This window comes from Aotus nancymaae, unplaced genomic scaffold, assembly GCF_030222135.1.
Source record: "Aotus nancymaae isolate 86718 unplaced genomic scaffold, 86718_ANA_hifiasm-v0.15.2.pri h1tg000012l, whole genome shotgun sequence".
Lineage (NCBI taxonomy): Eukaryota > Metazoa > Chordata > Mammalia > Primates > Aotidae > Aotus > Aotus nancymaae.
In genome coordinates, this window is record NW_026988423.1 from 16,487,043 (window position 1) to 17,062,259 (window position 575,217).

General features: G+C 41.9%; 19 protein-coding genes, 1 non-coding gene and 3 pseudogenes across 62 annotated transcripts in view; 13 read left to right on the forward strand and 10 right to left on the reverse strand.

The window, feature by feature from the left end:
- Positions 1 to 4,546, forward strand: part of SIK2 (salt inducible kinase 2) — a 121,306-nt gene extending 116,760 nt beyond the window's left edge. Inside the window, exons 12-15 of the mRNA XM_012470542.2 lie at positions 38 to 201; positions 937 to 1,047; positions 1,762 to 1,853; positions 2,582 to 4,546. Coding sequence (XP_012325965.2) covers positions 38 to 201; positions 937 to 1,047; positions 1,762 to 1,853; positions 2,582 to 3,203 — 989 coding nt within the window. The 3' untranslated portion in view covers positions 3,204 to 4,546. The remainder of the gene's footprint in view (positions 1 to 37; positions 202 to 936; positions 1,048 to 1,761; positions 1,854 to 2,581) is intronic.
- Positions 4,547 to 5,966: 1,420 nt separating this feature from the next.
- PPP2R1B (protein phosphatase 2 scaffold subunit Abeta) lies at positions 5,967 to 45,673 on the reverse strand. 5 transcript variants are annotated; one of them, XM_012470544.2, is made up of 16 exons: positions 45,532 to 45,673; positions 44,591 to 44,681; positions 43,783 to 43,883; positions 39,820 to 40,052; positions 38,815 to 38,962; positions 34,191 to 34,346; positions 33,877 to 33,991; positions 33,396 to 33,466; positions 32,014 to 32,148; positions 31,023 to 31,196; positions 26,907 to 26,967; positions 22,395 to 22,549; positions 21,553 to 21,695; positions 21,092 to 21,183; positions 16,128 to 16,249; positions 5,967 to 6,105 (listed from the first exon to the last, which is right to left on the reverse strand). In XM_012470544.2, exons 1-16 carry the CDS (start codon positions 45,643 to 45,645, stop codon positions 6,046 to 6,048), a joined length of 1,971 nt encoding a protein of 656 aa, XP_012325967.2. In that variant the 5' UTR covers positions 45,646 to 45,673; the 3' UTR covers positions 5,967 to 6,045. The 5 variants fall into 5 exon arrangements, with proteins under 5 accessions (XP_012325967.2, XP_012325970.2, XP_012325966.2 ...); XM_012470547.3 differs by having other exon boundaries at positions 5,967 to 7,248; positions 45,532 to 45,668; XM_012470543.2 differs by having other exon boundaries at positions 45,505 to 45,668.
- An 8,544-nt stretch (positions 45,674 to 54,217) lies between these two features.
- Positions 54,218 to 54,949, forward strand: LOC105729628 (male-enhanced antigen 1-like; annotated as a pseudogene).
- Positions 54,950 to 66,207: 11,258 nt separating this feature from the next.
- On the reverse strand, positions 66,208 to 167,160 carry ALG9 (ALG9 alpha-1,2-mannosyltransferase). 7 transcript variants are annotated; one of them, XM_012470548.3, is made up of 16 exons: positions 166,730 to 167,157; positions 164,992 to 165,130; positions 163,232 to 163,366; positions 156,653 to 156,723; positions 151,820 to 151,908; positions 148,902 to 149,037; positions 145,197 to 145,284; positions 144,929 to 145,034; positions 129,988 to 130,110; positions 126,029 to 126,183; positions 123,936 to 124,086; positions 123,157 to 123,304; positions 121,539 to 121,668; positions 94,485 to 94,615; positions 70,430 to 70,548; positions 66,208 to 70,122 (listed from the first exon to the last, which is right to left on the reverse strand). In XM_012470548.3, the coding sequence occupies exons 1-16, from the start codon at positions 166,858 to 166,860 to the stop codon at positions 70,085 to 70,087; spliced, it is 1,890 nt and encodes a 629-aa protein (XP_012325971.1). In that variant the 5' UTR covers positions 166,861 to 167,157; the 3' UTR covers positions 66,208 to 70,084. The 7 variants fall into 7 exon arrangements, 6 of the variants coding, with proteins under 6 accessions (XP_012325971.1, XP_012325972.1, XP_012325977.2 ...); XM_012470549.3 differs by having other exon boundaries at positions 123,936 to 124,065; positions 166,730 to 167,156; XM_012470554.3 differs by lacking the exon at positions 166,730 to 167,157 and adding an exon at positions 166,151 to 166,678 and having other exon boundaries at positions 123,936 to 124,065.
- On the forward strand, positions 151,961 to 156,246 carry LOC110568338 (guanine nucleotide-binding protein G(I)/G(S)/G(O) subunit gamma-5-like). Its single transcript, XM_064375730.1, has 3 exons — positions 151,961 to 151,971; positions 155,698 to 155,752; positions 156,073 to 156,246. The coding sequence occupies exons 1-3, from the start codon at positions 151,961 to 151,963 to the stop codon at positions 156,244 to 156,246; spliced, it is 240 nt and encodes a 79-aa protein (XP_064231800.1).
- Positions 167,161 to 169,636: 2,476 nt separating the features above from the next.
- On the reverse strand, positions 169,637 to 174,952 carry FDXACB1 (ferredoxin-fold anticodon binding domain containing 1). 2 transcript variants are annotated; one of them, XM_064375403.1, is made up of 5 exons: positions 173,640 to 174,952; positions 173,237 to 173,393; positions 171,933 to 172,037; positions 171,508 to 171,666; positions 169,637 to 171,144 (listed from the first exon to the last, which is right to left on the reverse strand). In XM_064375403.1, the coding sequence occupies exons 1-5, from the start codon at positions 173,809 to 173,811 to the stop codon at positions 169,962 to 169,964; spliced, it is 1,776 nt and encodes a 591-aa protein (XP_064231473.1). In that variant the 5' UTR covers positions 173,812 to 174,952; the 3' UTR covers positions 169,637 to 169,961. The 2 variants fall into 2 exon arrangements, with proteins under 2 accessions (XP_064231473.1, XP_012325979.2); XM_012470556.2 differs by having other exon boundaries at positions 171,834 to 172,037.
- LOC105729625 (heat shock protein beta-2) lies at positions 173,633 to 193,793 on the forward strand. 8 transcript variants are annotated; one of them, XM_064375404.1, is made up of 10 exons: positions 173,633 to 174,281; positions 174,797 to 174,844; positions 175,692 to 175,762; positions 176,240 to 176,364; positions 177,121 to 177,351; positions 177,882 to 177,948; positions 180,705 to 180,787; positions 190,384 to 190,520; positions 192,489 to 192,649; positions 193,142 to 193,793. In XM_064375404.1, the coding sequence occupies exons 1-10, from the start codon at positions 174,193 to 174,195 to the stop codon at positions 193,594 to 193,596; spliced, it is 1,467 nt and encodes a 488-aa protein (XP_064231474.1). In that variant the 5' UTR covers positions 173,633 to 174,192; the 3' UTR covers positions 193,597 to 193,793. The 8 variants fall into 8 exon arrangements, with proteins under 8 accessions (XP_064231474.1, XP_012325984.2, XP_012325987.1 ...); XM_012470560.3 differs by lacking the exons at positions 174,797 to 174,844; positions 175,692 to 175,762 and having other exon boundaries at positions 173,645 to 173,719; positions 176,234 to 176,364; XM_012470559.2 differs by lacking the exons at positions 174,797 to 174,844; positions 175,692 to 175,762 and having other exon boundaries at positions 174,195 to 174,281; positions 176,234 to 176,364.
- On the reverse strand, positions 188,281 to 202,837 carry CRYAB (crystallin alpha B). 5 transcript variants are annotated; one of them, XM_012470569.2, is made up of 4 exons: positions 202,799 to 202,837; positions 191,270 to 191,668; positions 190,033 to 190,155; positions 188,281 to 188,688 (listed from the first exon to the last, which is right to left on the reverse strand). In XM_012470569.2, exons 2-4 carry the CDS (start codon positions 191,468 to 191,470, stop codon positions 188,485 to 188,487), a joined length of 528 nt encoding a protein of 175 aa, XP_012325992.1. In that variant the 5' UTR covers positions 191,471 to 191,668; positions 202,799 to 202,837; the 3' UTR covers positions 188,281 to 188,484. The 5 variants fall into 5 exon arrangements, with proteins under 5 accessions (XP_012325992.1, XP_012325989.1, XP_064231475.1 ...); XM_012470566.3 differs by lacking the exon at positions 202,799 to 202,837 and adding an exon at positions 192,859 to 192,958; XM_064375405.1 differs by lacking the exon at positions 202,799 to 202,837 and adding an exon at positions 192,863 to 192,945.
- Positions 198,138 to 206,316, forward strand: CUNH11orf52 (chromosome unknown C11orf52 homolog). 4 transcript variants are annotated; one of them, XR_010342404.1, is made up of 6 exons: positions 198,138 to 198,309; positions 198,812 to 199,132; positions 203,420 to 203,457; positions 204,222 to 204,303; positions 204,869 to 204,930; positions 205,168 to 205,192. XR_010342404.1 is itself a non-coding variant. In XM_012470571.3 (5 exons), the coding sequence occupies exons 2-5, from the start codon at positions 199,101 to 199,103 to the stop codon at positions 205,414 to 205,416; spliced, it is 381 nt and encodes a 126-aa protein (XP_012325994.1). In that variant the 5' UTR covers positions 198,213 to 198,309; positions 198,812 to 199,100; the 3' UTR covers positions 205,417 to 206,316. The 4 variants fall into 4 exon arrangements, 3 of the variants coding, with proteins under 3 accessions (XP_012325994.1, XP_012325995.1, XP_012325996.1); XM_012470571.3 differs by lacking the exon at positions 204,222 to 204,303 and having other exon boundaries at positions 198,213 to 198,309; positions 205,168 to 206,316; XM_012470572.3 differs by lacking the exons at positions 198,138 to 198,309; positions 204,222 to 204,303 and having other exon boundaries at positions 198,335 to 199,132; positions 205,168 to 206,316.
- Positions 206,317 to 206,670: 354 nt separating this feature from the next.
- DIXDC1 (DIX domain containing 1) lies at positions 206,671 to 299,752 on the forward strand. 4 transcript variants are annotated; one of them, XM_064375406.1, is made up of 21 exons: positions 206,671 to 206,735; positions 208,231 to 208,324; positions 246,275 to 246,404; positions 249,784 to 249,909; positions 255,941 to 256,172; positions 256,891 to 256,998; positions 263,050 to 263,162; positions 264,647 to 264,795; positions 268,043 to 268,132; positions 269,920 to 269,973; positions 271,722 to 271,772; positions 273,784 to 273,888; positions 274,322 to 274,375; positions 274,880 to 274,972; positions 275,052 to 275,123; positions 276,173 to 276,262; positions 276,561 to 276,722; positions 277,240 to 277,306; positions 293,525 to 293,630; positions 294,616 to 294,724; positions 296,170 to 299,752. In XM_064375406.1, exons 2-21 carry the CDS (start codon positions 208,268 to 208,270, stop codon positions 296,248 to 296,250), a joined length of 2,049 nt encoding a protein of 682 aa, XP_064231476.1. In that variant the 5' UTR covers positions 206,671 to 206,735; positions 208,231 to 208,267; the 3' UTR covers positions 296,251 to 299,752. The 4 variants fall into 4 exon arrangements, with proteins under 4 accessions (XP_064231476.1, XP_064231477.1, XP_021526800.2 ...); XM_064375407.1 differs by lacking the exon at positions 206,671 to 206,735 and having other exon boundaries at positions 208,204 to 208,324; XM_021671125.2 differs by lacking the exons at positions 206,671 to 206,735; positions 208,231 to 208,324 and adding an exon at positions 216,835 to 217,054.
- Positions 231,162 to 231,284, reverse strand: LOC135274682 (small nucleolar RNA SNORA36 family). Its single transcript, XR_010342465.1, has one exon. It is a non-coding gene; the product is annotated as a small nucleolar RNA SNORA36 family (small nucleolar RNA).
- A 2,578-nt stretch (positions 299,753 to 302,330) lies between the features above and the next one.
- On the forward strand, positions 302,331 to 334,561 carry DLAT (dihydrolipoamide S-acetyltransferase). Of its 2 annotated transcripts, XM_021671126.2 has the most exons (14): positions 302,331 to 302,674; positions 303,116 to 303,217; positions 303,909 to 304,033; positions 304,190 to 304,343; positions 306,299 to 306,425; positions 308,709 to 308,896; positions 310,460 to 310,613; positions 315,108 to 315,175; positions 316,832 to 316,924; positions 317,569 to 317,676; positions 320,841 to 320,956; positions 330,493 to 330,655; positions 331,345 to 331,481; positions 332,580 to 334,561. In XM_021671126.2, exons 1-14 carry the CDS (start codon positions 302,396 to 302,398, stop codon positions 332,707 to 332,709), a joined length of 1,944 nt encoding a protein of 647 aa, XP_021526801.2. In that variant the 5' UTR covers positions 302,331 to 302,395; the 3' UTR covers positions 332,710 to 334,561. The 2 variants fall into 2 exon arrangements, with proteins under 2 accessions (XP_021526801.2, XP_064231479.1); XM_064375409.1 differs by lacking the exon at positions 316,832 to 316,924 and having other exon boundaries at positions 302,344 to 302,674.
- LOC135274656 (U6 spliceosomal RNA) lies at positions 327,856 to 327,954 on the forward strand (annotated as a pseudogene).
- Positions 333,147 to 343,213, reverse strand: PIH1D2 (PIH1 domain containing 2). 2 transcript variants are annotated; one of them, XR_010342405.1, is made up of 7 exons: positions 342,994 to 343,213; positions 341,932 to 342,139; positions 339,834 to 339,957; positions 339,234 to 339,479; positions 338,612 to 338,877; positions 336,342 to 336,543; positions 333,147 to 334,867 (listed from the first exon to the last, which is right to left on the reverse strand). XR_010342405.1 is itself a non-coding variant. In XM_021671127.2 (6 exons), exons 2-6 carry the CDS (start codon positions 342,106 to 342,108, stop codon positions 336,409 to 336,411), a joined length of 948 nt encoding a protein of 315 aa, XP_021526802.2. In that variant the 5' UTR covers positions 342,109 to 342,139; positions 342,994 to 343,213; the 3' UTR covers positions 335,798 to 336,408. The 2 variants fall into 2 exon arrangements, 1 of the variants encoding a protein (XP_021526802.2); XM_021671127.2 differs by lacking the exon at positions 333,147 to 334,867 and having other exon boundaries at positions 335,798 to 336,543.
- Positions 343,214 to 343,240: 27 nt separating this feature from the next.
- NKAPD1 (NKAP domain containing 1) lies at positions 343,241 to 354,543 on the forward strand. 4 transcript variants are annotated; one of them, XM_012470539.2, is made up of 6 exons: positions 343,241 to 343,341; positions 344,545 to 344,621; positions 347,221 to 347,321; positions 349,703 to 349,852; positions 351,533 to 351,586; positions 352,165 to 354,543. In XM_012470539.2, exons 2-6 carry the CDS (start codon positions 344,553 to 344,555, stop codon positions 352,667 to 352,669), a joined length of 879 nt encoding a protein of 292 aa, XP_012325962.1. In that variant the 5' UTR covers positions 343,241 to 343,341; positions 344,545 to 344,552; the 3' UTR covers positions 352,670 to 354,543. The 4 variants fall into 4 exon arrangements, with proteins under 4 accessions (XP_012325962.1, XP_012325960.1, XP_012325959.1 ...); XM_012470537.2 differs by having other exon boundaries at positions 343,243 to 343,341; positions 352,162 to 354,543; XM_012470536.3 differs by having other exon boundaries at positions 343,280 to 343,895; positions 352,162 to 354,543.
- Positions 354,544 to 354,724: 181 nt separating this feature from the next.
- Positions 354,725 to 356,440, reverse strand: TIMM8B (translocase of inner mitochondrial membrane 8 homolog B). Its single transcript, XM_012470540.3, has 2 exons — positions 356,307 to 356,440; positions 354,725 to 355,122 (listed from the first exon to the last, which is right to left on the reverse strand). The coding sequence occupies exons 1-2, from the start codon at positions 356,433 to 356,435 to the stop codon at positions 354,955 to 354,957; spliced, it is 297 nt and encodes a 98-aa protein (XP_012325963.1). The 5' UTR covers positions 356,436 to 356,440; the 3' UTR covers positions 354,725 to 354,954.
- Positions 356,441 to 356,546: 106 nt separating this feature from the next.
- Positions 356,547 to 365,613, forward strand: SDHD (succinate dehydrogenase complex subunit D). 2 transcript variants are annotated; one of them, XM_012470532.2, is made up of 4 exons: positions 356,547 to 356,651; positions 357,543 to 357,659; positions 358,802 to 358,946; positions 364,653 to 365,613. In XM_012470532.2, the coding sequence occupies exons 1-4, from the start codon at positions 356,600 to 356,602 to the stop codon at positions 364,816 to 364,818; spliced, it is 480 nt and encodes a 159-aa protein (XP_012325955.1). In that variant the 5' UTR covers positions 356,547 to 356,599; the 3' UTR covers positions 364,819 to 365,613. The 2 variants fall into 2 exon arrangements, with proteins under 2 accessions (XP_012325955.1, XP_012325956.1); XM_012470533.2 differs by lacking the exon at positions 358,802 to 358,946 and having other exon boundaries at positions 364,653 to 364,827.
- Positions 365,614 to 399,188: 33,575 nt separating this feature from the next.
- Positions 399,189 to 425,059, reverse strand: IL18 (interleukin 18). Of its 5 annotated transcripts, none has more exons than XM_064375411.1 (7): positions 424,525 to 425,059; positions 419,352 to 419,449; positions 411,392 to 411,478; positions 410,066 to 410,077; positions 406,533 to 406,667; positions 405,026 to 405,159; positions 399,189 to 399,651 (listed from the first exon to the last, which is right to left on the reverse strand). In XM_064375411.1, exons 3-7 carry the CDS (start codon positions 411,468 to 411,470, stop codon positions 399,430 to 399,432), a joined length of 582 nt encoding a protein of 193 aa, XP_064231481.1. In that variant the 5' UTR covers positions 411,471 to 411,478; positions 419,352 to 419,449; positions 424,525 to 425,059; the 3' UTR covers positions 399,189 to 399,429. The 5 variants fall into 5 exon arrangements, with proteins under 5 accessions (XP_064231481.1, XP_064231480.1, XP_012325953.1 ...); XM_064375410.1 differs by having other exon boundaries at positions 419,352 to 419,470; XM_012470530.3 differs by lacking the exon at positions 419,352 to 419,449 and having other exon boundaries at positions 424,525 to 425,038.
- A 2,993-nt stretch (positions 425,060 to 428,052) lies between these two features.
- Positions 428,053 to 432,805, forward strand: TEX12 (testis expressed 12). The gene is made up of 4 exons (XM_012470531.3): positions 428,053 to 429,597; positions 430,689 to 430,800; positions 430,895 to 430,946; positions 432,035 to 432,805. The coding sequence occupies exons 1-4, from the start codon at positions 429,535 to 429,537 to the stop codon at positions 432,177 to 432,179; spliced, it is 372 nt and encodes a 123-aa protein (XP_012325954.1). The 5' UTR covers positions 428,053 to 429,534; the 3' UTR covers positions 432,180 to 432,805.
- Positions 432,806 to 435,664: 2,859 nt separating this feature from the next.
- BCO2 (beta-carotene oxygenase 2) lies at positions 435,665 to 470,369 on the forward strand. Of its 5 annotated transcripts, none has more exons than XM_021671130.2 (13): positions 435,665 to 435,686; positions 435,973 to 436,028; positions 439,938 to 440,142; positions 449,839 to 450,050; positions 450,242 to 450,357; positions 451,023 to 451,125; positions 457,076 to 457,204; positions 458,479 to 458,639; positions 459,581 to 459,748; positions 462,765 to 462,902; positions 464,073 to 464,255; positions 465,184 to 465,294; positions 466,690 to 470,369. In XM_021671130.2, the coding sequence occupies exons 2-13, from the start codon at positions 436,010 to 436,012 to the stop codon at positions 466,801 to 466,803; spliced, it is 1,659 nt and encodes a 552-aa protein (XP_021526805.1). In that variant the 5' UTR covers positions 435,665 to 435,686; positions 435,973 to 436,009; the 3' UTR covers positions 466,804 to 470,369. The 5 variants fall into 5 exon arrangements, with proteins under 5 accessions (XP_021526805.1, XP_021526804.1, XP_021526803.1 ...); XM_021671129.2 differs by lacking the exon at positions 435,665 to 435,686 and adding an exon at positions 435,693 to 435,860; XM_021671128.2 differs by lacking the exon at positions 435,665 to 435,686 and having other exon boundaries at positions 435,693 to 436,028.
- Positions 470,370 to 472,621: 2,252 nt separating this feature from the next.
- Positions 472,622 to 480,669, forward strand: PTS (6-pyruvoyltetrahydropterin synthase). Its single transcript, XM_012470526.3, has 6 exons — positions 472,622 to 472,734; positions 475,166 to 475,245; positions 476,756 to 476,778; positions 477,166 to 477,222; positions 480,030 to 480,100; positions 480,291 to 480,669. Exons 1-6 carry the CDS (start codon positions 472,649 to 472,651, stop codon positions 480,412 to 480,414), a joined length of 441 nt encoding a protein of 146 aa, XP_012325949.1. The 5' UTR covers positions 472,622 to 472,648; the 3' UTR covers positions 480,415 to 480,669.
- A 1,250-nt stretch (positions 480,670 to 481,919) lies between these two features.
- LOC105729609 (small ribosomal subunit protein eS6-like) lies at positions 481,920 to 482,654 on the reverse strand (annotated as a pseudogene).
- A 10,618-nt stretch (positions 482,655 to 493,272) lies between these two features.
- PLET1 (placenta expressed transcript 1) lies at positions 493,273 to 506,547 on the reverse strand. The gene is made up of 4 exons (XM_012470639.2): positions 506,103 to 506,547; positions 500,754 to 500,955; positions 497,266 to 497,333; positions 493,273 to 494,079 (listed from the first exon to the last, which is right to left on the reverse strand). The coding sequence occupies exons 1-4, from the start codon at positions 506,284 to 506,286 to the stop codon at positions 493,904 to 493,906; spliced, it is 630 nt and encodes a 209-aa protein (XP_012326062.2). The 5' UTR covers positions 506,287 to 506,547; the 3' UTR covers positions 493,273 to 493,903.
- Between the last annotated feature and the right edge of the window lie 68,670 nt (positions 506,548 to 575,217).

Here is a 575,217-nt window from a genome sequence, read left to right on the forward strand (position 1 = left end):
TTTATTTAAACTGTTTGATCTTTGTACTTTCTTTCAGGAATTGTAGCATTTAGACAACATCTTCAGAATCTGGCTAGAACCAAAGGAATTCTAGAGTTGAACAAAGTGCAGCTGCTGTATGAACAAATAGGACCAGAGGCAGACCCTAACCTGGCACCAGCAGCTCCTCAGCTCCAGGACCTTGCTAGCAGCTGCCCTCAGGTGGGTACCTTGGGCCCTTTCCTTGATGACTCTGTGAGGATGAGGTGTGAGTTTGTCCTGAAGATGGTCATTTTCACTTAGAGGATTTCCTCCAGTCCTGGAGCAAACAGGTTCTTTGGGAAAACCCACAGCTTTTGGTCAGTGGACAGGTTCAACCTATCCTCGCTGCTCCCAAGTGTTCGATACCACATGGAGGCCTTGATACTCTCAAGCTGTTTTTGGCTCACAGGGCAGAGTATAGATGAGTGACCTCTTACAGTCACCCTTGAACTCCCCTGTCCCCGCCACACATGCACAAATGAAGAATAATGAACTGCACACAAATGAGAAGCTTCTCACCACTACTTTTGATGTGGTATTACTCTAGTAAATATTACAAGTGGATTATTCAGACTAAAAATACAATACTGCTACTTATCTGGTTTTATTTTGAGCCTATTTTCAGTGCGTCCAAGAGGATTATAGTTCAAGGCCCACATGAAGGCAATGGCCTCCTGGCGACACCAAGAGCCTTTGCTCTAGTACTGACTAGGTAATTGTTAACTAGAGGTAATACATGCATGAATGTTCTGCAGAGTAACAAGCCCTTAGCCTGCTGGCTCTGTAAAAGCTTTGAGTATTATGTCTTAGGGAGTTGGGATTCCTCTTGGACATTTGCAAAGGTGCTTCAGCTAAGAACTGAGACGTTTTTCCCCATGGGGAATTGAAAACTGTTTCCACCCCCTTGCTTCTCAGGAGGAAGTTTCTCAGCAGCAGGAAAGCGTCTCCACTCTCCCTGCCAGCGTACATCCTCAGCTGTCCCCACGGCAGAGCCTGGAGACTCAGTACCTGCAGCACAGACTCCAGGTGGGGTCCTTCTTGCAAGTCCACCTCACTCTGCTCATCCAGAATCTGTCCTTCTGCAAAACAGAAACCTGTTTTGCCTGGCATTTATTTAGGGTAGCTGCTTGATTCCTTATAGGCAAGTAGGTTTGACTCTGTACTTGTAGTTTCTGGAAGCATGCAGATTCAGCCTTATGTTCTGTTCGTAGTGGGGAAGGCGGAAAGGCTTTGTCCTCAGGCCCCACAAAGGGATATGCCACTGAAGGGTAGGAACAGGAGACCTGGCTTCTTTGTCTCTAATTATATTCCACTTAATGAGTAATAAATAAAGTGAAAATCTTAAGTCTGCAAAATTTCTACATGGGCTTTCTGTTGGTGCATAAAAATCTTAAAAAGTGATAAAGCGTAGATCTTGTAAAGAATGAGTCATTCATTCAGTGGGTACTGGGGCTTTCAAGATCTAACTCCACCTTCCTCATTGCTTTTTAATGTCCATGAGCCTCATAGTCCTAGTGGACTTTTGGAAATGGAGTGGAAGCTGAAGTAGGTGCGATCTGAGATGGCCCAGGCCTGCTGGCCCAAATGCTCTTTCAGGGTCTCGGAGCAAATGTCAGTCCCTTCCCCCATGTGGATTTTGTAGAATACAGTTGGATTCATCCTGCAGGCAGAAGCACATCTGATGACAGCATCCTAGGTGACAGCACATGTCAAGCTCGTGTTGTTTTTCTGCTCTTCCAGAAGCCCGGCCTTCTGTCAAAGGCGCAGAACACCTGTCAGCTTTATTGCAAAGAACCACCACGGAGCCTTGAGCAGCAGCTGCAGGAACACAGGTGAGGAGGGGGCTTTGGTCAAAGAATTTGCTTCCTTTTCTGGAAGCCTTGAGAATGCTGAACGTGTTGTCCTTTCCCTCTCACATTCGTCACTACTAAGAAAATAGGTTTTCCGCATCTGCCACAGGCCCTGTGAGCATGATTACTCAGAGGATATCTCAGCATCCAAGGAGGACGGCCCGTCAGGCAGTGGCAGCCCTACGGTGTACTTTGTTTTCCTTTTCTTCTGGCATTTCCTCTTTGGGGTATGACTAGCCCCAAGCTTTCACAATCAGTGACCCAAAGCCATGAAGGTGGAGTAGGTGGCAGAGGAGCCTTCTGTCCTCCTTACTGTCATGTGTGCCTATGGGCCTCGCTAGTAGAAGGAGCTTGGCCAAGGTAGAGCTACCCTATCAATCCATCAACTGCAGACACTGTGATTCTCTCCCCTTCCAGCCTCTCCAGAAGGGAAATCACCCTTACATTGTATAAAGAGAAAAATTCGGAGTTGGAGAAAATGCATTTCTGCTCACATTAGCAAGGAAGGAGCATCCAAACTTGGGGGCAGAAAATGAGATTAGGTTTAAGGAAACTCAACACAATGGGTTCCCATTCCCAGTTGTTTTTGCTGACATGAGAAAGAGAGACTTAAGTAGAGGACTGAAGCTAGTGACTGGTATTGCATTTGCATTAAAATTGACATCACTTGAGAAGACTTAAAATTCTTTCCTTTGATATTACCAATTTAGGCTCCAGCAGAAGCGACTCTTTCTCCAGAAGCAGTCTCAACTGCAGGCATATTTTAATCAGATGCAGATAGCAGAGAGCTCCTACCCACAGCCAAGTCAGCAGCTGCCCCTTCCCCGCCAGGAGACTCCACCGCCTTCTCAGCAGGCCCCGCCGTTCAGCCTGAGCCCGGTCTTGGAGCCTTCCTCTGAGCAGATGCAATACAGCCCTTTCCTCAGCCAGTACCAGGAGATGCAGCTTCAGCCCCTGCCCTCCACTTCAGGTCCCCGGGCTACTCCTCCGCTGCCCACACAGCTACAGCAGCAGCAGCCACCACCGCCACCGCCACCGCCACCGCCACGACAGCCAGGAGCTGCCCCAGCCCCCTTACACTTCTCCTATCAGACTTGCGAGCTGCCAAGCGCTGCTTCCTCTGCGCCAGACTATCCCGCTCCCTGTCAGTATCCTGTGGATGGAGCCCAGCAGAGCGACCTCACGGGGCCAGACTGTCCCAGAAGCCCAGGACTGCAAGAGGCCCCCTCCAGCTACGATCCACTAGCCCTCTCTGAGCTACCTGGACTCTTTGATTGTGAAATGCTAGACGCTGTGGATCCACAACACAACGGGTATGTCCTGGTGAATTAGTCTCAGCACAGGAAGTGAGGTGGGTCAGGTGACGGAAGAGTGTATGTTTCTATTTTTATTCCAGCCTTTTCAATTTAAAGCTTATTTTCTTGCCCTCTCCCTAATGGGAGAAATCAAGTCACCCAGTGGATTCAGAGGGCCTGGCTGGGGTGGATGTTGCTTCCTCCTGGTTCTGCCCCACCACAGAGTTTTCTGTGGCAAGTGCTGGAACATAGTTGTAGGCTGAGGCTCATGCCCTAATGTCAAGTGGAGCAAGCTCTCAAGGGAGGCACTGACAAATGTGTTCCTAAGAAGACATTCAGACCCAGGTTTTATGCCGGATTACATCAGTTTATTATCAAGGGCAACCTTGGTGATAGCAGAAAAGGTGTGTGCTATGGCATATATATGGGGGAAAAAAGGCAATATATTTTTCACTGAAGGTGAGCAACAACATATTGCTACAAGGCAAATCAAGAAGACATCAGGAGATCGGGGGCACAGGGAATAAAGGAAAGCTGTGCTTTGTCATTGAATCCTAAGTTCTTACCTGGTGATGCAAGTTGTCACCCAAGGTCATCACAGAGCAGTGGATCGGGGCCACTAAATAACAGCTGGTACCCCTGAGACCACCTTCATGTCCATTCAGGAGCAGGTGACACACCTCTTCAGAAGGTGCCCTGAGTTGCCGAGTGTCAGAATATACTCAGGACTCCAAAGGTGTCACACGTGGAACTGACAGGAGACCCGCCACAGTGGAGGCAGGGGGCAAGAAACTCAAGAAAGCATCAGGAGCACCAGCCCTGGGCCAGGGAAGGCGGGCTCTTCCTGCAGTCTCTCTTGGACACTGCTGGCTTGGGGGCATCGGTCTCCAGGGTACCTGTTGTCTCTTTTCCGATGTAATAACTACTTTGACCTACACTATATGTTGCTAGTAGTTTATGGAGCTTTGTATATTTGGACAGTTTCATATAGGGCTTAGAGATTTTAAGGACACAAAAAATGAACTTTTACGTCCCATGTGAAGTGGTAGTGCTGTGCCTTTCCCCCAGATCATGCTTTAATTCTTTCTTTTCTGTAGAAACCAACAGTTTCCATTTCTGTCAATGCTAAATCCAAAGTCACTTCAGAGTTTGTTTTCCACCATGTGGGAATCAGCATTCTTAATTTCCTTAAAGTTTTGACTTGTAATGAAATGTTCAAGTATTACAGCAATATTCAAAGAACCACAGATGTGTTAACCATTTAAGCAGATCATCTGCCAAACTCGTTATATTACTAATAAAACTTAACCAGTGCTTACAATTCAGTCATCAAAGTAAGTGAAAAATAGATGCTATAGCTAGCTAACTGTATCCCTAGAAGTGATGAGTAATTTGTCATTTGGACAGTTAACATCCAGGTGTTACAAATTCAGTGTTAATTCTAAAGATGATCGTTTCTGCCCTTCAGAATGGCTCGTTCCATCAGCAGATGAATGTGTTAAGCACAAAGCATCTTCTTTAAAGCACAGAGAGACTAACTGATGCTGCATCTAGAAAACACCTTTAAGTTGCCTTTCCTCTTTGTAGTTAGTGTCCGGGCAGGTGAGGAAGCATGGAAAGCCTAAGGGGTTCCATTCAGGCCAGGCAAACCCAGCCCCTACCGACATCGGTAACCTGAGCAGTCCCTGTTGCTGGCCAGAGACAGCCTGGTCGCCAGCCCTCACCATGGGTGCCAGGACGCTTCGCAGAGGCACTGTGCTCACGGTTGGACTCTGGGTGTCAGTGGGAAAGGGCAGTGTGGGGACTGTCATTTTTGTGATTTAATCACACACAGTGAAAATCCAGGAAGAATGAATTAAGCTCCTTCTGGGAGTTGTTTATTCCTACTCATGCTTAAGATTGATGATTTTGTGAAATAAAAAGAACATGATTTCATTTAAGAGATCATTTCATTAAGATCTCTAATCTGTTTTGAGTCTTTGCAAAATAGCCAGTTATAAAATGGGGCTTGATTTGTTCAGACTGAAGGAAGACATTTTCCCGAGATACACTACAGAAGTGCTGCTGCAATATTTGCGATATTAAAATGCCTTCCAGATTGAAAGTGAGGGCCACTCATTTCAGAACTGCAGGAATGGTATAGTTACAGCTTGACATAAACTCCTGCCCCCCAACAATGCCATGAGTTGCTTAGTCCAGTAGACCTGGGAGCTAAGGCAGGATGGTTAGGCAGACAGATGAGGGACTGCAGAGAGGCTATTTGAAGGTTAAGGACCCAGAGAGAAATCAAGAGACACCCTGCAGTAGCCAGGCCCATCAGGAACCATCAGGCATGGCAGTGGTGTGAACGCCGACCTGATGCAGAGCATGATCCCTCCTGCTGGAACATGTGTTGTAAGCTCCTATTTGCTATCTCATTTATTTCAAGCAGAAATCAATAAATTCCATAACCCTCTGTATTGACTGCAATGTAAGCTGCTGAGGAGACTGGTTCTGTTGGTCAGTCAGGTGTTTGCTCAGCCCTGTCTGATCACGTCTGCTGCCCTGTCCCCAACTAGTGACCCATGGAAGCTTCCAAGCAGTTTGCTCTTCATCAATACTAATATAACACTAAGAAGGCTTAGTACCACTCTTTCTGAGGGGCTACTCTGAAGCACTGACTTGCCTTCCAGTCTGTTTCACATGAGCAGTGTGTACACTACTGTATCATCATCATTAGCTTCATCATCCTGTAAACCAGGCTCCTCTGAAGAGACTCTGGTGAGATGAACGTGAGGTAAAAATTTCATTCAGCAAAAAGTGCAGTATGTGTGGTACTTTATTTTTTATGTTCTTTGTTTTAATCCAGGGGTATTCGTCTCTGCTCTGGGAGAAATGCACTAGCTCTGCAATTTCCAGCTGGGCAAGTGTGTCTTTCCATACAACTGATAGGCTGGCCCCTGTAAGGCAAATAGCATGTTAGCCCAACAGGAGGAGGGGTTCCACTTTCACATTCCCAGTGATACCAACCATCCCCAGCTGCCCCCTCACCACCTCTGCCTGCACTGCCCTCTGCCACCATGGGAACAAGAGGAGGCTGATGGTCTACACCAACCACCTCCAGAATCCATGGGCGGGAGAGCACCAGGGCCCAGCAGGGGAGTGGAGCTGGGGTACAGGGACTGTTCATGCAGATCTGAGCAAACCCCTTCTCTTCTCCATCCACCTTTACCTCCTAGGAAAGAAAAAGTCAGTGGCCCTTTCTCCCTCAGAAATCGAGAACTCCTAAGTGTTTAAACCTGTCCTGAAGTCAGTGAATGGGACAGGAGCCCAGAACTGAAGCCAGCCCTCACCTCTCGTGCCCCTTCCTGACTCTGGCCCTGGAGTGATGAGGGGCTGTGTGCTTTGATAGGGAGCAAGGGGGAACCCCCTGTAGGAATATCAGCCTCTCCCCTGCCCGCTACCCTCGCCCATTGATCGAAGGCCCCAGCGGAAGAGACTCCTCCTGAGACCGACTCTCCCACCTCCACTCACACACTAAGTGTCATCAGTCCTAAAGGCAGAGAAACGCTCACAGAATTCTGCCCATGGGTTAGACGTGGGGAGAAGGATATTCCCAGCTTAAGAGTGATTAGGTGATCAACCAGAAACTAAGGCAAGGTGACAAGCAGCAGCCTGGAGTCACAGTTGCTCAGGGTCCCAGGCTTGTGGGCACCAGAGCAGCCTCTGGAGCCACGTGGGCAGTTCAGGATGCAAAGTCAGAGTGAATGAGCCATGCTCCTTCTGTGGGTCCTCCAGTCTCTAGTCAAGCCCCAGGTTCGTAAATGCGTTTGGATTACATTTTAAAACCTGTACCAATAGTCACACTTAAGCTCCCTATTGGCTTAAAGAAAATTCATACTCCAGATAACTTTTTCCCATTCAACCTCCTGTAGAGACAATATGCAGTGTCATTTCACAGTATTGGTCCCCATGAACAGTGGCTGACCCCGGCGCTGAGTGACTTTTGCTGCACTCAAACCCCTAAACGGCTGCCTCTACTGCCTCCTCAGAAGCCACCCAAGCCACTCGGTCTCTTGGTGCCTAGACATCAAAGGTGAAAACTGGAGAACAGGGAGGGTCATAAGTTGAAGTCATTGTACAGGTAGGGATATTTGATCATTTTGTTGCTTCTGGGTTTTTGTTTTTGTTTTTTATCGAGATGGAGTGTCACTTTGTTACCCAGGCTGGAGTGCAGTGGTTCGATCTTGGCTCACTGCAACCTCCGCCTCCTGGCTTCAAGTGATTCTCCTGCCTCAGCCTCTCGAGTAGCTGGGAATACAGGTGTGTGCCACTGCATCCAGCTAGATTATGTATTTTTAGTAGAGACGGTTTCACCATGTTGGCCAGGCTGGTCTTGAACTCCTGACCTCAGGTGATCCACCCACCTTGGCCTCCCAAAGTGTTGGGATTACAGGTGTGAGCCACCACGCCCAACCTGTAGTTTTTTTTTTATAAAACTTATCTTCAGAGCGATGTATGAAAGACAAGAGCAGTTTCCTCTGCCTCTGTTTCTAAACTGGACAAAGAGATTTTCATAAAGTTTCTGTCTCCCTCCTGACAGGTTCCACAGTGCGGTCTGAAGCACCTGTGATGTCAGAGTTCTTGTCTGGTTCTTGGTGGCAGGTGCACAAAGACAGTGGAGACTTTCACCTCCCAGTAGCCTCTCACATACTTATTTTCCCTTTTTTTTTTTCCCAATTAAGGTAGCCTGGCTGATTCTAAAAGACTTTACAGCTGGCTGCGGGTGGTGGCTCACGCCTGTAATCTCAGCACTTTGGGAGGCCAAGGTGGGTGGATCACAAGGTCAGGAGATCAAGACCATCCTAGTCAACATAGTGAAGCCCCATCTCTACTTAAAAAAAATACAAAAAAAAAAAGAAAGAAAAAATTAGCCAGGCGTGGCAGTGCACAGCTGTAGTCCCAGCTACTCAGGAGGCTGAGGCAGGAGAATTGCTTGAACCCGGGAAGTGGAGGTTGCAGTGAGCTGAGATCATACCACTGCACTCCAGCCTGGCGACAGAGGGAGACTCTGTCTCAAAAAAAAAAAAAAAGACTAACAGCCATCCTAGGTGCACCCAACATCTCCGGGCAGGTTTCAACACATCAGCAGACTCAGGCACAGACTGGGGCACAGACAGAGAACCAGGCAGCAACACTGCCTGCAGACTCACCCAGGGAGAGCTTTGATGGGTTCTGCCAGATACTCCGCTTGCCCACCCACAAGGGAGCAATAGCGTATATTTGTACATTAGTTTTACCAAACACCTTCACAAGCAATCTCTTCTAACCCTCACAACAATTCCATACAATGAGTTAGGGGAGATACTGTCCTTATTTTTCACAGCTGAAGAAACCAAAGCTCTTGGAAGTTTGTGACTTCTCTGAGGTCACAGCTGGTGAGTGGAGGAGCGGGGGCTTCTGTAAGAAGCCCTCTCTTTCCCCTTTCCTCAGTAGCATCTGACTCTTTTCACAAGCAAACAGCTGTATAAACAAAGCCCCCATTTTGGTCAAGCACAGGGTGGATGTGACATTGTTCCTACAACCTTATTCTCTACTCAATCAACAGCCACCTGGCTTTGGGGGAGAGGCCACCTTCAGGTGACAGTGCAGCTGTCCAGGTGGCCATGCACTGAACCAGGCTGAGAGAGACAAAGACCCCACAGACCCACCTGCCCTTCAGCATCCAGTTAACTGCAGAAGTTTAGGCTCACCTCAAAGATGTCTACTTTTTCCGTTACAATATAGCAGTTTCCTACAGAGCACGCCCCTCCTCGATTGCCAGGGAACCACATTGCATGGCACCGGGCCACCACTGCCGGCCAGCAGATTCCACCCCAGGAACGGTCATGAACTCAGCCTTTGTCTCAAGGAGGGGTGTAACATTTCCTTACAGTCAAGCCCCATCAAACAGAAGTGCTTATTAGATAATTTTAGGATTAAAAAAGTAATAACAGACTTTGACTTAATACTGTCCTTTCAGAGGCAAAGCGGGGTGGGTGAGGGGAGCTTTAAAAATAGAAGTTCAAAACAACATCCTGGAAACATAATGACCCCAGACGGAATAATGTCGCATTCCCCCGTGCAGATAACTGGGCTGCTACTGGCTCTCTGGTGCCTGTCTGCTGAAGATTTGCTCAGTCAAGGAAATTCAAGTGGTGAGACCTCTCCACCATGGGTGGTAAAAGAAAGCTGCCTTCACCAAAATCTCTGAAGGGGAAAGAAGCAGAGAGAAAGGTTTGCTTCACTTTGGGGACTGCAGTTTGAGAAATAAAAGGGATACAGAGATATTTGCACTTTGTAGAAAGGGCAAGATTATTTGCTTATATCTGAAGGGAGGAGGGTGGTTTTGCTGGATGTTTGGTCTGAAAGAGTTACTTTTGATTAAGTTAATCTAATTGTAGTTATTTTTTCTGTGTGCTTTTTTTTTTTTAATTACTAAGAAAAAAACTGGTGAGTTCAATAGCTTTGGTATTTTGAGTGCAAATCATAATAGCTCCAATGTGAAAACAAATCAAAAGTGTAACCTGTCCTTCAATGTTAGAAAATTGCCTAAAATGCAGTGTAATAAATAATCTTTGTACCAAATGGTAATTTAAATGGGGTAATTTTCTGCAAGGAAAATGTACTGTTTTTATGTTTCCAACCCTCTTGAATTAAAATAAAAACAACTTGTTTTCTAAGAGCCTGGGTGGTGTGAATGTCAGGCTAACGCGATAGGGCTTCTGCCTCATCAGGCCTTGGGTGGAATTTTTAGAGTATGGAAGGGGGCTGTGTTCTCCGAGCTCTGGTGCTCATTTCAGGCTGCAGAAAAGGACAGTGGATAATATGTTCTCATTGACGTCAGCAGGGTAAATAATACCTTGCTCCGAATCGCCTGAGTACATGTTAGCCGTTGCAGATTGCTGACGGAAGCACTGCTAACCGCAGCCTGCACAAGGACAGGGCCCCGCTGGGCACTGCTTAATTACTGCTCCTTGATTCTCAGAGTCCCAGGGCAAAGCCCATTGGCCCAGGTAGTCTGGGTAAGGGCCTCGTGCTGCAGTAGGAGGAGGGGCGGCAGATGCACAGGGCTCTCTCGTGGGGCTCTCCGAGGACAGGCAGCTGCAGAGCAGGGGATGGAAATGGGAGGGGGGTGCTGTGAACTGCCAGGCAAAAGACTCTGCTACTTAGTCACGATGTCACATCTCTGAGGTCCGCAGGAGCACACATACACACAGTGCACTCCCTCACAGGGGCAGGCGCCCTTCTGAGGCCCAGCTCCATGCCCTAAGGGTGCTGGAGACACCATAAGCCAGGCTGCTCTCCTGCGTCCTGGACCTGTTTCAGTGCCAGGCCGGGAGTGAAAGGCCACTGTTATATCCAGCTTGCTGGCAGCAGGGTCTCGACTGAAATCTGGTTTCTCTAACACCATTTCAACTGAGCCCATGCTATAGAACCCAGACAGTGCCCACCCTGCAGGGTGGCAGTGGGAGGGTTCAGTCAGCAGGGCCCACACTGCCAGAGGCTGGAAGGAGCGGAGGCTCACCGACTTCCACTACTGCCCAGCTCCGCTGACAATCGCTCAGTCCTGCCTTAAACTGGCGGTTACCCCTTGGCTACCCAAAATTTCAGTATTGCTGAGTTTCATTTCTTTTTTAAGGAAAGCACTAAATTTCTGTAACGATGTTTTACAGACTTTTTCCTTTCCCACCAAATTTCTCCATTCTTATTCTGTGTTGCCAAAAACAACTCCAGTGCCTCAGGACACAGGCAAAATAACAGACCAGCGGCCAGCCAGGCCCCAAACCCGCACTCCCCAGGACACCCTTCGGTTCTGCGGCCTTTGTGAGTCGAAGGCTCCACCAGGATGGGGAAGGAGAGCCGCAGGGAGGCCTGCACCCCAAACTCAGGGCCTCTACCCTGTGGAAGGAACTGGCCGGCAGAGCCTGCACTTCCCAAATCCTTCATCATGATGCAGGACAGGTGGGAACAGGGCCTGAGGTTCTGTTCTTGGCGAGGAGCTGCTTCCTGCCCCACTAGATCTTAAATCAAAGGCTTGCAGAGCCCCTTGACACACCGAGAAAAGCAAGCTATGAACTCTTCCCAAAGAGTATGTACACAGACCCAGAACTTGGGACACAGAATTTCAGGACAGAGGTTGGTTCCTGGGCCCCATGAAGCCCCCCTTCCTGCCACAGACCAAAGTTAGGAACCCCTGGGAGGCAGAGGCAGGCGGATCAACTGAGGTCAAAAGTTTAAGACCAGCCTGGCCAATATGGTGAAACCTTGTCTCTATTTCTAAAAAATAAAAAAAATTAGCCGGGCATGGTGGCAGGCATCTGTAATCCCATCTACTTGGGAGAAATCACTTGAACCTGGAAGGCAGAGGTTGCAGTGAGCAGAGATCATGCCATTGCACTCCAGCCTGGGCCACAGTATCAAAAAAAAAAAAAAAAAAGCTCACAGGGACCCTCCTTCCTGAAGGGGTTTAATCCATCCCTGGGTGGATCCAGAGGACAAGGAGCCTCCTGCCCTGCCAGCAGCCTGTTGGCACCATGGGAGGAAGTTCTGGTCTTTATGCACTAAATCCTGGATGCTATGTGGCTACAAAGGAAATGTCACCTGCACAGAACACGGCTGCTCTGCCCTGCGGGCTGAGAGCATGGCTCTGCCGTTCTCATTTCAGCCCCGCCAGTGACTTCAAAAGCTGAGCAGCAGCCCTTGAGCGATGGGTTATCGCACAGGAATCATCCTGGACAACGTCCCTTAGGAGGCAGATGTGGGTCCTGACTGAAGCGAAGGGCCTGGGCCCTCCCACAGACAGGCGTCACTGGCATACCTGCTTCCCCCCAGGTATGAAGCTGTGCCCACAAATCACTCAGGCCAAATCCAAGGTCAGGCAGGACAGGGAGCTTGCCGGGCACCTCTGCCACTGGTCTTTCCAGCAAGCCTTCCTGCTGCTGCCTCCCTTTGTATGTGTTTCTGGGGGGATTTCCTAGGGCAGACTGACTCAGAGCTGCTCTGAAATTGGCAAAGAGAGTCCAAGCCCAAGGAAAGCATGAGCTGGGCTGAGCCACCGAGCCAGCACAGGGTCTGGGAGGGAGGAGAAAGAAGGGAGGGAGCGCAGCATGGGAAGCAGACTTCCCCTGGAGCTGAGCCCCCAAAAGCTGGACAAGCAGAAAGGCATTAGGGACTGAGCTTCTCAAAGGGAGAACTGAGTCACTCTCCTCAGGTTGGCTGAGAGAGCTCTGGCTCCAGCTCCTCACTCCCCAAAAGTGAGATGCCCAAAGTAGGCTGACTGACAACTCGGACCCTGAGGAGTCCATTCATTGTCACCCAAGGGCCAGAATGGTCACTACACAGCCAGAATGCTTAGCAGCACGCCTGTACCAGCAAAGTGAGAGCCAAAGGGCAGGCAGGCAGTGGGAGGGAACCAGGGATGAGAGGGCCAGGCAGAGGGCTGGGCACAGAGCAAGCCTGGGAGAGCAGGACCCAGGTCCCATCCAGCCCAGGAGCCGCCACCTGGCCACCCTCCAGCCAGGGACAGTCCAGGAGGCAGCACAGAACCTCTGGCAAGAGGCCTCAGCCCCTGGCGCCCTCTCATCCCTGCCACTAACCCAGGCCAATCATTGTAAAGGCTGGCGTCTCCAGTGGTAACTTGGAGCACAGGCTGGCTGGCCTCACCCTGGGTTTACTTCGAGGGGCAAATAAATGCAGCCTGGCATGGCCCGGCCTGGAAGACCCCCACCCCCTGGAGAGCTGTCACCGAGTCCCACTTGGCCTGTCTTGCTTTAACTCTTGACTGCCCCAACACCAGATACAGAAAACAGCTGCTTCTTGCCTGTGAGCTCTGTCTCCACAGACATAAAAGTGGTTGCACTGTTCTGACCATCTGCTCCAGGCTAAGAGCCAGGAACTCTGCCCCAGGGTTTCTGAATTTCCGGAAACAAGTTCTAGGCAGCATCAGCCATGGGTACCACAAACATAAGAACATGCCTGAGAATGTATGTCACAGTAGGAAGACTTTTTTATCCCCAACTTTTAGGTCAAGCTCCTGGGTGGAAAGGAGTTGGAAGGCCTGGGGGAGTCTTTTTGTGCAAACAGCTGTCTTCAAGCGCCACAGGGAAGAGGGTGCCGAGAGCAGGTCGGAGCCAAAGGACCCTGCTCCAGCGGGCTCAGTCACCGGCCTATGTCTGACTTCCCGATGGACTTCAAGGTCCAATTCCCTTAGCTGGAGGCCACCAGGAATGGGATCGAGCATCTCTGGGCTTTGGTTTTTGTCATCAGTCCTCAGTTCGACGGGACTCACACCTCCTGTTGTCTTTCTGGGTTCAAGAGAACTAATGCTCTGGCCAAGAGGTTGGGCCCTTAAGGAGCCCCTCCCCTTCAGGCACCCCCCAGCGGAGCTCCTCAGAGCTGCCCTTGAGACTCCCAGGACAGCACGTAGGCCCTGCCAGCCTACTCTCTGGGAGGGACAGGGACACGCAGCCCTCCCCCAATGCTAGAGGCTGGCTCTAGCAAGGTTCCTGAGCTGCAGAACGACCCTGGCCTCAGGCCCAGAACAGGCTGGTTCACCAGCAGGTGCTGGTTAAATCCATAGAAGAGACACACGTCAACAGGCACAACTCAGAGACCCTCGGGGCCCAAGGGACACTCTGCAGAAAATAAGGAAGGCAGGAAAAAACAGAAACCAGAGTAGAAGGGGCAAGGGAGGCAGAAGGTGGTCTCAGCGAGTCAGTATGTATACAGGACAGACTGTCCGCACAGAGAAAAGGAAAAGGCGGAGGTTGGACGCAGCCAGGCTGTGTCTGCAGCCATTATTTATGGATGCTTCACTTGACTTCAGTCTCCAAACCTGGGCTCAGCATAGAGACTGAATGTCCCTCACAGCTGCTCCTTCCTGCAATAACAAGACTGACATCACTGTTGTCAGGGAAATGGTGTTTTGATTAAAATCATGTGACAGCTACTTTGTGATTCAATAAACAAATCCCCTGTTAACCCTCGCCTCACAAGGCCTCCCAGCAGCTCCATCGACCGTGCGACCAACCAAGAGCGAGCTGCTGTGCTGACCTGGGGCAGTAGGGTGTGGGAGGTGACCCATGCTGCTTCCTGGCGGGTCCTGCCTGGGGCACACATGTAACATCCAACACACAGGTACCTCTACAGACTTCTCATGAAGAGGGACTGGCTCTCACCCCTTCCATTTTCTCTTCAAGCGGCAGGCCCAGCCCCTGGGATGTCCAATGGCTCCCTGAGGGCCCTGAGGCTGGCTGAGAACTGATGGAGTAAGGCACTCACTCTCACCCCCTTTGGACAGACTGGCAAGTCCACTCTGCACCCTAGACAGTGAGGGGTTAAGAACAATTTCTGGTTGCAATTGGATGACTTCCTGGATCACTCACTTGGCTGCTGGCCCCTGACACACGGGGCTCTGCCTGGCAACAGCCAATTCCCTTTCCATCTCACCCTCGGGTCATTTTCCTTAAGTGAAACAAATGCATGGAAGGCTCCCTGAGTCATGGGGCGGGGATTTTTCTGAGTTAAATGAACTGAAGCCTCAGAGGCCTAGCACCACCCAGCCTCCTTTCCTGGAAAACAGATTCCCAAATAGACATGACAGGGGCTGAGGGAGCTTCAGGACAGACCAAAAAATAATGACAGCGCCTACCACCTAGGGTGGGTGAGGATTACGTGAGATGTGAAGTGCCTGACAACGTGCTGCAGTTACCAAGGCTCAAGTAACAGCAGCTCATTCTCAGTAACTCCTCAGCTAGGAGGCGCAGCCTGGCCGTCACAGCTGAGCACGTCAGCCATAGGAGAGCCACCTCAATGATCCACGCTCTGTTGGGTCATATCACGCATTAACGGCATGAGCAATTGGCTCTGAATTTGTAGAAAGACGTAACCCCTTTCTTCCCAAAGAAGTCTGTGGTTTAGGCCTAAAAAATGTGTTACTGTCGTTCCCACTCCTTCAGCCAACCTCTCCTCCCTGAGGCCCAGTTCTGTGAAGGGGACGTGGACTCCAAGGGCTGGCCACCCCAGGCATCTATCAGGACAGCAGTCACCCAGCACTTCCTCCCACCGTGCAGCCACTGCAGAAACGGCTGGAGCTGCCCATGGACAAGCATGCAGCCCCTCAGGAAGGCAAGAACATTCTAAGGTGAGTAGCTGTGATTCTGGACCTAAACAGAAAAAAACATTTTCATGGCTTTGGTTCACATAAAATGAAAAGCCACGTGACTTAAAAGGCAGCCTTTTTGATGTTACTTAATAGAATTCCCACCAAGCGAACCCACTAGAGTGGGTGTGGGAATGTCAGATTTTCCCCCATGAACTACATGCAGTCTGATATCAGCACAAGGCAGCCAGGCCCACTGCACTCCTTTGCTGAACGTATCTGTCACAAATCGCTCTCCTCATGAATGGCCCTGGGGCAGTGGCTGGCACCGACTGCCAAACTGGGACTTTTGCACACCATTCCCTCGCAGAGTGGCATCCAATGGGGCTTGTAGAACGTCTGAGCTGTTACAGAGAAACTTGCAACTATTTTTATCTTGAATGGAAATAACTGAGAGGAGTTGTGGCAAATCACTTCCTACATTCTATGAGGAAAATGGGAACAGCCCCTTTATACAAGCAACTCTTCACCAAACTACTTGTGTCCTCTGCATGGGCCTTGCTGTCAGACTGGGAGGCAATGGGAGATGGGCCTCAGGCCACAAGTGACAGCTCTGGCCAGTGACCCGCCCCACAGAAGGCATTCCCAGAATGAAGGAAGTAAACCAGCAACAAGCTTTAAAAATCTACTCTGGCTCTTAAAACTGGACTCTTCCCCTAGGGACAAAGTGAGAGGTGCTAATTCTCTGCCTACCTTGCGGCAGCTCCCTGCACACCAGGCCACCCTGGCTGCCCACAGCCCCAAGAGCAGGACTCAGCCCCACGCTTCCAGGGCACTTACCTTCCCTGTGTCCTCTCCAGGCACTCTGGGTCTTGGGAAGTGGCTCTTGTCAACCCAAGGGACACTGGGCTCTTCACTGTCCTTCACAGGAAAATCTAGCTTCCTCAGCCTTTGTGCCACCACTAGAGACACAGACAGTGGTGCTGTAACTCTCTCTGACCAGGGCACATCCCTCCCAAGCCCACCTGTGTTTCCCAGCCAGGATGCCCTCAGTTGTGCCAGCACAGAGATAGGAAGTCCAGCAGTAACCCACAAGGATATGGGGCCCCGGGCAGAGAAAGCTGGGGCAGCCCAGGGCCGTGCTGAGGTGCCTTTCCCTCGGGGCCCTGGAAAGCACCGCCCCATCGGGCCTTTTGGTGCCCACGTAGGTGTTCCCCATATCTTGGTCACTGATGGCCTCCGGAGCCCCAACCACAGTAAAGACCTGGCTCCTTTCAGAGCTCATACTATCAGTTTAAGAGAACAACTCTGGAGACAGAAATGACTTGGCTTTTCAACGCAATAAGTAATTAAACTCTCTTCATCCTCCAGATTTCCATCCCAACTGAACGTTACGTAATTTCCTGGAAACAGCAGGCTCATGGAGGCAAATGGGGGACAGTGAGACTATTCTAGGTACAAAGAACTGGAGGGAGACATGTGAGGGAAGAGGAAAGAGGGGAGTAAGGAACTGCATGGAAACAGGAATACTGGAGAATCAAAGGGAAACAATTACATCACATCAGACCGGGGCAGTCACCTCAGCCGGTAAAGCAGGAGAACACTGGGCGGCAGGGCCTCTCCCTCTACAGTTTCATAGCCAAGCAGTGGAGAAAAATAGGAAGCTTTACGATAAGAGTCTCACCACTTTTTAAAGTCAGAGGAATTTAAGTAAAAGGCAAGAAGACAGAATAAGCACCGGACCTGCTTGGTCACCCTGCCCTGCTGTCGCCACAGAGACAGAGCCAATGTGATGTCTAAGGGCGAGCCCCAGCTTTTCAACTTAGTGACAGAACAACGGTTAACAAAGGAACAAAAGTGCACCAAGAAAACACCAACACAGCTTAACCGTAGGGTCAGGAAGGACAGGCTTGCTTCCCTGGAAGTCTATGCAAACTGAATGCTTGCACAAGCTAGCTCAAAGGTCAAGCTGCCTTCTCTGTTAAGTCAGGACAAGTTGTCTGGCAAAGACTCCCTGGGGCTCTGCATCACAGAGACCGCACTGTGGGATTTCTGTGAGCTGAGGGCAGCCCGTTATTTCAACAAGGCCTCATTAGAAATCACGTATTCACCTGTTTTCCTTCTTATGAAACAAGACGCATCCTCAGGTTCACATCTTCTTGGTAGCACAGACAGAGAAGCAAGACCTGTTCTCTTAAACCTGAGGGGTAAACCCCACATAAATTGTAGAGAGAAACACCAAGATGAATTCCATTGTTGCTGAGACATTTTTATTGGCATAGGTTGTATGTTTGTGTGTGTGTGTGTCTGTGTGTGTGTGTGTGTCTGCTTCATATCTTCTAATCAAACAAACAACTAATGTAAGCTGCCTGGGATGAAAAACAACAATAAATGTTCGAGGCAATCAAACAAATCCACAGGCAACTGTAGCCAAAGCCAACAGAAGGGCCACATAAAGCTTGTTTCCTGAGACAAGAAAACCTTTGTGTCAATGGGAGAATAAGACACAGTCTGGTTCTTTTGATGATTTGTTCTATGCACACAACACATCAGGATATTTTAGAAACTCATCCATTGAACACACTTTTATTGAGCACCTATTATGTGTACCAGACACTGTTCCAGGCACTGGCGATACAGTAAAAGATAAAACAGACAAAAATCCCAGCCTTACAGAGCTCCAAAAGCCTATATTCCAGTGAAATCAAGATAGGAAAACTTTTCCCTTAAGTTTAAGGTAGTTTAAAAAGAAAAACAGTGCATGTTCTTCACATGTACCCCAAAACCTAAAATGCAATAAAAATAAAATAAAAAGAAAAACAGGAGAACTAATTCATGGAGAACATGGCCAAGTTATGAGCCAAAGAACAATTCCTCTGAAGAGCACCAAAACAAATTCTCTCTCTATTGCTTAAGTCAGAAAGAAACAATGAAGCCCCTGAGGGGTCACCCCAAAACACAAACCCCCTGACCCATGCCTGAGAAAGCCAGGGTCCACTCTCCCTCTTTCAAACAGTTTTAGGATGGAGAGGTCAATGCTTAGGGCTCCCCAGGGGGAGACAAAAGGGCATTTTAAAAGTCTGTCCCCAAACCAATGGCATTTCCAACCAGAGTAAAGCAATGGTTCCAATGCAAATGTCTCTCAAATATGAAATCCAACAAAGAGGAACATAACTTGCAGGTAATAAAAAATAAAGAACCATGAAACTAAAAGTAAAATGTTTATAGCATAATAGCTTAACATATTAAAATGAGAAAATAGAAAAAGGTTTTACTTAGGAAAATACTTTTCTTAGCCCAAAGTCATAAAATGGAAACTTACTGTAAGGTAATTTGGCAGTTTAAAATGCAGACAGATAACCTTTGATTTACAATTTCTGTTCTGTTTTTCTAAGGTAGGACAAATTTGAAAGTATTCAGTAAAACTTAGTTTTATGTAACAAATGTACAAAGTCTCAGAGTCGTCTTTGAGCCTTCACTAAACAGAACAGGACTTGCTAGATTTCAAAGAGGCTGTGAACAAAATCAACAATTCAAAAACCAAACGGGTAACAAGCAAACTGCATAGCAAGATGCATTGAGAAAAATAAACTATAGTAAAACCTCATTAACCAAAATTCATGAGACAAGGTGAGTTTAATTATGTGAAAAAAAAAATTTTTTTTCTTTTTTTTTTGAGACGAAGTCTCGCTCTGTCACCCAGGCTGGAGTGCAGTGGCACAATCTTGGCAGACTGCAACCTCTGCCCCGCGAGTTCAAGTGATTCTCCTGCCTCAGGCTCCTGAGTAGCTGGGACTACAGGTGTATGCCACCATGCCCAGCTAACTTTTTTGTATTTTTAGTAGAGAGGGGGTTTCATCATGTTGGTCAGGCTGGTCTTGAAATCCTGACCTCAAATAATCCCAAATGAGTGCTTTTTAAAAAGGGCTTTAAAACTGCTTAAATAGTTCAAATAGGCTTCCTTACTATTAATTTGTTTCAGTAAATTCTTTGGCTTAACTCATTATTTTACATTTCAGAATTAATGAGGTTTTACTGTAAAAGTAGAAAAGCAAACACTTTAAGTGATAAGACTCCAGCATCACCCATACTAAAAAGTTAGCAATAAAACTGCAGTTTGAAAAGCTACTGTACAATGCGGCAAGGACCAGGTGTTAATACTGCTAGAAGCAAAGCCAGGTAGAGTAGGAAATCTGCATAGTATTATGCCTATGGTTCTTAGAGTCATTCAAAATACAGAACTACAATCTTACAATGAAACAGAAATACTGCTTATTAGAAGAGACTACAGGTAAAGCTTTTTATGAAAGAGAAGAATTTTTAAATGTAGGCACAGTGGTAAGGTATTCAAATTCAGTCAGGTGTCAACATCACACGTTAGCAGCAAGATGCATCCACACTTCAGGTTTCTGAATGACATGACTACAGACAAAATCAAGCAAATAAAAATCAGAACAACCACTACACTAACCTTGCGCTTCCACATTCCCCACCATCACCTTTTTTTTTTTCTTTTGAGATGGAGTCTTGCTCTGTCGCCCAGGCTGGAGTGCAGTGGCACAATCTCAGTTCGCTGCAACCTCCGCTCCCAGGTTGAAGCAATTTTCCTGCCTCAGCCTCCCAAGTAGCTGGGATTACAGTGCCCACCATTGTGCCTGGCTAATTTTCTATTTTTAGTAGAGACAGGGTTTCACCATGTTGGCCAGGCTAGTCTTGAACTCCTGACCTCCTGATCCACCCGCCTCGACCTCCCAAAGTGCTGGGTGGGATTAGAGGTGTGAGCCACCACACCCAGCCTCATATTCCCTTTTCATGTGAGACTGATGCAGACCATCATAATCCGGAAAATGCGGCTTTCCCTGTGGTCAAATCTCGACATGTCTCCCAAAGAGTTTATAAAATAAGTTATTCTAAACATGTACATTTAACTTTGGAATGATGGAGAGACACAGAGATAATATGTAAACGTCAAGAGAATCACTCTACTCCACATCTCGGTCCACACCTCTCCAGGCTTTGTCTGGAACATTATGTGGCTGGGGCCTGATTGCAGTGAGGGTGTGGGAGCCCAGGTGGCAATGGATAAAGCATTAGGAGACAATCAAGTATCAAGTGTCAGGAATCGGTCAATCAGAATGGCTTAAATAATTAGTTAACAAGGAAGATGAATAAAAATCCAATTTCATCTTTAGAAAGAATTAAGTCACTAAAATTTGATTTCTTCTAAGTTGTTGCCATTTGCTTGGATGAGATCTTGAAGGTTTTCCATCTTTCTCCACCCAGTTAAGAACACATTGACTAGAAACCTGTGATAAGAATTTAGTAAAGGCTTTTTCCCTCCTGCTCCTCATTATGCCAACGCAAGAACTGGAAAATTCCAAACAAAATCAGGTTAGTGGTACAGAAAGTTTATGAACGATCTATGTGAATATTAAGCACAATAATGATCCAACACATCAGACTAACAACTTCTCATTGTGGTCACTGTCTTTACTCAGCCAGGCTAATCAGAAGTTCAACTTTAAAAACTGGTTAAATTACAAATGAAAAACTGTTCTTAGCAGTGAGAATCATATCTCCTACCCAGTCCTAGACACATAACTAAGAAAATAGCCTGCTCACTGATGAGAAAACAGTGGGCCAAGAGGGTTCTAATCAGAGAGACACCCACATTCCAGAAACTCACCACCCTCCCTGCTTCCCATAATACTTATCATCCTACCCCCTTAACACCTCTCACATAATATAGATAAATCCCAATTAACCAAACCATAAGCTGCAAGGCAGAAGAAGGAAATACATACCACTTATAGCTTCCTGTGCGAAGTATTTGACATCCATGTCTTCATCTTGACCTAATTTCTGTAGTACTGGCTTAACTTCTCCCTGTAAAGCACTGACATTCAAAAATATTATCTGTGAAAGACAGTCTAATGGGCCAGAGAAATCCTTTTTGGTGTATATGCTTTATGGTAATTGTTAAAAGTAAAAAAAAAAATTTTTAACTTGACAAATACACAAAATAATGTCTAAAGAAATTCTCAGCAAAAGTAGCTTCAGACAATGATCTACACACATATATATAGCTTAAATATAAAAGTCATAGTGGACATCCTCAGGAATGGTTGCTAAATTATTTTCTTTAAGTAAACCCAGATCTTAGGTAAAGTGAAAATCACTGAACTTAATTTTAGCTAATTACTCCCCACTATATCCCAAAATTTAAAATATACTTTAAAAACAAGACTAAACACTAAAATCTTACCTGGTATCTAGAATTGGTCCAATTTTTTGCAGAGATTTGGCCACATTGAAGCGAACATTTGCTACTTGGTCTCCAGCCATTTTTAATACGATGGGCAGCATTTGCTTAGTGGTTATTTCCTGACCACAGGCCTCAGACAGTGCCTAGCAAAATAAATAAGATGGCACATTTCAAACACTTTTTAAAAAATTCCAATATCTAATGAGACAAATTAATATTTAATAAGAAAATAATTGACCAATAGGAAAATATTTCTAGTTTGAGCAGCTCAGTGAGGGACACAGGAATCAAACAATCAAACAAGAGAATTAGACCAGAATTCACAACTAAGTTGCACTTTCAAAATACTGTAGTTTTTTTTTTTTTTTTTTTTGACAGAGTTTCACTCTGTCACCAAGCCGGAGTGTAATGGGTGTGACCTTGGCTCACTGCAACCTCCAGTCCCTACCCCCACCAGATTCAAGGGATTCTCCCTGCCTCAGCCTCCCCAGTACCTAGGACCACAGGTGCGCACCACCACGCCTGGCTAATTTTTGTACTTTGGAGTAGAGACAGGGTTTCGCCATGTTGACCAGGCTTGTCTCAAACTCCTGACCTCAGGTGATTCACCTGCCTCAGCCTCCCAAAGTGCTGGGATTATAGGCTTGAGCCACTGTGCCCAGCCAATACTGTAGATTTTAATGTGAATTTTAAAACTGACATTTTCTCTCATCTCCTATTCCAATTAATCAAAACAAGACATATATTCCAAATAGAAGACAGTATATTCAGAATTCAGAAATAGTCATGAATAATTTTGCTTTAATGCCTAAGCTTAGTAATAACAGTTATGTTATACTTACATTAATACAGAATAAAGTGGTCATTCTATGCAAGTAATTAGGATCATTTGCCATTATTAACACTTTGGGAACGATGGTATTTTGGGCCCACTCTGTACCAAACTTCTGAACTAGTTTCATGAGGTTGTTGGTAGCAGCTTCTCGGATGGCATATACTGCAGAAGAGGTCAAAAACACATTCTCATATTGCTTATTATTTTAAGCATAACCTAGTTTACTTACATGAACATCAAACGTGGACCAAAAGCAAAACCTGTCTGCAATCAGACTCCACATGTAATCATGCTGCAATGATAAGCATACTGAGCTCCAACTCAGTTTCCAAATGTGCATATCCAAGGTAAAGGGATGCAAAGAGCTATGTGCATAAGCAATTATTTAACAAATACAAGTGCCTACTATGTGCTACAAAAAGAATACAGAAGATACTTTCCCTCACAGGTCATATGCTCTTATCAGAGAAATGAAAGCTGACATACTCTATGAAGTCACATGGTGTAAGAGTAATTAGAATGAAGTATGGCAATGTGTAGTAAAGGCTGTGAGGGTTCTAACAGTGCAGAGAAGAGAGAATAAGGAAGGTCTGGGAAGGTTTCAACAAAGGAAGAAGGCTTGCACTGGGCAGTGAAGATTAGGGAGGATCTACGTAAGTGGAGAGAAGCAGGGAGGAATTCCTAGAAGGGGTAAAGACATGTATCCAGGACACAAAGGGAAAAAACTGAAACCAGTGAGACTTCAAAGTTAGATAATTAGGGTGGACCCAGACCACAGAGCATCTTGAAAGACTCAGAGTTGATTAGAAAAACAGTGATGGGTTTTTAAAGCAAACTTGTGACCTGATGACCAATGTGGAATTTTAGCAAGATTATTCCAGCAACATCACAGAGAACCGATGTTGAGTCAGAAAGACATCAAGGAAATGGTGTAGAGGCCACTGTGGTCATCTATACAACAGCAAATACAAACATCAGACGTTACGTGCATTCTTCTCCATTAAAATGCTTAGGTTGAGACAAGATGTCAAATGTCTTTGAATCAATGTGCCTGCCTTAACATCTAATAATTCTCTATAGCCTTTGATAAATTATCAAAGACATAAAGCTAGACAATAAAGGTCAGCACTACAATCCTCTCACAATTAGTCGCTATATACAGCACTGAACAAAGACAAGCCTGGTGTCACTTCACTTTACAGATCCAGTGAGACTCAAAATTTGGGCTTAGATTAACAAATCAAGGGTGGTAGGTACTGATTCCTTATTCTCTCCAGGTGGGCCCAACCTTCCTGGGATGATAGGAAGGGCAGGAGTAGCTATCCAAGCCATAGCCCCAGTTGTAGGCAATTTATACAAGCCTCCAATCAAGAAATAGCCAACTTTTTCTATTCGCAGATCCTTCAGGGCAATTATGTAGAGAACAGGCAAGACAGCATAGACAAGTAACCATACAACTGATTATCAACACTTAAACTGACAGTCTATGGGAGAAGCAACCTGTCAGTAATACTCAGAAGCACTAAGGAGCAAATTCAAGTCAACTGTTTTACTGTAATACGGGTTCCTTCCCTTCATATCCATAGTCTTTGTCTTTGGCCCAAACCCTTCCCTGTCCTTCCCTCTAAGGTGGAGCTAGCTAGAGAATTCCTGTCTTCTAATTACTTTTTTTTTTGAGACAGAGTCTCACTCTGTTGCCCATGCGGGAGTACAGTGGCGAGATCTCGGCTCACTGCAACCTCCACCTCCCAGGTTCAAGCAATTCTCCTACCTCAGCCTCCTGAGTAGCTGGGATTACAAGCACCCACCAATACACCCTGCTAATTTTTGTATTTTTAGTAGAGACAGGGTTTCACCATGTTGGCCAGGTTGGTCTTGAACTCCTGACCTCAAGTCACCCGCCCACCTCAGCCTCCCAAAATGCTGGGATTGTAGGCATAAGCCACCATGCCCAGCAAATACTACTTTTTTTTAACATTCTTTAGATTTTTATTATAATGTCACTACCATAGAAATGGATTTCACTGCCAGAACCAGAAACTGGGCACACACAAGCACAGCCTTGACTAACTGCATTGAACTCTACTTGGCCAGATGCCTACTATGTTCTTGGCTCCTCTGAAGTCTGTTTTCAGAAGAATGTAAACCGTTCCACAGTCCTGCCTGTTTTCTTTTGTCTATTTCTTTCTCTTTCTCTCTCCCCATTTCCCCTCAACCTGGCTGATCTGCAAGGTTTCTTTGAATGTCTATGCTCCCTGATACTTTCTACTTTCTCCTATAATAAATAAATAAATTCCCCTTCTACACTCCTCCCTCTGATTAAAACTGTCTACTCAACCACAGGAATATAGGTGAGTGATACTTTCTTCCTTACATGTCTCTGGAATTTTCACAATGTTCTTTTAGTAGTTTCATAACTAGGAAAAAAGTTTCAAAAACTCTAACTGATCCAGTGACCACTATATAACACTTATCTGAAAAGCAAAAGCAAAAAAAGTTCCTGTGATTAATTAGGTACAGAACAATTTCAGAGCTGTTATTTCATTGCTTCATGGAACTCCTGGAGAACCCACTTCAGCATGCTGCTGCAGTGAAATAAACAAGGGTTTCTCCTTTTCCCAAACTGAAAGAGAAAATCAGAAAAGAGGAAGGAGTAATCACGTTGCACAGAGAAAGCAATCTAACAGAGAAAGGGTATCAGGAATCTAATTCTTTGTGGAATATTAGAACTTTAAAAATTCCTCAAAATAAAACACAATCTTAATCTAAAATGCCAATTTTTAAAGAAAGCATAGAATGACCTGGAACCAACCCAAATGCCCATCAATGACAGACTGAATAAAGAAAATGTGGCACATATACACCATGGAATACTATGCAGCCATAAAAAAGAATGAGATCATGTCCTTTGCAGAGACATGGATGAAGCCTGAAGCCATCATTCCCAGCAAACTAACACAGGAACAGGAAACCAAACACTATATGTTCTCATTCGCAAGTGGGAGTTGAACAATGAGAACATATGAGCACAGGGAGGGGAACCTCACACACTGAGGCCTGTCAGGGGGTGAGGAGCGAGGGAAGGGAGAATATCAGGACAAACAGCTAATGCATGCGGGGCTTAAAACCTACATGGCAGGTTTATAGGTGCAGCAAACCACCATGGCACATGTTTACCTATGTAACAAACCTACCTGCACATTCTGCACATGCATCCTAGAACTTAAAGTGGAAAAAAAAAAAAGCATAGACTGATCTGCTAGGACACACCATTCCCCAGTAACATTAAGTATTTATCAGACATTAATAAACGTTTTTTAAAAAAGTTATTTCTTTCCTATGATTTGCCAAATTTAAGTTTTATTAAAAAAAAAAAATAGGCCACAACAAGACAACTTTAGAGAAGAAAAAGAGAAAGTCTTTACAATCCAGTTTGAAAACACTGGAAATACCCACATATATAAGCCCTTATAGATTTTCACCTATTTTTTCACATCCTTCCTCTTCACACTCTTAACCATGTGATCCTCTATATGATGTAAATATGCCTTTAACAAAACCACCTACATGTATAAGCAGACACAAATATCCTCATTCCTCTCAAATTTCCAAGCATTAAGCATCCACAGATGAACAAAGAGATACACTCAATACATATATAAAGTACATAAAAGATACCGTGAAACTGAATCAGGATACCTCTCATATCCACCAAAACATGGAACCAAAGCTCAAGGGCAACATCGCATGAGCCCCTGGGGTCACTTACACTCATCAGAACAGGTCTAAGGCAGCTTCTGAAGCTGTCAAGTCTAGACCTGGGACCTGGCACAGAGGGTACATCTTTCACCCACTGCTGCCTGGCACACAAGGGGATACATGCATATACCTCTACATGAAGCCTCACCAGGAAGTCACCTGCTCATTCCTGCTGTCCTACCCGACCTGCCCGAGCTCACCCTCTCCTAGCATTGTAGCAGCAGCAGTGAGGGCACAACCAGTAAGCCTTCCTTTCACCGAAACCAGAAATCCAGGCCCTCTCTATCCCTATGGCAAAGCTAATGTTTCCCACACCTAAGAATCCTCTGCTGTCTCACTGTGTATCTCCTCTTCTACATCACCTCAAAAAAGCCAAGTGGCCATTTCTCCCACCTAGGCCTTTTATCTGATTCCAGGCTCTGTCCAATCTAGTGTACAGCTGCTGAAGACACCAATTACAGGATGGTCAAAAAGAGGATCCTCAGATATGGGAGGAGTACGTAGATATATAAAAGAAATGGTCTGAAGATAATGTAATAGATTAAGAAATAATGCAAATAAATTATTTAATGGAGAAAATAAAATCTAAGATACAAATAAATTGGTAGAAATATCAAATTTATATTCAGAAGACTAAACTTTAGAGCCTTTCTTCATTCTTATAATATTAAGGCAAAATATCTGGTCAGACTGAGATTCCTTTCTAAAAGGAAATGAACATCATGGATATACGGGATTTCAATTGTTTTTATCTACTCACCATGGTCCAGAAGCCAAGCCATACATAAAGAATTCAGCTTTTCATTGAAGAATTCCACACCCTACAGATACAGAAGATTCCATTAATATACATTGTCAAATTCAGAAATAAAAATGGTCTATTTATACACCAAGTTTACCTAAAGACTAAAAAAATTGTTTCCAAATAAACTGAATTCATTAAAGAGACAGAAAGGAAACACCAAAGGATTCATAAATAAACCATAAATCTATTTTATTGGATAGAAATCATAAACAAAAAAAAAGCATAGGTAAGCTGCCACAGGCCCTGCTAGGTAAAAGAGAACAGGGTGGCCAGAAGCCAGCCATGACACTGTAAAAGAGTAGGAAGAATGCACTGTGGATGGTCTGCCAAGCAAAATCTGGATTACCCATAAAAATGAATTACCAGGAAAAGACCTGTCGGTAATATTACTAATTCTCAATTGTCTTCCCTTTTTGGTTACTATCATAACAAATCCTTAAGGATAAAGCAACTGACCTCAAGACAGAGATATCCCCATTTAGAGTATTTTTGAAACAACAGGAGAAAGCCCTGGAGGGAGAATAAAGCAAGCCCAGGACTACGGGAAATGTGGCTCAGGCATGGCTTGCTCTCCCAGCCCTGTTCCTCTTGACTGTCAAAAGGTGGCCACTTCAGTGCAGGCTGGGGATGGGCTCCTGGAGTGGATTTACACAGCCCTCTTACCCTGGGGCTTCTACACCACATGGGAGAATGCTGTGATGGGGTCTACATGTTTATAGTCTTGCTTCTTTGAACTCTAAGAAGTTCCTGACTGATGATTCTATATTTTAAGTAAAGAGAGGTAATATAATGTTTCAGTGCTTTGAAAATAGTGATTGAATAAAACAAAATAGCTTTTTTTTTTTTTTTTTTGAGACCAAGTCTCATTATATTGCCCAGGCTAGAGTACAATGGCACAATCTCAGCTCACTGCAACCTCTGCCTCCCGGATTCAAGCAATTCTCCTGCCTCAGCCTCTCAAGTAGCTGGGATTATAGGCATGAAGCACATGCCCAGGTAATTTTTGTATTTTTAGTAGAGACAGGGTTTCACCATGTTGGTCAGGCTGGTCTCTAACTCCTGACCCCAGTGATTGGCCCACCTCAGCCTCCCAAAGTGCTGGGATTGCAGGCATGAGCCACTGCGCCTGGCCCAAAATAGCTTTGTATTAAAAGATCATTATGAACAAATCTTGGCATACACTTAGATTACATCAGCCAAGATTTTTTTTTCATTTCAGGTTGCAAATTTTCCTTCAGTTTTAATTAATCTTTATTTTCCAGTTTTTTGTTGGTGGTGGTGGTGGTGTTTTTGCAACGCAATGTCTCTCTGTCACCCAGGCTGGAGTGCAGTGGCATGATCTTGGCTCACTGCAACCTCTGCCTCCTGGGTTCAAGCAGTTCTCCTGCCTCAGCCACCTAAGTAACCTCCCAAGTAACAGACACCCACCACCACACCTGGCTAATATTTTGTATAGTAGAGATGGGGTTTCACCATTTTGGCCAGGCTGGTCTCAAACTCCTGACCTCAGGTGATCCACCTGCGTCAGCATCCCAAAGTGCTGGGATTACAACCGTGAGCCACTATGCTGGGCCTATTTTTTGCTTTTTGGAGTTTAACTTTACACTTACTTACCATGGTCCACAAGCCAGGTCATACCTAAAGTCTTGAGAGAATTTTATAAATCTACTATTTGATATAAAAATATTTAGAGATAAAGAAAAATTAAGAAGAATATATACACTAACAAGAAGTTGAAATTGTAAAACAAAATGTTCATGACTGAGGCATGTCACCCCTGACAGACAGGTTATAAGCCAGCCAAAGACACCATCTGCCTTGCTTTCACACTGCTCTCTATAACACTAGCAACCCTGGGAAACTTTCCAGGTCTAGAAGGAGCAGAGGTTAAAAGAAATGGTAGTAAAATGCATCCTCCCTTCCGGACAGTTATGGTCTTTAGCAAATCAGTTAACCACTGCTCCTCTCCACACTGGAGAGGAGATCCATGGCAATCACCTGTGAAGAGATGATGACCCACAGCACTTGGGAGTGACAGAGGAAAAGGATGACAAAATAACTTCACTTGATCCCATTAGCTATGCACTAATATCCCTGGTATCCTTTCAAAGAATGAGACACTTTAAATTTTATAAAACATATAACGCCACAGACATCCACAAAATGCATGTTCATAAACTAAATGTACTAAAATTAACAATACAAATTCAAGAGTTCAAGAAAAGAAAAAATAAATTCGATATGCTGTGACCTGAAAGGAATGGGAGTGAGGAAGGGAAAACAAACTGTAGTATAAACTGACACAGCTTTCTCAAAAAATACTCAACAATCAACAAATGTTGGCCATGCACAATGGCTGATGCTTATAATTCCAGCTACTCAGGAGGCTGAGGCAGGAGGATCATTTGAGGCCACGAGTTTGAGACCAGCCTGGACAGTAAGGGTGGGAAATACAATACAGTCCTTGTCCTTAAAAGAGATCACCCATCTCCCCAAATAGACTGTAGCAGACAGTTACAATACTCTGTAGTAAGTGTGCTAGCAACAGGATAAAGGTACATCAAACTTAGAACTGTCTAGGCCACCTACTCAAAAAAAAGGGAAGACGTGGCTATAAAACCCAGCTTTGAAATTTTAACTAACACGGTATCAGTTAGGGTTAGAACTAATAATGAAACCCAAATAGTAACAGATAATGTGAGAATATGGACTCTGACTAAAATACTAACATTACAAGCTTCTTTTGTTTTTTGTTTTTTCTTTGACATGAAGTCTCACTCTGTTGCCCAGGCTGGAGTGCAGTGGTGTGATCTTGGCTCACTGCAATGTCTGCCTCCTGGGTTCAAGCGATTCTACTGCCTCAGCCTCCTGAGTAGCTGGGATTACAGGTACGTGCCTCCACGTCCAGTTAATTTTTGTATTTTTAGTAGAGATGGGGTTTCACCATGTTGGCCAGGCTGGTCTGGAATTCCTGGCCTCAAGTGATTCGCCTGCCTTGGCCTCCCAAAGTGCTGGGTTTACAAGTGTGAGCCACCACACCCGGCCTTTCAATACTTTCTTTTCTATATGATGACTCCTCAACTCCCTTTAATCAGAAGGTAGGCAAAGTGGCACCCAGGGACATTTTGCTTAGAATATAAGGCAAACAACGAAGTTTCCTTGAGCAAAAATCACAGCAGACTCACCCTAAAACCATAATCCCTTTTCTTCTCAGTTAACTATTTCTTAAGTCACAAAGGCATTAAATATTATAAAATTTACATTATATATACCAAGAAACTGATCTTACTATTCTATGGCTTTGTTTTTTGGTGGTGGTAAGGTAAAATATGTTTCTGTAATACAGGCTGAGGGATCCCAAATCCAAAAATCCAAAATGTGAAATGCTCTGAAATCCAAAACTTTTTGAATGCCAATATGATGCTCAAAGGAAATGTTCATTGGAGCATTCTGGACTTTGGATTTTTGAATTTGGGATGCTCAAAGAATAAGTATATATAATGCAAATATTCCAAAATCCACTTCTGGTCCCAAACATTCTGGTCCCAAGCATATTTAGATGAGTGATACTCAACCTGTACTTTTTTGTTAGAAATGTATGCACTAATAGGCAAGCCACGGTGGCTCACACCTGTAATCCAGTACTTTGGGAAGCAAGGTGGGTGCATCACCTGAGGTCAGGAATTCGAGATCAGCCTGACGAACATGGTAAAACCTCATCTCTACTAAAAATACAAAACTAGCTGGGTGTGGAGGCACATTCCTATAATCCCAGCTACTTGCGAGGCTGAGGCAGGATAATCAGTTAAACCCAGGAGGCGGAGGTTGCAGTGAGCCGAGTTTGCACCATTGCACACCAGCCTGGGCAACAAGAGTGAAACTCCATCTTAAAAAAAAAAGGAATTTATGCACTAATAAAAATAAAAACTATCCCATAGGCAACAAGAACAAGGCCATACTTTCATGCATCTAAATAAACATAATCATACAGGCTACTAGGCCTCCGACTTGCCATGGTAAATTGTCACTATTTAACACTACCCTGCAGTCCATGGAGCAACACATACTCACCAGCTGGCCTGCCAGCAGTGGCATATACTCAATGATAGCCAGCCGGACCCTCCATTTGGTATCTTCAGCCAGCTCCACTATGGCAGGAAGGAGAGACTGAGAGAGCTGACGAATTCCAATCACTTCATTTACACAATCCAAATTGGAGATGATATTCAAACGAACTTCAGGACACTGCAAGTACACAAGCCACAAATGACCACATATAAAAATCAAGTCGTCTGCCCAACAGTCTCCTGTCAGGATACGATACAAACTGCTAAGTAAGTTTTAAAATTAGAAAATATTGACTCAGGTGAAAAAAACGGATAGTCTTGAAGAAATAATACTGAGTACATAAATAATTCAAGGAACATAAGTGATCTTAATCAGAAATTTCAATTAAAAGTCTGTAAGACTAACAACTATGAGAAAAGTCTCTAAGATGGTAAAGAGCATAAACTCTGGAATTAAATCAGATGCACTCAAATTTCAGATCTGTCACTGTTGAAAGACCTTGCTCAAGCTATTTTAACCCTCTGTACCTCAGCTTCCTCATCTATAAAATGGGATAATAATAAGCCCTACCTCACAGGATTGTTTTGAGCATTACATGTAAAAATACATGCAAAGCACTAAGGATCACGCCTGGCATATAGTAATTACTCAGTGAATATTAGGTATCGTTATAATTTTTGATACTATATTTAAACTTAAATAAACTTTTTAAACAAAGACACATTAGCTATAAAGGAACCAGGGAGTATAAAGCAAAAATCAGGTAAAGATGATAAATAGACATTTCTAGATTTACTTTAATGGGTCCTTGTGACCATTTTCTGAGGAACCTATAACCCCATACCCAAAATCACAGGTGTTGTCATTAGTTTAAAGGAAGTTACGCTTTTTTTATCCATTTCCTTTTTGGGGGTTCTATTTAGTGAAACTCCAAACCAAAATCAAATCAAATAAAATTACTATCGAGGTCAACAGAACATAAAGCAAGACTCACCTCATCCTTTAACTGAGCTAAAAAAAGAGGTAGAAGATGTTCAATGGTATTCTCTTTGCCCACAATAGTAGACAATCCCATAATTACAGAAGCTAGAGCTGATTTGACATGCTGACTGGTATCAGATACTAATTCCTAAAATAAAATCAAAATTAAAAGCCTTTATTACAAGACAACAGAAACTTCCATACCATTTCTCAAGAACGTATTATTTATTTACTTATTCTGGGAGATAGAGTCTTGCTCTGTTACCCAGACTGGAGTGCAGTGGCGTGACCTTGGCTCACTGTGGCCTCAACCTCCCTGGCTCAAGCACTTCAGCCTCCAGAGTAGCTGGGTCTACAGGCATGCACCACCCGGCATGGCTATTTTTTTTTATTTTTGGTAGACACAGGTTCTCGCTATATTGCCAGCACTGGTCTTGAATTCCTAGGTGCATGCAATCCTCTCGCCTTGGCCTCCCAAAGTGCTGGGATTACAGGTGTGAGCCACCACGCCGGCCTGATTTTTTTTTCCTTTTTGGGACAGGGTCTCACTGTCACCTAAGCTGAAGTGCAGTGGCATGATCATAGCTCACCAGCATCTCAACCTCCTGGGCTCAAGCAATCCTCTCACCTCAGATTCCAAGTAGTTAGTACTACAGATGCATGCCACTAGGCCCAATTAATTTTTGTATTTTTTGTAGAGATGGGATCTCACTATGTTGCCCAGGCTGGTCTAGAACTCCTGGGCTCAAGAAATCCTCCCACCTCAGCCTCCCAAAGTGCTTGGATTACAGGCATGCAACACTGTGCCCAATCCCAAGGAATTTAAAGACAGCACTATTTCAATATTGATTAATTGATAATGTTTCCTCAGACTACCTGTTACGTAACATAAACCTATGCACCAGGGCCGGGCGCGGTGGCTCAAGCCTGTAATCCCAGCACTTTGGGAGACCAAGGCGGGTGGATCATGAGGTCAAGAGATCGAGACCATCCTGGTCAAATGGTGAAACCCCATCTCTACTAAAAATACAAAAAATTAGCTGGGCATAGTCGCGCGTGCCTGTAATTTGAGGCTGAGGCAGGAGAAGTGCCTGAACCCAGGAGGCAGAGGTTGCGGTGAGCTGAGATTGCGCCATTGCACTCCAGCCTGGGTAACAAGAGCGAAACTCCATCTCAAAAAAAAAAAAAAAAAAAAAAACCTATGCACCAAAAAGCATTTTATAATTATAATAGGTTAATAAGTGATAAATAACAATGTCACACGTTAACATTTGTTCCCCATTCATTCTTTGTCAACACCTTTAAACTCAAAGAGCTTTAAGGTAAGCAAAATGAGATTAAGGTTTACCTTCATATAAATCAGAGTGAAAGAAAATAAACTGAAGTCAGGTTTACCTTTATATAGGGCAGAATTTGATTCATAATTATGGTCTCTCTATCTTCAATGGGCAAGTTCTCACAAAGTTCTAAAAGATAAATAGAAAAAAGAAATGTTTTCGCAGGGCCACTTACAAAGAGTCAAATGAGGACATTTAACCAGGCTTATCAACAATTTCAATTTAATTCATATGTTAAAGCCAAGTAAGGAAAATAGCTCTTGTTCTAAATACACTTTTTCGTGAATCTCTATGCCACAGCGTACCACACCAATCCAACCGGAAAGGCATTTTTTTTAATAAAAACAAGACAAAATGATTTATTGGTTTTAAATATAAAGGGAGTATCTTTATGTGACAATGTGGCATTTCCACACACTGAAAACATCCCTATGCATTTTTAAAACATATTCTAGAACAAAAACATGCAAAATTCACTAACAAAAAAAAATGCACCAAAATGAATGACACATGTTCCAACATAAATTGAACTCCTTAACCTTTTACTTTGTGGGCAGCAGCCGCCCGGACTTCAGCTTCACAGTCTTTAAGTAGGTTCTGAAAGGCGGGGACGAGGTCATTTAGGGTGATTTTAGGACCCACAGCTTTCTGGAGCTATAAAAGAATTTAAATGGGTTTTAATGTACACCAACAAAATAATTAACAAGAACAAAACAAAATTGTTAAATCTTTAAGTACATATTTTTGCCACAGCACTTTCCATTAAAAAAAAAAATTCAGAAACTTTGGGTAAAACAGCATATCTATAGGTTTCCAGGTTTATTTCCTTAGTACTTAAAAATGATCATTTTACCTCTGAAAATTTGTCAGCTACCATATAGCGAACTCGCCAAGATTTATCTTCTGCTGCTTGTCGAAGTGCAGGCATCACCAAGGTCTCAAGGTCATCCTGAGACAATAACTGGGCAATACTGACACAAGCTTCCACAGCTAGGAGGCGCACTGAATCCTAAAGGAACAAAATTTCTATAATTCAGACATTTACTGAGCTCTATGGGAACTGTTGTGGGGTGGTGCAGCTGTTTAAAAAAAAACACCATGACAACCATCACATCTTACACAGTTTCATGTCTTTACATCCTTTTTTTTTTTTTTGAGACAGGGTCTCACTCTGTCACCCTGATTGGAGTGCAGTGGTGCAATCTCAGCTCATTGCAACCTCCGCCTCCAAGGCTCAAGTGATTCTCCTGCCTCAGGTTCAAGCGATTTTCTTGCCTCAGTCTCCCAAGTAGCTGGGATTACAAGTATGCGCCACCATGCCAGGCTAATTTTTGTATTTTTAGTAGAGATGGGGTTTCACCATGTTGGCCAGGCTGGTCTTGAACTCCTGACCTCAAATGATCCACCCATCCCTCCCAAAGTGCTGGGATTACAATCGTGAGCCACCATGCCTGGCCATGTCTTTACATCTTGAAAGAGCTGCTCCCTTTGCTTGGAATGGCATGTCAAAGTCATTAAGATAGAAATGATTTTGTATGATGAGTAAACAACGAATTACCTTGGCTAGAAAGCAGAGTTTCAGGAGGAAAAGGAAAATAAAAATTTAAAAATTAAGTGGAAAAAAATTTTAATGATGCCTTCAAAGCCTTACTATAATAGGAAGTTGAGAGATAAAAATGAAAAGAATACTTGCACAAGTTATTTACAACAGATTAGTACAAAGGTAGAGAATAAGGGTAAAGGAAATCACTTAGGAAGCTCAGTTTTCAAAACACTCAGACCAGGGTGGCAGTAACAGGAGTGCAGGCAGCATAAAATGATGACTTAGGAAGAAATACACAGAACAATTGAAAGTTAGAAATCAGAAACAAAAATCAGTTGGATTTAAATGTTAAAGATCAAGGACAGAATAACTTTGAGGAAGCTGTGGCTAGAAAAACACAGAAATTAGAAAAGTATGAGATTAGTGAACTTAGCTTTCCAAATGTAAACAGCCAATGTCAACGTGACACCTATTGCCTTTGAGCAAGTGGAAAATACACGATTAAGACAAATCAATGAGGGGCCTGGTGCGGTAGCCCACCCTGTAATCCCAGCACTTTGGGAAGCTGAGGTGGGCAAATCACCTGAAGTCAGGAGTTCGACGCCAGCCTGGCCAACATGATGAAACCCTATCTCTACTAAAAATACAAACATTAAAAAAAAAAAAGAAAAAAGACCAGGCGTGGTAGCTTACTCCTGTAATCCAAGCACTTTGGAGGCCAAGGCGGGTGGATCACCTGAGATCAGGAGTTCAAGACCAGCCTGACCAAAATGGTGAAACCCCGTCTACAAAAAAAAAAAAAAAAAAAGAAAGAAAAAGAAAGAAAGAAATACAAACATTAGCTGGGCATGGTGGTAATCCCAGCTACTCAGGAGGCTGAGGCAGCAGAACTGCTTGAACCCGAGAGGTGGAAGCTCCAGTTAGCCGAGATCGCACCACTGCAAGACTCCATCTCAAAAAAATAAAAAAGACCAATCAATGAGAAATTAGAAACTGAGACTGTAGATTTATATATTATACTATATAGGTAGAATCTTAAAACATGTAAACATTAGCACCTAGGAGAAATAGGCCAAAAATTTTAAGTGTGTACAATAACAGTTATGTATATACGCACACATATACTTGAGAGACATAAAGGTAACTCCAACTTCCAAAATATTACATATCTTAAAAACTGTATATCAGCAATAACTGACTATATGCCAAAGACACACACACTCCTCTGTATGCAAGCATACAGGCTAAAAAAGACAGGACTAAGTTCTTGGTAGTGATTACACAGATATTTTTGGATTTCGAAAATGATGGCTAAATCATGGGAATGCTAATCAACTACTGAAATATAAGCTAATACATATTTGTTAAAAAATTACTTCTGGCCAGGTGTGATGGCTCACGCCTATAATCCCAGCACTTTGGGAGCCCAAGGCAAGTGGATCACCTGAGGTCGGGAGTTCAAGACCAGCCTGACCAACATGAAGAAATATTGTCTCTACTAAAAATACAAAATTAGCCGGATGTGGTGGCACATGCCTGTAATCCAAGCTACTCGGGAGATTGAGGCAGGATAATCACTTGAACCTGGGAGGCAGAGGTTGTGGTGAGCCAAGATCGCGCCATTGCACTCCAGCCTAGAAAACAAGAGCAAAATGCCATCTCAAAAAAAATTTTTTTTAATTACTTCTCTGGCTGGGCGCGGTGGCTCACGGCTGTAATCCCAGCACTTTGGGAGGCCGAGGTGGGCAGATAACAAGGTCAGGAGTCCAAGACTAGCCTGGCCAACATAGTGAAACCCCATCTCTACTAAAAAAGGAAAAAAAAATTAGCCAGGTGTGGTGGCAGGCACCTGTAATTCCAGCTACTCAGGAGGCTGAGGCAGGAGAATTGCTTGAACCCAGGAGGTGGAGGTTGCAGTGAGCCAAGATCTTGCCATTGCACTCCAGCCTGGGCGGTAAGAGTGAAACTCCGTCTCAAAAAAAAAAATTACTTCTCATCCAGAACTTCTGTTTTTCTCTCCTATACCTGTTTCTCCTCCCAGAATTTTCTCCATCTTAATGATGACACCACCATTCACCCAGTTGCTCAAGCAAAAAATCTAGGAGATCTTGATTCCTCTACCCGTCATCCAATCCAATAGTAGTAAGTCCTACTGATCCCACTTCCTAACTGACATCCAGATCCTTTCCATCTTTACTACTGCCACCCTATTACCATCATCATCTCATGCTGAGACTTGAAATGTGGCTAGTATACATTATTTATTCACAAATAATTTTGGAAATTTTTGGTTGAATACAAACTGTTAATTTCACCTATTTCTTTTTACTTGTAAAAATATGGCCATTGAACTCAATTCAGGAATTCATAGAAAAACAAAAAATAAAAATAAAATAAAAAATAAAAATATGGCCAGTAGAAAACCTAAAATTAACAGATATCTTAAATTATATTTCTGTTGAACAGCATTGTTTTAAACTGTAATGTTTGGGTAATAGAAGTGCAAAAAAGGCTGGGCACGGTGGCTCACGCCTGTAATCCCAGCACTTTCGGAGGCTGAGGCAGGCGGATCACGAGGTCAAGATATCAAGACCATCCTGGCCAACATGGTGAAACCCCATCTCTACTAAAAATACAAAAATTAGCTTGGCATGGTAGCACGTGCCTATAGTCCCAGCTACTCGGGAGGCTGAGGCAGGAGACTCACTTGAACCCAGGAGGGGGAGGTTGCAGTGAACCAAGATCGCAGCACTGCACTCCAGCCTGGCAACAGAGCAAGACTCTGTCTGAAAAAAAAAAGTGCAAAGAAAACTAAGGAGGTGCTTACCATAAAAGTCAGGATAATGTTACTCTTAAGGAAGTATGCAGTGGCAAGTGGAGGAGGAAAAGATTGTGTTTGAAAGGAAATCCATGGAGGGATTCTGGAGTAGTGGCTGTCAAAGTGATGTCTCCTATCATAGGTGATAGTTAATAAGTTGGTATTACCTTATAATAGTTCGATAAGTTGTACATTTATTTTGTGCTGTTTACTATATGTTATTCTAATAAATTTCTTAAATTATTTTGAAAACAGGATTTAGATCTTTAGATTTAGGATCCGAAAATGAGACTCATTAATATGTGTCCTGGTACTTGTGGTCCTGTACATATGAATTGATCTTAGGGCAGACAACATGCAAACTAAAGACTCTTCTAGAGTCCAGGAACTCTGGGAGCTAGCTGTGAAGGACACAAATTCTGGAGCCAAACCACCTAGATTCAAATGTTGACTCCACTACTGCTAACTGTGCAACCTTGAGCAGGTCATTTAAACTTTGTGTGCCTTTGTTTTCTAGAGTGTAAAATGGGCTATCTCATGGGCTGTTGTAAGGACTGAATTATTTAATACATATAACTACTTAAAGGCAGAAAAAAATTAAGTATTTAATTTAGATATTTGCTAGTTTTATTGTTATTTCTACATCGAAGAGATCTAGATCTTCAGAATTAAATACTATTACGTGTAGTAATTCCGTGCACTACTATACAGGAAGCAGAGGGTCAGATAGCTTTCCTAACACATTCCAAGCTTACTTATCTGAAAAGTCAAAAATTCCAGGAAACATTACTCCCTCATATTACAATACAGCCAGCAATTCCCAAAGGTAAGTTATGCCTCTATGGAGCTTTGGTCTTCCTTTCTAATTATGGCTCCCATTTCCTCTCCGACTCCCCCTTCTTTTAACAGCTGCTAACGCAAGAGAGAAACCATGGTCTGATTAAGAAAGAAACATACGAACATTGAGATTAGCATGTTACACTTCAACTAGACCAGAATCAGCACTAATTCTGCAAAAAGAATCCTAACAAGAAAACCAAAACTCCCCAAAGAAATTCTGAAAATTCAGAGGAAAGGAGCATATCTGTGCCCTTTAAATACTAAGAACTAGTTTACCTGTTCATCTGAAGCTAGATTAGTGAACAATGGAACAATTTCACTTTTCACACTGTCTAATTCCAAAACTTTTGCAAATTCACCCAATTTGGAAGCAGCAGCACGTCGTACCATTGGTGTATCATCTGAGCACAAGGAACGGAAGTGCCTGCAACATAAAACAATGAACATATTTCCCATCAAATAACACTGACTAAGCCTGCCCCAACACACAAAGACTTTCAGCGGTTTTATCTTACAATAATCAGTGATTGGGCTTCTACTCATAGAAGTAATGAAAATAAAACATATTCAACTGGATGATAAAAAAATGACATCATAGGCCAGGCATGGCACCTCACACCTGTAATCCCAGCACTTTGGGAGGCCCAGGTAGGATGGCTTGAAGCCAGGAATTGAAAGAAGACTGGGGAACAGAGCAAAACTCTATCTCTACCCCAAAAATACTTTTTTTGTTGGGAGAACTCAAGTGATCCTCCACCTCAGCAGTAGCTAGGAATATATTCAAATCCTGAATATATTCAAGTCAGGATTTGAATATATTCCTAGGCGCATACCACCATGCCCAGCTAATTTTTTTTTTTTTTAGTAGAGACAAGGTCTCAGTATGTTGCTCAAGCTGGTCTTGACCTCTTGAACTCAAGCAATCCTCCCACCTCAGCCTCTCAAAGTGCTGGGATTCCAAGAACAAGCCACTGCACTCAGCCAGAAAATTTTTTTAAAAACTAGCCAGGAGCAGTGGTGTATGTCTATAGTCTTAGCTACCTGGGAGGCTGAGGCTGGAGGATCACTTAAGCACAAGAATTTAAGGTTGCAGTGAGCTATGATTGTGCCATCATGCTCCAGCCTGGGCAACAGAGCAGACCTTATCTCTTAAAAAAAAAAATGATATCATAAATCCTGCTACCCCAGTATCAGCCACTCACTGATAACAAGGTACTGTGTAAATTGTCCGCTACAAGTCCCCAGTAATCCCAAATAACTCAAAAAAATACCATAGCTTACTGTCTAATGTCTGCTTTAACAGCATTTGATGCCCTGGGATAGCAAACGCTGAACAAACCACATGCAGACGTGCGAGAGGTGAACCAATCCCCACTTGCTAGGCGTTTCACCAGAGGTACAAAATAAGCTTCCAGAGCAACAGGAGTATGCTCCTGGGAGATCTGTCTCAGGGACTCCACAGCTCTGTCACGAACAACAGTCTCTTCCACAGTCGCCAGATTTTCCAAAGGAGGCTAAATAGATTAAAAAAGAAAACCAGAGAAGAAAACTTATTGAATCAGGTTAGAAACAGATTATCACCTTTTAAAGTGACTGAAGGGAGGTGGTACACGTAACCAGAATGTTAGCTGCATCACACCAAATGGTTACTTTCAGCTCACACAGTGATAACATATGGTGGAGACAACCCGAAGACACGACTTCTATAGAAAAGCCAAAATCTCATGTCCCAGATGGCAATTCCCAGATGGTGTCTACAAATGACACAGTGTAAGAGACTTGACACAATATTAATATTACTGTGAGCTGAATCACTAGGTTTAAAAGATATATAGTCAAATTCAGACAGGATCGTGTGTATTTCCTCAAGAGTAAGTACAAAAACATCATCAACACTGGGCACCACATTTACAGGATAACAGCTTGTCAGGTCACTGAGTCCACAGCCTTTTCAGTATTATTCTACCATTCCCAGAGGTGCAAGCAACCCTTATCCACCATCTCTATGCCATCCTTTTATCCAACCTATAAAATGCTGAGTACAAAATTGCTTTTTTCAGAACACATTCAGCAACTTTCCATTAGCCATAGGGCAGGAGTTTCTGACAGAACAATCAACTGAAAACTACAGAGATGGCCAGGTGCAGTGGCTCACACCTATAATTCCAGCCCTCAGGAGGCCAAGGTGGGCAGATCACGTGAGGTCAAGAGTTCGGGACCAGCCTGGCCAACATGGTGAAACCCTGTCTTTACCAAAAAATACAAAAATTAGCAAAGACATGGCGGTGCACACCTGTAATCCCAGCTACTCAGGAGGCTGAGGCATGAGAATTGCTTGAACCCAGGAGGTTGCAGTGAGCCGAGATTGTGCCACTGCACTTGAGCTTGGGTGACAGATGACAGAGACTGTCTCAAAAAAACAAAAAAAGTAAAGTACAGAGATGGTAGGACACTTTGCTTACAGCTTTAGAAATAGAAGAGGCCAAAGCAGGTGGATGGTCTGGATTAGGATCAGTAACTGAATATGGCATGGCCTAGTAAAAAGTATAAACAGGTGGGCTCTCTGAACCTCTGCCTTACTGAGTTTGCATGTAATCCAGGTAGATTCTACACATGCCATAAGTTACAAATTTTAAAGCATAAAACTCACCTGTAGAACTAACCAGGAGTGAAACAGAAGCATAATGAGTTATTAGTTATCTAATAATACATTCTGAAAATTGTTTGACACAGGTAGACAGTATTCAGCTTTCCTACAGGGTATTTCCTACAGAAACCCATTGAAAAGATACTCTTTTTCACTTGCCAAGGCCTTTCATGATCTATCCCCCGCCTACTGTAATCCCCTCTCGTGCAGTACCACTGGATAATCGCTATCACTACTACATGGATGAGGCCATGGTCCTCAGAATTGCTTATGAGTAGTCTTGATTTGAACTCTGCTTGGCCCTTGATGACCACTCTGCCTGCCTACTCCAGCCTCAACACTTCACACTCCAGAAGTCCTTTTTTTTTCCCAAGAGACAGGGTCTTGCTCTGTTGCACAGGTTGAAGTCCAGTGCCACAATCATGGCTCAGTGTGGTCTCAAACTCCTCATCTTTCTGCCTTAGCCTCCCGAGTAGCAAGGACTAGACATATGACACCATGCCCAGCTTTTTTTTTTCTTAAGAGATGCAGTCTCACTATGTTGCCCAAGCTTGTCTTGAACTACTGGACTCAAGCAATCCTCCTGCTGCTTTGGCCTCCCAAGGCTAGGATTACAGGTGTGAGCCACCACGCCCGGCCACACTCCAGCAGTTTTGAACCCAGCCTGTTTCATGCTTCCAAGCCTCTGAAATTCATTTTTTCAATACATGATTATTGTTGTATTCTAGCACTGGGGACACAGAAGAAACAAACCAGACAAGGTTCCTCACTCTAGTGGCATTTACATTCTAATGGAGTAAGACAATCAATCAAGAAAACAAGCGGACGGTGATGAGTATTCTGTAGAAAAAAGGAGTTGGATGATGTGGTAAGGGGTGACTGGGAGGCTATTTCAAGTTGAGTGGTTGGGGAAAACCTCCCTGAGGAGATGCATCGAAGTCGATCCCTGAATGACAAGGAGCCAGCCACAGAACGCTCAAAAGAGCATTTCATTAGAGGGAAGACCTAGGGCAGAAGTCTTAAGAGAATAATGAGCTAGGTTAGTTCAAAGAACAGAAAGAAAACCAATGTGAATGAAGGAGGTTATCAAGGCATTTGAGGTCTGTCCCCTGCCTACTGTGACCTCTTCTCATGCAGTACCACTGGGCATATGATAAACCTACAGAGGCGAGTCATAAAATGTCTTGTAAGCTAAGGTACAGAATTTGGATTTTCTAAGAGCCATGGCAGACAGTGAGCCATGTGCTGGGTGATGTGAACTGTAAGGGTGGGGTGAGAGGCAAGAGTGGAAGGTATTGTTAGGAAGCTACTACAGCAATCTAGAGGAAAGATGATGATGGTCTGGACTAGGTTGGTAATAGGAGGGATGGAAGAAAGTGGGCTGATTTGAAATCTATGTAGACTCTATAGGAATCACTAATGGATTCGATGTGGGAAACAAGGGAAAGAGGATTGAAGATTATCTTCTAAATTTTGGCTTGTGCAACTGGGCAGATGGCGATACCATTTACTGAGGTGGAATAACTAAATGAGAGGTGTATTTGAAGGATAAAACTAAGTTTTGTTTTGGGTATGTTAAGTTTGAAATACCTGTTTGACATACAAGTAGAAAAAAGCATAGGCCTATATACATAGATAGAAAAATATAGATCTCTCCATATATACACATTCGTACTTATCTATTAATCAATCTACCTCAGGAGTTCCATGGAAAAGTCAGAGCTAGAGATAGAAATCGAGAAAATCAGTATTACATACCCAGTATTGAAAGCCCTGAAGCATACCTCCCTACTTTGTCCAACTGTTGAATTCCTGGTCATCTTTTAAAACCTAGTTCAAACATCATCTCCCAAGAAGTCTTCCCTGATCACCCTGAGTTAATGCCTTTCTCTCCTTTATTGTGTGGGTATTTTGTAGATACTTATATCTTTCCATATAAGACTGCACAGTAACTATTTGCTGACACATAAAAGCAGGGACCTCATTCCATTCACTTTGGTGGTCATTTTTTTTTAAGAGATAGGGGTCTCACTACATTGCCCAGGTTGGATTCAAACTCCTGGGCTCAAGTGATCCTCCCATCTCAGCCTCCTGAGTAGCTGGTACTATAGTCTTGTGCCACAAGCCCACTCACATTGATCTTCTTTAACATTAACATTGCAAATTACGATGTGTCTGATAAAGTAGACTCTCAATAAATGTCAATTAAATTGAACTAAATTCATCAAACTCACAAAGTCAGAAGCAAAAGTGATACTGACAAAGACAAAATGCCACTAGATGAGAATTAAGACTTTCAACTTGAGGGGGAGGGGAACCATAAAAACAATCAAATCCTTTTTCTCCCTACATCTAAACTAATAAGTATACAGACACAGAAAGACAAAGTTCTCTTGGTCATTAAAAAAAAAAAAAAAAAAAAAAAAATGGGTTGAGTCCAAAATGCTTACATTATTTATTCTCTGTGACTAACATTATGACTATCTGCCCATAAAAGATCTGCATAAAAAACGCTGCAGTGTGCTTATCACCAAACAATGTATCATTTATAGTGCAAAAGTTCTGTAAGGTGGGTAAGCAGCATTATAAATACTCACCAGCAGACAGTGGGCAAAGTCAGGACCTCCCACTAGGCCCGTGAAATTTCCCAGCTGCTCAGCAAGAGCTAGTAGTACCTCATCTTCATCATAAATTGTATCTGGAAGTGACAACAACAGGGACTCATCAACATAGCTCTCCCACAGCTGTACACTGACACAAAACTAGGACCAGATTCACCATGCAACCAGTAAGGTGGCCCAGTCAAAATCCTAATAGCATTTTCTTCCTTCTCCTCAGTCAACCCTCTTCCTAGATCTGTTTTGCACAACAAATTAGAAATTCATACTCTCATATCAATTACTTTCCCAATAGCTAAATGGTTGATGTTTGAATAGATCTAGCCACAAGTAACAATATACTCTGTTCTGTTTCTTTTGCACAGAAACCACCTGGCTCATTTTAATGTGGGTAACAAACTAAAAAAGTCAAAGTGTTGAAAGCTACTGGAAAATGGAATGTCCCTGCCTTTCTTTAAACAAAGATTCAGCCGGGCGCGGTGGCTCAAGCCTATAATCCCAGCACTTTGGGAGGCCGAGGCGGGTGGATCACGAGGTCAAAAGATCGAGACCATCCTGGTCAACAAGGTGAAACCCCATCTCTACTTAAAAAATACAAAAATTAGCTGGGCATGGTGGCGCACGCCTGTAGTCCCAGCTACTCGGGAGGCTGAGGCAGGAGAATTGCTTGAATCCAGGAGGCGGAGGTTGCGGTGAGCCGAGATCGCACCATTGCACTCCAGCCTGGGTAACAAGAGCGAAACTCCGTCTCAAAAATAAATAAATAAATAAACAAAGATTCACATACCTGTAAGGAATGGCAGCAATTCACTTCGTGTCCTTTCTACTCCAAGTGCTAGGGCAATTGTTGATAACTTCTTAATACTGTTGAGTCGGAGCTTCAGAAAAGAAAGTAGAAAGAAAATCAATGTAAAGAAACTGTTAAATTTAGATTAAAAGACAACAGGTGCTAACAGGTGAAACAATGACACTGGGGTAAGAATGAAGATAACTAACATTTCATTTACATTTCACTGTTAAGGGACTTCCAAGAGGAATGTAACTCGGTCTCACTAGCCAGCGGAAGATTTCCTAGGAGAAACACTCAGAAGGCCCCGAAAGAGAAATGAATGAAAGATAATACAACACCCAGGAAGTAAGATAATTTTAAAATGAGGGCACTCTGGCAGTGGTGAAGCAGGTGAAACGGCTGAATACAACGCCTGTCGTTTCAAAGAAAAGTTCCCGTAAAGCTGATACGACTCGTCCAGGTGGATCGGCAATCCCACCTCCTCTTTCTACCCAACAAGCCGAGCCAGTTCTAAGCCGAGAAGAAGGGATTCCGAGGCACTTCAAAGGGCTTCTGTGTATCCTGCGCCCTCAGCCGCTCCAGCCCAGTCTTAGCCCCGGACCGCGCTCCTCCAGGGGCCTCGCCTACGAGGCACGGCCACCTCACAGTCCAGAACGGGGGCCCAAGCGGGAAGCGGGTTCCCAGACAACTGTCCTGGAAGGGCCAGGCTCCGGGCGGACGCCTCAGGGGGTCCGAAGCAGGGGTACTGGAGAGGTCCCCGGGACAGTCGGGGCATGCCACCACGTCCCCTCGCGGAGTTTTCCCCGCCTGCCCTTCAAGTTTCTGCTGAGTCCGGTTCAATCAGTCCCCCGGCCACCCCCACCGCGGCACAGGCCTTCCCCTTTCCCTACCACGCGACCGGCCGGGCCCACCTCGGCTCCCCGGGCGCAGTCCAGTACCTGCACGTCTTCATTGCGGAGCTCGTCGATTAAAACCGCGATAGGGTATAGCGAATCGTCTCCATCTCCGCCCGCTGCTCCCGGGCAGGTCCCAGGCCCCGCTGCGCCCGCCATGTTCCTTCTCCTCCTACTGCTGGTCACCGCCACCCGCCCCGCGCCCAGGCCCCGCCCCGCGCCCAGGCCCCGCCCCGCGCCCAGGCCCCGCCCCGCGCCCAGGCCCCGCCCCGCGCCCTGGCAGGGGGGACTAAAGCTGCCACGCGATTTTAGCTGAGGTTGGGGAGCTGAGTTTCTGTCCCGATGATTAAGGCTCCCTCCCGACCCCCAATGCAGGAGTTGTAGGTCTGAACTCAAGAAGATGGGTGGACTGAGAAAGCGAATGGAACCCCTGCGTCCTTTCCCCAGCCGAAAGAAACAGGGACAGGGATTCATCCGGCTCGTTGTCTGAAGGGGCCAGGGACCTACCTGGGTGATCCGCGCCGTGCCCTCTTAAGACTCAGGCGGACCAAAGAGAGTGCCCGAGGCCAGGAGGAAGAAGGCTTTAGCACCTCCCCTGACTTCATCCTGGCCCTGAGCCACAGGATCTCCAGCCCTAATTTCTCAGCTCAGCCTCAAGCTTCCACAGAATCCCTCCACCTCTTCCCTCGGCCTGTTCTCCAGAATGGTATCTGGCTCCTGCTCCGTAAGACAAATAACGCGGGCGGTGAGAGAAAATGAACAGTGCTGTCCAAACTCCCCAGTCAATATTTTTTCCACGCAAGCTGTTAAAAACATGCTGCTCTCTTGTTTTTGTGTTTCTTTTCAGTTTGGTACTGGAATGGTGCCTTCTGTTGTATTTTCTTCCTCCCATTTTTCAGCTCTTTAGCATGCTAGAAGTACAACAATGAAGCAAAACTAGGACAAACTTTAATCCTTCCAAATTAGGTGGGGTGGCTACTTTGCTTGAACAAGAAAACCCAGACTGGCCTCCCTAGACCCCAAGAGTCCTCAGAGGCAGCAAGGGGAAGAGGAGGGAGCTCTTTCTTACAAAACTGAATGGAAAGTTTTCACTTACCCTTGTCAGGGCAGCACAGAATAACTAGAATGTCCTTTTTGTTTGTTTTAGACTGGAATTTAAGCAGCTTGGAGTGATAACTCCATATGGTGATCACAAGTTCCAAAATGGTAATTCTATGTGCCTGATTAATAAAATTAAAACTATTAATGCTGTGTTTAGGAGGCAAACTTTTTTAAAACATGGGGTTCTGAGGCTGAGGCGGGTGGATCACTTGAGGCCAGGAGTTCAAGACCAGCCTGGCCAACTTGGTGAAATCCCCATCTCTAATAAAAAAACAAAAATTGGCTGGGCTGGTGATGGCCGCCTGTAGTCCCAGCTACTCAGGAGGCTAACATGAGTGAGAACTGCTTGAGCCCAGGAGGCGGAGGTTGCAGTGAGCCAAGATCGCGCCACTGTACTCCAGTCTGGGCAACAGAGTGAGACCTGGTCTCAAAAATAAATAAATAAATACATACATACATACATACATACATACATACATACATACATAAATGGGGTTCTTGGAACTAAGCACAATAGATAGAGCCTTTGGTAGTAATGAAAGTTTGGGAACTAGCAGACCTGAACAGTTTTTCTCAAATTAGGTCTGTGAATGTATTCCTTAGGGTTTTAATTTTATTTTCATTTTCATGTTTTTTAGATTTGCATAAGCATATTCTGAATTATTTGGGTGACCACCTTACAATTCAGTATTACCACACAATTTCAGCGCCTACATTTACATGTGTGTTTTAGTGCTGCTTTTATTGTTCTGGGATATCGAGAAAAGAACAGAGGTGGTTTTAAAATGAGAATGATACGTTCATGCACAATATGATAGCCAAATGACATCACGAGATTGCAGTATTCAATGGTTGTAACAGAGAAAAATGGTGAGAAAATTAAGATGTCAGGAGTCACTTGCTGGCATAGCCATGTTGAACACAAAAGAAGCTGAGCTATATAGCAGGCAACACCATAATAACAATACGAGGGATGATAGTTTTAGCAAAATACATCATTTGTCATGTTAAATTACTATAATATATTTAACTCAATAGTATTCATTTTGTGGTTTCATTTGTATTTACTTTGTAAATTTGTTGTGGTTTTTTAGCTGTATAAGAACTAGAAACAAAAGCACATTATTTCCTACTTAATATTTGTAAATTTAAATAACCACAGCATAATAAAAACAATTTAGCTAAACATGGTAATGCATGCCTGTACTCCCAGTTACTCAGGAGGCTGGGGAGGGAGCATCGCTTGAGCCCAGGGATTCATGACCAGCCTGGACAACACAAGTGAGACCCCCGTCTCTAAAATAATAATAACAATAATGATTTAACTGAGTTTTCAGGATTTTTTAAAATTATCATTGTTGTGTGTGTGTGTGTTTTTAAGAAACAGGGTCTTGCTTTGTTTCCCAGACTGGAGTGCAGTGGCACAATCATAGCTCACTGTAACCTCAAACTCCTAGAGTTAAGCAATCCTCCAGCCTCAGCCTCCTGAGTAACTAGGACTATAGCTATGTGCCACCACATTCAGAGTTGTGTGTGTGTGTGTAGACAGAGCCATGTGCCACCACATCCAACTGTGTGTGTGTGTGTGTGTGTGTGTGTGTGTGCATGTGTGTATGGAGACAGAGTCTCACCATATAGTCCAGGCTAAAAAAGGATCCATATATTTAATACTACGCAACTTTGAGAGACAGAGGGCTAAGAAGTTTTTTAACTTAGTACTTTAACAGAAGATCAGAGGGGATTTCTGTAGGTATGGAGAAGAGATATCTGTTCCCTTATACTTTATGTAAAAAGTCCACCTGGGGTAGTGGTGCATGTGGTAGATCACTTGAACTCAGTTCAAGACTAGCCATGGGCAACACGGCAAAACCCCATCTCTACAGAAAAAAAAAATTAGTAGGATGTGGTAGTGTGCACCTATAGTCCCAGCTACTCAGAAGGCTGAAGTGGGAGGATCACTTGAGCCCAGGAGGTCAAGGCTGCAGTGAGTTGAGGTCATGCCACTGCACTCCACCTTGGGTGAGAAAGCAAGACCCTGTCTCAAAAAAAAAAGAAAAGAAAAGAAAAGTCTTGGCCAGGTGCAGTGGCTCACACCTGTAATCCTAGCACTTTGGGAGGCTAAGATAGGAGGACAGCTTGAGTCCAGGAGTTCAAGACCAGACCTAGCAACATAGTGAGATCCCCATCCCTACAAAAAAAAAAAAATTAGCCAGGCCTGTAGTGCACATCTCATTTCAGCTACTCAGAAGACTGAGGTGGGAGGATCACTTGAGCCTGGGAAGTCAAGGCTGCAGTGAGCTGTGATTGCCACTGCACTCCAGCCTGGGTGACAGAGTGAGACCCTGTCTCAAAAAAAAAAAAAGTCTTCAGAAATAATAAAGGAAGCAAGCACAAAGAGAAGCAGATTAGGTCAGTTCCACACATACTATTCTAGATATTAGCTCAAGCTTAAGAGAGCCTTGATATGCTAACAAAAACTGGCACCCTGATGCTAAACTACTTTGTTTAAAACACAAATATGCTTTGCTTACCCAAATACAAGGAACTGGAGACCCAGGGAATAACTATGATTAAATATAAAGTCACAAGCTGAGAAAACAGGCCCCAGAAAATTGCCTGGTTTGGGAGTCTTCAATTTTGGACTTCAGTTCCCGTCTCTGTCTCTGACTCACCATGACCTACCTCTCCCAGTGCCTCAATCCCACCTTCCACCTCCTTATATCCCATAAAATGGAGCTAACCACCTCTTGTTCCCGCTTGAGTTACTGTGATGCTATGAGAATGAAACAGATAATAAACATGGAGATGCTAATAAATCCTTCAATGAAGGTGATTAAAACAGACTGAGGCAGAAAGAGACTAGTTCAAAACCTGGGCCAAATTCTAAGGCTGACCATCTGAATCACCTAAGATGCCTATTAAACATGCAGACTTCTGGCCTCTAACCCAGACCTACTGAATCATAGTCCTTAAGAATGGGGCCAGATAGTTTACAGTGTCCACTGAGTGATTCTGGTGTGCATCGATATTTAAAAATCATTGATTTTAAAAGTTCATCTAGAAAAATAACTTCCGTGTTAATAAACAAGCATCTGCTCAGGTAGAGTCTGAAAGTCTTTGGAGGCCACCTGTGTCCAGAAGAAATCAAATGACTTATCAATAAGCAATTCTGGATCTATAGGCTATGGGTTTTGCCAGATTCAAAAGATGGTCCCACAGTCTGAGAAATGTAGCATGACCCTGTCTCTGCCGGGAAAAAAAAATAGCCGAGTGTGTTGGTGCACCTGTAGTCCCAGCTGCTTAGGAGGCTGAGATGGAAGGATCACTTGAGCCCAGGAATTGGAGGCTGCAGTGAGCTATGATCATATCACTACACTCCAACCTGACAATACAGCCAGACCCTGTCTCTAAAAATAAGTAAATAAATAAAATAAAAAATAAATAAATTTTGTCTCTGAATAAATAAAATAGAAAAGATAGTCCCTCTTTTGCTGGACTTCTGGAATTTAGCCAAGCACTACCAATACAGTGCTGTGACACTGAGCTATTCCCATATCCTCCCTCTATTGCTCCCTCAGGTCTCCTCTCCACTTCCCACATACATCCCACAAGAAACTAATAACCAGGGAATTGCAAAGGCACCAGCTGAAATTAGGCTGAAGATTTAAGGCAGCCCTCCGGTAATAAGGTAACATTCTCAGTACAAAAGCACTGAGTTCTGACCCCCATATGCAGTTCACTCATCCAGTGTGAATCTAAGAAAGACTGGGTTAGACTTGCCCGGTTCCTATAAGACAAAGCATCAAGAATATAGGAAGTACAGCAGATGGGATTGACGGCCATCAACTCTTGTGTTTGTAACGGCTCTCAAAGTCACATCAGAAAAGCATCAGTCATCAGCCAGGTATGGTGGCTCATGCCTGTAATCCCAGCACTTTGGGAGACAGAGGAGGGCAGATCACCTGAGGTCAGGAGTTTGAGGCCAGCCTGACCAATATAGTGAAACCCCGTCTCTACTAAAAATACAAAAATTAGCCAGGTGTAGTGGCACGTGCCTGTAATCCCAGCTACTCGGGAGGCTGAGGCAGAAGAATCACTTGAACCCGGGAGGCAGAGGTTGCAATGAGCCGAAACAGCACCACTGTACTCCAGGCTGGGCACCAAAGTGAGAATCCATCTCAAAAAAAAAGAAAGAAAGAAAGGAAAAGAAAAGCATCAGTCATGAGGATCTAAGCGACATCCCTATCATCTTCTCTGGCCCCTTGCCTCACGTTTACTAAGCTTGCCTCTCCCTCACAGCCAAAAAGCTTTACAAATAGTTTCTCATTCAAATGCTGATCTGCTCTACAGTCAACCCACTGTGCAAGAAGGCCAAATGCAGGAGACCTGTAAGTGTCTCAGGGTAGATTCAGACTGCTGTCCCCGACAGGAACATCAAGGGAGTGGTGGATGACAGGAGTGGGAGACCTGAGGCGCAAGGACGCATTTTCCAACTATCTTCATTTGGCAAGATGACCCTGGTAAACTGATTCCCAGGTCTGTACTTAATTAATTGCAAAGTAGTGGTTATAACCATAGCATTAATGATATTTTAAATTTATATTTATGCAAAGTATGTCGCCATTCTATGGAACTCAAATATTTTCCCCTCAATTTCAGCTCAATCTTTTAGCCTTCTTTCTCTTCTTTGTTTTCTTCATGGCAAAGTTTTAATCCCATTTTTATGGATGGGAATACTCCAACAAAGAGAAAGGGAACTTTACCTGAAGTCCCAATAAATCAGAAGCAGCTGCGGAACTCATAATCCGTGATTATTGCTACTCCCTCCTCCATCTCCTACCTCCATTTCACAGCTCATCACCATATATTACAAAGGTATTCGATTTACAAGGCAAACTTTGCTTAAATTCTTGGGAAGAGCAAATCAAAGAAATAGGACAGCCAGGCTCGGTGGCTGGGTGGCTCACGCCTGTAATCCCAGCACTTTGAGAAGAACAGGTGGGCAGATCGCTGGAGCTCAGGAGTTTGAGACCAGCCTAGCCAACATGGTAAAACCTCATCTCTACAAAAAATGTAAAAATGTAAAAATTAGCCAGGCACAGTGGTGTGCAATGGGGCAATCTCAGCTCACTGCAATTTCCACCTTCCCGGTACAAGCGATTCTCTTGCCTCAACCTCCCAAGTAGCTGGGATTACAGGCATGTGCCACTATGCCTGGCTAATTTTTGTATTTTTAGTAAAGATGGAGTTTCATCACTTTGGCCAGGTTACTCTCGAACTCCTGGACTCAGGTGATCCGCCTGCTTTGGCATCCCAAAGTGCTGGGATTATGAGCATCACAAGCCTAGATTTAAGCTATGGAAAACCTGAAGCTCAAACAGGCATGGTGACCTTTCTCAAAAGCCTTAGGCCTTTGAGTCCTATTAAAGCGCTCTAATGTTCTCAGGCCAGAAAACCAGCGCCCCCCCAACCCCACTTATCTTGCCAGAGGCTGTACACTACTTGAAAAAAATCTTTTGTTATGGTGTTAAGTGAAAAAGCAAGGTATACAGTGTTATTGATGTTGCAAGTGTAATTTAAGCTGAAAATGTTAAGAAATAATACCTCCTAAATGGCTAAAATTAAAATCATCTTTTTTTTCTGTTGTTGTTGTTGTTGTTTTTTGAGACAGGGTCTCACTCTTCTACCCAGGCTGGAGTGCAGTGGCATGATCATGGCCCACTGCAGTCTCAGTCTCCTGGGCTCAGGTGATCCTCTTGCCTCAGCCTACTGAGTAGCTGGGATTACAGGAGTGTGCCACCATGCCTGGCTAATTTTTGTATTTTTTGTAGAGACAGAATTTCATTATTTTCCCCAGGCTGGTCTCGAACTCCTGGGCTCAAGTGATTAGCCCATCTTGCCTCCCAAAGTGCTGGGATTACAAGCATGAGCCACCATACCCAGCCATATCTTATTATTATTATTATTTGTGTGTGTGCCGTGACTCAGATTATTACTTTTAAAAAAAAAAAAAAAAGGCAAGGGGAAGAACAGTGTACATGGTATCTTACCATTTGTGTGAAATAGAATGTACACACACATGCTTGTGTATGTATGAAAAAACTCTAGAAGGACACACATAATGAATAACATTGGTTGTTTATGGCACAGTAATGGGGTGCTTGGTGAACAGAGATGGAAGGGAAATTTTTCAATGTACAGTACATCCATTTGTACTTTGTCTAAACTCCAGATTTTACTCAAATTTTACCCATTTTTCTACTAAAGTCCTTGTTCTGTTTCAAGATTCACTCCAGAATATCACATTGCATTTAGGCTTTTTGAATTTTGAACTGTGAAGATTATTACCTATTGAAACAAGCAAACCTTTTACCTCTTGGTTTACCATGCTCCAGGCTGTACTCTCTGCCTTGCCCTGGCTGTCTTTCCTCTGGCATCCATAGATGTGTATGGTAAGTAACTCCTGCCCAGCTATTCCCTGGCTAGCTCTGCTATACCCACAAAGTCAAGTCCAGATTTCTTTGTTCTCTCTCATTTTTATAGGCCTCTTATCACCATGTCATTTTCTTAAAAGAAAAAAATTGGCCAGGCAAGGTGGCTCATGCCTATAATCCCAGGACTTTGGGAGGCTGATGCAGGCGGATCACCTGAGATCGGGAGTTCGAGACCAGCCTGACCAACATGGAGAAACCCCATCTCTACTAAATATACAAAAAATTAGCCAGGCATGGTGGTGCATGCCTGTAATCCCAGCTACTTGGGAGGCTGAGGCAGGAGAATCGCTTGAACCTGGGAGGTGGAGGTTGCGGTGAGCCGAGATCGCACCATTGCGCTCCAGCCTGGGCAACAAGAGCAAAACTCCATCTCAAAAAAAAAAAAAGAAAAGAAAAAAATAGAGACAGGGTCTCACTATGTTGCCCAGGCTGGTCTCGAACTCCTGGGCTCAGGCAGTCCTCTCCACTCATCCTCTCAAAGTGCTGGGATTACAGGCGTGAGCCACCATGCCTGGCCACTTATCACCATGTCTTGTACTAGACCCAGCCAACATAAGTAGTAGCTTTCAGCAGCTGGGCACACTGCTCCCAGGATCCAACTAGACAGAGGTTTGATTTAGCAACAGCAGGGCCAACTTAAAATATTCCTGTTCCCCTGAAAGTTTTGCCCTTGGTCTCCACTGAAGACGGTATTCTTTCCCACTTCCTTTTCTGAACTGCTCAGCAGAACTGGTAGGAGAAAAATCATAGGAGTAAGAAAGATCCAGTGCCAAGATCCCCTGGACACAAAAGTCACATTTCGGCAAAAATCCAGCTGGGGCTGTAATCAGAAACCGGAATTTCCACTAACTTCTAGGACTTCAGGAAATCAACTCCTTCTCTGATCTAGCTGTGTGGTTAAAATTAGCTGGAGGTCCCCAGTGTTCTAGGAAAGCCCCTACAAACACTGAATGTACCAGCTGCACCCTGTTCTACTAGGACACCCTCCAGGCTGTGGTTACTGGAAGTGGATTAAGAAGGTGATAAAAAGGTGAAACAGGGGCTCTGAGTGGGTGAGGCGCTTGGAGACACAGAAGCCGGGATTCAGATGGGGGTGGGTGGGGGACGCCGCAGGTGGGACCATTTGAGGGGAGGCCATGGGGCCTGAAGGGCATCTGTCAGGCGCTCCTGCACGGATGGCAACAGTAGTTTTAGGGTAGGGCAGCATGGGCCCTGAGCGTATCTTCCCCAATCCGACTGAGGAACTGGGGCCACATCAGGGCCCTTCAGAAGGCACTGGGGATTGGAGCAGTGAGGAGCCTGAGGAAGAACAGGAGGAAACGGGGTTGGGCCCAGCTAGCTACTCCTACCAGCCCCTGAACCAAGATCCTGAACAAAAGGAGGTGGAGCTGGCACCAGTTGGGGATGGAGATGTAGTTGCTGACATCCAGGATTGAATCCAGGCCCTGGGGCTTCATTTGCCAGACTCACCATTAGAGAGTGAAGATGAAGATGAGGAAGGAGCTACAGCGCTGAACAACCACAGTGCTATTCCCATGGACCCAGAACATGTAGAGCTGGTGAAAAGGACAATGGCTGGAGTAAGCCTGCCTGCACCAGGGGTTCCGGCCTGGGCTTGGGAGATATCAGATGCCCAGTGGGAAGATGTGGTACAGAAAGTCCTCCAAGCCTGGCAGGCATCCACTGCCTGGAAGTGACCACAGTGAGAGCCGCCTTATCTTCCTAAATTCCAGGCCAGAACCAGCACAGGACTGAACACATCCCTGGTTGTAATGTCCATTTCCATCTTCCCCATCATCCTTTCCACATCAAGGCACATCGGGCTTCTCAGAGACCCACTTTATTCAGTTCTGTACATATGGGGACATAAGCCCAAGCCCAACCCACCTTAGCATGTATTACTGTGGAGAATAAAGCACCATATGTACACAGCCCAAAAAAAAAAAAAAAAGTGAAACAAGTGCCTGTAGTCCTAGCTACTCAGGAGGCTGACGCAGGAGGATCACTTAAGCCCAGGAGTTTGAGGCCAGCCTGGGCAGCATAGTGAGATCCTATCTCTAAATAAATAAATAACTTTTTTTTTTTTTTTTTTGAGACAGATTCTCACTCTGTCACCCAGGCTGGAGTGCAGTGGTGCAAACCCAACTCACTGCAACCTCTACCTCCCGGGTTCAAGCGATTCTCCTGCCTCAGCCTCCCGAGTAGCTGGGATTATAGGTATGCCACCATGCCTGGCTAATTTTGTATTTTTTCTTTTTTTTAGTACAGACAGGGTTTCACCATGTTAGCCAGGCTGGTCTCGAACTCCTGACCTCAGGTGATCCACCTACCTCAGCCTTCAAAGTGCTTTAATCCCTCAAAGTGCTGGGATTACAGGTGTGAGCTACCATGCCCAACCAAATCTTATTTTTTATAAAGTGAAACAACTTTGACTACATCTTGTTCTCATCTTTGCCTACTAAATCCTCTAGGTTCCCCCAACATATCATCCAAAAAGACTATGGACTTCAAAGAGATTATGAAGAGAGGCTCAGGCGTCAGACTGCTTGGGTTTGAACTGCAGGCCTGCAACTTTCTACCTAGGTGATCTTGGGCAAGACACTTAATAATATCTCCAAGCATCAGTTTCCCCATCTATAAAAAGAGGTTAATAATAGTTATTGACTTCATGATGTTGTTGTGAGGACTCTGTGAGAAAAAAGCAACTAAAAGCATTCCTGACGTAAGTGGGGTGTGGTGGTACACGCCTGCATTTCCCAGCCACTCAGGAGCCTAGGTGGGAGGATCACTTGGCCCAGAAGTTTGAGACTGCAGTGAGCTATGAGTGTGCCACTGCACTCCAGCCTGGGTGGATAATAAATAAGTAATAAAATTAAAATCCTGATATATAGTAAATGCTTAATATGTGTTAGCTATTATTCATGATTCCTCCATGGAGCAAATCTGACAATCTAGAGGGTGTATTAAAAAATTGAACAACTTTCTCCTGAATGTTGACTGGATAAACACTGAAATGAAGGCAGAAATAAAGATGTTCTTCGAAACCAACGAGAATGAAGACACCACATACCAGAATCTCTGGGACACATTTAAAGCAGTCTCTAGAGGAAAATATATAGCAATAAGTGCCCACATGAGAAGAAAGGAGAGAACTAAAATTGACACCCTATCATCAAAATTGAAAGAGCTAGAGGAGCAAGATCAAAAAAACTCAAAACCTAGCAGAAGACAAGAAATAACTAAGATCAAAGCAGAAATGAAGGAGATAGAGACACGAAAAACCCTACAAAAAATCAATAAATCCAGGAGCTGGTTTTTTGAAAAGATCAACAAAATAGACAGACCACTAGTCAAACTAATAAAAAAGAAAAGAGAGAATAACCAAATAGATGCAATAAAAAATGATAAAGGGGATATCACCACAGATGCCACAGAAATTCAAACCATCATCAGAGATTATTACAAACAACTCTATGCACATAAATTAGAAAACCTGGAAGAAATGGATAAATTCCTGGACAGTAGTCTCCTCCCATGCATAAACCAGGAAGAAGTCGAAACCCTGAATAGACCAATAACAAGGTCTGAAGTCGAGGCAGCAATTAAGAGCCTACCACCCAAAAAAAGCCCAGGCCCAGATGGTCTCACAGCCGAATTCTACCAGACATACAAAGAGGAACTGGTACCATTCCTACTGAAACTATTCCAAATAATCCAAAAAGAGGGAATCCTTCCCAAATCATTTTATGAGACCAACATCATCCTAATACCAAAACCTGGCAGAGACTCAACAAGAAAAGAAAACTACAGGCCAATATCCATGATGAACATAGATGCAAAAATCTTCAATAAAATACTGGCAAGCCGATTACAACAGCACATCAAAAAGCTTATCCACCATGATCAAGTAGGATTCATCCTGGGGATGCAAGGCTGGTTCAATATACGCAAGTCTATAAATGTAATTCACCACATAAACAGAACCAAAGACAAAAACCACATGATTATCTCAATTGATGCAGAGAAGGCCTTCGACAAAATTCAACAGCCCTTTATGCTAAAAACCCTCAATAAACTAGGTATCGATGGAACGTATCTCAAAATAATAAAAGCTATTTATGACAAACCGACAGCCAATATCATACTGAATGGGCAAAAACTGGAAGCATTCCCTTTGAAATCTGGCACTAGACAAGGATGCCCTCTCTCACCACTCCTATTCAAAATAGTACTGGAAGTTCTAGCCAGAGCAATCAGGCAAGAAAAAGAAATAAAGGGTATTCAATTAGGAAAGGAGGAAGTCAAATTGTCTCTATTTGCAGACGACATGATTGTATATCTAGAAGACCCTATCACCTCAGTCCAAAATCTCCTGAAACTGATAAGCAACTTCAGCAAAGTCTCAGGATACAAAATCAATGTGCAAAAATCACAAGCATTCCTATACACCAATAACAGACTTAAAGAGAGCCAAATCAAGAACGAACTGCCATTCACAATTGCTACAAAGAGAATAAAATACCTAGGAATACAACTAACAAGGAACGTAAAGGACCTCTTCAAGGAGAACTACAAATCACTGCTCAACGAAATAAGAGAGGACACAAACAGATGGAGAAACATTCCATGTTCATGGTTAGGAAGAATTAATATCGTGAAAATGGCCATACTGCCCAAAGTAATTTACAGATTCAACGCTATCCCCATCAAGCTACCAATGACCTTCCTCACAGAACTGGAAAAAACCACCTTAAACTTCATATGGAACCAAAAGAGAGCCCGCATAGCCAAGTCAATTCTAAGCAAAAAGAACAAAGCAGGAGGCATCACACTACCGGACTTCAAACTATACTACAAGGCTACAGTAATCAAAACAGCATGGTACTGGTACCAAAACAGAGATATAGACCAATGGAACAGAACAGAGATGTCGGAGGCGACACAACATATCTACAACCACCTGATCTTTGACAAACCTGAAAAAAACAATCAATGGGGAAAGGATTCCATGTTCAATAAGTGGTGTTGGGAAAACTGGCTAGCCATATGCAGAAAGCAGAAACTGGACCCCTTCCTGACACCTTACACTAAAATTGACTCCAGATGGATTAAAGACTTAAACATAAGACGTAACACCATAAAAACACTAGAAGGAAACCTAGGCAAAACCATTCAGGACATAGGCGTAGGCAAGGACTTCATGACCAAAACACCAAAAGCATTGGCAACAAAAGCCAAAATAGACAAATGGGACCTAATCAAACTCCACAGCTTTTGCACGGCAAAAGAAACAGTCAATAGAGTGAATCGGCAACCAACAGAATGGGAAAAAATTTTTGCAGCCTACCCGTCTGACAAAGGGCTGATATCCAGAATTTACAATGAACTAAAAAAGATTTACAAGAAAAAAACAAACAAGCCCATTCAAAAATGGGCAAAGGATATGAACAGATACTTTACAAAAGAAGACATACATGAGGCCAACAAACATATGAAAAAATGCTCATCATCACTGGTCATTAGAGAAATGCAAATCAAAACTACATTGAGATACCATCTCATGCCAGTTAGAATGGCGATCATTAAAAAATCTGGAGACAACAGATGCTGGAGAGGATGTGGAGAAATAGGAACACTTTTACACTGTTGGTGGGAGTGTAAATTAGTTCAACCACTGTGGAAAACAGTGTGGCGATTCCTCAAGGACCTAGAAATAGAAATTCCATTTGACCCAGCAATCCCATTACTGGGCATATATCCAAAGGATTATAAATCGTTCTACTATAAGGACACATGCACACGAATGTTCATTGCAGCACAGTTTACAATAGCAAAGACCTGGAACCAGCCCAAATGCCCATCGATGATAGACTGGACAGGAAAAATGTGGCACATATACACCATGGAATATTATGCAGCCATTAAAAAGGAGGAGTTCACATCCTTCGTAGGGACATGGATGAACCTGGAAAACATCATTCTCAGCAAACTGACACAAGAACACAAAATCAAACACCACATGTTCTCACTCATAGGCGGGTGTTGAACAAGGAGAACACATGGACACAGGGAGGGGAGCACTATACACGGGGGTCTGTTGGGGGGGAGGGGGGATAGTGGGGGGGTGGGGAGTTGGGGAGGGATAGCATGGGGAGAAATGCCAGATATAGGTGAAGGGGAGGGAGGCAGCAAATCATACTGCCAGGTGTGCACCTGTGCAACAACCTTGCATGTTATTCACATGTACCCCAAAACCTAAAATGCAATAAAAAAAAAAAAAAAAAAAAAAAACCAAGGCCAGACACAGTGGCTCATGCCCATAATCCCAGCACTTTGGGAGGCGCAGGTGGCTAGGTCACCAGAGGTCAGGAGTTCGAGACCAGCCTGGCCAACATGGTAAAACCCTATCTCTACTAAAAATACAAAAATTAGCCAGGCATGGTGGTGTGTGCCTGTAATCCCAGCTACTCGGGAGGCTGAGGCAGGAGAATCGTTTGAACCTAGGAGGTGGAGGTTGCGGTGAACCAAGATCGTGCCACTGTACTCCAGCCTGGGCAACAGAGCAAGACTCCATCTCAAAAAAAACAGAACAAAAACCAACCAACAAACAAAATACCCTCCTAAATCCAAAACCAGTACAGTCCCATATATTTCTAAGATTGAGCTCAAAGGAGGGTATCAGGCATTATACTCATGAAGAATAGAATTCCCTTCTATATCTGGCAGAGCTGCCATTGTTCCTCAAGGCCCAAATCTGGTCTAGGTGATTACCCTACACTTTTAAAATGCAAATTCTACTTCTTTCTGCAAATGTGAGCTTTGCAACCCATGGCCTAGGCATGGGGAGCAAAGGTATTCTAAGGCCTTTTGCTTGGGCTCAGGCCCTGCTAAATGCTATTACCTTCCCTTGAGTTGTTACTGTGCTATGGATAATGTGTTAGCATCTGAAGGCGAGAACCCTGGACTTTGATGTATCTTCTGAGATGCCTTTGGCACTATCAGTAAGTTGCCAGTTAGGACTGTGTATGTGATATGGTTTACTCATATTTGGAACCCTGAAAACGGGCAAATGACTGGTAATTGCCCCTAAAACTAGCTGCTTCCTCCTCTCAACTAAACACATTTTATGTTACCTATGAACACCATCAAGATCATGCCAAACAGAACTGAAATCAACTGAGAATTGACTTCAGAATCCTTGACTTGAGAATCCTCAACCAATCAAGAAGTCACTGTTGTGAAGGGCAATTCACTCCTTGGTAAGTTATGGACATAGTTTTCTCCAGGAAATTTTTGCAATAATAGCAATACAAGAGTCCAATGCAGAAATACAGATTCTAAAGAAAAGAAATTAAGATATTTCAGGTACGGTGGCTCACGTCTATAATCTCAGCACTTTGGGAGGCCGAGGCAGGCGGATCACAAGGACAGGAGTTTGTGACTAGCCTGACAAACATAGTGAAACCGCATGTCTACTAAAAATACAAGAAATTAGCTGGGCATAGCGGCACACATCTGTAACCCCAGCTACTCTGTAGGCTGAGGCAGCAGAATCGCTTGAACCCATGAGGCGAAGGTTGCAGTGAGCCAAGATTGTGCCACTGCACTCCAGCCTAGGAGACAAAGCGAGACTCCATCTCGGGAAAAAAAAAAAAGAAAAGAAAAGAAAAAAGAAAATTCAACTTACACTGGAATTACATCAAAAACCAACATGAATTAAATTGCCGGAGGGAAAGGAGCTCTGAGATTTTAGTGAGAACAGGATGCCCTCTGCTGGACATTACAGAAGTATTTATTTATTTATTTATTTATTTATTTATTTATTTTTGAGACGGAATTTCGCTCTTCTTACCCAGGCTGGTGTGCAATGGCGCGATCTCCGCTCACCGCAACCTCCGCCTCCCGGATTCAAGCAATTCTCCTGCCTCAGCCTCCTGAGTAGCTGGGACTACAGGCATGCGCCAACATGCCCGGCTAATTTTTTTTTTTTTTTTGTATTTTTAGTAGAGACGGGGTTTCACCATGTTGACCAGGATGGTCTCGATCTTTTGACCTCGTGATCCACCCGCCTCGGCCTCCCAAAGTGCTGGGATTACAGGCGTGAGCCACCGCGCCCGGCCCAGAAGTCTTATAAAGGCCTGGCAGACAAGGTGTCCTTCCGCTGTCAGAGAGAGTGATACTTGGGAGTAAAACAAAAACAAAACAAGAAAACGTGGCAATAAATTTATACGTTGGTGCTGTTTTCTAGAATATTTCCAGTAATCACAGACTACAAGAACACAAATACAAAAAAAGACACAACAAAAGGGGTGAGTTTTAAAGAATCCATAAGATTCTTTTATACATGTAGCACTGAAAAAACAGCCTTCTTTTCTACATACCTCCACAAATATTTCACTGGCAAGGAAAAAAAAATGGGAGCACATTACAGGAAATACCTTAGAGACATAGTGTTAACAGGGAGACAGGAGAGAGGAGAGACCAACTCCTGAATGGTACATGGTGTCTTGTTGTTGGTTGAGTGAACACATTTCAGGTCATTTCTCTCAAAATGAGATTAACCTTTGCTCTCATGTCTGAGGGCAGTAGCAGCAGCTCCAGAGCTCTCTCTGCAAAGACCAGAGGCAGACTAACAAAGGTAAAATAGGGTCTTTACTGTGCTTCTCTCAAATAAACAGAGCTAATTATATTATTATTAATTAATTAATTAATTAATTTTCAGGAGAAGAAGTCTCGCTCTGTCACCAGGCTGGAGTACAGTGGCGCAATCTCCGCTCACTGCAACCTCCGTCTCCTGGGTTCAAGCAATTCTCCTGCCTCAGCCTCCCAAGTAGCTGGGACTACAGGTGAGCACCACCGTGCCTGGCTAATTTTTGTATTTTTAGTAGAGACCAGGTTTCACCATTTTGGCCAAGATGGTCTTGATCTCTTGACCTCGTGATCTGCCTGCCTCAGCCTCCCAAAGTGCTGGGAGTACAAGTGTGAGCCACCACACCTGGCCCCAGTGTAAAAACCACCACTTTAAAACCGAACAAAGTAGGCTCCCCCAGTGTGTTGAGTAGAAGAGCTTAATACTCACACAATTTTTTTTCCCCATTGTCCTACTCAAGGCAGCCATAGTTCCTTACCTGAGCGGGCCAAGTAATGTCAAGCAATAAGGTTGAATTTGAAGGCCAGGCAGTCTTCCTGAAGGGCAGGTTGGCCTGCCCAAGCTCTTTCCTACCACCTGAACAATCATTCAATCACATGGCACTGAATAGGTCTGCACTTGCCAAAATTATAGTCATTTTAGTCTTTTACCAGATGAGTTGTCATTCAGTGTACTAAGATGAGAGGATCAATGGGAAAAGAACTACAGTTAACTATTAACATCCATTAGCGTGCTTCAGTATCATATTAGTTAATTGTTTCCCAGAAAGCAGCTGCCCAGGGGGAATGGGAGAGAGGGCAGGTAAGGCTTGATGGGCTGGAATAGACAGAGAAATGGGTCTGTGGTGACCTAGATGAAGGCCTGGGTAACCAGGAGTCTCAATTAGAAAAGGACACCAAACATTTTGCCTGCTTAATTACCTTTGATGTTTTGGTGTGATTGTTGGTCTCTCAGTCTTTATCCAGAGCAGTGGTGTTCAACTCTAGCTACCTATTAGCTAAATCACCTAGAGAGTTTTTAAAAAACATAATGATGGCTGGGCGCGGTGGCTGATGCCTGTGATCCCAGCACCTTGGGAGGCTGAGTTGGGCGGATCATGAGGTCAGGAGTTCAAGACCAGCCTGGTCAACATGGTGAAACCCCGTCTCTACTAAAAATACAAAAATTAGCCAGGTGTGGTGGCATGTGCCTGTACTCTCAGCTACTCATGTGAGGCTCCCGCTTAAACCCGGGAGGTAGAGGTTGCAGTGAGCCAAGACAGTGCCACTGCACTCCAGGCTGGGCACCAGAGTAAGACTCCATCTAAAACAAAACAAAACAAATCCATAATGATGCCTGGGCTGACCCCTGACCGCACACTCAGAATTCCTGGGTGGTCAACCAGATAGTGGCAAATTTTTAAATGATCCCCAGGTTTTGTTTCTGTAGCTCCATTGGAGAACTGCTGCTTCACAGGTCACAACTTCTTCAGCATAGGGTACTAAGCTGTTGAAGCAGCTAACCAACCAACCAAAAACACATGCCCTTCTCATTTGGCAACTTGGGATTCCCGAGTTAAAATCATCAGTCAAAGGTGAAGAGCACCACTTGCCAAATACAGTTTGTGCAGGAGGTCACAAGAACTCTTATAAGGCAAGTAGGTCTGAAATCCATGGCTGAAGGTCTGCAAAAAACCCTTATCAGAGGAAGTTTGTCATAAATCGCCTGATCTTTTGGCTATTGGGACCACCAAGAAGTTGCCTCATTTATATATTTTTCTTGCTTTTAATTATATATGTATATTTTTGAAATATAGAGGCAGGGTCTAGCTTTGTTGCCCAGGCTGGTTTTGAACTCCTAGCCTCAAACAATCCTCCCACCTCAGCCTTCCAAAGTGCTGAGATTACAGGTGTCAGCCACCTCATCCAGCCAACTTACGTACTTTCATCTCTAGGCATGTAATCACAGAACAAGCCCAGAAACCAGAGGCAAAACCAAAAACAAACAAAAAGCCCTACCACCTAAAGTATTTTATAATGAGGATTCACGAAAAAAAAAAAAAAAAAAGGTTGGGGGGAAGCTCATACTCAGGCAAAATGTTATTTAAACCCAACTGCTAATTTTAACACAGACTATTTATTCTACCAACTTACAACTGGAAATTCCCAGTTTTTCCTTGTCACTACAATTCCATAATCTCACATCCCTAATCTAAATTTCCCTCATTTAATTTCTCAAATGTGTTGGTTATCATTTGTTTAAATGTCAGTTCTATGCTGAATCCACAGCTGAAGACAGAGCCAAAACAGCTTTCAGTTTTAAAATATCCCTTGCTACTTAATATTATTCAATCTAATGTACTGCTACAGTTATCTTCCAGTCAGACTTCCTTTTCCTAGCAGGACATGTAGCTACATGTCCAGAGCACCTCCTCACACCTGGAACTTGTTCAGGACACACTCAAACTTGTTCAGAAGGTCTCCAGGGCTAGGTCTGACTCTCCAAAAGCAAGTCACAATAGGAATATTCAATAAAGGTACCCTCTCTCTCTTTTCAGAAGCTACCCTGTGGAATCTGCTTTTGTGCAGAAGCCCTTGTATTTCAGGAGAATTGACAAAATATACACATTCACATCTTCCAAACTGCCCCTTTTGAGTACTACAGGCAGGATTTATGATTTGCCATATTTTCTTTTCTTTTTTTCTCTTTTTCTTTCTTTCTTTTTTTTTTTTTTTTGAGACAGAGTCTGTTCTGTCGCTCAGTCTGGAGTGCAGTAGTGTGATCTCAGCTCACTGCAACTTCCACCTACTGAGTTCAAGTGATTCTCCTGCCTCAGCCTCCTTAGTAGCTGGGATTACAGGTGCCCGCCACCACATCTGGCTAATTTTTGTATTTTTAGTAGAGATGCGAGTTTCACCATGTTAGGCTGTTCTCAAACTCTTGACCTCAAGTGATCTGCCTGCCTCAGCCTTCCAAAGTGCTGGAATTACAAGCATGAGCTGTGTCCGACCAACTTGCCATATTTTCTAAGGTCTAATCCTTGCCAAGTTGAGAGCAACAGTTTGTACATTAGTCCCATGTCTCTTTTTGCTTTTCTTTTTTCATTGTCAATGAACATGTATAGGACCAAAATGTTCAGGGAACCATGTTGACATACATAGGAGTGTGATGTGGTCTTTGCCCCTCGCATGCCAACAATGTCCCTAGCAGGCAGGTTTGCATGGTTTATATGTTAAGGTTCTATGCCATTAGTAAGGACACTGGGTAGTCAAGAAGGCTCTGAAAATAAAGTAACCAAAGGGTCTGAAGTCTAGAAAACCTTCTTAGAAAAATGAGACTCAGCCCTAAAAGTAAAAGTAACAAACACAGAGAAAGATGACATTCTAGAGAAGGGAAAAGAAATTAAGGTTTGGACTTCTCCTGGAATTACACTACTAAAAGCATCCTTTCCTCAAACAATTTGGAAGAAATATAAAAAACCAAGTCAAGGCCACCTGGGGTTCTATGGGAAGAAGAATGATAACCAATGGCACAAAACCAGATAGCTGCTAGAAGTTATAGGGTATAAAGTGTATGGCATAGCAAGAACATTAGCAATTCATTTACAAAAAAAAAAAAAAAAATTCCAGCTGGGTGCAGTGGTGCATGCCTGTAGTCTTAGCTAATCAAGAGGTTGAGCAGGACTGTATGTTGTTCAAGGCTACCCTGAACAATGTAACAGATGCCATTTCTAAAATATAAAAAAAAGAAATTAAAAAAAAAGTTTTATTCCTTCTGACAACCCCAACAAAGGGGGAAATTACCTAAGTGTTAGATATAACTGGATCAAGATTTCTAAGAAAATTAGACTCTCATAGTCCAGTGATTCTTATTCCAAAAACTTAAGATGGATCCAGGAACTTCATCTCTTTTTGGTACAATGTTCATATATTAATTCCTTTTTCTAAAAAAAGTTTATTTATTTATTGAGAGACAGAGTTTTGCTCTTGTTGCCCAGGCTGGAGTGCAATGGAGCAATAATCTTGGCTCACTGCAACCCCTGCCTCTCGGGTTCAAGCAATTCTCCTGCCTCAGCCCCTCAAGTAGCTGGGACTACAGGCAGGCACTGCTATGCCTGGCTATTTTGTATTTTTAGTAGAGATGGGGTTTCTCCATGTTGGTCAGGCTGCTCTCAAACTCCCGACCTCAGGTGATCTGCCCACCTCAGCCTCCCAAAGTGCTACGATTACAGGTGTGAGCCACTCTGTCTGGCCCATATATTAATTCTTACTGTGCGTGATTTTAACATAGGAAAAATAAAACTAATCCTCACCGGGTTTCCCAAAGTCTTCTTTTAAAATTTTCAGAATAAACATTCTGGGATATTTGGCCTGTAGAAGTCACGTCTGCACACTGAGGGATAGGGCTGGAGTCAGGGAGAAAGGAGTTGAGCTCCTTCAGTTTCCAATTTCCAACAAAGATTTAAAAGCAAAAGAAAAAATGTCACATTAAGAAAAGGAAAATCAAACTGCTACAATTTATTTAACTTTTTCTTTCACAGGAAATATAAGTACGTAATGTAAACACTGACACAGTACAAGGATCAGGAAGACAAGTGAATTGGACAATACTCTTGCTTTAACACTTTACCACTTCCTGATTTCATTTGCAGCATGAATTACATGGTTATCTAGACTGGCAAAAGTAAAGGCAACATTCAGATTTACAGATAAACCAAAGAGCCTCTGAAATCCAACAATGCCGTACGAAAGTCTGATCTTTCTGTTGCAAAAAAAAATTAAAGCTGGGCACACGTCCATTTATCCATTTATCCAAGGCATTTAATGTAAGAGCATAAGAATGCACTGATTAACACATGCGCTTTAATATGCTTGTGGAGGCAAAGATTAAATTGTGCCTCTTCTCCCTCTTCAGAGAAAATGAAATTAACGAAATTAAAAGCAGAGCTGCCTGATACTGGCCAGAAGACTACAATCACAGTGATTTATTATTTCAATAAATCCCAGGAAACGCAAAACACAATAAATGATTGCCATTGGAGCTTTACCCAAATGGTCATCCCAGACCTCATGCTGCAGAATCATATCAGGTTTTCAAGGTTCTCTCCTAGAAATCCAAAGTTGGAAAAATGACCCAAATAAATGGTTGGGATAAAGGCCATCATTATTTAAAACAAAGGGCCTATTTCCAAACTTGAATTCAGTAATAAAGAGTATGGGCCGCAATTTTCTCTGATTATCCCAAAAGATTAAAATAATCTGTCTTTCTTATCATATGACACCTACCAGTCAGGAGGTAAATTTTGATAATAGATACCTACCGTGTAGACTGGTTCAGTAATGGTACTCAGCATCACAAGATTTGGGGTTTCAGATAAGGCTGCTTTAGAGCTAGAAATTAGAGAACCATGGATTTGCCAAGTACACCTACTCTCTCACTCAGCCCATGATCTAAGGCTATTAAAAACTATCTGGGCCAGGTGCGGATGCTCACGCCTGTGATCCCAACATTTTGGGAGGCCAAGGCAGGCAGATCATGAGGTCAGGATTTCGAGACTAGCCTGGTCAACATGGTGAAATCCCACCTCTACTAAAAATACAAAAATTAGCCGGGTGTGGTGGCACATCCTGTAATCCTAGCTACTCAGGAGTCTGAGGCAGGAGAATTGCTTGAACCCAGGAGGCAGAGGTTGCAGTGTGCCAAGATGGCACCATTACACTCCAGCCTAGGTGACAGAGCAAGACTCTGTCTCGGGAAAAAAAAATTCTCTGTAGTCCTATATCCCTCTATACTCAACAGTCTATGGAGAATTAAGTATCTTGCATGCTTTCTCATTATGGCAAGAAGAACAGTCAGCTCAGTCTGAACACTGATTTTTTTGAGGGAGAAACGCTACTCTGAGCAGGTGTTTTGAAATTATTTTTCCCAGGCAAAGCTATCCTTCCTATATTACAAAGTGATGAAGATTTTAAAAAATGTGTTTATAAAATATCACATGAAAAACACCTTCATAACAAAAATCATTCATTTCTATATTCCTTACCTATAATATTTGGTACAGTGTTCTGCCATTTATTGTGCTCTCGCTAAAGAGATACATAGAACAGAGAGATCCAAAATCAGGTTTTAAAAGGGATAGGGAAGTGAAATTTCTATTTTTAAGGAATCTCTGCATCAATCATGGCCTTTGTGCTATATTATAATTAAGGTTTTTTGTTGTTGTTGTTCGTTTTTTAAAGCAAGATGATAAAACAGATCAGCATACTACTTTGATTAGAAAAAAGCCACTCATCACAGGTGGACCTCCATTCCTGGATTCTTATTTACCTCTGCAAAACATAGAGGACTGAGGGCCTTAGCTACTGTGAAGAACAGCACACCATTACTGCAAGTAAGGCAAGATGTTTCACTTATAATTCTCTGTCCAGTAGTCAGATCATATGTGCCAATTTTACTTTGGAAAACAGTAATCAAGTATTGAGAATTCAATGCCAAAGACCTTTCAAGCAAGTGGGAGCCCACTCTATCTTCACACACTCCCCAGTTATTCTTCTGTACTGTCTAGACCTATTACCTCTCCAGTGCTTCAACTCTGTCTCTGATATTCCTGCAGAGGAGATCTCAAAGAGGAGCTTTTTAATATGGTAACTAGCCATTTCTTCTATTACCACTTCTTTTCTCCTGTCTTGGCATCAGTTCCTATTAGAATGCCCTTCTCTTTGAAAAAATGAAAGATGGGGCTAGGTGTGTTGGTTCATGCCTGTAATCCTAGCACTTTGGGAGGCCAAGGTGGGTGAATTATCTGAGGTCAGGAGTTCAAGACCAGCCTGGTTAACATGGTGAAACCCTGACTCTACTGAAAATACATAAATTAGCCAGCATGGTGGCACACACCGGTAATCCCAACTACTTGGGAGGCTGATGCAGGAGAATCACTTGATCCTGGGAGGCAAAGGTTGCAGTGAGCTGAGATCGTGCCACTGCACTCCAGCCTGGCTGACAGAATGAGACTCTGTCTCAAAAAAAAAAAAAAAAAAAAAAAACAAAGAAAATGAAAGATAGAACTTCTGAAAAATAGATTCATCCTATTTGCAGATATTCAAAACAGTTACCCTTAGGGAAATAAGGCACCTATAATGTGACCCCAGATTGACTACAGGAATAGTACTGATATTTGGATCCTGTGTGGCTGCAAAAAAACATGACTTCCAAACATAAGCACTACTTTCCTGCCAGAGGTCAGGCTGCATCTCACAGCACTGCTGTGCTGGTCTAACACACAAGCAGACTGGAGGCTCCAAAGAACTCAAAGAAATACAGATACAATTCTTCCTTAAAATAGAAAGTTACAATAACAGTTGGGTCTCTGGTTAACCTCATCAGTCCTTTCAGGTAATGTTTTCATGGTTGAGTGAGGAATATGGAGGAGCAATAGATGAGAGTGAGGAAACCTAGGTTCCAGTCCCAGCTCTATCACTTACTGGCTGCGTGACCTCAGGCAACTACCCTTACCTCCCCTCACTCCCCACCCCCAGCCTGTTCCCTTACCTGTAAAATGGGGATACAAATCACCTGCCTTGTCTACCACACGTTGTGACTGTGAGGATCAAATGAGATGCTGTGAAAGTGCCTTGTAAACTGCAGTACTGACTGTAAAGGCTTTTAAAATAGTATATACTTAGTACATTTTAATTAGGTCCTTATCATTGCCTATTTGACTAGAAGTGCCCCATGCAGGATGTGCCTCGCAACAGACAGAACTGAAAAATAGGTGCTGTAAATATACACTGGTCCTTTTCACTGGGGGTGGTTTTAAAAAAAAAGAAAACTCTTAATTTCCTCAGCAATGGCTTCAGAATACATTACTTAAAAATGTGATGTCATCCAAATCTACCAATTGATAGAATTAATTTTCTCCAAATATATCCTATACGGTTGTAGTTTGGTCTGTTGATATCTTCACACAGAGGAGTCTAGAATTCAAAAAATAGTGCGCTAACACTAAACAAAAAAAATATAACCAAATAGTTACAGTTGGTTGTAAAGGAAATAAAAATTAGAGGCATCATTATAATAAAATTAGGTCACAGTTCCTCAAATGGTCACCTTTTTCCTGAGATAGTTCCAGGACAGGGTCCTAGTCCTGTGAAGTGCTTTATAGAAGCTTAGTCTTGCTAGAGGTGAAAAGGACATGTGGGTTGGCAACTAGGCTGTGTTCATTTACAGCACGACGATTTGAACAAGAAGGTCTGCTAGGAGCTGCCAAACAGCTTTGGTGGAGAAGCCCATATGGCCTAAGAGAGGCTTGCTAGTTCTCAGATGCCAGGCCAGAGTGTGGAGAACAGCTTAACACAGCCATCCCGTCCCACGATTTTCAATTCTTCCTGTAAGTTGGTTCTGCTCTTCTCCGGTCTAGTAAATAATTGAACAGAGGAAAAACAATGAGATGTGGAGCAATATATCTACTTGTGCTTTAGGGCCTTTCTCTGCCTAGCTGCACAAAGTTTACATGCAGAACAGAGACACACACAAGGAGCAAATGTGACTTTAACTAGACTTTGAAATAGACTTTGACTAGCCCAGAGCACCGAGATTCCAGTATTCATGTCAGAAGACTTTTATTACAAATGTTACAGGCGATAGCTTGCAGGGAATCAGGTCACTGGAATCACTAGTTAACAAGATGGTTGTCCTTTGGGGCCACAGGTGTGTTGCTAACCTCCACTTTTCTTCCTGATTTGCTTTGCTTTCCGGGGTTTGAGGATGGTGTAGTTTACATATACTGTATACTGATCTGACAGGAAGGGGACATAGAATGCCCGCAGCAGCTTTGAAGATCTGAAAAACAAGGGTTAAAAAAAAAGAATTGTATCATTTGGGAGAATTTACTAATGGTACTAAAAGTGATTAAAAGAAATAAACTAAGCTCTGTAGTAAGGATTATATTTTATTCAAGTGGTACAGAAAAGCCTATTACTTAGGTACTAGATCACGGTGAAAGACTTAATCAAGGCCAAGTACCTTGTCACCTATGTGAAAATTTATTATTGTCCCTAAGAAGCCTTCAGTATACCCTTCAGAATAGCTCTAGGTCTTCATTTTGCATTAGAATATGCCACAGAAAAATTCCAGGTCAATCAAAGGACTGCTATTGCTGAAATGAATTTTTTTTTTTTTTTTTGAGACAGAGTCTTGCTCTTTCACCAGGCTGGAGTGCAGTGGCGCAATCTTGGCTCACTGCAACCTCCGGCTCCTGGGTTTAAGCAATACTTCTGCCTCAGCCTCCTGAGTAGCTGGGACTACAGACGTGAGCCACCATGCCCGGCTAATTTTTGTATTGTTAGTAGAGACGGGATTTCACCATATTGGTCAGGCTGGTCTCAAACTCCTGACCTCGTGATCCTCCCACCTCAACCTCCCAAAGTGGTGGGATTACAGGCATGAGCCCCTGTGCCCGGCCCCTCAAATGAATTCTTAACATCAAAATGGTTTCTGCATCTAAGACACTGTAGAGATTCGAAGTACTCAAATGACCTGGACTCCAGCTCTAAGTTTTCCTGGAGAGGGGAAGAAAACTACATCCTGGGTGCCTATGCCTAGTGTTCCAGTATTGTCTAAGTCAAGGAAAGAGTCTACACACAAGTTCATGTTGTGACAACATCTCCTTGGTAAATTATAATACATCTACTTATTACTGAAATACAAGAACTGAAAAACTAAATTTCTCATGAATTTCTGAAGAATGTGAAAAGTGCTTATACTTTTAAATATATTATCAGCCGGGCATGGTAGCTCACATCTGTAATCCCAGCATTTCGGGAGGCCAAGGCGAAGTGTGGCTCTCTTGAGGTTAGGAGTTCAAGACCAGTCTGACCAATATGGTGAAACTCCGTCTCTACTAAAAATACAAAAAAATTAGCTGGGTGTAGTGGTGCATGCCTGTAGTCCCTGCCACTCAGGAGGCTGAGGCAGGAGAATCACTTGACTCGGGAGGCAGAGGTTGCAGTGAGCTGAGATCGTGCCACTGCACTCCAGCCTGGGTGACAGAGTGAGACTCCATCTCAACAAAAATAAATTTTAAAAAAAGATGAATAGGCCGGGTGCGGTGGCTCAAGCCTGTAATCCCAGCACTTTGGGAGGCCGAGGCGGGCGGATCACGAGGTCAAGAGATCGAGACCATCCTGGCCAACATGGCGAAACCCCATCTCTACTAAAAATACAAAAATTAGCTGGGCGTGGTGGCTTGCACCTGTAGTCCCAGCTACTCGGGAGGCTGAGGCAGATTGCTTGAACCCAGGAGGCAGAGGTTGCAGTGAGCCAAGATTGTGCCACTGCACTCTAGCCTAGCGCCTGGCAACAGAGTGAGACTCTGTCTCAAAAAAAAAAAAATGAATAAATATATTATTTAATCCATTTGATAATCCTAAAGTGGTATTATTATCCCTATTTTATAAATGGGAAATTAAGGCCTAAACTTGCTCAGGGTTACAGAGTAAGTGACAGAGGCCTCATTCAAATCCAGGTTTGACTCGAGAGTCTATATTCTTAACCATTATGGTTTATCATGCATCCCAGGAATAGACTAACAGGATTTATCATTTCCTAGAAAAAGTTGTAGTGATAGTTTTAAATTCTGTATGGAGTATTACTTCCTGACTGTGATTTCTGAGTCTGAAAATCAAAAGCTGGCCTAGTTACTGCCACCCTGAATGAGGTAGCTGAAGGTGTTCCACTGCCAGTCCTTTATCAAATTCTAAACTTGTAAATGTCATGTCAACGTGGCATTTGTACTGGCAGCCTACCCTTGGATTTGGCAGACTCCTACAATGCCTGCACACAATGATACTGTGCTTGGCATGCACGCCTCTTAGAGATTCTTCCCAACTAGGATGCTGGCAGTGCCCTGTGCTCCGCGAGATTCACTTCACTTCAACAGAGATTCACTTCACTTCAATACTGAACTTTATCAAGGGCTTTGATAGAGAACAGAGGTTTGGAGAAGAGACATGAGACAAAGCAGGCTCCTGCAAATAAAATGAACGGGATAAAGAAGTATCTACCCTAGTCAAGGAGAAGTTAATGGCCAGGCACAGAGGCTCATGCCTGTAATCCCAATATTTTGAGAGGCTGAGGTGGGAGGATCCCTTGAACCCAGGAGTTTAAGCCCAGCCTGGGCAACAAAGTGAGACCTGTGTTTACAAAAAAATTTTAAAAATTAGCCTGGCAGTTGGGAGGCCGAGACGGGCAGATCAACTAGGTCAGGAGTTCCAGACCAGCCTGGCCAACATGGCAAAACTCCATCTCTACTAAAAATAAAAAAAAATTAGCCGGGTGTGGCAGTGCATGCTTGTAATCCCAGCTACTCAGGAGGCTGAGGCAGGAGAACTGCTTGAACCCGAGAGGCAGAGGTTGCAGTGAGCCAAGAATGCGCCACTATAGTCCATCCTGGGTGGTAAGAGCAGAACTCCACCTCAAAAAAAAAAAAAAAAAAAATTAGCGTGGCAGAGTGGCACATACCTGAAGTCCCAGCTATTCTGAAGTTTGAACTGGTAGTATGGCATATGCCCAGGAGGTTGAGGCTGCAGTGAGCTGTGATCATGCCACTGGACTCCAGCCTGGGTGACAGGGCGAGATACTGTCTCAAAAATAAAAAGTTAATTTTTTCATCTACACTGCACAAATAGTGTGAAGAGCAGAAGCAAAAGATGCAAAGTAGAGTAAACTCCTATAAGCTTTAGTAAAAAAAAAAAAAAAAAAGTATAAAACTAACAAGTGTAATTTCCATTCTGGTTGACTCTAAAATAAAAGCTTCATTAATATAGTCATTGTATATTTTTGGTCAACTCAGTCCTTGGTATAACCTCAGGGTCCACTGGACCTAATTTTAGTGTTTGACTTTCTTTCTTTCTTTTTTCCAAGAGACAGGGTCTCACTATTTTGCCCAGGCTGGCCTTGAACTCCTAGGCTCAAGCAGTTCTACTGCCTCAGTCTCCCAAAGTGCTGAGATTACAGGCATGAGCCACCTCTCCTGTCCCAGGGTTTTACTTTCTTTTTGTAGCAATTCCTTACTATTTGGGAGGATTGCTAGTTCATAATTTTATTCTTTTTAGAGTCTTCCAAAGAACAAAGATAAATTATATTTTTATTTATTTATTTTGAGACAGGGTCTTGCTCTGTTGCCCAAGCTAGAGTACAGTGGCACGATCATAGTTCACTGCAGCCTTGACCTCCTGAGCTCAAGCAATCCTCCCACCTTAGTTTCCTAAGTACCTGGGCTACAGGTGTGCCTGGCTAACTTTTTATTTTTCATAGAGATGGGGTTTCATTATGTTGTCCTGGCTGGCCTTTAACTCTTGGGCTCGAGGCTCTGTCAGCCTCCCGAAGTGTTAGGATTACAGGCATGCGCCACCATGCCTGGCCTTATATTTAAAAAGAGAATAAAACTCATTCTATCTTGTAATTACCATAAGGGCCCACTTTTTATAAATCTAAGGTACATTACAGGATCTTGGTGATCTTTTTTTTTTCTATATCTTGAATTATTTACAACTATGCTTTAAAAATACAATTGTAAAATAAGTAATCATGATTGTACTATCCTTCCATTTTTTTTATGGCATTGCTCAAAATATTGTGTCATCTTTAAATAAGGTATAAATGATTGGAGACACTATATTTGTAGTCTCCATTTAACTTTCATTGAACATAATTCAGAATCTAACATTTTTAAGTTGTCTACCCATAATGTTAATGAGAAGAAAATGGACAGAGGAAGATATTTCATGATTCTCAGACAAATCAGAAGGTGAATACAAAGAGACGAATAGCAGCCATCCAGACCTAACGATGATAGTGAAATTGATCTTACAAGCAAAATTTGAGACTAAGAGTCTTCATATGACAATACACTAGATGAATTTCCTCAAACTCAAGAACTGATGAGCGAACAATATATTTCTAAGGACAAAAAGGAAATAAGGTATTCTTGTATAGTCAGTCATTCAGCAAGAAAGACTTTATAATAAGGCTTTATAATAAGACCATGGATCACAGTGTTATGCTAAAATGACATGTAACTATATTCTTTCATCTTTTATGATATTTGTATGTCAAATTTTACAGTTCATAAGGGGACAAATGCTGAAGGCAGGTATGCAAAGGTAGACTATAGATGGAAGAATATAACTGGAAGTATACAGATGATGATGCATTTTTTTCTTTTTTTTTGAGATAGGGTCTCACTCTGTGGCCCAGGCAAGAGTGCAGTGGCATAATCTCGGCTCACTGCAGCTTCGACCTCTCGGGCTCAAGCGATCATTCCACCTCAGCTTCCTAAGTAGCTGGGACCACAGGTGCATACCACCACACCTGGCTAATTTTTAAAAATTTTTTCATACAGGTAAGTCTCACTATATTGCCCAGGCTTGTCCTGAACTCCTAGGCTCAAGCAATCCTTCCGCCTTGGCCTCCCAAAGTGCTGGAATTACAGGCATGAGCCACCATGCCCAGCCTATAAAATAACTTGAAAATATAGAAAACAAAGAGGGTCCATTGGACTGAGATATTTTGGAAATTGTCAGAAAATGATCTTGGTCTGATTCCACTCAGGATTTGGAAAAATAAATTTCCTGATCACCAGGTATGAATAAAAGAGAGAGAGAAAAAAAGAATTAAAAAAAAAAAAACAACCAAAACTATCTTTGTCTGCACATGGGATATATCATCATCAAAAACAATGACTAGCTGCTTGGGTGCAGTGGCTTACTTGAGGTCAGGAGTTCAAGACCAGCCTGGCCAACATGGTGAAACCCTGTCTCTACTAAAAATACAAAAATTAGCTGGGCATAGTGTTGGGTGCCACTTGGGAGGCTGAGGGAGGAGAATCGCTTGAACCTGGGAGATGGAGCTTGCAGTGAGCCAAGACTGCGCCACTGCACTCCAGCCTGGGTGACAGAGTAATAATCTGTCTCAAAAACAAAACAAAATAAAACACTGACTAGGCAGGTGTTGTGGTTTGCTCCTGTAATCCTGGGTACGTGAAAGAATTGCTTGGGCCCAGGAGTTCAAGGCCAATCTGGGCAAAACATAGCAAAACTGCTTTTCTAAAAAATAAAAAATTAAAAGATAACTGGCTGGACTGAAACAGAAGAAGGACTACCATGCATTATTGTAGAGTTCAAAAGGCAAGATAAAACAAAGGTGAAAATAAAAGGGATTGGGACAAAATGTTTGCAATATATGTACCAGATGATTTGCATCTAGACTATATAAACTGTTCCTGTGATCAATAAGACAATTCAACAGAAAAAAATGACAGAAGACATAAAAACAGAAGAGAAATGCAAATGGTTGATAAACATGAAATAATATTCAGTCTTACCAGGAATCAGGGAAATGCAAGACTAGACATAATTTTCAATAATCAGGTCTGCAAACATTAAAAAGCCTGACAGTATCAAACACCTATGAGGAATTAGGAAACAGATAATGCCAGTAAAAGTGTAAACCTGCATAGCCACTTAGAAAGGCATTTTTAGCAGTATCAATTAAAACAAAAATTATGCAGTCCCTATGATATAGCACAGGACTTTTACTTTGTACTTTACACCGTGTTATTTATTTGCTTGCTTTACAAACAATCTATGTGGTTTTCCATTTGCTATAATAGAAAATTTCAAATATATGTAAAAGTAGATAAATTTATTACTTATAATAATATTTTTTAAACCAGTAGACAAATGTTTAAATAAAGGAAACCCTCGATTTTCTAAACAAAAGCCAACAAACAAACAAAAAAAATCAATGTGCCTACTATATGTAAGCATTTGTGTGCTGGCTCTGAAGATACATAAGTCTCTGTTCTCAAAGGGCTAATAAGCTAATTAGGTAGAAACAGATTATGAATGACACATCATCATAACTTAGCATATGCTAAATTCTAAACAGCTGATACAGAATGATAACATTCAAAGTGTTAATACAAACATTCAGACGGGAGGTCAAATGCTGAGGGCTGGGTAGGTAGGTGTATAAGCAGTATTTAATAAATATGTAGTACATCATTTCATTTTATCCATCCAACATTCCAAGGTACACTAAGCAGGAAAAGCAACTTGTCTAACTATAACCAAATCTACAGGTATCTCAGGTTAAATACTCTGTCCATTCAGCAGCAACTAAAGGTGGACTGAATAAATCTCAAACTCTTTCTCACCGCCTGCAAAGCCATAGGAGATCTGGCCCTTGCCTAATTGTCCCACTTCACCTTGTGCCATCTTCCTCCCGGATCTCTACACTCCGGCCACACCAGCTTCCTTTCAGTTCTTCAAAAATACAAGCTCCTCCTACCTTAGAGCCTTTGCAGATGCTGTCACCTCAGCCAGGAACACTCTTCCACCCTGTTTTTCTCATAACTGAGTCCATTTCACTTTTCATGTCTCATCTTAAAAGTTACATCCTTTGGCCTGGCACAGTGGCTCATGCCTGTAATCCCAGCACTTTAGGAGGCCCAAGCAGGTGGACCACTTGAGGTCAGGAGTTTGGGACCAGCCTGGCCAACATGGTGAAACCCTGTCTCTACTAAAAATACAAAATTAGCCAGGCATGGAGGCGGGCAGCTGTAATCCCAGTTACTTGGGCAAGAGAATCACTTGAACTCAGGAGATGGAGGTTGCAGTGAGCCAAGATTGTGCCACTGCACTCCAGCCTGGATGACAGAGTAAGACTCTATCTCAGGAAAAAAAAAAACATAAACCAAAGTTACCTCTTTTGAGAGGTCTTCCAACAATCCTAGGTTTCCACCTCTCACTTCTTTTTTCTCAGCACACCTGTGTGTTTCTTCATTATACGCTTCACAATTTGTACTATTTATCTGTTGGTTAACTGTTTATTGTCTGCCCTCCCTTCAAAACAGCCTCAAATTCTAGGGGCCATGCCTGTTTTATCTGCCAATATGTGCCTGCATATAGCAAATGTTGAAAAACAAATGTTGGATGAATGGAAGGAAGGATGAAGGGATGGACTGCTGAAGAAAGTGAGGGAGGGATATTACACAAATGAGATATGAGTTTAATTCAATTTAGTTTAACCACAAATGAATGAGCTCCATGTCAAGGAATGGGTTGAATGCCAGGAACACAATGATGGTTCCTCCTACTCTCAATAAGGAATTCAAAGTCCAAGTGAATTTGTGGTTTGGAATAACCATCTTGCTAAGGACAGACATGGGTCTGACTTAGCTACATGGAGACATTCAAGAAACATCCTGATTTGCCAAGCTCCCTCAGTGTATAATCACAAGAAATTCAGCATCAAATTCTAAATAATATATTCAGGAAATAAGGAGGCATTTCTAGTTAAGCCAGAACACAAAACTACAAAAAAGGTGAGAATTACATAGAAGCAAAAGCTAAGAAGGATCTGTTTAATATCAGAGTATGGCACTGGAAAAAAAAATCCTTTAGAAGGCAAACCTCCTTTTCTCCTGCAGATGATCTTTAATAGCATTATCTATCTATAACACACAAAGTCACTAACTAATCTCTTCTAGAAGATGGAATGAGAAAGCAGCCAATATATGCTTAGGCCCATTCTCACCTCTAAGCTGGGATGGGAATATTCTATAATTTTTTTTCTTTTGAGACAGGGTCTCACTCTTCCACCTGGGCTGGAGTGTAGTAGTGTGATCCCAGCTCACTGCAGGCTTGACCTCCAGGGTTCAAGTGATCCTCCCACCCTAGCCTCCTGAGTAGCTGGGACCAAGGTGTATGCCACCATTCCGAGCTAATTTTTTGTCTTTTTGTAGAGACAGGGGCATATTATGTTGCCCAGGCTAATCTCAAACTCCTGGGCTCAAATGATCCTCCCACCTTGGCCTCCCAAAGTGCTGGGATTACAGGTATGAGTCACTGCACACAGCCTGTGACTTTTTTTCTTTAACCAAAAGAACAAGCTGGCTTGAATTCTTCATTTCTAACATTCCAGCTGCTATTCTAGATTATTTTATCATCAATAGCTTTAATATACTAAGCATAACTTGGGCATTTTGAATTTATTATGTTGTATTGTTGCTGAAAAAAGGAAATCAACTTGGTAATTTGCCTTTATAAAAGGAAAGAGCAGTTGCGCATTGGAATAACATGTGTGTCCACACATTTATACACATGGAAACAAAGATCAAACCGAATCACAGACAAAACTAATGCCTATCAAAACTCGTACAATAATGTCTGTAATAAAGCGAAATGCCAAAGTACTGCCCTAGGGCAGCACAGGTAGCATGATTTAGGGAGACATAAATATGTGCCTCTATCATGGAAACTGAAATACTTCCCCTCCCAGTGAGAAAGTCACTCAAGTGATTCAAGGATGAAACAGACCTGGACAAAGCAATTGCCTGAACAGTATAATTAGCTCATGGCTCAGAATGTTTTCTAATTCAATTACCAGCTCTATTTATGAGGGCTGAAGAGCTTTCTGCTATGGAGATTTAAATCTGCTCTTGCTGACATCAATGAATGACTGGCTGCCAGTCCCTGATGTCACCAGTTCAGCAGGCACAAATGGAAATGCTGAGTCAATTTTTCATTTTAAAAAGAAAACATCCTAGTATCCAGGTTTTCCTTCTTTTTTTAAAAGACAGGATCTAGCTTTGTTGCCTAGGCTGGAGTACAGTGGCATGATCATAGATCACTGCAGTCTCAGCCTCCTGGGTTCAAGTGATTCTCCCTGATCTGTCGTCTCCAGAGTAGATGGGACTACAGGTATGTGCCACCACACCTAGCTAATTTATTATCATTATTATTAACAGAAACAGAGTCTCACTATGTTGCCCAGGATGGTCTTAAAGCTTCAAGCAACCCTGTGGCCTCAGCCTCCCAAAGTAGTGGGACTGCAGGCATGAACCACCATGACTGGCCCAGGTCTTGTCCTGTCTTCTTTCTCCTCTCTTATCTTCTCCTTTCCTCTCTTTCTTTGTTATATCCATCCATCTATCCCATCATCCATCCATCCATCCAACCATTAATATCCCCTGTAAACCTGTAATCTAAGCCCACTGCCAGTTGTCTTTCCAGTTGCAGCTTTTTCAAGCTAGTTTCTTTCTCTCTTGCATTTAGCTCACTCTTCAGTGAGAGATTTTCTGCAACTGCAACCTTCAGTGCAGAACTTGCCTTTTGCAGCTATCTTCAATTCTGAAGAGAATCTCAGAATTCCTTCAAGACTTAGTGATAGTCAACCTATAGTTCCATATCAAGCCATTTAAGAACATCTCAAAAAGCTGGTATGGAGCAAAAATGTGACTGTTATTTAATAGTTTTTAAAAGGAAATGTGGAGAGAGACATTATTCTAATGGTACCTAATGCAAAGGTGACTTACAACCCTGTTATACAAAAAGAGGAGTTCCATGCTGTATGTTATACTCCACTAATCCCTTGAGGATGGAACTTTATCTAACTGCTCTATCTCTAGTTTTCAGGAAAGTGCCACAGAAAGTACTCAATAAATTGTCTATGAATGAATGAATGCCTATGCTCTGACTCTTAAACCAGAGCATCTGGTTTACCTCCCACCCTTCTTACAATATTCATCTTCCACAAGGAAAAGGAAATATCAAAAATAAGCTAAAGTTATTTTTTCTGTTCTCTTCCTAAGCAATTCAGTCCTAAAGTCATTAGGTGGGGCAGAGCAAAGTAGAAGTCTAGAGTGGGGAGTTGTGGGGCTGTGGTGGCTCATGGGATGTCAGAGTACAAAGGAGACATGGAAGACATGTTGACAAAGAAAATATACTTCAAAAGGTCACATAATTGTATAATGGCAATATACCCCACAGATGGCCATTTACACAGAATTTGCTGAATCAGCATTATCCATGTGACCAGTATGATATTTTACTTTCAGCAGGCATGTTCAATGAATATTCACAATTTTTACTATCTGGAGCAAACTCCAAAAATCCATTATGTGTAATGACTAGGAAGTTTGCTGAGGCACAAATTAGAATCATGGCATCGTGAGACTGGTATACAGAGTGAATCATTCCACTGATTTGTGGCCTTGGCCACCATCTGGCATAAAATCATAACCTTTTGATCAGTCACCTTTAGCAAATATTCAGAATGAGGAACTGGGGAAAAATGCTATTAGGCAACTGGCCATTTTCTGACCTCAGTCCCATCAAGCTTGCTGGAGAAATGCTCTTCACCAGTCTTTTTCCCTGATAGCTACTTAGAGATAAAGATACTATATGCGCCATTCATCATTCCTGAGGAGAATATGCCAACGTTCTAGAGAGTTTTTGTCCCTGCTCTTTGGATCCTCATTTGGGCTTCTTTTACATGACAAACAGAAGAAGAATTAGGGGTCACATAAGCAAATAATTCTGGCAAGCTTTACAGAGATGAAATAAACAATGAGCATGGTTTAAAATAATTCAATGATCTTTATATTTTACCAAATAAGGGGATCAGAAGCTTCTGAAGGAAACCTTATACCAGCTTTTTTTTATTTACTCTAGTATAAATCCAGTTTTAAGAATGTGAAATACATAAAATCATCAATACATATTTTCTAAGACTCTATAATATGCTAGGAGTTGTAGAGAATCAACATGTAATGTGGTTCTACCCCTCAAGGAACTTAGAACAAAGACTTCTGATGATGCCACCTGCTTAGGCTAAGCCAGCTAAAAGCAGTGGTGGTCCTAAAACACACTATATGCTCTTCAAACCGGCAAGTCTCTATGGCATGGACTTAGAGAACAGATAGTCTGTAAATGGATTCCTTCTAGAGAACTCATTTCACAACAATGGAAAGCAGACTCTCTAAGCTTTGGAAAAATGAAAAAAGGTTTATTCTTCTTAAAATTTCAGCAGATCTTTGATTAAGTAGCTGAATAATGGCAAAACACCATGTGTTTTGAAGCCAAATCTGGCCTGGGATAGCTCTGCCAGATGAAGGGTCTCAGGAAAGTATCCTGGGAAACCAAGAGGAGGAAAAGTCAAAAACTGATAGTGAAACAGAAAGTGTAAGAGAATAAAAGTTGGTAAATGCAAAAGTATAGAAACTCTGATTTCTTCTTCCTTACTGTTTCTCAGTATTCTTGGCCTCACTGAGGAAGCTAAGGGTACCACCATGATTGACATATAGGGAAAAAACAAAAATACTTCAATTACTGCTTAGGAGAGAGAACTAATTCTACCCAAAGAGGGAAGCACCATCTGAAACATGTCAAACTCTTGGCCTGCAACCAAATTCTGCCATGGGGTGGTTTCCCCTTCCACCTGGGTAATAAGAAGCTGCAGATGGAAACAGCCTGCTGGACTATTGACTATTGTGTGTACCATATGTCTCTTTTGTAAGAAATCACCTTTAAAAAGAAAAGTTTCAAAGATTATCCAACATGGATGGAAATGGCATTAAAAGATATGTAGTGGCTTTAAAGCATGTCCATACTTCTTTGACACTCCTCCCATCAACAAGGGAAGTCTAATTATTTTCCCCTTGAGCATGAACTATTCAACTGGCTTGCTGCCAAGGAACAGAATGAGGAGGAAGTAGTACTGTGTGATTTCCAAGGCTAGGTCATAAAAAACTATGCAGGTCTTTAGATGCTGACTCTTGGAAGTCAGCCACCATACTATAAGGAAGCCCAGGCCACATAGAGAAGACATAGATAGGTGTTATGGCTGACAGCCCCAGCCGAGACCTAGCCAAGAGCCAGCATCCAGACATATGAGTGAGAAAGCCGCTCAGATGCCCCCAGCCCCAGCCATTATCTGATGGCTAATGCATTAGAGACCCTGAGTAAGAACTGGCTAGTTGAGCCCATCAACTCCTAGAACCATGAGAGGAAACAATAATCAACTGTTGTCATTTTTACACCACTAAGTATGGATGACTGTTATACAGCAATAACTGGAACAAATGCTTCTGGCTAATTTGCCCTTTATAGTGATCACTCCAATGGTTTATCTTCCAGAGAGAAATAGCTCTGCTTATGCTGGAGCTAAGTGCTGGCTCCCTTCAACCAGATTACTCTCTCCAACATAGGACAATAATCAATATATAAGTGCCATGGACTCTTTAGGCCTCATAGCTGCTGGGTTCACCTCTTAGAAGCTAAAAGGAGAGCCACGGTCTTAATAAAGTCCCCAGAGCAGCTGAAGTTCAGTGGCCACTGAAAATCCTATGCTAGGCACTGAAAGAACATAATAAACAGTATATGTTATTAGTACAGTCCCCAACTTGCTGCTGTACAGACCCTTTGACTAGAAAAGGTCCCTCTCCTACCACACCAGCTTAAGTTTTCAACGTCTAACTCCTTATTTTTATTTACTCTTCATCTGTAATTGCCTGGCCAAGATGGTGAAACCCTGTCTCTACAAAATATATAAAAATCAGTTAGGTGTAGTAGTGTATGCCTGCAGTCCCACCTACCTAGGAGGCTGTGATGGGAAGATTGCTCGAGCCTGGGAGGTGGAGGTTGCAGTGAACAGAGATTGCATCACTGCACTCCAGCCTGGTCAACAGAGTGAGACTCTGTCTCAAAAAGAAAAAAATACAGAAAAATAAAATCTCACAATCCCCAAACTAAAGGTGAAAGCAAAGCAAGCAAGACAAAAGGGACCTAAAATGAAGGAGGAAACAGTGGGTGGAAAGTGGCTGTGCAAACCACTGGCAGAGCCTCCCAACTTGTTTCCAAAGCTACAAACAGGCCCTGTTGCTCATGAAGCCAACTCTAACATCCTGGAGAGGCATTTCCCACCAGACTCCCACAACCAAACACTCTCAGCACACTTAGAAAAGCACCCACCATTGAGCTGGTGATTTACTGCAACACTCTCCCTTCACTCCTCTCTGGGGACTCTCAGAGTAGGCATTATTACATCTGCCCACTTGTCAGCTATTTTATTCATGCAGCAATTATATCATGCTTCAAAGAAAAAAAATTCTTTTTATTTTAGAAAGTATGTAATATGAGATGATCACAGAGTAACAAATGTGTCTGGTCTAAAAAGTAATATTGTTAAATAGTTTAGACTCCATATCCTGAGAGTTTGATAAACCTTTATAAAATTAGCCAGACAGACATGGCAAATTCAGGGAATGGAAGTTGCAGCTCTGGTACTAGTTGTGTGAGCAGCAACTAGAACATGGTGATTAAGATTTTATGCCTGGATCTTGTCTCAAACTAATGGAGCCTGGGGTTTGTAGGCCTCTAATAAGGCAAAGAAGAAGCCAATTAGGAAAAGAAGTGAACGAACATCTGGGCCGTCATTCTCTCAAATGGTCTAATACCATTTAGCCTTATTTAGTAAGTACTTCTCCATTAGTCCAACAATAAGGATATTGCCTATCTTGCAACAACTTCAACAGAAAACAGGCTTCTTCACACATTCACAGACATGAGGAATTCCTAAATTTGCCCCAATCACAAAATTGTCCCAATAATAATCAGGTTGCAACTCCCTCAAGTGGAAACTCCAATTACATATAACTCACAGTATGATTCCTTTTTTTTTTTCTCTGAGACGGAGTCTCACTCTGTTGCCCAGACTAGAGTGCAATGGCACGATCACAGCTCACTGCAACCTCCACCTCCCGGTTCAAGCAATTCTCCTGCCTCAGCCTTCTGAGTAGCTGGGATTACAGGCATGCATCACCATGCCTAGCTAATTTTCTGTATTTTTTTAGTAGAGACAGGGTTTTACCATGTTGGTCAGGCTGGTCTTGAACTCCTGACCTCGTGACCCACCTGCTTCGGCCTCCCAAAGTGCTGGGATTACAGGCATGAGCCACCGTGCCCAGCCATGATTCCTCTTAAAAAACAAACAAACAAAAAAAAAAAACATGCTGGTACTGCCTTCAAACTACCCTGATTGCTTCTCTTTTAGACAGCTGAGGCCCAATCTAGGCTACAATAACAAAGAATGTCAGCAAGTTAAATAAGTAAACTAAGGGCAAATCCACATAGTAAATGGACTGTGGAGCAAAGAAACTATATCTATATACTTCTTCCCATCCTGCTTTTTGGAACAAGTCTTTTTATTCTGGTCACATTAAAGCAAGATGACCATATATTTCAATTTGTCCAGGACAGGACCCCTTTTACTTTCCAAGACTTCTGATGTAGATGATACATTATAGATTACCTTACATAAAAGCAAATTCAAACCAGCCAAAGAGGTAAATAGAATTTTTTGATGCTGACTTTGGGCCCTTCACCCAATAGGCATTCTATATCTTTGCATTTTTATTCATAATTGCTTCCTGAATTGAATAAGTGATTCTTCCCTCCTCACTACCAGTACTTATTTAATCCTACTTTTCTTCACCTCAAGCACCTCCTCCTTCAGGAAGCCTTCCAAGTGTACTCTAACCTTGACAGGTCCCTCCTTTCTTTAAAGTTCTAGCACACAATTTAGTACCTCTATGGTCTTAACACTATTTTCAAGTTGCCTTCATATGTGTAGGTCTTCCTACAAAAATTATAAGTTATTCAAGGGAAAAGTCTGCATCTAATTACTTCTTTTATGTGCTTTAAAGCATTTAACTCCGTAATAAGGACATAATAGATACTCAGTAAAAACTTTCTGATCTCCAAAGTTGCCTAACCAGCTGACTTAAGGACAAACCAGGAAGACTCCCGGTGTCTCCCCACTGCTCACTCCTCTTGCAACACCCTGTACTTTCCTCTTAAAGCACATAACACATTTTGTAATTATATATTGATTTGTGTGGCTATTTGTTTAAGGTCAGCCTCACCATTGTATTATAAGGTTCAAGAGGACAGGGACCTGGTATGTACTGTTGTTTATCCTTGTCTACCTACGATCTATCACAGTGCCTGGCAGTGCTCAATAAATATTTGCTGACTGGATGGATGATGGGTGGACAGACAGACAATGGAAGAAAGAAGAAATGATCTCAGAGAAATAAACAATAAAGAAAGCAGGTTTAGCTTTTAGGAACTTAAACATTTGAGAAATTAACCTACTTATATTTCTAAACAGACTAAGTGCCTGTGTGTCATAGGCTTATTAAAACCTTTTCCTTTTCTCAGAAAGAGCTAGAGAATAATTAGGTCTGCAGCACCATCTTATCTAGGGTCTAAGACATAAGTGACCATTATATGTGAATGGACCATTATTTCTCCTTAATATATAAATTGCTAAAGTACAAAAACCATTGTTTCAAGATGACAGAGGAACTTTAATTGCTCCAGTAAATAGGTCTGAAGGCATTTCAAGATTATGCTCACAAAAGCATTTCCTGCACCACCTCAGAGTGACAGCTCTGAGGCATGCAGGCTCTGTCAGTAAGGTTTACCTTAATTGGCCCCAAGTCAGCAACATGAGATGTCACGCTGACAGATATAAACTGCTGTGGCAAAACTGACTGTAGGATCCTACTGTTTTTGCAGTTAGATCAATACATACTAGAAAACGCTGAGGAAGATAAATGTAAAGAAAATCAGCATAATTCTGGAACTCTAGACAGCCCGCTAATTAATTAAAAAGCCTAACATTTCTATATAATGCTTTAGAATGTAAACCGACTTTCATATATTCAATCCCATTTCATTCTTATAACATGACAATCCCAGAAAATACATAAAATAGTTATCTGTTTTACTGATATGTTAATTTTGGAACCAGAAAGGTACGAACAGAAAGTGGCCACCAAGATTAAATTCACAAGTCTTCAAACTCCATGCCATCTTCAACATACTTGGCACATGGACTGTACCTCTTTGGCTTTTATCCCAAATGGTTCTTTCTTTCTCAGCAGGTGGTTGTGAAAATCATGCCCTGAGCACAATTTATGGGAAATGAAAATCCTCTGAAGGCATTCCCCAGTTACCAGGAAGATTGTTTGAGATCTGCTGTCCCCTCAGAGCTGGGGATCTTTCCAGGCTCAGGTCTCATGTTGTCACAGTTTTCTCAACTCAAAAATAATGACACAATAGAGCCCCACCCCAAATACTATAAGAAATAACAAGCCAGGTACCAAGGTACACATGTGATGCTAAGAACTTCCATCACTGCTGCATCTATCTTTCCAGCTGTCTCCTATTACTACCCCCAATTCCGGCAATGTTTTGAACATCTACCATGATCCTACCTCCTTTCACTGTCTCTCACTCTCCCAATACTTTCCCCCAACTCCCATCCTTAGCAACTTAAGGTCACACTCATTAGATCACTTCCTTGCAGAAACCTGCAGCTCCTTTGTCCCGTCAGGCTGTGTTGAACTTTCTTAACTAAAACCCAACCCCCTACACAAAGATGTGCAAAGAAGGTTCATAGCAGCATTATTCCTAATAGCCAAAAAGTGTAAATAATCGAAATGTCCATTAGTTAGTGAAGGATTAAACAACGGAACAGTATTCAGCAATAAAAACAGACAACTACAGATAAATGCTAAAATATGAATGAAGCTCAAAAACAGGCTGAGTGAAAGAAGCCAGACACAGAACTCCACATGATTCCATTTATATGAAATGTCCAGAAAAGGCAATCTATAGAAGCAGAGAATAGATTAGCAGGATCCCCGGAGATGGTAGTGGGAATGAGGGATCTTACTAGGGTGATAAAAATGTTTTAAAATTGAACTGTGGTTATGGCTATACAACTTGGTAAATTTAGTAATAATCATTTAATTGCACACTTAAAATGGATGAATTGGATGGTACGTAAATCATATTGCAATAAAGTTTTTTTTTAACCCTGGTTAAATTTAACTGTTTTGTGCCTCACAGTGTAGCTATAACTATACATAAATGAAGAAGAGAAAAAGCAACTACATGGCCCCATTTAAAGCTCCAACGGGTTCTGGATCCTATCCTCCAATCACACTATATTTCTCTAGCTCCTTTTGTCTCGCTCTCCTCAACTATTTCACATCTTGTTTCTCTTCAATATCACCTCATCTCTTAAACATCTTTCTCAGCTGATAATCTCACTTTCCACCTCACTGAGAAAAGCAAGGCCATCAGAAGAGAATCTCCAGATTCCTACCATCACACTTCCCAAAATGTAATACTTCAGTATAAATTTAACAACATTCATGGATAGGATGACTCAGTATTGTCAAAATGTCAGTTCTTCCCTATTTGATCTATAGATTCAATAAAATCTCAATCAAAATCCCAGCAAGTTATTTTGTGGATGTTGACAAACTGATTCTAAAGTTTATATGGAGAGGCAAAAGACCCAGAATCCACAAAATAATACTAAAGAAGAACAAAGTTGACCAGGTACAGTGGCTCACGCCTGTAATCCCAGCACTTTGGGAGGCCAAGGCAGGTGGATCACCTGAGGTCAGGAGTTCTGAGACCAGCCTGGCCAACATTGTGAAACTGCATCTCTACTAAAAAAACCAAAAATTAGCCAGGCGTGGTGGCACTTGCCTGTAATCCCAGCTACTGAGGTGGCTGAGGCAGGAGAACTGCTTGAAGCTGGGAGGCAGAGGTTGCAGTGGGCCAAGATTGCGCCACTGTACTCCAGCCTGGTCAACAGAGACAGACTCCATCTCATGAAAAAAAAAATAAAAGAACAAAGTTGAGGGATTGGCACTACCCAACTGCAAGACTTACTATAAAGCTACAATAATCAAAACAGTGTCGTACTAGAGAAAGAAAAGACAAATATGTCAGTTGAACAGAATAGACAGCCCAGAAATAGATCCACATAAATATAGTCAACTATAAACCTCTGACAAAATAACAAAAGCAACACAATGAAAAACAGACAGCCTTTCAACAAATGATACTGCAACAACCACATATCCTCATGCAAAAAAATTAATCTAGACACAGATCTTACACGCTCCACAAAAATTAACTCAAAACAGGCCATAGACCTAAATGTAAAATCTAAAAGTATAGGCTGGGCGTAGTGGCTCACGCCTGTAATCTCAACACTTTGGGAGGCTGAGGCAGGTGAATCACTTGCACTCAGGAGTTCCAGACCAGCTTGGCCAACATGGTGAAACCCCGTCTCTACTAAAAATACAAAAATGAGCTGGGCATGATGGTGGGCGCCTGTAACCCCAGCTACTTGGGAGGCTGAGGCAGCAGAATCACTTGAACCCAGAAGGTGGAGGTTGCAGTGAGTCGAGTGTGCCACGGAACTCTAGCCTGGGCGACAGAGAGAGACTCTGCCTCAAAACCGCCCCCCCCCACACACACACCTGAAAGTGTAAAATTCCTAGAACATAGGAGAAAACCTAAATGAACTTGAGTTTGGCAATGACTTTTTAGATACAACACCAAAGGCAAGATTTATGAAAAATGAATTGAGAAGATGGACTTCATTAAAATAAAATATTTCTGCTCTGTGAAAGACACTTCTTTCCCTCTGTCTCATAAACAAAAAACTCAACACAAAGAAAATGAACAAGACAATTAAAAAATGGCCAAAGACTTAACAAACACCTCACTGAAGAAGATACTCAGATGGCAAGTAAGCGTATAAAAAAATGCTCTGCATCATATTAGAGAAATGTAAATTAAAACAACAATGAAATACCACAACACACCCACTAGAAAGGCCAAAATCCAGAACACTGATAATCCCAAATGGCTGCAAGGATATAGAGCAACAGGAACTCTCATTCATTGCTGGTGGGGATGCAAGACACAGTCACTTTGGAAGACAATCTGGCAGCTTCTTGTAAAACTAAACACACTCTTTCCATACAATCCAGCAATCATACTCCTTGGTATTACCCAAAGGAGTTGAAAATATATGTCCACATAAACACCTGCACAGAGATGTTTATAGCAGGTTTATTCATAATTGCTTTTGTGGGCTGAATGTTTGTGGACCCTTGAAATTCATATGTTGAAATCTAATCACCCATGTGATGGTATTTGGAGTTGGGCCTTTGGGAGGGAACTAGCTCATAAGAATAGAGCATTCAAGAATGGTATTAGAAGACGCTAGAGAGCTAGCTTGCCTTCTTTCAGCCATGTGAGGATACAAGTCACTTGTCTGCAACCGGAAAGATGGCCTTTACCAGAACTTGACTATACTGGCACCATGATCTTGGCCTTCCAGCCTTTAGAACTGTGAGAAGTAAATGTCTGTTGTTTAAGTCACCCAGTTTATGGTCATTTGTTAGAGCAGTCTGAACTAAGACCACTGTCAAAACCTGGAAGCAACCAAAGATGTCCCTCAGTAGGTGAATAAACTGTGGCACATCCAGACAAGAAAATATTATTCAGAGTTCAAAAGAAATATGCTTTCAAGCCATGAAAAGACTCAGAAGAAACTTAAATGCAGCTTGCTAAGTGAAAGAACTCAATATGAAAATGTTGTATGATTCAAGCAATACGACATTCTAGAAAAGGAAAAACTATGAAGACAGTAAAATCTTAGTGGTTGTCTGGGAATATAGCAGGGGAGAATAGGTAGAGCATAGGAGTTTTGGAGCAGTGAAACTATTTCATATGCAACAGTAATGGTAGACACATGACATTATGCCATAGCACTGTATAACACCAAGAGTGAACCCTAATGTAAACTGTGGGCTTTGGATGATAACGATGTGTCAATGTAGGTTCATCCACTGCTTTTTTGTCATTGTTGCTGTTTTGAGACAAGGTCTTGCTCTGTTGCCCAGGTTGGAGTTGGAGTGCAGTGGTGCAATCTTGGCTCACGGTGACCTCCGCCTCCCAGGTTCAAGCAGTTCTCATGTCTCAGCCTCCTGAGTAGCTGGGACTATAGGTGTGCACCACCACACCCAGCTAATTTTTTTTTGTATTTTTAATAGAGATAGGGTTTCGCCACATTGGCCAGGCTGGTCTTGAACTCCTGGCCTTAAGTGATCCACCTGCCTTGGCCTCCCAACGTGCTGGGATTACAGATGTGAGCCACTGCGCCTGGTCACACTAAAAAATTTATTTAAAAAGATAAAAAGCTGGGCGCGGTGGCTCACGCCTATAGTACCAGCACTTTGGGAGGCCGAGGCAGGTGGATCACGAGGTCAAGAGATCGAGACCATCCTGGTTAACAAGGTGAAACCCCATCTCTACTAAAAAATACAAAAATTAGCTGGGCATGGTGGCGCACGCCTGTAGTCCCAGCTACTCAGGAGGCTGAGGCAGGAGAATTGCTTGAACCCAGGAGACAGAGGTTGCGGTGAGCCGAGATCGCACCATTGCACTCCAGCCTGGGTAACAAGAGCGAAACTCTGTCTCAAAAAAAAAAAAAAAGATAAAAAAATTCTAGTTATCACTTTCCCTGACACCCACAACCAACTACAGCCCTATTTCCCTGTTTCCCTGTATTGCAAAACTCTTCAAAAGACTTGTCCATATTTGCTACCCCAATTCTTCTACTAGTCTCACTTCAACCTTTCTAATCAATCTCTCTAGTCCCTATGCCTATGCAAACTGCTTTTACCAGTTGCCAAATCTAATGGACAGTTGTTATTCTGCATCTTACTTGATTTATCAACAGCTTCTGACACAGGTGACCACTCCTTCCTCCTGAAAACATTTTCTTCCTTTAGCTTCCAGGGTACTCTCCTCTCCTGGGTTTCCTACTACTTTACTGATGATTGCCCTCAGTCACCTTTGCCGGTTCCTCATCTTCTCCCTAATCTCTAAACACTGGAGTTCCCCTGGCCTCATTTCATCCCTACTTCATTCTCTCCTTTGCTGATCTCATCCAGTCTCCTGTTTTTAAAAAATATCATCTAAACGTCAAGAGTTCTAAATGAGTCTGATTCTCTAGCTCAAACTTCCCCCTTGAACTCTAGACTGTGTATCTAGCTGCCTGTTCAATAATTCTATTTGCCTGGCAACTGACCAGGTAAATTTGACTGATATCAAACTTAACCAAAGCTTATCTCTCACTGTACCCCTAAAACCTGTTCTACTTGCAGCCTCTCCCATCTCAGTTAATAGCAATTTCATTTTTCCAGTTGCTTGAATCAAAATCTCTAGGATCATCTTTGACTCCTTTCTTTCACACCTTAAATTCAGTGCATTTCTCTATGTCCTCAGCATAACCAACTCTCACTATCTCCACAGCCCTCTCCCTGATCTGAAGAACACTTGTCTCTTGCCTGGCCTTTTACAATAGTGGCCTGACTGGTCTCCCTGCTTCTATTCTTACTTGCTACTGTTTATTCTCAGCACAGAACTGAAAATGATCCTTTTAAAATAAAAGTTATATCAAGTCTCTGCTCAAAACCCTACAGTGGCTCCCCATTTAATTGAGAGTAAAGGCCTTTCAACAGCCTACAAAGCTCTTTGTAATCTGCACTCTCACCCCTACTGCACTCTGACCACACCACCTGCTATTCTTCACTCATGCTCAGCTCCAGCCTCACCAGCCTCCTGTTTCTTTTCCTTATGCCACAGCCTTTCACTAGGTGCTCCCTCAGATGTCCACATGGCCAATGCCTTTACATCATTCAAGTCTTTGTCTGAACATCATCTTTTCATTGAGGCTGACTCTGACCACCCTAGCTAAAAGTGTAACCCCTAGCTCTAGTGGAACTCTCCATGCTCCTCTTAACCCAATACATTTTTTCCTTGCATTTGTCATCCTCTAATATACTATATAACTTATTTCCTTGTATATTATATGCCTTTCCTACCCACCTCCAAACAATAAGCTCCACTAGGAGAAAGATCTTTGTTTTATTCGCTACATGTCTATGTCCAAATCACCTAGAACATTGCAAGCTCTCAAAAAATATTTGTTAAGGCCTAGCATAGTGGCTCATGCCTGTAATCCTAGCACTATGAGGCCGAGGTCACACCACTGTGCTCCCATCTGGGAGACAGAGCAAGACTCCGTCTAAAAAGAAAAAAAAAATTTGTTAAGGCTGGGTGCTATGTTTCATCCCAGTACTTTGGGAGGCTAAGGTGAGCCGATTGCTTGAGCTTAAGACTTTGAAACCAGCTTGGGCAATATGGCAAAATCCCGTCTCTACAAAAATTACCTGGGTTTGGTGGCAGGTGCCTTGGGAAGCTGAGGTGGGAGGATCGCTTTAGCCCAGGAGGTGGAGGTTACAGTGAGCTGAGATTGTGCCCCAGTCTGGTGACAGAGTGAGACTGTCTCAAAAAATTTTGTTGTTATTGTTGTTAAAAAGAAGTACTATTTCCCATTATATGGAAATGGCACTCCTAGAAATTATGTATCAGATACTTGATGGAATGGCTTCAGGCTACAAAAAGACTCATAGGATGAGAATGTGGCTCAAGAGCCTATATTTGAGAATCACTCTAGAACTCAGATGCCTCTTGACTGCCCTCCTCTCCCCAACCATCCCATCCTTGCCAGTTATAATTACTATAAAGTCACTGAAGAGGCTCAGTCTAAAAGCACAATGACCTGCCTGGGCTCCTGCAGCTCACCAAACTCAGTTTTGGCCTCACTTGTAAGACCAAGCTAGTGACCTAGTATCCAGGTCATCATCTCAGCCTTCCTGCTAGTCCAGCTTTAACTGAACTCACTCAGAACAACTAGATTCTTATTTACTCATGAAGAACCAGCCTTATATCTCAGTTCCAGTAATTAGGGACCCTTGCCTTTCTCTCCATATTTCATTTCCTGTCTTGGTATCCTGATCAATATTCTGGTTCCCCAGACTTATACCTAGTACTTGTGCTTACTTCGTCTTTCTGGAGTACTGTCCTGGGCCCAGTCCCAGTTTCTGAGCCCCAGACCTGACTCTCAGGACCAGGTCCTCTGTCTTTTGCTTCCTTCCAGACCTCCTGGCTCCTGGGTTCTGCTCACCAGGCCTCCCTAGATCTGCTTAACTCCAACTGTCTGTTAACCTGGACCTCTGCCCTCAGATACCTTGACCCCTTCAACTCCCCTTCCCCACTACTCCCTTATCTGAATGTCCTGATCCCCTCTTAACATTAATTCTGAGACCATTCTGAAGAGCGAGTCAAGCCCTGGTCCATTTGGTCTCTCTATTTAAGACTGAATTAGAACTATCTCAGCCCTGGCTGAGCTTTGAGCCTGAAAATAATGAACATGAACTTCTGGTTCTTCAAAGGGCATACTCAATCTTCCTAACAATATCAAAATGCTCTCAGCTAAGATAGTTGAAGTTGGTTGTCAAAAATAATCCATGTCAAGCACTTGTGTTTTCTGCAGCAGACCTATCTGCTTTATTTGGATCCTTTCACTTGGGTGATACCAGAATATACTTTGCATTCTGGTGCCTCAAAAAAGAAATCAGATTTCAGGAAACTGGGCCCAAATAAAAAAAAAACAATGGGCCGAGTGTGGTGACTCACGCCTGTAATCCCAGCACTTTGGGAGGCTAAGGTAGTGGATCACATGAGATCAGGAATTAGAGACCAGCCTGACCAACATGGTGAAACCCTGTCTCCTTAAAAATACAAAAATTAGCAGGGCATTGTGGTGTGTGCCTGTAATCCCAGCTACCTGGGAGGCTAAGGCAGGAGAATCACTTGAACCCGGGAGGCGGAGGTTGTGGTGAGCTGAGATTACGCCACTGCACTCCAGCCTGGGCAATGGAGTGAGACTCCATCACACTCACACTCACACTCACACACACACACACACACACACAAATGATGGCTACTAGAGTCAGCCCAGGTGCACAGGCATGTACGCACGCGTGCGCGCGCGCGCGCACACACACACACACGTGCACACACACACACACACAAATGATGGCTACTGGAGTCAGCCCAGGATTGGAAGTTATATAATCCTTGGATCCAATTTTTACCCTTACTAGTCCTGGTATATCCCAGAGGATTAAAGCCACATACCTAGAAGCATCAAGGAATGGTCTATAGGCCAAGCTGATCCATTCTTCTTTATTGGATGAATATTTTGGCTCCCGGGGTGTTTCTCTCATGGTGTCCAAATCCACTAAATAATGGCATTTGTTGATATCGATCTGAAATGGAGAAAGGCCAACTCTTCATTAGTAATTTCAATTCTCTATTCCTTCAGGATAGAGAACAGCAATTGCAATCCTAAAAATTCACAGAGCTTTGGAGGAACAAACATCCAAAGTCCTCAGACAATGTTGCCTGTGCTCTCTCCACTCAGAAAAGAGTATTCAGGCTCTTGGGAGGGAGAGATGCACTCATTCAGCCAAATATATATGTAAGCTTTGGCTGGTCTGATTCTAGGTTGCATTCTTAAGTTCTTCTAGTCCCATAGACACTTCCAAAGCCACCATGAGTCCACAATCTTCCTCTGGAAAAACCTATCTTCTTCTGCTCACTACTGCACCCTTCCAGTCCATCACCTCTTTATTCCACAGATTCAAAGGGCATGACTAAACACAGATGCTAATATGTGAGAAGGCCTGCCTCTCCTGACAGCCAGGGGAGGTTACACTACACCTCACAGGGGGTACAGAAATATCATGCATATCATCTCCTTCAAATATTCTTTTTTTTTTTTTTTTGAGATGGAGTTTCGCTCTTGCTGCCCAAGCTGGAGTGCAATGGCTCGATCTTGGCTCACTGCAACCTCTGCCTCCTGGGTTTGAGCAATTCTCCTGCCTCAGACTCCCAAGTAGTTGGGATTACAGGCATGCCCACCATGCCCAGCTAATTTTTTGTGCTTTTAGTAGAAATGGGGTTTCACCATGTTAACCAGGCTGGTCTCAAACTCCTGACCTCCGGTGATCTGCCCACCTTGGCCTTCCAAAATGTTGGGATTACAGACATGAGCCACTGTGCTGGCCTCCTTCAAATATTCAACAGAATTGACAGAGACATTGGAACAGCCCCTGAAGCAAAAGTTTAGTAAAACTGAGATATCAAAACTCTGCTTTTGTTAATACTATGTATTATATTAATAGTGTGTATTAACAAAAGCAGAGTCAGCCAGTTGCTGATAACATGGATACATCAAAATATTACAGATGCTCAAAGGAGAATATGAAAATATTTCATTTAAGGCCAGGTGTGGTGGTTCACGCCTGTAATCCCAGCATTTTGGGAGGCCAAGACAGGCAGATCACAAGGTCAGGAGATCGAGACCATCCTGGCTAACACAGTGAAACCCTCTCACTACTAAAAATACGAAAAATTAGCCGGGTATGGTGGCATGCACCTTTAGTTCCAGCTACTCGAGAGGCTGAGGCAGGTGAATTGCTTGAACACGGGAGGTAGAGGTTGCAGTGAGACGAGATGGCACCACTGAACTCCAGCCTGGGCAAAAGAGCAAGACTACCCTCTCCAGAAAAAAAAAAAGAAAGAAAGAAAAGAAAAGAAAACTTCATTTAAAACAATGCTGGGCCAGGCCCAGTGACTCTTGCCTGTAGTCCCAGCACTTCGGGAGGCTGAGGTGTACAGATCTCCTGAACCCAAGAGCTCAAGACTAGCCTGGGCAACGTGGCGAAAGCCCATCTCTATAAAAAATACAAAAATTAGCTAGGTGTGGTGGCACACACCTGTAGTCCCAGCTACTCAGGAGACTGAAGTGGAAGGATCACTTGAGCCTTGGAGGTCAAGGCTGAGGTGAGCCAAGATCATCCCACTGCATTTCAGCCTGGGCAAAAGAGTGTGACCTGCTTCAAAAATATATTTCTAAAACAATTAAAAAAATAAAGAGTCCTTTTAGATTGTTAGGCATCAGCTAAGATAAAGACTATTTGAAACATGTATAGATATACTTGACATTGAAGGACTGAAAGCTTTTCCTCTGGGATTCAGAATAAGTCAAGACTGCGTGCTATCACCACTTGGTTCAACATTTTACTAGAGGATCTGGTCAGTAGAGTAAGACTAGAAAAAGAAACACACGGCAGAAGAAATGGAAAACTCATTCATCACAATGATATAATTGGCCCAAAAGACTCTACAAATAAAATTTGGGATTATTAGGAGTGTTTAGCAGAATTTAAACTTACAGGATGTCAATCAATGTCATATACTCCATAGCAATAAACAAAATGAAATTTTATAAAAATATAATTTACAAGCATTTGAAAATGTTTACCTTGAAATAAATCTAATAAAAGATAAGAGTGCTCTATAAAAAAGTATAAAATCTTATTGGCCAGGCACGGTGGCTCACGCCTGTCATTCCAGTACTTTGGGAGCCCAAGGCGGGCGGATCAACTGAGGTCAGGAGTTCAAGACCAGCCTGGCCAACATGGGGAAACCACATCTCTACTAAAATACAGAAATTAGCTGGGTGTGGTGGCACACGTCTGTAATCCCTTGGGAGGCTGAGGCAGGAGAATCGTTTGAACCTGGGAGGAAGAGGTTGCAGTGAGCTGAGATCATGCCACTGCACTGCAGCCTGGGTGACAGAGTGAGACTCTGTCACCAAAAAAAAAAAAAAAAGGATAAAATTTTATTGACAAACATCCATCAACTTATAGATTTATGTATACATATTATTAAAATGTGGTATGTCCATACACATTTTAATACTCAGCCATAACAAGGAATGAAGTTCTGATACATGCTATGCCATAGGTAAACCTTAAAAATATTGCTGTGACTTAAAGAGTCCAGACACCAAAGGCCACATATACATGATTGCATTTATATGAAATGTTCATAAGAGGCAAATCCTCCAGGACAGAAAGCAGAGGTTACTATGAACTGGGGAGTGACTGCTTAATGTATATTTAATGGGTATGGATTTTTTTGACGCGGGGGCATAATAAAAATCTTCTAAACCTAGATAATGGTGAGAGTTGCACATTATAAGTGTATTAAAAGTCATTGGATTATATACTCTGAAATGATTAAAACTGTAAATTTTATGTTGTGCATATTTTACAATTCAAAAATTGAAATGGTGAATTTTATTTCAAATAATTTTTTGATACACAATAAAGTAGACCTTATTAATGAAGTGACATACTTTATTCCTTGATGAAAACCTTACTATTATAAAGATGTCAATTCTAAACAAATAGATTGATAAATTAAATACAATCTCAATCAAAATTCCAACAGTTCCAACAGAGTGTTTCTGATATTCAACAAGCGGATTCTAAAATGTGTATGGAAAGGCAGAAGAACAAGAATAGCCAAGGCACTCTTAAGAAAGAAGAACAGGCTGGGCATGATGGCTCACACCTGTAATCCCGTACCTTGGGAAGCCAAAGTGGGAAGACAACTTGAGGTCAGGAACTTGAGATCAGCCTAGGCAAACAGTGAGACCCTGTTTCTACAAAAATTTAAAAATTAGCAGGTTGTGGTGGTGTGTACCCATAGTCCTAGCTACTAAGGAGACTGAGGCAGGAAAACTGCTTGAGCCCAGGAGGTTGAGGTAGCAGTAAGCTATGATCATGCCATTGCATTCCAGCCTGGGTGACAGAGCAAGATCTCATCTCTAAAAAGAAACAACAACAACAACAACAACAACAACAACAACGTGGGGGCTTACTTACTATAAAGCTATAGAAATTAATACAGTAGTCTGAGTGCAGTGGCTCACGCCTGTAATCCCAGCACTTCTGAGAGGCCAAGGCAGGTGGATCACCTAAGGTCAGGAGTTCAAGACCAGCCTGGCCAACATGGCGAAACACCGTCTCTACTAAAAATACAAAAATTAGCCAGGCATTGTGGTGGACACCTGTAGTCACAGCTACTCAAGAGGCTGAGACAGGAGAATTCCTTGAACCTGGGAGGTGGAGGCTGCAATGAGACAAGATATCACCACTGCATTCCAGCCTGGCAACACAGCAAGACTTTTGTCTCAAAAAAAAAAAAAAAAAAGAAGTGAATACGGTGAGGTATCAGTGCAGGAACACATCAACAGACCAATGAAATAGAACAAAGAGCCTAGATCAGATGCAAGTACATGCAAACCTTTATTTATGACAGAAGTGACACCACAAAGAAGCAGATGGTCTTTTCACCAAATGGTGCTGGGACAACTGGATATGTATTAGGGGAAAAATGAAATTGAACCTCAACCTCACACCATACAAAAATCAACTTTAGATGGATTATAGGCCTGAAAGTGAAAAGACAAGGCTCTTGGAAGATAATATAAAAGAGTATCTTCAAGATCTTGGGTAAAAGAGTTTGTAGATAAAGCATTAATTATAAAAAGAATGACAGATAATTTGACAATATTGAAGTTGAGAATACCTTTTCATCAAAAGACACATTAAGGCCAGGCGCAGTGGCTCACGCCTGTAATCCCAGCACTTTCAGAGGCTGAGGCGGAAGGATCACTTGAGGCCAGGAGTTTGAGACCAGCCTGAGAAAAATAATGAGACCCCATCTCTTCAAAAAAATAAAAAATTAGCTGGGCATGGTGGTGCGCACCTGTGACTCCAACTGCTTTGGAGGCTGGGGTGGGAGAATTGCTTGAGCCCAGGAGGTAGAAGTAGCAGTGAGTCAAAAGACATTAAGAATAAAAAAAAAAAAAAACATAAAATGAGAGAAGATATATGTAATACATTTAACCATTGAGGATTCATATCTAGAATACATAGAACTCCTGTTAATCAACAAGACAAAGACAAACCACCCAAAAGAAAAACAGGCAATGGCCAGGTACGGTGGCTTATGCCTGTAATCCCAGCACTTTAGGAGGCCAAGATGGGCGGATCACGAGGTCAGAAGTTCAAGACCAGCCTGGCCAACATAGTGAAACCCCATCTCTACTACAAATACAAAAATTAGCCAGGCATGGTGGCGCATGTCTGTAGTCCCAGCTACTTAGGAGGCTGAGGCAGAAGAATCGCTTGAACTCAGGAGGTAGAGGCTGTAGTGAGCTGAGATTGCACCACTGCACTCCAGCTTGGGCAACAGAGTAAGATTTCATCTCAAAAGAAAAGAAAAGAAAAGAAAAGAAAAACGATCAAATGACTTAGATACTTTATCAGAAGAAATTTAAATGGCCAAAACAAGTGATAATGCGTTCAACCTCATTAGTAACCAGCAAATGCAAATGAAAATCACAATGAAAAATTACAGTATCAAGTGTTGGACAGAATGTGGAGCAACAATTATACACTGCTGGCAGGAAATTAAGTTGGTAAGAGATCTTTAGAAAACTATTTGGCAAAATCTACTAAAATTGAACATATGTATTTCCTATGATCTAACAATTCTACCCCTACTTATTACATTGAACCATATAAAATTATTATTTGATGTTTGAGCCACAAAAATGGTAATTTCATATAGTTTGACCTAATGTATATCCAACAGAAATGCCTGCACCAAAAGACAAGTTCAAGAACGTTCAAAGTGGTGTTATTTGTAGTTAGCCCAGATTGAAAACAAAAACACCCATCAACAATAAAATAATAAATAAATAGTGGTAAAGTCATACAATGAAATATTAACAAGACATAAAGAACTATAGCTACAGGCAATAACATACACCACGATTATTATAAACAAAATGATGAGTGAAAGGATCAAGACACAAAAGGGTAAATGCAGTGTGATTCAAGGCAAAACGAACCTAAATCATTTAGGGACACATGTAAAGGTCATAAATCTAAAGAGAAAAGCAAGAAACTCATTACCATAGGAGTTGGGAGACTCCCTCAGAACAGTGGTGTGGGTAGGTGATCAAAAGGAATTACTGGGGGAGCTCTTGGGTGCTGGCAATCTTCTATTATTTGACCTGGGTTACACAGACACTGGCTCTATTATTATTACTACTACTTTACTGTACAAATACTTTACACACATTTAGGCTTATAGATCATACATGAGTAGAAGGTTTTTAAAAAGTGCATACAAGCTGGGCACGGTGGCTCATGTCTGTAATCCCAGCACTTTGGGAGGCCGAGGCGGGCGGATCACGAGGTCAAGAGATCAAGACCATCCTGTCCAACATGGTGAAACCCCGTCTCTACTAAAAATACAAAAAAAAAAAAATAGCCGGGCATGGTGGCACATGCCTGTGGTCCCAGCTACTCGGGAGGCTGAGGTGGAAGAATTGCTTGAATCCAGGAGGCGGAGGTTGCAGTGAGCCGAGACTGCGCCACTGCACTCCCACCTGGCGATAGAGCAAAACTCCGTCTCAGGAAAAAAAAAAAAAGTGCATACAAGAACAAGTTGGTCATCTCTGACTTACAGTAAACTTTGTTCTTCCCCAACCTCCACTTTACAGAAATGTTCTCATTCTCTCCCAGCATTATTTATATGTAAAAAAGACTTCAGTCTCACATCTGTCTCTACATATGGCCTATTCCTCCAGAGGAGAGAAAGCACACTGAGAATTGACGTCAGACCCAATTCCATTCCACATAACTCTAAAAATGATCCTTTGCATAAACACTTCAGGAAGTAGTTTTTTGGTCTGAACACCCACTCTGTATCTCCCAAGGATTATAAGAACATGAAACAAGTTTTTAAAAGCTTTACAAGTGCCATGCCTCTGTAAGCAAACAGAACCAGCAAGAGACAGAGAAGAGACACTGAGGGTCTCATGCTTAGACTTCTTTTGATTAGGGAGCCCTCAGTATGACATTTTAATATTTGACCTCAGTGTGTTTCTTTCTGGCCAGGCATACTACAGGTCTGGTTATCTAGATTTGGTGTCAGGTACAAGGTCTACCAGAGATGTGGGTGGTAACTAATTAATATGCAACTGTATCAGTCAGCTTAGGCTTCACTTATCACATCATCCCTAAGGAAATTCTATTTAAAGTAAAGGTCTTAGAAAGATACCAAGGCCCAATCTGAGCAATATAGTGAGAGCTCATCTTTATGAAAAAGTTTTTTTAAAAATTAGCTCAGCATGGTGGCTCACACTTGTAGTCCTAGCTACTTGAGCGTCTGAGGTGGGAGGATCACTTGAGCCCAAGAGTTCAAGGCTGCAGTGAGCTATGACTGTGCCACGGCACTCCAGCCCAGGTAACAGAGCAAGACCCTGTCTCTAAAAATAAAAAAAGGAAAGATACCAAAGCAAAATCATATTAATTGAAAGGTTAATCCATTAGAAAACTTTCAATCTCTTTTCACCCTCTCTGGGAAGCAGCTGATGGAACAACTCAAACACATAAGGACAAAGCCCTCCAGCAGAAAATGATTAGGTATGATCAAGGGCAGGTTCTTCATTCAAGAACTAAGGTTATTAGAAAAGGAGTTCAAAGTCAGCTGGCCTAGATTCAGGCCTGAGTTCTACCATAAACTAGCTGAGTGACTCACAGTCTTTTTAGTTTTTATACCTCATTTTCTTCTTCTGATAATAAAGATAATATCACTTACCTCAAAGAGTTATAATGAGGATTAAATGAGATAATTCATTTAAATAAAACTGGTAAACTGTAAAGGACTATAAAAATAGCTAGAATATCAGAAGGAATCCTTGACCAGCTCTATGAAATGTGAGTATTTAGCTGGAAGAACTAATCTCTGGAACATTAGAGCCCACTAAAATAAATTATTCTTGTTTCAACCTGGTTAATGTCTATTATGAATTCAAGTTAAACCCAACATATAGGACAGAAGGATTACAATGTTAACCACTCACAGTCCCCAGTTAGCAATGAACAAGCAGTATCCACTAAATGGTATCAAAATAAATCTTCTTGGTTTCAGGTTACATTTTCTTGCCACTTCACAATTTCGTAGTTTTGATTAGTTGTTGGGCACTATGATTTTTTAAGTACTGAATTTGTTGACTTTATTTGAAGGGTGATATAATTTGCCCTGACAGGCAATAAAATTGTTTACAGATCAAAAAGCAAAAAAGGAATCTTCTAGGCATCCTCAAAGCATTTATTAAGTATCTATTTGGTGAATCCTAAACTAAAGTGTATAGAATTGCATGTAAGTCATAACATGTCCTTGTTCTTTTCTTTTGCTCACTGCAGCCTCAAACTAAGGAGTTGAAGTCCAGCCTGGGCAGCAGGGTGAAACCCTGTCTATACAAAAAAATACAAAAATTAGCCAGGCATGGTGGCATGTGCCTGTAGTTGCAGCTACTCAAGAGACTGAGGCAGGAGGATCACTTAAGCCCGGGAGGTCAAGGTTGCAGTGAGCTGTGTTTGCACCACTGCACTCCAGCCTGGGTGACGAAGCATGACCCTGTCTCAAAGGAAAGGCCAGGTGCTGTGGCTCACACCTGTAATTCTAATACTTTGGGAGACCAAGGCAGGCAGATTGCTTAAGCCTAGGAATTCAAGACCAACCCGGGCAACATAGTGAGACCCTGTCTCTACAAAAATTAGCTGGGTATAGTGGTGTGCACAGTATGCACCTGCAGTCCCAGCTACTCAGGAGGCTGAGGTGGGAGAATCGCCTGAGTCCAGGAAGTTGAGCTGAACTCCTGGCCTCAGGCAATCTTCCTACCTCAGCTTCCCAAAGTGCTGGGATAACAGGCATGAGCCACCATACCCAGCTGGCCATTCTTTCTTTTGGAGACAGGGTCTCAATCTGCACCCGAGCTGGAGTGTAATGATGTGATCATAACTCACTGCAGCCTCAACCTCTCAGGCTCAAGTGATCTTTGCAGCTCAGCCTCCCAAGGAGCTGGGACCACAGGCATGTGCCACCATGCCTGGCTGATTTTTAAATTTTAAAAAATAGAGACAAGGTCTTACTAACTTGCCCAGGCTGGTCTCGAATTCCTGGGCTCCAGTGATTCCTCCCACCTTGGCCTCCAAAAGTTCTGGGTTACAGGCATGAGCCACCACACCCAGCCCCAGGCTATTCTTAAACTCATAATTTGGGTAAGGAAATGACATTAGCATATATGAAATACAGAAAATACTAAAAATTCAGAGTTATTAAAAATTCAGAGTTTAGAAAGGATGAGATCACTGGAGGCTAGAGTAGTTGAAAAGACTTCCTAGAGCTAGTAATAAAAGTTAAAGAGAAAACGGAGGGAAAAAGGCAGAAAGGAGAATGGTTGACAGGGGAAAGAGGAGGAATATCTAAAAAGTGTCTGTTGAGAAACAAAATGAACAGAGAGGGCCAAAGACCACAGATAAAGCTGAGAAGATGCCCATAATACTGGGCAGAAGGGAGCAGAAGAAGCCAGGGATGAAGGGAACCAGAAGACGGATGTAGAAGAATCAAATAAGTACACAGTTTTGAAAACCTGGGTGGAGAGTGGATTTCAAATGCTACAGAAAGGCTATGAGGAGCTGAAGACTGAGAAAAGGCAACAGGAGGAATGGGTTCAATGATTGTATCAAACAATTTTATCACAGTTTAGAATGCCATGTGGGGACAAGGAAAGAACTAATAGTCCAACCTCCTATTCTCAGTGACCTTCCCTGCTGTCTATCCAGCTGCCTGAGCCAAAGCCCCACAAGTCCTAAGACAGGAAGGATGTGAAGTTGCATTCAATCATCTATCAGCTGGAACTGACAATGACGCACGTAGCTGTAAAAATAGAGATCTCTGGCAAGGGCCAACATGAGGTTCAGGGAACATCACAGAGAAACCATCTCCACAAAGAAGACAGATCTTATTTCTCAAATGTCACTGAAAATTTTCTGGTAAACAACTGTCATCATGAATCTTCTAAGAGTCCAAGGGGATAATGTGAAAGATGAATCTAAATCAACTGCCCTGTAAACTCCTAGGCAAGTGGGAGGATTAAAGCTGAAAAAACTGTTTAGACAGTTTGTCCACAGCTCAGTAAAATTTGGTCATAACTGAGACTATCCAACAGCAACAATAGCTGACATATGTTATTAATTTAATACTTAGCTTTTAAGCAGCATTCAGAATGTCTTCCTTGCAAACACATAATAAATTCTAATTCATCACATCTCAAATCCCTCTGTGAGCAACTGTAGCAATCCCCAAGCCTTCTTACAGCTGAGCCTTATAAGCTCTGTGAAGGCAAGGACTGAGTCTGTCTTGATCAGCACTATAAACCTGGTCCCTGGTACAGTATCTGGCATATCTCAAGCAGTCAAAAGTATTTGTGGAAGGAAAGAATGCTGGACAACTTCCAACACCAAGCTGTTCAAAACTATGACCAGCTTAACCGTAAGTGCCAAGAATTTCTTCCCTCAGCTTCTAGCCCCTGGAGGACAATCTATTTCCCTCCATAATACCATACAATAAAGGTCACATAATATCATAATAAATCTATGAAACATTTCTAATTAGCAAAATGAGTTCAAGCTCCAGCAAACTGACTACTAATTTTGAGTAAGGCTAGAAAATTCACCATAACCAGATGTGACTTACTAGGATATTTTATAGAATAGAAAATTAAAGTATGTGAGTTGCCTATGGAAATCAATTTAAGTAACTATTTTTGAATTCTACTACTGTGATAAGAATATATGACTCCATTCAGATCTATGAATGTGTTCCTGCTATTGGGAAAGGAATTAGAGAATCCAAAGGAAATAAATAGAAAAATCACACTTAAGAGCAACTGTCTTAGTCCACTCTGTGTTTCTATAACTGAGTATCTGAGACCAGTTAATTTATAAAGAACAGAAATTTACTTCCTTACAGTTCTAGAGGCTGATAAGTACAAAATCAAGGTGCTGGCATCTGGTAAGGGCCTTCTTACCGTGCCATCTCACGGCAGAAAGTAGCACATGGCAGAAGGGCAAAGACAGGGCAAGAGACAGCAAGAGGAGGGTAAACGCATCCTTTCATAAAGAACTAACTCTTGAGATAAACAATCACTCATGCGATAATGGCATTAATTCATTCATGAGGGCAGAGCTCTCATAAGCAAAACACTTTCCATTAGGTCCCATTTCCTAACATTGACACATTGGGGATCAAGTTCTCAACACATGAACTTGGGGAGACACAAACCATAGCATTAACTGAAATTCTAAACTGATTATTTCTTGCCTTTCTCAATTTATAGACAAGATGTTAGTGATAATCAAGTCTAGTTCTGCAAACTTCCAGAACTTTCTTCATGTAAGAAGTTCTGAGATGTCTTTTGACTCCATTTTAGCCACAACTTTTTTACTATAAAAAAATACAAATGTAGGACCAGGAATTGTGGCTCATGCCTGTAATCTCAGCACTTTGGGAAGCTGAGGTAGGAGGATCACTTGAGGCCAGGGGTTCAGGACCAGCCTGGGAATAGAGTGAGACCCTCTCTTCAAAAAAAAAAAAACGCGCACACACACACACACACAAAATACGCAAGCACACACGCCAGGTATGGTGGTGTGCATTTGTAATCATTACTTGGGAGGCTGAGGAGGTAGGACTGCTTGATATCAGGAATTTGAAACTGCAGTGAGCTATGATCGTATCACTGCACTACAGCCTGGGCAGAAGAGCAATACCTTGTCTCTAAAAATAACATTTTAAAAAAAGTAAAAAGAAATCCTATTGCATATGCTCTAAATATTTGAAAATGGATTATCAGTATTTTTTTCCTATAAGGCCCTACTTTCATGCTCTGTATTTGTACAAGATCAAGTGAGCTTTTGCTCTTCTGTCCTCCTTAAGCTCACCTTAACACACCTACATTACTGTTTGACGAGTGTACTTCCCCAGTCAAACATCGTACTTGGCACCATCCCCAGAGCAGTACCAGATGCCAGAGCCCCTTGGGGACCATCCCTAACCCCTAGGGCCTCCTGCTTATTCTACTCTTCTCATGTCTCTCCACCATGCCAGATTAGAGTCAAGCTCAACAGGATCTTCTTTTCCCACTGATTCCAACAAGTCCATTCCCTTGGTTGTGGTTTCACTAGATCATAGCTAGGAACAGTGGGAATCTGTTCCTACAGAAATGGTCTATTCATGTGTGTCACTAATGGGATGACGAGGCATTTGGCTAAGCCAAGAGTCACAGTGACTTCTGCTGTTTACCCAGGGTTCACTGAATTTCTTCACATTGACATTCAGAGCACTGGGCAGAAATCACATTGCATTAATACCCACTCCAGGCCTTTGAGATAGATACAGATTACATTGGCAGGCAACCATAAAACAAACATTTGAAGTGGCTAGTGCTCCAAAAAGTCAGCAATAGAAAAGCAGACTATAATAATGCTCTGTGCTGGGTGCAGTGGCTCACACCTGTAACCCCAGCACTTTGGGAGGCCAAGGTGCGTGGATCGCTTGAGCTTAGGAGTTCAAGTCCAGCCTGGGCAGCAGGGTGAAACCCTGTCTATACAAAAAAATACAAAAATTAGCCAGGCATGGTGGCACATGCCTGTAGTTGCAGCTACTCAAGAGACTGAGGCAGGAGGATCACTTAAGCCCGGGAGGTCAAGGTTGCAGTGAGTTGTGTTTGCACCACTGCACTCCAGCCTGGGTGACGAAGCACGACCCTGTCTCAAAAGAAAGGCCAGGTGCTGTGGCTCACACCTGTAATTCTAACACTTTGGGAGGACAAGGCAGGCAGATTGCTTGAGCCTCGGAATTCAAGACCAACCTGGGCAACATAGTGAGACCCCGTCTCCACAAAAATTAGCTGGGTGTGGTGGTGTGCACCTGTAGTCCCAGCTACTCAGGAGGCTGAGGTGGGAGAATCACCTGAGCCTAGGAAGTTGAAGCCATAGTGAGCCATGATCATGCCACTGCACTCCAGGCTGGGTGACAGAGCCTGTAAAAAAAAAAAAAAAGGTTCTGTATTTTTTACCTCTAACTAAGTGCTCGTTTTATTTAAATCTAGCTAATATTTTCATTCGTATCAGGAAATGGGACCGCTGAATACTCTGCCTCTGGCTCTGTGATTTAGCGAATTAACTTAACCTAGACTCAGGGATTTTACCACCTTTCCAAAAGGTTTGGACAGCAAACCATGAAGAGCCCTCTCAACTCTAGAAAGGACAACTGTAGAGAAAGCAAATATACCTTACAATTGCAAATATACTCTCCTTTGCTGATTCTACTCTTCCCTAAACTACTGCTGCTCATCATTATGCACGTTTCCATATTAAAAGCCCTGTGCTGGAGGTAACAAATATACAGGATCTGCTTTTACACTGCCAAGTCTTGGGCACATAGAAAGTCTATGCCTTACTTCTAGCACTGAACACACTTAAGAAACATTTGTCACAAAAAGCAAAGGCAAAATAAGATCATTGAGTTCTTTCAATTTGTTGATGTCAAGGAGCTATTTAAAGCCAATGATAAATATGGAAAGGTTAGAGAAATTTTGTGGGCTTACATGCCTGAAAAATTCTAAATTTTTACAGTGCTTCTTCATTTCTAAGTGCTTTATCAACATAAAAGGTCTGATTTGGGAATAGGTCACATGTTTTATCTACAGAGCCTAGAATCACCACATACATCTATCCTGAAGTTAGGTGACGGCAAATACAGAAAGCTCCAATGGTTGTCTCCCTTCCCACTGTTCATATTTGACATCAACAATCAATTGTGGCACTCTTCCACTGAGCTTGGATTCAATGTCATCATGCTCTTTCATCACAGGGTCCAGTGAGCCACTACCAACTGAAGAGAGGTTGTATGTGAAATGAAACGATTTATCCCACTTGTGAAATCACTGCAAGGGGGTGAACACCCAGGATGGTGGTACTGCAATTCAGTGAAGCCCAACTGCATGATATCTCTTAGTTCTCAACAACACATCTGAAAATAACTTACTTTATATAAAAATGCAGATTTAGAAATCTAAGAATTCATGGGAGATTGCTTGATTTGTTTAATAATAACAAATTCTGGGTTTCTTTCATAAATCTGACTTTTAAAATACCATTGTATATAAAATATTTTAAGAATGCATCTATAACATAGAATGAAATTCATTAGTATTTATGACTAAAGTCACTATCACTGCAATGGTTAAGAAAGGCCTGTTAAATACTAAATTAGGAAACAAAAGAAAAATCACACAAATTTTAGAGAATTTCTACTTTAGAGTTAAGTCAACATATATATACAAATAGTCACCATTTTTGTCAAAATCTCTATTTTTTCTTTATGGGTTGTATATTGTTATTAATAGTTTAAAAGGGGACCAGAGGAAGACAAATACATGGATAGATACCTTCCCTTTAGGAACTTCCAACTTATGATGGACACTATCAGATGTATAAACTTTAAATGGCATTCAGCCAATAGAACAAAGCCATTATACCAAAGCATAAATAAAAAGTAATGTGAAATTAATTTTCAAATATCCGGAGTTCGCAAAACATGCTTATAAAATATTTTCCTACTATAATTTCTGTGCTTTATCTGTTAGTTTGCATTATTATCAATTCCTGCTATATACTTTGTAATCTAAGAACAGGGAATGTCTTTTTAAACAAAACCTTTTCACAGTTATTTTCATCACCCATTCAGAAGAATATAAATTCAATAGAAAAAGTTCTACTCAGGTTAATATTCGCATTACCTATGAAATTTTATTACGTTGCATGAGGGAGGCATGGCTCCCAGGCTTTGAATTAGAGTTTCATTAACGACCCTGAACAGAGAATTCAAAAACATCTGTGTTAAATACACCTACCATAGCTAAAAGAAAAGTATTCCATCTTCCTGCAACATATCAAACTTGATAGGGAGCCGGTTAGAACACAAATCTGCCAAATACAAACCTCTGCCAATTTACATTAAAAACAAACCACAGGAGAAAGCTACACATGATCCCTGTCCTCCAGGGGCTTATTACCTGGTACTCTTACTGGAATATAAACAACCTTGAAAAATGGTAGTGCTTGAGTCCTAATTGGTCCCAATTTTTACTATTAACAAGGTTTGGGGAGACCTCTCTTTAGTTCAAAGAGACTATGAAGGTCTCTTTCAGTATTTCAGTTAAGTTTTAAAAAATCACCTGCTGTGTATAATCCCTATGTCAGGCATTGTGAAGGTCTCAAAGATTAATTACAAACATGAATCCTTGTCTTTAAACAAATGTAAAATTTGCCAGAGAACACAGTCACATATATAAATATGTGAAAACGTAACAGGAAATAAATGAAAATGCTTCTGCTCAATTAACTAAATTCTAGAAACCTCAAGCCATTTAATTTCCCCTAAATATTCAATGTTCTTTCATACTTCAAGCCTTTGCATACGCTGTTCCTTCTGACTGGAATGCCAATTTCCCCTTCCTCTGCCAGAAAATTCTTAATCAGCCTCTAAGACTCAAATCCTATACCACCTCTTATGTGAGGCTAAAGTAGAGTTCTCTCACCTTCTCTATGCATATTATGGCACTCGGTAAACTGTTTAATAATATTTTGTTTCTTCTACTAGCCTCTGAGGGTAAGATTTATATCCTTTTCTAAATTCACCTTTAAGTTTATCAAAATAATATATGCAGCCAGACAAGGTGGGTGTGATATCTATAGTCCTAGTACTTTGGGAGGCCAAGGCAGGTAGATCACCTGAGGTCGAGAGTTTGAGCCAGCCTGACTAATATGGAGAAACCCTGTCTCTACTAAAAATACAAAATTAGCCAGGCATGGTGGCATATGCCTGTAATCCCAGTTACTCAGGAGGCTGAGGCCGGAGAATCACTTGAACCCAGGAGGCAGAGGTTGCAGTGAGCCAAGATCACACCATTGCACTCTAGGCTGGGCAACGAGAGCGAAACTCCATCTCAAAATAATAATAAGAAGAAGAAAAACAATAATATATGTGGTCAGGCGCAGTGGCTCATTCCAGTAATCCCAACACTCTGGGAGGTCAAGGTGGGAGGATCGCTTGAGTCTAGGAGTTTGAGACCAGCCTGGACAACATTGCCAGACCTCGTCTCTACAAAAAAAAAATACTGGCTGGTTATGGTGACTCAGGCTCATAGTCCCAGCTACTTGAGAGGATGAGGTAGGATGATTGCTTGAGTCAGAGAGATTGAGGCTGCAGTGAGCAGTGATTGTGCCACTGTAGTCAGCCTGGATGACAAAATAAACAGTATATGCAGAGTTTAAAAAAAAAAAAAAACTTAAGTAGTACAAGAAGCTTATGATGAAAAACAGCAGTACCCTCCTTATTCCCCAGTCCAGCTTCCCAAAGGCAATCACTCAATTCTTGCAGCTTTTTCTCCTGGTAGATTTTTTTTTTTGGAGACAGAGTCTCACTATGTCACCCAGGCTGGAGTGCAGTGGTGCAATCTCAGGTTTAAACCATCCTGACCTCTTCTGGTAGCTTTTGATTTTTCAATTATCAAATAGTAACATACACTAACTTCTTTTGGTACTTGATAGATCTTGGTGTGGGTCTTCCCTCGTTCATCATTTGAGGAACACTTTGCAGGCTCTTGCAATCTGAAAACTGATATCCTTCAGTTCTGGGGATAGTCTCACATGATTCCTTTAGCAATCTCCTCTCCTCCGTCTCACCTGTTTTCTCTTTCTGGATATCCTATTAGCTAAATTCTGGATTCTGATTTTATTGTTTCTTTTCTATTTTCTATCTCTTTGTTTTTGTTTTGTTTTGTATTATTATAGTCTGGAAGAGTTCTTCAACTTTATCCTCTAATCATTCTACTGCCTTTGAGAAACTCTTTTATTTTTAATTTCTAGTAGCTCTTATTTCCTGATTGTTTCCTTTTAAAATCATAATGTGAAAATCATGTTTTTGTTTTATGAACCCCACATTTTTAATCTATCAGGAAATATTAATATTTTTTTTCTGCTTCCTACATTGTTTCTGTTTCTCTCAATTCCTTTTTTTCCCCATAATTCCTCCTTCCTTTTTTTCTTATAAAGGACTTTTCTTAAATGTCAGGAGATTATGCTTTCTGTAACCTATTTTCAGCACATAGGGACAAAAAAAGTTGAATGAATGGATGAATGAATCAACCAATGAAGGAAAAGAGTAAGAAACACTTAAAAGTGATTAAGAACAAAAAAGATGCCCAGGCATGGCAGCTCATGCCTGTAATCCCAGCACTTTGGGAGGCTGAGGTGGGAAGATCATGTGAGGTCAGGAGTTCGAGATGAGCCTGGCCATCATTTTCTCTACTAAAAATACAAAAAAATTAGCCGGGCATGGTGACACACACCTGTAATCCCAGCTACTTGGGAGCTGAGGCACAAGAACTGCTTGAACCTGGGAGGTGGAGGTTGCAGTGAGCTGAGATCGCACCACTGCACTCTAGCCTGGGCGACAGAAATAGACCGTATCTCAAGAAAAAATCAAACAAAAAACAAAAAACACAAATGCCCATCGATGATAGACTGGACAGGGAAAATGTGGCACATATACACCATGGAATATTATGCAGCCATCAAAAACAATGAGTTCGTGTCCTTTGTAGGGACATGGATGAACCTGGAAACCGTCATTCTCAGCAAACTGACACAAGAACACAAAATCAAACACCGCATGTTCTCACTCATAGGCAGGTGTTGAACAATGAGAACACATGGACACAGGGAGGGGAGCACTACACACTGGGGTCTGTCAGGGGTAAATAGGGGAGGGACAGCAGGGGATGGGGAGTTGGGGAGAGATAGCATGGGGAGAAATGCCAGATATAGGTGAAGGGGAGGAAGGCAGCAAATCACACTGCCACATATGCACCTATGCAACAATCTTGCATGTTCTTCACGTGTACCCCAAAACCTAAAATGCAATAAAAAAAAATTTAAAAAAAAACAAAAACAAAAAAACAAAAAACAGAACAGAACAAAAAAGATGCCTAAAGATAGGAGATGAGGCTGGGCAGGGTGGCTTAAGCCTGTAATCCCAGCACTTTGGGAGGCCAACATGGGCAGATTGCCTGAGGTTAGGAGTTTGAGATCAATCTGGCCAACACGGTGAAACCCCATCTCTACTAAAAATACAAAAAAATTAGCTGGGCATGGTGACATACGCTTGTTAATCCCAGCTACTTGGGAGGCTAAAGCACAGGAATTGCTTGAACCAGGGAAGTGGAGGCTGCAATGAGCCCAGATCGTGCCACTGCAGCCTGGGTGACAGAGCAAGACTCTGTCTCAAAAAAAAAAAAAAAAAAGATAGGAGATGAACATGATTGTGCTGGTAAGATTTATAGATCATTGCCTTCTTGAGCCAGTGATTCAAAATTGTTGGAATTACCCCGCCAATGGATAGTCTCAAGCACGCTTACGGGACAGACAAGGCTTTCTGTCCAAACCTCAATGACAGGAACTAACTTTATTTAAATTTTTATTTAATTCCTTAATGCACTTCAGCCTGGAAGAGTTTAATAGCCTACTTGCCTTAGGCACGGCAGCATCCTCTTCAGTTCTAGGTTTCTAAAAAAAAGTTTCCTCGGAGCTTGTAAATTGGTAAAACATATCTATTTTTTTGAAGTAATCAAGAAATAATTTGCAGAAAGAGTAGCAAAGACAGTATTAAATATGACTAAAATGACTTAAGAGGCCAGAAGGCTAAGAGGGAAAAATTACTTAATAGAAAATTTATCTCCCAACTTCGAGTTGAAAGTCCTTCTTATGTTCAAGGAAGAGAAGCTCAATGTCAACTGAAAACACATTGAATGTTGCTCATTAAATCCACCACAGATCTTCTTGGTAGGGACATCAAAGATTTCACAGTGACAGCCCCTCTATTATGGTTATTTTTTTTTCCATGATGAAATTAAAAATTATTACCAAAAAAAAAAATCTTAAAAAATCACTTACAGTCCTCCCACCCAAAGAAAATCACCATCAGCCTGTTAGTATGTATCCTAGAACTTCTCTGCAGATACTGATTTTTCTTTACAAGATCTGGATCTGCTATATTGTTTTACTGTGACTATTTTTAGCTTGAGAGTCCTCAGTTTACATCCCTGAAAACACCAAGTGTCTACTGCCCCATAGGTCTAAAAGCTAAATTAACATGACTTGAATTACAACCAAAGAGAATAAATTTATTCTCTCAATTTTATAAATATCTCATACTGCAAAATCTGAGATCATAACCACATCATCTACAATTCAAAAATCAAAAGACTGGATTTAAATCTCCCTTAAAGTAAGAGCCCATTTTTTTTGTTTCTTCAGATTCAATCATTCTTTCTTACATCAAAAATAACAAAATTGTAGGGTGACATTAACACATGATCATGAAACAAAAATGTGTTTCATTTCATTAGTCACAGGCTACATATCAACCAGCTGTCGAAGCTAAAAATATGTCTTAATTTAAAATTTTGTAAAACACAAGCATTTAAGACTCATTCTGAAAGAAATGTGACTTCTTTCTGTTTCAACCCACTAGAAGCTTTAGAGAAGAACAAATAAGCACCTATAAACCAAAAGATGAAAAGGTAACAGTAGGGGAATTAAAGCTAATTTATCAATCATCAATATCATTGTTTACACCTTATCAACAAACATACGTTAAGAATGACAATTCAATACCACTCCAGATGTAAACAAAACTACATATTCTCAAAGGAAATAAAAGCCCTGAAACAGAGGTTGAGATCCCAACAATAAAAGGTGTGTATTTTGTCAGGGGAGGAGTGAGCTAAGGAGAGCTGGGTAGTAAGTAATAAATACTGTCACAGTTTTCCTCGTCAGCTGTAACAGAAACTTTGTCAGGGTTGGAGTCTTCAATGACATCATCTCAACTTTCAAACACCAGCATCACACTCTTGGAGCAGGACACAGCACAGCACAGAGTAAGCCTCTAATAGTACTCATCTCTTCCAGGACAGAAGCAGCACGTAGACTTCCATCTCTGGTCGTGAGGGCCCCGGCCCAGGACGTATGTCTCAAGGTAAACTCTGCTGCCATAAAATATTTGATAGGAAAATAGGTAACAGGATAAGCTAAAATATAAACACTTCAATTGGATTTCAGGTGAGGTTTCAGCAAATTGGAAAGATGTGGAAAGAAGTGTCAAAAATCTTAGAAATTCCCAGTCACTTAAAAGGAAAATGTACTTCACTTAATTCCAGAAAAGAATCACAGACTCTCCTAACATCCAGTCAATGCTCTTGCCACTATCATGTAGCCAATCATCAATACTCTCCTATGCTATTTCCTTTATTAAAATAAGAACAAGGAGGCCTGGGAGGAAACATCTGAAAGGGAAAGATTTCAAGTATTTTTCTGTCTTTTCATTTCCTCTTTTAGATATGCTCCAGTTAAATTTTAAAAAGTAGTTGTCCTCCAGAGCCACAGACTGTCTTAAAGTTTTTCTGTCTCCCATATAGCCTTGCTAAATACGTATTTGTCAATTGAATCTTTAAACTCACAAGTAAAAATTTATTGCACCATAAAAAATCTAAACTCAAAGGTAAAAATTTTTATTTGTTCAATCATTATAGATCATGGAAACATCAATTAATTTCTAAATGCCAACATAATGGACACTAAAAAATTAATTTTAAAGATGTATTTTGAACATTCTTCAATTAAATTCTTAGTAGATTTTAATCTAATTGCACTGTATATATTATAGCAATTTGAATCTGCTTGCCTTGATACCCAAGACTGATAACAATTAGTGAGGAAACAAATAGGTCAAGTTATTTTTTCCTCCAATAAGGACTTCCAAAAAGCGCAGGAGAAAGGATGAAATTAGAGAAAAAGGAAAAAAAAAAAGAAAGGAAAGAGTGTCGGGGGAAATCCTGATCATTTTAATTTATTGCTAAACATAATATTTACTACTTAAAGTACGTTTCACATATAAACTAGAAATGGAAAGTAATTTTTTTGAAAAGTAATGGGTTGGGCACAGTGGCTCACTCCAGTAATCCCACCACTTTGGGAGACCAAGGCAGGAGGATCACTTGAAACCAGGAGTTTGAGACCAGCCTGGGCAAGATAGTGAGTCCTGCTCTCCACAAAAATATTTAAAAATTAGATAGGGTTTGTGGCTAATTTTAAAAATAAGTTTTTTGTTTAAACAGTCTCGCTCTGTCACCCAGGCTGGAGTGCAGTGGCGTGATTTCAGCTCACTGCAACCTCTGCCTCCCAGGTTCAAGCGATTCTCCTGCCTCAGCCTCCCAAGTAGCTGAGATTACAGTTGTGCACCACCATGCCTGGCTAATTTTTGTATTTTTAGTAGAGAAGGGTTTTCACCATGTTGGCCAAGCTGGTCTTGAACTCCTGACCTCAGGTGATCTACCTGCCTCAGCTCCCAAAGTGCTGAGATTACAGGTGTGAGCCACCGTGCTCAGCCAAATTCTTTGTAGAGACAGGGTCTTTACAGTGCCTGTAGTCCCAGCTACTCGGGAGGCTGAGGTGAGAAGATCCATTGAGCCCAGGAGTTCAAGGCTACAGTGAGCTATGATGATGCCACAGCACTCCAGCCTGGGTGACAGAGTGAGACCCTGTCTCTAAAAAACCAAAACAAACAAATAAATAGTAATGCTCAGCTACTTAATGTCTATTTGGCCTTGTAACATCAAAGAATGATTAGCCATCACATGAAAACGAGAAAGAGGAGGCATGAAAATAATACTGAAGAATCCTGAAACCAAGCCTTTTATCCTAGGGCTAATCCTTACCAAGTTATAATCTCTCTGATCTCAGTTCTTTCACCTATAAAATAAAAAGATCACAGACTATATTTTAAGCCCCCTTCTTAATCTAATATTCTTTCTAGTGGTTAAATTGGAAAAGTAGGGATAAAGAAGAATTAAATAAAGAATGTTTTGACTGATATACAGTCAGTTCTGTTTCAATACTAGCTTTGAAAATGCAAATTTGTTCCAACACAAGGGACGTATTAGGGAACACTTTGAGTATAATTTAATTTTTGCATTTGATTACGTCATTTAATTCACAGGAGACACTAGGTGAATGCAGAAAAGTAGACTCAGTGGAACCAATCAGCGTAGAAATACACAAAGTGCACACACATACTCAAATATCTACCCGCTTTCTCAGTTTACAATATTATAAGCCACATCCACCCATTCACCTTTGCTATTATAACTTTTATAAGATTTCAGATAATCCTTTTACTACTACAAACTGCAATCCTTCCAAGGACAGTCGACAAGCAAACTTCAAGTCTTTTACAAAGTAAACTGTCACATTTATTGTAGTATTTATGTACTTTTAACCATGTAACATATGTAAAATCATACTACCATTTTAAATCTTTTTTTAATTTTTATTTTTTTAGAGACAGGGTCTTGCTATGTTGTCCAGGCTAGAGTACAGTGGCATGATTGTAGCTCACTGTAGCCTCAAACTCCTGTCTCAAACAATCCTCCCACCTCAGCCTTCTGAGTAGCTAGGACTACAGGCATGAGCCACCACATCTAGCTAATTTATTATTATTTTTCTGTAGAGATGGTTTCTCACTATGTTGCCCAGACTGGTCTCAAACTCCTGGCCTCAAGCTATCCATCTGCCTCAGCTTCCCAAAGTGCTAGAATTAGCAGCATGAGCCATCATGCATGGCTAATTTTTAATCTCTTTTTTAAGTGACGGTTTTTTAAGTATTGTGTCCCTAACTCAGTTTTCCCAGTAAGCTTTGTGGTTTTTACTGCATAATAATTTCTTGTAATTTTATATCTTATTGTAGCAGAACTGACTATATTACTGCTTTGGAAAAAATTCAACGATCAATCTATGTTTTCAGAGATAACAGACAGAAGACAGGCACGGTGGCTCATGCCTATAATCCCAGCGCTTTGAGAGGACAAGACAATCAGATTGCTTGAGATCAGCCTGGGCAACACAGCAAGACTTTGTTTCTAGAAAAAAATAAAACTATTAATTGTGCATGGTGATGCATGCCTGTAGTCCTAGCTACTCAGGAGGCTGAAGTGGGAGGATCACTTGAACCCAGGAATATGAAGTTACAATGAACTATGATGGCACCACTGGAAGATCCAGTCTCTTAAAAAAGAAAGAAAACAGGAAAGCTTCCAGCAAGTCTGCTTAAGCATTAAAGTCAGAAAAAAGCCTTTTCCTGTAAGCTCCCTCCTGAAGAACTGTTTTTTCCTCCAAGTTTTCATCCATTGACTAGGTAGCTTCCAAATCATATATCAGATTTGGAGCTGGAAGAGTATCATTCACCTTGAAATAGTGAACAAAAATTTGAATTTTTCAAGAACTAAAGAGGTGACACTGAATGTATCTTCCAAATTCAGATCTTGATTCTGGCAGAAAATCTTGGCATGCACCCCTATAAATGCTTAATGTTCAATAATGAGCTATTCAATAGCTACTCAATACCTAACAGGAAAATATATGCAGCAAAAAATGATTTCTGCAATATAGTTATAATGGTACAGTACAAACCACAGAACCTTTACACTTATTCACTCCTAATTCTTGATTAGCCCAGAGGTAAAGAAAATAGTGAAATTTAAAAAGTGATACATCTTTCCTCATTTCCATGCAGAATAGAAAAGGGACAGACTGAAGCACTTAGAACTAAAGTCAAAGGGCAGGTAAAAATAATGCTGCTATTTAGCATGCTCAAGAAAGATAATGTCATTGTTTTGCCTTCTTGAATAAACCTGGACTAAAAACCAGGACTTATCCCAAAAGTGACAAACATAAGCATTGTACAACATGTGCTTCTACACATGGGGCAAAGTTATTTGGGTATTATAGTCATGACCCTGGCACTATTTCTTAAAGAATTAAACATAACACTTTTTAAAGAAATAATTGAGATTTCTGTTTACTTACAAATGCACATATATATACAAGGGGGAAAAAGTGAAAGGAAAGAAACACCAAAATGGTAACAGTAGTAATACTTGGGTAATGAGATAACAGATTAATTTTTTTCTTGTCTATAACTTTCATTATTTTATAATGAATACATATTACTTCTACCATCACAGGAAAACAAATATCTTTCTAAACAGTTAACTGAAAGAGATAAATCCATTATCATAGTTCATGTAGAATTAATAATAAGTCAGCATGACAGTCAAGTGGATGATGGAAAAAAAAAAAATTAAGCCAGCAAACATCCCTGCTACTTCCAAAGGGTCAAAGGTGAGTAGACTAGATTTGGAGAGCACTCTGCTGCCGACCCCCACACAGGAAAATCCACTGAAACTAGAGCACGAAGGCAACTCTGCAGTAAAACTCATCTTCAGGAATGTGTATGGGTACAATGACAGACACTCTATCCATGGGGGTCCAACCTTTTGGCTTCCCTAGGCCACATTGGAAGAATTGTCTTGAACCACACATAAAATACACTATCACTAACGAAAGTTGATGAACTAATAAAAAAGGTCCATGCCTAATTTTTGTGATTCTGTTACCAGAGATAAGCAAAAAAATCCTTGCATTTAAAGGGTTGGACATGGCTGCTACCCAGCAGACATAAATCATTTGTTTGCCCCTGCTTTTATCAGTCAGCATTTTGGTGACTACTGGCATTCTGAAAAATCATCACCTTTTGGATAAAGCACATATAGAGTCATTTAATGAAATTTAACACTGTCTGATAGCAGAGAATATGAAAATATGATCTAACTAAGAAAACCAGTAACAAAAGCCTAAGAGACGTGCAAAAGGCCACTGTAGATTTTCTAGCCAGCTTTCTCTCAACATCATTGCCACAATGACGATGAATATTCATTATCCACTGAGAAAGCATGTAAAAGTGAACTACTAGGTATACGACACTATCCTAGATGCTATGGTGAACACAAAAGAAACAAAGTGCAGTCATTCTCTTCACAGCATTCACACATTTGATGGGGAAATATATGATATAGATATCAGAAGTATTTAAATAACATAAGACCAACAAAATTAAATGGCTAAATGAACTGCACAGATAAATACTTAAGATACTTAAAGGATGGTCTGCTCAATATGGACTTAAATATTTCACTTCAAAAAAGAAGATAATTTTGATAGTGCAAGAAGACACACAAGGGTAGTTCGGGCACAGTCACCAATATGAGCGAAGTCACTGGAGTGGAAAAGGCAATGATGAGTCTGGACACACTGGAATAAAATTACCAGGACAGGGGAACAATAAAAGGAAGGAAAGGGAGACATCTGGGCAGGTTATACATCTCCTTAAGGATTTCTTTACCTTGAATCCATCTAGTATACCATTATCAGATTAAGAACACTTGTGCAAGCATAAGAACATTGCATTTAAGCTAGAGAGAGACAGAATATCAAATACCGTAATTCCAAAGTAGGTGCTATTTTACAGATAGAAACTAAATTAGTTAAACAGAGAAGTTAACTAATTTGCCCAAGGTTATTGAGTTTAGCAACAGAGCTGAGACTGAATGTAGGCAGATCTACTCAACTCCAGTCCATGCTCTTTTTTTCACTACTCTACTTTTACTACCTCTTCCTAAAGCAAAGCTCCGATAACATCACTCTGAATTTATACTGTCCCCCTATGACAGTGTATTCTCCTACCCTTTGACTGTCCAGTGTCCCCAGAGTGATGCCCTGTGCTCAGGAGACTCGTATCTCCAGATAAAATGACCTATAACAGTCTACCCTGCCCAGGAGTATTTCCATTGTAACAGGAATCAGAGTCTTAAATTAAAAGAATAAAGCTCTAATACAAGCCATGTGGTAGAAATGCATATCTTACTTTCATAAGGCAACAGCTCAAGGCTGTGTCATTAAGATGTCCATTTTCATAGCTTATAGTTAAAGCTTATACAGTAAGAATCTTACTCATAAACCCAGAGGGTCTCCATGGAACTCTAACCAGCCCCAATCTGGGAGACAAAAGACCAGATGTGGCTGCAGGTTTGCTTCAGAACAGAATTGGAAGTCTCACTATTTTACATTTTAAGCATATGATATAAGAAAATGTAAATTAAATATAGCTGACAACATTTAAACTGTTACATATTTCTTTAAGGGACAGGTTGCCAAAAAATGTGCTTTCTAATAATTCTAGAAAATGATCTTACACTGTCTTTGGGAACCAAGAGGAGCATTATCTTTATTACTTCTTACCTTTTTATTATAAAAGATTTCACAGGTATCAAATGTCACCCAAGTGTCATCTTTCAAAGGAACTGAAATAAAATTCACATGGGATCTCAGAATTTGTAAAGAGAAGTAGGGAGAAGATCATGGTCCTGACAGAGGTTGCCCCCTGGCACTCACTATGGAAACAGTCTTCACCGACTGTTTATTTGCTAAAACCAGAATATACTAATAGCTAGGTCAAAGGTCCGCCTGATAACTTGAAAGTTCCCCATCAAAGATTTTAATAGGCCAAGGAACGATATGAGTTTCAGAATAATGGTTCAAATTTCTACCAGCCCATCCAAAAGCTTCAAAATTATATTAAATTATACATTTTACATAGAAAATAAAGAGGTTAATTTGAAAATAAAAATGACATTGTTTACTCTTTTTCAACAAAAGCTGTTACACCCCTCACCCTAAAAAAAAAAATCTATTTTTTTCTGAGACAGGGTCTCGCTCTGTTGCCCAGGCTGGAGTGCAGTGGCGCAATCATGGCCCTCTGCAACCCTGAACTCCTGGGCTCAAGTGATCCTCCTGCCTCAGCCTTCTGAATGGCTGGGGTTACGGGTGTGAGCCACCACATCTGGCTTATTTTTAATTTTTTTTTGTAGAGACACAGTCTTGCTATGTTGCCCAGGCTGGTCTCAAACTTCTGAACTCAATTATCCCACCTCTGTCTCCCAAAATGCTGGAATTACAGGCGTGAGCCACAGTACCTGGCCTTAAAAAATCACTTTCTGGCCAGGTGTGAAGGCTCACTCCTGTAATCCCAGCACTTTGGGAGGCCAAGGTGGGCGGATCACCTGAGGTTGGGAGTTCAAGACCAGCCTGACCAACATAAAGAAACCTCATCTCTACTAAAAATACAAAAAATTAGCCAGGCATGATGTCACATGCCTGTAATCCCAGCTACTTGGGAGGCTGGGGCAGGAGAATCACTTGAACCCAGGAGGTGGAGGTTGTGGTGAGCCGAGATCACGCCATTGCACTCCAGACTGGGTAACAAAAGCAAAAGTCAAAAAAAATTAATCACTTTCTAAGAAATTCTCATTTTATCAATGCTCTAATATACATGTCAATAGATTTTAGGTATAGAATTCTTTTCAGAGACACAAGAAGAGAATGTAGCCCTTACATATCTGGACGGCTCTTCTAGATTCTGGTCATTCATGTTAGTAGGAACAATTCGGGTGGCCAGTGGTCCTTCTGCAAAAGGTTTTGGTAACTGACCTCTGAACTCTGATGGAATGAACTGAAGCTGCCAGCTGTCAGAAACACAAGGAGAGTAAGAAAAACACAGGGGGATAATATTGCTAAACATATTTGAAACAAACAAGCCAAAAAATCATGTGAAAAACATTTCACTTGAAGAAAAAATATTTCTGCTAAAACCTTAATCAGGGAGCACAGAGGCAGAGGTCACAAATCAGTCCAAAATCATTGAGAAATTTATAATTAGATGTCTCTTGACCTATTTGACCAAGTCTTAGCAGTGAAATTCATAACCAAACAGTCATACCATCAAACAACCAGAGAAGTGCCGAGGATTATTGTCAATCACCATTTGGGCAGAGAGACTTACCAAATGAAGCAAATTATCAGGTGCATAAAAACAGAAAAAATGAAATAGGCCAAGCGCGGTGGCTCACGCCTATAATCCCAGCACTTTGGGAGGCTGAGGCAGGCGGATCACGAAGACAAGAGACGGAGACCACCCCAGCCAACATGGTGAAACCCCATCTCTACTAAAAATACAAAAATTAGCTGGGGCATGGTGGTGAATGCCTGTAGTCCCAGCTACTCAGGAGGCTGAGGCAAGAGAATCGCTTGAACCCAGGAGGCAGAAGTTGCAGTAAGTCAAGATCGCGCCACTGCACTTCAGCCTGGAGATAGAGCAAGACTCTGTCTCAAAAAAGAAAAGAAAAGAAAAAGAATGAAATGTAATATATGGCACTGAAAACATACTATGGAAGAAATACTTTGTTCCTGAGTAACCCTCAAACATATCTTTATCTATAAAACTATTTCAAACGTAAAAGGCAAAGGCCAAAGTCAACACTTAAAAAACAAGTTTTAATTTAATCATTAATAACTGACACAGGGTCTTTATGAAGCATAAGATACTACTACCTAATAAAGCTAAGCTACTGAAGCCAGCTCTCAAATGGAACAATATGACTCATCTTAACCAGATTTCCCTTTTACCTACATAGGACTCTTCTCTGGCCAAATTAAGCAAACTACAAGGAACTTCAGGGCCTATGCTTTCATAACCACAGACAGCATAAAAGAAACTGTTATGGATGTTTTAATCACAGCTTTCCCCAGTGCCCACATAATGGTAAAGAAATTTCACTACTGTTGGATCAAAAATTTCTTCTCTCTTCTAGCTGGAGTTTCTAGACCACTTTTAGAAGTGGATTAATATCAGGTAATTATAGAAATGTAAATATGAATCCTCAGGAAGAGCCACTGGCAAAAGCCTAGGACACAGGGCATTTTCAGAAGTCCCTGGACACCTGCGGTTATAAACAGTGCAGAATGTCTACCCAGACCCAGCCCTCAGTCTAATGAGCCTAATGAACACAGAAGCCAGGTACACAGTATGCAGGCCCCACAGCTCTTCGAGGTGGTAAATGATTCAATAACTCTCTGTGAAAACTCCAAAAGAAAACAAAAATTAGAAAATACTGCCACAGAACTGCTCTATTTACTTCTTGATTTAAAACCCTGGGAATTAAAGGACAACTTACTTATCAGGCAGAAGGAAGCTGCTGGGAAATCGATACCACTCTTTTCCTACACAGACATTCACAGGTCTGCCTTCTGGGACAGTGTGGATGGTTGGGTCTGTAGCAATTCGGTAAAATTCTGGATACAAATCAAGGGGCCCATGATATCCTGGAAGGGAGAATAGGTAGTGAGAGACAGAGATAAGTAAGATGAGATTCTGACTTCAATTATAATGCATATTAATGTCGCACCATAAGCCACATGAAATTTAAAAGGCAGGAAGGACCATAGCAATTCCAGCAGGAAGCCTGCTCTACAGGTAGAAAATGTCTCCTAGCTGAGAACATGGTTACAGCAGTGGCCCTATTCTGCCAAAAATAATTGGCTTTCTTGTCCCTCTCTATGCCCTTTCACCTTTTTAACTTCATTTTCCTTGAGCATATTTTAATATTATGGATCCAAATACTGATTATAAGAAAGAATATAATCATGAGAAGTTAGCCTAAATTTGCATGTTAAGTTTCAGACTTCCTTAATTTATCAGTATCCATTAAAAGAAAAAAACAACAAAAATAGACAAAAAATGTAGAGTTAATCACACTAAAAGGAATCCTCAATCTTCTCTTCAATCCTGAGATACAGAAGTCACATCCCACTCATTAATATTAAGTCTACAGTTTTTCTTTTTAGAAATGGCCTCTTAGCATAAGCCAAATATGTATTATATAACCATGAATCAAGTAAAACCTAAGGGGAAGTGGCTCATCAGTGTAGGTTAAGATATTCTTAGAAGATCTACCTCTGAACAGTGCCACAGAGCGAGAAAATGACAAGAGCCCAAACAGGAAGACAGTCCCTAATGCCAGCCAATTCGACGTCACAGTATAGTGCTCCAGGCGATATCGTTGAAACACAAAGTGGTAACATTTCTGGAAGTACAGAAAACTGTGCTGGTAAAAGAAAATATAACTTGCAGAATACACATAATTACAAGACATCACAGTAACATCAAGATCGAAGCCAAAAAAGAGGTTCTATTAAGGATCTGAGCATTTGCAAACAGTGACATCCCTACTCCAAACTCTAAGATAAAAGCCAACTCCTCTAAGACTACCTGTAGTCTTGGCCAGCCAGAGGGCTTTCCAATAATAAAATCTCATTAGCTTCATAGGAAAAGTATTTGAATATTTTGCTAGTATTTAAAGGCCTAATAAGTTATTTTTTAAAAATATTTAAGAAATGCTTTTTTGGTAGTTTTATTTGATATATAAAGTATTTCAATTTGTTTTTGATATAATGAGTACTAATCTTTACTATCACAGTTTTTATCAAAGCTTTTAATATCAAAAAAAGGTCTCATGACCAAATAAGAAAAAAGAATTCCCCTCACAGAACACCAGGAACATGCTCTTAATTATATGCTAAACGACTTTACAAACTAGATGAATATTATAATATAAACACATGCATGAATTCTGCTGTCTTTCAGTACCTTCTATTCAGACCTCTTCCCTTCCTTCCTTCCCTTCTAGACAAAAACTACTTTCAGAAAGCAATTTTCCAATATATAACAAGTGGCATCAATCTGTTTGAACTCTTTTCATATTTTTGGAAATCTATTCTAATCAATCCAAATATAAGCTACTTATCCTAGCAGTATTTATAATACTGAATAAATGAGCAACCTAAATTTTACCATGAATTATATCCAATAACTATATTATGTAAAATCAAATCAATATATTATACATTGCATAATAATGTTACATATTATATCCAACTCAGAACATTCCACAGCTACTAAAATGATAAGCACAGAGAATGTTATAATATTAAATTAGAAGGGATATAAAGTCACATGTACAGTGATTATCACAACTATAACAAACCTTGAGTATATGATATACAAAAATGCTGGGAGGAGTTTTTGTTAAGTTAGTGGGACTAATTTTTCTTTTACCACTTCCTAACTTGTCTGCAATAAAGTTCAATTACTTTTATAATTAAAATTATTTTTTAAAACTATCACCTAAATTGATGAACTTTGAAAACATTATGTTAAGTGAAAAAAGCCAGTCACAAAACACCATATATCATATGTTTCCATATATAGGAAATGTTCAGAATAGGCAAATCTATAGGAACACAAAGTAGATTAGTGGTTACTCAGGGCTGGGGAGATATGGGAAAGGAAATGGGGGAACAACAGCTAAAGGGTACAGGGTTTTTGATCTAAAATTGACTGTGGTGACAGTTGCACACATCTGTGAATAGACTAAAAACCACTGAATCATATCCTTTAAATAGGTAAACTGTATAGTTTATGAATTATATCTCAATAAACCTGTTAAGGAAAAAACCTATCATCCTAATTATTTTTTTTCCTGCCAACTGCAAATGGTAGCAGAGGGCAATAAAGGGTTCTGAGGCTACTGAAGCCGTAAGTAGAGAGATATTCAAACAGTTAAGATGGGCTCTGCCAAGGAATTGACCTGGGCAGGTTTTCAACCAGGATTACAGGGTGCCCCAGACTGTGAACTGTCTGATGTGAGCCCAAACTCTTGGGTAAGTTTTGTTATGATCTAGCAGTTCAAAGAGCAGATGTTCCATTACCTCTGCCACAGAATGGAATTCTGCAATTGGATTCCTATTGGTAACAGAGGCAAAGTAACACACAAATTAACACTGCAAACATGTAATCAGCAAATAAAAGTATGGTAAACAGCTAATCAATCAACACAAGAAGCTTTAATAATATGATCTGTATCAGGCTTCATGTTATGGATAAAATATGTTAGGTGGAAGCATTCTATAATTTTCACTTAAGTTTTGTGAGCAATTATTTAATAAGTAAAAAAGAATGAGGCAGATATACTTCTCCCTGAAACTCACCTGAAGTGCAGAGAGAGCCACAGCACCACAGAGACATATAAGTGGATATACAGGGAAAAGAAATCTCTCCTCTTTGTGAGGCTGGATGAAGAAAATCATAAACCAAATATACATTGGAGCCAAGGTAAGCCAATATGGGTGGCCTAAATTCTGAACTGCAAGACACAGAAAAATATCCACCTTTCAATATATTAGAACAAAACAACATATTTAGTTTCAGTGTTATCTTGATCTCAAATTTGGGAGTATGCCCTAGGACACGCCATAAAATGTTTCTACTCCTGTATTCACACTTTCTCCAATGCAATAAAGGCATCAAAAGGAGAGAGGAACATACTCCTTAGCTCTCCCAAGAGATCTAAACTCTAACAGCAGGCAGAATACTAGATTGGTATTCAGATGAATGTCAAGTTAATGGCTAATAGAACTTAATAAATTCTACGTTGGCTGAAGAAAAAGCCGTCTCCTTTAATGAGTCCTGCCACTAAGATGAAAGGTTCATGAGATTAACCAAAAGCATAACATAAACTCATTTCTTGGGTTTTAATTCTGATGTTCTGTTTAATACATGAATCCTCTTATCTATACACCAGTCTGTGCAAATAGCCATTGATCAAAGGAAAAAAAATTGTTGGATTCTCAAACTCATACTGGTTTCCATCAAGCCACAAATGACAGCTTGTTTCAAAGGAAATATAAAAATGCTCTTAAAGGAAGTTTAGTGATTGTTTTCTCTCCATTTTTTGCAATACTCATCCACTCTGAATCCCCAAATTGGAACAAAAATGTACTTAAAGCAAGTGAAAGAATTAAAGGAATGTAATGAACACTAAAACCCAAGAACCTGCTGGAACGTCCCTGCGGTTAGGTATATGAGCAATGAGTGATAGGCCTGCAACCCACAGTGAAGGCATCTCCTACTGTGTTTACATGAGTGTTAATGAGCAACGCAAATGCAGGCAAATGGTAGATAGACAGCGCCCCCTGGTGTCCACTATGTCAACAGTAAGCTAGTTTACAAGATCATGACCATCATCGAGAACTACTTTACGCCTAATTTAGTATTCCTAGGTTATCAGTATCACTGAAAAATTTATTTGGGGATAAAAATTCTTGAACTACAATAATAAGATTATTTTTTTCAACTTTTTCTCTAAGATTTTATCATGGGATTTTAGATTATAATTTAGGATACATAACTTTCTAGGTAGTGTATTTTAAACGGGAGATTTTTTTTCTTTTCTTTTTTTTTTTGGAGATGGAGTCTCACTCTGTTGCCCAGGCTAGAGTGCAGTGGCACGATCTAGGCTCACTGCAACCTCTGCCTCCCGAGTTCAAGCGATTTTCCTGCCTCAGCCTCCCAAGTAGCTGGATTTACAGGTATGCACCACCACACCCGGCTAACTGTATTTTTAGTAGAGATGGAGTTTCACAATGTTGGCCATGCTGGTCTTGAACACCTGACCTCAGGCGATCCACCCGCCTCGGCCTCCCAAAGTGCTGCGATTGCAGGCGTGAGCCCCCATGTCTGGCCTAAGGTGAGGTTTTTAATAGAAGATAATAAACCCTTTTATTGTCCACAAGTAAACAGTCCTTTTCTCTTCTGTACCTTAAAGGCTAACAAGTAATCTTTTTTTAATAAGGCAAATATTTTGAAATGTCCTCCATAAAATATACAAAATCACAACCACAGCTAGATATGATTGAATCATGAGTAATTTCTTTCCTGTTTCTTTTTAATGTTCTATGGTTTGGGGAGTTTTGTTTTGTTTTTTCTCGAGACAGGGTATGACTCTGTCACCAAGGCTGGAGTATAGTGGCACAACAATGGCTCACTGTAGCCCTGACCTTCTAGGCTTAGCGATCCTCCCACCTCAGGCTCCCAAGTAGCTCAGACTACAGGTGTGCACCACCATGCTCAGCTAATTTTTTTTATTTTTTTGTAGTAACAGGGTCTCACTATCTCATCCAGGCTGGTCTTGAACCCCTGGCCTCAAGCAATGCTCCCACTTCATCCTCCCAAAATACTGGGATTATAGGCATGAACCACCGTGCCTGATCTTTTTTCTTTCAAAAAAGTATTGTTCCTATTATAAAATCACATAAAAATCTAAAGAAAAAAACAGAAAATATTCATTTTCTTATTAGGTAGATATGTGCATATATTATGCATTTTAAACCAATATTTTATACTTAAAATTATATACTGCAGAGAACAGCTTAATATCCTGTTTTGTTTTTTACATATAAGCATTTCCAAGTTTTCCACAAGCATAAATAATAATTATTGTTGTTTTTAAAAATAGAGACACAGGTCTCACTATGTTGCCCAGAGTGGTGTCAAACTCCTGGCTCAAGCAATGCTTCCACCTTAGCCTCTCAGGCAGCTGGGACTATAGGCATGTGCCACTGCTCTCAGCTATCATAAATTATTCTTATAGTCAGAAAAACAGCTATTTTCAAAAAAAGAATAAGTGATCCTTAAGAAATAGAAAGGATAGAGGAATAAGTTAACACCTCAAGGAAGCAAACAGCTGAGTCTAAAATGTGGGACATTATGCAAGATGATGGCCTGATTTCTTTAAAGAAATATTTGGAAGAAAAAAAAGTAAGATGGGGGTCTTCTTAAAAAACTTAAGAAATATAACACTAAATTCAGTATGTAACCCTTACTGAGATTCTGCTTTAACCTAACTATAAAAGGCTATCTTTCAGACAATCTAGGAAATCAACTGGTTAGCAGATGATATTAAGAAATTATTGATAATTTTGTTAGGATAATGGCATTACGGCTATGTTAAAACAAGTCTTAACACCAAAAAAAAATTGACTCTGAAGGCTGCTCTAATATTCTTATAACACAATGAACTCATTATAAACCATTAATAGTAGAAAAGCAGAATGGAGGTGGGATGGGGGAACTGATCATATGGCATCCAAATCAGACTGAAAAGTCTGAAATTAAATCTTTTTCCAAATCTCATATGAATTTCTGCTCAAATCTGTGTTCCATAAAAGAAACGAGAGGCACTAGATATCCAGAGCCACGACAACTTGAGAAAACACCAGCTGTGCACTACAGAATCAGAGCAAGCAAAGCAAATGACAAACCAAACTTTCTCCAATAAGGCAGACACAGAAACAAAAGGGAACAAAGACAAGCATCATGCTTCTGAGGAAGTCCAAAGCTTCTCTTACTTCAATATCGAATTTGGGGAAATCCTGGTATGGTTCAGATTTTATACTTTTGTTTGAAGTACTATCCCGTGAATTACCTTAATCAACCTACCAGGTTAATACACACTTCTTTAAAAGATAGAAAACACAAATAGGCTTGTTCTCTTCTGAGGTTTTTCTTTTTTGTTTTTTTTTTATTTTTGAGACGGAGTCTTGCTCTGTCACCCAGGCTGGAGTGGAGTGGTACAATCTTGGCTCACTGCAACCTCTGCCTCCTGGGTTCAAGTGATTTTCCTGTCTCAGCCTCCTGAGTAGCTGGGACTACAGGCATGTGCCACCACGCCTGGCTAATGTTTTTTATTTTTAGTAGAGGTGGTTTCACTGTGTTAGCCAGGATAGTCTCAATCTCCTGATCTCAAATGATCTGCCCACCTTGGACTCCCAAAGTGCTGGGATTACAGGAGTGAATCACGGTACCCAGCCTCTTTCTGAGATTTTATAAATATTTTTTCACCTCCCTGGGTGATTGTGTAAATTATATTGACTTCCTCACTTAAAGCAATAATAAAGCTCTTCCTCCTGTTAAGTTAATTTGTCACAATTAACCAAATCTTCACAAAGGTTCAACTGATCAACAAATATAGACTGAAAATCCAGTAAGCCAACCATTTCCATAGGGAGAATGTGGAAAATAAAATAAGTAGGATTTTTCTTCAGTTCTTGGTATATATCATTACTTGCTCTTTCCCCCAAAAAAATCTACCATCTCTTATGCCACTCACCATGAAATCTCTGCAGCAGGTATTCCATAAGAGAAGTCAGTGGTAGGACTAGAAGAGCCAAAGCAAAGGCTACATTGAAATTCAGAAATCCATTAATTAAATAGAAATACCAGGGTTCTGTACCTGAGGGAGAAGTAAAGGTAAGAAATCATTAGTGGATGCCCTTAATACCTATTACGGTGCCTGACATATAACGTTCTTTGTTCAAGTAACATTGATGATCCTATGCCTCATGGGAATGAGAATCCTCTTCCCATGCTAATTCACACAAAAGCAGCACAGAGCAGAAGATGGAAGAGAATGGGACTGGTCACGAAGATTTAGGTAGGAATCAAGTTTCAGATAATTAGCTGTATTTTCTATACTGACCACTATATCTAGCCCAAATTGCTATGCCCAAATGGAACTAATACTTTTGAGAACTACCAAATAATTTAAATAGCTTTAGAGCCACATAGGGCTAATATAATAAAACTGCCATTTCAATTTAACTATCCTCTCGACATTGTGCAGACCAAAGGAAAGAGTGATAAGAGAACTTAGCTTGTGGCTGGGTGTGGTGGCTCATGCCTGTAATCCCAGCTCCTAGGGAGGCTGAGATGGGAGGATTGCTTGAGCCCAGGAAGTTAAGGCTGCAGAGAGCTGTGGTTGTGCCACTGCACTCCAGCCTGGGTGACAGCGAGACCCTGTCTCAAATAAAAATAATGAACTTAAGTTTGAGCTATTCAGGCCTCTCCCATTGTGTTTTCACCTGCTTGTTCCATTTATATTCTAGGAACTTTCCCCTTGATATGCTCAACCACTATTTTATAGTCGTGTACATTGGGCAACATGTGTTTGGTAAAAAGCAACAACTTTTTTTTCTTAGATCACGTTCAGAGACCCGGGTCTTGCTCAGAAGCTTTAAGGACTCAGAATGAAGCAAAATCACTAAAAACACAAGCCTCTCTTACACTAGTTTTGATTCTTTAACTCAAAATCCTTGCACCCAAATGATGAGAAACAGCCCTCCTCTGCACATTTAGCAGGTTTTTCATCTGCTTTTTCCCTCTGTATGATTACTTCAATCAAGCAGTGAATGACACATTCGGGTTTTAATCACTGTGTGTTGTGACACCCGCCTTGCACCATAGCAATTTCCTGCAATCAGCATTGCTTAAAAGGGTAATCAGAAGGCAGAGGAATAGTCAGAAAAACCTGACATTCTTGCAGCTTGCACAGCAAAATAAGATTAGAAACCAAACCCATAATGCTAGAAACATTTAGGGGAGAAGTAAGAGGGAGGGAGGTTACACTAAGGAAGAGTTCAAGTTCAACTGTGTATCACCTTTGGGGGAGCTCACTCCCTCCTGTCTAAATACAACGATGGAAATTATTCATGAACAGAGGTCCTATTCCAGGTCCAGTTCATTACGGACACTTTAATCTTGTATTCTTAACAAATATGCATTTGGGTTATAGAAAACTAATGGATGGTTTTATTCTCAAATCAAAAATGTCTTCTCTGAATCTCAATTAAAATTTCACAACATATTTTTTAAACTAAGTCCTTTAGGATCCAGTTTCCAGAGAGGTAAGCTTTTGCACAATCCTCTCCTGACCACCAGTGTGGAGGCAGTGCTAGCAACCTCTGACTCGCCTTTTTCTTAACAGGATTCTGGAAATCTGAGCGTGTGAAGAAAAACCACAGAGTGACCAGAGAGAAACGGGGTTATCCTTTATGTTATCTATTACAGATGTTAAGCACCAATAGGGAAAAAGCTACTTGTCTCTTTGATATTTGTAAATATAAATTGTTTTTTCAGGAAAGCACTTTAGCTTCCAGCAAATATCTGTCTCTAACACAATTTACGCACCTTCCTGTTAGAGCTATCTTTTTATCTAGGTATACTGTACTCTGAGATGAGGAAACAAAGGTATTAAGTTGGTAAACACAATCATTTTTATGTGTTGAGAGCTCATAAATCAAGTTTCCAAACAGGTCATGAACATTTCATAACAGATTGTTATTTCCCTGAAAGATGGAGCAAAAATTGGGGGATAAGTCAATAGCGAAGACGGTTCAAGTGTCAACAGTCTTAAAAACAAGGGCAAAAGGGAACAAAAAGAGTGACTTCTATTAGCCAGAGTCCTCCCCTGCTTGATGACACATCTGTCTTAGGAAAGAAAAGGGTATAAACTTTTATCTCTTTCCAGGGAGATATTCAATGCTGCTGCTCAGAAAACATTAGAGCTGAACTATGCAAAAAAACACGTCAGAATGACAAGCTAAGTGCTAAACTGGTACAAGATGTTTAGGTGAAGGAAAGCTGGCAGCAGGGTCTCTGCAGGGAGTGACTCACCAATCTTCCTCTTTATGGAAAGTGCCTTAAGTCCTCTCAGTCAAATGAGCTAAGGGGAGTTTTCAACGAAGCTAAAAGAAGGGATAATGTTTACTGCTCCATAGAAGGAGAACTACTTTCCAGAATTATAATTTTATAGAACTGTAGGCACTAAATCATAGTAAATCATCCTTATAAATGTCAAATTTGTACCACCGAGAGGGAAAAGCCACTAAAGTTCAACAGAAATGATTAATAAAAGAGCAAAGGCTCTAGAACAGTTCTGGCTGGCAGTGAATTCTAAGCAGGACTTATAAGACCCCACTGGGGCTTCTTCCCTTGCCACTGCAATTATGGAAACCTGTGGGCCTCCTAACAGAGGGCATTTGCCTTTATCTTCCAAAACTTTCCATCCAGTGATCAGACGAATGTTGATAAAACACATAAACAGGCAATGGGATCCTGTCCTAAGCTGCAAAGTGGCATCCTGAGCAGACTGTTCTTTTTGAGGGAAGAGCATTTCCTCTAACTGTCCTCCCATGCCTTCTCCAGGCCTGTGCACTCTTCATCAGAGAGCACCACTCTTCACTCACCAGACAAAAATACTTGCCAACTTCAACATCTGAGAACTTGAAATGTTATGAGAGGCAAAATCAGTGCCAAGACCAATCACTTTCTTTTCTGCAACATTAAATTTCACCTCTTGATCTCTGACTCCAAAGAGACATTTTGCCTAAGACTTAGCAATTCCAGTCTACCCTATTCTAAACTTTCTCAGTGCCAAGTCTTCTTTACCTTATCCAAACACTCTTTCTTTCTTCAACAAAAGGGTCTGGTACAGCACTCCCATGTAAAGGAGAACTTGCCAGTGTGCACGCCACTCTGCCACACAAGTTCGCTAGGGGCTCCTGATCACTCCAACCCAAAATGCACAAATCTTCACAGGTATAACTTTCCACCTATCCTATAGATTGGATCCTATGTTCTACCACCCTTAATTCATGCTCTTTTATTTTGCAAGTTTATTCTCTGGTAATGTCTCAGTAGCCAAACTCCAGGGTTTTGCTAAGGGTCTTGTTTTCAGTGGAAATACAGGCTTTGAAGTCAGACAACACTAGACTCTTATCCCACTTTTGCTACTTATTTAACTATGTGGCAAATTCCTCACCATCTCAACCTCAGTTTCTTTATCCAGGAATAAAGATAAATAATGCCTGTCTCAGAGTTTTTGTGAGGGGAAGAAGATGGTATGTGAATAACTTCTGGCACACAGTAGGCCTTCAATAATCAGATGATATTGTAATTAACATCTTTGAAAATTTACTCCCGTTATTTCCCCTGGCTTCAAACGAAAGGTGTCAGCTCAAGTCTGGAGCGTGTCACTACTACATGCTACCTAGCCAGGAAAGTATAGAAAGGTCCCTTTGAAAACCAGGAACAGTTCATGATCAGCCTGACCTGACCAACATGGAGAGACTCCGTCTCTACTAAAAATACAAAATTAGCCAGGTGTGTATGTAATCCCAGCTACTTAGGAGGCTGAGGCAGGAGAATCACTTGAACCTGGGAGGTGGAAGTTGCAGTGAGCCAACATCGCTCAATTGCATTCCAGCCTGGGCAACAAGAGCAAAACTCCATCTAAAAAAAAAAGAAAGGAGGGGGATCCAAGATGGCCGCTTAGGAGGAACTCGGGAATGCAGCTCCGAGAGAAAGCACAGAGGGTGAGTGGACGCCGTATTTCCAGACTGATTTTTACTGCCCACAGACCAGGAGATTCACACGCAGAGAAGCCACACGGGTCGCCAGCGCTGCTGGCGCCGCTGGCTTGAACAGCGCAGCCGCTGGGCCGGCACCCTGAGGCAACGGCTCACTGTACAAAGTGAGAGAGTCTGAGTCCCCTATAAGCCAGCAAGGGGAGCTGAAACGGGGAGCCAGGCCAGCGCCACGAATCTCAGAGCCGCGGCTTTAGCCAACGCAGCGGCTCCGGAGGCAGATCAGATGAGACGGTGTCCCCTCTTATCCAGCAAGAAGACCTGAAACACAACTGAAACCGGGACGGTCCAGCTCTGTGGAGGAGGGGCGTTCTCCATAGGCACCCTGCTGTTCCCAGGGCAATCTAACAAGGCAATCCGCCACTACAGAGACTCCGTCACTACAGGGGCGGGCCAACATCGCGGAAGCAGTTCTAACTACACCCAGAAGTTCACACGGAAGCTGGGTGGAGCCCACAGCAGCTTAGCGAAGCCTCTGCAAACTGAGTGTGACTAGGCTGCCACCTTGTGGGCAGGGAAAACAGCAACCGCACAGGGGAACATCATAAAAACGTTAACTCCCTGGGACAGAACACCTGGGGGGAAGAGCAGGGGGTTTATGAGTTCTGCCACAGCAGACTTAAAATTACCAAAATCAGAAAGACAACAACTACAAAGTCAACAGGTGGATAAATCCACAAAGATGGGAAGAAACCAGCGCAAAAAGGATGAAAACACCCAAAACCAGAACACTTCTCCTCCTACAAAGGATCACAACTCCTCACCAGCAAGGGAACAAGACTGGATGGAGAATGAGTGTGATGAAATGACAGAATCAGCTTTCAGAAAGTGGATAATAAGAAACTTCCGTGAGCTAAAAGAACATGTTCTAACCCAATGCAAAGAAACTAAGAACCTTGAAAAAAGACTTGACGAAATGCTAACAAGAATGGACAACTTAGAGAGGAATATGAGCGAATTGATGGAGCTGAAAAACACAACACGAGAACTTCATGAAGCATGCACAAGTTTCAACAGCCGAATTGACCAAGCAGAAGAAAGGATATCAGAGGTCGAAGATCAACTCAATGAAATAAAACGAGAAGGCAAGATTAGAGAAAACAGGGTAAAAAGGAATGAACAAAGTCAACAAGAAATATGGGACTATGTGAAAAGACCTAATCTACGATTGATAGGTGTACCTGAATGTGACGAAGAGAATGCATCCAAGCTGGAAAATACTCTTCAGGATATTATCCAGGAAAACTTCCCCAACCTAACAAGGCAGGCCAAGATTCAAGTCCAGGAAATACAGAGAACACCACAAAGATACTCCTCTAGAAGAGCAACCCCAAGACACATAATCATCAGATTCACCAGGGTTGAAATGAAGGAGAAAATACTAAGGGCAGCCAGAGAGAAAGGTCGGGTTACCTACAAAGGGAAGCCCATCAGACTCACTGCAGATCTCTCAGCAGAAACCCTACAGGCCAGAAGAGAGTGGGGGCCGATATTCAACATCCTTAAGGAAAAGAACTTTCAACCCAGAATTTCGTATCCAGCCAAACTAAGCTTCATAAGTGAAGGAAAAATAAAATCCTTTGTGAACAAGCAAGAACTCAGAGAGTTCATCACCACCAGACCAGCTCTACAAGAGCTCCTGAAGGAGGCACTACACATAGAAAAGAACAACCAGTACCAGCCACTCCAAAAACACACGAAAAGGTAAAGAGCATCAACACAATGAAGAATCTGCATCAACCAAAGGGCAAAACAGCCACCTAGCACCAAAATGACAGGATCGAATTCACACATAACAATATTAACCCTAAATGTAAACGGACTAAATGCCCCAATCAAAAGACACAGACTGGCAAATTGGATAAAAAGCCAAAACCCATCAGTGTGCTGTATCCAGGAAACCCATCTCGCATGCAAGGATACACAAAGGCTCAAAATAAAGGGATGGAGGAAGATTTACCAAGCAAATGGAGAGCAAAAAAAAGCAGGAGTTGCAATTCTCATCTCTGATAAAATAGACTTTAAAGCAACAAAGATCAAAAGAGACAAAGAAGGACATTACATAATGGTAAAAGGATCAATGCAGCAAGAAGAGCTAACGATCCTAAATATATATGCACCTAATACAGGAGCACCCAGATACATAAGGCAAGTTCTTAAAGACTTACAAAGAGACTTAGACTCCCACACAATAATAGTGGGAGACTTCAACACACCATTGTCAATATTAGACAGATCAACGAGACAGAAAATTAACAAGGATATCCAGGACTTGAACTCAGACCTGGAACAAGCAAACCTAATAGACATTTACAGAACTCTCCACCCCAAATCCACAGAATATACATTCTTCTCAGCACCACATCACACCTACTCTAAAATTGACCACATAATTGGAAGTAAATCACTCCTCAGCAAATGCAAAAGAACGGAAACCATAACAAACAGTCTCTCAGACCACAGTGCAATCAAGTTAGAACTCAGAATTCAGAAACCAACCCAGAACCGCACAGCCTCATGGAAAATGAACAACTTTCTCCTGAATGTTGACTGGATAAACAATGAAATGAAGGCAGAAATAAAGACGTTCTTCGAAACCAACGAGAATGAAGACACCACATACCAGAATCTCTGGGACACATTTAAAGCAGTCTCTAGAGGAAAATATATAGCAATAAGTGCCCACATGAGAAGAAAGGAGAGATCTAAAATTGACACCCTATCGTCAAAATTGAAAGAGCTAGAGGAGCAAGATCAAAAAAACTCAAAACCTAGCAGAAGACAAGAAATAACTAAGATCAAAGCAGAATTGAAGGAGATAGAGACACGAAAAACCCTTCAAAAAATCAATAAATCCAGGAGCTGGTTTTTTGAAAAGATCAACAAAATAGACAGACCACTAGCCAGACTAATAAAAAAGAAAAGAGAGAATAATCAAATAGATGCAATAAAAAATGACAAAGGGGATATCACCACAGATTCCACAGAAATTCAAACCATCATCAGAGATTATTACAAACAACTCTATGCACATAAATTAGAAAACCTGGAGGAAATGGATAAATTCCTGGACAGCTGCCTCCTCCCAAGCCTAAACCAGGAAGAAGCCGAAACCCTGAATAGACCAATAACAAGGTCTGAAGTCGAGGCAGCAATTAAGAGCCTACCACCCAAAAAAAGCCCAGGTCCAGATGGGTTCACAGCCGAATTCTACAAGACATACAAAGAGGAACTGATACCATTCATACTGAAACTATTCCAAATAATCCAAAAAGAGGGAATCCTTCCCAAATCATTTTATGAGACCAACATCATCCTAATACCAAAACCTGGCAGAGACTCAACAAGAAAAGAAAACTACAGGCCAATATCCATGATGAACATAGATGCAAAAATCTTCAATAAAATAATGGCAAGCCGATTACAACAGCACATCAAAAAGCTTATCCACCATGATCAAGTAGGATTCATCCCGGGGATGCAAGGCTGGTTCAATATACGCAAGTCTATAAATGTAATTCACCACATAAACAGAACCAAAGACAAAAACCACATGATTATCTCAATCGATGCAGAGAAGGCCTTCGACAAAATTCAACAGCCCTTTATGCTAAAAACCCTCAATAAACTAGGTATCGATGGAACGTATCTCAAAATAATAAAAGCTATTTACGACAAACCGACAGCCAATATCATACTGAATGGGCAAAAACTGGAAGCATTCCCTTTGAAATCTGGCACTAGACAAGGATGCCCTCTCTCACCACTCCTATTCAATATAGTACTGGAAGTTCTAGCCAGAGCAATCAGGCAAGAAAAAGAAATAAAGGGTATTCAATTAGGAAAGGAGGAAGTCAAATTATCTCTATTTGCAGACGACATGATTGTATATCTAGAAGACCCCCTCATCTCAGCCCAAAAGCTCCTGAAACTGATAAGCAACTTCAGCAAAGTCTCAGGATACAAAATCAATGTGCAAAAATCACAAGCGTTCCTATACACCAATAACAGACTTAAAGAGAGCCAAATCAAGAACGAACTGCCATTCACAATTGCTACAAAGAGAATAAAATACCTAGGAATACAACTAACAAGAAATGTAAAGGACCTCTTCAAGGAGAACTACAAATCACTGCTCAACGAAATAAGAGAGGACACAAACAGATGGAGAAACATTCCATGTTCATGGTTAGGAAGAATTAATATCGTGAAAATGGCCATACTGCCCAAAGTAATATACAGATTCAATGCTATCCCCATCAAGCTACCAATGACCTTCTTCACAGAACTGGAAAAAACCACCTTAAACTTCATATGGAACCAAAAGAGAGCCCGCATAGCCAAGTCAATTCTAAGCAAAAAGAACAAAGCAGGAGGCATCACACTACCAGACATCAAACTCTACTACAAGGCTACAGTAATCAAAACAGCATGGTACTGGTACCAAAACAGAGATATAGACCAATGGAACAGAACAGAGGCGTCGGAGGCAACACAACATATCTACAACCACCCAATCTTTGACAAACCTGATAAAAACAAGCAATGGGGAAAGGATTCCCTGTTCAATAAGTGGTGTTGGGAAAACTGGCTAGCCATATGCAGAAAGCAGAAACTGGACCCCTTCCTGACACCTTACACAAAAATTGACTCCAGATGGATTAAAGACTTAAACATAAGACCTAACACCATAAAAACACTAGAAGGAAACCTAGGCAAAACCATTCAGGACATAGGCGTAGGCAAGGACTTCATGACCAAAACACCAAAAGCATTGGCAACAAAAGCCAAAATAGACAAATGGGACCTAATCAAACTCCACAGCTTCTGCACAGCAAAAGAAACAGTCAATAGAGTGAATCGGCAACCAACAGAATGGGAAAAAATTTTTGCAGCCTACCCATCTGACAAAGGGCTGATATCCAGAATTTACAACGAGCTAAAAAAGATTTACAAGAAAAAAACAAACAAGCCCATTCAAAAGTGGGCAAAGGATATGAACAGATACTTTACAAAAGAAGACATACATGAGGCCAACAAGCATATGAAAAAATGCTCATCATCACTGGCCATTAGAGAAATGCAAATCAAAACTACATTGAGATACCATCTCACACCAGTTAGAATGGCAATCATTAAAAAATCTGGAGACAACAGATGCTGGAGAGGATGTGGAGAAATAGGAACACTTTTACACTGTTGGTGGGAGTGTAAATTAATTCAACCATTGTGGAAAACAGTGTGGCGATTCCTCAAGGACCTAGAAATAGAAATTCCATTTGACCCAGCAATCCCATTACTGGGCATATATCCAAAGGATTATAAATCGTTCTACTATAAGGACACATGCACACGAATGTTCATAGCAGCACAGTTTACAATAGCAAAGACCTGGAACCAACCCAAATGCCCATCGATGATAGACTGGACAGGAAAAATGTGGCACATATACACCATGGAATATTATGCAGCCATTAAAAACGAGGAGTTCGCGTCCTTTGTAGGGACATGGATGAACCTGGAAACCATCATTCTCAGCAAACTGACACAAGAACACAAAATCAAACACCACATGTTCTCACTCATAGGCGGGTGTTGAACAAGGAGAACATATGGACACAGGGAGGGGAGCACTATACATGGGGGTCTGTTGTGAGGGAGTGGGGGGGACAGCGGGGGGGTGGGGAATTGGGGAGGGATAGCATGGGGAGAAATGCCAGATATGGGTGAAGGGGAGGAAGGCAGCAAATCACACTGCCACGTATGCACCTATGCAACAACCTTGCATGTTTTTCACATGTACCCCAAAACCTAAAATGCAATAAATAAATAAATAAATAAATAAATAAATAAATAAATAAAAAAGAAAGGAAAAAAGAAAAGAAAACCAGGAAAAATAGAGACGGTAAATATTCATATGACTGTAACTGCAATGGAGTGATTGAAATGATCTTGCTCATGTCTGAATAGTTTCTACCTAAAATTAAACCAATGCTATAAAAATAAGTTTTTATGTTTGACATTCCATTTGTCAGAAATGCAGCCCCCCAGCATTTACTAAGGAAACTCCTACTCTTCCTTCCAGGCTCAGCTCAAGAGCCACACCTTTCTTGACACTACCAGAGGGACCTGCTCCCATGATTCCCTATCTTTCCTCTATAGCACATAAGACACTGTCCTGCAATTATCTATTTGTGTGTCTGCAGCCTAATTAGACAGTAAGTACTATGAGGACACAAGATTAATGCTCAAGAGCAATGTATTTAATATTTCTTTTCTTTTTTTTTTTTGAGACAGTGTCTCACTCTGTTGCCTAGGCTGGTATACAGTGGTGCAATTTCGGCTTACTACAACCTCTGCCTCCTGGGATCAAGCAATTCTTGTGCCCCAGCCTCCTGAGTAGCTGAGATTGCAGGTGTGCACCACCATGCCCAGCTAATTTTTGTATTTTTAGTAGAGACGGGGTTTCACCATGTTGGCCAGACTGGTCTCAAATTCCTGGTCTCAAGTGATCTGCCCACCTCAGCCTCCCAAAGTGTTGGGATTACAGGAGTGAGCCACTGTGCCAGGCCTTCAATGTTTCTTTAACTGAAGTCCATTTGTCCATCCATTCAAGAAATATTAATAGGGTTAGTATATTCTTATATATGAGAAATAGCACTAAGAGATTTATACAAAAACTATAAGCACAATGCATTTTATTCCTGTTTAAAAATTCTTTTTAAGTTCCAGGGTACATATGTAGGATGTGCAGGTTTGTTAATAGGTAAACATGTGCCACAGTGGTTTGCTACACCTATCAACCCATCACCTAGATATTAAGCCTGGCATGCATTAGCTATTTTTTCTGATGTTCTCCCTATTCTGTCCTCCTCCACAGGCCCCAGTGTGTGCTGTTCCCCTCTCTGTGTCTACGTGTTCTCATCGTTCAGCTCCCACTTATAAGTGAGAACATGAAGTGTTTGGTTTTCTGTTCCTGTTATAGTTTGGCTTTCAGCTCCATCCATGTCCCTGCAAAGGACATTATCTTGTTCCTTTTTATGGCTGCATAGTATTCTATGGTGTATATAGCACAATGCATCTTTAATTTTCAGATAAGAAACTGTGTGTCTAACATAGCTAATGAGGCACCTGGAGCAGGAGACTCTTGTAAAATGCCAAAATAATGCCAAATAGTGCCCAACATGTAATAAAGTGAAAGAGCTAGCATTTCCAATACAAAAAACATGATATCTCACTGTCTGACAATTTTACTGCATCAAAACATCTAGTAAAAGACAGGTCTTTTATATTTACTGAATGGACTCACCAATTATAATAAAATTAGCTGATAATCATAAAGTACTTTTTGATTTAAAAAGTATTTTATTGGGCTGGGCACGGTGGCTCATGCCTGTAATCCCAGCACTTTGGGAGGCAAAGATGGGTGGATCACAAGGTCAGGAGATCGAGACTATCCTGGCTAACACGGTGAAACCTGTCTCTACTAAAAACACAAAAAATTAGCTAGGCATGGTGGCATGTGCCCGTAGTCCCAGCTACTCAGGAGGCAGAGACAGAGGAAGAAGAATCACTTGAACCTGGGAGCTGAGATTGTGCCACTGCACTCCAGGCTGGGTGACAGAGCAAGACTCTGTCTCAAAAAAATAAAAAGTATTTTATTTATATCTGTTATATTATTTTTATTTGGTATCAAGAAAATCTCAAGCTAGCACCATAACAGGTCTAACTAAAGTGATTCTAGGATACAACAGTAAATAACACACTAATGTAACCCAATGGATACTCCAGAATTCATCCATTCATTTATTCTTGACAGATCTTCACTGTAAGTCTGGAATACACAAGGAATTCCTACTCCTAAGATGGAAGAAGTATTCTCTCTGCAGGCCTCCTAAACCAAAAAGGAGTTAATACTCTAAAAGAATGGAAATTAGGCCGGGCTTGGTGGCTCATGCACTCTGGGAGGCTGAGGCAGGCAGATCATGTGAGGTTAGGAGTTCGAGGCCAGCCTGGCCAACATGGTAAAATCCCTGTCTCTACTAAAAATACAAAAATTAGCCAGGCATGGTGGTGGGTGCCTACAATCCCAGCTACTCAAAAGGCTGAAGCAGGAGAATAGTTTGAATCCAGGAGGCAGAGGTTGTGGTGAGCTGAGATCATGCCACTGCACTCCAGCCTGGGTGACAGAGCAAGACCCTGTCTCAAGAAAACCCAAAAAAACAAAAAGAATGGAAATCAGACAATTTTTTTTTCTTTTTTCTTTTTTCTTTTTTTTTACCAAATTCGAAGATGAAGTTAGAGCAGAAAAATCCTGCCATGAAGGAATAACTCCCTGAAGTCTGGCTGATGGCAGCACTGTATCAGTCCTGTTCATGGTTGGCATGCCAATTCTCTCTGTTTCAACAAAGTTTTTGCTACCACTAGGAAAGTGATCAGTTTTTGTACATCCCAAATAGCAAAATCTGAACTGAAGCTACCCCAGGTTCATTAAAGTAGGCAGAAAGAAGTCCCAAGGACTGTTTCCCAGTAAAACGCTGACCGAAATGAATGACAAATGCCAATGTCCCAGGAAAGACTGGTCACTGCTCTTCGGGATCTCAAAACCTATTACAGGGGTTCCTGATTGACCCACTATTAAACTAGCATTGTAAACTTAAATCAGAATTTATTCCTTCTTTCCTACTTTCCCTACCAGCCTGATTATTCCTAGATTTAAGAGTTTCGTCCCTGGGCACAGTGGCTCACGCCTGTAATCCCAGCACTTTGGGAGGCTGAGACTGGCAGATTACCTGAGGTCAGGAGTTGGGGACCAGCCTGGCCAACATGGCGAAACCCTATTGCTACTAAAAATACAAAAATTAGGTGGGTGTGGTGGTGAGCACCTGTAATTCCAGCTACTCAGGAGGTTGAGGCAAGAAAATTGCTTGAACCGGGAGGGGAGGTTGCAGTGAGCCGAGATCATGCCACTGCATTCCAGTCTGGACAACAAGAGCGAAACTCCGTCTCAAAAAAAAAAAAAAAAAGACAGATTCATCAATCTAGAGGGACATAAACAATCTGTTACTTTTATAAGTCTCTCACAAAAGGTTTTATAAATAAGGAGTTAGAATATCAATAACCCATTATAAAGGTAGAGAAGTCAACTTTTCAAGATTAACACAGATTAACTCAATTTATTCACAGAATGGATATTGTGTTTCCAATAGGATCTCTGTGAAACGATTTCTACTGTGCAATCTAGATCTAAGACCTTTGATTATCTTGTGAAATAGAATAAAATTTTACAAGTAAACTAAAGCATGAGGCAATCACAAACATGCAAACTCTCCCTAGCTAAAAAGAGACATCTAGAGGCAAAAGCTTAAACTGGGGCCTTTTCTCACATTCTTGGGGATCTTAGAGCCACAAAGGAGTAATTATTCTCTAACTGTGCAGTTTGTGAATTCAATCCACTGAACAAAGCACTGCTTATTTTAACCTATTACTTGTCATTTAGAATAATATTCCCAAAATTCCAGGAGGCTCAATGAAATCTCATATTCTTACTTTAAATCTCCCTATTCAATCTATTAGTTCTATTGGCAAAATGGCACAGGCAATTGATGGACATGGCTAGTGATAAGACTTAAATTGATAGGGGTACAGTTAGACACAATCTTAACCTGCTTCATAGCAGAACCCCAAAGTAAGTACTTATACAGAATGCTCCAAGACCTCAAAAGATTAAGGCAGAAGAGACTATAATTATTTTAATGAAAAAACTGCCTCTCTTGTGAAATGTTTGCTGACTTGGCTGATTTGATCCAAAAGATCTCTAGTTCATCCCCCCATAACTGTAACTAACTCAAATGCCTTCAGGGGCCAAATGAAACTGGCTGGTGGAGTGAAAGGCATCAGGGAAGGAGTGGAGATGGGTAAACTGAAGACTGCATCCCCAGATTAAAGGCATTCCATTTTTTCTCTTAACCCTAAGCTGGTTAACTTCCCCACCCTCCCATGTTGACTTCAGCCCAGCCCCATTTGCTGTAACTTTGTCTAGAGATTTTCCAAACTTTCTCCCCTTATGCTTGAATTGAAGTAAAGCAAATCTGGAAGAGAAAAAGTAACATCAAATGTGTGTATATATAGAAAATGTCTGGGCTGGGCGTGGTGGCTCATGCCTGTAATCCCAGCACTTTGGGAGGTTGAGGTGGGTGGATCACCTGAGGTCAGGAGTTCAAGACCAGCCTGGCCAATGTAGCAAAACCCCGTCCCTACTAAAAATACAAAAAAATTAGCCAGACATAGTGGCAGGCGCCTGTAATCCCAGCTACTAGGGAGACCGAGGCAGGAAAATTGCTTGAACCCGGAAGGCGGAGGTTACAGTGAGCCAAGATAATGCCATTATACTCAAGAGTCAAACTCCATCTCAAAAAAAAAAAAAAGTCTGATGTATACTCCCAGGTGTTAGTAATGGAGATTACTAACTCCCAGGAGTTATATGGAGATGATTGTATTATATTTTTATTTTCTTCTCCTATCATACTGGTTTTTTATTAAGAAGAGAAAAAAGTAACTTTTAATTTTTAAAAAAGCAGTATCAAAAGCCATGGCATGCCCAGAGTCCTCAAAACTCTGAAAGTGAAAATAACAAACAGGAAAAATAAAAAGCCAGTATTGGAATATCACATTAATCAAAGAGAAATATTTGAGTGGCTATGTGTCATCATTGTGCTGTACTCAGGAAAAGATAGTATCAGGAAAGAAATGCTGTATCTAATGAAATGAGGCAACTGAATAAAAAATTTTAAGTTCACGCAAATTAAGCTATCTCCTAACACTTCCGTAAATTTCACAAAGCCTTACCATAAAGATCAGGTCCATGAGGAGTAAAGACATTATACAAAACAATGTTGAGTGGTGCAATCACCAACTTCCCATAATAGTAGCTGTCAATGACCACCACAGGCACCTAAAACAGAGCAGAAAATAGTTTTGCTCTGGAAACATTCTCAAAATGCTAACAGGATAAACCTGAGAATGAAAAACAGAATAAACTCCTAATGTTCCTTTTTCACATCAAAGTTGCTTTCATTACAACTTTAGGACAAAACAAGAAGAAAAGGAAACTCACCAGAAAGAGTATGAGGGCCACCAGCGACCAATAAAAGAAACTCTTCCACCTGTGTTTCATGACCATCAAATCAAAGGCAATGGGTAAACTATTTAACACAGAAACAGAGAGTGGGGAGTTAAATACTGACAGACAGGTCAGATTCACACATACCTTATGCTGAACTGAGAATAAAATGCCTCTGCCAGTTATAGTGAGGGAAGAAACCTGGTATGTGAGAGGATGTCCTCACAGGACCCATCAGAGTGCTCTGTATCCCATGGATGCACAAGAAATATAATTACTGAGCTGCTGGAATGAATTCCATTTTATACATATTTATGTGTAACAGACATCTAAAATATATTATTAAGTATATGTGTCCTACTGTCTTACACCCACCCTGCCAGAGAAGTACTGACTTCTCCCTTCCATGATTTACTAGGATTTTAGCAATATAACGTTATTACAGATGGTTTTTTTTGAGACAGGGTATCACTCTGTTGCCCAGGCTGGAGTGCAATTGTGTGATCTTGGCTCACTGCCACCTTCATCTCCCAGGTTCCAGCATTTTCCTGCCTCAACCTCCTGAGTAGCTGGGACTACAGACACACACCATTAGCCCTGGCTATTTTTTTTTCTTTTTTTTGAGACAGAGTCTTGCTCTGTTGCCCAGGGTAGAGTGCAGTGGTGTGATCACGGCTCACTGAAACCTCCGCCTCCTGGGTTCAAGCGATTCTCCTGCCTCAGCCTCCCAAGTAGCTGGGACTACAGGTGCGTACCACCACATCCTGCTAATTTTTTTGTATTTTTAGTAGACATGGGGTTTCACCATGCTGGCCAGGCTGGTCTCAAACTCCTGACAGGTGATCCACCTGCCTCAGCCTCCCAAAGTGCTGGGTTTACAGGCATGAGCTACCATGCCCACTCCTATCTTTGAATTTATATGGCATCATTATATGTATTATTTATTTAGCAATGTCATGTGCTGTCACAGTATCTCTTCTGTGATTTGAACCTCCATGTTGTTATGTAAATTCTGCATTAGTGTTTTGTGTTTTTTTGGTCACTCCAACTACTTCCATTTCTATAGCACCTGTATTTCTCCTTTGATAAGTCATACTTTTAATTACTTGTCCAATATCTGTCTTTCTACTAAAATGTTAAGTTCCAAAAGGCCAGGAACCATGACTGTCTAATTCCTAAAATATCAGCAGAACCTAGCACAAAGCATTCAATGAATGATGGTATATTGCTAACTGACTGACTGTGACCCTGAAATCACTTATCTCAGCAAAGGCAGACTCATCAAAATATGTCACTCGAGGTATTTGAGGAACTCAGTGAAATTCAATGTAGATGGAATAGAGAATGAAAGGAAGGAAAGAACTGATGAAAAGAAGCTGGAGAAGTAAAAGCAAGATCGTGCAGGGCTTTGTGTGTTAAATCTTTGAGCGTGGATACCATACAGCAGGGGTTGGCAAACTTTTTATTCATAGGACCTGACAATATACATTTTAGGCTTTGCAGGCCACATATATTATCTGTTGCATAGTCTTCTCTCTCTGTGTGTATGTTTGTTGTTTTTTAAAAACCCTTTAAAAATGTAAAAACTATTTAATTATTGGGCTGTACAAAAATAGACCAGTCAGCCAACCTCTGTGACATAAAGCAATGGAGAAGCTACCACAGAGTTTAAAACAGGGAGGTGATACAACTGTATCTGCACTTGAGTAACATAACTCTAGTTTGAGTTTGGAGAGCAGATTTACAGGAGTCAAGACTAGAGATGAGGAGATCATTTAGGAGGCTCTGTAGTGATCCAGGAACAGAGGGGAGTGAAGAAAAGTAATTAGGTTCAAAAGATATTTAGGAGACACAATAAATTAACAGGGGTGGGAAAGAGAGGAGAGTCACAAACAATTTTCAGGTTTCTGGGTCAGTATTGGGGAGATAGTAGTACTATTTACTGGGATAGAAACACAAGTAAAGGAACAGCTATGGAGAGAAGATAATGAATTCAGCAGCTATCTAATAAGCAGCTGGGAATATATAAATGAAGCTGAAGAGAGATAACTGGACTAGACATTAAGATATGGAATCACCTTCATGTTGGAGAGATGGAAAAAAAAAGACGGGAATCACCAAGATGATTGAGAGATAGCAAAAGTACAAAATAGGGCCTAGGATAAAAGTCTGAGGAATATGAAAATTTGAGAATATGCAAAATAGAATAGAAGAAAGACATGGAGGTGAAGAAACCAGCCTTTAAAAGGCAATTAAGAAAATTAAAAATGACCTATTCTTTTAGTAACTCCCCTTATAAAAATTTACCCTATAGGGTGTGGTGGCTCACTCCTGTAATCCCAGTATTTGGGGAGGCCGACACAGATCATGAGGTCAGGAGTTCAAGACCAGCCTGACCAACATGGTGAAACCCCGTCTCTACCGAAAATACAAAAATTAGCTGCACGTGGTGGCATGTGCTTATAATCCCAGCTACTCAGGAGGCTGAGGCAGGAGAACTGCTTGAACCCAGGAGGCGGAGGTTGCAGTGAGCCAAGATCATGCCACTGCACTCCAGCCTGGACAACAGAGCAAGACTCCGTCTCAAAAAAAAAAAAAAGTTCACTGAAGCATTGGGTATAACAGTAAAAAAACGAAAAGCAAATGTCTACCAATAAGGCAATAATAAGTAAATCATGGAATGCTATACAACCAATATAAACAATGATATAAATTTATTAATATGTAGAAGACATATATATAGACAGAATAATTCCCATTTGTTTTAAGAATGTAGATAGATATGTATACATATATTTATACACACAGGATAATTCTTCTGGAAAGATATACACCAAAATATTAGCAGTGACTATCTGAAGATTGAGCTAGGGGAGAAGAAAATTATTTTAACCTTGGCCGGGCGTGGTAGCTCACGCCTGTAATCCCAGCACTTTGGGAGGCCGAGGCGGGCGGATCACAAGGTCAGGAGATCGAGACCATCCTGGCCAACATGGTGAAATCCCGTATCAAAAAAAAAAAAAGAAAGAAATTATTTTAACCTCATACAATCTGGTACTTACTTTTTGTTATAATAAAGATATACTTCTAAAATAACCTTAACATCAGATTAAAATATTTTTCTATACTACCCCATGGTACAGATAAGAAATTAAGGCAGCACACATTAGAACAGAAGTAGTGGGAACAAAGAGTATATAAAGAACTTGGGGGGAAAAATGCTGGGGGCAAGAAAGAAGGAATACTGGAGGAAATTCAGATTTCGAAGCTGAGTGAATGAAAAACTGCACAGAACAGGGTGGTGCCGTGTGGAGAAAACATCAGCTGTAGAGTCAAAAAGCCCTGGATTCAAAAGCAAACATAATCTTAAAGGTAAATTCTTCAAACTCTTGGAGTCTATTTTCTCGTTTATAAAGCACTAACAATTGTATTTCTCCTGCAGAGTTGTTGTAAGGTTTCAAGATAAGGTTTACAAAGGGTTTCACTGTGCCTAACACATAGCAGATGCTCACTGGTCACTATTCTTATTAGAATTAATCATAATAGTAAGTGCTAAGAGACATATTCTTCCATTTCCCAGAATCTTTGAAATCCCAATTGATTAACTTTAGATTCTATGCAGACAATATGGAGCTAATCCAACATTAAGATTTACTATATGCCCAGAGATATGTGGGAGAAGAACTGTTCGTTTCTTACCCAAGAGCTGCACTGAATGGCCAGCCTAAGATGGCCCCAGCTGCTACTCCCAGCACAGCAATGGAAGTCTTGTCCATATACCATCCAGTCATGGCTATCAACGTAGTGTACATACAGAAGCTACTAGGAAGGAATGCTGCAAGAGTGAAGAAGTGAAAAAGGACAGAACAAGAACTCAAGGTTAATTAGGTATCAATTAAAAACTGATTAAATGTAAATTTTGCAGTGCAAATATCTACATTGCAAAATGTCAATAACCAGGAACATATTTTGGGAAATGCTATATTAGAAAGGACAGCACAGTGATATTCCTTTAAAAAGAAATGAAGTTCAATGATTCTTAATTTCTCACTCCTGTTCTTTTTTCTTTGTTTTTGGGATGGAGTCTCGCTCTTTTGCAAGGCTGGAGTGCAGTGGCGTGATTTCGGCTCACTGCAACCTCTGACTCCCTGGTTCTAGAGATTCTCCTGCCTCAGCCTCCTAAGTAGCTGGGATTACAGGTGTCCACCACCACTCCCAGCTAAATTTTGTATTTTTAGTAGACACAGGGTTTCACCATGTTGGCCAGGATGGTCTTGATCTCCTGACCTCATGATCCACCTGCCTTGGACTCCCAAAGTGCTGGGATTACAGGCATGAGCCACTGTGCCCGGCCTCCCACTCCTGTTTTTTTAGGTACCAACCCAATTATACAATTCTAACCATGTAATTCCTCTCCCAGCCTATACCTCAAACAAAAAACTTACAGAATTCCAGACGCTCTAGGAACACCCCATGATTATATTTCCAGGCAGGGAATATGCTTTAAAAGACTTAAGAGCCACTGCTGACAATTTACTTCTCAAGAAGCTTATCTGCCGTTGGTCTTCTGAGACTGTCCTGGTCCTAACCTCTAGCCCCAGAAATTCTAGGAAGCCTCCTCAAGGGCCAGATATTGCATGACAGCAACGCTTTGCATCCTCCATCTGCTGATACAGATAGTATGGCCTTTAGATAGTCCCCTAATTAGTTCCATCTACCTCAACCTTGTTGTATATAGCAGAGGAGAGAGTACAGGGCCTCTGCAACAATAACAATTGATTAAAGTGTTTCTAGTAACTCTGAACAGAAATGCAGATCTGCCTCTTTGCTGCAGAAATTCTGATTCAGTAGGGAAGAAAAATCAGTATCAGCTACAAAACAACCACAATTAATAGGCAGTGAGATTTTTAAAACCTCATCAAAGGGTCCAGAGGCTCTGTATGAAAAGATGCTTTCAACTTATCTGTGTCTCAAATTAGATTACAAAAACAAAGATACCCTCAGGAATTTTTTCCATATAAAGATCAATTGTAGGAGCAGCAGACCAGGCACAGTGGCTCATGTCTTTAATCTCAGTACTCTGGGAGGCCAAGGTGGGAGGATTGCTTGAGGCTAAGAGTTTGAGACCAGCCTGGGCAACACAGTGAGACTCCATCTCTACAAAAAATTTAAAAACTAGCTGGGCATGGTTGTGCATGCCTATAGTCCTAGCTACTTGGAGGTTGTAGTGGAAAGACTGCTAGAGCCCAGGAATGCAAGGCTGCAGTTAGCTATGATTGTGCACTGCACTCCAGCCTGCCTAGGTAAAGAGTAAGACCTTGTCACTTGAAAAGATTTTAAAAAAGAAGTAGCAAAGCAACTTAAAAAGCATGTGAGGTACACCCTTTACCAATAAATGTCAAATAATAGTGATACCATCCAAAGCTGTCAGTTCCAGCTGCCAGTGTAGAGGACAAAGAGAGCAGAGAAATCTGAGGGTAGAGCCAGATGCATTTAGGACAGGCTCTCAAAGTCATTCTGGAGTACAAAAGCTCTGACATCTCTGCAGAACAACAATTTTGATATATTCAATAAGGGAAAAGTAAGTATATAATTTTGTGCCACATACTATGTTTTTGTGTATACTCAGTGTATATGCTAGATCCTGGTACACTCAAGCAGAAACTAAAATTGAGACAATTATATCCAGTAACTAAATTTTTCTGGAGATCTGGGAGCAGACTACCATTTGGCAGTGGGGCACCTTGACTCAGCTCATACAACACAAATGTTCAATGGCAGCACAGTTTGTAAGTCAATGCTCTAGAGTAAGGTTTTTATTCTAAATTTCCAGAAGCTTATCTTTTAAAAAGCCCAATGGAAGATGCATATAGAATACATCTCAAATAATGTATCATCAATAGAAACAGAACCATCAACAACAACAAGGTCTTTATGTACAAATAACTTCCTTAAAGCAAAATAAAAGAACTACTTTCTTTCCCCTAATGGTCAAAAAAGGAAGTGGGTGGTTGATGCAAAAATGTAATAGAAAGCATCCTGGTGAGACTATCAGCTCTACCATTTATGAATTTTGACTTTAGTAAATCATTTCACTTATGTTTCAATGTCCTTACCTGCAAAAGTGAGAAAATATTTGTCTTACATGGTAGGATTGCTACAAAGGTCAATCAAGATAATGTAGATAACAGTGCTCTGCAAATTATTGACATGTTCTACAATATAACCTACATTTGGACAAGTGCTTCCTTTAAATGCAACTATGAGCTATTGGTGGCCGAGGGTGGTGGCTCAAGCCTGTAATCCCAGCACTTTGGGAGGCCGAGGTGGGCGGGTCATGAGGTCAGGAGATCAAGACCATCTTGGCCAACATGGTGAAACCCCATCTCTATTAAAATACAAAAAAATTAGCTGGGCATGGTGGCGCGTGCCTGTAGTCCCAGCTACTTGGGAGGCTGAGGCAGGAGAATTGCTTGAACCTGGGAGGCGGAGGCTGCAGTGAGCCAAGATTGCACCACTGCACTCTAGCCTAGTGACAGAGCAAGACTCTGTCTCAAAAAAAAAAACCAAAAAACTATTGGTGAACCTGCAATTCCCTCATCTGCCCTTTTACTTACCTGATGATGAGCAAAACATGCCAGTGCTGAGAACCAAGAAGGCTAGCATCATTCGACTCACGTGCAACCCAAACTTCTTGCACACAGCCCTAGGAAAAAGGCAAAGACTATTAGCATGAATTGAAATCAAAGGAGAAAAACATGCACCACAGGTAACACTGCAGATCTAAAGTCAAACACAAAACTACCTTGATAGGTTTGTTAGCAATTCACCGTGCATAAGAAACCCAAACATTCTTATTTCTGACACAGAAGAGAAGCTCCCTATCTAAAAGAAAACACATTCTTTACATGCTAAGATTATATCTATCAAGTGGAAGAATGATGTCGTGAAAAATAAGAGATGGCAGATTCAGGTGGGCACATGTTCAAATTCTGGCTCTGCCACTTACTAGCAGTGGAACCTTACTCTAGTCGAATAATCTGTTTGATTCCTCATGCATGTAATAAGGATAATAAATAACACAAACTTTGTAAGGTTTCTGTGAGGACAATGCATGGAAAGTGCTTAGGAGAGTACCTGGCACACAGTTGCTCAATAAATGGTAGTTGTCAGAAAAAAAGGCTAGGAGATAAATGAAAATGTGAATAAGTGATTATCTAAATCAGTGTTTCTCAAACTTAAGCAACTACATATCTTCTACTTCTTTCTTGTAGGTGTTAACCCCTCAAATTAAACATATTTAGGCATTATTACTGCTTCACTTAGTCAGTGTTTGCTCAGACATATCCATGTGTTAATCATTTCCTAGCTCAGATTCCTTACTGCATTTCAGAACTTCTTCCGAAATAATTTTGCTTTTTCCTAAGTATCTCTTTTAGAAGATTTTTAGTGAGAATCTGGTAATGATAAATTCTGGTCTTTTGGTTGGTTGGTTTCCTTTTTTTTTCCTTTCTTTTTTTCTTTTCCCAGAGGCAGGGTCTCACTCTCTGTCGCTCAGGCTGGAGTGCAGTGGCATGGTCATAGCTCACTGCATCCTTGAACTCCAGTGTTAGGAGAACCTCCTCCCTTAGCCACCTGTGGCTAAGAGTAACTGTGACTACAGGCATGAGCCATTACACCCAGCTAATTTTTTGTAGAGATGAGGTCTTGCTATGTTGCCCAGTCTAATCTTAAATTCCTGGGCTCAAGCGATCCTCAATGATCCTTCTGCCTCAGTCTCCCAAAGCACTGGGATTACAGGCTTCTTTCTTTTTTTTCTTTCTCTCTCTTTTATTTTTTTTTTTAACTGAAAAGTCTATATTTAGCTCTTGGTCTTAAAAGATGGCTTAACCTAGTATAGAATTTTAGGATAAGAGTTATTTTCTCTCAGCACTTTGAAGATACTCTTTTTTTGTCTTCTGATTGTTAAAAAGTCTTCTGTCAGTGTAAATGCCTAACACTCCTTTGTAGGTATTTTATTAGTTCTCCATTAACTTTTAAAATCTTTTTCTTTGTCCCTCTTGTTTTACACAGTTTCACTACACTAAGTTTTTGTGTATCTAGCTTGGGATATGTTGGGCTTACTAAATTTATGATTTAGCATCTTTTTTTCCCATCAATTCTGGAAAATTCTCAGCTATTAATTCCCTGAATATTGCCTCTCCCTATTCTATCATCTCTTTCTACAATCTTATTAGATGTATATCAGATCTTTAAACTCTGGCTTACACATTTCTTTGTGTGTGTGTGTGTGTGTGTGTGTGTGTGTGTGTGACAGTCTTGCTCTGTTGCCCAGGCTGGAGTGCAATAGCACAATCTTGGCTCACTGCAACTTCCATCTCTTTGAGTTCAAGAGATTCTTGTGCCTCCACCACCCAAGTAGCTGGGGCTATAGGCATGCACCACCATGCCCAGGCAATTTTTTTATTTTTAGCAGAGATGAGGTTTCACCATGTTGGCCAGGTTGGTCTTGAACTCCTGACCTCAAGTGATCCACTTGCCTTGGCCTCCCAAAGTGCTGAGATTACAGGCATGAGCCACTGTGCTCGGCCGTGGCTCACACATTTCTTAACCTCTTCCATATTACCTTTTTTTCTGGTCTCTCTGTACTGCATTTTGAGTAATTTATTCAAATCAATCTTCCAATTTACTAGTTTATTCATCAGAATGTCCAATCTGCTGTTTAAGCTATCTACTGAGTTTTAAATATCAATTTTACATAAATATTGATATTATATAATATTACATATTATGTAATTCTTGTAAGTTCTGATTTTTTTTAAAATTTATCTGGTCATCTCTTGTTTCTTGTTCACATTTTCAGTTCTTTTACTTGTTTGAAAATACTAAATATACCTATTTTATATTTCTCTTTCCCAATATATGAAGTTTTTCAGGTCAATGTTCTATTGATTGTTATTTCTGCTGATTCTCACTCATAATGTCTTGCTCCCTTCTGTGCTCTGTGATTTATTTTTATTATAATTTCTTGTTCACTAGAACTTTATTTCCGGTAATTTTCAAACACTTGGATTAAGGGTCCATATCTCTAGAGAAATGTTTTGCCAGATGCCAGGGGCACTACCAACCCAGAATAATTTAAAATAAATTCTCGGCTGGGTGCGGTGGCTATGCCTGTAATCCCAGCACTTTGGGTGGCTGAGGCAGGCAAATCACAAGGTCAGAAGATCAAAAACAGCCTGGCTAACATGGTGAAACCCTGTCTCTACTAAAAATACAAAAAATTAGCTGGGTGTGGTGGTGCGTGCCTGTAATCCCAGCTACTTGGGAGGCTGAGGCAGGAGAACTGCTTGAATCCAGGAGGCAGAGATTACAGTGAGCCGAGATCACACCACTGCACTCCAGCCTGGGTGACAGAGCAAGACTTCGTCTCAAATAAACAAACAAACTTCTCAGCTTAGGGCTTGAAGGACCATGTAGGTGATTTGAATTCAGGCCCAAACCCATATGTTATGGTTATAATCCTCAAAGGCAGCACTGGCTTTATTTTTTTTTTCCTCCACTCTACTCAGAGTCAAGGCCAAAGATTTTTTTTAATCTGACATTTTTAGCTGTAGGAAGATTTTTAATAATGATCATTAAGTCCAAATACCTTTAAATATATTACTAAAGCATTATTAAAATAAGACATTTGTTAGATATGAAAAAAAGGGGGCTATTTTTATTACTGGGACACTTAAATGCTTAATAGTTCCAACTAATATTCAATCAACTGATAGGTACTTTGTGAAAGACAATATATTGGGTGCAAATAACAGCAGTGAGTTCCACACTGGGAGTAGTTTATCAACCAAGCTGTAGGGCAGAGGCAAATCACAATCCTATATCTTAGGACTGAAAATAGGGTGCAACTAAATCCTATCAAGTAAAGACCAGTTAGATACTTATTAACAGAATTAAAATGAATGATATGAGGATATGGTATTTATGAACCTCAGGAAAGAAAAAGGTAATTAGAAGTACAGTGTTCCTCTTCAACTGTTGACTTCAAACAAGAAGTCACACTTCAGATTTAATATCAGGAGCTACAGGTGATGGGTACATCAAAATCTCAGAAATCACCACTAAAGAACTTATCATGTAACCAAAAACCACCTGTACCCCAAAAACTATTATAAGAAAAATAAAAATTAAAAAAATAAAAAGAGAAAAATCAATAAAAGTTAAGAAGTTTTTGGTCTGGCCCTGCTGACCCGCAACCCACCAACCCACAAATCAGCCCAGCCCTTGAGTGGTAATTAAAAAAATAAAAAGAGAAAAATCAATAAAAGTTAAGAAGTTTTTGGTCTGGCCCTGCTGACCCGCAACCCACCAACCCACAAATCAGCCCGGCCCTTGAGTGGTAATTAAAAAAATAAAAAGAGAAAAATCAATAAAAGTTAAGAAGTTTTTGGTCTGGCCCTGCTGACCCACAACCCACCAACCCACAAATCAGCCTGGCCCTTGAGTGTGCCACGTCTGGCTCCTCCAGCGTCACCGCTATGAAGAAAGTGGTTCAGGCTGGGTGCGGTAGCTCATGCTTGTAATCCCAGCACTTTGGGAGGCTGAAGCAGGCAGATCACGAGGTCAGGAGTTCGAGACCAGCCTGACCAACACAGTAAAACCCCGTCTCTACTAAAAATACAGACACAAAAAAAATTAGCTGGCCATAGTGGCAGGAGCCTGTAATCCCAGCTACTCGGGAAGCTGAGGCAGGAGAATTGTTTGAACCTGGGAGGCAGAACCTGCAGTAAGCCAAGATCACGCCACTGCACTCCAGCCTGGGTGACAGGACTAGACTCTGTCTCAAAAACAAAGAAAAAAAGAAAAGAAAGTGGTTCAACAGCTCCGGCTGGAGGCTGGGCTCAACTGTGTAAAAGTTTCCCAGGCAGCTGCAGACTTGAAACAATTCTGTCTGCAGAATGTTCCACATGACCCTCTGCTGACTGGAGTATCTTCAAGTACAAATCCCTTCAGATCCCAGAAAGTCTGTTCCTTTTTGTAGTAAAATGAATCTTTCAAAGGTTTTCCAAACCACTTCTTAGGATTCAGTAGATATTCAAAACAGAATTAAATTTGAAGCCTGTACAAAAGCTTATCCCTGTAACACACGTGCCATAATATACAAACTTCTACTTTTGTCAGTCTTTAACATCTACTTCTCTGAATTTTCATGAATTTCTATTTCACAAGGATAATTGTTTTATATACGCTATCAGCAGCATACAATAAAACTTAGTATGAAAAAAAGAAATTTTCTTTCCCAGATTAAAAAAAAATATGTATATTAGTATATCAGGGGTTAGAAAGTGTTTTGTATTTCTAATCACTGCCTAGACTATTACAAGAGATAATCTACGCAATAATGGGTTTCCTCATAGCACTTTTAGAAGCAAAACTTTTATACTCACTTGTAAAAGTAAAGTTCACAAATACAGCTCACAAAAGCCAGAAGACATCGCAAAAAGTAAAAGACAAGAATCTGAAAGAAACCCAGAAAAAGAAAACAGAAGTCACAGATATGAGCTAGAAAAACTCATAAACATGAACTGCTCTCATTTGTTGTCAATAACACTGTAAACTGCTATAATTCTTTTGAAAAACAATATGGATCAAGAATTTTCATATCCCTTGCCTCAATAACAGTATACCTACTTCTATCACTCCAGCTGGTGGGGGTTGGAAGGTGGAGCGCCTTTCATGAAAATGTTAATTGCAGTTTTAGTAAAAACTGTTTTAAAAACTACAAAATATCCAATTATAGAGAAATGATTAAACAAACTAGGCTACATCTAGCACATGGACAATTACACAAAGACAGTGAAAACATTCTTGCAATACAATGCTCAATCATTCAACAAGCACTTCTTCAACAACCATAATATATCAGGTACTGATTATGACAAAATATTAAGTGAAAATGTACAATTCAATATTATATACCACAGTTACAGCTATGGAAACTATATGCATATGGAAAGACTGGGAAGAAATGTAATAAAATGGTGAAAGTAGCCATAGCAACCTGGTAGATTTAGGTGAGTATTTTTCCTCCTATCTTCTAAAGTTCTATGATGTGGTTTTATTAATTTTATAGTTGACAGCATCAATTTAAAAAATAAAAATAATAAAATAGGGGTTAGATTGAATAGCTTTATACTACAGAATACCATATGTTTAAGAGCACTGAATTTCTCAGAAAATAAACACTACTTAATATATAGTATGACTGGCCAGGTACAGTGGCTCAAGTCTGTAATCCCAGCATTTTGGGAGGCCAAGGAGGGTAAATAACCTGAGGTCAGAAGTTCGAGACCAGCCTGGCCAACATGGCAAAACCCAATCTCTACTAAAAATACAAAAAAATTAGCCGGGCATGGTAGCGGGCCTCTGTAATCCCAGCTACTTGGGAGGCTGAGGCAAGAGAATCACTTGAACCTGGGAGTTGGAGGTTGCAATAAGCCAAGATCACACCACCACACTCCAGCCTGGGTGACAGAGTGAGAAGGACTCCGTCTCAAGAAAAAAAAAAAAAAAAAAATATATATATATATATATATATATGTGATATGATTACTGTAACTGCATATAACATGAAAGATACCTTATATTTTCATGATTATAAGCAACAAATTTTTAAAAAACTTGTATAAAGTATCCTGTAAATGCCCAAATTCTTTCACTAATTCAATAAAAATACACTGAAAGCCTACTTACTATATACTGAGCAGTATTCTAGATGCTATTAGGAACACAGATAATTTTAGTACAAAGTTTATACATTTAAGGACACCTCATCTAATTGGAGAGAGTACATATACATATTTAGAAAGTTAAAATTTAACATGAATTAATATAAGAATTCTGTTTGAGAGCAGGACAAATACCACCATCCCTACTAATATTCAACTGCAAGTTCTAGTCAGAGCACAATGACACAAAAATAAAATGAGGTAACAGAATGGAAGAAACTAAACTTAATATACAAAGATGAAAGAGAACCCACAAGCTTCACCTGACAAACCATTGACACTAATGAGGAAATTCAGCAAGACATTCGGTATTAAGATAAAAATAAAAGAAAACAAGATACCATTTATGATCACAACAAAAAGTGCAAAGAATCTAGGCATTAACCTATCAGACTTCACAAGACTGAAATGAATACTTTAAAAAAATTATCAACTCTTGGCCTTTAGGTTAAGATCAAGTGTAAAAAAATTTATTAAAAGACACAAAACTTGACTAAATGGATAAATATATCATTTTAGGGACAGAATGACTTAACACTGTAAAAGGGTTAATTCTGCTGAGTGCAGTGACACTTGCCTGTAATCCCAACCCTTTGGGAGGCTGAGGCAAGGGGTTTGCTTGAGGCCAGGAGTTCCAGACCAGCATGGACAACATAGTAAGACTCTAAGTCTATAAAAAATTTAAAATTAGCTGGATGTGGTGGCATATGTCTGTGGTCCTAGCTACTCATGAGGCTAAGGCGGGAGGATCCCTTGAGCCCAGGATTCTGAGGCTGCAGTAGGTTATTACTGCACCACTGCACTCCAGCCTGGGCAAAAGAGCAAGGCCCTGTCTCAAAAAATAAAATAAAATAAAGTCAAATAAAAGTATTCATTCTCAAAATAATATGTAAATTCAGTACAACTCCAATCAAAACCTAGCAAAATTTGGGTGAAGGGCAAACTGATTCTAAGATGATTTTTAAAATACAAATTTTAAAAAGGATAAAGTGAGAAATTCATCTACCAGATACTGACATATATTACAAAGCCACAATAATAAAAGCAATATGGCAGTAAACAGACCAATGACAAAGAATAAAGACAATAGAAAGAACCCATATACATACAGGAATGAGGTGTATGATAGAGGTGGTATTACAAATGAGAAGGAAAAAGGTGGGTTATCTGGCAGATGGTGCTAGAAAATCCAGTTCACCACATAGTAAAAAATAAAGCTGGATCTTTCCACAATTTATAAAATAAACTTTAAATAATTAAAGCCTTACATGTAAAAGATAAAATTAAAAGCTAATTGAATATAAGCATTTTGGGAGGCCAAGGCTGGTGGATCATCTGAGGTTAGGAGTTAGAGACCAGCCTGGCTAACATGGCAAAACCCCTTCTCTACTAAAAATACAGAAATTAGCTGGGCACAGTGGCACATGCCTGTAGTCCCAGCTACTCAGGAGGCTGATGCAGGAGAATTGATTGAACCTGGGAGGAGGAGGTTGCAGCGAGCCAAGATTGCACCACTGCACCCCAGCCTGGGTGACAGAGTGAGACTCCATCTCAAAAAAAGAGAAAAAAAAAGCTAATAAGCTAATTGAAGAAAATACAGAAGAATATCTCTATGACCTGTGGTAAAGGAGGATTTCTTTTAGAAAGACCCCGAACCCACCAAACACAAGAGGAAAATAGATTGGTTTGACCATATTGAATTAAAGATTACTGTTCAACAAAGGACCACAGACAAAGGTAATAGAGAGGTAACAGTGTAAGAGAAAATATATACACTATCTATAACCTATAGGGGGTTACTAATGAGAATGTCTACAAATTGGAAGAATGAAATAGAAAACCCAACAGAAAAATAGACAAAGGATGTGAATGTGTAATTCACAGAAAGGAAGCTCTAAATGAGTAATAATTATATGAAGAAATGCTCCACTTTACTAGTTATGAGAGAAATTCAATTAAAATGAGAAGCATTTCACATACATGAGGAAGTCAGAAACATCAAAGCCTCAGGAGATGTGAGGAAGATGGAACCTGGAGTACTGCTGCAAGGAACATAAAACATAAAATATAAACATAAAAGTTGTACATAAAAAGTTGTACATAAAAGTTGTACAGCCATCTGGAAAGCAATCTGGCAGAACTCTGAGATTAAGTAAGCCCATGGGTCTATGTGTGGATCTCACTTCTGAGTGTACACTTCAGAGAAATTCACAAACAGGTCCAGGAACAGACAATACAAAGGTGCTTTCATTTGGAGTAGCAAGAGATTGAGAAGGTAGCTATCACTAGAGGTGCCAATTGTTACCACACTGTCTCTCAGAAACAACCGTCCTTCTCTACTCAGCGTTATGATGCCGGGGCTGTGACTCGCTAAGCTACAATTCCCCTTTGCCAGGTGGCTAGGAAAAAGGAGATCAGAAGTAAGAACAATAGAAGAAGAGAAATCTTGCTTTCCGTTTCACTTGCTGTGTACATCAGTGACGTAAGAGGATTAGAGAAGAGGAAGAATTCTGTGTTGAACATGTAAAATTTGAAGTGATAGCAGATATCCAAGTGGAAATAAAAATCCTCTGCATAGCATATTGTTAGTTTTCTACTGAGTCCTTCACCCTTTATTATCTTTCCTTTGACAAGTTCAAAAAAAATCAGAAATGAGGCCAGGTGCAGTGGCTCACACCTATAATCCCAGCACTCTGGGAGGCCAAGGCAGGTGGACCACTTGAGGTCAGAAGTTCAAGACCAGACTGGCCAACATGGTGAAACCCTGTCTCTATTAAAAATGCAAAAAAAAATAATTAGCCAAGTGTGGTGGCTCATGCTTGTAATCCCAACTACTCAGGAGGCTGAGGCATGGGAATTGCTTGAACCTGAGAGGCAGAGGTTGCAGTAAGCTATGAAGGCACCACTGCACTCTAGCCTGGGCAACAGAGCAGGACTTCATCTCATTTAAAAACAACAAACAAACAAACAAACAAAAAACAGAAATGAGATACTAGATGGGGAAGGGAGGGACAGTATTTCTGTCACTTTCTGCAGGTGCTACCTTTCTGATCATTCTAAAATGCAAATGTAATCATACCTCTTTTGCCTAAAACCTTTCAGTGGCTTCACACAACAGACTTGGGGGAAAAAGAACAACAGTCTAATATCCTAATAGATCCTACCAGGTCTTGTAGAAATCTGGCATCTTCTTAATTCTCAGTCTCATCTAATCTATTCCACCACACCCTCTCTTTCAAGTGTCAAACCTGTTTATACAAGAAGGCCATGCTGTCCTTCTTCCCATCCTCAAGGCCATCAGTCTAGAAGACTATTCCCAACTTTCTCCCTCATTCCCACTCTTCCTTTACCTAGACGACTCCTGCTTATCCTTCAGTTCTCTAATTAGGGACTTCTGCTTCATGGAAAAAGGACTTTTCTTCTATTCGTGGACACTATATTTAAAACAAATTTAAAAACCACCAAAAACTCTGGACAATATATTTAAACCAACCTAAGAAGACTCTGAAGGTGGCGGGAAGAAAGCAGGCTGGCTACAGAATTTGGGACATGAGGAACAATGCAGTGATAAATTCCATGGGTTTTCTTTTTGCTTGGCATATTCTAGGCATGAAGCTAAAGAAGCTGGCAACTGAAAATGCCAATGGGCAAAGAAAACAAAAATACCCCAACCAAGATCGGCTCTGTAGCCAAAGGACCAAGAAAAGGATAGCCTAGCATGATGAAAAAACTTTTAGACAATAACTACTCTAGTCAGGACAAATACCTGCTCCCACCCATGCATCAGAGGTCAGTTGGGAAGCCAGGACTTTCATCCCCACTGATAGTAATAAGTCTCTCCCCCATCATGGTGTCAGTGGCAACTACTTAGGGAGGCTGGACTTCCACACCCAACTCCAATCTGTCAAGATGCTTCTACTCTACCTGTGGGGTGGTAACAGTGGAGGCCTAGTAGGGAACAAGACCTCTTACCCTTGGCCAGCAATAACCAAAAAAGACCCTCTTCCTCAGATGTCAGTGGAGGCCTGGTAGGGAACCTGAAGTTCTACCTCCACTTGGTAGTAGCAAGGTAGAGACTTCCCACTAACGCTCTTTCCCTGCTGGGTTAGTGGAAAGTAGTATCAAAAGAAGCCAGCTAAAATAGAAGGCTTAAATAAGATCCAATGGAGCACAACAGTGCAAAGAAAGCATGCTGAGCCCATGAATAATCCAGAATCTTATAATGCAATACCTTAAATGTCCATTTCAAGAACCAGGAAGATCTCAAACTGAATGAAAAAAGTTCATCGATAGATTCCAATACCAAGATGACAGAGGTGTTAGAATTATCTAACAAAATTTAAAGCAGACTTTGTAAAAATATTTCAGTGAATAATTAAGAATATGCTTGAAGCAAATGAAAAAGCAGAAAGTCTCAGTAAAAAAATTAGAAGGTATAAAGAAAAACCAAATGGAAATTTTAAAATAGAAAATATACATAGAACAAACTAAAAATGCAATGGATGGGCTCAACATTGGAAGAGGGGACAGAGGAAAGAACCAGTGAAGTGGAAGATAGAAGAACAAAAGTTACTCAATGTGAACAACAGAGAGAAAGTAATTGAAAACAGAGTCTCAGGAACCTGGGGGACTAATAACAAAAGATCTGACATTCACAACATCAAAGTTCCAGAGAAGAGGAAAAAGGACAGGGATGAAAAAGTATTCAAAAAAATAAAAACTAAAACCTTTCCAAATTTGGCAAAAGGAATAAGCCTAAAGATTCAAGAAGCTGAATAAATTCCAAACAAGACAAACCAAAGAAATCCACACCGAGACACATCATAATCAAATTTCCAAAAACTAATCAGGTTAGGTAGGTCCCAGTTAACACCTAATTATTTCTCAGCACTCTACTTAAATTAGGCCCTCCTAATATGCTATTCCATTGCACACTGTACTTTTCCTGCATAAGACCCACCATATTTAGAGTGACTTGTTCAATGTTCATCTTCCCCACTAAACCACAAGTTTCATTAAGTCAGGGACTTGGTTACTATTATAGCCACAGCACTTAATACAGTGTCTACCAAATAAAAGCTGTTCCATTAATGCTTGTTGAATGATGAATGAATAAATGATTCTTTTCCAAAAAAAGTTCCCTTTTAACTACCAATCTATTTTGTCCTTTACTCAAAACTATACTAGAGACTCACCTCTTAATCAATTGTGATTTCTTTCAGGTATGTCTGTCCTTACCTTATTAGTTTGTAGAATTCTTGCATGAAATGCAGCTGGCCAGGCATGAAGCAACAGGTAAGCATACGAGCGAATGGCATATGCTGGGGAATATTCCCAAGTCTGAAACCCCTCCCCATAGATGAGGTAGTGTGTCTAAAAATACAAAACAGACAGATTCAGGGTTATACTGGCCAAAAATCTCTGGTAAGCAGATCCAAGTTTCTGAGTAAAGAAATATTAAAGACAAAGACAGGCCAGGCACAGTGGCTCATGCCGATAATCCCAGCACTTTGGGAGGGCAAGGCAGGCAGGCTGCTTGAGCCCAGGAATTGAAGACCAGCCTGTGCAACATAGCAAAACACCATCTCTACAAAAAAACACAAAAATTAGCATGGTATGGTGGTGCATGCCTATAGTCCCAGCTACTAGGGAGGCTGAGGCAGGAGAATTACTTGAGCCCCAGAGGCAGAGGTTGCAGTGAACCCAGAACATGCCATTGCACTCCAGCCTGGGCGATGGAGCAAGACTCTGTCTCGAAAAAAATTTTTTTTTAAACAGACAAAGGTACACAGTAATGCTGACATTCTCAACAAGATTTGCAACTGATGGATAAAAAAGGAATCAAAATGACCCAATATTTAAAATATTAAGACACTATAAATTTTACGAGATTGCTGTTTGGTCAACACTGAAAGCTTGAATTTTACCTTCTACTTATTTTTCCTCAATACTTGTTAGCCAAAACAGAAAACTTCTAAATTTTATATTTTCCTTAAACAGCCTACACTTAACATTCTTTCTTCAGTTTTTGAATTCAAAATGTGATCACAAAATTTTACCTCCAAATTTTCTATAATAGAAGTCAACAGATAATGCATAAATCAAGAAATAGCAATAGAAGCATACTATTTAGTAACACTATTTTGGTAACCATCAGAAGATATAACTTAAAAAGTGAAAGAAAGTGGTTGCCTCTGGAAAGTAGGATTTGGACACAGGAAGTAGAATAGAAAGCTACTGCTTTTCCTTTAGGTTTTTTAGTAGTTGTTAGCTTTAAAAACCATCTCTAGGTATTATTTTCATTTTAAAAAACTTAGAAGAAAATTACAAATTACACCTTTGTGTAAACCAGCTAAATTCCCTACAGCCTTCAGTAGCAGGTACATCAACTGCTTAGAATACAAAAGTGAACACAAGTTACTGGCCAGGTGCAGTGACTCATGCCTGTAATCCCAACACTTTGGGAGGTCAAGACAAGAGGACTGCTTGAGCCCAGAAGTTCAAGACCAGCCTGGGTGACATAGTTAGCCGTCATCTCTGTTTGTGTGTGTGTGTGTGTGTGTGTGAGACGGAGTAACACTCTGTTGCCCAGGCTGGAGTACAATGGCATGACCTCAGCTCACTGCAACCCCCGCCTCCCGGGTTCAAGCGATTCTCCTGCCTCAGCCTCCCAAGTAGCTGGGATTACAGGCACCTGCCACCACACCCAGCTAATTTTTGTATTTTTAGTAGAGATGGGGTTTCACCATGTTGGTCAGGCTTGTCTCGAACTCCTGACCTCAGGTGATTCACCTGCCTCGGCCTCCCAAAGTGCTGGGATTACAGGCATGAGCCACCGCACCAGGCCTGTTTTTTGCCTTTTTTTTTTTTTTTTTTTTTAAAGAAAATACAGTTATTTTACTAGTAGTCACACTTGTGTATTATTTGTCTCTTGATTGGTAGTAACTCCTATGCTGCAAAATCAAGAACAAAAAGAGAAAGCTAAAGAAATCACCTACTGGCTCCCAGTAGTTGAATGTTTCATCACAGTCAGAGATGTTGCTCAGGAGAGCAGCACATAACCTTGCTGAAAGCAGACACTTGAAAGCGGTAGATCCTTCGGGTGCCCAGACTTGTCCTGCTTTGTTCCCAGATAACCTGTTCAGAAGCAAAAAAAAAAAAAAAAAAAAAATTATGTCAGGAAGGACCTACTAATCAGAAGACCTAAATCTAGACAGAAAGGGCAAAAAGGACAAGGGACATCAAAGCACTTATTCACCTAAAAAGGTGAATGGCTAATTGTTCTTTCTCAGTAAAATCAATAAATAATTCAGATTTTTAAGAAAAAAATTGTGGCCGGGCTCGGTGGCTCACGCTTGTTATCCCAGCACTTTGGGAGGCCGAGGCAGGTGGATCACCTTAGGTCGGGAGTTCGAGACCAGCCTGACCAACATGGAGAAACCCCGTCTCTACGAAAAATAGAAAAATTAGCCAGGTGTGGTGGCGCATGCCTGTAATCCCAGCTACTTGGGAGGCTGAGGCAGGAGAATCGCTTTAACTTGCGAGGCAGAGGTTGTGGTGAGCAGAGATCGTGCCATTGCACTCCAGCCTTGGCGAAAAGAGCGAAACTCCATCACAAAAATAAAAAATAAAATTATGAGATAGGGTCTTGCTGTGTTGCCCAGGCTGGACTTAAACTCCACAGCTCAAGTAATCCTCCTGCCTCGGCCTTTTGAAGAATTGACTTTAATCACTCTATCACTCCTTCCACTTCCTGCTTTTTTTTTTTTTTTTTTTTTTTTTTTTTGAGACGGAGTTTCGCTCTTGATACCCAGGCTGGAGTGCAATGGCGCGATCTCGGCTCACCGCAACCTCCGCCTCCTGGGTTCAGGCAATTCTCCTGCCTCAGCCTCCTGAGTAGCTGGGATTACAGGCACGCGCCACCATGCCCAGCTAATTTTTTGTATTAGTAGAGACGGGGTTTCACCATGTTGACCAGGATGGTCTCGATCTCTTGACCTCGTGATCCACCCGCCTCGGCCTCCCAAAGTGCTGGGATTACAGGCATGAGCCACCGCGCCCGGCCCACTTCCTGCTTTTAAGGCATAAATTAACTCATACACTTTAGCTCCTTGCATTTGCGACAGTCCATTTATCCCAAGCCAACTAATCACTCACTTGAAGGCCACAAAGCTGTCATTCTCATTTTCTTTTCTTAGCAAGGTCATTGCTTTTCATGGCTTTATTCATTACCCCTTAAGTTCAAATAGAAGCCTAGGTGCAAGCTACGTATAGCCTACTCCAATTCCATATGTTGACAGCTTCTTTAATGCAGTTCTAACCTGCTGCCTCCCAGGTTTGGGAAGAGGTGGTGGCCGGTTGGGTGGGCCTTGTAAAGGGTCGGAACTTGAGGGAGAATAAAAGGAGCTGTGAGGAACAGCCGTAAAAGGTTTACTCTTTTATCTTGTCAACATCTCCCACAGACGCTGTGCCCACGCTAGGCCTAGCCCAGGAGCATCAAAGACCCGCACTCCAAGGCTGTTTTACAAAAGAGGGGGACCCGCAGTGGAGGGATCTAAGGTGGGCGAAGACCGAATGGTGACCCGCCCAGGAAGAGCAATAGGACCTAGCTGAAGAGAGAGCTCGGGCCTTCGGCGGGGAGGCCAGGCCAGACGGAGCCCCCGCGCGACACTGCTGAGACCCTCCAGCCGCGCCGGCCGCCCGGCCGGCCACGCCCCTGCCGCGCCACAGACGTACTCAGTCCGGTGCTCCGCGCCGCCCGCCTCACGGCTGCCCAGCAGCTCCCGCAGCTTGTCCGCGGCCGGGGCCGTGTCCCCGGCGCTGCCCCCACTGCCCTTCAAGCGCTGCCGAGCCCCCCGGCTCGCCATGGCAAGCTAGGGGAAAAAAAGAATTCGGCACCCTAAGAAGTCGGTGAATGCGGAGACATAGCTTTAGCTGGCAAACGGTGTCCGCCGAGGGACAAAAGATCTTGACATGCGCAGAAACGACTAAATTGTAGAGTTACTGGGCCAATCGGGGCAGATCCTCGAGTAGCGGAGAAATAGAACCCGAGCCTTGAGTTTCTTCATCAGGGCTGTCCCATCCACCTACTTCTAACTCTCTAACTCTGACCATTCCTACCTTCCTCCAACCCACTCTTCCTTCACTTTTCAACATTCTCCATTCTAAACACACACACACACACACACACACACACACACACACACACCCCTCAGCTCCCTTATTTAAATGAAAGCACAAATAGAAAGTGATCTACATAGTGAAATGTGAAGTATTCAGTTAAATATCATAGCACAGCTATCTACTAAAAGAGAAGTCCTTAAAATGTCATTTTTAACACCTTGCCTTCTCTGTATTTTGGTGAGAGCTAAAGAGACAGCCTGTAGCTAAAAACTGCTTCAGACTGACAAACGGGTAATGGCAGAATGTAGACTGATGAAATTCTGTGCGGCAAATTGAATCAGACGTCCATCACTGTCATTGCTACTTCAGCATTGTGGTAGGCATTTTACATATTTTATGCTTTTTAAACTTAATACAACCACCTTGTTTTATTGATCAGGAAACTAAATAAACTTGGAGCTAGTAAATGGTGGAGCTATATTCCAGCCCAGGACTATCTTACCAGAAAGCCCATGCTCTTCCCACCAGATTGGGTGAAATGTCTTCATTTCCTACAATCCTTTTTATACTAGCACGTTGATAATATCATACCTGTGACTCTTGGAGGTCATTCATCTAATCCTGACACTCTATCCACTCCCCTAATCACAGAGCTATATCCTACTCTGTGGCTCTCCATGCCAGTAACTGTATAGAGGGAACACTAACCTTGACAAGGTCCCAGAAGGTTGTGATTTCCTACTAAAAATTCCTAAGTACTGAAAATGAAAATTGATCATATTGCTCAATTCCTGCATGCCATGCAGTCATTAGCTACCAAGTTCAAGTATCCAGCTTAGCTTTTTTTTTTTTTTTTTTGAGACAGTCTTCCTTGGTCACCCAGGCTGACAGTGGCACAATCTCAGCTTATTGTAACCTCTGCCTTCCAGGTTCAAGAGACTGTCATTGCTTAGCCTTTCAAGTAGCAGAGACTACTGGTGTGCACCACCACACTGGCTCATTTTTGTATTTTTAGTAGAGATTAGGTTTTGCCATGTTGGTCAGGCTGCTCTGTAACTCCTGGCCTCAAGTCAGCCACCTGCCTCAGCCACCCAGAGTGCTGGGATTACAGGCAGGAGCCACTGCACCCAGCCTAGCTGTATCTCACATACCCATCTCCTCCTTTTCATTTAACTCTAATGCAGGTCCCTCCCTACCTCTCTACCTAGAACTAACACAATAGTATCTTCACAGGGATCACTCATCTCAAATTCATCCTGTACAACGTTATTTGGTTAATTTTCCAAAGCACTACTCTGTGTCACTTCCTTAGTAAAAAATCAGATTTTTTTCCTATTGCCTACCAAATAAAGTACAAACTCCTTATTCTAGCATTTGGTCTTGCATGAACTCCAGCCCCAACCTACCTTTTGAATCTTATCTCCCACTACTTTCCTATTCACACTTTACATTCCAGCTAACTAGCCTAGAAAGTGCCCCCAAATGCTCCCTTATCTATATCTCTGTTCATGGATGCCCTCTGCCTGAAATGCACACCCTACTTGCCTAATAATTCTCCCTTTACATTCCTGCCCTTGTTTTAAGATCCAGCTCAAACACTACCTCCTTCATGTACCAAGCACTACTGAGGAAAGAAGAAAGGGATAAATCGCATTACCTGCCATCAATTAGCAAAATAGTCTATGTGGAGAGCTCAGTAATAGATGTGTCCGTAAGAGATCCTTGGTTCTTTATCCCACTCTCCAAACTTACTCCTATGGCAGTGTTTCCATCCCAGTGAATGACACTTCTAATCTTCTAGGTATCCAGGTCAAAAACTGAGGAGTCCTACTTAATTCCTTTATTTCTCTAACCCCACACCTCTCTCACCCACACACAAACGTTTAATTCATCAGCAAGTCCTTCCAAATGTTATCCAACCCAACATTTTACCACCTTGGTCCAGGTCATCATGATCTCATTTGCATTACTGCAATAACCTCCTAATTTGTCTCTGTGCTTTCATTTTTGCTTTCCCAGATGCTTTTCTCCAAGAATAAATAAGACAGTCACGTCCCTCACAGAATATAATCCCAAATGTAGAGCCTAACTATGAACAGGAGCATACATTACTTCACATTAGAGTACCGCATTCTGCAGAAACCTAGGCTAAGTTAATTTTCCAGTGTCCCTTAGAGGTACTTATAACAGAAGGCCCCAAAATCTAGAGAGGCAAAGTTTAGAGTTAATCACAGTTGAACAATTACTGTTAAGACTAGCGAAAAAGTAACAAAGTGGCAGAAAGAACATGGGCTTTAGAGGATCCAAATGTTAACCCTAAATCTGAAGCTTTATTAGTTCCATGACTTTAACAAGTCAACCACAGAATTAAAATGATTATGATGATAACAATACCAAAACTAATATGGAATACTTGCAACTTACCAAGCTAAAAAATGTTGGTCTGACTCCAAAAATTACTCTCATAAGGTGATTTAATGAAATGACGCAAGAAAGTTGAGGGAAGAATAATTTACAGTGTGGAAAACATATGTATATTTAATGAGACTCCTAAGTTCTACAGCCTTCTTCAGCAATAGAGCATCTAGAGTACAAAATGCTGTTTTGCTTATTGTTTCAGTCACTTCTCAAGACCAAAATATTGCACAACTCCAAATGTCACCAATCACATTATAATCTATAAGTTTAAGTGACAGAGTCAAGGTATCTTTAGGATCAACCAACAGCAGCTATGGTCACAAAGTAAAAGATTTAAAAAAATCCAGAAAGGAGTACTGGTTAGAAGTTGGTCATTTTCCTCCACATCCCCCCCAATGTAGGATCACACTGTAGAAAAGAATTTAAACTACCGAGGTGTAACATATAGGCATTGTTGAATCTCCTTCCTAAACTGGGACTGCATTGATGCTACCTGCTGCTGGGTGAGGGCCTTGTCACAGGTCTGGTAGGTCAATCTATAGCAGAGACTGACCTGTTGAGTCTTTGGATGCTGATAACGGCTAAGAAACTGTATGGATATAACAGTGTCCTGGGACACTGCTCGGGCCACAGTGTGAAACTCTAGTTCATCAAATCCTTTCTTCTCATCTATCCAAAAACTAATATCATGGACATAACATGGAGGATACAGAGAATGACTTTTAAAGGGTTCTATTTTCCCAGGGATGAAATTTTTCAGGAAACGGTTATCAAACGTCCACAACATTCTCCAGTCACAGATACACCAGACAAGCATGGCTAGTAAGTCCAAGTTCATAGACACAAACACAAAACACTGGTCTTTATGTATAATGCTTGTTGCAGATGTGGTAACAGACCCAATAATTAGATCCTCAGTACAATCTGGGCTAAAATTATCAGTCTTTACATGAATCCTATAATCCTTTCCATTTGACTGAAGGACAAATTCAACTAAACTGCTCAGCTTAGAGATCTCTGGTGATGTCTGAGTCAGCAGGCTATCTACAATGCCCTTCAGATGATCCAGCAGTGATTGAAGACAGCCATCCTTCAGATTTTTATTAAATCCAAGGATAAATAAAGTCTCATGAAATGCTGGCATTGTGAAAGGCAAAATGTGGCACTTCTGAAAGACAGGTCCACTGAGGATGTACAGAGAACCTGAGAGGAAGTCTGGTACTTCGATAATATCCTGAACATGAACTAGGAGAGAAGGTCTAAGGCAGACCTTAGCTTGGCCACAGATTCCTTCACAAGCTTCTTCTTTACCATCTCTTCCAGGATTCTTGGGAAGGCTAAGTTCTGAAAATGACACTAGAAAGTCTTCCACATCTTGTGATGTCCCACCAGTCAGGGACTCAGAATTTGAGTTATCTTCATGGAGACTAATCCAAAAAGCAGCTGATAGAAAGTCACAATTCCAGAAAGGAAGAACACTGGCACCTTCCTGTGGCAGCAAAGGGAAGGAACACTTCAGCCTTTTTAGAGGGAAAGCTTTGCCTAATTCAGCAATGAGTTTCTCATTTATGGTTTTGATAGGATGACATGAAGGTGCTTCCAGGAAACCCCTGTTTAAACACATACAAAAATAATTTTTCTAACTTAAAACAGTAAATAATTATAATGTAGCTAGAATTAAAACACAAATAGCTGGATACAAAAGAATTATTCTTAAAATGATCTTGAAAGGAAACAATGAAATCATCTACCATAAGGAGAAAGAGATAGGTATTTCAGAACTCTGACAGCCACCATCCCTACAATATATCAGAAAATATGACAATTTTTAATTCTAAAGAAGCTTAAGGAGGGCAGGCTGACAGATAAACATAGCACCAACATCACTAACAATTTATGTACCATCCATTCAATATATGGTTGCCATCAAGACAATCAGGATACAACTGGAGATGAAAGTGATTTCCAGTTACCTGTTCAACTTTCCTACAAGTGCTTCTGGTTCTCGAAAGGAAAACCACTGGTTACCCAGTTTGATCCTGAAGATTCTGGGTTGAGAATCTTCAAAGGGTAAGCTCCTGGTGAAGATATGGTTCAAAGCGCCTTCTACATGAAAGGACTTATCTTGACTCCTTGCAAAATAGACACCAATATGAAGTCTGTTATTATTAATATAAACAAGTATTTTTAGAGACTGAAACAGTTAATTGGCAGGGCCTATAAGTCTGTCTATGAGATTTTGTTATCATTAGTGAGACAAATGAAAAAGCAGAAGGTTTAGACCTATGCTATTACCTACCTATATCCAGTACACTTGTACCCTGGCACAGCTTTACAGCTGAATGGATACACATCACTTAAAATGAGCCCACCCAAGGCTGCCATGGCAACCACTTGCCAGCTGTTATGCCATTCTCTTTGGGGCTTATCCACAGGAGTTCCACCTTGTCCTCTACATAATGCCACGTGGACTTCTCCTTCCTCTGCAAGAACATCTGCACAGCTAATAGGGAGAAAAGAAACACCAACTAATTATCATAAACAAGTGGAAATTACCACAGGAGTTGGCAACATACACATGGTTTGCCTGTGCAATAATTAAAATCTAATCATACCTAAGTACAAAAATCTATTAGACCCCCAAAATACAAAGAAAGTAGCTGGAAGTAAATGCAAATGTAAATTAAATGTTCAACCCACTAATGGATACTATTGGCTGACCAGGGTCTGCTTTGCATTTGTGTTGTTCATCTGTATGTCATAGAAAGGTCAATATCTGCACAGTTCCTATACATGATTCACTGCTTAGGCTGTTTCTTCCCATTTAGAAAATTCTTTTCACTGCCCTATTGCAATCCAAATACTAGCTTAAAATACTGCGTCTGTCAAAAGTTTACTGACAGCTATGCCCCATCGGACACCTCCAATAGTATCATATCTTGTGGTATAATCATGTAAAGCACGGTTTTAAGTTCGCAATAATTTTATGAGGGAGGCTGTTAGTTACTTTTTTTTGGAGGTGGGGGGATACAGTCTCCCTCTGTTGCCCAGGCTGGAGTGCAGTGGCACAATCTCAGCTCACTGCAACCTCCACCTCCTGAGTTCAAGCGATTCTCATGCCTCAGCCTCCCAGGTAGCTAGGGCTACTGGGGCGTGCCACCACGCCTGGCTAATTTTTGTATTTTTAGTAGAGGCAGGGTTTCAACACATTGGCCAGGCTGGTCTCAAACTCCTGACCTCAGGTGATCTGCCCACCTCAGCCTCCCAAAGTGCTGAGATTACAGGCGTGAGCCACCACGCCTGGCCTAGTTAATTACTATTAATATCCCTAGTTTACAGTTGGGGAAACAGAAGCATGTAAAGATTAAGTAAGCTTGCTTAAAATAACTCTTCAGTGGAATTTGAATCCAGGCAGTCTGGCTTCTAAGTGCACGTTCTTAGCCATTAGACTATATGGCTCTCATTATTTTGCATTATCAAAAATAAATGATCTTCTTTTACACGCCCAAGAATACACTATTTGTACTTTCATTTAGCATTTAGGGTTTATATATCTGTCTTTCCAACTAAATTGGGGTTCCTTTGGGGCTTTTTATTCTCTTCTACACATATAGTAGCTTACACGTGTGCCTTATGTTTGGGTGCAGTAACTATATATGGACATCTTAAACATTTTACTTGTGAGGGCTCTCTTTTCCTCACCTTTGGAAAAACTTGGCAAGCAGTTCCCTATTCTTAGCTACGCCAGCTTTGCGTCCACAGTGCGGAAAGTTGAAATAAATCTGATCAAATTCCCTGTCGTGCAGTTCAAAGACATCTGACAGCTGGGTGCAGTCGACGCCGAAACGTACGTCAATACCTGGCAAAGATAGTTTGGGGGCGCAAAATATAGACAGGAGGATGTCTTAATGCGTGGAACAGAAAAACTCTTCCTAACTTAAACCGTGCAGACCAGCCCGTCTGGGCACAAAGCCGGCTTTATGTGAAAATCCGTGGGACGATCAAGAACAATCTCCGTGTGTGTTACAACCCCACGCCCCCACCCTTTCCACTTTGGGACGTGCCGGCAGCTGGGCGGGGCTTCGTAGAGGCGGGGTCTCGCTACCTCGCTCACGCAGGCACTGCAGATTCTCCCGGGCCACCGGATCCCGATCCAACTCGGCCGGGAGCTGGAGGCAGGTGGCGGTAAGACGAGTTCTCTGATCCAGGGTCTCGCTCAAAGCGGCGGCGAAGGAGAAATTCCCCTCCCCAACCAACAGGAGGCGCCGAGGGGCCATGGCCTCCTTGGGTTCCCGGCTCGCGTTCTCTGTGGCGCTCGTTTTACGTCACTTCCTTCGCGGATTTCTGCCTGCCCCCGCTTCACCCGTCACTAGTTGATAACGTACTCATGGCGTCCGGTTGTCTAGATGAACTGGTGCACCGACTCCCAGGGAGGATAATAACTATGAGCTCAAAAGCAGGACACCCACTCACCTGTCCCCTCGCCCTTTCACCCCTTCAGGAAGATCAAAGTGCCTTCAGCCCAGAGCATGGCCTTGAGCGACTTCATCACACCTGCATGAGGTCACAAGCAGTCACTACGCTGGGGTGTGAGGAGAGTTCTGAGTGAAAGAAACGGGGCCAGGCTGAGGCCAAGGAGAGGTTGTATTGTGTCTCGCATGCCCCAGACGCAGAGGATTTTGAAACCTTTTTCATCTCGTCCGAAATGGCTGCATCCCAGTGTCTCTGCTGCTCAAGACTTCTCCAGGTGCTTCAATCTGCTATCTTCTGTCCATTCAAAAAAGATTATTCAGGGCCTGTTACGTGCCAGGCCACTGAGGGTGGTTAAGATACATGGATGAACAAGATATGACCTATGATTTCACTGAGCCTATAGTCTGGTGGGGAATGCACAGAGCAAAAGAGGCAACTCTGATATGGTAGGGTGTGTGCTATGCGTGAAGTGATTCAGCGTGCTGTGGGAGCACACAGAAGGAGAACTTTACCAAGATTTTGGGCAAAGTGGGTCAAAGACTCCTTGGATGAGGTGAACCCGAGTTGAAAGCTAAGAGGGTAAAAGTGCCCCTTAACTGGGTCAAGAGGCGTGAAGAGGCAGAAGGAACAGTATATGTAAAAGCATGATGGAGAAACAGAATAGTTGAGTTTGGCTGAAACACAGTTGAAGGGAGAGTGAGTAACAGATGAGACGGAAGAGTTAGGCAAGGGCCGGGTCATAGGGAGCATTGTAAGCCTTTAAAAAATAATATTAAACTTTTATTTTAGATATGGGGGTACATGTACAGGTTCGTTACGTGGATATATTGCACCCAGGTAGGTTGCAGGTTTGTTACATTGGTATATTGCACCTAATAGTTTTTCAACCCGCACTACCCCTTCCTCCCTACTCTAGTTAGTAGTCTGCAGTGTCTGTTATTTCCATGTTTAGGTCCATGTGTACTCAATATTTAGCTCACATTTATAAGTGAGAATGTCAGAGGTGTTTAAAACAGAGCAACTACATCTTGAATAGGGGCTAGGCAAAATAAGGCTAAGACATGGGCTGCATTCCCAGTAAGTTAAGGCATTCTTAGTCATAGGATGAGAAAGCTCAGCACAAGATACAGGTCATAAAGACCTTACTGATAAAACAGGTTGCAGTGAAGAAGCCAGCTAAAATCCATCAAAACCAAGATTGCAATGAGAGTGACCTCTGGTCGTGCTCCCTGCTATACTCCCACCAGCATCATGACAGTGTACAAATGCCATGGTAATGTCTGGAAGTTAGCCTATATGGTCTAAAAAAGGGAGGTATGAATAATCTGCCCCTCGTTTAGTGTATAATCAACAACCACAATATGGGCAACCAGATGCCCTCAGAGCTGATCTGTGTATGGAGTAGCCATTCTTTATTCCTTTACTTTCTTAAACTTCTTTTCACTTTAGGGATTCACCCTGAATTCTTTCTTGCATGAGATCCAAGAACCCTTTCTTGGGATCTGGATCAGGACCCCTTTCAGTAACAAGAACATACTGTATTTGGTTTTCTGTTCTGTTGTAAGCTATTTTCGCAGGCTGAACCTTATTCTGAAAACCATGGAAAGCCACTGAAAGATTTTAAATAAGAAGATGATACAATTATACTTTGATTTTGAAAAATTCTGCTTTCCTATGGAGAAAGGTTTGGAGAGAAACAAGGCGGATGGCAGGATAAGACAAGAGGCAGCTGCAATAATGGAGACAAGACTGACGGTGATTTGAATTGACGTTTGCCAGTAGGAATGGTGGATAGTGGTCTGATTCAAAAATCAACAAGACCTAGTGATTGGATGAAGACCTAGTGATTGGATGAAGACCTAGTGATTGGATGAATATTAAACACAAGTCAGAGTCAAAGATAAGCTCCAGGCTTCTGGCTTGGACAACTGAGTGGGTGGTGATGTCTGTCATTCCAGCCCTAGAGACAGTGACACCTAGATCTCCAGTCTGAGTACCAGGCCTATTGGTCTTTGTGGGACCAGCTACTCTGGTCATCATGTTGTTTGATAACATCAGTGCATGCACCTGTCTTCACAAAGGCAGATTGTATGAGGGTAGTTACCTGAGATGTCATTCTCAATGCCACATTATTGGCTTTGTTTCTGCCTGTGCAAAGGCAAGTGGGTGGTGACTCCCAAACATGGCCACTTGCCCATGGTAATCTGGGTGATTCTTTCTTTGGAGAACTAGGAAAGCCAGGTTTGGTGACATCTTTAAAGAACATGGAACAGCCAAATAAGGATTTCTGTCACTCTCCTAAGAAATCTTCAAGTAGCTCAACCTACTCAACATCAAGTTACTCTTCTTCAGGGAAGGTAATTACCTTATTCCTAAGCCAGGGGACCAGACTTACATTTTGGGGAAAAAAGGAAGATTGAGCTTTTACCTTATAAAAAATGAAATCAGACATTGGTTATCTGGTATATGCAAACCAGATTAATTGGGGAGGACAGGCAGAAGGACAGGGTACAATAATGAATAAAACAGATCCTGTCCTTTAGGGGCATACAGCTCAGTATGGGAGATATAACACAGACTTTAAAAACTCCAATATATGGTATAAAGTTATAAATACAGGGAAAGATATGAAGATAAAGTTTTATGTGAGATAAAAACAAGCTAACTTCAGGGAAGGCATCATTTGAGCTAGAAGGAAGGAAATGATCATTTATTACTCATTTATTGTGTTACCTAGTTATTCAACTCTCATTTCTTTCTCTTCTCTTTGACTGTAGCAGTGTCCTTAGTCCCTAAATGCCTACATCTCAAAATTACCTAAAAATTTAGCTAATTCTCCATATTGTATTGGGAATACTGAAGTTTTTCCTGTCTTTTCACGGGTTCTGGGGAGCAGGGGTATGGATTTAATCTATATAGTCATCCACTGTTGCTGATTGAGAGAAAAGATCAAAGGGTTCCAGGACTTAGAGAGAAAGAAACAGAACCATAACAAAGCCTGGATCTAAGGTGTGCTTGTGTTATACCTGGCTGTGTAAAACAAGGGTGAGAAAGAATGCTTTTCCTGTTTTCTGGTTTGTTCAATAAGCTTTTCTATTCTTGTCTTTTCCCAGAGACAGAACCTCACCTGTTTTCTCACAAACCCACACTGTGGCAGCCTCATTAATGCAGATGGCCATGGTGAAGTGTGGACAGATTGGAATAGTACGTCCAAGTTTTTCCAGTATGGATGGAGATGCACCACTAATGAGAATACCTATTCAAACTGTACCCTGATGGGCAACTGGAACCAGGAAAGATATGACCTGAGGAATGTCGTGCAGCCCAAACCCTTGCCTTCCCAGGTAATCTGACATTGTCTTTTTTGTTTGTCTGTTTGTTTCGTTCTGTTAGCAAAAGAAATGCAGTGGCCATTTGAAATGCAGGGATGTAATAACTTCCAGTGCAGAGATCTCTCAGTGAAGTGGTTGGGGCAGGGGAGCTGTCCACAGCTGAACCACCTATGCCACTTTACTGTCAAGTTGAATATTTTATTATCTGTAAGGTTTCAAAAGGATGGGCAGTCCTCCTTTTCTCTTACTTCTGTTTGGACTTTATCTGTTCATCTGCAGAAATTAATAATGTCTTCTGACTTAGGCTAGCTTTTCCCCTGGTCTTGGCCTATCAGACTTGTCATTTATCTGTGTCTTGTGCTTAAATCTCTCCTAAACAAACAAACATACAAAAGATATGAAAGTTAGAAGGATATAGACTAACACCATAGACCTCAAGTCCATCTGAAATATGACAGTCCATGAGAATTCATGTCATATTGATCTTTATTTCCTAATGTTAGCTGTACTTAGATTCTTAATCTGTTAATTTTTCTTTCCAGTTTGGACACTACTTTGAAACAACATATGATACAAGCTACAACAACAAAATGCCACGTTCAACACATAGTACGTAGACTGTCTTTTCTAATTCTTACATTTTGAGAACCTAACTCAGTGACTGGCACATAGAAGGAACTCAAATAAAAGTAAACTGAGTAGGTGAATAAGTGAGGCTGAGCGCAGTGTCTCACGCCTCTAATCCCAGCACCTGGGGAGGCTGAGGCAAGAGATCACTTGAGGTCAGGAGTTCCAGACCACACATGAAACCCCATCTCCACTAAAAAAATACAAAAATTAGCTGCGTGCGGTGGTGCATGCCTGTAGTCCCAGCTACTCGGGAGGCTGAGGCAGGAGAATCACTGGAACCCGAGAGGTGGAGGTTTCAGTGAGCAGAAATCACATTGCTGCACTCCCACCTGGGTGACAGAGACTCCATCTCAAAAAAAAAAAAAAGGCGACTAAGTAAATGAATGAGTAAACAGTTGTTTTCTTCAATTTTAACAGAACTTATTGTCTAGTCCCTAGAAATAAGAGCAAGATCAGTTACTAAAACTCCTTCTTGTTGACTGTTTTGTCTTTCCTTCCCTTTTTTCCTTCCCTGAGTATTTAAACAAGAGCCTCACTGGTTCCCAGGACATCAACCTGAACTGGATCCTCCTCGATACAAATGCACAGAAAAGTCAACTTACATGAATAGCTATTCAAAGCCTCAAATCGAGCATCACTCAGGATGTGTATAAGATCCTAATATTGGCTAATTCCAGCATCCAGGTTTCTAAGAAATGATAAGCTACTTCACTTTTCCAGAGTAAAATGTAGGAGGGAGCACACTCAAAGCCCAACTAAAAATTTAGCTCACTGTAACAGTTTCACTGTGAATAAATAAAGCAAAAAACACAGAAAATGATCTTTATCCTTTTTTTGTTGTTGTTTTAACCACGATTTAAACATCAAATTTAATATGTCAACTCAGTTCTACATTTGGGGTGTTGTACAAGGTCCATAAAAAGAATTATTTTGGCTGGGTGCGGTGGCTCATGCCTGTAATCCCAGCACTTTGGGAGGCTGAGGCAGGTGAATCACCTGAGGTCAGGAGTTCGAGACCAGCCTGACCAACGTGGCAAAACACTGTCTCTACTAAAAATACAAAAATTAGCCAGGCATGGTGGCTCATGCCTGTAATCAGCTACTCGGGAGGCTGAGGGAGGCGAATCGCTTAAACCCAGGAGGTGGAGGTTGCAGTGAGCCGAGATCATGCCACTGCACTCCAGCCTGGGCAACAGAGCAAGACTCTGTCTCAAAAAAAAAAAAAGAAAAGAAAAGAAAAGGAATTATTTCTCTCAAGTCGACAACCACTGTGCTCTTCCTTTCCTTCAGTCATTGTGGTAAGACTGCAGAATCCAGCATAACTTAGGCTAGGTTTCGCTGGATGCTTTCTGGGTATAAACCAGGTAATCAGAGTCTCAAATAGTGCAACTTTGCTGTGACCCTAGTGAGCATCCCTTCTTGAGAACTACATAAACAAACAACTTTTTTATTATTATTACAGAGAATTTAAAACATAAACAAAAGTAGACAGGCTAGTCTAATGAACTCCCTGTATCATTACCCAGCATCAACTATTTATGACTAATCTACTTCTACTTTCTCTATCTTACTGAATTAATTTTGGAGCAGATCTTAGAATTTTAAGAGCCTATCGACAGTGTGTGTTAAGTGAGGACTTACTGTATATGTTTACAGATATACAGTTCTGTTTAGTATTACTTTTACTGCACCCCATAAGTTTTGGTATGTTGTGTTCTCTCCCTCCCTCCTTCCCTCCCTCTCTCCCTTCCTTCCTCCCTTCCTTCCTTTCATTTTTGATACAGAGTCTCGCTCTGCTGCCCAGGCTGGAGTGCAGTGGCGCAATCTTGGCTCACTGCAATCTCTACCTCCAGGATTCAGGCGATTCTCCTGGCTCAGTCTCCTGAGTAGTTGGGATTACAGGCATGCGCCACCATGCCCAGCTAATTTTTGTATTTTTATAGAGACTGAGTGTTACCATGTTGGCCAGGCTGGTCTGGGACTCCTGACCTCAAGTAATCCACCCGCCTCAGCCTCCCAAAGTGCTGGGATTATAGGCGTGAGCCACTGTGCCCAGCCTCTCTTTCTTTTATTTTCTTTTTCTGAGACAGGGTCTCTCTCTCTCTTTTTCTCCTCTCTCTCTCTCTTTTTTTTTTTTTTTTTTTTGAGAGAGAGGTGCAAACACAGCTTACTGATGTCTCGGCCTCCTGGACACAAGGGACCCTTTCATTTAGCCCTCTGAGTAGCTGGGACTTTAGGCACACACCACCATGCATAGCTATTTTTTCGTATTTTTTGTAGAGACAGGGTTGCACCATTTTGCCTAGGCTTGTCTAGAACTCCTGAGCTCAAGTGATCCACCTGTCTTAGCCTCCCAAAGTGTTGGGATTATAGGGGTAAGCCACGGCACTCAGCTGTGTTCCCTTTTTCATTTGTCTCAAGGTATTTTCCAATTTCCCTCGTGATTTCTTCTAAAGAAGAAATTAAAATCCAGTAGTTGTTTAAGAGTGTATTGTTTAGTTTGTGAATTTTCCATTTTTCCTTCTGTTATTGATTTCTAATTTTATTTCATTGTGATCAGAAAAGATACTTTGTATGATTTCAGTCTTTTAAACTGTGTTAAAACTTGTTTTGTGGCCTAACTTGTGCTCTGTCCTGTAGAAGGTTTCATGTGCACTGAGAAAAATATGTCTGCTATTATTGGACAGAATATTCTGCCACCACATTTTAATTTGCCTCTAACTCCCCATTATCAGACAAAGCTGCAGAGAACATCCTCACACATGTTCCTTTGTGGGCCTGTGTAAATTACCCACATGCTGAATTGGTGAGTCCTGAGGTATGTCTACATTTAATTTGACTGTTGCTCTCAAGAATGGCTGTGCCACTCACACATCCACCAACAAGGCCTGAGGCTTCCTATGTTGCCATATCTCTGCTAACACTTAACATTAACATGGTGGCTCATACCTGTAATCCCAACACTTTGGGAGGCCAAGGCAGGTGGATCACCTTAGGTCAAGAGTTCGAGACCAGCCTGACCAACATGGTGAAACCCTGTCTGTACTAAAAATACAAAAATTAGCCAGGCATGGTGGCACGTGCCTGTAGTCCCAGCTACTTGGAAAGCTGGAGCAGGAGAATCACTTGAACCTGGGAAGCCACGGTTGCAGTGAGCCAAGATCGCACCATTGCACTTAAGTCTTGGCGACAGAGTGAGACTCTGTCTCAAGAAAAAAAAAACAACAACAACATTAACCAGCTTTCTATTTTTTGCCAGGCTGATAGGTATAAAGCAATGGTTCTCAACCTGGGATGATTTTATCCCCCAGGAGATAACTGGCAATTTCTAGAGATATTTTTTATTTTCCAAAGGGGGATGTCTATTGGCAGCTAGTGGGTATAGACCAGGGATGCTGCTAAATATCCTACTAGGTACAGACAAGCCCCCGCAACAAAGAATTGTCTGGCCCAAAATACTGGTAATACCAATATTGTGAAACACCGTTGTAAAGAGATAGCTTGTTGTTACTTTGATTTGCATTTCGTTGATTATCAGTTATTTTCAGCATTCCTTTGTATCCATGTTGGCTTCTTGATTTCCACTTGGATAAATGTCCTATGCATAGTCTTTTTTTTTTTTTTTTTTAATTTGGAATAGCTGTCCTTTTCTTGCTGATTCTCAGGAGTTCCTTGTATATTATTGCTATTAATGCCATTATTCCTTGTGAATTTTCATGATTTTATATATTTTCTCCCTCTCTGTAAGCTCCTGTGGAGGATTAAGGTTGGCCAAAAACTTCTTTACTCTCCCTCCACTAAGAGGTGGGGGGTCTGTGCCCTTCCCTTTGAATGTAGAAAGGCTTTGCAACTGCTTTGGTCAAAAAATTATGGCAAAAGAAACACTGTGTAAATTTCTTAAGAACCTTGCAGCTCCTACTTTCCATCTTTTGGAACACTCCTTCCTGGAGAAGCCACCATATAAGAAGTCTATCTGCTAGAGAGATCTTGTAGAGAGACCCTGACACTATGTGGACAGAGAGAGAAGCCCATCTGAGCCCCAGCTTTCCAACCATCCGTGCCAAGGTATCAGGAATGAAAGTTTACTTAAAACCCTGTAGATGAGACCATCTAGCAGCTGAAACCACCTAGTAAGGCTGAATAAAATGAATGTTGTTTTAAGCCACTAAATTTTCAGGTAGTTTGATATGCAGAAGTAGATAACCAGCACAGTATTCCATAATCTGAGATTGTGTTCTGCAAGTTTGCTGAACTCTCTTGTTAGTTCTAATAGCTTGTTGATTCTGATTTTTTTTTTTTTTTTTTTTTTGAGACAGGGCCTCACTCCCATTTCCCCAGGCTGGAGTGCAGTGATGTGATGTTGGCTCACTGCAGCCTCAAATCTCAAACTCCTGGGTTCAGATGATTCTCCCACCTCAGCTTCCCAAGTACCTGCAACTACAGGTGTGCACCACCACACCTGACTAATTTTTTTTTTTAATTTTTTTTAGTAGAGACAGAGTTTCACCATGTTGCCCAGGCTGGTCTCAAACTCCTGAGGTAATGCGATCCTCCCACTTCAGCACCCCAAAGTGCTGGGATTGCAGGCATGAACTATCATGCCCAGCCTGTCTGTTGATTCTTTTGAGGTTGTTTTGGCAGATTATTATATCATTTATAAATAATAACAGTTTCATCTCCATCCTGCCAATTCTTACACCTCTTCTTTGTTTTTTCTTCTGTTACGGCATTGGTCAGAACCTTTACTGCTATATTAAATATTAAGAGTGATAATGGGCATCTTTGTCTTGCTCAGGATATTCAAAGGAGTAAAATGAATTTAAATTTTCTTTGGTAAGTATAATGTTTGTGCTAAGTTTTTATTATATAGTATTTACCAACTTGAGGAAATTTCTTTTATTTCTGATTTTCTAACAGAAGTTTCCCTCCATGTAAATAGAGAAGCTGAACCACACATTAGTTGGGATAATCATAAGATTTATTTTCTTTTAGTCTATTAATGTAGTAAATTTATATTGAGATATTTTCCAATATTGAGCCACCTTTGCATTTGTGGCATATTTTACTTTGAATGATAACTTACCTAAAACTGTGAGTTAACAGCTATTTCTACCCTACCAGTACTTTGAAGCCATTACTCTATTGTCTTTTGATTTTTATTGATGCTGAGAAGTCTGCTGTCTATCTAATCGTAACTTATTTGTAATTAATACATCTTTTTGTCCTCATATCTTTTAAAATTTTTCTGATCCTTATTGTTCTGGATTTTCACAATCATGTATTTAAGTGCATATTTAGTATTATGTATCCTGCCCAATATCTGAAGACTCACATCTTCAATTCTGAAAAATCTCTTCAAATAAAGCTTTATCATTTTCTCTATTAATTCTTAGAAGCACCTATTTGGATACATGTTGGTTTCTCATTTTCTCTTCCATATATCTTAACTGTTCTTATTTTAAAAAATATTTTCCCCTAATTTGCTGTATTCTGAGTGAATTCCTCAGCTTTCTTTCAATTTGTAAATGTGTAACTTTGTTCCTTATAGCATTCATAACATCAATTTCTAATACATCTAAATGTTTTTTTCATGTCCATCCACTTTTAAAATTCTGCTTGTTTTAATTTAGTATTTCTTGCCCTTTCTAAATAAAATTATTCCCCCCGCCATTCTTTTTGAGAAGGAGTCTCACTCTGTTGCCCAGGCTAGAGTGCCCTGGTGCGATCTCAACTCATTGCAATGTCTGCCTCCCAGGTTCAAGCAATTCATTTGCTTCAGCCTCCTGAGTAGATGAGACTACAGGCATGTGCCACCTTGCTGGGCTAACTTTTGTATTTTTAGTAGAGATGGTGTTTCACTATGTCAGCCAGGCTGGTCTTGAACTCCTGACCTCAGGTGATCCACCTGTGTCAGCCTCCCAAAGTACTAGGATTAGAGGTGTGGGCCACTGCTCCCAGCCCCTCATTTTAATTTTTTAATTTTTAATTGAAAATTTTTTTTATTTGAAAAAACTGCTTCTTACCAAAAGGTGGCTGCAAAATACAGAAATATAAAATACCTCTGCAACAATTACTTGTTTTTTTCTTAAAGTAAAAGAATAGGTGGGTTCCAAGGTCCTTCATTTTTCTTATTGTTGATTTTATTGTTGCCTGTCTTTCTTACTATGAGATTACTTCATGTGTTTGGAATGTTGGTTTTTAATAGATTCTCAGTTTGCTTTTCCTTCTTTATTTCTCTGGTTCTATGTCCACCACTCCTTACTCTCTAGTAGTTTTGCAGTTGCCTCCAACACGCTTCTTACATCTCTCTCCTTCCCAGTTCTAAATGGGATTTTATAATGATGAATGGGGCTACTGTCCTGCTGTCATATTGGATGCTATCACTGAGCTATAACATATCACATGTAGGCTGGGCGCAATGGCTCATGCCTGTGATCTCAGCACTTTGTGAGGCTGAGGCAGGCAGATCATTTGAGATCAGGGGTTCCAGACCAGCCTGGCCAACCTGGTGAAACCCCGTATCTACTAAAAATTCAGAAAAATTAGCTGAGCGTGGTGGTGGGTACCTGTAATCCCAGTTACTGGGAGGCTGAGGCAGGAGAATCGCTTGAACCTGGGAGGCGGAGGTTGCAGTGAGCTGAGATTGCGCCATTGTCCTCCAGACTGGGAAACTGAGCAAGATTCCGTCTCAGAAAAAAAAAAAAAGATATCATATGTAAATTCAGGAGGCTATATCTTGGTCTTTCCACCTCACTAAGCCCAGTTTCTATTCAACTATAACCCCAGAAAGCAGATGGACAGGATTTTTCTGTCTTTCTTTCACAAGTGGGAAAATCCCACCACAGCCACTGGCATTAAGTCATGATCCAATTGTTTCTTCTGTCTTAGGTTGAGCACTTTTAGTCCCTTTACCCTGTAGGAGTTGAACTCATCAGCTTCCACTGTCTTCTTCTATCTAGAGTCTAATAGGCCCATCCTCCTAAATGTTATTTATTTAAATATTTTATAATTTAATTTGTCTGTATTGTCATTTATCTTTTCTACTCTAAAAATTCTACCATTGCTGTGTGTTTACAGCAGAGGGATTGCATCAGATATGAGCTTACTTGTCTTGTCAAGAAGTCCGTCCCCCATTTCCTCTTTGACCCACCAGTTTCCTAAAAGTGTTTCTATGACAGTGAAAGTTTTACCAAATCTAATGGATACTTCAGCTCATGTTACTTTTAGATTTTGCATTTGATAATCCACTTGACCACCCACCTTTTACTTCTTGAAATCTTATTCCCTTGGTTTCTATGACATTGTGCTAAACATGTTTTTCTCTCATTTCTCTGATTATTACTAGGTCTCTTTTATGAGCTCACTTTTCTCTGCCAATCCCTTAAGTTTGCATTTCCAGTGATTCTGTGACTGGCCCTTTTGCTCCTCCTTTTCTACCCCCAGGTGACACTATCCACTCCTATGCCTTTAACTCCTATCTATATGATTCCAAATTTTAAACGTACGCTTCTATCCCAGATGTGTCTCCAGAACACTGGGTATAAATATGCAACTATCTATTGAATATCTCCATTTGAATTCCCGAAGACCTCTTTTCTTCATAAATTACACAGTCTCAGGTAGTTCTTTACAGCAATGTGAGAATAGACTAATATAGTTTTCAGTAAATGTTAGCTAATATTAAAAAAAAAATGCTAACTAGAATTGCCTCAGTAAACTTCTGGCATAATTCAGATATAGGGAATGAAGTAGAATCATGGATGAGCTAGCTATATAGCTAAAAAACCCCTCAAATATACTGTACTAGAGTAGTCCTGTACTAAATTGTAGCTGTGAATAGCCACAGCAAAGGGTGTGATCTAGAAAAGAATAACAATAAAGAACTAGTCTAACTTAGACACTTATGGTAATGATAAACAAAAAAATGTAATCCTACACGTTTGAAACAAATTTCATTATCTAATAGTCAAAGTTGTGATTTATTTAAAACCAAGTCAATCATTGCTTGGGAAATGGTAATTCACTAAAATGATTAAAATTGACACATGGCTTCCAGGCATTCGGTTATTTTGTACTATCTAATTCAGCCTTTATAATATCAGATGTTTTTGCCTACTAGTAACAGAAAACCCACATCAAAATAGATTATTAACAAAAACAAGACATAATCAGACAGCCTGAAGTAGGGAAACTCTAGAGTTGGCTAACTCAGCAATTCATTGACCCATTAAGGACCTGAGATTATTGTCTTTGTGCTCAGCCTATCATGAATGCCCCCCTCACGTTTTCAAAATGGCTACAGTAATCCAGGCATCACGTTCTCATGCTCCAACATCCAGAGCAAGAAAAAAAATTAAAAAAAGATCTCTCTCTCTCTCTCTCTGAATCCTTTAGAAACTTGTTCTTAGTTTAGAAACTTTTTCTAGAAGCATCTCCAACAGACTTCCCTTCTGTCTCATTTGCCGTAATTGAGTCATAGCTCTTTCAAAATTAATCTTGAAAATCAAGAAGAGAATTTCTCTGCTTGTTTGGACTAATCAAGATAGACCTCCTGTGGCTGGAGCTTAAGTTCACTTCTCTGAAGGACATGGCTAGGAAGAATATAGTGTATACATAAACCGATGTGGGGTACTATTGGCAAGGCTGAAGGTGTTAAATAGCTGTTGGTTAGGCACCAACAGAGTCTGCTACAGAGCCACAAAAATTGGCTGTAAACTTCTGGCTAGATCACAGCATTTCAGACTATTAGGGAATTGTTTTTTAAGAGAAAGCGTTCTGAACCTGTATAGATTTGCAATTTGTATCGTCCTACCTCCACACCCCTGCACCATGAATTTTTTTTATTGTTAAGTTTTAATTTTATTTATTTATTTTTTGTTTTACTCTGTAATAGTCAATTTTTCATTTTAGTCATTCTAATAGGGACGCAGTGGTATCTCATTGTGACCTTTTTTTTCCTTCATTTTGTCACATAGGTAAACATGTGTCATGGGGTTTGTTATACAGATTGTTTCATAACCCAGGTATTAAGCCTAGTATCCATTAGGTATTTTTCCCAATTCTTGCCCTTCTCTCACCTTTCACCCTCTGATAGGCCCCAGTATGTGTTGTTTCCCTCTATGCCATAAAAACATTTGGAGCAATTGTTTCATGTAGAATATTTCAAAACCCTGGTCAGTCCCCCAGACTGACTCATTTCTGATTTTGCAAGAAATGAAAAATTAGCTGGAAGCTGCTAAAGAAAAAGTAAGAGTTGTCAATAAACACTTATACCAGATCACCTACAGCAGTGCTGTTTATCAAGTGAATCAGAAGTTTTGTCCAGACCCACAGAAATGAAATGGAGGGTTGCTTTTTGTTGGGGGGGATTTTTTTTTTATACAGTGGTATGTCTTTAAGCTAAATAATAGAACCACTTATTGATCAGTTATTAATTGTAATTCTAAAACTTAAGTATTATGTGGTAGGTCATTGAATTGGATATTTCCTGGCCTTAGGTTAGAGGTGTTTGCTAGATAATTTAGACTAGGGATCCCCAACCCCTAGGCCATAGAGACCATTAGGAACCATGGCTGTGGCCTATTAGGAACCAGGCTGCACAGTAGGAGGTGAGTGAACCTGAGCTCTGCCTCCTCTCAGATCAATGGTGGCATTAAATTCTCATATGAGCAGAATCCTACTGTGAACTGCACATGTGAGAGATCTAGGTTGTGCATTCCTTATGAGAATCTAATGTTTGAATCATCCTGAAACCATCCTCTGCTCCCCCGGGGCCACGGAAAAATTGTCTTCCACAAAACCAGTCCCTGGTGCCAAAAAGGTTGGGGACCAATGATTCAGACTATACCTCAGAGCTTGTTAGGTTATAATCACCCAAGTTCTATTTCTTGCTCCTGTAAATCAGCTGAAGGCAATGTTTAGCAATAGGAAAATGTCAAACAATATTAGGGTCACCATGTCGTCCCTGGTGATGTAATTAATTTTAGAGATGCAGTAAGGGCTTTTAAATAGCATTATCCAGAGTTCATTCAGATTTATTCCAGTCCTTTAAACTGAGGGCTAATATCAAAGAGGACAGAGAGAAAGTAACTAATATTTCTTGAACTCTGCCAGGGGCTTTTTCTGCTTCTTCTCCTTAATTTACTTCCTATAATAGCTCTGCACAACTCAGTAACCCATGTTATAAATGGAAAACCTGAAGACCGGAAAGGTTAAGCAACTTGCCTAAATTTATACCATTAGTAAATGGTGAAGCCAGTCATTCTGACTCTAAAATCCCTGGCGCCCTCTAAATCATAATGCAATCATAAATGGATCTGTGGTATTTGTACGTTTATTTAAAAGCATGTGGAATATTCAAACACAAGACAGTTATCTGTTGCTGAATGATATTTTATTAGCTTGATAATTTGGGCCTGCCCTTAGCATTAATAAGCTTCAGCACTAGTCACAAGACTTTCATTCACTGGTGGGGAAACTTTCTTGTTTTAAAAAATGCAATTTGAGAAAGGGCATCTATTTCTTGGGGGCTGCAGTGACAGCAGGCTTCTCTTCACGGGTGATGGGAATGGTGCGCTCAGGGCCAGAGACCTGTTTCCTTGGTCCATTCACAGTGAGGACCCCATCAGATGACAGGGATGAAGTAATGGTGAGAGGGTCCACATCAGCTGGGACCCGATATTTCCTGTGGAACTCCCTGGAGATGAAACCATGTTCATCCTAACCCAAGAGAATGAGGAAAGAGGCAGAGAGATAAAAACAGGAAATATTATCACCTGCCCAGAACTCAGGCATCCTGATTTCCCCTTAGGTGAGACCAAATGCCATGACAACATAGGAAGAATAAATAACTCTTCGTTTCAGGTTTGGAACTAAGATGAAGTTGCCTAGGTAGTCATTCCTGCCAGTGAGAATCTGAGAAGTCTGAAACAGGCCAACACATCATTGTTTTTCAAACCCTGAGGCATAGATATGTTTAGGGGTATTTCCCAAAGGTTTAGATCAATGTTGGCTGGGCCTACAGAACTTGGAATCTCATTTAGAATCTGAGTCCCTGAGGAAGCCCGGAAATTGTCCTGACTCTTCAGGAATGTCCCAGAATGTTCCAGAACAATAGGACTACTGCTAAAAAAAAAAAAAAAAAAAAAGAAAAAAAAAAATGACTCCATCCAAGGAGACTATAACCCAAATCTAAATCATATGAGCAAAATTGAAACAGCTCGAGGATGTTACTAAGGACAAACTGTACTAGTTGATGCACAGGTTCTGAGCTATCATTAATTGGTAAGAAGCAATTTTAAAGCCCTCTTACAAAGTCATGAGAAGCTGTTTCACTCATCAGAATTCCCCCAAAGGGTAGATGACCTTAACCCGTATGCCTGCTGACTCTCAAGCATGTAACCAAACAGGCTCTCATTAACTGATTTCCACATAGGCTACAGGGGGACTAAAGACTGAGCACAGCTCTGAAATTTAGACAAACCAAGTAGTTCAGCATTAAGATGGACTAAAGATGAAACATGGATTCTTGCACAAGTAAAGAGAAGTCACAACTCAAGTGCCTTCAGGGTACATGTAGTTAATGTAATCATGCAAAGCAACTAGATGTCTTACAACCCTATACCTAAATCAGTGGTTCTCAACCTTGACTGTAGATTAGAATTACCTTAAAAAATGCTGGTGCCTGGGTCCCATCGCTAAAAATTCTGATTGAATTGATCTGGGGTATGCCTGAGCATTAGGATTTTTGAAAGTTCCCCTGGTGATTCTAATGTGGCCAAGATTCAGAACCGCAGGCTTAAATGGGGCATCAGCATCCCACTATCCCATCCAAGGCGATCAAATAAAACAAAAGCCACATCTCTGGCCATAACAACAGTAATGACAGCAATAGGTCTATCCCTAACTTAGTTTTTCAGACATTGATTTGTAACCCCTGATCCAGACCGCTATGGCTTGGGACTGGAATGTAGCCAGCCTCCGAAGCTGATAGCACTACCTAGACTATTACAGTATGCACTGAATGAATGAGCAGAAAACAAAAACCAAAAACAAGCTACATACCTGGCGCTCTTCATGTTTGCCATGCACCTCAATCACATCTCCCAGCACCTTAACTTTGAGTTCTTCTGGGGAGAAGTGCTTCACATCCAGGTTGACAGAGAACCTATCCTTCTCCAGGCGCATCTAGAAATAGCAAGGTAAGGGAATGGGGTTGGAAAAAGATGGCAAAAATATTGATTACACTGGTGCTGTCTTACTATTCTGCAGAGTTGCTTTCTGTCCAGGTAATTCATCCTTCTTTTTTCTGCTTAAAGAAAATCCCCTTTTTAAATAAACATGGCTCTCTGCTTCAGGGAGTCACCACAGTGATACCTAAGGCTCGTGGTGATCAGAACTAAACTTTATTTACAGGGACAGAGAAGAAGACAGATCACCCAGGGGACCAGTCACAAAGATGTGTGCAGGCCTGACATCTGCTGCCTCTCTGACTCCAATGCCTGGCTTTGTGGTTTGTCTGTGAGACAAAGGCCTCTCTTCTTCTTGCTCAGGTCTCTTTGCCAGTTTTCCACCCACCCAATCTGGAATGTTCTGCTGGTCCTGCTTGTCCTTCCAAAGCCCTTGTCCACTCAGGTCCTGTTTACTCACACTCGAATATTTTTAAACCAGAGTGTTATCTGTGACAGCTTCTGTCAACCTTATTTGTTCACCCTTTTCTCCCACCCTCTTAGGACAAGTGGGGGGTCCCAAGATTAGACCTATATTGTTTCCTCATAAGGCTTGGTTGGACCCATGCCAGTGCTCTGTCACAACCTTGAGGGACCCAGAAAATCATAGAAGAAGGAATAGGAAGGCAGAAAATAGTGGTGGTTGGCCCCAGCTCTACCTAATGGGGATGAACAGCTCAGGATGAGGCAGGGCTCTCTACTGGCTCTGAAACCTGAGATGGTAAAATTGGTCAAGAGTCTGAGGTATTAGAAGAGATGAGCAAAGGAGTTTGAAGGCAGCTCTTCCCTGCAGATCATTATGAACCAAACTAGAAAGGGATGTCCTGCAGAGAGAAGTTAGGGGACAGAGGATGAACTTGACAGTGCATAAAAACATGTAATAAATGGGATACAGAGGACCATCAAATAGAAATAGGTGACAGGGGAGGGAGGCACTAGCAACCTCATTTTTATTCACTTTTGGACACACATGTGCCTAAAATTGTTTAGGCAGGGAAGGAAAGAAAAATGGATGGAGAAGTTTCCAGGATGTTCCAGTAAGGACTCTCCCATTCTGGTAAGGGAAGACTCACCTCTGAGAGTCCTGTGTCAAACCAGCTTGGTGCCCGCAGGAAGGAGGGTGGCCGAAGGTAGAAGGGGCTCAGGGAAGTAGATGTTGGGAAAAGATCAGACTCCAACAGGTGCTCTCCGAAGAACTGGTCAAAGAGGCGGCTAGGGGAGTGGAAAGGAAAGAAGGGGCGGCGGATCCAGGGGTGGTGGATGGCGATGTCCATGGTGGCTAGGTGAGTGTTGGGGGTCAGCTGGCTGGTCAGCTCCTTCAGCTGCAGCTACAGCCAGCCCCTTATATATGCAGTCTTGTGAAGCTTCTGGAATGGTGATGTCAGGGGTTTTATTATCCTAGCTCACTGCCGGTTCATGGAGACTTGTGATCAGGGATTTGGCAGTGTGACACATACCCAGTACTCACTGAGCTAAGAAAAGAGAAACACAAACACGTCTGAGCTGGCCAGTGACTTGTCATGGTCTTGTTTCACTAGCTTTCTGTCCACACCCAATAGGCACCCACCCCCACCCCTGTTCTCTGAAGCTGGGACAGAATCAGGAATCCCAAGCAGGCATGGGGGGGTGTGCCCCTCCTCCTCCTCCTCTCCAGTCCTGCATGCCAGGGGAATCAGGCCAGCAACTATCTTGGGCCTGGGCAGGGACTGGAATCTTCCTAGGCTGGGCCCCAGGGACATTAACTCTTTGTGAGTCCTTGGAAGAGAGCAGTGATGGTCAACATGTCAGTACCAGCCATCTGCCTCGTGCCCTGGGTTGACCTGGGTTCAGGGGAGGACCCTGACATCTGGGCAGAAAGACCTCACCCCCTGAAGAAAGAGCAAAAAGATTTCTTGCATCTTTCATCCTATGTGGCTCTCAGAACATTAATTATATCCAGGAGAGCTTTAGGAATGGGGTGCACAGTGCCTGCCACTAAGGAGGAGAAAATGTGCTGTGGAAACGTGCAAACCGTTCGTGAGGGTCTCAGAGAGGCCTCTTCATGCCCTAGACACCACTAGCTCTCCCTCCCCAGCTCGTTCCCAGCCAGGACCCTCAGCTGTCCTCTCAGACCCCCTGCAACAGCTGAACTGTGCGGGGGAGGGGACTAGGGGTCCGGGTGGCACTGGTCACACCCTTGTTGCTCTCACTTGGGGCCCCTACTCCCCGCCCCTCCCCCGCAGAGGCTCGGCACTATTTTGGGTGGTGTCGACCCCGCCCCCACCTCCTATTGAGCCCTAGCTCTCCCAGCAGCTGGAGGGGTCGCGCTGCGTCTGTTGGGGCTGCACCTCGGACCAGGGCTTCCGCTGCGTCTGCAGCCATGTCGGGCCGCTCAGTGCCACATGCCCACCCAGCCACCGCCGAGTACGAATTTGCCAACCCGAGCCGCCTGGGTGAGCAGCGCTTTGGAGAAGGTATGGCACAGACGCCACCCCCTTGCCTCCCATCCCCCCCGAAATTCTGGGCTGACCTCCCAGCGTTACTGGCTTCCACCCCACTCGGCTTAACTGATCTCCTGAAGCCAGTCATCCCCCACCCCAGACTCCCCCTCATCGCCTCCAAGCAGGGCTCTTTCCCATTCCTGCTGACCTCAAGACAGACTTAGTGCCTGCAGTGCTGATACCTGCCCTTTGCTGCCTTAGTGTGCCTCCTCGTCCTCCTTCTATTCACCCACGTCCAGTTTGCTGCCTCCTCCTCCTCCTTTTCCTCCCTTTCTTTTCCTCTTTCCCCTCTTCCCAGCTACCTTCTCCTCCTAGCTACTGTGTGGCCTCCCTCCGGTTCCCTTTCCTACTCCTCCTGACTCCCCTCCTGCTCTTCCCAATCCCTCCTCTCCAGATTTCCCATTTCGCCCCTGTGCCCACCTCATCCTCCCTCATCCTGCCTCTTGCCTTCTCTCTGCCCCCTAGGCCTCCTGCCGGAAGAGATCCTGACCCCTACACTCTACCATGGCTACTATGTCCGGCCTCGCGCTGCCCCAGCTGGGGAGGGCAGCAGGGCAGGGGCCTCCGAGCTTAGGCTCAGTGAGGGCAAGTTCCAGGCATTTCTGGATGTGAGCCACTTTACCCCAGACGAGGTAACTGTGAGGACTGTAGATAACCTGCTGGAGGTGTCTGCCCGGCACCCCCAGCGCCTGGACCGCCACGGCTTCGTGTCCCGAGAGTTCTGCCGCACCTATGTCCTGCCTGCTGATGTAGACCCCTGGCGGGTCCGAGCTGCTCTCTCCCATGATGGCATCTTAAACCTGGAAGCGCCTCGGGGTGGCCGACATTTGGACACAGAGGTCAATGAAGTCTACATCTCCCTGCTCCCTGCGCCTCCTGATCCAGAGGAAGAGGAGGAGGCAGCCAGAGTTGAGCCCTGATTGCCACAGACCCAGCACCAGCAAATCCCTCTCTACCTCCCACGGTGATATGGGCAGCTGCCCACCACTCCAGAGGTAGCAGCATCCTTGGGGGAAGGGAAACGTGCATGGTCCACAATGTATGGTTTGGTCCTGTGGGACATGTCATAGCCTTGGTTTAGTTTTGGGTGGAGGTGAATAAACCCAAATCTCAGGGCCTTGTTTGTGCTGCTCCCTATTCTGTGGCTGGGAAGCTGGGATGGGGAGGGAGGGAGGAGGTCACAGCCAGCTAGACAAAAAGCTCCTCAGTTTGATGTACCCAACGTCATAGCACCCTGAGCTCGCACTTGGATGCTGAGATCACACCCGGAAGCTGACTCTGGCTCCAGATCAAATTCCTAGCCATAATTTTCGCACAATGCAACAAAAGAGAGAGTGATCCTGGGAGGGAAAAGGGATATGCCATACAAACAGTCCAGAGGGCACTGTCTGAGCTGGTGATTAGAGACACAAAAACAAGGGTCTCCAGACTGTCTGGCCCTTTTTGGGTAGGGGCTGGGAAAATGGTTTTTGGCTGGTGAGAGTTGCCTAAAGTCCTGGAGTAAATACTTTATTTTCATTTACTAAGGTCTGTCCACTGAAATGGTCACTGATTTTGAGAGCCTGAGTACGCATACACTGGGGCACAGACACAGAAGCCTCTTCCATTATCATGGAACTCTATTACCTTCGCATCCTCTGGGGGGTATAATGTATTCAGGAAAGCCTGAGGGTCTGGCCCCTCAGTTATTCTCTGCAATCAAGAGAACATGCAGGTACATAATTTGGGGGGTATTCAAAAGAACTTCCTGCCTCCAAATACATATTTTATCAGGCTGTGATAGATACCTATAATTCTTCCATTAAAGTAGGTGTTCTTTGGCTGTGTACAGTGGCTCACACCTGTAATCCCAGTACTTTGGGAGGTCAAGGTGGGAGGATCACTTGAGCCCAAGAGTTCGAGACCAGCCTGGGCAACAGAGTGAAACCTTGTCTCTACAAAAAATGAAAATTATCCAGGTCTGGTGGTGCATGCCTGTAGTCCCAGCTACTCTGGAGGCTGAGGTGGGAGGATGAGCCAGGGAGGTTGAAGCTGCAGTGAGCTGAGATCATGTTACTGCACTCCAGCCTGGGTGACAGAGTGAGATCCTGCCTCAAAAAAATTCAATTCAATTCAATTAAAATAAAGTAGTTGTTTCTTAACTTTTGGGGGTTATAGACACATCTGAAAATCTGACAAAAGCTATAGCTGCTCTTACCAGGAAAATACATATGCTCCCAAATTTGGCAATACAATTTGAATAGGTTCCCACAACTTTTGAGACCCATTCATATACCCCTCTTAGGAATCTGTGCAACTCCAGGGTAACAGACCTCATTTGAGGAATTCAATTTTTGGTTAAAAGATTGCTGTCTATTAAAAATGAAAGCATGCCCCAGAGAAATAACTTTTGACACATTTAATTGTTCATTCATTCAATAAATATTTATCAAACCTCACATAATATACCATGGGGGTATACATTGTAAATATAAATTATAAAAACTATTAGCTCTTATTGTCAACTTTCTGGAATCTAGTTGAGAAGAAAAAGAATAAGAAAAGATTCTTAGACTTCAACCTGAATAGCTTCACATTGATATGTTTTGCAATTGAGCTTTATTTAAGGGAAAGGATTTCTTAGCTAGAAAAAAATTGAAAACTTCTGATTTAGTCCAAATCCCCACTCCATTCAAATTCTTTTAAAGTTATTAATCAACTTCTTCTGGGACATTCTGAATGACAGACTACTTAGAACTTCCTATAGTAGCCTGTTTCACGTTCTTTCTTTTCTTTTTTAGACAGGGTCTCGTTCTGTTGCTCAGGCTGAAGTGCAGTGGCATGATCATGGCTCACTACAGCCTCAACCTCCCTTGCTCAAGCAATCCTCCCACCTCAGCCTCCTGAGTAGGTGGGACTACAGGTGTGTGCCACCATACCCAGCTAATATTTTGCTTTTTGTAGAGACAAGGTCTCACTTTGTTGTCCAGGTTGTCTTGAACTCCTGGACTCAATCAGTCCTCTAGCCTTGGCTTGCCACAGTGCTGGGATTACAGGTGTGAGCACTGCAACTGGCCCTTCATTTTTTTTTTTTTTTGGACTTAACCGACTTAACCATTATAAATTCTTCCTTTTGTTGAATCAGAATCTGCAGTTCACTAACTTCTCTGGAAAACAGATGCAATTGTTTTTTTCACTTGAAAGTCCTTCTGATATTTAAAGATAAACCATCGTGTCTTCCTGAGGCTTCCCTTTCCCAGCTAACCGTGCCTGGTTTTGTTTTTTGCTTTTGTTTTGTTATTTTGTTTGTTTTTTGTTTGCACATACACCCAGGCTGAGTGTACAGTGGTGTCATCTCCCCTCACTGCAACCTCCTCCTCCCGGGTTCAAGCAATCCCCTCACCTCCACCTCCTGAGTAGTTGACATGACAGGCACATGCCACCACACCTGGCTAATTTTTTGTATTTTTTGTAGAGACTGGGTTTCACCATGTTACCCAGGCTAGTCTTGAACTTCTGGCCTCAAGCAATCCGCCCCCCCTCAGCGTCCCAACATGTTGGGGTTACAGGTGAGCCACCACACTCGGCCATGTCTTGTTCTTTCAACCATATCATATAGCACTTTCCACATCACGTATTACCCAGATAACTTTATTTTTAACATAGTGTCTTTTGACAACATAACTTGAAATTTAATATCTAGACCCAAAATTATTATTCCAGTCATGAACTGACTAGAATAGACTTCAATGGAATAATCAATATTCTTGTTTATCACTTCGGTCTTCTATTAATGCTGCTTTAGGCATATCAGGTTTTCTGGCTACCACAATGGCCTATTGCTCTACTGATTGCTTTGGAGTTTCTGGTCATCTAAAAATCTCTTAGGTGATTTCCTTTTTTTAGAGACAGAGTCTCACTCTGTTGCCCAGGCTGGGGTGCAATGGCGTGATCATAGCTCACTGCAGCCTCAACCTCTCTTGCTCAAGTAATCCTCCCACCTCAGTCGTCTGAATAGCTGGGACTACAGGCATGCATCACCATACCTGGATAATTTTTTAGTTTTTATATTTTGTAGAGATGATGGGGTGTTGTTACATTGCCCAGGCTGATCTTGAACTCCTGGTCTCAAGTGATCTTCCTGCCTCAGTCTCCCAAAGCACTGGAATTAACAGACATGAGCTAAGCCACTGCGTAAACCCAGATGCTTATGTGCTTTTAAAAACATTACAGAAGGGGTGGCTAAAAAGGAACGAGATTGTGGAGGGCTTTGAGTGCCAGGCTAAGCAATTTGAACTCTATCCTATACGTGATAGGAAATCATTAATGGCTTTTAAACTGGGAGGAGAAGGAGTGGATGAAAATGATACAGTTAATGGTAGAGTACAGAATGGATTGCATAGAATAAGCATGGCTACAAGATAGTGCAATGATTAGGGCACAAGAAAAGAAAGTAAAATATAGGAACCAGGTGCAGTGGAAGGGTCACTTGAGGCCAGAAGTTCAAGACCAACAAGGGCAACATAGCAAGACGCTATCTTGGCCAGTCATGGTGGCTCACACCTGTAATCTCAGCACTTCAGGAGACTGAGATGGGAGGATTGCTTGAGGCCAGAAGTTCAAGACCAGCCTGGTCCACATAGCGAGACCCCATCTCACATTAATGAAAAAGAAATAAGGCCGGGCGCGGTGGCTCAAGCCTGTAATCCCAGCACTTTGGGAGGCCGAGGCGGGTGGATCACGAGGTCAAGAGATCGAGACCATCCTGGTCAACATGGTGAAACCCCGTCTCTACTAATACAAAAAATTAGCTGGGCACGGTGGCGCGTGCCTGTAATCCCAGCTACTCAGGAGGCTGAGGCAGGAGAATTGCCTGAACCCAGGAGGCGGAGATTGCGGTGAGCCGAGATCGCGCCATTGCGCTCCAGCCTGGGTATCAAGAGTGAAACTCTGTCTCAAAAAAAAAAAAAAAAAAAAAAAAAAAAAAAATGAAAAAGAAATAAAAACACCCTATCTCTAAAAAGATTTTTTTAAATTAGCTAGGCACAGTGGTGTGAACCTGTAGTCCCAGTTACTCTGGAGGCTGAAGCAGGAGAATCTCTTGAGCCTAGGAGTTTGAGGCTGCAGTGGGCTAGCCACTGAACTCCAGCCTGGGTGACAGATTCAGACCCTGTCTTAAAAAAAAAAAAAAAGGCCGGGTGTGGTGGCTCACGCCTGTAATCCCAGTACTTTGGGAGGCTGAGGCAGGTGGATTACCTGAGGTCAGGAGTTTGAGACCAGTCTGACCAACATGGTGAAACCCCATCTCAATTAAAAAAATAAAAAAGGAAAGAAAGAAAATAAGATGCTTTGTAATAATAACAACAATACTTAACTCTTACTGAGCATGTTCCATATGCCAGGCCCTGCAGTGGAGCTTTATTTTACAATACAATCCTGTAAGATTGTCACTCTCATCCCCATGTTTCGTAAGAGGAGTTCAAAGTCCAGGGTACTCTCTATGGAGTGCAGAGCTGAGTGGTGGGACCTAAACCTCCACTTAAAGAACACACAAATAACCAGGCATCCAAGGAAAACACTAAAAATGGGGTGAGACAACTGAAGACAAGAATGATGGGTTTCACAGATTCTCCTAGAGCCCATATTTTCTACTGGTGAGTGTGGGGTGAGTCTAACTTTGGAACTGGAAGGAGAAACAGAGTTGAAGGGTAAGTGGAGAATCAGTAGTTCTGAACTGTGGATAGGGGAGTGAGTGGTTAAGAAGTGCTGAGGCCATTCAGGTTACAGAATCATCTGATTTTATACCAGAAAGGGGATTAGATTCAGTTCTTTCATTTTACAGCCCTAGAAACTTAGGCCCAATAAAGGTTAAGTGATTTGCCCACATCGATTTTGAATAGCAAGGGAGAATATATGAGGAACTCATTTCCCTAAACTTCAGTTTCCAAGAGACTCCAATATCCCAACCCAAATTCTGGACAAAGATGATAAAAAACTGGTACCAATTACCTCTAAAGTGAAACTCAGTTAAACCTGAGTAGTACTGTGCAAACGACTACATAAGACACTCATCTGTTATAGAGGATATATTTCAAAGACAGTGATGTAGTGGAGAAGCATTTCCTGAGGAAAACCAAGAGCCCTTTTCTATCTCAGGTTTCTTTTTATTGAATCTTGAAGCTTAAGTTCATGGCTTCATCAAAAGACGTTTCAAATCCTGAAGTTAGCTCTCACCTGGAACCCGTGTGTTGTTCTACCCTTTGGCTGGGAACAATCACCTGGGAATCATTCCAGCAGGTGGCTTCTGAAGTCCAACCTGCTAGGTTGAAATCTGACACTGACACACACTCTGGGAGCTGCTGGCGGAAAGCTCAACCAGGAACCAGGAAATGCACAAGCTTCTTGATGCATAAAAACAGCTGGGCTCCCTTGGAGACGGAGTGCCATGGGAAACCGGGTCTGCTGCGGGGGAAGCTGGTGAGTAGGGTGGAAGGGCAGAGGGAAACATCTATCTCTGTTAGTGGATGTGGAGGCCCCGAAAATCAGAGCACCTGGAGATAGTTGTCTGCCAGCCTCCCACTGCCACCTTCCTCTGGCTGGAACCTCTGGCTGGCCATTAATGATTTTCTGGTTCCAACACCAGAGCAGCACCTCCTTTCAGGAGATTTTAGAAAACAGAGCCAAGAGGCCAGGCATGGTGTCTCACACCTGTAATCCCAGCACTTTGGGAGGTCAAGGCGGGTGGATCACGAGGTCAGGAGATCGAGACATCCTGGCTAATGTGGTGAAACCCCGACTCTACTAAAAATACAAACATTAGCTGGGTGTGGTGGCTCGTGCCTGTAATCCCAGCTACTTGGGAGGCTGAGGCAGGAGAATCACTTGAACCCGGGAGGCGGAGGTTGCAGTGAGCCAAGATCGTGCCACTGCACTCCAGCCTGGTGACAGAAGCGAGACTCCACCTCAAATAAAAAAAAAGAAAAAGAAAACAGAGCCAAGCTAGCTGTCTGAGGAATGGCCAGAGCAGGGCAGGAATATTGAACTGGCATTGTTTTTCTGTGTTCTCTTCTTCTCTTTCCCCTTATCTCCTTTCCCTTCTTCCCCAGATGAGAGTAATAATTGTAGCATTTGAGAGCTTTCTATGTGCCAGGCATTTTACAGTCTCATTTAATTTTTCCAACACTTTATGAGGTAAGTGGTTTTCCCCTCCTCCTATTTTATAGTCAGCTGAGAAACTGAGGTTCAAAGAAGTTAACTAACTTGCCTAAGGTCACATGGCTGTAAGCAAGAAAACCAAGATTCCAACTGACTTCAGAGCCCACCTTTTGAACCACTGCATAATATTGCCTCCCAGATCAAGCAAGTCAACTTTGAAGCAATGTTTATTTAAAAGGGCAGAAGTGGCCGGGTGTGGTAGCTCGTGCCAGTAATCCCAGCACTTTGGGAGGCCGAGGCAAGAAGATCACAAGGTCAGGAGTTCGAGATCAGCCTAGCCAATATGGTGAAACCCTATCTCTACAAAAAATACAAAAAAAAAAAAAAAAAGATTAGCCAGGTGTGGTGTTGGGAGCCTGTAGTCTCAGCTACTTGAGAGGTGGAGGCAGGAGAATTGCTGAACCTGGGAGGTAGAGGTTGCAGTGGGCCAAGATTGTACCACTGCACTTTAGCATGGGGGACAGAGCAAGACTCTGTCTCAAAAGAAAAAAAAGGGCAGAAGTAAGTGGTCAGATGCAGTGACTCACACCTGTAATCCCAGCACTTTGGAAGGCTGAGGCAGGCAGATGACTTGAGGCCAGGAGTTTAAGACCAGCCTGGCCAACATGGCGAAACACCATCTCTCCTAAAAATACAAAAAAAAAGTAGCCAGGCATTGTGGTGCATGCTTGTAATCCCAGCTACTTGAGAAGCTAAGGCATGATAATCCCTTAAGCTTAGGAGACAGAGGTTGTAGTGAGCCAAGATTGTGCCAGTGGAGGCCAGCCTGGGTGAGAAAGCAAGACTCTGTCTCAAAAAAAAAAAGGAGTTTGAGACAGACTGGGCAACATAGGGTGGCCCCATCTCTACAAAAAAAAATTAAAAATTAGCTAGGCATGGTGGTGTGTGCTTGTAATCCCAGTTACTTGGGAGGCTGAGGCAGGAGGATCACTTAAGCCCTTGAGTCAAGGTTGTAGTGAACCAAGATCACACCACTGCATTCTAGTCTGGGTGACAGAATGAGACCGTCTCAAAAATAAAAATAAAAGGAAGAAGTAGGAAAAAGAAGAATATCCATGGAATATCTGAATATGACTTTCACACTTATTTGCTATGTGACTATAGGTAGTAAGTTCCTTAATTTCTCTGTATCCTCACATGTAAAGTATAGATAATACATCCTACATTGTGTAGATCACAGGCTTATTTTGAAGAGCAAAGGATATAGTGTATGTGAAAATCTCATAATAAATTATCTGTGGCACTGTTACTGTTCTTTCCCCAAATTTTCATCACTGCCATAAATTCCTGGTTTTGGTTTTATCCTGTCTACTGCCTTCCATGCCTGGGGCAGATCTTGAGGATGTCATGTTTTAGATAAAGCATCATTATATTTAGATAGACAAATGAGGTGCATTGGAAAACACAGGTTTTGGAGTAGTACATTGGATTCAAGTCCTACTCTACTCATTCATTTATGCATTCATTTGTTAAGCAATATTTATTGAACATGTACTATAGGCACAGTGATAGACACAGAAGACATAGTAATAAAAGGACATTTGGTCCTTGGCCTTGTTGAGTAAGAAATACCCTGAAGGTCCAACATTTGTTAACTGACTAAAGAAATGACATATCCAATTAATGGAAAATATGTAGCCACTTCAAAAAGAATATTGGAAGAACACCTAACATCATGGAAAATTTATTCTTTTTTTTTTTTGAGATGGAGTTTCACTCTTGTTGCCCAGGCTGGTGTGCAATGGTGCGATCTCAGCTCACTGCAACCTCTGCCTCTTGGGTTCAAGCAATTCTCCTGCCTCAGCTTCCCAGCCTCCTGAGTAGCTGGGATTACAGGCATGTGCCACTATGCCCAACTAATTTTGTATTTTTTGTAGAGATGGGGTTTCTCCATGTTGGCCAGGCTGATCTTGAACTCCTGACCTCAGGTGATCCGCCTGCCTCAGCCTCAGCCTCCCAAAGTGCTGGGATAACAGGCTTGAGCCATCATGCCCAACCTATAAAATTTTACTCTTTATTAAGTTAGTAAAAAGGGCCTTAGTTGATCCATCTGTAAAATGGGAACAGAAATATGTTTTAAACTTATTGCCAATTGCATTCTAGAAGGATTGCACAACTTTTTATTCCTATTACCACTGTAAGAGAATGCCCACTTAGTTTCCTTAAATCTAAAAATAAAATCCCATCACCTGTGAATCTAAATGAATATTTACTTCACTCCATTTGGGTTGTGTCCAGGCATTGCACAATATCTAACCTGAGAACAGGCTCTGTTCTCTAACATTGGATAGACCTAGTCTATATATTTTAGGATTAGTATTTTCTCTATCCATTTAAATAAAAATAAGTATGTAAAGAGTAGTAACAAGTGGCAAGAATTAGAAGATTCTCTTGTTCTTAGGATAAGGCTGACTGAGCAGCAGTAACATAAAGCAAGAGCTGGAGTGGCAGAAGAGGAAGTAGAAAAACACAGAAGTAGTTTTTCTTCTGAACCACCTGTAGACTTCGGCTGGAGACTCAACTGCTGTCAAGCTGTAGCAAAACCAAAAATCACATCAAAACAGAAACCTCTGTCAAATGTGTGTGGAAAAATCCTGACTTTTTTTTCCCACAATAGTCCTCATGATTTAGAAGGCAGTCTTATCTCTCTCTCCAATTAGCAAAGGAGGAAACTTCCCAGGAGATGAAAGATCAGACAAACAGGGTTGACTCTGGCAAGAGTTGGAAATGTACTAGCAAGAAAGCAAGAAAAAGAATCCAGAGTAAGCCCCAAACTATTTAGCCTATTTCATCAGACAGTGTTGTCTTTCTGGGCATCAAACAGTTACCAATCACGTAGACACACGGGCACCACTGGGGACCCCAGGGGCTCAGAAATAAATATAAGAGGTCTGCCCTATGGTGAGGCAGGATAGCTGAGTCACTCACCAAATTCAGTGCTCCCTGTTCTGTAGACAAAGTTCTCTAAACATGTTAAAGGTTAAACATCTCTCACTTTCTCTGTTAATTAAAAACAATGACAGGGAACTAGAGAGGGAGGTCACTTGTTAAGAAAGGGCTTTGAGGGGCTGTAACTAGTTAGCCCTGGTTGTGGCAGCTTCCATGACTCTCAGAATGAAAGTCCCAGATTGGCAAAACCAGTTAAAAAAAAAAAAGCACTGAAGAAGAGGCAAGAGGGTCTCTGGATTCAAGAATATTCTATCATTTGGCAAGCTTCCCTCACCCACTGCTGGGATTAGCCTGTTAGACAATCCCAGAATAGCCCTCAAGCCAGATACATCCTGGCATGTAGTGCCTGGTTGCCTGAGGCTGTATTTTGGGTCTGGTTATGTCAGTTGGACTACTCCACCTTCCAGAACCATCCATCTGGGAGAAGTGTGGTACCCTTGACTAATGCTTTGGGACTGAACCTGGCTCAGGGTGAATCTCTGTTGGAGGGAGGTAGGGGAAGTTCATTAGAATGTTAGAGAGATCACAGAGCAAATGATGATGGAGGGAAGGCAGAGGCCAGGGCTGTTGCACATGGGTGATCTGTTTTTCCTGTCACAGGAGCTGCCCATCAACTTTCCAGAAGAAAAAGAAAAGAGGTAACTTTGGGGCTGGGGGGAGAGTCTGGGGGAGGTAAATTAGAGAAGACAATAGAACTGCCATCTTTGGAAAGGGTATAAGGGTAGAAAAGGAGTGAAAGAATAAAGGGAGACAGAACATCAAAGAGAATCCTGGTTACTGCATTCAAGACCAGTTCTCTGGATTAATCTTTCCATTATTTCAGAGTGGCAGGGTCGGTTTCAGCAAATATTTACTCAGCACTTATATTTTATGTGAGGATCTGTGTGGAGTCCCAAGGAGGCAGAGAGGCACAAGAAGAAAGACACATGATCTCAGCCCTGGAAGAGCTGAAAATCAAATTTAAGAGATAAATTCATATAAACAAACAATTGTAATATCATTTGCCTGTGCAATAATAGATGAGCTACACTCATGCTGTGGGAGAATGGGAGAAGACATTGATGTCAAAATGTCAAAGAAATAATAGCAAAGGGTCAGGCATCGTGGCTCATGTCTGTAATCCCAGCACTTTGGGAGGCCAAGGTGAGCGGATCACTTGAGGTCAGGAGTTTGGGACCAGCCTGGCCAACATGGTGAAACTCTACTAAAAATATAAGAATTCGCCGGGCATGGTTGTATGGGTCTGTAGTACCAGCTACTTGGGAGGCCGAGGCACAAGAATCACTTGAACCTGGGAGGTGGAGGTTGCAGTGAGCCGAGATCGCACCACTGCACTCCAGCACTTACCACCTTGCATTGTAAGTCCGTTTACTTATTTTTACTTCTTTGTTTCCCCTAGCAGGCTGTAAGCCCCCTGAGGCAGAGGAAGCAGCCTACTCATCCTTCCAACCCGAGAACATGACACAGAGCCTGGCACATAATGGGTTCTCATGTTGAACTGTGTTAGGGGATGTTAAAATTGAGGATGGGAGATGTTATGGCCAGACTGTGAAAGGGCCAGATTGTAAACCCTGCTTTGGATTTAGGACTAGTAGACATAAAAGAAGTGAGAATGGGGCGGGCACAGTGGCTCACGCCTGTAATCCCAGCACTTTGGGAGGCCGAGGTGGGCGGATCATGAGGTCAAGAGATTAAGGCCATCCTGGCCAACATAGTGAAACCCCGTGTCTACTAAAATACAAAAATTAGCTGGATGTGGTGGCGCATGCCTGTAGTGCCAGCTACTCGGGAGGCTGAGGCAGGTGAATTGCTTGAAGTCGGGGGAGGCGGAGGTTGTAGTGAGCTGAGATCGGCCACTGCACTCCAGCCTGGCACCTGGTGAAAGTGCGAGATTCTGTCTCAAAAAAAAAAAAAAAAAAAAAGAAGTGAGAATGGAGGCAGGGAGATTAGACAGAAGCCTGTCGTAATTGTTTAATAGTGATTTGAAGAAGCAATCTCAATAGAGACAGGGAAGAGAGAATGGATTTAAGCTGAATTTCTTTCTCTTAGGAAGCCAAGCAAGACGGACACTGAGGCCGCAGCCACAACAGCTGCCGCAGAACGGCCCAAAGGTAATGACAGGCTTCTGTCCCCTCTCCGGGGCTGCTCCAACATGGGATCCCAGTACTCAAATATTTTGCCCTGCAACAGACACATTTCAGTCACCTATAGAATCTGCTGGCTCTGTCTGTCCTCCTCTGCTCCTCAAAGGAGCAAAGCGAAGGGGCATCAGTCGACCTGCCCCTGCATTGGAGGTGAGGGGCAAAACCAAGCCATGAATCTCCCTTAATGCTATCCTTTCCTCGCAGGACCATGAAACAACAGGACATACGTATGAGCAGGTGATACAGCAGCAAGGGTCTCAACAGAGGAGTTCAGGCCTCATGTCAGAAGACAGCAACTTACATTATGCTGACATTCAAGTGTGCAGCCGTCCCCAGCCACCCTCTGGCCGGGAAGTGAAACACATGCATTTAGAACACGCTACAGAATATGCGATCCTTCGCTTCCCCCAGGCCACACCTCGCTATGACAGCAAGAACGGGACCCTGGTGTGAGCCTTGGGGAGGCAGACCCAGCCCATGTTAACCACTACTCCTGTGGGGGAGAATCTACTGCTTTGGGGAATTGGGTGGCAACCCAGGGATGTTGGCCACGTTTTAAGCTTAAATAACTCCAGGCTGGGTGCGGTGGCGCACGCCTGTAATCCCAGCACTTTGGGAGGCCAAGGCAGGCGGATCACGGGGTCAAGAGATCGAGACCATCCTGGCCAACATGGTGAAACCCCGTCTCAAAAAAAAAAAAAAAAAAAAGAACTCCAAAGCCCCTGAATTGCGGGCGTCCCTAGTTTCCTCTGGCTTCTTACTTGCCATTGTTCGGTTGCAGTTATAGTTGGTTTAGCTGTGGGTGGATAGAATGCCACATGAGGTTAGGTGGCATGTGCAGGGAGGTAGGTCTTCGACCCCACCTTTTTTGCTCCTGCTCTTGAAAAGCGCAGAAAGAGCAGGTTACCCTATAAGCACGTGGGTTTATCTTGTCGGACTTGAATTAGATGGTATCATTTTTTCACACACCTTAAACTCCAAAGCTGAAGGGGAGGTGCTCTGGAAAAGCATTCTGAGCTTTTGCACTCAGACACCAGGGCTCGTTTGGGCCGTTTCTTCAGTGGCTGGGTCCGGTTCCAGACCTTAACAGACAAATGGGGGAAAGGGGCTAAGGCGTGGAGGAAGAGTTCTCCAACCATGGCCTACAGGATTTCAAGTCACTGAGACCGACAGCACAGCGAGGGCCGGAAACTTCCCTCGGCGGCACTGTGGGATCTCGCGGGTTCGGGGCCACTAGGATCAATAAATGGCCTGAGGAACAAGCCTGACGCATTTCCTGAGGCGGAGCTCCGAGTCTCCTCGCTAGGACAACCGATCCCGCCCAGTTTTAAGGGCGGTTCGAAGGTCCTGCCAGTAGAGAGGCCTTCCGGCCCCACCCCCAGGCCGCGGCCGGAGGCGGAGCTGGAGGGGGAGGGGTTTAGGAGAACAGGGGGCGGGCTCCCATTGGCAGAGGGCGCAGTTCCCTGGGCGGGGTCCATGCCGGCATTGGTTGTTGTCTGGCTCCTGGGAGGCGGGTCCGAAACGTTAGGGGCGGGATCTGGGCCGGCAAGGGGTGCGGTCTGGGCATGCAGAAGGAGGGATCCGGAGGGTCGGAGGCGGGGCCAAGGCCGGCAGTTGTTGGCTCCAGCGGGCTGGAGGAGGGCGGGGCCTGGGGCCGGCCTTCGCATCACCATGGCAGCGGGAATGCCGCGGCAACGCCAGAGCAGGGGCAGGCTGAGCCCCGGAGGGCTGGGGACAGAGATGCTGAACCAGATGGAGCCAACATTTAAGAGGTAGGTGCTGAAAGGTGGCGGGTAACTGAAAAATACTACCCCAGTTAAGCAACCAGATTGAAGCTGGGGACACGTAGAGGTGGCGAGGATGAAGTGGGTAGCAGGAGGCTAAAATTTCAAAGACCAAACCCGCTCTCAGCCTTGTGCATTCTTAGCCTGCAGTTCCTGCTTCAGACTTTCAGAGCTTGGAGAGGAGGGGTAACGCACTCCCTTTTCTCAGTCTAGTCTCCGTTCTCCCCAAATACCGCTTCCTCTCGGCTGGTCACTAAGAGAGATGATTAAAGACGGGTAGAGTACTGAAAATGAAATTGTAGCACACGCACACACAAAAGTTGGCAATAATAGTATCAACCCCAAAAAGTGTAATAATTTAAAGCACTCGCAGCAAGTACGTAGTTTGTAGTCAAATGTTGGCTGCCATTATCATCATTACCATTATCACTTATTCCCCGACCGTTGTCTGGCAAAGACTCCATGCAGGCGATTCAGAAGAGGTGGGTTGGAGGACTGCCCCCACCACTAATAGGTAGAGCAACTCTCTAGCCTATTTGCTATATATTTAAATGAAGGTGGCCGGGCGCAATGGCTCACGCCTGTAATCCCAACGGCTTTGGGAGACCGAGGTGGTTCGAGACCAGCTTAGCCAACATGGTGAAACCCCATCTCTACTAAAAAATGCCAAAAATTAGCCTGGCTTGATGGTGGGCTCCTGTAGTCCCAGCTACTCTGGAGGCTGAGGCAGGAGAATCGCTTGAACTTGGGAGACAGAGGTTGCAGTGAGCCTAGATCGTGCCACCGCACTCCAGCCTGGGCGACAGAGCAAGACTCTGTCTCAAAAAAAAAAAAAAAAAAAAAGAAAAGAAAAGAAAGGAAAGAATTATACATGCTGTCTCTCTGGGTTAAAACTGAGTTTCTGAGGATAGAGGTAAGTAGATGTCATTGGCAGAGCTTCCAGTATTTCTCCTGATTATCTTCAAAATACTTCCTGTGGTCCTTGACTGATAAATATAGGAAGAAGGGAAAATGCATTGTTGCTTGACTAATGATAGGGGAGTATTACTCTTCGTTTTATTACTACTAATACCTAACCAACTAGGTTTTAAAATGCCACTGGGTTAGCTGGGTGTGGTGGTGCACACCTGTGGTCCTAGTTACTTAGGAGGCTGAGGTGGGAGGATCACTTGAGCCCAGGAGTTAAAGGCTGCAGTAAGTTATGATTGCGCCAGTGCACTTCATCCTAAGTGCTGGAGCGAGACCTTATCGCTAAAAAAATTAAAATTAAATTAAAAATGCCACTGGGATAGCCTCGTTGTGCTTGTTTGTAATATCTTCAGCTGGACTTCCTGCCAACCAGGGTCGTGTTTCTGGTACTTCAAGATAACTTAAGTTGGTAGGTTTTGGGGAGGGGTCTGGCCCCAACTAGGTTGGTTTAGGTTTAAAAAATTTTTTTGCCTGGCCTCTTATTTTGTACATTTCTTATTCTTTCTGTTTTAAGGTGGGCCCTGATTCAGCTCTTCTAGGGACACTTGAAGATGGGGACCCAAGTGGTTATGAGATTCTGTAACTCCTTGCTGCCAACAGAGCCTTCTGTAAGTTTTTGGTATACTGTTGTGAAAAGGGTGGTGATGTTTCTGGAATTTCAATACGGTTTTACCTCTGGAGATTTCTCCATCAGGACTCAGATCCTAGGACAGAATTTTATATATTTGTCTTTTTTTTTTGCTTTTCCTTCTTGCGGAAATTCTATTAATAGCTCTCTTTGACCTTGATTCATCTTTTTCTGGAATGAATAAAATGAGACAGAGGTTGAAAAATTCTAGCAATTAATCAGAATATACCCATTTTTAAAAGATTTAAAGTTATAACAAACTGTAACAAGCAATAATGTATGTTGATTATAGAGCATTGGAAAAATATTGCAAACTATGATTTTTAAAAATGCAAACCATAATTCTCCCACCCAGAAGTACACTGTTAATATTCTGGAAAATATTCTTGCAGTCTTTTCTTCTACACACACACACACACATAAACACACATATACATATATATATATTTTTTTTCTTGAGAGGGAGTCTTACTGTCACCTAGGCTGGAGTGCAGTTGTGTGATCTTGCCTCAATGCAACCTCCGCCTGCCGGGTTCAAGCGATTCTCCTGCCTCAGCCTCCCAAGTAGCTGGGACTACAGGCACATGCCACCATGCCCTGCTAATTTTTTGTATTTTTATTAGAGACAGGGTTTCACCATGTTAGTATATTTTTAACATGAGATATTATGCTGTGCATGCTATGCAAACTTTTTAACTTGATTTGTTTCATTTAATGTTAACAAAAAATTATTAAAATGTTTTTATGTTAAAATGTCATGTTAACATAAAATTGTTAAAATGTTTGTTTTAATGTTGGCATGTGTTTGGTAAACAAAATGGCTGTGATTTTCTTAACTAGTTTCTGTTGTTGAACTTTCAGTTTCCCTCATCCCTGCCCCCACATCGTAAAGAATTAATGTCCTTATTTAGGACTAAGTCAGGCCAGGTGAGGTGGTGGCTCATGCCTGTAATCCCAGCACTTTGGGAAGCTGAAGCCAGAGGATAGCTTGAGGCCAAGAGTTCAACACCAGCCTGAGCAACATAGTGAGGCTCCCTCTCGACTTTCTTTTTTTTTTTTTTTAAAGACGGGGTTTCACCATGTTGGCCAGGCTGGTCTTGAACCCCAGACCTCAAATGATCTGCCCGCCTCGGCCTCCGAAAGTGCTGGGATTACAGGCATGAGCCACCGCACCCGGCCGACTTTCTTTCTTTTTTTATTTTGAGATGGAGTTTTGCTCTTGTTGCCCAGGCTGGAGTTCAGTGGCACGATCTCGGCTCACTGCAGCCTCTGCCTCCTGGATTTAAGCGATTCTCCTGTGTCAGCTTCCCAAATAGCTGGGGTTACAGGCACCTGCCACCACGCCTGGCTAAGTTTTGTATTTTTAGTAGAGTCAGGGTTTCACCATGTTGATCAGGCTGGTCTCAAACTCCTGACCTCAAATAATCCACTTGCCTTGGCCTACCAAATGCTGGGATTACAGGCATGAGTCACCGCATCTGGCCAAGACCCCCCACTTTCTACAAAAAATTTAAAAATTAGCTGGATCTGGTGGCATGCACCTGTAGTCCCAGCTACTCAGGAGGCTGAATGAGGTGGGAAGATTGCTTGAGCCTGGGAGGTTGAAGCTGCAGTGAGCTGTGATTGTGCCTGTGCACTCTAGCCTGGGCAGTAGAGTGAGACACTGTCTCCAAAAATAGTTTTTTTTAAAGACTATGTCAGGCCAGGCACGGTGGCTCACACCTGTAATCCCAGCACTTTGGGAGGCAAAGGCAGTTGGATAACCTGAGGTCAGGAGTTTGAGACCAACCTGGCCAACATGGTGAAACCCCATCTCTACGAAAAATACAAAAATTAGCCAGGCATGGTGGCAGGTACCTGTGATCCCAGCTGCTCAGGAGACTGAGGCAGTAGAATCACTTGAACCCGGGAGGTGGAGGTTGCAATGAGCTGAGATCATGACACTGCACTCCAGCCCGGGCAACAGAGTGAGACTCCATTTCAAAATATAAATAAATGAAAAATAAAAAGATAAAAGATGGCTGGGCATGGTGGCTCACACCTGTAATCCCAGCAATTTGGGAAGCTGAGGCAGGTGGATCACAAGGTTAGGAGATTGAGACCACCCTGGCTAACACAGTGAAACCCAGTCACTACTAAAAATACAAAAAATTAGCTGGGCGTGGTGGCATACTCCTGTAGTCCCAGCTACTTAGGAGGCTGAGGCAGGAGAATCGCTTGAACCTGGGAGGCAGAGGTTGCAGTGAGCAAGATCGTACCACTGCACTCCAGCTCAGGCTATAGAGCAAGACTCCGTCATAAAAATAAATAAATAAATAAATAACTACATCAAAGAATGTGAACATTTAAAATAATAAATTACCTTGTAAAAGAATTGTGGGATCAGATTTTGTATACATCTTTCAGAAGGCAGGTGGACATCAGTTGGGAGTTAGGTCCTTGGTAGAAATCTGGCTACCTGTTTCAATGAGACCTTGAATCCTGCAGAAAGATGATTTGATGGTAATATAATTACTGATGTGGAGCTCTGACACCTGATCAACTGGCAGGCCAGAGGCATAGGGGTGCATTTTCAGTGCTGTTAACAGAGAAACTCAAGTGTCACTTCCAAAATATCCACCAGATGTCGCTAGTCTTAATATAATATTCACCCACAGGATAGCTGGCAGATAACCATTTTTTTTTTTTTTGAGACAGGGTCTCACTCTGTTGCCCAGTCTGGAGTGCAGTGGCACAATCTCAGCTCACTGCAACCTCCACCTCCTGGGTTCAAGTGATTCTCCCACCTCAGCCTCCACAGTAGCTGGTACTACAGGCACAGGCCACCACGCCCAAAGAGTTTTTGCATCTTTTTTTATTTTCTTTTTTCTTTTGGTAGAGATGGGGTTTCATCACGTTGGCCAGGCTGGTCTCGAAATCCTGACCTCAAGTGATCCACCCGCCTTGTCCTCCCAAAGTGCTGGGATTACAGGCGTGAGCCACCGTGCCTGGCCACTGGCAGATAACTTTTGAAATGTGAATTTTAAAACTTCATGTGAAAAAAGAAAAGAAATCTATAACCCAGGAATAGGTTAAAAAATCATATAGAATATTTTCGCATATCTGCTTTGGTGTGGTTTATATTAAGCAGTAGCATCTGGTGATTACTTTGGCAACATCCTACTCTAGTCTTTCACCATTCTGTCTTTTTCCCTTCTTCTGCCCACTCAGTCTGTCGCATTCACCATGTATACTCTTTCCTCACGTACTAGTTACTGGATTCTCAGTTTTACTAGTCTTCCCTTTACTATTCTTCCCTCCAGTCTTGTTTCTTGCCCCTATGTGTTGTGTGTATATTTATGTGTAACTCTCAGTTCTTCAAGTTTTTGCTAAAAGAATAAGACCTGGTGGCCAGGTGCGGTGGCTCACGCCTGTAATCCTAGCACTTTGGGAGGCCAAGGTGGGTGGATCACCCGAGGTCAGGAGTTCAAGACCAGCCTGGCCATCATGGTGAAACCCCATCTTATTTAAAAAAAAAAAAAAAGAATAAGACCTGGCATATAATGACTTATAAGAGGTGCTCAGCATCTATTTAATGAATGTTTAAGGAAAGAATGTATAAATGAATGAGAGAAAAATACAGGGTACTAAAAATTGTTTATATTTGGCTTGAGAAAACACTAAAAGAGATAAAGATTCACATTCATAAATTACCTATAATTAAGTGCCAAATGACACAGTATTGAACATGCTAGACTGTTTAATGTTTTTTGTTTGTTTGTTTTTGTTTTTTTGAAGCAGTGTCTCACTCCGTTGTGCAGGCTGAAGTGCAATGGTGTAGTCATGGTTCACTGCAGCCTGAAATCCCAGGCTCAAGAGAGCCTCCCCCATCCGCCTCCTGAGTAGCTGGAACTACAGACGCATACCACCATAAGTGGCTAATTTTTGTATTTTTTTGTATTAATTGTGTATTTTGTGTGTGTTCCACTGCACTCAAGCTTGGGCAGCAGAGTGAGATGATCTTGTCTTTTAAAAAATAAAAGACATTATTTCTAAGAGTCATTTAAAATATTTTTATTGACAATTATAATTATTTATTTATTCAAACTGCCTTTCTGTTACTTCATAGTCATGAATTATTGCCCATATTAGTTGTGTTAAATTTTATATAGATTTCAATTTCACACTTCTTATTTTTACTCAGAGAGAAGCCACAGGCAATATTTTCACCAAATGATGATTTTGTTTTAAGCCTCAGTGTCTTACTTAGGCTAACATGTTACTCTATTTATTTATTTTTTATTTTTTTTGAGGCAGAGTTTCGCTCTTGTTATCTGGACTGGAGTGCAATGGCGCAATCTCGGCTCACCGCAACCTCCGCCTCCTGGGTTCAAGCAATTCTCCTGCCTCAGCTTCCCGAGTAGCTGGGACTACAGGCGTGCGCCACCATGCCCAGCTAATTTTTGTATTTTTAGTCGAGACGAGGTTTCACCATGTTGACGAGGATGGTCTCCATCTCTTGACCTCGTGATCCACCAGCCTCGGCCTCCCAAAGTGCTGGGATTATAGGCGTGAGCCACCGCGCCCGGCCTACTCTATTTATTAACAGAAGTGATGAATGTTTCCTCCACTGGCTCATTCACTCATTCAAGAAAAAATATTTACTGAGTACCTTCTATGTTGCAAGCTCATATGAAAGTATTGCATAATGGTTAAGAACCTGGACTTTGGCTTCACCATATAGTAGCTATTGGGTCTGTGACAAATTCTCCAAACCTCTCTTTCTTTATATGTAAAAAACGTACTGTTTATGGTAATTGTGATAGTCAAATGAGCTAATCTACTAAGTGCTGAGTACAGGGTGTGGCACATGCTAAAAGCTCAATTTTGCTATTATTACTGTTGTATATAGATATTTGGGTAGCTTTTAGTTTATGGGGGAAGTGTCTGCCATTATTGTCAAAATAAGGCAGGACTGAAGAAGCTAGGTTAAGTTCAGAAATCAGGGAGCATGGCAGAGATATGCAGAAAGCAGTCCTGGGTTCTTTGCTTCTGCTTCGAGGCAGAGTGAATTACTGGCCTGCAGGAGCGGGAGTGGTTCCAGCTACCCAGACAGCTTGCAGTTTTCCCACATAAAAACACCATGGAATGTCTGATCACTGTCCCAATTATTCCTAGTTCTTGTAGCTAGCCGACATACTCTCCCAGCTCTTATGTTGATATTACAACATGGTAGGATCGGGAGGATGGATGGAATGGTAAATGTTACTGTTGTTTGGAGGTAAAGCTCAGTTCTTCACCTTGTAGTATTGGGATGCGAGATTAAAATAATTCACCAAGACAAAAGTATGCCAAATTGCAGGGTCTTTATTGCCGGGGACCGCGGAGGACTCACGTCTCTCTAACCCGCGGCCCCGAGGGGAGAGTGTCAAGGCTTTTTATACCCGAAAGACCACCTTGGAAGTGGGGTTGAGGAGCGGGGAGGGGTATCAACGGGCCCCAGACATTCCGAGGGCTGGTGGATTCTGTAAATCATCTCCTGGGCAGGGAGCCTCCTCCTGGGGGTGGGGGCCTCCGGACATTCCGAGGGCTCCGGGGCTTATTGTCACTTTAATTGCTACATAAATGATTCACAAAAGTCAAGACAAACATTAGTTTACATATGGTTTGGGTACCGGTGGAAATTACAGATCTTAGTTCACAGGGGCCAAGATGAGATTAGCTTGGGCTGTGCATTCTGATAAGCAAAGGCCAGCAATTCTATCAGTTACTGATGAGAAAGGTAAACAACTTCACCTGGTGGACATTATCCAGAGCAGACTAGCAGTCTTATTTACAGAAACCAAGTCAGCAGTTATTGCAAGGAGAATGGGGCAGTTATTACAACTCATTTTTGGAGACACAGCTTTGTCTTATAAAATGGCGTTGCTCAGGTTCTGGCTCTAGGCCAGCTATAGCACAACCTGAACCACTTTGTAAGGCCAACTAAGATAACTGTGGTGAACATCTCTTCTGAGCAAAAAAAAAAAGGACATTATGTGGTCTGACAGGAATTTTGTGCCTTTTCCAAGTGTGAGAGGCAGATTGTATGTAAAATAGTATAATTTTTAGAACATATCTTAATAGTCATATGGGGACAGTAGAATGAATATTTTGAAATTGTACTATTTAAATCAAAATTAAATGCCATTAAAATTTTAGTTCCACAGTTGCATTAGCTGTAGTTCAAGTGCTCAATAGCCACATGTGGCCACTATACTGTACAGCATAGATATAGAACATTTCCATCTTTACAGGCAGTTCTAGTAAACACCATTGCTCTAGAATATGTGGTTTGTATAGTTACAGAGTTTTAGGGAATAGTGTGATATGGGAGCATATGCCTTATAATACATTTTTAAAAAATGTATTCACTACAGGTCTCTCTTAATTCCTTCAGCATGCTATGATGGGCAGTGCAAAAAGCACAGGGCCAGACTCGAGGCCTCTCGTTCACATATTCTCTTCCATATTGACTTGCTGAGTAACTGTGAGCACCTCTCCTAGCCTTGCTGCCGTCTTCTGTGATACAAGGGAGTTGGGCCAAGTAAGGAAGTCGGGCCAAAATGTTTTGGAGCTTTAAAATTCAATGATTTCATAAATCTTTTTTTAAACACTGAGCTCACAGATCCTACTTTGATCAAAGACTTGTTGTTTGGGAAACACTGACCTCTGGCATAGAAAACTGTCAGCAGGACCTCCCTCTGATGTCTCAATATTTTCTGCTCTGTGTACAAAGCATGAGGAGCTCTCAACCAATCAGAATTCTCTACCCAGGGATCCACCAACTAGGTATTTTGGTTTTGCATTATTATGCATGTAGATGTGTTGCATGCAAGTCTGTGCTGCTGGAAATTTCATGCTTCTCTTTATAAAAGAACTTGTTGACTTGACATGGGTTAGTGACTCTCCATGAAGTGTGGTAGTGCCAAAGGGAGTTCTTGGCAGTTACATTCCTCAGCTAGATTATGAAGGACAGGGGTCTTCGGACTTGTGGGCTGCTCAGGTTTAGAATGATTTGGTGTCTTACCTTTTCCCTAGCATCATCCAGAATAGAACCCACAGCATTCAACCAGCAGCTACAGCTCAACACCTCTGCCCCTGCCTGTTGTCAGAGGGAGATGTGTTCTTTTTCAGAAACATCTTTGTGTTTAGCAGCTTTAGAGATTCAGACAAGATATGTAAGGATTTTCTTTTTCTCTAAGGACCTGAGGAGGTCATTAGGTTGAATAAGAGCCATTACTGACTTTTCTTGCTAAGGTACTAATCAGGGTTTGAGGAGGAATCTGGACTTTCCGGAAAATGATGACTGTAGACTCCTAGCTCCTTGAGCCGCCTGTCACTGATTGGCTGCGTCCTTGGACAAGGCCCTGACCTTCTCTGAGCCCTAATGCTCTGTAAACCCTTCCTCTCCATCTGGGATCACGAGGTGGAATGTAAAATGAATGTTTTTTCAGTGTCAAGTTTTCCTGTAGAAACAAGAATTTGCACTGAGTTCCAAATGACTAGGATTCCTAAAAATAAATAATCAAGGCTATGACTTGAATAGTTAGAAACAGCGTAAAATAGCTTTCTGTTTCACTTGAGGAAGCTTTTTACCTCTTTCAAATGCACCAGGACATTTTTACAGTCTTTAATTAAAACGCATTTATTTTAAAACACATTAAAATAGGGGTTGTACAATTTAGCAGTTATTTTATAAAGAATGAAAGAAGAAAAATTTTGGAAAAGACGGTCATCCTTGATGTTTCTGTTGTGATCCTGTGTGATGTTTAGCACTGTCCTATTGAATGTATTCTATTGAATACCATCAATAACTAAAGTTATTTCTATCCCCTTTTCCCCTTTCTTCCTCTACTCCTTCTCTTTCTTCTTGCTTTCCCTTCTGTTTCCTCTTCCTTAGCTTGACCTCACTGTCCAGGACTCATGTGGAAAAAGGTTGCGGTTTTCGGTTAGTCTGGGGGAAAATCCTATGATTCACGCCCTTTCCTACCCACCTTCTGGTAGGGTGTTTGTGGCCTTAAATTAGCAGTGTGTGCGTGCGTGTGTGTGTTCGTGTGTGTGTTGCGCGCTCTTCCCGCGGGGCACACCCGCTTGCAAGCCTGGTGTGGTGTGTGTGTGCGCGCGCGTGTAGCTGCGAGTGCATCCATACGCCAGCCCGGCCGCCTGTTGGTCAACGTGTGTGTGTGTGCGTGTGTGTGTGTCCGCCTGTTGGTCGAGTGTGTGTGTGTAGCGCGCACACACACGCCCGCGCAGCGGCCCGGGGGGTGTGTGTGCGCGTGCGTGCGTGCGTACAGCGCGCGCCCTCGCCAGCCCGCTTGCCTGCGGGGCTTTCCCGCATGGTAGCGGGGCTGGGGGCAGCCCTGCATCGCTGCTCCACCCAGTGCGCGCCCAGCTGTTTCCATAGGAACCGAGACCGCGCCTGGCCCCTCCAGCGGAGGCCTCCGTGCGAGCATGCCCAGTGCAAGCCGCTAGTTTGGCTCCAGTCTAGGTTTCCAGTAAGTGGCATGCGGGACTCCGGAGGGATCCCAATGAGCTGAGCTGCCGAGAGCCTTTGTGTGCAGAGGGCGGAGGAGGAGGCAGCTGCAGCCGCTGGGCTGGAGACCCCGCCCGGGAGCCCCCAGTAGGAACAATGCTAGCCTGCCTGACCCGAGGGAACTTACTGGACGTCCTGCAGGAGGGCTTCAATGAGGTAAATGTCCAGCTCCTCCCACTCCTCAGCTTCCCTCGCCCAGCGTCTCCTGCCCAGTCTCCGGAAGGGGTCCTCCGTTGACCCCATCCTCTAGGGACCCCAGAGCAAATCGCCCGCAGAACCCCAAGAGGGCTAAGGTGGTTCCTGCGGTGCAGATGGGTGAACCAGGAGAAATCAAAAGGGCCGCCTGCCCACGGCTACGCTGGGCCATGACCTTCCCTGATAGCTTACCTGAACCCAGAGGACAGGAAGATAATTCAGATATCACCTCCTTCCAGAAGAGGGGGTGTCTCCATCCTCCCCAGAGATTCTCCCAAAGGAAATCCTCAGGGAATCCCTGGATATTTGGCAAAAGTGCTCATCTATTTCAGGAGCTAACCAGCGGAGCCAAGGGAGGGTGGGGTGGTACTGCATTGGTAGAAAGTTTGAGAGGGCAAGGGACTGTAGATGGTCCATGTGAAGTGCCCTCTTCATGTCTGAATCTCTTTCTCAGTCTGGGGCAGTAGATTGCTCTGCAATCAAGGATGTGGTTGTCTGAGAGGAGCTACAGAGCGAGAGGAGAACTAGATCCTGGGCCCAGTCCCAAGGAGCCTGCATGTGCACCCATGTGAGAGCAGTGGAACTGGGGCCTCAATCTGACAGGCAGGATGGGCTATGGCTGACAAGGGGTCATTCCCTCCCCGCTTGTTTCTCTCACAATTCTGTTTATTCCATTTGCTTTTCTGTGACCCAGGAAATTCTGGTTTGGGATGCTTCCCCCTCAAGATTTGCTTCATACGTCTTCCACTGCAGCTAAGCCCCGCTCCTGCGGGTTGTCTTAGCCCAGCATCCAGGGAAACCTATGCTGTTAGTTATGCCTTTCTTCATTTCTCTCTCCCTCCTTTTCTTTCAATCTCTCTTTTTCTTCCCTCTGCGACTCTCTGAAATTTAAGATTTTTAAAATCAGTTTTTACTCAACATATGAATACATCGTCTTGTTAAATATGAACATTACAGGGAAGACTGCAGCGCCTTTGGTTCCCACCATTCCAGCCTTTTCCCCAGAAATAACCATTCTCATGAATTCTTGTATAAGGTTTTATTTCTCCAGCTACACTACAGACTCCTTCCTTAATTCCTGTTTCTAATTAAGAAGCTCTGCAGCCTGACCTGCCAAAGAACCCTCCCCATTTCTGGCCCCCCTGCCCCAGCCTTGTTCCTAACACAGAGGAAAACTGCAGAAATGCTGTCCCAACCTAACTGAGTCGGAATTTTCCTTTGGCCAAGGGGTGTCACAACCTTCAGTGAAGGGCAGAGCTTACATCCCGTCTGCACTGCAGGGCACCTCATCTTTGCATCATTTCTGTTTCAACATATGTAAGGGGATTGTTAACAAAGAGCTATAGTCTAAGAGTTGAAACACAGAAGAGCCAGGAAGCCTACCTCTGAGTGATTCCAATATTCTGGTTCCTCTTTTCTGACTCTCTGCCTTTGGGCTGCCCCTGTTCTTTAGCTGCCTAAGTCTGACTCATTCACCAATTGTAGCAGAAGCTCTTTTAGTCATCTTATACCTCCTGCCCCAACTTAAAACAATAACAACAACAAAACTCAGCTCTTGATGGTCCCACTCTCTGTTTAGGAGGAGGAAACTAGCACAGAGTTGGTCCTAATCTTTGTTTTCTGCACATTTTCACTTCAAAACCTTTCGACCGAAGAGGCACGTAAACTAAGAGGCTTGGCCGTCTGTTTCATGCTTTGGTGCTTCCATAAATATCCCCTGACCTCCAGTTCTTGAAAAACGTAAGGGCATAAGGGAAAAGGGGAATGGGAGAGTCATCTTTTTGTGGTGGTAGTGGAATCTTCGTAAAAACAACAGATGTATAACTTTAATTAATCGATCCGTAGAATAACGCAGTAATGCCTCTTTTCCTTCTCTGATATTTGATTTTTCTACCCATCCTGTAAACTTCCCTCTACCCCCTCCACAAGCTAATGTACATCTGTTCCTCTTTGTTAGATTTGAACTCTGATAGCCAATGAGTACTTTTGGTTTCTCTGAAAAATTGACATCATCTAAATAATAATAGTAATACGTTAAATTTGAATGGTTCCTTGCAGTTTAAATAATTCTTTCACATTCTATATTAAATAATTCATTTTACATACAGTACTACATTTAATGCTACTGAATAATAGTGGAATTGGTTATTTTAGAATCCATGGGGCCCTGTTTGACCTATTCCAGCCTCCAGGGTTGCTTAATAGATCCAGTTATATTCAATTTATTTTTTTTAGAGTACTTGAGATAAGGATGTAAACAGGGATTTAAAAGCTAGCATCAGAGTACACTCTAATTCTTCTGAGAATTCCTACTGAGGCTATGAATACCACACATGTAACCAGTCACCTCTTGGGAATGATCCAAGTATATCTAAAGCTATTCTTCATCACGCAGATGCTTTCTAGGTCTGTGTGGTTAGGGCTGTGACCTCATTCTCTATGGCAGAGAAAACTGCCACGGGAAATGGAGCTATGGCCTTAATTGGTTAATTATAAGGGAACCCTGCAGCAGAGAGAAACCCTGCCTTCTGAATCTCCTAGCTTCCCTCTACCTACTGTTGGCTTCTGTTCGCAATCCTTTGCCACTATGTATAGCCGTGCGTGATAGAATTTTCTTCTACCTCATTTCCTACACATAGGCCCGGCCTCAACATATCTGGCAAATAACTCACAGAATTGGTCCTTGTCAGTGCTTTCAATGCAATCCTTTTGAATGGCATGGTTAATTTGGACCGTGAATTATCCACAAGTTTTGGCTACTGCCACCCTGGCTGTCATCCCCCATTTCCTATGGCTTGGCCAGGCTTCCTATAGATCACAATTTCCCCAATCTGCATTCGCCTCAAAGCTATTTGTTTTCTCTGCTACTTGGTATTGGTGGCGTTCTATGAACGTTGTAAATGTGCCAACGTGGATTTCTGCAAGTGTTTTTTGGGGGGCTGAACTTTCTTTAAAAACAGCTTTGGTGCTTGTGTTGGGAGGTTTTGAGAGACCTGAGATTGTAATATGGTTGGGCTAATGAGCATTCATTTATTCAGTTATTCATTAGTTATTCATAAATCAGTAATTTATTGAGAGGGGATGGATAAAAGAATTGAAAAACACTCAGTTTGTGCTTCCAAGGAGTTTTTAGGGAGAGATAGGGTATACTGATATGAAAAGGACTCAACATTTACCAACCCATCTGCTCATTGACACCAGATTTCTTTTCCTGCTCGTCTACTACATGCATGCAAGCAGTCACTCACTGAATATTCTCTGAATTACTGTGTTTGCCAGTCACTGTGCCAGGATCAGGAAATCCATAGAAATCCAGTAACATAGTCTGTGCCCTATTGGAGCTCACAGGCCAATGAAGATGAAGTAGCCAGGTACGGTGCATGCCTGTAGTTTCAACTACCTGAGAGGCTGAGGCAAGAGGACCACTGGAGCTGAGGAGTTAGTGGCTGCAGGGTGTTGTGACTGCACATGACTGATGACTGTACTCCAGCCTGGATGACAGAGACCCATCTCTTAGAAAAAAAGATAGGCCAGGCGCTGTGGCTCACGCCTGTAATCCCAGCACTTTGGGAGGCTGAGGCAGGTAGATCACAAGGTCAGGAGTTTGAGACCAGCCCTGCCCACATAGTGAAACCCCGTCTCTACTAAAAATACAAAAATTAGCTGGACATGGTGGCAGGCACCTGTAATTCCAGCTACTTGGAAGGCTGAGGCAGGAGAATCGCTTGAACCCGGGAGGGAGAGGTTGCCATGAGCCAAGATTGCGCCACTGCACTCCAGCCTAGGCGACAGAGCAAGACTCCCTCTCAAAAACAAAAGGAAAACAAGAAAAAGATAAACTAGATGTTCAGAGTGTCAAACTTGGGAAAATTGAGGTGATTCAGAAATCTTTACTCATGGGGAAGAGTGAACCTATGTTCAACTGTGGTGTGAATGGCCTGGGAGGCTGAAAGTTGGGGGGATGGTTTATGAAAATGATGGTTGACAGGAAATTGGTTGTCTGAAACTTAACCTTTTGAACATAAGATCTGGCAGACTTTCCCTACCAGTTTTCCTCCAAATAGAAAAGTAGAAATTGAAATTCCACGTTAAGATTCATCCACTTGGCAGTCCCTTAGAAATACAGGAAGAGGCCCGGCATAGTGGCTCACGCCTATAATCCCAGCACTTTGGGAGGCTGAGGCAGGAGGATTGCTTGAACCCAGGAGTTAGACCAGCCAGGGCGACATGATGAGACCCTATCTCTACAATCAAAAAAAAAAAAAAAAAATTAGGCCAGGCGCGGTGGCTAATGCCTGTAATCCCAGCACTTTGGGAGGTTGGGGCGGGTGGATCACGATGTCAGGAGTTTGAGACCAGCCTGGCCAACATAGTGAAACCCTGTCTTTACTAAAAATGCAAAAAAAAAAAAAGCTGGGCATGGTGGCGGGCACCTGTAATCCCAGCTATTCGGGAGGCTGAGGCAGGAGAATCGCTTGAACCTGGGAGGCAGAGGTTGCAGTGAGCCCAGATTGCGCCACTGCACTCCAGCCTGGGTGACAGTGCAGGATTCCGTCTTAAAAAAAAAAAAAAGTAGCTGGTCATGGTGGCATGCATGCCTGGGGTCCCAGCCACCTTGGGAGGCTAAAGTAGGAGGATCACTTGAGCCCAGGAGGTTGAGGCTGCAGTGAGCCATATTCTTGCCACTGCACTCTAGCCTGGACCACAGGGTGAGACTCTATCTCTCTCTCTCTCTCACACACACACACACACACACACACACACACACACGCGAAGAGTTTTGATTTGGTCTGGTCTCATCTCCATAAGGGGGACATAAAGTGAGTGAGGAAGAAGATTGGCAAGTGAAACATCACTCCTAAGGGCCTTGTGCCTTCCGTGGAGTAGTAGTGGCAACACTGGGCCCATTAGAGGCTTCCAGACATTTTCACAATGAATTCCTCTGTGCTTTGCTGTAGAAATTAAAGGCTTGTTAAGTGTACAGAGCAACACAGCACCAGATTCCCCACCTTTTTTCTATCCTGCTTGATTTCTCCTCTCCCCGTCCAGGCTCATTGGCTTTGTTTCCACAGGAGGCAATGCCAGCTAAACAGATGCACCCTGGCAGCAAGCTGTCAGGCAGCTTTATGTTCCTCATGGTGAGTGAGGGGCTGGTCAGGCATGTGGACCAGTGATAGGGCACTGTTAGACAGGTGCCACTCCCCCAGGCAGTTCAGAGGGTCTAGGGAACACTAGAAATGCTTTATCTGCCATGAGTGGTCTTGTTGTCTAGGCTGTAAGTACCAAAGGCTCAAACTGACACTTTCCTGAATACATTTTCTTGTTTGTTATCCCTCAAACCAAGCTCCCTTGAAGTGGTCATGGATATAACTTTCAGTAGGGAAATGTGGAAAAGGAATAGAGAACTAATTTCACAGGCCCTGAGGGTGGGCTCTATCTCCTATTTCTAGGATCAGGGATACCCCTAGACTGTAGAGTGACACTTCATTCATCTATTCATTCACATGTATTTACTGGGCACTTACCTTGTAACATGTACTTGTGAAGAAGCAGAGTGTTTGGGGACTCATAACTGATGGAAATCTCACTTAACATTTTTTTTTTTTAACAAATCCAAAATGTCTACAGACATTCTGCTCTTTTGATTCTCAGTAATTAAGGACTTCTCAGACTTGACTGACGAACTTGAGCTTCCCTATTAGATGGTTAACAATCTCTACTGAAGCATATACGCAACAACGTACCTGCTTCTTAAAAGTACCACAGGGTTAAATGTGAATCTCTATTTCCTACCAGCAGTTCTCACTCTTTGTTGAGCTTAAGAATTACAACTGATGGAAATTTAAAAATAAGTTTAAGAGATGATATCTTTCAGAAAATCTTCAGCTCTTTACTTTCTGATATATTATCTTTTGACCATTGGACTGAATACTAATACATTAATCTTCCCTTATCCAAGGGAGATCCATCTCAAGATCCCCAGTGGATGCCTGAAACCATGGATAGTACTGAACCTGACTGCCATTAATCAGAGCCTGTTTCTGTTCATGTCTTCCATCCACAAACTTAATGTCTTTTCCATCTTAACTAAGCACTCATCACACACTGTGGCTGAAACTTTTGCAGTCTGAGGTATGGCAGCAAAACTAGCATGTATTCCTTTTTCCATCTTCACAATTTCATGGATGAAAGATTTGTTCTTACCATAAATCTTAGCAACCTCAGCATATGATTTTATTTTCTTTCCTTATTAAGTCAAGAACTTTCACCTTTTCACTTAAAGGTGGAAGTTTATAGCATCTATTGGCATATCTGAATTTCCAGCATCACTGTTCTTATGTTTTGAGGCCATTATAGAGTAAAACAAAGGTGACTTGAACACAAGCACTGCGATACCTTGGCAGTCGTTCCAATAAGAAGATGGCCGGTAGCATAGACAGTTTGGATATGTTGGACAAAGGGATGAGTCACGTCTTGGGTGAAACAGAGTGGGATGGCACAAGATTTCATCACACTACTCACAGTGTTGGACAATTTATTTATTATTTTTTAATTTTAATTTATTTATTTTTGAGACAGTGTCTCGCTCTGTCGCCCAGGCTGGAGTGCAGTGACGTGATCTCAGCTCACTTGCAACCTCCGCCTCCCACCTCCTGGGTTCACTTGATTCTCCTGCCTCCCCAGTAGCTGGGACTACAGGCGAGTGCCACCACGCCTGGCTAACTTTTGTATTTTTAGTAGAGATGGGGTTTTACCATGTTGGCCAGGCTGGTCTTGAACTCCTGACCTTAGGTGATCCACCCACCTCAACCTCCCAAAGTGCTGGGATTACAGGAATGAGCCATCATGCCTGGCTACAATTTAAAGCATAGGAATTATTTTTGGAATTTTCTTTCTCTTTCCTTTTTTTTTTTTTTTTTTGAGACAGAGTCTTGCTCTGTCCCCCAGGTTGGCGTGCAATGGCGCAATCTCGACTCACTGCAACCTCTGCCTCCCAGGTTCAAGCAATTCTCCTGCCTTAGCCTCCCAAGTAGCTGAGATTACAGATGCATACCACCATACCTAACTAATTTTTGTATTTTTAGTAGAGATGGGGTTTCACCATGTTGGCCAGGCTGGTCTTGAACTCCTGACCTTAGGTGATCCACCTACCTCAGCCCCGCTGGGGTGGGATTACAGGCGTGACCCACCATGCCTGGCTACAAAGCTTAGGAATTATTTTTGAAATTTTCTTTCTCTTTCGTTTTTTTTTTTTTTGAGACAGAGTCTTGCTGTGTCCCCCAGGCTGGAGTGCAGTGGCGCAATCTCAACTCACTGCAACCTCTGCCTCCCAGGTTCAAGCAATTCTCCTGCCTCAGCCTCCTGAGTAGCTGAGATTACAGATGCATACTACCATACCTAGCTAATTTTTGTATTTTTAGTAGAGATGGGGTTTCATTATATTGGCCAGGCTAGTTACAAACTCCTGACTTCAAGTGATCCACCTGCCTCAGCCTCCCGAAGTGCTGGGATTATAGGTGTGAGCCACCATGCCTGGCCTACTTCTGAAATTTTCTATTTAATATTTTCACATGGTAGTTGACCATGGGTGATTGAAACTGTGGAAAGCAAAACCATGGGTAAGGGAGACTACTGTACAAAGAACCCTGTCCATATAAGGAAGAAGAAATTTAAGGATATTTTTACTTGGGAACTTTATTTGTACCCAATTAGCCATCCAATTAAATGAACAAATAGCTTTTCTAGGTTCAGTAAAGGGCTGAAAGAGTTAATAGAAAAGAAATACAATAGGGTGTTTACTGGCAGAATTTAGGCCAATAATAACATAAGGTTTCCAAATCTCCAGCCTTCTTCTTAGTTTCTCAGCAACTTCTCTACCCCTGTCTCCTCATCTCCTGCTGCTAGAGGGTCTCAGAGTTCTAAACAGGTATCTGGTTTCACTGTAAAACTAATTTCCTTCCTGAGCCATTCATGTCTCCTCCTGAAGTGTCTCTCTAGCATACCACAAAAACTCTCTGCTCTTCTTGTTTGCTTTTCTTGTTGCCAGCAGGAAAACATAGAGCCCCTCCCTGGCTGTTTCTATGCCAGGAACAGTAGATACCACACACTTTTCTGATGAAGTCCCATTGGTGCTTTTGCAACTCTAACCAAGAAAGTCTTCTGCAGGACTTCTGTGAACTTGGGTCTTGGAGGAGATAGAGAACTGAGGCTGGGTTTACAAACTTGTTTGGAAGGAAGGCCAGTCCCCAAACAAAAACAGGCAGGAAGTTACATTTGGTGGCAAGAAAGCTTTCAAGGTCAAGATTTCTTGCACAAATGAAGATTTTGGACAGAATTATCTATACTAGAAGAGTTTTACCTAAAATCATAGGGTTATTTGGAATGTCTCGGAGAAAGCTGATGGAGACTATGGGATTGCTAAAGCTTCCTTCCACCAGCCACTTCTTGGTACTATCACTGTTCTCACAACTTTTGAGGCGTCCAGTCTCATAAAGCCAAAATCCTTCTCAGACAGTCTTAACTCTTGTTGTGTCTACTTTTCCTTCTGAGGCCTGACTCAGAGGGTGGTTACCATGAAAACCTTCAGTTGTTCTAGACTTCTATTACACCGGCATCCTTTTAGCTTCCCCAGAACAAGTTAGTCATGAAACTCTGGAATGAGATTAGTTCAACACAGTCATACACGTACTATGTACTAACTGTCTTTGCCTTTTTTTTCTTTTGATTAGTTTGGTTACAAGTGCCAAGAACTCAACTTCCAATAGCAGAGATAGGAAGTGGACTTTATTGACTCATGGAATCCAAGGACAGGTAGAAAAACTAAACTATGGAAAGAGCAGGGATAGAGCAGAAACAATGAAATCAAGAACTCTAACACTAGCAGGATCTCTCCCTCTGTTCTCTGCTTCTTATCTGCTTCTTTCTGTGGTGGCTTTTTTTTCCCACGTATCTATTCTCTGATTGTGGTGGCTTTATTCCCTTTTACTAGAGCTGGTTTTTCCTTCTCAGGTGGGCAACATGGCCTATGGCAACGTCTAACTTTTATATCTTACAACAGATGAGGGAGGAGGAGGAAGACTGATTTTATTTCTAAATGCCAGTTCAAAAAATTCCAGGGATTAGCTGGGCTTCACCAATCAGCTCTGCCAGACCAGTCAACTGTGGCCAGTAGAGGGCATGATACAATGCCAACCTGGTCATAGGACCCACCACTGTGTGTGCAGAGGAGGGTTTTTAAAGAAGAGGGAATCGTGGGCGGGGCAGCTACCCCAGGAGCTGTTAGCTACACTATCACTGTGAGCCTAGTTGGAATCTGGAATCTGATCATTCCTACTTTGCCTCTCTTGACCAAGATGCAGGGTCATATTCAAGATCAACTTCTTTTTTCTTTTTTTATTATGCAAAAGAGCTTCATTTTTTATTTGTTTAGTTTTCTGACTTTGTGCTGGTGTGTTCAATACTTTGATTTTCTTCTCCTCAATAAGGAAGGCACGCTGTCATAGACAGCGTGTACATTTAGTACACATGGAACGACCACAGGCCTTGCTGACTTATTATTTTTATTTTTATTTTTATTTTTTAAACAGAGTCTTGCTCTATCGCCCAGGCTGGAGTGCAGTGGCACAATCTCGGCTCACTGCAACCTTTGCCTCCTAGGTTCAAGTGATTCTCCTGCCTCAGCCTCCCAAGTAGCTGGGATTATATGCGCCTGCCACCATGCCTGGCTAATTTTTGTATTTTTATTAGAGATGGGGCTTTGCTGTGTTGGCCAGGCTGGTCTCGAACTTCTGACCTCAAGCTATCCGCTTGCCTTAGCCTCTCAAAGTGCTGGGATTACAGGTGTGAGCCCCTGCACCTGGCCAATTTTTTTTGCATTTTTAGTAGAGACAGGGTTTTGCCATGCTGGCCAAGCTAGTCTCTAACTCCTGGCCTCAAGTAATCTGCCCACCTCGGCCTCCCAAAGTACTACAATTACAGGCATGAGCCACTACACTGGCCAACATGTTTTTTTCTTTGTTTGTTTTGGAGAACCTCTTGAGAACTTTAGGTGTCACAACGGGAGCTCATTGAAGACTGCCTGGGCACATGCCACATGCAGATTTTGGTGCTTTCCCAACCTTCTTGGTATGAAGGTAAACAGTTCTATGAACAGGGATTTGGGACAGCTTAATTTTGTTAGAGGCTGGATTGTAGAAAAGCCTACAATGGTATGTCAAATGCTGGACCATTCTGAGTGCCTATCGACACTGTCCCCAAAATAAGCAAGATCTGTTTCTCAATATTCCAGATATTTTCATTTTGCTGAGCCTGCTGTATCTTTTTGTCACTGAATAATAGACTTGTAAAATGATAGTGTTAGAAGGAAACAAAATGCAATTTTTTTTTTTTTTTGGTGTTTATATCTGTTTTGGTTCTTGTTTTCAGCTGCTTTGCAAAGCCCTTAAGTTACTTTAGATGGCTGGAGAGTTGAGGTGGGGGCTTGAGGGTGGAGAAACACAGGGAAAGTGAGCTGGGTTTTGGACTCCCAACCCTGGCCTAATCACAGAAGCTCTGCTTTTCCCTATTTTATATATCTGCCTTTTATATAAGTTATAATTTTAAAAAATAATGAGACCAGAAAAAAGGGAAGAAGAAATGAAACCATTAGTTCAACTTTCACAGAGTAACAGCCTCCTGTAAAAGGCATATGGTATTTCACCTGCTACAGAAGGAGAAGCCCTAATATGTTGTTCAAACCAAGCAGCAGAGCCACTCGGGGCCCAGGCTTGCCCCCCAGGCCTCTTTGAAGACAAACTGCTTTGTGGGAGAAGTGGATGGCATGGCTGGCTTCACAAGTGTCTACTATGTCCTTAAGTCAGTTTCTTCAGAGTTGACAGTGGGCATTTACAGCAAGAACATGGTCTTGCCTGCCCGTTGGATGAAAAGTACAGATATTTTCAGGTCAAAGGGAGACAGACACTTAGTTTAGTGCTTGACTCCCTAAATTAGACATAAAGGAAGAGGCAGCAATGTAAAGAAGGGTAGTTTAACCCTTTATCTGCGGATAACACTAGCCCTGCTCACTTGTGAAGCTCTGATCGCTATTAGATGCCATTTAACAGATTCACGTCAGCATGCAGACAGGGATGACATGCCAAAGGCCTATCTTCAATTAAAATTTTTTCATCAATGATTTAATAGAAGACATACTAGTTTTTAGAGGTATGTGAAGGCTGGGTGTGGTGTCTCACACCTATAATCCCAGTGTTTTGGGAGGCCAAGGCAGGAGGATGGCTTGAGGCCAGGAGGTCGAGGCAACATAGCAAGACTCCATCTCTACAAAAGATAAAAATTAAACAAAAGTAAAAAGAATAAAGTTACATGAATCTGGACAGAACACTAAATAGTGTTAGCACCTTAGTCTCTACCATTCTCTAGAGAGGACTTCAGGATCCATAGTCTAGCCTCGCAGTTCCTGGACTGTCCCCACTGTAATAACTGTCCCCCTCCGTGCCACTTTGACAAGCCCACATACCGAGGCCACACTTGCAACTTACTCCACAGAATTTCCCCACCCTTGAAATGTTGCACTCTGAAACTACTCTGCTCAAAACCCCAGTTTTCACAGTCCTCCATTCCCATTAACTTATTTTTTCATTCCATCAAGTTGTCCTTTCCTTCTGTCCTCTACCTTCTTAAGGCTTATCCACCTTCTCTTAATTTCTTCTCCCTGGCCCAACTTTATTGTCAGTCAGTCACTTCAACACCATGCTCACTTCCTTTGCCCTGGTGGTCACTGCCTCTACTCTGATTATTTTCAGTCCTAGATTAGCCCATTCTTGGTTTCCCCTGCTTATGGCCCAGGCCTGTTGTGCATGTCTAGAGCGAGTCAATTATGAAATGATGATGTCCAGTCCTAGCTGAGTGCTTGGTGCTGCCAGGAAGCTTTAGCAGTCTGTTCTTTCCAGCTTCTCACAGGGGCTGCTGCCAGTCTCTGACCCTTTCCTGAAGCCTCCTTCATTATTCCTGTTCCCTTCACCCTCAGCAGATAAACTGGCCGACTTCATAGGAATGAATGACTTGTGGGGTAGCTACATTTGAACTCCTTCAGCTTCCCTCTTCCCACCTCCACACTTCCCCACACTCTTGATCAGAGGATGCGGCCCTCTTCCTCTCCTCTGAAACCTTGATGCATTATCATCAGTCCCCACTTCCTTTTCTGCCAAAACTCTTAGAGCTCACCTTACTTTTTGGGATGCTGTAGAGCCTAGGATTTAGCATCAGCCGTGAATTCAAAGCCTTGTTCTGCCACTGAGCAGCCTGTGACTGGGCATATTGTTCTGAACCTTGATTTCCACCTCTGTAAAATAGGAAAAATATTTCCTCCCGGGGTAAATGTGAAGTGAAAACATATGTATAAAGGATGTAGCATAGTGTTTAGCACAATACTGGCATGTAGTAAGTGCTCAGTAGATGGTAGTTATCTCATTGGCAACTTATACCTAGATACTCTCAAACATGGATCTCCCACGCCGCCCCCAACTCTTGTGCTCTAGACCTGTGTTTTGCCAAATGGCTGTGGAACATCTGTACTCTGGTGTTCTACAAATAACTCAGACTCTCAAAACCAAGCTATTGACTTTTCCCCAGTACTCGTTCTTCACGACTTCTCCATCCCAGTTAAAGCATCACCAGCCAGCCGGTCATTCAGGCCTGACTTTCTGGCTCCTCTCCTTCTGTCGCTGCCTACATCCTATCAGTCATCTCTGGCTTGTTTCTGGAGTTTGTCCTTTGCTCACTGGTGCTGCTTCAGTCTAGGTGCTTATCTTCTTTGCTTGAGTTATTGCCTGGGCTCCTCGTTGCCTTCTTCAATCTGCATGCTGTTCTTTTTATTCTGGGATGCCGGTCATACAGTTTCACTCTCCTGTTTCACAACTTCACACTTTCCTGTTGAAGGTCATTAAGCCTTAGTGTAAGTGCCGGTGGTCGCAGGCTGACCTGTTTCTCAACATCACCACCTGCCACTGACAGCTCCTCCCACACGCTACCTCCTCACCTGACTGTTCCTCTAAAATACTATATGTCTTCCAACCCTTCCCCCTTCCATCACCCCTGCCCATGTCCCCTTTGCAACTGGCAGACATCCTTAAAGAAACAGCGAACTGTCTCCTTCCCTCTTGACGTTTTCCTGATTCCTCCAGCCTTGCATCCTGTTGCTCCTTCTCTGCATAAATAGCTTTAAAAAAAATTCTCCCTTGTAGCAGCAATTACTTTGTATCCTTTATTTATGTACCTGTAAGTGCTGACCTTGGCACAATGCCTGGCAGATAGTAGGGACTCAAGAATATGTTGACTTGAATAAATGAATGCATGGAATGACAGGATCTCTTGAGACAGAATCTAATAAGGTGAAATTTATTAAAGGCAAATGTAGATCAAGAAAACCAATTTTACAAGCTCAAAGATGGAAGGGATATGGTTTGACAGCAAAATGTGTTAAAAATTATTTATGGGTTTTGGTTGACAGTTTAGTGTGAGTCAACGATGTGACCAAAAAAAAAAAAAAAAAACAATATGAAGCATCGCAGGCTGGGCGCGGTGGCTCACACCTGTAATCCCAGCACTTTGAGAGGCTGAGGTGGGCAGATCATCTGAGGTCGGGAGTTTGAGACCAGCCTGACCAACATGGAGAAACCCTGTCTCTACTAAAAATACAAAATTAGCCAGGCGTAGTGGTGCATGCCTGTAATCCCAGCTACTTGGGAGGCTGAGGCAGGAGCATTGCTTAAACCCAGGAGGCAGAGGTTGCGGTGAGCCGAGATTATGCCACTGCACTCCAGACTGGGCAAAAAGAGTGAAACTCTGTCTCAAAAAAAAAAAAAAAAAAAAAGAATGTGAAGTATCTTGAATGAAGAAGCTGAGTCTCTGTTTTTACACCTAGAGTATTATGTTTGGTTCTATAACAGTTTTAGAGAGAGACTGAATAGCAATATTTCTTTTTATTTTTTAATTTTTGTGGGTACAAAGTAGGTGTGTATATATATGTGTATGTGTGTGTGTGTGTGTGTATTTTTTTTCTTTTTTCTTTTTTCATAGGCTGGGAAGCAAATAATACTTTCTACCCAGTCATCTCCCTTAGCCCATTTTAATGTCCTAAAGTTTAATTAACAGAACAGGGAAGCTGCCGTGGACTGAACTCAACACTTCGGAATTTTTTTTTTTTTTAAGACGGAGTTTCACTCTTGTTGCCCAGGCTGGAGTGCAATGGCACGATCTCGGCTCACTGCAACCCCTCGCCTTTTGGGTTCAAGCGATTCTCCAGCCTTAGCCTCCTGAGTAGCTGGGATTACAGGTGGCTGCCACAAAGCCCGGTTAATTTTTTTGTATTTTTAGTAGAGATGGGGTTTCACCATGTTGACCAGGTTGGTGTTGAACTCCTGAATTCCGGTGATCAACCCACCTCAGCTTCCCAAAGTGCTGGGATTATAGGCATGAGTGAGCCACTGTGCTTAGCCAATAGGTGTATATATTTATGGGGTACATGAGATATTGTAACATTGGCTTATGATGTATAATAATCATATCAGGGTAAATGGGGTATCGATTACCACAAACATTTATCCTTTCTTTTTATTACAAAGAACCTAATTATGCTTTTAGTTATTTAAAAATATATAATATTATTGTTGACTGTAGTCACCCTCTTGTGGAATAACAGTAATTCTTCAAACCATTTTGCTTTTAAGGTTTTTTGAAAAAAGTACCAAAACAGACAAACCACTAGCTAACATAAAGAAGAAGAAAAGGGGAGAAAATACAAATACACAAAATAAGAAATGACAATAGAAAAATAGCCCCTGAAACAGAAAAAATAATTACAACAGACTTTGCAGTCCTCTCTGCAAATACATTTAAAAACTTTGATGAAATGGGTAATTTCCTGAGTAAATACTAGATTACCAAAATTGATAAAAAATGGAAGTTTGAAAAAATCATTTTCTATAGAAGAAATAGAGAACCCTATTAAGGAATTATTCCTCAAAAAGTACAGGCCTAGATTATCTCATGGGGATTTCTACTAAACCTTCAAATGGCAGATAGACACAATGTTGTGTAAATTCAGAGCATTGAAAATGAAGGAAAACCCATAAATATATACACCTACTGTATACCTAGAAAAATTAAAATTAAAAAAATTTAAATGAAGGAAAATTTCTAAAAAGTTTTTATGGAGTGTAATATTTACATCTAAACATTATAGAGATGGTGTAAAAAGAAAACTACAGACTAATGTTATTACTGATTATCCATGAGATTTGGGACCCAAAATGATATGCTTTGGCTGTGTCCCCACCCAGATCTCATCTTGAATTCCCACGTGTTGTGGGAGGGACCCAGTGGGAGGTAATCGAATCATAGGGGCAGGTCTTTCCCATGCTGTTCTCATGATAGTGAATAAGTCTCAAGAGATCTGATGGCTTATGAGGTGGAGTTTCCCTGGACAAGCTCTGTCTCTCTTTTTGCCTGCTGCCATCCATGTAAGAAGTAACTTGCTCCTCCTTGCCTTCTGCCATGATTGTGAGGCTTCCTCAGCCACATGGAACTATAATGCCATTAAAACTTCTTCTTTTTTTTTTTTTGAGATGGAATCTCACTCTGTTGCCCAAGCTGCAGTACAGTGGCACTATCTTGGCTCACTGCAATCTCCGCCTCCTGCGTTCAAGCGATTGTCCTGCCTCTGCCTCCCGAGGAGATAGGATTACAGGTGCACGCCACCACACCCAGCTAATTTTTGTATTTTTAGTACAGATAGGGTTTCACCATGTTGGGCAGGCTGGTCTTGAACTCCTGACCTCAAGTGATCTGCCCACCTCAGCCTCTCAAAGTGCAAGGATTATAGGCATGAGCCACCCTACCCGGCTTAAAATCTCTTTTTCTTCTCAGTCTCGACTATGTCTTTATGAGCAGTGTGAACACAGACTAATACAACGTTCTTGAATAGGATGATTCTACATCATAAATATGTCAGTTCTCTCTAAATTAATTTATAAGTTTAATACAATCCCAGTAAAAATTTCAAGAAGCTTTTTTAGTAAGTTAATCAAACTGACACTAAAGTTCACACGACAAAATAAATACACAAGAGCAGTCAAGAAAACAGTAAGGCAGTGGTTTACAGGCAGTAGATTACACTGTAATCCCAGAATTTGGGAGTCCAAGGTGGAAGGATGGCGAGGCCAGAAGTTCTAGCCTGGGCAACAAAGTGAGACGCTGTCTCTACAAAAAAATCCAAAAATTGGCCGAGTGCGATGGCTCATGCCTGTGATCCCAGCACTTTGGGAGGCTAAGGTGGGTGGATCAGGAGGTCAGGAGCTTGAGACCAGCCTGATCAACATGGTGAAACCTCATCTCTACTAAAAATACAAAATTAACCAGGTGTGATGGCTAGCATCTGTAATCAATCCCAGCTACTCAGGAGGTTGAGGCAGGAGAATCTCTTGAACCCAGAAGGCAGTGGTTGCAGTGAGCCGAGATCTCGCCACTGTACTCCAGCATAGGCGACAGAGTGAGACTCTGTTTCAAAAAGAAATTAAAAAGGCCAGGTGCGGTGGCTGACACCTGTAATCCCAGCACTTTGGGAGGCCAAGATGGGTGGATCACCTGAGGTCAGGAGTTCAAGACCAGCCTGACCAACATGGAGAAACCCCTTCTCTACTAAAAATACAAAAAATTAGCCAGGCGTGGTGGTGCATGCCTGTAATCCCTGCTACTTCAGAGACTGAGGCAGGGGAGCCACTTGAACTCAGGAGGCGGAGGTTGTGGTGAGCCGAGATTGTGCCACTATGTTCCAGCCTGGGCAACAAGAGCAAAACTTCATCTCAAAAAAAAAAAAAAATCCAAAAATTAGCCAGGTGTGGTGGTGTGTGCCTGTAGTCTTAGCTACTCTGGATCATGGGGCTCGAGGATGGATTGAACTTGGGAGGTTGAGGCAGCAGTGAGCTGTGATCATGCCACTAAACTCCAGCCTGGGCAACAGAACAAGACCCTGTCTCTAAAAACCAAACAAAGAAGAAACAAATGAGGCAGATTTCTATAAATCACTTTGGAGTGGTTTTCAGAATTAAATAAAGTGAATTAAATTAAGTGAATTTAGAAAGGAAAGTATTAATTAATATCAATACTATCATGTTTTTGACAAAAGAAAGAAAGGGAAATGAGGGAACATAACATGTATATGTTATTTGCCATATAAACTGGAAACTAATGAGCTTGGTTATATGGGATGTGGTGCAGAGAGGTACTTGGGAATGTGGTGGAAAGAATGATGTAGGAGTGACACTGTAATGAATATGTTTTTGAATAGCTCTTTCAGGACCATATTAATATTTTATCTATCCAAAAAATAAATAATTAAAATCAACCAGACCAGTCATGGTGGCTCACACCTGTAATACCAGCACTTTGGGAGGCTGAGGCAGACAGATCACCTGAGATCAGGAGTTGAGACCAGCCTGGCCAACATGGTGAAACCCCATCTCTACTAAAAATACAAAAAATTAGCTGGGCATGGTGGTGTGTGTCTGTAATTTCAGATACTCAGGAGGCTGAGGCAGGAGAATTGCTTGAACCTGGGAGGTGGAGGTTGCAGTGAGCCAATATCATGCCAATGCATTCCCGCCTGGAGACACAGTGATACTCCCTCTCAAAAAATAAAAAAATAAATTCAATCAACCAGAATGTGGGGCTAACCAAAAATGGACTGCAAAGAGTAAGAAATGAACCTAAGTGTATTATAAATGAATAACCACCTGAATATGAATAAATATAAATTCTAACCACAGTGGAAGGAGCAGAAAAGGAAAGAACTAACCCAAGTAACTTTGGAAGCAGTATTTTGGCTGTTTACTGTAAGCCTAAAGACAAAAAGTACTATACAGTTAGCTATCCCTATCCATGGGTTCAGCATCTGTGGATTCAACCAACTTCAGATCAAAAATATTTGACTAAAGAATTGTGCATGTACTGAGGAGGTACAGAGTTTTTTCCTTGTCATTATTCCCTAAACTAGCAGTCCCCAACCTTTTTCTAGGGAGGTTTCATAGAACACAGTTTTTCCATGGACCAGGGCAGTGGGGGATGGTTTTGGGATGATTCAAACACATTACATTTATTACGTACTTTATTATTATTATTATTATATTGTAATACATAATGAAATCATTATACAACTTACTATAATGTAGAATCAAGTAGGACCCCTGAGCTTGTTTTTTTGCAACCAGACAGAAGTGTCTAGAGGTAATGGGGGACAGTGACAGATCATCAGGCATTAGATTCTCATAAGAAGTGCACAACCTAGATCACTCGCATGTGCAGTTCACAACAGGGTTAGTGCTCCTATGAGAATCTAATGCCACCACTGATCTGACAGGAGGCAGAACTCGGGTTATAATTTGAGCAATGGGGAGTGGCTATAAATACAGATGAAGCTTCACTATGTGGCCCGGTTCCTAATAAGCCATGGACCAGATGCTTGTCCTAAACTCTTACAGCTTAACGACTATTTACATAACATTACATTGTATTAGCTTTTATAAGTAACTTAAAGATGATTTAAAATATACAGAAGGATGTGCTTAGGTTAGATGCAAATACTATGCCCTTTTCTATCAGAGAGTTGAGCATCTATGGATTTTGGTAGCCAAAGGAGTTCCTGGAACAAGTCCTCTATGGATACTGAGGGACAACCTTATACAAATACTCTATTGTAGTTAGTAAATTTATTTTTCACTAGGTATGAGTTAGCAATTCTGAAATGAGTTTATGTGTATTCTGGGACTGAGCAAATAGATATATATTATGGATAGTGACAGTCAGTTTTCTTAGGAGAAAGGAGTTACACAAATAAGGAGAAGTGAAAGGAAAGGGTGAACTCTGTGGTGTTGAGTTGGAGGAGATATCAATATAATTTATGGTATAAATTATGTATGTAAATATACATATACATGTACAATATGCCCTCAAATATACATACATTCCATACATACATATATATCTATCAAGGTAAGTACATATAGGTATATGCACATATAAATTTCCTACTTTATCTACTAAGAGGACCTAGAATATTACCTCAGTAGCAATGAGCACACCTGTCACCCAAATCTGGCTTCTTAAAGACTATTCTCCAATAAACGGAACCAGAGTTCTTTTAAGAAATAGCTCATCTTGGGCAACAGCCCCATCTCTACAAAAAAATACAAAAATTAGCAAGGTATAGTGGTGTTCCAGCTACTTGGGAGGCTGAGTTGGGAGGATTGCTTGAGCCCAGGAGGTCGAGGCTGAGGCTGTAGTGAGCTGTGATTGTGCCATTGCACTCCAGCCTGGGCAAGAGAGTGAGACCCTGTCAAAAAAAAAAAAGGGAAGGAAAGGAGGCAGGGCAGGAGGGAAAGAGGAATAGCTGATTCCAGAGCTGGAGCAGGGAGAGTACTAGATGAGGAGTCTGGAAAATCTTACAATGTCAGAAAGTAAGGAAGTACTCAAAAGATGAACAGGCCATATGATTCAGCAATCCCACTTCTTGGCATATATTGAAAAGAATTAAAATCAAGATCTTGACTGGGTGTGGTGACTCATGCCTATAATCTCAGCACTTTGGGAAGACAAGGCGGGTGGATCACTTTCAGGTCAGGAGTTTGAGATCTGGCCAACATGGTGAAACCCCGTCTTTACTAAAAATACAAAAATTAGCCAGGCATAGTGGCCATGCCTGTAATTCCTGCTACTAGGGAGGCTGAGGCAGGAGAGTTGCTTAAACCCAGGAGGCGAAGGTTGCAGTGAGCAAGGATTGCACCACTGCACTCCAGCCTGGGTGGTAGAGTGAGAAGCTATCTCAAAAAAACAAAAAAGAAAAGAAAAGAAAAAAGATCTTGAGATATTTATATACTTGTATAACTGCATTATTCATAGTAGGCAGGAGATGGAAGCAACTCAAGTGTCCATCAACTAATGAATGGCATGGATAAAGAAAATGTGGCATATATATATAGTAGAATATTATTCAGCCTTAAAAAGGAGGGAAATCTTGTCACATGCTACAACATGGATGAACCTTAAGGACATTATGATAATTGAAATAAGTCAATCACCATAAGACAAATACTGTATGATTCCACTTACATGAAGTATCTAAAGTAGTCAAATCATAGACAGAAAGAATGGTGGTTGCCAAGAGCTGAGTGGAGGGGAAGATTCAGAGTTGTTTAATTGATAGAGTTTCAATTTTGCAACATGAAAAAGGTCTACAGAGTTGTTTCACAACAATGTGAATATACTTAGTACTAGTGAATTTACACTTAGAACTGATTAATATGGTAAATTTTTTGTTTCTTTAATCATAATTTTAAAAAACGACCTAGGCATGTGATAATACAGGAACCATTATGAATGAAGGTGTCCTAATGGCCAAATCTTGAACAATTTGACCAGCAAAATAAATAATAATAATAATTTTTTTTTGAAATGGAGTTTCACTTTTGCCTAGGTTGGAATGCAGTGGCACAGTCTTGGCTCACTACAACCTCTGCCTCCCAGATTCAAGTGATTCTCCTGCCTTAGCCTCCCAAGTAGTTGGTATTACAGGCACCCACCACCATGCCTGGCTAATTTTTTTTTTTAAGATGAAGTATCACTCTGTCCCCAGGCTGGAGTGCAGTGGTGCTATCTCAGCTCACTGCAACCTCTGTCTCCCGGGTTCAAGTGATTCTCCTGCCTCGATTTCCCAAGTAGCTGGGACTACAGGCATGTGCCACGATGCCCAACTAATTTTTGTATTTTTTATAGAGATGGGGTTTCGCCATGTTGGCCAGATGGTCTCAATCTCTTGACCTCATGATCCGCCCACCTCGGCCTCCCAGAGTGCTGGGATTACAGGCATGAGCCACTGCACCCATTATGATTATAGTAATGGATTAATAGAAGAAATAGAAAAATAAAGTAAATATCCATGATATACTGATACAAATAAATAAATGGGGGAGAGGGCCAGGTATGTGATAGCTCATGCCTATAATCCCAGCACTTTGGGAGGCTGAGGTAGGAGGATCATTGGAGCCCTGAAGTTTGAGACCAGCCTGAGCAACATAGTGAGACTCTGTCTCTACAAAAAAATAAATTAGCAGAGCATGGTGGTGCATGCCTGTAATCAGCTACTAGGGAGGCTGAGGCCAGAAGATCACTTGAGCCCAGGAAGTCAAGGCACAATGAGCTATGTTCATGCCACTACACTCCAGCCCGGTTGACAGAGTGAGATCTTGTCTCCAAAAATAAATCAATATGTAAGTAAACAAATGGGGAAGGAGAGAGCTCTTCCTTACAGTTGGGATTACAATTAATAAATGTAGGAGCAATGACAGAATTAGAAAATCATCATTTGGGAACCACCATAATTGTAGCAGGAAAGAAAATTCAATAAACATTGAAATGGATGGGAAAAGTGATGATGAGAAAGAGGATATTTTCTTTATTATTATTTTTTTTTGAGACAGAGTTTCACTCTTCTTGCCCAGGCTGGAATGCAATGGTGCAATCTCGGCTCACTGCAACCTCCGCCTCCTGGTTTCAAGTGATTCTCCTGGCTCAGCCCCCCACGTAGCTGGAATTGCAGGCATGCGCCACTACGCCTGGCTAATTTTGTATTTTTAGTAGAGACGGGGTTTCTCCATGTTGGTCAGGCTGGTCTTGAACTCCCGGCCTCAGGTGATCCACCCACCTCGACCTCCCAAAGTGCCGGGATTACAGGCATGAGCCACTGCACCCAGCCAAAAGAGGATATTTTCATAGTCTCTAAGCATCTTCCCACAAATACTTATTAATTACAAAGGGAAAAATAGCAACTTTACAGTAGAAAAATGTGGCAGATAGTACCTTAACCAAGTGACTGAAGTTAACTTCAATAACGAGATGTATTGGCATTGTGTGCCTTTTAATATGGTTCACTGAGAAGAGCACAATGTGACTTCTGTGGTTTTCTTGCTAAAAATCCATAACCTGAATTTAATTATGAGAAAACTTCAGATAAACCCAAATTATGGGACACTGTACAACATACTGGCTGGTACTCTTCAAAATTGTCAAGGTCATGAAAGACAAAGACTGAGCAACTGTTCCAGATTGGAGGAGATGGAAGAGACGTGGCAGCTCAGTGCACTGTGAGATCTTGGAAGGGATCCTGGACCAGATAAAGAACATTAGTGGGGCAGTCGGCGAAATTTGAACCAAGTCTAGATTAGATAATGGTATTGTGTCAGTGTTAGTGATGGCAGCAGCGGTCCATCTGGAGCTGCTGTTGCCATGATGCCAGCTGCAGTGGGGGAGGTGTGGCTAGGGCTGCACACTCCACAAAGCTGGTAGGAGCCAGGGACAGGCAGAAGCCTGCCCCCTTCTGAGTTGGAAGGGTAGGAGCTTCATGCTTCCTAGGTGCAGCTGAAGAGCTGGGCTCTTGTGGGGCCAGGAGCAGGCAAGAGCCCCACCCTCCCAGGTGCAGCTGCAGTTGCCCAAGCCGTGGCTGTGGACCCAGGCATCCTATGCTCTTGGGGACCAGGAGCAGGTAGGAGCCCTGCCCTCCTGGGCACAGCTGCAGCCACCCTATGGCTATGGCACATCCCTGTGCTCTTGGGGAAAAGGAGCAGGCAGAAACCCCAACCCCTAAGGTAGAGCTGCAGCTGCAGTCACCCAAGCCATGGCTGTGGACCGAGGCATCTCTGCACTCAGGGCCCAGGCTTGGAAGTGCCTGCTCCTGCTGCTTGGGCTCTCCCCACTCCCTGCACCCACTCTGATCTTGGAGCAAAGTTGAGGCCAAGCCTGGGCACTGCCACAGCCTGTTGGGTGTGCACAGGGTAAGGACAAGACTGACATGCTAGCCCCCTGCTGCCTTGGTCCCTTTGGACTTTGGGTGCGGACAAGTGCAGCAGGGAGGCTGAGTGGGGGGTGCAGAGGGTAGCTCAGTGCTGGCCTGCAGGTGCCCCTTGGCACGGCACCACAAATGGTGGCCAGAGGCAGACAGGCTCCTGGGTGGCAAGGGATGGGTTCCCAGTGAAGCCTCACCTTTAAGCCAAGGAGGCCTGAAGTCTGGGTCCTGGGCTGCCATCCTGCAGGCTGGAGTGGGAATTTATGGTGCTTTTTTCCCAGGCCCACCCATGACCGCCCATGGACCAATCAGCATGCACTTCTTCCCCTTTAAAGCCCATCAAAACCCCAGACTTAACCAGACTTGGGAAATGATGGAATGTCCTTCCTCTAGAGAGGAGCTACCCACTCCAGGGTCTCCTCTCTGCTGAAAGCTGAACACTCGTTGGGACATCCTGGCTGCAGAGATGAGTTACCTACTGCAGGTCTCCTTTGAGCTGTTCTATTGCTCAATGAAGCTCCTCTTCGCCTTACCCTTCAGTTATCCGCATACCTCATTCTTCCTGGATGCAGGGCATGAACTTGGGACCTGCTGAATGGTGGGGCTGAAAGAGCTGTAACACAAACAGGTCTGAAACATGCCCCTTGCTCACCATGTTACAGGTCACAAGAAGGAGAGAACAGAGGTGAGAAGAGCTGCAACCCTTTGGAGAGCCCAGACCTAGGAGCTTCCCAAGTCAGGGCTGTGACACTCTCTTTTGGGCTCTGTGGTTCCTGGAGTCTCTAGGGTTCCACCACCATATTCCCCAGTGCCAGCCATGGAAGCTGCTTGCAGTGCATCTGGTCCAGCCACAGCCTTGCAGGGAGCCAGCGCCCATGCCAGTGCCTAGAGCTGCTTGCCCCACCACAGCCAGTGTGCCTGGCTATGCGCAGTGGCTGGAACCCATGCTCACTTGCTCACATGCCCCTTGCTGCTCCACTCGCCCTTGGCAGGCATGGGTAGCATGAGCCTGCCAGGCTGAGTGGGCCCAGAAGGCCCAAGCAAAACTCAGGCAAAGGCACCACTGGCCGCAGAGGTTTCCAGCTGGCAAAGTGACACCCAAGGATCCCGTAACATTAGCTTCCTGTTTTTATCATTGTACTGTGGTTACGTAGGATGTAAAAATTGGGGCTAGCTGGGTAATAGTGAACTCTACCATATTTTGCTACCTTTTTGTTAAGTCTAACATTATTCCAGAATGCAAAGTTAATAAATAAAAAATAATGCTTAGGGGTTTTAAATGACCTCTTAGTGCAAGTCAGCAATGTGATCTGTTGGCCGAAGAAGGAAGGAAAGAGGAGAAAGGGAAATACAGCATTTTGTTTTTGTTTTTTGTTTGTTTGTTTTTGAGATAGAGTCTCACTCTGTTGCCCAGGCTGGAGTGCAGTGGCACAATCTCAACTCACTGCAACCTCCGCCTCCCAGGCTCAAGTGATTCTCCTACCTCAGCCTCCCAAGTAGCTGGGATTACAAGTGCACAAGACTATGCCTGGCTGGTAGAGACAGGTTTTCACCATGTTGGCCAGGCTGGTCTCCAACTCCTCTCCTCAAGGGATCTGCTCACCTTGGCCTCCCAAAGTGCTGGGATTATAGGAGTGAGCCATCGTGCCCGGCAAAATACAGCATTTTGAATGAAGAAGCTGTATGTCTTTATTACATCTAGGGAGTACTGTATTAGGTTCTAGGTGTCATGGTTTCAGAGAGATTTAGAAAAGCAATGATATTTTTGGCTGGGTGCAGTGGCTTACACCTGTAATCCCAGCACTTTGGGAGGCTGAAGTGGGCGGATCACTTGAGGTCAGGAGTTCGAGACCAGCCTGGCCAACCTGGTGAAAGCCCGTCTCTACTAAAAATACAAAAATTAGCTTGGCATGGTGGCAGGCGCCTGTAATCCCAGCTACTCGAGAGGCTAAGGCAGGAGAATCGCTTGAACCTGGAAGGAAGAGGTTGCAGTGAGCTGAGATTGCGCCATTACACTCCAGCCTGGGTGACAAGAGTGAAACTCTGTCTCAAAAAAAAAAAAAGAAAGAAAAGAAAAGCAGTAATACTTTAAACTATTTTATGTAAGGAATAGTTAACATTGGCTCACATCTTTGCATGTAACTAGAAGCACTTGAGGAATACTGATATACATTGGTCCCACTCTCAGAAATTCTGACTGGTCTATGGTGGGCCCAGACAATAGTTTTTTTTTTTCTTTTTTTGAGACAGAGTCTCACTCTGTTGCCCAGGTTGGAGTGCAGTGGTTCGATCTTGGCTCATTGCAATCTCTGCCTTGCGGTTCAAGCAATTCTCCTGCCTCAGTCTCCTGAGTAGCTGGGATTACAGGCGCACGCCACCACGCCTGGATAATTTTTGTATTTTTAGTAGGAGTTTCACCATGTTGGTCAGGCTGGTCTTGAACTCCTGAACTTGTGATCCTCCTGCCTCGGTCTCCCAAAGTGCTGGGATTACAGGCATGAGCCACCGTGCCCAGCCAGCTCTCTGAATTTCTGCCCTCTGGAGATAACAAGTAAATTTGGGATGAGGTCTGATTATGAAAAGCTTCCCTTGCGACTTGATGTGCAGCCAGGTTGGCAACAGCAGGCTGGGTCAGTGCTTCTCATACTTTAATGTGCATATGAATCACTGGGAGATCTTGTTAAGATATGGGTTCTGATTTAGTAGGCTGGGGAGGAACCCAGGAGTCTGTATTTCTAACAGGCTCCCAGGTGTTGCCGATGCTACTGATCTGGGAAGCACACTTTAGTAGATAGCCACTTAGTATAGTTTATTACACAAAGGATTCAAGCACTGGATGTGGTGGAGGGAGTGGTTTAGACTCAGGTACATCCTGAGTGTTTTAGGGAAGTTATTTAAGCCTCAGCAGTGCATTTATTTAGGCAGTAGTGTGGCAGAGTGGAAAGAGCGTTTGGCTTGGGAGTCATATCTGGATCCCATATTAATGATTTACTGTTTGGGTAACTGTGAACAAGTTATTTCACCATTTTGTGTCTCAGTTTTTAATGAGTGAAATAAATACCAAAACAGCTCGCTGCCAATTAGCATTAGAGAAAATGTGTTTTAAAGAACCTAGCATAGCTCTTGAAACAAAGTAGGTGTTCAGAAAAGTGGTGACTATTATTGTTGATGCTGTGGAACCCTCTTTTGTTGGAAGACCAGACTGTGAGTAATGTGCATGAAAAGTACTGTTAGGAACCTCTAATCGGTTTTGCATCAGAGACAACCTCTACGGCCAAGAAAAGGCTAAGGTTACTTAAGTAGAATTTATCTTGACCTCATGAAAAATGCTTGTTCTTGTTTGTCCCACATATAATTAACTTTTGCAGTCATCTTATTGACCTGATAACATGTGACAAATGATTAACTGATTCTAACAAATATTTTTTGAGCACCTGTTACCCTAAAAGTCAAGTAATTCTGAACTATTGTGACTCTCCACATAAAGCCTATTTCAGGCCTTAGCTCCTTTGAGCTCACTGTCTTCTTTACTTCTGTGTCTCCTTCAGGAGACCCTCTGAAGCTTGGGGTTCAGGTTTGCCTAATACTCTTTTAGCACACTATGTACCCCATCACAGCTTTGTTTCTACCGGCCTGCAAGCTGGGGCTTGTTGTATCCTCGTAACTGGGTACAGTGCCTCAAATTATTGTTGAACTGATCACGTGACATAGGATGCCCTCAAGGAGATCAGAGTCTGAAGTATCTGAGAGGTCAGGGAAGGTTTTCTGAAAAAAAAGTGATGCATGAACCGAGACTTAAGAAGAGGCAGGTTGGCCGGGCATGGTGGCTCATGTCTGTAATCCCAGCACTTTGGGAGGCTGAGGTGGGTGGATCACCTCAGGTCAGGAGTTCCAGACCAGCCTGACCAATATGGTGAAACCCCCCCTCCCCATTAAAAATACAAAAGTTAGGTGGGTGTGGTGGCAGGCACTTGTAATCCTAGTTACTTGGGAGGCTGAGACAAGAGAATTGGTTGAACCCGGAAGTCGGAGGTTGCAGTGAGCTGAGATTGCGCCACTGGACTCCAGCCTGGGTGATGGAATGAGACTCTGTCTCAAAAAAAAAAAAAAAAAAAAGAAGAGGAGGCAGGAGTTAGGAGGAAGTGGAGCGGCTGGAAAGCATGGTGGGTTTGGGGAACAGTACATGATTCAGATGAACTGAAGCATGGTAGGTATTTGGGGAATTGGGGTGAAGCTGGAGAACAGGTGAAAACTAGCACATGACGAGTTTAAATGGCAATTGGATTTTATCTTGAGGATAATTGGAGACTAGTGACAGATTTAAGCAGGAATGTGTGGAGGGTGGGTTGAGGATGATAATAGATAGAGGGAAATTGGTTCAGAGTTTTATATAAAAGCCAGGTTATCAGATCTCACCTGTCACCTTAGTGCTTTTTCTGCTCTTAACTGCTTTCTCTCAGACCAGAGTGGTTCACTCTAGAGGTGCCCTTTGCCTGGTCTGCTTCAGGCAGTGCTTTGACTGCACAATGGCAGCAGACCTTGGAGCATCGCAGATCTCATCTGGTCGCTGGTGATGGGTGTCTGGCCCATGTGAGGCAGAAGGTGCAGCTATTTCTGTACTGTGGAGTAAGCTGGATAGCAAGAGGTCCTTGGTAAATGCATGGACAACATTACTGGGTTTCAATACCATGTCTGCTATGTCCTAGCTATGGGGACATTAGAGAAGTTACATAACCTCTCTGAACCTCATCTGTAAAATGGAGATAATGCTAACTCTAGTGTACTTGTTTTTTTGAGAACTGAATTCGATGATGATGACAAAAATGATCCTTTAGTTAGTGTCAATTTTATGTCAGGCCCTGGCCCAGGTACATACACTAGCTAATTAAAACATGTGTCAAACACCAAAAATTGTGTTTAGTTCATGATAGGTACTCAATAAATGTTAGATTCCTCCTCCCACCTCCTCCTGATCATTGCACTTCCTACAGTTTGTCAGTGACTGATAGATTGTTGTCTAAGCACTGTCTTCCAAATGATGTTATTTATTCTTACAAATTGACACAGAGAGAAAATAATGAAGATTTAATTCATGTTCAGGAAGCAGCCAGTGAGTAACTCCCAACATTGTTTCTTTAAGGAAGTACTTGGGGCTTAGGAATCAGCTATATTTTAACCAAATTATAATTTAATACAATTAGCCCTTGAACTTAAATTTTAGGCTCAGGGTCTTGGGCTGCTACAGAAACCAATCAAAGCTGCTACTTTTGGACTGTGACATTGTTTGATATTTTGATATTAGTGCCCATCTTTTGACCAAATAATCAGAATAAACATCTGAATACAAGTTCTGTTTAATGGACAAAATGTAGTATGTAAGGTTGTCCAAGGGTTGGAATGAGTTGTATGTCCCTACCTAGGTGCCTGACTGGTTTCTGATAATGCTGGGCCTTAGCTTTGTTTAAAAATAAATGAAAATGCCTCTTCGTCTTCAGTAACATTGCTCACTATAGCCTTTTTTTTTTCCTTCTTTGTGTAGATTTTCGGTAACCAGATCCTCTTTGACAATATAAAGCATGGATTAAAACTAACTCTGTAGCAATCCTAGGATTATTGGCTCAGGAGAATAAATCTTGGGTTGACTGTGAGATGATTTCACTTAAGTCTCATTTTGAAGAAAGCCAGCTATAGGAGAGGCAGCTCTGAGCATGGTTTATTGTTATTCCTGGTTCCCCAAGAGCAATTCATATGAGTATCACAGTCCAATGTGCATATGGCATGAGTGATTGTTTCTGACAAGTATGGTGGGTTACTGGCAGTCATGAATATACCTGAAAACTGGCTGTGGTTCTGAGCCAAGCCCTCCTCCCTGGTCAACAGAGCAAAACTTGACAAAAGCAAGAGTCATGGTCATTGAAACACTCATCTGCTTATGTGTGTCTACAGTGCCACCCAAGACCAAGGTTAGCTTATCCCTGGAGATTAGTATAAAACTAGAAATTTGTGAACATGCTGTGTGTCTAACCATAATATAATCTTTCTTCTTTCTTTCTTTCTTTCTTTTTTTTTAGAAATGGGGTTTCACCATGTTGGCCAGGCTGGTCTTGAACTCCTGACTTCAAGTGATCCGCCTGCCTCGGCCAATCTTTCTTCTTTCTTTCCTCAAAAATTTCTCTTCCTTCTGGATGTAGGTTGTTTATCATACCCCAGTCACAAATGCTTCCTCAGAGGGTACGAGGTAAGGGATGAGATTAATATGCAACTTTCCCTTACTTCTATCTTTTATTTTCCAGCAACAGCTGCAGGCCTATGTGGTCTGGGTGAATGCACAGCTGAAGAAGAGGCCATCAGTGAAGCCTGTGCAGGACCTGCGACAGGATCTCCGGGATGGGGTGATCCTGGCATATCTCATCGAGATTGTTGGTCAGTTGGCCCTGGACTCTGATGCTAGCATAGACCAGAACGTGGCCTTCTTTATCCTCCATATGCCCTTTAGAGCAGATTGTTTTTTCTTTAGAATATATGGCAGTGGAGGTAGAGAAGACTTAAAATACTTGCCCAAGGTTAATTCATTTATTTATTAGTCAGTAAACATTGTGTCCCAGGCACTATATTATGCTTTGATAATATGAGGATGAGAATAGTGTATGCTCTCAAGAGTCTACCAAACTAGTTGGAAAAGCTGGGAAGTGAAGTCAATTCCATTAATGTACTTAGTACTCCAGTGGGGTAAGCATGGATGGGAGCACATAGGAGGGATACCCAGCCCAGTCCTAGGGGCTCAGGGATTGGCTTACCAGAACTGATGTCTTAACTGAGGCCTGCCAGAAGAATTGGTATCTAAGCCAAGGCCAGAGAAGGAAGTAGTAGCCAGGTAAAAGGAGGGGTGTTAATTGGCAAAAGGACCCTTCTACCATAATGCTTCATAAAAGGTTTTTTTCCTCTTGAAGCCCTGGGGTTGTTGCCAGTCATTCTTACTAGATGGTACCATAACCTTATTTCCATAGCATTTCTCCATATTTCTATTATTATTTCTCTCATCAAATGGAAATTATGTAGCGATCATTCATTTACCTACCCTGTGTGGACTGAGCTCTTTTTTTTTCTTTTCTTTTCTTTGAATCACCCCCCTGGACTGAGCTCTTTAAGAGCAGGCATAGTATAATATTTTTCTATGTATACAACCTCTAACCAAGTGCACATAATAGATTCTCAAAGATTTATTGTTATGTTAGCTGACTTTGCTTTGAGTTCTTGAGGGATATGGGGCCTGCAAGTCGTACGGAAGAAGCCAGGTTTGCAACAGGCAGCCCGTCCATGAATGCCTCACTAGGACAGTTTATGAATTCATCAGAGTATTCATGTGTAATGACAATAATAATAGCAATGGTACTAGCAACTGCTAGGATTGAATACTTTCTATCTTGTTTAATTTCATTTAATCATCACATCTTTGGGAAACATATTATCTCCACTTTTAGGAAACATGCTTAAAAGAGAAGATTTATAAAAATAAATAAATTCATTGAGTACTTAGTATGAGTCAAACAAAATAGCTAAGCATGCTATTTTGATTTATTTATGACAGGTGTATAATATGACTACTGCTATTTTATTCATTTTATGAGGCTTAGAGAGGCCAAGCAACTTTACAAAGTCACATAACTGTAAGTGCCAAAGTAGAGGTACAAACCTAGCTCTACTTTAATTCCAAAGCCTGTTTTCAACATTTAATGTTTCATTTATTAGAATAGGTTAGACATGGACTAGTAGGAAATCCAGATGTACAAAAGGATATAAGGTCAAACCTTTTTTCCACTTATGTCTCCCCACCAGCTCCCCATCTTTCCTTCTAGAGGCAACTAGTGTTAGCAGTTTCTTCATTTCTTCCTAAAGAAACTTCCCATTCTATGTCTATACAAGTCATACTAATATGTATTCTTATTTTTCCAAAACCTAGGCTCTTTTTTTTCCCCATCGCACCCCTTCCCCACAAAACCCAGGTTTTTAAACACGACTTTCTTTCTTTTAATTTACTTTCAATTTGAGTTGTCACCAAAAACACGACTTTCTATTGTGACTTTGCTAGATAGAAAAACTCCTCACAAGATTTTGCCTATACTCACTGAATCCACTTCCTTATTTCCTATTCTTTCTTTAACCTGCCCGTATCAGGCTTTTGATCTCACTCCACTGAAACCTTTCCTCAAGGTCATATCAAATCCAGTGGCCAGGCCTCAGACCTCATTTTATTCAACATAGCAGTACTTGACATAGTTGATAACACTCTTCTCTTCACAAAGTTTCTTTACTTGGCTTCCAGAATCCTATTAGCTTCTATTTTTCTTCCTTCCTCACTGGCTTCTTTCATTTGTTTTGCTGGCTTTTCTATTCCTTCTTGACCTCTAGTGCTGGAGTGCTGTTTCTCTACTCCTAAGTGATGTCTTCCCAAATTTGTGTCTTTAGCCTTGAATTTTTCCTTGAGTTCTAGACATGAATATCCAATGTCTCTACTTAGATGTCTAACATGCAACTCAAATTTCATACGTCCTAATCAGAAATTTGGTTGTCCTACCCCCACCAATCTCTTTATTCTCCAAGTTTCTTCATCTGAGTAACACACTACATTATCATTTGCCTAGGTGTTAAAGCAGAACACTTAGAAGGTGTCCTTAACTGTCCTTTTTCTCATATATCATATCGAATCCTTCATATGTGCTGTCTGCTTTGTATTCACAATATACCTGATACCTAACTTCTCATCAGTCAGCTTCTTCCACTGTGGCCCAATCACCATTATGTCTTGCCTTGACTATTTTCATCAACCTTCTGATCTCCCTGTTTCCTCTCTGCATAGTCTATTTCCACAGAGTCCATTTTATTTATTTATTTTTATTTTTGTAGAGATGGGGTTTTTACCATCTTGCCCAGGCTAGTCTTGAACTCCTGGACTCAGGCAATTCTCCTGCCTTGGCTTCCCAAAGTGCTAGGATTATGGGTGTGGGCATAAGCCATGACACCCTGCCAATCAACTTTTAAAAACATGAACCAGATTATGTTACTCCTTTGTCTCAGACTCTCCATTGGCTGCTCATTACACTTAGGATAAAATTCAGGCCCTTTGCTCTTGTCCAGAAAGCCCTGCATGCCCTGGCCTTGCTTACCCATCTAGCCTCTCCTAGGACTTGACTCCTAGCTCACTCCCCCAGCCACATTGCTCTTGCTATTCTTCAGGTAAGCTGAGCTTGGGGTTTGGTCCCTGTGGTTCCTCAGTCTAGAATGCTTCCTCCTCAAATCTTAACATGCTTTACTTTATTCAAGCTGCTGCCAAATGTATTATCAGAGAGACCATGGTCACTGTACTTTATTTTTCCTCAAGCACTTACCGCTACTATGAAATTATATTAAACACTTACTCGTTAACTTGGTTGTTGTCTGCCACTCCTGCAGGTATAAATTCTATGAGGGAAAGGGACTTTATTGTTCTTGTTCTCTCCTGTTTCTCTGGTGCCCAGAACAGTGACTACTTGCCACTCAGTAGATGCTCAGTGAGTATTTGTTGACTGAATAAATGTATACACAGTAACTTCACAGACCCCTAAGTATAAATTTGAAAGCCTTCTAAAAGGCTTTCATTTTCCTCTTTCCCATCTAAATGACAAATACCAGGATTTAACTCATTTATGTATTTATGTATAATGTTGGTGTTCACATCAAATCTTCCCTTCCTTTTTGTCTAGCTGCTATGAAACTTTGATAATATTCCTCCCTGTAACTGCCTATATTTTCTCTCTCCTAACAGCGGGAGAAAAGTTGAGTGGGGTACAGCTCAGTCCCAGTAACCAACAGGAGATGAAGAATAATGTGGAGAAAGTGCTGCAGTTTGTGGCCTCCAAAAAGATTCGTATGCACCAGACTTCGGCTAAAGGTCAGTGCCTCATCACATCGTTGGTGCACGAGTATACTCAATGTTAACCAGTGAGTGCCAGCCTCAGGAAAATCCTTGGTTGTAACCTGGGGGGAGATAGAACGTCTCCATTCATTTTATTTTATTTTTATTTTAGTGGTTTTTTTTTTTTTTTTTTTTTTTTTGAGATGAAGTTTCACTCTTGTTGCCCAGGCTGGAGTGCAATGGCACAATCTTGGCTCCCTGCAGCCTCTGCCTCCTGGGTTCAAGTGATTCTCCTGCCTCAGCCTCCCAAGTAGCTGGGATTATAGGCATGTGCCACCATGCCTGGCTAATTTTGTATTTTTAATAGAGATGGGGTTTCACCATGTTGGTCAAGCCGGTCTCAAACTCCTGACCTCAAGTGATCTGCCTGCCTCGCCTTGTCCTCCCAAGGTGCTGGGATTACAGGTGTGAGCCACTGTGCCCAGCCATTCATTTTAATTGAGTACAGATTTGCTTGAGTGTATGTAGGCAAATTAGTGGTTAGAGAAGAAATTATGGCCAGGCATGGTGGCTCACACCTGTAATTCCAGCCCTGGGAGGCTAAGGCAGGAGCATCACTTGAGCCTAGGAGTTTGAGACCACCCTGGGCAACATAGTGAGACTTTGTCTCTATTTTTTAAAAAAGAGAGAAGAAATTACAATATTGGGATATTAATTTTAGAATTTCTCATTTAAGTTATCAAAAATGAAGAGTCCATTTTTTTAAGTTCCTTGGGTTTTGTGACCAAATATTACTTAAGATACTCATAACCTACTTTTTTTCATCCAGTTTTTTTAGAAGGGAAATATTTTATAGCCCTTTTTTTGGATACCATAGAACATTGTAGGCAGGAGGAAAGCAGCTCTGTGACCTCTGTATCTGCGCTCTTCTGTACTGGCGTGGCCCAGATGGGTTTGCAGGGCTATTTTGAGCCCAGGCTTCAAGGAAGGAACAATGTAGGTGTTCTTAGAGAGCACAGGCTCCCTAGTTCTCTTGCTGTTTCTCAAGAATTGACTATAAATCTGGTTCTGTTTCAGCATCAGTTCCTGGGTCTGATTGCCTGTGGATCTGATGACAATAGGGGCAGAAGGGCTCATGTTGGATTATTGGTGTTCTCTGTGTTTAGGTAATTTAGGTAAGGCTAATACTGATCATTGAGAGCATCTTGTAGAAGGTATCAAGCAATCCTTCACCATTCCTACTCAACATAGTACTGGGAGCCGTGGCCAGAGCAATCAGGCAAGAGAAGGAAATAAAAGGCATCCAAATAGGAGAAGAAACGGTCAAACTATCTCTCTTCACCAATGATATGATTCTGTAACTAGAAAACTCTAAAGGCTCTGCCAAAAGGCTCCTAGAACTGATAAACAACTTGAGTAAAGTTTCAGGATACAAAATCAGTGTGCAAAAATCAGTAACATTTATTTTATTTTTTGAGATGGAGTTTTGCTTCATCACCCAGGCTGGAGTTCAGTGTCTTGATCTCAGCTCACTGCAACCTCTGCCACCTTGGTTCAAGTGATTCTCCTACCTCAGCCTCCTGAGTAGCTGAGACTACAGGCGTATACCACCATGCCTAGCTTATTTTTGTATTTTTGTAGAGACAGGGTTTCATCATGTTGGCCAATGTGGTCTTGAACTCCTGACCTCAAGTGATCCACCTGCCTCAGCCTCCCAAAGTGCTGAGATTACAGGTGTGAGCCACTATGCCTGGCCACAATCAGTAGCGTTTCTATACACCAATAACACTCTACCTGAGAGACCATATTATGAACACAATCCCATTTACAATGACCACACACAAAAAAGAAATATCTAGGAATACATCTAACCAAAGAGGTGAAAGATCTCTATAAGGAGAACTACAAAACACTGCTGAAAGAAATCAGAGGCGACACAGATAAGTGGATTAGAAGAATCAGTATCGTTAAAATGGCCACAACTTCCAAAGCATTTTACAGATTTAGTGTTATTTCTATCAAATTACCAATGTTATTTTTCACAGAATTAGAAAAAACTATCCCAAAATTCACATGGAACCAAAAAAGAGCTCGAATAGCCAAAGCAATCCTAAGCAAAATTAACAAACCTGGGCTGGGCACAGTGACTCATACCTGTAATCCCAGAACTTTGGTAGACTGAGGCGGGCAGATCACTTAAGTTCAGGAGTTCAGGCCAGCCTGGTCAACATGATGAAACCTCATCTCTACTAAAAAGACAAAAGTTAGTCAGGTGTGGTGGTGCATGCCTGTAGTCCCAGCTATTCAGGAGGCTGAGACAGGCTTGAACCTGGGAGGCCGAGGTTGCAGTGAGCCAAGATCGTGCCACTGCACTCCAGCCTAGGCAACAGAGTGAGACTCTGTCTCAAAATAAATTAAATTAAATTAAATTAAATTAAAAAGTAAAAGAACAAAGCTACAAAGTGGAGTGTCACATTACCTGACTTCAAACTATACTACAAGGCTACGGTAACCAAAACAACATGGTACTGTTATAAAAACAGACACATAGACCAATGGAACAGGCTAGAGAACCCAGAAATAAAGTTCCACACCTACAACCATGTGATCTTTGACAGTCTCAACAAAAATAAGCCACAAAGAAAAGACTCCCTATTCAATAAATGGTGCTGGGATAACTGGCTAGCCATATGTGGAAGAATGGAACTAGATCCCTGTCTATCACCATGTATAAAAATTAACTCAAGATGGAATAAAGATGTAAATGTAAGACTTTGAACTATAACAATCGTAGAAGAAGGGCTGGTAAATAACCCTACTTGATATTGTCCTTGGCAAAGAATTTATGACTAAGTCCTCAAAGCAATTGCAACATAAACAAAAACTGATAATTGCTACCTAATTAAACTAAAGGGCTTCTGCATAGCAAGAGAACTGTCAAGGGAACAAACAGATAACCTATAGAATGGGAGGAAATATTCACAAACTATGAATCCGACAAAGATCTAATATCCAGAACCTATAGGGAACTTAAATCAACAAGCAAAAACAAATAACCCTATTAAAAAGTGGGCAAAGGACATGAACAGATACTTCTCAAAAGAGGACACAGAGTGGCCAACAAACATAGGAAGAAAAGCTCATCATCACTAATCAGAGAAATGCAAATCAAAACCACAATGAGATACTATCTCATCCAGTCAGGATGGCTTTTGTTAAAAAGTAAAAAAAAACAGATATTGGGCTGGGCGTGGTGGCTCATGCCTGTAATCTCAGCACTTTGGGAGGCCAAGCCTGGTGGATCACAAGGTCAGGAGATCAAGACCATCCAGGCCAACACGGTGAAACCCTGTCTCTACTAAAAATACAAAAAAAGTAGCTGAGTGTGGCAGCACATGCCTGTAGTCCCAGCTACTTGGGAGGCTGAGGCAGGAGAATTGCTTGAACCCAGGAGGCGGAGATTGCAGTGAGCCAAAATTGCACCACTGCACTACAGCCTGGACAACAGTGCAGGACTCCGTCTCAAAAAACAAAAACAAAAACAAAAATAACAGATGTTGGCAAGGTCGTGGAGAAAAGGGGACACATATATTGTTGGTGGGACTGTAACTTTGTCCAGCCACTGTGGAAAGCAGTTTGGAGATTTCTCCAAGAACTACAGCAATCCCCTTACTGGGTATATACCTAAATGAAAATAAATCATTCTACCAAAAGGACACATGCACCTGTATGTTCATCACAGCATCATTCACAATAGCAAAACCATAGAATCAACCCAGGTGCCCATCAACAGAGCAGTGGATAAAAAAAATTGGTATATATATACCATAGGATACTATGCAGCCATAAAAAAATAAAATCATGTCCCATGTCCTTTGCTGCAGCATGGATGCAGCTGGAGCCCATTATCCTAAGCAAACTAATGCAGAACCAGAAAACCAAATACTATATGTTCTTACTTATAATTGGGAACTAAACATTGGGTGCACATTGGGACATAAAGAATAGAACAGTAGAAACTGGGGACTACTAGAGTAGGGAGAGAAGGAGAGGGGAAGGGCTGCAAACTACCTGTTGGGTACTATGCTCACTATCTGGTTGATAGGTTCAATCATACCCCAGACCTCAGCATCACACAATATACCTCTGTAACAAACGTGCATGTGTACCACCTCCTTCTAAAACAAAAGGTGAAAAAGAAAAAACAAACAAAAATCATCCTTTTCCAAGTCTTATATATTTAAAGGCTACAAAGCTAAAAAAAAAAGAAAACAAAATGTTACCCATTTCCTTACATTGACTTTCGCCAGACTTGCACTGCTTTCCGCCTACATTCCTCTTTTATTTCTAGGGCAAAATTTAGTTTCACAATACCTCTGATCTGGTTCCCATGTGGAGTGGGCTTGGGGATCTGGCCCATTAAAGTCAGCTATTTTGAGGGAACACTGCCATTTAGGACATCATTATCGTTTACCTGGAGAAGTGTTAACAGTCTGTGTGAGTTAGTCCTGTGGCACTGATTTTTGTCCCCCTCTCATCTGCTTTCTACGCTGCAGTCAGAATGATCTTTCTAAGAGTACATATACTCATGCCACTCCTTCGTATCTGAGGACCCTTAGGATAAAATCCAGAGTCCTTCCTGTGGCCTACACCATGCCCTGTGTGGCCCACCCTCTGATTCACCCCCCTGCTGCCTCACCTTTCCCTCTCTCCTCCTGCATTCTGGGCTCTGGGTATGCTGAACTTCTTTCAGTTCCTCCACCACAGTGCTGTGCCAAAGAAATATAATAAAAGTCACATAGGTAACTTAAGAGTTTCTAATAGCATGCGAGGTGCAATGGCTCATGCCTGTAATCCCAGCACTTTGGGAGGCTGAGGTGGGTGGATCACTTGAGGTCAGGAGTTCAAGACCAGCCTGGCCAACATGGTGAAACCCTGTCTCTACTAAAAATACAAACATTAGCTGGGTGTGGTGGTGGGTGCCTGTAATCCCAGCTACTTGGGAGGCTGAGGCAGGAGAATTGCTTGAACCCAGGAGGTAGAGATTACAGTGAGCCAAGATTGTGCCATTGCACCCCAGCCTGGGCAGCAGAGTGAGACTCTGTCTCAAAAAATAAAAAGAGTTGCCAGGCGCAGTGGCTCACGCCTGTAATCCTAGCACTTTAGGAGGCCGAGGCGGGCAGATCACGAGGTCAAGAGATCAAGACCATCCTGGCCAACATGGTGAAACCCCATCTCTACTAAACATACAAAAATTAGGTGGGCATGGTGGCATATGCCTATAGTCCCAGCTACGTGGGAGGCTGAGGCAGGAGAATCGCTTGAACCCGAGAGGCGGAGGTTGCAGTGAGCCAAATCGCGCCACTGCATTCCAGTCTGGTAACAGAGTGAGACTCCATCTCAAAAAATAAAATGAATAAATAAAAATAAAAAGAGTTTCTAATAGCCACATCATAAAAAAAGAAACAGATAAGTTTAATTTTAATAATATTTTATTTAACTCTATCTCCGTTTCACCATGAAATCAATATAAAAAGTTATCGAGATATTTTGCATTTTGGGGGCATGTGTATATGCTAAGTACTACACTTAGAACACATTTCATTTCAGACTAAGGACTTTTTAAGTGCTTGATAGCTACAGGTGGCTGATGATTCCCACATTGGATGGCACAGCTCTAATATATCATGCTCTCTCCCACTTCAAGACATTCACACCTGCTATTCCCTCTTCTTGGAATACTCTTTGTCTTTCTCTTATCTAATGTACCACTCTTCATCAATCAAGTCTCAGTTTAGAACCCACTTCCTCTAGGAATCCTTCTCTGAGCCATCTAGATAAGATGTCTCTACTCTGACCTCCCAAAGAATCCTGTACTTACAAAACACGTGATCTTACTTTATTGTCATTGCTCTTACATATTCTGTCTCCCTGATTGCACAGAGCTTTGTGAGGACTGAGACCCTGACTGCCTTGCTTACCTGTATCACTAGCGATACATATTAAATGCATAAGTCCTTAGCTTTTGTCCCCGTCTTAGGATCTCTTGGTCTGTTTTGTCCTTCAGATATTGTGGACGGAAACCTGAAGTCTATCATGAGGCTGGTCCTTGCCTTGGCAGCTCATTTCAAACCTGGCTCTAGTAGGATGGTGAACCAAGGACGAGACTCCAGAGCCCCTCTGCAAAGTCACCAACCACACTGTGCAACTGCTGTTGCCCAGGGAGCAGCTGCTGCTCTGGCCGATGTGTGTCATGACATGTCCCGATCAGGACGGGATGTCTTTCGATACAGACAGAGGTAAGGGCAGAAATACGGGGATGGGAACTGATCCCTCTCTCTGATATTTCTTCTGTTAGATGATACAGTGCGGTAGATAGAAATGTCACCTATAAAAAATAAATAAAATGAAAATAAAATAAAAAATGCTCTAGCATCTGTGTCCTAATATAAATTAAATTAAAAAAAAAAAAGAAATGTCACCCAAACAGCCACACATTGCAGAAAAGAACATGGAGTGGAGGTAGGGAGGCCACTCCCAAAAGAGAAAAGCCTTTTCTTTGAGATGTTTATTTTTATTTTTGCATTTAGCAGAAAGTAAAGGAATCTTATGTGTAAGTTTTTGCTCTGGTGCCCAAAATTTAAATATGTGCCTTTGGCAGAGTGTGTTTTCTTCACTGGGAGGTACGTGGGAGCAATGTTCGAGTTCATCTATGGGAAGCTCTACCCTGGAATGTACTCAAAGGTCAGGCTGTCCTAGGGAGTCATGGCAGAAAAAAATGCTTTGTGGGTTTTGTATCTGCTAAGAGAGAGCAGGACCCTGAGGTGTTGCAGAGATTGGTGAATTACTTGTTTTTGTGTCTGCCTTTCCAGCTAGGTACCAAGTGTCTTTGAGTCAAGGTCTTGTCTTAGTCATCTTATGTATACTGCTGGCAGAGTGGCAGTTTATCTGTACTTGTTGAGTTGATCTGATCTGAAGGGCTGACACTCTCCCTTTGCTGGTGTCCTCTGACTTCAGGAACAGCAGCATGGATGAGGAAATTGAGAATCCATACTGGAGCGTGCGGGCCCTGGTGCAGCAGTATGAAGGGCAACAAAGGTCTCCATCTGAATCCAGCTGCTCCAGGTAACTGTGGCCTCTGAAAGGTGAATTCTTGGGGATTCTTGGAGTTCTCGACTTCAAGTAACAATACAACAAGCAAAAAGGCACCTAAGCCCTTTTTCTCTCCCCAGTTTATGTTTGGCTTTAAAGGGATACCCCTTGGCAGTGCTTTGTGGGTTTGTGCCGGTAGGAGGGGAGGAAGGTAGGGTGGGGTGGTGGTTTATTTTCCACAGATGGAATCTGTGCAGTTCCAGTGCCAGTGCTTAGCTGTGACCACATGGGGGATGACTGGAACCTGTCAGGGCCCAGTCCAGTGGTTCTGACATTTGCATATCAGGTACCAGCGTTTATGATAGCCAGTTCCATTGTGCTGTCCTTGAGCCTAAGTGTAACTCTTAAGTTATGGCCTGAAAAGCCTGTTTAAAGCTCATAGAAGAGAAGAAATTGAGCAGATTTGTCTTAGAGCATTACAGTGTTTCCGACTCTACAGGAAGTGTGGCTGATTAGCATGCATTTGAATGAGCTAATGATGTTTGTGACTCTAGCTGAAAGCTGTATGTATCCCTTAGAGCCAAGTACAGAGACCAAAACAGGATACAGTGCCCTAATGAAAACTTTATCAGTGGCAGAAAAAGATTACTTTCCTGGCTTATGTAAATCATGCTGCTATAAACACTCCCCAGATCATGTTTTACTAATTTCATTTTGTTGCTGAATCATAATTTATGCTCTAATTACCATTTATTTCCTATCCCAACCCAGTGTAATCTGATCTATTTAGGGCTAATTATTCCTTATCTTGTATGTATTTTATGTGTTTTTGTTTTCTTCCTGATAAAATTCCATCCTATTTTGATGCACCATTTCCTAATTTATTGAGGTCATATGGCACTCTTTCTAGTATTTTAATATACTGATAACTTTGCTAACTTTTTACCTTTTAGATTTAATAGGTGTGCTTTTTTAGTTATAAAATTCACATAACATAAAATTAACTATTAAACATTATAAAGTGTACAATTCAGTGGCATTTAGTATCTTCATAATGTGGTGCGACCATCACCTCTATCCACACAGAAGACATCTTCATCATCCCCAAAAGGAAGTCCCCTGCCCATTAAGCAGCAGGTGTGCTTTTTTTTTTTTGAGACAGAGTTTCGCTCTTGTTACCCAGGCTGGAGTGCAATGGCGCGATCTCGGCTCACCGCAACCTCCGCCTCCTGGGTTCAGGCAATTCTCCTGCCTCAGCCTCCTGAGTAGCTGGGATTACAGGCACACGCCACTATGCCCAGCTAATTTTTTGTATTTTTAGTAGATGCGTGGTTTCACCATGTTGACCAGGATGGTCTCGATTTCTTGACCTCGTGATCCACCCGCCTCGGCCTCCCAAAGTGCTGGGATTACAGGCGTGAACCACCGCGCCCGGCCTAGGTGTGCTTTTAATGAGAATCTAAATCATTTCTTTCTTGCTTGCTGCTTAGGTTATCACTTGGAGCAGAATTACAGGATGTTTTGTTGTGTAATGAGATCTATTGCTCCTGCACCTCTGCAGGCCTTTCATTCTTCTAAGCCTGATAGTGCCTGCTAGAGTTGAGGGGTAGGAGGAAGAGTGGATTTCTTCTTGAGAGCACCTGCTTTCTCCTCCAAGGCAGGAGGACTGAGGGGAGGGCTATGAGACTGTTTGAATGAGGGATCCACTGGCTATCAGGCTGCAGTGAGCTAATAGTGACAGTTTTCTAGGAGAGGGGTCAGAGAAAAATGATTTGCTTTACCTTGTTTTTTACTACTCGATTTTGCCATTTTCTTCTAATGCTGACCCCTCGTTCAGCTCTTTGGCATGCTCGGTTAGTAGCTGCCTTTTGCTCAGTGGGCCCCCAGGGAAGGAGAGGGCTTCCTGTGACTATCTGGAACCCAGCAGATTCCTGCACATTCTGAGCCCTTGCCCCCGCCCCGGGAGCCCACTTCATGGCTCTGTGACCCATGAAGAGCCCAGGAGTCCCTAGATGTGGCTTATTCAGGACGGGAGTGGCTCAGAAAGAAGGACAGTCCCTGGGTGTCTCATCCCCTGCCACTGCTCCTCGGGAGACGCCCTGGGAAAGCCCTGCCAGCCTGTTGCTCCGAAAACCACATACCAGCCTCTCACTGTAGCCAAGCAGAATGATCCTTAGTTGGTTAAAAAGAACACATGAAACGCCAGAAGGGAAGGTGGGAGGGGATGGGCGCTCGGCGAGTTTCCAGGGGAGCACCGGAGTCTCCATCCCGAGGAGCTGCCAGAGCCCCTTGGGGGCCTGACCTGTCCGACCCCGCCTCCACGAAGGGAGGGCTCAGAGTGGAGAAGGCAACGTTTTCGGTGCCGGGCTCCCCAGTACCCAGACCACCAGAGCCCTTCTCGGGATTCTGCCTATCCGCGGCCCTTCCCCTCCCTATCCTGGGGCTCTCAGTCTCCCCTCTCAGCATCCCCCAACCCCTCGTCGACGCCCCCACCCCCACCTCCACCCCGCCCAGCCCCGCCCCCGGCCCGCACCCCTTACCTCCGCCCAGAGCGGTCGGTTGGCCAGCCCAGCGGAGCTGGCTTGGGTCGGAGCCCGGCTGGTGACAGCCCCGGGAGGGAGCAGAGGGAGGGGCGGGGAAGGATCCGGAAGGTGCGGCGGAGCGGGATCGCCGCTGGGGACTTGAGGCGCAGCCTGCGCCGCCGGGATCCTCCCTCCCAGTGGGAAATGGGTTGAGATGCCTCCGCCTGGGGGGATGCCCGGCACCGTGCGTCCGCGGAGGCCAAGATGCAGCGGCCAGGGACCAGCAGCCTGCGAGGGGTGGCAGCTTCCGCCGGGGCTGGGCTGCAGCAGAGTCTGAGTGCCCGGGACGGCGCGCTTCAGAGCCGGGAGCATCCTCGTCGCTGGGGCCGAGACGCCGCCGCTGCCGTTCCCACTTTCTCCCGTGAGCCGGGCGAGTAGCTCCGCTAGCTGGCCTTCCCGTGGAGGCGTTTTCCAGCCCCAGTGCGGGGAGACATGCCTGAATTTGGGAGCGATGTGACTCTCAGCCTCCCACTTCACCCGGGGCCACAGGCTTGCTGAAACCCAAGACAGGAGGGGGACCATGGGAGGGACACAAGTCAAATGGTGAGCTGAAGCCACTCTGGCTTTGAAAGTGGGGGGCTTGGGTGGGAGCAGGGGCAGGGCTGAAGGATGCTTTTGGCCGGAGACAGGTGATGAGGGGGTGGTGGGAGCACTATGTTGGGAGACAGGCTGCTGACCAGGCATTATCACTATAAAATACGGTGGGCTTAGGAAGTGGAGCCAGCATGGGGGAAGGAGGAGTAGCCCTTGGCCCTGCCAGGGTCTCTGTTGAGGGAGAGTACTTCCTGAGGATACAGGACTCTTCTTTATTGCCTATTATCCATTTAAAAAAATTAATTTGACTGGGATTTGGCAGTATCTTTGCTGCGGGATTGCTTATCTGATAAATTAAGATAGAAGACCTATTAGACCTGTGGGAATTAAGAAATGTATCAGCCGAGACCTGATCAGTCGTTCTCTGACCTCAGAGAGGGTTATGATGCTAAGTAGGGGATTATTTGTTTATAAAATAGGACTTTAAGCTAATCAGGGAGGAGTCTGTCATATACATAATTAATTAGCATTAAAATATTTTTCTCTGACCTGGGACAGAGGATTTAATGCATCTTCCTCGTCCATGAGGTACTTCTTGGGAGGCAGCAGGGTGCCTGCTCTAACATGTGCCTCGGGAGTTTCCTGCCTGAGGTCCTTTATATCTCCACTTGGCCATCGAGTTTCTTGGTCTCACCTCTCTGTGGCCTCACATTGGCAGCCTCAGTTCAAGAAAGAGAAATGTTGTTTTCCTTTGGCTGCTCTGCCACTCCCCCAGCGGGGTTGGATATCCAGACATCCGCCTCCTTCTGCCCTTATATGGGAGACAACTCTCTTAGGAGGGAGAAGAAGCTGAGCATGCGTCTATGCTTTCAGGAAAGCAGTTTTCTAGCACCCTGGGTTCACACTGCACCCTCCTCCCCGACTCCATCTCACATATACCAACTGTGGTCCAGCAAAGGCAGACAGTGGAACATGTCATCCATAGCACCTTGTCAGATGAGAAAGTGTTGTTTTCTTGTTTCTCAAAGATGAGCAGCTCTTGCAGGCCGCTTTCTACGCTTGGATTCCCATTTCTGTAAGAAGGTAAATGCTGAGGCCTGAGCAGTCACAAGTCTATTCTCCTTGCGAATGACATAGTACCCTTGGATGAGAGCTTTTCAAGCAGCGAATTCATGTTGCCCTGGAAGTCAAGATTGCCTAAGTGGTGAAGGATGAATGAGAAAGTTCTAGAAAGCAGTTGCTATTTCAGAATATTACTTCTTGCCACTCCCCACCCCTCCTGCCTATTTGGGTTGTAAATTTATAGATAATGGTTAAGCAACTTTGTTTAATTTGCAATTTCAATTTAAAAGCTTTACAATGTTTTCTGTGGTTATAAGAAGGAAGAGAATGTATTTCCAGTTGAGGTCATTCCCACCAAAGCCCTTAAAATACAGGCAATCAGGAGGATGAGACACCAGTCCTCAGGCTGCCTCACTGCTTTTGAAGTGCCTGGCTACCTCCACTGTGCCTGGCTCTAGTTTTTTACTGGATTCTAGGAAGACGAAATGTTAACTCCTGATTGTGGTTGTGAGGATTCGCCTGGGAGACTTCAGGGGCACATTAAGTGGGTCAGTGAATCCTAGCCACTTTCACTGTTGTCTGGGTGATGGATTTGGAAAGAATTCCTGAGAGGGGGCTGGGCCTGGAGACCCCTCAGCCCCTGAGATTGTTTCAGTGCTGATGTTCTCAAGGTGCAGTGCAAAGAGAAGTGGCTCGAGACTCCTTTTCCCTGTCAGATGGGAGCACCAGCCTCACATTCCCATCTTGTCTTGTAGATTTGCTGTTGTTTTGGAGATTTAAAATTCCACTTCCCTGAAAATCTGCATCATTCCCTCCAAGGCTAGTAGTTACATCCAAACTTAAAGGCCAGGTACGGTGGTCCATGCCTATAATCCCAGTACTTTGGGAGGCCGAGGAGAGAGGATTGCTTGAGCCCAGGAGTTTGAGACCAGCCTGGGCAACATGGGGAGATCTTGTCTTTACAAAATAATCCAAAAGTTACCCGCGCATCATATGCAGCTGTAGTCCTAGCTGCTCAGGAGGCTGAGGCAGGAGATTTGCTCAAGCCCATGAGCTTGAGGCTGCAGTGAGCTGTGATGGAGCCACTGCACTCCAACCTGGGAAACAGAGTGAGACCCTGTCTCAAAAAAATAAAACAAAACAAAATCTTAAGAATTGTTGAGAAGATCTGAGGACAATTTGAAAGTACTGTGTTGGAAATATAAATAACTCTTTGATAGGAATAAATCAAGTAAACCCTTACTCCATTATCCCTAGCAGGTCTTTCCGCTTTTGACCTATTACCTTCCCCTTGTCATGCTCTAGCTCAATTATTGATCTATAACTGCTCCTCTGCCCAGCCTGCCAATGTACCGCCTCCAGCACCTTTTCCCCTTGAACCACCGCCACCCTGTACTCTCCTTTGTGATTAGCTCAGAGCTGATCTGCCATGATAACTTGGCTGGTATTGCCTGTATCTGTGAAAGATCAGTGTATTGGAAATAAAATTTCCTTCTAGCTCCAAAAGCTACTAGATGCAGACTGGCATCAGTCTTTGAACGTGGGCCCAGGGATGGCAATGGCGGAGGTGGTAGGAGGTAAAACAAAACAAAACCTAGAGTTCTTTGAATGCTAGATTACCCATCATTTTGGTAAATCTCTTCTCAAAGAATTAGGCTTAAAGGCATCTTTGTTGTGGAAAAGACCTTATAGGACTGGGTCATTCCTTTATTCAGTATTAATTTCATTCATTCAAAAAGTTAATCATTAAATAAATATTTTATTTTCTGTGGGCCAAGTACTGTGTTAGCCATGGAGGAGTAAGATGAATAAGAACATGTCCCTGGTCTCAGAAATAAATTATGAAAGCTGCTTTCTGAACAATTCTTCATAATAATCGTTTTTCCTCCTTTTTCTTCAATCACAGCCTGACTTCACCCAGTCCAATCCACAGTGCAAAGAGCGAGTCCATTATAACCCAGTCAGAAGAGAAGGCAGATTTTGTGATTATTCCCTCTGAAGGAATAGAGAACAGAACAGGTACTGTCTCTCTGCCTGCCTGGGTTGGTTCAAGGAATAGCCAGCTTGAAGAATTTAGAGGTCCCAACCACCTATAAGCCCCCTGACCTTCCCCATCTCCATGGTCTGTGCATGCAGGCTCAGTGCTAGAGGACTCTAATGACTTTGAGCCAATTAATGTGGTTATCCTCTTGCAGAATGTCATTTCTGATGTCCTAGCTGTCAAAAATCTTGTGGCAGCATAGACAGGCCCTTTCTCAGCTGGCTGCCTATGAATTAGGAAATGACTTTGGGGCAGTCAAAAGCCTTACTCAAGTACACACTTTTATTTTTCATATCTTATACAAATAATTGCAGTACTTACATAACTTAAATTGGGACCAGAAATACATTGTATGAGCTGAGGTGTCTGTGAGGACATAAGAGAGAAGAGAGCAGGACTGTATTAGGCTTGGTATGAAGCTACAGAAAGGACCATGAAGAGTTCCCTTTGTTTAGACTTTCATACTGTTTCAGTTGCTCTTTTTTTCTTACATAGAGAGAGAAACATGTAAGAAGCAAGATGCAAGACTTAGAATTTTATTTACCCACAAGAGTTGTACTGAAATAGAGGCCCTCAGAAGAAAAACTGGAATTGAATTCTTCTGCATTCTGCTCCCCGTCTAACCCTGGCATTAGTACCAAAGAGTCAGTCATGTTATTGAATCAAAACTCCAGGGGCTTTGGAGAGAGAGAGGGAGATCATTTAATGAGTGCCTCTCTGGGCCAGGCACCAGCACATGCCTTGCACATAAGTTGCCTTATTTAATCTTCACAGCAAACCAGAGGGGTTATTATTACTTGTATCATGAATGAAGAAACTCACTGAAAGAGTTTATGCCTTCCTGAATTCTAGAATGCATTTTAAATGGCTGTACATACAATTAGATAGTACAAAATAGACAAGGAAACCAGAGCACAGAGACCTTAAAGCTAGGAAAATAAAAGTGATATTAAACAGTGTGCGCAGCTGCATTTTTATTTGTTTCCTGTGTGACTCACACAGTATTCTATATGAAAGTGGTCCAGTTATAACTGAGTTGTCAAAGGAACATTGAGTTGAAGTCTCTCCTCTAAAGCTTCAGAGTAACCAGTAAGATTTTGTTTTCATTGCATCTGACAGCTCCTTTCTTTGTACCTGGCAAAATCAGGCTCTGGGAATGCCAGTTCTAAGAATTAAGGGTAAAATCTGTGTGGCCCATACCATACCAGTGGTAAGAGGGACTCTTACTACTTCCTAAGTGTTTTAAAAGAGGATAGATTGTTCTAGCACCAAGTGAGCCTGGGGCCTGAGTTCACAGCCAATTTATGCTTCACAACCCCACCTGGTGGAGAGTCCAGTCTGTGCTGTGAAAACAGGTTCAGAATGCAGGTGACCTGAACCTGTGAATGCTATCCCGTGAACGCTTCCTGCCGTAAATCAGTTTTCTTCAATATGAACTGTACTCCCTCTTTTCATTTTGTAGAGGAGACAGATTCTCCATTATCTCGTGACTGGCGGCCAGGGAGCCCTGGAACCTATCTGGAGACCTCATGGGAAGAACAGCTGTTGGAACAACAAGAATATTTGGAAAAAGAAATGGAGGAAGCAAAGAAAATGATATCAGGACTACAGGTAGCTCTTTCCCTTGTAGTTTGCCCTTGTTATACCAATTGATTATTAAGTCACTAGCATCCATTGAAAATAAACTGATTTTAGTTTTGCAGGAGGTCAGAACTGAATGAGGGGTTTAGATATTGGGAGTAGTATAGAAAGAGTAGAAAATTCTTTATATTTGAGTACTTTAAATGAACTTTGTGGGCTATTGTTCATAGCACAGCACTTAGGATTTCGGCAAGCCCAGGAGCTATTACTGACCCCTAACAAGCCCTTATTCTTGACTCTCTGCTACACAGGTGGGCTTCTACCCCATATGTGGCTATAGACCTGCAATTGCAGCTTTCACCAAAGAATGGCCCTGAATAGTCAGGGATTTTTTCCTAGGAATTCTCTAGCAGGAAGAGTGTAAGAGCCAATAATGCTGCCAGGTTTCCATTTGAGTTTAGCTAAGGGATTTAGCTCACTCCTAATACATGTGCAAATGGATGCCAAGGTGTAATGGTCAGGTAGAAGAGGTTTTTCCTTAACCAACAGTGCCTTTCAGTTTTTCATATACCTGTAGTGCCAGCTCGGCAAATCTACCCCAGAGACTGACTGACCCACTTGACAGTTCCCACCCTGAGTGACCTCCCGGATTCCTGTCTTTGTGTGTCTGTCTCTGTTTGGGGGAGCCCTTGTAGTGTGCTGATGACCCTGAAATTGCCTAGGAATATTCCTTTCTGTTTGTGCTGGGAACTGCAGTGCTTCAGAATTGTCAAATATTTATGGACACGTAAACAAAGCCCACATTATGTGTGTGGCTCTGGCAGCCGGCAGGCGGTGGAGGGCGTGCTCCCAGCTAGCCTGCAACAGGATAGGGACACAAAGGGTTCCTAAAGAAAAAAGGAGATTGGTGCTGCGGTAAAGCAGTTTGCATAATGTATGCCCCAGGAATGGAGAAGTGTGGGAGGAATGTTTCCTGCATAAACATTCCCAAAGAAAGTTGTTGGTTTTCCTTCATTTGCTCTGTATTTTTAAAATGGCTGGCTTATGAGGCCTTTTAAATCTCTTTTCTGCCACTCCATTAACGAATACCTTCATGGAATGTTTTTGTGTGTGTTTTGTTTTCATAGGAAGTATGCCATGAAGAACTTAGGGATTATACCCAACCAGGTTGTTCCCAGGATAATTTGCATTATATGAACATAGATATTCATCAATTTGGCTCTCAGTTTGTTTGCATTTCTTAGTCCGGGAGAAATTCGATGGCAGATTAGACAGAAAAAGAAGAGAACTGACAGGCAGAAAGTCAGCATCTTAATATTCCCTGCAAACAGAAGAGTTTTAATTCACAGCCACATGATCACAATGAGAATTCAGTTCCATTGTAGAATACAAAAGGGCTCACAGCATCCACTGGGCTTCTTAACTCTTTCACTGATTAACAAGTTGCATGCTAAGCCACATCCAAGGTTTCTGACTTACTAGTATTCCTTAGTTAGAACCCTTTGAACAGTTTGCAGTTATACTTTTTATTTCCATAATGTTGAAATGCCCTGACCTTCCTGGGGTCCTGTAGCTTCTTATATATGTCTGTACCTGTTGCCATGACTGTGAGATAGCCAAATTCATTTGACTTACTCAAATTTTATTATTAGCGTTTGGTAGATCAACTGTTGTCTGGATTTTATTTTGTTGATTGATTGATTGAGATGGAGTCTCGCTCTGTTACCCAGGCTGGAGTGCAGTGACATGATCATGGCTCAATGCAGCCTTGGTCTCCTGGACTCAAGTGATCCTCCCACCTCAGCCTCTTGAGTAGCTGGGACCACATGCATGTGCCATCATACCCAACTAATTTAAAAAATTTTTTTTATAAAGACAGAGTCCCACTATGTTGCCCAGGCTGGTCTCAAACTCCTAGGCTCAAGGGATCCTCCTGCCTCGGCCTCCCAAAGTTCTAGGATTATAGGTGTGAGCCACCTTGCCCAGCTGAATTTGTGTTCTATTTACTAAAATAGGAAACAGCTTCTGTAACTCCTCTCTTTTGAATCAAGACAGAATTGATTCAGATATAAAATGGGGTCATATTTTTCAGTCTTTCACTGATCTGATGGATACCTGCAGGGACAGATCCAAGTTTTGTGAGTCTTAAAGTATATAATTTGTGTCTACGCAGGGGGGCTTCTTAAAGAATAAGATTATAAAATTATGACTATAATAATTAAAGGGACAGATCCAAGTTTTGTGAGTCCTAAAGTATATAATTTGTGTCTACGCAGGGGGGCTTCTTAAAGAATAAGATTATAAAATTATGACTATAATAATTAGGTATAGGCCAGACATGGTGGCTCACACCTGTAATCCCAGCACTTTGGGAGGCCAAGGCCGGCAGATTGCTTGAGATCACGAGTTTGAGACCAGCCTGGGCAATATGACAAAACCCCGTCTCTACTAAAAATACAAAAATTAGCCAGGTACAATGGCACATGCCTCTAATCCCAGCTACTTGGGAGACTGAGACATGAGAATTGCTTGAACCCTGGATTACAGTGAGCCAAAATCATATCACTGCACTCCAGCCTGGGTGACAAAGTGAGACTCTTTCTCCAATAATAATAATAACAAGTAGGTAGAGGACCATGGGAGAGGCAATGCATGTGAGGGGCATAAAACTGTAGATTTCTTAGCTTCATGGTAAATCTGCCTCCCCATTCCACCTACTTATATTCTAATGAAAACAGCCTGGTATCAGGAGCTGAAATGAATGAGGACATCACTCTGGAAATGTTTTCCTTCTTGTTCTATACAGGTTGCTTTAGGGAATAAAAATGCAGAATTATTAAACAAAAATCAAACCGGAGTACTCCAAATATATTCCAAATAATTCAATATAATACTCATTTCTAAGCTGTGATGAGTCTACACTGCTTTTAGATCGTTTTTTCTGTCTGGTAAAATTGAATTTGAGCAGCTCCAGTTTGAAATGTGTTGTGTCTCTTTTGAAAGAAAGGTTTGTTTTTAGATTTTCTTCTGGGGCCAAGGTACCTTGAAGCAGAGCAGTAGGGTGTCCAGAGAGTTGAAAGAGACAGAGCATGGGCTTGACGAAAGGAACTAGTCCCAGAGTGAGCAATGGGAAGTATCCAAGGAGCAAACATTACCAACAAAATTTCTTGAGGAAGCTGAGTTGTGATTTGAATTTGGGGTGAGCTTACCAAGCTCAGCTCTGGACTAAGTTATCTGATGGAGAGTTAGGTTTCTTTCTGCCTTTGTGGTTATACAGGCCTTACTCCTCAATGGATCCTTACCTGAAGATGAACAGGAGAGGCCCTTGGCCCTCTGTGAACCAGGTGTCAATCCTGAGGAACAACTGGTAAGCTCAATCTTTTGTGACTGGACACTAAATTTGTATGTATTTGACTTATATTTAGCATTTGATACTGCTGTTCATGGCTTCTTGAAATGCTATCTTCCTTGTTCAGTTCTCCTGGTTTTCATCCTACATTTTTGACCATTGTTTCCTTCTTCATTCATTTAATAAACAAATATTTATTGAGTGCTGACTATATGCCAGGCACTATTTCAACATGCTGGAGATATGGTAGTAACAAAACAGACCTAAGATCCTACCCTTATGGAATTTACATTCAAGTTCTCTTTGAAGCTTCTCTTTTTCTGCCTGTGCCTTTAATGTTGGTATTCCTCAGCATTCCAGTCTAGGTCATCATGTGTCTTAAACATTCACCTGGGCAGTAGTATCTGCCTGCATTTCTTCACTCACTTCCCACTTGCTTCTCATGTATTTATTTCCGGCTCAGCTCTCACTATGGATTTCTAGATTTGTGTATGCAATATGCAACTGCCTGCTTATTATCTCCACTTGTAAGTCCCATAAGCATCTCAATTTCAGTGAGTCCTAAATTAAAGTTTTTCTATCCTCTGCCCAACCACCAAAGCTACTTGTCCTTTTGCATAGCTATTTTGGATACCAAAATGTGCCAAACAGAAATCTGGATATTATCCTTGAATCCTTTTTTACCCTTCCCTCTATATCCAATCAGTCACCAAGTTTTATCAGTTTACATTTCTGATTTCTTCATCCATTTTTCTCCATTCTCACAGCCACTTAAAAATCAAGCCTCTATCCAGTATTCTATGAGTGGATCCCCTGGGGTCAGGAGTTCAAGACCAGCCTAGCCAACATTTGTAAAATCCCATCTCTACTAAAAATACAAAAATTAGCTGGGCATAGTGGCTGACACATGTAGTCCCAGCTACTTGGGAGGCTGAGGCAGGATAATTGCTTCAACCTGTGAGGCAGAGGTTGCAGTGAGCCGAGATTGCACCACTGCACTCCAGCATAGGTGACAGTGTGAGACTGTCTCAGACAAACAAACAAACAAAAAACCTCTATCCGGTATTCTAGCAGCCTTATAACTGGTTTTCCTGATTCCTCTCCTGTCTTCTTCTAATTCATTTTTTGTAAAACAGCAAGAGTAATTTGCCTTAAAGACAAAGTTCATTTTGTCACCCTTCTGCATAAAACTTTTCATTGATTCCCCATTGTCCTCACTGGCCTTTCATGATCTGGCCCTAATATTTCTTGCCAACTTCATCTCTTGCCGTTTCTTCTTTCCTTTACCACACCGCTACACCCAACCCCTCAATACTTATTCTTTTTTTTTTTTTGAGACAGAGTCTTGCCCTGTCGCCCAGTGGCACAGTCTTGGCTCACTGCAACCTCTGTCTCCCAGGTTCAAGTGATTCTCCTGCCTCAGCCTCCTGAGTAGCTGGGATTACAGGTGTGCACCACCACGTCTGGCTAATTTTTGTACTTTTAGTAGAGATGGGGTTTCACCATGTTGGCCAAGCTGGTCTCGAACACCTGACCTCAAGTGACTGCCTTGGCCTCCCAAAGTGCTGGGATTATAGGTATGAGCAACCATGCCCAGCCCACCCATACTTATTCTAAGCTTTATCCATATAGGTCTACTTGCAATTTGATGCATATGCTTCCATCAGAGGGCAGAAACTTTCCTGTTCTTTGTATCCACAGTACAGAGCTGGCATCCAGTAGTGCTCAATAAATATTTGTTAAATGAGTGGCCTCTGAACTTCACAGCATAGGTGCTTAGCCATCTCTTTTTGTCTTATTTTCAGATTATAATCCAAAGTCGTCTGGATCAGAGTATGGAGGAGAATCAGGACTTAAAGGTATGTCAAGACATGTACATTTAACCCTTTAAAAATATTATGGGAATGTTAAACAGCTTCAAGAGGGAAAGGGATTTCAGAATTGGAATCTTTCCTGTATTGGTATTATGTCTTTACTTGAAAGAGAGAGATACATCCCAAATATGTCAGGAAGGTAATAACTTTTTAATCCTGGTGGTAGGTAATAGAATTTCTGTTTCACTATTGGTTGTACCATTCTATATGTTTGAAATATTTCATTTTTTTTCTTTAATTAAAGAAAAAATGTATCTAATACCAGTACAGTCTTTTTTTATGAATGCTTGTCAGAATTCTTTTAGGTCAGTGATTCCTAGTTTTTCTTTGGGTCTAAGTATATGACTAAGGCCATTGACCCTCTCCCTACAAGTATGCATGTAAATATATACTCATACTCATAGACATGAATTTGTTTTTTTGAGACAGTCTCACTCTGTCACCCAGGCTGGAGTGCAATGGCACAGTCTCAGCTCACTGCAACCTCTGCCTCCTGGGTTCAAGCAATTCTCCTGCCTCAGCCTCCCAAGTAGCTGGGACAACAGGTGCCTGCCACCACACTTGGCTAATTTTTGTATTTTTAGTAGAGATGGGGTTTCACTATGTTGGCCGGGCTTGTCTCAAACTCCTGACCTCGTGATCCACCCACCTTGGTCTGCCAAAGTGCTGGGATTACAGGTATGAGCCACCACACCAGGCCAACATGAATTTTTAATAGAGCAACTTTTATTTATTTGTTTTGTTTTGTTTGTGTGTTTTTTGAGACAGAGTCTCACTCTGTCAACCAGACTGAGTACACAATGGAATGATCATGGCTAACTGCAGCTTCAACCTCCCAACCTCAAGTGATCTTCCCACCTCAGCCTTCCAGGTAGCTGGGGCTTCAGGAACGCACCACTATGCCTAGCTAATTTTTGTATTTTTTGTATAGATTGCTCTCACCTTGTTGCCTAGGCTGGTCTTGAACTCCCCGACTCAAGTGATTCTCGCATCTTGGCTTCCCAAAGTGCTGGAATTACAGGCATGAACCACTGTGCCCAGCCTAATAGAGCAACTTTTGAGCCCATCTGTGGAGTCCAAGTTACAAATCCACATTTTAGATATGTTAATTGCAAACTCTTGATGTGATACAAGAAGAAGAGATGAGATTGGGGTCTGGGTTATGGTTGTTCCCCTTCTAAAATCGATTTCCTAGTGACAATCGTATACATATATTTTATCTATTGCAAGGGAATGTTAATTACTCAGCATTTCGTTGTTAGGCTAAATGTGTTTTTGTTTGCCCCACTCTTGAAGAACTAGAAACACTCCAACCCTTTGCTGAACATTAAGAATAGAGATAATTATTTAATGACATTGGGGGTAGGCATATTTAATCATCTATTCAGTGAGAGGGATTTAGATTATTATAATTAGGTTTTCCTGTTGGTGAAGATTGCTAAATATAGAAATGAGAGCCTATGGGAATTATGGGGCATCATCTTTCTTGGCAACTCTTCTCTACCTGAGCAGTTAAGCCTGGGTGCCAACAGAGAAGAATGGAATGGTTCTCTTCTTGTTTCTGTGGATCAGCCGTTGTCCTGCTCACTGGACCAGAACTGTTCAGCCTTAGTAGAGGGTTAATTTTTCATGGAATGATCAACTGAGTTTTGTTCTCTTGCCGACAGTATGAGGTAATGCATTCTGAAGCAACCCAGATGTCACCATCTGATCTAACTATATTTGGTTTGCAGAAGGAGCTGCTGAAATGTAAACAAGAAGCCAGAAACTTACAAGGGATAAAGGTAAAAAAGGAAGACATTTAATTCTTTAAATAAACTCTCTGCAACATAAAGTAGTCTATTGGTGAGTGGTGAAAGTTGGAGTTTTCTGTGGACCTTTAATAGCTCTGTGCTATTGGTAAAGAAAGGGCTTTGTGGGAGGGAAGTGAGACATGTCGAGGAATATACCTTTGTTTTGCTGAAGCTTATGTCTAGTAGTTATGACTCATGGTGCTGCCATTTCCATCTGTGCCATGTTGATTGTCTCTATATGTAAAGGAATCCTCTTCAATGTGAAAGAATGTCTTTTAAAAAATTATAATTTACTTAACACTGAAATTTCCTTTGACATGATCAGTAAAAAAAATAAATAAAATATAATTTACTTTGTTTTTGAGTAGTTAACTAACATTCAAATCATTTAAAGGTATGAAAAAATAAACCATGCATGAAGAGTTTGCCTGCCAGCCCTGTCCCCTTAGTTACCTAGTTCTCTTTCCTAAAGGCACCTTTTTTTTTAGAGACAGAGTCTCACTCTGTCTCCCAGGCTGGAGTGCAGTGGCGTGAGCTTGGCTTACTGCAGCCTTCACCTCCCAGGTTCAAGCAATTCTCCTGCCTCAGCCTCCTGAGTAGCTGGGATTATAGGTGCCCGCCATTATACCTCGCTAATTTTTGTATTTTGAGTAGAGATGGGGTTTCACCATGTTAGCCAGGCTGGTCTTGAACTCCTGACCTCAGGTGATCCACCCACCTTAGCCTCCCAAAGTGCTGGGATTACAGATGTGAGCCACCACACCCAGTCTCCTAGAGGCATCTTAACAGTTATGAGCACATCGGTGTGTATATCGTTTTCCCCCATGGTTTTACTCAAATGGTAGTATACTATAAATATAACTTGATACCTTGCTTTTTTTTCACTTAGTAGTGTATCTTTGAGCTCATTCTATTTCCTAGGTTGTTTTTATGGCTGCATAGTATTTCACTGTATACATACATATATGCTGAATGATTTATTATATATGATAATTTCCAATCTTTTGCTAATATAAACAACGATCTAACAGCCTTGAATCTATGTTATTTCATCCAAATGGGAGTATATTTGTGGAATAATACCCAGAAGTAGAAGAGGATGTTTTTAAGTTGCTGCTTTTCCCCTCTTCCTTATGTATCCATTCATGGGCTAGACTAGAGTTATCACTTAGCAACATCTTCCAAAGTATATTCTGTAGGCTTCATACTTTGGAAACACTTCTAAAAACGAACGTGTTCCATGGTCAGATAAGTTTGAGAAATGCTCTGCAGTCTTGAAGACTCACTGTGAATAATAACATATTAAAGGATCTGAAAAGGTCTGTCAAAAAGAGGTTGGCCTAAAAATGACTTAGAATTATTAACCACAGAAGTATCTTTTCTCCCATGTAATGCCATGGGGCACAATAATGTCCCATGGAGCACACTTTGGGAAATATTCCTTTAAACTAGTGATGCTAAGGGTATCTTAGTACCTTTACCATGTACTGTCATGGGAGAGAGCATAATTAAGATTGGGCTCCCACATTCTTCAGAGTCTGTACCATTTCTTTGCAATCTGTAAAGAGAGAAAAGTCAGGACAAATGTATTAGAATGCAGCCCTAGTCCATTAGTTCCATTTGAAGCCACCGTGGTCGATGGAATTTGTTATAACTGTCCTTATAAGTAAGGATATCCAGCTCATCTTTTGTTAGGCAAGATAGGAACCAAGAGGGTTCAAGCTGAGGGAAAGAAAGACTAATGCTATTATTAAGAAGAGAAAAAATCAGGTTTCAGTAAGTTTCATAGAACAGTGGTTAGGATTTTGCTTGGATGCTGGTTTCCTAGAGGGGGACAGAAAAACCCCTGCTCAGCAACTTGTGGCAAGACCCTTTTACTCCATTTGTCTTCCAGTCTGCCATAATGAATGCTGGAAACACATTAAAGGGTTTAGTAATTTTTAGCCATGACTGGCTGATTGATGAATTGAGACAACAACAATTAGTATGCCTTTTCCCTTAGGATGCCTTGCAGCAGAGATTGACTCAGCAGGACACATCTGTTCTTCAGCTCAAACAAGAGCTACTGAGGGCAAATATGGACAAAGATGAGCTGCACAACCAGAATGTGAGTTAAATGAATGAGCGTTGACCTCAGTGAGCCCCATTAGCAGAACAGGTTACTGCTTGAAGTGCTATTAGATCAGCCATCCTAATCTCTTATCTTGCTTCTGGGATGTCTACCCTAAGTGTCTACAATTATTTTTATTCCCAGCTAGACTCATCTCTGTTCCTAGGTGAAAGCACACATCATACTGGGCAGGCAGGTCCTTGATATCCTCTTCAATTTTGAGGACACTGAGATATAGAGGCAAAATTGTGGTTCTACAGTCTAATTATTTCACTACAAACGTGGAGAGCAGCTGTGTATTTTTACCATCATGCTCTGTCTGTGCTACATACTGTAACTGCCAACATTAACTACGGTTACTAAGTAGCTGGTTTCCTTGAGGGTTAGCAGACAATACCTCCGTGCTGTGAATTCTTTCCTATCCTTGCAGGTGGATCTGCAGAGGAAGCTAGATGAGAGGAACCGGCTCTTGGGAGAATATAAAGTAAGAATGAATATCAGGTTGGAAATGACTTCCACTGACCTTTCATGAACAGCCCATTATTGTTGCTCAAAAAGCACTTAAGTATTCTAGTCTCATCCTTGCTTTTTATTTTTTATTATTTTTTTCATCCTTGCTTTTTAGAAGGAAGTATTTTTCTGTGTCCCCTGATACACTAGCCCTAAAGAATAAATGGCACAGCTAGGAGAGGGAGCACAGAATTAGGGGTCTGGAAACTTCAGTTCTAGTCTTACCTTTGTCTCTGACTAGTATGAATGGCTCAGAGTGGTCCTCCTACAAATGGTAGTTCCCTTCCTCATTACTATCGAAGAATCCTTTGCACTGTGTAAGACTATTATGGTGTGTAAAGTCTTCCTGGTATATTTTAAGGAAAGGACTTTTTTCCCTGAGGTTCTACTTTACTTGAGTGGAAATTATTTTACAGAGGGTGAACTTTTCAGTGTTCCTGGTTTTGCCACTCATCTGAAAGCTCTATCTTTATTGCAGAAAGAGCTAGGGCAGAAGGATCGCCTCCTTCAGCAGCACCAGGCCAAGTTAGAAGAAGCACTCCGGAAACTCTCTGATGCCAGTTATCACCAGGTCAGAACATATTCAGCCACTGATTTTCCTGCCCCTTTGGCCCAAAGAAATCCTTTTCTAATTTAGTGTCTGTTTGCAGGTGGATCTAGAGCGAGAGCTAGAACACAAAGATGTCCTCTTGGCTCACTGTATGAAAAGAGAGGCTGATGAGGTAACCTAGACCCTGGGTTCTCCCTGCCACATTTATGAGGCAATTGGAGAGGTTGTGTTTCTGACTTAGAGCTGAACCAAGGCCACAGACTTGTTAGGAGGCTCTATGATGAGCTAGTTAAGAGGACAGGTTCCAGAATAAGAAAATCTGGTTTCACATTCCACCTTTACCACTCCTACATTGTATGGCCTTCAGTTGCTTATCTTCTGAACCTTAGAAATAGGCCTTATGTAGGCCGGTATGGTGGCTCACGCCTGTAATCCTAGGACTTTGGGAGGCCGAGGTGGGCAGATCACCTGAGGTCAGTAGTTTAAGACCACCCTGGCCAACATGTCAAAACCTCGTCTCTACTAAAAATTCAAAAAATTAGCTGAGCATGGTGATGCGTGCCTGTAACCCCAGCTAGTCTGGAGGCTGAGGCAGGAGAATCGCTTGAACCTGGGAGGTGGGCAGTTGCTGTGAGCTGAGATTGTGCCATGGCACTCCAGCCTTGTTGACAGAGTGAGACTCTGTCTCAAAAAGCAAAACAAAACATATATATACACATATATATGTTTCATATATATATACATATATATGTTTCATACATATATATGTTTCCTATATACATATATATGTTTCATACATATATATGTTTCATACATATATGTTTCATACATATATATGTTTCATATATATATATGTTTCTCATATATATATATATGTTTCATATATATATGAAACAAAGCCAGGCAGTGCTAGAGCAGCATTCTGAGGCTGTCCAGTGCCATGGCAGAGGCTAGGTTGGGGGGTCTCCGGGTGGAGGTTAGCATTTCCTTCATTCACATTCAACAATGTGTACTAAGTGTCAAGTGCTGGGCATACAGCAGTGACCAAAAGTGGGGAAAAACTATACTTATGAAAGATACATTTTAATAAAGAGAGCCATTAAACAAATAAACTGCTATATACTTTGTCAGGAAGTGATAAATGTAAGGAAGAAAAATAAGATAGCACATCTGGTTTACCATTCTCCCTTTAACAAGCAACATTTCTTCATGCTGCTATAGGCAACCAACTACAACAGTCACAGCTCTCAAAGCAATGGTTTTCTCCTTCCAACAGCAGGAAAAGGAGCTGCTTCAATCAGCAACAGAGGGGTAGGTACCTGGATTTTTGATAGAGACCTGCCACTTCTCACTGAAACCAGAAGAGTGCCAAAGCCATGGCCAGTGGATGAGCCCTTTTATTGTCCACTTCTCTAATTCTTGGATCTGTGGAATATGTAAAGATGTGAGGCACTTGCTATCCAAAATTAAGAATTAGTGGGCAAACCATAGGCCTGCTTCTGTGGGGGTAAAAAATCTCTTCTGGAAACCTGACTCTTACATCCTTTTAAGCCCAGTGGTTGGGACGTGGCACCGTGCTATGCTAGCAGCACCTTATTTTTGCCCACAGACCAGCGACCTGCAGCTTGTTCGAGATGCTCTCCGCAGCCTGCGCAACAGCTTCAGTGGCCACGATCCTCAGCACCACACCATTGACAGCTTGGAGCAGGGCATCTCCAGCCTTATGGAGCGCCTGCACGTTATGGAGACGCAGAAGAAACAAGAAAGAAAGGTAACCCTCTTGCTGTGGTGTCTCTCTTAGGCAAGCTCCTGAGAAAGCAGGGTTTTATGAATTTTAATTGAGATGAAGGCAGTGTGAAGAGCTATAAGACCCTGTTAAAGGTTACAGTTGTTTTTCTCTATTGGTTTTTCTCTCAGTGAAACTGACTATTCATCATGGTTTGACAATCCAGAGAAGGAGTTCATGGTCACTCTTGCTCCCAGCAACTGTATAGCTGTGTAAGGATTGTGGCTTTTGACCCCACTGGGTCTCTCTTTACTGCTTCTTCCCCTCCCACCCACCCCCAATGAGCTTGGCATTGGATGAGAAAATATATGGAAAATGCATTGGAAACCAGAAAGCCTTTCATATATATTATTATTGTTAGGATAAATATATTCGATTTTATATGTTGTGGAAGAGGTGGTAGAAAAGTATGTAGTATTTTAAGCACACTTTTATGATTTAAATTTCTTGGTTAAGCTCTCCCATTGATCCTAACTCCTGTGACTTTTGTGTGGCTCCCCAGGTTCGGGTCAAGTCACCCAGAACTCAAGTAGGTAGTGAATACCGGGAGTCCTGGCCCCCTAATTCAAGTAAGTACTCGTTTTTGGTCAGTAGGGATTCCTAGCATATTAGACCAGAAATTTAGTATTTTTCACACTACCAGTATTTTGGAGATGTAATTTTTCTTGTAGTACCTCACTTTTATGCTATTTTGTTTCTGTAGCAATACTGGAATTCAGTTAGTTCTAGGACTATGAAGACATATGCCATCACCACCCCCTGTGCCATTCAGCCACGTGCAGGCAGGATGTTGTTGACTCAGAGAGGCTAAAATATCTTTGAAGAACGTACAAGCTCAAAACATTTATGCTGAAAAAGCAAAATACAAAACAACAAAAACACATACATATATAAATCTTCCTACATTCCAAAATAAATAGCACAAAAAAATTTCCACTTCTTCCTTGAAGCAAGGAGTTTGGTTTCTGGAGAGATAGTCTTTAAAACGTTGAGTGCTTAGGGCATTTAGTTTAAGTCCTGCAAAATGTTTGCACCATCTAGTGGCCATGGCTAGAAAGTATATTTTAACCTGCTCCATGCCCACTTACATTTTTTCCCATTTGTTTAAACTTGTTGGGGAGCTACCCTGCCTAGTAATTTCTATTTTAGTTTGTATTTTGCCTTTTGGCTTAGTTCACACTTTCTTATCTTTTAATCAGGCCTAATTGAAAGATATCTAAATAATTTATAAAAACCAAATAGTGAAAAGCTGACTAGAAACAATTTTTTATGTTAAATATACAATTTTTAAAACCACATTAAGAAACCTAAAGTAAAATACTGAAAATACTTGCAAAAATATGAAATGTAAAAATTTTTTTGTAGAGTAAATAAAATAGCATTTCAAACCTCTGATCCCAGCTATCTTAAACTTTTGGATGACGTATCTATGCTGAGAATGAAACAAATTTATTTATTTATTTATTTTGGTGGGAGGGGATGGAGTTTTGCTCTTGTCACCCAGGCTGGAGGGAATTGTCATGATCTCTGCTCACTGCAACCTCCGCTTCCTGGGTTCAAGCGATTCTCCTGCTCAGCCTCCCCAGTAGCTGGGATTATAGACATGTACCACCATGCCTGGCTAATTTTTGTATTTTTAGTAGAGACAGGGTTTTGCCATGTTGGCAACAAATTATTTTGTTACCAGAATTAGTTTCAGTTTTCTAGCAATGTTTCAAAATAGTCATTTATATCATTTGGAGATATTATTTTATTATTATTTTATTCATTGATTTCTTCAGATTAGTGTAAACTGCCAATGTAAATAGGTGTAAATATTTAGAAATTTCTTTTTTGGCTGAGCGCGGTGGTTTATGCCTGTAATCCTAGCACTTTGGGAGGCTGAGGTGGGTGGATCAGAAGGTCAAGAGATCGAGACCATCCTGGCCAACATGGTGAAACCCCGTCTCTACTAAAATACAAAAATTAGCTGGGCATGGTAGTGCACACCTGTAGTCCCAGCTACTCAGGAGGCTGAGACAGGAGATTGCTTTAACCCAGGAGGCGGAGGTTGCAGTGAGCCAAGATCACGTCACTGCACTCCAGCCTGGCAACAGAGCAAGACTCTGTCTCAAAAAAAAAAAATTCTTTTCTTAAGTATAATAAATTCCCCCCCCCCCCAGAAAATTACTTTGTGCATATATAGTATTTATTTAAAATACTACAAATAAATCTACAGCTGCTTGAAAACTAGGGTGTTAATCTAATGCTTCCAGTGATATCTGTATTCACAAACAAGCTGAAATGTCTTATTTGAAAATATACACACTTGTGTAACTCTGCCAGCTCTCTAGCTACTGACTTATTTCTCTTATTCCTCTACATCTTAATTCTTAAAACAATAGTCAATACTTGCTCTCTTTTCTTCCTCACATGCTGTTCACTATTCAAGCCACTACAGTCTTTTATCTGCTACTCTGCTTAGTGTTCTTCTTGTTGGGTCACCGTTGACTTTCTTGTTGCCTAATCAAGTGGTTACTTTTTAAACCTTATATTTCATTGTCTTTTCAAAAGTATTTGCTATTCTCTAAAAGTCTCCTGGAAACTTTCTTCTTCTTCAGTTTCAGTGTCATTCAGGTACTTATTTAACATATTTACTGAGCATCCATTATTTACCATCAATGTTAGACGCTGGAGATACAGAGATGAACAAGTTAGACTTGACACTTGCCCTCATTGGACTTGCAGGGTAGTAAAGTAAATACCTGAGTTTTCCTTCTAGTCCTTCATGAATCTCCTTTTATTCTGCTGTAATTATTGAGTGTTGATGTGTCCTGGGATTCCATCCAAGTGAAGCCTAAACCAAAGCCTTTTCATATTGTCTTTGGCTTCAGGTAATCTTTTTCACTTCTGTGGCTTTAACTACTCTTGTGTGCCGATCATTTTTACGTTTTATCTCAAATCTCAGTTCTTTTCTGAGCTTCAGTACTACATATATATATATATGTTTGTTTGTTTGTTTTTGTTTTGAGACAGAGTCTCACTCTGTTGCCCAGACTGGAGTTTAGTGTCCCAATCTCGACTGACTGCAACCTCCACCTCCTGGGTTCAAGTGATTCTCCTGTCTCAGCTTCCCAAGTAGCTGATATTACAGGTCCATGCCACCACGCCTGGCTAATTTTTTGTTTTTAGTAGAGACAGGGTTTCACTGTGTTGCCCAGGCTGGTCTCGAACTCCTGAGCTCAGGCAATCCACACACTCCCACCTCCCAAAGTGCTATGATTACAGGCGTGAGCCACCGCACCCGCCCTAGTACTATATTTTAAAATGGAAACTAGATATCTCTCCCTGTAGGTCCCAAGGCACTGTAAAGTCATGTCCAAAACTGGACACAAAACAATAGAGTGGGGAAAATACAGAATATACAATCAAACAGATCTAGGGTACAATTTCGGCTCTGCCATTCAGCGCAGTGTGTGAACATGGGCAAGAATGTTAATTAATGTCACTGAATTTTAGTTTCCTTTTTTATGGAACCAAAATAATCTTGAAGAATTTGAGCATTGAATTAAATATCATATAGAACTCATCTAATGTACTGTGGAGTATATGAGAGATGCAAGGCATTCCCCTCTGGCTGTGCCCTTTCTCTTTCCTTTTCAACATAATTAAATTTTCTGAAAGAGTAATGTACTTTCTGAATCCACTTCCTTTTTTGCCATTAACTCTTAAGGGAAAACAATAATTATTTCAGATTTAAAGTAAAACAAGTAGATTAGTGAAATCAAATTGAGAGTTCAGATAAAAACCCATATAACCAGAGAATGTTCTTTTCAACCAATGGTGCTGGAACAACTGGATATTTCCATGTGTTGGGTACCAGCCCCAACCCCGTATGTGGGTGCCCTTAGTCCCAGCGGTGACGAGGGATTGAGAAAAGGAAATAAAGACAGAGACAACAAGAGTAGAATTTACAGCATGAGTCCAGGGGACCAACGCAAGAGTGGGAACCACATTGGCCCTGAGCTCTGGGCTCCAAACACTTTTATTATGTGCATAATCTCATTGATCTTATGGGCATGGAAAGGGAAGGTGAAGGGGTAGGTAAGATGGAGCTGGGAGCACTTGTACTTGAGATCCTTCTAAGACATGCTAAACTAGTGCTCTGAGCATTTAACAGCACTGAGATCCTTCTAAAGCATGCTGAACTAGTACTCTGAGTTTATCACTGATTGTTATCAGGGTGCTGCTGCATCAGAAGTATAGCGGAGGAGGAGCCACCCAGTCTGACCACACCCAATACATCAAGGGACTTTTATCTCCAAGCATTGAGGACATAGAGCAATTAAAATCACTCCATTTTTGGGGAACCTAGGCAGAGGCTGAGGCTTTCCGTGATCTCTGCCTTGCAAGACTTTTCTCCTCCTTGCCAGCTCTCATCTGCAAAGACCCTCCCAGATCTTGTGAGCCAAGGTCACCTCCCTTCTCAGAGATCTTTGCAAAAGCCCTCTTTAGGAGACCTTCATGCAGTCTCCATGTTGAGAAGGCATTTGTGGGACCACAGCAGTATTCCCCGCTCTGCAACCACTCTTTGGTGTTCCCCGGTGTTACTGCGCTCTCTGATGGTCTTTACCTTAGGCCTCCTGTTGCTGCTTGATTTCTAATTAACTGCACCAATAATATAGTTTAGTTCGGTGTATAAACTTCAGTGTACTCTGACCCAAGCAAGCTTATAATTATTTAGCTAGAATTAACATAGGTCTCCCCCTGACCATCTTGACCCACACCATGAAATGGAACCCCTTACTTCACAACGTATACAAAAGTTAACTCAGACTAGATCAATGACTTAAATATAAGAGCTTAAAGCAATAAAGTTCACAGAAGAAAACATAGAGGAAAATAATCATGACCCTGGACTTGGCATTGGATTCTTAGATAGGACATAAAAAGCATGAGCAACAAAAGAAAAAGATAAAATTGGGCTGGGCTCGGTGGTTTATGCCTGTAATCCCAGCAGTTTGGGAGGCCAAGGTGGATGGATCACCTGAGTTTGGGAGTTTGAGACCAGCCTGGCCAACATAGTGAAACCCCATCTCTACTAAAAATACAAAAATTAGCCGGGCATGGTAGCGGGTTCCTGTAATCCCAGCTACTTGGGAGGCTGAGGCAGGAGAATCGCTTGAACCTAGGAGGTGGAAGTTGTGGTGAGTTGCTGCAGCCTGGGTGACAGAACGAAACTCCATCTCAAAAAAATAAATAGGCCAGGCGTAGTGGCTCATGCCTGTAATCCCAGCACTTTGGGAGGCCAAGGCGGTGGGTGGATCACCTGAGATCAGGAGTTTGAAACCAGCCTGGCCAACATGGCGAAACCCCATCTCTACTAATACTACAAAAATTAGCCAGGTGTGGTGGTGGGTACTGGTAATCCCAGCTACTCAGGGAGGCTGAGGCACAAGAATAGCTTGAACCCAGGAGGTGGAGGTTGCAGTGAGCCGAGATTGCGCCACTGCACTCCAGCCTGGGTGACAGAGGGAGACTTCGTCTCAAAAATAAATAAATAGAAAGATAAAAGACAAAATTGGACTTCATCAACATTAAAAACTTTTGTGTGGCCAGGCACGGTGGCCCATACCTGTAATCCCAGCAGTTTGGGGGGGCCAAGGTGGGCAGATCACCTGAGGTTGGGCGTTTGAGACCAACCGGACCAACGTGGAGAAACCCCGTCTCTACTAAAAATACAAAATTAGTTGGGCATGGTGGTGGATGCCTGTAATCCCAGCTACTTGGGAGGCTGAGGCAGGAGAATCGCTTGAACCCAGGAGGCAGAGTTGTGGTAAGCCAAGATTGCACCATTACACTCCAGCCTGGGCAACAAGAGCAAAAACTCTGTCTCAAAAAAAAAAGAAAAAAAAACTTTTGTGCATAGAAGAATGCGATCGAGAAAGTAAACAGATAACCTACAGAATAGGAGAAAATATTTGCAAATCATATTGTCTGATAAGAGTCTAGGATCCATAATATATTAAAAAAACACAACTCACAGCAAAAGGACAAACAACCCAAGAGAAAATGGGCAAAATACTTGAATAGACATTCTCCAAAGAAGATAAGCAAATGGCCAATTAACCCATGAAAAGATGTTCAAAATCATTAGTCATTAGGGGAATGCAAATCAAAACCACAGTGAGAGACCACTTCACACCTACTAAATGGTGTCAAAAAATGGAGAATAGTAAGTGTCGGTGAGAATGTGAAGAATCTGGAACTGTCATACATTGCTCTGAGGATGTAAATGGTGCAGCAGCTGTGGAAGACAGTTTGGCATTTCTTTAAAAAGTTAAACAAAGAGTTACCATATGACCCAAAATAATTGAAAACAGAAGTTCAAAAAAACTTGTACGTCTATGTTCATAGCAGCCATATTCACAATATTCCAAAGGTAGAAACACCCCAGATGTCCATCAACTGATGAATGGATAGACAAATTCTGGTATAGGTAATCAGTGGAATATTATTCACCTATAAAGAGGAATGAAGTACTGATTCATGCTACAACATGGATGGATGAACCTGGAAAACATTATGCTAAGTGGAAGATGCCAAACACAAAAAGGGCACATACTGTATGAGTCCATTTATAAAAAATGTCCAGAATAGGCAAATCCATAAAGACAGAAAGTAGAGTGGGTTAGACAGATACCAGGGTCAGGAGTGAGGGAGGAAGAGGAAATAACTGTGCAATGAGTACAGGTTTTTGTTTTGTTTTGTTTTTGTTTTTTTTGAGACAGAGTCTCGCTCTGTTGCCAGGCTGGAGTACAGTGGCACGACCTCAGCTCACTGCAACCTCTGCGTCCCAGGTTTGAGCGATTTGCCTGCCTCAGCATCCCAAGTAGCTGGGACTACACATGCGCACCACCACATCCAGCTAATTTTTGTATTTTTAGTAGAGACAGGGTTTCATCTCGTTGGCCAGGATGGTCTTATCTCTTGACCTCATGATCCACCCACCTTGGCCTCCCAAAGTGTTGGGTTACAGGCGTGAGCCACCATGCCCAGCCTATTTGCACAATATTTTAAATGTACTAAATGCTATTGAACTGCACACCTTAAAATGGTTAAAATGGTGAATTTTACTACAGTTTTTTAAAAGTGAGATTTTGTTAAAAAAAAATAACAGTTTTGCCTTCTGCCTAGGATGTAGAAAGCAAGAAAATAGCCTTACTTCTACCCAAACAACAAGAAAAAGTTAGATAATCTAAAAAGTCATAACTTTCTTGAGCCTATCAGAGAGATGAAATCATAGTGCAATCAACTAGCCTGAAAAAGAAACAGGCGCTGACAAGGAGAGAGAGGATGCAAGTTCTGGCTCACTTGTGGTAGAGCCTGGGAGGAAGATGGGGCTATACAACAGATAAGAATAATTAATTCGAGTTTTTTGTTTGCTTGTTTGTTTGTTGTTTTTAGATGGAGTCTCGCTCTTGTTGCCCAGGCTGGAGTGCAATGATGCAATCTTGGCTCACTGCAACCTCTGCCTCCCAGGTTCAAGCAATTCTTCTGCTTAAGACTCCTGAGTAGCTGGGATTAGAGGCACCCACCACCATGTCAGCTAATTTTTGTATTTTTGGTAGAGACAGGGTTTCACCATGTTGGGCAGGCTGGTCTTGAACTCCTGACCTCAGGTGATCTCCCTGCCTTGGCATCCCAAAGTTGGGATCACAGGCATGAGCCACTGCACCTGGCCTGAGATTGTTAGTTATTTACTAAAGGCTGAGAAGATAGTATAGGAACCTTGGGAGCCACAGACACAAGAGGAATTTGTACCCACTTGCAGATACTTTTTCATGACTACCAGGTGCTATGAAAAGGTTGGTGTGACAGTGAGATATCATCTCACCCCAGTTAAAATGCCTTTTATCAAAAAAAATTTGACATATCAGGCATGTGGTTAAAAAAAAGATGCTAGTGAGGATTCAGAGAAAGGGGTATACTTATTATACACTGTTGGTGGGCATGTAAATTAGTATAGTTACAATAGAAAACAATGTGGACATTCCTCAAAAAAGTACAAATAGAACTTCCATATGATCCAGCAATTCCACTGCTGGGTGTATATCCAAAAGAAAGGAAATCAGTATGTCAGAGAGGTGTCTGCAGTTCCATGTTTATTGCAGCACTATTTCCAATAGCCAAGGCTAGTCACAGTGGCTTGTGCCTGTAATCCCAGCACTTTGGGAGGCTGAGGCAGGAAGATTGCTTGAGCTCAGGAGTTTGAGATGAGCCTGGGCAATGTAGTGAGACCTTGTCTTTACTAAAAATAAAATTAGCTGGGTATGGTGGCACATGCTTGTAGTGCCAGCTACTTAGGAAGCTGCAGTGGAAGGATAGCTTTAGCCTGGGAGATAAAGGCTGCGGTGAGCTATGATTATGCCACTGCACTCTGTCCTGGTGACAGAGTGAGATCCTGTCTCAAAACAAAACAAAACACCAAATAAACAAAAACACAATAGCCAAGATATGGAATTCATTGAAGTGTCCATCAACAGATGAGTGGATAAAGAAAATAAATATATATATGCAATGGAATATTATTATTCAGCTATAACAAAGCATAAAATCCTGTCTTTTGAAGCAACATGGATGGAGCTGGAGATTATTATTTGAAGTGGAATAAGCCAGGCACAGAAAGACAAATACCACATGCTCTCTACTAGTATGTGGGAGCTGAAAAAAAATGTATCTCATGGAGATAGTTGATTGGTAGTAACTGGAGGCTGGGAAGGCTTGGTAGGGGGTGATGGAGAGGTTGGTTAGTGGATACAAAAATACAGTTAGGCTGGGCGCAGTGGCTCACATCTGTAATCCCAGCACTTTGGGAGGCCGAGGCGGGTGGATCACAAGGTCAAGAGATCGAGATCATCCTGGCCAACATGGTGAAACCCTGTCTCTACTAAAAATACAAAGAATTAGCTGGGCATGGTGGCACATGCCTGTAATCCCAGCTACTTGGGTGGCTGAGGCAGGAGAATCGCTTGAACCCAGGAGGCGGAGGTTGCGGTGAGCCAAGATTGCTCCATTGCACTCCAGCCTGGGCAACAAGAGCAAAAAACTCTGTCTCAAAAAAAAAAAAATAAATACAGTTAGATAAAAGTAGTAAGCTCCAGTGTGATAAGGTAGTAGGGTGACTATAATTTATTGTATAGTTTGAAATTGCTAGGCTGGGCATGGTGGCTCATGCCTGTAATCACAGCACTTTGCTAAAAATACAAAAATTAGCTGGGCATGGTGGCAAGTGCCTGTAATCCCAGCCACTTGAGGCACAAGAATTGCCTGAACCCAGGAGGCAGAGGTTGCAGTGAGCTAAGATCATGCCACTGCACTTCAGCCGGGGTGGCAGAGCGAGACTCTGTCTCAAAAAGCAAAAACAAAACCAAAAATGAAATAGCTAGAAGAATTGGGATGTTTTAACATAAAGAAAAGATAAATGTTTGAGGTGATGGATATCCCAGTTACTCTGATTTGATCATTACACATTGTATGCATGTATCAAAATAACACGAGTTAGGCATGGTGGGCTCATGCCTGTAATCTCAGCTACTTGGGAGGCTGATGTGGGAGGATTACTTGAGTCCAGGGATTTGAGACCAGCCTGAGCAACATAATGAGACCTCATCTTAAAAAAAAAAAAAAAAAAAAATATATATATATATATATATATATCACATGTAATCTAAAAATACGTACAGCTGGTGTGGCGGGGGGGACCACAATTCAATCCATAGCAATATTATTTTCATATTTATTTTATTGTAACTTTTTCTATCTCACTCCTCTAGACTTTTGAGCTCCTTAAGGGTAGGGATTATATGTAATTTATCTGTGTATCTCTAATACTTATACATAATAAGGTACCCAATAAACATTTAAAATGAATAATAAGATGACATAATTCACTTGTGTTCCCCAGAGTTAGGTAATGGTATCACCATGTGTCTGTTTTTCCACATTGTAAATCTCAGTCATTTTTTACTTTTCCCTATTACATACCCTATGTTTAACTATATCCCTAGTACTAAGACTTTGACTTTCTAAAAGTCTTTCAAATCTCTCTCTTCTCTGGCTCCAGGGCTACATCTTTCCTATCCTCATGTGTCAGATTGTTGTCATTGTCTCTTAACAGGATGTCTTAATCAGTTGAGTGTTGCCATAAAAGAATATCTGAGGCCAGGTAACTTATGAGGGAAAGAGGTTTCTTTGGCTCACAGTTCTGTTGGCTGGTAGACTGGACATCTGGTGAAAGCTTCAGTCTGCTTCCACTCATGGCAGAAGGCAAATGGGAGTTGGCATGTGCTGAGATCACATGGAGAGAGGAAGCAAGAGAGAGTGGAGGGAGGTGCCAGGCTCTTTAACAAGCAGTTCTGCAGGAACTAATGGGTGAGTACTCACTCACTCCTCCTCCTCAGGGAGGGCTTAATCTAGTCTTGAGGAATCTGCCCCCATGACCCAAACACTTCCCATTAGGCCCCACCTCCAACATTGGGGATCACCTTGCAACATGAGGTGCTAGGGGACAAACACCCAAACTATTGCACAGGATTACTGGTTTCCAGAGTTTGTCCCATCCAGCCCATACTTTGCTGCAAGATCAACTTTTCTAAAATGCCAGTGTAATCATATCACTACCTTTTTGTAATTTTCCATAGCTTAAGATTAACATCTTGAACGCTTACCCTGTCAATCAGAGTCTTTTGTGATCTGGCCTCTGCCTACTTGATTACCTCACAGCTACCCAATGTATTCATTATTCTCCAGCCTTACTAATTCACCTACAGTTTTATAAATACATGATCCCCTTTCATGCTTCTGCACTTGTCCTTCCCTCTTCTTGGAATACTCTTTTCAACTTCTGTATCTTATAATTTTTAAAAGATGCTTTTAAAAAGGACTCTCCAACCATGGGCCCTTCCTGACCTCTTCTAGGTGGAATTAGCCTCACCATCATCAGTCTTCCCATACAGCTTGTAGAAATATGATTTTAGCGTATTGTAATTATTTATAATTGTACCTATCATCCATACTAAATGATACTTGGAGGTTGGAGACCACATATAGTTGATTTTTATATTCTCAAATCTAACACACAGTAGGTACTTAATAATAAATTGAATGAATAAATTAAATATATAACTTAATGTTTAAATTCAATATTTTATTCAACAACCACTGTGTGCTGGGCACTCTGCTAGATGCTGGGGCAAAGGAGAATTATGGCATGTCGGTTATAGTAATTGGCATTCTTCAAAGAAAAACTGAAAACAGAGTGAATGTCACTTCTGTACAAAGAGGGGAAGTTCCTTTGTCTTTTTCCTCTCTATTAATTCATCCCTCATACTCCTTATTTTAACCCCACTCCAAGAACTACCGTTCTGTGGCTGCCAATCTGACTGCCTAGAATAAGTTAAGAGGAAAATCAGTATAGGTGGAATAACAGGAGATATTTTAGTAACAGTTTAATTGTTCGTTTTTGATAAAGTTTCTGATCAGACATTTCTCCTGTGAAAGTCAGAATTACAAGGACTCATCTTTTCCAAAAGTACCTTTCTATTCATTTATTTATTTAATTTTTTTAGAGATGGAGTTTCACTATGTTGGCCAGGCTGGTCTTGAAATCCTGACCTTAGGTGATCCACCCGCCTCGGCCTCCCAGAGTGCTGGGATTACAAGCATGAGCCACTGCTCCTGGCCTCAAAAGTACCTTTTTAAAAGATAGAGACAGTCCAGTGCGGTGGCCCACACCTGTAATCCCAACAGTTTGTGAGGCCAAGGTGGGTGGATCACTTGAGGCCGGGAGTTCAAGACCAGCCTGGCCAAGATGGCAAAACCTTGTCTCTACTAAAAATATAAAAATTAGCTGGGCGTGGTGACACACACCTGTTATCCCAGCTACTCAGGAGGCTGAGGCATGAGAATCACTTGAGCCCAGTGGGTAGAGGTTGCAGTGAGCTGAGATCGTGCCACTGCACTCCAGCCTAGGCGACAGAGCAAGACCCTGTCTTTAAAAAAAAAAAAATCAAGAAACCTGTGTTACAATTGAAAGAACTAAATAATCAAGATTAAACAAATTCAAAAGCTAGCAGAAGACAAGAAATAACTAAGATCAGAGCAGAACTGAAGGAGGTAGAGACACGACGAACTCTTCAAAAAATCTATGAATCCAGGAGTTGGTTTTTTGAAAAGACAAAATAGATAGACTGCTAGGCAGACTAATAAAGAAGAAAAGAGAGAAGAATCAAATAGATGCAATAAAAAATGATAAAAGGGATATCATCATGATCCCACAAAAATACAAACTACCATCACAAAATGCTATAAACATCTCTACACAAATAAACTAGAAAATCTAGAAGAAATAGATAAATTCCTGGACACACACACCCTCCCAAGGTGAACTAGGAAGAAGTTGAATCCGTGAATAGACCAATAACAAGTTCTGAAATTGAGGCAGCAATTAACAGCCTACCAACCAAAAAAAGTCCAGGACCAGATGGATTCACAGCTGAATTCTACCAGAGGTACAAAGGGGCTGGTACCATTCCTCCTGAAACAATTCCAAATAATAGAAGAAGACAGAATCCTCTGTAACTCATTTTATGAGGCCAGCATCATCCTGATACCAAAACCTGGCAGAGACACAACAAAAAAAAGAAAATTCAGGCCAATATCCCTGATGAACATCAATCTGAAAATCCTCAATAAAATACTCGGAAACCGAATCCAGCAGCACATCAAAAAGCTTATCCACCACGATCAAGTCAGCTTCATCCCTGGGATGCAAGCATGGTTCAACATACGCAAATCAATAACAATAATCCATCACATAAACAGAACCAATGACAAAAAACACATGATTATTTCAATAGATGCAGAAAAGGCCTTTGATAAAATTCAACAGCGCTTCATGCTAAAAACTCTCAATAAGGCCAGGCGTGGTGGCTCACGCCTGTAATCCTAGCACTCTGGGAGGCTGAGGTGGCAGATCACCTGAGGTCGGGAGTTCAAGACCAGCCTGACCAACACGGTGAAACCCTGTCTTTAAACAAACAAACAAACAAACAAAAAACCTCTCAATAAACTAGGTATTGTCAGAATGTATCTCAAAATAATAAGAGCCATTTATGACAAACCCACAGCCAATATCATACTGAATGGGCAAAAACTGTAAGCATTCCCTTTGAAAACCAGCACAAGACAAGGATTCCTTCTCTCACCACTCCTATTCAACATAGTATTGGAAGTTCTGGCCAGGGCAATCAGGCAAGAAAAAGAAATAAAGGGTATTCAGTTAGGAAAAGAGGAAGTCAAATTGTCTCTGTTTGCAGATGACATAATTGTATATTTAGAAAACTGCATCATCTTAGCCCAAAATCTCCTTAAGCTGATAAGCAACTTCAGCAAAGTCTCAGGATACAAAAGCACAAGCATTTGTGCAAAAATCACAAGCATTCCTGTACACCAATAACAGAGAGCCAAATCATGAGTGAACTCCCATTCACAATTGCTACAAAGAGAATAAAATACCTAGGAATACAACTTACAAGGGATGTGAAGGACCTTTTAAAGGAGAACTACAAACCACTGCTCAAGGAATTAAGAGAGGAAACAACAAATGGACAGGCCAGGCGTGGTGGTTCATGCCTGTAATCCAAGCACTTTGGAGGCCAAGGCAGGTGGATCACCTGAGGTCGGGAGTTCAAGACCAGCCTGACCAACATGGTGAAACCCCATCTTAAAAAACAAAAATGAAAACAAACAAACGAACAAAAAAAAAAACAAATGGACAAACATTCCATGCTCATGGATAGGTAGAATACCTAGGAATACAACTTACAAGGGATGTGAAGGACTTCTTAAAGGAGAACTACAAACCACTGCTCAAGGAAATAAGAGAGGACACAACAAATGGACAAACATTCCATGATCATGGATAGGTAGAATCAATATCGTGAAAATGGCCATACTGCCCAAAGTAATTTATAGATTCAATGCTATCCCCATCAAGCTACCATTGACTTTCTTCACAGAATTGGAAAAAACTACTTTAAATTTCATGTGGAACCAAAAAAGAGCCCACATAGCCAAGACAATCCTAAGCAAAAAGAAAAAACCTGGAGGCATCATGCTGCCTGACTTCAATCTATACTACAAGGCTACAGTAACAAAAACAGCATGATACTGGTACCAAAACAGATATATAGACCAATGGAACAGAACAGAGACCTCAGAAATAACACCACACATCTACAACCATCTGAACTTTGAGAAACCTGACAAAAACAAGCAATGGGGAAAGGATTCTTATTTAGTAAATGGTGTTGGGAAAACTGGCTAGCCATATGCAGAAAGCTGAAACTGGATTCCTTCCTTACACCTTATACAAAAATTAACTCAAGATGGATTAAAGACTTAAATATAAGACCTAAAAACATAAAAACTCTAGAAGAAAACCTAGGCTATACGACTCAGGACATAGGCATGGGAAAAGACTTCATGACTAAAACACCAAAAGCAATGGCAACAAAAGCCAAAATAGACAAATAGAATCTAATTAAACTAAAGAGCCTCTGCACAGCAAAAGAAACTATCATCAGAGTGAACAGGCAACCTACAGAATGGGGGAAAATTTTTGCAATCTATCCATCTGACAAAGGGCTAATACCGAGAATCTACGAAGAACTTAAACAAATTTACAAGAAACCAACAAACAAACCCATCAAAAAGTAGGAGAAGGCTATGAACAGACACTTCTCAAAAGAAGTGTATGCATGCCATATTTCATGTATGCAGCCAATAAACATGAAAAAATGCTCATCATCACTGGTCAGTGGAGAAATGCAAATCAAAACCACATTGACATACCATCTCATTCCAGTTAGAATGGCAATCATTAAAAAGTCAGGAAACAACAGATGCTGGAGAGGATGTGGAGATATAGGAACGATTTTACACTGTTGGTGGGAGTGTAAATTAGTTCAACCATTGTGGAAGACAGTGTGGTGATTCCTCAAGGATCTAGAACTAGAAATACCATTTGACCCAGCAATCCCATTACTGGGTATATACTCAAAGGATTATAAATCATTCTACTATAAAGACTCATGCACATGTATGTTTATTGCGGCACTGTTCACAATAACAAAGACTTGGAACCAACCCAAATGCTCATCAATGATAGACTGGATAAAGAAAATGTGGCATATATACACCATGGAATACTATGCAGCCATAAAAAAGGATGAGTTCAGGCCTGGCGCGGTGGCTCATGCCTGTAATCCCAGCACTTTGGGAGGCTGGGGCGGGCAGATCACGAGGTTAGATTGAGACCATCCTAGCTAACATGGGGAAACTCCGTCTCTACTAAAAATACAAAAATTAGCCAGGTGTGGTGGCATGCACCTGTAGTCCCAGCTACTCGAGAAGCTGAGGCAGGAGAATTGTTTGAACCTGGGAAGTGGAGGCTGCAGTGAGCTGAGATCGCGTCATTGCACTCCAGCCTGGGCAACTAGGAAGACTCCTTCTCAAAACAAAAAAAAAATAAAGAGGATGAGTTCATGTCCTTTGCAGGGACATGGATGAAGCTGGAAACCATCATTCTCAGCAAACTAACACAGGAACAGAAAACCAGACACTGCATGTTCTCACTCATTAGTGAGAGTTGAACAATGAAAACACATGGACACAAAGAGGGGAATATCATACACCAGGGTAGTGGGGGTGGGTACTAGGGGAGGATAGCATTAAGACAAATACCTAATGTAGATGATGGGTTGATGGGTACAGCAAACCATGGTACATTACACCTATGTAACAAACCTGCACATTCTGCACTTGTACCCCAGAATTTAAAGGAAAGAAAGAAAGAAAAAGAAAGAAAGAAAGAAAAGAAACCTGTGTTAAAGACCATGGCATCAACACTATAGATCTTAAGTTGCTAAGAGTTAAAGTAGGTTCTGTACCTTTTAGACTGGGAGGATAAGCCCCTTGGGATCTGAGTTTCTAAGGCCGCTTTGCTTCTGTGATTCTTGTTCCTATCAATTTTTCTTTCTTTCTTTCTTTTTTTTTTTTTTGAGACAGAGTCTTGCTCTGTCGCCAGGCGCCAGGCTGGAGTGCAGTGGCGCGATCTCGGCTCACTGCAACTTCTGCCTCCTGGGTTCAAGCAATTCTCCTGCCTCGGCCTCCCAAGTAGCTGGGACTACAGGCACGCGCCACCACGCCCAGCTAATTTTTGTATTTTTTGGTAGAGACAGGGTTTCACCATGTTGGCCAGGATGGTCTCAATCTCTTGACCTTGTGATCCGCCTGCCTCAGCCTCCCAAAGTACTGGGATTACAGGCATGAGCCACCCCGCCCAGCCGATTTTTCTTTTTATGAATCACACAAGTATTCTCTACTACGGACCTCTGAAAGTTAAATATTGGCAGAGTCCACAGCTTCTGCTGTGTGTCTGCCTTGCCTCGGCTGCAATCTTGCCAGGCTTCTCTGTTCTTTTTTGATCTTTAGCAGTGACCTATCATATTAGTTGCTGTTCCCCTACTATGAGTGAGCAATGATGAGTCCTCGTGATAGTGTCCATGTGCAAAGCAATTCTCATTCTAGTGTATCATAGCATGTGGACATGGTGTTTGGCAAGGGTGTGAGAGCTGTGAGCTGTGACCTCAGGCAGCTTTGTTCTCCTGGGACATTTTGAATAAGTGCAGATGGATGATTTGGAGCAAATGAATGTTCTAACGACAGTCTCTTTCTGATTGTAGAGTTGCCTCACTCACAGAGCTCTCCAGCTGTCAGCAGCACCTGTACTAAAGTGCTCTATTTCACTGACCGGTCACTTACGCCCTTCATGGTCAATATACCAAAGAGGTGAGATTCTGGGATCATTATATTTCTCTGTAAGAAAAAGGAAAGGAAGGCAGAACCTCATTAGTTACTGCCCATATGAGCAGGTGAAAGGTTTTTGAGAAGCACTAGAGTGAGATCTCACTATAGTGAGATTAGCCACAGAGACAGAGATTTTAGTTTCAGCTTTGCCACTATTCAGTGGTATCTTAAGGGACAAGTCATGATCTACTACTAGATACAGGTAAAATAATAGTACTTTCAATCCTGAAAACTATGCAAATATTGCTCTGCATTTGGAAAAATCGTTTTTGTGTGTGTTCAAAATAGCTCCAGCTGACAGCAATGGATTGCAGCCTAGCACTCACTCCAAGACTATGACTAATTGATCTTTGTTGCTATTCAATGACTGTAACTAATCCCTATTGAAAAATTATGTCAAAAGCCTTCCAAAAATTCAGTTAATGTACTTCCTTTTAAGGGAAATGGTTTTGAAGTAAAGAAATTTAAACTCTGTAACCAACTATTGAGAGAGGTTATATGATTTTCCTTTCCTAGAGAGTCTGTTTATTTAGTCTGGGTTAGAAGCCAGCTTCCTAAAGATAGAAGGATAAAGATGGTGATACTTGATTTGATTGTACCATCTTAGAGAATTAGGATATTGTAGCAAAGAAAATCAAGAGAACTTTGATGTATTTGTGGTTATTCAACAAATTTGATTTCAGGGACTTTATGTCTTATTTCCAGAGAAAAGTGATTTGGCTCCTGAGGCAATAAATTGATTTTAAATTCTCATATCACCCCATATTTAATACTGTTTTTTTCCCTAGTGGTGACTGGTTCTCCAGTCTCTGCTGTTTTAGAGTCATTTGGGTTATCAGGGGCAGTGACCTAATGAGGGGCTATTTCTTCTTATTGACTTTGGCAGGGGGCTGGGTTTAAAGTTGACATCTTATCTTTCCAGCTATTGATCAATAGTCTGTTTTTGTGCTCTCTCCCTGTGTCGCAGGTTGGAGGAGGTGACACTAAAGGATTTTAAAGCAGCTATTGATCGGGAAGGGAATCACCGGTATCACTTCAAAGCACTAGATCCTGAGTTCGGCACTGTCAAAGAGGAGGTAAAGAATCTGTGGGGAATCTGGATGGTATTATTGGTCCTTTCTGAACCCTGATGGCTTCTGTTCAAGCACTAGTGTCCAGAAGTACATGAGTTCCTTGACCAGGTCAGAGGAATTTGCCAGAGCCTCAGACCATGGTCTGATTACTCCAGACAGGTGGTCATAGAATAGCCCAAGATGCTGACACGTTCTTTAGTTGTAGGACTTCATCATTTGACCAAGAACTTGGATAGAATTTTTATTTTAAATTATTTTGCTAGGGAAAATAAAGAACCTAAGACAATAAAATAATTTTCCATCTGTAGCCAAATCTTAGAAAACTTCCTTCTTCCTATGTAGAGCAAAATAAACAGGCATGAATATATGGAACTATATATTATGTGGTGGTAGTTCCTCATAATGAAATCAAGGAACTTCTAGAGAGTCATCTATGCTTATGCCCAACTCCTTGAGTATTTTCTTAGCCTATGCAACTCTATAAATCCATTTGTCAAATATAGACTTTTGGCGGGGGAAGACAGTTCTGGGTTATATAGTATTACAAGTACATTCATTCTGGGTTATATAGTTTTACAAGTACATTCATTGCAGTTACAGAATGAAAAAAGTTATTACAGAAAAAGGCCGGGCGCTGTGGCTCATGCCTGTAATCCCAGCACTTTGGGAGGCCGAGGCGGGAGGATCACGAGGTCAGGAGATCGAGACCATCCTGGCCAACATGGTGAAACCCTGTCTCTACTAAAAATACAAAAAAAATTAGCTGGGTGTGGTGGCGTGCGCCTGTAGTCCCAGCTACTTGGGAGGCTGAGGCAGGAGAATTGCTTGAACCCGGGAGGCAGAGGTTGCAGTGAGCCGAGATCACGCCACTGCACTCCAGCCTGGTGGCTGGCAAGAGAGAGAGACTTTGTCTCAAAAAAAAAAGAGAAAAGAAAAGAAAAGAAAAAGGTAAAATTTTATTTTGTAACCATTTCCTCAATGAAATATTTTAATAACCTTGTTTTATTACTGGCTTAGGAAATGAGGTGGACGAATTAATGAAGATAACTGCAGCTGAGAAATATGTTAAGATCAGTCTTCTTTCCCACCCTTTCTTTACAATGCCTGGTACCTAAATTTTCCACTTTCTCATTTTTAAAATACTTACACTATTTCTTTCCTCTAAGAAGCCCAAAGTACTTTGTGATTGGTAATTTATTAATTCTTACAAATCTCTATTAGCAAAGTAGTATTAGGGATTTTTTTTTTTTTTTTAAAAACCATTTCATAGATGTTGATCTAAGAAAAAAAAAAATCAGTTGCAATTCTAGGGACAAGACCAAAGGGACATAGAGTCTTAACTCAAGGCTTTCTTCTACATGTTTGAGGTCTTATTTTTATTAGCAGCAATTGTTTAGTGAGTGAGATTTCCTGTTTTTTTCATTATGGCTTTTTTTTTTTCCCTCTAGATTTTCCATGATGATGATGCCATCCCTGGATGGGAGGGGAAAATTGTAGCTTGGGTGGAAGAAGACCATGGAGAGAATTAATGCCAAGTATCAGATTGAGGGCTTATGGAACCTGGTCATTCCCTGGCTGCTTCACTCAGGAAAGGGAACTGAAACCAGAATACACTAAGAAGTTTCTAGTTTGTACACCCAAACAGAAGCTTTTCCAAGTATGATGGCCACAGGTCAGTCCTATTTCTGTGCCTGGCATACCTGGTACTTAAAATTCTGTCCAAATGTAGACCATGGGTTCATCTGGAGTTCCTTGTCCGTGGGAACACAGTGTTTTATTCTACTCTGAGGACAACAAACCGAAGGCCTTAAACAATGGGGATGGATGATCCCGCCTCTATAGGGGCATGGCTGCTATTATCTGGAAATTAGGAATTGGATGCATCACTCCTGTATGTTACAGTATTATTTTAATTGGCCTCAATGGTTGCAGCAATCAGAGTCCCAGCATTTGTACTCACAGACAAGGCAAAGGTACCAGCTTTTCTGTTTCTTAGAAGCTACTGCAAACCAAGAATAACTCATGAGGTGGTACCAAAGATGAAAGCCCAGTCTTCAGTAGTCTTTTGAACCGGACATGGATGGTGCTGAATTGTTGCTTGGATGGGAAAAGGGCTGCCCATTTCGTGCTACACTATGCTAAAACGGTACTTCAGTAAGACCTTCGGCTGCCTCTTCTGTCTTAACTGGTTCTGCAGCTTGTCCTTTTGCCCACATAGGGCCTATTTCATGTACTGTTAGTTTTCTCTGGGGACTCTTAACTTTAGAGCCATTTTTCTTTTTCTTCCAACTGATGAACTTTGTGTTTGAAAGGAATAAGGAGTGAAAAGCTCCTTAAAAATGTAGGCGGGTATGGAAAGGTGCTGCTACCCATATCTTTTTTACTTTCTTTGTTTCATGACTTTTTTTAACTCATGGCCTCTCCTTTGTAGTTAAAAGGAGACAGACCATTAATTTCAGCATTTCTTTGTGGTTTATAAGTACAGAGCATGAAGTACTTGTCTGCCCCTCCTCATTTCAAGGCCAGAGTTATTTTCTATTTATGTATTTAGTCTAGGCTGATCCTTTAGGGTACAATAGAAACCATAGGGTGTGGAGCATGAGTTGTGAATGGCAGGGATCATTCTGGGTGAAAAAACCCAGAATCATTTCTCATGTGCAACACTGTCACGTGAAGAAGCTAACAGTTCAACTACCGAGATTATTTGATAACCTGGGTTTTCTCATTCATCCACCAAGCACCATCAACCAATCAGCCATATTATTTATATATGTATTACCAAACGCAGTCTGTCTGCCTGTGACCTCCAATGTACACTGCCAAACACAAGAGTAGGACAGATCCATTCTGGATTCTTGACCTGTCTGTCTCCAATTCATCTCCCCTTTTCAGCCATTTCAACAAACTACTCTTTGGAGCTCTGAGATGACATCTTGTTGTTTTATATAGATGTGTCTTTTAAAAACAGTTCATGTTTGGAGAATTCTTTTGTACTCATTTGCTTTTTGTCTGAGAACCATGTCTATTTTTATAACTGGAGTGTGAGTTCTGTATCTTCTCACATTCTATATACTGTATCCATTTTCTAGAGAACCCAGTAGCTTTTATACAGTCTCTTCTTACCACCCCTTGTGGTTTCAGAACAAGCTTTACTTTATTACAAGTATACTAATGACAACTAATTCCTATTCCAGTTCTACCTATTTCAGTTGTGAAGGTAGTTTTGTGTAATCCAGTTGATTGCTCCTGTAGCAGAGAGGAGCTCAAAAGACACTTGATGTCTTTCATGTAAGTTTACCTGGTCTTTTCCTATTGAAGGATTTTTCATCAGAAATGACTGAGAAAGTTTGGGAAAGTCAGCCAAAAGAAAGAATTCATTATGAAAGCAAACAGAAGAAAACAGTATATTCTCACAGTTTTTTCCCAGGAAGTCTGGAGAAAAAGTCCTCATGTCACCAATTTCTCTTTTGCATGAATTTTAGTGTTTTGCTATAAGACAGCATGAGGGCTATCAGGCCAAAATTCATTATTGTATTTCTAATACAGTTTGTCTTGAGTGTCTGTCTCTTAAAACAGTTTTTACTTGTCAGTTTTCTTACAGCAAACAGTCTATTATGTGGAATTTAACTTTTCAGAGAAAATTTCCAAAGTCCTCTACCTTATTTGGCTTTTATCTCTGTCTTTTGGAAAGGAGCTGCATGGCCTCAGTGCCTCCATAAAAAGCTAAAGTTGCATTCACGGGAGAACATAAGATCATTTTTTTTCCCTTTAGCTCAGTAATCTCATGTACCACAGGTAATGACCAAGCATCTCTGCTAGAGGATGTACCTCTCATAACTCCTGTGTAAAATATGTTGGTGATCCTCATTCCAGTTTCCAAAGCGAGAGGAGCCTTCTGAGCAGAAGTATGCAAGACTGATTCTGTTGGGAACAGTTTCTTACTTGGCTGCATTCTAGGAGGCCTCCTGACTTGTTCATGGTATTGTCCCCTGGTGGCATTGGTGTGGGGTAGTTCGTCCTGCTACTTGCTAAAGTTCTCTTTCTTTGAGAAAACTGAGGAACCAGAAAGCTTAGAGTTCATAAAATAATCTCTAAACCATGTTAGGTTAAAACAAAATGACTATCTCACAAAAATAAGTTTAGTTTACAAAATCTTCATTTAAGGCTGGGTGTGGTGGTGGCTCATGCCTGAAATCCCAGCACTTTGGGAGGCCGAGACAGGAGGACTGCTTGAGCCTAGGAGTTCAAGACCAGCCTGGGCAACATAGCAAGAATCTGTCTCTACAAAGAAATTTTATTATAAAAGTAGCTAGGCATGGTGGCGCACAGCTGTAGTCCCAGCTACTCAGGAGGTCAAGGTGGGAAGATTGCTTGAGCCCAGGAGTTTGAGGTTGCAGTGAGCTGATTATGCCACTGCACTCCAGCCCAGGCAACAGAGCAGGACCCCATCTCCAAAAAAAAAAAGTCATTTAAAAACTGAAGACTGCTCAGTTCCCTAAATTAGCTGGGGGGACTGGAACACTTCGGAATGTTTACATTTTTACATTTGAAGAATTTGTTTTAAACTTACTTGGTAATGGCAATTCTACTTACCAACTTTTCAGCTCTTTTTGACCAGGATAGTTGCAAATTAGGGAAAATATCTTTATACTCTACATCCAATCCAAGAGGACTCTAATTACTAAAAAGCATTTAGGTCCTAATTATTTTCACTGTTTTCATAAAATAAGCATTATGATTGCACACTCCTTCTACTGTCTGAATTTATGTAAGAGGTATAGCTTGCTTAAAATACATATATATGTAAAATTATATTTTCTTAGAAACATGGATGTTTGCAACCATTGCTTTCAAAGAGATTATTATTGTGTATTCTCCCTGTTTTACAATATGTTTTCATGGAGACTATGTTATACCAGAGGCTTCTGATTATCAAAGTGATAACCAGTTTTAACTGCCGGTATGTACCAGATTTGTGAACTAATTTAAAAAAACCACAAACTATGAATAAAATGGAGTTTGCAAACTAAATATCATTAATGATTTTCACTTGTGTTTATTGATGAGATTAATCAATAAAGCCATTTGTATTTAGTGAAAGCAAATTTCCTCAAGTGATCTCCCTGGTAGCATGGTTTACTCATTATGTGGAGAGTGGAGATAAGGATTACTTTATTGCTATAGATATTTTACAATTAGTATTTCTATATAAGCACATATCAAGGACAATTATCAAGGACAATTTATTTAGCACTTCTTTTGAAATTTCATGTGAACATGCAAATAAGAACCGAAGAGTATAAACTCAATGACAAAAGTTACGTATGCTTTGCAAGCATTAAGAACTCTTTCAGAAATGTATATTTAAAACAACCAGAATTCCCAAATCATTTGAAAGCTGCCTCTTAAATGCCTCTTATCACTTCAACTTAAATGTTAGCTATATTGAATTCTTTATCCCTGAGTGCCTTCATTTGACTTCCAATTACGTATTTTCAACTATTAATTGGCTATCCCATTATGTTAAAATTAAATATGTACATAACTCAAAATCTTTCACTACCAACTAATTTCTCTTTCTCTCAATTTCAGTGATATTACCATTCTCTAAGTCTCTCTGCTTCAAATCTTGAAGTCTTGAGTCTCCTTTTCCATAATTTTCTTCCCTTTCCATAATTTTATTTATCCAATCTGTTTAGTGGAATCCAAGCCGGTTCTCTCAGGACTGGTTTGACAAACCTAAGCATTCTTAGCCTACCTTTGGGGTAAACTTGTCATCTCTGGACTGTTTGAGCTATGCATTCCTATAATTTAGCTACTCTTAAGTCAAAAGTATATTCAGGATACAAACTCGCTATTCTTTGAAAAATGCAAAACAAGGTTTAAGCAAGCATACCTAAGTGCACAGCAGATCCTACAGATCACCTCCTACTTTATACCAAAGGCTAATTTAATTTAGGTCCAGTTATTCAAATGCAGCAGAAGCAGCGACATAGTTTAGCCAATTCAAAAATATATTTATAATAATTTATAAGTCCTTGCTGTTAAAAGAAAGTCATTAAGAGGGGAAAGAAAAAAAACCAATAATTTATAAGTCCTGGCCGGCGCGGAGGCTCACGCCTGTAATCCCAGCACTTTGGGAGGCCCAGGTGGGTGGATCACCTGAGGTCGGGAGTTCGAGATCAGCCTGGCTAATGTGATGAAACCCCCATCTCTACTAAAAATACAAAATTAGCTGGGCATGGTGGTGTATGTGTCAAGATGGCCAGGGGAAGACCTTTGTTAATTCTAGCTAAATAATTATAAGCTTGATTGGCTCACAGTGCACTGAAGTTTATACACCGAACTAAACTATATTATTGGTGCAGTTAATTAGAAATCAAGCAGCCACAGCAGGCCTAAGGTAAAGAACATCTGAGAGCGCAGTAACACCGGGGAACACTGAGGCCTACATATTATTCTATTAGGCAGCTGTTCTTTTTTTCTTTTTTCTTTTTTTTAAAGACAGGGTTTCACCATGTTGGTCAAGCTGGTCTTGAACTCCCGACCTCAGGTGATCCGCCCGCCTTGGCCTCCAAAGTGCTTGGATTACAGGCATGAGCCACTACACCCGGCCAATTGATATGTTTTCTAATTAAAAGATAACCTTACAAGAGAAGCAAACCTAACAAAATGTCTAGATGACTTTCTGTTCATTAACTCAAAAGACATACATTCAGCCACCGCTAATTACTGTATACTAAGCTCTGGGGCGACATGGAAGAACCACCCAGACACACTTCCTGCCCTCAACGGCTTACAGTTAAGTTTTGGTAGGAAACATATGAAACATAATGCTTTTGGTTACTTAATAGAATTCTATGGTATTAGGGGTAACAGAAACATGTTTTGTAACCTATATTTTCATACAGGGAATATGCTTAATCTTGCTACAGTATACACGAATGTGGCAATCTATCTTTTCTGGGCTGCCTTACGTACCACTTGGCTGGAACACCCGTTCATTTCACATTCTGGTTGGGTACAAACCTGAAACGAAATCTTTGTAACCCAGTACAGCCTGCACCCGGTGGGGCCCAGTCCGTTCTCATTCCGATGCGCGGAAGTAGAGGTCACCACGCTGCACCCCTCGATTCCCCCGCAGGCGGTTCCTCGCTCCTTCACCACCCCAGGGCTCCAAGACCCCTGCCCTTTGGCCTGAGGCTCCCACTGCCCAGCCAGTTCCCCGCTCACTTCCAGCTTTTCCTCAAAGCTGGGCCACGCCCCTCGGCCCAGACTCTCTGGCCACTCCGCCGCGATTAGCCCGCGTCTTTGCCACTTTTTAGACCCCTCCCTCTCGGTCGTACCCTTCCAGTCTCTTGGGCCCGACCGGATGCCTCCCCTAGGACCCCAACACTTTCCACCCCTTTCCGTTTGTTATTTCTCCCAAACTTGCGCCCGCACAGGCCCTGCTGGAACGCCCGTATCCCGCGGGTGCTCCTTATCCCCACTCCAGAGAGGAAGGGCGTGGGTGTAGCCCATTTCTGGCCTGGGGAGGGGGTGGAATAAACCTGCGGGGCCCATTTTACGACACCGTGCGGCTGTGCGGCGTGGCTGACGGCAACGCCGTGCCGCTCTTGGAGAGGTCACTTCGGAGACGGCGTTGGTTTTGGGGTGTGGGGGGTTGGTGGCACTATGTGGCGCGTCTGTGCGCGACCCGCCCACAATGTAGCCCCACGGACGGGACTCGGGGCTCGGTGGACGGCCTTGCGGGAGGGACCCGGATCTCCACGCGTGACCTCGCGATCTGGCCCGGCTCCGGCTCGTCGCAGTAGCGTGACCACAGGGTATGGCGGGGTCCGGACACTGTGTGGCTGGACCCCCAGCTCTGGGGCCATGCCGCGGAACCGCTTACTACTGCAGCTTTTGGGGTCGCCCGGCCGCCGCTGTTACAGTCTTCCCCCGCATCAGAAGGTGAGCCCTCGACCGGTCCTTCTCGGGACGACCCGTCCTTCAGAGCCGACTGGATGCCTGCAGGATCCTCCTTGAGAGGCCTCAGTGATCCTCCAACCATTCCCAGTATCTGCTTTCGCCCTTTGTCCAATAGTCAGCTTTGCTGTAGCTCCTTAGCTTCCCTCTCATGATCTATTCCATTGAAAGGAGAACTTCAAGACTGGGGCTGTATGCAAAATATCTGCTGAGGTTCATGCCTTGTCACACCCACAGGACTGTGGAGGAGAAAGCCTGTCATTGGAAAGTATCTCGTGGGCAGCAAATCCCTTTGTATCCCTAGTTCCTAGTGTGTAATGGAACTGGATAAACTCGTGGCATGAAATTGAATTAAATGAAATCTTAAGCTAGACCGAGAGTTAGGTAGCCCTTTAAACATTTAATGTTTCTTCTTTTTTCTTCCAGGTTCCATTGCCTTCTCTTTCCCCCACAATGCAGGCAGGCACCATAGCCCGTTGGGAAAAAAAAGAGGGGGACAAAATCAATGAAGGCGACCTAATTGCAGAGGTAAGTTGTTTTAAAATAAAGGAGATGAGTTTGAAGAGACTGACTTTGCTGAATTGACTGAACATTGACTTTCTGGATGTGTAGTTACCCCTTTGCTTAAGAAACTTAAGTGTTTTTCACAGCTTGGTGTTAGACAAGATTGGTTAGATGAGTTACCGGCAGCTGGCCAAACTGATGTTTAGCCAAGGTGTTTCTAAAGTAATTCCTTCTTTCAAATCTGTCCTAGTGGCCTTATATTCACGTGAACTGTATAATTCTAGACACAAAGGCCAGGCTGATCAATGTGGTGAAACTCCCATCTCTGCTAAAAATACAAAAAATAGCTGGGCCTGGCGGCCTGTGCCTGTAATCCCAGCTACTCCTCTGGAGGCTGAGGCAGGAGAATGGCTTGAACCAGGGAGCCCAGCGGGGAGGTTGCAGTGAGCCGAGATTGCGCCACTGCACTCCAGCCTGGGTGACAGAGTGAGACTCTGTCTAAAAGGAAAATTCTAGGCCCGGCGTGGTGGCTCACGCCTGTAATCCAAACACTTTGGAGGTCAAGGCAGGCGGATCACCTGAGGTCGGGAGTTCAAGACTAGCCTAACCAACATGGTGAAACCCCGTCTTAAAAAAAAACGAAAAATTCTAGACACAAGCTAATAAACTGCATACCAACAGTATGAACCTAAGCTGCTGCTTTTTGTGTTAAAAGGTTGAAACTGATAAAGCCACTGTTGGATTTGAGAGCCTGGAGGAGTGTTATATGGCAAAGATTCTTGTTGCTGAAGGTACCAGGGATGTTCCCATTGGAGCGATCATCTGTATCACAGTTGGCAAGTGAGTAGTACCCTCATAATTTGTGGAACTTCATTGCTTGGTGGAGTATTTTAACCCAGAATTGAGAATTAGGAGTTAAAGACTTTTTTTAAGACTATTTTTGTGAGGGCTGAATCTGCCTATTCATTATATTTATGTATTCTTTCTCTTTCTTAGGCCTGAGGATATTGAGGCCTTTAAAAATTATACGTTGGATTCCTCAGCAGCAGCCACCCCACAAGCGGCCGCAGCACCAACCCCTGCTGCCACTGCTTCACCACCTACACCTTCCGCTCAGGCTCCTGGAAGCTCATATCCCGCTCACATGCAGGTGAGGCTCAGCCTCTGAGTGTTTGCTGTAGATGATTTATTACTTACTTACTTTTTTTCGTAGATGGCTACTACATCTTGGAAACTGACATTAAATGTGGTTAATGCTTGTCATTTGGGAGTATACAGAGCTTTAAACATGAAAATTGACAACTTTTCTTCCTGGTTGTTATTTCCAGGTATAAGAACTTGAACAGTTCCTGTAACCTTTCTCAGCCTCAGTGTAGTACACAGGGTAGTGTGTGGCACTTTTCGTTCAGGAACACTACATTATAGATTTTGAGGATGATTTTTACTCATATCTACTCCCTGTGTAATTAGAGTTTATAGTAGGCTGTGTTAGTCTGTTTTATGTTGGCATAAATATCTGGGGCTGGGTAATTTATAAAGAAAAAAAGTGGCTGGGTGTGGTGGCTCACGCCTGTAATCCAAGCACTTTGGAGGCCAAGGCGGGCAGATCACCTGAGGTCGGGAGTTCAAGACCAGCCTGACCAACGTGGTGAAACCTCATTTTTAAAATAAAAAAAAAAGAAGAAAAAAAAATTATTTGGCTCATGGTTCTGCAGGCTATACAAGAAGCGTGGCACCAGCATCTGTTTCTCTTGTGGCCTCAGGAAGCTTACAATCATAGGGGAAGGGGAAGCTGGTGTGTCACATAATGAGAGAGGAAGCAAGAGACAGAGGGGAGTGGGTACCAGGCTCTTTATAACAATCAGATTTCCCCTTAACTCATTACTGTGAGGGATGCACCAAGCCATTCATGAAGGATCCTCCTCCAATACCCCGACACCTTCCACCAGACCCCATCTCTAACATTGGGGATCATATTTCTTTTTTTGAGGGGTGTTCTTTTGACATGTGGTGATCTGTTTTCCAAGAGTGAGTGAAGTAGTACAATAGTATTAATAAATGAGAAAACTGACAAGAATTAAGTGGCTAAAAATCCAGCCATCCTTTTCTAAATAATTCTGACTAGAATTTTTCCATAATCTAGTTTATTTGTAGAGATTTTTGTATAGAAATCACTTCTTTGGAAATAATGTTCTACTCTGTGGTCTGTTAGTAACAATAACTTAGGATTTTTACCTGGTATTCAATTCACACATGTATTACATGCTGTTCATCAAATTCTATCTCATGATATAAGACTGACTTAATTTTTCTCTATTTTATGTCTGTAGCTTTGTGTGCATGTGTTAGGGCTTTATCTTAATTATCCTTTAAGATATTATATAGAAATCATTGGCTTCACTGTTTGTTAAGAAGCAGATCAAGATGGCAAATTCTGAACACAAAAAGCACTTAAAATTTTTTTTTCTAAGACTTGTCTTTTTCCCCCTCTCTGGAAACATCTTCAGTTGAAATTATTTTCCTCTCAGCATAATGCTGTTGCTAATCAGATACAAAAGACAAAGAGGATAGCAAATGAAATCCATAATATCTAAATAACCAAATTCAGTGGACACACAAGCCGTATAAATAGTAAAGCAATTTTAAATTTAGATAGGCATTCTGATGTTTGAATTTTATTGAGATGGAAATGACTATTATAAAAACAGGGCTTTTTTTCCTCATTTAAAAAAAATTTTTTGAGACGGGCTCTTACTCCATTGCCCTAGGCTGGAGCGTGCAGTGGCGCAATTTCAGCTCACTGCAACCTCTGCCTCCTGGGTTCAAGGGATTCTCCTGCCTCAGCCTCCCAAGTAGCTGGGAATACAGGCGCACACCACCACGCCCAGCTAATTTTGTATTTTTAGTAGAGATAGGGTTTCGCCATGTTTGCCAGGCTGGTCTTGAACTCCTGCTGGGAAGCTGTTGAGGTGCTAAGCTTTTGCTGTGTTGAGTATTTGGATGATCATAGTCACCATTATTCTGTGAAACTGTATAAGCCTGCCTGACTGTTATTGTGTACAAGTCTTCTTAGTATTAAGCAATAATACGTGTTTGTTTCTATAGGTACTTCTTCCTGCCCTCTCTCCCACCATGACCATGGGCACAGTTCAGAGATGGGAAAAAAAAGTGGGTGAGAAGCTAAGTGAAGGAGACTTACTGGCAGAGATAGAGACTGACAAAGCCACTATAGGTGAGATTTCTTCAGCTCTTAATGGTTGAGGCACTGAGTTTCCCAATGAGGAAGAGGATTGCCATTCTTTCCTATAATGAGTGAGTGATAATATGAAAACTTTATAATTCTTAGGATTCATTTTCTGGGATAGAATATTTCGTTTTTATTTAGTTACGTTTATCCTTAAGTTTTTATTTGTTTGTTTGTTTATTTGCTTTTGAGGCAGGGTCTTATTCTGTTGCAAGATCATAGCTCACTGTAGCCTCCACCTCCTGGGCTCATACCCAAACGATCCTCCTGCTTTAGCCTCCCAAGTACCTAGGACTACAGGCCTGAACCACCACATACAGCTGATTAAAAAATTTTTTTTGTTAGAGATGGTGTCTCACTTTGTTGCCCACGCTGGTTTTGAACTCCTGGCTCAAGCGATCCTCCTAGCTTGGCCTCCCAAAGTGCTGGGACTCCAAGCATGAGCCACTGTGCCTGGCCCAGGATAATTTATAACAAAAATATGCATAGTCAGATTTGTCAGTTCCATCCTGTACTCATTGAATCAAAGGCAATCAATCATTGTCAATTCACAGATTATTTTTAGGCCCAAGTTTGCTTCTTGTCCTTATTATGTTACTGAGAAGCTATATCAGAACTGCTGCTGTCTAAACTGAGCAAAGGAAGGAAAGAAGAGACAGAAAATCATTTCCATGCGGTGGCTCAAGCCTGTAATCCCAGCACTTTGGGAGGCCGAGGTGGGTGGATCACGAGGTCAAGAGATCGAGACCATCCTGGTCAACATGGTGAAACCCCGTCTCTACTAATACAAAAAATTAGCTGGGCGTGGTGGCGCGTGCCTGTAATCCCAGCTACTCAGGAGGCTGAGGCAGGAGAATTGCCTGAACCCGGGAGGCGGAGGTTGCGGTGAGCCGAGATCGCGCCATTGCACTCCAGCCTGGGTAACGAGAGCGAAACTCCGTCTCAAAAAAAAAAAAAAAAAAGAAAATCATTTCCATGGCAGGATAATAGCAAAGAATTTAATATGTCTTTGAGGGAAACTAAAACCAGGGTTGAGGTTGTTTTCATAGTTTGAGAATGACTGATAGAACGTATGTATGTAATATATGTATGTTCAAATATGTCATATGTCCACGTCTCCTTTTTAACTCATTTTTAGGCTAAAAAATAAAATCCATATAGACAATCATGTATTTATGATTTTTTAATAGATTTTTATAGGTATTATGAATTTCTTCTCTCTGCATTTATTTATTTATTTTTTTGAGACAGAGTTTTGCTCTGTCACCCAGGCTGGAGTGCAGTGGTGGGATCTTGGCTCACTGCAACCTCTGCCTCCTAGGTTCAAGCAATTCTCATGTCTCAACCTCCCGAGTAGGTGGGATTACAGGTGTGTGCCACCACGCCCAGCTAATTTTTTGCATTTTTAGTAGAGATGGGGTTTCACCATGTTGGCCAGATTGGTCTCGAACTCCCGACCTCAGGTGATCCGTCCTCCTCGGCCTCCCAAAGTGCTGGTATTATAAGCGTGAGCCACTGCTCCCGGCCTAAATGTATTTTTTATAGGGTATTCTTGGTAGGGAAATGGAAGGATTCATCCAAGATGTGTTCATCAAGGAGAGGCACAACAGTACAGAAAGCCAATGGCTTCTTTTTACTTTTTCTATCCTAAATGTTTGAGTTCTTTGCAAGGAAGGCAGTACCTGAATAAATATAAGTTGTCAACACCATAGATATCCCAGTAAATAGGTAGTTCTTCACAATGAAATATTTGGTATAATATCAAGTATAACTCTTTGAAAAGCTCCAAAGATGCTTTTAGGCCTGAAATCCAACATTAGTATCTAGCTTGGTGGCTTCCTTAATTTGTCATGTATGTAGTTCTTAGCTTTAGCAATATAGCTGACACCATCATAGAGTCCTGTGAGGCTGCCCTTGGAGATTTTTAAATAACTTTTAGAACTAACCACTGTCTGTAATCTTTCATAGTTTTATTGAACAGATGTTTATTTGGAATTTACTTTGTACCAGGTGCTATTTTGTGCCAGATATTATTTCTAAGAACTTGAAAAATATTAATCCATTTAAATGTATAACATCCCTGTGAGGTTGGAGCTATTATTATTGCCATATTGTTGGTAAAGAAACCAAGACACAGAGGTTAAATAGGTTGCAAAAAAGGTTATATAGCTAGCTTGAATGAGAAAAATCATTTTACTTAAAACTGTGCTGTGAGTTTGGAGGGATAGTGGATTCCCTTAAGTTCCATAATGTTTTTTCTTTCTATTTAAGGTTTTGAAGTACAGGAAGAAGGTTATCTGGCAAAAATCCTGGTCCCTGAAGGCACAAGAGATGTCCCTCTGGGAACCCCACTCTGTATCATTGTAGAAAAAGAGGCAGATATATCCGCATTTGCCGACTATAGGCCAACTGAAGTGACAGATTTAAAACCACAAGCACCACCACCTACCCCACCCCCGGTAGGTATGCTTCTAGAATTCAGGAAACACTTACCTTGTTCATCTCTAAATTAAGGAGTTTTGGTTAGATGATATCCTAGGCTCCTTCCAGCTCCAAGATTCTATGATTGAGGAGGGAGACAGTTTATTAATGTTTGCACCTATAGTATGTGTTGTACTGTATCGTTCACCTATAGTATGTGTTGTACTGTATCGTTCACCTAATGGTCGATAGTTTGGGCCTTGTAGCTTTTTTTTTTTCCTGTTTTCTAGAGTCCTGCTGAGAACAAAGCTAAGTGACATGTTTTCTTCCTGCTTTAGATATAGATATCGTGCTTGTGGAAAGTAGGGCTTCATTGCCCCACCCTTTTCTTTTTTTTAAGAGGCAAGGTCTCACCCTGTCGCCCAGGCTGGAGTACAGTGGTGCAATCATAACTCACTTCATTGCCCATTTTTTTAATCAAATATACTGAATAATCTCTGTCACTTTAAATCTTCTTGATATTGATGTAGTAGGTCAAGCATATATTTGTGATACAATGGAACCTTGACATGACTTGTTTTGCATATAATTTTTTATATTAAAAAATAAATAAAATCCATGAGGGCAAAATATTTAGGAAAAAAAATTTTTAAATAAAGAATTTTTAATATTACCAAATACTTTATACACTATATAACATGAACATGTATTAACTCCAACTATAGATAACAGTGACAATGAAGCTTCTGCAGATGCTAGAGTAATGTGAGTTTAAACTAGGTAAACATTTCTACCAGAGAAAACTTGATTTCTGCCTACTGTACATTCATGGGAAGCTGGCAAGTAGCATTGTCGCTGTATTTCTGAAGATGCTTTTCAACATGGGATCTTCTAGCATAATTTTATAATTTGAAATTAGCTGGTTGGGAGTGGTGGCTCACACCTGTAATCCTAGCACTTTAGCAGGCCGAGTTGGGTAGATCACTTGAGGTCAGGAGTTCAAGACCAGCCTGGTCAACATGGTGAAACCTGGTCTCTACTTAAAATACAAAAAATTAGCTGGGTGTGGTTGTGTGCACACCTGTAATCCCAGCTACTTGGGAGGCTGACGCAGAATTGCTTGAACCTGGAAGGCGGAGCTTGTAGTGAGTCGAGATTGTGCCACTGCACTCCAGCCTGGGCGACAGAGACTCCCTCTCAAAAAAAAAAACAAGAAAGAAATTAGGTTAATTAAAAACAAAAATCATGTTGGTTATGTAAAAGAATGAGAATAAAGAAGTGATAAGAGATTAAAGTGAAGAAAGGCCGTAGAATACTATACACTGATTGGCAGTTTTTAATTCTGTGCTGCTTCATGTTGTTATGGAGTAAGGTAACTTTGTTCTGTCTTTGACATAGAAGTATATTGTTCTTGCTGTTCATATTACTACATTACATTGGTTAAGCAGGAGAAAAGTACATTATGATCTTTGGAAAAAAGATAAAGTTTATTAATATTTAATTAAAACAGTTTTAATTTATTAATAAGATGTAAACTTTTAATCTTTCAGACCAGTCTTTGAAGTGGTGAATTAAAACAATTTGTAATTTTTTTTCAAAAGGTGGCCACTGTTCCTCCGACTCCCCAGCCTTTAGCTCCTACACCTTCAGCACCCTGCCCAGCTACTCCTGCTGGACCAAAGGGAAGGGTGTTTGTTAGCCCTCTTGCAAAGAAGATGGCAGTAGAGAAAGGGATTGATCTTACACAAGTAAAAGGTAAATCTGTTTCTATGGAATGGAACTGTAAAGTTAAAATTTAGTTGAATTTCCTCCTTAAGACTTGCAAGTACAACTGTATATAGCCGTACTTTTAACTGGGATAGTAGGGATAATCATTAATAATTATATCTGAAAGGAGAAATAGTTCTTTTGTTGCCACCACAGAATAGGGAAACTTTTTCTGTGCTTTATTTAGTCTGCCTAAAATTTACCTGTACACTTTAGATACCTTTTTTTTTCTCTTCTATACATAGAAACTGCTTAATTGTTTGGTGAAAGTGTATGTACTTATTCAGCAAAATTGGGTTATGGGACTTGATTGTGTAATAAGAAGAAACCTCTGTTAGTGCTAGGTTGACTAGCAATAAGCAAAGCAAAACAAAACTTGAAATTGGAGTTACTTGGAATGACTTAAAATAGTTAACTTCATATAAAACAGAACTAGAGCTCCCTAAAGGCAAGGGAAAACACTTTACTTATCTGTCTCTCCCCAAAGAAAAAGTATGGCTTTGTGATAAGAGCATGGGGCCTGGAATCAGACCACCTAGTGTTTAATCCTGGCTCTTTTTCTATGTAGTATTTTTTTTAATGTAATAATTATGTAATAATTTTCTGTGTAATATGTTTTCCAGTGAATTACTTAAATTGTATGTCCTTCTGTCAATTACTTTTCTATCTGTAAAACTGAGGTACTGTACATTGTATAGATTGTGAGAGTTAAATGAGCTGTAACAGGTGAAGTGCTTAGAACTGTATCTAGCATATAAGTACTCAATACATGTCAGTTGCCATTCATATTGATGTTATTGCCTGGCACTTAAATAAGTGTTGTTAAATTAAACTTAAGCTAAAATTCAGTATAGGATAACTAAGATACTTACTTGGAAAAGGGGGAAAGTTACTATTTTTGGAATTTGGTTTGATGGCTGGTACTATGTGCCGGTCATTTAACTCACCATACTTAATGTACATAACACCTCTTGAAGTAAGAATTATTATTCCCTATTTTTTGGATAAGAAAACAGACTCAGACTCTTCAGGGTTCTTCCTTCCTGTTAAATAGTAAAGTTGCAGTGTGACTCTAGATTTGTTTAACTCTAAAGCCTGTTTTCTTCACACTACCCTGTGCTGCCTTCTATTTTGATGCTTTGCCATCTATAATTACTAAAGAAAAATATGCTTATTTCCCCAATTGTCTAGTTATGGGTACTCAGTGGTGGTTATCTCTTATCTGCAATTTGCTGTTTTGTAATTAGAAGGCAAGCCAATCCCAAGACACAATACTAGAATGTTGTAAATTTTTTGAACCTCATAGATTCTTGTAATATTGGAAGACTTTTTTTTTCCATCATGCTATTTCAGTATGTTGCTATGAAAGTATATTGCTATTTATGTATATATGATTAGAATCAGGGACAGCAGTATAAGTTGGAATAACTTTTTCTTTTTCTAATTCTTTTTTTCTTTTTTTTCCCCCAAGTATGCCCTACATATTTGCAAGTTGGAATAACTTTTAAAGGGAGGAAGGACTGGGTTAATAATTATTTCTGAAGAGTTTAGACAAGCAAAGAAGGACCATTTATTTGATATTTAGGAATACTGGTTACCTTACTAAAGATATAAGTGGAAAGTCCTTTGGGTATGAGCTGACAGGAGGGTTAAGAAAAAAAAAGAAAGAAAATCCCACTTTTCTTACTATACGGGCAGAGTTAGGTGATTTTAGGTGATTCATTTATTATTATTTAAACAAATATTCCTCAAGTATTATCTACAAATCAGACACTTATTCATCAGATGGATAAGATTTCAGTTTCAGTTGCTTATGTGACCAACAAAAGGATTAAATGAACAGAAAGGGAGTACAGCATAGTTAAGAGTGTGAGCTCTGTAGTTGGAATGCTTGGGTATGAACCTCAGCTCTTCCCTATATTAACTGTGTCACCTTTTGTGTCACTGTTTGTTTGTGTATAAAAACAACAGGTTTAACAGTTGCAAGGTTTAAATAAGTTAAACAGTGCCTGTACAGACAAAGCGTATCTAGGTATTATAATGATAATATTTTTATTATTAATTAAGATTTAATTGCTAAGAAAGAAACTCAGTGATATACTAGCGAGTGAAAGGGTGGATGGATACAAGTGCAGTCATGACTACTTTTAGACAGGGTGATTGGGAGATCTTTTTGATGAGGTGACATTTGATTTGATCTGAAAGATGAGAGGGAGGCAACTTTAGCCAATCATGTGAAGAACTAGGGAAAGATCATTTTGGGCAGAGAGACTAGCTATACACAGTGTGAAATGGGAAAGAGTTTAGCATGTCTGAGGAACATAAGAGGCCAGTGTTAATGAAGCATAATGAGCAAAGAGTCTAGTAGGAGATGATATTTGGAAAGAAACAGGGATGAGAACATAAAAGACCTTATAGATTATGTAAAGAATTTGAGGGCCGGGTGTGGTGGCTCACGCCTGTAATCCTAGCACTTTGGGAGGTCGAGGCGGGTGGATCACTGGCCAACATGGTGAAACCCCGTCTCTACTAAAAAATACAAAAATTAGCTGGGCATGGTGGCTCGTGCCCGTAATCCCAGCTACTTGGGAGGCAGAGGTAGGAGAATTGCTTGAAGCAGGACCTGGGAGTCGGAGGTTGCAGTGAGCTGCGATCACGCCACTACACTCCAACCTGGGCTACTGAGCCAGACTCCATCTCAAAAAAAAAAAAAAGAGTTTGAATGTTATTTAAAGTACAGTAGGAAGCCATTGAGAAATTTAAGCAAGGAAGTGAAATAAAATGATTGTGTTTGTAACAGATCATTTTGGTTGCTCTATGGAAATGGATGAAACATTTGTCTGGTTTATCTTTGACAAGATCTCTATGTTTTTTAACCCTTAGTCTAGTATTCTTCCTTTTATACCATATTGCTTTATGATGGCCTGTGGTGCTGCCTAAGAGAGATAGGAAAAAGGGTTTAAAAGGTTTCAACTAGGCTGGGCGCCATGGCTTACACCTGTAATCCCAGCACTTTGGGAAGCCAAGGCAGGTGGATCACCTGAGGTCAGGAGTTCGACACCAGCCAGATCAACATGGAGAAACCCTGTTTCTACTAAAAAAAAAAAAAAATACAAAATTTGCCAGGTGTAGTAGCACATGCCTGTAATCCCAGCTAATTGGGAGTCTGAGGAAGGAGAATTGCTTGCACTTGGGAAGCGGAGGTTGTGGTGAGCTGAGATTGTCCCATTGCACTCTAGCCTGGGCAACTAGAGTGAAACTCCGTCTCAAAAAAAAAAAAAAAAGGTTTCAGCTAACTCCCAAGTCAGGGAATTCTTGTGAGTGGCTGAAGCTTAGCATAAGGCAGGTGGTACTGTAGATTTCCTCCTCTTGAGGGGCTGCAGTGTCTAGATCAGCTTTGGTTATTAGGGGAGGTTATAGTTTCTGTCTTTTATAAAGAAGGAAATCTGCAGGAGTACTGCCACCTCTGTTCTAGAGCTCCTGTTTAGGATAAATACAATCCTAGCCAGCTCAGTTTTCATAATGAAGGAAAGGAATGGGGAAGAACTGCACACAAGAGTCCTTTTTAAAGTCTGCCTTGGGGGAAGATGAATTAATTTGATCAAATTTTTTCTTAGAAGTGGGCCAGTGTAAAAGGTATTCTAGAATAATAACTAAATTCTGAATCTCCTTAGAATTAAAGGTCAAGATTATCTACTTGGGACCAAAATTAAACCTAAGAGGTTGTAGGAGGGAGGAAGTTGAATATAAGTAAAACTAAATCTACTGAGAGAGCTTTGAAGATCCTTCCTCATGTGTGATATTGCACCTTTTTCCTTCATTTCCTTTAACATGGGCCAGTTTAGAGCTTTGGCTGCTGTGAAGAAGCTGTGGATCATGGAGACCACATAAGGAATGAATGATTCTAAAGATGGGATAATTGCAATTAAGAGTTATTTATGCTGTTTTGGGGTGAAAAAATTGACTTATTTGTCAAAATAATTGTTGTTATACCTGTCTATTCTGTACAAAAGGAATTCCTTATGGTCACATAAATCCAGAACCCAAATGAGATCTATTTCAGGGCTCAGGAATGGATTTTTGGAGCTAACCAGGTGGAGGCAGCTAGTTTTCCTTTTGGTGAGATATAAACTGTGTTCCGCATTATCCTTATGCCAGTATTTCCCAATTTAAAAATAAGGAAGATGAAAAAAATAAAATAGAACTTGGACAAAATTCTAAAAGAGAAATACATAATATTTGCAATAGTTGAAAAGACCCACTACAAATCACACACAGGTACTCTGTGTTGTTTAAATTAATAATTGACAAAAGCTGGTATTTGCAGGGAGCACCTTAAGGGGTAGGGTTAAGGCTGTGATCCTTTCAGAATGTTTTTGGTAGTAAACCCTTAGGAGTCTGCACTTTAGGATCACAATGTTGATCTCCTTGGGGAACCAATGGTACACCATCATGTATGTGACATTTATGTCTCTTTTCCAGGGACAGGACCAGATGGTAGAATCACCAAGAAAGATATTGATTCTTTTGTGCCTCCTAAAGCTGCTCCTGTGAGTTACGTGTAGCTCTTACTTTTTTTGCAGTGTCTCTGCAACCTGTTAGACCATTTCATACATTATTTATGAATGAAATAGCTCAACCAAGACTGTTTTATTCTAATTTCAGTGGCTTAATAATACATTTATTCCTCAGTACCCATGAGGGGTTGATTCCAAGAGCCCCCTTGTATACCAAAATTCACAAATGCTTAACTCATGTATATAAAATAGTGTAGTATTTGTATATAACTTACCCACATCCTCTCAAATACTTTAAATCATTTCTAGATTACTTATAATATTAAATACAAGGTAAATGCTATGTAAATAGTTGTTATATCTTATTGCTTAGGGATTAGTAACGAGGAAAAAAAGTCTGTACTTGTGCACTGTAGATGCAACCATTCTTTTTTTTTTTTTCTGAATATTTTTGATTTGCCTTTTGTTGAATCCACTGATGGAGAACTTATGGATATGGAGGGCCAACTGTATTTAGACATTTGTGTGCTATCACATATATACAAGATCAAAGATGATATATTATGTTGACATATATTCCACATTATGTTTTGAGCTAATCAAATGTTTGCTCTGAAATAAAAGATTTGTTCTTTTTTTCTTTTTCAAAATATTTTAAAGTACAGTTGAATGAGTTGTTTTTGGTGTTTGGGTTTTTTTGTTTGTTTGTTTTTGAGACAGAGTCTTACTCTGTCGCTCATGCTGGAGTGCAGTGGCGTGATCTTGGCTCATTGCAACCTCTGCCTCCTGGATTCAGGCGATTCTCATGCCTCAGTCTCCCAAGTAGTTGGCACTACAGGTGCATGCCACTACACTCGGCTAATTTTGGTATGTTTAGTAGAGAAGGGGTTTCACCATGTTGGCCAGGCTGGTCACAAACTCCTGGCCTCAAGTGATTTATTCATCTCTGCCTCCCAAAGTGGTGAGGTTACAGGTGTGAGCCATTGTGCCCAGCAGGGGAGGGGGGAGACACCCCTCCCCGCCTCCGCTTTTTAACATTGTTTAGGATAATGGATTAGCTTATTTAAATTTATTATTCCTTGCAATTTAAGAATGCTTCAATCGCTCTTCTTGATATAATTTTGCAAAACCAAAATTATTTTGACATGAACTAGTCATTGAGCATACTCTGACACAAAGAAAAATGACATTTTAAACATGATTTCAGAATTCTAAGTAAAAAAAAATTAAAAACAAAACTCTTAAAATAAGCAGAAGTCTCTTTTGCTTGCTGGGGACAGAAATAGCTATTGTATAAAGCTTATTTTTTAGGCTGTGCATAGTGGCTCATGCTTGTAACCCCAGCACTTTGAGAAGCCCAGGTGGGTGAATCATTTGAGACCAGCCAGGGCAATATGGCTAATTCCTGTCTCTATTAAACATACAAATAAATTAGCCAGCCATGGTGACGTGCACCTGTAGCCACAGGTACTCAGGGGACGGAGGTGGGAGGATTGCTTGAGTCAGGAGGTTGAGGCTGCAGTGAAGCATGATTGAGCCACTGCATTCCAGCCTGGGTGACAGAGCAAGACTCTGTCTCAAAAAAAAAAAAAAAAAAAAAAAAAGACCATAAGTCACTGGCAGTCTTTCCCAGGTACTTATGCTAAGATTGAGCCACAGTTACTAAGAGCTTTTTCTTTCCTCCTATAGGCTCCAGCAGCTGTTGTGCCTCCCCCAGGTCCTGGAATGGCACCAGTTCCTACAGGTGTATTCACAGATATCCCAATCAGCAACATTCGTCGAGTAAGAGAATTACCATCATCTGGAATCAGAGCTATTGGGGCATCTTTACTCTAGTTGTTTAGTTGCTTCCATAGTTTTAACACATTAACAGAAGCTTTTTGAATTAGGAATATTAGATGATTACTTTAAGGGAAGTTTTGGCCAACTGAATACTTGGATCACCTTATTCTAGTTAAATCTGTTAGAAGGGCCAGGTGTGGTGGCTGACGCCTGTAATCCCAGCACTTTGGGAGGCTGAGGCGGGTAGATCACGAAGTCAGAAGTTTGAGACCAGCCTGGGCAACATAGTGAAACCCTGTCTCTACTAAAAATACAAAAATTAGCCGGGCACGGTCGTGTGTGCCTGTAGTCCCAGCTACTTGGGAGGCTGAGGCAGGAGAATAACTTGAACCTGGGAGGTGGAGGTTGTGGTAAACCGAGATCACGCCACTGCACTCCAGCCTGGCCAACAGAGCGAGACTCCATCTCAAAAAACAAAAAAATTCTGTTAGAAGGTGTTACAGTATGGTGCAGTCCTCCATCTTTCAGTTATAATAATGCTTGAGGTAAGTATTACCAGAGAGTAAGGTGAGAGACAAACAGAGCCCTGAATTAGATAAGGTCTTAACTCAAGATAATTGATTTTTTAATCTCTTTGGTTTCAGGTTATTGCACAGCGATTAATGCAATCAAAGCAAACCATACCTCATTATTACCTTTCTATCGATGTAAATATGGGAGAAGTTTTGTTGTTACGGAAAGAACTTAATAAGGTAAAAGGTCTGGAATTTCCAACTTTCTAAGTTAGAAAAATTTTGTCTTTCTCCACTAAACATTTATATTTTTGTCCATATATTTCGTTACAATATACCAGTTGATGGTAGAAAATAAATATAGAGATGTCTATTCCAATCCTTTGTATATTTTTTTCATTGGATTATTTATCTTTTTATTATTGTACCTAAGATTTCTTTATATACTCTAGGTACTAGTTCCTTATATATATGATTTACAAAAATTTTTTGCTATTCTTTGAATTGTCTTTTTACTTTCTTGGTCTTGTCCTGTGAAGCACAAGATTTTAAATATTGGTTATGTCCAATTTATTTTTTCTTTTGTGCTTTTGGTATTATATCTAAGAAACTATTACCTAGTCTAAGGTCATGAAGATTTATATCTATGTTTCTTCGTAACAGTTTTATAGTTTTAATTCTTATATTTAGGTCTTTGCTCTATTTTGAGTTAATTTTTTGTAGGTGATGTGAGATAGGAATCCAACTTCATTGTTTTGCACATGGACATTTATTCTTTCATCCCAGCACCATCTTTCCCCATCGAATTGTCTTGGTATCCTTGTCAAAGTTAATCATGTATGTGAGAATTTTATTTCCAGATTCTTTTTTTTTTTTGAGATGGAGTCTTACTCTGTCACCTAGGTTGAAATGCAGTGGTGTGGTCTTGGCTCACTGCAGCCTCTGCCTCCCAGGTTCAAGCAATTCTTATGCCTCAGCCTCCTGAGTAGCTGGGATTATAGGCGTGTGCTGCCATGCCCGACTAATTTTTGTATTTTTAGTAGAGATGGGGTTTCACCATGTTGGCCAGGCTGGTTTCCTGACCTCAAGTGATCCATCCACCTTGGCCTCCTAAAGTGCTAGGATTACAGGCGTGAGCCACCGAGCTCAGTGTATTTCCAGATTCTTAATTCCATTCCATTAATCTCTGTATATCCTTATGCCAGTACCACAGTCATGATTACTTTAGCTTTGTAATAGTTTTAAAATCAAGAAATGTGAGTCATCTTTGTTCTTTTTTCTCAAGATTATTTTGTCTGAGTCCCTTGCAATTCTAAATGAGTTTTAGAATTAGCTTGTAAATTTCTGCAAGGAAGCCAGTTGACATTTTGATAAGGATTGATTGCATTGTATCTGCTGATCAATTTGGCAAGTGTTGCCATGCAAAAAAGTGTCTTTTCAGAGTGTAAATTATGCACTCTAAATTTGCATTTGTTAAACTTATTCCTAGGTATTTTATTCTTTTTGATACTACTCTTAAGTTGAATTGTTTTCTAAATTTCATTTTCAGATTGTTCATTGCTACTATATAAAAGTATAGTTGATTTTTTTTTTAAGGCTAGTTAGGTATACTAGTGAGAAGGGGGGAAGAGTAGAAAAGGAATTAGATCTGTGACTCTGAACAATGAAAAGAGATAATTGATTTTTCTCTGTTGATCTTTTTTTTTCCTATATCTGGTGGAATGGGATCTGTATTGACTTTGGATCCTGCAAACTTGCTGAAGTCATTGATTAGTTCTTACAGTTTTTTAGTATATTAAGATTTTCTAGAAACAAGATAATGTTATCTGCAAATAGAGATAATTTTACTTTTTCCATTTTGATCTGTATGCATTTTATTTCCTTTCTTGCCTAATTGCTCTGGCTGGCACCTGTAGCGTAATGTTGAATAGATGCAGCCTAGCAAGAGTGGACATCTCGTTTTGTTCTTGATCTTAGAGAGAATAAGTCTTTGACCATTAAATAGTTGTGAGGTTTCCCTAGATCTGTTTTATCATCAGGTTGAGGAAGTTCCCTCCTGTTCCTAGTTAGTAAGAGTGTTTTGGTCATGAAAAGGGGTATTGAATTTTATCAAATGGTTTTTCTGTTGTCTGTTGAAATGGTTATGTGTTTTTTTGTCATGTACTCTATTAGGACATTACTACATTAATTAATTTTCAGATGTTAATAGAAATTTGCATTTTTGGGATAAATCACTTTTTGTTTTGTGACAGAGTCTCGGTCTGTCACCAGGCTAGAGTGCAGTGGTGAGATCTTGGCTCACTGCAACCTCTGCCTCCCAGGTTCAAGTGATTCTCCTGCCTCAGCCTTCTGAGTAGCCAGGATTACAGGTGCATGCCACCACACCCAGCCCGGGATAAATCACATTTGATCATGGTGAATGATCCTTTTTATATATTGTTGTATTTTATTTGCTAGGGTTTTGTTGAGGATTTTATATCTATATTTATAAGAGATAAGTGTGTAGGTTTTGTTTCGTTTTTTTTCATAATGTCTTTGGTTTTGGTATCAGGCTAATACCAGCCTTATAGAATGTGTGGGGAAGTTTTTCTTGCTCTGATTATTCTTTGAAAGAATTTGTGAGGAATTGATATTAATTCTTCCTTAATGTTTGGTAGAATACTGATGAAGCCATTTGGGTGTAACTTTTTCTATGTGGGTACTTTTTAAATTACCATTTCAATCTCTTTGTTAGTTATAGGTCTGTTCAGAGTTTTCATTTCTCCTTGGTTCAGTTTTGGTAGCTTGTGTCTGTATGGTTATTCATAGTATTCCCTATAATTCTTTTTACTTCTGTAAGGTAGATAGTAATGTCCTCTATTTCACTCTGAATTTTAGGAATTTGAGTCTTCTCTCCTCTTCTTGATCAGTCTAACTAAACATTTATCATTGTGGTTGTCATTTGGTTGATCTTTTCAAACAACCAAATTTTGGTATTATAGAGATGGATGAAAATGATGACATACCATAACTTATGGGATATGCTAAAGCAGTGCTTGGCAGAAAACAGTTATAAGAGTCTGCAGTTAAAAAGATGAAAGAACCGATGTTTGGTTTCATTTTTTCCACCTCAGGGTATTTGTATATTATCTTTCTCCTCATCCTTTTCTTAGGATTATACAGTTTTACTCTTTGGTGACAGAATTTAAGAAACTACAATTGTCCGGGGAGGGAGAACATTAGGAAAAATAGCTAATGCACATGGGGCCTAATATCTAGGTGATGGGTTGACAGGTGCAGCAAACCACCATGGCACATGTTTACCTATATAATAAACTTGCACATCCTACATATGTAGAAACTTAAAATAAAAATAAAAAATAAAATTAAAAAAAAGAAACTACAATTGTTTCTTGTGTTTCCAGATTTTAGAAGGGAGAAGCAAAATTTCTGTCAATGACTTCATCATAAAAGCTTCAGCTTTGGCATGTTTAAAAGTACCCGAAGCGAATTCTTCTTGGATGGACACGGTTATAAGACAGTAAGTATAACTGGGAAAGATATATATCCATCAGTAGTTTTCTTGTATTATTTAATGTGTGAGTAGGAGTTGAGAGGATAAGGAGAAATGGAATACAGAGAGGGAGATGATTTACATAGGCCGAACAACTTGAAAACAACACAAAAATGTTTATGAGGTACTGCTTTTTACTTTTTTTTCTTGCTGGCTCCAATTTTCAACCTTGTTTTTGTTGTTTGTTGGTTTTTTTTTTTTTTTTTTTGAGATGGAGTTTTTGCTCTTATTGCCCAGGCAGGAGTGCAATGGCATAATCTTGGCTTACCGCAACCTCTCCCTCCAGGGTTCAAGCGATTCTCCTGCCTCAGCCTCCCGAGTAGCTGGGATTACAGACATGCGCCACCATACCTGGCTAATTTTGTATATTTAGTAGAGACAGGGTTTCTCCATGTCGGTCAGGCTGGTCTTGAATGCCTGACCTCAGGTGATCTGCCTGCCTCTGCCTCCCGAAGTGCTGGGATTATAGGCTTGAGCCACTGCGCCTGGCGTTGTTGTTTTTTATTTATTTTTTTAAAGCGACCAGGTCTTGCTCTGTTGTCCAGGCTGGTCTTGAACCCTTGCAATTCTACAGCCTTAGCCTCCCAAAGTTCTGGGATTTCAGGTGTGAGCCACTGTGCCCAGCCTGAGATATTACTGGATTTAGTAAAGGCTATAGATTATTTGTATGAGTTCAGCAAAGGGATAGTAGTGAACAGATACATGTGCTTAAGCTGATAATGACTCTAACAAAGCAGGGTTAAATAGATGATTTTCATTCACCCATGAGTTCTCTCGAACTTTAGGAGCAAAATTAAAAATAGTAATTGTTAATATTATGATGGTATGTGAGTAGTATAGTACTCAGTGTGTCTCTTTTATCTCATTTAATTCTCATGACCACCTTATGATTTAAGTGCTTTTACTTCCATTTTTCTACATGAAGAAGCTGAGGCTCAGTGAGTTAAGTAACTTGCCCTGAGTTAATAAGGTAGTGTTAGGACTGTAATTAGAACCAAGATTCTGACTCCTAAGCCTATTCGTTTTCTGCTGTATAGATGATGCTTTTATGTTATTCTTAAACTGAAATTAAGAAAACAAACTTTTTTCCTATGTACTGTACTGTCACACAGTCACAGTGCCACTTCTGTGACCAGATGAGTAGAGGCAGGGGTAGAGAGTAGAGAGGGTTTCCCCACACACCAACCAAGCAATTAATTCTGCAGTGAATTCTTCTAATTCAATTCAGTTCCAGTGCTGTCTGCCTGTCTCAGTCCTACAAGACTGCACCCATTTCAGATGCCTGTCAAAAGTGTAGGCCTCTCATACTTGTAACTGACTGGTACAGACTGGTTCCTGTGACCTCTTCCTTGGGTTTGATTAACTTGCTAGGACAACTCACAGAACTTGGGGAAACACTTATGTTTATTATAAAGGATATTACAAAAAATAAAAATAAAAAAAATAAAGGATATTACAAAGGATACATATGGATGAACACCAGATGAAGAGATGGCTAGGGCAAGGTATGAGGTGGGGTGGTGCAGAGCTTCCGTGTCCTCTTTGGGCATACCACCCTCCCAGCACTTGCACAGTTCAGCAACTGGAAGCTTATTTAATCTTGTTGAAGAGTCTTGATAGAGGGGTCCAGGGAGAAAAAGGAAAGGAAAAAAAGAGTCTTTGTAGAGCTTGATCTCCAGGATCTCCAGCCTACACCTCCCTCCCTTTTCCCTTAGGTCAGTGGGTAGGGCTAAAAGTTCCAACTCTCTAGTCCTCTAATCGTTTTGGCCCTTGTAGTGACTGGCCCCATCCTGAGGTTACTTAGGGACCCCACCTAAGTATCCATCATGGAGCTCATTATATAAGGGGCTCATTATAAATAACAAAAGATATTCCTATCACTCAGGAAATTACAGTTTTAGGGGCTCTATGACAGGAACTGGCAACATGGGGACAAAGACCAAGTATATATTATGCCATAGTTACTAACATTTATTAGTATTTTAGGGCTGGGCGTGGTGGCTCATGCCTGTAATCCCAGCATTCTGGAAGGCCGAGGCGAGTGGATCACTTGAGGTCAGGAGTTCGAGACCAGCCTGGCCAACATGGTTAAACCCTGTCTCTACTAAAAATAAATAATAAAAAAAATTAGCTGGGCTTGGTGGTGCGTGCCTGTAGTCCCAGCTACTCAGGAGGCCGAGTCAGGAGAATTGCTTGAACCTGGCACGTAGAAGTTGCAGTGAGCTGCGATTGTGCCACTACACTCCAGTGTGGGCGACAGAGTGAGACTCCATTTCAAATAATAATAAATATAATCTGTATCTGATTAAACATACTGAGTAAACTCTAACTTCGGTTCTAACTTTTCCTTGTCTTCTCTCAGAGAACATCTGGTCATCTACTATTCTTTTTTTTTTTTTTTTTTTAGACAGGGTTTCACCATCTTGGTCAGGCTGGTCTTGAACTCCTGACCTTGTGATCCACCCGCCTTGGCCTCCCAAAGTGCTAGGATTACAAGTGTGAGCCACCACACCCGGCCAAATATTCTTTATACACTGTATTAGTTTCCCAGGGCTGCCATTTTTAATGACCACAAAATTGATGAATTAAAACAAATTTATTCTCTCACAGCTCTGGAAACAAGTCTGAAATCAGGGTATCAGCAGGGCAGTGTGTTCCCTCCAAAGACTATAAGGAAGAATCCATCCTTGCCTTTTCCAGTTCTTGTGGCTCTAGGCGTTTAGTGGTTTTTGATTGCATAACTCCAATCTCTTCTTCCATCTTTACGTTGCCTTCTCTTCTCTCTCTGTATTTTCTCTTCTCTTAAGAGGACAGTTGGCATTGGATTTAGGGCCACTCAGATAATACAGGATGATCTCATCTCATCTCAGCATCCTAATTATACCTCCAGAGACCTTTTTCCAAATAAGGTCACATTGATAGGTTCCAGGGATTAGGACAAAGACTTATCTTTTGGAAGGCCACCATTCAGCCCACTAAACAGACTTTAAATTAGTCTTCTTGTTTTCAGCATTATTCATATCACTGACTCATGGAGAGTTTTCTGGAGCCTGGCAGAAATGGCTTGCTTAAGTCATTGACCGTCTTCTTAATTCAGTAAAGGCCTATTTTCAACTATTGCTCCTCTCTAAAACCCTCTTCTTGTGCCATTCTGAGTTAGCCACTATTACTGAACATTCCTTTCAATTCTCACCTTCTAGAATGCTGTTTGGGCTTTCCCATTCCTTGTTTTTAGATGCATTCCTTTTCCATTCTATGGCCACCCTGATGATCGTCACAGCAGCAAACATTTGAGGAATTTATATTTCTTAAATATAAATACAGGATACTTACAATCTATATAGAGGCAGGAATTTTTTATTAATATATTCCTTTCATTCTCCTCTGTGCCAGCATATAGACACTTTTTAACACTTTAATTTGCCATTTTACACATCATAAAATTCACCTGCTCTAAGTGTACAATTTCTTGATTTTTGTTAAAGTTACAGAATTATACAGTCTTTACCACCATCTAATTTTAGAAATTTCCATCACTCCCAAAAGATCACTCATGCTCATTTATAGTAAATTCTTACTTTCACTTTCAGCCCCTGGGCAATCTGTTCTAGTGCTTAAATCTATAGATTTGTATTTTCTAGACCTTTTATAGAAATGGAATCATAAAATATGTGGTCTTTTGCATCTGCTTTCTTTCTCTAAACAAAATGTTTTTGAGACTCATCTATGTTGTAGCATGTATTAGTAGTTTATTCTTTTTTTATTGCTGAATAGAGTTTAATAGTATATCAGTATACCTCTTGGTTTATCATTCACCAGTTGATTAACATTTGTTTTTGAGATGGAGTCTCCCTCTGTCACCCAGGCTGGAGTGCAGTGACATGATCTCGATTCACTGTAACCTCTACCTCCCAGGTTTAAGTGATTCTCCTGCCTGAGCCTCTCAAGTAGCTGAGACAACAGGCACATGCCACTATGCCTGGCTAATGTTTTGTATTTTTAGTAGAGACGGGCTTTCACTGTGGTAGTCAGGATGGTCTCAATCTCCTGACCTCGTGATCCACCTGCCTTGGCCTCCCAAAGTGTTGGGATTACAGGCATGAGCCACTGCGCCTGGCCAGTTTTTTGCTATTATGAATAATGCTACTATGAACATATGTAAATACATATGATTCTTTTTGTGAACATATGTTTTTATTTCTCTTCAGTGGATTCCTAGGAATGGAATCCCTGAGTCATAGGGTAAAATCGTGTTTAATTTTTAAAGAAACTTCTACATTATTTTTCAAAGTGGTTGCACCATTTTACCTTCCCACCAATAGTGGATAAGCATTCCAGTTTCTCTATGTCCTCACCAATACTTGTTACTGTGTGGGTGTGAAGTGAGAGCCATCTACTTGTGAGAGTATCTGAAGAAGACACTAAAGACATACCTCACTTTATTACATTTTGATTTATTGTACTTTTTTATAAATTGAAGGCTTGTGGCAACCTTCTGTCAAGCAAGTTGATGGCACCATTTTTCCAACAGCATGTGCTCACTTCCTGTCTCTGTGTCACATTTTGGCAATTCTTACAGTATTTTAAACTTTTTAATTATTATATCTGTCATGGTAACCTGTGATCAAGGATCTTTGATGTTGCCGTTCTAATTGTTTTGAAGCCCCACGAACCATGCCCATATAAGATGGCAAACTTCATTGATAAATTTTGCATGTGTTCTGACAGGTTGATAGAATTGATAGAATTATCAACCAGCTGTTTCTCTGTCTTTCTTCCTCTCCTTAGGCCTCCCTATTCCCTGAGACACAATAAAACTGAAACCAGGCCAATTAGTAACTCTACAATGGCCTCTGAGTATTTGAGTGAAAGGAAGTTCTCTTATTTTAAATCAAAAGCTAGAAATGATTAAGCTCAATGAGTAAGGCATGTCAGAAGCCAAGATAAGTTGAAAGCTAGGCCTCTTGTGCCAAACTGCCAAGTTGTGAATACAAAGAAAAAGTTCTTATAGGCCAAGCGCGGTGGCTCACGCCTGTAATCCCAGCACTTTGGGAGGCCGAGGTGGGTGGATCACGAGGTCAAGAGATCAAGACCATCCTGCAACATGGTGAAACCCCATCTCTACTAAAAAATACAAAAAATTAGCTGGGCATGGTGGCGCATGCCTGTAATCCCAGCTACTCAGGAGGCTGAGGCAGGAGAATTGCCTGAACCCAGGAGGCGGAGGTTGCGGTGAGCTGAGATCGCGCCATTGCACTCCAGCCTGGGTAACAAGAGCAAAACTCCGTCTCAAAAAAAAACAAAAAAAGAAAAAGATCTTGAAGGAAATGAAAAGTACTATCCTGGTGAACACATCAATTATAAGAAAGTGAAACAGGCTTGTTGCTGATAGGGAGAAAGTTCTGAATGGTCTGGGTAAATGATCAAACCAGGTGCATCATTCCCTTAAGCCAAAGCCTATTTCAGAGCAAGGCCCTACCTCTCTTCAATTCTTTGAAGGCTGATAGAGGTGAGGAAGCTACATAACAGAAGTTTGAGGCTAGCAGAGGTTGGTTCATGAGGTTGAAGGAAAGGAAGCCATAATAACATAAAAGTACAGGGTGAAGTAGCAAATGCTGATGTAGAAGCTGCAGCAAATTATTCTGAAGATATAGCTGAGATAATTGATGAAAGCCTTATATTGGAAGAAGATACCATCTAGGTATCTAAAAGTCCATACCTTGCTTCAGAGCTTCAAAGGACAGGTTGATTCTCTTGTTAGCAGGTAATGCAGCTGGTGACTTCAAGTTGAGGCCAGTGCTCATTTACCATTCTGAAAATCCTAGGGCCCTTAAGAATTATTCTAAATCTGCTCTGCTTGTGCTATATATGGAACAACAAAGCCTGATGACAGTACAACTATTTACAGCATCGTCTATATAGTGGGCTGAATATTTTAAGCTCACTGTTGAGGCCCACTGCTCAGAAAAAAAGATGCCTTCCAAAATATATGCTTGTAGACAATGTACCTGCTCATCCAAGAGCTCTGATGGACATGTACAAGGAAATTGAGGGTTTTGTTTTGAGATGGAGTGTCACTCTGTCACCCAAGCTGGAGTGCAGTAGGACAATCTCAGCTTACTACAACCTCTGCCTCCCGGCCTCCTAGGTTCAAACAGTTCTCCTGCCTCAGCTTCCCAAGTAGCTGGGATTACAGGCACATGCCACCAGGCCCAGCTAATTTTTAGTAGAGATGGGGTCTCACCATGTTGGCCAGTCTGGTCTTGAACTCCTGACCTCAGGTGATCCACCTGCTTCAGCCTCTCAGAGTTCTGGGATTATAAGCATGAGCCACCGTGCCCAGCCTGACTGAGGTTACTTTCATGCCTGCTAACATGGTATCCATGCTGTAGCCCATGGATCAAGAAGTAATTTTGACTTTTGAGTTTTATTATTTAAGAAATTCATTTCATAAGGCTATAGTTGCCATACATAGTATTCCTGTGATGGATCTGAGCAAAGTTAAATTGAAAACCTTCTGGAAAGGATTCATCATTCTATAAGAACATTCATGTGGCTGGGAGCGGTGGCTTATGCCTGAAATCTCAGCACTTTGGTAGGCCGAGGTGGGCAGATCACCTGAGGTTGGGAGTTCAAGACCCAGCCTGACCAACATGGAGAAAGACCATCTCTACTAAAAATACAAAATTAGCCAGGCATGGTGGTGTATGCCTGTAATCCCAGCTACTTGGGGGGCTGAGGCCAGAGAATTGCTTGAACCCAGGAGGCAGAGGTTGCAGTGAGCTGAGATTGCGCCATTGCACTCCAGCTTGGGCATCAAGAGTGAAACTCTGTCTCAAAAAAAAAAAAGAAAAATGAACATTCATGTCCTTTGGCAGCACATATACTAAAATTGGAATGACAGACAATTAGCATGGCCCCTGCACAGGGATGACAGGCGAATTCATGAAGCATTCCATATTTTTTTAAAAAACATTCATGATTCATAAGAGGATGTCAAAATATTGCCATTAACAGTTTGGAAGAAGCTACTTCCAGCTCTCCTGGGTAACTTTGAGATGTTCAAATACTTTAGTGGAGGAAGTAACTGCAGATGTTGGTAGAAATAGCAAGAGAACTAGAACTAGAAGTGGAGCCTGAAGATGGGAATGAATTGCTGCAATCTCATGAGAAAACTTCAATGGATGAATAGTTGCTTCTTATGGATAGGCAAAGAAAGTAGTTTCTCTAACTGGAATCTACTGGCAAAGAGGCTGTGAACATAGTTGAAATTACAACAGGATTTAGAATATTCTATGAATTTAGTTGACAAAGCAACAGCAGGATTTCAGAGCATTGACTCTAGTTTTGAAAGCAGTTCCATGGTTAAAATGCTATACAGCATTGCATGCTACAAAGAAATCTTTTGTAAAAAGAAGAGTCAATCAGTGGGGCAAACTTTATTGTTATCTTAAGAGACTGCTGCAGCTGCTTAGTCTTCAGCAACCATAACCCTCATCAGTCGGCAGCCATCAACATCAAGGCAAGATCTACCAGCAAAAAAATTGCAATTCACTAAAAGTTCAGATGATTTTTAGCATATTTTAGCCATAGAGTATTTTTAAATTAAGGTATATACATTGGTTTTTTGCTAGCCATAATGCTATTGTACTCCTAATAGACAACAGTGTAGTGTTAAGTGTAACTTTCATATTTACTGGGAAATCAGAAAATTCGTGTGACTCACTTTATTGCAATATTATTTTGGTGGTCTGGAATCGAACCTGCAATATCAAGGTATTTCTATACTTAGGTGAAAGGATTGAGGTTGTCTGTTAATTCTAACCAAACACCAATCATTTACTTGTTCATACAGCCATTCAACATGTATTACTGGATTCAGTGGTAAACAATATAGGGAACACTATCTTTACTGTCTTAACGGGAAGATGATCAAACAAGCAATATTATAATAACTTAATCAAGAAAGCAGTATTTGCTGTGTGATACCTTGGCTAGAGTCCTGTGATAATTAATGAGTTATACACTGTTTTCGTTAGAGCAAGTCCCCTGTGTTAGTTTGCAAGTGACAAAATTCTGCTCCAGCCAACTTAGGCAGATTGGGGGATTTAGTACCCATTGAGCTGGAGTTCTTTGGAAGCAGAGCTGTGCCTTTGTGTGAAGCCTTAACTTTTTCTCGATTGCAGAACACCAGCAGGGGCCCTTATACAGACCCCAAGGAGACCGTGATAAAATCCATGAGCTTGTGAACTTCAGTGGGAGTGGGGGGGAGGAAATCACTTTTTTTTGTTATTTTTTTTTTTTTACTAACCTCTACTAACATTTAGCATTTCTTCCTTTTATAAATGTAGAGAACAGATAAAATGTTAACAGTACTTGTGTCTGATGACCAATAAACATCAGTTATTTTCATACCACATTGTAGATATATATATCTCAAAATATTATTTTGTTAATCCCTGCTTCAAAATGATAACCATTGCTAGACCTGCAACAAGATCTTATTATTGTATGAATGCAGAAGCACATTTTTCATAATTTTGCTTTTTGAACAGTTTAATAACTGGATTTCATTATGGTTTCTGTTTCTTTTTTTAGTAATTTGAGTATTTTCAGTGTTAAGGTATTCTGAGATAAGATCTAAATGCATAGGGGCACCTGCTGTAGAAAAGATTGGGACTCCTTACTTGATGACAGTAAAAGATCTGATATTGTGTTAAAAAAAAAAAGATTGGGAACCCCTCCTTTTATGTTCTTCTGAGGTACCACCACTATGTGTCCTGAGCACTTCTATTTCTTGCTACGATGCAGTTGTTTTCCCTCTGTTCTTCCTTTCATCTGCTCAGACTACCTGCAGAGACTCAACTCCAGCCAATGTACTTCCACTCAAAATCCAAGGAGTTCTAGTCAGTGGGGTTTTTTTTCCAGCTACATTCATGTGTGGGTCAAGGCAGATGGTTTTTTTTTTGTTGTTGGTTTTTTTTTTGGGGGGGGTCGGGGGAGGGCAGGTGGTGGTTGGGGACGGAGTCTTGCTCTGCTGCCCAGGCAGGAGTACAGTGGCACGATCTCAGCTCACTGCAAACTCCACCTCCCAGGTTCAAGCGATTCTCCTGCCTCAGACTCCTGAGTAGCTGGGACTACAGGTGTGCACCACCATGCCCAGCTAGCTTTTGTATTTTTAGTAGAGACAGAGTTTTGCCGTGTTGGCCAGCCTGGTCTCAAACTACTGACTTCAAATGATCCGCCTGACTTGGCCTCCCAAAGTGCTGGGATTACAGGCATGAACCATTGTTCCCAGCCCTCTCATTCATTTTTAATAACTGAAAGTCAAGGAGAGGGGACAACAAAATGTAAAAATTAGGATAGATACCATCTTTGGCTAAACAGTAACACACACATTGGTTCAAAAAGTTTTTGAAGTAAATAATATTCTTGTTAACCTGGCACATAAGCTCTTAATAAACACTTTTTGATTATTTATATTTCTTTCTCTTTTTAAACAGAAACCATGTTGTTGATGTCAGTGTTGCAGTCAGTACTCCTGCAGGACTCATCACACCTATTGTGTTTAATGCACATATAAAAGGACTGGAAACCATTGCTAATGATGTTATTTCTTTAGCAACCAAAGCAAGAGAGGGTAAACTACAGCCACAGGAATTCCAGGTAAGGTATTAATTATTGCTTTCTAATTATGTTATTTTTAAGGTTTGCATAATGCATTTATTGCATTTTTTACCTTTTGATTCTGCCACATAATTATTTTTATTTTTTATTTATTTATTTTTTGAGACAGAGTCTCACTCTTGTCACCCAGGCTGGAGTGCAGTGGTATAATCTTGGCTCACTGCAACCTCCACCTTCCAGGTTCAAGCAATTCTGCTGCCTCAGCCTCCTGAGTAGCTGGGATTACAGGCACATGCCACCACACCTGGCTAATTTTTTTTGTGTATATTTTTAGCAGAGATGAGGTTTCACTATGTTGGCCAGGCTGGTCTCGAACTCCTGACCTCAAATTATCCGCCCACCTCAGCCTCCCAAAATGCTGGGATTACAGGTGTGAGCCACCACGCCTGGCCTGCCATGTAATTCTTATTGACACACGGTTCTGAAAATAAAAACTCAAACTCAATTACATATCCAAAAGAAGACATTGTCTGATAATAAGACATTTTCCAGGTGACTTTTTTGTTCATATTGTAATGGTTGTATATTTTCAGTAACGTGTATCCCATTCAGGCCTTTCTTAAGACCTTGCACCGTTTTAGCTTAAAGTCTTTTCACAGAACATTTGTCATGTTTTCTGATTTATGTTGACAAACAGTATAATCTATTTTTAATATGTTTTCCTCTAGGGTGGCACTTTTACAATCTCCAATTTAGGAATGTTTGGAATTAAGAATTTCTCTGCTATTATTAACCCACCTCAAGCATGTATTTTGGCAATTGGTGCTTCAGAGGATAAACTGGTTCCAGCAGATAATGAAAAAGGGTAAGTGCCAAACTGGAGGGGAAGTCATAAGCTAATTTTTATTACATTATACACTTGTCCTGTGGTATCTTCAGGATTGGCTCTAGGAACCCCCTCAAATACCACAATTCACAATGCTTAAGTCCCTGATATATGATGTAGTATTTGCATATAACCTACACACATCCTTCTGTATACTTTAAACTCTGCTTATAATACAACACCTAAATAGCACTTCATTCATGTGGATCCTCTGTAGTACCCAGTGTGCAGCAAATTCAAGTTTTGTTTACTGGAAATTTGTGGAATTGTTTACTTTCCAGAAATTTGGATCCATGGTCAGTTTAAACTATGGATTTGGAACCCATGGATAGATATATGGAGGGCCAACCATACCTATTTTTGAGTATCAGTGTTTTTGTTTGTTTGTTTGAGATGGAGTCTCAATCACTCTGTCACCCAGGTGTGAGTGCACTGGTGCCATCTCAGCTCACTGAAATCTCCACCTCCCAGGTTTAAGAAATTCTCTGGCCTCAGCCTCCTGAATAGTTGGGATTACAGGCACGCACTACCATGCTTTGGCTAATTTTTGTATTTTAGTAGACATGGGGTGGGGTTTCACCATGTTGGCCAGGCTGGTCTTGAACTCCTGACCTCAAGTGATCTGCTTGCCTTGGCCTCCCAAACTGCTGGGATAACAGGAATGAGCCACCGTACCCAGCCAGAGTTTCAGTTTTTGAGGTGGAAAGCCTTTTATCCTAGGTGAGGAGTCAGCATGCTTTTTCTTAGTCGTATAGTAAGTATTTTAGGCTTTCTGAGACATACGGCCTCTGTTGCATTATAATGTGAAAGGGGGCATAAACAATACATAAATGAATTGCAGTAAACCTTTATAAAAACTTAAGAGGGCAGGATTTGGCCCATTGCCCACCCATACTGCAGGTATCTGGTCCGTTTCTTCAAGCTATTAATTTGAGCTAAAGGTATAGGAGACTGGAAGAGTAGATAGGAAATATTGCCTGGTTGGGATTTTAAGGTAAGAGTGAGCATTTGGGTGGTTACTGGCTGAAATGCAGTCTTTTCTATCAGAATATCTAAAATGTTTTTATCTTTTTCCAGGTTTGATGTGGCTAGCATGATGTCTGTTACACTCAGTTGTGATCACCGGGTGGTGGATGGAGCAGTTGGAGCCCAGTGGCTTGCTGAGTTTAGAAAGTACCTTGAAAAACCTATCACCATGTTGTTGTAACTAACTCAAGAATTTCTAAACTCTCCCAGGTCACACTCATTCATTCTTATCAAGATATTTATATGTTATTAAACAGGTGGTTTTTATTTTAAAGTTAACCAGTTATTTTTATTATTGAGTCTGTCCAGATAAGTTATTTATATTGGGCATTACTGAATTTTTAAAATGCCGATTACACCCAAATATTGTGCACATTTAATAATCAGACACCAGATTTTTAGCTGTATCCTCCTAGTTAAGGGACATGTGGCCTTGCCTAGCCCTTTAGTGATAAGTACATCCACTAGGAAATGTAGGATGGGTAGGATTGTGGTTCCCTAAAGACAAGTACATAAAGGTAACCTGGGTGAAACCTTGAACTTCTGAAACTTAATTTCCTAAAATGTTCTCCTTAAGATGTGAGAGAAAGAGAAATCAGGAAAATTAGTTCTCTTGGAGGAAGGGCTTGAATTGAAGCTTTACTTTAGAATTTAACCCTGGTTTAAAATTTTCCATTATATGATCTTTGTTTACCATGAATGGGAAGGGTAGAAAACTTCAAGGAAAATAAGTGAAATTTTAAAAGTCAACATTTTCTTAGACCTCTTCAGCTGATTGTTTATTTTTCTATAACCTATACATGGTTGTTTCCCTCCCTTGAGATAATGACCTAAATATAAACAAGCTACCTGATATAAATGAGAATTTGTGTGATTTATTTAAACAAATGTGTAATTTTGAGTACAGAATTCAACTGTTACTTCCAAAAAAGAAACATTTTTAATAGAATTTAACAGAAGTTGTGAAACTAGAATTTTCCCTCTAAGATTAACTGGAAACTATTGTATATGAACCTAATGAACAGAATTTATTACTCCACTCTGGAAAATGCTGTCAGATAACTAAGGAATATATATGGAATAAATGTACATATGTAAAATATGGTTACTAGAGTTAGAAACGTGCCAAAGTCCATTTATCCCAAATCCTATCTGTAAAGAAGAGGAGGGGTACATTGGTAAACATTTTAGAGTGCTTAAAAATGCCAAAAACAAAATGGTAATTTCTACTTGGATAAAGTAAAAAAAGTTAAATGTGTGTAAAAAAGTGTTCTGTGTCTTTCTACTCCAGCATTGTCTCATTTAAAGTAAGAAAGCCCTAAAATACTGTTGCAGAGAAAATATTAACTAGGTTGCTACCTTATTAGCCTAAATACTTTTCTCCATTTTGTTAGATTTTGCCTTTCTTTTGGAAGGAAGGAAGGAGGATATTCAGGATTATAAAAATGAATTGGGAACGTTATCACAATTCCAGACTTTCTATTACTATTTATATGTTTTAATAAACATTTGAAATTATTTATGACTACTTAAAATGAATCTGACCTGTGCTTCCTTGTATATGTAATTGGGAGTTATCCCCTGAAATTTGCTTTAAGTGTTTCAGTGTTGAATTTGTTTCTAAATATTACTTGGTGCACAAGTGACACTCCATATATTCCAGACTTTTGCCTTGCTATATTATTATAAAAACAATACATTAATCTAATTTTTCAGTAATTAGTAATTTTAGGTTGAAGATTATCTAAAAGAAACAAGCTTATCACAAGGGACCATCATCAATATGATCCAAATCTGGTTCAAACATTCAGAACTTCAAAGATAACTCACCTTTTGCTAATGTTTGTCGTTCTGTTGTTCCCTTGAAAAAAATAAAAACAGTTGTTTTCTAATAAACATTGTTGAGTTAAAAATTAATCTGAGCTATAATCTAAATCTGGATTCAGTCTCTTACCAGAAGTGAAGGAAAAAAGGTAGAAATAGTGTTTTAGGTTCATATGTGATTATTTTCAAATTAAAGCATATGTCTTCAATATGTCTGGTTTAATTTTTTATTCTATTCATAATTGTTTTCACATTTAAATTATTTATATCTAGGGACAGCCATGTATGTATAAGCTGTCAATACAGATGAATTTTGAGTTTATATAATTGGTAAAATATGGACTGCATCTTGGAGAATATAATCTAAAACTTTAAGCTCAAAGAGTTCCTGAAGCACCCTGTGTTAGGGTGTGGTACTTACTGCCAAGATGGAAAGTGTGGTCTGGTTCTGTTAGGTAATTTATTCCCAATTCTGAAGCTTGTGATTGTGAAGTTAGGGTATCCCAAGGCATGGTCTAGAAAGGAGTAAGCCAGTATGTTTCATCATGTGTAATGCACAAGTCATGGAATACATGGGGAAATTATCACTACTGATAAGCAGTCTAAAACCAAGTTTGTAGAAAAGTCTAATCTTTTTTTTTTTTTTTTTTGAGACGGATTCTTGCTCTGTCACTAGGAGTGCAGTGGCATGATCTCGGCTCACAGCTAATATACAAAAATTAGCTGGGCGTGGTGGTGGGCACCTGTAATCCCAGCTACTTAGGAGGCTGAGACAGGAGAAGTGCTTGAACCCAGGAGGCAGAGGTTGCAGTGAGCCAAGGTCGCGCCACTGCTTTCAAGCCTGGGGGGAAGAAAAGATATAATTCGCTTACTGTTACTATGTAATTATATCCAATCTATAGATAAGTCTATATCTGATACTAAAATATCTAGCTGGGTAGCTGGGTCTCCTGGCGGAGCTGTTTAACTGTACAGAGGTTAGGGGCTGGGAGTGGTGGCTAACACCTGTAATCCCAGCACTTTGGGAGGCTGAGGCGGATGGATCACTTGAGGTCAGGAGTTCGAGACTAGCCTGGCCAACATGGTGAAACCCTGTCTCTACTAAAAATACAAAAATTAGCCAGGTGTCGGCTAGGCACAGTGGCTCATGCCTATAATCCCAGCACTTTGGGAGGCCAAGGCGGGCGGATCACGAGGTCAAGAGATCAAGACCATCCTGGCCAACATGGTGAAACCCCGTCTCTACTAAAAAATACAAAAATTAGCTGGGCATGGTAGTGCGCACCTGTAGTCCCAGCTACTTGGGAGGCTGAAGCAGGAGCATTGCTTGAACCCTGGAGGCGGAGGTCGCAGTGAGCTGAGATTGTGCCACTGCACTCCAGCCTGGCGCCTGGTGACAGAGCGAGACTCTGTCGCAAAAAAAAAAAAAAAAAGCCAGGCGTGGTGGCGCATGCCTGTGGACCCAACTACTCATGGGGCTGCGACAGGAGAATGGCTTGAACCTGGGAGGCAAAGGTTGCAGTAAGCCGAGATCGCACCACTGCACTTCAGCCTCAGCGACACATCAAGACTCAGTCTCAATGAAGTACAGAGGTTAATAGAAGCATAGGGTTGAATATTATATTTAGCCCTATATTTTTATTGTTGGAGGAGACTCACTGATACAACCCACTATGGTAATAAAAAACTTATTGTACAGTCTGGGATATTTTCCTGATGGAAAAATTTACCAGAGACTTTTTCAAGCTGTAAACCAAGAGTTCTCACTTGTGACTTGGAAACAATTAGAATTTTTCCAAATGATAAATTACTTAAGATATCTTTAAAACAAGTATGTCATGGCAATATTGTTTTTAATAGTTTCTGGTTGATGTTTATTTGAGAAGAAGAAAGTGAGTTTAAAAATATAAGACAAAAACAGCTGAAGAGAAAATCTGTCAAGATGAACTTAATGGAATTGTTGTTTAAGATAAACTACTATCTCTTTACCCATAATGAAGGTCCTTTAATTCACATGACTTTAGCACTGAAAATCCAAGCATATGATGCTCTTGTTTTACACCAAAGGCATTGTGATGATTAGCGTGGATTTTTCTTTGATAAATTTTGCTGTAGTCATTTCAGTATCAACAGGTTTTGGAAGATTCAGATGTAATCTGTACTTCTCAGATACTTCAATCAATAAATCATCCTAAGAATAATAAACCAAGAGATATTTCCTGCTTAAAATTTGTGATACAGTTACTCATTCCTTTCCCATAAGATCTAATTTGTTGCCATGTGACTTGGAATTAGCAAAAAATTACTGTTGTAAATCCCTTAGATTTTAAGGTGGTACTGCTGCTCACTACATCACATGTTAACTGATGCAGTACCACAGTAGAGTGTTGCCATTCTAAATTATGTGGCTGACCAGCAGACAGCAAGGAAACATTGGAGCCTGGAAAGATGGTGATCCATGTTTCATAATGATGAAGTGTTTAGTGAAACTGACACAGTAATTTGGATGACAAATACTCTGTGCCTAGTTGATTTGTGGCTTTAGGTAAAGAAGTAGGAAAATAGACAGTTGGGAACATGTGTTCATTCTGATTGCTACATTTAACAGGGTATTTACAAGAAAGATGAGCTTAGAATGGACCATTTTGCAAGCAAAATTAAAAGGGAATCGGCTGAGTGTGGTGGTTCATGCCTGTAATCCCAGCACTTTGGGAGGCTGAGAGTGGGCGGGTCACTTGAGGCCAGGAGTTCGAGACCATCCTGGGCAACACGGCAAAACCCCGTCTCTACTAAAAATACAAAATTAGCCAGTCTTGGTGGTGTATGCCTGTAATCCCAGGTCCTCAGGAGGCTGAGGCAGGAGAATAGATTTAACCTGGGAAGTGGAGGTTGCAGTGAGTCAAGATGGTACCGCTGCACTTCAGTCTGAATGACAGAATGAGACTCTGTCTCAAATAAACAAACAAAAAAATTAGAAGGGACTTTATAGAGTGCCAAGATTCTAAAACTCAATGAAAAGTGGAACTAATTTTTATTTTCAGCCGTTAAAGGATAAAATTGAGAAATTGTTATCAACAAAGGTTGATTAAGACAATATAGAGGCAAAGATTCAATCTTCATAAATCTTCATGCTCTTTGCTAAAACCTTTGAATGTATTAAGGTAGACTTCAGTAAATTCTTACATTTGACTAAAATGACAGCAATAAGTCTAAAGAAGACAGGCAAGTCTTGAAATACGGGCAATGTCTAAAAAGAATTATGGGTATCACTGACTGGAATCAAAGAAAATAATCCAGCCTGGACTAAAATAAACTGACTTCAAAATTTAAAGCAATCCTTCGGGCCCCAAGATTCCATGAGCAGGAACCAGGCTGAAAAGGCTACTTAGCATATAAGAATGGCACATTCTTCAATACTTTTCAGATGTGGCCAAGGTGGATAGTGGGAAAGAGGAAAAAAAGAAAACATCCTCCTGAAGACTGAAGCTAAAGGTCATGGAAAACAATGGAACTAGGGGGCTAGGTAATTACAGAACCTTCTCAAGGAACTTAAGGACATCCTCTGCCTCCAGAAAAAGAGCCCTCACAATGTCTACCTACTAGGATTTCAGAATTGCTATGCACCAGTAACTGCAGTGTGCCTCTTATTTTTCCAGTTTCTGAATTGAGATGGTTAATTATGGTTATCTTCCCATTCCACACTGTATAATGGATGGGACTGGCAGAATACATAACTTTTCTTCACATGTCATAGTCCATGGTTCAAGAGGAAGAGAATGCAAAATCCTGTGCTTTGGAGTCTGATAGTGGGATTGGAGGTATTTCCCTTCTGGAAAGCAGCAAATATTTGTGAACAACAGTGTAGACTGTGGTAGATTGTAGGACTGACTCCAAGTATTTGCTCTTCTGTAAGAGGATTGTACATTCCTGCCATATGACTTCCTGTGACTGACTGTGAGAATATACTTCTCAGTCCTCTTGATGTAGGATTTGGCCTTGTGACTTAAACTTTGGCCAATGGAGTGTGAGTAGAAGTGATATAATGAAGTGCCACGTTTGAGTAGAAGTATTAGGATCCATTGCATGGTTTGACCATTTCCCTTTGCTATGGGAATGGCATATCTTAGATGGGAATTGCTCCTTCACCAGGTAACCTAAGCAAATCATTGTAAGCCCCTGAAATGCTATAGTTTCTTATTATGGCATAATATAGTGAATGCTGACTGATACAAATGTACAGTATTATCTATTTAACTTACCTCAGAAACACTAAGATCACAGAGAGAGACAGAATTAATACCAGGTAATTCAACTTTCAACTCAATTTCCAAAGGCTTCTCATTGTGATCATGCACAATTTTTATTTCATAGGCTGGTATCTTCATCTCCACCTGGATTTCAGTACTAGAAATCTCTTCTATCAGACACACTGCTTTGCCTGGAACTTGGTCTTTTGGCAGTAACAGTTGAGGAAAATGATCTGGATTGCTCATAGTACTGCTTCGTATATGTCCAAGAGTTAGTTCTTTATGAAAAAATGGGTGGGGCAGGGAGATAAAAAATAAATCCACAACATAAAATACTATCAAGCTATGAGCCATTATATATGTGGTGTTAGTAGAGATGGTAGATAAAGCTGCAGTTAAATTAGTTTAGGAATCTTAAGCTAAAAGAATGTTAAGCCAAATAATTTGATTTTAAAATTTTCAGGATTTTAAAATCAAGGATATGATAATATTTCTAATATCTAATATTTACATTTTTTTCTATCTTAAGTTTCTCACCTTTTAAAATAGAGACTTCTAGTTTGCAAAATGTATACAGGATGCAAAAAAAAAATCTTAAAGCATTTTAATTTTCCATATACAATCATTAACTTACCCCTTTGCATTTTTTCTCTTAAATCTGTGGAATCAGTTTGGATTCCCATCAGATTTTGTTTCATTCTTTGAATGCTTCCTTTTATTCTAAATTTGGTAATACAGTAAGAGTGTGAGAGGGTGAACTGGAATTGCTCCTCAATGCATTTCATGGCCATCTGAATTAACTGATTTTTTTTCAGTTGGTCCTTTTCTGCCACCTGAAGAACATCAGGATTGTAGGCAACATCGATGACTGTGTACGCATCTGTGTGTGTAATTGAAGGTATGAAATAAAGACAACTTGTTGCACTAATGATACTGTCAGGCATATATTAAACTATATTCCTGATAAAGCTGGAGAATATTCCTGTATTTTTCAGAGGTAATCTTAGTAGTGCTACAGCAATTATGACATTTCCTGTCACCTTTACGTGGATTAAAACAGCTCATCTTATTACAAAAGTTAAACAGTATTAAATTTGCATAAAGGTACACTAGTTGTAATTCTATTATCACCAAACAAAGAATTTTACTTGAAATCCTCTCAATCAAGTAAAATCTTGTCCATTCCTAATAACATTTTTACAATGTGCTTTCTCTCTCCCTTAATTATTTGTACCTGATGTCTCAGTTGTATCTTCTGGTTTGCCAACAGCTAGAGGTACTGGATGAGTGGTTGACTGGGGAGCTGGGATCCTTATCCACTGACACAGGTTGATAAAAAGTATTTTTTCTTTTGGTTTCTGGAAAGCAAATAATTTTGAGTATCTTAAAACCTAGTTTAAAACCATTTAAGGCTGGGCACAGTGGCTTATGCCTGTAATTCCAACACTGTGGGAGGCTGAGGTGGGCAGATCACCTGAGGTCAGGAGTTCAGACCAGTCTGGTAAACATGGTGAAACCCCTATCTCTACTAAAAATAAAATTAGCCAGATGTGGTGGCAGATGCCTATAATCCCAGCTACTCAGGGAGGCTGAGGCAGGAGAATCGTTTGAACCCAGGAGGCAGAGGTTGCATTGAGTGGAGATCGCACCATTGCATGCCAGCCTGGGTGACAAGAGTGAAACTCTGTCTCAAAAAAAAAAAAAAGAAAAAAGAAAGAAGCCATTAAAAAAATAATATCTAAAAGCCACTCACCACATGACTGAAAGAATTTTAGGCTCCAATGAAGTCATTCCATGTATTAAAACTGTTTGATTATACTGTTGTTTCTTGTTTTTCTCAAGGCTGCTGGCTTTTTTTTCCCCTTTTTGTGGAGAACGGGATCTCACTATATTGCCCAGGCAGGTCTCAAACTTCTGGGCTCAAGTTATCCTCCCACCTCTGCCTCCCTAAGAGCTCGGATTACAGGCACGAGCCACCATGCCTGGTGGGTGCTGCCTTTTAATCAAGAATCCAGACCAGGCATGGTGGCTCATGTATGTTACCCTAGCACTTTGGGAGGCTAAGGTAGGAAGTTCGCTTGAGCCTAGGAATTTGAGACTAGCCTGGGAAACACAGGGATATCCTGTCTCTACAAAAATAATTTAAAAATTGTCCGGGCACAGTGGCTTACGCCTGTAATCCCAGCACTTTGGAAGGCCAAGGTGGGCAGATCTCTTGAGGTCAGGAGTTCAAGACCAGCCTGACCAACATGGAGAAATCCAGTTTCTACTAAAAATATAAAATTAGCCAGGCATGGTGGCGCATGCCTGTAATCCCAGCTACTCAGGAGGCTGAGGCAGGAGAATCGCTTGAACTTGTAGTCAGAGGTTGTGGTGAGCCAAGATCATGCCATTGCACTCCAGCCTGGGCAACAAGAGCAAAACTCCATCTCAAAAAAAAAAAAAAAATTAGCTGGGTGTGGTGGTGCCCACCTGTGATCCCAGCTACTTGGGAGGCTGAGGTGGGAGGATCGTTTGGGCTGCAATGAGCTGTGATTGTGAGCTGTGATTGTGCCACTGCACTCCAGCTTGAGCGACAGAACAAGCAAGACCCTATCTCAAAACAAACAAACAAACTAAAAAAAAAGTCCAATTGCGGCCCCCAGAACTGGAAGGAAGCAGGGGAATTGATCTAAGCAGTTGTTCTAGGTGAATTTGACCCTATTTTACCACTTCCTTATCTCCCTAACCAAATAAGTTATTTAGAAAAGTTCCAACTCCATGATTTTCTACTAAATCATTTCACTACTTTTTATCTTTATTTTAGCAGAAAAAATGGCTGGTTTTAAAATCTCCAAGAGCTATCAAGTATGAATTTCCCATTTTTACTCTTTCAACATAGTCTTTCATGCTATGTTTCATTTTCTATTTAGAGAAGCAATTTCCTTCAAGTTTTCTTGTGTTAAAGTAGCAATAGCTAGCTGGGCACGGTGGCTCATGCCTGTAATCCCAACACTTTGGGAGGCTGAGGTGGGTGGATCACCGAGTTCAAGATCAGCCTGGTCAACATCGTGAAACCCTGTCTCTACTAATACAAAAATTAGCCAGGTGTGGTGGGACATGCCTGTAGTTGCAGCTACTCAAGAGGCTGAGGCAGGAGAATCGCTTGAACCTAGGAGGCAGAGGTTGCAGTGAGACAAGACTGTACCACTGCACTCCAGCCTGGGTGACAGGGCAAGACTTGGTCTCAAAAAAAAAGAAAAAGTAGCAATAGCTAAGTGTAAGGTATTCCCTGGTTATTCTGGGATAATTTCATTCAAGACCTCCCCATCCCTGGCACTAACTCAACTTACCAGAATCCTGGTCTGTAGGCAAAGCTGTGGTTCTGGGGCAGAACAGAGCTGTTTCCCTTCTTTCAGCTGCTGTTGAATAAACTTCTCATAGCCCTCAGGGTCACTTTCAGCTAGATCATCTAGGAGATTCCAAAATTGAGTAACTTGGGTGAGCAGACCCTTTGAGGATGTTTCCATAACTGATGAATGGTGAATAAGTTTCTTAAGCCTGTGGAAAGACATGACTTCAGGAAGAAAAATGTCTGTGTAACTATTGATTTATTTCTGCTTTGGGGAGGTGGAATGGGCAGAAATTGTTCTGGCGAAGTTAGCACTTAGCACCTGTGTCTAAAAGGTTGTGGATCAGCACCATTTTAGGTCTTCCTTATTCTTTAATTATCTAGTACCTCTTCCTATCTTTTCATGTTGTCCTCTCAGATAAGGCCTTACTTCTACTTGGACCCTGACAAGTCAGAGTAATCATTTTAAGTCTGGGTTTCCTGATCTTGTTCCAACACCTGACTGGTACCTCCCCAGTTCTGAAATTGCCAGTTCTGATATTGCCAGTTCTGAAATCTTATGTTGGGTGAGGGCCACGTGAGACTTCCTTAATCGTCAGTATAGTTTGGTAATTCAAAGCATGGACTTGAGAGCCAGAATGCCTAGATTCCGGTCTTAGTTCTGTCTCTAGCTGTTGACCTTGAGCAATTATTAATGTGTGTGCGTGTGTGTGTGTGTGTGTGTGTGTGTGTGTGTGTATGTATATCTGCCTCTTCTTTGTTCTGCTCAAAATGAAGATGATAATACCTATATCATAGGGTTATTGCGAGGATTAAGTCAGCTAATAGAGAGGCTGGGACCCTTTACGTCTTCAGGTAACTCTCCTTGGCCTCTTCTTCCATTAGAGAGGTCTCCCACAGCATCTTCACAATGAGGGAAAGAGGAGGTTTACATTCTTCAACTACTGTGTTAGGGTTACGCTAAATGGGAAACTTAACTAACTGGTAATCATTCCATAGCTCTGCAAACCCACCTCTTCTCTCAGTTCTAACGGGTAATCATTCTGTAAATCGGCAAACCCACCTCTTAGTTCCTTGACAAACCGCAACGTCTGTTACCAGGGTAACCAGCCTGGGCACAACATCTAATTGGGTCCGGGGAGTTCCAGGCAGAAAAGTCTCTTTATATCTAGTTCCGGAATGTCCCCCTTCTGGTGCCAGGCTAGCACCTTCCAGGAAAGCGCCCGCCACCCTTCTGCACCAGTCAGTCTCTGGAGTGTCCTAAGAACTCTTCCTTGTGGGAGTCTCTGGGCCGCCTGTTGGTGGGAAGATTTCTCAGGAGCACAACTTCCGGCCTGAAAAGGAAGTCTCCTTTTTCTCCCAAATCGCTTCTTCCCCCCTTACCCCCCGCCACGCGAGGCTGCGGCGCACGGTATGGGTGTGTTTGTGTATATTTGTGTGGGGAGGGCATTTGGAGGGAAGGTTACCGGGAGCTCCGAGGCCGCTGAGGGGCAGGAATCCCGATGACAAAGATGGGGATATTTCCTCTGTCTTCCATTTGGAAACCTCAACCCCCGCTTCAGGCCCCCTAGATACTTCCTGGGGCCCAACCGAAGGCCGTAGCCACCCAAAGCGTTCCCATCTTTTCTGGGGAGTGAAACTTACTCCCGGGGTTCGTCCCAGAGGAGCGTGAGCGGGGAATGCCCGGGTCAACCCGGCCGTCTGAATTTCGCGCCGGCTCAGCATCCGGCTTCGGTCCGGGAGAGATAATCTGCCTGTGGATCTGGGCTGAGGGCGGCAGTGGCCTGGGCCACAGGTGAGGGCAAAATAACCAGTGGGAAGGCTGCGTTTTCACGAAGGACTCGGGTGAAGCTGCAGAGCTGCCTTTGAGCCCTGACTCCTTGGCTTCCTGGGTCGGAGGAGATCTTGTAATGGAGTGGTTCTTCGTGTCACTAACAAGATGCCTGATTTCCTCAGGATCAAGGGGTGAGTGAGCGTTGGGATGGTTGCACAAAGCCCTGCTAGCCACACACGAAAATATTCTTATCATCTAGTTTTTGGAAGCTTCCATACCAAGCAGGAAATAAAATGCCTCCAAATGGAGAAATTTAGGACATCTTTGCCTTTGATGTTTTGAGTCATTAGTTTCTGTTACTGTTGACATCTGCGGTTCCTGACACTCTCAAATCTACGTATTTGCTTCATTGAAAACTAATATTGGGATTGGAGGTTTGATTTTTAATCTAGACATTGACCTACATCATTTGCCCGGGACTGTGTGGCTTGGGATATTACAGCTTTAAAGGAACTTCATCCACAAAATTGGATGGAGGTATTTGCCTCATATAAAAAAAATAGAGTTATTATGAGGATTAAATAAAATAGTGCTCATGAAAGCATTTATTTTTATGCAGTCTTGTACATTTTCAAAGAACTTTAATGTACATTATCTTCTTTCATCTCACATTAGTGTGTTCAGGCATTTCCCTCTTAATAGTAAAGGGAAAACTATTAGGATCTCTGACTTCTAGTTTTCAGTGATCTTTCCTTTACCTCATGCTTCTTTATAAAATTTAAGAAAAGATGAAGTAATAAAAGAAAGTATTAATAAACATTATTTGTTGATTCATTTCAGATTGAAGAATGTCCCGGATTCCACTGGGGAAAGTCCTCCTGAGGAATGTCATCCGGCACACAGATGCTCACAATAAGGTAGGAGGCACAACCTAGTTATTCCTCAACACTTACTGAAGGCAAACAGTGTGCCAAACATTATTTTGGCACAACTGGGAGATACAAAGAATATTCTTGTCATCTAGTTTTTGGAGGCTTCTGTACAAAGTGGGAAATAAAATTATGAATAAAATAGATAATTATAATACAGTTTGATAAGTGATGTATAACAGAGATATTTGCAAAGTGCTTTGGAGCACTAAGGCGGAAATAATAAAATCTACCCTGGGAAATTAGAAAAGATTTTACAGAATGAGTGGTATTTGAGCTGCTTATATTTGAACTGGTTCTTGAATAGGTATAAGTTTACCAGGTATGAAAGATCATTCTGGATAGAGAGCATCATACATTAATAAGACAATGAGAAAGAGCGTTAATCACTTGAGGCATGGTAAGAAATTTATGTATCCAGAAAGTAGGGAATGTAGGGATTAGTAGCAGAAGATAAGGCCTCAGTGGTAATTAGAGTTGGATTGTGATGTTTGGAGCTGAGACTTTTTCCTCTAGGCAATAAAGAAGCCATCAAATGTTTTTAAACAGGGTGTGGCATGATCATAGTTATATTTTAGAAAGGTGATTTGTCAGCTGGGTAGGGAATGAATCAAATGGAGAGAAATAATAGGGAGATTAATTAGGAGGTAATTACAGTATTACAGGCGAGAGATGATGAGCGTTTGCATGAAATTAGTGACAGCAGGGATGTAGAAGAGGAATTTAGGATAAATCCAAAGAACTTGGTGGCTAATTAAATGATAATGATAAGAATGGAATCTAATTCAGTTGGCCATTGAACAATGCAGGGTTTAGGGATATCCACCTCCTTCCATCACCACCCCCTCCCCACTCCCGGCATAGTAAAAAATCCATGTATAACTTGTTACTCCCTCAAAACTTAAGTGCTAATAGCTTACTACTTACTGACTGAAAGCCATAGCAATACCATAAACAGTGGATTAACATGTATTTTTTTTGTTGTTGTTGTTGTTGTTGAGACGGAGTTTCGCTCTTATTGCCCAGGCTGGAGTGCAATGGTATGTTCTCAGCTCACTGCAACCTCCACCTCCCGGGTTCAAGCGATTCTCCTGCCTCAGCCTCTGAGTAGCTGGGATTACAGGCATGCGCCACCGTGCCCAGCTAATTTTGTATTTCTAGTAGAGACAGGGTTTCTCCATGTTGATCAGGTTGGTCTTGAACCCCTGACATCAGGTGATCTGCCCGCCTTGGCCTCCTAAAGTGCTGAGATTACAGGTGTGAGCCACTGCACCTGGCCAACACATATTTTTTATGTTACATGTATTATATACTGTATTTTTACAGTAAAGTAGCTAGAGAAAAGAACATTTTATTATGAAAATCACATTGAGTGGGCTGAGGAGAAAGAAGAGGGGGTTATTTTACTGTCTCATAGGTGGCAGAGGTGGAAGAAAATCTGAGGGTAAGTGGACCTTCACAATTGAGATTCCTGTTGTTCACCTGTGTGACCGGGTAGATCATGATGATTCTGTTAATTGAGATAAAGAACAAAAAAAGGGACAAATATGATAGGAAAGGTAATTAGTTTGGTTTTCAACATGTTGATGGTGAGCTGTTTGTAGGCTGTCCAGACAGTTGAAAATTCAGGCTTGGAGGAAAGGAGAAAAGTTGGGGCTGGACATAAAGGTTTCGGAATTATTGATAAGAGGTAGATTATAAGAGGTAGATGATAAGAGGTTGTGAGAGTAGATGAAATCACCTAGCAGAGCACATTTAATGAAAATTGGGCCAAGGTCCCTGGTTTAGTTTTCTTCAGTAAACTGTACTACTTTTGGTTTGATCATATTATTACTATCGTATCACCTGATTTTTAAAATTATGTGTGAGGGTAAAACTGTTACCCAAGCTGCCTATGCAATTATGTTAACCTGCCCCTAGTTGTATAGTAAGCTTAGATTTGATATGGTAGCTAAAAAAAGATAAATCTAGGACAGATCTAATGAAATTATGGAGGAAGACTTAGAAATAAAGTGTGTTCATGTTCTTTGGGTAATCACATTTTGCTTTTCAGGAAATTCTCTAGCAGCCATACTATTTATTTTATTTTGTTTTTGACAAAAATTATAATGTTGTGAAAAGAGATTTAGCCTAGGGAGTTTAAAGACCTGTCCTTACTAGTTTTTTGACTTTGGTAAAATCTCTGAGCTTTTGTTTCTTTGCAATAAAATGTAATAATGGTAGCTGTTTTATTTTCCTCATGAGATTGCTTAAGGTTCATTTGAGGTGATACAGTTAAAATAACATTGCATTTTGGAAATGTGGTATTATTTCTAATCACAGCTTAATTGCAAAATTGATAAGGTGATGTTTGTCTATACAGGGGTTCAAAAATTCTATTGGAGTAGAATTCTACATATTTGAGATTTACTGGATTGGACTGTTCAGCCACTTTCTAGAGAAACCAAAGTTTGTTTTCCAGGTTCATGATCATAGCTGTTTATAGCCCAATAATTAGTTAGATTGTATTTTCAGTTGGTTGCTTTTCTGTAATGTAAAGTTATTTTTAGTGACTTATTTTTATTTCTTTCCTTTTCAAAAACTCTAGATTCAGGAGGAATCAGATATGTGGAAAATAAGAGAACTGGAAAAACAGATGGAAGATGCTTACCGGGGGACCAAAAGGAAAATGCTACCCAGCAGTTCAAGGTGAAGTTGCAGCTCTGAGAACTAAATCATTCTCATCTTTTTCAGAATATCAACTTTTGTTTAAAGATACTTTGGTATATTAAGGATAGATGAATTTAGTTCTGTGAGTCCTTAAACCTTCCCTCTTTCGTAAATCTAGACCCAGGCATAAAATAATGGCTATGATGCATATGGCCCCACTCTTTGTACTTATTTACAATAGAAAGTTAAAAAATTCTACCTGGTGGCTCAAGCCTGTAATCCCAGCACTTTGGGAGGCCGAGGCGGGTGGATCACGAGGTCAAGAGATCGAGACCATCCTGGTCAACATGGTGAAACCCCGTCTCTACTAAAAATACAAAAAATTAGCTGGGCATAGTGGCGCATGCCTGTAATCCCATCTACTCAGGAGACTGAGGCAGGAGAATTGCCTGAACCCAGGAGGCGGAGGTTGCGGTGAGCCGAGATCGTGCCATTGCACTCCAGCCTGGGTAACAAGAGCGAAACTCCGTCGAAAAAAAAAAAAAAGAATTCTACCTGAACAATTATGAATATGTAGGATTCTGTGGATTCTGACCTTACCTGATAGCTTTTAATTTAAGTTTTTTTTTTGAGACAGAGTTTCGCTCTTGTTGCCCAGGCTGGAGTGCAATGGTGTGATCTCAGCTCACTGCAACCTCTGTCTCCCAGATTCAAGCGATTCTCCTGCCTCAGCCTCCTGAGTAGCTGGGATTACAGGCATGTGCCACCACGCCCAGCTATTTTTTTGTATTTTTAGTAAAGACAGGGTTTCTCCATGTTGGTCCGGCTGGTCTCAAACTCCTGACCTCAGGTGATCTGCCCACCTTGGCCTCCCAAAGTGGTGGGCCACCGCTCCCAGCTCTAACTTAAGATTTTCTACTGGAATCTTATGATCACTAAGTTGATCAGTTATTTTTTTCTCTATTAATCTTTCATTCTTTCAGGCTTTTATTCTTGTAGCTGGGACTACAGTTGCATGCCACTATGCCTAGCTATTTTTATTTTTTTTGTAGAGACGGTGTTTTGCTGTGTTCCCTGGGCTCATGCAGTCTTCCCACCTTGGCCTCCCAGTGTTGGGATTATAAGCATGAGCCACTTGTCCAGCCTCAGACTTTTCTTCACCCTATCTATTCACTCTCTTCAGATTCACAGCCTTTGACATTACTTAAATACCTTGAGTATGAATATGAAGGATTATGCAGACTTAGTTGTCTTTTCTCTGTGGAGAGGCCTAGGAATGCTTGAGTAATTGGGAACATCCTTATATGCTTGTAAGTGTAAGAGATATATATATAAGACATACTTAAACTCTTCAGGAGCAGGGCTTGCGATTTTCTCATTTGCTGTTATATTCCTGCCAGCTAGACCGTGCTTGGTACATAGGAGGCCCTTACAAATTTTTTATTTTTTGAGATGGAGTTTCATTCTTGTTACCCAGGTTGGAGTGCAATGGTGTGGTCTTAGCTCACTGCAACCTCTGCCTCCCAGGTTCAGGTGATTCTCCCGCCTTAGCCTCCCAAGTAGCTGGGATTACAGGCGCCTGCCACCATGCCCTGCTAATTTTTATATTTTTAGTAAAGACAATGTTTCACCATGTTGGCCAGGATGGTCTCAAACTCCTGAGCTCAAAGTGATCCATCCACCTCGGCTTCTCAAAGTGCTAGGATTATAGGCTTGAGCCACCGTACCTGGCTCCTTACAAATTTTTGATAACTGATTAGCAGCTTACTGGCTAGTTAGTAGAAATGGTGAACAGAAGCTGGATCAGCGCTTCTCACCTTTTTTCCTTCTCTAGTATTCCCATGGGTTAGGCCTTGTTCCCACTGTTATTAGGACCCTTCTATAGGAAGTTGCTGGTTTGCAGAGAGGGAAGTGTATTTCAGAATCTCTAGGGTGGTTTGAAGTGTCCCTAGCTATGACTATGTTCTGCTTCCCTCTTTGCATACCCTCCTAGTTGAGAATCAGTGAATGAACTATCACATGACACAGTCCAGAGTTGATTTCATCCATTCTTTGCAATAGGATGGGTACTAATGGTCAGATTTTTTTCTTTTTTCTTTTTTTTTCCTGAGATGGAGTCTCACTCTGTCTCCCAGGATGGAGTGCAATGGTGTGATCTGGGCTTAGTGCAACCTCTGCCTCCCGGGTTCAAGTGATTTTCTTGCGTCAGCCTCCCAAGTAGCTGGGACTACAGGCGTGCACCACCATGCCTGGCTACTTGTTTTGTGTTTTTAGCAGAGACAGGGTTTCACCATGTTGCACACACTGGTCTTGAACTCCTAACCTCAAGTCATCTGCCTCCCAGCACTGTGCATGATGTTCCATAAAGTAAACTCACAGATTGCTTTTACAGCTAAAAGTTCTTCTGCTTTCTCTTTTAGCCGGATGCGCAGTGACGGTTTTGATGAAGAAAGTCAAAGAGACTATTGGAGGCCAAAGAATGAAATTTCTGGGACACTGGAAGATGATTTTCTTAAGGCTAAATCCTGGAACAAGAAGTTATATGATTATGAAGCTAACATGCCAGACAGGTTTGTGATTCCTGTGAACATTAGTATTTGGCCTGAGAATGTGTACTTATCAAAATTAATTGTCCCCACACAAATTTGTACACAAATGTTCATAGCATTATTAATAATGGCCAAAAAGTAGAAATCCAAAGTCTATCAGCTGATGAATGGGTAAACAAAATGTGGTATATCCATACAATGGAATATTATTTGGCAATAAAAAAATGAAGTATAGATACCTGTTATAACATCGATAAACCTTGAAAACATTATGCTAACTGAGAAGAAAGAAGCCAAGTTACAAGACCACATATTGTGTGATTCTATTTTATGTACTATGTCCATACATAATTGTATGATTCCATTTATGGGGTAGGCAATTCCATAGAGACAGAAGGTGGATTAGTGATTGCCCTGGGCTGGAGGCACTACACTTTTTGAATTCCATGGTATGTGAATTATACTTCCATAAAGTTGTTATTTAGGCTGGGCGCAGTGGTTCATGCCTATAATCCCAGCACTTTGGGAAGCCAAGGTGGGTAGATCATTAGGCCAAGAAATCGAGACCATCCTGGCCAACATGGTGAAACCTCATCTCTACTAAAAAAAAAAAATACAAAAATTAGCCGGGCATGGTGGTACATGGCTATGGTCCCAGCTACTTGGAAGGCTGAGGCAGGCTGAGGTAGGAAAATCATTTGAACCCAGGAGGCAGAGGTTGCAGTGAACCAAGATTGCACCACTGCACTCCAGCCTGGCAACAGAGCCAGGCTCCGTCTGAAAAAGAAAAAAAAGTTGTCATTTAAAAGAAAATAGGCCAGCGTGGTGGCTCATGCCTGTAATCCCAACACTTTGGGAGGCCAAGGTAGGCGGATCGTAAGGTCAGGAGATTGATACCATCCTGGGCAACATGGTGAAACACCATCTTTACTAAAAATATAAAAATTAGGTGGGCGTGGTGGTGCGTGCCTGTAGTTGGGAGGCTGAGGCAGGAGAATCGCTTTAACCCAGGAGGTGGAGGTTGCAGTGAGCTGAGATCATGCCACTGCACCCCACGCTGATGACAGAGCGAGACTTTGTCTCAAAAATAAATAAATAAAAGTAAGTCTGGGTGTGGTGGCTCAAGCCTGTAATCCCAGCACTTTGGGAGGCTGAGGTGGGTGGATCACAAGGTCAGGAGTTTGAGACCAGCCTGGCCAACATAATAAAACCCCATTTCTGCCAAAAATACAAAAATTAGCCAGGCATGGTGGTGTGCACCTGTGGTCCCAGCTACTTAGGAGGCTGAGGCAGGAGAATCACTTGAAACCGGGAGGCAGAGATTGCAGTGAGGTGAGATCGTGCCACTGCATTCTAGCCTGGACAACAGAGTGAGGCTTCGTCTCAAAAAAAAAAAAAAATTGTCCCCTTGTAGACAGCATGATATTATGAAGTGTTTTTGGAAAAGTGCTTCACAGCTAAAGAGCAGAGTATAAAAGTTCGTTAGTGTTTCTTAAGGAAAACAATGTGTGTCTGAAATGATAGTGTACAGTACAGGAAATATAGCTGTTACTGAGCTATAATGCGGACTTGGTTCTACCATATCTCTGTTTTCTCTATTTTGTGTGTCTGTGTATGCATGTACTCCAGAGTCTAATTTTGATTTAATTTCCAAGAATGTATGCATTGCTTTAACAATACATGTAATGTGTCATATTACAGATGGGGTCACAGTGGTTATAAAGAGTTATACCCTGAAGAATTTGAAACAGACAGGTAAGGAAAATAGGCTTAATAAAAGAAACTAAGATGGTACAAAATCTGTACTAGAAATTGATTTCCTAACTTTTACAAAGATTATACTTCCCATTGAAAATGTAGCTAGAGAGGCCGGGCGTGGTGGCTCACGCCTGTAATCCAAGCACTTTGAAGGCCAAGGCAGGCGGATCACCTGAGGTCGGGAGTTCAAGACCAGCCTGACCAACATGGTGAAACCCCGTCTTTAAAAAAAAAAAGACAGAAAATGAAGCTAGAGAAACAATAGGTGATTTAGTCAGGATGTGACCCCTGTTTTGCCATTCTCTGGTTGATGTTTGGCATGTCTGTAAGCATTTTGATTTTTATATATAGTATTCCATACAGTAACTCAGTATGGCAGCTTAGAATTTTTATCTCCATTTTAAAGATGAGGAAACAAAAACTCAATCAGAATATTAAAGTGTTAAAGTATATGTTAAAGTGCTGATTTAAAATTCAGATGTTAACTTCAATTTTAATCTAGAATGCAAAATATTAAAATATGTACTTTTCCTTTTTTATATAAAAGCTTCTCTTTTTTACTTTTTTATTAGTAGTGATCAGCAAGATATTACCAATGGGAAAAAAACATCTCCCCAGGTAAAATCATCTACCCATGAATCCCGCAAACACAAGAAGTCAAAGAAATCCCACAAAAAAAAGCAGAAAAAAAGGTCACACAAAAAACAGAAGAAAAGCAAAAAGGAAGCCATGGATATGACAGCAGATTCCTCGAGCGAGCTCTCAGAAGAAACTGGGGCTTCCAGTACAAGGCAGAAGAAACAACCACATAAGCGCAAGAAAAAATCCAGGAAAAAGTCTCTTAAAAAACCTGCTTTATTCTTAGAGGCAGAAAGTAACACTTCCCATTCAGATGATTCAGCATCCAGCAGTTCTGAGGAAAGTGAGGAAAGAGACACTAAGAAAACCAAAAGGAAAAAGAGAGAGAAAAAAGTCCATACCCCTGTAGCCAACAATGAAATACAAGAGAGGACAAACAAACGCACAAATTGGAAAGTGGCTACAGATGAAAGGTCTGCTGAGAGCTCAGAGGATGACTAAATGGGAAACATTTTTGTTTTCCACATGACTGTGGATATTTACAGTTCTTACTCCTTGTGGTTTTGCAAGTGACTCTTGTTCAGCACGGGGGCCAGAGGTCAGAGCTGTCTTGTGCCATCTGTATGTTCCGACAGACTTCTTGTCTTCTAGTTTGGCATTAAGCTTGATCCCCTTTTCTTGTTAAAAGGGAATCTGGTATTTTGTTATGAAGGTTTCTTGAAGAGATTATTTTTTGCAGTTAATTACATTTAGTATAGAGCACATATACAGCAAATTAAAGGACCCAGAAAGCTGGATCCAGTGGTAACCTGGGTACACCAATTGGAATATTGAATTTGGGGAAGTCAAGGGCTGGGATCAAGAGGTGGATTGGAACTAATGCTGTGTAGGATGGTATGACAAGGCAACACTATATTGCTCTTTGTTTATATAGCAGGTATCACAACTGACTTGTCTTTAGCCTTGGTGCTTTGATCCTTCTGTATTTTGACCCTACAGGTATGGTCCAGTTTACTTAATCAGGAAATGGGCCTAAGAACAAACATTTTCCTTTCATGGTAACATCCATAGACAACTTATTAGAAGGGACTACAGTTTCCTCAAATTTCCCTGCTGGACGGGGCCTACAGCTGTACTTAGTATATACCCCTAAACATTGTAATTGGATAGTAAATGGTTTTCTAGCTCCATTGCTGTATATTTGCCTAAATGGACTTGTGTTCAAATGATTTCTTCAGTTGTCATAGATAATCCTTTACCACATGGGGAAGAATTAGGAAATAGTCATGTTGTCTAATGGTACTCTGGATTCAGGGCAGCAACTGCCATTTAAATGTTATCTTGTTAATGAACTTTAGGTTTTCCCTGAAACTAAGTTGAATTATTTCCAAAATGAAACAGGCTTCTCAGGGACATACCCACTTCTTCCCAGTCTGCTTTTGGATTAAAGCACCAAGCAGAGACCACGTTATTTCCCTTCGCTATACTGTGATCCTTAGTATGTTAATTCTTAAGAAGCCAAAATGTCACCGAAAGAAGGCTCGCAGAACACAAGTGCATTTTTTCACTATGGGAAGAAAGATTAAGTGACATTGTTATTTTTTCCTGATTGTCACTTAATGGGCTGAGTAAAAAGCTTGAAAACTCAGACTTTTGATTTTGGTTCTGCCACTAATTTGTTATGAGGAGGCCCAAAGCAGGTAAATTCACCTTCCTGGCCTTACTTTCCTGATGTGTAATACAGAGTTAATTCACGGTAGCATGACAGTATAAGACACCAGCAGTAGATATAACTATGATGACATTCCATGAGGTGGTATTTTTAGTTCTAACTACTACATTTGTTCTCTTTACGGGACAGATTTCTAATAAAGTGCTTGGTCTTAAAATACATGATTGGACAGAGGTGCCCTATCCCTTAATTATGAGCAGGTGCTACCTTTTCGGATATTTATTTGAAATTTTAATACTTTGGTACTCAATTGTCAATGTTCCATTGTGTGTATTTTTATTTTTGGGATTAGTGGGGGTCTAAAGGGAGGGGAATAGTCTATAATTACTACCTCTTAATCTAAAACAATTATTTTGTTCCTGGAGCAAGTTCAATCTTTGTTAGAAGGAGCTTTGGCCATATATTTTTTAGCATGCGTTGTTTCTGTGCTCTGAAAGTACTGATTTTAAGCACGGATTCAGGAAAATGGGCCAACAGAACAGGCCATCTCCAGGAAATTGGCTCTATTTGGTTCCTGACCTTCCCTTCCTCCCATGCTAGCAAGGAATACACATCTTGCCTTTTTCTTTTCTTTTTTTTTTTTTTTGCCATGTTAATCTTTTCTTGGTCATGTATAAGCAATAAAGCTGTTTTTTGTTCTTCATCTTTCTCAACCCCAAATTTTCTATGCCTTAGGATTTGATGGTTCTTCCAACCCCCTTAATATGGCTTAGGGTGGCTTTTCAAAACCTACAATCCCCCATTTGCACTACTGGCCATGGAACATTTATTTCTAGTGTTCCTGCCAATCAGAGATCTCTATATTCTAAAATGGGATTAAAAGAATAGTTGGAGAATTCACATTTATTGAATAACTGATGTGATATAGCCTGGAATTTCTGAATTCCAAATAAATAAATTTCACTCTGAACATTTCATCTTTTACTTTTTAGCACCAACAGACTTGATAACAGCCTGATGCTGATCTCACAATGGGCTGACAACCTTCCCCCACTGGCCCTTCAGTCTGCTTAATAACAAGTCCTTTGCTTCTGTCATTCTCCCGGGGGATGGCCTACTGCCCTCCTTTCTGTACAATCTGGGCAAACCGACTGGTGATGGCAAGAGTGGTGTCAATGAAGCGGTCTACACAGCTGGAGAGACAGTTTTCAGTGCGAGAATCTAGTCGATTCCCTGGCTTCTCCACACACTTATCCCAACATAGTTCCATGAAATGATGCACCTAAGAGGAAAGAAAATAACCATTGGGCTCTGCAGATAGGCCTAACTGTTTATTAACTTATTACTTTTTGACGCCTGACAAACTATTCTTTAAATCAACCACGGAGTCACTTTGAGCTCTTCTCTTTTTTCATTTCCTAAGTAGTCACCAATATTGATGTAGATCCTCATCCCTACAGATTGTACATTCTCAGATAGGACTAATAACCTTTTATATTCCCCAAAGCAGCTAGCACCAGTGTGAACAAACTAGGGAACCAATTCATTTCCCCAGACTATTGGATTCATCTCGTTCCAAACCTGTCCCCTAGAGAAGGTAATTCTTCCACTAACCTTCTGGGGTTATGGATCCACTCCCTCAAAAATGCACATACTGGCACAGAAATTACGTGCACTTTCATTAGAATGTTCAGGACCCAAAGATTTCTCGCCAGGGTTCTTGCTGCTTATCCTCCTCCCACCCTCCTCCTCCCACCCAAAAGGGAGAAAATAACCATTTTACCAAAAGCTTACTATTTGTGAGGCTGGGTACTAAGAAGTCAGTTCTCTCTAACGTCCTCAAGGATAGCTGTCATCACCTCCCATTTAAGAGGCGTGATTATGTAGTCCAAGGTCATGTAGCCAGCAAAGAGCCAGGCCAGGTTAAAACCATGCCCGAGGGGCTCCAAACCCTTGTTCTAAATTCATAGTCTACAGTGACTACTTCAGAGTCCGCCTTTCTCCAATAATGTTCTAGTGCTCCATCGTTTTCAAATACATCGTCGCATATGATCCTCACAATCCAGTGAGGCAGTGGGGTGACGGTGAAACCAAAACCCACAGTAGATGGGTATCTTTTCTATGGGCACGTGGCCTGCAAGGAGCAGAGGGAGGATGAGAACCCAGATCTTCCAAATGCCAGTCTAGTCATGTCGCCGGCTAACTAGGCTCCCGTACCCTTGCGTCGCCCAAATTTTCTTCCCTGCTCTACACCTCTTTTCTCCACGCTGTGCTTACATAGCCGGCACCCGAGCAATACCGGTCACCAGGGACAGGAGGGCCACGATTTGTCTTTTGTGAGAAGAGTGGGATGCAGCCGGGATCGAGAACCAGGTTGCTTCACTGAGCCGCCAGTGTACAGACCTCCGAGCGTGCCCAGGACCAGCATTTCACTTTCCTTTCCCTTCACCCTCCCCGTTCCCGCACCTGTGCGGTAAACTGCGCCTTCTGCTGTTCGGCAGCCACCAAGCGTTGCAATTCCGCTTCATCGGCTTCACCCAGCTCCGCCATCGTCCGCCTCAGGCCCCGCACCTTCCGACAACCGTGTTTGCGCATGCGCGACTGGAGTACACCGCCTCTTGACTTCCTGTTCACCCAGCCTCTCGACTTCCGGTTCGCCTAGCATTTTCCTCCTCCCTGTTTTCTTTCGTCGTCGTGGGCGGGAGTTGTCGCCTAATTGCTTCCGGGTTGGTGGATGACCTTGAGCCCTCCGGAACGAGATGGCGGTTCTCTGGAGACTGAGTGCTCTTTGCGGTGCCCAAGGAGGCCGAGGTGAGGGTTCTTCGCACCCTGAGGTGCTTAGCGCAGCTTCCAGCCAGGGAAGGGGATGGAGGTGAGGACTCATCTGCCAGGTGGGAGATCTCTTGAGGAGAAGAGAATCCCGAAATCCCAGCAATGACTGCTGTAGTCTAGGGGTCCAGATGTTTACCCTAACGTGTATTTCACTTGCTGTGAGCTGACGAGTTGACGGAATAATCAGAAAGCGCTCCCTCTGGAAGTTGCAGTGTGATGAGACTAATCCACATAGGAGTTCTGTTTTCTTCCCGTTCACTGTCCCTAGAATGCTCCCCTCTCGCTCCCACCCTGAATCGGGAAAGAAGGTTAGGATCTTGCGCATTTCCCCAGGAGTTGGTGTTTTTGTGTGTGGGAGTGGAGGGGGATCCGTTCGAAAATCATTTAACCTGGGCATTTGTGTTACCGCAGGCACTGTAGTAATGCTAGGATACAAATGTGAAGAAAACGTAGTTCCTGTCCTCAAAGAGCTTTCGTTCTGATGAGGAAAACATTGTCATAGTAGTCCAGGCAAGACGAGGTCCTGAACTAGGAAAGTAGCACAAAGAAGATTGTCTCAAGAAATGTTAAAGAGATATGCCAATAGGATTTGGCAAATGAATTTAGGGGAAAAGTCTCTCATGACTCCAGATTACTGAGTTAGGTTAAAGAATGCCTGAAATGTCATTAAATAAAGTAGGGAACATACAGATGTTCATTCCCTAGTCTAACTTCACAGTAACTCCAGTGAAATAGATGCTATCTTCATTTTACAAATGAGGTGTTATCCCCATATTTAGGGTTAAGTAGCTTGCCTGTGGTCATTTAGAAAGTTTGTCAGTCCTGTTAAAGGAGAGGTTCTTATTATCATCCTAATGACTCTTTCCTCAGCTCTGTTGCTGCGAACTTCAGTGGTCAGACCTGCTCATATTTCGGCATTTCTTCAGGACCAGCCTACCCCAGAATGGTGTGGAGTGCAGCACATTCACTTGTCACCGAGTCACCATTGTATGTTCTCTCCATCGCCGCTGCTTTCTGGGCTCTAGCCATCTTTACCTGGACTAATTGTCATGCTTTTAGCAGGACTTCCTAAATGTAGGGGAACTCTTGTGTCCAGTGCTGTCAAATGAAGACCCTGTTTACACACCTTTGGGCAGACAGTGCCATTATGGTTGAATGATGCCATTTATAATCATAGAGGACCTTCTAGCCTAAGTCTTTAAAAAAAATTTTTTTTTTTTTTGAGAGGAGTCTCACTCTGTCACCCAGGCTAGAGTGCAGTGGTGCGATCTCGGCTCACTGCAATCTCCACCTCCCACGTTCAAGCAGTTCTCCTGCCTCAGCCTCCTGAGTAGCTGGCATTACAGGTGCCCACCACCATGCTAATTTTTGTATTTTTAGAAGAGACGGCGTTTTACCATGGTGGCCAAGCTGGTCTTGAACTCAGCTGACCTCAGGTGATCCACCCACCTTGGCCTTCCAAAGTGCTAGGATTACAGGCATGAGCCACTGTTCCTGGCCCACTGACTCACTGACTTACATTCATAAGGTATCTGTCCACTTCACTGAACCAAGACTGGCTTACTTCTTTTTTTTTTGAGATGGAATCTCACTCTGTCACCCAGGCTGGAGTGCAGCAGCGTGATCTTGGCTCACTATAACCTCCGCCTCCTGGGTTCAAGCAATTCGCCTGCCTCAGCCTCCTGAGTAGCTGGGATTACAGGTGTGCGCCACCATACCTGGCTAATTTTTGTATTTTTAGTAGAGACAGGATTTCGCTATGTTGGTCAGGCTGGTCTCGAACTCCTGACCTCATGATCTGCCCACCTCGGCCTCCCAAAGTGCTAGGATTACAGGTGTGAGCCACCATGCCTAGCTGACTGGCTTAATTCTGTAGCAATATTTTATCCATCTTCTTGAATCTGTCTTCTAATCAATATGTAGGCATTAAGATACCCTTGTGCTAAAAGACTTCAAAAAACAGAGATAGCCTCTCTCTCAACTACTATTTTAATATTTTACTTTCTTTGTACTCAGAGTTATATTCTATATGTATACTGTCTGTCAGTTTGGGTTACTGCATGGATATGTTGAACATGAAAGATGTGTGTTTCCCATGTCGACTTTTATGAATCTGGTCCTTTTTGTAGCTGGTTCCAAGGCTGCATCTCTCCACTGGACTAGTGAGAGGGTTGTCAGTGTCTTGCTCCTGGGTCTGCTTCCGGCTGCTTATTTGAATCCTTGCTCTGCGATGGACTACTCTCTGGCTGCAACTCTCACTCTTCATGGTCACTGGCAAGTATAGCAATTTCAAGTACAGTTGTCTGCTTAGTTTGTTTGCTGTGAGCTTGTCCCATGTATTATATATGAGGGAGAAGTTGATTGAAATGCTCTAAATTTGTTGAAAGCTTTAAAATATATATAAAAAATTTATATGCCTGGAATTATATTCATCTGTCTATTCGGTGTCTTTCAATTCGATTTCCATATCAAATAGCATTTTGAATGTAGCCTGTCAAACTGAGTTTCTGATCTCCCTCAATCTGTTCCTCCTGTACTCTTGCCCATCTGAATTAATGACGTTTCCAGTTTTCTCTTCGTTCAAGTCTAAACCTGGTAAGCTCCAAACTTGGTCATTATCCTTGACTCTAGTAGTTGTCTCCTAACTGGTCCCCTTTGTGTCCATTCCCAACACAGTAGACCCAGTGATCCTGTTAAAATGGTAAGTTAGAACAAGACTTTCCCCTTCTCAAAACCCTTTTTTGTCTCTTTATGTTACTCAAAGTCAGAATTCTTAAGAGTGGTCTGCAGACTCTACATGATTGAGCCTACTGTTTCTTCCCTTATTTTTAGCCGCTCTCTTCCTTATTCACACTGGCTTCCTTGAGATTCCTTGAACATGCCAGGGACATTCCAAGTCTCAGGCCTTTCCTCTTACTGATTCTGCCTGAAACTCTTTTTCTAGTTATACACTTGGCTTGTTCCTTCATCTCCTTCAGGTCTTGAATGTCATTCTCTCAAAAAAGCCTTCCCTAACCACTTACTCAGAATTGCCTTCCCTAACCACTTATTCAAAATTGCAGTTTCTGTCCTGCCATTCCTTCTAATTTATACTACATCATCTGTTGATTATTTTGTATAGTAATCGCTTCCTTGCATTTTGTTTCATCACCTAAATGTATATCGCTAAATAGTATAGCCTTGCCTCTTAAAGAGATATATATGTGGGAGGGATATTTTGTTATTTTTACTGCGTTTGTTTGCTATTGTGTCTCTAGGGCCTAGAACTAGTCTCTAGTACCTGACACATAGCACTCAGTAAATACTTGCTGAATGAATGAATATCCAGCATGTGTTTATTTATTTATTTATTGAGACATGGGCTCCTTTGTTGCCTAGGCTGCAGTGCAGTGGCATGATCTTGGCTCACTGGAACCTCTACAATTCTCCTGCCTCAGCCTCCTGAATAGCTGAGACTACAGGCACATGCCACCACACCCGGCTAATTTTTGTATTTTTAGTAGAGACAGGGCTTCACCATGTTGTCCAGGCTGGTCTCAAATTCCTGACCTCAAGTAATCCACCCACTTCAACCTCCTAAAGTGCTGGGATTACAGCCTGAGCCACCACGTCTGGCCCAGCTTTTGTTTATTTTATCTGATATAGTTTGTATGACTTTCTACATTAATAAACCTTCTAAAAGGAAGGTAAATGACCAGTTGGGTTCCTTGAGTTATTGCTTTTAAGTTTTGCAGGCACAGTGTGTTGTCATTGGGGGGAGTAGGGAAGCGCTTTTGGATTGTTGAAACTGGAAGTACTTTGGAGAGCATCTTAACCAACTCTTTTATTTTACAAATGTGGAAACTACAACCCAGGGAGGTTAAGTGACTTGTCAGAATCATTTTCTAGCTAGTGTTAAATGTTTTGTTTTTTTTTTGAGATGGAGTCTCACTCTCGCCCAGGCTGGAGTGTAGTAGCGTGATCTTGGCTCACTGCCACCTCCGCCTCCTCGGTTCAAGCAATTCTCATGCCTCAGCTTCCTGAGTAGCTGGGATTACAGGCATACGCCAGCACACCTGGCTAATTTTTGTATTTTTAGTAGAGATGGGGTTTCACCATGTTGGCCAGGCTGGTCTTGGACTTGTGACCTCAAGTGATCCACCCACCTTGGCCTCCCAAAGTGCTGGGATTACAGATTACAGGTGTGAGCCACCGCACCCAGCCTAAAGGAGTTTTAATTACCTAGTTCTGTAGGACTGGTTAGGAAAATTAGTTTTTTTTTAATTGCATTTTAGGTTTTGGGGTACATTTGAAGAACATGCAAGATTGTTGCATAGGTACACATATGGCAATGTGGAGTTTTTTTTTTTCCCTTAACCACATAGACCTTTCCAAATAAAAGACTGTAGTTGCATATGAAATATTAGATCACAAGTACAGTGAGTAATATTTCTCTAACGTGATCCATCTTGAAGGAGCTGCCTGTAATTGTGCTCCTCTTCCTCAACACTCAGTGTTAATTGGGGTCCTATACCAACTTTATAACTTAGGTCATTCTTACAAAGGGCACCGAAGGTGTTCATCTTTCCAAATCTGGTTGTTTATTCTCTTTCCTTCATTTGCTTAAAGTCTCAGCAGCCTTCAACTCAATTAACAATTCTCCCCCTAAGTCATTTTTCTTTGGCTTTCCATATGCATAGAAGTCTCCTCTGCCAGATCTTTCTCCTCTTGTCTGACCTTGGGATGACAAAATCTCCAGGGCTGAGTCATGGCCTTCTTAATTTCTCCATCTTCTACCCTTTTTCTAGGTGAGCTCAGATTTGACCTGTTTTTCTGAGTTACAGACTTGTTTATCTAATTGTCTAAGTGACATCCACTTGGATGTCTGTTAGTTATCCCATATCTAACATTGGCCAAATCACTCTTTTTTTCCCCCCAAATCACCCTTGATTTCTCCTTTAAAACCCCCTTCTCAGTTAAAGCTGGGCTCAAGCTAAAATTTTTAGGAGTCATTCTAGATATTTCTTTTTGTTCTTACTCCGCATCTATTCCATCAGCTCTGTTAGTTCTTTCTTTAAAACATAATCTGAATCGGCTGGGAGCAGTGGCTCACACCTGTAATCCCAGCACTTTGGGAGGCCAGAGTGGGTAGATCACAAGGTCAGGAGTTCAAGACCAGCCTGGCCAATATGGTGAGACTTCGTCTCTACTAATAATACAAAAATTAGCCAGGTGTGGTGGCGCGTGCCTGTAGTCCCAGCTACTTGGGAGACTGAGGCAGAAGAATCGCTTGAATCCAGGAGATGGAGGTTGTAGTGAGCCAAGATCACGCTATTGCACTCCAGCCTGGGTGACAGAGGAAGACTCTGTTTCAAAAAGAAAGAAAGAAAAAATCTGAATCAGGGGTGGGGTGGGGGAAGACAAAGGAGAGCATTAGGACAAATACCTAATGCATGTAGAGCTTAACACATAGATGATGGGTTGATAGATGCAGCAAACCACAATGGCACTTCTATACCTTTGTAACAAACCTGCACGTTCAGCACATGTATCCCAGATGTTAAAGTAAAAGAAAAAAAAATAGACATTATTAAAAAAAAAAAAATACTATGAATTGTCACTTTACACCCTGTCACCAGCCTAGGTTAAGCCAACAGTCTCACCTAGGCTACTTCAGTTGCCTTCTAACTAGTTTCCTGTTTCAATTGTTGCTCTGGTCCCCCCTCCCCATACTGTTCATTCACCACACTACAGCCATAGTGACCTTTTTGAAATGTAAAATTATATTTCTCCAAAGTAGATATACAAATAGCCAATAAGCACGTGAGATATTGCTCAGCCTAATTTGTCATTAGAGAAATGCAAATCAAAACCACAGTGAGATACCACCTCATACCCCATTAGGATGGCTGTAATGAAAGATAGATGGTTAGAAGTGTTGCTGAGAACTTGGAGAAATTGGAACCCTTGTGGTTCTGTTGGGAATGTAAAATGTTTCATCACTTTGGAAAACATTCTGGCAGTTACAGTAAAGTTAACCTTAGAGTTACCATGCCATTTGGCGATCTGCTTTTAGGTGTATACCCAAGAGAATTGAAAACGTGTCCACACAAAAAACTTGTACAGGAATGATCATAGCATTTTTTTTTTTTGAGACAGAGTTTCACTCTTTTTTCCCAGGCTGGAGTGCAATGGCACAATCAAAGCTCACTGCAACCTCCGCCTCCCAGGCCCAAGTGACTCTCCTACCTCAGTCTCCTGAGTAGCTGGGATTATAGGTGTGTGCCACTACACCTGGCTAATTTTGTATTTTTAGCAGAGACGGGGTTTCACCATGTTGGCCAACCTCAGATGATCCTGCCTCAGCCTTCCAAAGCACTGGGATTACAGGCATGAGCCACCATGCCTGGCCCAGCAGCATTATTTATAATAACCAAAGAGTGGAAACAATCCAAATGTCTTTCAGTGTATGAATAGCTAAACAAATTATGGTGTATTCATGTAATAAAATATCATTCAGCCATTCAAAGGAATGCTCTATTGATATATGCTATGACATGGATGAACATTGAAAACATTATGCTAAGTTGACACAAAGGCCATATATTGTATGACTTCTTTTACATGAAATGTCCAGAATAGGCAAATCCATAGAGACAGAAAGTAAATTTGTAGTTAGGTAGTGGGGTAATAGATAGAGGGTTTCTTTTTGGGGTGATGAGAATGTTCTGGAATTAAATAATGATGATTGTACGACTCAATATACTAAAAACCACTGGATTATATACTAAAAAGGGTGAAATTTTTATGGTGTGTGACTTACATTTCAATAAAACTGTTATAAAAATAGCAAAATTAGGTCACACCTTACCTAGGGCACTCCCTGCTTAAAACCTATCAGTGGTTTCCTATTATATTTCATATAAAATTCAGATTCTGTATCATGACCTTCAAGATCCTATGCAACCAGCCTCTACCTTCCTCTGATCTCTGCTTTAGCATGTGCTCCAGCCATCTTACTATTCATTAGAGATGCCACTTTTGTTTGGAAGTTCTCACTCATTCACGTCTTCCTTTCTAAAATGTCTCTTCATAGTGCAGATATATTTACTTTTTCTTTCTCATTCACTAGTATATTTGTTCCATAAAGGCAGGGATGCTGTCTCACTATACCCCCAACATTTTTGACAGATTCTGGTGCATAGTAGCTACTTAATAAATTCTTTTTGAATCAACTAAAAATGCTGTAGGGTTTTAGTTATTTTTAGTTATTGAGGCGAGAGGATCACTTCCAGCCAAGAGTTCAAGACCAGCCTGGGCATCATAGTGAGACTGCATCTCTAAAGACATGAAAAACAGGCCAGGTGTGGCTCATGCCTGTAATCCCAGCACTTTGGGAGGCTGAGGTGGGCGGATCACCTGAGGTCAGGAGTTTGAGACCAGGCTGGCCACCATGGTGAAACCCCATCTCTACTAAAAATACAAAAATTAGCTGGGCATGGTGGCAGGTGCCTATAATCCCAGCTACTCAGGAGGCTGAGGCAGGAGAATTTCTTGAACCCAGGAGGCAGAGGTTGCAGTGAGCCAAGATCACGCCACTGCACTCTAGCCTGGACGACAGAGCAAGACTCTGTCTCAAAAAAAGAAAGAAAAAACAATTAGCTGGGCATGGAGGCATGTTCCCGTAGTCCCAGCTACTTGGGAGGCTGAGGCGAGTGGATTACTTGAGCTCAGGAGTTCGAGGCTGCAGTGTGGGCAACAGAGTAAGACCTTGTCTCTAAAAACAACAACAAAAAAAAGTCACTAGAAATCAACTGACTGAGAAAAAAAAAAGAAGGCTGTACAGAATCCCCTAAAGAAGCAAACAGTGCTGTGGAGTGGCAGAGGAAGACACTGCATTTGAACTTGACAGATTATTTTTTTTGTAGCCAAGTTATCTGTATAGTCTTCTAATTTCACTGTGGTTTTTCATTGATGTTGTGATGTTTTCTTTTTCTTTAGGGGCCTTGGACAAGTTGTTACTGACTATGTTCATGGGGATGCCTCGCAGAAAGCTGCCAAGGCAGGGCTTTTGGCACTTTCAGCTTTAACCTTTGCTGGGCTTTGCTATTTCAACTATCACGATGTGGGCATCTGCAAAGCTGTTGCCATGCTGTGGAAGCTCTGACCTTTTTGACTTCATACTTTGAAGAATTGATATATGCCTCTTTGCCTCTGCTTTGTCATGTCATTCAGCTCACAGTAAGGTAGAAATAACATAAGTCTATTGGTGGACAGGCTTCTTCTCTTAATCTTTGAGGAAAAGGTTTGAGAAGAATTATGTCTAAGAAATTGTGAGACTGAGTTCTGTATTCTGGTGAGTAAATAGGGTTGCCTCCCAGCTTCTCATAAGACTCACAGTATGACTAAACATGATATATGAGCTTTTGCCTTCTAATTTATCAATCTCTTAAAGAGAATCCAGCTTTATTACTATTAATATATGATCAAACTTCTTTTTTGCCTTGGAAATAATGGACAAAGGGAAATACCATTAATTCATGAATAAAAACTTTGCAGAAAATTAGACAGTGTTTAATTTTTGAAAACTTCCCTCTCTATTCAGTAGGTACCACCTACTGATGGATACATATACTAGGGAAATTTTAAAATTTGGAAATACTGGTATCTCATAAATTTCTAAATCCTAGGAAGAAAAGCTTGTAGTGCTTCTGAATATAGAGAAGTTCCATTTAAGGGCAAAGTTCCCCTTGTAGACATAGCAAAATATTACAAATTCTAAATTGAGACTTAATTCTCAAATGTGTTCTACTTGTTCTAAAACAGTCTGTCCACAAATATAAAACTATAAGTAATAAATTGTTATTTTCACACTATGGGAATCTCTAATGTGAAAATGTATTCTATGAAAATAATTTTTTAAAAAATAAAATATATAATAAAAATGTATTCTATGCTTTTATATATTAGCTGTCACTAGTTTTATTCATTAGAATTAGGTGTCTGTTGCATCTGCAGCATGAAAACAAAACTGAGTGTTTAAATTTCCTTCTGGGGCGTAGCAGTTAGGTAAATCAGACACAAAGTACTGGAAAACGAAAGGACGTACAAGTTATAGGCAGAAATAATACCAAGTATAAATAGTTTGGTATAAATAGAGTATAAGATTTAGTAGTCTGCATAAGAATTATGTCTAGATTACAGTGTTCTGTGAATACCAGCCTTTGGAATTCAAATTATATTCTATATGTATTTAGTCTGGTCTAAGAATTGAGTGTAAGGCATGATACTTTCTTCTAACAATATAGAGTAACTGGGACTTAGCACATTTCACTCACCAAGGACCTTACTGGGAAGCTGAGGCAAATGAAGAATATGTGTTCGTGAATGTGTACTAAGGGTGAAAGAAAGACATGCTCTCCTTAATGTGCCTGTGGTCTTGTCGGAGACTTAAGTGTGCATTAAGGGTTTAGGAAGAGGTGATTAATTTATTTTGGGGTGGGTAAAAGGTTTCAAAAGGCAGTGATGCCTAAGTAGCCATGGCACACCAACAGATACTGGTGGTGGGACCAGTCCATCCTGATGGGAGAGAATATATAAATATTATTCTGACATTGTTTAGGATTGCTGGTGCTTGATGATGATAAAAAGCAAATTGACTAAAAGTCAATTGTATTGTTTTAAAATTCTCTATAGACAATGGATCCCCTCCCCACCTTGTAGTACCATTACTTCCCTCCCCTAGCTCTCAGTATGCCACTGCTGCAGAGTGGAGTGATGAAATGGAGTCTTCCATGAAGTCAAAATGGGGATGGCAGTGACTCTGGACAATATGGGAATCCTGTAGCTATCTCCAATACCATCATATCTAATACCGCAGATCCTAGATATAGAAGGCTGTCTAGTGCTAATAAGCTTCATTAGATGGTGAACAGAAGTTCGAGTGGAGGCTGGTTGGGTACTGCCTGCCCCATGTCCCAGGTGGTTTGGTCATTAGGGTGGAGCTGAGCTGTCTTTGGAAAATTAGTAGGTTGCTATGAACTGCTGGAAAATGAGGCAAGATTCAGGAAGGGTGCTGTGACTCATGCCTGTAATCTCAGCATTTTGGGAGGCTAAGGCAGTAGGATTGCTTGAGGCCAGGAGTTTAAAACCAGCATGGCAACATAACAAGACCCTGTCTCTACAAAAATACAATCAAACAGACAAAAAGATTAGCCAGGTATCATTAGCAGTGGCATGTGCCTGTAGTTCTAGCTACTTGGGAGGCTGAGGTGGGAGAATTGTTTGAACCTAGGAGTTTGAGGTTACAATGAGCTATGATCACACTACTGCATTCCAGCTTAGGTGACAGAGTGAGACCTTGTCTCTTTAAAAAAGAAAAAAAAGCCAAGGGCTAACAGCAATAGCAGTTTCTGAAGGTAAGCAGGACATGATAGGAACTGCGCTTTAGAAATAATTTGGGTTTCGTTAGGTGGGTTAATAAGCTAGAGGCAGAAGGACACGTGAGGGAATAGAGACAGAAGAAAGGGCCTGAACTTTGAGAGTAGCAGTGGAGGTAGGAGTCAATCTCAAAAGGTACTGTAGAAGTCAAAATCATTAATTTATTCATTTGACAGATACTGATAATCAGCACTGTGCCAGGTACTGGCGATAAAGATAAAATTTATCTGCCATTGAAGGGAATTCATAGTCTAATTGGGGCAGTAGAAGAATGATTGCAATACAGTGTAGAAAGGGCAGTAATAGTGAAGCACATCATGTGCTATGATGTAACAAAGGGTGCAGTAAGAATTTGCCTGCAAGTTTCCTAGAAGAGAAATTTGCCTGCAAGTTTCCTGGAAGAAAAGGTTTGTAACCTGGGTTCTGAAAGACAAGGAGCTGACAGTGGCCAGGGAAGCTGGGGTGGGGTGTGGGGTTGACTGGAGGATGGCAGATCAAGCAAAAGATGATATGTAATTTGGCATGACCCAGCAGAGGGAGGGACTGATTGTAGAGGACCCTATGACCCTATATGCCATGATAAATAATTGAGACTTTATTTACTATTCTTTTTGAGACAGGGTGTGGCTCCATGGCCCAGGCTGGAGTGTAGTGGCAAGATCTCAGCTCACTGCAACCTTTGCCTCCGATACTCAAGATATCCTCATGATTATTTACCTAGAAATTCCTATTCAAGACTCTATATTAAGGAAATAATCAGAGATGCAGTCAAAGATTGATATACATAATTTTTAATAGTGATGGAGTAGTCATGTTATATTGTTGACCTCCCAGAAGCCATCCCCAGCCCCTTTCTCCCTTATTAATGCAGAGGCTGAGAACAGCAGAAACTCTATTCCCTAAGCCTTTACAGCAAGATGTGGCCAAATGTGCCAGCTCTGATCAATCAACTGTAAAAAGGACATCTGCAATGAAAAAGATGTTCTGACGACTAAGTCCTTTCCTACCCTGCCTGCAACCCTGCTTCCTGCCTTTGAATCAATCAAAGGAGAATGTGGTACTTGAAGCCATTCCCGCCATATTGTGACCACAAATTGACAAGCCTAAAAGTGACAGGCCACCACGTTGAGGATGAGAACAGAAAGGCAGAAAGAACCTTAGTCTGAGATGACATCTTAACCCCTGCGTCAGAACTGGACCTGCCTACCCAGACATCTTTTTCTATGAGGGATTCTGTGGTAGTGCTCTTTTAATGGGAGATAATAGGTGTGTATTCTGCCGCTTGCGGCCAGAAGGAAACCTACCTAATATGTATGAATGTCCCACAATTTATTTAATTGGTCCTCTAGTTACACATTTAGCTTGATTTGATTTTCTTTTCTATCAGAAGTAATAATGATGAATGTTTTTGAATATACATCTTTGTCTTTTGGTGAGCATTTTTTTTGTTTTTTTTGGTCTTTGTCCTTATCCTCTGCATCTGAGAAATTTATTTATTTATTTATTTATTTTTATTTTTATTTTTTGAGATGGAGTTTGCTCTGTCGTCCAGGCTGGAGTGCAGTAGCATGATCTTGGCTCACTGCAACCTTCGTCTCTTGGGTTTAAGCAATTCTTGTGCCCCAACCTCCCAAGTAGTTGGGATTACAGGTGCCCGCCACCATGCCCAACTAGTTTTTTGTATTTTTAGTAGAGGTGGAGTTTCACCATGTGGGCCAGGCTTGTCTTGAATTCCTGACAGGTGATCCGCCGCCCGCCTTGGCCTCCCAAAGTGCTGGGATTACAGGCGTGAGCCACCGTGCCTGGCCTGAGAAATTTATTTACATTTGTCTTCCTTTGCTAATTTTATTTTGACAGAATTAATTTTGCTTTTTTTTACTCCTTATCCTGTGTTTTTCATTTCCTTTCAATCCTTCCTTTTATTTTCCCTCTTTCATCACATTTAGTTTATCTTCCATCTCAGCCTACATTCATCTTCTTCTGTTACAGAGCTCATGCCTCCCTCACTTCCACTTAAGATACCCAACAATTTCCTAGAATTTCTTTCTGGCTCCCACAAAAAATCGTTTAGACCTATGCAAAACCTGAGGTCTGAACCTCTGGAGTACTTTTTTCTTTCACTTACTTTATAGTTTTTTTTTTTTTTGAGACGGAGTTTTGGTCTTGTTGCCCAGGCTGGAGTACAGTGGCATGATCTCAACTCACCACAACCTCCGCCTCCCAGGTTCAAGCGATTCTCCCACCTCAGCCTCCCAAGTAGCTGGGATCACAGGCATGTGCCACCATGCCTGGCTGATTTTGTATTTTTAGTAGAGATGGGGTTTCTCCATGTTGGTCAGGAAGGTCTCAAACTCCCGACCTCAGATGATCCACCCGCCTTGGCCTCCCAAAGTGCTGGGGTTACAGGTGTGAGCCACTGTGCCCGGCCTGTTTTGTTTTTTTAATAGGTCCCATGTTGATTTTTTTTTTCTCCATGCTCAATTTTGAATAGGGTGATAGCTTTTCAGATTCAGTGTTTGTTACCAAGCAGAGTGAATAAGGATTTCCTTTGGTTCTGCTTTCTGTCTGATAGCTGGATGGTTAAATCCTTCTTTAAAATCTACATCTGCAGCCTGGGCAACAAAGCAAGATCCCGGTTCTACAAAAAATAAAAAAATTAGCCCAGTGTGGAGGCATGCACCTGAAGCCCTAGCTACTTGGAAGGCTGAGCCAAGAGGACCGCGGGAGCCCAGGAGTTCAAGGTTACAGTGAGCCATGATTGTGCCACTGCACTCCAGCCTGGGTAACAGAGCAAGGCCCTGTCTCAATCTTATCAGTCAAAACAAATAAATCTGTATCTGGAGGGCAGGGTAATGTGCATGTGTCCCAGCCTCATTCTCAGTTTCTAGCCATTTTTCATTTGGTGAACTTTGGTTCTGCTGAAGTTGCATCTCCCTTTTACTTCTATTTCCTGGTTTTCTGTTAGTCTCAGCTAATCTACTACATGAGGAATTGTGATTTTTTTTTTTAATGGAGCCCTAGTAAGGTTTTCCCTGTTCTCTCCCCTAACTCTAAATCACACCAGGGTTACACTTGAATTCTGGTTAATTCCCCCAAACTTCTGCCTAATAGTTTTTTGATTTTTAAATTTTTTTTTCTTTTCCTTTTTTTTACACACAAGTGAGAATTAGACAGTTCTTCCAATAGTTTTTTTAAATTCATGTGATTGGAAGAAGGAAGAAAAAAGGAAAAAGAATCCCAGCTACAGTGTTTTTTTTTTCTTTTTTTGGAATTGGGGGGAAATGATGCAACCTCAGGTGGAGAGACTAGATGAGAAGCAGGAAATCTGCTCCCCCTAGTGGAAAGAAAGAGATACTTCAGGACTAGTTTATCCAAATCTTCCCTGGTGGTCTAGGTCTATACATATATAAATATATATATTTAATTATTTATTTTAAATATTTATTTTATTTTATTTTTTTGAGACAGAGTCTTGCTCTGTCACCCCGGCTGGAGTGCAGTGGCTCAATTTCGGCTCACTGCAACCTCCGCCTCCTGGGTTCAAGCGATTCTCCTGCCTCTGCCTCCCAAGTAGCTGGGGTTACAGGCGCCTGCCATCACACCCTGCTAATTTTTGTATTTTTAGTAGAGACGGGGTTTCACTATGTTGGTCAGGCTGGTCTCGAGCTCCTGACCTCAGGTGATCAACCACCTCGGCCTCCCAGAGTGCTGGGATTACAGGCCTGAACCACAGCGCCTGGCCTTTATTATTATATATGTATGTATTTATATATTACATATATACATATATTTTTACCAACACAAAGATTTTAAAATACTGTACACTTAAAAGGAAGTTTGATTCCTATCTTAGGTGTCATGAATAAAGAAAGAGTGGCACTTTCTATTATTCACCAGTTTTCCTGTTTCTAATCTGAATATTCTTTCCTAAAAAGATGGATGTGAGCTGGGCGTGGTGGCTCATGTCTGTAATCCTAGCAATTTTGGGATGCCAAGGTGGGTGGATCACTTGAGGTCAGCAGTTCGAAACCAGCCTGGCCAACATGGTGAAACCCCCATCTCTACTAAAAGTACAAAAAAATTAGGTGGGCTTGGTGGCAGGCACCTCTAAACCCAGTTATTTGGGGAGCTGAGGCAGGAGAATTGCTTGAACCCAGAAGGTGGAGGTTGCAGTGAGCCGAGATCATGACATTGCACTCCAGCCTGGGTGACAGAGCAAGACTCCATCTCAAAAAAAAAAAAAGATGGATGTGACTCATGGTTGACATAGTATTAAAGGTGCCTCCTGAGCCATGACTCAGCTATCTCGGTAGCCCTGCTAAATTTGTGGCCAGGCTGGGCGCGGTGGCTCACGCCTGTAATCCTAGCACTTTGGGAGGCGAGGCAGGCGGATCATGAGGTCAAGAGATCGAGACAATCCTGGCCATGGTGAAACCCCATCTCTACTAAAAATACAAAAATTAGCTGGGCGTGGTGGCACGCGCCTGTGGTCCCAGCTACTCGGGAAGCTGAGGCAGAAGAGTCGCTTGAACCCAGGAGGCGGAGGTTGCAGTGAGCCGAGATTGTGCCACTGCACTCCAGCCTGGCAACAGAGCAAGACTCTGTCTCAAAAAAAAAAAAAAAAAAAAAAAAAAAAAAATTTGCTGCCAGGCCACCTCTTCCCTCTTCCCCAAACTATGACCATCACTGGTTTCTCTCCTTCAAAGCTATTACCTCAGTATTAGGAGATTATTTGGTATAGGTTTATTCCTTCCTGTGACTTAGAAGCTTGGAGAATTCAATACTTTTTAATCTGATGTCTTTGTTTTATCTAATAAGTTTAGTAGATCAAAATATTCTTCTGGTAAGGTCAGGGTCTAACCAGTATAGGGTATCTTCAGCTCAGTGTACATTTTAACCCAAACATACTCAGCATCTCACCTAAACATGACCAGTATCGGCCTCCATTGTGTCTTTTTCCAAGGTAAGATGATCCTGACAATATTCTCTGGAAAAATTTCACTCATAGGCTAACCCATTTTTTTGTTTTTCCACATTCCCACCCTCAAAGGTAATATAAATGCAAATAAAATTTAAAATAACCTCCTATGGAGAGGTGACATTGCTGTTTTTCATTAGATATGGAAGCCAAAGTTTCTAATTTGGCGGACACAGTGGCAGAGGTATGAAGTTTTAGATTTGAGGTTTCCTTTCTTCTCTCTCTTCACATCAATGTACTTTGGTTATCTAAAATGCGTTGAAAGCCTTATTTTCTGAACTTTACATTTCTCACAATGTTATGTAAAAACATTAATTGGCATTACAACATTAATCTTCTCTTTTACATAATTTTTAAAAACTTTTCTTTTTCTTTTTTCTTTTTTTTTTGAGATGGAGTCTCGCTCTGTCGCCAGGCTGGAGTGCAGTGGCAAAATCACAGCTCACTGCAGCCTTGACCTCCCATGCTCAAGCCATCCCCCCACCTCAGCTTCCCAAGTACTGGGACTACAGGTATGCACCACCATGGCCAGCTAATTTTTGTATTTTTCTTTCTTTCTTTTTTTTTTTGGTAGAGATGGGCTTTCACCATGTTGTGTCGGCTGTTCTCCAACTCCTAAGCTCAAGTGATCTGCCTGCCTCGGCCTCCCAAGGTGCTGGAATTACATGCCTGAGCCACCGCGCCCAGCTGTTAATCTTGCCTTAATATAAGTGCATCTTTCCGTTTCCTGTTTGTGTTCATAGGTCCACTGCTCCTACTGTGAAGATGGGTACATTCATCTCTCATAGCTTAATGACACCACTTTAAAATTTGCAAATGGGGCTGGGCGCGATGGCTCATGCCTGTAATCCCACCACTTTGGGAGGCTGAGGCAGCCGGATCACGAGGTCAAGTGATCGAGACCATCCTGGCCAACATTGTGAAACCCTGTCTCTACTAAAAATACAAAAAAATTAGCTAGGCGTGGTGGTGCGCACCTGTAGTCCCAGCTATTTGGGAGGCTGAGGCAGGAGAATTGCTTGAATCCGGGAAGCAGAGGTTGCAGTGAGTCGAGGTTGTGCCACTGCACTCCAGCCTGGCGCCTGGTGACAGAGTGAGACTCTGTCTCAATAAATAAATAAATAAATAAAATAAAATTTGCAAATGGATGTCTTATTATTCATTCATCCATATATTAAAAAATATTTAAATGTTTACTATGTACCAGGCACTGTGCTGGGTCCTGGGGATACAGAAATGAAAAAGACCAGGAGGCTGGGTGTGATGGCTGACACCTGTAATCCCAGCACTTTGGGAGGCCGAGGTGGGTGGATCACTTGAGGTCAGGAGTTCAAGACCAGCCTGGCCAACATGGGGAAACCTCATGTCTACTAAAAATACAAAAACTAACCTGGCATGGTGGCGCATGCCTGTAGTCCCATCTACTCAGGAGGCTGAGGCAGGAGAATCTTGAACCGGGAGGCAGAGGTTTCAGTGAGCCAGGATCTTGCCTGGACGACAGAGCAAGACTGTCTCGAGAAAAAAAAGAAAAAGACACAAGAAGCTCACAGGCTTGATTGAGAGGCACGTAAGACAAATGTGTTCAGAGCAAACTTCTAATAATGGCTTGGTTTCTAAAGAGACCTTTTTTTTTAAACTGGGAAGTAAGTTCATTGACTAAAAGACACTGGAATTTTGTTCATTTGAGTTTTGTTTTGTTGTGTGAGGATGCATAAAAAATGAATAAATTTATTTTTGGCTTATGTCCTATGTCTTAAAAGTATGGCCAGGACTTCATCTCTAATGAGTAACTGGACAAATGTAAGGTTGTGACCCTTAAACTTGAAGCCCATATCCATTCCCTCCTGGAAATCCCACGAAGGCTCAGACAAGCAGGGATGTCTGGTCTGGTCCATCAACTGTCCTCTTTCTCCTTCTCAACATATAGAACATCCCATTGGTCACGAATGCCAGATAAATGAAGGATTCTTGCAAAAGCTCAAACTTTTTTCTTCTTTGCTTGCATTCATGTTGTAATTAACACATAGGAGCTGAGCTTTTTCCTGTGCTGATTTGTAATTTTGGCATAATTCAAAGTGGAAATGGGTTCTAATGGCATAAATGTTATTTCCTGGGCAATAAATATCTCAGATAGAGAAGTGAGTCATAGGCCCCATGAAACTTATGAACCAAGATTAGTCACGAGAAGAGCAGAGCTGCTTATCATCAATATAACTTTCTCTTCAGGCCATTTCCCATGAAATTGGGTGGAAAAACCCACTCCTGTTGCTCAATTGGGCAGTTGCAAGGATGAGGTAAAGCAAGTGTACTCTGGTAGTACTGTAGTGATAGCTGTAGTTTGAAAAACCACAGTAGTTAATCCACTTTGTTTCAAACTCTTCTACATCCTTCAAAAAGTATGAATTACTAAGAATATTATAATATCCAATTAAGAAGAAAGATGTTAAAAATGACTCAGAACTATGGCAAAAACTATTCTATTTTGAAATTAATTTTAATTTAGGGGTGTTTTGGAGTGAAGCAATCCTATGCTCTTAACAAACAAACAAATGGGCAATGTGATTTTGATTGCTTTTGAATGTCAGTAGGACTAACCTGATTACCTATCCCAAGGTTTCAAAGTCTGTTTCTAAAACATACCTCCTTTTTGTCATTGCAAAAGAGAAGTACACTTTACTTTCAAGGCTGACTTTGGGCACTGAACACAGAAAGATGATTTCTTACATTCTTAGCTAATTAGTTGTAAGTGTGACTGGAAGCCTGGTGAGGTAGAACTTGAAGAAGGTGCTTCTTTCTGACATTTAAGCAGAGGCAGCAAATCACTTACAGGAAAAAGTACTCAAGGAAATCACTCAGTTGGCCTTTTCTGTCTATGGAATGGTGACTTTTTCCCTATATTACCCTAGGGAAAGAATATAACTGTCCCTCCCCTCCTTCCAATTTCTTCAATGTCCATAGCTTTAAAGAAGAGGTCAAAAATTTATAGAAAGGATTCAAGAACCTCGTGAAAGGACAAGCTCTAAGAGTCCAGCCTCTTATCAATCTCAGCATCAAGCTTAGGGCACCTTCATTGGAAGGAAACTGCACTGTCCAGTTCCAGACTTGGGAGCAGATAAGGCCAGGAGTTCCAGTTTCCTGCCATAAAACCACCACAATGGCTGGAGATGGAACCAGCTTGATGGCCCCTGCACTAGGGAAGAGAGAAGGAGAAGGGGACAGCTTTTGGCCTGCGAAGTGGCCGGTGCTGGAAGTGGCCTTACTTAGCTGTCTTGGGGCAGACTTAACCTCCTGCGGAAGTAACTGTCCACAGAGCTGCCATCTTGAGAACTCCTGACTGAACTAACAGTGAGGCATGAGCTTGTTCCTTTTCAAGGAACTCTTTAGACTGTCGCAGCAAGTGGAAAGCCCCTTAAGACATTCTCAGGACATCTGTGACCCTAGCTCCTAGAGTGACCTTTCCAGGAACAGCAGTCTGGTGGTGATGGCATCTTTCAGCCTCACATGCCAAACAAGCTTGAGCCTCTCTTTCTCTGTCTTCTGACACTTAGACTCACATAGGAGTCCTGCATGCCTAACAGTGATGAAACTCCACGCCTTCAGAGATGAAACTGGACTTGTGTGGGCGCTGAGCATTAAAGTTTGAAAGCCAAAGGCATGTGCAACTGGATATTATAGTTCCCGGAGTAATGATTACACATGTAAGGCAAAAATAAGAAGCTTAATTCTTGTTTTTTTTTTTGAGACGGAGTTTCGCTCTTGTTACCCAGGCTGGAGTGCAATGGCGCAGTCTCGGCTCACCACAACTTCCGCCTCCGGGGTTCAAGCAATTCTCCTGCCTCAGCCTCCCGAGTAGCTGAGACTACAGGCATGTGCCACCATGTCCAGCTAATTTTTTTATATTTTTAGTAGAGATGGGGTTTCACCTTGTTGACCAGGATGGTCTCGATCTCTTGACCTCGTGATCCACCCGCCTCAGCCTCCCAAAGTGTTGGTATTATAGGCGTGAGCCACCGCACCCAGCAATTCTTCTTGTTAAAAATAATGGATGAGACCTGCCCTGGAGAGCATTTACTTTAGAAAACTTGTAAGTTATCTTCAAAATACATGAAATCCTTGTAAAATTTAAATACATATTTTGCCAGCTTTACAACTCAGGAATGTCTTTCTAAAGGACCTGGGAGCCATCTGTTTTTTGTTTTGTTTTGTTTTGTTTGAGACGGAGTCTCGCCCTGTTGCCCAGGCTGGAGTGCAATGGTGCAATCTTGGCTCACTGCAACTTCCGCCTCCCTGGTTCAAATGATTCTTCTGCCTCAGCCTCCCAAGTAGCTGGGACTACAGGTGTGCGCCACTACGCCCAGCTAATTTGTGCATTTTTAGTAGAGATGGGATTTCACCATGTTGGCAAAACTCGAACAGGCTGGTCTCGAACTCCTGACCTCGTGATCCGCCCGCCTCAGTCTCCCAATTTGCTAGGATTACAGGCGTGAACCACCAAGTCCCACTGAGTCATCTCTTAAGAATGTAAACATCCAGGGAAAATCGTGTCCTTGTGTCGCAGTTTCTGTGAGCGTGTAGGAGACTAGCTTCAGCAGGTGCCTGGCACTCAGTGGCAAAACTACCTGCTGCCAAGAAGATAGCAGAAGTTTCTTTTTCCTTTGTATAAAACCAAGTAGCTAACACAGGTGGTCACCCCCATTACCAGCTGAATTTAGGATGAACAATGTGTTATAAATGATGCTGTCAGCTGGGCACAGTGGCTCACGCCTGTAATCCCAGCACTTTGGGAGGCCGAGGCGGGTGGATTACAAGGTCAAGAGATTGAGATAATCCTGGCCAACATGGTGAAACCCCGCCTCTACTAAAAATACAAAAATTAGCTGGTCATGGTGGCAGGCACCTGTAGTCCCAGCTATTTGAACCTGGGAGGCGGAGGTAGCAGTGAGCCGAGATGTTGCACCACTGCACTCCAGCCTGGTGACAGAGCAAGACTGTCTCAAAAAAAAAAAAAAAAAAAAAAAAAAAGGTGCTGTGAAGTTCTCTTTCTTGGACTGATGATTGTTGATCTTGAGAACACGTGTGTAATAGATTGCGTCGGCCTGGCTGTATGAAAGGGTGAGATTTCTTTCTGGCTTTGCAATCTTTTGGTGTATTGCTTGGGTTGTGCATCACTTTCTGGTTTACTGCTTATTCAATAATAAGCATATTTTCTTTCTCTTCCTTTGTGGAGAGATATTCTGGGTTGGGAGAAAACTTTATTTTTAAGTATATTTCTCCAATTACACTAATGCCACAACTTAACATGTGACAGAATAAAAAATTATATTAAGTTGAATCCTTCAGAAGACCTGACTTGTAACTCATTTATTTTCTCAAACTTTACAATCAAATGGCCTTTTTTTTTTCCTTTTGTCTCTTCCTCTCCCACTCATTTTATTCCAATTTTCCTATATTGCCTGTCTCTCTTTTATCCTATTAAAAGACAAGTTAATATAAGATAAAGTTGAGACTCTCAGACATAAAAGTGAACACGTTAAAGATTTTATTCTATTCACTTAATCTGTGAGGGAATCAGGAAGCTGCTGTAACGAGTTCAGAAGAGAATCTGAAGAACAGACACATTAATAGAGATGAAATATTGAAATAAATGGGATGGAGGCAAAACTGGTTTTCAGAAGGAAGGAGGGATGTCAATGGCTCCTCCACTACACAGGAGAGAATTTCATGTCTATAGACAAGAATTATTTTGGGTTGCTATCAGTTCTCTACAACTTAAAGAATGGTAAAATAGCTTCAGCAGAATTGGATTCAGATAACTAGGGGGGCCTCTTTAAGACATGCATAATATAATTTTCAACTAAAGCACAAAATTTCTCCTACAATCTTCTTTCTTTCTTTTTAGCAACAGAGTCTTACTCTGTCACCCAGACTGGAGTGCAGGGGCATAATCATAACTCATTACATCCCCAAACTCCTGGGCTCAGGTGATCCTCCTGCCTTAGTCTCTTGAGTAGCCGGGATGACAGGTGTGTACCGCCATGCCCAGCTAAGTATTCTTTTTACTGTAAAAAAAATTAATAACATTTGTAAAGACACTTTTGAGAAGTCGACAATAGGTAGTATTTTCTTTTTCTCTGCCGGTGAAGAGAGAGACACAGGCATCTCAGAGCAACTTCCCCTTTTCATTCCTAAGACTGTAAACTTCCCCTTTTCATTTCTAAGACTGTAAACTGAAACCTTTTCATATGTAATTCCTGAGACTGTAAACCGAAACCCTTTTCATATGTAATTCCCGAGACTGTAAACCAAAACCCTTTTCATATGTAATTCCTGAGACTGTAAACTGAGACCCTTTTCATATGGTAAGCTATAAACCTAAGATTCTTCCACGTGTAACATCTAAAGTATAAGCCTATATAAAGACAGAACCTTCCTTTGTTAGGGGAGCTTGGCTGTTAGGCAACTATGCCACCTTGCTCCGGGCCAAATAAACCCTCCTCCTGTATTCAGTGTCCGAGAGATCCATTTCCTGTGGCTGCTCCTGCTACATTTTGGTGCGTTGGCTGGGAAGCGAGTCTCAGATAGCAGACGGTGGGAAAAAGTCTCTTAGGTGGTTTGCCTAGCCCTGTGGAGCATCCCTGCAGGGGGACTCCTGCTCACTTGGGTGATGCATCCTGAGAGCGCTCCTGGGCAGGTATTTGTCCAGTAGAAAAGCCTCACCAGAGCGGAGCAGGGAGGCCCTGCAGTGTGGATCCACCCAGTGGCTGAACACCGAGGAGGAACGAGTATTTGGGGAAGTCTGGACCATTGAATTTGGTAAGATTCAACCCAGGAAAGTAGCCCACCCCATTTTGGGTGGAAGCATGGCCTGATCACCCACGGGTGCCAGATCAGCACTTTGGAAGGTAGCTCTCTCTGTAACTAACCTTGGAAGCTTTTTGCTTATGATTTTGAATTGGTAGGAGAGCGATTGGATGTGTGTCTGTGAGTGTAGATGTGTCCGACCTGAGTCATCAGTCGTGAAAGGTATCGGGCCCATAAGGAAGGGCCTCATGCATTGAGCAATTTATAAGAATTAGAGACAGCCACAGAAGGCTGAGTGAAGAAGCCTCTGGGCACTGTGAAAGGACTGAAGTGAATGTAAATCGGAGAGTGCTCCGTATGTCTTGCTAGGCAGGAATGGGAACTGCTGAGTGAACACTCTCCTAACTGTGGGAATTGTTCCTTTGAAGTGTTAATATGGGCCACTCCCATAGCCATTCCACCCCTTTAGAAACCATGCTGGAAAATTTCAAGAAGGGATTTAGTAGGAATTATAAAGTAACTATTGTAAGGTTTGTTCTTGGGTTCTTGCTGAGTTTAAAAAGAAGAAACTGAGGCCAACACAAGAAGATCCAATGTGAAGGGTTTATTCAGGCTCCTGGGCGACGTTCTGCGGTCCAACAGGAGGGGCCGGAGAAGTCGCACTGACTCCTCTCAGACGTGGGGTTTTATAGGGACTGAAGGAGCTTGACTGGTTGTGGGAGAGCAGGACTACTATTGGGTAAGGTTACAAGCCTTTGTTTGCGTACAGGACTTGGCTGCTATTGGTTAGAATTACTCGGCTGCTATTGGCTAAAAAAACTCGGCTGCTATTGGCTAGAAAGACTTGGCTACTATTGGCTAGAATCACAAGACCCCCACTTGCATACTGGGTTCTTTAAGGGAAAGCCAGGCTGTGCGAGAAAGGGAGAAGGGAACATGCCCGAGCATGTCGGAGCTTTCAGACAAGAGAGGGGTGTGTGCGTCCAAGCTCCCGGTGAGGCAACTGGCCTTACAACTATGACACCAGAGAAATTAAGGGTTTTATGTAAGGAACATTGGCCAGCTTTTAGGGTAGGTTGGCCCCTAGAGGGGACCCTAGACAGGTCCCTTGTCTCCAAAGTAAGGCATGAGGTTATATACGGCGAGCTAGAGCACCTTGATCAATTTCCATACATAGACTCATGGTTGCAGTTAGTGTTAAACCCTCCAAAGTGGCTAAGAGAGCAGGCAGTGACTGTTTTAGTAGCCAAGGGACAGACTGCTAGAAACCACCATCCCCCTCGCCGCCGAGAAACGCGGAATCTCAAGGTCTGGGCAGATTCAGTGGCAGAGAAAACTCCCAAAGTTTTGGTTAACCCAGCGGCAGAATAGTTTTTGTCAATGCCTCCTCCTCCTCCTCCTCCTCAAGGACTCCCTACCCCTGGGCCAGAGGCCTTGGCATCCCCACCAGAACTGCACACCCTTAAATCCTCCAGAGCAGACAAAAAGTGTGGAAAAACTCTGCCCATTGCTGCCTGCTTCCCAGAGGGAACTCCCCCGCTGGCAGCCCATCTGCGACCCAAGGCCGGGGTGCAGTTGCCTTTGAGAGAGCAGAGGTACACAGGAGTGGACGAGGACGGCCACATGATAGAAAGGCGTGTTTTCACATACCTGCTGTTCACCTCAGCTGATCTTATCAATTGGAAAAATAACAACCCATCTTATACCAAGAAACCCCAAGCTCTCATTTATCTACTGCAAACTATTATTCAGACTCATAACCCCATTTGGGCTGATTGCCATCAGCTGCTTATGCATCTTTCTAACACAGACAAAAGGTGGAGAATACTCCAAGCTGCTTCTAGTTGGCTGGAGGAGCATGTTCCTGCAGATTACCAGAACCCCCAAGAGTATGTCAGGGTCCAGTTACCGGGAACTGACCCCCAGTGGGATCCAAACACCCCGGAGGGCATGCAAAGGCTAATCCCGTACAGAGAAGCTTTGCTGGAAGTGTCTGGCAGGAGACCCTTGGGCCCTCCTCTCACCCCACCCAGGTCCCAGCCACGTAGAAAGTACTCGGCTTCTCCACTTAAAAGGCCCCTCTTCCTTTTCTGCCCAGCAACAGGCCTGACCAATCACTGACCGTCCCGTCAGCTCTCCAGCAGCTTCCCGCCCAACTAACTCCCGCCCAGCAAACGTCCCGCGCGACATCCCACCTACCCAATCGCCACCCGACATGTCAGCTTTCCCACTCCCCCAGTCACTCTACCTGTATAAAAGCCACAGAACAAAGAAAGCCGGCGTGAGATTGCTGACTCTTCCCTCGGAATGAGTTCAGTCCGCCCGGAGGCTCTCCAATAAAGCCTGAACTCCTAAACTGTCTATTTGCCTGGTGTAATTCGGTCGCTCTCTGGGGTTCAAGCAACGAGGGTCCGGGTGGGTCAGACAGGAAGGACTTAAAAAAAGGAGCCCAGAGAGTTACAAACATTAATAAAGTCTCTGAGGTTCTTCAAGTAAAAGAGGAAAGCCCTACCCAATTCTATGAAAGACTGTGTGAAGCTTACCACATGTACACTCCTTTTGATCCTGAGAGCCCGGAAAATCAGCATATGATAAATATGGCATTAGTCAGTCAGTATGCAGAAGGCATTAGACAAAAATTGCAGAAACAGGCAGGATTTGCATGCATGAATACTTCACTGTTATTGGAAATAGCTAACCAGGTGTTTGTAAACCGAGAGGCGGTAAGCCAGAGGGAAAATCGTAGGGAAGAGGAACTTCAGACTCAACAGGAGGCTGGTTTGATAGCTGCTGCTATGAGAGGAATGCCCCCAAGAGTATGGAAAAAGCGGGTTCCTGGAAGGCCCCACAGTCTGCCCACCCACGCCTGCAACGTGATCAGTGTGCATTTTGTCGAGAAATAGGACACTGGAGGGAAAAATGTCCACAGTTAACTGAGGAACAGGATGATCCTAAGCACGAGGATCCAAATGAGCATGAAGGGACTCTGTTCAATCTAATGGAAGGGCCACTGGACTAAAAGAGAGGGGGCTGGACTCATATGTCCCCAAAGAGCCCATGGTCCGGATGACAGCCCTGTAACCCCCCATTGAAAGAAACAAAGCCAGTGTTGTTAAATCTATTAAGATATTAAGAGAACAGACTTTCTTATACTTGATGAACTGCCCCTGCCCCCCTTCTCCTGCAAAACCTGTTTTGCAAATCAAGGGCCACTATCCCATTCCACAAAAAAGACTCCCTGCAGCTAAAACTGCCTCCTTTGGGGGTTATCCAGGCTCTCATTGTCCCTTGGGAAAGAGGGTGGAGACTTCCTAGCCAGAAGCAGAAGACTGATATTATCGCCCAGGCCCATGCAGGGCTTGCATGGCTTTGCACCCAGCTCATACACGCAGTTGGGATTATTGCCAGCAGAGGATAGTTGGTTCACTTAATTGGACTTCAAGAATACTTCCTTAGCATTGAACTAGCCTTGGAGGGTCAAAAACTATTTGCATTTCAATGGGAGAAACCCAGAAGCAGGTGTAACCACTCAATACACTTGGACCCAACTTCCCAGGGGCTCAGAAACTCTCTCATCATCACTGGGGAGGCATCAGCCGGTGACCACCAGCTAGAAGTTTCTTGCTTGCATGCTGCCCCTGTATGCTGATAACCTTCTACTGGGACACACCACAGCAGTCGGGTGCGCAAACAAATGCCTTACTTTGGCACCTGGAGGACTGCAGGTATAAAGTCTCTAAAAGGAAATCCCAGCTTTGCCAAAAAGCAAATGCAATATCTGAGGCTCACCATCCGGAAGGGGGAACACAGCCTAGGAGCAGAGAAGAAGCAAGCCGCTTGCAAAGTAACAGAACCTGAGACTAAAAAGCAGGTGAGAGAGCTCCTGGGAGCGGTGGGCTTTGTAAATTGTGGATTTCCAAACTTCACAGTACTGGCGAAACCCTTACTCAAAGTGACAAAAGGGGGAGGGGAGAAGACAAGACACCCTTTGAATGGGGCAGAAGCTAAAAGTGAAACTTCTGTCAGCCCTGGCTTTGGGGCTACCCGATTTAACACAGCCTTTTCATGCTGTCAGAAAAAAACAAAGAAAAAAATAGCAATCAAAGATTCTAGCCTCAACTCTGGGAAGAATTTAAATATTAAAGCACCCCACGCATCGGTGACTCTAATGAATACCAAAAGACCTCATTGGTAAGCCTGCCAAATACCAGCGCCTGCTATGTGCGGCGGTTGTACAAGCCATACATGAGACCACTCGTTTAGGTCAAGAGTCACTTGAAACGATGCTGGGCCAGTACTTTTACAATTCACACTTATCAGCCTTGACCAAAACTGTGGCACAGCGATGCATTTCATGCCGGCAACACAACTCGAGGTACGGTCCCAACTATTCTCCCTGGTATTCAAGTTAATGGAGCAGCTCCGTTTGAAGATCTCCAGATAGACTTTACTGAAATGCCCAAGTGTGGGGACATAAGTATTTGTTGGTCCTGGTGTGCACATACTCTGGGTGGGTAGAGGCCTTCTCGCCTGGGACTGAAAGGGCCCATGAAGTAACCCACGTGCTGCTTCAAGATCTTATCCCTAGGTTTGGACTGCCACTGCACATCAGATCAGACAATGGACCAGCATTTGTGGCAGATTTAGTCCAGAAAACAGCAAAGCCTTGGGTATCACCTGGAAACTGCATGCTGCCTACCGACCTCAGAGTTCTGGAAAAGTGGAAAAAATGAACTGGATCATCAAAAGAGCTTAGGGAAAGTGTGTCAGGAAACAAGATTAAAGTGGGTGCAAGCTGGCTGGGTGCAGTGACTCACGCCTATAATCCCAGCACTTTGGGAGGCTGAGGCGGGTGGATCACAAAGTCAAGAGATCAAGACCATCCTGGTCAACATGGTGAAACCCCATCTCTACTAAAAATACAAAAAATTAGCTGGGCGTGGTGGCGCGTGCCTATAATCCCAGCTACTCAGGAGGCTGAGGCAGGAGAATTGCCTGAACCCAAGAGGCGGAGGTTGTGGTGAGCCAAGATCATGCCATTGCACTCCAGCCTGGGTAACAAGAGTGAAACTCCATCTCAAAAAAAAAAATAAATAAATGAAATAAAATAAAATAAAGTGAGTGCAGGCACTTCCCTTGGTGTTATTCAAAATTAGATGCACCTCCTCTAGGAAAACAGGATATTCCCCTATGAAGTCTTATACCATAGGCCCCCTCCCCTACTCTGGGCACATCTAGAAACTCCTCAGGAGTAGAGGGAGATTGAGTTAGGATGCTAGTTATCAGCTCTAGGGAGAATCGCTTAGGATACTTCAACCTGAGTAAATAACAAATGTCCTGTAAGCCTTTTTCTCCCCAGTTCACCCTTTCTCACTAGGTAATCATGTGTGGATAAAGGATGGGAGTACAGCCCCTCTAAAGCCACAATGGAAAGGACCTCAGACCTGATGCTGACCAATTCCATAGCCGTGAAGGTAGAGGGAATCCCAGCCTGAATCCACCACAGCTGTGCAAAAACCAGCCTGAATCCATGACAGCTGTGTAAAAACCAGCAACAACTGAGACTAAGACCAAGGCAAGGAGTGCAGAATCACCTTAAAATTGACAGCAAGCCTTGGGAGGCCAAGGCAGGTGGATCACGAGGTTAAGAGATCGAGACCATCCTGGTCAACATGGTGAAACCCTGTCTCTACTAAAAATACAAAAATTAGCTGGGCATGGTAGCGCATGCCTATAGTCCCAGCTACTCAGGAGGCTGAGGCAGGACAATTGCTTGAACCCAGGAGGCAGAGGTTGCAGTGAGCCGAGATCGCGCCATTGTACTCCAGCCTGGGTAATCAGAGTGAAACTCTGTCTCAAAAAAAATAAAAATAAATGACAGCAAGCCTTGCTCCAGCCACATCCTGGAAACTGGCTGGTCCACGCATGGCCAAAGCATGAGGAGATTCATTGTGGGACTTGTTTTTCTTAATATTTGGACTTGCACAGTAGGAACATTAACTAATTTTGAAGAATGCCCTCAGTATGTACACCAGGTAGGACGTAAAAGTTACTGCCATTCTTTTGTCCTGCAGGTCTTATAAATGCATGGGGACACAGAAGGGAATCTGTTTATATAATGGTACTCAGTATAAGGTGTGTAATCCATGAGATGGACAGGTAGCTGTGTCATAGGAATCATTAAGCCGTCTTTCTTCCTATAATCTGTTAAGACAGGTGAGCTGTTAGGGTATGCTGTCTACGCTAGGGAGAAGAGAGACCTAAAACTAGGGGATTGGACAGATGAGTGGCCACTGGAGAGAATTATTGAGTACTATGGGCAGGCCACAAGGGCTGAAGCTGGCTCATGGGGATACCAGACCCCTATTTACATGCTCAACTGGATCATCTGGTTGCAGGCTGTTTTGGAAATACTCACTAATGAAATGGGCAAAGCTGTGTCCCTCTTGGCCCGACAAGAAACTCAAATGAGAAACATGATTTATCAGAACCGGCTGGCCCTAGATTATTTGCTAGCAGCCGAAGAGGGAGTCTGTGGAAAATTTAATCTAACCAACTGCTGTCTGCACATAGATGACCAGGGCAAGCAGTGGAGGATATTGTGCGAGACATATGCCTGTACATGTGTGGCACGGATTTAACCCTGAGTCCTTATTTGGAGGTTGGTTCTCATCCTTGGGAGGATTCAAAACCCTCATCATAAGTGTTATCATAATAATAGGTGTTTGCTTGCTGCTCCCTTGTCTACTCCCCCTGTTCCTTCAGATGATTAGGGGATTCATCACTACTGTAGTTAGCCAAAAATGCCATCACAAGTGTACTATATGAACATTATCAGTCAGTTTCTTCAGAAAATCTGGAAAGTGAGAATGAAAGTGAGACCTCTCACCAATGTTATAAAGTGGTGAGGGTCTCAAGGCGGGGGGGTGGAGAGGGAGACACAGGCATCTCAGAGCAACTTCCCCTTTTCATTCCTAAGACTGTAAACTGAAACCTTTTCATATGTAATTCCTGAGACTGTAAACCAAAACCCTTTTCATTTGTAATTCCTGAGACTGTAAACCAAAACCCTTTTCATATGTAATTCCTGAGACTGTAAACTGAGACCCTTTTCATATGTTAAGCTATAAACCTAAGATTCTTTCAAGTGTAATATCTAAGTATAAGCCTATATAAAGACAGAATCTTCCTTTGTTAGAGGAGTTTGGCTGTTAGGCAACTATGCCACCTTGCTCCCGACTGAATAAACCCTCCTCCTGTATTCGGTGTCCGAGAGATCCATTTCCTGTGGCTGCTCCTGCTACACCAAAACAAGTTTCTTACCTTAAGTGTGATTTAAAATCATCCATTCTAGGAAGAATTCATTGATTACTCAAGTTGGCTTAGCTCTTCTGTTTACTATCATTATTAATAAACATTTTTTGTCTTTATTTTTTATTTTTTTGAGATGGAGTTTCCCTCTTGTTACCCAGGCTGGAGTGCAATGGCGCAATCTTGGCTCACCGCAACCTCCGCCTCCTAGGTTCAAGCAATTCTCCAGCCTCAGCCTCCTGAGTAGCTGGGACTACAGGCGTGCGTCACCATGCCCAGCTAATTTTTTTATTTTTAGTAGAAATGGGGTTTCACCATGTTGACCAGGATGGTCTTGATCTCTTGACCTCGTGATCCACTTGCCTTGGCCTCCCAAAGTGCTGGGATTATAGGCGTGAGCCACCGCGCCCGGCCCATTTTTTGTCTTTAATGTGCTGTTACTGTCTGACATGTTGTTTGCACAAATAATTGTATCTGTAGAGCCATGAGTAATTGCAATAGTTATTAGGATTATTGGTATAGGTAAAAATTGTTAAGAAATTGCTTTTCTTTTAAAAATTATTTTATTTTGGGGGAGAGAGAGCCAAGATGGCTGATCGCTAGCAGCTCGGGAACGTAGCTCCCAGTGAAAGCGCAGAGAACGAGAGGATGCCACACTTTCAGACAAATATTTGTAGCTCACGGACCAGGAGATTCCCAGCGGAGGAGCTCCACGGGTCACCAGAGCGACTCTTGTGGCCGGCGCAGCGGTTTTGCTGGCGCCTTAAAGCGGCAGTTCTTGGTGCAGAGTCCAGAGATTCCTGGACAGAAAGGCACCATCAACCTTAACACCGCTGTCTTGACCGGCACAGTGGATTGCTCAGATTTCGGCACTGGGAATCAAAAAGTAGGACGTCCGCTCAGAGACCTAGTTAGAAAGTCGGTAATTACAAAGACGACAGATGGATAAATATATAATCAAGGGAAGAAAGCAGCCTAAAAAGGCAGAGAATACTCAAAATCAGAATGCCTCTCCCTCTACAGGGGATCGCAATTCCTCATCAGTAACGGAACAAGGCTTAATAGATTACACGTGTGTTCCAATAACAGAAGCAGGTTTCAAAATGTGGGTGATGAGAAACTTCTGTGAATTAAAAGAACTTGTTCTAACCCAATGCAAAGAAACTAAGAACCTTAAAAAAAGGTTTGACGAAATGCTAACGAGAATGGACAATTTAGAGAGGAATATAAGTGAATTGATGGAGCTGAAAAGCACAACATAAGAACTTCGCGAAGCATGCACAAGCTTAAACAGTCGGATTGATCAAGCAGAAGAAAGGCTATCAGAAGTCGAGGACCAGCTCAGTGAAATGAAAAGAGAAGACAAGATTGGAGAAAAAAGGATAAAAAGGAATGAGCAAAGTCTCCAGGAAATATGGGACTATGTGAAAAGACCTAATCTACATTTGATAGGTGTACCTGAATGTGATGAAGAGAATGAATCCAAGTTGGAAAATACTCTTCAGGATATCATTCAGGAAAACTTTCCCAACCTAGCAAGGCAAGGTAATATTCAACTCCAGGTAATACAGAGAACACCACAAAGATATTCTTCAAGAAGACCAACCCCAAGGCACATAATTGCCAGATTTATTAGGGTTGAAATGAAGGAGAAAATAGTAAGGGCAGCCAGAGAGAAAGGTCAGGTTACCCATAAAGGGAAACCTATCAGACTTACAGCAGATCTCTCAGCAGAAACCCTACAAGCCAGAAAAGAGTGGGACCAATATTTAACATCCTTAAAGAAAAGAACTTTCAACCCAGAATTTCCTATCCAGCCAAACTAAGCTTTATGAGCGAAGGAAAAATTAAATCTTTTGCGAACAAACAAGTACTTAGAGAGTTCACCACCACCAGGCCTGCTTTACAAGAGCTTCTGAAAGAAGCACTATACATATAAAGGAACAACCAATATCAGCCTTTCCAAAAATATATCAAAAAGCAAAGAACATTAATACAATGAAAAATTTACATCAACTAATGGGCAAAACAGTCAGCTAGCATCAAACGCCAGCATTAAACTTATATATATTTCAATTGGATAAAAAGCCAAAACCCATCAGTATGCTGCATCCAGACCTATCTTACATGCAACAATACACAAAGACTCAAAGAGAAGGAGGAAGATTTACCAACCAGAGAGTAAAAATAAACAAATAAACAAAAAGCAGGAGATGCAATTCTCGCCTCTGATAAAGTAGACTTTAAAGCAACAAAGATCAAAAGAGGCAAAGAAGGACATTACATAATGGTAAAAGGATCAATGTAACAAGAAGAGCTAACGATTCTATAGATCAACGAGATAGAAAATTAACAAGGATATTCAGGACTTGAACTCAGACCTGGAACAAGTAAACTTAATAAACATTTATAGAACTCTCCACCTCAAATACACAAAACATACATTACCACCTCACACCTATTCCAAAAGTGACTATATAATTGGAAGTAAATCACTCCTCAGTAATCGCATAGCATTTCATAGGTTTAAATGAAATATTGGTTGGCTGTTTGTTATCTTCTTCCCTTATTCCTTCCTGACTACATCATTAAGTATAATTATCAGTATACAAGAGGTTTTCAATACCCATTACTAAATTGCATTCTAGCCTGGGCAAGAAAGCAATACTCCCATTCTCTCGCCCTCTTTCTTTTCCTTTTTCCTCCTCCCCATTCTCTCTCTCTCTTTCTCTTCCTTTTTCCTCCTCCCCATTCTCTCTCTCTCTCTTTAAAAAAAAAAAAAAAAAAAAATTCTTTTCTTTTCTTTTTTTTTTTTTTTGAGACAGCGTGTTGCTCTGTCACCAGGCACCAGGCTGGAGTGCAGTGGCACAATCTTGGCTCACTGCAACCTCTGCCTCCTGGGTTCAAGCAATTCTCCTGCCTCAGCCTCCTGAGTAGCTGGGACTACAGGCGAGCTCCACCATACCCAGCTTATTTTTGTATTTTAGTAGAGACAGGGTTTCACCATGTTGGCCAAGATGGTCTTGATCTCTTGGCCTTGTGATTCGGCTGCCTCGGCCCCCCAAAGTGCTGGGATTACAGGCCTGAGCCACCGAGTCCCACTAAAATTATTTTCTTTTTTTTTTTTTTGAGACACAGTTTCGCTCTTGTTACCCAGGCTGGAGTGCAATGGCGCGATCTCGGCTCACCGCAACCTCCGCCTCCTGGGTTCAGGCAATTCTCCTGCCTCAGCCTCCTGAGTAGCTGGGATTACAGGCACGCGCCACCATGCCCAGCTAATTTTTTTTTTTTTTTGTATTAGTAGAGACGGGGTTTCACCCTGTTGACCAGGATGGTCTCGATCTCTTGACCTCGTGATCCACCCGCCTCGGCCTCCCAAAGTGCTGGGATTACAGGCTTGAGCCACCGCGCCCGGCACCTAAAATTATTTTCTTTATAAAATTTTTAATTTTCTCTATCTGAAGTCTACCCTGTAAGCAACTGCTTTTCTTCAATTGCAGGATGTCAGAAAACCAGTGTGGCAAGTTAAAAAAAAAAAGACAACCAATTAAAAAATTAATTGATTAATAAAAATTATATATTTTCAAGGTATACAATATAATTTGATATACATTGATGATTACTACAATCAAATTAATTAACACATCTGTCACCACACCATAGTTACCATTTGTGTGTGTGTTGGGGTAGAGGGCGGTAAGGACACTTAAAATCTGCTCTCTTACCAAATTTCAAGTAAACATGCCAATATTATTAACTGTAGTTACTGTGTGTACATTAGATCTCCAGAACTTAGAAAATCCTAAAGATCGTGGGTCAAGATGGCCAGGGGGGGACCTATGTTAATTCTAGCTAAATAATTATAAGTTTGATTGGCTCACAGTGCACTGAAGTTTATACACCGAACTAAACTATATTATTGGTGCAGTTAATTAGTAATCAAGCAGCAACAGGAGGCCTAAGGTAAAGACCATCAGAGAGCGCAGTAACACCGGGGAACACCGAGGGGTGGTTGTAGAGCAGGGAATACTGCTGTGGTCCCACAAATGCCTTCTCAACATGGAGACTGCATGAGGGTCTCCTAAAGAGGGCTTGTGCAAAGATCTCTGAGAAGGGAGGTGACCGCTGCTCACAAGATCTGGGAGGGTCTTTGCAGATGGGAGCTGGCAAGGAGGAGAAAAGCCTTGCAAGGCAGAGATCAGGAAATGCCTGAAGGCTCTGCCTAGGTTCTTGGAATATAGAGTGATTTTAATAGTTCTGTGTCCTCAATGCTCGGGAGATAAAAGCCCCTTGATGCGTTGGGAGTGGTCAGACCGCGTGGCTCCTCCCCCGCTATACTTCTGATGCAGCAGCACCCTGATAACAATCGGTGGTAAACTCAGAGTACTAGTTTAGCATGTCTTAGAAGGATCTCAAGTGCAAGTGCTCCCAGCTCCATCTTACCTTCCCCTTCACCTTCCCTTTCCATGCCCATAAGATCAATGAGATTATGCACATAATAAAAGTGTTTGGAGCCCAGAGCTCAGGGCCAATGTGGTTCCCACTCTTGCGTTGGTCCCCTGGACTCATGCTGTAAATTCTACTCTTGTGTCTCTGTCTTTATTTCCTTTTCTCAATCCCTCGTCACCCCCAGGACGAGTTTGGGCTGGTTTGCAACATCTGGTGCCCTACGAACAACAAAGATTCCACTAAAAATGAACTGAGAAATGAATTCAGTAAAGTTGCAAGATATAACAGGTGAATTTACTAACTTGATGGATGATTTTGGCATAGTATAGACCCGGTCTATAGTGGTTTTTTTTCTTAAAACATTTAAAAAATACATATATTTTTCTCTGTCTTATGGATACGCAAGTTCCTTAAAAGCAGGTATTATGTTTGGGTCATTTTTGTATGCCCAGCACCTGGTACAATGCCAACGCCTGGCACACAGTAGGTGCTTAATAATATCTACCAAATGACCAACTCTGTAACTTTAACTTTCTATTTTTTTTGACAGAGTTTCACTCTGTTTCCCAGGCTGGAGTGCAGTGGCGGGACCGTAGCTGACTGAAGCCTTGATCTCCCAGGTTCAGGTAACCCTTCCGCGTCAGCCTCCTGAGAAGCTGAGGCTAAAGGCACATGCCACCACGCCCAGCTAATTTTTTTTTTTTAATTTTTAGTGGAGATGAGATCTTGCTATGTTACCCAGACTGGTCTCCAACTCCTAAATTCAAGGGATCCTCCCTTGGCCTTCCAAAGTGCTGGCATTATAGACATGAGCCACGGCACCAGTCCTCTGATTCTAAATGTCTTGAGGGCCAGGATCTTGTCTGCTGTCACCCTGCATGCCAAGTGGATATTGGCTTTATGCTTTTGCTAAGATCTCAATTAGTCTCTTTGTTTTGAAATTCTCTTTCTTCTCTCCTTGGGGCCCACAGATACCGACTAGTATAGTGGTTTATTGGAAAACTATATATCATGGTGGGAAGACTAAGGGGCTGGGAGTTCTGGCACTACTAGGAACTAGCTGGGTGATCTTGGGGCAAAACATTTCACTTCCTGAACCTCTGCTTATATTTCCCTCTGCACCGCAGTGTACCCTTCTGTATAACAAAGATAATGGCCTCCATCTTTTTTGAGACAGTCTCACTCTGTCAACCAGGCTGGGGTGCAGTTGTGCAATTTTGGCTCACTGCAACCTCCGCCTCCCAGGTTCAAGTGATTCTCCTGCCTCAGCCTCCTGAGTAGCTGGGATTACAGGCATGTGCCACCGTGCCCAGCTAATTTTTTATATTTTAGTAGAGATGGGGTTTCATCATGTTGACCAGGATGGTCTCGATCTTCTGACCTTGTGATCTGCCTGCTTCGGCCTCCCAAATTGCTGAGATTACAGGCGTGAGCCCCTGAGCCTGGCCTAGAATAATCTTTTAGAAATATAAATCAGATTGCATCATTCCACCAGCTTAAAGCCCTGTATCAGCATTTAGGTAAAATCCACGTCCCGTTCTTGAGTCCAGAAAGACTCTGACCAAACCCCACTGCCTCTCCCACCTCATCCATACCCACTCTGCCTTCTGCCAACTCTCCCCTGGACACAAGAGTCATTTTCTCTGCCTCCTACACTCCAAGCTTGTTCCAGCCTCAGGACTTTTCCACCAGCTGTTCTCTGTGACAATAATGCCCAACCTCATAATCTTGGCATGGAAGATCTTGTCTTGGCTTTCATATCTTAGTTTAACCAACACCTCTTCATAGAGTTTTTGTTTTGTTTTTTGTTTTTGTTTTTGAGATGGACTCTCTCTCTGTTACCCAGGCTGGAGTGCAGTGGCGCGATCTTGGCTCACTGCAATCTCTGCCTCCCAGGTTCAAGTGATTCTCCTGCCTCAGCCTCCTGAGTAGCTGGGATTACAGATGCTTGCCACCACACCTGGCTGATTTTTGTATTTTTAGTAGAGACAGGCTTTCACTATGTTGGCCAGGCTGGTCTCGAACTCCTGACCTTGTGATCCATCCGCCTTGGCCTCCCAGAGTTCTGGGATTACAGGTGTGAGCCACAGCACCCAGCCTTCATTGAGGTTCTTAATTTTCCAGATAGCATTTTGTGTTATCTGATTTTTGGATCTTTAAAAAAATCTGTGTAGATCTCATTTTCCCCCTACTAGGATGTAAGTTCCTTGGGAACAAGGATCTTTCTCACTTATTTGCTGAATACTTAGTGCCTTGAAAAGAGCTTGGCTCATAGTAGGCACTCAATAAATATGTCAGATGCATGAAAGGCATTTTAATACTTCTTGGTAAATTGGGGCTGGGTGTAGTGGCTCATGTCTGTAATCCTAGCACTTTGGGAGGCTGAGGCAGGTGGATCACTTTGAGCGCAGGAGTTCAAGACCAGCCTAGCCAACATGGGAAAACCCCATATCTACTAAAAATACAAAAAATTAGCTGGGTGTGATGGCATGTGCCTTTAGTCCCAGCTACTCGGGAGACTGAGACAGGAGAATCGCTTGAACCCAGGAGGCGGAGGTTGCAGTGAGCTGAGATCACACCACTATACTCCAGCCTGGGCCACACTGAGAGACCCTGTCAAAAAAAAAAAAAAAAAAAAAAGAAAGAAAGAAAGGAAAGAAAAAAAGAAAGAAAGAAAAACAAAGAAAGAGACAGAAAGAATTGGTTTGGTTTGTCTTCCTCTACCTATCGGTGAAAATAACATGTGAGCTTCGAGATTCAACGCATGGCTTCCAACCTGATGGGCTAGCTGGGGATCGGTGGCGTGAGAAGATAAGGTGGCAGACCCAAGGTAGATTGTCAGACAGCAGAGATGGGAAGACGCCAGGAAACCAGGCTCATATTTTCATGGAACCATGGACTGCTGAAGCCTGTGACTTTGGCAGGCAGCCCAGGGTGAATCACTACTTAGACGAGTGAGGAGATTCTGCTTTGCCTCTGACACTTCAGATTGTTACATCTTCCTAATGCAATTTCTGGGCACTCTCACAGACTAGCCTTTGGAGCCTTTGCATCAGAAACTTGATTTATGGATATCTGTGTAGTTAAAGGAAATAATGTCTACATAAAAGGCATTCAACATAGAGGGACTTTACGACACCCTTGCTTGGGTGTAACCATCCCTGTCAGGGTGCCAGGAGGAAAGAGTGGAGCCTTTTTGGATGCTGGCAGGCGAGGGTGTGAGGTGTCATCCAGGTGGGAAAGGCATGCTGAGAGGCGGGGCCACTGTGTGGTTCTGAGCACTGTGCACCGCCCACACAGCCCTCCTCAGGGGAGGCGGGATGCAGCAGGTGTTGGTGTTCTTTCTTGATAGAAAATATTTAACTATGTAACATTCCTAGGCTACCAGCCACTGCTAAGTGACAGGCAAAATCCTAAGCCACAGATGTTGCCCTCTGACCCTCAGCTCAGAAAGCTGAGGCTGTTGACTGGAGTCCTCAGAACTCCAGAGAGCTTAGAAGTTTGTGCATTTCACCAACTGACTTGCTTTGTCTGTCAGAAAGCATTTAGCCTCAGAATTTATACCTTCCCTTCTTCATTCACGCATGTATATTCAAATATTGAGACCTGCTGTGGTCTGGGTTCTGCACTGGGTGCTTGGGATACATCAGTGAATAAAACAGACAAAGGCCCCTGCCTCTGGGAGCCAACATTCTACCAGGGAAGAGGGACAATAAACATGAGCATACTGTATATATTAATTATAGGTCAACATTATACCTTATAAGGTGATGGGCCTATAGATGAAAAATAACGTGCTGTAAATGGAACAGGAATGTGTGGAGGTGGGATGCGGCAGGGGATGGTATTAAATAGCCAGGGTAACCTTCTCTGAACACGTGAGATTTCATCAGCGTCCTGAAGGAGATGAGGAATTCATCAAATGGACGCCTGAGGGGAGAGAATTGCAGGCAGAGAAAACAACTAGGCCCCTAGCTGGGAGTATGCTTGGAGTGTCGGAGCAACAGAAAGATGGGTGTGGCCAAAGCAGACTGAATGAAGACTAGAGAAGTAAGAGACAAAATTGGAGCGGGAACTAGGGAGCAGGCAGTCAGTGGGGATCGGAGGTGCTGGGCCTTGTAAGCCATTATGAAAACCCTAGTACTTACTCCAGTGGAAAGAGGAACTTGCACAGAACTTTGAGCAGATATGTCTCATGATTTGACTTCCGTTTTTAAAAGGACCACTGCAGCTGCTCTGTTGAGAACAGATTGCAGGGAAGCCAAGGCAGGGCCCAGGAACTGGGGAGGGGGGTGTGGGGGTGAGGTTGCTGCAGTAACAGATGACATGGCTCAGATGAGGGTGATAGTGGTGGGGACGCTGGGACGCAATTGAATAATCAGTATATTTTAAAGGTGGAGCTGACCTGATTTCCTGATGGATTAGATGTGGGGTAGAGAGAAAAAGAAGAGTCAAAAAAATACTTAAGAAGTTTTTGGCTTGAACCACTAGAAGGATAGAATTTCCATCAACTGAGATAGGAATAGCTGTAAGTGGAGCAGGGTTTTTTGGGGGAACTCAATAATACGAAGGACTAAACTATAAACACATACAATGATTTGAATGAATCACCAAAGGTATTTTGTTGAATGGAAAAAGGCAGTTCAAAAATATTTCATAGTGCTTGATTCCATTTGTAAAATATTCTGGAAAAGGTGAAACTATATGGATGATAAACAAATCAGCTTTGCCAGGGGTTAGGGTTGAGGGGTGGGTTTGATGACAAGGGGCAGGATGAGGGGATTTGGGTGATTAACTGGTCTGAGTCTTAATCATGTCAGTAGGTACAAGAATCTATATCTGTTAAAACTCATGTACTGTACATGAAAGCAAAGTTTATAATATGTCAATTTAAAAATTAACAAATATTTAAACACTTAGGCTGGGTGTGATGCCTCATGCCTATAATTCTAGCACTTTGGGAGGCTGAGGCTGGCAGATTGTTTGAGCTGAGGAGTTTGAAACCAGCCAGGACAACATAGTGAAACCCTGTCTCTACAAAAAAGCATAAAAATTAATGAAGTGTGGTGGCATGTACCTGTGGTCCCAGCTACTTAGGAGGCTGAGGTGGAAGGATCACTTGAGCCTGGGAGGCTGAGGCTGCAGTGAACCGAGATTGTGCCACTGCACTCCAGCGTGGGTGACTGAGACCCTGTCACAAAAAAAGATAAGAAAAATTAAAAATATTATGTTGCTGTTTTAGGAAAGTAATATTTATTGGCACATGGTAATTGTAGTATTTGTCAGCTTTTAAAATTATAATTTGATTTATCTATAAATTTTAATTTAATTTATTTATTTATTAAGATGGAGTCTTGCTCTTGTCATCCAGGCTGGAGTGCAATGACGCGATCTTGGCTCACTGCAACCTCCACCTCCTGGATTCAAACGATTCTCCTGCCTCAGCCTCCTGAGTAGCTGGGATTACACACATCCGCCACCATGCCCAGCTAATTTCTGTATTTTTGGTAGAGATGGGGTTCACCATGTTGGCCAGGCTGGTCTCGAACTCCTGACCTCAGGTGACCCATCTGCCTTGACCTCCCAAAGTGCTGGGATTACAGGTATGAGCCGCTGTGCCCAGCCGTTCTCCATATACACTTTTATACCTGATTTTTTGTTCATAATATTGTACTGTTTTTCTTAAAATACAACAGCTGATAGCCACCTCTCTGCTGGGTAGACCTCCAGTCCCATGAACCCCAGATCTGCCCCTGGAACAGACATCAGATGGGAGACCCTGTGTAGTCAGAGGCTCATCCTGAGCCCTCATTTCTGTTTGCTGGGACTGCCTTCTAATCGATCAGTGCTTACATACAAGTTCATCATCAACTTTTGTGGATTCAGGAGGTGGATTGAAGGGATACTCGGACACTGGCGCCTGATGGGCAGAGCCCTGCAGGAACCAGTGTCATGAAAGCCTAAGGAGGAAGGCCGGTTTAGTGGTGACTGAGCAGCAGAGAAGACTTAAGGGCACCCATAGCATATATTTTTAGGAGAACCTACCGTCACCGTGCCGCAGAAGTGCCTCGGAAAGACTTCAATCACAAAGCATGGTATGTGGGGCATTCAGGGTTATGGTGGCAAATATGGGTGGAAGAAACCACTAGGATGAGCGCCATTTTGGCCAAGTGAGTATGAGGCGTCTGTGAGGCATCCAAGTGAAAATCTTGGGAAGGGAGTTGAATACGAGTCTGCAGTTTAGGAGAGAGGTGTGGGCTTCAAATATCAATGCAGGAGTCACATTGACATGGTCTTTAGTTCTGGCTCAGACCTGGCTCTGACCAGGGAGCTCTTCCCTGTGATGAATTTCCCTGTCCTTCCTGTCACCCCCAGCCTACCAGCCTTCACTCCCACCCTACCAACAATCCAGCCAAGGAAAGGAAGAGCACCCAGAAGGGAGACAATTGATTTGGAGGTACAGGATGAGCAGGTTGCTTTCCTACAACCATTACCCATGCTTCCTCTCCAAGTAGGAAAGGAGGCCTAGAACAGGGGAGGAGGCAGTGTGGGTGGGGATCCAGTGAGAGCTTTCTTGCTGAGAGAGTCATGGAAACCTGATTGCCTACCAGGCTGAGTCCTAGGGATGGGATATTGGTTGACAACCTCCCAGATAGGGTTGTGAGATATAGAGATAGAGGAGATCTATGCCTCCTCTTCTGAATATAGCCCTAGGAATCATCAGGACAGTAAAAGAGCAATGGTGTGTGGTACGTCCAGCAGATAAGGTCTGAACAACTCACAGTTCTGTCTTGGGGAAAAAAAAAAAACATTATTATGGTCAGGCACAGTGGCTCACGCCTGTAATCCCAGCACTTTGGGAGGCTGAGGCAGGTGGATCACCTGAGGTCAGGAGTTCAAGACCAGCCTGGCCAATATGGTGAAAACCCATCTCTACTAAAAATATGAAAAGTTAGCCAGGCATGGTGGCACATGTCTGTAGTCCTAGCTACTCAGGAGGCTGAGGCAGGAGAATTGCTTGAAGCCGGGAGGTTGCAGTGAGCCGAGATCGCGCCACTGCACTCCAGCACGGGCAACAGAATGAGACTTGGTCTCAGGAAAAAAAAAAAAAAAAAGGAAAATCTAATTGAGATGGAATTAACAGATTTTATTTGCTCAGTAACAAAAGCTCAGATGTGGGAGTACTGTGATTAGACTCGGTTCCTTGCTGTTCTCGCATGGGTGTTGGCTTTACCTCTGGCTGGCTTCCCTCCTAACCGCAAGGTGGCTGAGTCAGCTCCGGGCCTCACAGCTGCCTGTTCGGAAAGAGAAAGTATCTGTCTTCTCCCAATCATGATGTGTCTTCTCCCAACCATGCTGGGCTTCAGTTTGGACCAACCTCAGTCACATGCTCACTCCTAAAAGAATCACTGTGATGAGGACATGCTCTCAAGGAAAGAAGGATGGGGTTATGCCTGAGTCAATCAGGAACCACAAGTGGAACTGGTAGTGATGCAGGTGAACCCCCAAATTGGAGCTCAGCCTGGGAGGGTCCTTGTGTGCAGGAAAGAATTCAAGAGCCAGTCGACAGGGTAAAGTAAATGCAAAGCAAGTTTCTTAGAGCAACAGAGTTCGGGAAAATGGCAGCTCCATAGACAGAGCAGGGCTATCCCACAGGAAGAGTAGTACTTGTGGATTGCTGGCTAGCTCTGTGTGTGTGTGTGTGTGTGTGTGTGTGTGTGTGTGTGTGTGTGTGTTTTGAGGTACAGTCTCACTCTGTTGCCCAGGCTGGAGTGCAGTGGCACAATCTTGGCTCACTGCAGCCTTCGCCTCCCAGGTTCAAGTGATCCTCCTGCCTCATCCTTTTGAGTGCTAAGATTACAGGTGCCCACAACCACACCCAACTAATTTTTATATTCTTTGTAGAGAGAGGTTTTCACCATGTTGGCCAGGCTGGTCTCGAACTTCTGACCTCAAATGATCTGCCCACCTCGGTTTCCCAAAGTGCTGGGATTACAAGTGTGAGCCATTGTGCCTGGCCTGCTAGCTAGCTATATTATTTATAGCTACTCCTTAATTATATGCTAAATAAGAAGTGGGTTATTCATATATTTTCTAGAAAAGGGGTGAGGATTCCTGGGACAGAGGGTTCCTCCCCTTCTAAAGCATATAAGGTAACTTCTGGGCATTGCCATAGCGTTTGTCAAGTGGCATTGGTGGGAGTGTCTTTTAATATGCTAATACATTATAATTAGCATATATTAAGCAGTGAGGGCGATTAGAGGTCACTTTTGTTACCATCTTGGTTTTAGCTGGTGTCTTCACCACATCCTGTTTTGACGAGACACTGTCTTGATCATCGGGGTCATGACTGGTGCTTGGAAAACAAATCCTGCTGATCTCCTGCCTGAGAAGGGAGGGGCGGTGGTATACACCAATCCCACCCCAGTCACCTGCCTGCCATAGCACGGAGGTGTTGAAATGGATCTTGATGGTTTTAATGATATTCTTAAAAATTAGAAAGTTCAAATAATCAATATCTTTTGTCGTTAGGACTAATAACCCAAAAGAGTCAAAAATAATGATATGAAGTATAATTAATATGCCAATTAACAATGTAGAATGTGTTTTCAGACTATGAACTTTTTAAACATTATACAAATATTTTATTCACTTGGATAAGGGAGAGTTCATCTGCTTTTGTGAAAGTTCATTCATTTCTTGATGATGTTTTTCAAGCCCAGTATTTCTTTCATGTCACCATTAACATAACCTTTCTAAATACAAAAATTCACAGTTCACATTATGAAATTTTAATAGCTAGTCTTTGTTTTGAACCGTGAACAATATAGATTTATCTCCCAATTCATCCTTTTTTTTCAAAATGAGTTTAAAAAGATCTTTCTCTTTTTCACAAGCTAGAAAGTATCCTTCGTATGATGAAGATTCAAACTGCATCTTATCATCATGCCCTGGAACACTTCTCTGAAAAAATACGATGTCACTTTTTGTATCAATGATGTTATCAGGAGGACTGATTTCCTATAGAGAAAAAAAACAAAATTATCTAATTATTTCAGGACATGAACAATTTGAATATATGAAGTTTATTTTGAAGTATGTTACTGAACAGAACAAAAGTAGTTTTTCTTCTCAAGAGTTATATAAAAACATCGCTGAAGAGCAACACTGACCTCCTCTCTTTTTTAACTCTGAATCTCCTATTCTCCCTGTCATGGGATGCAGGGAGATCCAGGCCTCTAGTTTTCCCCTATCCATCAGACAGCTTACTTCTCTGCTCTCCCATTGAGTGGTGTCCACATCTGCTCAAGATGAAGTAGAGTTTCAGCAAAGACCATAACCTTTTTGGGCTAATGTCAGTTCCTGTCTTCTATAAACCATTCACAGCTAAAGACATTGATGACCTCCTCCCATAAACTTACGCTAGTTTGGCTGGGCGCGGTGGCTCACGCTTGTAATCCCAGCACTTTGGGAGCCCAAGGTGGGTGGATCATGAGGTCAGGAGTTTGAGATCAGCTTGACCAACATGGTGAAACCCTGTCTCTACTAAAAATACAAAAATTGGCCAGGTGTGGTGGCGCATGACTGTAATCCCAGCTACTCAGGAGGCTGAGGCAGGAGAAGCACTTGAACACGGGAGGCGGAGGTTGCAGTGAGCCAAGATTGCGCCACTGCACTCTAGCCTGGGTGACAGAGTAAGACTCTGTCTCAAAAATAAATAAATAAAAAATAAAAAAACTTAGGCTAGTTCTAGTTTCTTTTTCTTTTTGCTTTGAGACAGGGTCTCGCTCTGTATCCCAGCCTGAAGTGCAGTAGTGAAATCATAGCTCACTGCAGCCTTGAACTCCTGGGCTCAAGCAATCCCCTTGCCTTAACCTCCTGAGTTGCTGGGACTATAAACGCACACCACCACACTTGACTGATTTTTAAATTTATTTTTGTAGAGATGGGGGGGGCGGGGTGGAATCTCACTTTGTTGCATAGGCTGGTCTTGAACTCCTGGCCTCAAGTGATCCTCCCACTTCGGCCACCCAAAGTGCTGGGATTCCAGGCATGAGTCACCATACCTAGCCTGGCCAGTTCTTGTTTCAGAACCAACCATGAGAGAGACAGGAAGTGCCAGGACTCTTAGCTCACTCTTTCAGTGGAGCTGGAAATTAAAACTTACTGTGAATAGAACCAATACTTGTTCTAGGGCTAGGCCCTGGATTCCTGTATAAACCTGCTGTATTGGCTCAGTTGGCAGTCCTCGACTCTGTCTCCCTGCCAAGAACTCTAGTTCCATAGTAGTCTTGAATTTCTGTCCTGAATGTGGTTTACTTGGCTGGGCCCTGCCCTAGAAGGTCAAATTCTGATTCCTGTATGTTTCAGTCACAGAATAGGGTCCTGTGAGAAATGGTTAGATGACTTGAAACTACAACCTTGCAGGTTATCCAAATGGTAGTACTGCCTGCACTTTTCCTATTAGTGTATCATGTCTGTTTTGCAGGATGGATCAAACATGTGGGTACCACCTAAGGTTCTTCCATGTGAATCCTGGAATCAGTAGACATTTTGGACTTAATTTTGGCCTCGTGGCAGCAAAGATTCCCATGATCCTAAGCACTGACAGAGAAACCTCCAGAATTAAAATTGCATTTCTTCATGCTGCTAAGATGCCTGAAAGACTCTGGGTGGTGGAAGTTGGGGGTAACTCCAACCTCTCAATAATTTGTAGAATTGATAGTCATAACTCTTGACTTTTGTTCTTTACCAACAAGTGTGGGTCCTAAGCTGATGATAGTATAAACTAGTTTCCCTATTGGCATCCACTTCTGCAGCTGTCTACGATATACCACAATCTAGGAAGAGACCCTAAGCTATGGGCATCAGTTTGGAGCTAATCTGAAATCTAATGTATAAGTGAGAAATAATCCATAGCCAAAATTTCAAAAGCTCTAGTAACATTACAGAGGAAGAGAACTAGCATGGAAAGTTACAGTTGAAAGTGAGAGTGTGGATAAATAGAATAGGCAAGCTCTGTAATCACAGTTATTGCACATTTCAGAATAGAGGCAAGGAAATCCTCGGGCAGTAGCTTTCTTGATGTTGACCACTCCCGGTTATCATAGGGAAGATTCATAGCAAGTGGATGTGGAAGCCATTCCAATGACCTTGGAGAACCGCCAACTTGGAAAGCCCTACCTGGTGAAAGTTGAGTGCTCCAAGGGGCAAGGGTTTTTTTTTTTTTTTTTTTTTGAGACAGAGTTTCGCTCTTGTTACCCAGGCTGGAGTGCAATGGCACGATCTCGGCTCACTGCAACCTCCGCCTCCTGGGTTCAGGCAATTCTCCTGCCTCAGCCTCCTGAGTAGCTGGGATTACAGGCACGTGCCACCATGCCCAGCTAATTTTTTGTATTTTTAGTAGAGACGGGGTTTCACCATGTTGACCAGGATAGTCTCGATCTCTTGACCTCGTGATCCAACCCGCCTCGACCTCCCAAAGTGCTGGGATTACAGGCGTGAGCCACGGCGCCCGGCCTTTTTTTTTTTTTTTTTTTTTTTTTTTAAATATCAGAAGGGGTTGAGTCTGAATCCAGATAAAGTTGATATTGATTTAACATCTCCCAAATGCACTGGAAAATCTGAGGGAACCCTGGCCAAGCCTGGATATAGATACATATATATGTATATATATAAAACAGACACTGACAGTAAGCTCTCAAAGGAAATCCTTCTTGGTGCTGTCAAGGGTCTTGTCCAAAGAACTTTACAGGACTTTATAGCTAATAATCAACACTGAAAGGTGAGCACATGAGGGCAGCCAGTTGTATGTTTTTCTTTTTTTTTGAGACAGAGTCTCACTCTGTCGCTCAGCCTGGAGTGCAGTGGTGCGATCTCGGCTCACTTCAGCCTACGCCTCCCAGGTTCAAGCAATTCTTCTGCCCCAGCCTCACGAGTAGCTGGGATTACAGGTGCGTGCCACCACACCTGGCTAATTTTTATATGTTTTTGGGTAGAGACGGGGTTTTGCCATGTTGGCCAGGCTGGTCTTGAATTCCTGACCTCAAGTGATCCACTTGCCTCGGCCTCCCAAAGTGTTGTGATTACAGGCGTGAGCCACCATGCCTTGTATTTTATTATCTAGAACATAGGCTACTTTTATAACCATTGCTAAGATCCTTATTAGTGGCAGGAAAAGGGATTAAAGACAAGAGCTAAAACTGGTCCTAGTCCAACTCCCCCCCAGCTCTCTCCCTCTCTCCCTGTCTCCAACTAATATGTATTTCTTCCAGAAGCAGATTTGCTATGATACTGATGAAGCTTAAATGTCAGATTCTCTTATTTGAACAGGTCTCTTCTAGCCACCCCTGCCCTTTTAAAAATTTGAAATAAATGATTAAGCTTATGCCTGGTAGCTTTACATTCTTTTTTTTTTTTTTTTTGAGACAGTTTCATTCTTGCTGCACAGGCTGGAGTGCAATGGACTGATTCAGCTTACTGCAACTTCTGCCTCCTGAGTTCAAATGATTCTCCTGCGTCAGCCTCCTGAGTAGCTGGGATTACAGATGTGCACCACCACACCCAGCTAATTTTGTATTTTTAGTAGAGACAGGGTTTCTCCATGTTGGTCAGGCGGGTCTTGAACTTCCGACCTCAGGTAATCTGCCTGCCTTGGCCTCCCAAAGTGCTGGGATTACAGGGGTGAACCACTGTGCCTGGCTATATTCTTTTCCTTTAGAAGGGCCATTGAAATTGTATAAGCTTCAGACTCCCCCAAATACAGATTTGTCCAATTCCTACTAAGTGCCAAGCATTATTTCCATCTCCTTAACATTGTCACCATCTCCCCCAATAAGAATCCACTTGTAGGTCGGACTTATCCTAGCTTCTGAATCTGCCTCTGCAGCTGAGTTTTCCTCTATCCCATGTAGCTTGAGCTTGGCCATATCCTTCCCTTCTAATTCTGTTGCTCAGTAACAGCATACTTAACCCTTTCCACCCCACCCTTCCATCCCAGGCCACTAATGCCATTTTGATAACTAACCTGCCTGCCTGTCAGGTCTAGAATAGGGACTCCAAATTGTCACCTGAAGGGGTGGCACTCTGGCTGGAGGGAGATAGCTGAGGGATTTGTCTGGAGGCTGTATCTGTTGCATATGCACTGTTCTTACTTGGATTATATTTTAGAGTGGCTTTTTTCTCTCTCCCAAGTTGCCCCTTGGTACCTTCACTAAGGTTATATCCTAACTTTCTTTCATTGGGGACTGAGTGGGCATAAAAGCAGTTGTTTATTGGTAAATCTCCACTCAAAAAGAATCTTCACGACATGAAATTCTCCTCTGAAGCATTGTCAATCTGTAAGCATCCCTGGCTACTCTTTTTTTTTTCCCCCTGAGATGGAGTTTAGCTCTTGTTGCCCAAGCTGGAGTGCAATGGCACGATCTTTGTTCATTGCAACCTCCGCTTCCCACGTTCAAGTGATTCTCCTTCCTCAGCCTCCTGAGTAGCTGGGATTACAGGCACGTGCCATCACGCCCAGCTAAGTTTTTGTATTTTTAGTAGAGACAGGGTTTCATCATGTTGGCCAGGCTGGTCTCAAACTCCTGACCTCAGGTGACCCACCTGCCTTGGCCTCTCAAAGTGCTGGGATTACAGGCATGGGCCACCATGCCCGGCCTTCTGGCTACTCTTACTGGGAGAAGAGTTTCCTGGCTCCGTCTGTAGCTATAGTTAATTGTGGTTTATCTAACAATAATAGAGGAAAGAGAGAAATATAATAGATAATAATAATGGAGAATAATAGAGAAAAAGTAGTAGCCAGAAATACTTTATACCTGGCTTTCAGATAATTATAGCATTACTTTTGTAGCTGATCCACAAACTTTATTCTATTAGATTAACATTAAAAATAACATACATCAGCTGGAAGCTGAAGCTTGTGTCTAAGACTTAGGCTAAGGATCAGGAACAAAACAACTAGGGATTAAAATATTATCATCATAGTTTACAAAGGTGTGGAAGTATAGAAGGATAATTAGCTTCTTCATAGCAGAACTTATTCTGGAAAGTCACATGTTATTCTTAAATATATAACTCACTATGGATTCTATACTATTCCTGTATAAAGACTGATTATTCAGGAGATGCAGGTCATAAAACAAGTGTTGTATCTTCTCCTGCCGGTGACAGGCTCAGAAAAACCAGCGTTATCACAATAGGTAAAGAGTCTGATAATTTTTAGTAAGTATTCATTTTAATGGTTCTCTGTTTCTTGTTATTTCTGTTCTAGACAAAAGGTTGGTCTGAAGATATTTTTCTAATTATATTATTTATATTAACATTAGAAATAATATATTTCTAATTATATTAATTATATTAACATGATTGAAAACAAAGTAAGGCTCAGTCTTACCTTAAAGGAAATAATTTTGTTCTCACAGGAGAGAGTTGAAATTTTTCCACACTTCACAGAGATGGTTACAGCCAGACCTCTAGGCTCGCTATCTTTATACATACATATAATAAATATGGTCCGGGATGCATTTTCTGAAAAAAATATAATAAATGAGAACTCTAGTCAGAAGAAATTTTGCACAGCAACATTTGTGAAAATTTAACCAAAGAACAGTCCTTAATACATTTGTTCCCACTTTGAGACTTGGCCAGTCTGCAGGAGACTATGTACAGCCAGTCAGACATTTTTAAAAACACATTTCAGGTCTGGCATGGTGGCTCATGCCTGTAATCCCAGCATTTAAAAGTTAAAAATAATCTGTTAAAATTCATATCTTTAGAATACTCAAAAAAGTTGCAGCATGTGTGTTGTAACACACATTAAACTGTGGGGTTGTTTGTTTGTTTGGGAGGCTGAGACAGGCAGATCACTTGAGGTCAGGCCAACATGGTGAAACCCCATCTCTACTAAAAATACAGAAATTAACCGAGTGTAGTAGTGCGTGCCTATAGACCCAGCTACTCGGGAGGCTGAGGCATGAGAATCACTTGAATCTGGAAGGAGGAGGTTGTAGTGAGCTGAGATCGCACCACTGTACTCCAGCCTGGGTGACAGAGTGAAACTGTGTCTCAAACAAACAACCTCCAATTTAATATGTGTTACACATACATGCTACAACTTTTTTGAGTATTTTAAAGATATGAATTCTAAAAGATTGTTTTTAACTTTTAAATGCTAAATAAAATATTTAAAATATATTTGTTAAGGTAAGCATTCAGTATTTTTAAATAATGCACATTCAACTGCTTTAATTCAGCCTAACTTTGATATTTGGAATTCATATTTTGGAAGGCAGAGTAGACTTGATCATTTTCTTTTCAAGTTTTTTTAATTTTTATTTTGAGACAAGGTCTTTATATCACCCAGGCTGGAATGCAGTGGCTATTCATAGGCATTATCACAGTGTATTTATAGCCTCAAAGTCCTGGCCTCAAGCAATCCTCCTGCTTGAGCCTCCCAAGTAGCTAGGATTACAGATAGATGCCACCACACATGGCAACTTAATCATTTTCTATTGCACTCTAAGTTTCTGGGGGAAGATAGACTCATTTGAAATGCATATTTATTTTTAATATTTTGAAAACTATCAGCATTTTCAACTGTAATGAGCAGGGATTAAGCATCCAACTATAGAGGTTTTAAACAGTTAATGCAATCACAATGAAGGGATTGGTGATTCAAAGGTAGGCTCAGAGTGGCATGACCTCTATCAATGTCTTATTGTATCCATTTTTTTACCCCAACTAAAAAACATGGATGCCTTATAAAGTTTCTTGTAAGTAAAATTGTTATTACTCCTGTGACTTTTCATCTGAGGATTGGGATTAGTATGGAAAAATGTAAGCAGTAAAACAGAATGAGAAGAAGTAGCTAGTCATTTCTGCTTGTGAACAAAAAAAATTACCTTCACAGTCAGAATCAGTCATATCCTCAAACAGAGGGTGATTTCTTTGGCCAAGGAAGAGAACTTGGTCATCCAAATTTCTTATAATTGATAATCTGGATTTAAGCTTGGCAAAGTGATCTGATTCCAGGTTTTCTATAATAAACATTAAATCTCATTAAAAATACATACTTTCTTTGTTAATCTACAAATAAGTATGCTATATATTTCAGTTTTGAAAACTATTAATGACAATCTTCTGTTCCAGAAGCAGGCACAATAAAGTTGGCTATTTTCTTTTTAACCTACTCTCAAAGGCACACTCAGGTTCTTGTTACCACGCAGAACTATTCTGCCTCTGAAATGTTAACGTCAAGTATCTTACTTTCTGACCAGTCTCTTCTCCTTTTAGTTTTCTTACACTTCAACTATACGTGTTCTTAGATTTCACAACATCCTCCAGTCTCCTGACTCTTGTATTTCCTCTCTAACCTCTTCCTATCTTCCCTTCCTTCCCTGTGCATCTAGATCTCAGAGTTCTTTGTCTACCATTTTGCTGGGATATTAAATCCCTAACTCATTTGTCTTTCTGCTACAAAACTCCAAACATGGCTGCTGAGTGCTGCTGGTGAGCAATAGCACAAGTGTTCAAATCGGTGCCATTACAAGCATATCAATTGTCAAAACTTCTTTTGCTTTCCAGTTCAGTACTCTCTTCCATAGTTCATAGCCGCAATTGCAAATTTTCTTTGCTCTCTTCAGGACCTCTACACCATCATCTCTGTTTTCATTTTCAGCAAATGATTTCCTGCTCTGCTACTCTACTTACAGCACTGGAGTTGCTAAAGAAAACTAAAAGGAGTAGAGACTGGTCAGAAAGTAAGATATGTGAAGTTATCTCCTCTCTCCTTTTTGTCCCAAGGGGAAATGCGAAGGGCTGATCCCCATTTGTGCTCGGCATGTACCCTCTCCTGAAACCTTGATTTACCAATCATTCTTCTCTTCTATCAACCCAGCAATTCTACCTCCTGGATTTTCTCCTAAAGAAACAATCAGACAAATGTGTAAACATTTTTGTACAGGAATGCTTATGGGAACACTGTTAATAACAACAACAAACTGGAAACAAACATCCACTAATTAGGAATGGATTAAATAAAAAGGGCAAAGATATGCCCTTATTGTAAAATGTTATGAATTTAATATAACTGCAATTACTCATTGCCATGGAGAGATGTCCACATATATAACTAACTAGATTAGGTATGGTATAATCCCCTTTAATATAAATATAAGCATTTCTGTGTCTGGATATAGATATATTGAAAGAAGTATAAATATATTGTATCAAAATGGTAGCTATCATCATTTCTGGGTGGTTTTCATACTTTTATCTTTCATATTATCTTTTTTCATTGCCTGAATTAGTTATAATGAACACATTATTTTCCTAATCAAAAAAGCACAAAGTTCTTTATTTTGAGATTTAAAACTGCTCCATCAACCCAGTCTCACCTTGCAGTTAGTCTTGTTTCTCTCCTCTTTTTAACCGCCAAGCTTTTAGTAAGAATTGTCTGTATCATTTCCTCGCTTTCCATTTACTCTTTTACTCATTGCAATCTGCCTCTGCCTCCATTTCACCATCAAGTTGCTTTCATTGAGATCACCAAACTCCTTGTTACTAAACTAAGAGCTATGTTCTGGCCCTTGATTCTCAAGGCTGCGAAATTCAACACAATGCCTATCCCCTCAGTCCTGAAAAGCTCTCCTGGGAGTTGGTGGAATTCTCTTGGTTTTTCTTCTTCCTTTTTGGTTAGTCTGCTCTCTGTTCCTTATTAGCTTTTCTTTCTAGTTCCGTTAAATGTAGGTATTCCCCCCAGTTTAGTACTTGGCTTTTACTCTCTCACTACACATTTCCTCTGATTTGTCTTTTTATTGCTATAGATTCAGATGCCATTTCTATGCATAAGCCTTCAACATCTCTATCTCCAGCTCAAATCTTTGTCCTGAGCTCAGAACCACATGTACAAGAGTTTACCAGACATCACTACTAGGATGTTCCACAGACATCTCAGCTCCAAAACTAAATTCGTCATCCATCCTCCTCTTTGTATACACCAAAACCTGCTCTTCCTCCTGTGTTTCCTATTTCATGGACTGGTACAAATTGCCTAAGTGAAAAACACAGGCATCATCTTTTCTACTCTCTTCTCCTTTCCAAATCCAACCCTATATCATGTCCCTTTGATTCTCTCAAGTGTTTCTAAAATCCATTCACAGCTCCTCATCAGCACTCTCCACTAGGTCTACCTTAATTCATGGCACCATAGTTTCTTGTAAGAACTAAAATAATAGCCCCTCAACCCTTTTTTGTCCTCCTCAACCCACACCATCAATTCTTTATACCAAAGCCAGAATGATATTTTAAAAATATATCATTTCTGAATTTTAAAGAGTCATATGGCTACCTGGAATAAATATTATATTTTCCAGATTTCCTTGCATAATGTGGCCATGTCATTAAATTCTAGTCAATGGAATATGAGGGGAATTGATGTGTACAACTTCCAGTTAGAGTCATTGAAAAGAATGAGCCTGACTTCCTGTTGTCTTGACGCTTTCTTGATAATGTTGATGTGGACCCGTGAATGAGACCAACAACTGGGGGATGATGGGTAACGAGACTGGAGAACGTCAGGGTCCCAATATCATCAGGTTGCCTCTAGCCATATTACTTCTGAGCTGCCTACTTAGACTTTCTTTGAGAGAAAAAATTTTCTATTTTATTCAGCTACTGCATCTTTGGATGTCTTTGTTACAAGAAACTAATCTTTACCCTAGCTAATACATACTGTGCTTAATTAACTCTATTATCTCCAAGATAAAGTCCAAATTTCAAATCTTGGAGTAAGATAAGATCTTGCTCTACACCCTAATGATCAGTTCAGCTTCTCTCATCATTCTCCTACTCCTACTCTACTTCCATTCTGAATTACCCTGAATTCATCATTAATGCCATGGTTTCTTTCAAATCTTGGCCTTTGAATGTGGTCTTCTTGCCCCATCCATTTGTATCTCCTCTACTTCTAGAATTTTCTGCCCCCCCCCCCCCCACCACCAACCTGGGAAACTCCCAGGCTTCTTCCCAAAGCATTTCTGAGAGGAGGTGTTATTGATTTTGGACAATTCTAATGCTTCAATCCCCTTTTCCTATGCAACCTGCCCTGACCCCCCAACAGAATCCACAACTCCCTGTTAATCTTAGGACCTATGAAACAGGCAGGGTCTATTTTGTAGATTCTAAGAGCTGGAGAATTTTTGAGGATTTTTTAAGGTGTAGAGAAGCATCTTTTGCTAGAGGTTCTTTGTATCTCTTATGGCCATCTTCATTCCAAAGCTGTGCTACTGAGTCCACATTCCTTTGAGGGAAGATTGGTTTTCCAAATAGATGGTATCATGTGAACCATTTTTTTCTCGGCTGATAATGGTGATATAGATGTGTCTCAAGCAGATTACTTAGTTTGCAAAGAAAAATAAATTCACTTATACTTTACCATCATCTTCAGCTAAGGGGGAAGAAAAAGAGAAACAGAGTATGTAAAATTTTGTATTTGACTCAGAATTTCCTCTCACCCCAGCTTTTACTTTTGCTACTCCTCTTTCTCGAACTCCTGTTTTTATGGTGATGGTCTGTCTTGGCTTTCATCAGAGTATTATATAATCATCCAAAAGGCCCATAAAATGAAGCTCATCACACTTAGTGTGTTCTCAGGTAATTTAGACATAAAACTTAAACCCAGGGTTTAAAAATTTCAATATGTAGCTAGAAATAAATTTTATGAAATGATAGATCACTTAAGAATTTTTTACAAAGGTTTTTTTTCAAATTTTTTTTTCAGACAGGGTCTACTGTCATGCAGCCTGGAGTATAGTGGTGGGATCATAGCTCACTGCAGGCTTGAATTCCCAGGCTCAAGCCATCCTCCTGCTTCAGCCTGTGAAGTAGGTAGGAGGTGTGTAGAGATGAAGTCTCACTTTGTTGCCCAGGCTTTTAAATGAAGGTTTCAAATGAAGGCAAACTTTCAAATGAAGCCAAATTGCTCACAGATTAATCATAAGAATCAATTTTTAGGCCAGTGTGGTAGTTCACGTCTGTAATCCCAGCACTTTGAGAGGCTGAGGCAGGCAGATTATCTGAGGTGAAGAGTTTGAAACCAGCCTGGCCAACATGGCAAAACCCCATCTCAATTAAAAATACAAAAAATTAGCCAGGCATGGTGAGGTGCACCTGTGATCCTAGCTACTCAGGAGGCTGAGGCAGGAGAATTGCTTGAACCTCAGAGGTGGAGGTTGCAGTGAGCAGTGATCATGCCACTGCACTCCAACCTGGGCAACAGAAAAAAAAAAGGATCAATTTTTACTTGTCAAACATATTTGCATAAATTGGTATAACTCACAGAACTCTAAATTTAGACTCTCTTACATAATTTGCCAATTTGCTTTGGGAAATTGTATTTTCTGAATGCACTCAATTTTGTACTGGGATTTTCCCCATGGAAATCCCATGAAAACTGGGATTTTCTTTTCTTTCTTTTTTTTTTTTTTTTTTTTAAAACTGGGATTTTCATGATGTGCACTTACTGCCACCTGGAGAGAGAGCTACTGCTAATTAAAGTGCCAGGACACGTGGTGTGACAAGGTGCTAGACCTTGGCTATGTTATGGTTAATTTCTAGAGGTCCACTAATTTTTTAAAAAGCCATTATTATTATAATGAAATTTGGTGACAAAAAGAGTCACTTAATAGTTCACCCCACAACATCTTTTCTAGTTGAATAGACTTATCTGAACCTGGTATTTGTTCTACGGCATTAGCCTTACCTCTAAAGTAAAGTGCATCGCCAGTAAATTTCATTTCCACGAAGTTGATGCAATTGTATTCTACTGGTTCAGCAGCCATCTTTATTCCTAAGGAAAGCAAAGAGCCATCTGTTAAAAGATAATGATTGTCCCTTTTACTACTACTTTACACTACCTTCAAGTTCAGAGGTCAGTTAACCACCTGGTATACTGATGAACAATCTGGACATTTAATAAATGCCAGAAGTTTCAGCTTATGAATACCCATGTCTATATGTTCTCTTACAAATCATCAGATATTCGGAATATAGAAAGGATTTTCTCATTAAACAGTATTATAAAGGGCAGATAGGCCGGGCGCGGTGGCTCATGCCTGTAATCCCAGCACTTTGGAAGGTCGAGGTGGGCAGATCACCTGAGACCGGGAGTTCGAGACCAGCCTGACCAACATGGAGAAACCCCATCTCTAAAAATACAAAATTAGCTGGGCGTGGTGGCGCATGCCTGTAATCCCAGCTACTTCGGAGGCTGAGGCAGGAGAATCGCTTGAACCCAGGAGGTGGAGGTTGCGGTGAGCCAAGATGGCACCATTGCACTCCAGCCTGGGCAACAAGAGCAAAACTCCATCTCAAAAACAAACAAACAAACAAAAAAGGGCAGATAAGTGGCCCACTACTGAACTGAATCATTATTCTAATATTCCTTGAGAAATAGAAATATATTATCAATATAAATGTAATTTCATTTGAGGATGCCAGAAACACATCTAATCCTGCCCTTTAAGAAGAACTGGCTTCATCCTTCTCTTACATCCTTCTCTTATAATCAGTGGGTTCCCAGTGGGAACACCACTCTTACAATCAGTGGGTGAGAGGCTGAAGGCTTATGACTTCATTGTCAAAGTGCTAAAGGTGAAGCAATAATAAAAAATGCTTCCACCTGAGAGTAGAGGCAGGGTAGGAGAAGGCTGAATTGCTCTGGCATTTGATGGCCCTCTTTCTCCATGAGTAGTAGTGGTTTTTGATCTGGAATCCAGATTATACTATGTTTTTAACATGAGTAATACATAAATACAATCTTGCTGTAAAATTAAATGATACAGGATTTGAAAAAATTAAGAATTCTTCTGCCGGGCGTGGTGGCTCACGCCTGTAATCCCAGCACTTTGGGAGGCCGAGGCGGGTGGATCACGAGGTCAAGAGATCGAGACCATCCTGGTCAACATGGTGAAACCCCGTCTCTACTGAAAATACAAAAAATTAGCTGGGCATGGTGGCGCGTGCCTGTAATCCCAGCTACTCAGGAGGCTGAGGCAGGAGAATTGCCTGAACCCAGGAGGCGGAGGTTGTGGTGAGCCGAGATCGCGCCATTGCACTCCAGCCTGGGTAACAAGAGCGAAACTCCGTCTCAAAAAAAAAAAAAAAAAAAAATTCTTCTATTTGCTCTTCCTTTCTGCCCCTCTTCCAATACAGTGTGCAGGCTTCCAGAATTTTATTATGGAGCAGGAGTTCTCAATGAGAGAAATTTGTGAACTTGGGTGGGGTAAAAAATACACATGTATTTTCACCAACTTCTGAAATTTAGCATTCCTTCCATGACTAGTTGCAGGAAACAAACCACAGTATTATTAGTAGTATGTGTGACTCTGTCATTGATAGAAATACCTGTTTTCTATTGTGTTACAATTATTGCAGAGATCTTGAAATATGGTTTATACGCATTACTACTTTGAAATTACAGAAGTTATTAGTCCCCCCAGTAGATCTTATTTAATGTGTTGATAAAAAGCACATATATACGGCATAAAAATTTGTTTAAAAATTAAATGGCATGCAGGGGAGTATTCATTAATCTGTGCTCAAAATTTTTCTAGCATAATCTGAGGCCCAGTATGTATGGTAGAGTAAGAAGGAATTTAAAACTCAGTTTAAAAAAACGTAATCCAAATTAAGCTAACTCCAAAATACTTGTTAGTTGGTATTATTTAAGTTTTATCTAGATTTAGTTCCTTACACACATCCAAATGTGAATGGTTATTAAACTTATTTTATTTAGTAAGTTTAAATAAAATACAATTGTATTAAACATTAATATTTAAATTTATAATTTATTTTTTCTTTTCTGCATTTTTTTTTCTTACACCCTTGTACCCACTGAAAAACTGCACTGGTTTTTATTAAATGAGTTTCATATACAGTTTAAAAGGCAAATGTAAATATGCTTTCTTAAAGATATATCATAAGATGTTCTCTTTCAGTGAATTGAAGTGTTTGACAGAGAAGCAAATGTTAAAACCATGTTATCAGACATGTTTCTTTCTGCATTTGTACTTATTATGACAAGTTTACATATTTAGCTTTTTAGTATTTTTATTTTACTTGTATACATTTATGGGATACAAGTGTAATTTTGTTTCATGGATATATTGCATAGTGGTGAAGTTAGGGCTTTTAGTGTATCTGTCACTGGAATAACATACTTTGTATCCATTAAGTAATTTCTCATCCACTTCCCTCTCACTTCCCCACTCTTTTGAGTCTCTACTGTTTATCATTAAACACTGTCTGTGCATCCACACTACTTAGCTCCCACTCGTAAGTGAGAACATGAGGTATTTGCCTTTCTGTGTCTGAGTTGTTTCACTTAAGATAATGGCCTCCTCCTTCAACAAAGCCACAGCTCATATGAAGAAAAAAAAAAAAAAGAAAGATAATGGCCTCCAGTTCCATCCATGTTGCTGCAAAAGAGATGATTTTGTTCTTTCTTATGGCTGAATAGTATTGCATTGCATATATGCACGCGCGCGCACACACACACACACACACCCATATTTTCTTTAACCATCAGCTGATGAACACTTAGGTTGATTCTATATCTTTGCTATTGTGAATCGTGCTATAATAAACATACAAATGCAGGTATATTTTTGATATAATGATTTCTTCTGGGTAGATATGCAGTAGTGGGATTGCTGGATGAAAGGGCAGTTTTATTCTCAGCTATTTGAGAAATATCCATACTATTTTCTATAGAAGTTTTGCAAATATACATTCCCACCAAAAGTGCATAAGCTGTCCCTTTTCTCTGCATCCTCGACAATATATGTTATTTTTTGTAGTAACAGCCATTCTGATTGGTGTAAGATAGTATGTCACTGTGGTTTCAATTTGCATTTCTATGATGATTAGTGGTGACAAACATTTTCTCATATGTTCGTCGGCCATTTGTATGTCTTCTTTTGAAAAACATCTATTCATGTCCTTAGCTCAGTTTTGGATGGGATTGTTTGTTTTTTTGTTGTGAGCTGTTTGAGTTCCTTGTAAGTTTGAGGTATTAGTCCCCTGTCAGATGTATAGTTTGCAAATATTTTCTCCCATTCTGCAGGTTGTCTGTTTACTCTGTTGATTATTTCTTTTGCTGTATAGAAGCTCTCTAGTTTAATTAAATCCCAAATGTCTATTTTTGTTTTTGTTGCCTGTGCTTTTGAGGTCTTGGTCATGAATTCTTTGCCTAGACCACTGTCTAGAAGAGTTTTCCCTAGGGTTTTTTTTTTTTCTATTTCATAGTTTTAGGTGTTACATTTGTCTTTAATTCATCTTGAGTTGATTTCTGTACATGGTGAGAGATATGGGCCCAGTTTCATTCCTCTGCATATAGCTATCCAATTTTCCCAGCACCAATTATTGAAACTGGTATCCTTTTCCCATTGTATGTTCTTGTCAGCTTTGCCAAAAATCAGTTGGCTGTTAAGTATGTGGCTTTATTTCTGAGTTCTCTATTCTGCTCCATTGACATGTGTCTGTTTTATATCACTTCCATTGCTGTTCTGGTTACTATAGCCCTGTGGTGTAATTTGAAGTAGATAAAAATTTTTTGTTCCAATATTTATTTGGTTTCTATTATACAGCTAAGTATTTAATTTTATGGCTGTAAAAACGTTATTCTGAGAAGGGGTCCACAGTCTTCAGATTTCCCATGAAAGCCCATGCCACAGAAATGATTAGGAAGCCCCTACACTGGAATTCAGCAGTGCCTTGGGTCCCTGAAAGCAGTTATGGTTGGGGCTCTAAGGAAGGTGGCTGAGTCACCGTTGTCAATGGTACATAGAGGAGTAGCCATAAAACTGTGCTCATAGGGAGAGAACTGACTCAAATTCTTTCTAACTTAATCTAAAAGCAAGCATGTATGGTAGAGTAAGCAGGAAATTAAAACTCAGTTGAAAAAACTTAATCCAAATTAAGCTGACTCCAAATACTCGTTAGTTGGTGGCTATTTAACAGTTTTTTTTTTTCTTTTTATTCTTTTTCTTTTTTAGAGACAGGGTTTCACTACGTTGGCCAGGATGGTCTTGATCTATTGATCTTGTGATCCACCGGCCTCGGCCTCCCAAAATGCTGGGATTACATGCATTAGCCACCGTGCCTGGCCTTTTTCTTTTTAAATAGAGATGGGATCTCATTATGTTATCTATGCTGGTTTTTGTTTTTTTCTTTTTTTTTTTTGAGATGGAGTCTTGCTCTGTTGCCAGGCTGGAGTACAGTGGTGCAATCTCGGCTCACTGCAACCTCCATCTCCTGGGTTCAAGCGATTCTCCTGCCTCAGCCTCCCAAATAGCTAGGACTACTGGCGTGTATCACCACACCCAGCTAATTTTTGTATTTTTAGCAGAGACTGGGTTTCACCATGTTGGCCAGGATGGTCTGGATCTCTTGACCTCGTGATCTATCTGCTTCAGCCTCCCAAAGTGCTGGGATTACAGGTGTGAGCCACCATGCCCGGCTGTCCAGGCTGGTTTTTAACTCCTGGACTCAAGTGATCCTTCTCCTCAGCCTCCCAAAGTGCTTGAGATTAAAGGCATGAGGCACCATACCCAGGCCTCATTTAACAGTTTTATCTAGGTTTATTTTCGTATGCTCATCTAAATGTGAATAGTTATTAAATTTATCTTATTTAAATAACTTTTTTTTTTTGAGATAGAGTCTCACTCTGTCACCCAGGTTGGAGTATAGTGGTGAGATCTCGGCTCACTGCAATACCCACCCCACCCCTCTCACCTGGCCTCAAGTCATTCTCCAACCTTAGCCTCCCAAGTAGCTGGGACCACAGATGCGTGCCACCACACCCAGCTAAGTTTTTGTGTTTTTGGTAGAGATGGGGTTTCACCATGTTGCCCAGTCTGGTCTTGAATTCCTGAGCTCAAATGATTTGCCTGCCTTGGCCTCCCAAAGTTCTGGGATTATAGGCATGAGCCACCATGCCTGGCCAACACATTTAAATAAAATAAAAACTGATGTACAAATAAATTTAAATAAAAAATTTAAATATTTAACATTTAAATATTATATTAAATATTAGAAAATATTTATAATATTTAAATTTACAATTTAGAATTATCACCTAGTTTTTTAAAGGAGGGGATAAGGAGACTCTTAGAGAAAAATAATATAGCAAAGGATGAAAAGGTCGCTGAGATAAGTCTAAAATTTTTTAGGCTAGAGTGCAATGGCAGTCTCTGCTCACTGTATCCTCTGCCTCCCAGGTTCAAGTGATTCTCCTGCCTTAGCGTCCTGAGTAGCTGGCATTACAGGTGTGTGCCACCACAACCGGCTAATTTTTGTATTTTTGGTAGAGATGGGGTTTCACTCTGATGACCAGGCTGATCTTGAACTCCTGACCTTGTGATCCACCCTCCTCGGCCTCCCAAAGTGCTGGGATTACAGGCATGAACCACTGCGGCTGGCCCCAAGTCTAAAATTTTTTTTACCAAAGCTAAAACCAACTTTAATATTAAAAATCAGAACAATAATGACTAGATTGTGAGCTCCATGAGGGCATTTTCTTTATTCACCTTTATGGTTTAATTGCTGAACGTGGCCTTGTTATAAATGTCAGAAGGTATTTGTTAATGACTGCATTAACTGAGAAGGCAGACATTTGTTAACCTGAAAGGGACTTTGTGTTTTGATTAGTTATCAGTTGGTGAAATAATGACTAGCATGATCTTCTCTACAAACTTTAATATTACGTAATACACACATATTTATTAAAGTAATTCACCTGAAATGCACCAAGCAGTATGGGCAGGAATCAGATTAAATTACTGGTGTTTAACACTTTGAGTACATAGTTACTCAATGAGTGAATGGATTTAGAGAAGGACAATACTTGAGCTGATTCACCAGTTAAGGTTTGATCACCAGCTAGGCATCAGGAGTGTGTCTAGAAGCTGACTGAACCACACATGAATGACAGTTAGCTCCTACCCTCCAGTGATTCAAGAGTCTAATGGGAGAGAAGAATCTATAAGGAGTTACAAAATAATATAATGGATGATGTAAGAGCTGGAGTTACAAGAGATTCATTCTTTCTGTTTGATGGTGCTGGAGAAGGTTACCATAGGAAGTGATGACTGTGCTGCCTTGAAAAGGAAGCAGGTATTTTCAAGGCCAGGGGAAGAGCCTCCACCAAGAAGAAACAATGTGAACAAAGGCTAGGCAGCAGGGAGACTGAGAGAACATGGGTTGTTTGAGGCCTCAACATTTTTACCATAAACAAGGCAAATGTGATCACATTTTACAGAAAATGCATTTCTAAAGATCTCACATAGTTCAAGATTAACTTTTCTTTTCTTTCCTTTTTTTTTTTTTTGAGATGAAGTTTTGCTCTTGTTGCCCAGGCTTCAGTGCAATGGCACTATCTCAGCACACCACAACCTCTGCCCACCCGGGTTCAAGCAATTCTCCTGCCTCAGCCTCCTGAGTAGCTGGGATTATAGGAATGCATCACCACACCCAGCTAATTTTGTATTTTTTTAGTAGAGTCGGGGTTTCTCCATGCTGGTTGGTCTCAAACTCCTGACCTCAGGTGATCCACCTGCCTCGGGCTTCCAAAGTGCTGGGATTACAGTTGTGAGCCATTGTGCCCAGCCAAGATTAACTTTTCTTTGGGAAAAATGTAAAAGCATGAGAGGAGATATTCTTGGAGTACCTAAACCTACAACAACTAAAGCATATTCTTGCTTTCTTTCTTCAACTTTCTTAGCATTATTACTAGTGTTTTGTAGCCCGCTCTCTCCACACAGACTATAATGGTGGTATTTGGCCTTTTTAATACTGTTTTCTTGAATGTAACTTTTATTTCAACATATTTATTTAGAGTTTTTTTTTTTCACACAGCAGTAACAATACATCCCTTAGCACTTGGATAACATTATCATATATAAAAAATATATCTTTTTTTTTTTTAAAGATGGGGTTTCACCATGTTGGTCAGGTTGGTCTTGAACTCCCAACCTCAGGTGATCCACTCGCCTTGGCCTCCAAAGGGCTTGGATTACAGGCGTGAGCCACCACACCCGGCCTATAAAAATATTTTAAGTTATGATAATAACCTGTATGTCTGAAGAACTTCTGAGATAGTTAAAGTCTAATTTACATAACACTAATATGGAAGCAGATAATTCTACCAGGCATAAGAGACACTTGCATGTGGCAAAGTAACAGTTTATAACTCATCTGACCTACCAGCTTTGAAATTATGTCATTCTAGATAAACTATTTGGAAGAGTCAACATTATTTCCATTTTGCCCATATAAACTATAATTTTTATATTTTGCCTAATTCAATTCACATAAAATGCAACTTGCAATGTAGTTTGAAGAAAGCTTGGAAAGAAGAGTCAGATTACAAAGGCCTTGTGTAAGCAAGCTAAAGAGCTTGAACTTTTTTTTTCCAGAAAAAAAGTAATGACTTAAATAAGAGAAAGATATGGTCCAATTTGTGTTTTAAAAAGCTCACTCTAGAAGCAATGGAAAGAATGGATCTGGGCCAGGCATGGTGGCTCACGCCAGTAATCCCAGCACTTTGGGAGGCCGAGGCAGGTGGATTGCTTGAGATTAGGAGTTTGAGGCCAGCCTGACCAACATGGTGAAACCCCGTCACTACTAAAAATGCAAAATTAGCCAGGTGTGGTGGCACATACCTGTAGTCCCAGCTACTCGGGAGGCTGAAGCAGGAGAATTGCTTGAACCTGGAAGGTGAAGGTTGCAGTGAGCCAAGATCACACCACTGCACTCCAGCCTGGGCAACAAGAGCGAAAGTCTGTGTCAACGACAACAACAAAATGGATCTGATTGAACAAAATTGGACAGAGGTCAGACAACAACTACAGAAGCAATTTTAACGGTTACGAGTTTTTTTTTTTTTTTTAGATGGAGTCTTGCTCTGTCACCAGGGTGGAGTGCAGTGGCGCAATCTCAGCTCACTGCAACCTCCGCCTCCTGGGTTCAAGCGATTCTTCCGCCTCAGCCTCCTGAGTAGCTGGGACCACAGGCGCGCACCACCATGCCTGGCTAATTTTTTGTATTTTTAGTAGAGACGGGGTTTCACCACGTTGGCCAGGATGCTCTCAATCTCTTGACCTCGTGATCCACCTGCCTTAGCCTCCCAAAGTGCTGGGATTACAGGTGTGAGCCAGCGAGTCCGGCCGACCAGTTAAGAGTCTTAAGAGATGAGGCTATAAACTAAGGTAGTGAATTCAAAGATACTAAGCAGCAGGATTTTCCAGCTAGTCTGTTGTGGGTCAAACAGAAGAAGGAGGAACTGAGGGTGACTTTGTAGTTTTTGGCTTGGACAATTTGTTGAGTGGTAACCTCATTCAGAAGAAAAAAGAGAATGAAAAAACAGCTCAGATGGAAACTAATTAGTCCAGTTTTATAAATCTGAGATGTGTCACAAAAGTCATGAGAGAAAGGGTTTCAGGAGGGGCTGCTTGAAATCAGAAACTGTAGAGCTCATAATTTATATATAAGCTTAAACTTGTTCATTGAATTTAGCAATTAGGAAGCTTTGGGTAACTGTAGAACAGTTTGGGTAAAGTGGAGTTAGCAGATGGTAGGAGGATGAGTATCTAGGACAGAATGGGAGGGGAAAAAGTAAGGACAGTGACTACAAACTATTCTTTTAGGAAGTCTGACTACAAAAAGAGTTAGGGTAGTAGTTACTGGGACAGGGGTCGGGGGTGGGTAGCTATATATAATATACGAATTTTAATTTGACTCCAGATACATAGTTCCTGTAAGGTTTGTTCTTGCCGAGTTTAAAAGGAAGAAACTGAGGCCAACACAAGATCCAATATGAAGGAATTTATTCAGGCTCCCGGGCGAGGTTCTGCGGTCCGACAGGAGGGGCTGGTGAAGTCGCATGGACTCCTCTCAGACATGAGTTTTTACAGGGAGTGAAGGAGCTCGCTCGATTGGTTGTGGGAGAGCAGGACTACTATTGGGTAAGGTTACAAGCCTTTGTTTGCATTCAGGACTTGGCTGCTATTGGTTAGAATTACTCGCCTGCTGTTGGCTAGAAAGACTTGGCTGCTATTGGCTAGAAAGACCCGGCTGCTGTTGGCTCGAATCACAAGACCCCGCTTGCATACTAGTTTCTTTAAGAGAAAGCCAGGCTGTGCGAGAAAGGGAGAAGGGAACATGCCCAAGCATGTCCGAGCTTTTGGAAAAAAGCGGGGGGCGGTGTGCATCCGAGCTCCCAGCGAGGCAACCAGCCTTACAGTTCCAATTGTAAGAGATCTAATAAATTACTTTTCAAAACATGTCCTAGTTACCTGCCTAAAACCGAAACCTGGAGGTCATTCTTAACTCCTTTGTCTAAACTTTCCCTTGTCTGATAAATACTGTAGATTCTAACTCAGAAATGTCTCCAGAATTTGGTATCTCCTCTCTGTCTCCAACAGCACTGTTTTAAGTCAAGCCCTCATCACCTCTGGCATTTTCTATTTTAATACTTTTCTACTTGGTTTTCTTGCTTCCAGACTCTCCTCCATTGTTCCAGGTTTATTCTCTCTGCCAGGACAGAACTACTTCCCCTGCTTTTTTTTTTTTTTTTTTGCCTGCAAACCTTGCCTCATCTTTCATCCTGTAACTCCCAGCTTTAACAGTTTCCCTGGGAAAACTTCCTGCTCTTTAATTCTTAGCTAATTATTCTCTTCTCCGAGTCCCACCTCCCTCACATCTGTTCATGTTTCTTAAATAGCTCTTACAACCCTGAATTGAGATTACTTTGATTAAAAATAGGTCTGTTCAGCTTCCATCTGAGTTTTAAGACAATTAGTTATCTTCCCCCCACCCTCGAATCTTTAACACCTGGAAAGAGCTTATCACACAGTAGGAACTCAATAAATGTTCTATGAATAAGAGTTTGCTATGATAAACCTTACTGCCATGACAACAGTTTAGAAAGAGATGTGTAGAAGTTTTTTTATCTTAAACTTTCCCTCCACCTGAAAGCCAATGAGAAGGAGGAAGAACATGAGATAAGCCTGAAAATAGAATTTTAAAAATAGAATAATTTTTCTAATGTCTTCCCCAATTTTTCCCTAGTAGTTTCTTTTTTATTTCATGTGTTTATTCTGAATTCTTTATTCTTATTTTCTTAAAATTCTTCTTGTTCTCAACACATCTATGACTAATTACAAGTGGTGGGTTCTCATCTCGATTTCTCCTCCCCTCAATTTTCCTCTTCCTTTCTCATCCATGTTTCTTTGCTTTAACCCTAATCTACGAAAATTATAGTATCCATTGGATAAAAATGTTTTGACTATTTCATCTAAAATTCTCAGACTATTGACTTTTTTTTTTAAAGTTATAAACCGCCTCAGAAAGATCCTCCCAGGAGTAAGCAGTGACAATTTGTTCTTTAAAACAAACAAACAAACAAAAAGTTTTAGTTATTGCAATACTTTGAAAACTAGGCAGAGGCTAGTGAATGGCAGAATTTCATTATGGAAATTAGGCCACATAAGTTCCAGTTTTGTCTGGGGCAAGTCACTTAATTCTAAGGGCCTCAGTTTCCTCATTTGGACAAGGAAGTTGGATAGTCAATCTTTAAGATCTGTTTCACCTCTAGCAACCTGCAATTCTAGACTCTAGTTAAGGCTGTAAGGAGAGAACCATTAATATGCGGCAAATGGCCTAGTAACCACTTCTTCATAATTCTAAGATAATACATATTTATGGAATATTTATTATACAACCAGCATTGTTAAGCCACTAAGAGTTTAGAAACATACTATTAGGCCAAGCACAGTGGCATATGCCTGTAATCACAGCACTGTGGGAGGCCGAGGCAGGTAGATCACTTGAGGTCAGGTGTTTGAGACCAGCCTGGCCAACATGGTGAAACCCTGTCTCTACTAAAAATACAAAAATTAGCCAGGTATAGTGGCACATGCCTTGTAGTCCCAGATACTTGGGATGCTGAGGCAAGAGAATTGATGGAATGAGGCGGAGGTTGCAGTGAGCCAAGTTCATGCCACTGCACTCCAGCCTGGGTGACAGAGCAAGACTGCATCTCAAACAACAAACATACTCGCCTCAGCCTCCTGGGTAGTTGGGACTACAGGCACATGCTACCACGTCCGACTAATTTTTCTACTTTTTTTTTGTAGAGACAGGGTTTTGCCATGCTACTTAGGCTGGTCTTGAACTCCTGAGCTGAAACGATCCACCTTCCTTGGCCTTCCAAAGTGTTGGGATTATAGGTGTGAGCCACTGTACCCAGCCTGTGATTTTTGGATTGCAGTGGAACAGTCCTGCTGTTTTGCAGTGAACACAAGGTAAAGTGAGATTAGAGTATGGAGGGCACTGGAAATCACGTAAAACAGTAAATTTAATCTCATAGGCAATAGGAAAACATTGCAGATAAAAAGTTATTTTTGAAGAAAGTTTTTTTTTTTTTTTGAGAAAGTCTCACTTTGATGCCCAGTGGCCCAGCTTACCACAGATTCAACCTCCTGGGCTCAAGCAATCCTCAGTATCCTGAGTAGTTCTACAGGCATGCACCAACACACCCAGCTAATTATTTATTTTTTGTAGAGTTGATGCTGCCCTGGTTGTTCTCAAATTCCTGGGCTCAGGCAATCCTCCTGCCTCTGTCTCCCAAAGTGCTGAGATTCCAGGCATGAGCTACTGCACCTGGCCTGAAGGAAAATTTAATAGAATTTTAAGTAGCTTAATATAGGCAAAAAGAGGAATTTCAGTTGTCCCAAAATTTAGGGTGTCCTAATTTTTGTTATTCAACTTCAAATAGACATATTTATTTAGACCTTCCCTTATTGTGAAACAAAATTATCCTGGGGAATTCTATATTATCCAATTGTAGCCCAGCCCAAAGGTGTTGGGGCAGGTTCTACAAGATGACCAACCATGGGCAAATATTTTGCTTGCTTTTAATGTAACTGATTTTGTCTTAAGACTTGCTTTAAAGAGAAGCTTATTTATTTTACCACTCTGAAACAGTGATTCTCAGGAAGTTCTTAAAGTGAAAGCTATTTCTAATAATTCTAAGATGTCTTTTTCACTCATTCACTCATGAGCATACAACAGGCTACATTCTGTGCAATATTGCAATAGTCTGAATGCAAAGAGATGAGAATCCAGCTCATCTATCTGGCTTCTATTAAACCAGTTAAAACACTTGTAGAAATAAAAAAAAAGCGTCACTCTTTACGCCTGTTTTTTTGTTGTTGTTTAAAAAGTACATAGCTGGTCGGGCGCAGTGGCTCACGCCTGTAATCCCAGCAGTTTGGGAGGCCGAGGCAGGTGGATCACGAGGTCAAGAGTTCGAGACCAGCCTGGCCAACATGGTGAAACCGTATCTCTACTAAAAATACAAAAATTAGTTGGGCGTGGTGGTGCGCGCCTATAGCCCTAGCTACTTGGGAGGCTGAAGCAGAAGAATTGCTTGAACCCGGGAGGTGGAAGTTGCAGTGAGCCGAGATCGTGCCACTGCACTCTAGCCTGGGTGACAGAGTGAGACTCCGTCTCAAAAAAAAAAAAAGAAGAAAAAAAAAGAAAAAAGTATAGTCATCTTTAATTAAAATTGTTACTTGTGCTAACGTGATATGCTTAGTGTAAAGAAATTATGAGAGCAAAAAGTTTGAGAACCTCTCCTCTAAAGTGATACTCTCCCATATTTAATAAAAGAAAATAATTCTATTCTGACTTTGCTTATATTTCTTACGTTGACACTGACTGCTCATTGTAGTGATGTTAGATGGTTTATATTCCTCTCAATTGCTTTTCTAGCTTATTTTCGTCTAATTGCCATGGCTGACTTTCTAAATAAAGAGGAATGAAATTTCTTACCTGTGACAAATAGTTTCTTGCAAGAGGAAGCGATCTGGAAGTTCTGAGGTCCCTTTTCTCGTCCCGAGGCGGTGTAGATTGTAGCAGGTGACAGCCACTTTAGCAGCTAGATGTGGCAGCTGCAGCCAGAACTGGCAGCCAGGAGTGCACTGGGAAACAACTCCTTGCTGCCTGTGCAGGCAGTCGCCAGGGAAGCAAAGGGCCAGGAGCCCGGGAGAGAATGAGGAAGAAGGTGGAGAAGGGGAGGAGACTAATGCTGGCACGCCTTGGGCCCGCCTTCTAACAGGCTCTTTTGAAGTGGAAGAGGTTTCGAGTATTTCTTTTAATGTAGTATCACTATTTTAATGAAATCTTTTCTTCTGTAAAAGTTGGGGCTCTGTGCCTTCCAAAACCTGTACCTTTTTCTGAAGTACACACGAACACTTTAAGAAAGCGCCTCCTTAGTCCATCAGAAGCATCTTCTTTTCTCATTTGTCTCTTCATTTTCAGACTTCCTGGTCACATTTCAGCACAAAGCTTTTTCTTACCTTACAATGCAGAATAATCAGTCCTATTGGGGTAATTCCTACAATGTTACAATACTTAAAATATTCCTAAAATGTAACTTTTTAAGAAAGAAACATTTTGCAAAATATTTTCTTTTACTTTATAACCTCATTCAGGACTTCCCCTCCCTCCCAAGCTCAAAACGGTGTCAAAGGGTAGTTGATAGAGGTCATTAATATTTACTTTTCAGTGGAACAGGCGACCATTTTTATAAAACTTCTTTATCTGCTATATCAGACGCAAGCCACATGCATACCATCATTAGAATTTTATTTAACAATTTTTAAATTTCCTGCAACAGAAAGTAAACTTGGGGGGAGAGATACCAAAATTCAGATACAAGGGCAAATGCTTACTTACAGTTTCCAGTGTTAAAACTTTCCATTCCTGGAATGATAGCAAAGACTGACTTAAAATATTTGAAATACAATTTAAGGATATGTATTTTTAGGGCTTATGCTCGTTTGTTAAAAAATAGTCTTATAGAATGCAACTTTTAAAGAGCAGAGTGTAAATATCACAGTTTTGAAAATAATTAGTGGAAACTGAATTTCTTGGCTATTTTTTTTTTGAACATGTGCTAAACTGTATTACTTTGCTAGGAAGGGAATTAGCAAGGTGCCATTTGTTTTTGTTTTTTGCTAGTACAGAGATGGTATACAAACGGAGTGCTTCCTAGAATCAGGGAACAAAATACTTACATAAACACTACTTTTCGTTTGTTTGTTTTAAAAACAAGATAGGGTTTTCATTTCAGGAAGTCATAAAAACATCATGTCCTTCAGCAGTGATTACAAAGGAAGTCTGTGGCAGGGTGGTTGGAAGTGACTGGTGTGGTGACTATCAGAAGAAAAAAAAATTGTACATTTAAGAAGTATATGATAAGAATACATACGTGACTAAAGTTGAAATAGTAAGTTTTCATCCTCCAACTACAGAGTCCAATTGGGCCAATTAACATGAACGCATGAAATGGGATCAAGTAGTGATCAGAAGCAAGCACTAAACAAGCTCTAATTTTAAATATTCCATTGCCAATGAATTTTCTCCAGCTGTAAAGATGCCAAATGTACAATTTACACATTTTGAAGTTTTGGGACAAACATTTTTTTCTTTGATATAGAGCAATCCAAACATCTCAGTGTCCTTTGTACTTCATAGAGTTGTTTTTAAAGATTAAATGAGATAATGATGACAGCCCTTTGAAGATTTTAAAGCTCTAGATAACAAGATCTATATTCTCTCACTTATTCTTACCCATTTCACTTATACAATGGATGTAAGATTTTAAAAATAAAATGTCCATAGTGTTCTCTTAACCTGATGAAAGCATTTATGCATTAGGTGGAATCATTTTTCCTAGAAATATTTTAAGAATTGGATGGATAACCACCTATTTGGATATCATACAATGTGAAGGCTGTGAGGTGAATTATATGAGTATTTCCAGACCTTGCATTTAATGAACCATTAAAAATAATTACAGCAATCATGATAATAAGGAGGAAGAGATAAATATAGTGGACAACTCTACATTTCACCAAGTAAGGACACTTAAAAATGTAAAGTTTTAAAACTTTTTATTTCATAAAACTTATCTTACCTGTGCCCCCAAAATTAGGAAGGACATGGTATCAGAATAAAGGACAGTCCTTTAAAGTGAATGTATTTGACTTGATGAAAACTTTATACTGCTCAAGAGTCTGAAACGATAAGGATAAAAATCAAAGAAAACTAAAACTTCATTACTTTTCCCTTCATTTTACCACAGAGGATAAAAATTCAACACAGATTGCTATTGTTCTTGGACAATGTTTGAGACTCCTTAATTCTCCATAGTTATCTAGTCTAGTATTTAGCACGTGGCTTATATTTCACAATATTAGCAACTCAAATTAAACACATTGAGTGCTTATTTTCTAGGAACTTATTTAAAACAATTGGTTTCTTCACAAATAGCAAATAAATATATACATACCCACTACTTCCAAGTCTTGATAATAACTAATATTTAATAAAGCAAAAGGAAAAAAAACATTAGTGATACATGTAAGTGTTAAATACAGTTCTCTAAGATCTAAGATTTTGTACCTGGAGCTTATGGACGGGTGTTGTTGACCTTTGTGTTATTAGTTAATTTGCTCTGTTTTTTTTTCTTCCACATCAACTAATTGGGCATAATCTTGGAATGTCTATCTTTGAAACTGCAGGTCAAAGTCTCCAATTAAATGTTGCCACATCTGATGAGGCAAAGCTACGAGTATGTGAGCCACGTGTATCACAGAATACTTTTTGACAACTGCTGCCAATTAAATTGACTAAACTTATTGGCAGATCCGGGAAAGTATTTTCTAGAAAGGTGTGGTTCTGAAAGTTTGGTTGCACCAAAGAGGAAGAGGGTCAGGAACTGAGGCTCTGCATCTAAAAGCCTGGCTTGTAGACCAGGGGAACACGTGATTAAAACCTTCCTGCCAACAGACCATTTGCAAATGCGGTTTTAAACCCTTCCTGCAAGCAAACCAAGTAAATTTTATTCTAAAAGAGGCCGTGGATGTGCTATTTTGTGTCCCTTTCCTGAGATTCCAAGCTGCTGAGACACACCCTGGCCTTGCTTTGGCAAGTCTTCCTTGTTCTTTCTTTGCCAGTTTCAGGTTTTATCCTGACTCAAACTCACATAGGGTGGCAAGGAGAGATTTTTTGTTTCACGACTATTCCAAGTCGAGGGAAATGAGCGGGAGAAACCCAGAAAAAAGCTGCACTTCTGCAGGACCAGGCTCTAGGAGGCTGGCGGCGGGGTGGGGCGGGGCGGGGTGGGGGCGGCTGTCACGTGACTCGCACAGGGGCTGACGGGATTGCGGCCGCTATCTCCACATACGAAACCCAGCACCCCGCCCCTCACTCCCGCCTGTTTGCTGAGGAGGAAGGTCCCCACACCACGAAGTACATTGGCCTTGGGGTGGGGCTGAAGGGATGGGGGCCTGTGAGAATGTAACTGAGTATATAACATAAGGAAGGGCAGGAGGATGGAAGCTTCTTCTGAGGGGCTCTAGTGGGACACAAGCATTAGTAGGGAGGAAGTGGGGAGGGGCGGCAGGAAGTGAGGAAAAATGGAGGTGAGATGGCCTGAGGAACCAGAATGGAATTTTGAAAAGGGAGAAGACTAGAAGGAAACAGCTGCATGAGGCCGAGGGGACAGTGCTTAGTAACAGCCAGGTCACTAAGCCTAAGATCGCAGAGCTGGGGGTAGTGGCGGGTGTTTGTCACACGATGAAGACCAGCCCGTCCACCATGCCTGGATCGGCTGAGGCGTTGAGCTATGACAGGAAAACTAAATTATTTTTGCAGAAACAGACTTACTTGATTGTAAGTTTTCATTTGACATAGGTGCACAGTGTTACTTTGGGAGAGAAAGGTGAAGGAGAAAGAGAAGATTAGAAGGGGAAGGGGGAGTGAAAAAAATCCACCTTTTGGCTTCTCTAAAGTATTTTCCAACTACCAAGGCAAAGTTAACACTGCATGTATAGTATTTTCTAGATACTATTAATGCTATTACAGCACTTAAACTTACATATTATAAAGATACTGGGAGGAATGGAGATGTACAATACAGAATTTACTTAACAAACATCTTTCTAATTTGTTGTTGCTCTTTCTGTCTTCTATGTATGCATGTTCTATAGGACGAATCAGAGTTACCCAAGTCGGCATTGTTTCTCAAAAACAGCAAAAAAAAACCTCAATTGATAACGAATATGGACAGGGCTCCCCTCATCTCAAAGACATAGAGACTATACACGTCCAGGTTTCAACATTTAGACTCCTAGGGAAAATGCCTTCCGAATTTATGGGAAAGTAAAAGTAAAATTTGAAGCTACTTTAAAGTCAGGTAGGACAGTGGGAATAATCTCAGACCCGAAGAGTGAGGAGATCTCGGTTCTAGTCTAGCTCAGCCTTAGGGTTTCACTGGGTCCACCATCACTGTACCTATTTTCTCACTTGTATAAAATAAGATTGAATTAGATGGACTTTAAGACCTGTTTCAACATTAAGATTTTGTGAAGATAGAAGAATCTTAACTGAGCCAGTCCTGAAACAAGGCAGAATTGCCAGAGAGGATCATTTGGCTAAGTACATAGAGAGGAGTAGTCGAAAATGACGGGGCTAGTAGGCTGGCATCAGCTAATACAGGACCTTATAGGCCATACCATGGAATTTCATGGTATGGAACAATGAAAGTTTTTGAGTTAAGGGAATGCAGGAATCAAAGTTTTGATACCCAAAGAGCAGTTGATAGAATGATTTAGAGGGGGGAGAAATTGAGTTTAGGAAAGTGACAGATAATGACAGTCTAAATTAACAGCAGCAGTAGGAGTGGGAAAAAGGGAAAGATTCCAGAGAGCTGTAGCATGGAGTTGTACCTAAATCTGGCATTGTTCTAAGCTTTATAGCTGGTGCCTTCGGAATATGATGGCAAATCACCTTGTAAAGCCCGATACTAGAAATTGCAAGAGGCCAAGAGAATTGGAGGTAAGCTCTATTCTTGTGGAGACTTAATCTTTTATTCTGTTTTACATACTTCTCAAATTTCTTCCCTTTAAGAAAGCTCTATAGATAGAATTTAATATATTCATATTCCCAGAGCTGGGATTGTCCTACAACATAGCAGGAGCTATGTTGATTCCAGCTGCTCTTTTCACTAAGTACGGGCCTCCAAGAAACTATTGGGAGATTTGTTTTTGGTAACTTGAGATCTGGAGACAGAAGTGAGTCTGTGCCTTTATGATACATAGGATTTTATGTAATTATTTTGCTGTGATAAGTAAAATACCTAGGTAATATAGTTACTGATCTTTTTAAAGAAGAGCACAGTATCCTGTCCTTTACTACTGCCCCTACCAATTGATCTGTTGCATTTGGGACATGATTTGCTCCCTTGAAGATTATATTATTTTGCAAAATTTTGCAAGCATTTGGCTACTGTCTAAATTACAGTTTAGCTTCATTGCTATGAAAACATCGATTGGTTCAAGATACCAGACTCTTTTTCAACAGGAGTTTAAAACCACATTTAAAGTCTAATTTAAGGCTGAGTGCATTGGCTCATGGCTGTAACCTTAGTGCTTTGGGAGGCAGAGGCAGGAGTATCGTTTGAGGCTAAGAGTTTCACGTTGGCCTGGGCAACACTGCGATACCCTGTCTCTGAAAACCAAACCAAACCAAACCAAAACTAGCCAGGCATGGTGGAATGTGCCTGTAGCCCTAGCTACTCATAAGGCTGAGACAGGAGGATCGCTTGAACCCAGGAGGCTTCAGTGAGCTATGATTGTGTCACTACACTCTGGCCTGGGTGACGGAGTGAGACCTTGTCACAAAAGCAAACAAATGAAAAGCAAAGTCTAGTTGAAAACCTAAATAAAATTTAATATGTTGAGCAAGGTGTTTCTTGGGCCTGTAAATTTCCTTAATAATAAAAACTCAAATGACTAATTAAGTCATATACTTTCTAGCATGTTTGCCTTTTTCTGAAAAATGTTTTATTTGCTTTTTCTTATGAGCGAAATGTATATGTCCTGGAGATCTTACTGACTTTACCTGTTTTCTTTATTTTGTCCTGTTAGTCTCCAGTGCCAGATAGTCCACAGCTGCCTTCTCTTGGAAAATCAGATTCATCTTTCTCCCAAAGTTCCGGACTGTTTTATAAAGATGAAGCCTTGGAGAAAGATTTAAATGGTGATGTATAAAATGTTTATATTTCTGTACATCAGTTTTATAATGCGGAAAGTTTGTTATATTTTATAACTTACACGATTTTTTTTTTGAACAGTTGTGAGCAAGGAAATTAATCTGATGTTGTCTGCCTATGCAAAACTTTTAAGGCAAGTACCTATAGTATATTCTCTAGGTCTTTATGTTTGTTTTCTTCTGGAAACTGTAATGGGAAGTTTAACTCTGTGGCTGCCAAACCTCTCCAGTAATTAAAACTTTGGAATTTTTTATTCTACCTCAGTCCCTTATAATAGGTTAGTTGTTTATTTTCGGGGAATAGCCTCAACTTTTCCACTAAAAATCCTTTTTTTTTTTACTCTTGCCAAGCTAATACTAGACTGTATATATCTTGGTCTGTAATTAGATGACATTACATTTTAAGTTTTATGTAAATACCTCTTTGAGAAAAATGTTTGGTGAAATTAATGATTATGGAGTGACATTAAAGATAAATACTTATATCATAGAGAGTCAGCCTTTCATATTCATGGATTCTGAGTCTGTAGATTCAACTAACCACACACTGAAAATATTTGGGAAAAAAATAATGGTTGTATCTGTACTGAACACGTACAGACATTCTTTTCTTGTCATTATTTTTCAAACAATACAGTATAACAACTGTTTAAATAGCATTTACATGATATTGGTCTTATAAGTAATAATTTAAAGTATATGGGAGAATGTTCTTAGGTTATATGCAAATACTATGCTGTTTTATAGAAGGGACTTAAACATCTATGAGGGCTGTCCCTTTGATATTTGTGGGAGATTTTGGAACCAATCCCCCATGGATACTGAGGGGATGATTGTGTTTATATTTTACCTATATCTATTTTAAGACCAAATTTGAACATTTTATTAACCTGATGTCATGTTTTATAAAGCGTTTTTTTTTTATACTGCTGGACAGTCATTATACTTGGATAGTAGTTTGTGTGGCTGTAAAAATGATGTATATAATTTAATATTAGTGTTATATAAGATACACTTTCTGCTGTGTCAGGAGACCTTTTTGAGTAGTCAAAAATATTTGTGGGACTAATTTATTTCCTGAAGAGTATTAGTAAATTAATGAAGTTCTGTGGTACATAAAGCCATTTAAATGAAATAGTTAACAAATATAGTGTAATGAAGAACAACATAATGATGGTGTTTATAACTACCTAGTTTAATACAAAACTTTTTTTCCTATTAGTGAGAGAGCAGCAGTAGATGCATCTTACGTTGATGAGATAGATGAACTCTTCAAAGAAGCCAATACTATTGAAAACTTTCTAATACAAAAAAGAGAGTTCCTGCGACAGAGGTTTACAGTGATTGCAAACACATTACACAGATAAAATACACACTTGAAATAAGTTGAGAATTTAAACTTCTTATTGTTACAATGAAAGAATGACATTTATGCTTTGAAAGCTCTCTAGTTGTTAAAGAAAATGTATATTTTGAACAGAGAAGGGGAAACTCCTTGTAATTCTTTTCTAGATTTAAAAAGGAACCTTTAAATTCCTTAATGTTAATATTAATGTTCATGTTAATGTCCTAAGTTGGACATTAACATGAACTACATCATTTTTCTTTTGAGGGTCAAACCTTTAGTGCATTTTATAGAAGTGTAATTATTTAATCTTATGTGGATTCTTTTATTTATTTCCTTAAACTTCCTAGTATTTCTTTAACTTCTAAAAAAGGATTTAGTTAATTTATAATGTTTAATATTATACTTTTTCTTTTAGAATATTTTATTTAAATAGCTCATTTTTGAGTCAGTTTTGAATTTTTTATGGTCTAAAACCTTAGAGGTGATTTTTTCCAGTTTCTTAGAATATAATGACATAACTGTGTGCTATTTCTATTTGATTATTTTCACTATTAGTTATTATGTATGGCTAATAAAAAGTCTTGGCTTAAAATGATTTTCTTGTAGTAAAAGGAGTAAAATAAAAACCAGAATTACTCACCAGAACCTTGTATGAGTTGGCTTCTTTACACATCAACCACATCAACATATGCAGTTAATGAATTATATTTAGAAACATTAACAGCAGTGTGGTATGGGATAAAGATTAGTGATCCAGAAGTAAATAGATTGGCTTAAACAACAGGATGACTTTGGTAGGTCACTTCAATTTGGACTGGAGGAGCTATACTACTTATAGCTAAAAAAAAAATTATCCCTTTGATGTAAAGTACTACTGGGATTTTACTGAAAATTTTCTATATCAGATATTACTATATGGGATAGCTATATTAACCAGATTTTTAAGCACTATAGCACCCATTTTTCAATCATATAGACAGTTCAGTTTATTGCATGTATATTTTTCCAATATAAGCGATCAGAAAATTGCAAATAGTACTACAGGGAATTGTTATTACGAAGGGAGACTGCCTTCTAAACTCTAAAATAAAATCTAATTTCATCAAATTACTTTTTTTTGTTTTGTTTTGTGTTTCTTTTTGCCAATAACTCCGGATAATATACCAAGTAAATCAAATTACTATTTTAAGGCATAAACATCACATGACATAAATACTCATATAAGAAAAGATAACAAAAGTGAAATAAAATAATAATTGCTAAAGAAAATTGGTTAAGTGGAAAAAATTACTGAGTTGATAGAGGTGGTGGCACAGAATAGGTTGGAGGTCAACAAAGTAACTATTAGAAATAATTTTTTTTTTTTTTTGGCCAGGTGCAGTGGCTCCCATTTCTAATCCTAGCTACTTGGAAGACTGAAGTGGGAGGATGACTTGAGGTCAGGAGTCTGAAGTTGCAGTGAGCTATGATTGCATCTCTGCACTCTAGCCTGAGTGACAAAGTGAGACTCTGTCTCTAAAAAAAAGAAAGATTTCTTTCTGTTTCTTTTTTCTTTCTTTCTTTTTCTCTTTCTTCTTTCTTTCTTCTCTCTCTCTCTCCCCCCTCTTCCTTCCTTCCTTCCTTCCCCCCCTTTCCCTCCCTACCTCCCTCTCTTCCCCTCTCTCTTTCTCTTTCTTCCTTTCCTTTCCTTTCTTTTTCTTTTCCTTTTTTGACGGTGTCTTGCTCTGTTGCCCAGGCTGGAGTGCAGTGGCACAATCTCAGCTCACTACAAACTCTGCCTCTCAGGTTCAAGCAATTGTTCTGCCTCAGCCTCCCCAGTAGCTGGGATTACAGGAGCCTGCCACCATGCCTGGCTAATTTTTGTATTTTTAGTAGAGACGGGTTTTGCCATGTTGGCCAGGCTGGTCTTGAACTCCTGACCTCAGGTGATCCATCCGCCTCAGCCTCTCAAAGTGCTGAGATTACAGGTGTGAGCCACCACGCCTGGCCAAAGAAAACTAAATACAACCAGAAGATTTGTGAGTTAATATGACATGTCACCTGGATTTCGATCTACCGTCATTAAGAAATGTTCTTGAGTAACTTTTTCTAAGCATTTATTACTAATATGAAAAATAAGGCCAACAGATTGTTTCAGACTAGATTTCATTATATACTTGTTATATCCTGATGGTATCACCATTGCTCAACATCTAGTTCTTCCTTTTGTGGGTTCAGAAAATTGATTTGATCATTTCTTTTGATATGATTAAGCCTGGAGAACTGATTTTAAGTCACAATGTATTTACTGTTCAGAATTGTTTATACCTTCTAGTATAAAGGTCCCTGAAAGCCTAATAATTAAGACTTATTTTTAAAATCAAATTTGGATGGCTTTGGTACCATTCACATAGACAAGAATAATTATCTTGGCCGGGCGTGGTGGCTCGTACCTGTAATCCCAGTAGTGTTGGGGGCTAAGGCAGGCAGATCACTTGAGGTCAGGAGTTTGAGACCAGCCTGGCCAACATGGTGAAATCCTGTCTCTACTAAAAATAAAAAAAAGTGGCCGAGTATGGTGGCGTGCACCTGTAGTCCCTGCTACTCAGAAGGCTGAGACAGGAGAATCGCTTGAACCCAGGAAGCGGAGGTTGCAGTGAATCGAGATTATGCCACTATACTCCAGCCTGGGTGACAGAGCGAGACTCTGTCTCAAAATAATAATACTTACCTCACAACTGGAGAAATGCTATTTCAGGAACACCATTGCCCTTTAATTTACACTTCTAATGTTACTCTTTGCTATTTCAATAAAATCTCAGAAGTTTATAAGTTATTTTTCATTGATTACTAATCAAAATATATACTGAACCATCTTTGTAATGTGCTAGATGTATTAAGACACTGCCTTCTGACAATTTTAACCACTTCTTTCTTGAAATACACTTACAACTTTGCTAGGAAGACATGATATGTTAATGTTAAAAGCAACTCTGTGGCAGTGCTGTGGGAGTTACTAGAAGACCTTTTGGTAAGGGAGTCAGAGAGGTAGATTTTAATTGGATTTTTGAAAAGGAAAGAGGATATTCCAGGCAGGGGAAAAATTTCTTCAGTGGCACAGAAGAAAACATATTATGTTATGTTTGTCACGTTGCTAGAATGATAATTCATGAAGGGAAATAAGTGTATCTTCTAAATGCCTGGAGAGCAGAGACAATCTTGTTTCTTGGTATTCTTACTTTGTAGCACAGTATTTGATACATTGGTGCTAAAAATGTTAAATTAATAAAGCCATATACATTTTAAGGGCATACTTTCACTCGTGCTAGATTGTCAGAAAATGTTCTGTAAAATTAATGAACAGAAAAGAAAAGGAAGGACGAAGTGATTTAAAGGCAGAGAAGAATGAAAGTTAAGTTGTTGCCAGATTGTAGAGTCGTCTAGTTGCAGTCTAAATTTGGACTTTACTCTGTGTTGGAATCTTCCAGAGGAGAGGAGTGGCATAATAAAATTGGTGTGGATCAAGATAATCGGACTTAACTATAGCGTGAGAACAGATTTGAAAAAGAAAAGTTCAGGGAGGGGGAGGTCACTATTGGTGGTCAAACAGCTACTTATTATAGATAGGTTGTTGGGACGGTCGTCATGGAAATAAGCCCCGCCTCTTAGCCTCCTCCTCACCTCGACCCATCAGTGAGGGAGACACAGTCCAGGCAGTTCGGTGCGTATTAGTTGTTTAGTAGTACTCAAAACTGCCAGTGTGGGAGGATTTGGAAATCACGGGATCTGCTCAATACGAAAATGTTTTTCCGAGTCTTTCTCCATTTTATTAGGAGTCTTTCTACCACTGCAGTGGATTTCCTTCTTGTGATGGTGCACCGGCTCCCAGGTAGGAGGTTTGCCCCTTTCTCTTCCTCATCCTCCTCTTCTTGCCAGTCCGCACTTAGAATTCTGTGCTGCTTTCCTGAACATTGCTGGGAGCTTCTGAAGCTTTCTATCCTGTGTGGATCAGATTAGACAGCAACTCCGCAGAGCCCCGGAAGTTAGAGAAGGCTGTTAGGATTGTTTCCTCGTGGTCAAGGAAACAGCCTTCATATTTGTATATGGTTATTTTTATTTTTATTATTTATTTATTTTCTATTTTTCAGGATCCTCCAGTAACATTTGTATACGTTATACAATATTTAGGGCAGGATTCAGGGGCTTCAGATGCTTTTGGATTTGCAATAAGAAGAATATTAAATATTTAGGCTTTTCTAAATTCAAAAATCGCTGCCACATGTTCTAATGTAAATGTTTGGTTTCTCTATTTGCATTTTGGGGGACTGCCTTAAAAATCATTTATTGTTTTATAGCTTTCTATTATAGCTACTATTGTTACATGATTTTATTTCTTGAAATTGGCTGATCTAGAGCTTTTAGAAATTACACTAATATGCACTATAAATTTTAAAATTACTTAATTTAGTAATTTAATGCTTGCAGTATGCAAGGGGATGTATTACTTACTGGAGGGAGAAGGGAGACAAAGACCAGACCTTGTACTTAAGGAGTACTGGTAGTATCATTTATCACTCAAGACAGATGAAATAAGGTCCATATGAGAACTATAAGCAGATGCTGTGAGTTCAGACTAAGGAGAATCAGTTCTTGCTGTAGGTAAGGGGAATGCTGTGTTTATAAAGCAAATGACATGGAAACTGGATCTTGAAGGATGAGTTAGGTGAGTGAATTTCATCTGAAGGAACTGGGAACTATCCTAGGTGAAGAAAATTGATTTGGAAGGGGGAAAATTAAAAATTCTATCTTGACATGTTGAAAGTCACCAGCAAGAAGAAGTAATTGGTGAAATTAAGAGACTAGATAAGATTGCCAAGGGAGAGTGCTGAGAGTAAAGAGTAAAGATCGAAGGTAACACTTGAGGAACATTCACGAGTGATAAGGGGGACAAGGAGCCCATAAAGGGAATTGAGATTTGGAAAGCATCTGCTATCTTTATATTTGATTATGACAACAGACATAAATAGGAAACTTTGACTTCCTTTTATTTCCATTTTATCACTGAAAAACCTGAGGCTCAGAGACATTAAGTAACTTGCTCAAGATTGTCAGCTAACAAGTAAGAAAACTAGCATAATGCAGAGAGTAGTTATAGGGCAGCAGGAAAGTTAGACTAGGACAATGTCTCAGAAGCTACAAATAGAAAGGAGTTTAAGAAAGTGTTGATGTCAAATTCTATGGAAACTTTGAAGAGCATGTAGTAGATTACCAACAGCATGGTATGGAGTGTAGAAGATATAGACATGTAAATATTTTCTTCAATGTAAAATGCTTTAAATTCGTGTATCTCTACTTAGACAAATGCCCCATCAGGCTATTCAATTTACTTAAAAAGTGAGATGAATAAATTTATACATGACCTCTGGGAATTTATTTTAATCTGAGAATAAGATAAATATGCATAATGTTAATAAAAGTAGAGTAAGATAAATACCTGAGAATTTCCTTCACTATCTTTTCAAAGCATCCTCTTTGTACTTCCTTTTTTTTTTTTTTGGAGACAGAGTCCTTGCTCTGTTACCAGGCTGGAGTGCAGTAGCATGATCTTGGCTCACCACAACCTCCGCCTCCTGGGTTCAAGCGATTTTCCTGCCTCAGCCTCCCAAGTAGCTGGGACTACAGGCACGTGGTACCATGCCCAGCTAATTTTTGTATTTTTGGTAGAGACGGGGTTTCACCGTGTTGGCCAGGATGGTCTTGATCTCCTGACCTCGTGATCCTCCCACCTCAGCCTTTCAAAGTGCTGGGACTACAGGCGTGAGCCACTATGCCCAGCCCTGCTTTGTGCTTCTAATACCGTAGCTCCCTGACTTTAGTATGCCTAAGAAAACCTGCTTGCCTCTCCCTAGAGATTCTGACTTATTAGGATCAGAATGGAGTCCAGGAAATGGCATTTTAGCAATAGCACCAGATATTTCTGTTACAAGTAGTCCTCATACCAGACTCTGAGAAACAATGTTGAAGTAAAACACTTATAGTGTCAGTGATATGTTTACTAGGCAGTCAGTTTTTTAATTTCAGGGTTCTAATGCTTTTTATCCCTCAGCAGTACCAAGTACTTTGTCAAATGAATAAAATGAAGATATTATTGGACTGATCATTAAAAGCTATGTAAATATAATAATAGCATTTTTTGAGTATTCTGTTCTAAAAGCTTTACATAAACGAATTCATTTATTACAGCCTTAGAAGTAATATGAACTATCATTATCTTCACCTTAGAAAAGAGAAAACAGACCACAGAGAAGTGATGAGTGTCCTTCTCAAGGCTCCTTATTTGGGAGAGGACACATTTGAAACCAACCACTCTGAAGCCAAGTAGAGGCCCAGCTCACACCCTTAAATATTACACTATGCTGCCTCTTAAGGGAAGTGTTGTAACACTGGAGATAGATCTTGACCAATTAATGGAATTGTCTTTGTTTTTTTTTTTGAGACAAAGTTCAGCTCTTGTTGCCCAGGCTGGAGTGCAGTGGTGCGATCTTGGCTCACTACAAGCTTCGCCTCCTGGGTTCAAGTGATTCTCCTGCCTCAGCCTCCCGAGTAGCTGGGATTACAGGCATCTGTCACCATGCCCAGCTAATTTTTTTGTATTTTTAGTAGAGATGGGGTTTATTATGTTGACCAGACTGGTCTTGAATTCCTGACCTCAGATGATCTGCCCTCCTTGGCCTCCCAAAGTGCTGGGATTACAGGTGTGAGCCACTGTGCCCCGCTGGAATTTTCTTAGAACTAGAAATAAGGACGTTAGAAAAAATATTCAGGGTGAAAGAGAATTTTATTTGAAAAATCAGGAAAGAATTAGGTTTGACTAATTGTATATGTTATATAGGAGAGTAGAATGTCTCATGTGCTCCAAGCTGAATTTTTGAAAGATTTGAAAGAAATGGGATAGTAGTAACTTGCTAAAAGAAAGCAAATCTCACTTCTTAATGGTGTCCCTATGTGTTAGCTCATTTTTCTAGATTTTGGAATACTGTTAAACTTTTATGTGATAAAATAAAGAATTCTATTTAATAGCACTTAATTATTTATTTGACCACCCTCTATGTTAGGCAGTACTGACTTGTGAACACTCAGTATGATAAAATAATAGAGAAAAATTTCAGTTTCTTATTATACAAAGATGACTTTTACTTCTTGTTCCTTTTGAACTTTAGGTAATTTCAGACTGGATATCACTGCATAATTTAATTTTTGACACCCTTCTGCTGGAAAATGCCTTATATATTCATGTAAAGACCATTAAAATAAAAGAAATTAAGTTTAAGATCTTATTAAATTTACAGGAATTGCTATGAAATCTTTGGAATCACATGTTGGTATATCTAAATTATTGTGGTCAATGTAATTGTGATAATATTGAATGGTGGTCATTTTTATAACAACAAAGTTGCTCTTAGCACATCTGGGGTTGGCATGTAGATTTATGCTTGTAAAAAAACAGGCATTGTTCAACTATGAGAAATGATAAAAATAGTAACTGAAGTCCTAAGTTAATTCTTAGGTAGATTAGTACCGTAAAAAATAGAAGAATTGTTGTGGTTCGCAAATGTAGAACTAAAGCGTTGGTAGTCTGAGAATGAGGAAGGAGAGAGGAAATTTGGAGACTGTATTTGGTGTTAGGTTCACATTTCCCTCAAGCTGCCAGTTCATAAGATTATTGTCTGTGGGAAACAGGCAAGTTTATAGAAGATTTGGTAAAATATTTTTTGTGCTTTTGGTTTCCTCTGCACAGTTTTCAAAAGGTACATGGGAAATACTCATCAGAAAAAAGCCGTCTTTGGGCAGCGTCGGGGTCTGCCTTGTGTTGCACCGCTGCTGACCACAGTGGAAGAGGCTCCACAGGGCATCTCTGCTCGAGTCTGCGGACATTTTCCTAAGTGGCTTAATGGCTCTCTGCTTCGAATTGGACCTGGGAAATTCGAGTTTGGGAAGGATAAGTAAGCCCTGATTTTGGAGAACAACTTGGATTTCTTGGCATGGGCTGGTTCTATGGAATATGCATTAATGTCTGCTTCCTCTGTGAGGTTAATACTGCCATTCCATCCCTTTGATTACAGATAAGGAAAATGTAGCCTAGAGGAGAAGAAAGGAGACTTTTTAAAGAAAATGTCCTGCTTTTTCTGCTCTGTAGGCTATTGTAAATTTGAAGTCCTCTGCGATTTGCACCACGAGAAGAGAGGTGTCAGAAGCTGTCTGTGTGATGACTCAACTGTTTCCCCATAAGTTCCTGAAGGAAGGGCAATGTCTCCTCATACCACTTTCTCCCTCGTCCACCACTTCCCAGACACAATGGTCTCTTTCGGTTCCTCAAACTGGGCACAGTTGTATCTGCTCAGCATCTTAGCATTAGTTCTCTCACCTATCTTCCCTAATCTTCCCAAGACTGGTCTTGTCATTCAGATGCCAATGCAAATCTCATGTCCTTTGAACCTTTCCTGATCTCCCAACATAAAAATGCCAGCACAGTCATCCCTCAGGATTCACAGGGCATTGGTTAGAGGATCCCCCTAAATACCAGAATTCAAGTATGCTGAAGTCCCTTATATAAAATGCATATATTTGCATTTAACCTACATCCTCCCACGTCTTTTAAATCATCTCTAGATTACATTATAATACTTAATACAATGCCTATACACACTTCATTCCCATGGATTTGTCTTAGTACTCAGCAAATTCAAGTTTTGCTTTTCAGAACTGTGGCATTTTTTCCCCACAATATTTTTGATCCAAGAAATTGGTTGAATTCACAGATGTGGAATCCATGGATATGGAGGGCTGACTATATTTATTATATTACCTATTTTAATTCTCTACCCAGCGCTATCAGTGTCTAGTATCTATGGTTTGTTATTTGAGTGTTAGGTCTGAACACTCAATGTAATTTCCACTAGAATGGAATTTCCATGAGGGTAGAGACTTTTTCTAGTTCATCCTGTATCCCCACTACCTGTAACAGTGGCCCGCACCTAGATAGCACTCAATAAATAGATGTCAATACATGAAAAACCAGTAACTCTTCAGTATAAATTTCTCTAAGTGTCTACTAGGGACATGAAGTTATGTAAAGAAATCCCTATAGCCAGGAAGGAATCTGCTTTGTTTTAAACATTTTTAAATATTAGGAACAATTTTTCATTAGGAAAGTTTTTACCCATATAAAACTTTTTAAAATATAGAAAAGGGAGGTTGTACCACTTGACACATCCTTTATTAGCACTTTGATGTATTTCCTGCCAGTCTTCCCCACTATTCCTATAGATTTGTTTTGAATAATTACAGTTATAGGTAATATTTTTGCCCTGCTTTTTAATAAAACTTCACACTATCATAAGCCTTTTTATCCATGTTGCTACTAAGTCTGAATGACCATTATTTTTAATGGCTAGATGAGTTCCAGGTATTATTGTTTTTTTTAAAAAAAATTGTGGTAAAATGCACATAACATACAATTTACTGTCTTAACCATTTTTATATGTAGAATTCAATGGCATTAAGTAGATTCATACTATTGTGCTACCATCCATCCACAGAACTCATTTTACCTTGCAAAACTGAAACCCTATATTCATTAAACACTAATTTCCCATTATTCCCTTCCTCTAACCCCTGGCAATCACCATTCTCCTTTCAGTTTGTTAAACCACCTTACCCTCTCCTCTGGGCCTGGTTGGAATTTAATCATGGTCCTTCTGTGCCTCTCCAGCTATTGTTGGAAACAGAAAACAGACCAAGAACTAGGGATGTGTTTAAGATATATTTAAGTCACGCCTGTAATCCTAGCACTTTGGGAGGCCGAGGTGGGTGGATCACGTGAAGTCAGGAGTTCAAGATATATTTAAGATATATATATGCTTCTTAATATTCCAGATATTTAAATTTACTGAACCTGTTGCATCTTGTCTTAACTGAATAATAGACTTATAAAATGATAGTGCTAGAAGAAAATAAAATGCAGGGGTTTTTTTTGTTGTTGGGTAGAGGGGAGCATGTTTTTCCCAGCTGCTGCAAGAAGCTCTTAAGAGTTAACTTTAGATGGGGTCGGGTGGGGAGAAGCTAAGTGGGAAGGCTGAGTTTGGAAGTGGAGAAAAAGAAGTTAAGTTAGCTACTAGAGAAGTTTTGCTTTCCCCTATTTTACATCTCTGCCTTTCACACAGTTATAATGTAAAAAGAATATAAGGCAAGGAGAAGTAGAAGAGAAGGAGGGCAAAGGGGAGGAGGAGGAGAAAACATTTCATCCAGCTCCCAGAGAATAAACAGCCTCTTGCAGAGGGCATATGCTACTTCACCTGCTGCAGGAGGAGACTCTGTAATATGTTGTTCAAACCAAGTAGCAGAACCACTCAGGGCCCAGGCTTGCCCCACACGCCTCTTTGAAGATAAGCATCTTTGTGGGAGAAGTGGATGGCATGGCCAGCCCTCACAAGTGTCTACTTTGTCCTGAAATCAGTTTCTTCAGAGCCAGTGGTGGGCATTTATAGCAAGAACAAGGTCTTGCTTTCCCCTTGGACAGATATCTTCAGGTAAAAGGGAGACAGACACTCAGTTTAGTGGTAGGTCCAGATAGGACTTACAGGGAGAGGCAGTGACCTAGGGAAGGGCAGTGTAACCCTTCATCTATGGATAAGAATAGGCCTGCTCACTTGTGAAGCTCTGATCACTCTTAGTTGCCATTTAACAGATTCACATCAGCATGCAGACAGCGATGACATGCCAAAGGCCTATCTTCAATTAAAATTTTTTCATCAATGATTTAATAGAAGACATACTAGTTTTTAGAGGTATGTGAAGGCTGGGTGTGGTGTCTCACACCTATAATCCCAGTGTTTTGGGAGGCCAAGGCAGGAGGATGGCTTGAGGCCAGGAGGTCGAGGCAACATAGCAAGACTCCATCTCTACAAAAAATAAAAATTAAACAAAAGTAAAAAGAGTAAAGTTACTTGAATCTGGACAGAACACTAAATAGTGTTAGCACCTTAGTCTCTACCATTCTCTAGAGAAGACTTCAGGATCCATAGTCTAGCCTCGCAGTTCCTGGACTGTCCCCACTGTAATGACTGTCCCCCTCTGTGCCACTTTGACAAACCCACATACCGAGGCCACACTTGCAACTTACTCCACAGAATTTCCCCACCCTTGAAATCTTGACCTCTGAAACTCTACTCTGCTCAAAACCCCAGTTTTCACAGTCCTCCATTCCCATTAACTTATTTTTTCATTCCATCAAGTTGTCCTTTCCTTCTGTCCTCTACCTTCTTAAGGCTTATCCACCTTCTCTTAATTTCTTCTCCCTGGCCCAACTTTATCGTCAGTCAGTCACTTCAACACCACGCTCACTTCCTTTGCCCTGGTGGTCACTGCCTCTACTCTGATTATTTTCAGTCCTAGATTAGCCCATTCTTGGTTTCCCCTGCTTATGGCCCAGGCCTGTTGTGCGTGTCTAGAGCGAGTCAATTATGAAATGCTGACGTCCAGTCTTAGCTGAGTGCCTGGTGCTGCCAGGAAGCTTTAGCAGTCAGTGTTCTTTCAAGCTTTTTACAAGATCTGCCGCAAGTCTCTGACCCTTTCCTGAAGCCTGCTTTATTTTCCCTGTTCCTTTCACCCTCAGCAGATAAAATGGCCGACTTCATAGGAATGAATGACTTGAGGGGCAGCTGCATTTGAACTCCTTCAGCTTCCCTCTTCCCACCTCCACACTTCCCCACAGTCCTGATCAGAGGATGCGGCCCTCTTCCTCTCCTCTGAAACCTTGATGCATCATGACCTCACCCCACTTCCTTTTCTGCCAAATAACTCTTAGAGCTCACCTTATCTTTTTGGATGCTGTAGAGACCAGGATTTAGCATCAGCACTAAGTTCAAACCCTTGTTCTGTCACTGAGCAGCCCTGTGACTGTAGGCATATTGCTCCGAACCTTGGTTTCCACCTCTGTAAAATAGGAAAAATATTTCCTCACAGGGTCAATGTGAAGGGAGAATATATATACATACATATATATATGTATATATACTTACTACGTGCCAGTTACATGTGTATTGTGTTAAGCACTTTGCTACTTCTTTATATATATAAATATATATAATGTATACATATTAATATATATAATATATACAATATAAATATATGTGTATGTATATAAAGAATGTAGCAAAGTGCTTAACACAATGCACTATATATATACATATACATATATACATATATATAAAGAATGTAGCAAAGTGCTTAACACAATACACAATATATAATATAATATATATACAATTATATATAATATATACATAAAGTGTAGCAAAGTGCTTCACAATATATATATTATTATGTATATATGTATTATATATATATTATGTATATATGTATATATTGTGTATTATGTTTATACATATTTGTATATACAGGTATATGTATGTCTTGTGTATTGTGTATACACATATATATACACATATACATATCTATGTAGAATGTAGCATAGTGTTTAGCACAATACTGGCATGTAGTAAGTGCTCAGTAGATGGTAGTTATCTCATTGGCAACTTATACCTAGATACTCTCAAACATGGATCTCCCACGCCACCCCCAACTCTTGTGCTCTAGACCTGTGTTTTGCCAAATGGCTGTGGAACATCTGTACTCTGGTGTTCTACAAATAACTCAGACTCTCAAAACCAAGCTATTGACTTTTCCCCAGTACTCGTTCTTCACGACTTCTCCATCCCAGTTAAAGCATCACCAGCCAGCCGGTCATTCAGGCCTGACTTTCTGGCTCCTCTCCTTCTGTCGCTGCCTACATCCTATCAGTCATCTCTGGCTTGTTTCTGGAGTTTGTCCTTTGCTCACTGGTGCTGCTTCAGTCTAAGTGCTTATCTTCTTTGCTTGAGTTATTGCCTGGGCTCCTCGTTGCCTTCTTCAATCTGCATGCTGTTCTTTTTATTCTGGGATGCCGGTCATACAGTTTCACTCTCCTGTTTCACAACTTCACACTTTCCTGTTGAAGGTCATTAAGCCTTAGTCTAAGTGCCGGTGGTCGCAGGCTGACCTGTTTCTCAACATCACCACCTGCCACTGACAGCTCCTCCCACACGCTACCTCCTCACCTGACTGTTCCTCTAAAATACTATATGTCTTCCAACCCTTCCTCCTTCCATCACCCCTGCCCATGTCCCCTCTGCAACTGGCAGACATCCTTTAAGAAACAGCGAAATGTCTCCTTCCCTCTTGACATTTTCCTGATTCCCCCAGCCTTCTATCCTGTTGCTCCTTCTCTGCATAAATAGCTTTTTTTTTTTAAATAACATTTCTCCCTTGTAGCAGCAATTACTTTGTATCCATTATTTATGTGCCTGTAAGTGCTGACCTTGGCACAATGCCTGGCAGATAGGAGGGACTCAAGAATGTGTTGACTTGAATAAATGAATGCATGGAATGACAGGATCTCTTGAGACAGAATCTAACAAGTTGAAATACATTAAGTAGCAAAAATTCTTGAAATTATTGTAAATTTTTTAAAAAAATAGTACCAAGGTAGACAAACCATTAGTTTACATGCTCAAGAAGAAAAAAGGAAAAGGCACAAATATACGAAGTATAAAATGACAATGGAGAAGAAATCACTGAAGCAGAAAAAAATTAATTATAAGAGACTTTGAAGGCCTTTATGCAAATACATTTGAAAACCTTGATAAAATGGATAATTCTTTAGGGAAAATAGATTACCAGAATTGATAGAGGCCAGCCGTGGTGGCTCATGCCTGTAATCCCAGCACTTTGGGAGGTCAAAGTAGGATAACCTCAGCACTTTGGGAGGGTGTGGGAGGAGGATTGCTTGAGGAAAGGAGTTTGAGACCAGCCTGGGCAGCATAGCCAGGCCTTATACTAAAATAAAAATAAAAAGAATTAAACCAAATTGATAGAGAGAGAAGTTTTAAGTAGACCAGTTTCTGTAGAAGAAATAGGAACCTTGTTAAGTAAATATTTCTCAAAAAAATTAGCAGGCCCTGATTATTTCACAGAGTTCTACCAAACCTTCAAATGTGAGACAGTCCAATACTTTATAAATTATTTCAGAGCATCAAAAATGAAGGGAAACTTCCCAATTGTTTTTATGAAGGAAGCATCACATTGATATCTAAATATGACAAAGATCATGTAAAAAAGAAAACTGCAGACTAATATTAGTTATGACTATCTATGAAAAAGTACAAAATAGGCCAAATACCATGGCTTACACCTGTAATCTCAGCACTTTGGGATTCTGACGCAGGAGGATTTCTTGAGGCCAGGAGCTTGAGACCAGCCTGGGCAACATAGTGAGACTCCATCTTTGCAAAAAAATTTAAAAAGTGGCCAAGTGTGGTGGCATGTCCCTGTAGTTTCAGCTACTTGGGAGGCTGAGGTGGGAGGATCACTTCAGCCCAGAAGTTTGAGGATGTGGTGAGCTATGACAGTGACACTACACTCCAGCCTGGGCCACCAAGCAAGACCCTGTCTCTTAAAAAAAAAAAGTACTAAATATAATACTAATATAGGATTAATAAATATTTTGGTAAGAAACATAATTCAATAATACATTAAAATAAAATTAACTGTGATCAGGTGGGATTAATTTCAAGAATATGAGGTAGGCTTATTATTAGTAAATACATTAATATAATATCCTGTATTAATAAGTTCCAGGAAAAATAGTCATAGAATTATCTCCATAAAGGTTGAAAAAGCTTTTGTGAAAATTTAACACCCATTCTTCCTAAAAATTGCTTAAGAAAATAGGGCTTGTTGGTTAGTTTCTAAATATGATTTTATATGTATGTATTTTTAAATATATATATCTTGGTATATGTATATTGTATATATCATAAATATATTATGAATCTCTATTATATCTTGGTGCTACAAGCAGTAATACTAAATTGGAAAATATACCAGTATTTTCTTCAAGTCCAGAAACAGGAAAGGATGGTCAGTATCTTCACTACTGTTAAACATTGTACCAGATGTAACAATGCAATTAAATGAAAGCTGTTGACCAGAGGCACAAGCACTAGTAAAGTAAAATTCTCTCTTTTTGCAGATGATGTAATAGTAATCCTGGAAAACCATAGAGAATCACTGATAAAACTAAATGTAACAATAAAAGATAAGGTCACAGGATATAAAATTAACATGCTGAAATCATATCCTTCATATATGCAAGCAATAATCAGAGAACATAATGGCAGAGAAACTTCAGTTACAATTGCAACAAAGATTACTTAGCAATGAATTCAGAAATATGCAAACTTTAAAACACTCTTGGAAGACAAATTTGAACAAATGGAAAGACCATCCCTGTTCTTGAATAGAATGATTGGACATCACAGAGATGTCCCAGTTCTCCTTGAGTCCATTTATAAATCCAATAAAATCTTAATAAAAATTCCAACAAGCTTTTTAAGAAAGTTAGACCAATTGATACCTAAAGTTCATATAGCACAATAAATATGTAAGAATTGACAAGAAAGCACTAAACATTTTTTCAGAGGGTGCAACTAGCCCTACCAGATATTAAAATACACCATAAAGCCTTTACAATTAAAATGTTGTGATATTGGTGCAAGAATAGACCAATAGATGAGTGACATAGAAAGACCAGAAGTAAACCCAGGAATTTAAGGAAATTTAGTTATCTGATAACACTGGCATCCCAAGTCATTGGGCTAAAGAAAGACTTTTTCTTTTTTCTTTCCTGCAATTAAAAAAATTCTGGTAAAATACATATAACATAAAATTTACTATCCTAACCATTTTTAAGTATACAGTTAAGTACTGTTAAGTATATTCATCTTGTTGTGAAACAGATCTTTAGAACTTTTTCATTTTGTGAAATTGAAACTCTATGCTCATTAAACAGCAACTCTTATTTCTCCTTACTCCTGTTAACCACTGTTCTACTTTCTGTTTTTATGAATATGACTATTTTAAATACCTTACATAAGTGGAATCATACAGTATTTGTCTTTTTATGACTGGCATATTTCATATAGCATAATGTCCTCAATGATTTGTTCATGTTGTAACATGTGACAGGATTTCCTTCGTTTTAAAGGATAAGTAATATTCCAGTATAGGTTTTTGGGGAGGCAAAATTTTCCCTCCTACCACGTAGAGTCTCCAGCTGAGCCCAAGAATTAAACTGACATAGGATGGATTAATAAGAGAAAATCATACAAAATTTATTTAGTAAGTTTTACATTGTACCTTGGAATTCCCCCCCAACCCCCCAAGAGAAATGACGAGCCAAAGGATAAGTTAGGGCTGAAAGCTTATAAACTAGGTTGGACAAAGAGTAGTAAAAGGTGAAAATGTGACAAGACAAAGGAATATATGCCAGGGCAGTTAACTGTGGGAAAGGGACCATGAAGATAAAGGTTAGTTTAACAAGGTTCATTTGCACAGCTTTTTCTCATTTTCTCAGCCTCAACTCCCCACCTGTGGTGATATAAATATCTCTGGTACAGGGAGGGCACCTTTCACATGGGAGTTTTATCTCCTGCTTTCAGGAAGGAATAAAGAAGGTCAGGGTGTTCTTCATGCATCTGCTGTTTTTCAAATGCCTTTTAACTCAAAATAATCAGTATGTTAAAGTGGCATATTTTGGCGTAGCATGCTCTGAACCCTTACGATGTAAGCATTTTGTTTATGCATTCAACCACTGATGGACACTTGAGTTGCTTCCACCCTTTGGCTATTGTGAATAATGTTGCTGTGAACATGGGTGTACAAATATCTCTTCCAGTCTCTGTTTTCAGGAATCATTGCCTTTTAAGACAATGATGTTAGCTTTCTTTATCCATACTGAGAACATTAAGAATTCAATGTGTTAAGCATATGAAAGAAGAGACCATATAATAAACCATTTAAAAAGTGAAGCCACAAACTTTTCCTTACAGTTTTCAATGTTCAACTATATAAGTAGATCATTTCTAGTGTAATCATATGGACAAGAACGATTATCTAGGAAGGACAGTCATCTTATTTGTCTACTTTTGCATAATCTTGATAAAGTTGAAAAATTTTAAAGTAAATGGAAACATTACACTTACAAGATATGAAGATAAATAACTATTTCTAAAAGCTTAGGAACTCATTCCTTTTCTTTCTTTCTTTTTTTTTTTTTTTTTTTTTTTTTTTTAATGAGATGGGGTTTTGCCATGTTGCCCAGGCTGGTCTCAAGCAATCCACCCACCTCAGCCTCCTAAATTGCTGGAATTTCAGGTGTGAGCCACTGTGCCTGGCCTGGAACTTATTCTGATTTGGTAAATGTCAGGCATCCCATAACCTCTCATGCTATTCTCTTAGTCATGGAGTAAAGATCAGAATTTTCTTAGGATTCACCATCATAGGAGTTTCCTAAAATGTGAGGGTCTTCTCGACAGGGGTAAGGGTCAGGAGAATGTAAATTATTCTTTCCTTTTATACCTAAGATATACCCAAAATGTTATCCTTCCATAATTTCAAATTATCTGACTACTCAGATTGTGCTGGGAACCTGCCCCATTTCCTTATCTTTATATTTGAAATGAAGATCTATAACTCTGTCTCTCATTTTTACCCCATGTTTTCTTACTAATATTTATTTATTTATTTTCTCCTGTTTGAAGATACAATCATTGGTTTGATGGGATGGCATTGCTTCACCAGTTCAGGATGGCAGAGGGCACAGTGACATACAGGAGCAAGTTTCTCCAGAGCGATACATATAAGGCTAATAGTGCTCAAAACCGAATCGTAATCTCAGAATTTGGCACACTGGCTCTCCCAGATCCCTGCAAGAATGTTTTTGAACGTTTTCTGTCCAGGTTTGAGCTGCCGGGTAAGTTGCAGGTGATAGTCATGTTTATTTAAACTATTATGATATATGACCATCTATACAAACATAAATCTTGAAAGATTTTTTTTTGTGTGTGTAAGAGGATGTTGTAACTGCTTTCTCCCTTTGAGTGTGTGCTTAGCATCTGCTATAGTAAGCTGTGGTACTTAAATAACTCTGGGGTTTGGTTTCAGCCATGACTGACAACACTAATGTCAACTATGTGCAGTACAAGGGTGATTACTACCTCTCTACTGAGACCAACTTTATGAATAAAGTGGACATTGAAACTCTGGAAAAAACAGAAAAGGTAAAGTACAGGTTAACAAAATGAATAAAATAGACCCTAACATTTTTTTTTCATTTGAAATACTTTTTAGAGTATCTAGTACATAACAAGAAGAAATTGGAGCCTTAACCACACAAAAACAAAAACAAAGTTATTCATTGATGCAGGTCACCTTTATGCTCTGGGCTGATTAGAATGGCCTGTGGGTTGGTTTTCCTTAGAGATAATTCTAAACTTCTTCCTTAGACCTAAATATCTGAAGTCTAGGGTAAAGGAGAAATAGAATTATACTGATCTACTCTAGCTAGTTGCTGTTCTTGTTAGTTAGTGTTGGACTGGAGGTTGTCTATACCTGTATTGCCTTCACATAACATATTAATTGAAAAGAAAATTTTAGACTAGATTTTAAATTTTAATTCTTATGCTTCTTTTGAATTTTCCTGTGCTACTAGACAAATTTATTCAGGGTGGTTTTGTTGTTAGTAGTGGTGGTGAGTTTTTGTTTGTTGTTTTTAGTCTTGATTTTTTTAGTAGAAAAAATAATTTTTATTTCTCAGAGGCAAGAAATAAGCGCTTACATTGCAGTTTTCATATCATATTTTAAAAAACATTTGATATTTCTACGATGTATGCATATAAATAGAGATCTGCCCATTAAAAATCTCCAAATGGTCTCAAATTTGCAGGTAGATTGGAGCAAATTTATTGCTGTGAATGGAGCAACTGCGCACCCTCATTATGACCCAGATGGAACAGCATACAATATGGGGAACTCCTTTGGGCCATATGGTAAAGTTGCAGTAGAGGTCTTTTTAGAAATAATTGAGCCCAGGCGCTGTGGCATACACTTGTAATCTCAGCACTTCGGGAGCACAAGGCAGGAGGATTGCTTGAGCCCAGGAGTTCGACACCAGCCTGGGCAACAAAGTGAGACCCCATTTTGTGCAAAAACAAAAAAAATTAGCAAGATGTGATAGGGCACACCTATGGTCCCAGCTACTTAGGAGGCTGAGGTGGGAGGATTCCTTGAGCCCAGGAGTTTGAGGTTGTAGTGAGCCATGACTGCACCACTACGCTTCAGCCTAGGCAACACAGCCAGATCCTGTGTCAAAAAAAAAAAAAAAAATAAAGTGAGAGAAAAGAAATTGTTGGGTGTTAACTGTCTTCTCGGGGTTCAATTATAGTTAAGATGTAAATATATGAAGCATCATTTGAGAAGTTTGGAAGGAACTCTCTAAAATAGCATTATTCAACTTAAAATATACAAATTATCATTAAGTATCTGTTCTATGGTCTATTTGCACCTATGCTTAGCAGCTGATTTTCTATCTGATCTTTTTAGTTTAACTCACATTTTTATATTTCATTGTGCCTGTGTCTCACAAGCATTGTAGGAATTTCCAGTACATATTTCTCAAACTGGAATTTTTTGTTTTTTTTTTGAGATGGAGTCTCACTCTGTTGCCCAGGCTGGAGTGCAGCGGCATGATCTCAGCTCACTGCAAACTCCGCCTCCGGGGTTCAAGTGATTCTCCTGCCTCAGCCTCCTGAGTAGCTGGGACTGCAGGCACACACCACCATGCCCAGCTAATTTTTGTATTTTTAGTAGAGATGTGGGTTTCACCATATTGTCAGGCTGGTCTTGAAATTCTGACCTCATGATCTGCCCGCCTCAGCCTCCCAAAGTGCTGGTATTACAGGCGTGAGCCATCGCACCCAGCCTCAAACTGGAATTTTAAAGAAATACCATATTATAAGTATAAGAAATTTAGAATGTTGCAGTGAAGAGATACAGGGAAGGTACATTGTCTATCATATAGGGAAGAAATTTATTTTTACCGTGAAAGTAATACACTACGAAGTAAGTTAAGGTCATAGTGGGGTTGCATGCACGACTACTTAAGTCACATCTCTTTCCTGGTCTCCAATTTTCTCCTTAAAGTTCTGATAGCTAATAATGATAGCTAACTTTTATTGAGTATCTACTATGTGCTGGTGTTAAGCATTTTTCTCCATATTTTCTCATTTGATCCTTGTGCCAAATCTCTGAGAAAGATGCTGATATTACCTTGGTTTTACAGACAAAGGCTGTGAGCCTTGAGGAGGTCTAAATAACTTGCTCTAGTAAGCTTAGAGTCACACACAAAGGCTTGCTTGGTGGTTACTGTTAGACCATCTCATTAGTTATACATCACGGAGTGCAGAAGACTCTATCGGTATTTTTTTAATATTCAGTCTTCACCTGATCACCATGTCTTTCTCTGCTTGTTAAGGCCTTTTCACATATCTATCCACTCTTCTAAGGGCATGCAAATTCAGGTTCTATACTTGAATACACATGTCTCTCCCTGTTTGAAGAGGATGTGTAAGTAAGTATAGTAGACCCCCTTTATCTGTGGTTTCATTTTCACAGTTTCAGTTATCCAGTCTGAATATATTACAATGTTTTGTGAGATAAAGACCACATTCACACAATTTTTATTACTGTATATTGTTATAATTATTTTATTTTATTAGTTATTGTTAATCTTTTACTGTGCCTAATTTAGAAATTAAACTTTATCATAAGTATATATGTAAAGGAAAAAAACAGCGTGTCCCCCCTATATATAGGGGGGACTACTGCATTAGATATTTTTGACTATTTCTCTCTTAGCTATCAATCTACCATCTACAACCTATGAAATCTTTGTATAGGTTAATGGTATAACTTTGGTATGTAATTGGCTTTGTGGCTTGCTCCTCTGTATTTCTCTGTATTTACATCTCTGAGTGTATATAAAGATGAATACTACAGGTTTGTTTTTTACTGGCTTGAGTAGAGAGAGGGTGTCCTGGGTACCTCTACACGCAGCTCTCTCTCCTTTCTTTATTACTTGATCTCAGGTAAGGATGGATTCTTCAACACTGTTATAGGAAACAGGAAACATCCTTCTAAGTAAAATGTTTAAGCAAAATGGATCCAGGAACCCAGCAGTTTTCATTCCATCTATCTTGATCATTAAAAAAATCCATTTCATAATGAATTAACTCTGTTAACCAAGTAGATAATTTTGTAACGCAGTCGTAATATAAGAAACACTATTTCTCCCTTCTAAATTACATATATATTTTTTAGATGAAGGCTTGCTCTGTCACCCAGCCTGAAGTGCAGTGGCATGACCTCAATTTACTGCAACATTCACCTCCCAGATTCAAGTGATTCTCCTGCCTCAGCCTCACAAGTAGCTGAGATTACAGGTGCCTGCCACCATGCCCGGCTAATTTTTGTACTTTTAGTAGGGATGGGGTTTCAGTCACGTTGGCCAGGCTGGTTTAACTCCTGACCTCAAGTAATCTGCCCGCCGTGGCCTCCCAAAGTGCTGGGATTACAGGTGCAAGCCACTGCACCCAGCCTAAATTACCTATTCTAAAATAATAGTAACTAGATCTGTGATTCTCAACCTTTAGTGTGCCCAACAATCATCTGGAATGTAGATAGAATGATCTGGATTTCATTCGTCTTCAGGGATGGTTTAGTAGAACTGGAAAGGGGCCAAGAATTTGCATTTTAACATGGTCTCTGGGTGATCTTGGTGCAAGTGGCCCCTGGACCTCACTGATTAACCTAGCCACCAATCATGAGAGCCTGTGCTTTTTACTTTGCTTCAGTTCGCTGTTTATGCAAACTCCTGGAGAGTCTCCCAGAGTTCAACTCACAGTATTGGGCAGGTCCGATCTTTCTGGACATTCCTCTGCTGGGTGTTTCCTGGGTGTCTGTCTTGCCTAATGCTTTCAAGAATTTCAGTTGAACAGTTCATTAACTAATGTGTTTAAATTCCGTGAATTGAATAATCCAAATACTGAGACAGGAAATTCTTCTCTTTATCTTCTCATAATCCCAACGAACACTGAGTGTCCTTTTTTTTCTTCACTTGATTATTTGGTTCAGTGAGAAGTTTTTGACCTGAAACTCAATGTGCATGCAACTGCAGGGAGCTTGACTACCTGGTAGATATCTGGGGGAAACTTAGTGAGTCTCACTGTAATACAGTAAAATACTTGCTAGTAATTGCTACCTTTAGGAAGTAAAAAGCTTTTGTTTTAGCTTTTCAAGATATTTTTAAAAGACTTTTTAAAATTAATAAAAATCCTATAAACATTAATCAATCCAGTTAGTTTTTAATACTTATATGTTCTTCAGACTAATGTTAGAGACAATAATAAAGAACTCTTGGAATATAGAGCTTGTCTAATATTTTTCTCATCAATGTACAAAGCATGATGTTTTGTATACAGTGGGTTCTCAAAACATATCTATATCCCCAACCTAGACATCCCCAGTATTTTATATCCAATTGCTTACTCAGCATTCTTCCTAGGATGTATAATAGGCTATGAAATTAACTTGTCCAAAACCAGACTCCCAATATTTTCTCCTAAACTACCACCACCACCTCTTCCTCTCCTCCTCCTCCTCCTTCTCTCTTCCTTGCCTGTCTGCCTTTTTTCCTTCTCTCTCTCTCTCCCCCTCCCTCCCTCCCTTCCTCCCTCCCCTCCTTTCTTCCTTCTTTTTCTTCCTCATTCCTCCTTTTTCTTCCTTCTTCTTCTTTCTTCAATTAGAGATGGGGTCTTGCTATGTTGCTCAGGCTAGACTTGAACTCCTGAGCTCAAGGGATCATCCCAAGCAGCTGGACTGTAGGCACACATCACTGTGCCTGACTTATTTCTTTCTCTCCTTAAAGTGAGTCTTCTCCATCTCAGGAGATACTCACTCCATCTTTCCAGTTGCTAAGGACAGTAACTGTAGAATCATCCTTTAATTTATCTCTTACATCAGTTGATCAAAAAGTAATTTCAGGGCCAGGTGCAATGGCTTATGCCTATAATTCCAGCACTTTGGGAGCCTGAGGTGGGTGTATTGCTTGAGCTCAGGAGTTTGAGACCAGCTTGGACAATATAAAAAGACCTCATCTCTACAAAAAATACAAAAATTAGCTGGACATAGTGGCACATGCCTGTGGTCCCAGCTACTCAGGAGGCTGAGGTGGGGTATTGCTTGAGCCCAGAATATCGAGGCTGCAGTGAGTCGTGCTTGCACCACTGCACTCCAGCCTGAGTGACAGAATGAGATCCTGTCTCAAACAACAAAAAAAGTAAGTTGAGCAGTGCCTTCAAAATATGTCAAAAATCCAGCCACTTCACACCACCTCCATGGCCACCATCTACTTTGAGTCACCTCCATCTCCTTTGAGTCACACCACCTCCATCTACTTTGAGTCACCATCCCTTCTCACTTGAATGACTGCAATAGCCCCTTAACTAATTGCCCTGATTCTGCCCTTGCCCCACTTCAGTTTCTTTTCAGCACTGTAACATCAGAGTTATCCTTTTAACCCACCCCTACCTCTCTGACTTCATCTCCTAGACTCTCCTCCTCACTTATCATGAAGGGCCACACTGGCCTCCTTGCTGATACTTAAAACACTCCAGTTGTGCTCCTGGCTGAGAACTTTTGCGTTTGCTTTTCCCTCCACCTGAAATGCATTTCTCCCAGACATCCTCAAGGCTTTCTTCCTCACCTCCTTTAGGTCTTTACTCAAATGTTACCCACTTAGTGAAGCTCTTCCAGACCAGCATATTTAAAGTTGTAAACAGTAGCCCCTACTCCTCATATGATCACTCCTGATCCTTATTCCTTGGCTTATTTTCCATTATAGCTCTCATTGTCATCTGATGCATTGTATTTTTACTTATTATATGATTTAAAAGAATTTGAGCTTTCCAAAATAAGAGATTTTGTCTGAGTACAGTGGCTCACACCTGTAATTATAGCACTTTGGGAAGCTGAGGTGGGAGAATTACTTGAGGCCATGAGTTTGAGGTTGCAATGAGCTATGATACCACTGTACTCCAGCCTGGGTGACAGTGCAAGGCCCCGTCTCTTGAAAAAAATGAAGAAGAAGGAGGAGGAATGGGGGAATTTTTGTCTGTTTTGCGTATTTCTGTATACAAGTGCCTAGAATATGGTACTAAGAACACTCAGAATGGTGTCTGGAATATAGTAGGTGCTCAAAAAGTAGTAGTTGCAGAATAAATAAATAAAGAACTATACTGGGAAGCAGATAAATAAGCAGGAAATTATAGTACAATGAGATATGTGCTATGACTACATAGAATGTAATGAGGATGTACAGTAGGAGCACCAAATGCCTTTGGGTTGGGGAAGAGTCAGGGGAGATTTCTTGAGGAGTGGACATCTGAGTTGATTCTTGAAGAGTTAGTAAGCAATAGCCAGATGAATGATTGCATGAAAGAATATTGATGAGACAGGATGGGACGGAATCCAGAGGAACCCTAAGGGTCCAGAGGATTGGAGGGAAGGAGTTGGACATGAGTGCAAATGGAGACTATAGTTGTTGGAATAGGGGGATGGGAGGGAAGGAACAGAATTTGAGGATGTTCCTGGCTGCTATCTTAATGTTTCCTATGAATTAGAGATGAAATTAGCATTGCAATACAATGAATCATTGGTTGATCACTTTGGATGTGCTGTTTCAAAACCTTAGCTAATTATTTTCATAGAACTAACATATATTTAAGATCCAAATCTTTGTTTGAAATAACCCTTCAGGAATTAAGAGTGTCATGCATATTGCATAAATCTCTTAGTTGCTTTTGCCAAGTCCACAAGTGCAAGGATTGTCTTTTCATCTAGAATGTACGTAAAACAGTTAAGATAGGATTTTCCATTTTTCAGGTTTCTCCTATAAGGTTATTCGGGTTCCTCCAGAGAAGGTGGACCTTGGGGAGACAATCCATGGAGCCCAGGTGATATGTTCTATTGCTTCTGCAGAAAAGAGGACACCTTCTTACTACCATAGCTTTGGTGAGTCCAGATATAAGTCAAATTTCAGTGGGCCCTGCCTTGATGTTGCTGTAGCAGAAGGACTAGTTTGGCAAATGTTATGTTAATAGTGTAAGGCCGGTTGCCTTGCTAGGAGCTCAGACGCACCGCCCGCCCCCCGCCGCACCCGCTTTCGTCCAAAAGCTCGGACATGCTCGGGTATGTTCCCTTCTCCCCTTCTCGCACAGCTTGGCCTTCCCTTAAAGAACCCAGTATGCAAGCAGGGTCTTGTGATTCTAGCCAATAGCAGCCAAGTCTTTCTAGCCAATAGCAGCCGAGTCTTTCTGGCCAATAGCAGCCGAGTAATTCTAACCAATAGCAACCAAGTCCTGTATGCAAACAAAGGCTTGTAACCTTACCCAATAGTAGTCCTGCTCTCCCACAACCAATTGAGCTCCTTCACTCCCTATAAAACCCCACGTCTGAGAGGAGTCCATGCGACTTCTCTGGCCCCTCCTGTCGGACCGCAGAACCTCGCCCAGGAGCCGATTAAGTTTCTTTATTCTAATAACTGGCCTCAGTTGCCTCATTCGAACCTCGCTTGCTTCATTCAAACCTTACAAATACTTTATCAGACTATGGTGATAATGAGACCAAGGTTGCATTTTAATGCCAGTTACGTTTATTCTGTTTGGTCACATACTCCTGACCCTAGCCAGCTGACTGCTTGAAAAGCTGTATTGTAGTTGCTTTAGTATAAACAATTACTAAAAAATTAATTGATAGAATTTAAAATTTTAGGCAACCTTAAAACCCACAAGTAGTAATCATACATGAAAAGGTTGTCTTGACTATCTTTTTCGGGGAAATTTATATTCTGTATAGATTGCTTCAGCTTTTACTCAGAATATTTATTTTCTGTATTTTAAATCATTATAGCCAAACTGCCCCTGGATTGTTACCCCCAGTATAAACAGGAAGAAGATTAAGGGATACGTGTACAGATTATAAAGGGCACTTTATTATGCTTTTTTACTTTGTTCCTAAACCAAACAATTTAAAAAGAAAAGGAAAAAAAGATAAAAAGCAAGCTGAGAATATACAACCCAAGCTATTCTAAGCAGTTCCCTTTTCTATGTAGGAACAGGAAATATGTATAGTAAAGCTGAGAGACAGTAAACATGTATTTTCCAGCTGGCATTTGTTTAGGGCAGCAGTAACATGTCCAGGCATTCAGACAAGTTCCTGTAACTGTCACATTTCAGACAACTCTGGTTTGCCAAATAACATTTTTATTGTTTGCTGGAACTTTTTAGGAATGACAAGGAACTATATAATCTTCATTGAACAGCCTCTAAAGATGAATCTGTGGAAAATTGCCACTTCTAAAATTCGGGGAAAAGCCTTTTCAGATGGGATAAGCTGGGAACCCCAGTGTAATACACAGTTTCATGTGGTGGATAAACACACTGGACAGGTGGAGTATTTTGAGTATATTTATCATGAAAATTGTTGGCCACAAAGGCACATTTCCATATAATTGATTTTTTAAATTTTCCCTGGGCATTCTTTGCATAAGACACTTTTAATCAAGGATATTACCTACTTCTATAGGTTGAACTAGCTATTTGTTAATTAGTACAGTGGATTTTGCATATTAGAAAATTATAGAAAATGATTTTATCTTTTTAATGATCTGACTCAATTAAAATGACATCCAGGAAACTCTCTTAGCATGGATTTTTTCCATATCATAATAGTTGCTAAAGAGGGTGTTGTTCGTGGAGAAATGTTCTGTAACATTTGCAGTAATACTTTAATTAGTTGATTCTCTGGCTTCTTAATACGTGAATATGACAATCCTACTAAAGTCCAAGCATGTTGGTTGAATATCTTTTTATACTCCAGATTCATAGCACTATTATATTTGCCTACGTTTTACCTCTCTAAAGAGATAATATCTTAAATTTACCTAGATCTCATTACAAAAAAAATTTAGTAATGACTGCACTTTTCAAAAAGTTAGTCACTTAACTTATCATCAGCATATGGAGTAGCAATATTTTCTATTTAACCATGCAGTTAGAATCCAGGATTTACGTATCCTTCAAAACATTGGGCTATATTTCATGAGGGTTTTTAAGTTTGTTGTAACAATTGATTGGTCTATATCGAATAGCCCCAGTTCATTGATTAATGTGAGATGAGATGCTTAAGCAAGCAACATTTAAATCAAAGCATATTTGCTTCTACATTCTGTATTCTACTTTTATATCTACTAGACCTGCCACTTCAGAGGAGAAAATTCTCCTAATTTTCTTATTTTGAACTTTTTGGACCTGTTTCCCAAAGGAAAGGGAAAAAGAAAGAAACCATTTTTTTTTTTTTCTCATTGTGTGTGTTTTCCCCTGCCTGCAGCTTCTTCCAGGCAGATACTACAGCAAACCTTTTATTACATTTCATCAAATCAATGCCTTTGAGGACCAGGGCTGTGTTATAATTGATTTGTGCTGTCAAGATGATGGAAGAGCCTTAGATGTTTACCAGTTACAGAATCTCAGGAAGACTGGGGAAGGGCTTGATCAGGTAAACATTAGAATTTGTAAGGAGCTATCAGAATAATTTGAACTCCAAGATCTGTCTTTGGCTTCAGAATTACATGTTTGTCTTTCTGTTTCTCTCTCTCTCTCTTTTTTATTTTATTTTATTTTTTTTCAGACAGGGCTTGCTCTGTCACCCAGGCTAGAGTGCAACGGTGCAGTCTTGGTTTACTGTAACCTCCACCTCCCGGGTTCAAGCGATTCTCATGCCTCAGCCTTCTAGGTAGCTGGGATTATAGGTGCAAGCCACCACACCCTGCTAATTATTTTGTATTTTTAGTAAAGACGGGGTTTCACCATGTTGGCTAGGCTTGCCTTAAACGCCTGACCTCAAGTGATTGCCCACCTCAGCCTCCCAAAGTCTTGAGATTACAGGCATGAGCCATCGTGCCCAACATAGGAATTACATGTTTCTCTTGTCTTCTTGTGGCAAATAATGAGCGAGAGAGAGAGTAGTTTTAAAGCATTGAAGACATAGCTTCATCATTTATTTATTTAATATTAAAAATAATTTGAAACAGCTTATTTAATACCTAATAAATAAGCATGGCAAAGAGAGCCAAGATATGTGTTTAAAAGCATATGTGGCCTGGTGGCTCATGCCTATAATCCCAGCACCTTGGGAGGCTGACGTGGTCAGATCACTTGAGGTCAGGAGTTCGAGACCAGTCTAGTCAACCAAAATGGTGAAACCTCGTCTCTACTAAAAATGAAAAAATTAGCCAGGTGTGGTGGCAGGCGTGTGTAATCCCAGCTATTTGGGAGGCTCAAGCAGGAGAATTGCTTGAATGCAGGACGTGGAGTTTGCAGTGAGCCGAGATTGCACCACTGTATGATGGCACCACTGTACTATAAGCGAGACTCTGTCTTAAAAAAAAAAAAAAAAAACGTGATAATTCCTTATTACACTTAAGCACCAAACAAAGTTTACTAGGAGGGATAGCAAAGTGGACTATCAATCAGTTCACCTAGTTGAGGGGATTCACTTTTTCCTGATACTGAATCCAAAGTAAAGTTTTTCCTCGAAGTATGTAATATAAATTGTTTCTAGCTGTAGCTTTATTTTTTAGCTATAGTTTTCTTTTAAAATGTTTGTAAAATAGTACTTATTAAGTTTACTTATGCCTTACTAAGCTTACTTGTAGCTTTATGGTAGGTCTTGACATCTGTAGTTGTTTATCTATTTTCTGTTTTAAGATTGCCTGGGTTTTTCATGGCCTTTTGCATTTCTATAAATGTTGGAATCCATTTGTCAGTTTTTGTTTTTGTTCTTGTTTTAAAAATAAAATTCATTGTATATATTTGAGGTTTACAACATGATGTTATGGTATACATGTAAATAGTAAAATGGTTACTATAGTGAGGCAGATTAATACATCTAACATCTCATATAGTTACTTTTTTGTGTGACAAGAGCAGTTAAAATCTACTTAACAAAAACTCTAATGAAATACAATCTTATTAGCTTTATTCCTTACGTTTGTACATTAGACCTCTAGACTTGTTCATACTACATATCTACTGTTTGGTATCTTTTGACCTACATCTTCCGTTTGCCTACCTTTCCCCTCTGGTGGTAACCACTGTTTCATTCTCTTTTTCTGCGTATTTGAGATTTTCTTTAAAAAATTCCACATAAAAATGAGGTCATGCAATATTTTTATTTATTATTTATTTATTTTTGAGATGAGTCTCACTCTGCCACCCAGGCTGGAGTACAGTGGCACAATCTCGGCTCACTGCAACCTCCACTACTGGGTTCAAGCGATTCTCCTACTACAGCCTCCTGAGTAGCTGGGACTACAGGCGTGTGCCACCATGCCCAGCTAATTTTTGTTTTTTTAGTAGAGACTGGGTTTCACCATGTTGGCCAGACTAGTCTCGAACTCTTGACCTCAGATGATCTGCCCATCTTGGCCTCCCAAAGTGCTGGAATTACAGCTGTGAGCACTGGCGCCTGGCCTCATACAATATTTTTCTTTCTGTGTCTGGCTGTTTCACTTAGCATAATGTCTTCCAGGTCCATCCATGTTGTGGAAGACATCAGGATCTCCTTTTCTAAAATTGAATGATACTCCATTGTGTGTATATGCCACATTTTCTTTATCAATTTATCCGTCACTGGGTATTTAGGTTGTTTCTATATCTTGGCTATTATGAATAATACTGCAACGAACATGAGAGTGCAGCTATTTTCATGAGGTGGTGATTTCATGTCATTTGAGTGTATACCTAGGAGAGGGATTGTGGGGTCAGATGTTGTACAGTTGACTCTGAACAACTTGAATTTGAATGGTCTGGGTCCTTATATGCAAATTTTCTTCTACCTCTCCACTCCTGAGATAGCAAGACCAACCCCTCTTCTTCCTCCCTCTCAGACTACTCAATGTGAAGACAATGAGACTGAAGACCTTTATGATGATCTACTATGACTTAATGAATAGTAAATAAATTTTCCTTATGATTTTTAATAGCATTTTATTTTATTTTATTTTATTTGAGACAGAGTTTTGCTCCTGTCACCCAGGCTGGAGTGTAATGGCGTGATCTCAGCTCACTGCAACCTCTGCTTCCTGGGTTCAAGTGATTCTCCTGCCTCAGCCTCCCAAGTAGCTGGGATTACAGGCACCTGCCACTATGCTCAGCTAATTTTTGCATTTTTAGTAGAGATGGGGTTTTGCCATATTGGCCAGGCTGGTCTCGAACTCCTGACCTCAGGTGTTCCACCTGCCTTGGCCTCCCAAAGTGCTGGGATTACAGGCTTAATCCACCATGCTTGGCATTTAATAACATTTTCTTATTTTCTTTTCTCTTGTTTGCTTTATTGTAAGAATACAGTATGTAATACATATAACATACAAAATATGTGTTAATTAACTGTTTATGTGATTGGTAAGGCTTCCAGTCAACAATAGGCTATTAGTAGTTAAATTTTTGAGTGGTCAAAAGTTAGATGTTATCATATGAATGACAATTTTCATCTCTTTCTTCTTCCCAAACAGGTCTATAATTCAGCAGTCAGATCTTTCCCTCGAAGGTTTGTTTTGCCTTTAAATGTCAGTTTGAATGCCCCTGAGGGAGACAACCTGAGTCCACTGTCCTATACTTCAGCCAGTGCTGTGAAACAGGCCGATGGAAAGGTATTCTATGAACAGACATTAGATTAAGACTTTGAACTTCAGTGGTGTTACTTTGTTCATCAGCGGTTTTCCAAAATGTTTGGTACACAGTAACTTTTATAACATGCATTTGAGCAGGGTAAGATCATGTAACATTGCTTGCACAAGAATTGCATAAACAGTGGTAATGAACACAGTATTTATCTACCCTTCCTGTGCTTTGAAACAGAGATATGCAAATGTCTAATGGTTGTGGAATGTCTATTCATTTGAGCTTAGCATTAGCAATTCCTACCTTTTATTTTTTATTTTATTTTTTGAGATGGAGTCTTGTTCTGTCACCCAGGCTGGAGTGCAGTGGTGTCATCTCGGCCCACTGCAGCCTCTGCCTCCCATTTTCAAGCAATTCTCCTGCCTCAGCCTCCTGAGTAGCTGGGATTACAGGCACCTGCCACCATGCCCGGCTAATGATTTTGTATTTTTAGTAGAGATGGGGTTTTGCCATGTTGGCCAGGCTGGTCTCGAACTCCTAACCTTAGGTAATCCACCTGCCTTGGCCTCCCAAAGTGCTGGGATTACAGGTGTGAGCCACCGCGTCCAGCTGCAGTCGCTACCTTTTAGATAATATGTGCTTAGCACAGGCTTATCATTGTGTGGCTGTCAATGCCTTAGCTTTCGAAGAATGAAAAGCATATGTCCCTCTTCTATGCCACTTGATAGCTTATTAATAAAACTTGATAATCATTATGCATCCACATATATGATGGAAAGAGGAATAATATTCAAAAATGACATAGAACCTCAGTTCCCAAGCCCTGTCACAAACTTTTATAGGGTATTAGGTGCCTCATGACCTATGTAAGAGGAAAATAAGAATTTAGCAACCATCGTCTGTAATCCCAGCACTTTGGGAGGCTGAGGTGGGTGGATTACGAGGTGAGTAGTTCAAGACCAGCCTGGTCAAGATGGTGAAACCCTGTCTCTACTAAAAATACAAAAATTAGCTGGGCGTGATCGTGGTCACCTGTAATTCCAGCTACTTGGGGGGCTGAGGCAGAGAACTGCTTGAACCCGGGAGGCAGAGGTTGCAGTGAACTGAGATCGTGCATTCCAGCCTGGGCGACAGAGCAAGAGCCCGTCTCAAAAAAAAAATTAAGCAACCACTACAAAACCTTTTGAAATCTCTCTTAGATCTGGTGCTCTCATGAAAATCTACATCAGGAGGACCTAGACAAGGAAGGAGGCATTGAATTTCCTCAGATCAACTATGCACAATTCAATGGCAAAAAGTATCGTTTCTTCTACGGCTGTGGCTTTCGGCATTTGTTGGGGGATTCTCTGATCAAGGTTGATGTGGTGAATAAGACATTGAAGGTGATGAAAATCTCTTTCCTTTTTGAACTTTTCAGAGACCTGTTCTTCCCTTAGAATTTATTTTATTTAAAGTAGCTCTTAAGATTCTTCAACATTTAAGCAGCACAGCCATTTTCTTTTATTAAGTTTGAGAACTATGAAATCATCTAAGTTAAGGGCATATTCCTTCTAGGAAATCCAAACGGGCCCGAAGCACAGCAAAATTAGTTATCTGTTTGATCTTGATGTTATTTTGCGAGCAACTGTGGGATTAGGGTTGTTGGGACACCTATGTTTAAAGTTGATGGGAAATTATAGCTACACAAATGTGTTTGACGGTGATGGAATATCTGGGACTACAAAATCTCTCTTTCTCTTATATTCAAGTCAGTAGGCCTGATTCTTTTACTTTTGGAATATTCTATTGACAGCCTGTGTTAGTCTGTTCTGTGTTGTTATAAAGAAATACCTGAGGCTGGGTAATTTATAAAGAAAAGAGGTTTATTTATTTGGCTCATGGTTCTGTGGGATATACAATCATGGTACCAGGATCTGCTCAGCTTCTGATGAGGCCTCAGAAAGCGTACAATGGCAGAAGGCAAAGGGGGAGACTCATGTCACATGGTGAGAGAGTGGGAGCAAGACAGAGAGGAGGAGGTGCCAGGTTCCTTTAAAACAACCACCTCTCAGATGAACTAATAGAGTGAGAGCTCACTTATCACCAAGGGGATGGTGCTTAAGCTGTTCATAAGAGACTGGCCCCCATCACCCAACACTTCCCACCAGGCCCCACCTTCAGCACTGGGGATCACATTTCAACATGAGCTTTGGATGGGACACACATACAAACTATATCACAGCCAAATTCGTGCTTGGAGTGACAAAAGCCGTAGAAAGCTCCCTACTTAACTACTGGCCTTTTATTGAATGCTTTTTCTGGGACTTGCAGGTTTGGAGAAAGGATGGCTTTTATCCCTCAGAACCTATTTTTGTTCCAGTACCAGGAACCAATGAAGAAGATGGTGGGGTTATTCTTTCTGTGGTGATCACTCCCAACCAGGTAAATATATTTCCCTATCACTAGTCAGAAAGAAAAGTAGCAGAGTCATCTGATAAATCAAGGATGCACACTGATGCTGTCGAAAACTTACTTTGATTCCTTCTCCTTCTCTTCCCCTCCTATTTACATACCCTTTTAACTCAATCCATATTTTATTGTTTTAAAGTTCTGTTTGTAAGACCATAATAACAATTTATATTTGCATAGGAATTTGTCATTTATGAACTACTTTTACACATATTTAGTTACCAAAACAACTTTGCGGGATACCATTTTATACATGTGGAATTTGTAAAGTGAAGAAGTTGAAGTAGACTTGCATCAGATCTCTTAGTGGTAAGGCCAGTATTTAAATCCAAGTCTTTTGACTTCCAGTCTAACGTTTATACCATCATGTGTGCTGCCAATGTCAGTGAATAGACCTCCAAGTCCAATGCCATTAGTCCTGGTCCAGTGTCTCAATAACACTGTTCACCATCTGACTTCTTGTCTAGGGCAATCTTATGGCAAACAGGTTCACTTTGAGTATCAGCTTTGATTAATTATTAGTGGCTGCCTGGGGTGCAGGGTTCTGATGCCTTTTAAGGGTTCAGTGAGAAAAAGGCTGTGATCAATTAGTGATGTCTGCCATGGACTTTAGGAGGACTTTGTCCTCATGCCATGTACTTGTCACTCCTGGAATTAGATCTGGCAGAGCTCAGTCTGCCTTGTAATACTGCCCTTTGAACAGCTCCAAAGTAACACAAAATGGAGGCATTTCTAACTTGGAAGAAAGAGTTCCTGTCTTTTAGAAGATTGGAAAGGAGGAAGCAAAAGGATTAAACTCGAAGAAATCCTATGAAGGTGACTGATAGAAATAACTTAATTTCTTTGCTCTAGGTATGAACTTCTTTAGTTCATAGTTGCAATTGAGGCAACATTTTGTGAGTGTATAGGTGAGGCACTGTGCTAGGCGCTGGGGAGAGATATGAAGATGTGTAAGACATGGTCTCTCTCTCTCTCTCTCTCTCTCTTTAAGACAGGGTCTTGCTCTGTCACCCAGGCTGGAGTGCAGTGGCACAATCTCAGCCCACTGCAACCTCTGCCTCCTAGGCTCAAGCGATCCTCCTGCCTCAGCCTCTGAGCAACTGGGACTACATGTGTGCACCACCATGCCTGGCTAATTTTTGTATTTTTTATAGAGATGGGGTTTTGCAATGTTGCTGAGGCGGGTCTTCAACCGTGAGCTCAAGCAATCCACCCACCTCAGCCTCCCGAAGTGCTGGGATTACAGGCGTGAGTCACCGTGCCTGACCAACATGGTTTCTCCACTAGGAATTTTACAGCCTCGTGGAGGAGACAGGCAAATGTTTGATGAAAAAAAGAGAATTTTCAATATTGTCTTTCCTTTTCTAGAATGAAAGCAATTTTCTCCTAGTTTTGGATGCCAAGAACTTTGAAGAGCTGGGCCGAGCAGAGGTACCTGTGCAGATGCCTTATGGGTTCCATGGTACCTTCATACCCATCTGATGGGACAACCACAAGGTCTGGAAACTAGGTTTAAAATAAGTGTGCACTTGGACATAAAGACTGGAGCAATAAACACTGGAGACTCCAAAAGGGGGGCAAGGAGAAAGACGGGCGGGGGTTAAAAAGCTACCTACTGGGTACTATGTTCCCTGTTTGGGTGATGGGGTCACTAGAAGCCCAAACCTCAGCGTCACACAATATACCTATGTAACAAGCCTGTACATGTACCCAGGAATCTAAAATAAAAATAAACAGAACAAAGAATGCACTTTTATTTATATAAAAGATGGAGCAAAAAGGGCACCTTACCTCTCAAACCAACGTCCCAAATAGACATTTGGTTTAAAAATTTCTGTTAAAAATAGAATTCACTATTTCCTTGCCACTGCCAAGTCATGCCATGGCAGAGGCTCGAGTGCATACGACCTCCTGTTTTACCTTAACCCACCATCATGGCCAACGGAGGCTGGAGGTGTCATGAATGTTAACACTGCTTTACAAGAGATGCGGAAGACTGCCATCACCCATGATGGCCTAGCACGTGCAATTTGTGAAGCTGCCAAAGCCTTAGATAAGCACCAAGCCCACCTTTGCCTGCTTGCACCCAACTGCAATGAGCCTATGTATGTCAAGTTGGTGGAGGCTCATGGTGCTGAACACCAACTCCCCCTAATTAAGGCTGATGACAGCAAGAAACCAGGGGAATGGGTAGGCCTCTGGAAAACTGACAGAGGGAAAACCCCAAAAAGTGGCTGGCTGCAGTTGTGTAGTATTTAAGGACCATGGCAAAGAAGCGTAGGCCAAGAGTACTTCAAACGCAAGAAATGAACAAGTAAAACTTTGGCACTCATGTTTCTTAAGAAAAACACCCCAAAGCAGAATGCATAAGATAATTATGATTTTATCTATTTTTTATGGCCCTTCCTTGAAATAAGAAAGTATTGATATAACCTTTTGAAGAGAGTTTTAAATTTCATTTATTGGATATATCTATCTCTAGGTAACAATAGGAATATATCAAAGAAAAATTCATGTATTTTGGTCATTAAGAATTTAAAGAAAGAGGAAAGAAACATGAAAGGTGGCTTGCCAGTTAGGACAGGTTTATTTTAGAGAAAACAAACCTGAGAGAAACCTTTTGGCAGAGTCAGGTTAGAGGCACACTTTTTTACAGACTAAGAGTTTTTAAGGATTTAGGGTGGGAGCGTTTACCAGAGGCTTGGGCTGCTTCTGTGGTTCTTTGTTGTACCTATTTGGGAGGGAGAGGTCTGTGTTTGTTTCCATACATTTTTTTTTTTCAGCTGTAGGCATACCCCACAAGTCTGCTTTTAGCTTTCCTATCTTAGTGCACCTGAAGGGAAAGGAATGTGCTTATTAAGGCCCACTGTTTTACTGGGGCTCATTGTATGAGGGTGAAATTTGGCAGTTACCTAAGAGACTTTCCCCCTACTTCCCTCTGATCCTGAGCTGTTTTATTTGTGTTTTACTGTCTGCTTGTAGTTAGAAGAGAAGTGATTTCTTTGAAATGCATGAGGCTTAAAGTGGCGGTTTGTCCAAAATATTCGTGCTCCTTGTCTGTCAATTTCCACCATCAGATCGGTGGGTGACAGAGGTCCTAGGAGAAGAAATACAAATGATCATAGATAGTAGACTTTGAAGATAAATTTGAAAAGCACCTTGTTCTTTCCATCACAGTCTGCCTATTACCATTGGTCGTAAGGTACTCAGAAGACAGGAAGCTGGCTATATCTTGCTTGGAGGCTTCTTCAAAACTGGTTCCTTCTCTGCTGTCCACAGCAGATGCTACTGCAGTTGCACAACCCTCTTATGTACCACCCACTACCTGCCCCTCCCCGCCCCCAGCTCTGCTTTGGGAGATTATTTTGAGGAACATCACTAAAATCAGACATTTCTTCTAATCTGTAGGTGTATAGTTCTACAGCGATTGATGACAAACCAGTCGTTCTTCATTTAACTGGGCAACAGGTGGCACTAGAGACCATATAATCTCCACATTTCTAAACCCTGCCTGTTCTTACCAACAGCTGTAAGCAGGTGAGGTCTGTTACTTAAACCACACTCTTGCCAACACCCCAAAAATCCCTTGTTCCCTTTTCCTTCAGTTACACTCACTTCCCTCCACTGAACTCCATTCCAGGACCAAACTGTTTATGCTCCTTCTGCATGGTGAATGTGCTAGAGAAGACCCCCACATATAATATGGGGCACCTGTGAACTCATGGTTAGGCTCTCTGCATGGTCCTGGACTAACAGAGTTTCCTGTCTAATTTTCCTTAAGAGTCACTTCAAACTTCACAGACCCTATATTCTTTAGTGATGTGTTCCATACATGCAAATGCCACGTGTGGGGCTTTGCACTGTGGCAATAAAGTAAAAGGGCTGAGTTCCATGTCTGGGTTTGTGAGATGCAGAACACAGCAGCATGTTTAGAATGGGAAGAAGATGCCTAAACAGAACTAACACAGCAGATGCAGGAGCAAAGAGCCTCAGGTGACCATGAGAGTGTAAGTCCTCCAGTGTTTCCTTTCACACAAGTCCCTGAAAAGGCATTCATTGTACTTCCTCAGACAAAATGTGGAGATTTGATTGGTCTTACGAGATCTGAAGGGTGAGGGAGACTCTGGATGACCTCTGGGGAGTCCACAGATCTGTCACATCTTTCCTCTGTTTATAAATCTCTATCTTAATACACAGGGAATGAAGTTCAGACATATGAAGGATAGCAGTATAATCATAACATTTTGACCTAAGGATACCTGAATTCTGCCTTGGCTCTGCTCTTTTAAGTTTCTAGAAGGAGAAGACCAAAAAAAAAAAAAAGGATCAATGGCATGTTATAATCTAGGCACATTTGCCTGGTAATCCAAGGGAGATAGTTCTGGTAAAAGTGAGTGAGCATATGACCAAGGCCCAAAGCATAGGCTGGGCCTCTTCCTCTCCCTAAGTCCAACTCTTAACACTAGCCAGTGTCTGAGGTTTCAAGGAAAGGGAGCAAGTGGTGCACAATTGAGGGGAAAAGGAAGAGGCAAATGGGCAGGTTGGGTCCTCCACAGGAGGGAAGCAGTAGAAAAAAGTATAAACCAGACAGCTAGGCCTCCTTGGTGCAGGGGGAGTAGGGGAGTAGGAGAGAGCTTTGCCTCGTTTTTTGTTTTATTTTTCCTCTGAGCATAGCTCCAGAGAGTAAGCCACACCATGTGTGGTACTTTTAACACATTGTAGGCCTGCCTGTGAGTAAGATCCAACCAGTGCCTGGAAATGTGATTCAAGCAGATGAAAATTCTCTTCTTGTGGGGAGCCAGGAGGGAGATAAGGGGTTGAAGTCTCCTTTATACTTAAATGACATTCAAGAACTTTCAATAATTTGGTCCCCAGTTAATGTTTCCAATCTTACCTCTCACTTATGTTCCCACTGTAACCAAGAACTTGTCAACATTCACTAAACAAGCTGTACTGTTCCACATTTCCTTTGCTTACATTATTGTCTCTTCCTAGAATTCCCTTATCTACTTGGTGAATCTTAAAATCCAGCTCAAAAGTTATCTCTTCTTTGAAGCCTTCTTTTACTTGCTGAGGGAGAATTGTTTTTTTTTTTTTTTTTTTTTGTTTAGTTCGTCATGATTTCTGTGTTTAGCTCCCTCACTAACCTGAACTGTATGAGGATGGCGACCATGTGTTTGTTACTCATACGGTGCCCCTGGCACTTAGCAGTGCACATGGTATTCAGTGTTATTAATTAAACACTTTTTTTTGTTACTTAATAAGTGAATGAGGACTGGAAGGTGATGGATATGGGGCCTGCCTTGCCAATGTATGTCCATTGGAGTAGCTTATGGTATCTTTTAATAGAAGTTAGCCTTCTGAGACAAGGCAGTCAAACACAAGCCAGTAAATGTTGCAAGAGTGAAGTGGGAACTACACCTAAATGGCTGTTGATCTCAAAGCACTGAAAGCTAAGTTAAGAGGAATGTTATTTGCTTATTGGTTAGTGTGTGAGTCTGCTAGGGCTGTCATAACAAAGTACCACAGCGGTCTTAACAGAAATGAATTGTCTTACAATTCTGGAGGCTAGAAGTCTGAAATCAAGGTTGGTTTGTCCCTTCTGAGGGCTCTGAAGAAAGATCTGTTCCAATTCCCTCTCCTGGGCTTGGAGATGGTGTCTCTGTGTCTTCACATCGTCTTCCCTCTGTACGTGTCAGTCTTTGAGTGCAAGTTTCCCCTTTCTACAAGGACATCAGTCATGTTGGATTACGGCCCATCCTAAATTAGACCTCATCTCAATACATGTGCAACAATCCTATTTCCAAATAGGTTAAACTTCAACTCTGCAAATGCAGTGAAATATTTTACTAAAACAAAGCAATATTATTAATAAAAATAATTTTACAGAATTTTCTTTCATTTTGATTCATTAAACTGGTTTTGGAATGAGCAACTATTTGTGTAACCACTGACCGTTAGAGAGTATTTAGCTCTGAGACAGTCAATACCTGGGAGATAATGTTTCTGTTCTGAGTGATCTTGCAATAGTAATTCACTTATCTGGGGCTGTATTTTTTAATCTGTAAGGTGAAAGTATTGAACTAAATAGTCTCTATCTCGAAAATCTCTGAATCTTCTTTGAAGTTTTTTCTTTACAGTCCAATGGGGTAGATGAGACAAACATCTGAAAATGTAGAGAGGATGTTTGCTAAATAACGTTAGTAGTTTAATGCAGAACAAACAGAATATACAGCTGTAAATAGGAGATATTTGAAGGAAATCACCATTTGAGCTTATTTCTATCACTTCCATGATTTTATCTTTCCTTTTACAGGAAACTTTTCCTAGTCTGTTATTAATCACTGACTTGTCCTGCTTTTCATCATTTGATTTTTCTCATACACAGTGGAGCTGTCCTCCCCAGTACCTGGCACAATGCCAGCCACATAGAAGCTGCCTAATACATATTTAATGAAAGAATGAATGGAAGCAAGAGGTGACATGATTCTGGGAACTGTGTGCAGTTCGGACACCCTTGTGAGTAGATATGAGGAAACAAGGTCCTTTCACTCTCAACGTATCTTACACTGGCCGGAAAATTGCTAATATGTGTTCAGGGGTGCCTGTGTTCACACTGTGCCAACCCAGAGTGATAAATGGGTCCATACATGCTTGTGGATGATAAAAATGACTTTAGAATTTCCCTTAGTAAGAATCATCACACAACAGTCCTTTGGACTGTTGCCAAGTGGTTCTATTTGTGCTCTCAAGTCCTGCTCTTTTAAAAAAAAATTTTTTAAAGAAACGAGCGTCTTGCTCTATTGCCTAGGTTGGACTCCTGAGTTGAAGAGATCCCTCTCCTTCCCAACAGCTGGGGCTACAGGACTGTGCCACCTCGCCCGCCTAGCTCAATTCCTGCTCCTTTTGGTTTATAAAGCGGACTGTGGCCTTGGGGCTCATCTGATAGTCACCAGCCACTGGAGCTTTACAGGAGAGAGTGGGAGGGGAGGCTCAGAGAGGTGACTCAGGATCCAAAGTGTGCCCAGACGGGCCCTAACCACGTGGCGTGACCTCAGGCGGAGCAGGCATACAGATCAAGGACACCGAGTCCCCACCCACCGTGACCGCTCCAGGGTAGGCTTAGCTCTCGGAACTCTTGGTCTCGGAAGAGTTTCAAACAGCGAGGGACGCGCGTAACTGTCTCCCGAGGCCGGGATTGGCCGGAGCCAAAGCGGAGCCGCGCTGCCCAGGGGCGCGCCGGACCGCACTGCGCAGCCGTGGAGGGAGGCGCAGGCCGCGCCGCGGGAGAAGGTGCCGGCCTAGCGGCGCAGACGGCGCCGGGAAGATGATGAGCGCGATGGGTGGCGGCCGTCGTCCCAAGGCGCAAGTGTCCCGCCGCATCTCCTTCAGCGCGAGCCACCGGCTGCACAGGTAGGGTGTGCACATACGTGCAGCGAAGGGCGGAGGGCGGAGGGCGGAGGGCGGAGGGCGGAGGGCGGAGGGCGCAGGGCGCCGGGCCTCGGAACGTCACCGGGGCGGGGCCGGGGGGCGTGCTGACGTCGGACCCGGGGTAGGGGGCGCAGGGGCTTCCGGGCGAAGCAGCTGATGGAGGGTGGTGCTCGCTGGGCGCCTTCGTGGGGCTTTGGGCGGCAGGTCGCATCCCGATGGCGGCTGGGGTGTCCCCAGCCCTGGAGGGGTCGGGGAGCTTGGTGGTTAACGGAGCCGACTGCGGAGGGCGATGGACCATTTCTGGGTGCGGGGCCTACACCCGGCTCTGCGACTCAGAAGAAACGTCTCTGCCTCTCGGAGTTCCTTGGTGTAGACCACAGGGTTGCTGTAAAACTTAGCGGTGTTAAACTCGCCTGTGTTACACAGTACCCGGCGCTGCGTAGACACCCAGTAAATGTTAGCTAATTTTGTAAGCCAGGAGCATTGGCGGCTATATCTAATGTAATCACAAGGCAAGTTTTGGCCCCTTTTTACCAAAGATAGAATGAACCCAGTCCCCGATGAGAGTGACTAGGAGAAAAAAAATGAACCCAGATGTTCGGTTTCCGAAGCAAGCAGCATAGTTGAACCCTGAGCTTACATACCGCTTGCATGCACTGAAGAGTTGATTTTGAGGAGTTTTACACTCTATAGCAAGCTCCCCTCTCTGGCCCTCCATCTCGTCGTCTGCAAAATGAGGATAACCATTCCTATCTAACGGGATTCATCCCTCCATTCGCTAAACGAGGGTTTGTTTCGTGCTTGTCAGTGCTTGTGCTAGGTAACGGATGCAGCAGGGATATTGTATGGGGTTTACAGCCTGGTCAATTTTGTGGAGGGTACAGTGAGAATTTTGTGCAAAAGACTTAGCCCTCTTTTAAATACAAGAAGTGGCTGAGCAGGAGAAAGTGGGGGTATGTTAATCCATTTTTGCATTGCCATAAAGGAGTACTGAGACTGGGTAATTTATAAAGAAAAGAGGTTTATTTGGTTCTGCAGGCTGTACAAGAAGCATGGCACCAGCATCTGCTTCTGTTTAGGCCTCAGGGAGCTTCCACTCATGGTGGAAGGAGAAGGGGGAGCAGGCAACTTACAGGGCAAGTGAGGGAGCAAGAGAGAGGAAAGGAGGTGTCAGACTCTTTTTAATAACCAGCTCACCCATTAACTAATAGATCGAGAACTCACTCATTACTTCAGGGAGGGCACCAAGCTGTTCATAAGGGATCCACCCCCATGAGCCAAGCACCTCTCACTAGGCCCCACCTCCAGTGTTGGGGATCACATTTCCACATGAGATTTGGAGGGGACAGACATCCAAACTACATTGGGGGGAATAATAAAGAGGATCTCAAAAAGAAAGGGGTGGTAAAATAAGAAGCTTAAACACCTGAGGGTGGTAAGGCCTCATTGACGATGCAAAACTGATTGGACGGGTATAGGTATAAACATTCATTAAGCAATTTGTTTTCTGTCTGAGACAACAATGTTTAAAATTACAGTTGTAATTTTAAAAACTCACCTGCTTTGAATATTCCTCATGAGATTGGTAAAGTTCTCATGAGGCAATAGTTGAGACATAGTAAATCGATAATGTTAAGTAGGAGACTGACCAGGTCTTGTAATTACTTTTTAAATTATTTTTTTCTGAATAAGTAGTTTAGTTTCTGAGAGAAATGAAATAGCCACTTTGTGATTCACCATCTGTTTATCATTATATGCTGTTATGTCATTCAGCACTTGCCTAGTACATTGTAGGCACTCAGTCAGTAATGTTAAATAGTAAAGTGGAAGGCCCATAAGCAGACCAGTTGCTGTGGGGTTGAAGTTAAGATTTGTTTGTGCTAATTTGTATGGTACAGTCTTTTTTTTTTTTTTTTTTGAGACGGAGTCTCGCTCTGTTGCCCAGGCTGGAGTACAGTGGTGCAGTGTCGGCTCACTGCAACCTCTGCCTCCCTGGTTCAAGTGATTCTCCTGTCTCAACTCCCAAGTAGGTGGGACTATAGGCAGATGCCACCACGCCCGGCTAATTTTTTGTATTTGTAGTGGAGACGGGATTTGACAGTGTTAGCCAGGATGGTCTCAATCTCCTGACCTTATGATCGGCCCGCCTCGGCTTCCCAAAGTGCTGGGATTACAGGTGTGAGCTACCGTGCCTGGCTGGTACAGTCTTCTAACTAGGGAATATGCACGGGTTTCTGACGTATGCATGAGAAATGAAATCAGCATGATTTCTGACTCCCCATTTGGTGAGCTAAAGTAATAACAAATTGTGAAACTTTTCAAAGATCAGAGCAAATAATATATATAGGGAACAGAGAAGGGGGTTTGAATGTGATACTTGTGTCATGCTGACTTTTTGTTTTGTTTTGGTTAGTAAATTTCTAAGTGATGAAGAAAACTTGAAACTGTTTGGGAAATGCAGCAATCCAAATGGCCATGGGCACAATTATAAAGGTGAGAGAAAAACTGATGACATTTCAGTCCTTCAATAAGGATGAAAGAGTATTCAGCAAATATAGTGTGATCCTTTAAGTGTTGAATGAGAAGTTAAATGAGAGTTCAGAATGAAGGGATCTGCTGTTTTGGGTGGGTGCGTGTTAAGTTTTACCTTGCAATTGTCAACTCTTACAAACAGTTCAAAACGGAATGGTTTAAAGCATTTTTCTTTGTCTTAGATTACACAATTAAGTTTCTTTTGGCAGCATGTTTCTTCTGATTAGGTATGGCTAAGGCTAATGTTAAAATTAGATTTTATTCTTTGAGTAAATAATAACTGACAAAAGGGGAATGTTGCCTAGGAATGTAGTGTATGGCAGAAAAATAAGTTTGGTCTAAAACTTTGCCAACAGTTTTCCAAAAAAGTAGATAATTTGTCCAAGGATAAGAGACTTGATTCTTTAAGGTACAGCCTGCCTAAAAAAACAGCTACATAAACCACAGAGTATAAAACAGTATGTGATGTGGTGGCATAAAAAAGACCAGATGGTGTCAGGAGATTAGGATTGCTAGTTACTGCCTCTTAATCTGTGGTATCTCAGTCTCGGTGCACTGACTTATCATGTAATACCTAATGGTATTTGTAGAGAGCTAAAATACATAAATTCATAAAAGTTATTAATGTGTAAAGCACGGATCAAGATTTTTTTTTTTTTGAGATGGAGTTCTGCTCGTTTCCCAGGCTGGCGTGCAGTGGCGCAGTCTTTGCTTACCACATCCTCCGCCTCCTGGGTTCAAGTGATTCTCCAGCTTCAGCCTCCCGAGTAGCTAGGATTAAAGGTGCCCACCACCATGTCCGGCTAATTTTTGTATTTTTAGTAGAGAAAAGGTCTCACCATATTGGCCAGGCTGCTCTCAAACTCCTGACCTCTGGTGATCTGCCCACCTTGGCCTCCCAAAGTGCTGGGGTAATTACAGGTATGAGCCACCATGCCTGGTCAAGATTTTTCAAATGCTTCTCACAAGCACTTGTTAATTTACAAAGCATTACTTTAGACTTTGATTTACATTCATGTGAGTAAAGGGATAAGAATTTAAGGCCAGTAGTAGTTTTGCTTGTTCAGAAAGGTTCTGCTCAGTATTGGACCAGCTTGCTGTGTAGCTAGACACCTACATGTGCATTTTCTACTTCTGCAGGCAGAGATTGAACAGCATCTTCATTCTCCCTAGAGCATCAACATCATAAGCAGAATTGACATCCTTTTCAGCCTTGGCTGAGGGCCTCTGATTAGCCAAAGTTCCTACTAAGCTCCTCTGTCTTGCTTGCGTCTTGCTTTGGTTGATTTAAAAAAAGATCTTAACTAAAATAACAAGTGTTTTGGGGTAAATGTTTAAGTATAGCTTTGGGGGACAGATCTAATAATTTATGTTGCCAACTCGTGCTTATATGTTGCTGATTTGTGCTTGGATGTTAATCTGTTGAAAGTCATGCTGTTTTTTTTTTTGGTATTTTTTTTTCTTTCCATAGTTGTGGTGACAGTACATGGAGAGGTACGTGCAGAAAATATTCGTGTGGTTTGTGCCAATTGCTGGGCTCTCCTTTCAGCCAATGCGGTGATTCTGTGTTGAAAATTGTTCCAGTCAGTATTGCTTCATTGTTGGCCCTTATATGTGTGTGTGTGGTGAGCTGCTGCCATTTCAGGCCTCTCCTCTACCAAAGTGTTGTCTTTAATGTGCTGTATGTGGACAGGTAGAAGGGCTATACAATGAAAAGGGTGCTTGAAGTACATGGTGCTTCCATGCTGAGGTCAGTGATTATCTCTGGAATGAAGGCAAATGTGGGCACAGTCTCTGCACATTGTACTGCCTTTAATAATTTGCCAGCCGTTTAATATGGAGAGCCTATGAGAGTAATATTCACCTTTGTTTATTCTTTAGATTGACCCTGCTACGGGAATGGTTATGAATTTGACTGATCTCAAAAAACATATGGAGGTAACGGCATGTTGGGTGCTTATTATGTGCTAGTCCCTAAGTATAGTATTTGGTGGCCCCCTATCTACCTCCCCAACCAGTTATCTCCTAAGGTTCCATGACTATTCCCCAACTCACGAAGTTGTAGAGTAGAATTGGGTGTGGGAGTTGGGGAGTAGTTGGAGGAATACTCACATGGCCTCTAAAGGTGTTTTGGTGACTTAACAGAAATTAGTCACAGTCTTGTTACAGCGATGGGAGGAAATATGCTCACCTTGTATTCCTTGTTGGACTATCCTGATTTCCTTCATTTACAAATTCTACCTTTCTTTCAAGATACAGGTTTCTCCTTGAGACTTTCTTTCTCATATACGTATGTTTTTAAATAGGTCCAGAACCAATGCAAACTTTTCTTTTTGGTAGAGATAGGGGTCTCACTCTGTTGTTCAGGCTGGTCTCAAACTCCTTCTGCCTTGACCACCCAAAGTGCTGGGATTACAGGCATGAGCCACTGGTCCTGGCCTTCTCCTTGGAGCTTTCTCTTCTCTCTCTGAATATTCCTTGTACCTTTGATTATAGATTTAGACACCACACTGTGTTATTCACTCTAGCTTTATTATAAACTCACTGGAACAGTGCTTCATAGAGATAACATGAAAGGTGTTCAATGAAGAACTTAACTGATCGTGTAATTACAGAATTCTTTTTTGTAAGAGACTTTGGAGATTATTCAAATCAACTTCTTCAATCCATAGATTAAGATTGAGAGATGCTGAGCAGTTAACTGACTTGCCCCAGGTCATGTGGTTAGTCATTTGCAAAGTTGAGAGTAGATTTCTTTCCATCCAGCTGTTTTATTATGCTGTCATTTCACTTCCAGCTTATTTTTGTTCTGAAATTTGACATTTGCTTGCTTTATTTATTTTTGAGATAAAGTCTCGCTCTGTTGCCCAGGCTGGAGTGCAGTGGCACAATCTTGGCTCACTGCAGCCTCTGCCTCTGGGGCTCAAGCAATTCTCTTGCCTCAGCCTACTGAGTAGCTGGCATTATAGGCCTACACCACTGTGCCCGGCTAATTTTTGTATTTTTAGTAGAGATGGGGTTTCACCATGTTGACCAGGATGGTCTCGATCTCTTGACCTTGTGATCCACCCGCCTCAGCCTCCCAAAGTGCTGGGATTACAGGTGTGAGCCACCACGCCCGGCCTGTATTTTTAGTAGAGACGGGATTTCACCATGTTGCCGATCTTGATGCTTTATTAAAATGATGTTATTAGTAATGATTACTTCTTTCACATTACTTATTATCCATGTATTTAACAAATTTGTCTACTTTGCCTCAGTTTTTGAGATAAGCATACAAACATGAATGAAATGTAGCCCACAGAGTGTATATATTACTTTTTCTAGGAGGTGAAGAATAGTAAATGTTAAATAACTGTTGATTGAATAAGTGAGTAAAAGAATGAGTGAATGAACAAGCAGCACTGTGCTCAAAATTCTTTAGGAAAGTTATAGAGATAGCGCCTGCATGCATTTATGGTGGGGGTGTGTGTGGGGAGAGAGTCTTTACATATTTATATTTTTCCTTCTATGAGCCCAAGATTATTCTTAAATTACAGAGTGAGACAGAGAGAGAGAGAGAGACAGGAAGAAAGGAAAAGAAAGAAAGAAAGAAAGAAAAAGAAAAGACAGCAATATGAAAGTCCTCACATATGACTAAGTACAGGAGGAGGGGTTCTCTATGCTGTTTTCTACTGTTGCATGCCTGAAGGACACCACACACTTTCATCAGTAAAAGTGGCTCATCATGGCATATAGAGGGAAGTTAGAGCCCTGCCATGGGGGAGGATTGATTGAGCCCAGGAGTTCGAGGCTGCAGTGAGCTATGATTGTGCCACTTGCACTCCAGCCTGGATGACAGAGACCCTGTCTCTAAAAACAAAACAGAACAAAAAGTCCTGCATAAGAGGCCTTAATGGAGAACTTAGGACTGGAACTCGGGTTGAAGATGAAGCAAAGATACTTATTTTCTTCTTATTTGTGTGGAGCATCCCTTCATTGCATCTATTTCAACAACTGTTTGACCTAGGACTTACTCTTTTTTGTATGATTCTAGTTTTTCTCAGGAAATGATTGCTATTACGCTTATCAATGTACCCTTCTTGAAACTATACCGTATGGAAAATTAGATTTTTTTCACAAATGCTTAGAATTTTTGCAATAGCTAAAAGCAAAAACCTAGAAAGAATAAGGCAATTTAATCGTTACTGATGATGAGGAAAAACATTATGTTGATATACATAAGCATTAGGCAGTAATAGTCTTTACATATTTATATTTTCCTTTCTATTAGCCCAAGATCATTCTTAAATTACTCCTCATAGCAGAAATTTAGAACTACTTACATAATATCAGTCTACATCTGCTTTATAAAATGTAGTAGTCACTAGATCTTTGTCCTCATGATATTGTGGCATTGTTCCATAGGTGTGACAGTGTTACAGAAAAATATTTGTGCTAACTCTTTGGGCAGGATTCACAGAGTGTTGAACTGAATTCTGAGTCACAATGGCTTGTGTTGTGAGAAAGCTCCAGAAACTCTCTGCTTTTTGGTTTCTCACCTCTTTATTCAGTAACAAGGATTCCTAATGATTACCAACAGCTGGGCCTGACTTTATCTGACAACTTAAAACTTTGTAAGGTTGCTTTGTAAGACTCAGTTAGTGGCTAAAGAATAGGGTAAGGTTTAGAGACATAAGTGAAACAATTTGGAATTTGAGTCCTAAATGGAGTCAATGATTTTTTTCCCTTGGTTTTGTCTCTAGGAGGCAATTATGCAGCCCCTTGATCATAAGAATCTGGATATGGATGTGCCATACTTTGCAGATGTGGTGAGGTGGGTGGCACTGTATCTTGCCTTATGTATAGATTATAAAACAAGAATTGATTTGAATATTTGATTGCTGTGTGATTTCTGAAGTTTTAATTTAATGAAATCTTTCCAAACTAGAATTTCCATTCTCTGTAAATATTAAATGTGAAATTTTGTTGTTTTGCATTTTGAACTTTTTTTTTTTTTCCTATAGCACGACTGAAAATGTAGCTGTTTACATCTGGGACAACCTCCAGAAAGTTCTTCCTGTAGGAGTTCTTTATAAAGTAAAAGTATATGAAACTGACAATAATATTGTAGTTTATAAAGGAGAATAGCTCTTAGGGTTAGCATTGTAGAAAGCCCAATTTCTTTCTGTGTTTGAAAAAGATCTTGATCCCCTTGGAATATTAGGGGGTCAGCATGTGATTGTTTTACCTCCGCATTGTGCTCTGGAGTCCCTATTTATTGAAATCATTGTAAGACCTGTTGTAAATGTAAGTCTATTTTAAAAACTAAACTTGTAATATATCCTGAAAATCGTTTAGAGAGTCTTTATTTATAAATTAAAAATCACTTCATTTTCAGCAAAATGTTTTGGTGTGGAATTATTTGAAAGCAAAAGAAATCTAATTTTGTTGTTTTCTCTGTTATCTCATTTTTAGTATTCATTTTTACTTGGTATAATATAAATGGTGAAAATGCTTATATGACTTCGAGTAGGTGAATCTTAAAATTCAAGTGACCACAGAGTCTGGAGACAATATATATATTTTTTAATAAATTGAACTCTCTTGATTACTACTTCTTGGGTGTGCTGAAGGCACAAGTTGATTCAGTGAAAATTAGACACACAAATCATCTGAGGCAATCTGTTGTGGATACATGTACAAAGATCGATGGAAATGCTGCTTTAGAGCACATTGTTCATTACAGTTTTGTGCAGCTTATTGAACTATGAATTGCTAGTGAGAAACAATACATTAAACATATCGTGGAGTATCAGTAAATTATTTGGTGTGTTTGTCTGAATTTCTGAACCTTATGGCCACTTGAATAATTTTAACTCAGAAGACTGCAGCATAATCACATATTTTAAACTCTGTAAAAGTCAACCTAAAAAGGATCAACTACCATATAAAGTATTTCCTGTATATAGTTTTTCCTAATTGATCCCATTTTGTTCTGATTATTAAGCTTACTATATTCTTGGCATTCTTCTCTGGGATCTTTTTCTCATGACTAAATCCACAAGAAAGTATTTACTTACTTTGCACAAAGGACTGTTCTCTCTGTGTTCTCGTTTGTATTCTGAATTTCTTAAATGCAGGGTTTAATTTTCTCTCTACATAGCAACTAGTATACATTGAATTCCCAGAGTGGTGTTGCCTGAAAATAGTAAAAGGACTTTTGCAGTGATTACTGTTGTAGAAAAATTTGCAAAGCGTTGTCTTTTTTAGTGACTGCAGAAATTTATTATGAAGTTTGACAGTAATATAGATGCCCACTCAATTAAATTTGAATGTATGTTAGTTATCAAATAATTTTAATGTTCTCTATGTAGAATGTTTTGTATTGATTACTTGAAAGGCAGATAGCTATTATTTATTAAAGCACTTTATGTTTTAATTCACACAAATACTCTGCAAGGTAGGTATTCTCATTCTGTACGTAAGATAATTAAAGTTGAGAGAGTTTAAGCTATTTGCTTTAGATCATTCAGCAAATAAATTACAAACTGGATGTTTAACATTTAGGGGCTTTCTGACTCCAAAACACAGACTCTGAAAAGGGACAATTTGAATATTTCCAGATTTTTTGAGAGTCTGATCTTTTTTATTTGTTAAAAAATCTTATTTTGCCTGGATTCAGACTGAGAAGTAGAAGCTCTCAGAGAGCACAATCTACATCTCTTGGCAATCTGTTCCTGGTGCTTTTCTTTAGCCTCCTTCATTCTCTTGGCCAGAAGTTTAGCATATTCTGCAGCCTATTCCTTATTTTTCCTAATACACTGTTTCTTCAGAGCAATATGCTGGCATTTGTGCTGCAGGACACGTGGAGGAACAAGATACTGAATCTTGAGTGCCTTAGTTCTAGATTTCTCACCTTCTTTGTTTAAGAGCTTTCTAACGACATACTGGCAGACATCATCTTCTTGAGAGAGATTGAAAAGTTTGTGGATTCTCCTAGCTCTTGGGCCCCAGGTGACAAGGCACCACAGGATCAGTCCAGGAATATCCTTCTCTCTTTTTCTTATAAAAACTGAGATTGGCATCCACAATGCATGCATGAACAGATTATTGCTTTCTTTCTCCAGTTCTCTTTGATCTATAACAGGAATGCTCCTTACGCAGCAGCAGGCGGACACGGCCAAGGGTCAAGACACTGCGCTTCATGGGGAAACCTTGTTGTTCCCACCACTGATTCAGACCGCATAACCCTTCCAGTCTTTACCCAGAGCGTCAGCAGCAACTTCTGTGGCTGTACGCTTCTCGGAGAAAATACCAAGTTTTCATGCATTGTCTGCTTCAATGAGCTTCTGGCAGCCAGTGGCTGAAAAGGTGATATTCAGCTTCATCTCGAAGCAGCTGATTGCCTCTGAGGTGCCATGAAAAAGAGGCCTAGTTTCTGCTTTCATTTTTTATTTCTATTTTTATTTATTTATTTTTTTTCTGAGAAAGGTCTCACTCTGTCGCCCAGGCTGGAGTGCAGTGGTTCAGTCTTGGCTCACTGCCATCTCTCCTTCCCGGGTTCAAGTGATTCTTTTGCCTCAGCCTCCTGAGTAGCTGGGACTACAAGAGCATGCCACCACGCCCGGCTAATTTTGTATTTTTTGGTAGAGATGCCGTGTTGGCCAGGCTGGTCTTAAACTCCTGACCTCAAGTGATCCACCTACCTTGGCCTCCCAAAGTGCTGGGATTACAGGTGTGAACCACTGCCCGGCCACATTTTTTTTTTAATGCAGAATTTTGCAGATCTGATGTCATATTAGAAAAACATTTTTGATGGTAACGTTAACACTCCAGGCATTTGTTTTTCATGAGTTGCTTCAAGAGAACTTTTGTTCCTATATGCTTTCCTTAGCAAAGTAAGATTTTACCTATCTCTTTATTGCTATCTGTCTATGTAGTAAATGAATGATTTGATGAGTGAATGGTTGGAAGGACCAAGTAAGTAGATGATTTTCTTCTATGTCTCTCTAGAGCCTGGTGTCACAGATCATATCAAGCTATATTGTAATTGTTGCTTACCTGTTTGTTTTTTTCACTAGCCAGAATTTCTTATGAGCAAAGACTGTTCTAAGCAGAGTATCTGGTAAATAGTGCTTAACTTTTTGTTAAATAAATGAATGGTATATTGGTAGAAACTATTGACATTTTATAGTGTCTTATATACATAATGGGCACTTGGTAAATATTTTTAGAATTGAATAAGCTGGAAGTTTTGAGGCTTAAATTTTAGCCCTAGTGCTGTTACTATTTAGTTGAGTCATGTTCATCTTTGGGCTTCAGTTTCTTTATGTGTCAAATGAATCCTTGGACTAGATGCTTCCTGAAATTGCTTCTACCTCTTTTATATCTAGACTCTTTTAAATCCCAAATGAGTAAATACTATTAATGTAGAGAAGGAAAAAGATCATTATGGGGTGTTGAGGTTTGGAAAAGCTCAGTGGAGGAATGGTGCTTTCAGTGATGGGGTCGGGAGAGTGGTGGTTTGGAACTCAGGAGAAAAGAGGGAATGAACGCTGAATGGGTAAAATTTTATTAGCACAGTTACTAGGGTGGGAATATACAAAATATATTTGGGTTATAGTGAATATATTGATCTTAGTAGAGTGGTAGTGAGATGTGAGAGTGTAATGAGAAATGAACTTGGAAATATAGGATAGGGACAGCCTGGAGAGCCTTGAATGTCAATCAGTCTTTATCTTTTGAGGAATAGCAAGCTTTTTTTTTTTTTTTTTTTTTTAAAAGAAGATAACCAGCTGGACAAAATGAGGAAACTATTTGCAAAGCTACTGCAGGAATCTAGGCATGAAGTGATGGGTGCCTGGACCATGGGGATGGCAGTGGAAATAGAAGGAGGAAGGAGAATAGAGCTAATTGTTCAGCTCCCACTGTGGTGTCAGGCATTTTGCTAAATACTTCTTATATGACCTCATTTCATCCTCATAACCACCCTCCTGGGTGAATGTATTAGTTATCTACTGCTGCGTAACAAATTATCCCCTATATAGTGGCTTAAAACAGCACAAATTTATTATCTCAGTTCCATGCGCCAGTTCTGGCTCAGGGTCACTCACAAGGCTGCGGTCATCTCAAGGCTTGACCAGGAAGGATCCGTCTCCCAGCTCACTCCCATGCTTGGTGGTTAGACTGAGGCCTCAGTTCTTCCTCTGTTTCTTGTGGTGTAGGCCTCTTCACACGGCATCTGCTAACATGACAGCCTGCTTCAGCACAGTCAGCAGGTAAGTGGGCAAGGGAGAGTGCCAACAAGATCGAAGGCACAGTCGTTTGTAACTGAATCACTTTTTATGTATTTTGCTCCTTCGAAGCAAGTCACTCCATCTGGTCCATACTCAAGGAGAAGGGATTATACATATATTGCTAATGTGTACATTTTGATGTGGAGACAGCAGGAGATAAGGCTGGAGAGGTAGGCAAGGAGTGTATATCATGACCTTTTTGATGCCAGGGAAGTAAAGCCCATTTCATTTTGCAGGAGTAAAGTGCCAGAGAAGCAGCTGTTGTTTACAGTGGGAATTGTGGAGTTTGTGGGTGGTAGAGAAATACAGAAATCTTGGAAGTACAACTCTTGAAATTAAAACCAGTTCTAAGGTGAGAAGTTAAAAAATACCACCATAAATAAAAAAAAAAAAGTAAAACATAAAAAATACCACCATATCTCTCTGAACATAATGACCAGAGCTGAGCTATCATTTTATTGCCTAAGTTGATGTAGGAACCACCAGCAGGTTATAACGGTAGCCAGGATGCTTTGATCAATTGGGTACATGTGGCCACTAATACATTAGACCTATGATAAATGATCTGTTTGGCTTTTTAAACTCCAAACTTTTAAATTCCCTCTGGAATTGAAACTATCTTAAAGATGGGAAACAGCTTGTGCTCATTTTACTTTTGTTATGTCTGGGATATTCCTAGCCTCCCTTGCACACAGAAAAGTCATTGTTAGTTTCACACAATTTAACTTTATAGCGAGGTTCTGTTGCAAGACACTTCTGGAAAGTGTCCCAGATAAACACCGTTAAAGTCTCCACATAGCTGCAGAGAGAACTGCTGTTGCCGTAAACGTAAGGGAAAGTGGTTCTTGCACTGGAGGTTTGTCAAAGCGGCATTTCCGCTTTGAAGTAGCTCATGAGTTTGTTTGTTCCCTTCAAAAATTGACTCCCCCATTTCCACCAGTGATCTGCAACCATTGAGACAGAAGAATATATATATATATATATATATAAAATTATACTTTAAGTTCTGGGACATGTGCAAAATGTGCAGGTTTGTTACATAGGTATACATGTGCCATGGTGGTTTCTGCACCCATCAACCTGTCATCTTCATTAGGTATTTCTCCTAATGCTATCCCTCCTCTAGTCCCTACCCGTGACAGGCCCCGATGTGTGATGTTCCCCTCGTTCAACTCTCACTTATCAGTGAGAACATACGGTGTTTGGTTTTCTGTTCCTGTGTTAGTTTGCTGAGAATGATGGTTTCTAGCTTCATCCATGTCCCTGCAAAAGGACATGAACTCATCCTTTTTCATGGCTGCCTGTGTATATGTGCCACATTTTCTTTATCCAGTCTATCAATAATGGGCATTTGGGTTGGTTCCAAGTCTTTGCTATTGTGAACAGTGCTACAATAAACATATGTGTAATGTGTCTTTATAGTAGAATGATTTATAATCCTTTGGGCATATACCCAGTAATGGGATTGCTGGGTCAAATGGTATTTCTGGTTCTAGATCCTTGAGGAATCACCACACTGTCTTCCACAATGATTGAACTAATTTACACTCCCACCAACAGTGTAAAAGTGTTCCTATAGCTCCACATCCTTTCCAGCATCTTTGGTTTCCTGACTTTTTAATGATCGCCATTCTAACTGGCGTGAGATGGTATCTTATTGTGGTTTTGATTTGTATTTCTCTAATAACCAGTGATGATGAGCTTTTTTTCATATGTTTGTTGGCCGCATAAATGTCTTCTTTTGAAAAGTGTCTGTTCATATTGTTTGCCCACTTTTTGATGGGGTTGTTTTTTTCTTGTAAATTTGTTTAAGGTCCTTGTAAATTCTGGATATTAGCCCTTTGTCAGATGGATAGATTGCAAAAGTTTTTCCCATTCTGTAGGCTGCCTGTTCACTCTGATGATAGTTTCTTTTGCTGTGCAGAAGCTCTTTAGTTTAATTAGATCTCATTTGTCAATTTTGGCTTTCGTTGCCATTGCTTTTGGTGTTTTAATCATAAAGCCTTGCCCATGCCTATATCCTGAGTGGTATTGCCTAGGTTTTCTTCTAGAATTTTTATGGTTTTAGGTTTTACATTTAAGTCTTTAATCCAACTTGAGTTAATTTTTGTATAAAGTGTAAGGAAGGGGTCCAATTTCAGTTTTCTGCATATGTCTAGTCAGTTTTCCCATTTATTAAATAGGGGATCATTTTCCTATTGCTTGTTTTTGTCAGGTTTGTCAAAGATCAGATGGTTGTAGATGTGTGGTGTTATTTCTGAGGACTCTGTTCTGTTCCATTGGCCTATATATCTTGTTTTGGTACCAGTACCATGCTGTTTTGGTTACTGTAGCCTTGTGGTATAGTTTGAAGTGAGGTAGTGTGATGCTTTCAGCTTTGTTCTTTTTGCTTAGGATTTTCTTGGCCATATGGGCTGTTTTTTTGGTTCATATGAAACTTAAAGTAGTTTTTTCCAATTCTGTGAAGAAAGTCAGTGGTAGCTTGATCGGGATAGCATTGAATCATAAATTACTTTGGGTAGTTTGGCCATTTTCACAATACTGATTCTTCCTATCCATAAGCATGGAATGTTTTTCCATTTGTTTGTGTCCTCTCTTATTTCCTTGAGCAGTGGTTTGTAGTACTCCTTGAAGAGGTCCTTCACATCCCTTGTAAGTTGTATTCCTAGGTGTTTTATTCTCTTTATAGCAATTGTGAATGGGATTTCACTCATGATTTGCCTCTCTGTTTGTCTGTTATTGGTGTATAGAAATGCTTGTGATTTTTGCACACTGATTTTGTATCCTGAGACTTAGCTGAAGATGCTTATCAGCTTAAGGAGATTGTGGGCTGAGATGATGAGGTTTTCTAAATATACAATCATGTCATCTGCAAACAGAGACAATTTGACTTCCTCTTTTTCTATTTGAATATTCCTTTCTCTTGCCTGATTGCTCTGGCTGGAACTTCCAATACTATGTTGAATAGGAGTGGTGAGATAAGGCATCCTTGTCTTGTGCCGGTTTTCAAAGGGAATGCTTCCAGCTTTTGCCCATTTAGTATGATATTGGCTGTGTGTTTGTCATAAATAGCTCTTATTATTTTAAGATATGTTCCATCAATACCTAGTTTATTGAGAGTTTTTAGCATGAAGGGGTATTGAATTTTCTCGAAGGCCTTTTCTGCATCTATTGAGATAATCGTGGTTTTTGTCATTGGTTCTGTTTATGTGATTGATTACATTTATTGATTTGTGTATGTTGAACCAGCCTTGCATCCCAGGGATGAAGCTGACTTGATCGTGATGGATAAGGTTTTTGATGTGCTGCTGGATTCAGTTTGCCAGTATTTTACTGAGGATTTTTGCATCGGTGTTCATCAGGGATATTGGTCTGAAATTTTTGTTGTTATTGTTGTGTCTGTGCCAGGTTTTGGTATCAGGATGATGCTGGCCTTATAAAATGAGTTAGGGAGGAGTCTCTCTTTTTCTGTTGCTTGGGATAGTTTCGTAAGGAATGGTACCAGCCCCTCTGTACTTCTGGTAGAATTCGGCTGTGATTCTATCTGGTCTTGGACTTTTTTTAGTTGTTAGGCTATTAATTAGTGCCTCAATTTCAGAATTTGTTATTGGTCTATTCAGGGATTCAACTTCTTCCTGGTTTAGTTTTGGGAGGGTGTATGTGTTCAGGAATGTATCCATTTCTTCTAGATTTTCTAGTTTATTTGCATAGAGGTGTTTATAGTATTCTGTGATGGTAGTTTGTGTTTCTGTGGGATCAGTGGTGATATCCCTTTTATTATTTTTCATTGTGTCTATTTGATTCTTCTCTCTTATTTTCTTTATTAATCTGGCTAGTGGTCTATCTATTTTGTTAATCTTTTCAAAAAACCAGCTCCTGGATTCATTGATTTTTTTGAAGGGTTTTTTGTATCTCTATCTCCTTCAGTTCTGCTCTGATCTTGTCTTCTGCTAGCTTTTGAATTTGTTTGCTCTTGCTTCTCTAGTTCTTTTAATTGTGATGTTAGGGTGTCGATTTTAGATTTTTCCTGCTTTCTGCTGTGGGCATTTGGTGCTATAAATTTCCCTTTAAACACTGCTTTAGCTGTGTCCCAGAGATTCTGGTACATTGTGTCTTTGTTCTCATTGGTTTCAAATAACTTATTTATTTCTGCCTTAATTTCATTATTTACCCAGTAGTCATTCAAGAGCGGGTTGTTCAGTTTCCATGTAGTTGTACAGTTTTAAGTGAGTTTCTTAATTGTGAGTTCTAATTTGATTGCACTGTAGTCTGAGACACTGTTATGATTTCTGTTATTTTGCATTTGCATAGGAGTGTTTTGCTTACAATTATGTGGTCAATTTTAGAATAAGTGCGATGTGGTGCTGAGAAGAATGTATATTCTGTCAATTTGGGATGGAGAGTTCTGTAGATGTCTATTAGGTCTGCTTGGTCCAGAGCTGAGTTGAAGTCCTGAATATCCTTGTTAATTTTCTGTCTCATTGATCTGTCTAATATTGAAAGCAGACACATAGACCAGTGGAACAGATTAGAGAACCCAGTTATAAATTCATGCATTTATAACCAACTTATCTTTGACAGAAGCACCAAAAACTTACAATGGGAAAGGTGCAGTCTTTTCAATAAATGGTGCTGGGAAAACGGGATAACTATATACAGAAGAATGTAACTAGACCCCCATTTCTCAATATACAAAAAAATCAGATCAAAATGGATTAAAGAGTTGGATCTAACACCTGAAACTATGAAACTACTAGACGAAAGCATTGGGAAAATACTTTGAGATGTTGGTCTGGGCAAAGATTTCTTGTGTAAGACCTCAGAAGCACAAGCAACCAAAGCAAAAATAGACAACTGGGATTACGTCAAGCTAAAAAGCTTCTGTACAGCAGAGAAGACAATCAACAAAGTGAATAGACAATCCATAGAATGGGAGAACATATATGCAAACTATTCATCTGACAAGGGATCAATAATAACATATAAGGAGCTTAAGCAACTCAATAGTTAAAAAAAATCAAATTTAGTAATGGGCAAAAAATTTGAACAGACATTTCTCAAAAGGAGACATACAAATTGCCAACAGGTATAAAAAATGTTCAATGAATCATCAGAGACATGCAAATCAATATCATAATGTGATATCATCTCACCCCACTTAAAATGGCTTGAATCAAAGAAAGGCACCACAGATGCTGGAAAGGATGTGGAGAAAGGGGATCCTCATACACTGTTGGTGGGAATGTGAATTAGTACAGCCACTATGGAGAACAGTATGGAGGTTTGTCAAAAAACTAAAAATAGACCTACCATGTGATCCAGCAATTCTACTTCTAGATACATATCCAAAAGAAAGGAAGTCAGTATATCAAAGAGATATCTGTACTCTCATGTTTATTGCAGCACTAGTCACAATACCCAAAATATGGAATCAACCTAAGTGCGCATCAGTAGTTGAGTGAATAAAGATAATGTGCATATACACACACGATGGAATATTACTCAGCCCCCAAAAGGACAAACTTCTGTTATTTGCAGCAACATGGATGGAATTGGAGGCCATTATATTAAGTGAATTAAACCAAGCACAGAAAGACACATAATAGCATGTTTTCATTCATATGTGGAAGCCAAAAAAAGTGGATCTCATGAAAATAGAAGTAGATTGGTGGTTACTAGAGGCTGGGAAGTGGGGGGAATGGGGAGGATGAAGGGAAGGGAAGAAAAGAATATAAACATATTTGTTACCACCAAACTGTACACTTAAAAATGGTGAAGATGGTAAATTATATATGTATATTTTACCTCAGTAAAAAGGATTTTTAGGGCTAGTGCATGGCTCACACCTGTAATCCCAGCACATTGGGAGGCTGAGGCAGGCAGATCACCTGAGGTCAGGAGTTTGAGACCAGCCTGGCTAACACAGCGAAACCCCGTCTCTGCTAAAAATAGAAAAATGAGCTGGGGATGGTGGTAGTCGCCTGTAGTCCCAGCTACTTGGGAGGCTGAGGCAGGAGAATTGCCTGAACTCAGGAGTTGGAGGTTGTAGTGAGCCGAGATGGGCCACTACCCTCCAGTCTGGATAACAGAGTGAGACTCTGTCTAAAAGAAAAAAAATTTTTAAAAAGCTTACCTTTTTTTTTTTTTTTTTTGAGACAGGGTCTTGCTGTGTCACCCAGGCTGGGGTGCAGTAGTGGCACCATCATAGCTCATTGCAGCCTCAAACTCCTTGACTCATGTGATCCTCCTGCCTCAGCCTCTCTAGTAGCTAGGACTACAGGAGTACCAAATCTGGTGAATTTTTCATGTTCTTTCGTAGAGATGGGGTCTCACTGTGTTGCCCAGGCTCCAAATTTGATGTCAGACATGAATGTACACATACAGGAAACTCAACAAACTCCAAGTAGTATAAACTCAAGGAGATGCATAAGACACATTATAACAGCAGCTATCATTTATTGAGCAGCTATTACTACTACTATTAATGCTACTGTTATTATTACACACTAACTCAGTGAAGCAGGACAGGTGTTGTTATCCCACATCCTTCAGTCGGGTAAGGGCAGGGCTGACTTCGAGACGTTGTGGTTAAATGGGAGAGCACAGTCCTTGGAGCAGGTCTGGACTCCTGCCCTGCCTTTCACTAGCTCTGTGATTGAGGCCAGTCGCAGAAATTCTCCAAACTTCAATTTTCTATCTTACTTACTTACTATAGTTATTTATTTATTTAGAGACAGAGTCTAACTCTGTTGCCCAGGTTGGAGTGCAGTGGTGGAATCTCGGTTCACTGCAACCTCTGCCTCCCGGGTTCAATTCTCCCTCAGCCTCCTGTGTATCTGCGACTACCGGCATGTGTCACCACACCTGGCTAATTTTTGTATTTTTGTGGAGACAGGGTTTCTCCATGTTGGCCAGGCTGGTCTCAAACTCCTGACCTTAAGTGATCCACCCGCCTTGGCCTCCCAAAGTGCTGGAATTACAGGCATGAGCCACCACGCTCAGCCTGAATTTTTTAACTTTTAAGAATGCGATAATAATCAGGCAACGTTCAGGGCAGTGCATTTTTGTGGGGACTTCACACGTGGCACATGCGAGAGCACGTAGCAGCGTTAGCACATAGAAGGTGTTTCTGAATGCATAGCTTTGTGAGGGAATGATGCGAGGAGGATGCACTGGGGTAATCTTTGTTTTGCTCCAGAGCCCAGAACGATATCTGGAGTGATGCTCAATAAATATTTGTTGATAAATTAGCCTAAAGCAACAAGGGATAGCTATTACCTAGATCAGAAAAGTGCTGTTTTTATGAATTACACTGCAATAAAATTCCATATATATATATATATATACTTTTTTTTTTTTGAGGAGAGAGGTTGGAATGTTAACAAAAGCAGGAATTTTTGGCATACAAAATTTAGGATCTTTCTTATGGTACTTTTGTAGCAACAGTAATGAAGCATAAGGTAAATGCTTAGTAAATGAACATTTGTAGGCTTTTCCTCATCCCACAAAATGGCTCAGCCTTTTGGCCGGGGCCACTTGTTCTTGCATCAGAGCTGATGTGGAGCCAACCTAGGCGGAAGCATTTCAGAAGAGATTAGGAGCACACTACTTCCCTGAGCCCCCACATTAGTGGATGAATAAGCTTAGGAAAATTAGTTGTTTAGTTTCTTCTGGTGTTTTTGGATGCTCCAAAAGAATCACAACCAACCCATCTCTTAGGCAGTTACTTAAGCAAGCATATATGACAAAGCAGATTGTGTATTTACATAGGACACATATTACATTTCAGTTACAAACACCAGGGAGTGATAGATATCATCAAGGTATCCTAAGTGGAGAGGGAAGAGTAGAATTGGAATTCTTACAAGGTGCACAATTTTAGGAATCAGCAAAGAATTGACATCCTGGAATTTAGCATCGTTATTAAAACTTTGTTGCTTATTACAAGCTTATTCCTGGAAATACCATGTTTCCTTCCGGTTGTGCATTGCATTATACATATCATAAATAAGGAGTTGAGTTCAATCTCTCTCTCTCGCTGCAAGACCCTGTTGCAGTGGTCACTATACACAAATATATATGTATAGAGGCAGGTGTTGTTATCCCACATCCTCCAGCCAGTTAAGGGCAGGGCTGACTCTGAGGCATTGTGGGATAACAACACTGCCTATACACACAAATATATTTTGCCCATTTTTTTCTTTTTTTTTGATAGAGTCTCACTTTGTTGCCCAGGCTGGAGTGCAGTGGTGCTATCTCGGCTCACTGCAATGTCTGCTGCCTGGGTCCGAGCGATTCATACTCCTGCCTCAGCCTCCTGAGTAGCTGGGATTACAGGTGCCTGCCACCATCCCCAGCTAATTTTTGTATTTTTAGTAGAGACAGGGTTTCACCATCTTGGCCAGGCTGGTCTTGAACTCCTGACCTCGTGATCCACCCACCTTGGCCCCCAAAGTGCTGGGATTATAGGCATGTGCCACTGTGCCTGGATTATTTTGCCCATTTCTTAATGGAAATTACTATTAGGGGGAAAGTGACCAGTTTGCACTTGAGGGAAATGAAAATTGAGATAATTTTGCCCTGAAGTCTGGTCTTGAAAACACACACACACCATCTGATTGGTTCTTTAATACTTGCACACAAATACATACAATCAGACGAAATTCCCTGTGTTTTAACTTAACTCGTTGAAGACATATTTGAATTGAATACATTCATTATTCTTGTTTAAAGTATAATTTATTTATTGTGACAAAAATGCCTTTCTAGCATCATTTTTTTTTCTGTATTGGCTGCTCAGACATGCTTCATTCCCCTTCTCTTGCCCTTCAAAACCTACTGGTGTGGACAATGGGAAGCTCAGAACTATTTTTTCTTTCTCCTTTCCTTCTCGAGTCACATGAGTCACGGAAGTTCCTTGTAACCTGAGTAGGTTTGGTCAGAAATCTGAGATCATCTTGAAAGCAAGGAAGGATCCTTCCCATGGAAACTCAGGGGGTGCAGGGGAATAATTTGGCAATGAACAAAAGTTGAGATTGGCTGTGGAATTGGCTGCCAACCTGTTAAACTGATAGGGAGAACTCTAGGTGACTACATTCTGGCCAGATCTAAATGTTTACAAAAAGTGTAATACGTATCCTGAAAGATCCAGATGAACATCTGTGTGACCCAAGCCTGCCAATGAATGCCTCCAGGTCTTCGTTTTGGTCTGAAGCAGAGGCAGTAGACTTGCCCATTTGAGAATGTAAAGCCTTCATTTACACACATATCCCAGCACCGGCTTGGAACTGAATGTAAGAGAATGCAGTGGAGGCAGAAACAGTTGTTTCCCTAGTTTCCCTTTAGAAGAGAAGTTTGCTGGTGAGAAAAGCAAGCAGGATATCAGTGACATCTGTGATGGGGCTGCTGAAGACTCGGTTGGCCCGGCTGTGGATTCCGATATTCTCGGGTATAATCACAGAGAAAGGCTTGAAGACTGAGCTCTGGAGAATCTTGGCAGGTAAGGGTATGATTGACACTGGAAAGACGGTTGAGGATATGGTTGGCATTGGAAAATGGCATCAGGACCTCTGTTGGGTGCTGGGTGTGCCCTCGAGAAAGGAGGGTAATGTGAGGGAATGCTAGAGCCAGATTCACGAGCAGAATTTCATCAACCCTTCTGCAGTGCCAAGTGTTTTCAGAGGAGGGGAAAAGCTGGGGGACACACGGGGTTAAGTAACAAAAATAAGGAAGAAACACTTTCTACCCTGAAGTCTGCATAGTTCTATGAGATGAGGTGGAGACCTGCTGAATTTATTCACCTGCTGCTCTTGTTGTTAGGGTGGGTAGTCTCCTCCTGAATGTATTCATGTCTTTAATAGATTAGGTTAATCAGTGCAAATATGATCCAGAATGGCACAATTATATTTTCTTCTTGCTAATTTCAAGGGCTTGTAAAAACTAGATCCCATCCAGACTTGAGAATGGCCATCCCTGCTTTAAAATTAATGGAAAGGTGCCCGGTGCAAAGCCCCAACTCTCTTTCTGTGGTTTCAGAGGCACTGGTCAGTTTTATATGAAGGGACCTGATCACACATTGGTTCTCTGAAGTTAATTTGCAGAAAGCGGAGGAAGCCAGGCTCATAGTACTGAGGGCTTGTCTGATCTTGAACAAACTGCAGGTTGGTGGGAATACCTCCAAGACTCTAAGTGGGTCCTAGAAGGGTCTATAAGGAAGAGGAAGAGACCGGGAGTCTATAATCCTAGCACTGTGGGAAGCTGAGGTGGGCGGATCACTTGAGGTCAGGAGTTTGAGACCAGCCTTGCCAATGAAACCCCATCTCTACTAAAAATACAAAAATTAGCCCAGTGTGGTGGCAGGCACCTGTAATCCCAGCTACTTGGGAGGCTGAGGCAGGAGAATCACTTGAACCCAGGAGGTGGAGATTGCAGTGAGCCGAGATTGTGCCACTGCACACCATTCTGGGTAACAGAGCGAGACTCTGTCTCAAAAAAAAGAAGGAAGAGAATGATGAATGACTCTTCCTCCCACCTGGAGGGCACCTTCCAGTATGATAGCATTGTCTAATCTTATTTAGCATTTCCCCAGGGCCTGGAGCTAACAAGTCCTGACTAGAAACAAATCTTTTTTTTTTTTTTTCCTTTTTGGCATTTATGGCAGGGAAGCAGGAGCCTAGGAGAGTCAGAGTGACACCATTTAAAAGTCAACTACATCTTGAAAGTAGCAAGCATATTCCTCGCCAGTCACAGCCTATGATCCTGAGATGTTTACGGTTCAGAAAACAGACCGAAGATACCAAGAAGGACACACTTCTAGAACAGTGGGAAGTCCAGATGTCCCAATACCCTTAACAATATATGCTTTCAAGATAATTATGCTTTGATAGACTTACACACTAAAATGTCAGAGATAGTTTTCTTTACATCAATAAAATAATAAATTTTGTCATGCTGTCAGCCCACCCACACATAGGCACAGCTTAGTTCAGTCTTTACATAGACAAGGCCCCATACAAGAAAAACTTAAAGACGGTGTGTTCTTCCACCTGCTTTCTGAGAACACCCTTCTCTGTAATGGAGTAGCTTTCAGTAAACTGTCTCTTCACTACGCTCTGCCACTCACCTTGAATTCCTTCCTGTGTGAGATCCAAGAACCCGCTATTAGGGTCTGGATCAAGACCCCCTTTTCCTGGTAACATTTACACAAGTGTTCATCTTGACAGTGGCCTTGAGGAAGAAACTACTATCTGTTTTCTTGCAGAGGAAAAGCCACCAAGGAAGCAGTTAAGACATTCATATAATAGTTTCATTAGGCATAATCACTTTACCATTTGTTGTTGAATATAATTCTCCCCTTTGAACACATTTTGCAATGTGAAAACAGGCAGCATGCTAGTGTCTTTCAGTGTCTGGGGGCTCGTGAGGACCGCCCATTGTTGGATGATGAGAAAGGCTAATGTTTCTTGTTCTTGGTTGAATCTTGTATTTCAAAAAGTCATTCAAAACAAGGTATTTTTATAGTTTTGATGTAAGTCTAAGAAAAGTGGGAAAAAATATGATATGGAATAGGAGTCTTCTTTTGGCCATTTACTTTCTGTGGCCTCAGGCAAGTTACCTGTGTTTTTGAATCTCCTTTCTGGAACATTTTTATAAATTAAAAAAATAATAATTAGGCCTGGCGTGGTGGCTTGCACATGTAATTCCAGTGCTCTGGGAGCTGAGGCAGGTGGATCGCTTGAGGTCAGGAGTTCGAGACCAGCCTGGCCAACATGGTGAAACCCTATCTCCACTAAAAACACAAAAATTAGCTGGGCCTGGTGGCTTGCGCCTGTAATCCCAGCTACTTGGGAGGCTGAGGCAGGAGAATCGCTTGAACCCGGGAGGCGGAGGGTGCAATGAGTTAAGATCACAGTACTGCACTTTAGCTTGGGCAACAGAATGAGACTCTATCTCAATTAAAAAAAAAATAGAGACAAAGTCTCACTGTGTTGCCCCGGCTGGTCTTGAGCTCCTGGGCTCAAGTATTTCTTCTGCCTTGGCCTCCCAAAGTATTGGGATGTGTGAGCCACTGTGCCCAGCCTTAAATTTGTTATATATAGCTCCTTAGAGGGAGGTAAGAGAAGAGAAACGGAAGGGGGAAGAAGACAGGCAAGGAACCTCAGGGAGGAGCGAGGCTGGGGGCAACAGCCTGTGAAAATTCCTGGTGGTAGTGGTGGTGGCCAAAGGCCGCTTTAAGAACTAAAGACATTATTGCTGTTTCTGTGATACCAATCCTTTGTGCAGCTCCGCACCTTCCACCCCCAATCCCTTTAAACCCCTTTGGTTAAAGTCTACTGTATCCATGAAGGCTTTGTGTGAGTGGGAATTCTTTGTGGAAATTGAGGAAGATGTTTTCACATTGTGTTTATGTGGTATTGAACAGAAACAGCTCCTATGGAAGCGGCATTTGGAAACAAAGATGACCGTGCGAATATAAGGACCCTGGGAATTTGTAGAAATCTTAGGGGAGGGCTTTTGTTTTCCAAAGGGCATGGGACAACAGGTTGGGCAAATCTTATAGAGGTCTCAAGGTGCAGGGAGACTCAACTGATAGCTGAGTGATGTGGTAAGAAGACCCTCTTTTCTAGGGAACCCACAAGATAATTTTCCAGGCTGACTGAGTTCACTGCCAGACATGCAAATGGGCTGCTGCAGAGGAACTCACCTTTTCCTGTCAGTTTCAGAGTAGAAAGTTTAGGCAGGGCTCTGGTCTCGGCAGTGACAGTGAAAGCTCTGTGAAGGGCAAATCAATGAGAGATGATGGTGAGGACCTCATGCGGAATTCACAAGTTCAGCTCACATTTCTGACTTCCCAACCTCTTAATTCCTTTGTGCTTACTGTCTGTATGGCACAATGAGCAGACATTAAGTATTGGTCTGCTTTCTATTGATAAGATCCTCCGCTATCTTGGTCAACTTCCAGACAACCTCTCCCATTCCCACACCCCCACCAACGTCAGTACCCTGGACTGCCCACGGGCCGGTACACATACCTCTGGTCTTTGTTCATGTCAGTCCCTCTGTCTATAATATACCTGTCCTGGTCACATCTGCTTGTAGACTCAATGATGACCTCTATGAAGTTGTTTCTCCCTATTGTCACTAAGCCAGTCATGACGCTCTGTTGCACTGACTTGCTAGGAGCCTCTGTCCTCATGGGAGGACCAGCTTCATAAGACAGGTTCTGTTGTCAACAGTGCCTGACACATGATAGGTGCTTTATGTTCGCTAAGCGACCAGCACCACTTGGTCTGTTGTTATCCTAGCAATGAACCCATTATTATAGGAGTCCCTTGTTCATACATGTGTTAGATAATTAATGAAAGGACACCGAATGTCAGTCACTGTGCCTGGTGCTGAGGGGGCAGTGGTTGAGCAAGACAGGCCTGGTTTTCACCCTCAAGTACTTACAGTGTCTTCAGAGGGATAGATTTTAAACGGGTGATCAATTACCTAGGTAAAGAATTGAACAGAGCTGTGATGTTCACTGTGAAGAAGGGGAAGAAATTCTGAGGGTGGATAACTGGGAGCTTATATTTGATTTGTAAGTTCAGGAAATCCCTTCCTTCCTGCCTTCCTGCCTCTCTTTGTCTTTTTCTTTCTTGTTTCACTCTCGTTGCCCAGGCTGGAGTGCAATGGTGTGATCTCAGGTCAAGGTGCGACCTCCACCTCCCAGGTTCAAGCGATTTTCCTGCCTTAGCCTCCTGAGTAGCTGGGACAACAGGCATGTGCCACCACACCTGGCTAATTTTGTATTTTTAGTAGAGACGGTTTCTCCATGTTGGTGAGGCTGATCTTGAACTCCCGACCTCAGGTGATCTGCCCATCTTGGCCTCCCAAAGTGCTTGGATTACAGGCGTGAACCACTGTGCCCAGCCCAGGGAATGCTTTCTTGAGGAAGTGATGTTTAACCTCAGTCATTTCTATATAGGCCTTGCTGACCTAACCTCGCCTCCCCAACCTCATTGTAACGTCCCATGAGTAGGGACCTCTTCCTGTCCCTTTTGTGCCCAGCCCACCACTGTGGAGTCCCCTGCTTTCTGCATCCCCCATAATATGTGGAGCAGAGCCCCACATATTATATGCCCACATGGTATAAACAAGCAGGGAGGCCAGCGTGTTATCACGGGTGTGCAAGTTTAGGAGGGGTCTGGAGACCACACCGTCAGTGGGATTGGGCCATTTGTCTTGCAGATGGTCACTGTTTGGTCTTTCATCTCTTGATGCATGGAATGTGGAGGCTTTAATGAGGTGAGATGAAAAAGTCCTTGCCCTGATTATCCTTGGCTGACTTCTAAGCAACTGCTGTCACGGGGATGCTGGATTGTGGTAGCTTCCTTTGGTTTCTACCCTTGCAGTCACTCTGTAGGCACAACAGTCCCTCCTCCAAAGCCAATTAGGTCCGACCAGGCCCAGCGCGAGGAGAGAGAGGGAAGGGTGGCTTGACGGCATTGTCGTCATTACCAGATTCCACAGAGACACGGCTATTCCAGCCGACACAGCCTGCGAGTCAGACCAGCCCTTTCAGTACAGAATGGAATCTGAAAGCCTTACGTACCTCCCAACATGTGGTTCCTAAAGTAAACCTAATGACAGATCCCAGCTCGGAGGGAGGTTTGTTGTTAAAGTCTAATGCGATTCTAGGTGACCTTACCTCAGAATCCGAGTGTGTCCATTTTGTGTGACAGTAGAAGCGTTTTATTAGACAATCATCATATTTTCTGTTAGCGAGCCATTTCCAAAATGAATCCATGTGTTAAAAAATGGTTCTCCAGTTTGAATGTAGGGAATATGAAACAAAGAGGGTGCTCAGTTTTTTCTGAGGATGTTGGGCATAAGCAGAGTGTGTGTGTGTGTGTGTGTGTGTGTGTGTGTGTAGAAAGGGGCTGTGTGTGGGAATATGGTCTGGTGTGTGTGTGTGGTGTCTGTAAGATATTTGTGTAGTATGTATATGTGGTATATGTGTGGTGTGTAGTGTGTGAGTGGAATGTGGTGTGTGTGGGTGGTGTGTGTTGTATGTGTGGTATCTGTATGGTGTGTGGGGTGTATGTGTGGGGTGTGTGTGTGGTACCTCTATGATGTGTGTTATGTATGTGTGTGTGGTGTGAAAGTGTGTATGGTGTGTATGTGTGTGTTATGTATGTGTGTGGTGTGTGTGGTGTGTTGTGTGGGTGGTATGTGTGTGTTGTGATTGTGTAGTGTGGTGTGTGTGGTATGTGTGGTGTACGGTGCGTGTGTGGTGTTTGTGCGTGTGTGTGTTGTGTGTGGTATTTATGTGGTATGTATGTGTGTGTGGTGTGTATATGTTGTGTGTATGTGGTGTGTGTGGTGTGCATGTAGTGTATGTGGTATGTACGTGTGTGGTAGGTGTTGTGTGTGGTATGTGTGTTTGTGGTGTGAGTGTGTGTGGTGTGTGTGATGTCTGTGGTGTGTGGTATGTGTGTGTGGTGTGTGTGTGGTGTGTCTGTAGTGTGTGTAGTGTGTGTGGTGTCTGTGGTGTATGGTATCTGTGTGTGGTGTGAGTGTATGGTGTATGTGGTATGTGGTGTGTGTGTGTGAGGTGCGTGGTATATTTGTGTGGTGCATGTGGTATATATGTGCGTGGTGTGTGGGGGGTGTAAGTTTGTGTATGGTGTGTGTGTGGTATGTGTGGTATGTATGAGTATGGTGTGTGTGTGGTGCATGTGGTATGTATGTGTGTGTGTGGTATGTGTGGTGCATGTGGTATGTATGTGCATGTGGTGTGTGTGGTGTGTCATATGTATGTGTGTGTGGTATGTGTGTGGTGTGTGTGTATGGTACATGTGGCATGTATGTGTGTGGTGTGAGTGTGGTTGTAAATGGTGTGTATGGGGTGTGTACGTGTGTGGGGTATGTATGTGTGTGAGGTGTGTGGTGTGTGTCTGGTGCATGTGGTATGTGTGTGTGGGGTGTGAGTGTATGTGTGGTGTGTGGTGTGAATGTGTGTGTCTGCAAGCTCCTACAGATGGCAGGTATGTATAGTAGAGCACTGTGAGATGGTAATGAAGTGCAGCCGCTGAGTTCTTCACATCACATCTGGATTGTACTTTAAGTCCTCCTAGCTCAGTGTAAAACTGCATAAACCCAACATGAAAATTGTAGAGCCCAAAGCAAAACAAGCTAGGTTCTTACTGTATCTCCACTTCAGTTATGTTCTCAGATTCAGGAGATTGCCACTGTGCCTCTAAGACTGTCACGTATTGATCTTTCATGTAATACGTGGAGTTGCTGCGGCAATTTTCATCTGCTCTTCGCCAGAGGCCCACTGAGTCACCCTTCTTGTTCAAGGCTTTCATGACCACAGCGTAGACGCGGTCATCCACAGGAACGAATACTGGGAGGATATGATGAAGAAACAATCAGCCATCTGCTCCCTGTGAGCCAAGCTCAAGGGATGAGGGGAGTGAAATCAAAACAAAGGGTGAAACAAGAAAGGTACAAAGAGAACGTACACATAGTATAGTCTCATTTCTGTAAAAGAAGTTGAAAGTCTGGAAAGAGATACATCAAGATATTAACTGTGGTGATTTCTTGGTAATGAGGTCATAGATCGTTTTAATTTTCTTCCTAGTGCTTTTTGGTGTTTTCCAAATTCTCTGCAGTAAAAGGCAGACAAAAGAAAATCTATACTCAGCTCTGGTTTTGCTACACATGAGGGGTGAGATTCTGGGAGTGAATCTCTTTACCTCTCTGAGCCAGGGCTCATTTCTCAGATGAGAGGACAAGCCTGCTTGGTCCTCTTCTCAGGGGCAGTGTGGGGACGGAAGAGATTGATGCACGTGGAAAGGTCAGGTGGTCCAAGTAAAAGCAAAACTCTTTTCATGGTCCCAGAAATGCTGATTCTCTTTGTCTCTGTTGTTAGGGTGTGGGAAGGAGTGCCTTTGAGCCACAGGTGCCCTAACTCCTTATAGGGTTACCCCAAGTAACTTGTTAATTTCAGCCTTTGGATGTGTAATGGAGAGGGCATCTAGCAACAATCCTGCATAATCTGCACATGTACCCCAGAACCTAAAGTACAATAAAAAAAAAAAAAAAAGAAGAAGAAAGTATCTGTCTCTATTTCTTCCCTTAGGAGATCTCTTCTGAGTGAATTCCTCAATGCTAGGTTATTGTTCTTTCCAGGGCCCTTTCAGCCACCCAGAATTTCTTTTTTTTTTTTTTTTTTTTTTTTTTGCGGGGGGAGATGGAGTTTCGCTCTTGTTACCCAGGCTGGAGTGCAATGGCGCGATCTCGGCTCACCGCAACCTCCGCCTCCTGGGTTCAGGCAATTCTCCTGCCTCAGCCTCTCGAGCAGCTGGGACTACAGGCATGCGCCACCGTGCCCAGCTGATTTTTTGTATTTTTAGTAGAGACGGGGTTTCACCATATTAACCAGGATGGTCTCGATCTCTTGACCTCGTGATCCACCCACCTCGGCCTCCCAAAGTGCTGGGATTATAGGCGTGAGCCACCGCGCCCGGCCCAGAATTTCTTTAAGTCTTCTTCTTAACAAAGCAAAGCAGACTGATCATGTAACACAAAAGGTTCAGACAGTCCTGGTTCTGAATTGACTCTAACACTTAGGAGCAAGTCACGTCACCTCTGAGCCTTGGTTTCCTTATTGCTCATCATTCACTCCACAAATATTTCTTGTGTGCCCACTTTGCACCTGGCCTGGTTCTAGGTCTGGGAATAATGACATTATCCTTCGTTATCTGAGATCATCATACCTATCTTGAAAGGTTCTGGAGGATAAAGAAAAGAATGTGAAGATTTTAATACATGGTGAGTACTGGATAAACTGCAATTGTTATTATATGACTATATGCACACTACAGTTCTGTGTTCTAGTTGTTAGTTTTGCCAGTCAAGCTTGGCTGATTCAGATCCCACAGACCTTGACTTGCTCAATGAGCATCTGATATCTGTCCTAGATCTGTGTGTCTGGTACAGTAGAAGGTGAGCTGAGATGGTGTCATCCAGATAGTCATCAGTGTCAGTTCTGCATAGATGTGCCCTGTTCTTCTGCTTTTCCCCTTCCACTCTGGTTTAAATCCTCTTTCTTCCCTCCTAGGCACACATATTTTCTGGATTTCTGGCCTTAGGTTCTTCTCCCTTCAGGCAGCCTTGCAACATGTGGCAGCCAGGTCAGATTTCCTTATGCAACACGTCCATCAAACACACTCCTGCCCAAACCTTCAAAGGGTCCTTCCTCCTACAGTGTGTCAACATTTCTGCTTTTACATTTCTGCCTCTGGTCTGTTGATTATAGTATCCAACACATGTTTTTTAAGACTGTAAGAACTTAGCCTCAGCCTGCTGTTTGCATTTCCACTCTAAGGGTAGCCAGGTTTTACCATTTTCTGCAAATGCCCCATCCCTGATCCTTGCTCACGTCTGGCTGCCTGTCTGAAAGCCTGCCTTCCCTCTCATCATACATCGTTCATGTCCCACCTCTGGACCAATTGATCCCTTTTTTCCTCTTATTCTCTCTCTTTTTTTTCAGCAGTTGAGTTCTTAATCATATAATACTTTGTGCTACGCACTGTGGTTTCATCTGTGTTGGTGTCTGGACAGCCCAGTGTTGGGCCTCTGGAGGGCCCTAAGTAATTACTCATTGGTTGATTTTAAAAGTCATGCATCCCATGTTGTATAGTGCCCTTAAGGCTTAAAGTTCAGGAAGAAAAGCAGGCAAATCACATCCCTCTTGCCCATAGAAGAAAAAAAAAGGCAGATGCTTGCTCAGCACAGTCTTAATGTAAATGTCACTGTATTAAGGGTTTCTTTCACTGACATCAAAACAGACCCAGGGAACCTGTTCTAAAATGTTGCTTGAGCTGCAGGTGTCTCTTGGGACCTGCCAAGCCGTTTATGCACAGTTTACCAATACTGATGTAGCCTTAAAGTTTAAAAGAATTTCAAAACCAAAATAAGGAAAAGCGATTGGCCTGGGTGGACATTTCCTCAGTCCCCAGAAGTCCTGAGTTCCGGCAATAACACCTGCAAGGTAATCATGGAGCCTCCCGTGCAACCACAGGTGTGGGATCTGGCAATTCACATCTCCGTGGGCGAGGATTTTGACCCTCAACTTAAATCATTCATATTGTGAGTCAGTTTACCACAAAGCTTTCACAGCACATTTCTGTTTTAAAATGGAATTGGATAAAGGTTGGGGGTACGTGGCATAAGTAGGCATCCAAGGAACCTTAGTTCTCTTTCCCCATTCCCTTTCCCTGCTCCACCTAATGCCTCTGTGACTGCCATGACCCCCTTCACCCCAGTGGATCATCTTGACTTGTCTTTCTCCTGTCTTTCTACCTTCAGAAGGCTCCCATGTCTCCCCCTCGATAGCATCTTCACATGATGATAGATTTCCCTCTGTTTTTTTTTTTTTTTTTGAGATGGAGTCTTGCTCTGTCACTCAGGCTGGAGTGCAGTGACCTGGTGTCGGCTCACTGCAACCTTCACCTCTTGGGCTCAAGCCATCCTCCCACCTCAGCCTCCTGAGTAGCTGGGACCACAGGTGCACATCACCACATCTGGCTAATTTTTGTGTTTTTTTGTAAAGACTAGGTTTTGCCATGTTGCCCAGGCTAGTCTCGAACTCTTGAGCTCAATCAATCCACCCGCCTTGACCTTCCAAATTGCCGACATTACAGGTGTGAGCCACTGTGCTCAGCAATAGATTTCTCTTTCTTCCATTGCATTAGCAAAATCTTTCACCTGGAGAGGTATTATCTTAAATGCCAGAGGTTTGTGGTCTCTTTTGCAGTAGTGCCTCTGACCCCTCAGGCTCTCACCCAGGTTGCGCGTATGTCCACCTGTGCTCATTTTGAATTACAAGATTATCCTCTCTGTCCTGTCAGGACAATATCCACTGCCTGAGGGAGTGGGTCATAGCTGGCCCCATCACAACTGAAGCACTTAGTGTCAGTCCTCATTTAAAATGAGACAAAAGATAAGCCAGGATGAATGCGTGAAGCCATGCCATGATTGTTCACCTGCTGAAGTCTGAGACCTATAGGTCATGAGTGTGGAGATCACCCTGGTGGGCTTTGCAAAATTTGGTCAGACTTTTAAGAAAGGCAGGATAACACAGTACATAACAAGACAGGTTCTGAAGCTGGAGAGCCTGGCTGGACAAAAAACTGTATGAGTTTTGGCTGTGCTATTTAGGTTCAAATCTTGGCTATGTTATTTATTAGTGCACATTGTTAACTTCTCCGTGTCTCAGTTCTTGTCTGTAAAATGATAACAGCATTTACTCCTAAAACTTGCCCAGCACATTGTAAGAAGTGTTAGCTCTCATTACTAGAAGGAAGAGGTATATAGCGGTTAAAGGCAGGCTCTCTGAAGCTGGAATGCTGGTTCATATCTTAGCTTCACCATTTAAGTAGCTTCGGGACCTGAGTAAGAGTCACTTAGCATTTCTGTCTCTCTTTCTATCTACAACATGGGAACGATAATGATGCCTCCCTAATAGGTCACTAGTACGTGTAAACACCATAGGAAGTGTTATTATTATGAAATGAATTAGAAAGCATATTCCTTGACTTGTAGATTTGGCTGATTCAAAAAGGGATGTATAAAAAGTATCTACTGGACACCTCTAAGAAAAGCAAAAGACTAAGATTCAAGAGCCAGTCCTGCCACTTCCTAGCGGGGAGACTCTGGGCATGTCATGTAATTTCTCTTGGCCTCAGGCTTCTCATCCATAAAGTGGGTTAATAACACTTTCCCCGTGTACTTCATTAGATATTTTTCACCCACAGACTAAATGCAGTATACAATCATCCCCGGTGGCATCATTTTGTCAAATGGATATGAAAAGATTACACACTGGAGGTTGGGCGCTGTGACTCACATCTGTAATTCCAGCACTTTGGGTGGCCGAGGTGGGTGGATCACTTGAAGCCCGGAGTTTGAGGCCAGCCTGGCCCACATGGAGAAGCCCCATCTCTACTAAAAATACAAAAAATCAGCCAAGGCTGGTGGTGCATATCTGTAATCCCAGCTACTTGGGAGGCTGAGGTATGAGAATTGCTTGAACCCAGGAGGCAGGGGTTGCAGTGAGCCAAGATCATACTATTACACTCCAGCCTGGGCGACGAAGTGAGACTCTGTCTCCAGAAAAACAAAAACAAAAACAAAAAGAGAAAAGATTACGCACTGGAATGCAATGATTATCCCTTAAAATGATTAAAATGCCCATTTTACTTAAGTCAGAGAATTTGCTCCAAGTGTGTTCTTGCCGGGGGCTCAGTGTATCTGGGGATTGGGGCTTTCTCACTCCTGTGGCTTGAGTTCACAAAGGACATGCAGAAGCAGCACCCCCAACCCACTCTCTTAATTCTCATTCTTTCTCTTCCTTCCCTTGCTTCCCATTTGGTTCAGAAGACACATATTTTGTATAACTGAGAGTAGCAACAGTGGAGTATGTTCTGAAACTCTAGTTAATTTCCCCCGGAACAAAGGACAGCAGAGAGCATGGCTTCTACTCACCAGAATAGACTGTGTTGCTTTCGTAGATATATGAACTGGCCTTGATGCCTAGGGTGACGGTGTAGTACTCATTAAAGGTGAAGCAGTTGTTACTGAACCTTATGAAGATGGCAGAAGAAAGCTGGAGACTGAGACACAGAAACAGCCCCAGTGGCCACAGCAGTATGGCATGGAGGACTGCCATGGTCTCGATTTGTTTGGAAAGTGCTAGGCCTGGAATTCGGCAAAACTGACAACTCACCTCTTGTTTATATGCCAGGGCTCCTAGATGGAGTCATAGATGCAAATCTTCTCCCTGCCCCTTCTGAATATACATTGGCCTCTGGAATTTGGCCCAAGACATCACCAGGACTGAATCACCAGTCGCCATTACCTGTCACTGATGATTTTGCAAATTGCAGTTTTGTTCAAGAAGGGGAATGTCCTAAATATGGTTTTCTTTTACTTAGGTCAGTATCTGCTATTTGAAGAAAGCCGTCGAGAAGACGTAAATACCAGCAAGTGAAATTCAGAGTTGTGTAATCATCACATACCTGGTTTGTTCAGAAGCTCTGCTCTTCTCACTGCAGGAAACTCAGGGACGAAAACCTTCTTTTCCTGGATTACATACCCTCTTCCACCCATGGCCAATATGGAGAAGCCACAGATCTACTAAAAATACAAAATATCAGCCAGGCATGGTGGTGCAGACCTGTAATCCCAGCTACTTGGGAGGCTGAGGCATGAGAATTGCTTGAACCCAGGAGGCGGAGATTGCAGTGAGCCAAGATCGTACCATTACACTCCAGCCTGGGTGATGAAGTAAGATCTGTCTCCAAAAAAACAAAAACAAAAAGAGAAAAGATTACACATTGGAATGCAATGATTAATCAAACAAGTCTCCAATCCCCAATTCACTTAGTGACAAGCATAGAACGAGAAAGACTGTGCTTCTGGACTTATATCTGCTTCTGTATTATTTATTTATTTGGAAAGAAACAGCTTAGGTCTATCTTGTTCCTCACACATTCTTCCATAACACCATAGCACAAAAAAATAAGAAAATATGCTTTTTCAAATCTCCCTTCTGAATTTTACGACTACTCACTGAAGAAGAGGAAAGAAATATGCCACTTTGTGAGTAGAAAGAAAAAAAATGTAGAATAGAATCAAGATAATATTGACTATGTGTTCCTTTAAGAGAAACATGTGCAGAATGGTGGCATAAATACCTCTGAAAAATCAACTCCTTCATTAAAACAGTGAGAACACTAGCAAAAAAATGGTCAAAATACGTTTTTCAGAATTTTTGAAGTTAACCAAATGCTTGCAACAGTCTGGGAGCATTTAATTAAGAAAAATTGTTGAATATCATTAAGAACCATGAGCATTATGGCATTTTAAGTAGCCCTAGTCCCTGTGTACTTCATTAGATATTTTTCACCCACAGACTAAATGCAGTATACAATCATCCCCGGTGGCATCATTTTGTCAAACGGATATGAAAAGATTACACACTGGAGGTTGGGCGCTGTGACTCACACCTGTAATTCCAGCACTTTGGGTGGCCGAGGTGGGTGGATCACTTGAAGCCCGGAGTTTGAGGCCAGCCTGGCCCACATGGAGAAGCCCCATCTCTACTAAAAATACAAAAAATCAGCCAAGGCTGGTGGTGCACATCTGTAATCCCAGCTACTTGGGAGGCTGAGGTATGAGAATTGCTTGAACCCAGGAGGCAGGGGTTGCAGTGAGCCAAGATCGTACTATTACACTCCAGCCTGGGTGACGAAGTGAGACTCTGTCTCCAGAAAAACAAAAACAAAAACAAAAAGAGAAAGATTATGCACTGGGATGCAGCCCACTCTCTTAATTTGGTCCCTCTCACCTCACCCCACCTCCATGAGGGCCTTTGCAACCGTGGTAGCTGTGAAGATCAGCAAACTAGCAGCCAGTTGAAGGAAACAGAACAGTTGGAGCTTTCCAAAATCATCAGTTAACACTCTGGTTAATTTTTATAGTTTTTGTAGAGTCAGGGTCTTGCTATGTTGTCTGGGCTGTTCTTGAACTCCTGGGCTCAAGCACTTCTCTTGCCTCAGCCTCCCAAGTGCTGGGATTACAGGCATAAGCCAATTTGCCTGACTCATGTTTTTTAAATGTTCAGTTTTCAACAAAAATTACGATATACAAATAAACAAGAAAATATGGCTTATACAGAAAAAAAATCCCAGGTAAACAGAAACTGTCCCTGCGGAGGCTCACATGCTGAACTTAACTGGACATAGACATTAACTCAACTTTACAAATATGTTCAAAGAACTAGAAGAAATCATGTTTAAAGAATTAAAGGAAAGTATGAGATTGATGTCTCAGCAAATAAATAATAGTAATAAAGAGATAAAAATGATAAAAAGAACTAAATAGAAATTCTGCAATGGAAAAGTACAATAACTACAATTTTTAAAATTCACTAAAGAACTCAACAGCACATTTGAACTGGTAGAAGAAAGTGTTGGTGAACTTGAAGATAGGTCGATTGAATACATTTAACAAACAAAGTGCAAGACTTGTATACTGAAAACTATAACAAGGCACTCAGGATAGTCAAAATGATCTTGAAAAACAAAACACAACAAAGTTTGAGGACTCACACTTTCCAATTTTAAAGTTTACTGTGTAGCTACAGTAATCAAGATAGTGTAGTGTGGTACTGTCCTAAGGATAGACATGTAAATCAGTGAAATAGAATTGAGATCTCAGAAACATACCCACACATTTATTATTAACTGGGTTTTGACAAGGGTAACAAGACAACTCAGTGGGGAATAAATGGTGCTTGGACGACTGAATATCCACATGGAAAGAATAAAGTTGGAGCCCCACTCACACCATATACAAAACTAACTCAAGGTGAGTCAAGGGTCTAAATGTAAAACTATAAATCTCTTAGAAAAAACACGGGTGTAAATATTCATAACCTTGGTTTAGGCAATGGCTTATTAGACTTGATGCCTGAGGCAAAAATAAGTAAAGAAAAAAAACAGATAAATTGGACTTCAAAACTAAAAGCTTTTGTTCTTTGAAGGCCACTATAAAGAAAATGAAAAGGGCTAGGTGTGGTGGCTCATGCCTGAAATCCCATCACTTCGGGAGGCTGAGGCAGGTGGATCACCTGAGGTCGGGAGTTTGACACCAGCCTGGCCAACATGGTGAAACCTCAGCTCTACTAAAAATACAAAAATTAGCCGGGTGTGGTGGTGTGTGCCTGTAATCCCAGCTACTTGAGAGACTGAGGCAGGGGAATCACTTGAACCCGGGAGGCAGAGGTTGCGGTGAGTCGAGATTGTGCCATTGCCCTCCACAGCCTGGGGACAGAGTGAGACTCTGTCTCAAAAAAAAAAAAAAAAGAGTACAACTCAACAACAAAAAGACAAATATCTCAATTTAAAAATGGGCAAAGATTTGAATACTTCTCCAAAGAAATGTACAAATGGCCAATTGTCATGTGAAAAGATGCTCAACATTATTAGTTATTAGGAAAATGCAAATCAAAGCTTGAATGAAAAACCTCTTTACAGCTAGAATTACTATCAAAATGACAGATAATAACAATAGTTGGCATGGATATGGAGAAACTGAACCTTATGCATTTCTGGTGGAAATAGAAAATGATGTGGCCACTTTGGAAAATAGTTTGGCATTTCTTCAGAAAGCTAAACACAGAGTTACTACTAATGCATGTAACATGCCTGTCACAGAGTCAATCCTGCAAGAGAGGAAGGTTTTATTGCCAGTGGCAAGTATCTGTGCTAACTCGAGGGACAAGAGCAACCAGGGAGCTGGGGGCAGCTGGAGAAGTTTTACTCTCATTTGTTTACCCACGTGTTAATTTATGAGCCAATTGGGTTGTGCGTCTGGCTCTTTGGTTCAGCATTGTAGGTGTTGCTTTTGAATATCCCAAAATGAGAGTCCCTATGCTTTAGGGATAGCCCGAGGTCAGCTTTTGAGCTGATGCACCATTCTTCTCATTCCCAGAGGCCTCACAAATTCTCAGAGAAAGGAAACACATTATTATGTATTACATTAAGAATTTTCAAGCAGGACTGGCCCCAAGAGATAATTTTAATCTAACTCCCTTATTTATGTCTGAGAAAACTGAGCACAGAAAAATTAAACAACGTGCCCCAGGCTTAAGAACCACTTAGTGGCAAAGTCAGGGCCAGATCCTGGCCTCCTTTCCCCTGGCTAGGGATTTTCTCCACTGGGCAGCTCTAGTATCTAGTGAATACGTGCATGCTTTGCTTAGCATTTCGGATTCGGATGTATTCCAGATACAGCATGTTTTAATTTTAATATGCCGTGTGTATATTTTGTGGTACGTGTGGGACACTTGCCTCATCTACTTACATTTGATAGCACTTGAAGAGAAGTTTATCACAAAAATAGTTAATTGTTCTATCTTTGCTCAAGACTTTTTGTTGATCATGTCTGTGTCTTCGTTTAATTCAAAATTGCGTGTCAAGAGCACAGCTGGATCTGCACTGCGCTTTACTTGTGTTACCTCGTTGGCTGGCCGCGCTCGGCCGATTAGGGTTGGGCGGTGGAGCTGCTCCAGGTCACATGACCTTCTGGGATAATAAGGCCTGCTTTATCGCAACCGTTGCCAAACTCCAGGCTAGCAACTATCTTGATAAACTGTTTATCTGTTTTCATGGAATGACAGAGATGAGGGCAAAATTATGACATTTTTAAGAAGAAAGAAACATTTGTTCAATTTAAAGTCCTGCCTTTTATTTTTACATTATAGCTTTCTGATGTTTTGTTCTTTCTTTCATGAAATTATGGTCGTTGTAGATTATTGATGGTAGATTTCCCCTCCTTCACCTATTTATTTTTTAAATGTCCTTATTTAACAAAATGAAAACTTGGCACCTATTTAGGTGCCTAAAATTCAAAGTCTTGAAACCAGATATATAAAAAGATTTACTTTGCATCGCAACTTCTAGAAATGCCTTGTATCACTGTGGCAAAAAGCAGGAATTTCTGGCATTTAAGTAGGAATAGGTGTTCAGGAAAGGTGTTCACGGACCCCTTTCTTACTGAGTGGGAGGTCAGATCTTTTAAGCTCCTTTTCCCAACATTAGAATCAGTCATCCCTCCAAAATTGGAAATTTATTTTATTTATTTTAGGCAGAGATCAGTGTTGAGGGAACTTAGTGGTTGAGTGACAGCAGGGGTTGGTGGGTGAGAAAGTGAAATCAGACAAGAGAAGCTGGGACTCAGAGCTTCCCAGTACCCAAACAGAAGAGGAACTGGGAAAGTATCTCCAGCTGTGGAAGAGGAAGGTTTGGACACTCTATTTACATGGCCAGGGTGGCTTCTTTCTTTGAGAAGCAAGAACTCTCTGTTTGAGAGGAAACCCACTGCAGGACCCCTGAAGAGAACTAAGCATGCCCAGGTCAGTGACTGGAAATGAGTGGCTCTTCCTCCATCCTGCATGGCTACACTTAGAAATTTCATGGAAAGACACAGCATAACAGTTGACTGCATTGCTCCTGCTGCTATATACATATATATATGGCATATATATGAGATATACTGCAATATATATATTGCAATATATGCTGTGTATATATGTATATATAATCTCTATATACATGTGTGTATATATATAAATATATATACACGTGTGTGTATATATATATTTTTATACACACACACACACACACACACAGGATGGTTTAATGAGTGCGACATGAATTGGAACAGGCAGGATGAGCTGTGAGTTCCTGTGGTGGTCTGACAAGGATGTGATGAGGACACCTTTCCAGGAAAGTTGAAGGCCATGTGCTACTCACAGGAAATCACCTCGGTTAAGTTCTTGAAGAGTGGATTGATTTTCTAATACCTGCCTTATTCAGGTAGTATTTATATCAGCTTACAGAAAAACAAGATTTAAAATGTAAGAAATTAAGGATATAGGGAAAAGAAAGGTAGAACAGGATATGAAGAGAAAGGTGGGGTTCGTGATCGCGGGAATGCTTGCTGGCGTCTCTGCGTTGCTTCTGTTGCTGCAGGCTCTGGGAGGAGGAGATGAAACCTGTTCCCTTAGAGGCTATGAGGTTCCCTTAGAGGCTATGAGGTGTTAGTGTCGCGTACACTTTCAAGGGGTGGCTTAATTATTTACAACGAGGCTCCTGAAAATCAGCCCTGAATCCAGCTTTCTACCTTCTGTTTTCAATATCACTCAATTAATTGAGTCACAGAAACAGCCTTTAATTCATTTAATTCCTTTCCATGCTTCTAACTTCTGCCATGTATCTTGCGACCTGTGATTTTTCCTTTTGCACTGATTTGATAGTATGTAGTAGCGACTAAATATCGTTACTTATACCATAGCGGCTTCTCTTTCTTATCAACAAAGACAACAGTGTCTACACTCCTGAAAACAAATAGGCTCTATTTCTAACCTTGTGAACAAATGCTATGTCGTCACTTACATAAATTGTTATTGATATATTAACTTCAGAATTATTTGTAGTACTGCTTCCTCAGACATATAAAATCATATTAATGATTTTAATAGCAATCAATATCAACATTTATTAAATACCCATGGTGCTTCAAACCCTTCAGTTGGTCAGCACTTATGTTCTTTATGTCATCCCCAAAGCATCATAAAAACAACTTTTTTTTTTTTGAAACAAAGTCTCACTCTTGTCACCCAGGCTGAAGTATGCGATCTCAGTTCACTGCAACTTCTGCCTCCCAGGTTCAAGCAATTCTCCCGCCTCAGCCTCCTGAGTAGCTGGGATTACAGGCGCCCACCACCATGCCCGGTTAATTTTTGTATTTTTAGCAGAGATGGGTTTCACCATGCTGACCAGGCTGGTCTTGAACTCCTGAGCTCAGGCGATCTGCCCGCCTCGGCCTCACAAAGTGCTGGGATTATAGGCATGAGCCTGTAGGGTTCAGCCCTACAGGGTCATTTGAGTCCCTCTCTGCTGGTGTGGAGATGAGAAACTGTAGAAATAAAAGACAGAAGACACAGAGACAGAGAAAAGAGAGTGTGGGCCCAGGGGTCCACCGCCAACCAAAGCGCGGGGTCCGGCAGTGGCCCTGTGTCTGCACACTCTGACTTTTACTGAGTACAAAGCTGGGGGCAGGTAGGTAGGGCAAGGCACTGGTGGTCAGTGATAGGGTCAAGTACATCACGTGTCATATAGGTAGGGACCCAAGACTTTCTAGTAGCTGAGATGAGGTAAGGAGCATAATGTGTCAGCACTTTTCCATACTTGTTAAGAAAGAACAGACATTAAGATTTATATTACTTTTATTGATTATCTCTTCTAAGAAAAAAGGAACCAGGTGCAGTGGAACATGAGAGCAGACATGGAATGTGACCACTGGAGCACAGCATCACATAGAGACAATTAAGCCCTGGGATGTCTGCGGGTCTACCTGACAGCCATCAGGCCTACGGCAAGAGCTTGGAGGAGTGGAGTTTTCTCCTAACTCTTCCCGGGAAGGAGACATCTCTGACATCATCTCCTTCTCCAGCTTGCTAAACAGCGCCAGCCCAAGGCGCCCTCCAGCAGCCCTTACATGGGCGTGACAGAGGGCTTAAAGCATCTTGCCTTAGGGTCATTTCTTTCACAATGTCACCCCAGGTTCACACTTCAGGACCTGAGAGGCATTAGTAAAAGAACTAAGATCACCTATGAATAACTAAGATCACAGATGAATAACTAAAATCACATATGAGTAACTAAGATCACCTATGAATAACTACTATGGTTATACCTCTAGTTATTTTCTTCTTCATTATTTATATGGGAATAGGCTGAGGCTTCTGACTCCTGCCTTGGCACTTATGGGGTCTCCCCCACACGTAAGCCAACGCTCCTGGCCCATAAAAACAACTTCTAACCTCAGGAAGCCTATACTCCAATGGAGTTCAGAAAATGTGAGCAGCCTGACGTCAAAAGGGAAATGTCATGTTCCATACAAGGAGGAGGATCCATGCCGCAGGGAAGTCTGCGTGAGTGGAGGAGAGCAGGATCTCTGAAGCTGGTAAGAAAGATCCGTGTTTGTGTCCCGGTTTCTCCATTTGCTACCCATGTGACCTCTGACCAATTTATGAGACTGCCCTATTTCCTTATCCACAAAATGAGGATAATGACAATGCCCACCCCATAAAGCTATTGGGAGCTTTTACCGACATAATACCTATGGAGCATGATGGCTGGAATAGAGAGAGCACTGAATAACTGCTTGTTTTCCCTCTTGTTATTATGATTGGAGACATTCCTCAGAGGTGGTGTCTGGGAGCCGGTCACATCTCCCCCAGAGGGGATTTCCAGGTTACACAGGTTTCTCTCCCTCCTTGAGCAACGGCAGGTGAGTCAGGGTTGTATGCTCTCCCCTCTGGCTCCGGGATGTACACTGTCCAGCTGGTTACCAGCCTCCACTGCATCCAAGGAAAGGTGGAACCGGCTGAGGGTAGGTGGAAAAGAAGGGCAACAAATTCCAATTTCTTGTGAAACTTTGTTAATATGAGGCTCTTATCTCAGTCTGCAGAGCAGAAACAGGGCGGGGCCCATGTGTCTGAATGTCACCACTTGTACATAAATATGATTAGAGCTGAAGACCTAGAAGTCTTGTGTTCTGGTGCTCTTCCCCAGGCAGGAGATGAACTCTCCTGTTCCTAGAACCACTTTTGGAGGTGACAAGTTGACTTCATCCCAGAGATTCAGTGAGGACAGAACAGAGGGCAGGGTGTTCTTGCCTTGAGTTCTCTGCTAATGAGCTAATTCTGAGCTAACTGTGGCTCTTCACCTTTGTTTGGCATGAAGTTGACCAGAAAAGGGCATCCTACCTTTATCCTTGGTTCTCTATACCCTTGCTACCCTTCCTGTGTTTTGTAAACACAGGATGGTGTATTTAGCTTTCTTTTGCTGGAATTATTTTCACCCCATGTCCTGTGTCTTCCTTGTCCAGAGGAAATTATCCTCTAGCCTAAGGAGCTCCAGAGAGGATGTGCAGGGGAGGGCCATGTTCTGACGCATGCATTTAGCTGTGTCGAGCAGTCCTCCTGTTTTGCTGTCGTCTGAGAAAATTCTCTTCATTCTGTGGGCTCCTGGGCCTAGGCTTTCCTTGGCTTGTCTCATGAACCTGCCTCTTGGTCCCTTTCACGTGGGACCTTCTGTGTTTAGGGTTTGTAGGGGAAGGCCACTGGAAGATGGGTGGGAGAAGAGGCACCTCCCAGGAGAGGCTGAGGCTCACAGAAGCTCTTGTCCACACAGGTCCATATTGATTTATCTTCTAATATACTTTGTTTGTTTTGAGGGTCTCCTTCTGTCACGCAGCCTAGAGTGCAGTGGTGCCATCGTGGCTCACTGCAACCTCAATCTCCCGGGCTCAGTCTCCTGAGTAGTCAGAACTCCAGGTGCACATCACCATGCCTGGCTAATATTTTTTTTTTTTGTAGAGACAGGGTTTTGTCATGTTGCCCAGGTTGGTCTCAAACTCCTAGTCTCCAGTGATCTGCCTGCCTCAGCCTCCCAAAATGCTAGGATCGCATGTGTGAACCACCATGCCTGGCCTTCTAATATAATTTGGATATTTCATGGATATTCCCTGTCTTGATCTACCTTAGGAACTTCCTGGAGGCTTGTGCTCAGCAAGCGGAGGCTGAGTAAGTGCAGGACTTTGAATATGGTTGTGCAGCAGAGTTGTGGCTATTTGTGGGAACATTGGCCTCAGGCTCAGCATTTAGATTTAGCTAGCAGACATGCCTGGCAGCTAAACTGCCAATGTCAGACCAAACTGCCTGGCCATATCAGGGCTCTGCTTAGAAGCTGCGGTGCCAAGGCCTCACGACCATGCTCTTCCACCCTCCAGAATCTTGTCCACCTCATATCCCTCCATTCCTAAAGCATCATTTCATTTGTAATGTCTGCCTTGTAGCCCCGTTGTGAAAATTAATCATTATTTATTTTGAGGGCCCAATGTGTGCCAGGCGCTGTGCCAAGCTTTAGGGCAGGGGCATAAAGACTAGTTATGATTTCTCATTTTAAAAATTTTAATTTTTTTGTAGAGATGGAGTCTTGCTATGTTGCCCAGGCTGATCTTGAACTCTTGGCCTCAAGTAATCCTCCTATCTGGGCCTTTCAAAAGAATTACAGAATGAGCCACCATGCCTGGCTGATATATCCTTTTGAATAGCTTTTGGTTAGTGTTGAGAGGCAGGTTCATAAACAGATTATTTTAAAATAATGGGTAAATGCTAAGACAGAAGTAAGCCTTAGGAGTACAAAGGAAGGGAAAGAATGCTTTTTGGAGTAAATGGTAGATGAGCTGTTCTTTTTTATCTTTCTTTTTTTTGAGACAGAGTCTTGCTCTGTTACTCAGGCTGGAGTGCAGTGGTGTGATCATAACTCACTGCTTAACTTATCTTAGACTTCTGGCCTCAAGCAATCCTCCTGCCTTGGCCTCCCAAAGCATGGAGATTACAGGTGTGAGTCACTGCACCCATCCTGGATGAGCTGTTTTGAAGGATAGGGGTAGGTTGGGGTGGGTGTTCCTGGGAGAGAGAAATGTGGGGTTACAAAACAGCGTGATGTGAGCAGGGAGCAATTAAAAGATAATGTTCAAGAAAAAGAGTGGGCTGGGCGCGGTGGCTCACGCCTGTAATCCCAGCACTTTGGGAGGCCGAGGTGGGTGGATCACAAGGTCAAGAGATCGAGATCATCCTGGTCAACATGGTGAAACCCCGTCTCTACTAAAAATACAAAAAATTATCTGGACATGGTGGCGTGTGCCTGTAATCCCAGCTACTCAGGAGGCTGAGGCAGGAGAATTGCCTGAACCCAGGAGGCGGAGGTTGCGGTGAGCCGAGATCGCGCCATTGCACTCCAGCCTGGGTAACAAGAGCAAAACTCCATCTCAAACAAACAAACAAACAAACAAACAAAAAAAACAAACAAAAAAAAAAAAGAAAAAGAGTGACAGATGCTGTTGCTGGCTAGTGAATAGAGGCCAAATCATGCTAGATCTTACAGGTCATGCCAAGCATTTTGAATTCTATCTATAGGCAACAGAGTTTTATTTTTATTTTTATTTTTTCGCCAGGAGGTGAAACAATTTTATTCCACAGTTGCCTTTAAAACCACAAAGATACTATTTTCTTCATATAAAAATATTAGTACTGGGGGAGGGACCAAAATGACCAACTAGAAACATCTGTGGTCAGAGGATCCCACTGGGAAGAACCAAAATGGCAAGTGAATCCTGCATCAGCAACCGAAGTATCCGGTTCTCTCACTGGGACTGACTAAGCAGTTGGTGTGACCCACGAAGAGTGAAGAAAAGCAGGGTGGTGCGACACACTACCTGGGAGCCACACAGGGAAAGGGAGCTCCCACCCAAAGCCGCTGCTTACCTGGGAGCCACACAGGGGAAGGGAGCTCCCACCCAAAGCCGCTGCTTACCTGGGAGCCACACAGGGGAAGGGAGCTCCCACCCAAAGCCGCTGCCTAACTTAACTCCAGCAGTGGATAGTGACCATGCTACCCTGCTGGGAAAATGCACTTTTCCCACAGATCTGCGCAGCCCACGGATCAGGAGATCCCACTTGTGAGCCACACCACCAGGGCCTTGGGTCCCAAGCACAGAACTGTGCAGATTCTCAGCGGCCACTTGGCTGGAGACTGCCTAAGACTACCGAGTTTCCAGGGGAGTGGGGGCAGCCATTATCACTGCAGCTGGCTGCTGCCTAAGATGACTGAGCTCCCCAGAGGAGGGGCAGTGGCCATCACTGCAGCTCAAGTCTGCCATTGTTCCCCTGCTGGTGCCTGGGAAACTAGATGTTTTTTTTTTTTTTTTTTTTTTTGAGACAGAGTCTTGTTCTGTCGCCAGGCGCCAGGCTGGAGTGCAGTGGCGCGATCTCGGCTCACTGCAACCTCCCCCTCTTGGGTTCAAGCAATTCTCCTGCCTCAGCCTCCTGAGTAGCTGGGACTACAGGTGCGCGCCACCATGCCCAGCCAATTTTTGTATTTTTTTAGTGGAAACCGGGTTTCACCATGTTGGCCAGGATGGTCTCGATCTCTTGACCTCGTGATCCACCCGCCTCCGCCTCCCAAAGTGTTGGAATTACAGGCGTGAGCCACCGCACCCGGCCAACTAGATGGTTTTGACCCAGGAGAGTTCCCCACAGCACAGACACAGGTTGTGGAAGTCGTGGCAGTCGCGGCCAGACTGCCTCTTTAGGCTGGACGCTGATCCGCCAGCAGGGGTCGCCAGACACCTTATAAAGGAGCGTTCCCAGCAGCATCAGGTTGGTGCCCCTCAGGGACAGAGATCCCAGAGAAAGGAGCAGGCAGCCATCTTTGCCATTTTGCAGCCTCCTCAGGTGACACCGGGAGGGACCCAGGTGAATAGTGTCCAGAGTGGACCCCCAGCAAACCATAGCAGCCCTACAGAAGAGGGGCATGACTGTTAAAAGGAAAACGAACAAAAAGCAACAACACCAGCATCGACCAAAAAGTCCCCACAAAAAATCCATTCAAAGATCAGCAGCCTCAAAGATCTAAGTTAGACAAACTCATGAAGATGAGAAAGAATCAGTGAAAAAACGCTGGAAACTCAAAAAGCCAGAGGGCCTTTTCTCCTCCAAATGATCGCCAACACCTCTCCAGCAAGGGCACAGAACTGGGCAGAGGCTGTGAAGAATGAATTGACAGAAGTCAGCTTCAGAAGGTGGGCTATAATGAACTTTGCTGAGCTAAAGGAACATGTTCTAACCCAATGCAAAGAAGCTAAGAACCATGATCAAACATTACAAGGGCTCATAACCAGAATAACCAGTTTAGAGGGGAACATAAATGACCTGATGGAGCTGGAAAAGACATGAGAAGTTCACAATGCAATCACAAGTATCAATAACTGAATAGACCAAGCAGAGGAAAGAATTTCAGAGCTTGAAGACGATTGCTGAAATAAGACAGGCAGATAAGATTAGAGAAAAAAAGAATGAAAAGGAATGAACAAAACCTCTCAGAACTATGGGATTATATAAAAAGACGGAACCTATGACTGATTGGAGTACCTGAAAGAGATGAGGAGAATGGAACCAAGTTGGAGAATGGAACATTCCATGAGAAGATCAAGCCAAAGACACAAAATCATCAGATTCGCCAAGGTCAAAATGAAGGAAAAAATGTTAAGGGCTGCCAGAGGGAAAGGGCAGGTCACTTTCAAAGGGAAACCCATCAGACTAATAGCGAGCCTCTCAGTGGAAACCCTGCAAGCCAGAAGAGATTGGAGGCCAATATTCATCATTCTTTTCTTTTCTTTTTTTTCAGTAATGGCTATAAGCAAATTAATTATTCATCATTCTTAAAGAAAATAATTTCCAACCCAGAATTTCATATCTAGCCAAATTAAGCTTCATAAGTGAAGAAGAAAAAAAATTCTTTTCAGACAAGCAAATACTGAGGGAACTTGTGACCACCAGGCCTACCTTGCAACAGCTCCTGAAGGAAGCACTAAATGTGGAAAGGAAACACTGTTAACAGCTTCTGCAAAAACACACCGAAGTACAAAGACCAATGACACTATGAAGCAACTACATCAACAAGGCTACAAAATAACCAGCCAGCATCATGATGACAGCATCAGATTCGCATAGAACAATATTAACCTTAAATGTGTATGGGCTAAATGCCCCAATTAAAAGACACAGAATGGCAAACTGGATAAAGAGTCAAGGCCCGTTGGTGTGCTGTATTCAAGAGACCCATCTCACATGCAAAGACACACATAGGCTCAAAATAAAGGGGTGGAGGAAAATTTACTAAGCAAATGGAAAGCAGAAAAAAAAGCAGGGGTTGCAATGCAATCCTAGTTTCTGACAAAACAGTCTTTAAACCAACAAAGATCAAAAAAGACAGAGAAGGGCATTACATAATGGCAAAGGGATTAATTCAACATGGAGAGCTATTCTAAATATATATGCACTCAATATAGGAGTATCCAGATTTATAAAACAAGTTTTTAGAGACCTACAAAGAGCCTTAGACTCCCACACAATAATAGTAAGGCTAACTGGTTATTTTGAAACTTGTTGATGTAGTTGCTTCATAGTAGAGGATTTTAACACCTTACTGTCAATATTAGACAGATCACTGAGACAGAAAATTAACAGAAAATATTCATTCAGGACTTGAACTTAGCTCTAAATCAAGTGGACTGATAAATATCTACAGAACTTTCCACCCAAAACAACAGAATGTACATTCATCTCAGTGCCACATGGCACTTTAAAATGAGTCATGTAACTGGAAGTAAAACACTCCTCAGCAAATGCAGAAGAACTGAAATCATAACAATCTCTCAGACCACAGCACAAATTGGAATTCAAGATTAAGAAACTCATTAGAAACCACACAACTACATGGAAATTGAACAACCTGCTCTTGAATAACTCCTGGGTTATAACTCCCATGTGATCCAGGAAGAGAGGTTATGTGAACAAGCAACAATGGTTTGAGGTTGACCAAGCAAGCCATAAAAGGAGGTGGAAGGACTATTCCATGAAAGAACAAGTAAAGAGGAATTAAGCTAAAAACACCTTCTCATGTTGGTTTTTCCCTTCCCCAGCTAGATTTTAGGTTCTTGGAGGATATATGTACCTTCTTTTGTCTCTCCTACGACACTTAGTGTGTCTGGTATCTAAGAGCATACAGCAGGTGCTCAATAATTGCTTGCACTTACTCATTTGAATGCCTGCAGAGCCTGTAACATGCTCTGCAGACGTTAGGTATTCGGTTTTTGTTAAATGAATGAAACTGATATTCTCTCCTTTTGATCCCATTTCTTCATTTTCCTCCTGTCTTCCAAGGATTTATATAGGTGCTTATTAAAATGAATCATGAAGTGGTTGATGACTTTAGAACAAAGTTTAACTTCATTAACAATCAAGAAATTTCACCTATAACATCAGCTAAGATTAATAAAAACGAGATCATTTCCAACATTAATGAGGTTGCAGGAAAATAGAACTTCCATAAATTGTTAAAGGGAGAATAATTATGTGAGTTTTTGGAGGGCAATTTGACACTATTTGCCAATAGCCTTAAGCAAGTGCATACACTTTGATCACGAAGTTCAATATTTTTATCTTAAGGATGATTACTGCTGAGTGGAAAGAATTATATGGAAGGAAGATAATCACAGCATTGTCTATGATAGCCAGAATTGAAAATATCTTTAATGTTAACCAGTAAGGGATTATGTGATTAATACCTTGAACCATAATATATTAGATATTATATTATTTCTAACAATAATATCTTAGAAAACTAACTGAAAAATGGGAACATGTTAAAAATAGGTAAAAAAGTCATAAGACAAGGTAGACAGTTCAGGAAGCTGCTACGGTAGGAATTCTAGTCTGTTCCTCGCAGGCTATGGGGTTTCAGGCAGGTTGCTTGACTTTTTGTTGCGCAGAAGTTTTCTTTTCAGTAAATTGGAGACATTGGTGTCTCCCCTGCAGATTGCTATAAAGGTTGGGGAGATATTTGTATAGCACTTGGTCCTGTATCTGATGGGTAGCAGATGTTCAGTTAGCAGTGAATATTATTATCCACTTTCTGTAAAAAACCCTCATATTTTTATTAGCACAGGAAAAGAAAGACCACTGGAAACCACAGCAAGGGTTCGCAATGTTGTCTCTAACTGGTGAAATTACAGTCATTTTTATTTCCTTCGAGTTTTTCCCTTTTACCAATGAACATAGATTAATATTACAACCAGAAATTAAATACTGTACTTAGAAAAGAAATGGTGTTAGACTTGTATTAAAAATGAAAGAATTAAAGAAATGAATAACTGTTTCATTTCTTCTAGAATAATAACCTTATCTGGGTTATCAAAGATAACCTTATCTTAGGGATGAGCTGTTTGACATCATTTTTCTGTTGGGGAAAGGGAGTGACTTGAGAAGGAAAGTGACTTGTCTAAAGTAAGAAATCAGTTAATAGCAGGTTTCACATTTCTTGAACCAGTACTTTTTCAATCTACTAGTCTCTCTCTGAGGACACAAGGCTCCGGAGAGGGGCTGCTTTGGTCCCGGATAGGTCCCAAACCACTGGCGTCCAGTAGAATGTCCGTTCCTGACTCCCAGGAAGCAACTTTTGCTTCTTTTCCCACTCCCAGGTAGTACAGTGGTAACCTAGGAAAAAAGGGTCATGGGGACCTGCACATGTGTTCCTGGTCCTCTCTGTGCCTGGCCCCCAACGGGTGCTCTCCAGCAGGCCAGCGGCATGTGCTGTTTGGACATTCGCCCTGTGTCCATGACGGACATTATGCATCATCCTCAATGTACGCAGCATATATGTCATGCTGCTTCCTAAAACTAATTCTGTCTGGATTGATTCATGTTCACAGTGTTGGTGAGGCTGGCTACTAGGCTTAGCATTAGGTTCTTCCCGTGTTTTGTAATTCTGGATTTGCAGGCTCATGTGGAATGGGAGACTGGGATTTTTTCCTCTTTCTCTTCTGATTGTTCAACTCCACCTGTCTAGAGCTTCCACAGTTGCTTCCTCCTGTCCCTCTGAACCCCAGGTCTGGAGACAGGCCTCATGAAGGTGGCTCGTGACAGGAGATACTGAAGACAGCGCAGTGGATGGCTTGGCTCAGTTCCTGGAAGGGAGGCTTTGTCCTTCCCCTCCCTGGGCCCATGGCTGCCCAGGAATTTATAACCCCAGGTAGCAATGGGCTGCTGCCCTGGAGCTTCAGCGCTGCTCACTGTTCTGGATTTATCTTCTTTTTCTGATTCAAGGAGATATTTATACAGAGTTTTTTCAGCTCAACTACATATACAAATATAAATAAATCTAAAATATATTTATATTTTAGAGACAAGTTCTTATTCTGTCCCAAGGCTGGAGTGCATTGACATAATCATAGCTTACTGTAACCTTGAACGCTTGGGCTCAAGTGATCCTCCCTCCTCAGCCTCCCAAATAGCTAGCGCTACACCTTGCCACCACACCTGGCTTTTTTTTTCTTTTAGACGGGGTTTTGCTATGTTGCCCAGGCTGATCTCAAACTCCTGGCCTCAAGCAATTCTCCCACCTTGGCTTCTCAAAGCACTGGGATTACAGGTGTGAGCCACGGAACTGGGCAGGAACTGTATATCTTTTGGTTTTCTCTTTTTATATTTTATGTATCATTGCAATGTGTTTGGAATGGCGGGGGTGCAATCACGCCAGATTCATTGTGCTATCTCTACGTAACAGGTGGTCTTTTGGTTGAAGGTGGGCACTTGGCTCTCAGGGATTGGTTCTGATAGCTAGTGGTAAGGCATCTTCCAGAGCAGCGGCGCCCCCTGGTGGCACGTGGTAGGATGGCTGGCAAAGAAGCACACGGCGTGGTCGTGGTGGTGGTGGTGGTGGTGGTTGGTAGGTGGGTGGGTGGGGGTCTCAAGGCAACCTCTCTCCTTCCTGCAGGTTCTCAGAGATGGAAGGGTCTTAAAGGCGGTAAGATCAACTGCCCACACAGTGTGAGCGCCCATCTATGCCACCCCCAAACATGGTCAGTGTCAGCTGGATCCACTCCACAATTGGTCAGCTGTGTTTCCAAGGAGCCCTTCTTGTGCTGAGTGGTTTCTCCTTGTAGCTCTCAGCCATGTGCCCTAGTTCCGCCGTTTGAAGCCGCGCTTAGCAAATGTGGCCCTTCCCCGTATCCTCTCAGCTGTTTGAGGGCAGCTTTAGACATTTCTTCTTCTGGCTCCCTCTTTTTTTTTTTCAGGCTGGAGTGCAATGGCGCGATCTCGGCTCACGGCAACCTCCGCCTCCCAGGTTCAAGCGATCCTCCTGCCTCAGCCTCCTGAGTAGCTGGGATTACAGGCGCGTGCCACCACGCCCAGTTAATTTTTGTATTTTTAGTAGAGACGGGGTTTCAACATCTTGGCCAGGCTGGTCTCGAACTCCTGACCTTGTGCTCCACCCGCCTCGGCTTCCCAAAGTGCTGGGATTACACGCGTGAGCCACTGCACCCGGCCCCATCTCCCTCTTTCAGCCGGCCGCTCCAGGCGATGGCCATTCCTGTTGCCTTCGTCCGCAGGAACGCTGGGTTATGCGTGAACTTTGTAGAACACGGCCTCGTCTTCACCAAGGCGGAGGAGGGCCCGTTCGATTCCAGAGAGGATGCTGCCTCATCTAGTCTCTAAAAGAGAAGGAAGGGAAGCAGGTCCCTTCACCTTCTCCGGTCTCAGCTGAGAACCCTCCCTAGTAGTAGCGGGCTGTGAAATGTTTCACGAGGAAGCATCTCCCTCTAGTGGCCACCATGGTCTATTTCAAGATGCTTTCCTCCCCCTAGCCTGGGCTTCTCAAGATTTTATTTTATTTTTTAAATCTCAAGAAGATCCACTGAGATGTGACAGGGTGAGCTGTAGATTGCAAAGTCCCCCATCTGGCCTTCTGCTAAAATGAACTGATTCTGCAATGGTGACTGGTGAGACAGAACTCAGATCAATTTTTATGTTTCTCATGATTATCCTAAGCCAACATTTGCATATGGTTATACACATGTTGATTAGTATTATTCCCGGAAACTCTAGAATAATTGTTCTTCTTTTAGGTGGTTTCCTTATTGATTGGCTTTTTTTTGTGTGTGATTTTTTTCTGTCCATCTCTACTTGCTAATGATTGAATTGAGTTTTTTTTTGAGACAGGATCTCTCTTTGCCACCCAGGCTGGAGTGCAGTGGCATGATCTGGGATCATTGCAGCCTTGACCTCCTGGGCTCCAGGGATTCTCCTACCTCAGCCCCCCAAATAGCTGGGACTACAGGCATGTACCACCACACTCCGCTAATTGTTTTGTATTTTTTTTTGTAGAGATGGGGTTTTGCCATGTTGCCCAGACTGGTCTTGAGCTCTTGAACTCAAGCGATCTGCTCGCCTCGGCCTCCCAAAGTGCTGGGATTACAGGTGTGAGCCACCGCGCCCAGCCGGGTTCTTTAAGTTGCAATAAGCAGATTCCTTCACACGCCAGTTCAAGGGAAGCTGGGGAGGTGGTTGGAAGGAGAAGGCAGCAAAAAGGAAGCAGGAATGTCCACAGAGCCTGCGTTTGGATCTGAGGTTACATTCCAGCAGGAGTCTTGGATCTTTGCTCTGGCTCTCCCCTAGTAAGGCAACCTAGCGTTACCAAAAAAAAGTTAGCTGGGTGTGGTGCTGTGTGCCCGTAGGCCCAGCTACTTGGGAGGCTGAGGCAGGAGAATCACTTAAACCCGGGAGGCGGAGTTTTCGGTGAGCAGAGATCACGCCACTGCACTCCAGCCGGGCGATAGAGCGAGACTCCATCTTAAAAGAAAAAAAAAAAAAAAAAGAAAAGAAAAGAAAAGAAAGAAAGAAAGAAAGAAAGAAAATGGTACCATTTCCTTCAGACCCACCACTGGCACTTTAGGGGTAAAAGTGGGAAAAAATTAACATTTGTTGAGCATTTTGTATATGCTAGGGGCTATGCTAACTATTTTACATACCTTGTTCATATTTTTGCATGAAAGCTGTATTGTAACTATTATTACTTTCATTTTACAGCTAAGAAAACTGGGCTCAGAGGTTCAGCCGCAGCTGCTGCTTTGGGCTGCACAAATTGCAGATTTGCAATATTTCAGGAAATGCTATTCACCTGTAATTCCAGTGACCGTGTTGGTTACAGGGGGAGCCAGTATATCACTTGCCCAAGTCACATGGTGAAGGAGGAGCAGAGCTGGAGTTCAAACCTAGTCTCAGTGACTCCAAAGCCACGTCTCCCTCAGATTCAGGCTCCAGAGTGTGAAAGTGCCAGCTATTTGTATGGTGGGAGATGACTGACCCTGGCCCTGTGAAGCTAGTGGGCATGAGGTACAAGGCAGGTGGGTCAGGGGCTTTAGGCTACTCTGGGCCCCACGCAGGTTCTCTGTGCCACACGAGTCTTTTGAAGACCCCATGGGAGTGAAAAGCAACAGAGCTTAGTTTTCTATGTTCTTCCTTAGAGAAAAGTTCCATTCATGTATTCTGAAATCAAGTGCAGGAAACATGGAATTTTGTCCACAATGACAGCACCCTCTTAGAAGGAAAAGTGGGCATGTACTATGTGTGATACCCGTGACTGTCCTAGGTGTTGGCCTATAAATAAGACAAAGTCCAGCAAAGGCTGCATGGGCTGGATTATGACCAGAACAGCACCATTTGACAAAATTAATCTGGGAACTGAATTTAGTTTCCAAGTTAAAGGTTCTCTACCCCACAGAAATTTGGTTTTGGTTGGTCTGACGAGGGACTCAGCATCTCAATGTTTAAAAGGTCCCTTGGTGATTCTAATGCACAGCTGAGATTGAGGGCCACGGGTCTAGCCCAGCCCTTGATTGAGAAGGCAGGTGTCAAGGTCACTCAACTGGTTAGTGTAGCTGTTGAGTGTGGGCTGGTCCCTCATTGGATTTGCTGTTGTGCCTTGAAGGGCAGGGGAGGGGGATGCAAAAATGAGAAGAAAGAAGTGACTAAGTTGCTGGAACAAAGAGAAAGGCCCCATCTGTCTCTGCTGGGTGATGTGGGGACAGGCCCTGAGGACTTACTTTGTTTTTGTTTTTTTGAGACAAAGGCTTACTCTGTCACCCAGGCTGGAGTGCAAGGGCATGATCTTGGCCTACTGCAACCTCCGCCCCTGGGTTCAAGCGATTCTCCTGCCTCAGCCTCCCGAGCAGCTGGGATTACAGGTGACTGCCACTGCGCCCAGCTAATTTTTGTATTTTTAGTAGAGACAGGGTTTCACCATATTGGCCAGGCTGGTCTTGAACTCCTGACTGACCTCGTGATCCACCCACCTCGGCCTCCCAGAGTGCTGGGATTACAGGTGTGAGCCACCATGCCCGAGCGACACTTTATCATTCACAGGGAGTGCTCGGTACTTGCTCGGAACCACCACCTCATGTTAAGTTGATTCTTTGAGGGTGTTACCATTATTGTCATCCCTCAGCGTCCACAGGGGATTGATTCCAGGACTTACTCCCTGCCTGTAGATACCAAAATCCACAGCTGCTCAAGTCCCTGACATGAAATGGTGTGGTATTTGCATGTAACTGACAATTCTCTCATATACTTTCAATCATCTCCAGACCACTTATAATGCCTGATGCAGTGTAAATGCTGTGTAAATATCTGCTCTGTTGGGTTTTGGATTTGTATTTTCTTATTGTTATATATATCTTTGGGGTTTTTCTGGGCATATTTTCTATCTGCAGTTGGCTAAATCTTCATGGAAGATTTATGGAACCCCAGGATTGGAGGGCTGGCTGTCTTGTCTTGTTTGCTGAAACCAGATGTGACTCCTGCCAGGAAATTGCCTGCTCTTGTTATTTGTTAGGGTGCAAGGCAAAGCTGCTGTCAGAAAACCTTCCAAGAATATGGTGGCTGAAAAAATGTTGTGCATTATTTCTTTTCCTCATTTAGTAGCGTCTGGGGAGTAGGTGAGCTCATTGATTCCACAGAGTCACTCAGGAACCCAGTATCATCCCCCAACTGTAGGCTGGGGTGAAGCCACGTCTCCCTCAGATTCAGGCTTCAGAGCGCGAAGGTGCCAGCTATTTCTATGGTGGGAGATAACTGACCCCTGGGCCTGTGAACTGGTGGGCAGGAGGTAGGAGGGAGGTGGATCAGGGGCTTTAGGCTGCTCTGGGCTCCACACAAGTTCCTTCTGCCACCTCCAATTCTCTAGGAAACTCATGGGAAAAGTGGGGGTCAGGGCAGGTCTCCCTTAGGCGTCAGAGCAGCAGTGGTGGTGAAAGCCCCTGGTGGAGGGTGACTGTGCCTTGCAGATGGTGAGCTCATGGGTGTCATGGTGGCAGCCCGAGGTGGGGGCCACAGCAGAGGGACTTCCTCTTCGGGGCTGACTCCTGAGTCCCTGAGGCCAGGCTGCCTCTCAGAGAAGGCTGTGGGACCTGCTGCCACAGGTTGGTGAGAGCTTAGGTGATCACAGTTTGGGAACTGAATGTAAACGTGGTCTGACTTTGTGGTCTCCAGGGGTGAGATCTAGAACATTCTGGTAATGCTTTCATAATCCCCCCACCCCCAGGGAGGCCCCTCATACTTTCACTGATGGTGAAAGTATTCTGTTTAAAAATTCTTTTTAAAGTTGTCAACTTCCGCCTCTCCTTTTGTGTTCGTGTCTCTTTGCCTCTCCCTCCCTCCTTGTTCTCGGTCTCTTGTATCTCCCCAGGACCTTCAGGGTTCAGACACTTGGTCATCTTGCATTTCCTAAATGTCTGTTCTCTTTCTCACCTCTCCAAGTTCAGCTGCAGAGCAGCTGCGTTTCTCCACAGGCAGTGGGGAGACTCTGCCTTTCTCCTGAGCTGCAGCCTCTCTCATCACCGGCTTCAGGTGGTCCCTTTGGGTTCCCACAGAGGTCAAGCTTCCTGCTCATGATTAAAGGGATGCTCGTGCTTCTGAAAGAAAGCACCAGGGGCAGAGGCTGATGGCTCCAGCCCAATCCCCAGGTCTCCCGGAGCTGGCTTCCAGGACAGGCAATCACAGACTTTGTGGGGAGGAGCCTTCTCCTTTGTTCTTATGTGTTGCTTCTTTCCTTGTTACCCAGGCTCATGTTAATTGCTTTTCTGACATTTTTTCTGGCAAGTGATTTTTGCTGCTGCTTGTGGAGGTGACGTGGCAAGCCCATGAAAGAGTGATAACAATGAGCTGATGCAGAGCCGAGGAGGCTAGGGCCCCGATTCGGGATAGAAGATAAAGAAGTTGAGTCATGAACAGTTTGTTCTAAATGGTCAGTGATACAGGCTCAGAGCCTTCAGAAATGAGGGTAGCCTGCGGCCAAGGCTTTCCTAGAAAGTCGTTCCCTTGGCCTTTGTGGTTCTGGCACACCACCCTTCCTGGTGCAGGGACCTCAGGATGCAGGAACCTGTGCACGGGGCTGGATGACTTCTAAGGTCTTCCAGGAGCTTATGAATGTCGGCAGCACAGAGACTAGAACTGTGATGATCCTATCTTCCCAACTACCTATCAGAACATGTGGTCTGTTAGCCCAGATATTTATTCCACTTACTCTGTGCTAAGCTGGAGACATGACAGTGAATACGTCACAGTTCCCGCCTCAGGTCAGCTCACAGCCTGGCTGGGAGACAGACCCACACCTAGATAATTATCATGCAGCAGGGCGAGTACCAGGATCCAGTGATGCTTGGGGGTTATTCTGAGCACAGAGGCGAGGTCTCAGTGGCCAGCGCAGGCTTCCTGGAGGCAGCACCAACACTATTGAGTCTTGAATAGGTGACAGTTAGCTGGGCCAGGCCAAGGGGAGTATAGAGGTGAGGAAGGAAGAGCCGAATTCTTTCCCTGCCTGAACCACCCTGTTTAAGAGCAACACGGGGAAACCAAGCCATATGAAGAGGGGACATTGACAAGCACAAGTCTCTTGACTTTACAAAACAAATTCTAAACTCCCTTTTTTTGTACGAGGGTCTCAAACTCAGTGTCCAGCCACCCAAGCTCTGGCCTTTGTGGCCCCTTCATAGTTCCTCCTGACATTTCCTGGGAACTGCAGATGAGTGTGGCCCGATAATCCTTGCTCCACTCAGCGATTGTCTAAAATGTGGGTTCCCTTAGTACTCAGTGCCGCGCGGAGCATGGGGTGGGTGCTCATCATGTCTTTGATTGCAGCTGCGTGTGTGTTTGTCTCTTACCTGTCAGGATGATCAACAGGAACTCGGCAGTTGTAATCAGCATGAGAGTTACACGTGTCATTAGGTTTATAGGGTAACACGGGCCAGGCCAGAAGATACGTCTGCAAGAGGTCTCCCTGGTAACAGCTATGGCCAGAGGAATAAGGAGGGCATGGCCTTCCCAGGTAGGCACCTCTTCTATTTTCTTTCTTTTTTTTTTTTGAGACAGAGTTTCACTCTTGTTGTCCAGACTGGAGTACAATGGTAAGATCTTGGCTCACCGCAACCTCTGCCTCCCGGGTTCAAGCGATTCTCCTCCTTTAGTCTCCTGAGTAGCTGGGATTATAGGCATGCGCCACCATACCCGGCTGATTTTGTAATTTTAGTAGAGATGGGGTTTCTTCATGTTGGTTAGACTGGTCTTGAACTCCCGACCTCAGGTGATCTGCCCGCTTTGCCCTCCCAAACTGCTGGGATTACAGGTGTGAGCCACCGCGCCCGGCCCCTCTTCTATTTTCTACTGGAGGTGGGGGCTGAGACCTCGAGTGGGGAAATGCTAACGTGGGCCAGTTTCTCTGAGGACTCTTCGGTACCATTCGCCCCCCCAGGCTACACTTCTTGACTTCACCATTGTTATTAGCTTTTCTAGGGGGATAGTGGGATAATGGGAGGCAATGTGGTTAACACTGAAAAAAAAATGTTGCCCGGATTTGGTGGCTCATGCCTATAATCCCAGCACTTTGGGAGGCTGAGGCAGGGGAATCACCTGAGGTCAGGAGTTCAAGACCAGCCTGGCTGACATAGTGAAACCCCGTCTCTACTAAAAATACAAAAATTAGCCAGGCGTAGTGGTGCATGTCTGTAGTCCCAGCTACTTGGGAGGCTGAGGCAGGAGAATCACTTGAACCCAGGAAGTGGAGGTTGCAGTGAGTTGAGATCATGCCACTACACTTCAGCCTGGGTGACAGAGCGGGACTCCATCTCGAGAAAAAAAAGTTATTATGTGTATTGAAGGTATCCAGCGTGATGTTAATGTGATTTTATGAAAAGCAGCCTTTGCAGTCAAGTAGACCTGAACTTGAATCTTAGCTCTGCCACTTCGGCTGTGCAGTTTTGAACGCTTAACTTCTTTGAATATGATTTGTTCATCTATTAAATGGGGTTAATCGTGTCTGTTTTTTATCTGTTTCCAGAAGGTGTTGTGAAGATCCGAGGGCACAGCGCATGTAAAGCACATTCTTCTTACTTTTTATCACCCTGAGCTGACTGTAGTGGCTGTAGTCACTCATTGAACAATTATTTATTGTCCGCTTATTGCTAGGCATTGTTCTGGGTTCTGGGGAAACAGTAGCGAACAAAAGTCTCTGTTCTCATCAAGTTCACATTCTGGTGGGGAAGCTTGAACATAAGTAAGTAAACAGAACAGGATAACTTCAGATAGTGAGGAAAGCTACAAAGAAAAGGAAACAGGCCCACAGGGCGGAAGTGATTTGGTGGGAGGCCCGAGGAGGCTTTAGGGAGCACGGTGGTCTTTGAACCAAGACCTGGAGGCCAAGAAGGGGCTGGGCCTGCGAAGACCTGAGGAAGAGCAGTCCAGGCAGAGAGAAGCACAATGTGCAGAGGTGGGAAAGCGTTTGGCAAGAAAGAAGATGCTTGCAGGAGGAGCACTGTGAACCCTGGGGCGTGTGGGATGAGGAGAGGAGAAGGAGCGAGGTCCATGCCTGTTCCCAAACTCTGTGCTGAGGTGTTCTTGGTGCTGCTGTGACTTCAGAGGGGCTCTGCGGGGTATTTTAAAGGTAAAAGGCGACACTCAACTTCTGTTGGGCTTTATGCAAACTACTAACTAGTGGAGGATAGCTCGAAGATTCAACATTGATTGCTCTATGTTTTTTTTTTTCTTGAGATGGTGTCTCACTGTCTCACCCAGGCTGGAGTGCGGTGGGGTGATCTCGCTCACTGCAACCTCTGCCTCCCATGTTCAAGAGATTCTCCTGCCTCAGCTTCCTGAGTAGCTGGGATTACAGGCAACTGCCACCAAGCCCGGCTAATTTTTGTATTTTTAGTAGAGATGGGGTTTCACCATGTTGGCCAGGCTGGTCTTGAATTCCTGACCTCAGGTGATCCACCTGCCTTGGCCTCTCAAAGTGCTAGGATTACAGGTGTGAGCCACCATGCCTGGCCTGCCCTACATGTTTTTTGATAAAACCATATTTTTTATGAAGCTGCATTTTCAGTTTTTGTCACTTGCTATGACATAAAACAAGTACCTTGGGAAAATCAATATAGAATAGGAAATGAAGGCGGCTGTGACTAATCTAATTCCAAGGTTTGAGAAGTTGTGCAGTGCCCAACAAGCACACACATCCCATTAGTGAGAAGTTGTGGCTAAGAATAAGGTAATTTTTTCTAGTTTATATGTATTATTTTTTCTAGTGGCTACAAAGTTGTTTAGGACAGAAATACTTCTTACTTCGGGTCTAGCTACTTAATACACAGAACAGGTATTTCTTTAGGCCTAGGGTTACTGTGAAAAAAATTATTGAGACATTAAGGGTGTGATAAACAGACAAGGTTGGAAATTCCGGGGCTAGATCATGAGCTGTCATGAAATCTTTCTCATTTCAACCTCACAAGCTTATATTGTTGCCTTTTCATAGACCCAGGGGTGTGTGTTTCTGTGCACCTGTGGGTAACCTAAAAAGGTCATCTAGATTTTATAACTGGGAGGGTCCCCAACCTGCCTGACCATTAGGATCACCTGGGGGAACTTTGCAGAAATAGTTTCCTGTGTCTCTGCCCTGGGGATTCTAATTCAGTGGGTCTGACATTTGAATCTGAGTTCAAAGATCTCTGCTGTAACGCGCATTCTTTCAGGCAGCCAGGATGGCGCAAGTGGAGCCGGCCTGCCCAGATTTGGGGGTTCTGGTTGTTATATGTTGTGCCTGGGGCCAGGCTGTGTGGCTCTTTCGGATCCCCAGGCGGGGAAGGGGCGTGGAGCACGTGTCTGTTGGAACCTTGGGGGAAGTCGGTGCTGGGCGCGCTCATCTCCACCTCCAATCTGGGTGCGCGGCGTGAACGACCCGAATGGAAGACGCTTCCCTCCGTAGGAAGCCCCTGCCAGGAGAGCCACCACTTCCCAGACCCAGTGGACTTGGTCCCGACCGTCCTCCAGTAGGGTTTCTGGGGCGTGGCGGCTGAGCGCGGCTCGGGGAGACGCGGCCGGGAGGTGGCGGCAGCGGCCCTCTGGCAGCAGCGGTGCGTCCCGGGGGGCGGGGACGCGGGCGGCTCCGGGCGGGCGTCGTCCCTCCTGCCGGCTCCTGGGCTGGCCGGGCGGACCCCGGAAAGGGGGAGCCGCGGGGACGCAGCGACAGACTCAGGGTGCGGGCAGTGGCAGCCCACGCCTCCCAGGGGTTGCAGGCCTGGGCGCCGGTGTTGGGCCAGTCTCCCGGGCCTGGCACGCCCTGGTTTGCTCTGTACCCATGATTTGTGGCGGGGCAAGATGTTAAGTTGAGTAACACCGAGGTGAGCCACGGTCCTCAGCACCAGATGAGGAACCACTGTCTCAATAAGGTGTGATGTGGAAAATTTGTGTGTCTATACGTGACTTAAAAATATCTCCTTTGCTGACGTCTAAAATTTCACTATTAGAGATGCATTCTTTTGTCCTATCTATTCAAGGCCCTGGGAGGGAGGCTTGCGTTAGAACTTGAACTCTTTAGGGCGAGTGAATGATTTAATCTCCTCTTTGTCGGGAAGGGAAGGGTTAGCCCTTAGTACTCAAGACAAAAAGAGGACTGAAGGCGCCTTAATTGGTACTTGCTAATCAAGCCCCAGAGACCAGAGCCCTCCCTGGGAATTTTACTTTAGGGAGAAAGCTCATGGCCCCGGAGCAGCCCTGTATCCACTTCGTGAATGCTTTAGAGAGGGTTAATGGGGTACTAGCACAGTGTGATTAGTTCAGTTCATTGGATTATTATTTTGTAAAAGAGGCAGCATCTGTGCTAGGACTCTAATAAATCATAAAATTACGCTCTCCATTTCCGTTCCTTGTACCTTCTTTCTTTGAATTAAGAAAATACTGTGGTAGGGTACAGTGAACTTTTGAGCCAGAAATTCCTGGCTGGGAAAGCCCTCTCTGCCTTCTGTTACTGGATCTGTGATTCTGGAAAACAGCCTTTCTGAACCTCAGTTTTCTCTTCTGTAAAATGGGAAAAATGCCGCCTACTTGGATGGTGATGGTGAGCATTAGATTAAATACTGGAAGGAAAGTATCTGGTATTTGTGTACTGATTTCAGGTCTCAGTGCTGTGTGTGTGATGATGGTGACCCTGAGAGCTTCCCTGCAATTCCAATTTGTGTGTCTTGTTCTCAGTGACACCAGTGATGCTGTTAAACAAGGGCAGTCAGTTTGTAGATTGTCACAATGCACACTGATGTCACGGGGACGCTGCCGACAGGTACAGAGGGCACCACAGTGACCAGGAACTGCTGTCCTTGCAGGCCCGGTTTTAGGAGGCTTTACCAGAAGGAATGGAAAATTCTAGTGGGCACTAAGGTTGAAACAGCATTTGAGGACTGGTTCTCCACAAAACCTTAAATTCTTCAAGGCATTTGACATTTGCTTATTTTTGTAACAAATTAAAACGTATCCTATAAGTGGGTTAGAGATCTTCAAATTGTAAATATCTTGAGGCAGGAGTGAGGTTTTATCTTTTAAAGGACAGGCCCCTACTCTCCTACGTAATGACTTTCTAAAAATGAATGTGATCACCCAATCAATATTTCTCTGGTTGTTAAGGTCAAGAATAAAATGATATTTTTAAGCTCGCAACTGTGTAGGATGAATTCTGTACACTTTTATTTCCCTCTGTTCTCCTTTCCTATTTGAATGTTTATTAGTTTATGGACTTGGGATCTGGATTATTCATATGTTTTTTTTATGTTGTTTGTCTCTTGGTTCTAGGTATTTTTGACACATATTCTGTCTTGTAACCATAGTTAAACAATTATTTTAGACCAACTCTCTGTGTGTAATGGCTTTGACACTCACTGCTAGTCCTCTGACACTCTGTTTTTCCCATTCTTGAGTAATTTTAAGTCATCACTCGTGCAGTTGAAATATATTTTAAAGTGATTTAAAGACTACGTGAGTGGCAGACACTCTGGGCTCTTTTGGTTGTCTGTCCTCAAAAACTAAAACTTATTTGTGAGTAAAATTTTCATCTAAATGTTTTCCTATCAAAACTGTGTAAGCTACTGTTCCATTGTAATAGAGACAAAGGTCAGCACAGTTTTTACCCTCCCTCCCTCCCTCCCTCTCTCCTTCCCTCTCTCCTTCCCTTCCTCCCTCCTTTCCTCCTCCCCTCCCTCCCTCCCTTCCTTGCTTCCTTCCTCCCACCCTCTCTTCCCCCCTCCTTCCTTCCTTCTTTCTTCCTTCCTTCCTTCCTTTGTCTCAATATACATAGAAAACACTTAAAAATTTGCTTATAATTTAAACACTTGTCAGAATATTTCTGGATTTGAGTGTCTCTTGGTTACTTTTACCTGGAACCTGGTGAATCCAGTCCATTCCTCTCAGTTTCTCATCTTTCTGTCCCTTCTTGGGAAGTTTTCTTTAATTATATCTTCAATTATTGTTTCTCTTTTGATTGTTCTAGATTCTTCTTCAGAAACATAACTCATAGGCTCAATCTCCATTCCTGTCTTCCACAGCTATCGTCTTCTTTTTAAATTACTGTATTTTATTGAATCTAAGCTAGTATTGGTTGTAAGAAGCACTATTATTATATGTTCAACTAAGGAAGAAAAAATGCTGCCAATTAAACTGTGACATAATGCCATGATTACAGTCTGTGAAATTGGTAAGTTGCTCACACCATTCTCTCTCTTATTTTGATAGACTTCATCTATTTTGAGGGACTTGGCAGTTGCTCCCCGCCTTCAGTTGCATTGTTTGGCATGTGACAGGCAATTCTTTTTGCATACGTCTCAGTTACAAAACATAACACAACTTCTACTTAAGGATACCTTCCTTTCTTGGGTCCTGTCAAGCACTTATTTTTTCTAAAAAAATATAAAGAATTGCAGTGGTTGGTCCCAATAATAGACATTTACTTCAGTATCAAATTACATCCTGCTGCTTGAATTCCATGCCTTTCTGCATACATAATAACTTCTTGTTTCAATGCCAAACCATGGTGTAATCTTTTAAAAGACATTTTAAATGGCAATTAAACTCACATGTAATAGCAACAATGTATACAATTCAATTAAAGTGCTCACAACATGAACAGCTGAGACCAAGTTCACTCATGCCCAGGCCTTGATGACCTCACCATGGCAGCTCCCTGGCTCGGGGTGATTATGAGATGCCAGTGATTGCAAGACTGGGCCCGATTTCAAAAGTGATGATGTGGCAACACAGACTTCTTAGGATTAAGGAAATAAGATAGTTTTAATTCTTGGTGCTCTTTCTCTGCATTCTGAAAGTGTTCCTCCAGTTTGCCATCTCTAACACTTCCTTAATTTCCTGTCATGTCCATTCCACTCATTTACTGCTTCCTATATATGGCTTTTAATTATTGTTTAATAATTTAATTTTCTTGGGAATATCTTTTGCTTATTACAACCAGCTTCCTTTATATTTTTTCTTGGAGGCCATTGGCCAAATTCTTTTTCATAAGCCTGAAGACCCTAATAGTTACCCTGAGACTGTATTCTAGTTAATAGAATGTGAATGGAGGTGATGTGTGTGACATATAGGACTTCCCCATAAGAGCCTTTAATGAGTTATCCTCCCCTCTCTTTACCCCCATTCCAGCTGAGTGCCATGGGAGGACAGTGGCAACCTTGGAGGCTTCACGGTGAAGGTGGCAGAACCTTTGTTAGCCTGGTGCTCAGGAGGGAGAGCTGCTCTTGCCAACTGGGAACATTTGCCTTGAGCTCTTTTGTGACAGATAAGTTTTTACTGTACTTCAGCCAAGATGCAAATGTTGGATATATGTGTACAGCAGCTAAAAGTACTGTAATAATACATTTTATGAAATCACCACGTACCCTAAAATATTAACAAAATTCTTGCAATATTTGTATGAGAACTGCTGGATTTTGCTTTCTTAACTCATTTTCTGTTGCTACCAAAAAAAAGAGAATAACTTGGACAATGAAATAATCTCAAATGAGGTAATAAAATCATTACTGAATTTTAACAGTCCCATAATTTCTGCAAAAAAAAAAAAAAAAAAAAGCTTTAGAATACCATTCTTCCCCAGTGGGTGTGTGCTAGTCTGATTTGCTCAGACATCTGCAGAGGGAAGAACACTTACAAGTAGTAAGGGGCTGAAGTCTGAGTGGATAATATCTGAATTTTGTTTAATATTGTTTTGGATGACATATTTTTAAAAACTCCACTCTTTTGGCTAACTGCTTTCTCTTGATGTCTTAAAAGTCTTGCTTCACTATTTATTTGATTTAAAAAAAATTTTTTTAAAAAAATATTTCACTGTTTATTTTAAAAGAATCACAGGCCGGGCGCGGTGGCTCAAGCCTGTAATCCCAGCACTTTGGGAGGCCGAGGCGGGTGGATCACGAGGTCAAGAGATCGAGACCATCCTGGTCAACACGGTGAAACCCCGTCTCTACTAATACAAAAAAAATTAGCTGGGCATGGTGGCGCGTGCCTGTAATCCCAGCTACTCAGGAGGCTGAGGCAGGAGAATTGCCTGAACCCAGGAGGCGGAGGTTGCGGTGAGCCGAGATCACGCCATTGCACTCCAGCCTGGGTAACAAGAGCGAAACTCCATCTAAAAAAAAGAATCATAATTAGGTCTAACATGAACAAGGGAGCCGGCCCCCATCACATTTTTGTAAGAACCTAAAATGTCATCTCACATGCCAGTCTTTGAAGCTTATCCTGTTATCAGTTTAACTCAGCTTATTTTCTGGATCTATATTTATTTGTGTGTGTGTGTGTGTGTGTGTGTGTGTGTGTGTGTATGGTTTTCAATTTCAATTTCACAGGGCCATATTATGTTTTTATATTATAAATGTCAACCTTAAGACATTTTCTTCTGGTTTCTATAGTAAGTTATCTTCAGAGGTGTGCTCTTTTTCTTAGTCTTCTGGATGATGCTCTGTTTGCCCTATTCTCTTAAGGTGAGTGTGGTGCTGTTTTTCCATAGGCCTCATGAGGGTTTCCTCCCCTATATCCCCACTTCCCGCCTGGCATGTTATTTATATTTAAGCAAGTAGAGTTCCATGGAGACTTGGTGCTTGCTTGCTAAAAGAGGAAGTGTAGACTGTGCGGGTTGTCCTTGGCTTTGCTCACTGCCCTATTCCTAGGTCTGTAGTTGAAGGGCAGTTGTGGTGCACAGCTCCTAACAGTCCCCAGAATTGAAAGACATTCATCTTGTGCAGCCCTGCTGAACTGTCATGGGGTCTTCCCCTACTTCTTCTGCTTATTCTCTAACATCCAGAACTGATGGGGGATGTGAAAATTGTACTCTCCAGCACAAACTACCTTTGTGCTTCCTATAAGGCATGTTGTGTGGAAAATATGCCTTCCAAAACATGCCGTGCCATTGCTAGTCCTCTTCCCATTCCTGCTCTGTGGTTTCCTAGTAATTGCATTCTATGAATGGATGTAGATAGATTAATGGAGAGGGAATAGTTCTCTGGCTCCTCCAAAGAGTAGCAGCCATAGTAGAGAGCCAGGTTTTCATTTGGCTTGGTCCTGGGTCTCTGAATGGGGTGTAGAAAGTAGGAGAGAAAGAAAATGTCTATCATCTTTCAGGATGATGGGGCCGTTCTGTTTTATAAGGCGAAGTGTGGACTGTTTGTCTCAATGCAGCTTAGCTTTAGCAGCTTTATTTGGTTAGTAGGAATTCCTTCTAGATTCTGGTAACAGGTTGTTAGCCTTCATTTTCATTATTGTTGTGAGTTTTTGTCATTTTTCTGTATAATAAGTAATTTAGAGAGAAGTTTCGTGATACTTTGTCAGGAACTTCTAGCCAAATGCCATTTTAAACTCTAGGTGGACATGATTTTATTTTACTTAAAAAAATTAGGTCTGGGAATGAGTTTAGTTTACTTATTCGTCATGTTCTGTTTGCCTTAAACCACTTCACGAAGTGTCCATGGGCTCCAAGTTTGCCTTCCAATGCTTTTGTAAATCTCATTGCTGTCTGCTCCTTTGGAGGAGGCAGGGTGAGGGAGACCTTTTCTGGTAGCATGTAGCCATGCCAAGCAGTCATCAGTTGGTGGGTAATTTCTTTTACCTAGCGTCTCATTCAAGGTTCTTTGGGTGGTTAATAATAGAAACCCAGTACAGCCAGTTTGGGGGATGGGAAAGAGTACCTTGTGATACTGGGATACCTTACAGGATCTCAGGACAGTTAGGCCTCTTAAGAGGTGGGACCAGGAGTTCTGAATCTTTTAGGAGCCTATAGTCCTTGTTCATTCTTCCTCTGCTTCCCTGTAAAAGAAACATTAATTGTAAACAAAGTCCTGTTCAGGGTGCACATATGACTTTGCTCCTCACATGCAGGGTGTAAAATGGATGCCTCATAGCTTCTGAGTTTTCCTCTTGTTTATCCAAGCACCCATCTCAGATGGACTGGATGCCTCCAAGTCCTAATTTCAGACTCCCAGGGAGAGAGAGAATTGGATGGGTTTGGGTCACGTGACCACCCTAGTCCAGTCAATATGGATGTGTGTCTGTGTATGAGAAGGTAGAAGCATGACTACTGGCAGTTGTCAAAGAAAGGGGTTTATTGTGAGCTCGGCAAATCCCTGCCACTCATGGCCTTTGAAATCAAACCTCCTAGATCCAGTCCTAAGGGGAGCAGGAGTTCCTGGCTGTGTGTTCCTTGGGTGGAGTGGAGCACCCGTCTTCTCATTGTGCTGTGGGGTCTTTGGGGGGCTCTTGTGAAGAATTGTTGAGTAATTTATAAGACTGCACACCTGCATCTCCAGCTGACTCCCATTACATTTTCCTTGGCCTTGTTCCCACTCCCCTCTAATCAGAAAGACTCCTTAATAAGAGATCCACATTAAACTTTCTTTCTAGCAGCGACATTATTTGGAAACCAAAGTTGTCCTTCAGTTCTAAAGCAGGACCAATCAAAGTGGACATGGCCCTTCTGCCACCATTACTTTTTTCTATGCAGGTGGAAATGGAAATAGATTTTTCACAGGTGCATGCTATGGCATTCCGCTGAAGTTAGCAATGTAGGGAGGGTACTGGCATAGGGGGCAGAGGTCGGATTTGTTTTTGACACTGCCTTTCATGTAAAATGTCAAGACTTTGGGCAATTTTACAAATCAACCCAAATCTCAGTTTTTAAGTTAATAAAATGGGGACAATATTTTCTTTGTTTGTCATCTTATCGAGTGCTTTAAATATGCTCAAATATCTATAAATAGAAGACATTCTTTATTACGTGCCTTCGGATAGACTGTTTGTCACTTTCTAACAAAGTTCCAATGGTTAATAGAGATTTGAGGTTTGACAGCAGGAGGAGAGGTGGGAGTGCAGACAGAGTGATTAAATAATTCATCTAATCATATAAAGTAAGTTAGAGGCAGAGCTGGGGTTAAGGCTTAAACGTAGGTCTTCTCCAGGTCCCTCTTTTTTCCAGCAGACCCTCCTGTCTCAGTTTGCAGTTGGCCCATTCTGATCTGACATGAAGGAAGAGACTCCACGTTGAGATCCAACCACAGCGCTGCTCTGTCCACGTGATGAATGTCTGTGCGTATTCTGGATGAGACGCTTAGTTAAAAGTGCTGACTGCTTTGTAAATCTGTACGCCTGGGAGATCAGACCTGTTGGCGTTTTCTCCTCTTCCTGCAGTGTGTTACGTACCACGGGGCGTGGAGGGGGAGATGAGAAAAACTGCAGGAGGCAGGGATTCAGCAGAAGTGAGGCAGACCCAGGGGGTGATTTTCTCTTCTGTGCCTTCTGGGAACTTTTTGGGGTGAAATAGGGTTAAACTAAATGACAAAACCTGAAGAAATGAGGCTTCACTTCCTTTGATTTTGAAGCAGCAGAGGAAATGTGACGTGAAAAGCAAAAAGAGTAGGTACCACTATTAGAGCGTGTTATAGTTTACAAGGGCATTCATGGGCGCTGGACTGGCGATCTTCACAAGCACCCCTGGGGGCTGGATTTTGTAATTGTCACTGTAATCTGGACAAGGATCTGGATAACAAGTCCAGCCAAGGTTAAGAAGCACTGTTCTATGCTTTCCCCGAATTCATGGCTGGGGACCAGCTACCTTCTGACCCATTGCTTCTTAATCTTTAATGTGCATAAGAAACACGCGTGGCTGTTGTTAACCATCAGATTCTGAATCAGGAGGTCTGGGAGGGCCTGAGATGCTGCGTTTCTAATCAGCTCCCAGGTGATGCTGCTGGTCCTGGAACCACCTTTGAATAGCAAGGTAATCTGACTGATATACCTCCCTGATACTGACCACCTGTAGCGCTGGGTGTCATCTGACCCAGGGTCCCCAGCTGTGGTCAGGTGGACTCCCCTTTCCACATGGCCCCCTGTCTTTCTCCCTACCCTCTTTGTATTAGGATTCTCCAGGGACAGAACCAGTAGGAGACATATATATCTATATAGGAATTTATTATTTATTAGGGAGAATTGGTTCACACAGTTGCAAAGGTAAAGTTGCATGACAGGTCTTCTGCAAAATAGGGAATGAGAAAAGTTGGTAACTTGACTCAGTCCAAATCTGAAATCTCAAAACCAGGAAGGAGCCGGCAGCTGAGCCCACAGGGCAGCCCCGAGTCTGAGGCTGAAGGCCTGAGAGCCCCCAGCAGGCTGATGTTGCAAGTCCCAGAGTTAAAAGGGCAAAGGACTGGCGTCTGATATCCAAGAGCAGGAGGAGAGAAAGCAAAGCATCCTGCATGGGAAAGGAGAGAGAGATGGGATGGGACGGGGGAGAGGAAACTCAGTAAGCTGAATATACCCCTCCTCTCTGCCTGCTTTGCTTTGGCCATCCTGGCAGCTGACTGGATGGTGTCCTCCCCATTGAGGGTGGGTCTTCCTCTCCCCGTCCACTAACTCCCAAGTTCACACCCTCTGAAAATATCCCCACAGACACACTCCGAAACAATGCTTCGCCGGCCACCTTGGCCTCCCTCAGTCCAGTGAAGCGGACAGCTGACATTCACCCTCGCACTCTCCAGCCACGTGGGTATGAGACTCCGCCCGTTTGTGTGGTTGCATCCTGAGCCGTGGCGCTCCTTCCCTCCCACCACTGGCTTTGCTCCTGTGGCTCCCAGACTGGGCTTCCTTCCAGCACTGCTTCTGTTCCAGGGCTGGTGCCTCCCAGTGGCCCCATTTGTTGATGGCAGCCCAGTTCTAAGGTCTGCCAAGGCAGGAGGGAGGAAGGCTGTGCTGTGAAGACCAGAAAGCCTACTGTTTGGGATAAGATTTGAGTCCTGCTCTGCTACTTCCTGGCTGTACGACCTTGAGCAAAAGTTACCCGGCCTCCCTGAGCCTTAGTCTCTTCACATGTAAGGGGATGAAGATTGATGCCTTATAGGTTTACTGTGAGATTAAATTAGATGATGTAGGTAAGGTGCCCACATCAGAGACTGGTATGCTCAATAAGCAATCATCCTATTATTAAGGAGGTTGGAACTAAGCATTTATTGAACATCCAGCGTGTTCTGTACTTGGCACTAAGTGATTTATAGACAGCATTTCATTTGAGCCACAGAACAACCCTGCATGCTGCACATGCTTTTCTCTATGGTACTGGTGAGGTAATTGAAATCAGGAAAGGTAATGACGCACTCAAGGATGCACAGTGAGCAGGCTCTAGGGCCAGAACTTGCATTCCTATTTGTTGGACTTTGAAGCCTTTTGCAGGGTTTTTTTTTTTTTTTTTGAAATGGAGTCTCACTCTGATGATTGGAGTGTGGTGGCGCAATCTTGGCTCACTGCAACCTCTGCCTCCCAGGTTCAAGTGATTCTCCTGCCTTAGCCTCCCGAGTAGTTGGGATAATTTTTGTGTTTTTTGTAGAGATGGGGTTTTATTATGCTGGCCAGGCTGGTCTTGAACTCCTGACTTCAAGTGATCTACCTGCCTTGGCCTCACAAAGTGCTGGGATTACAGGTGCGTGGCACTGCAACTGGTCCCTTTTATAGGTTTCTTTGACAGAGTTATTGCTGGTTTGACAGAGAAGACGGGCTCAATAAACACATGTCTTCTTAGATGTTTAGGGGAGGGAGAGCAGCACCTAGAGGGCTGAAAGGCAGCCTTGCTGCTCTCCATTTGCCCTTGGAGGACAGACTGGCAGACAGGAGCAGGCAGGTAAGAGAGATGAACAGCCCGGTCAGCAAGTGACTTTGATGGGCAGATCCTAACAAATGCTGCCTGTCCAGTCCCTGCCCTGCGAGCTAGGGAATGTAGGGCCTGCAGGAACTATAGGCTTTTGTGTCCCCCTCAAAAGCAAAAAGCAATTTTTGTGTGTGTGCCCTAGTAGGTCGAGAAGGAGGAGCTAGTGGCAGCAGGGTGAGTAGAGTGGATGGGGAATGAATGAGATTTCCCTATGGCTGAGGCATGGGATGGAACAGGGGCACACCAGCAGTCTCCCACCCATTTTCCATGCAGAGGAGTCCTGTGGGGCCCAAGCTCACCCATCTCAACTTCTGCCAGACCCAGGCACTGCCCATTGTGAGTCTCTGCCTTTGCCACCTGTGGCACTAGGTTGTTGATGTGAAATGTAAATCGTGCCTCTGTTAGAGCAGCCTGACAGTCGAGAGCATGGTGATGAGAACGTGGAAACGTACTGGGGAGGCTGCAGGGAGCCGGCAGCTCTGACTCCCAAATAACGGGCTGTGGGGCTTGTCTGGTCCCTTGCAGAGCACTCTTGCCCATCCCAGGCCTTGCTAGGTGGGATGAGGAAACCATAGAGTGAGAGAGGGGGACTGAGGCTAGAGGCCTTAGATACAGCTGTCCCAGAGACTGGTAACTTAGCCCACTGTCGCCTCCAACCGGGCAAGCTGTGGCAGAGTGCCCGACATGCCCCTCAGAACGGTGGCAGCATTGCCATGCTGTGCAGTAGGACAGTGTTGCTGTTTGCACTGCCCTTTCACACCTCTTAGCGCAGACACTAAAATGAATCCATTTCGTGGAGGAAGAGATGGAGCTAAGAAGAATTCAGCCAAAGTCTCCTGGCGTCCCGTTGTTGGCATTGGCTCTATTTTACTGGGTGGGAAACAGCACTCCACCTTACTTCATACCAGCTCTTGTAGCTCTAAAGCTTGTAGCTGTCTATCTTGAAAAATTTGCAGATTTTACACAATTACAGGGGAAAAAAAGAACTGTGATGTATGCTTCTTTATTTATATAGCTGGATTCATACATTTCTGATAGTTCTATTATGTCTCACAGTTACCAAAACTCTTTTTCTCCGAGACTGGGGAGTAAGGGCTTTGCAGAAGAAGAGTCCTCTCTCCCCATCCTTATAACTGCTAAATTGAGATCCTCTAATTCACTTAAAGCTTTATTTATTTTTAACTTTTCATTTTGAATTAATTTCAGTTTTAAGAAAAAAGTTGCAAAAATAGTACAAAGAATTTTCATACACTCTTTACCCAGATTCCCCCAAATGTTACCATCTTATATAACTTAGAGTGTAATGATCAAAATCAGGAAATTAACATTGATAAGATACTATTACATAATCTGTAGCCCTCATTCGAATTCTGCCAGTTTTCCCAGTACTGCCCTTTTCTTAGTCCAGGACCCAGCCCAGGGCCAGACATTGCCTTGCCTGTCACATCCCCTTAGGCTCCTGTAATCTGGAATAGTTCTTTAGTTCTTCTTTGTCTCACATTACCTTGACATTTTTGAAAAATACTGCCTAGTTATCATCTAGATCATCCTTAATTTGGATTTCTGTGATGTTTCTTTGATATTTAAACCCAGGTTATACATTTTTGGCAAGAATGCCGCAGAAGTGATGTTGTGTCCTTCCCAGAGCATATCAGGAAGCATGTAATCAATTTGTTTTATTGTTGGTGATAACTTTGACCTCTTATTTAAGGTGGGACTGCCAGATTTCTCCACTGTAAAGTTCCTATTTTTACTTTTGTAATTAAAAAGTATTTTGTGGAGAGATACTTTCTATATATCCTGTTTCTTATCATATTCTGCCCACTGATTTTAGGATTCATTAATGATTTAGCCTGAAATAATTATTGATTTCCATTTTTAATTTTTTTTGAGACAGGGTCTTGCTTTGTCATCCAGGTTGGAGTGCAGTGGTGCAACCTCGGCTCACTGCAGCCTTGACCTCCTGTGCTCAAGCGATCCTCCTACCTCAGTCCCTGAAGTAGCTGGGACAGCTAGGACCACACACCCAGCTCTTTTTTTTTTTTTTTTTTTGGTATTTTTTGTAGAGACAAGGTTTCATCATGTTGCCCAGGCTGGTTTCGAACTCCTGAGCTCAAGCGATCTATCCACCTTGGCCTCCTAAAGTGCTAGGATTATGGGCATGAGCCACCGCGCCCTGCCTGAAATAATTATTACTGTGGAGTTTAATTCATATATAAATATAAAGACAAATATAGTTATAAAGCAAAACTAACAGAACTTTGTAGGAATATTGGCAGGATTGTATCACTTACATCTGGAACACTATTTGCTTGGTTCTTTTCATATTTTGATCTCATTTAGTACAGTTTAGTCTGTTGTTAAGTACACAAAATGTTGAACGTCACATCGTCGCCACTGTGTTTACTTTCAGGAGTGACAATATTTCAGCTGCTGCCTGATCGTTCCATCTGATTCATCCTTGTCTTTCAGAGCAAACAGCCCCACTGGAGCTCAGCACTGCCTTCTAAATTTGTTCTGAACTTAAGCTCTGTCTCTTCTATTTAGGCTGAAGATATGTGGTATTGCTCTGTGTGCCCCAGCAATTCTCATTTCCACTCAGGACCAGGCTTTTCTTGGTGAATGACTCAGCATTTTACAATCTGACATTTTAACAGAAGCACTTTGCTATTAAACTGAAGCCATATATTAAAGTTAAACCCCGACGCAAGCATGGGTCCAACAAAGGTTAGACAAAGATAAGACAATTTGTCACATCTACCAGCCTGCAGTGCATAGCAGGAATGAAATGAGATTCCTAAACCAGAGCAGGCTGGGACCTTTGACTTCTAATTCTAATGTGAAGAAACTCTCCTTTGAGGCAACTGTCACTCTGGAATCCGACAGACCCTCTCTCGGCTGCGCTGATAGACTAGTACTAGAGGGGTTCTGTGCTCTAGATCTGAGTCCCCAGTCAGGACAGAGTATTTTAAGTGGGTTTAAAAGTTGAGCCAGGTGCGGTGGCTCACGCCTGTAATCCCAGCACTTTGGGAGGCCGAGGTGGGTGAATTACCAGAGGTCAGGAGTTTGAGACCAGCCTGGCCAACATGGTGAAACTGCATCTCTACTAAAAATACAAAAATTAGCCAAGCATGGTACTGTGTGCCCAGAATCCCAGCTACTCAGGAGGCTGAGGCAGGAGAATCGCTTGAACCTGGGGTGCGGGAGTTGTAGTGAGTTGAGATCACGCCACTGCACTCTAGCCTGGGCAACAGAGTAGGACTCTGTCTCAAAAAAAAAAGTTGAACTTTGAAATTGGGAAAATTATAAATTACAAGTGAGTTGTTAATGATTTTTGTTTTGTACCAAAGAAGACTTGATGGACTAGAAAAGAAAGTCTATAGAAAGCCTTCCTGTATGGGCATCGAGAGGGCAGGTTGTCCAGCGAGTGATGGTTCTTCCCGCATCGTGTATTTCAGGTGTACAGAATTGTTGATGTCTTCCCTGCTCACAGAAGTCCTGGCCAGGAGGGATGGCTATTTGAGTACATCCCCTTTTTGTCTGTGTTCTACCTATACAATAGTAGTGATCCAGGGCACTTTTCTTTGTTAGCCTTGCTGTGTCTTGCTCTTCCTGAGTATGGGAGGAGAGAAAGAGGTAACTAGAAGGAGAAAAGATGAGGACAGGGCCATGAATGTTGAACAGGGAGAGAAAGTAAGGGAAATGCAGCTATTTCTGTCTCTGTCCCTTTCCAGTATCCTACCGTCTAAATCCTGATACTTTAGGTCCTCTAAATCCTCCAGTGAGGCCCTAGCACCCCTGGAGATTCAGCCCCACCTCTCCTAGCCCACTGCAAACTTGTTTGTCCCTTAGCAAGCAGTCTTAAAGCCAACCCGTAGCCCTCAGGCTTGCCGGAGCTCTCTGCTCTTACCTAGAATCTGCATCGTTTACTCATTCATCCATCAATCATTTATTGATGCCTATTCTAAGCCAGTCTAGGGGTTGTGCTAAGTATTGGATATATTTTTAAAAAACCCAGACATGATTCTTACCGTTATGGAACTCCTGGTTTAGTGGGGGGACAAGTTTTTAAGTAGATAATCATAATGCAGTAAGAAGGTAGCATTCATTAAGCACCATGTAGCCCTTCAAAATCGCTCTACTCATTTAATGCCCATGATCACCCTAGGAAGTAGGTTCTGCTGTTTTATATAGTTTAGTGCAGATGAGCCACAGCAAATAAAATTATTTATTTATTGTATAAATAATTTACCTAAGGTCATACAGCTAATAAGTGGCAGAGCCGAGATTTGAACCCAGATGAGCTGGCTCCAGAGATCAGGCTAATGACTGATGTGCTTTACTGGCTTGAAGTGGGTCAAGTACGGTAGTGGGTACCCTAAGTGTTGCAGCACATGGGCTGGGCTTGGTGGAGGTGGTGGGGTGGTTGAGGGTGGTCTAGGTCTGGTGAGGTGTAGGAGGTACTCGGTGGGGGTCTGGGCAGCTGAAGGTTCCTTCCCTCCCTCCTTTGTTTTTCCTGCCTTCGTTATTTCCTGAGCATGCGTTATGTGCTGGGCAGGCTACTTACTAGGTACTGGGGACCAAGGATGGGCTTAATGTAGCCTGAGAGACCCTCGTACACACCCTACTTGCGAGAGCCATGTGGTCAGTGTTCTACTGGCAGCATGGACATGAGTGGCTGCGGGAGCAGTGTGGAGGACTTCCTGGAGGAGGCGAGGAGTCCATCCTGTGGGAAGAAGGGGAAAGTTGTACTTGGTTTGGCTGCTCCAAAACGCTTAAGAACAGATTTTTTTTTTGTTTTTTGTTTTTTTTGAGATGGAGTCTTGCTCTTTCACCCAGGCTGGAGTGCAGTGGCATGATCTTGGCTCACTGCAACCTCTACCTCCTGGGTTAAGCGATTCTCCCTGCCTCAGCCTCCCAAGTACCTGGGATTACAGGCACCTGCTACCACGCCCAGCTATTTTTTTGTATTTTTAGTAGAGACGGGGTTTCTCCATGTTGGCCAGGCTGGTCTCGAACTCCTGACCTCAGGTGATCCGCCCACCTCGGCTTCCCAAAGTGCTGGGATTACAGGTGTGAGCCACCGTGCCTGGCCAAGTATAGATATTTAATCAAGTCAGTTGAGCTCTGAGTTCCTGTTAGCCAAGGTTGGTGAGAAGTCTAAAAACCGGTCATTACTTGGGGCAGCCCCCGACAAGGTTTTCCAGGAACCCCACAATGGATGTGGGTTTCAGTCTGTGGTTTCCACTCTGCAGGTACCTGAGACTGCTCTTCCACATCTGTATAGCACTGCGGTGCCTCCTGAACCTGTCTTCCCCCCAGCTTCCTGTCCAGACCAGCCTGGTGTCTTGGACAGCTTTGGGGGTGACACCAGTCTCACCATGCCTCTCTGTAATTCCCAAGGCCCAGGGCTTGGTGGCTGCATTTCACTTGGCCCCATGCAGCCAGCAGCCTGCACAATCTCAGCCCTCACCAACAGGCTGTCCTGGAGCCCACCCTCCTTTCTCCTCATTTCAAATGAAATATGGAACCATGTTGACTGCCCTCTGGTGGCTGCGGAGCCTTGGCCTTGGGAACAGTGCTTAATTCTTTTTTTAAAATAGTATTTGGGCTCTGGGGTACATGTGCACATCCTGCACCCTGCAGGATTGTTGCATAGGTGCATACATGCCATGGTGGTTTGCTGTCTCCGTCGCCCTCCCCCACCCATTGCCTACATCAGGCATTTCTCCTGGTGTTATCCCTTCCCATCCTCCCTGCACCCCTTGCTGTCCCTCCCCTCCCCTCCTCTCCATTCCCCACCCAGCCCTGTGAGTGTTGTTGCCCTCTCCATGCCCAAGTGTTCTCATTGTTCATCACCCGCCTATGAGTGAAAACATGTGCTGTTTGGTTTTCTGTTCTTGTGTCAGTTTGCTGAGAATGATGGTTTCCAGATTCATCCATGTCTCTACAAAGGACATGAACTTGTCGTTTTTTTATGGTTGCATAGTATTCCATGGTGTATATGTGCCACACTTTCCTTGTCCAGTCCATCATTGATGGGCATTTGGGTTGATTCCAGGTCTTTGCTATCATAAACAGCACCACAATGAACATACGTGTGCATGTGTCTTTATAATAGAATGATTTATAATCCTTTGGGTATATACCCAGTAATGGGATTGCTAGGTCAAATGGAATTTCTATTTCTAGGACCTTGAGGAATCGCCACACTGTCTTCCATAATGGTTGAACTAATTTACACTCCCACCAACAGTGTAAAAGGGTTCCCACTTCTCCACATCCTCTCCAGCATCTGTTGCCTTCAGATTTTTTAATGATCGCCATTCTAACTGGCGTGAGATGGTATCTCAATGTGGTTTTGATTTGCATTTCTCTAATGACCAATGATGATGAGCACTTTTTCATATGTTTTTGGACACATACTTGTCTTCTTTAGAAAAATGTCTGTTCATATCTTTTGCCCACTTTTGAATGGGTTTGTTTGTTTTTTTCTTGTAAATCTGTTTTAGTTCTTTGTAGATTCTGGATATTAGCCCTTTGTCAGATGGGTAGATTGCAAAAATTTTTTCCCATTCTGTTAGTTGCCGGTTTACTCTAATGATTGTTTCTTTTGCTGTGTAGAAACTCTTAAGTTTAACTAGGTTCCATTTGTCTATTTTGGCTTTTGTTGCCAATGCTTTTGGTGTTTTAGTCATAAAGTCCTTTCCTATGCCTATGTCCTGAATGGTTTTGCCTAGGTTTTCTTCTAGGGTTTTTATGGTGTTAGTTCTTATGTTTAAATCTTTAATCCATCTGGAGTTAATTTTTGTATAAGGTGTAAGGAAGGGGTCCAGTTTCAGCTTCCTGCCTATGGCTAGCCAGTTTTCCCAACACCATTTATTAAACAGGGAATCCTTTCCCCATTGCTTGCTTTGGTGAGGTTTGTCAAAGATCAGATGGTTGTAGATGTGTGACATTGCTTCCAAGGCCTCTGTTCTGTTCCATTGGTCTATATCTCTGTTTTGATTACTGTAGCCTTGTAGTATAGTTTGAAGTCAGATAGTGTGATGCCTCCAGCTTTGTTCTTTGTGCTTAGGATTTTCTTGGCTATGTGGGCTCTCTTTTGGTTCCATATGAAGTTTAAAGTGTTTTTTTCCAATTCTGTGAAGAAGGTCAATGATAACTTGTTGGGGATAGCATTGAATCCGTAAATTACTTTGGGCAGTATGGCCATTTTCACAATATTGATTCTTCCCAACCATGAGCATGGAATGTTTTTCCATCTGTTTGTGTCCTCTCTTATTTCCTTGATCAGTGGTTTGTAGTTTTCCTTGAAAATATCTTTCACATCCTTTGTAAGTTGTATTCCTAGGTATTTTATTCTCTTTGTAGCAATTGTAAATGGGAGTTCACTCATGATTTGGCTTTCTGTCTGTTTTTCGTGTATAGGAATGCTTGTGATTTCTGCACGTTGATTTTGTATCCTGAGACTTTGCTAAAGTTGCTTATCAGCTTAAGGAGGTTTTGGGCTGAGATGATGGGGTCTTATAAATATATGATTGTGTTGTCTGCAAATAGGGACAATTTGACTTCCTCTTTTCCTAATTGAATGCCTTTTATTTCTTTTTCTTGCCTAATTGCTCTGGCTAGAACTTCCAATACTATATTGAATAGGAGTGGTGAGAGAGGGCATCCTTGTCTAGTGCCAGTTTTTAAAGGGAATGCTTCTAGTTTTTACACATTCAGTATGGTATTAGCTGTAGGTTTGTCGTAAATAGCTTTTATTGTTTTGAGATACGTTCCGTCGATACCTAGTTTATTGAGAGTTTTTAGCATAAGGGGCTGTTGAATTTTGTTGAAGGCCTTCTCTGCATCTATTGAGAGAATCATGTGTTTTTTGTCTTTGGTTCTGCTTATGTGGTGGATTATGTTTATAGATTTGTGTATGCTGAACCAGCCTTGCATCCCTGGGATGAAGCCTACTTGATCTCACATGCAAGAATCACATAGACTCAAAATAAAGGGATGGAAGAAAATTTACCAAGAAGATGGAGAGCAAAAAAAAGCAGGAGTTGCAATCCTAGTCTCTGATAAAACGGACTTTAAACCAACAAAGATCAAAAGAGACAAAGAAGGGCATTACATAATGGTAAAAGGATCAATGCAACAAGAAGAGCTAACTATCCTAAATATATATGCACCCAATGCAGAAGCACCCAGATACATAAAGCAAGTTCTTAATGACCTACAAAGGGACTTAGACTCCCGCACAATAATAGTGGGACACTTTAACACTCCACTGATGATATTGGACAGATCAATGAGACAGAAGGTCAAGAAGGATATCCAGGACTTGAACACAGATTTGGACCAAGCAAACCTAATAGACATTTACAGGACAATCCACCTCAAATCCACAGAATACACATTCTTCTCAGCACCACTTTGCACTTACTTCAAAATTGACCACGTAATTGGAAGTAAATCACTCCTCAGCAAATGCGAAAGAACGGAAATCATAACAAACACTCTCTCAGACCACAGCTCAATCAACTTAGAACTCAGGATTAAGAAAAGCACTCAAAACCCCACCATCACATGACAACTGAACCACTTGCTCCTCAATGACAAATGGATAAACAATGAAATGAACGCAGAAATAAAAATGTTCTTCGAAACCAACGAGAATGAAGACACAAAATATTAGATCCTATGGGACACATTTAAAGCAGTGTCTAGAGGGAAATTTATAGCAATAAATGTCCGCATGAGAAACAAGGAAAGATCTAAAATCGACACCCTATCATCAAAATTGAAAGAGCTAGAGGAGCAAGATAAAAAAAAAAACTCAAAAGCAAGCAGAAGACAAGAAATAACTAAGATCAGAGCAGAACTGGAGATAGAGACACAAAAAAATCCTTCAAAAAATCAATAAATCCCGGAGCTGATTTTGTGAAAAGATAAACAAAGTAGACAGACTGCTAGCTAGACTAATAAGAAAGAAAAGGGAGAAGAATTGAATAGATGCAATGAAAGTGCTTAATTCTTACCAGCAGGAAACATTCCTTTCCAGGGACTATGGAGAAACAAGATAAGAAGTAACTGTAACAAGAGCATTCCAGGCAGAGCAGGCAGCATGTGCGTCCCTGTGCTGGGTCTGTTGGGTCTTTGAGCAGGGGTGTAGGATGTCACTGGGGGATCAGGGGAAGAGGGAGGTTGGGGCGGCTCGTGGAGGCCTTGAAGGGCCAGCTGGCAGGAAAAACCCCCAGCATTTACCTGAAGCAGGGCACTGATGTGGCCAGATCTGGAGCTTAGGAAGATTGTGGTAACTCTGAATGTGTGTGCATATGTGTGTGTGTGCACATGCGTGCATGTGCGCATGCTCAGTGTGTGTGTATGTGTGTGTGCGTGCATGCTCATGCATGTGCACAGCCATGTAACAAGACTCAACTATGAACCACCTAGCCTACTGTATGATTTCCTCCAGGGTGGGTCCTGGTATTGGTGGTGTCCTAATTCCTTCTGAAATGATGTGCCGTGTGGGACTATACAGCCCGTGGACCTGCAGCAAGGTGCTTGTCCCGCTTCACCTGGGCTCTTATTCCAGGTAAAGCCAAGAGCAGGGTAGGGAGATAATAGCCCATGTCCCACGGGATAGGTGAGCAGTGAAGACCAGTCAGAGCAGTGACAACATTAGTTTTCTATTTTCATCCTTGGGAAACCAAAAAGGATGGACCTTAGAAGACTCGTCTGCCCTGGCTCCTTAGCAGAAGTGAGGGAGAGATGAGACCAGAGGTTTTTCATTTCCCCACCATCTTAGCCAGATCCAGTTTCAAGGACTGGGAGCTTCCTCTCTGTGCCAAGAAGATGCCCAACTCCCCCTAGTCCTCGAATGACTGCAAAGGCAGGGGGACTGCAAGCGACTCCAGAGCTGGGTAATGAGATGAGAGGAAAAAGTGCCCAGCTTGACATTAAGTGGGATTTATTTTCATCATCTCAGGTTCCCTATTGTATGGCATACTCCTTCACCACCTGCAAATACAGCCATATTTTAGGATACAACCGCGAGGGTTTGAGGACTCTCTGAGAAATAATGGCTCTGCGCTGTCACTGCATAGATGTGCCCTTTCCAAATATACAAAACAGGAAGGTGACCTGCTGATTCAGTGGAAGGCAATAAACCACACATTCAATTAGAATGACATACATTTAATCACAATTGTCTAATGGTATTTGAGATTTCTTATTTAATCAGTAATGAGGCTACCCAGCAATTAATGTTCCTGGAATTGTGGCTGCTCTTACCAGCGCAGTGTTGATTTTAAACAAATCTTTCATTTTATATCCTCTTTCTATTTCTGGAGTTAATAAAGGTGCTCTAATGAGTTGTATTAAAACATCAATTTCTTCTTTTGTTGCACTCACAAGTTTGTCTGTTTTTAATCAAAATATTGAGGAACTCTGTAGGAAAGGGTTTTCCACATCAGATTTTGCCTGGATGGAGGAGAAGCCGAGGTGGGAGATGGTGCGTCTCATTTGTTTCTGACTCTCCCAGCTGTTCGGGCCCCATGGGTGAGGTTTGAGGACAGGGACAGCTTCATAGGTGACCTGTGAGGTTGACCAAGGCCCTGTGCTTAGAAGGGCCCTAAGCTTGGTTTGATGTTCTGCTATTGCTGTTTTGGAAGTCTTTTGAACAAGGGCCCCCTACATTTTCATTTTGCACTGGGTCCTGCAAATTATGTGGCTGATCCTGTTTGAGGATCTGTGAGAACGGGTATGGGCTGATGGTCAGAGGGCAGCGCACAGGAGGCTGCCTCCATGCCTCACCTTGAGTTGGTGCTACGGGACCCCAGGCTGCACAGGGCAATGTGTGGTGGGCAGAAGAGGCTGGTAGGGACAGGGGAGATGAGATCTGTCTCTGGCTTCCCCGTGTGGCCTTTTCTGTCCCCAAAACACCCTTCTTCTTGCAATCCTAAAGCTTAGGGTGTAGAAATATAAAACAAAAGTAGATGTGAATGTAAGGGGCATTTATAAAAATTCTTTTTGGGAGGGGAATGTTTTTCTCTGAAATCTGTTTTTGAATAGTTACAACAAAGGGTGACATTTATGGAGTACCTACCATGGCCCAGGCACTGTTCTAAGCACTTTACATATTTTTTCCTCATTTAATACAACAATCCCATGAGATGGGTACAATGATTAATCCTAACTAAATTAAGGAAACTGAGTCAAGAGAGGTTAAGTATGTTGCCCAAAGCCATGCAGCCAATAAATGACAGAACCAGGCTTACATCCAAACGTAGGTTCTGGCACAGTAGAGATGGGCTTTGGAGAGAGGCAGATCTGAGTTTGTTGTTGCTTCCGCCATTGGTTAGCTCTGTGACCCAGGGCAAGTCACTTAACCTCTCTGTGTTCCAGTTTCCTTATTTGTAAAGTAGAGGGGATAGGACCTATCACATAGGGCTAATTTGAAAATTAAGCAAAATACTACATGGATCGCATTTAGTCTGGTGCCTGACATGGTGACCAGCTAAATGCATGGTTGTTTCTCTGCCTCCTTATAAATGTATACCCCAGCTCTCTTCCTGCAGAAAACCTTTCTCATCTGCCCTCATCTCACACTCCTCACTCATTTGCTATACTATTTCCTTGAGAATCGTATTCACACCAGTACATTGGTATATGCTTATTTATATTAATTTGTTTAACAATAATTTGTTGAGCACACAGAATAATATGAATTTAGCAGTAACTGTGCTCCGGCCATGAGCAAGGCACTGCAGTAGGTACTATATGATGTTTAATGCACTGCCATGATTGTGAAGTGTCCTGGCCAATTGAAGAATGCAACTTATGCCCCCAGGGACTCAGAATTTACTTGGGAGGTGCAAGCCATAACAAACATGTGAGATACGAAAATAACCAAGAAAATATTCTATAATTGTGTCAAAATGAGTGTACAAAGGAGAATAAGAGTGTGTGAATTCATTCATTCATCCATCCATCCATCCATCCATCCATTCATTCATTCATTCATTCATTCATATATTTAGGTGTTTGTATTAGGTACTGTGGCAGATGCTGGGAATATAATGATGAGTAAAACCCATAGGATCCCTGTCCTCTTGGAGTTTATATTCTAATAGAGGTGACAGACACTGAATAAATGGAATGGATACACATGTAATTAGTTACAGTTGTAATAAGTGATAGGAAAGAAAAAGTGGGATGGGTGGTTAGTACTCAGAGGATGGGGCAGACTGCTACAGACCAGGGTAATTAGAGAGTAGTTTGTGGGAGAGGTCCAATTGAAGAATGGTTGATGTGAATAGCTGGAGAGACAAGATGGGGTCCAAAGGTCAGGACATAGGAACAGTGTTCAGATGTTAATAGTAATAGTCTATACTTGGATTATACTTTCAAATTTCACGGTGATTTCCCATACATGCTGCTTTAGTCAGGATAGATGAAGTCATGCTGCAGTAACAAACAACCCTAATAGACACAGGGTTATATCTTGTTCATCTACTTGTGCAGGGGTCTGCTCTGCTCATCATTGTCACTCAGGGATAAGGTCCATCTCAACCTGTGCTTTTATGATCACCATGGCAAGGGAAAGGGAATGGTGCAATGGCTCTATCTTAGTTGTCTACCACTGCATAACACAATACCATAAAACTTAGTGACTTAAAACAATGGGCACTTATAATGTCACCATTTCTGTGGGTTAGGAATCCAGATGTGCTTTAGCTGAGTGGTCTGGCTCAGGGTCTTTCATTAGACAGCAATCAAAGTGTCTGCTGAGGCACAGTCATCTCAAGACTCAATAAGATCAGGTCAACTTCCAAGTTCATTCACATGGTTTTTGGCAGGTGACCTTCTCCATTAGGGCAAGCATGTGAAAAGAGCAAGAGAGAGAGAGAGAATGCCAGCAAGATGGAAGCCATGGTCTTTTATTACCTAATCTTGGAGGCAACATTCCATTTGCCATATTCTATTCACCAGAAGCGATTGGCTGGGCCTTGCTCACTCTCCAGGGGAAGAGACCACACAAATGGACACATGGCAGGAAGTGAGTGTCCCTGGGAGCTGTTTTGGAAAGTGCCTGGTACAGGATGCTTCAGCCTCCATCCAGTCCATGAAGGTGTGATACATGGCCACCCTTAACTTCAGCGGGGCAAGGAAGTGCTACAACCCTACCATGTGCATGGAGGTAGAACTGGTGTATTTGTGCGGCTTTGATGACAACATAAATGATCCCACAACACAGACACTTGTTTACTACTGAGAGGGTCTGTGCAGGGTATTATTAGGGAAAAGTTAGAAAGTCAAATTGGGGTTTACGAGATTAATTGGCTTGAAGGAAATAGGCAGTCGATGAATATTTTTGAACATGAGAGTAATTTTAACCATAATTTTTAAAACAATTATTAATTGGCTTTTTAAATGGAAGGAGAAGTATATGCGCAAAGTAAAAATTCAGAGGGATATGTATTAAAAAGCAAGGTTATTTTCCATCCCCAGCGCCTAACTCTCCTTTCTCAGAATGGAACATTTTTTTCTTTCTCTTGTATATCTTGGAAACATTTAGGGATAGCTAAACTATATATGTACATATTCCTCCTCTCCTTTAAAATCAATTAGACACGTCCATTGTTTTGTTTCTCACTTTTACACCTCACTGTATATCTTGGAGGTAATTTCACAGCACCTATAGGCCTATCTCAGTGAAGCTTTTAGACAGATTTAAACCGGTGGCCATGTGGAAGAGAGCAAAGAGAATGGAGGAAGCTAGACCAATTGAGAGGCTCTTTCAACAATTCTGATTATTTTCATTCATTCATTCATCAAACATTCATTTAGGTCCCTGCTGGGCGCTGTGATATCAAGTCACATAAGAAATGATCCTTGTTTTCAAAGAGCTCAAGGGAGCTCAGACAAGTAAACAAATAAATCATCATACAGTGTGCTCAAGTATTGTAACTGGAGTGAAGTGACAGTTGTCTAGACTGGGATGTCTCCGTGAGATAAAAAACATGAGTGTCTGAAATACCCTTTCTTTGGAAAAAATGGCAATGAGTATGGTTTGATAAAGGGTTGCTCTGGGCCCTCCTGAGGGGGGATTGACATATCTTTCATTTGTTTTATACTCCGCATCCTCTTTCCTCTTTCACTTGCGCACAGTGACACAATGTCTGATGCAGGCCAGTGTGGCTGAGGAAAAGTCTAGGGAGAGCCTCACGATGGAACTCATGGTTTCTCTGTCGTTTTCAACCTTTGTGGATAGAATCTCCACCTCCTGCCTGGCTGTAGTACAAACAGTGAGCAAATTCTTGATTATGCAGGAAGATGAGCCTCTGATTCATTTTTGATGTTCAGTGTTATGAGGCAAGCTTCCCGGCCATCTGTTCAAAGGAGGAACGTGGTACATATTTTGATTATTTTATTTTTATCTTAATCAAGTGGCAACTTTCCATCTTGACGCATCTTAACCTGAGCAGTTGTGGCTGGGAGGCAATGGGCTTGAACAGACTGAAGAGGGAGGGAGAAAGCTGTGCCACCTGGCGTAACACTGGTGTTAGATGCAGGAGCAAAGGCCCCTCGGCACAGCCCTTTCACCTGCCTAATTAGTGAAGAAATTGCAAGCCCTCCAGTGGGCACTGAAATGCTCAGAGTGCCAGCCTCCTGGGGCTCATTACACAAAGGAGGGCAGAAGACAGGAATGGTCAGGATCTGCTGGTTACAGCCTGGAGGCTGAGGGGAGCCTGGGCTGGGGACAAGAGGCATCTGGAGCTGGAAAGGGGCAGCTTCCTGAAATGGTATAGGGAGGTAGCTGCAAAGCTTCCTCATTAGACACAGCCCACATCTCAGTCCTTTACCGACTTTAAGGAATTGAAGTTTTTCAGCCAATGGCATTTGATGGAAATGTGCAATTATGTTCCAGGAGCTGGCTCTAGGACCTCACGGAATGAGTGAGATGGAGTAGATAGCCATAATCTAGCCATTTGTCTTAGTTTGAGTTTCCCTGAAAACAGCCTGAAACAAGGATTCAGGAGCAGTGAGTTTATTTGTGGGGTGATCAAGGCCAAGGAGTGAGGGAGCAGAATGAGCCAGGCAGAGAAGGAGGGAAAGTCAGTCTTGAGCTGGCTGCCATGGCGGGCAACGGGGCCCAGTTCTGGTGAGGATCTGTCAGGAGTGTCCCCTTGGACACTTCACTTTGGAGGGGAAGCGGGTACATTTATTCACTGATTTCAGAACCCACTGGTTGAGGTTGCCTTCAGACTGCCCTGCACTCTAAGACCCTGGAATTTTGAATAAAAATCTCTGTGGGAAAGAAATAGGCAGGGTGCTTAAGGTGGTCCCCTGCACCATTCGTGGAGACTGGCTCTCACAGCTGTAGCTGAAATCCTAGTGGGCTGAGGGGAAGTGGCGTGGGGTCACAGAACACATCCCCGTCACCCCTGGAGCCAGGAAGTGGGGAGGAGAGGGGTACCGCATGGCTATCAACAGTTACCGTGCATGAATTTGGTTGGGATGGGGCACCAATTCCAGTCCCCAAATTCAGACGGGTAAGAAATCTCCAATTATGTCCTTGCCCATAAGTAAAGCTAATTTTGGTTCCGTGTTCCCATTATACTTTGCTAGTGGGAAATTTCATCTCATTTGAGACTCTCCTCCCTGTGCGCCAACTTTCTTACCAGCTCCATAGTTGGTTCTGATTTCTGTGAGCCACTGGAAGACTCTGAGAAGATATCTATAGAGAACAGACTGTTATGCTTACATTGTACATGATTTTTTGTGTGTGTGCGTGGTGGTAATTCTTCTGGTTAACTAGTCAGGTCAAACAAACGTTATTTTCTTTTTCTCTTTTGCAGGTGGCTTTATTTTTGCATATGTTGGAGGTCTTCTGTGAATCACTGTGTGCAGAGAATGTTTCTTTGTAAGAAGATGGAATAGTTTTTGTGACTGGTTACTCTCACACTGTCCTTCCACCAGTGACTTGGTCCCCTGTGATCTGGGAGCTCATCCTTGCAGGCAGCTCCAAGTGACAGAGTGGCCTCAGTGTGTGACAGCTGATATCTAGATGCTGGCAGTGCTTGGAAGAAGTTGCTGTACGTTCCTTGTTAGTTTAATAATAAATAAGCCTGTGGGTCTGTTTATTTTTTGACTGCTCAGAAAGACCTTTTAAAATTTAATAAAAATTATTCTGTAAACTTGAATATGTTTTGATATCTAGTTCTATAAGTTTAACACATATATACCTTTGTGGAACCACAGAAACATAATCAAGATTCAGAGCTATTTCATGACTCTCAAAAAAACTCCCTTATGCTCCCACCCCACCTATATAGCCCCTGGAAACCACTAATCTGTTCTCCATCGCCATAATTTTGCCTTTTCAAGAATAGAATCTAAATATTTGTGTTTCCAATGTTGGCATAAAATCCAATACTTAAAGTAGTTCTAGACTTGTATTCACACACACACACACACACACACACACACGCGTTCTTGTCTTCTGGTTTGTTGCAGCAAGGATTAGATAGCACTTGCACAGATACGTGGGTTAAGGTGGCCCACGAAGACACCATTAGAAGGACACTCTTGGAGAAGGCGACCCATTTTGCTAGTCTTCATCAACCTTATTGTATTTCAGAGCAAATAGCTTCACCTTCTTTCTTTTACACTTATTCTTCTTGGGAATGTTACAAGGTGACGTCTTAGCACCATGATGTCTCAACAGCAGAAGGCATCTTTTTTTGAATGTTATAATTAGACATTGGTGCATCCATCTTCCAGTTGCTTGCCAGCAAAATCAATCCCTGTTGATTGGAAGGAATCCTGGCTTTCACTTTTTAAAAATTGTGTCCACGGGTTCAACCTTGAGCATAATGGTCTTTCTTGTTAGGGCTTTCATGAAAATGTGCATCTTGGCAGTGGGTCTACTGGAGATAGTGGATTTGCAAGGAAGATTCAGTTCTGATGAAATTTACTCAAATTTATCTGAAGCTGAATTGAAGGTGGGTTATTGCAGGAAAAAGGAATAAGAGGTCTAGTATCACAACTGGGGTTCTTAGCTAAAGACTCAGAGGGAACAGTCATCACTGTAATTAGATCACCCAGACTCAGTCACCTGGATTGTTAGAGGAATCAGTTGAAGCTGTTCCGAATGAAACAAGAGACTCTAAGAGAACCTCCTTGTCACCCACTGCCCACAGATTCTGCAGCCTGGCCAGTGATCACGGGGTAAGCTGGAGAGAAATGGAACAGAGGACATCTCCCCCAAAACGAGGCTTTTCTACAGAAAGAGGAGGAGGTACATGACCCCTCTCTGAAGTGTTCCATGGTAACCTTATTCCTGGACACACACACACACACGCATGCACACCCCCCCACACACCCCCCCCCCACACAACTGATAAAGCCCTTGGACTCTTTAAGGCAAAAGACATTAGAAAATTTTCTATCTCTATTAACAACGTTTAAGCTTGACTATTAGTGACAAAAAATACAGCACTTCAGTGGCCTGAACTAAATTGAAGTTTATTTCTCCCATAAGTATAGGTTGTCCTGAGCTGGTATGCCAGTTCCACGGTCATCAGGAAGCCAAACTCCATGTCTCTTGTTGCTCTCCATCTTCCACATGAAGCTTTTGCCTTGTGGTCCAAAAGGGCTGCTCAAGCTCCAGCCATTATGCTCACATTCTAGCCAGTAGAAAAAGGGAGGGGAAGGAATTGGGATCTCTCTCTTTAAGGGCTCTGTGCAGAAATCACATGTCCCAATTGCACTTACCGTATCCTCTTACTTGTCTTTTGACTTAGTCAATTGACCTCACTTAGTAGCCAGGGAGGCTGGGACATGTGGTCTTTATTCCACACCGCTATTTGCCCAGCCAAAGATCAGAGAACACACATTAGCATAAGAGGAGAACGTGGCAGTCTCCACCATACCCTGCAAAACTAACCACAAAAATTCCAGCAGAAGAATTATGAAAAGAAAATATCCTGCTGTGAGTGTGAACCCAAAGAGCTTGAACCCTTGAGGTCCACCTTCTGTTTTGTGCATTGTCTCACTTCTTTTACCTTACCCACCTGAGGACACACAACCTCACCTTTGAAATTTAGACCCAGGAGGTGCGACATCTCCTTTCCTTCTTTCTCTCCAGCATGAATTTGCTCTCCAGGCATTTTCAAAGAACTTTATTAAATACGGTGCTCAGGTATATAAGGAAGAAAACAGAAAACGCCAGGTGCTCAGAAACTTACAATTTATATGTTTGGATCTTAAGGTAACTGCTTTCTATTTCCAAAAGGCAGAGGCAAAAATATGCAAAAATCATGATAGGCTTTGTTCCTTTCAGCTGCTCTCAGGTCTCAGGTCTCAGGTCTCAGGTAGAGGGAACAGCTTTACTCTTTTCTGGAACAAGGCACATGACCATTTTCAAACTCTGCCATCCCACTGTGCTCAACCATTTCGCTCTGTCTGCTCTGGGGCAGGCTTGCTGAGCCTTCAGCTCTGGTGACTAACGGTAAACACTTCTTCTCCGTGCAGGGGGTGATCTTGTCCCTTCAGGTCCACAGGGCAGCCGAACTTTTGCTCCACACTAACTAGTGTATCTTGGAGATCTTTTCATCTCAGCCCCTGTAGATCAAATTCATCCTGTTTGATGGTTGCCTAGATAGTCCATTGTGTGTATCACTTCAGTTTATTTAACCAGACTCCAATTGCTGAATGCTTTTAGGTTCCCATAGTAGAATTACGTTTTTGATGACTAACTTTTGAATGGAGGAAGACCTGGTGTTTAGAGGGAGATATAATGGGAAGAGCAGGTCTTCGGCAACTTCTCCCATGTCACAACATTTTGAAGGGTGGCTTTATCTGAGAAGCGTGAATAAAAATAATTCAGTAAATTATGGGTGAGAAACGAACTTTTCTAAATCTGCTGGAGGCTAGAAACAGATTCACTGGTGTCCTTGGGATCAGAGAAGAGTATAGAGTCAATTACTTGAAAACTGAGTTCATTGAAACAGCAGGGGCTGGTTCACAGACTTTTAAATTTCATACCTCAAATCAAAACTTCGGCCTCTAACACTCAAGCCAGGTGATGCAAAAAACAGAGGCGGACCACAGCAAAAATTCACACTTCAGAAACCGATAATGCGAAGAGCAAATGGCCATTTAGTTTCTCCACCAAACTTCCCTAATCCAGTTTGATTGCTCTTGAACAGCATTGACTTAACAGTTTGTAAAGTAAACACCCTTCCCGGTTTTTGGGAACCCTTGCCTCCCAATTATGTCTGGCTCTGTTTTCCTCCCAACTGGTGGCCTTCTCCTGCCCCATGGAGAATTCAGCTATTCTATTCTTTTACTATCAAAATTTGCTCTCAAAAATGATGGAAAAACTCATTCGCATTACAATTTAAGTTCATATCTAAGTGATATCAGGTAGGAAAGGAAACTGGCATATATACGCATATATTGTGTGTGTGTGTGTGTGTGTGTGTGTGTGTGTGCATTTTAACAGTGTCTCTCTCTCTCTCTCTCTCTCTGTCACCCAGGCTGGAGTACAGTGTTGTGATCATGGCTTACTGCAACTTCTGCCTCCTGGGTTTAATCCATCCTCCCACTTCACCCTCCTGAGTAGCTTGGACTACAGGCATGCACCACCGTGCTGGGGTAATTTTTAATTTTTTTTTGTTGTTTTTTGGTAGAGATGGGGTTTTGCCATGTTGCCCAGACTGGTCTTGAACTTCTGGGCTCAAGTGATCCTCCTGCCTGGGCCTCCTAAAGTGCTGGGATTACAGGTGTGAGCCACCATGCCCGGCCTGAATATATATATTTTAATTTAGATTCCTATTATAGGAATTTCAAATATGCACAAAAATAGAGAGAAAAGTATAATGAACTCACACAAACCCATTGGCTTTGACATTTATCAACAGTCTATCATTTTTGCTTTCATTCTTCACTTATTTCCCCCTATACTTTTCTGGATTATTTTAAATGATTTCCCACAAATACAGGAAAGTATATTTAATGAGAATAAATGGGAGGCTTAGTAGGACAGTGGCTGGAAGAAAGGGGTGAAAAGCTGCAGGAAAGATCCCGGATTGTGTAGCGACACCTGCCACGAATGTAGAGGAAGAGGCAGGGGCAAGCGCCACGCACCTCCCACGTGCCACCTGCTTGAAGGAATTAAACTCTTCCTCTAATATTTTCGGCATTTACAGCTGGCAGGGGAGAATGTTTTGGAGGAAAGAGGGCTTTTCATGCTCCGATCACCTCCGGTAGGCAGTTGCCTCTTCCTCTACCATCCGCTTTGTATCATTTTTCCAACTCCTTGATGTGATTTGAACAGAGTGGCTGTGAGTGGCAGCGGCACACAGGCTTGCCGCGGTGAGTCTCTGTGGAAGGGAACAAAGCCAGGCAAGGCTCCAGGTGACAGCCTGCCTGCCACCGCGTAAGAGGAGGGAACAACAGAACTTGCCATTTGGAGGGACTGTGGGCTTCCAGCCTCCTGCCGGAGGATCAGCAGCTGCCAGTGGCATCCAAACTCCACTTTCTGCACAAAATGAAGATGTCACGGGGACTGAAAAATGCCAGTCAATTGCCCTTTGATTTTCTAGTCTGCCCCAGCAGCAGTAGCAGTTTTGTCCCCCAAACTCTTTTCTGGCAAAGCCTATAGGGCCCAAGAACAGCTTTTATTCCGTGTGCATGTAGGGGGTGTGATGTGGGCGGGGAGGGGTGCAGGGGGAGGGCTGAGGGCTTGTGGGGCTAGGCACAGTGGCATCTTTGGGAACTGCTGCCATACACCCCCCATGTGTTAGGTTGTGTGTTCTAGAAGTGTCTGCAGGATTAGTTGGCTATTTGAGGAACAGGTGTTCCTGGGGTGGATTTGCCGGCACCGGTTAGATGGCAGGATGGTTCCGATTTACTGTTGAACCTGACACGATGGCAGGAGCCCAGAGGGGCCTCAGGAGTGTTCCCAGGCTGTGCAGATAGGTTCATTGCATCCTGGCGGCACTCATGTGCTGCCCACACAATGTGAAGGGCCTTTAGGAGAGAAACTGTTTGTTCACAGTGATGTCTGCTGTTGGCCACATGGGCCTTGCTTGAGTCTGGTGAGTGTTTTTTAGTGCCAGGGAACTCATGAAGACTATTATCTCTCTAGCTTGAGCTAAACAGAGGCCACAAGCCCTCTACTTCAGCATTTTCTAAAGTGTATTATGCTAAGTACTAAATCAGTGGAATTAGGATGGGTAGGGGATGTTTGTGTGGGACAGCACTCCACCCATTCTGTGGATGGATAGTGGGTGGAAGAATTCCATGATGAAGTCAGTTGGGAAATTGTAGGTTGAACAGGCCTGTTTGTGGCAGGACTTTTCAGGACCTTTATTATACCAATGTGCATTGTGACTTCCTAAGAGAGGGCTATCATAGGCTGTGCGCCTACTGTCTGTTTAGTTATAGAGCCCTTGCTACAAGTGTTTCACCAAACATACTTTGGGAAATAGAGTCTAACTTGAATAAAGATCCATCCTGCTGATTTTCTAAGCCATCAACACCAAAAGACGCACAGTCTATACATCTCTCAAGTAAAACAGAAATAGTTTGATGTTTATATTGCTATAAGCTCTTACCCAAAGAGTGCTGAAACTTTAATTGATCATGTATTTCCTTTCTGGTTTATTAAAACCTCCAATTTGTATCTGTGCAACTCAACTTGTGAGCCTGGAACCATATTTGCGCTTCTGATGACCCTGAAAGGTAGGCATCTGCAATCTACAGATGGAGACACAAAAGCTCCGAGAGGTTTAGCCATTGGCTCAGGGTCTTGCAGCTGGTAACAGAGATGCAGACATGGGTTTATCTAGTCTTTCTCTCAGCAGGTGAAGGAAGGGAAGGTTTTCCTTGCTTGGTGTCTGTCTTGCCCACAAGAATATAAACACTCTCCATGAAGGCAGGGACTTTGTTTTGTTCACCTCTGTATCTCCAGTGCCCAGCACATGGTAGGCACCCTGAACATGTATATTCATGGAAGGAATTGCTATCCTCTCCTCTCATCTATGCAATAAATATGTATGAAATGTCTCTTCTCCGTCCCCAAGAATGCAGGTATGAGAAAGTGCAGATGAAAACACAAACTTGGTGAGGCCATGTCAAACAATAAAGCCAAGCTGTTTTGGGGCACAGAGAAAAAGGAGTTCACTTTGTGAAAGTGTTTGAGTGGTGTCTCTGAATCCTGACTTCTTTTACATTTAAAAGAAAGAAAAGAATATTAGACACGTGCACCTGGGGAGAAATCATTAAAATGGTACAGAAAGGTATGAAATAAACCGTAAGTCTTCCTCTTCACCTCCATTGCTAGTCCTGTTCTTCACTCAACTTTTTTTGTGGCGGGAGAGGGAGCAGGGTTTTGTCCACAACTCAAATAATATACTTACATTTGCATTTCTTGATTCATCAGTATGAAGCAGTAGCTATTGACTCCTCTCTCTGATAGATGAGGCATGTATCTCCCCAACTTCTGCCTGCCAATTTTTGTTATATTTTTATTCTTTTATGTATTTCCTCTGTAATTGAAAATAATGTGCCTAAACTATCATTCTTAGATTCATTAACTTAGTAGCTCTTGATTCTGTATCATGTAATGTAAGGAAATTAACCCCATGTTGCCTCCTTTCTCTTCCTCTCAAGATCAGTGCTAACTTTACTTTTATGTTGTCAAAGGGTAGAACATTTACATTTCACATTGTACCCACAATTAGTCTCTTTCATGCTTTGTTTATATGTAAGTTGATGCTGAAAATTGAAAATCAATACATGGCTTTCACAATACTGTGATTTTGTAAATATTATTCGATGCAGAATCAGAAGTGTTTGGCTTTATGGTGGAGGCATAATCCTATGTCCAGATGTAATCTCTGCTGTTCAAAGGAGGTTGTTCCAAGCATCAAGGTAAACAGAATCTTGCTGTATGCTAACAATTTTTCAATGTAGTAACTCACTTTCATTTATTTCCTATCTGGAACTTGAGTCTCACTCTGGAATTTATAATTGCGTGTGTCTGTTTTCCGGTTGACATGCCTTCACCATGTTACTAAGAATTTCCAACTTCTTAATCATTCTATTTGGAAAGTGGCCAATTTGGAACAGACTTTCTAGTTGTGTCATCCTGAACTTTTTTGATGCACTCCTTAGTTCTACCATTTGCTAGATCCTATATCTTTCTTTCTTAGGTTTGAGGGACTGAATAAATAAATGGATAATCACAAAACCATATTAAAAAACAAAACACTGACTCACAAGCTGCAGCAACCATCCCAGGAAACCAATCCATTATCTACAGCCACCAGCCCAAGAAGCCAGCTTATTGTCTGTAAGTCAGACGTGTAGTAAGTCAGACCACTGTCGACAGCACACAGCCCAAGAAGCCTAACAATAGCTTCAGAAACAATGGGCCTCAAACAGCCAGGACTTGATTAATATCTGACAGCATCCCTAATTTTTGTCTCTGCTTCCAATTTGGTACCAACCAAAGAAAGCCAGATATGCTCCTGTAATCAATCCTACGGGATGCTGAGCTTCTAGTTAGTCCACCTATGATCTCCCCATGACAACAGCCTCCAATCAGGGCACATCCGAAACCTTTCCTTTTTTCCACTATACAGCCTTCCCATTTCTCTGCTTGTTTTTGAGTCTGCCAAAATACAATGAATGGCGGCTGATTCCCTTGCAAGAGTCAGGTCCGAATAAATAACCTTCGCTTGTTCTCATTTTGTTGGTGCTTGTTTATTTCCACAGCTTCCTTTTTGTTTGTTTGCTTTTGGAGCATATCCTTAGGCAATTTTTTTTTCAGATAAAATTTCTGGGTCTTGGCAGGTCTGAAAATATCTTTATTTTTGTCCTCTTACTTCGTTGACTTCTGAGTTCAAAATAACTTAACTCAAAATTTTGTAGGAATTATTTCACTGTCTCCTAACATCCAGAATCGTTGTTGAGAGGATTATCAATCCTTTGTAGGTAAACTGTTTCCTCCTGTGGTTTTAGAAACTTTTGCTTATCCATGTTCTGGAACTGCATGAGGATATTTATGTCTAAGTATGAATCTTTTGAGAATCTTCCTGCTTAGCACTTGGTGGGCCTTTTGGCATAGAGACTTGAAATATTTATTTGATTCTTTTCTCCCTTCCTTTCTCTTGGTTCTTTCTTTCTGTCTTGACTTCTATGAGACAGATATATGCTCTAATTAATCTTCTATGCCTCTCATTTTTTCCCTCATATAATCTTTTTCTTTTTACTTTCCATGTTAGAACATTTTCTTGTATTTCTTCGTCAATAGTTTTATATGTATATATGGAGGTATATATATAAAAATATATATATTTATATATGTGTGTGTTTATGTATTTTTATACATATATAAATATATACACACACACTTACACACACACACACACACACACACACATATAACCTCTGCCTTCCAGTTTCAAGTGATTCTCTTGCCTCAGCCTCCCAAGTAGCTGGGACTACAGAAGTGTGCAACCATGCTCTGTCTAATTTGTGTGTGTGTGTGTGTGTTTGTAGAGACAGGGTTTCACCATATTGGCCAGGCTGGTTTCAAACTCCTGACCTCAAGTGATCTGCCCATTTCAGCCTCCCAAAGTGCTGAGATCACAGGCGTGAGCTATTGCGCCTGGCCTCTTCTTCAATAGTTACATTTTTATGGCATCTTATTCTTTATGGATGTCATTTTTTTTTCAAGTCTCTCTGGGGTTACTAAATTGCATTCTTTTAGAGTGCAGTGTATTTCCTCTGTTAGTTCTGTTTCTTCAGTGACCTGTTTGTTCCTTCAAGCTGCTGGTTCCCTTGGGTTCTCCTTAGGGTCTGCTGATTCCTGATTGCCTGTGCATATTTATGAGTGGAGGGATGGGTTGATTAGCATAGGTGCCTTCTATGTAGATTTCCTTTGCTATTACCTTTCTCTGGCAGGAGGGGGCTGAGTGCATGCAGGTGGGCCACGTGAACCTGCAAGCTTCATTTTAGGGTGTGTGGGTAAGGAGCAGTAGGCAAAATTGGATAATCCTACTTTGGGATGCCAATTCCATAAAGCCCTACCCATTTCCAGGAAGAGCTCCCAATTTTTTTCAGAGTTTTAAGCTTAGGGTTGGGGGCAAAATGCCTCTTGAGGGAGATTGATTTTTGGAGTCTTTTGAAGACCTCACCTCAGTCAGTGAACTCCATGGAAGCTCCTCCCCAACTCTAGGTCTCTAGCTGCTGATTTTGGGGTAAGAAATGGTAACAGGGTGCCTCTGCCTTGAAAAATGGTTCTTGTCTCACTGTAGCCCTCTGTCACTGTGGTTTGCCTAGAGATGATTTAATTCACCTAGTGACTTCTTTTTCCTTTCCTACCCCTCCTCCTGTTCTCAGCACTTCCATGAACTCATATCCTTTTGTACTTTTAACATTGTCATTTTGAGGCCAGTTGCGGTGGCTCACACCTGTAATCACAGCACTTTGGGAGGCCACGGCAGGTGGATCTCATGAGGTCAAGAGTTCAAGACCAGCCTGGGCAACATAGTAAAATTTGTCTCCAATAAAAATACAAAAATTAGCCAGGTGTGGTGGTGTGTGCTTGTAATCCCAGCTACTTGGGAGGCTGAGGCAGGAGAATAACTTGAACCTGGGATGTGGAGGTTGCAGTGAGCCAAGATCGTGCCACCGCACTCTGGCCTGGGCGACAGAGTGAGACTGTCTCAAAAATAAAAATAAAAAAAATTTGTCATTTTGGTGGATTTTTGGGGTGGTCTGCTTTGTCTACTCACCTTTCAATGGACTTAAGTGTATTTTTTGGTCAGACTCAGAGTGGAAATAGAACAAAGATTCTCTGATTGAAGGCAAATCAATTCATTGTTTATTTTATTGCCATCACCCCAAAGCACCCTGCAAGGCACATTTAGAGAACATGGGGCAAAGAAGCAATGACAAGCGGGGCTGGGGGTCCCTTCGTCCTTTACTGTGTCCAAGTGATTTGGGTAGATGGCAGATCCTGAGGGAGTCCACCTGTGGCAGGGGGAGATTTGCAGGGCTCTGCCACTTTCTCACCACTTTGATGATGCTCAAATAATACTGCACAGAAACAGTGGAATTTGTTTGAAAGGGCACTTGGAGTTTATTTCACTCTCTCCTAGTTTCTTCCCCCAAGCAGAAGTCAGAGTTATGGTAACCTAACTTTGGAATAGCAAGTTATATATGCTTCTCAGACAATTAAAATATATGATCACAAACAACTTTGCAGAGAGGGATAAAAAAGAACTCTGCAAAAAAGCTGGCTCAACCATTCTGTGGACTGATTAGAAAACAAAAATAAGATTCCGGTGTTATTCCTTGTATATTGTGCATGGATTTCGAGGAGAGAGAGAAGTCATTGCCTGGCATCCAGTCTAGAGCGGCTGGGGTATTCTTCAGATTGAACAACGGCAAAAGCTAAGGGACAGTGAGGCTAAGATGTTAGACCGTGTCTGCAGCACGTTCCAGCAGGAGCCAGGGGTCCTTATGCTGTGACAGGGCATTGGTTCTGCATGGATATCACATCTTTTCCTAAAGTGAGCTCAAGTACATACCAGGGTCACACAGCCAGCAAGCGGCAGAGCTGGGATTCGAACCTAGAACTCTTTGATCTCAAAGTGTGTATCCTCTCTTCCACAGCATTGCCTTGCATCATTTCTGCAAAGAATTAAGCATCCAAAAGGCAAGAATAATGTGCAGATCAGCCATGAACATGGGTAGGAATAAACTGCAACGCGCCACTGTGGTTCAGGGAAAGGAGTGCTCAGAGGGGCTGAACTGAGTGTGTCCTGTCCACATCCCACCCCAGCCTCAGGGAGGCGCAGGCCTAGCCTATTGCCAAGTGCTCAGTCAGCATGGCTGTTGAATGAACAAGATGGGGCAGCCAGAAGAAGTTTTGTGGAAATGGCAGGATTTGAGCTGGGCTTTGAAGGTGCGTAGGTCTGGGAGGATGGAGAGGGCAGAAAGAACGTCCCAGGGCCAAAGAAACAGGATAGAGCAGATTGTGAAGATGGGGGTAAAGAATGGGGTTGCAAACCCATGGCAGATCAACTTAGGGCAGCAGCAAAGGCTGAGTGACAGCAAGCCCTAAACATCAGTAACAGAGCCTGGAGAGAAAAGGATGAGGGCATCGATTAGTGGGAAGGTTGTGCCGTCTTTAAGTATGTAGCCATGAACAAGATCCCTTGATTTCTGAAAATGAATAAAGTTAGCTAATCCAATGAATTAATAATAGCTATTTTACTGTGTCCTTGCCATGACCACAGAATTTGCTAAGTCCTTTACATACATAACCTGAACTAATCCTGACCTCAGTTTGTGAGGTAGATGACATTATCCCTGTATCAAAAGAGGAGGAAATGGAGGCTTTGAGAAACTCAAAGAGGTGAAGAAACTTGCCCCAAGTCACAGAGCCAGCAAGGACAGGGCAAAAAGTTAAAGCCAGTTGTGTCTGCTTCTGGATTTCTCTTAATGGCCAGGTTTGACTGCTTCCCACAACAGGTACATTCAGCTAATACTGCAAAAATGACAGTCCCTGGATGAATGGGAGGCATGTCATCTGAGAGGCACATTGGGGCAGGTTTCAAGGAAGCATAGGCTCACCTTGCCAAGGACCAGGTTGGCACAGTTTGACTGCTGTGCATTACCGAAGGGCACAGAGCTGATACCCTCAAGGTCAATTCCAGCCACATTTCTCTGTGATTCTATTACTCAAAGGCTTGGAAACAACCTCAAAGGAGTAAATAAATGAGGGAACGAAGTATTTGCTCTCCTCTATTAAGCCTTGACTGGGAGTCTCTTCCACACTCCTCACATGCAAAATGCAGTTTGTGGGAGCAGATTAACATTTCAAACCACTTCGTGCAATTAGACCGGAACACCTGGTTTTGCAATAACTCTCATTTTTAGTGTGTGCTGAGAGGTTTTTGAAATTCCCATGCTCAGTGGATTACCCTAATGGCTGGTCACCAGCTGTTACATTGGCATGTTGCATGACAATTTATTGCAGCTCCCCACAGGCATCTGGCAGAGGCCCCAGCAGAATCAGGTAGCAGGTTAACGCTGATGCCTTCGCTTCCCCCTGTCACGTGGGGCCCAGGATCCTCTTCAGCAATAAGTGGCTCAGGGTTGGGGGAGAGTTTCAGGAACTGGAGACCATGGAGGGCAGCAAGAAGAACCCTTCTTGCCTCAGCATCTGGGTTGATCAATCAAAGCCGAAGGCGTGGGCAGGGGGCGACTTGAGGATGGGAGTTTGAGAGATGTATCATCTGTGAAACCGTATACCGCTCTGTGAAGCCCGTAGTCACACATCATTCAGGGGCTTTATACCAACATTACTGATAGAGAGAGCAAGTTTTGGAGTCCTTTTTAACAACAATCGCCCCCGCGCCCCTGCAAAAAAAAACCAAACAAAAATCTAGGATCTAGACAGAAAGCTAGCAGACATTTGTTGGTTTTCCTTGGGTGCCCTGACATCAAGCTGTCTTCCCCATTGCATGTAATATTGCTGGGATACAGGGCCCTGCCTCTGTCCTCAGAAACCAGCTTGGGGAGGTTCTCTGTGTCCTGGCTCCTGACCTCAGGACACAAGCATGGGACTTGAGCCAGGCCAATCACACACTCCCACCCAGGACTTTGAATCTGATGCCAGGACTTCAAAGATGCAAATAGAAAGGTGAAAGAAAGGATAATTATTATTCATCCATGGGAGCCACGGCAGCATCTGGAGGTGGCAGTGCCCTGACAAATGTCTTTACTAAAGTGTGGCCGTATTACCTGCTCTCAGATGCTTGGCTCATGGCTCCTTCCAGGAGTGGGGATCAGTTTCAGAAGACAGTTGTTGAGTCTAAGAGCTCCTTAGAGTCATCCATGGCCATTGTCAAATCAAAAACAAATCTGGACTTAGAATAGATTTTATTAGAATGATTTTTTTTTCAAGGGGTGGGATAGGAAGGACTATTGCAATAGGGAGAATACTCTGACCATAATAGAGTCATTCCCGCTTCTCCAAGAGGGACATGTTCCATGACCCCTAGTGGCATGTGAAACCATGGATAGTAGCAGACCCTATATATTTTATCTTTTTTCCCTATACATACATATCTATGATAAATTTTAGCTTACAAATTAGGCACAGTAAGAGATTATCAATAGTAACTAATAAAAATAGAACAATTATATCAATATACTGTACTAAAAGTTATGTGAATGTGGTCTTTCTCTCTCTCAAAATATCTTAGTGTATTATACTTGCCTATGTTTTGACCACAATTGACTCTGGGTAACTGATGCTCCAGAAAGCAAAACTATGGATAGGGAGGGGGACTAATGTACCTGCAGGTCTCTCAAAGGTTAGGCAAAAAGGGTTTTTCTTTTATAGGGTGGAGTAAACAAGGCTAGAAAGAACCATTGTGGAGATGTGGGATGAGAGGATGAGGACAGCAGTTCAGAGAATGTTATATCCTGAGACCTGCCTGCTCTCAGGACGAGCTGTATGCCGGCTTAGGGTGAGGGTGAGCCAAAGTTCAGGGACCTGGGGGAAGGGGAGAAACCTAGCTAATGTTTGGTTTACAAGTATTTTGTTTGGGTTGTTTCTATTGAATAGTTGGGGATGAAGCGGTTCAGGTGATCATTTATAAGGCAAAAAATGAGAGTTTGGAGAGTCTGTGTCTGGCTTTGTCACAGATGGTCAAGGGAGGCATCCATGGGTCTTATGTAAGTCATAAGGGGTGGGTGTTCTTTGCAGGATGCCATTCCCTAAAACACAAAAGGGCGGAGGACTTTTTTTTTTTTTTTTGAGGCAGAGTCTCTTGTTGCCCAGGCTGGAGTGCAATGGCGTGATCTCAGATCACTGCAACCTCTGCCTCCTGGGTTCAAGTGATTCTCCTGCCTCAGCTTCCTGAGTAGCTGGGATTATAGGTGTGTACCACCATGCCTAACTAGTTTTTTGTATTTTTAGTAGAGACAGTGCTTCACCATGTTGGCCAAGCTGGTCTCAAACTCCTGACCTCAAGTGATCTGCCCACCTCGGCCTTCCAAAGTGCTGGAATTACAGGCATGACCCACTGCACTGGGCCCAGTGTGGTACTTTTGAACCTTCCATGCTTCCCAGGAGCACAGGGCTCAGGTGAAATTCATCAACACTATCACAACAAACCTGGCTGCTAAGAAGAAAACACATTTGGGAATCCTCTACTACTGCTGGGTCATCTTCCAATGTGATCTCAGTGATCAGCCATGGAGGTGGTTACTATTATTACTCCCACCTTATGGACAGGTGCAGAATGGAGCAGAGACTGAGGAGCTTCTGAGGCACCACCCCAGGTAGTGGCTGAGCTGAGACCTGAACCCTGGTTTCTCAGATTCCAGCCCTGCTCACATCCCTTGGCACCATACTGCTTTTTCACGTGGGCTCAGTCAGTGCCTTATCAAATAAATCTGGTTTATTTTTAAGAAAGTCACTAGCACAATTATCTAATATTGTAAATCATCCATAGGTATTTGAGAAATTTTTCATGATGATTATATCAGTATCCAACAGAATATGAAAGTGGAGATCAGTTACAATTTCAATTTCCTAGAATAAAATTTTGCTCTATAATTTCTATGCAGTCATCAGCACCCACCCTGCTTAACAGGCTTGGTTTCTAAAGAAAAAGGACCGTATTAGCACAACCATCAAGCCCCGAGCATTGCAATCAACGCTGCTGCAAGCCTTCTTTACCAAAATAACAATTCTTCCTAAGGAATGAAAGAGATGTAAATCCTACTATACCTTTCTCTTTATATGTTTTCAGTTTTCCTACCAAAGAACCCCCTCGACAAAAGCCATGGTGATGAAGTATTTCATATAGCATCAGGATGGGAAAGCAAACGGAGGCTTGATTTTGGTTTTGAGAAAGCCATAGCCCTGAGAAGGTTCTGGTTGCACATGATTGTGACTGTGTAAGAGGAATCTTCTTGGAACATGGGCTAAAAATAGGATGCTGCAGAGAGGAAGCAAAGGGACTCAGGGTTCTGCGTTTCAGACAGCACTGGTCCTTTGGATGCCTCAAGGCTAAGGGTTAGTGCCTGCACTGCTTCCTTCCTCCCGCTGCTCCCCCAGGCTGTCCAGGGCTGATTCTTGACCACCCCTATTCATACAGTCCTTCTCTTATAGCTTCCGGGGGCGGGGTGGTGGTGGGGGCTGCCATCCTGCTCCTCCATGGTATACCCACATCTCAATGTCCTGAGTGTATTGAGATCTCAGAGCCAGCAATGAGCGCCCCTCAGGGTGATGACCAGCACAGCCCTTGCTGTGGTCACGGCTATGGGCTTGGGTTTTAGAGGTAAACACTTTCAGGTTCTATTCTGGTTCTTCCATTGGCTTGCTGTGCAGTTTGGATAAAGTTGATGCAGCACTCTGACCCTTAGTCTCCTCATTTGTTGAAGGTGGGGAGGATAACACCCATTTCCCTGCCCTGGGTTGTTGTAAGGCTTAAATGAGATAATATAAGTCGAGAATGTAGTCTACAAGAACTTAATAAGTGTTAGTTGATGATGATGGTAAAATCAAATATATTAATATCCGATAGTGGGAAAGGAAAACAAAATCTGCTGAATTTTTCTCCTCTTGCAGGAAACAGATGGTCACCTTCAAAGCTAATTTCTGGAGCTTTGTTATCTGACCTATTGCTCTCAATTAACGTTTTTTTTTTTTTTTTTTTCGCCCTGGTGGGCCATAGCACTCTGGGTGGGACACAGGGTCTCACAATGGTCAGTATGATCTTACTCTCTCTCATGCTCAGTTTCACCTTTAATGTGACACACTTACCCCTGTTGATCTTCCTGATCTGCTGCTGGCCAGGAAAGATTCCTTGTACAGGTAGGCCAAGCTTTCCTTAGCATGGGGTCTTGCTGCCTTATCTCAAGAGGCAGCAAGGTACATAGGAAAATCTTCAAATTCTGCACAAAAAAATAGGTGGATTCAAATCCTGGCTCTATCACCTCCTATCTAAATGGCTTTCTGCATACTT

Coding starts and splice junctions, on each gene's coding strand:
- SDHD (XM_012470532.2), top strand. CDS start 356,600: ATGGCGGTTCTCTGGAGACTGAGTGCTCTTTGCGGTGCCCAAGGAGGC. Junction 356,652..357,542: donor CGGTGCCCAAGGAGGCCGAG/GTGAGGGTTCTT, acceptor CTCTTTCCTCAG/CTCTGTTGCTGCGAACTTCA. Junction 357,660..358,801: donor CTTGTCACCGAGTCACCATT/GTATGTTCTCTC, acceptor TCCTTTTTGTAG/CTGGTTCCAAGGCTGCATCT.
- PPP2R1B (XM_012470543.2), bottom strand. CDS start 45,645: ATGGCGGGCGCAGCGGGGCCTGGGACCTGCCCGGGAGCAGCGGGCGGA. Junction 31,197..32,013: donor TAGCTCAGTTAAAGGATGAG/GTGAGTCTTGCT, acceptor GTGTACTTGCAG/TGTCCTGAAGTTCGTTTGAA. Junction 26,968..31,022: donor CACTGCTGGCAGGCCAGCTG/GTGAGTATGTGT, acceptor CTGTATCTGTAG/GGTGTGGAATTCTTCAATGA.
- DLAT (XM_021671126.2), top strand. CDS start 302,396: ATGTGGCGCGTCTGTGCGCGACCCGCCCACAATGTAGCCCCACGGACG. Junction 302,675..303,115: donor GTCTTCCCCCGCATCAGAAG/GTGAGCCCTCGA, acceptor TTTTTCTTCCAG/GTTCCATTGCCTTCTCTTTC. Junction 310,614..315,107: donor TGATCTTACACAAGTAAAAG/GTAAATCTGTTT, acceptor TCTCTTTTCCAG/GGACAGGACCAGATGGTAGA.
- TEX12 (XM_012470531.3), top strand. CDS start 429,535: ATGATGGCAAATCACCTTGTAAAGCCCGATACTAGAAATTGCAAGAGG. Junction 429,598..430,688: donor AGAGGCCAAGAGAATTGGAG/GTAAGCTCTATT, acceptor TTGTCCTGTTAG/TCTCCAGTGCCAGATAGTCC. Junction 430,947..432,034: donor GCCTATGCAAAACTTTTAAG/GCAAGTACCTAT, acceptor TTTTCCTATTAG/TGAGAGAGCAGCAGTAGATG.
- PTS (XM_012470526.3), top strand. CDS start 472,649: ATGATGAGCGCGATGGGTGGCGGCCGTCGTCCCAAGGCGCAAGTGTCC. Junction 476,779..477,165: donor TGGTGACAGTACATGGAGAG/GTACGTGCAGAA, acceptor TTTATTCTTTAG/ATTGACCCTGCTACGGGAAT. Junction 477,223..480,029: donor ATCTCAAAAAACATATGGAG/GTAACGGCATGT, acceptor TTTTGTCTCTAG/GAGGCAATTATGCAGCCCCT.
- CRYAB (XM_012470569.2), bottom strand. CDS start 191,470: ATGGACATCGCCATCCACCACCCCTGGATCCGCCGCCCCTTCTTTCCT. Junction 190,156..191,269: donor TTGACACAGGACTCTCAGAG/GTGAGTCTTCCC, acceptor TGCTATTTCTAG/ATGCGCCTGGAGAAGGATAG. Junction 188,689..190,032: donor GCAAACATGAAGAGCGCCAG/GTATGTAGCTTG, acceptor CTCTTGGGTTAG/GATGAACATGGTTTCATCTC.
- BCO2 (XM_021671128.2), top strand. CDS start 435,941: ATGTTTTTCCGAGTCTTTCTCCATTTTATTAGGAGTCTTTCTACCACT. Junction 436,029..439,937: donor GATGGTGCACCGGCTCCCAG/GTAGGAGGTTTG, acceptor TCCTCTGCACAG/TTTTCAAAAGGTACATGGGA. Junction 458,640..459,580: donor TGGATAAACACACTGGACAG/GTGGAGTATTTT, acceptor CCCTGCCTGCAG/CTTCTTCCAGGCAGATACTA.
- NKAPD1 (XM_012470537.2), top strand. CDS start 344,553: ATGTCCCGGATTCCACTGGGGAAAGTCCTCCTGAGGAATGTCATCCGG. Junction 344,622..347,220: donor ACACAGATGCTCACAATAAG/GTAGGAGGCACA, acceptor CAAAAACTCTAG/ATTCAGGAGGAATCAGATAT. Junction 347,322..349,702: donor ATGCTACCCAGCAGTTCAAG/GTGAAGTTGCAG, acceptor TTTCTCTTTTAG/CCGGATGCGCAGTGACGGTT.
- IL18 (XM_064375411.1), bottom strand. CDS start 411,470: ATGGCTGCTGAACCAGTAGAATACAATTGCATCAACTTCGTGGAAATG. Junction 405,160..406,532: donor GACTGATTCTGACTGTGAAG/GTAATTTTTTTT, acceptor TATTTTTTTCAG/AAAATGCATCCCGGACCATA. Junction 399,652..405,025: donor ACAAAATTATTTCCTTTAAG/GTAAGACTGAGC, acceptor TTTTCTCTATAG/GAAATCAGTCCTCCTGATAA.
- LOC110568338 (XM_064375730.1), top strand. Junction 155,753..156,072: donor GCGTCACCGCTATGAAGAAA/GTGGTTCAGGCT, acceptor AAAAAAGAAAAG/AAAGTGGTTCAACAGCTCCG.
- TIMM8B (XM_012470540.3), bottom strand. CDS start 356,435: ATGCGCAAACACGGTTGTCGGAAGGTGCGGGGCCTGAGGCGGACGATG. Junction 355,123..356,306: donor AGGCGCAGTTTACCGCACAG/GTGCGGGAACGG, acceptor CTTTCCTCTTAG/GTGCATCATTTCATGGAACT.
- LOC105729625 (XM_064375404.1), top strand. CDS start 174,193: ATGCCCCAGACGCAGAGGATTTTGAAACCTTTTTCATCTCGTCCGAAA. Junction 174,845..175,691: donor CGTGGATATATTGCACCCAG/GTAGGTTGCAGG, acceptor CTATGGAGAAAG/GTTTGGAGAGAAACAAGGCG. Junction 177,352..177,881: donor CCAAACCCTTGCCTTCCCAG/GTAATCTGACAT, acceptor TTTTCTTTCCAG/TTTGGACACTACTTTGAAAC.
- PLET1 (XM_012470639.2), bottom strand. CDS start 506,286: ATGGCAGTCCTCCATGCCATACTGCTGTGGCCACTGGGGCTGTTTCTG. Junction 500,956..506,102: donor AAGCAACACAGTCTATTCTG/GTGAGTAGAAGC, acceptor ATATCCTCCCAG/TATTCGTTCCTGTGGATGAC. Junction 497,334..500,753: donor ATAACTGAAGTGGAGATACA/GTAAGAACCTAG, acceptor TGCCCTTCACAG/AGCTTTCACTGTCACTGCCG.
- PIH1D2 (XM_021671127.2), bottom strand. CDS start 342,108: ATGGAAACATCCTCAAAGGGTCTGCTCACCCAAGTTACTCAATTTTGG. Junction 339,958..341,931: donor GCCTACAGACCAGGATTCTG/GTAAGTTGAGTT, acceptor TTTGCTTTCCAG/AAACCAAAAGAAAAAATACT. Junction 338,878..339,233: donor AAGAGAAAAAATGCAAAGGG/GTAAGTTAATGA, acceptor TTTTTCATAAAG/AACTAACTCTTGGACATATA.
- FDXACB1 (XM_012470556.2), bottom strand. CDS start 173,811: ATGGCCCCTCGGCGCCTCCTGTTGGTTGGGGAGGGGAATTTCTCCTTC. Junction 173,394..173,639: donor GCAGTGCCTGCGTGAGCGAG/GTAGCGAGACCC, acceptor TATCTTTGCCAG/GTATTGACGTACGTTTCGGC. Junction 172,038..173,236: donor CTTGCCAAGTTTTTCCAAAG/GTGAGGAAAAGA, acceptor TCTCCCTATTAG/CTGTGCAGATGTTCTTGCAG.
- DIXDC1 (XM_021671125.2), top strand. CDS start 216,995: ATGCTAGCCTGCCTGACCCGAGGGAACTTACTGGACGTCCTGCAGGAG. Junction 256,999..263,049: donor TCTGAATCCAGCTGCTCCAG/GTAACTGTGGCC, acceptor CTTCAATCACAG/CCTGACTTCACCCAGTCCAA. Junction 276,263..276,560: donor CTTCAATCAGCAACAGAGGG/GTAGGTACCTGG, acceptor TTTTGCCCACAG/ACCAGCGACCTGCAGCTTGT.
- CUNH11orf52 (XM_012470571.3), top strand. CDS start 199,101: ATGGGAAACCGGGTCTGCTGCGGGGGAAGCTG. Junction 199,133..203,419: donor GTCTGCTGCGGGGGAAGCTG/GTGAGTAGGGTG, acceptor TTCCTGTCACAG/GAGCTGCCCATCAACTTTCC. Junction 204,931..205,167: donor TGCCGCAGAACGGCCCAAAG/GTAATGACAGGC, acceptor CTTTCCTCGCAG/GACCATGAAACAACAGGACA.
- ALG9 (XM_012470548.3), bottom strand. CDS start 166,860: ATGGCGAGCCGGGGGGCTCGGCAGCGCTTGAAGGGCAGTGGGGGCAGC. Junction 130,111..144,928: donor TCATGGACCTGATCTTTATG/GTAAGGCTTTGT, acceptor CTTCTCCCTCAG/GTACAGAACCCTGGTATTTC. Junction 124,087..126,028: donor TGGCTCTCTCTGCACTTCAG/GTGAGTTTCAGG, acceptor TTCTTTTACCAG/CACAGTTTTCTGTACTTCCA.